The sequence below is a fragment of the Paroedura picta genome, chromosome 7 (genome assembly GCF_049243985.1).
Source record: "Paroedura picta isolate Pp20150507F chromosome 7, Ppicta_v3.0, whole genome shotgun sequence".
NCBI classification, from domain to species: domain Eukaryota; kingdom Metazoa; phylum Chordata; class Lepidosauria; order Squamata; family Gekkonidae; genus Paroedura; species Paroedura picta.
The window spans coordinates 71,449,097-71,965,832 of NC_135375.1; the positions used below are offsets into that span (position 1 = coordinate 71,449,097).

The 516,736-nt window shown below is 41.7% G+C and overlaps 7 protein-coding genes and 1 long non-coding RNA gene across 30 annotated transcripts; 3 read left to right on the forward strand and 5 right to left on the reverse strand.

Annotated features, from left to right (window-relative positions):
• Window positions 1–20,220: 20,220 nt before the first annotated feature.
• CFAP95 (cilia and flagella associated protein 95) lies at window positions 20,221–50,127 on the reverse strand. Of its 3 annotated transcripts, none has more exons than XM_077344832.1 (8): window positions 49,673–50,117; window positions 49,070–49,178; window positions 42,954–43,075; window positions 41,251–41,319; window positions 32,892–32,949; window positions 29,413–29,643; window positions 27,230–27,415; window positions 20,221–20,420 (listed from the first exon to the last, which is right to left on the reverse strand). In XM_077344832.1, exons 1-6 carry the CDS (start codon window positions 49,768–49,770, stop codon window positions 29,446–29,448), a joined length of 654 nt encoding a protein of 217 aa, XP_077200947.1. In that variant the 5' UTR covers window positions 49,771–50,117; the 3' UTR covers window positions 20,221–20,420; window positions 27,230–27,415; window positions 29,413–29,445. The 3 variants fall into 3 exon arrangements, with proteins under 3 accessions (XP_077200947.1, XP_077200950.1, XP_077200949.1); XM_077344834.1 differs by having other exon boundaries at window positions 20,381–20,512; XM_077344835.1 differs by lacking the exons at window positions 27,230–27,415; window positions 29,413–29,643 and having other exon boundaries at window positions 20,221–20,512; window positions 49,673–50,127.
• Window positions 50,128–53,678: 3,551 nt separating this feature from the next.
• PTAR1 (protein prenyltransferase alpha subunit repeat containing 1) lies at window positions 53,679–82,186 on the forward strand. 2 transcript variants are annotated; one of them, XM_077344830.1, is made up of 7 exons: window positions 53,680–53,865; window positions 56,156–56,325; window positions 63,997–64,063; window positions 68,977–69,081; window positions 70,939–71,152; window positions 73,273–73,589; window positions 74,944–82,186. In XM_077344830.1, exons 1-7 carry the CDS (start codon window positions 53,780–53,782, stop codon window positions 75,287–75,289), a joined length of 1,305 nt encoding a protein of 434 aa, XP_077200945.1. In that variant the 5' UTR covers window positions 53,680–53,779; the 3' UTR covers window positions 75,290–82,186. The 2 variants fall into 2 exon arrangements, with proteins under 2 accessions (XP_077200946.1, XP_077200945.1); XM_077344831.1 differs by lacking the exon at window positions 68,977–69,081 and having other exon boundaries at window positions 53,679–53,865.
• A 12,695-nt stretch (window positions 82,187–94,881) lies between these two features.
• APBA1 (amyloid beta precursor protein binding family A member 1) lies at window positions 94,882–193,798 on the forward strand. Of its 7 annotated transcripts, none has more exons than XM_077344837.1 (14): window positions 94,883–95,213; window positions 139,714–140,918; window positions 144,869–144,937; window positions 158,866–158,967; window positions 163,217–163,256; window positions 167,310–167,455; window positions 173,589–173,621; window positions 174,970–175,056; window positions 177,964–178,149; window positions 178,635–178,814; window positions 179,499–179,711; window positions 184,870–184,989; window positions 186,777–186,917; window positions 189,619–193,798. In XM_077344837.1, the coding sequence occupies exons 2-14, from the start codon at window positions 139,767–139,769 to the stop codon at window positions 189,688–189,690; spliced, it is 2,541 nt and encodes an 846-aa protein (XP_077200952.1). In that variant the 5' UTR covers window positions 94,883–95,213; window positions 139,714–139,766; the 3' UTR covers window positions 189,691–193,798. The 7 variants fall into 7 exon arrangements, with proteins under 7 accessions (XP_077200958.1, XP_077200952.1, XP_077200959.1 ...); XM_077344841.1 differs by lacking the exon at window positions 94,883–95,213 and adding an exon at window positions 95,380–95,399; XM_077344838.1 differs by lacking the exon at window positions 94,883–95,213 and adding an exon at window positions 95,484–95,671.
• Window positions 193,799–198,599: 4,801 nt separating this feature from the next.
• On the reverse strand, window positions 198,600–237,182 carry ENTREP1 (endosomal transmembrane epsin interactor 1). Its single transcript, XM_077344845.1, has 11 exons — window positions 236,608–237,182; window positions 235,265–235,321; window positions 226,143–226,253; window positions 224,196–224,324; window positions 222,516–222,623; window positions 222,257–222,390; window positions 207,969–208,098; window positions 207,477–207,546; window positions 204,303–204,443; window positions 201,920–202,209; window positions 198,600–201,319 (listed from the first exon to the last, which is right to left on the reverse strand). Exons 1-11 carry the CDS (start codon window positions 236,962–236,964, stop codon window positions 201,116–201,118), a joined length of 1,731 nt encoding a protein of 576 aa, XP_077200960.1. The 5' UTR covers window positions 236,965–237,182; the 3' UTR covers window positions 198,600–201,115.
• Window positions 237,183–244,363: 7,181 nt separating this feature from the next.
• TJP2 (tight junction protein 2) lies at window positions 244,364–327,135 on the reverse strand. 4 transcript variants are annotated; one of them, XM_077344879.1, is made up of 25 exons: window positions 326,553–327,135; window positions 297,863–297,983; window positions 290,028–290,088; window positions 267,773–267,826; window positions 266,172–266,296; window positions 263,902–264,004; window positions 262,774–263,350; window positions 262,079–262,182; window positions 261,786–261,939; window positions 260,000–260,111; window positions 259,786–259,919; window positions 258,035–258,101; window positions 256,896–257,046; window positions 255,177–255,285; window positions 254,473–254,683; window positions 253,542–253,729; window positions 252,523–252,618; window positions 252,344–252,423; window positions 252,018–252,228; window positions 250,535–250,635; window positions 249,965–250,177; window positions 248,897–249,007; window positions 247,372–247,707; window positions 246,498–246,571; window positions 244,364–245,177 (listed from the first exon to the last, which is right to left on the reverse strand). In XM_077344879.1, the coding sequence occupies exons 3-25, from the start codon at window positions 290,049–290,051 to the stop codon at window positions 245,012–245,014; spliced, it is 3,501 nt and encodes a 1,166-aa protein (XP_077200994.1). In that variant the 5' UTR covers window positions 290,052–290,088; window positions 297,863–297,983; window positions 326,553–327,135; the 3' UTR covers window positions 244,364–245,011. The 4 variants fall into 4 exon arrangements, with proteins under 4 accessions (XP_077200994.1, XP_077200995.1, XP_077200993.1 ...); XM_077344880.1 differs by lacking the exon at window positions 290,028–290,088 and having other exon boundaries at window positions 326,552–326,758; XM_077344878.1 differs by lacking the exons at window positions 290,028–290,088; window positions 297,863–297,983; window positions 326,553–327,135 and adding an exon at window positions 285,487–285,509.
• On the forward strand, window positions 326,710–340,009 carry LOC143841106 (uncharacterized). The gene is made up of 3 exons (XR_013232560.1): window positions 326,710–326,834; window positions 332,012–332,287; window positions 336,354–340,009. It is a non-coding gene; the product is annotated as an uncharacterized LOC143841106 (long non-coding RNA).
• On the reverse strand, window positions 334,856–345,181 carry FXN (frataxin). 2 transcript variants are annotated; one of them, XM_077344882.1, is made up of 5 exons: window positions 344,935–345,170; window positions 343,580–343,677; window positions 341,371–341,491; window positions 338,321–338,418; window positions 334,856–335,144 (listed from the first exon to the last, which is right to left on the reverse strand). In XM_077344882.1, exons 1-5 carry the CDS (start codon window positions 345,079–345,081, stop codon window positions 334,991–334,993), a joined length of 618 nt encoding a protein of 205 aa, XP_077200997.1. In that variant the 5' UTR covers window positions 345,082–345,170; the 3' UTR covers window positions 334,856–334,990. The 2 variants fall into 2 exon arrangements, with proteins under 2 accessions (XP_077200997.1, XP_077200998.1); XM_077344883.1 differs by lacking the exon at window positions 334,856–335,144 and adding an exon at window positions 336,820–336,954 and having other exon boundaries at window positions 344,935–345,181.
• A 5,278-nt stretch (window positions 345,182–350,459) lies between these two features.
• On the reverse strand, window positions 350,460–459,392 carry PIP5K1B (phosphatidylinositol-4-phosphate 5-kinase type 1 beta). 10 transcript variants are annotated; one of them, XM_077344848.1, is made up of 17 exons: window positions 458,920–459,392; window positions 449,115–449,216; window positions 426,931–427,009; window positions 425,528–425,596; window positions 403,265–403,435; window positions 402,297–402,427; window positions 394,490–394,607; window positions 388,709–388,861; window positions 386,257–386,556; window positions 379,219–379,430; window positions 378,660–378,743; window positions 378,524–378,572; window positions 376,170–376,254; window positions 373,435–373,590; window positions 370,663–370,807; window positions 359,846–359,963; window positions 350,461–351,178 (listed from the first exon to the last, which is right to left on the reverse strand). In XM_077344848.1, the coding sequence occupies exons 4-17, from the start codon at window positions 425,594–425,596 to the stop codon at window positions 351,176–351,178; spliced, it is 1,794 nt and encodes a 597-aa protein (XP_077200963.1). In that variant the 5' UTR covers window positions 426,931–427,009; window positions 449,115–449,216; window positions 458,920–459,392; the 3' UTR covers window positions 350,461–351,175. The 10 variants fall into 10 exon arrangements, with proteins under 10 accessions (XP_077200966.1, XP_077200963.1, XP_077200964.1 ...); XM_077344849.1 differs by lacking the exons at window positions 449,115–449,216; window positions 458,920–459,392 and adding an exon at window positions 458,768–458,889; XM_077344850.1 differs by lacking the exons at window positions 449,115–449,216; window positions 458,920–459,392 and adding an exon at window positions 439,416–439,526.
• Between the last annotated feature and the right edge of the window lie 57,344 nt (window positions 459,393–516,736).

Genomic DNA, 516,736 nt, shown 5'->3' on the forward strand with positions numbered 1-516,736 from the left:
TTTCTGTAGCCTAGCACTTACCCATGGCCAGGTGCTAGGCTGCAGAAGGCCCCTGATGAATTCTGGCCTTGGGTGGTAGGGTGGGGGTCCTTCTGCAACTCTGAAAAAAACCATATTTGCAGTGAAAGCTACTTATCAATGGGTTGCCCATGGACTGGTGATCCCATGTGTCCTATTCTATTGTGCCTCATATGTGGCAGAATATTTGCTAATGAACCAATGGGTGACGTTATTTCCAGGTGGCATGTCACTTCTGGGCGGAGAGGCATGACCAACTTCCAGTATACTCTGAAGCTTGAAAACATTTTCAGATGTGCCTCTATAGTCAAAAGATTGAGAAAGGCTGAGTAAGAGTTTTAGAATAAGATCTGTGAGATCTAGATTCAAATCTCCATTGTGCCTGGAAGCTCAATGGTTGGCCTTTGGCCAGTCACACACTCAACCTAACCTACCTCATGGAGTTATTGTGAGAATAAAATGGAGGAGAGGAGAGCAATGGAAGCAGCTTTGGATCCTCACTAGGGAGAAAGCCTGAGTATAAATGAAGTAAATAATTAATAAATATGGCTGAAGATGGGTGGTGGTGGTTAAGGAATTTATATTCCACCCTTCCACGGCACTCAGGGTTTCCAGGAGAAGGGAAAGAATAATTCCATTTGAGGCACCTAATAGGTGGGAGGTTGTTGAGCAGGAAGGGCTAGGTGCGGTTTTCGGGTTTGCCGTCAGGAGATTGTTTTACTGTTTTTTTGTGGGGGGTTTGTTTTTTTGTAACTCACCACGAGCCAGCTTACTGAGAGCAGCGGCTAAGAAATCAAATAATAATTAAAAATAAACAAACAAACAAATGGACCCCACCTAGTGGCCAATACCACTCAACTGAGCCACGGTCTTTCAAGGCAGAGACTGATGGGGGGGGGGGGGTAGGGAAAGCCAAAGAAAGGGGGACACAAAGTTAGCTGGGCTGGTGGGTAGGGAAAATAGAAGGGACATGCTACAGGAGCTTTCAGGAAAGAGGAAATCATGGGGGAGGTGAAAAATGAGAGCCCCCCTCCCCGCAAGTCCCCTGCTTGTTTAAACCTAATAGTCAAGCTTAGCCTACTGTATTCAGATATTTACTGGATATTCCCCATAGGTCACATTTTTACCATTATACACTGTATTGGCAACATTCCTGGATCTCCCACTCAGCCAAATTTTGCTCAGAGCAAAACAAAACAGACATCTGCTTCAAATGTTTACACAATGTAGTATATATTTTAATGAACTAGGCTGTGTTTCTGCCAACTACATGATAGAAATTCAATACAAGTTATACTGTGAATTTAAGATAAATTATTAATATACTTGAATGTCTCTTACCTATGTGTGCTAACATGCCAGTATAAATGCCAGATGGGTGATGATGTTCTGATATTTTATTTTTTTCCCTTTTCTATAGGATAAAACTGATTAAATATTTTTTTAAGCTGCCTGCAAAAGCTGGAAAAATTTAAACCTCCCACTATATAAACTATTTGAGCGGGGGATAGACTGAGTAGAGATCAAGAACAATCATAATGAATCTTTATATTTATCAGCAGCGTTATAGAGTAGTAACACTTTCCAGACTTTTTGTATGTGATAATTGATGATTCACAAAACAGATTTTAAGTATGTAGTTATGTCACTCAGAGAGGATCAGATGTCATTCCCAGATGATCTCAGAGCCTTATAACATCTTAATACAATCCAGAATGGCAGGACAGGAAGAAAAAAAATATCATTATGAACTTTATCAAAAAAATGTCAGGGTTTTCTCATACAAAGATGGGGTAATGATGTACAAATCAATTATTCTAAAAGATGCAATTGTGTATACCTATGACAAAGATTCAGCACTATGAACATTCATGGGCAACAACAGATGTCTGCTGATTATAATTCTGAATGCATTGACATATGAAGTGGGGGACTGGGGAGCTCCAGATAATTAGATTCTTGGCCTACCTTGTCCATCTAGTCCAGCAACCCAATTCATACAAGAGTCATAGAGGTCAATGCCTTCCTCTGAGGTTGTGTCTTAGCATTGGCACATGTACTAACATATCAGTGCAATACGATCTTATGCCCGAGGGCCAGAGCAGAGCAAACTGACTCAATCATACATTTAGGAAGCTCTGAACTTAGTAGTACTGAGCCAGATCTTATATGGTTCTGTATTATGTTGGACTGAATACATCTTCTACATAGAATCATAGAATCATAGAGTTGGAAGGGACCTCATGGGTCATCTAGTCCAACCCCCTGCACTATGCAGGACACTCATATCCCAATCGCTCATCTACTGTATCCTGCCACCCCTTTGCCTTCACAGAATCAGCCTCTCCATCAGATGGCTATCTAGCCTCTGTTTAAAAATGTCCAAAGATGGAGAACCCACCACCTCCCGAAGAAGCCTGTTCCACTGAGAAACCGCTCTAACTGTCAGGAACTTCTTCTGGATGTTTAGATGGAATTTCTTTTGAATTAATTTCATCCCATTTGTTCTGGTCTGTCCCTCCGGGGCAAGAGAGAACAATCCTCAGTGGTCCCCAACCTTTTTATCACCAGGGACTAGTCAACGCTTGACAATTTTACTGAGGCCCGGGGGGGAGGTAGTCTTTCGAAGAGGGACGTCACCGCCGCCGCCTGAGCCCCTGCTCCACTTGCTTTCCTGCTGGTGCCCCTGACTTCCCACCGCCCACTGGGGGCGCTGCTAGCAGCAGCTGCACAGTGCCATGATGAGGGGGAGCCCCAGCCATGGCGGCCGCTGGAGAGCACCAAAGATGAGCCAGCGGCAGAGTGGCAGGGCATCCCCCGAGGCAGCAGCCGGGGAGGAGGACGAGGAGGTGCCGCAACCCGGCATTGACTGATCCACGGACCGATACCGGTCCGGGGATTGGGGACCACTGCTCTATATGGCACCCTTTTAAATAATTGAAGATGGTTATCAAATCCCCTCTCAGTTGTCTCCTCTCTAGGCTAAACAGACCAAGTTTCATATGTGTTGGTCTCCAAACCCCTCACCATCTTTGTTGCCCTCCTCTGGACACATTCCAGTTTGTCAACATCCCTCTTCAATTGGGGTGACCAAAACTGAACACAGTACTCCAAGTGAGGTCAAACCAGAGCAGAGTAAAGCGGTACCATCATCTCCTGTGATCTGGACACGATACTCCATTTGATACAGCACAAAATCACATTTGCCTTTTTAGCCACTGAGTCACACTGCTTACTCATGTTCACAGAGTGAACAACACAGAAGCAAAAGGGGAACCAAGTTTACCAAAACTGGAACAAAGTAGAAGCACTTTTCTGTAAAAATGAGATTCCTAGACATCATAAACGATTGTACAGTGGAACAGTTGGTCACAGAGCCAACTAGAAAGGTAGTGAACTAGGACTTAGTTCTGAGTGGGTCTCAAGATCTGGTGAGAGGTTGGGATCACTTGGGATCAGTGTCCTGCATAGTGCAGGAGGTTGGACTAGATTACCCAGGTCCCTTCCAACTCTATGATTCTATGACCACAGTGCTATTAAATTCAACATTTAGGGCAATGGAAACTTACCCCTAAGCCTAAAACGGTGACAATTGATATCAAAACAGGGAACTTTATGTAAATGAGGAGAATAGTTAAAAGTTAACTGAAGAAGAAACATGAGAAATCCCTAGGACTCTTGGAATCTATTTAAACCACACTAATTTAAGCCCAATTAGAATGCATTCCACAAGGGAAGAAAGGCACAGCCAAGTCTAAAAGAATGCCTGCATGGTTAACAATGCAAATCAAAGAAGCTATAAAACACAAAGTGGCTCCTTTTTAAAAATTGAAAGTCTGCCCCAATGAATTGAACAGCAGGAAACACAGGCTCTGGCAAAAGAAAGGTAAGTCAATAATTAGGCCTGAAAAACAGATTTTGAGAAGTGGGTTGCTTCTCAAACAAAAACATTTAAAAATATATCCAGATCAGGAAGCCAGCCAGAGAAGCAGTGGGGTCTTTGCATGACAAAGGAATAAAGGGATTGCTAAGCAAAAATGGGGAGATAGCAGAGAAGCTTAATGGCCTATTTTCTTCTGCATTCACTGTGGAAAGTGTAGGGCATATTTTCAGGAAGGGAGTCTGAAGAACTGAGTCAAAATGAGGTGTCCAGAGACAAAGTTCTAGACCTACTGGAGAAATGAAAAATGATACATCTCCAGGTCTTGATGGTATACACCCAAGAGTTCTTAAGGAATCTTTGTTGGTCTCAAAGATGCTACTGGACTCTGATTTCATAGTTCCAAAGTTAAACCATCTAATTAAAGCAAGTGTATTTTAATTGCATTTTTTATGATTCAGGCATCATCATCTCTAAAAGTTCTGGTTCTGTAGATGTTAGACAACTCAGATATATTTCCAAATTGGAAAGTCTGCACATACGTTCACCCTTAAGTAAACTGGCTTGCTCAGTCTTCAGTCATACAGATTTCAGAAGATATATTCTTGCAGGATAGAATGCTATTTCCATTCTGTTTCTACTAAATTGTGCTATTGATGGATAGGTACACTCTGTGAGTTGAAATGTTGTCACGTACCATGTACATGATAGTCCCATTACATCACTCTGCAATAGCTGAAGCATTGGGTTTTCAAAGATCCAGAATACTGCAATAGAGAAGTGCTACATTCCCAGTACTGAAGCACAATGTTGAGGAAAGAGATACAGACTTTGCTGAACAAATGAGAAACACATGCATTGATTATGCTTTAGGGGGCTTCTGCACTTTCTTGCAGGAGAAAGTATGCCTAAGTGATCCTTCCAAGTGAGGGAACCAGGACATATGATGAAGCAGTTGTTCAGTCAAGAAGCCAAGATGTCAGTTGAAATTGACAAGGTAAGGCTTTGCATTTGTGCTGCACAGAGGAGTGGAGCCCAAAGCATCTGTGATTTTCAGGGAAGATGAATTAATCCAGAGAACAATCATCCAACTCAGCCCCTGGAGACTCCCTCCTCCAAGATGCCCCTCATATTCTTTAGTAAAATACAATCAAATGAGACTGGTACTTTCTTCTGAGTTTATATTCATAAAATAAATCTGAATATTTTAACTGGGACCAGGGTGTAATCTGCACGGGGCTTTTTACCCTCTCCCAGATCGACTGAATTCCTGCAGTCTACAATGAATTCGATTTCCATTTTGATTTGGGGCACTTTAAATTTTCCCTCTGTAACATGCATGATTGATTTGTGGTGTCCCTACCTTTCCCCCGCAATATCCTGAAGTGGCTATAAGCCTCAATATTTCAAAAACCGCCCTGAGTAAATGTGCAGATTTTTACTTTTTAAAAAATTAACTCACTGCTCTGTGCCTCGGAGTAGTCTTCCCTAATTGGCCAGGGTGTCAGTTCAAAGATTTCCTGGTTCCTGGTTGCAAGGCTTCCCTTAAATGGCAGCACTCCAGAAGCCCTAACTTCTCTCAGCAGAGATTTGCCTCTCGTTTTTTTCCTCTGCTCGGCTGTTTCCAAGTCTCTTCACCCCCGACCTCGTTCAAGAAAAGAAAGAGACTCCTGCTGCAATTGGCACCCCTCTCCATTCTGAGCTTCCCCAATCAAGTGCAAAACACTTTCTGTTTCAATGGGGGGGGGGAAATAGAGGAAGACCCGAGTTCAAATTGATCTGAATTCAGCAGGATCCACAACGGAAAAAACAAAGTAAGTGCAGAATCAGCCCAGGTGGACTCTTGGTGCACAATGCAGACCAGCTCACATAGTCTCAATCTATTATCGGATTTGCTGAAAAATACTTCAGACCTTCTGAAATCCTCTCAAAAAATAGCCCTAGATAGTTTGGCTGGCTGACTTGCTCTAGAATAAGCCTTATATCAAATATACTTGTTCTCTTTTATCAGAATTCTAGAGAAGCAAAAGATTCTTAAGGAGGTTCCCTTTAGTAAATTTTAAAGTATATTTTGATGTTCCATAAATGGTCTCAAATTTTCCTCTCACATAGATAAATGGGAATTCCAAAGAACATATATAGGTCATGATCAATTCCCAGTTTATTTTAAATGATTTACTTTCTTGTAGACATGTTCCAGTTGCAAGACTGATTTACAGGATTTGATCCACAGTACATTTAAAGTCTGTAACTCAGCCAAACAGTTTTCATTTGGGTCTCTTTGTCTGTTGAGTGGGGAATAATCTGCATTACAAAGACAGAATACTGACCTCCATCCAGTACTTCAGTCCTCTGACTACAGTTACTTCATTTTCCAACACTTGTTATTAAAATCTTTGGACATACTCTGTGTGGCTGTATTTTAAAAACACAAGCATTTCAATGTGGAGGGGGGAAGCAAATTGTGATTAGAACTGATGATTTATACAATGTTCACATATTTGCAAAGACAATTCTTTAACAGGAGCGTAAGAGAATTTGGGGGAGTTAAGTTATATTTTAGAAGATGCAGAACTCCCCACCACACAAACTATTTAACATCTTTATGCACCCTCTGATCTGGAGCTGTGGGCTGAGTTGTCACCAGTATGCAGATGACACCCAGCACTATCTCCTCATAGAAGGCCACCCCCTTCCCCTTGACTGGTCGCTGACTGATTAGAGCAGAATTGCTTGAAACTCAACCCCTCCAAGATAGAGGTCCTGTGGCCGAGCAGGAAAGGGGCAGGACAGAAAGCACGCCTACCCACCCTGGCTGGGGAACATCTTAACATCTTGCCCACAGCCAGAAATTTGCTGGTGATTCTGGATGCCTCCCTTTCTATGGAGGCTCAAGTCACAGGGGTGAAGATGGTATAACATTTTACCATCTTTACCAGGCAAGGCTATTAGTGCTCTACCTGCCTGCAGACTGGCAACAGTGATCCATGCAACCATCATTCTAGGTTGGACTTCTGTAACTTGCTCTATGCTGGCCTACCCTTGTCCTTGACATGGGAACTCCAGCTGGTGCAGAAAACAGCTGCTAAGGTCCTCACTGGAGGGCACATATCTAGCCTGTGCTGAGGCAGCTGCATTGGTTATCAGTTGCAGCCTGGATCAGTTTCACGGTTTTGGTTCTGACCTTTAAGGCCATTCATGGCTTGAGCCCTACCTTTCTGAGGGACTGCTTGTCTGCTTTGCCCCCACAGGGCACTTTGCTCTGCTGGTATCTGCTGGAGATGCCTGGCTTCAACCCAGGCCAGGGCTTTTTCAGTCCTGGCCCTGACACAGTGGAATGAGCTCACAGGAGACCTGAGGATCCTGATGGAGCTATCATAGTTCTGCAGGGCCTGTAAAATGGAGCTCTTCCATCGGGTCTTCAGTTGAGGCCAGGACTAAGCTCTATGGGGCCCCACCTTGGGTTATGCATTGAGCAACTCCCCTGAGGTGGATGGCTGCGGGGTAGGGAGGGGAGAGTTATGAAATGTGTCACTAATCTTGGGCCTTGCTTTTATGTTGGTTCTATGGGGTATGAGGTAGTGGTTTAAATGGGTTTCAATCCACGGAGACTCAAAATAAATAAGTAAATAGTTGATGCAGCTAAAATGTACTAGCCATTTTCCCTGAATGGTACATAAAATCAGTAACATTAAAATAATTTCAAATGGCCTCCATTGTGGCCCTCGCAAACACATGTTTGTGTGTGAAAGCTGTTAATCTTTCCTGGAACTAGTAAATACACAAATGATTCAACAGCAGTGGAATAGAAAAATGTCAAAATGGGCTGTCTGGATATGACATACTCCTCCCACTCATTATTTAATGCAAAAACATCTTATGCTGCATGCACAGCCAGGCTGTGCAACAGACATATTTATGGAAGGGGGATGATAGTAAGGGGAAACTCTCACAGATTTTGGGAGCTCATCAGAATTTTCTCAGCTTTGGTAGGCTGCTGCTGTCTTTTGTGCCCTCCTCAAGGAGAAAAGAAACCATGAAGTGAGGTGAGCCACTATTTATTTATTTATTTGTTACATTTATTACATTTATATCCCACCACTATCACAAGGGCTCGTGGCAGCTAACAAGATAAAACCCCAATACATAAAAACCCCAATAAAATAAATAACAATTTCAATCAAACTAGCCAGTCAACTAAAAATCGTCCATTCATTCAGCAGCCAAAACCCCATTATTTAAAAACCTCAGGGTGGACAGAGGGGATGATCTCTCCCTTTAATCCGCCCTTAATAACAACAACAACAACAACAACAACAACAACAACAACAAGCCTTTAATAGCATATAAAAGTACAATATAAGAAGGGAATGTGCAAAAGGATCCACTGCTAGTGAGAACAAATGCAAAGATCATGCTTTAGACATAATACATTCACGATTTCTCAAGGCAAGATGTAAACACTTTGCTACTGGTTCAATTATATCAGGGTTCTGGGATGTCAAAAGAAACTGAATCTTTCGTTCATCCGAATGCAATTCTCTTTTACACAGCAGTGAGTTAAGAAATTTGGCTCGGATCAAAGAATAAAATGGACAATGGAAGAAAATGTGTGTAAATGATTCTATACAGCATTGTCCACATGGGCACAACCTAGCTGAATACAGGATCTGTTGAAATCTCCCATATAGAACAGCAGAAGGTAGAGCATTAGTTCTAGCTAATATGAATGCTCTACGCTGTTGTGGGATGATTAGATGGTAGAAGTACGCAGCTAGGGGCTGAGAGCTTGGTGAGATTCCCCAAGCTCAATGGCGAGCAAACGTTTCTAGCTTTACTGCTAAGTTCCTGCAGTTCTATGTCTAACAGTCTATGTTTAATTAAACTAAATGCAGACTTTTCAGATATCAGATACAAGGAGTCTAAAGATATCCCTATAGATTTAATTTTTCCCTCAATGTGTCCTAACCAAGTAGATGACTCATGTTCAGATAGCATGAGGGAAATTAGACTGTTGGGGTCAGATCTAAAATGAATGCGAAGCCAGAACTTGATTGTTAACAACCATGCTCTGGTTTCCAATAGTCTTTGGCTGGTTTCTAGACATAGGACTGTGTAAGAGACACAGTTCAGGGTCCCAAGGATTTTACAAAGGAAGACAGATTGGAGACTTTCGACTGCTTGGTTAAAAGCATTGATCCAAATAGGGATGCCATAGAACAGTTGGGCACTTAGTTTCCCATTGAATACTTTGAGGGCTGCTGGCACGTACTGGTTACCACTGGTGTAGAAGAAACGTGTAATTGCCAGGGCACTAGCTTTTGCAGATGTGATTGCATATTTCCTCTGTGTAGCCCAATTTGCATTATATTGAAAAAATATTCCCAGGTATTTGAAGCTTTTAACATGTTCAATGTTGTTACCTCTTACATTCCATTTAAGAGGCTTCCAAGGCCTTCCAAAAAGCACAATTTTTGACTTCTCAAAGTTCAGAGCAAGTTTGTTTACTTCACAGAAGTCCAGGAATTGAACCAGTAAGCGTTTTAAGCCAATTTGTGAATGGGACAGCACTACCGCATCATCTGCGTATAAAAGCAGTGGGATGTGAAGAGAACCAATTTTTGGGCTATGGCCAGAATTGGGGGATAAGGACGGAGCAAGGTCATTTATAAAAAGGTTAAATAGGAGGGGAGCCAAAATGCATCCTTGTTTTACCCCTTTGTTGATTGGTATTTTAGGACTAAGACTCCCAAGGGGGGTGAGTTTGACTTGGCAACAGGTAGAAGAATAGAGTTTCCTTATAAGATATAGGAGCCTTTTATCTATCTTCATCTTTAACAGCTTATCCCAGAGAAGATCTCTAGGGATAGAATCAAAGGCCTCCTTAAGGTCAAGAAAAGCTGCAAAGACCTTTGGACCCTCTTTCTTACTATATTTGTTGACAAGGTGGGCAAGGATGGTGCAGTGATCAAGGGAGGATTTCCCTTGACAGAATCCAACCTGCTCAGGGCCTAGAATCTTTTCCTTAGTCAACCACAAGGTAAGTTATAGGGCTTAAATAGGGCTTAATGGCAAGGGGGGTCCAGATTTTCTTCCGCGCACCAGCCTCAACCATAGACCTGGCGGAAGAGCTCCGTCTTGCAGGCCCTGCGAAATACCGGAAACTCCCGCAGGGCCCATAGCTCTTCCGGGAGCTCATTCCACCAGGTAGGGGCCAGGACCAAAAAGGCTCTGGTCGAGGCCAAGCGCACTTCCCTGGGGCCGGGGATGACCAACAGATTTGTCCCCACAGAGCGCAAGACCCTGTGGGGGACATAGGGTGAAAGGTGGTCCCTCAGGTATGTGGGTCCCAGACCACGGAGGGCCTTAAAGGTAGGAACCAGCACCTTACACCGGATCCAGGCAGCAACTGGTAACCAATGCAGCTTCCTCAGCACAGGCTGGATATGGGCCCTCCAAGCTGTCCCGGTGAGGACCCTAGCAGCTGCATTTTGTACCAGCTGTAACTTCTGGATCAAGCCTAAGGGCTGGCCCGTGTAGAGCGAGTTACAGAAATCTATTCTGGAGGTGACTGTCGCATGGATCACTGTGGCCAGATGTTCAGAGGGCAGGTAGGGCACTAGTAGCCTAGCCTGGAGAAGATGGAAAAATGCCTGGCTGGCTACCTTCTTGACCTGGGCCTCCAATGTCAACGAGGCATCCAAGGTCACTCCCAAGTTCCTGGCCTGGCCGTGATAGACAGTTGCGTCCCTGCCAAGGTGGGTAAACACGCTTCCAATCCTGCCCCACTACCACCCAACCATAGGACCTCCGTCTTGGAGGGGTTGAGTTTCAGGCGACTCTGCTCAAGCCATCCAGCCACGGCTTCCAATCATCTGGCAAATGGTTCCGGGGGAGAGTCCGGGCGTCCGTCCATCAGGAGATACAGTTGGGTGTCATCCGCATACTGTTGACAACCCAATTCGTAATTCCGCACCAGCTGGGCCAGAGGGTGCATAAAGATGTTAAAAAGGGTGGGGGAGAGAACTGACCCCTGTGGAGCCCCACATGGGAGCCGAACAGGACTTGATAACTCCTCCCCCACCACCACCCTCTGGGTCTGGTTTAGGAGAAAGGAGCATATCCAGCACAAGGCTGTGCCCCGTATCCCCGTCCCAGCGAGGCGGCTAGCTAGCAGTTCATGGTCAACCATGTCAAACGCAGCTGACAGATCTAACAGAACTAGCACAGGTGAGCCGCTCTGATCCAGCTGGTGATGGAGATCGTCCGTCAAGACGACCAGCACCGTCTCCACCCCGTGGCCAGGACGGAAACCAGACTGGTATGGATACTACTTCTTCTCCCTCTACCACCTACTTTCTTGAAGCTGTGCTGACTGTGGGCCATCTGTTGCTCACATGCCACAATCCCTGCGGAAGCTTTCTTCCATTGACCCAAGGCCTCCCTGCTGCCTTCTCATGGCACAAGGGAGAATGGCTGTGGGGGGGGGAGTGGCCGGAATCTGTCAGTGCTGACTGTCCCTCAGCCACCTCTGACATCTCCTTGCTGTTTTGTTTATTGCAGAGGCAGCCAAGTGGAGTGGTTTGGCAGGGAGAGGCAATGCCTTGTTCCCTCCCCGCTCCTCACTGGTGGAAAATGTTTGATGTAGGGTTTTTTGTCATACCAGCTAGTGCTGGTCACCAGCTAGTCACCACCATTAGGCATTCTTCCCAGATCATGCACACACAGAATACACACACATGGAAAGCATGAATCTGTTAACTGTGTTGGATTTGGGAGTCTACCAAAGAGACAAAAACAATTGTTTTGTTCTCAATATTGCTAGTGCATTGCAACAAAGATTTATTCAGGGCATGAGCTTTCAAGTGCAAGCACGCTTCTTCAGACTATGTCTGATTTTATTGTGCTACTTCAGACCAAGACAGCTACCCTGTTGACAAAAAAGTTTGAGTGGGTGAAGATAAAAGGCCCTTTTTTATAGTCACTGGGCAACACTGACTGGAAGGGCGGTATAGAAATCTAAATAAATAAATTAACCACCTCAAAGTTTAACACTGTGCTCTCTCAATTGCCATGCCTGTCCACAAAAGGAAATTATCACTGCATTCAGCTTGATCACATTACAACCTGAATAATACAATCATTTTTTTAAGGTAGAAAGTTTATGAACAAGAGGGAACAGATGCATAGTAGGGAGGGATATCACATGTCAATGCTGAAAGTCACAGCGGGGAAGGAGAACAGATTTGAATTCAGGAATTCCACAGTGAGAAAATCTGAGTTACAATCTGAAGAAAAATTAACTTCATGGTAAAGGAGGAATTTGAAAATGCATGCAAAAGGAACATGAAATTCATATCTCCTCCTGAAGAGACATAATTTTGTGCAGACCTTTGTGTGAATTTCAGATAATTAAAGGTAAAGGTAAAGGTATCCCCTGTGCAAACACCGAGTCATGTCTGACCCTTGGGGTGATGTCCTCTAGCATTTTCTTGGCAGACTCAATACAGGGTGGTTTGCCAGTGCCTTCCCCAGTCATCATCATTTTACCCCCCAGCAAGCTGGGCACTCATTTTACCGACCTCGGAAGGATGGAAGGTTGAGTCAACCTTGAGCCGGCTGCTGGGGTCGCACTCCCAGCCTCATGGTCAGAGCTTCAGACAGCATATCGGCTGCCTTACCACCCTGCGCCACAAGAGGCTTTTTTCATATAATTAAGACAGCCAATATGGGGGGTTTTCGCTACTGTGGAAATGGTCCCTCTGTCCCCTTGCCCTTGGCTACAGCTTCATACACACACACAAAAGAGATGGGTGGCTCTTCCACTGGGAAGTGAGTCATACATAAAATGCTAAACAATGAGCAGATGTAAAGTACAGTAAACATTAAAGGAAATTCTGGGATGCAGGGCATTTCACATGGGCATAATTGTCCTGATTTGAAATGGAAACTAAAGACTTTAAAACTAGTATTTCCTTCCTAATGATTAGATCCAGAAAAAATCACTCCATTGATTTATTTAAAGTTCAAAGGAAAACTAATATTGGAATGCTACCTATTTTTAAAAAGAATGAGCTTGCATACAAGTATGACAAAAGCAGTTTTAAATTATCATACGAAGCCAATTCAAATCCATCACCATAACTTTTAAAGACAATTTAAATGAAAATAGTAAATTAATGTATGTTGCAAATTTCAGACATTTTTAACATACACTATTATATATGCCCAGGCCATCTGGTCACCACCCACCTCACCAGTCCTGGCATGAGCACAGAGAACAGGCTTGTGAGGAGGATCTTAACTGGTGGGCTGGACATTTTTTTGCAAACAAGGAAGATGGTTAAACGTGGAAGAATGGTTCTGAAAGGTCTGCTTAATATTCCAGTTAGCACATCCTACTATTTCACAAAAAGAAATGCTGCAGAAAATAAGCAGAAAATAATGTCCTACATCTGGCATGAGTGCATTACGCTGCAATTAGAAACAGATGGAAATTTGTTAAAGCAAGGGAAGCATTATTTATACTGTATGTGCAGTTCTGAACACAGCTTCATGAATCATGACTTCTTCGTATTTCCATCTGCCCCTGAATACAAGTAACTAGTGGGGTGACTGCTGGCCATCATGCTGCTTGCCTGACCTATCACAGGGAGGTTGATTTGACCTCAAGGACTGACTTATCCTCACCACAAGAGTCCAGCTGCTATCATAAAACCCTGGGCTATTATTAGAGGAGAAAAGGGAGAACTCTCACAGATTTCATAGTGAGCATATATTTTCCTAAGTCAGTAACTAATATTTTGCCAAAGACAGTTTGCAAGAGATCTGGGCCACTCTTTCTGTTGACAGGAATACTCACGAGACTAATAAGTTTACATGTTTTGAAGCTTATGTTGACAGGGAAGATCAAAACTCTAGGGTGTGAATGAGTAATTGATCACAGATAGATTTAGATAACCCTACTTCTCTTGAGTCAAGAACTAATATTGAATTGGAAAATGGTATGATCAGTGTGCTCTAAATGTAGCTTATCCGCAATACCAGGCTAAGATTACCTTAATATCTGGCTTAGTAATCAGTTTCACGTGAATGGTATTTTATGTACTAATTTTCACTGATGAGCTGCCACAAGGTTTTACATGATTCCAGCCATAATCTTCTTTTAACAATGGGGTTACTGCAAATGCTAAAAATACTTTCTTGGGAATAAATCCACTGTGTAAAAAGGAACTTGCTTCTGCATAGACCAGTTTAGGATTGCTCCCCATTTGCTTCCTCAGAATCAGACAATGGCAAACCACTCTGTTCATCTATTGCTTTGAAAACTCTACCTGGTTGCATAAGATTCATGTCCAGAATGAAAATTCAACCCCAAAAGCCAAACTACATGGACAGACATGTGTAGACCCCCCCCCCCAAACAAACCCCCAAAATATTTGATTCAGATCAGGGCTGTGGCACTGACTGGTTTAAGTCTCCCTCACCCTCCTCCTAATCAAAACGCATCCACCCTCACAGGAAAAGACAGACATTGCCAACATAATGTAAAATTTGGCCATGAAAGCTTAGTATTTGGGGCCTGATTTGCCTGTTTTCTTTTATAAAGGCTAGTCACCAGGCTGCTTCCTCTAGCTATTTTTATTTAGACTGAAATCCATCCACAGTATATTTGAGTCTGTGGTTTGCAGTGTCAGCTGGCTTCATCAAGATCTGAAAACAGTGGCTCGCCTATGAGTTTAGTCAGAACAGAAAGAACTGCCAACTCTTTAATTAATGGCCATTGTGTCCTGCATTTGAGGGTGCTCTCTGTGGTTGGGTTTTTTTGTTCGGTTTTTGTGAAGCATAGAAAACAGATTTAAACTGCCATGAAAATTACTGGGCTGTGGCTTTCTTGACCTGCCTGAAGGAGAAAAATACATACTTGAAGATGACAGCCAATGATATGGTACAGATAGGAAAGATTAATTATATAAGATGCCAAATAGCAAAATTGCCACATTAGAAGAGCTTGTCAGACTACAAAGTGGACATCCCTGTGTGATTTTTTTAAGTTGACTCAGTAGATAGGAGACATATTAATTTATTTTTTATTTAATGGAAGTCACTGTAGAAATGTATCATAAAAAAACACTGTTTTGTACCTTAAGATCTGTGATTTCATACAGTGAGGAAAAAATTATACTATTCTGAGAATTATGATAGTCTGAAAAAGAACATTTTGTTGTATAACTTTCAAAGAATACTTTCTGGTCTTAATAACCAGGAATATCATCTGAAATAAAAAGAATAGGAATTTTAACTGAAGGATTTAAATATGAAAAGTTCTTTGGAGTTACACTGTTATGCAGGGAACTGTTACCAATGGCAGCTGTTACCAACCATACAAAATAAGAACTTGTTTTGGCATTGTTGCTCAGACATCCAAGTGAGCAAGTGTTTGCCATTTTTAACACTCAGAAATATTACTTTTGGCCTTGGGTTCTGGCAGTTAGCTGGGGTGAGGAAATGAAGCTTGGACTTGACCCTTGTGGTTGCCCAGTATTCAAACTACCGTAAGTGTGACAGAAGAACAGGAGGATAATTAGAGCAAGGCCCAAAGGATGTCTCCAGTCTGGGAGCACAAATTTAGGCTATTTGTATTGATTCAAAGCTGATCCACATCATTTTTTGTACCTGGGCTGAACATAGTTCAGTGACAGAGCGCCTACTTTGCAGGCAGAAAATCATAGGTCTAATCTCTGCTATCTCAAATTAAAATGATCTAGTACTGTGTGGTATAAAACAGCTGTGCTTGAGACCCTGGAGTGCTACTACCCATCAGAGTAAACAGAAATGAGTACATGCAAGCTTCCTATTTCAGTTTCCTATGAGTGTAAAGCGTCATCAAGCGCCATCAACTTCCACTTGGAAAGTATCTGGAAATTTGGAGATAGAATAGTGATGTCCAGCCTATGGGGGCCTATACCGGGAGAGACCTGTTATTCCTAGCTTGGGCGCAACCAAATGCCTAGTGGAAGAGCTCTGTCTTGCAGGCTCAGCAGAAATGTGATAGCTCTGTCAGGGACCTTAGCTCTTCCAGGAGCTCATTCCACCAGGTCAGGGCCAAGACTGAAAAGGCCCTGGCTCTATTCAAGGCTAGGCATGCCTCTCGGGGACTGGGGATAACCAACCTATTCAAACCCACCAAGCGAACGGCACATCGGGGGGCATAAGGAGACAAACTGTCCCTCAGGTAAGCAGGGCCTAGGCCACAGATGACCTTAAAGGTAAGAACCAAAACCTTAAACCTGATCTGGAAGGTAACTGGCAACCAGCGCAGCTGCCTCAGCACACGTTCGATGTGGGTCCTCCAAGATGACCTCATAAGAACCCTAGCAGCTGAATTTTGTATCAATTGCTTTCTCCAGGTCAAAGATAAGGGTAGGCCCACATAGAGTGAGTTACAGAAGCCTATCTGGAAGTGACCGTTGCATGGATCACTGTAGTCAAGTGTTCTACAGACAGATAGGGCACTAGTAGCTTCACTTGGCACAGATGGTAAAATGCCAAATGGGTAACTCTCATGATCTGATGCTCCATAGAAAGATAGGCATCGAAAATTCCTGGCATTAGGTACAGCCGTAAGCTGCACCTCATCCAGGTAGGAAAGGCACAGATAAGAGGGGAGAGAAACTTAAAGTTCAAAATGGGTTTAAAAAATCATCCTCTCCTAAGTCTACTATTTTAACTTCTAGTCTATACTAGCTTTCAAATAAAAGTTTTTCCAAGCTCACCTATTGTGCGCAGATGTTGACACTTAAAATAGTGTCAGTCCAGCACTTTGCTATTAATGCAGTTATGTGTGTATCTGTGTTTGTGTTTCAGCTTACCACATCATAGCAAGAGCATACATACCATTTGTATGTAGGTATTAAAAACAAATAATAAGAACATTCAGGCAGGAGGTCTTCAGTTCCATATTTATAGAACCTTTACCCTGTGAAGAGTACAGAACAATCCAAAGAGAAAAATGCTCCTGGGCATTAGTTAAGAGATAATCCACCATTGCTATTAAAAGCATTCCAACCCAATCATGACCTTCACAACACAAAACAAGAGAGAAGTTCTCAGCTTGCCTATGCCCTACTGTGAGTTACAGTGAAAACAAGAGGAAGCCAATTTCATGTACTGTTATGCAGAATGATCTGTGTTTAGCTTTCTTAATGCATCTTAAAGCATCCCAAAGCTCAAAGAAAAACAAATAAAAATCCTTTTCTTCCTTCCTTCAGCAGTTTAGCAAAACCATGTGCAAGGTCAGGACCAAAACCACAAGCTCAGCTGTAGATAAGATAGATAAAACTTCACTGAAACACAACTTCACCAGAATGGAATTTTCACTCAGGCTACATTGAATGTGGGGCACCCTGTCTGTTTCTTTTGGCAAAGTGCCAAAAGATTCTTGAGAATATGGGGAGGATTCTTTTGTCAGCCCAACTAAAAAAAACCTACAGCAATTCTAATGAAATTAAGTGGAAGGGAATGAGCTGCCACATAGGCGGATTTCTTTTGGCAGGTGCATTGCTATGCACAAAACTTGCAAATCTTTTGCGTTTTATTTGCATCCAATTTGCATTAAATTAAGGTTGACCTTGACTAAATCCTGCAACTGTTACTTTTTAAGAATGTTACCTTAGTTTTCTTTAGTGCTGATCAGTGTCAATTTGAGGCACCTGCTATGCCCATCCAACCTGCCTTATTTGCTGTATAAGACACATCTGTGCTCACCGTTATCAACTGTGTTCAAGCAATAATGCCAACCCGGGAGATGCTGTTCTGTAAATTCCCATTTCTGTAATCCTTTCTGATTTTGTTCCCCTTATTCTTGTCTAAAATCTCTAGCAAATTATTCAACTGATCCTTTTGATAAAATGAAAAGACCTATACCTCTATGTGTATACATCAAGGAAAAGAAAGAACAAACATAAAAAATATGATCACCCTTGTATTTTTTAAATTCTCAACATGATAATATTTGGAAGTGAACCACCTGAGCATAATCTATGAGAATCCCTTCTTCCTTATCATAGAAGATGGTTGTAATGTGAAGAGTTTTAATGAAAGTGGAGTGGTATATAAGGGAGATTTCTTCTCCTTCAGCATAATTCAAGTTGCATTATGATAAAACCAAGTTATTCAACATTACTAGAATTCCCATATATTTTCATACCTATGGATGACATTGGGAATATAAAGGTCATCTTTATACAACTGTGGCTGTATAAACATAAAAAGCTAAGGCTTAAGTGGGTGGAGAGTGCGTGGGGCCGGGCCAGGTGAGGGCCCGATTGGAAGGTGCAAAGCACCTTCCGATTGGGCCCTCACCAGGACATGCCAGAGTTCCAGCCAGTTGGGGGGGACAAAGCCAAAGTTCTGACAGGGCCCAGCCACCTAGCCCAGCCAGGGGCAATTTGGAGACATCGCTGCCAATCTGCTCGTGACCACCAAAGGGAGAAGAGGTCAGTAGGGCTGCCAAAGGGGATGAGAACGGAGGCTTGTACAGGCTGCGCCAGCCCTTTTCGCCCCAAGGCTATCCTAACTGCCGTGTCCAACTGTAACTTCCTTCACTTTGCCTCAGAACCCTGACAGAGCTGGCAGGAGGCTGGTGAGTGCTCTCCCCCCCTCCCCCCTGTTACTGCTGATATTTTAAACCTGTCTGTGCTAGCCATTTAAAACTCATTGCAAATCTAAATCTCATTTGTTTTAATCACTGTAGTTATATATCATACTGTATATATTGCCCTGAGCCAAGTTGCTGGGTAAAAGGTAAAGGTATCCCCTGTGCAAGCACCGAGTCATGTCTGACCCTTGGTGACGCCCTCTAGCGTTTTCATGGCAGACTCAGACGCCCTCTAGCGTTTTCATGGCAACTCAAGTTGCTGGGAGGGCAGTATAAAAAATTAAATAAACAAATATATTGTTTCCTTCAGCAACTTACCTCCTATGATCATTTCTCACCTTATAAAACAAATGCAGCTCCCAAAGCTTTCAATGAGTTCAAAAGCTAAACCTCCCCTCTGCCTGTATTGGTTTTACAGTCATATGCCTCTTAGCAATAGCGCTTTCTTCCATATCAGAAACAGCTGTTTTTCCTCAACTCATTTCAGTCTCTTATGTCAGCACACCAAAAGATTTGGATGCCATGCCAGACATTTTCCCAGCTTTTAATTTTCACAGAAGCAGCAAAGGAATGTTTCAGGAGATAGAATTTCTTGGCATCTATTCCTATATTTATATACAGTAAGCAATTATATGTGTAAAATGGACCATAAGAAAATCACTAGAAGAGGCAGGAGAAATGTACTAAAGATATAACGTAATCTGCATGGATATCATCCTTCATCTATAAATATAATCTTTCAACATTTTTGTTACAATAAATTCAAACAAAAATAATGCTAATCAGATAAATTAAAAGGATATTTTCTTTAATTTTTTTAAGTATTGCCATGACCACAAATCAAAACATAGTCTCTGATCAAAGAAAACATTGAATTGATATTATGCAAACTGAGATTTGACCAAGGAATAGGGTCTCAAAGTAGAATATTCTGGTACATATAGGTTGCAACAAGTACATACACACATCATGGTACTTTGTACAATTAAATATTCCCCTTTTACATTTTTAGTTCAAGAATTAAGCTTTTGCTACTCAGATGTCACATGGAATCCAAGTTGTGTTTCTCTTATGCAGATAATTTTAAGATGATAGAAATAGCTTGTCTGGATTTCATAGCCTTGACTCAGTGGCAAAATCTACAACCTTTCCAAAGAGAGTAAACATTTTGGGCTAGCATATGTGTTCCGTGATGAAATGAAAACAATCTCTGCTGATGATAAATTTTCCAAAATTTTACATTTTTTTATCCCCCTGTTCTGCGCTGTTTGGATATGGAGAAAATTGTTTCAAAATACTAATCAGCTCAGGTTTTTGCACCAAGACTCTGCATGCAGAAGGTGTACTGATGGCAAATATCCATAGTACCACTAATGCAGAAAGAGCCCATGTGTGTGCAACTCATAGTTCTTATGCAGACTTCCTGATCAATGCTCAGAGGATGGGGTCAGCAGATGCAATCTGCTGCTTTCTGTTTTGGTTGATATGTACACAAACTATACTTGAACCTTAACAAGTAAGATTACTGTTCATATATAACTGATGAACATCTTCCAATGAATAAAGTTTAAAAGACTAAACTGTGTTATTCTTGGTACCGCAAGATCTAATTCCCTTTGCCAAGGCATCCCTAAGGTCCTCAAGGTTATATGAGAAAAGACAATTTTGAAAGAACCAGAAACATTTATTTGGTCACAGTTATTAATCAGTCGTTAGGACCCCAGTCAGCATCTTCTGATATCAGACGCTTGAAGGTGACCAGCAGAAAGAAAAGTCGGGGCAAAAAGAGCGAGGGAACAGAGGTTGTGTCTTTTTCATCTTCCTCACTCATCATGATTACCACAGGGACTTCAACTGCCATCTCTAGAACAGAGAAAAAATAGTCCAAAATGTCTTGTTTTGCTGAAATGTTGGTCTGGTAAGTGTCTACTTGTTTCCTTTGTGTTATCTGTAGTCTGAAAAAGCACCACACAGTAAAAGGAGTCTGTTACTAAGGGGCTTTTCCACATCCTAATTTTCCTCACTTTCATGGTTTTGTTGTTATTGCTTTACTCCTTCTAAGTGGCTGGTTCATTATTACATTGTTTTATATTCAGCATAAAAATCTGGAGGGAGATATACTGGACATACAGCAATCAATATCAAACTGACCATAGGATAGAGGGAAAAAGTGCAGAATAGAACTACCCCTCAGGTGTAAACTGCACGGGGCTTTTATTCCAACCCCAGATCGATTCAGTCCCTGCCCTCTACACAGAATGCGATTTCCGTTTGGATTTGGGGCGATTTTAATTTTCCTTCTGCAGCAAGAAGGATTGATCCGGAGTCACCCTACCTTTATTATCTCAGACTGCTTTTAATCCTGAATATATTCAGAAAATCGCATTGTTTTGAATCTGGGCTCCCCTCCATGGTAGAGGACCCGTGATTGGCTACAGGTGGTCATGTGACAAGCCTGCCTTAAAGGAGAAGCCCCTAAGTTCTCTCAACTTCTGTCGGCCTTGGATTTTTTTGTGTGCCTTCTTCGTCCCCCCCCCCCTTCTAGAAAAGAAAGGATTCTTTTCCTCCCTCCTCTGACTTCCTGGATCCTCTCCCCCCCTTCAAGAAAACAAAGAAAGAGTCTCCATTTGCCTCCCCCCCCTCTTCTGAGCCTCCCTAACCACGTGTAGAAGACTTTCCTGTTTCAATGGGGAGGGGGGGGGAAAGGAAGACTCGAGTTCAAAGCAATCTGAATTCAACAGGATTGACAATAGAATAAAAAAGTAAGTGCAGACTCTGCCTCAGAAACAGCAGGAACACACAAGTGAGGAAAACGAGAATGCTAAAAAGTCCTTTCAAAAAGGGAGCAATTAATTACTGTCTGCCTTAGAATGCTTACAATTCTAGCCATACTGCACAAATTAGGTGGTGAGAAATCTAGCAAGGAAAAATGTTTATGCTACTGAAGAAAATTCCAAGTTTTAGATTTTTTTAAAAAAATGGAATTATAGTTTATAAGGATTTTACAAATACAGACTGTAAATTTATTAGTAGATTGTAACAAAAACACCATGTTCAACCTTTCAAAGAATTAACAAAATCATAAGTTTTAAAACAAATTCTAAATAATATTGTGGATTACATTAGTTTTGTTTTGACTAGCTCAGCTTTAGTAGACAAGAAGTAAATGCAACAGAGGCAGATTCCGAATATCATAGCACAGTTTAAACAAAAATCTTGGGGTTTTTTTAGCATCTATTTTCAGGCCCAGTGTTCTGAACGGCAAAGTATTTATGTGTAACATTTTCCCACTCTCCTGCTTAATAACAAATGGTCCAGTAAGGCAAACTGAACCGTCACATGATCAGCTTCATTTCGTAACTGCCTGTTTGAAGAAGGGCAAAACTTATTTTGGAGAGTAGGTATTCCCAAGGGAAGTGGAATTGTCATTATTACTTGAACATGATAGTTCAGCAGGGTGTTACCATGTTATTCCCTCAAAATGATAGGAAGGGCATATCCTTTAATGGTATTGGGAAGCTTCAGAGCTCACACAAAGAGTGGATTAAAGGCAACAGATGTAGAGGTGACTGGCATTATACCGTTCATATGGAAAGGCCTTCTTACATGACAAGTACAGACACTCATTTACTTTTGCCACAGGGGTGTCACCCTAAAAATAAGCTCTCTGTAGTCACTAATTCTCTGTCTCACTATTACATTTATAAACACTCATCTCATGCATAGAGGTTAGTGGGGTTAGTGTAGTTTTGGATCATTACTAGTCCAATCTATATCTCTAGTGGGTTCAGAATCTTTGTCATTATCACAGCATTGCTCCCAAGACACATGCTAAAGACTGCCAAAAGTTACAGTGGGGAGGGAGATCAAAAACGTATATTGAGAAGGGAGGATTGAAGACACTCCTGCCCTCCCCTGTTAACCTGGCCCTTCTGCCAGGTCCATGGTTGAGGCTGGGGTCGGCGAGGTACATCGACGGCTCCCCCCCAGGGCTTCTTGAACATCGTTGACCTCCTTCTTCTCTGCCCCCCCTTAGCAATGGGGGTAGGAGGGGGATTTTTTTGTTCCGCCATGTTGTGATGGATTTTAAGTCTTTTAATGAGAGTTTTAATGGGGTTTTAAAGACATTGTGACCCGCCACAAGCCGCTTAGGGAGTGGCGGGAAATAAATTGAAAATAACAACAACAACAACAACATAATAAGCCCATAAGCATGGGAGCTGATTCTGACACTACTACCTCTTCAAAAACTGTAGAAATGATGGTGCACATCTGGCTCAGATGGTATCAGAGCTACAACTGGGCTCTGTTGTGGATTGTCAGCTTTTGCATTTTATTTGGCTCCATTTGCTCAGCAGCCTCCATGAAAGGAAGCAAGGAAAGGAAGCTTGCATACTATGTACCGCCATTTTATCTGTTGTTGGGGGGGGGGGTTGTTTTTATTAATGGGATTGTATAATTTTATGCTGTATATTGTTTTTATGATTTTGTTGTGAACCGCCACGAGCCAGCTTGCTCGGTGTGGCAATATAAAAATTCCATTAATAAAATAGATATAAATTATCAGTTCCTACTTAGAGTTTCTGACATTGAAATACCAAATGGTTTTGACCCTGAAATCTCTAAATGGCTGAAATCCAAAATTCCAGAACTTAGGTCTTTTAAGGAGGCTGTGCATCAGGAACCAGCACAGCTGTGTCTGGCAGGAACCTAAATTGTAGAACTTCCTTCCTGAGGAACTTCATCTTGTCTCCATTACTGGTCTTCGGAAGGTTTGTTTTTTTTTTAAAGCATAGTTTTTGTTATGTCTGTGGGCCATTCCTGGGCTTTATTGTGTTTTATTCTTAAGGATTTCATATGATTATATGAATTATACTGTAGTATATTAACTCAATAAGCTACCTTGAATACATTTACACAAAGAAAGCCAGGATATATATTTTTTTAAAGCTTAACCTTATAAATCTCTGTGCATTTAAAGGAGCAACTGGCAAATAATAGTTTGGTGTACGTCACAGTTGATATGGGCATGCACAAACTTGCTTTTTGGGTACTCCACCTTGAATATTATGAATCTTTGCTTAAGAAGGGGCCCTTGAGCTCTAAGTAGACATGATGGCAGACATCAGAATGGTGTGTGTGCCACATAATTGCCAGGCAGGACAAGGGATGGTTTCAAGAGCAAGAGTAGCTGATGGGAAGCAGGTTGCAAAATTAGTTGCCAGGCATTTAGTCAGTCAGTGCCACAGAATACAGGTCTGCTGGAGATGGAAACATGGAGATTCATTGATTTCAAGCAAAAAAAAAGTACTGGGTGGAGTGTTGCCTCCACTGCAACTGCTTAACCCCCCTCCCCGCCCTGCTTTTCCAGAGCTGGCTCAAAGGGCAAAAATAAGTCCAGCTGTGTGAAATTCAAGAGGAAGCAAGGAGAGGATTTCAGGGGGGAAGGGTGGAAAGTGAAGAAAGCATCTGCATCCTTCTCTAAACTGTGTTTTAAATCATCTCATCTCTGTTCTACAGCCACCCCCCCCCAAGACGAATAGGTCCAGAGTGCAAAATTACCAACTGAACCACATTGTGCAGCGAACTTGAATTCCAAGACCATAGTTGTGCTACCATGGCATCTGTTCACGGTTTTGAAGACAAAATATTTTGACAGATGTAGAACCATTCTGCTGAATCAACTTTGTGTGGTGATAGTATATGTGTGTGTGTGGGGGGGGGGAGCTTAGACTACAATTCCAAGGAGGGATGGTTGCCACAGAAACAGAAATATTGTTTCAGAGAGACAGCTTAAAACCTGCTTGTTCAGGATTATCTTTTCAAGAATAACACTTAATCCCCTAAAGGTACGGAAGAGGCTGGTTCCTTTCTACTATAAAAGATTATCTAATGATGTATTTCTATCATAGACTTGCTTTCAGAATAGATGCATATGAAGTTCTTATTCTTTGGCAGAGGTAAATTATATCTTCACATTTGGTTGTATGGAAAAATGGTTTAGCAAAAGGTTTGGTTATAGTCTCAAACCCAAACTACACATTATGTAAAAATACATGTAATCATAGCTTGATGGTTCTTAAAATAAGGAAAAGCCACTTCCTGCAGGCATGATCAGGAGCAGAGAGGCAGCTGCGGAAGGGATGGAACTCTTAACCCATTCCCAACCTTCATTTCTTCACTTCAGATAACTTCCAAGTGGCTTCATCCCAAGAGATTTTCAGTGTAGGGATATGGTACAAAGGAAAAGTGTTTGAGGGATGATTTGGATAAAGTAAAATGTAGATTGAGAAAGTGTTCAATGGCTCATCTCTCTTCCTCCATCTCTTTACTCCTGATTACCCGCACCAGAAGGGAGTCCGCCTTAGTGTTGCTAGATTCCCCCGAGGGGAATGTGAGGGGGGGTAGTTGTCAAATTAAGATTCAGAAACTCCTGTTGATCTGATGATGGAGCTTGGGAAGGACAGGGACCTCAGTAAGCTACAATGCTATAGATTCTATCCTAAAGCACCTATATTCTGGAGAATATAGTGATTTCTGTGGTCTGGAGATGAGCTGCTATTCCAGGGTATCTCCAGGTTCCATCTGGAGCCTGGCATCTTTATACCACCATGTATCTAGGGCCCATGTTACACCTTATTCTAGATATATAGTGGAGTAGGGAACCCAGGGTTTGAAGTATGTGCTTCTTTTCTCAATAAGGGACAGTTACAGGGGTTTCTCAGTGGAACAGTGGAGCAGAGTTGTTTTTTCTTGCCCCGGAGGGATGGACCAGAACCATTGGGATGAAATTAATGCAAAAGAAATTTCATCTAAACATCTAGAAAAAGTTCCTGACAATTAGCACGGTTTCTCAGTGGAACATGTTTCCTCGAGAGGTGGTGGGTTCCATCTTTGGAAAGTTTTAAACAGAGGCTGGATGGCCATCTGACAGAGAGCCTGATTTTGTGAAGGTTCAAGGGGATGACTGATGGGGTTGTGAGTGTCCTGCATAGTGCAGGGGGTTGGACTAGTTGACCCAGGGAGTCCCTTCTAACTCGATTATTCTATGAGTCTGTTATTCTATTACTGCTGATTCCATTACCATTAATAAGAAATGCTATAAGTACCTGATATTATTACAATAGGCAAAGTTTCAGTACAATGATGACCAAAACTTTTCCCATTAAAAAAAGTGAATCCTTTTCCATTTCCTTTCCCCCTTTTATTTTGATGTGCAAAAAAGTGCCCTCAAATCCCAGTCTTTTGAACAGTTTCCCAACAGTCCACGTAAAATGAGTTTGCAAAAAAAAAAAAAAAGGGGAGGGGGAAGCCCCTCAACCTCATAGTTGTAGCTGTTTTCAGTCATTATAATTTTGGTACTCAAACCTCACAAAAGCCTAAATTGTGGTCAACATTTTGCCTGAATGAGTTATTGTGTGCTTCAGTTTCCATGCTCAGATCCCACCCTACCTTTTCCTTAGGGTATGTGAATACATGTACTGAAGCATTGCCTTATTCATACCAAATGCTATGTATATCCTGAAGATCATGGGTAACATGAGTTGCGTGCCTAAATTGTAATGACTAAAAAGGGCTACTATGTTCCAAAAACTGTGTAGCTTCAGTGTGGACACGATGACCCCCATTCTATGTTATCTATCCTCTCTTCCAGAAACAAAGCCCTTATCAGAAAGTTTTGAAACACAACACAACTCTCTCTAAATGGTACTCATCACATCCATTTTATCTTCATCCTGTGTATAGTACAAGGTCTTCTACGGTCTTCGAGCACTGATTTGTTTTTGATTCCTGGCCCGAGAGAGGCACGCCTAACCTTGACCAGGGCCAGGGCCTTTTCGGTCCTGGCCCCGACCTGGTAGAATGAGTTCCAGGGTGAGCTACGGGCCCTGGGGGAGCTTTCCACATTCTGCAGGGCCTGCAAAACGGAGCTCTTCCACCAGGTCTTTGGTTTAGGCCAAGGGAGTGAGGAAGATCACTGGAAGAACTCCCCCCCCCCCAGGGCTGGTGTTAGCACCTGGGTGTTGCTAGCTAGGCCCCCTCTCCTCCCTGATAGTGGGTATTAGTCTTGGGTGCAGGGCTTGTGTATTTTTTATACTGTATCACTATATCCTTTTAATGGGGGTTTTAATGGGATTTTAATGAGGACTTGGTGACCTGCCACAAGCCATTGTATGGGAGTGGTGGGATATAAATCACATAAATAAATAGATAAATGAATGAATGAATATAATTAACCCAGTTCTTGGAATGCTATTGTTTTGAAGATGGTGTAGTACAGAGTAGCTCCATTTACTTGCCATTACAACAGAACTATCTTGATTATGCTATTGCTCTATTTTAAATTATCATTTTTATGCTCTCCAGTAGAGTTCCTTTTGTTTATAAAAAGCAAAGGATGACCTAAATCTACTTATATTGTCTCTGCATAAATGGTTCCTAATGGCCTTTGCATCCAATTTAATAAGATCTAGGGATTGTGGCTCATTAACTACGATGCTTTGCATTAATTGTCATGCTTCATGTTAATCATTGCTGCTCAAACTCTGATATCCAATACAGTTAATTGGAAGTTTGGTACTTCAAACAAAGCAAAAGCAACTCTAGCCTGAACCTGTACAAGAGTTACTTCCAGAGTTTTTTGTTAAAGTGCTCATGCAACTGGCTCTTACCTATATAAGCAGCATAATGTCGGGGGAGTTGCTCAAAGATGACTATAGCTCTTCCCATCAGTTTGACTTGCTGAATACACTGTAATCTTCCAGAAACAGGTCTTTGTACATACTGCTAATGTGAGCAAGTAAGCCTTTGTACAGATAAGTCCAAGAATAACATCTGCATCAGCTCTCAGCTGTTCCCTAGTTAAACAGAAAGCAGGCTTCAGATGATAACAAGATTCATTTGGTAATTCCTGGGTGGGTCACTCTACAAGCCTTCTCTGTATTTACTAGGAGGGAAACGTCTTTACAGATAGTTATGTGGCTGCTGGGGAAAGAGCTAACTTGGACTGATGTTTCATCTGGAAAACGAATTAGTGCACATGATCCAAAAGACAATGTTAACACAGGCTCTGTAAGTTTCACTGAAGCTTCCCTAGGGAATATCACAAATTTATAACAGCAAAAGGCTGCACAGAGTATCATGAAACAAAGTTCCATGTTGCATTTTAGTCATATGGCTACTTTGAAAGAAGGCAAATAGTAGGGAAGTATTTTCTGTGACACATGAGCTTCTGGGCCCCTCTCCTAATTATAAATCCAAGAAATCTAAAAACGGGCAAGGCAGAAAAGGCATGCTGATGCTGCTACCCTAACTCTCACATACACAAAGTTAGGATCCAGAGACAGGATTTCAAGGTAATACTGTGGCACAGTCCCATTTAAAAAAAGAAATCTGACTCAAATCTCAGGATACAGACACACGGATACTTGGTAGCATGTCTGACTTGTGTGCATGTGTGTTCGTGCATGTGTGCACAAATTTGCATGTATTTCCTCCTTTGATGGTTGTGACATCCTCAGCTCTGAATATGTCCCCAGAACAGAAGAATTTAAAGAACTCTGGGGACTTTTTCTTAGAAAACGTTGATTAATGTTGGATTATAAATTTATTTCTGTTCTCTCCTTTTCTCTACTGTAAGACTTCATAAATTATATTACAAAGAACTGAGTATCCTGAGTATGTTCCAAGTTCTCTGTTAACTAACATATCAGGCCAAGAAACAATGTGTCAAATTAATTTCGTGGCCTTTTCTCACTCAGGAGGAGGAGAATCCTGAGTGGGAATAAGGAAGGGTCACTTTCCCTAAGCAAGGGCCTGCTTGTAATCTGCAGGAATGTAAAAAGTAATTTTTTGATGCAAACAAATTGTTTGAATGGTACAGTGTATGCAGAAAGCAAATGGAATATGTTTGGTAGGAAAGAATGAGTAAAGATAGAGAGGTCTTTGCTTTGCCTAATGACAAAAAAGCCCCACACACCAGTGAATATAATATCCCAGCACATATTGTGATCAGCTAGAGGCAATATCTAGAGTTCACATGTTCATCAATCACTAGGAGATTATACTTTTATTGTTGTACAGGAATGGCTCAGTGAATGTTCAGCGCTGCAAATGGCCAGCATTTGTTATTTATATAAGACAGTACAGAAGGATGCAACCCTGAGCTTCCAAGCAGATGTCAGGACTGAATAAACATCAGGCTCTGGCAGTTGTATTGTGGGGTAAGGAAGAGTAATTGAGCAGGGATAAAGTCCAAAATAGTAAACAAGAGGACAGAGGCTGAGGTATAGTTAGCAGGACTCCCAAAAGCAGGACCCCCTTGGCCTAGGCAGTTTCCCTACTACAGAGACAAACCGCTTGGACAGAGGAAGAAACTCCAGGCTCAGAGTTTTTATAAGGCTCAGGGACTAGTCCAGAGCCTAGATGACTATGTGTTTAGGAAGTGCTTTATCGCAGCCTAGATTGTACTCTTGATCTTAAGTATTGTAGAATAATGGGGGAGCAGGTGATAAAGTGACAAAACTTCTGAAGTGTCTTAAATAAGAAACGCTAACCTTTTGAAAGTCCTGGTTTCCCATTCTAGTTTAAAGGCAAAATATAAGTTATACTTCACTGATTCATATTCAGGTGAAAGGACAGGAATCAGAGTGTGTGAGGGGAGAAAGAAGGGATGGGTGCTAGAGCACCAATCCTGAGGCTTGCTCTTTTAATAACAAGAAAAGTTTCATGTTAATTGTGAACCAAACACAGATGTCCTTTGCAAAAATGTACATATGACCAATATTTGTATAGAACCAAGGGTTCTAGGCACTGAAATTTATTTATTTAGAAGACCAATTTTACCAAAACTCACCAAGGTATACAGATTTAGAGGAGTTATCAGTACTTAATAAGTATCTTCATTCAAATTTGACAGTATGGGGCTAGTTACAGGAAGAATTTTTTGCTTTAGATCGGAGTTGGCATATATTCCACTCTCATCCTGCCATGTGTTGATTCCTTGTCTTCTGTAGTCTGCTGTATCAGTAAACTGAGAATGACATTTTCTGTGAATCACAGAGTATCCTCCTAGCTGAGCAGTAACCTGGGAAATAAATATTTATTTCTTTATATTTTTCCTTCCACTTATTTTTTGCTAAGAATTGACCCCCCCCCTCCAAAAAAAAGTGGCTCATAAGTAATGTGAGCGGCAATTATAAAGCTCACTGAAAAATGCTCCTGGGTTGGGGTGAAGCTGGATTCTCAGCTGCCTGGATTCAGGCACAAGGGGAAAACTGACACCCTTGCTGCCTCCTTTCTGGTAGCCTTGTTAAGATCTCATGGAATGAGACCTTGTTAAGATCTCATGGAAACTGGAGGGAGAGGGGATCTTAGGCGAAGATGGTTCCAGGCACAATAGGAAGTGTGTATAACTGCATCCTGCCCTCCTGCTTGATGGACTCATTGATGGAGGCTAGGCAGACACAGCCTACAACAAACAGCAAGTGGAGATGTCCATTAAAACTGCATTTAGATGTAAGAAATAAACCAGAATTTATTGATGATGAGAATGAGCCTGAGGGTTTATCCTGTCTACCTTTGCACACTGTGCCAGAAGTGAAGACCACCATGTCTAAGACATCACCAGTCTAGCAATTTGTTGTGACATCTAAATCAAATGCTTTAACAAACATGGTACATTTTTGCTATAAACCAAGATCAAAGCATGAAGGAAACCCCAGTTTGTTAAAGTGCTTATTTCAGACATTACTATGAACTGTGGTTACACTGAAGGCATCCTAAACCAGTAAGTTTACCCAATCCTGGTATAGTGCATAAAGGGGGAGGGGAAATGACAAGAGAAGGAACTTGTGAATCAAGGATATCTGGCTAATTTTCATCACAAATTATGGTTTGCTCTGAGATTTAAATGCAGCCTTAATATGCATAATTTTTTCTTCTAATAAAAATGTTTCACTAAACTACATGGTCCAGATTCAGTTGTGTAATAAGGTTAGGGTTGCCAGTTCTGGGTTGGGAAATATTTGAAAACTTTGGGAGTAGAGTTGGGAGTAGGTGGGATTTGGGGTAGGGAGGGACTTCAGTGTTGTATAATGCTATGGAGACCATCCTCCAACCAGCCATTTTCTCAAGGGAAACTGATCTCTTTAGGGTGGAAATGACCTGTAATTCCAGGTGATCCCCAGGTCCCACCTGGGGACTGGCATCCCTAAATCAGTTTACATGCATGTGCAGCAAAATTGTTCCCAAACAACAGGCCTCTACTTTTTCTGTGCTACAGTACATCTACTTATAGATGGAAAAGTAAGGTTTGCTCTTGGCTGTATCAATTAAAATAGGGCAACTTCTTGCTAACTTTGAAAAGGCCTTGGGTGGGGCCCAAACTGGCAGTGGTCTCTTGGTATGCTGGGCTCTTCCAGTGGCAACATAGGACAAGGATGTATGGATCCTACCCTTTACAATGGTAAAATTTCTGCTACAGCCTAGGGCTTGAGAGCAGCATTAACTATAAAACCACCACTCATAAAAAGATCTGCCAAGTCTGGGACTCCCTCGTAATCTGTATAAAATAGTTGGTGTTCTATAGCAAAACAAAAGTGTTTTGTTTTCTCAGTGGAAGATAGATGCCTCATTTTCCATTTGTTACAAACAGCACTGAAGAGTAATTTATATACTAGTAACATAATATGCTGTTTCTTGTTTGATCCCCCCGACTCATTGCATCTAGACAACTTTTTTTAAATACCTGGTTTGGATCTTATGTTTTAATAGAATTGATGAACAACATACTGTATATTATTCTAAATTCTCCTAGTTTAAGAACTCTTAAGATAAATGGGAAAATAATGAGAAGAAAATCTAGATAATCTGAAATATGTTTACACAGTAGCTAATGGCTATAAGGTTTCATACACACAAACATACACACACTCCAGTATGGTGCAGTAACTTGTCTGACTCTGGGAGGCCCAGGCTTGAATCCCTACTCTAACATGGAAGATTGCTGGTGATCCTGGGCCAGTCACACACACTTTCAGCCTAGCCTGCCTCACAGGGTTGTTGTGAGGATAAAATGGAAGAGAGGGAAATGATGTAAACCTGTCTGGGTCCCCAACAGGGCTAAAGTCAAGGTATAAACAAAGTAAATAACAGACCTTTGGCTCAAATTATGTGTTGTCATAAAATGATTACGTGGTTCCTAATTACTGAAACAGGAAGATTAGCTATAGCATTTTCCCAGCAAGTACTATTACGGTAAGTAAAGAAAGGCATAGGTTTGAGATATAGAACTGCTGATATGGGGTTGGCGGATAGACAATTCAAGACACAGAGGAGCTGACTGGGAATCCATATGGGAAAGAGGTCCAGGAAGCATGAGGCCTGAGAAAGCAACGAATCTAACAGTCAGAAGTCTCAAGAGTTAAAGTGGTTGAAAGAGAAGGAACAAAGCAGACAAAGAGCTTAGACATAATTCAGAACTATAGATATAGGTATGAACCGAGGGGCTCACAAGGCAATGGGCCTCCTAAAAAGAAGAAGAGGCCAGAGAGTGAGATGTATTTCACATATTAATTTGAACCTGAAACAAAACACCTGCATCTATAGCTACAGGGGTGCAGTGTTATAGTGTTCAATGAGATCAAAATGTCCAGAGTATTAATATAAGTGGGAGATCTATCAAGATAGCTGAATGTTTGTGTATGCACTTGTATGAATACTTTCTTTTATGAGCTGCCATAGTTACAAAAATATCTGGCTGTGATTCTCATTCTGTTGAAATCCCTGGTATATAAAGTGAGGAACCCAGATCAAATCATTATGCATCAGTACACTTTCCTTCCTCATTTACACATTCCATTTTACCGCATCTCACACATATTCATAATTACACATTTTTATAGCACTCCATGCACATGCGCCATAAAGTGATCTCTCAATTGCGCTATAATACATGCAAGTTCAATTGCTATGATTTTTTCTCATATGCTTATTTTTATATACTTTTTCAAGATGAACATGATTGTGTCATTTCTAACTTTTTTCAAGACTTGGCTCCTGTGCTTTTCTTCTATTTGCACAGCACAACTATGCTTAAGCTGAAAATGTGTCGTGTGGAAGAATGTGTTCTGCAAAAGACAACCATGCTGAGCAAGCATAAGGAAAGTACAGGATTCAAGCCGCTGTCTAAATCTGTTTCTAAGCAATATCTAAAACCTGGGTCCAATCTGCATGTAAAAATGGCTCAGTGGCACTACTTGAAAGCACCTCTGTGTAACAAATGCTACACCATATCTATGTAAACATTGCCTGTTTGTATTCCCATGTACTTACATATGGAGTATAGTCATATGGTGGGACATAGTCTCTCCGGTAAACTGTGTCCAGAAACCTGTAAAACATTCGATACAGCAGGACTAGTTTTATTTATTACATCTTCAATCTGACCAACATCTGAGAACTCACTGAAAAATAAGCTGAAAGCTATAATTAAATCGAATCCATTTGTTGTTTAACAAGCAAAAGAGCTACCTGACGAAAGATGCTGGAAGCACTATTTTCTAAAATGGTTCACAGAACAGTTTGTTCTGATATTTGTTCTTTGGATTTCTCCTCCAATCAAAATGCTAATTTTCAGTACCTTTGGTTTATTTAAAATATTTACACCAGTTAAATGTCATACATTCAAAAACACACATATTAAAATATTAAGGCCAACAGCAAAAGATTCAAATTATCAGCACAGTAGATCACTTTCCAAAGGCCCTTTAAAATAATTTAGCTTTGGATTCTGCTGCATTATTTTCCTGGGTTAATAAAATGTAGGGCTATGTTCCAAGGCCTATGCTTTAAGTAAAGAGTAAAAAAGGTGCCATTTTATTACCAGCGCCCTAATTTTACTTCTATTGCTATATTGTGAACAATATACTATGAAGCTTCTCTGCTGTTTTTAAATAATAATTTTAAATTATAATAACTGTGCTTATTCATTTTTTTAAACATTATTATACAAAAGCTGTTTTTTCATGTGAGGTCTACAAATCTGCACTACAATAACTGATATTAGCACAACTGTAATAGCTCCCATTGGTGAGAGAGCATGATAGACATTTATGAGAAGTCCTACATTTTGTGTCAACATAAACATAATACTGAAAACCTAGATGGTGACAAGGAGGAAATCCTTCAGACATACTGCCCAGACATACTGCCCACAATGAGATAGGGACCAGAGTTTTCAGGTGTCAGTCTAAACTATGCTTAAGCTGAAGACTCTGCTGCACTTCAACATCTCAGAGGTAACAAGTGAGGATGTAACAGGAAATCCTTTCTGGTCCCAGTGTTCCAATACCATTTCATTATCCTTTTGATCTACCTGTTGAAAAAGTCCTCAACACCCAGCAAGTATGGAAGATAGCAAAAGGAATTATTTAGAGCAGTGGTCCCCAACCTTTTTATCACCGGGGACCACTCAACGCCAGGGACCACTCAACGCCTTTTACTGAGGCCTGGTGGGGGGGGGTAGTTTACTCCTCTACTCTCAACCACTGCCCTAGCACTCTCTGATCGCTATGGTAATGTTTAAACATCCCTTCAAAATAAAATACAGACATGCCACAACAATGAAGTGTGTTGTAAAGGGCTGGGGGGGGGAAGGCGTCCTTCGGGGCCCACCTCCAATTAGTCGAAGGACCACATGTGGTCCACAGCCCACAGGTTGGGGATCGCTAATTTAGAGCAATAAAATAGGAGCTGCTGTTGCTGAGCATTCTTTCACTGCTATTAAACTCTTTAAAGTGACACAATAACCCTAGCAGCTTAAATAGTGGTGAATAGCCCTGGTCACCCCATGGGTCCTTTGAAAGAGCCAAAAGGTTATTGGCAGTGTTCAAGGGATGGTCTTATATAGCTCAAAGCCGCATGGTCCAGATCAGGCTCAATCTGGAACTACATAAGACCACCCTAGCATACATGTCCCAAAATCATGTTATCTGTCATTTCCATTCACAACAAACAGGAGTGTATATAAAAGCAAAGCACTAGACATAGTTCTCCTCAGCAGACCTCAGTGGTCAGTCGTTTAGGAAAAGGAGTATATTCCAAGGGATAATTTACAAACACAAGATTTACCACCAGAATCCCTTTGCTACCTGAAAAGACAGCATATCAAAAGCAAAAAAGGTGAAGTATTGCATAATAGAAAGCAATCCTATAAACCCAGTGATAGATTCAGCAGCCAGAACAGGAGAGAACAGCTGGGAGAACAGCTGTGACAAGTAGGAATGAACTGGGTACATTTGAGACAGTTCTGCTGCAGGCAGATGTGAAAGTGCATCTACTTTTGTGGGCTCCATGCACATAAAAAACAGAGGATATAAATTATTTTTACAATAAAAGGTAAGTTCTCCCTCCCCCTGTCTCCCTAAAGTTTGTCCCTATATTTTGCACCCAACCTGTCTCATTTCTGGGTTTAAACTAGGGCTAACACACAAGTGCTTGAGGTGAGGCAGAAGAGGTTCAGCTCTCCTCAAACATAAATAAGCTCACCATGTATCTGAACATAGCAAACAAACACAACTATCTCTGTCATGTGTATCATGGCATTAGATTACAATTAATAGAACACTAGTATGTCACTTACTGTAGACCAAGGCAATAAAGAAAACAAAGCATTCCTTGCAACATCTTCTCTTTGAAAATATGACCTCTGTAAAGAGCTGGTACAATGCCAAAGGAAATAAATTTGAAGGCACCATCAAATGCAGATGATCTAGGTCTATAAAAATGTAGGTTTTAGAAGGAGTTGAGGGGAGATAAATATCAATTTTATGGGGTCTGGTTAGCTTACCCAACAATACCCACATCTCAGTTTTCTGTTTCTTTCTTTCTCAGTTGTGCTGATCCATTTTTAGACTTGTGTTTCAAAGTAATTATATCATATCACAAATAAAACTGAGCAGAATTCTATAAGAATAGAAGAAAAGGCCAAAACAATGCAAGGAATTAAACAAGTTCCTTATGTAAAGGAAAGCAAACCTGTAAATTTAGAAATGAGGATTTTTTTTTGATGTGTTTTTTCTTTTGATATTACTGGGAAATTACATTTGATTAACCTTCTCCCTTGACATTTTGGGCAGCAAATGGTTTATCAGATCAAACCAAGAATTTTAAATTTGAATGCCTAAATCTGGAAATGTGAAGCTCTTATTGTGAGTAGATGCCAATTTATAATGGAGTTTAACCAACATTTTAGTTTCCCATCAATTCCTAGAGTTGACATGTCAGTCTCTGGACATCAGAGAAAAGATAATATACAAAGGGCTTCATTTCTTTGCGGGTTGGTTGGTTTCACTGTTTGATTAGAGCCTGGCTCTTGCAAACAGAGCCTCTTGTGGCGCAGAGTGGTAAGGCAGCCGCCTGAAAGCTTTGCCCATGAGGTTGGGAGTTCAATCCCAGCAGCCGGCTCAAGGTTGACTCAGCCTTCCATCCTTCCGAGGTCGGTAAAATGAGTACCCAGCTTGCTGGGGGGTAAACGGTAATGACTGGGGAAGGCACTGGCAAACCACCCCGTATTGAGTCTGCCATGAAAACGCTAGAGGGCGTCACCCCAAGGGTCAGACATGACTCGGTGCTTGCACAGGGGATACCTTTACCTTTACCTTTACCTTGCAAACAGACAAGACTTAATCCAGCATCATATGTGTAGCTCTGACGGGTTTTTCTATACCAAGGCCAGGAAGTCAAACTCAACATTCTGTTACATTGCCATTACCTTACAGTCACGTTATTACAAAAAAAAATAAATTGTGAGAAATATGGATACACAAACAAGGTTAGAATGAATAGTGAGATAAAAAAACTATGTCCTTGTTGAGTCCCTTGTAGGAATGTTTCACAGTTGTATGGAGACAGATGGAGCAAGCAGCATATGGTGAGATGACAGCCTTTGATCACTAACACAAGCAGTTTTGTTTCTCCTTGTGTTTTTGTAAACTACAACTGAATTCCAGGGGATTTATGGGCTGTTTTGACAAAGAATTATCATTGGCTGTATTTGGTTGTGTGACACAGTCTACTGATGTAACAGAATTGATTTTTGCTATATATTCCCTGTCATGTAAGGAGTTCATAGTCTGACAAAGAATGCTGGCACTCAAAAAATCACACCCTGAATAAATCTTTGTTGGTCTTAAAGGTGCTACTGGACTCTAATTTTATTCTATTGTGCTACTTCAGACCAACATGACTACCCATTTGAATCCAGCATTATTTTTGCAGGCAGTGTACGATAAGGAAGCCCTGTGTTACTGGAACCACAACATTATTATCCCTGGGCAACTCCCCAACTCGAAGTAGGAGGCCAGGCGTTATACAATATACGTATGTTTCAGAATCATAGTATGACTTAGGAAATTACAGTATAATCTGTAAATCTATATATGATCTATATACACAATAGCAAAGTCTGCCCCCCTCCCTCTATAGATACCTAAATCTGTGGATTGGTGTCACAGAAGCTAAAGATATTTTTCTGCAAATTTGGGGGACCAGATAGGTTTGCAGAAAAATCCCAAATCTTTAAAAAAAAAAGGGGGGGGTTAAATTTTCCCCCAATGAAAAAAGTGTTGTCTGCACATGCACAGACAACACACTTACCTTTGGAATTGGGTGGCCACTGCTAGAGAGCCATTATGGGCCCCACCACCATAGCAGAGGACGCAAGGACTGGCTGCTTGCCCAGCAGTAGCAGTGGTGGATGCCAGAAAGAGCTCACTGACTGACCACAACAGCAGTGGATGCCAGAATAGGCTCCAGTCCCACCTGGTGCAGTGGAACACTCTGAGAGTTGCTATGACCCTTGTGGGTGTGGCAGAGCCCCACACAACTGAGCCTTAAGGAGAATCAGCATCAAGGGGTGGTGGAGGAATTCCCTCTTCACAGGACAGGCTCCACTGGTAAATTTCCTAATAGGTATCTATATTTCTTGTAAAACTTTGACATTGTGCTATTCATATCCACCAGGTTTACTTATGTTCTATAGAGACAGCAGCTGCACTGAGACTGGGGTGAGTACTTTTGACACTTTTGCCAAACTCCACAGTGCTCCAGCAGCAGTGCAAAATTGCAAAGGAGCATCCTAAACGCATTGCAGTCATTTGGGGGGGGGGGGCAGGGGGGCTCTTTAAAACACAAATTGTACTTCTTTTGGTTTTAACTTTAAAATATTATCATTACTTAGTAAGCCACCCTGGGTACTAAAAGGTTAGAAGGCAAGTATATATGATCTACATAAATAAATAGTCACCAGAACAATAACATGGCTGAGATCCAAAGAACATATGTGATTAATATATGTCTTAGCAAGCACACAGTTTCTACCCAGTTTACTTTCCTACTACACTGGAATGGCCTATCCCAACCTCAAGAGGAAAGGAAACTATGGGCAACGTACAAAGAACACCCCACACAGTTGTGTGAATCCCTTTTGTTTTCCAAACACTTCATTTACTAAACAATGTTACAGCATCTACTAAACAACACTTATAAAAGCTAAAGCAGACATGATGAGGAGATCCATCTGGGTTTATACATCTCCAGCAGGTGGAGTGAATCTACTTTTTAATAAAAGCAAAAAGCCTGCAGGGGAAGGTGCTATCCCCCTCCCTGCAAACCTTGCTCCATTACTTTCAAGACTTTCTTTCATCCTTCCTTACTTCCAGAACTGTAAGAGAGCTTTAAAAAAAACAGTACTAGAAGAGAGCTTGGAGAAAAATTCTTCAAAATTCTTAAATGTCAGAATGCAGCAAGTGAATTTAGTGCATCTGAATCCCATCAGATTTCAGAACTGTAGGTAGCATTTGGATGGGAACGTTCCAAGGACTGTCAGGGTTATGACACAGAGGCAAACAATGGCAAACCACTTCTGAATATCTCCTGCCAAGAAAACCCTGCGGAGTTGCCAAGTCGGCTATGACTTGATGGCATTTTGCGTCACCACATTCACCATATTTAATATCTAATAAACAAAGATAACTCCTTGACTCCTGCTTTAGTTGTGAGGAGACAGACACATGTATAAAGTCACACCTCATCTGGACATAATATATTGAACTCAGTACAATATCCTACAATAGAACACTTGTAGATTCTTAGTTTTTGAGAATTTGCTACTGGTCTCTGTTTGCTACTGGTTAGTTTGTACTGGAAATAGCCAAATAATGGTACAAAGAATGGTCATTGTTATTTGTTTCACCTCCCATGCTTTCTGTTTGTGTGTGAAGAAGTCAAATGCCCCCGATAAACTGCAAACTTTTCTCGTTCCTATTGTCACTATTGCATTGCCATCTGCACTGCTGTCCACTTTCTTTTGCTTCACTATAGCAACAAGACTACCTTCAACCCACTTGGTTTGAATTCCAATCAAAGCACAGATGATGAACTGATACTATTTCCATTTTTAATTAATTGTTGTTGCTCCTGTTGCTATGAGAGAATCATGGCAGAATTCAGTGGAGTCAAGAATTCTTGGCTCAGGGCCTAGAGTCAGCTCTTACAGAGAGAAGATTAAACACCGCCACGCTTCAGTTCTCTTTGGTTACCATGTAATCACCCACCAGGGGCCTACCTAGCCTATTTGACACCCAGGATGGATGGGGGAGGGGCTTCGTGACATAGCAGCAGCATGCCAAAGTGGGCTCGGGTGGAGTGTGCATCCAGCCATTTTCTGGACCCCCCCCCAAAGAAACCTGGCCAGGTATCCTGCCCCTGCCCCCCTCCCCACCGTCTCCCTTGGCCTGGACATGAGTGCCAGGGAGGGTGAACCCCAGGGGCCCAAAATGTGTCCATGCCACAGATTGTTAAGCAGGCAGCAGAGTCATGTGAGGGATGAGGGACTGCTGGTGAGCCAGCTTCTATGGTGGCTTCCATGGCCTGCTGGTGAAAGGCAGCTAGTGGAAGATACATGGCCAGAGGGGGCTACAACGAGCAGCACATGCCTGTGTGATGGGGATGATGGCAAGCAGGCCATTGAGGCTGTGGCACTTTGCAGGTGGCTGTTTGTTGCACAGCCTAGGTCAACGGGTATACTCGTGGTGGAACACTGCTGCCATGGAACCCAGTCCCGATATAGGTAAAGGTCACTTTAAAGATTGTTCTGTGGCAGTGATAGTAGTAAAGAAACAATACCTTTCTACCATCACTGCATCCGTATAGTGTAGGCCAGTGGAGCTGTTCCAAGTGATCAGAGATCTGTTGGGATCTGGCCTGCAGGAAGAGGTGGACTGCTTGGTAGCCCATAGTGGTGGTTTTGCTCAGCATTTTGCGGATAAAATCTCTGACATCTATTCTGACTTGGGCTCTGCATTAGCAGTGACAAGGCCAAGGCCAGATAGTGTCAAAGTGCTGACTTGTCCAATTGTGTGTGAGGCTTTTCAGTTTATTCAGTCTGAGTAAGAGGACAAGTTCCTTTAAGTTTGAGGTCTACATCTACTTATATGACCCTTGTCCTTCCTGGTTACTTAAATCTTCTGGAGGGGTTGGCTGATGGGGTGTGTGTTAAAGGAGTAGTTAATGTTTCATTAAGAGAGGGGCTGGTTATCCCAGCCTTGAAACAAGCTTTGGTGTATCTGCTTCTAAAAAAGCCTATCTTTGGTTCAGGATATCTCAATACTTTTTGACCAGTCCCAAATGTTCCATTCTTGATCCGTGTTGCTGGGCAACTGAAAATCTTCCAGGATAAGACAAATCATTTACATCCCTCCCACTTAGTTTCATACCTGGTTATGTGACTGAAACAGACTTGGTCACTCTGGTGGAGATCTTGAGTTGAGAGATGAATGGAGGGAGTGCAACTGTATTGATTTTCCTGATGCCATCACGCATGATATCTATCTGGCCTGACTATCTGGACTGGGATTGGGCGGCACCCTTTAGCAATGGATCTGGTAGGTTTTAGAAGGTGGTGCTATGGCACTGCAGTTCAACCTTTTGGTGTTTGGAGTATGGGGCTCCTCAAAAAGTTCCATCCTGTCCATATGCTATTTAATGTCCATATGAAATGGCTTGGTAACACCATTTGGACATCTGAGCTGGGTTGTCACCATATGATACCCATCCCACTTCTAACTGATCCCAAGGAGGTTGTAGAAACCCTGACCCAGTGCCTGGAGGCAGCTGTGAAGCAGCTGTGGACTAATACACTGAAGCTTAATCCTCACAAAACAGAAGTGCTACTGCTGGGCGGAAGGTCTGTTCTAGAATTTAAGGTATCACATAATCTGGGCGGGATTGCACTCCCTTTGAAGGAACAGGTCCATAGTTCTGGGATGCTCTTGGATCCAGGCCTATTGCTGGATAAACAAGTGGCACCTGTGGCTAAGTGTGACTATACCCAGCTTGGATTAACCAGCTGCAGCCTTCCTGATCTGGCCACTGTGGCATATGCCCTAATATCCAGATTAGATTAGTGCAATGCACACTACATGGGGCTGCCCTTGAAAAGCATTCAGAAATTTCAGATGGTATAGAATGCTACATCCAGGTTATTGACTGGAGTGGGTCATATCACTCTAGTATTGGCCCACCTACACTGGCTTCCAATTTGTTTCTGGGCACAATTCAAGATCCTTCCAAACTTGAGTAAAACACAGGCATAATCACCAAACAAACATTTTCTGCTTTAGTGAATACTAACATTGTAAAATGATGTGGGGAGTGATGTGGCAATATGGCTCCGGCACCTCTTTCAGGAAGCCCTGTCTCCCTGCAAATAAAGAGCCAATTTCAGACTTAGCAACAAGAACATTCAAATTCAACTGTTATTTTAGTAACATTTTCAAAATAATTCACCTAACTCTTATTATTGGCCATGGAAAAAATATCAGGGACCATAAGAGCAAACTAAAATATACATTAGAAGCAAAACTGTTTATCCCTCTGATATTTTCACTTTACAGCAGAGTGCTGTTGCTTCTTTTTGACACAGTTGACATCACTACTAAGGTTATCATATTATATTTCTCTAAATGGTCACCACTGCTCTCTACTGGTTAGTGTGTGCCAAAGTGGCTTTAAAACTGTAACTTCTAACTTTGCTGCTTAGCAACAAGCAAAGCTATCCATTCGGTCAAACATCTACAGTACAGACTCTTTTGTCTCAAAAGCATAGAGGCCTTATATATCGTATTTGCCGGCGTATAAGACGACCCCCCCAACATTTCCACTCAAAATATAGAGTTTGTTATATTACATTGCAGTACTATGGGCCACTATGGGCAGCTATGTCTATCCCAACTGAAGTGCACCTGGCTTATTGGATGACCCCCCCACTTAGAGGCATGTTTTTCAGGGGGGGAAAGTAGTCTTATATGCCAGCAAATACTGTAACTTGAACTTAATTATTTACTAGAAAATTTACTCTTTCCAATTCCTATCCCATATTTTTAATTGATTATTTTTATTTATATCCTGCCATTCTCCATGGAATTGTGGCAGGTAACATAAAACAGAATAAAAACCCCAATCAAACCAATCAAACCAATCAACCCCCCCCCCCCCCCATAACATAAAACACAAAAAGCGGCATAATCCCATTCCGCCCCTGTCTACAATCAATCATCATAGGAGGGGAATTCGCGAAATGGCATAGCATTGGCCAGAGGACAGGCCTCAGTTGTTCCTGGTCTACCAAACACCTGGTGGAAGAGCTCCATTTTGCAGGCCCTACAGAAATGAGATAGCTCTGTCAGGACCCTAAACTCTTCCAGGAGCTCATTCCACCAGGTCAGGGCCAGAATTGAAAAGACCCTGGCACGGGTCAAGGCCAGGCGTGCTTCTCTGGGGCCAGAGACCACAAGCAGATTAGCACCCGCAGAGAGGAGGGCCGTGCAGGGAGAATGAGGAAACAAGTGGCCCCTCAGATAGACAGGGCCCAAGTCGCGGATGACCATAAAGGTTAGCACCAAAACCTTGAATCTGATCCAGGCCACAACTGGCAACCAATGCAGTTGCCTCAGCACAGGCTGGATATGGGTCCTCCAAGATGTACCAGTGAGGGCCCTAACAGCTGCATTTTGCACCAGCTGTAATTTCTGGGTCATAGACAAGGGTAGGCCTGCATAGAGCAAATTACAGAAGTCTAATCTGGAGGTGACCATTGCATGGGTCACTGTAGCTAGGCAGTCCGAGGGCATGCAGGGTGATAGTAGCCTTGCCTGGTAAAGATTTTGGAGATAAGCACAAATATGTTGGAACTGGTGAGAGAATTCATGGAATCTAATACTAATCATATTCAATATTTTTGAACATAATAGAACATGTAAAGAAGGCACTTTTAATAGATTCTATAAGGCAGCATTATTTGAATGCTGAATAAGGATTCAAAAGCATTCAGAATACCTGCTAACAACTCCTTCGTCAAAACTATCTTCATCCAGCAGGGGCTTCTTAATGTTTAATTCCCGATATTCCTTAAGTCTATAGGGCTGTGACATATAATCTTGATATGTGGTTATCCATTTCTAAAAATATGTATTGTGGGGAAAGGAACAAAGTTTACAAATACAATAACAATCTGCTGATTATTATATGTAATGATGTACAATTATTTGTTTCATAAGAAAAGCCCAGCTAGATCAAACCAGTGGTCCATCCAGTACAGTATCCTGTCTAACACCGTAGCCAACTAGTTCCTCTAATCCCCCTTTAACGCTATTTATTCCTGTGGCCATCACTATATCTTCTGGCAAATTCCACATTTTAATCACTCTCTGTGTAAAGAAGCATTTATTTTTCTCCGGCCTGAATCTGCTGCCCATCAATTTAATTGGATGCCCTCAAGTTCTTGTATTTGGGGAGAAGGAGAAAAATTACTCTTTGTCAACTCTCTCAACCCTATGTATAAATTTATAAACTTCTATAATGTCCCCCCTTAGTCACCTCTTTTATAAACTGAAAGTCCCAGGCTCTTCAGCCTTTTGTCTTGGGGAAGGAGCTCCAACTTCCTAATCATCTTGCTTGATCACCCATGCACTTTTTCCAGCCCTACAATGCCTTTTTTCAGAGGCAGTGAACAGAACTGTACACAATATTTCAAATCAGGCTGTAATACAGATCTATATAGGGACATTATAATATTGGCTATTTTATTTTCAATCCCTTTCCTAATAATCCCTAATGTGCCTTTTTCACAGCTGCAGCACAGTGGGTTGACACTTCCATTGAGCTATCTACTACAGACCCAAAATCTTTTTCCTTCTCAGGCACATGTTGAGGGATAGGAGTTGTGGCTTAGGATCACTGTAGGGTAATCCATAAACACCTAGTTTCTTTAAACAAAACCAAATCCTCTGGGCCAGATGAACTGCATCCAAGGGTACTAAAAGAACTTGCAAATGTAATTGCTGAGCCTCTGTCCATTATTTTTGACAATTCTTGAGGTGCCAGAAGACTGGCGGCAGGCAAATGTTGTCCCCATCTTCAAGAAGGGGAAAAAGGAGGATCCGGGTAACTAATCCATCAGGTTGATATGTATATCTTGGAAAATTTTAGAACAAATCATCAGTCAGTCCTTGAGCAGCTATAGATGGCTATTACTGTTAGGTGGATTATCATCATTATCGTTATTCAAATTATCTTCCCGCCACTCCCTAAAAGGCTTGTGGCGGGTAACAATAGTCTTAAAACCCCATTAAAACTCCCATTAAAAGACTTTTAAAAATCTCAACATGATGGAAAATTTCCCATTCCCACTCCCACTACCGAAGCGACAGAGAAAATGGAGAAGAAATGATGTACACTTCAAACCCCGGGGGAAGGGCAATGGATCTACTTCGCCAACCCCAGCCTCAACCATAGACCTGGTGGAAGTGCTCTGTTTTACAGGCTCTGTGGAACGTTGACAAATTCCGCAGGACCCACAGCTCACCCAGAAGCTCATTCCACCAGGTTGAGGCCAGGATCGAAAAGGCCAGCCCTAGTCGAGGCTAGGTGCACTTCCCTAGGGCCGGGAACAACCAATAGGTTCTCACCCGCAGAGCGTAAAGCCCTGCGGGGAGAATAGGGTGATAGGCGGTCCCTCAGGTATGTGGGTCCCAACCCGCATAAGGCCTTAAAGGTTAAAACCAAAACCTTGAACCGGATCCGGACAGCAATTGGCAGTCAATACAGCTGCCTCAGCACAGGCTGGATATGGGCTCTCTAAGGTGTGCCAGTAAGGACCCTAGAAGCTGCATTTTGCACTAGCTGGAGTTTCCGGATCAAGGATAAGGGTAGGTGACTAAGTGACCGGGGGACAGGTAGGGCGCTATTAGCCGAGTGGCGAAGATGGGAAAATGCCTGGCCAGCTACTCTCTTGACCTGCGCCCTCATAGTCAGGGAGGCATCAATGGTCACACCCAAGTTCCTGGCCTGGGACGCGATGGTAAGTTGCGCCCCTTCCAGGGTAGGTAAGTGCGCTGCCTGATCCTGCCCCCTACCTCCCAGCCACAGGACCTCTGTCTTGGAGGGGTTGAGTTTCAGGTGACTCTGCTCAAACCATTCAGTTACCACTTCCAAACATCTGTTGAATGGTTCCGGGGGAGAGTCCAGGTGGCCGTCCATAAGGAGATAGAGCTGCATGTCATCAGCATACTGATGGCAATCCAGGCCAACGTTAGGTACCAGCTGGGACAGAGGGTGCATAAAGATGTTAAACAATGTGGGGGAGAGGACCGCGCCCTGAGGGACCCCACAAGGAAGTCTGTAGGGCCGCAATAACTCATCCCCCACCGCTACCCTCTGGATCTGGTTCTGAAGAAAGGAGTGTATCCAGCGCAAGGCTGTGCCCTGTATCCCCATGCAGGCAAGGCGGTGGACCAATAACTCACGATCCACAATGTTAAAGGCCGCCGACAGGTCTAAGAGAACCAGCACGGCTGACCCGCCTTTATCAAACTGACGACGGAGGTCATCCAGCAGGGCGACCAACACCGTCTCTACCCCGTGGCCAGGACAGAAGCCATACTGATATGGATCGAATGCCGAAGTTTCTTCCAAGAATTCCAGGAGCTGGTCCGCCGCAGCCCTTTCCACCACCTTACCCAGGAACACCAAATGCGACACTGGGTGGTAGCTGGCAGGGTCCTGTGAGTCCAGGAGAGGGCGAGCTACCACCTCCTTCAGCGGCTCAGGGAACTCCCCAGAACTCAGGGAGAAGTTGATGATATCCCAGAACTGGCCTCATATCTTCTGGCTGGCTCCTTTGAGGAGCCGAGAGGACAGGAATCAAGGGGGCAAGTGATCTCCCTGACCGACCCCAGCAACTTGTCCACTTCAGAAAAAGAGAGCCGCCTGAAGCCATCAAACCTCACTGCCAAAGGTGGCCAACAGGCCTCCAGTTCATTTACTGTATTAATTGTGGCGGGAAGGTCGTGGCAGAGCAACAAGACTTTGTCCGCAAATTAGCTTGCTAATGCCTCGCAGGCAAGTTCCAATTGACTAATATTTTGGCGCCCCTCAAGGGCGGTAAGAGATCTGACTACCCTAAATAATTGGGTCAGGCGAGAGCTTGCAGACACGATTTCCGTGGCAAAAAACTCCCGTTTAGCCACTTTCACCGCCATCTTATATGCCCTCATAAGCGTGCAATAAGATGTTCTCGTAGCTTCGTCACAAGTCTTCCGCCACACTTGCTCTAGTCGTCTCACCTCCCTTTTCTTGAGAACTGGTTGACACATTGCACCCAAAGGGTGCTTGTTAATGGTTCGTAATCTTTTTGGAGAGTAGTGACAAGTGGAGTGTCTTAGGGATCTGTCCTGGGCCCTGTCTTGTTCAACATATTTAGAAATTATTTGGATGAAGGAATAGATAGGTACTTATTAAATCTGCAGATGATACTAAACTGGAAGAGGTAGCAAACACACCAGAAAACAGAATCAGCATACAGGATGATCTTGATAGTCTCGAGAACGGGGCTAAACTGAATACTATTATTATTATTATTATTATTATTATTATTATTATTATTATTATTATTATTATTATTTAGATTTATAGCCTGCCACTCCCCTAAGCCTCATGGCAGGTGACAGCATATAACCCCCCCCCCGATAAAAACCCCTAATACATAAAAACCATCCTAATACATAACACATCAACCAACCCAAAATGGCGACATTTCCCAAGGAGGAAACCAGGGATAGCCTGAAGGACTGCAGAAGAGGGGGACCTGATCACACCAAGTGGCACCTGCCTCAGCCATAAGCCTGGTGGAAGAGCTCCATTTTGCAGGCCCTGCAGAAAGCTGGTAAATCCTGCAGCTCTTCCGGGAGCTCATTCCACCACGTAGGGGCCAGGGCCGAAAAGGCCCTGGCCCTGGTCGAGGCTAGATGTGCCTTCCGGGGGCCGGGAACCACCAACAAGTTAGTCCCTGCAGAGCATAAGGCCCTGCAGGGGGTATATTGAAATTAATTTAAATAGTGAAAAATGTAAAGTTCTGCATTTAGGTAGGAAAAATCAAATGCATCACTATAGTTTGGATGAGACTTGTCTTGGCAGTAATATGTGTGAAAAGGACCTGGGAGTCTTAGTAGACCGTACACTGAATATGAGTCAGCAGTGTGACTTGGTGGCTAAAAAGGCACACAGGATTTTTGGCTGTATTAAAAGAAGTATAGTGTCTAGATCATGCAAGGTAATGTTACCACTTTACTCAGCTTGGTGTAGTGGTTAGGAGTGCGGACTTCTAATCTGGAGAGCTGGGTTTCATTCTGCACTCCCCCACACGCAACCAGCTGGGTGACCTTTGAGCTCATGAGATCCCTCCCAACTCTATTATTCTATGATTTTATAATTGATAAAGCTGTTCTGGCTGAGCAGTAATAGCAGGACTCTCAGCCTCACCTACCTCACAGGGTGTCTGTTGTGGGGAGAGGAAAGGGAAGGCAAATGTAAGCCACTTTGAGATTACTTTGGGTAGAGAAAAGAAGAAGAAGAGTTGGTTCTTATATGCCGCTTTTCCCTACCCGGAGGAGGCTCAAAGCGGCTTACAGTCGCCTTCCCATTCCTCTCCCCACAACAGACACCCTGTGGGGTGGGTGAGGCTGAGAGAGGGCTGATATCGCTGCCCGGTCAGAACAGTTTTATCAGTGCCGTGGCGAGCCCAAGGTCACCCAGCTGGTTGCATGTGGGGGAGTGTGGAATCGAGCCCGGCATGCCAGATTAGAAGTCCGCACTCCTAACCACTACACCAAACGGGCAGCATATAAGAACCAACTCGTCTTCTTCTCCACTCTGGTAAGACCTCACTTGGAGTACTTTATTCAGTTTTCGGCACCAAAACTGAAGAAATGTATAGAGAAACTTGAGCGTGTCCAGATAAGGGCTACAAAGATGGTGAGGGGTTTGGAGAACAAGTTGTATGAGGAAAGCTTGAGGAAGCTTGTCTTTTTAGCCTGTAGAGAAGACAACTAAGAGGTGATATGATAACCATCTTCAAATACTTGAAGAGCTGTCAGGGGTAGTCAACCTGTGGTCCTCCAGAAGTCCATGGACTGCAATTCCCATGAGCCCCTGCCAGCATTTTATGGTAGGGGCTCATGGGAATTGTAGTCCATGAACATATGGAGGACCACAGGTTGACTACCCTGATGGAGCCAAGTTGTTTTCTGTTTCCCCAGAGGGTCTGACCAGAACAATGGCTTGAAATTAATTCAAAAGAATTTTTGGCTAAGCATTCAGATGTTCCTGACTTTATGAACTTATGCAGACTGAGTGGGTGGGTAGGAAGAGATGTGCCAGTGTTTGTGTCTTATGGCCCTTCCTTGCATATCCAGGGAATTGCTAATTGCTGCTGTGAAATGGTAGGTGAATCTCCTCTAGGCCAGGCTGGATTTTGGAGATTTTTGGTGGAGAGATCACTTGGACATGAAATTGGGGTCACTGTGGGTAGGCAGGTAGTTGTGAGTTCCTGCATTTTTAAAGGGGTTGAACTGAAGGACCCTGGAGGTCCCTTCTAACTCTATGATTCTATGATTTGTCTTGTCTGATCATGATTCCAGTTCCAAATATGTATCTACAGATGAGGGCATACTAAGAATTAGATACACTGATAACAACTATGTCCATTCCAGTCCTTACAAATGGACTCACTGAGGATTATTTACTACAAAACTGTAAGTACCATTAGTAGTGGATTTCTCTTTTTCCTGAGCATAATTCCTTATTCCACACATTCACCTAGAAATCAGCCAAATCATTGTACTGATGAAGCATAACTCTTGGCTTATGCTGAAACCTGCTGAAATTAGGTTCAGGTTACCAAACTGTAGCTCAGTAAAGAAGTAGCAAGGCTTTGTGGCCTAGATATCAATGGGGAGTTTTATCTCTTACCCTCATTTTCCACTGTTTTAAATTGTTAATAATAAATTTTAATTTCATATTATGGATCTAAAGAAGTGTAATAAACTTTGTTAGTGTTAAAGTTGCCTCATGGTTTCTATTTTTTATCACATGAAAGCAATGGAAGAGTTTCTTACCTCATTTATAGTTCCAAGCCTCCAGTAGGTAGAGCGACATAAATTTTTAGAGCCTAAAGGAATTTCATGTATGTCATAGTCCTTTGGTTCAGTCTCTCTGTTTTGGTGCCTTGAGGTTAAAAATAGGAGGGGAAGGGAGATGAAGTTGAACAAATATGGGCACTACTAAAAGATGCATGTACCTATCACATCAAAACATTCAGCCATCTATTGTAATATTTCTAATTCTGGGAGTTACTTTGAACTTTTTCAAAATAAAACTTTAAAAACATTTTCTCCCTAGATTATAGCAAGAAACAAAATATGCTAAAAAAAAATTAAAATAATAAAATCAGCTATCAATAATATCAATGCCCATGAAAAAAACTGAACCAATAATATACAGCATTATACATCAAATAGTATCATCAACTGGATTTTAAAGGTCACAGGGAAATAAACAAAGTATGGTAGCCTTCACAGTCCCAGAAAAAAGTTCCAAACCAAAGAAACTTGTGAATACTATATATTTTATACTGAAAGGGAAAACTGGAGCTATGAAAAATTAGGGGTCAGCTTGTCTTACAACAGGAGGCAAAAGCGTCAACAATGAGTTTTGCTTACCAGCATGACACAAAGGTGGGTCTCCCATAGCGGGCAAAGTTGGCGCGTAAAGTCAGCGCTCCCTTGCGCTGCGTCACATCTGGAGGACCTAATTCCATTTTATTTGTTTACTGAAACTCTAGGGAACTTTGTTCCACACGTGTGAAATCCCTTGATATTAAATGGCAGACAATCGCTCGCTTCTGTTTATGCTATTTCACATACCAACACCTAACTCCTCCTCCGCCCCGGCTCAGGAAATACTAATAAAACTACTCCTCAAACTTCCAAGACCTTCACGATCTAAACTCTCCTTGACAGAAAATCCTTAACCAGAAAGCTTACTTCAAGACGCCCTCTCATTTCCATAGTAACCATAAACAGACAAGAGAATGAAAATTCAGAAATCACTCCGCTCAAAGCCGGAACTATTTTGTTGTTGCTGGGCTCTCACTTCGAGCTCAGCGTCTATGAAGGCTACGATAAAACTACATTTCCCAAGATGAAACAATACACTTAGCTCGTGAGTTGACGGACAGCTTTCTCAAACTGGAGCGGCAACTAGAGACCCCAAGCTTTTAATAAAGCGTATCTGTAACAGTTTTGTCGGTAGATTCAAATAGATAGCAGTGTTGGTCTGAAATAGCAGAGTCTACTAAGACCTGTAAGACCAACAAAGTTTTAATCAAGTTGTAAGTTTTCATGCTCAGTGCATACTTTATTAGACAATGTAATGAAAATTACCAGGCCACATATACAAGGGGAAAGTCGGTAATGGACAATGAAGATGTTTTGTTGGTATATATTATATAATAAAAGATTAAAAAAAACATTCACTGATAAATTGCTAGTTTTTAAAATGGCAAATAAAACCTTTAAAAATAATAGAGATTTATTTTTTTCCCTTTCTAACATGCATTATAAGTTAATATTCTGTATCCTGTTGAAAGGCTGAGAAGTGCTGTATGTAAAACCAGGTATATCTGTATTTGAAGGAAACTTCCACTATCCTTCAAGTCAGAAGTATGCTCTGACAAGTGCCTTCATTCAGTGCTAAAGTAGGGTTGATGGCATATGTTTTTTGGAAATATGAATAGCTTAATAAATAACTTAGTATATATTCATTCACTCATGATCATCAATGAAAGAGGACTGTGATAGGAAAGATGTTATGAACTCCTCCTCTGAGATAATTTGAGTAAATATTTCATTTTGTGTATGAAAGGAAATACTTCTCCCCCACTCCTTTCTCAAAAAAAGTACCCTTATCTGTATTTATGTGTGCTTGTGTGTTATCTGTTACTCAGACTGACCCTGTTAACATGTATTGGGAAGGTGTGTCAGAGAAGATGCCTTAAGCCAAAATAAAAGGTTGGGTATAAAATATTTTAATAATATAAAATACCTGAGTTTCTGAGGGAAATTGACAATGAAAATTCCAATTGTTTTCTTCTTTGAGATCTTGAGTAGTTATGTGCTGTAAGACCATAGGCACTGAAGGGGATAGTGTGCTAATTAAAGTATTTTTGGAAAAGTGTAAAGGGAAAACATGCCATACTACACCATGGGATTGTTGGCTAATTAAATTCTGGCATTTACCTGATTGTCCCATTATGAGGATTTTTTTTTGTCTCTCCAACTGCCTGTAAGGCTGTTGGAATTATTCTATACGACATATATTATGCTATGACTATGGTTAATTTTGTATGCTTTCCTTCACTTTTTTCTTAAATATATTTTATGCTGTGACACTTTTCAAACAGTTCTTGAGGGTACATGGTCATTTAAAAGCATTTTCCTGCAGTAATATTGCATTGAGATAAAAATAATTAGTTTATACAGAAAACTTTGTAAAATCTATGTGGATCCTATTAGTGGCTGAGAGCAGTGGACTCTGATCTGGAGAACCGAGTTTAATTCCCTACTTCTCCACATTAAGGTTGCTGGATGACTTTGGGCTAAGTCTCCCAGAACTCTTTCAGCTCCACCTACCTCATAAGGTGGCTGTTGTGGGAAGAGAAAGGGCAGGTGATTGCAAATCGCTTTGAGACTTAGCATACAGAAAGGCAGGGTATAAAGAAAAATTCTTCTTCTTTGCATTTCTTATAGTGAATTATGTATATCTCTGCACTAAAAATATATTCCCATAATTTAATTTGTAAACATTCTCGTAATCTCTGTAATATGATTTTCTTTAGCAGGCTCATATGTATTAGAATTGCTCAGGAGGTCATTTTTATAAAGTGATCAGAATTCTAATTTTGTAGTCTGTGAAAATTTTAAGCATTGCTTATTCAGTTTATTCTATATATATATTACAGCATCTCTACTGCATTGTTTTCTACGTTGTACATTCTAGTATGTGTTGTTACAATATGTTTACTGCACTGCCTTCTGATTCACCTTGAGTCTTGAGGAGAAATGGAAACTGTCAGTAAAGTAAAATATACTTTCAATATAGCATATGAATAGGCAATTACAAGTCTGTAAAATAAATAAGGACAATAAACAGTGTGTGTTTTGCAGACAATTCAGAAAAGTAGTAATTTTTGTTCATTTGTTATTGTGTTATTTTGCTATATTTCTTCCAATGATACGTAAAAGTAGATATTGCGAGAACATGTAGCATTATTTAGAATTTCAGAATCTTTACAAAGTACAACTCTAAGCAAATAAAAATGTTTATTTTTTTGTCCTTTAAATATCAATGCAACAGTAGCAAAATGATATTGTTCACTGTTTTATTATGATCTTCTGCATATCTGCACAGTGGCTGCTTGGGTGCAGGGTGACAATAGATCCCATCCTTTTTGTTTTATTATCTAGGGACAGAAGCTGACAGGGGTGGTGAGCGGTATGCCACTGCAGTTGTCTAAACTAAAGCAGGGGCCATTGTGAAGAGACCAGGAGCTGGCTACTTTCATAAACATATAAGGGCTTCCCAACATGATCTTTTTCTCCATGTGCATTGTACCTTCCTTTCACCGATGGTCACAGTTGTTTTGTGTGGGTACTGCTGGGTTTCTTCTGTGTGTATATGAGTTTATATTCCACATCCCCCACTCTCTTGAGTGCATATATGTGCTTAGCTCTATCTCTTGTGGCAGCAGTTTTGTAGTGGTGCCTGCCACCCTAACTCTAAATCCCTAAGATGCCTGCATGAACAAAAAGCTTAAGAACCCTTGCAACAGACTATTCCACTTGGTGCTCAGGGATGCCTTTCTACTCAAGAACTGCGGCACTGAGAGCAGTACTGGGGCCAGGAACAGTCATGGTCTATATTGCAATCATCTACTCTCCCCTCCCAGACCTGCATAATCACCAGCCAAATCCAAAGCAATTCACACACATGCCAGCAATACTACTGGCACCTGGCTTGTTCCAAACATGTCCGACCAAATGTAATTCTTCCCACCCTCACTTCTGTTTGCTAGCACACCAACTTTTTCCTGTTCCATTGTTTCTGACACTTGCCGCCCCCCGCCCCCCTCCAAGGAGATAACTCCAGGCTACAGTGTGCCTCATCAGAACAGTGAAGCCCCCAAATGCCACCATTTTAGGTAAGGAAAATGGCATGTGCTGAGGTATTAAGCCTCCTCCCCTCCTACACCATGGTCCAGATCCAAACGGCCCTAGCCCCCCCCCCCATTTCTCCATCTTACATTTCTACCATCAAAGACCCTGGAAACGCGAATGAGAGCAGTGGGATTCTAAACCGGGGCACATCCTGCTAAATCCATTGAAGTCAGTGGGTTGAAGAAAGCCGTAACTTCGCCTAGGGTTGCCCTGTGCGTCACCCAAAGCCACGGAACGAGTCCGGCTCGTGGAGAAAAGCGTAGAGCCGACGGACGGAAGAAGCCCGCGCAGCCACTCGCCTCAGCCACCCACTCAGCCCTTTAATTCCCCCCCCCCCGGGCTCCTGCCGTCCCGACCGGGCTGTGCCAGACGAGGCGAGGAGGCGGCGCCTCCCCTCGTTAGATTTGTCGGTTCCCCGCGCTCCGCCCTGCGGGGCCGCTGACCCGGATGCGCTTTGCTTTCCCCGGCCTGCCTCTGTGAGGCGACGGTGCCGCCGACAGTGCTAGCAGAGGCGGCGGCCGGCAGCCGGCAGCGGGGGAGGCGGGACCGAAGATGGCCGAGTCCCCCGAGGAGGTGGTGGTGCTGGTGCAGCGGGTGGTGAAGGACATCAACAATGCCTTCAAGCGGAACCCCCACATGTGAGTGAAGGAGGCGCGGTCTAGCACGCCCCGGCTCTGCCCTCGCCTGGCCGGCCCCGCGGACGGCAGCGACCGAGGAGGCGGGATCTGACCTTTTCCGGTCTAGACACCGCAAAGTTCCTGGGTCTGACAGCGGCAGCCGTCCTCTTCCCTCGGTCTCCGCAGGAGAGCAACTTTTTACGGGGGGGATCTGGCAATGCTGTTGAGTTGCAAAAGGAAAGTAAAACTTGCGCATGAAGTGCAAGCATATTTAGATTTACTGGGAAGACGGCTTACTCTCCGGAGGAGAATTGCTGCCTTCATTTATAACGATGTGATGAGATTACAAGTTGTGTTAATGCGCTAAAGATGCAAAGACCGAATACACCAAATTAGCTTTTCGCATGTGCCGTTGAAACCTACAAAGGCTTTTAAAAATCTTTGAAACTGTTGAAAAGTTTTTGTTTCACGCTAATAGTTTCCTGTCAGAGACAGAATAAACATGTGCTAGTAATTTTTTTTTCTATGTTGACCTGCTATATAGAAAGAGGTCTTAAACAACAGACTTCTTAGGAGCCTACTTAAAGGAGTGATCAGTGGGCTTTTGTTGGAGTAACTGCATTGGAGTACACTGAGGGTGGGCTAGGGTTGCTATGCCATAGAAGGCCGTGACAAACCACCACTGCTCATCCCTTGCCTTGAGCACCCTATGGCTGGGTGGCCATGAATCTGTTGTGATTTGATGCCACATTCTTGTTATTCTTGCCATGCAAGGAATGCAGTTGTTAAAAACAACTTCCATTAATTTGTGATTCTTTGCAGAAAAGTAAATGAATATGCACCATATATTGCTTTCTCTTGATGTAATATGATATACTTGTGATCTTTGCTGGGCTGTTTAAATATTGCCTTGGAAATGACAATTAATTTGTCATTTACAGTGTCATTTTTTTTTATAAAACACAAAAATATATTTGCCATTTTAATACAAAGAATATATTGGTGAGGGAGTAATGTAAACAGAATTGGAATCTTGTGATAATGCCCAAGTACTTTGAGAGGACAACATTCTTAAATATTCCTATTAGGAAGGGTAATAAAACAGTTCTTATTTAAAGGCTGCAAAAGCTGAATAAATTTCCTGTGTTTAACTGAAAGTCATGAGTTTCTGAACTGAACTCATGAGCTTTTCATAAAAACCAGTCTGAAAGAATACACAGAAGTGATAAAAATTAGGTTTACAGAAGAGGTTTTTTTGGTTTTATGCTCTTTGTACATTAGGGAAAGGATGCTGATAAGACTTGGGAAAACTTCCACTCTGTTTCCTTTCAGTGGATGTGGGATAGCTTCATGCATAGTACAGAGAAAAGCACGTGTTTTATCACTGCATGTGCACACCACAAAGATCCATCGTCAGTCTTAGGTTCCTGGCACGTGTACCTCTGTGATAAACAAAGTCAGTGGCTTTAAGAAGACAACTTCTGCCGGGCAGCATTCTCACATTGAATGTCATTGTCTCTTTTACTGGGTTTTCCCCTTGCTTTCAAGTACTACTTTAATCTTTTGAAGGGAAGATTGTTTTATACCTCTTTCTGAAGCTTTCATAAATTAAACATTAACTCATATTTTGACACATTTTGTTCATTTGTGTTTTTTCTGACTAAAGTAGGACAACCTGCCTCAGCTTATTATGCTTTATTTTTAAATATCCACTAAATTTGTCAAATATAGTGTGCAAAATGTTATTGCCCCATCTTAGCATAGACTTGAGATTTTTTTTTCTGAAAGAAGAAATTTGGACATCTGGCAGATTAATAGCTGTTGAAAATAAAACGATTAGCCAAAGGCTTGCCAGGACAATTCCATCTTGCATACCCTGTGGAGTGTAACATCCAAGTAAATATAACTGCCGTTCGCAAAAGGAGCAAATGGCAGTTATATTTACTCTTGGATTGGATGTTAGGTTCATTTCCAACCCTTAAGTCAGATGCACTTTAAACAGTAACATTTCAGGAAACTTATAAAATGTTATAATACATATAGCGAAACCAAACTGGATTACAAAATTAGAAAAACAATTCAAATCTCAAGAAGTGTGCGTGCACACAAAAACTTTTTTCTTTAATAAAACTTAGTTGGTCTTAAAAGTGCCACTGGACTCAGACTTCTGCAGCTTCATGCTACCCACCTGAAATGCAACAGTATGGTATATGGGTCAAATGAGAAATGCTAGAAGGTTTAATTTGTGTGCAGTGTTGTTAAATGTATAAAATAGTTGTGTAATATTATCACTTGCCTTTTTGTTTTCAAGTGATGAAATTGGATTAATTCCTTGCCCAGAAGCCAGATATAACCGAAGCCCTATAATCCTGGTAGAAAACAAACTTGGGGTGGAAAGCTGGTGCGTCAAGTTTCTTTTGCCTTATGTTCATAACAAGCTCCTTCACTTTAGACAACGAAAGCAATGGCTGAACAAAGAAGGTATGAAATAGGTTGTACTTAATTCTTAATTTTAATTGAAACTTTATAGCCTTTAAAATGATTACTTTTAACACTAGAATTGCCTCTACAAATGAAACTATTGAACAAGTCTTGTGTGTGTGTGTGTGTGTGTTTGTAAAAGTAATGTTTGTATTGTGTTGCTTTCAAGTGATATAGAGATCAGTTGGTTTTAGTTGACCATCCATTTTCTTTCTCTTCTGAAAGATACAAAAAAGGGGGAAATAATCTAACAAGCCGTTCTTAGCTGGAAAGAACACATAAAGGTAAAGGTATCCCCTGTGCAAGCACCGAGTCATGTCTGACCCTTGGGGTGACGCCCTCTAGCATTTTCATGGCAGACTCAATACGGGGTGGTTTGCCAGTGCCTTCCCCAGTCATTACCGTTTACCCCCCAGCAAGCTGGGTACTCATTTTACCGACCTCGGAAGGATGGAAGGCTGAGTCAACCTTGAGCCGGCTGCTGGGATTGAACTCCCGGCCTCATGGGCAAAGCTTTCAGTCGGCTGCCTTACCATTCTGCGCCACAAGAGGCTCTAAGGAAAGAACACATAGGCTGCTTTAATTAACAGTTAATAGAAAATAACCTCAATTAAACCTGAAAGTAATGTCTTTAGAAAGGAATTATAAGTTTATATAGAATTCCCCATGACCAGAGTAACAAGGCAAGGTAGGTAGTTCTCAGCTATAGGTAAAGTATAGTGTTACGTTGGATTGGTTATGTTGGATTATGTGACCTGGTAACAAAATTTATAAGGATGTGCCTGGGAATTGTGCAGAACTGGAAAAATCCTGCATGCCTCTTGATGGGATCCTTAGGATATGCCTGTTTCTTGTCACTCTTCAAAGCTTGGCCTCAACTAATTGGAAACACCACACATAGTTTCATAGTCTGATTAAAACACAATAGGTCGAACCAGCTTCCATGCAGCAATACTAACAAATTTATTTTACTCAGTAGCTAAAGAGAACTTGAGTCATTGCAACAGTCGTTTGATGGTTGTATCTTGTGTGAAATGTTTTGTGATTAGGCTAAAGGTAAAGGTATCCCCTGTGCAAGCACCGGGTCATGTCTGACCCTTGGGGTGACGCCCTCTAGCGTTTTCTTGGCAGACTCAATATGGGGTGGTTTGCCAGTGCCTTCCCCAGTCATTACCATTTGCCCCCCAGCAAACTGGGTACTGATTTTACCGACCTCGGAAGGATGGAAGGCTGAGTCAACCTTGAGCCGGTTCCTGGGATTGAACTCCCAGCCTCATGGGCAGAGCTTCAAACAGCATGTCACTGCCTTACTACTCTGCGCCACAAGAGGCTTTTGTCATTAGGCTACTTGCATGTAAACAGATCAAAGACACGTTTTCAAAGGATCACTCTCTGCTCTCTGTAATACTAGAAAAGACAGGCATGAGGGACTGCTTCTCTGTATACATCCCTTGAAGAGCGCTTTGCTCAGCATATTCCAAACTGCTGGGGATCCCCGGTCCCAACGAGGTGTGCCTGTCTTCAACTAGAGCTAGGGCTTTTTCTGGCATAGTTCCAACTCGTGGAATGAGCTTCCAGCAGAGACCCAGGATGTTATGCAACTTCCAAGAGCCTGCAAAACAGCGCACTTCCACCAGGCATTTGGTTGAGAATAAGGGTAGCCCATCTGCCATCTGTATGGGAATCTCACCTAGGCTACATGAACCTATCTTGAGCCAGGCTGGACAAGGGAGTACCACCAACAATGTGCCTTGGGTCATTACAGAAATATCCTAGGACAAAATGACTATGGAATACATTTTAGAAGGAAACATTAGGTTTTATATACATTTGCAACTGGATGGTTTTATGTTTCTTTATAAGCCACCCCGAAACCTTTTCAGTGAGGGGTGGCCTAAAAGCCACTAAATAAATACATGAAATTATGTGACAACAGATCATAATCATCTAGTTGCAGGGCACCAGACTCAGCTGAAGACCAAATACTGTGCAGAAATTGTATGTTAATTTTTACATTTATTAAAAACACTCATGCAGCTGCATTGCGAGATACAGTGAGCTTTTTTTCCTGTTCTCCATGGCCTGCCTTAATGTTTCTTATGTACATGTGTGCCCTTTCATCAGTCACTCTGATATATGGCTTTTTTTTTGTCAATGCGGGAAGTATCATACTATGATTTTGGAGTATGATTTGTTTTTCTAGGCTCATTTGATTTTAGGGTGGAAATCTTATTAAACAATTGTAATTATAGCTGCTCTCTGTTCCAGTGCTTTCCTTTATAGTTTCTGTAGAATATACTTGGCGTAAAATTAATGTGCTTCCAATTTCTATGTTATTGCAAAAGTTTAAATAGAGATGATACTGAGGTTCTTTAAAACAGGGTTTTTTGTTTGTTTAGGTTAAGGAAGCCATTGCAGAACGTATATTCTGCGTGAATACTAGATTAAGTCAAATATAGATACACATCTCCATTTGAATAACTTATCTGTCAAGTACCTTTTATGAATAGAATGCCAGTTTAGCTGAACTAGGTGGTACAACATGCCAAAGAATATAATAGGCACTCCAGATTTGCAAAGAGCATTGTGCAATAGAAGGCAAATCAGTTTGAGAAGACTTCCAAGTTTAATTAGCCTGTCATTCCCTCTAGTCATAGTTTTTTGCAGATGATTCACTGGGAGTTCTAGGCTAGATCTAAGGAAATTTTAATATGTCTATAAAATATGTAGGGTTTCCTACATGTTTATGACTTTGAACACTGGACAAAAAATGCTTTGTTTATGGACCACCTTTAAAAGCTAAGACTCAAATCCTGTGTGCATTTATTTGGAAGCAAATCTGCTAGAATTTACTTCCAAATGTGTCTCAGTCAATTTACTGTCTCATCTTCTTTGGAGCTTGTTATGAGGTCTACCTCCTCTTATTTCTAAAATCAGTGCCTGTGGTGAACTTCATGCACATTCTGCAAACTAATATGAATCTCAGTTTTTCCTGAAAAACCATGGCTCTGTGGAATGTGTAGTTGAACAAAGAATGTTGAGTAGCTGGCAACTCCCTTTAAAAGGATCTCAGATTGTAGTGCTGGCAAAGATCTTTGCTTAATGTTTGAAGACCATTTAGTTATTTATTTTGAGATTTCTAAACTGCCCCTCTCCAAAATTGGTCCTGGGGCAGTGTACAGCAGTAAAAATACAAAGTACAAGTACAACAAGTAAACCACTAAAATTAGATGAAAACCAATTTACTAATCCTACTGAACTCACTTCATTCTAGACAAAACAATCCAATGAACTGTTAGGATGTATTTCATGAGAACCTGGCTCGAAAAAGGCTCAAAAGGGTGTGAGGGGGGATTCCAACAGAACCCGCATAATGGTGGCAGGTCGGGGGGTCCAGATGGGTAGTTGAGGTACAGCCTGGAGCAAGGAAGTTCTTATTAGATGGGCTGAAGTTCTGATTCTGTTTAGAGCATCCTCATGTGTTCACCAAAGTCAATCTCTACTCTTTCCATCTGTAAACCCTTTTCTGGTAACAATGTATTACTCATTTCTGCAGCATGCCCAGACATCTAATCTGATAAATTTCAGAAGCTGCCTCAATTGCAAAGTCAGGGGGTTTTAAGTATGGAGCTCCTACTTAGGTTACTTCTGTCATTCACTTTTGAAGTTGACTGTCATTTTGATAGAATAGTAGAGTTTCCCAGTGCTCAGCTTCAAACTCACTTCAGAGATCTTCTGACATTAAAAAGCCAGTAGATGCTTTGTGCCAGTGCTAGAATATTCCAAATTAAACTCCCTATCTTCCTGCTTCAGACTCAGGTGAGACACAGATATAAACTCTCCAGGTTTTATTTGGCTATGCAAGCCAGCACAAAAATAGAGGAGCCAGACTCATATTTCAGCCTTCTGGCTATGTATGGCCATACTTTTCTAATTATTGTTACCATAAAAATTGCTAGGTGCCGCAATGACATTCCTAGGCACTATGTTTGGAATATGTCAAGCCATGACATAAAGTAATATGATGGGAAATTTTATTAGATTTCTTGATATTAACGCCTTAATGTGTTTACTAAATGTGTTTAGTAATGTGTTTACTAAAAGCCAGAATACTTGATATGTATTTGCAGAGAGAGAGAGAGAGGTGGAGAGACGCAGTTGAATGTTATTAGTCCTTTATGCTGTCCTAATCCAAACCACATTACATTTACATTTCTTGGAAATGATATGTGAACTGAGAGCCCAGTTACATTATACATGGGCTGTATTCAGATGTTCTGACAAACTCCAGTTAAGATAAGTGCTTGTTTTCATGATTGCATGCACTTTCATCCTTTTATCTGGTTTTCAGTGTAGCAAAGGATTTCTAGTTTGAAAGAAAATGATAAATGCATGCAGGAGTCTCCGGGAGTAAAACAAGCTCCATTTGTAGATCTGAGAATACAAGATTTTGTTTCAAACCAAGAATGCTTAATCATACTCAATGCAAAAAGCAATGGGGAAACACATAGAATCATAGAATTATAAGTTGGAAGGGACCTCATGGGTCTTCTAGTCCAACCCTCTGCACTATGCAGGACACTCACAATACTGTTGCTCATCCACTGTAACCTGCCACCCCCTTGAGCCTACAGAGAATCAGCCTCTCCATCATATGGCTATCCAGCCTCTGTTTAAAAATCTCCAAAGTTAACAACCCACCAACTCCCGTGGAAGCCTGTTCCACTGAGAAACACTATGTCAGGAACTTCTTCCAGATGTTTAGACAGGATTCGTTGCATTAATTTCATCCCATTGGTTCTGGTCCGTCTCTCTGGGGCAAAAGAAAACAACTCTGCTCCATCCTCTATATGGCAGCCTTTTACATACTTGAAGATGGTTATCAGATCCCCTCTCAGTCATCTCTTCTCCAGGCTAAACAGACCAAGCTCCCCCAACCTTTCCTTATACGTCTTGGTCTCATACATGTCGACCCCTCACCATTTTTGTTGCCCTCCTCTGGGCACACTCCAGTTTGTCTACACCCCCCTTCAACTGTGGTGCCCAAAACTGAACACAGTACTCCAAGCGTGGCTGAACCAGAGCAGAGTAAAGCGGTACCATCACCTCCCATGCTCTGGACATAATACTCCATTTGATACAGCACCAAATCCCATTTGCCTTTTGAGCCACTGAGTCACACTGTTTACTCATGTTCAATGTATGGTCTACTAAGACTCCTAGTTCCTTTTCGCACATACTACTGCCAAGACAAGTCTTCCCCATCCTATATTGTTGTAAATGTTTTTTCCTACCTAAATGCAGAACTTTACATTTGTCCCTATTGAATTTCATTTTATTTAGTTTAGCCCAGTTCTCAAGCCTATCAGGATCATCCTGTATTCTGATTCGGTCTTCTGTTGTGTTTGCTACCCCTCCCAGTTTAGTATCGTCTGCAAACTTAATAAGTATCCTCTCTAATCCCTCATCCAAATCATTTATAGATATGTTGAACAAGACAGGCCCCAGGACAGATCCCTGGGGCACACCACCTGTCACTCTTCTCTAAGAGGATGCTGAGCCATTTACAAGTACCCTTTGGGTACAATCTGTCAACCAGTTATCAATCCATGTCTCCATGAAAGCCATGTGAGGAGAGTATGAGAGAGGAGGGGGTCAGAGGGCAGCTTCCAGATTAAGGCAAAGAGAGGCATCCCATTCAAGGAGATAGCACCTATATATCCTTTGAGTGATATAGGACCCCCCCCCAAATGTCAAGGCATGCTAAGTCGCTCACTCCCAACACTCCTCCTCAACGCTGTATGCCATTAAGGTTCACAATGTTCAAGTTGTCCTGTAGGCCTTGGCATTCTACTCTTCGTATCAGTTTGAGAACTATGTCCACTGTAATTTTCTCTGTGGGACAGTAGTATAGCTTGACCACTCCTTGCCCCTGCAGGACCCTTACATACTGGTTCCTAATTGCAATGTACTTTGTCCATGCACAGTTCTAGCAAAAATTCCTTAATGCCAAAATCTTCCACTAACATTATAATACTCTGCACACTTTGGAAATGGATACAAATTCTGCTTCAGTAGATGAGTGGGCAACAATTTCTTTTTTACGACTTGCCCAACTTATGGCAACACTTCCATAGAAAAATGTATAAACTGCTAGCTGATCTTAGGTCTGATCTTTCTCCAGAATAGTCTGCATCAGTATATCCCAATATTGTAGGATGGATAGTTGCTGGCAGTCTCAGTTTAAAGTGTACAGTACCCTTTAAGTATCATCACCCTTTTAACTACAGTTTCCCTGGATAATGTACTTTCAGTCGTTGCAATGTCAGGTTTCGTCATTGCTATGTATAGAAGCTTGCTTATGGCAGCTCTGTAGTTATTGTCATCTGGCGGTGGTTCATTGAGTACATTTCCTTTGTAGAAACTGAATCCATTGGTGTGGGCACTGAATTAACACCTTATAGGCCCAGACTTTGGAACAGTTGCAATATCTTCTGATTTTGACTAAGAAGATGACTTCCATCTGGTTCCCATTCATTCTGAATTCCTAAGTAAAACTTAGGTGTCCTAGGTGTCTGTCTTCAACTTCCTTATTCAATTGAGATAATCTCAGCAGTCATTTTTATTTCCATGGCAAATAATCAGATCATCAATATAGGTCAGAATAAATGTCCATCTTCCATATCTGTGCCTGCTGTAAAGACATGGGTAAGCTTTGCCTTATCTGAAACCCTGATTGGGTAGATCCTTGGTTAATTTATCTGACCATGATTTTGCAGCTTGTTTAAACCCATCAATACCCTTTGGAAGTTCCCATATTAGATCTTTATTCTGTTATCTTTGTAATATGTAAAAATCCTATGTGTTTTCATCATCATTAACTACAAAATACCGTAGCCATAAATCACAGTGCTTACTTGGAAAAATGAGCCATAAAAAGTGACTAGTCCAGTGGGTTTACTAGCTGAATGGATCCATAATTCATGTATCCAAACCCAGCATCCTAGGTTCCCTTATCCCACCTCTGATCTGCACTTCACTCTTACACTGTGTTCCACAGTAAAGTTTTTTATTTTTATCTTTTATTTTATTACATTTTATACTGTTCTCCCTTGCACCCCAGAGCATACAGTGAATTCATAGAACAATATAGAGAATAAATTATAATTATGAACTTGTAACTTTAATGTTTCAACCTTATAACTTTAACTGTACAACCATTAACTGCATAACTGCGGTATGACTTTTCAGAGAGTGAGCTTGGTTGGTTTTCAAGTAGCCGTTTTAGAAGGAAGGTATCTGTCACCTTACAAGGCTGTTGCATGATGTGGGAATGGCTGGCAGTTTTCTATAACTCCCCAAGTTGCAAAATTAACAGCAATAAACTGAGACCAGATGGGACTACTAAGCCACAGGCTACCCAAGACGACTTTTTAGAGAGATAATAAACAAATGAATACCTTATCTGATTCTTATCATTCTATTTATCCGTTGCAAGAGAAACTCCTAAGGCCAGGAAGTTTGTATGTGGAAAACAGAATGTCATCAGTATCAGGAAAAATAGAGGGTTAGTTTGAAACAAAAATGATAACTGTAAGTGCCCAAGGAAAGGGCATGAGAAGGTAAGAAATATTAACTTCTATTATGTTTGTTTCTTTTTTTTCCTTTCAGAATTGATAGATGTCACTTGTACACTGCTGCTGCTAAATCCGGACTTCACTACTGCTTGGAATGTCAGGTATGATTGGTTCAGCAATGGAACTATACAGAGATTTCCAAGTACTGCCCTAAGTTTGAAGGAGCCACACTTTGAGTGGTAGTTGGCTACATATCTGCTAGCTTTTGAGAGAAGTTGTTTTGGAAAAGCTTTTAATGTGATTTCTCACTTTCTCATAGCATTATCAGCTGTCATGCATTATGGTATTTCAGACGATGAGCTAAACCTCAGGGGGGTTTATGCTAAGATCAGAGCCTTTGGCATTGGTTGTCTTTACCCAGCAGTCAATAACTTCCTTATTACTAATGCTCATCCCAGGTGCCTTGTGAATACAGAATCACTATCTGCATAGAATTATACAAACTTTAACTTTGACAAAATATTAATGATCCTTTCCAGATGCTATATTAAATGATTTTGTGTATGAGTGAGAGAGATAATCAGAATAATTTTCCTGAAATATGATCCATGAAGATAGTACCTCATGAATGATAATCTAAATAATGGTATTAGTCAAAACTTTTACCAGATGATCTTTAGCAGTTGCTTCATTTGCTGTTGCTTTGTTTGTAGACAATTATGCTAGAAGAGAAATATAGAGCAAATGAAGCTGCTTGGGGTTAGGAGTGGTACACAGGGCAGTTGATACATATATGTTTTGCAAGAATTTGATTACCTGTCAAGATTTGGGGTGAGGGAATCTGAAAAAGCAAGTATACCTGGGTAACTGACTCTGGATGAAGCCTAAGGTATAAACAAACTCAAAATGCCAAGACTGTACACCTTTTTTAACTTGCTTGGCAGTAAAAGTGGCTGCCTTAACTTGCAGTAGTCATGTAATAAATTTGGAAATGCCTAATTACTAATATTTCCAATAACAATGTTTTGTAGCATTATTTGTTAGGCATCATTCTCAGAATGTAACATTGCAGGTCTGTCCAGAAACTTGGGGGAAATGACACTGATTTTTGCTCTCCCAGTTCTCTAACCCATGATTCCTTTCAGTTGTCATTTTGCATCCTTAGATCATGCCATAGAAGTGAAATACCTTTTTATCCAGCACTGTTTTTGGCAACCCTTATATCACTTGTCATGCCAATGAAGTGTTCTGGAGTTGAACTGATGTGATTTTCTTTGTATAGCCTTAGCAGTTTTGCTGCTTAATGTCATATGAGGCTATAGCAGAAGGACTGACCTGAGTCTGTTTTTAAAAAAATGTTTTCCTGATACTTGGTAAAGGGTACTTAATATGTGGTGATCACTTAAGTGCTGGTTAAGGAACTGGAATGGCTTCTGTAAAGACTATATGCTATCAATAACTTGAGGAAAAGGTGGGATTTGAGCTTAGATTCGTATAAAAGTGCTACAGAGCCTGACAATATAATAACATTGGCTTGGATCCTACCTAGAATTTCTGTGGGGACAAGGGGAGGATCCTGATTGGGGGATCCCCGGGAATGGCACTGGATTTCTTCTGTGGGATGGGGAATAGGTGAAAATGGGTCTGCACTTGCGAAAATTCTAGATGTGATCCAATTAATTATGTTGTAGTATATACTATTGTAGCACTTGCTAAAATGGCTGTAATCAAGTATTCTCCATAAATAAATGCCTATGTATGTGGCAGCACTTTCAAGTCCTCTGGATTAAAACCTGAAGCTCATTTTCAGGTTTTTGCTTCTCTGTTTTGTATTTCCAGAGCTCAAATTCAACATGAGGGCCGTCTAGCCCTGTGGCGACCTTTAGTCGGACAGGCTGGCAGGAAGTAAAAGTGTGTATAAATATCAAATATCTAAGAGCCATTGCACGTCCATAATAATCCAGAATAGGTTCTCACTTCTGAAGTTTAAGGTCTTGATAAATTGGCTGTGTTACAACTAAAAGAAGTGGTTCAGTACTAGAAGATGTGGAGACAGCTGAGCCACAGGATAGCCAAGAGTCGGACATGACTGAACATCATCATCATTTTAGAAATTAAACAAGAGAGTAAAGTAATATGTAGTCTGTTGTATGCAATAAGTGCCTTAACAGCCTGCAGCAGAGAATCTAAATGGTTCTTATCCTTTTGCCTGTTCCTTGTTTAAAACCTTTCATATTTATTGAATCTTACTTCCATCCTCTACAAAGTAGCATTAACACAGATTGCTTCACTGAACCATGGGCTATATAACAAAGAATGAGATTTCCTTTTTGTTAAAGTTTAGCTTTTATGTCTCTTGAATGTCTCTGTATTAAAATATTTCCTAAACAGTGATTAATGCTATATGTATTAGGTATTAAGAACAAATATGTAAGAGGCAGATTCAAGTGTTGAGTGAAGAAGAGAGGTTTAAAGGGTTGCTTAGAATATTATGGTTTTCCTATCTGGAAAACCCTTTCTTGTGGGAAAACAAGGACAGCTCATGTGCAGCTAGGCAGGTATAACAATTGTACATGGATCTTTTCTGTTCCAGGGAGGGATTTACTGATATTTCCAATTCAAAGATCAGCCAGTAGGTGATATGAGACTGCCTTGAGACCTTGGAAAGGCACTGCCAATTACTGGGTAGATATAAGAACATAAGACAAGCCCGCTGGTTCAGACTAGTGGTCCAATTAGTTCAGCATCCTGTCTTACACAGTTTCGGATGTTGCCTCCTGGCTTTGGGGTTCAGAGGATTAATGCCTCTGACTGTGCAAGTTCTCCTCAGTCACCATGGTTAATAGCTATTAATATAGACTCCATGAATCTGTCTGATCCCTTTTTAAAGCTGTTTATTCCTGTGGCCATCACAACATCCTCTGGCATAGAATTCCACATTTTAATCACTCTGTATGTAAAGTAGTATTTCCATCCTCAACCTGCTACCCATCAGTGTCTTTGGATGCCCTTAAGTTCTAGATATATTGGGAAAAATTATATTTGTCAAGTTTTTCCACCATATGCATAATTTTATCAACCTCTGTCATATTTCCTCTTAGTCACCTCTTTTCTAATCTTAAAAGTCCCAGATTTTTCAGCCTTTCCTCTTTGGGAAGGTACCCCAATTATCTTGTCACATTGTAACCCACTCAACCAGTTTGTGGAAGTCCTCTTGGAGCTCTTCACAGTCAGCCTTGTTTTTCACTATCCTGAATAATTTCGTGTCATCTGTAAACTTGGCCACTATACTACTCAAGCCTAGCTCCAAATCACTGATGAATTAAATAATATTGACCCTAACAGTATCCAATAGTATCCAAATAGATCCAAATAATATTGACCCCGTTCTGACGAATGGGCTTTGAACCTAGTAACCCCATAAAACAGAAACGACAAAAGTCCTCGATGGCGGGTAAAAAATCTATATCCCTCCTCCTACCCCAGCTGCAGCCTATAACACCAGGGCACATCAGTCCCCAATATCCACCATCATCCTCAGGAGAGGCACATCTGCCCAAGGACCAGGGCTCTATAGGGGCCTATATTTTCCCAGCCTGGCTTCAACCAGATGCCTGGTAGAACGTTGACAGCTCCAACAGGGCCCCTCAGCTCTTCTGGGAGCTCATTCCACCAGGTCAGAGCCAGGACTGAGAAAGTCCTGGCTTTGTGGTACTCCACTACTTACTTCCCTCCATTGTGAGAACTGTCTATTGATTTCCATTCATTGCTTCCTGTTGTATATCCAATCTTGAATCTATAAAAGAACCTGTCGTCTTATCCCATGACTGCTAAATTTACTTAGGAGTCTGGTGAAATACCTTCTCAAAGGCCTATTGAAAGTTCATATATATAATGTCTAGCAGGTCAACAATGTCTGCATGCTGGTTCACTTTGTCTAAGAACTCCAAAGAGGCAGGACTTCCCTTTGCAGAAGCCCTGCTGATTTCGCTCAGCAGGCTTTGTTCCCCTCTCTGTCTGTGATGAAACCCTTTTTGAGCGTGGAAGCTTCACATATATGGGTTAGAAGATTAATGCTCTCGCATCTGAGTGCCTTAAGCTCCACAGCTTCTCTGGCTGGTTTCCTGCTCCAGATCTATTTTTTAAAAGTTTATTGCTTTGCTTGTCCTGAATTGCTTTTCGCAACTTGCTTCTCAAAATCTTTTTTTGCATGCCTAATTATTGACTTGTATTTGTTTTGCCAGGACCTGTGGTCCCTCCTGTTCAATTCATTGGGGCGGACCTTCCACTTTTTAAAAGAATCCACTGTGTTCTTTATAGCTTTCTTAACTTGTGTTAACCACTCAGACCTTCGATTAGACTTGGAAGTGCCTTTCCTCATCTGTGGAATACATTCTATTTGGGCTTTAATTAGTGTAGTTTTAAATAGCTTCCAAGCATCCTCTAGGGATTTGACACTAGTGTGTTTCCTTTTTACTATTCCCCTGATTTTTTGTAAGGTTCCCTCTTTTGAAATCATATGTTACCTTTTTGTATTTTAGAGGTAACTTTCCATTGATCTGAATGCTGAACTTAATAGCATTATGGTCACTTCCCGGTTAGTGTAACAACCTCCATATTTCTCACCATGGCTTGAGAACAACTCAGAACAAAGAGTTGAACTTGTTGACCTTAGGGCTACCACAAAACTGTGGGTTGAGGAAATACTATTCCATTATATTTGGAGAAGTGTGCTTGCACACCAAAGCTTGTATCTTGAATAAAACTTTGTGGGCCTTAAATGTGCCTCTAGACTCAAACTTAGGTCACTGAATGGAATACTACAAGTGATGACTGGCTGTGTGGGAAGAGAAGCCCACATGGGCACAAAGTATTTGCATGCCAATAGTACTCTTTATTGCCGCTTGGCACTTAACAGCTTCATCAAGGGAAATGTTTTGATTGTTCAAAATTGTTTTAAAGTGATATGAAGTGTGACTTGGGGAAAATGATAGAATGCTTTATCATTGTTTAAAATAATTAGTGTGCTGGTCAATTGCAGTTAATGTTTGTCCCAATTAATTTGTTTGTTTAGGAAAGAACTAATACTATCTGGCACTTTAAATCCAGTTAAAGATTTACATCTTGGGAAACTAGCACTAACTAAGTTTCCGAAGAGTCCAGAAACATGGATTCACAGGTCTGTCTGTCTCTTTGTTTTCTTAGAAAAAGTATCGGAATACTTTTGTTGCTTGATGAAGCATGACTGATAAATACCATCTGAGAAATTATCAGATTGTCTATTGGAAAGTCTCTTTTAAATATATTTAAATATTTATATACCAGTTTTCTTAAATTTGAGATTATCAAAAGTTCAAACAAAATTAATAATGCAATGTTCCATGTAAATTGCCCAGAGCCATATAAAAATCCAAATAAGTAAATAAAAATTCTAACTGTGGCAATAAACAAGTAATTCTTTACAATATGGTACAGTTACTGACAACCATAACTCCAAAGCAGTAATATCTCAGCAGTATTTGCACAGTTCAGTTAAAAGCTAATCTATGGAATTTTGGAAGAAGAGAATTTCAGAAGCTCCTTCAGAAAATAGCTCTTTGATCATCCTTGGATTTGACTTGGCAGAGAAGAAGCTGTCAGAAGCCCTTATTGGCAGGCGGGCCCATAACCTCTGCAGTGTGAAGATTTTTTATTTTTAAATTCGTTTTTGGGCAGTACATCTATTTTACATCAACTGAGGCCTCATCTTGCAGATGCAGTAAAATGTGGAATGAAGTCCTAGAATTCTATTATAGATATCACTTCAGCTTACAAGTGCGTGTATATGTGTTTGTGGGGTTCACATTTGTGAATATTCTTTATATAAATCACTCTGTGCAATATAGTATTAATGCACAGCAAGTATGTTGGGTTAGAATCTTTGTTTCTGATATGATAGGTGCTGTGCCCCCCCCCCCACACCACCACATGAAAATATGTACATTCAATATAGGGAGAATATAGAGACAATTCTCACCTATATTCCTACCTATAGTACAGCTTCAGGATTGTGCTGTTTCATTTTGTTCCATGTACAGGCCAGGCTTGATATTACCTGGATAGAAATCTGGAGATCTCAGTGGAAATGTTAACTCAGTATAAGAACGGGATGGGAGCTGTTAGCTCCGTGTAAGAAAGGAAACTAAAGCAGAAAATATTATATTGCTGTTATGTAAACCTATTGCATGGCCTCCTTTAGAACAGTATGTGTGTTTTTGGTGACCCTATTTCAAAAAAGGATATCTAAATGTTTGAAAAACACAGAAAAAGCAACTATGGGGGAAAACTAAGATGTTTGTTCCAGTTTAATTTTTTTAAGATGATAGGCTTACAGTTCAGTTTGAAGGTTGTTATTGAACTGTACTTTGCACTGAAGAGGAAGTAACTAACTGACTCTGAATACATAAAGGGAAAGGAGGGAGAACAGAAACAAAAGGATTGTTTGAAGAGTACCAACCAATGGGTTTGGCATCATATCTGAACCGAGCCAAAATTATGAAAGGTTTGGAAAAAGTGGATAGAGACCTGCATTGCAGAATTGTGGACTGAATTTCACTCTATGAAGTTGATTGTCATTGAGGAGTTCAGATTACACTAAAGGATGTATATGCTTTCAAGAGTTAAAAATTCCCATCGATTTTGAGAGCTTTGAAACTCGAAAGTTTATACCACCAAAATCTTCTTGGTGCTTCTGCTGTTACTCAACTCAAATCTAGCTGTTCTGCTGCAGTCCCAACATCATGACTCTCTGAAACAAAAGGGAGTACAAGTTAAATGCCTTTTTAAGGAGGATTCAGTGTTAGCCCATCATGGCTAATGGATAAAATGTTGACAAAAGCATTTGGGCTCCACTTGGGAGATGTGAGAGTGTTGGCTGTATTCCTTCTTTTCTCCATTCCAACTCTGAATGTATTCTTAATTAAGAACATCTAATTAAAAAATGCTTTCACTCTTAAATTGTTTTTTGCACTCTTAACTCTCTGCACCATTTAACCAGGCGATGGGTGCTGCAACAACTATTTCAGGAAAACTCCTTGCCCACTCTGGTGACTAAAGGGAATTTGGAAATGGCACCAACAGAGAGGATACAACGATTGGTAAAAGAAGAAATGGATGTCTGTTGTGAAGCTGCTGGGAGATATCCAAGCAATTATAATGCCTGGTCCCATCGCATCTGGGTTTTACAACACTTGGCAAAGCTCAGTACAAAGGTAGGGTACCATAGCAAACAGAATGTCTGTAAGAATTGTAGGAGCTGGAATAATATTTACCCTTGGAACTGAATTTTGTCACTCATAAGCCTAGTGAGATTTGTTTTGGAAGACAAGAAAGTTAAAAATGATATAAACTCGATTGAGCTCAATTGTATAAAGAGCATGAAACCAGCAGCTGTTTAAACCACTAAATAATATCACTGGTGGATAGTTATAATTCAAAATGATAACCGAGGAGAGAAAGGAATGTGGACGCTAGGGTATAGCAGTGGAAACTTGGGATAAATCATATACTGGTACAAGCCATAAATGCTCCCAATAGAATAAAATTAACATATATTTTAATATTATAATTTTAGGGCTTCCTTCTGCCTATATTCTCCAAGGACTGTCTATTATTAAAATGCAGATATTGCATTGGTATAGGTTGAGAGACAGATCAGACAATTTAGTACTGTGATGATGCTTACAAGTGCCTTTCAAATACCTAAGGAAATCCTTCAGCTCAGCGTTTGCAGATTTCTTGAATGAATGTGACATCAAGCATCCTGAATACAGCTAACTGGCTCTCAAAATGTGTTATCAACATAAACAGCAATGTTTGTGTGAGAAACACTTGGTGCCATCCCTTCAGGGTGGTTCTCAGGAGGTACTCTCTAAAATACCTTGTACAAGCAACTTGGAGGCTGTTGGTACCTGACAATAGCCTAATGGCTTTCCAGTTGCAATTTTTCATCAGTGGACTAGATTATTTGCCTCTTTATTCTGTAGGCACGTTGACCTTCCACAGTAACTGTGCTTGCCTTTTCATTCTTTCATATCCTTTGCTGTCTGCTGCCCTACTAGGCATTTTTAGAAGAAGGGTGCTGACTTTGCAAAAGCTATTTGCTGCTTTCATCTCCTTGCAAGGAAGCCACTGTGTGCACCCCAGCTTGTCACCTAAGAATCTTCCAGAATGATAAGGACATTTAATAATAACCTGAAAAGTATGTCACATGCCCCAAGAGAAAATCAGACAGTATAGCAGCCTTAATTCCCAAATAGAGTGTAGGGAAAAAATTAAAGGAACAGCCAGGGCACTTTTCATTGGTTTTAAAAATCAAAACTAGTTTTGGTAAAATTGAAACAGACATTCCTATATTTAGTCCAAGAAAACTAAAGGGTGGATCCAAACTGAATTGACAGTTTCTACCAGTTCCCAATTCATGCTGCGAATCTCCTCCCCAGAAACACCATTTGAATCTCTGCACTCCTGCCTGTAGTCTTGGTTGCTGATTAATCACTTCAAAAACTTAGAGAAATACACAGGAAATGGGAGCTCTGTATATTTGTTGATACAGTATTTGAATAGTATGCTCTTGAAAGAGAAATAATTATAAAGCTGATTAAAGCAACAGATTGAAAATCCCAGGTGGGAGAATATAAACACACGTTGTCACTGGAAAGCTATAATTTTTTAAAGTTCTTTGAAAGAACTTACTCTCACAGTGTACAGAAAATGGTTACTTTGAAATTTTGTTCAGGGCAGGGAGCCACAGCCCTCAATTCACAAGACTTGACCAAGACAGTTAATAACAGGGCATTGTTGAGGTTGTTAATTTGTAGGATCATAGGTCAGAAGGAAATAGATAAAGGCTTAACACACACACATACAGGTAAATGCTTCACAGGCACTGCATCTCGTATTCCTCAGTGTACCTTGTATGAAAAGGAATAAGGTCTTGATTGGGGGGGGGGAGTGTTTGAAAAAGCCCAGAAGTTTTGTTTCTTGACTATAGAACCCAAATTTTTTTAATGGCAATTAGGTGATCATAAAAAGAAAAAATGGCCTGCCCTGAGGAAAATCCAAAGATCCTTCCCAAAACAGACAGGTTGCCAATCCCTAGCAAATGTAACAGTGATAAGAACTAAAAGCAAATTGCTGAATGTCAGATTTCTAAATAAATATATTTTCATTTGGCTCCACTTGTTTTAGCTGTGGAGAGCATGCCTTAACAGTAGAGGACCCAAGAGTGTCACTTTGAGGGGAAACTGAAACATTAATATAGAAAATTTCTGCTGGGGGGGGGGTTGTATTTGTGTTTGTGTTAATTTTGCTGTTTGATTTTGATTTTCAGATTCTGCTTGATGAACTTTCTTCCACTAAACCCTGGGTTTCCATGCATGTTTCAGACCATAGTGGATTCCACTACCGCCAGTTTTTATTAAAGTCCTTGACTGGCAGAACCATGAGTGACTGTACTGTTCAGATACATAATCAGCCGAACAATCAACAAGTAGCCAGTCTTCCAAAAGCTGAAGAAAATGATGAAGCAGAGGCTGCCTGTGTGGAAGAACAAAGGCCAGATCACCCTTTTCTTCTAAAGGAAGAAGTAGAGCTCTGCACTGATTTAATTAATAGTTACCCAGGGCATGAAACTCTATGGTGTCACAGGTAAGGAAATGTATTCATGGATGTGGGCTTGAAGAGGATGCTTGCAGCTCAGATTAGACACATTTCTCCTGCAGGCTTGTTAAAAATGGTGGTGCTGGTGGACAGAGGCTTGTAGCAATGTGGAGAAAATTTCCAGTCTGCATGATAAAATGCATTCAGGAAGCAGTTTAAATTATCTTGGAGCTGTCTCTGTGTATGGAATGTTGTGGATTAATTTTATTCTGTTTGATGGGTAATGCTCACCTGAAAAAAAAAACTCTTGTTTTGATGTTTAATGCCAATCCGAACTGGTGTTGTATGTTCTATCAAAGCCCCCAGAGGCTGGCTTTAGCAAGATGGATCTGTTGATAATCAGTATCACTTCATCTCATTTTTAAAAACTTAGAATGGGTTAAACATCTCAAGATCTCCAGGATACTTAATTATTTCAGAAACAGGGAACCAGTCAGAAGCAGTAACATGTTTAAATGATAAAAGCAGCACTAAAGAAAGTTTTGAGAATTGTAGAGAAGCTGATATAATTGTTTCGGTCTCCACTGTAGAAGTTGTAAATCCCAATCCCTTTGTATACCACCCGCCCAACAAACCCCAAACCTCTTTCCAATTCCTTTTTCCCTTTTCCATGGCAGTTGTAAAATAGAGTTCTCTATTCCTGTCTTTCTCCACATCACCACTTTGAACGCTGTGCCTGAAGTTTCCATTAACCTTACAAAACATGCTCCCTAGGATGTCTGATGTTAGTGTCAGATGTTCTCAGAACTCTGTTACCCAGGTTTCCTGGCCCCTTGATACTTCCAGGCCAGCATTCAACACACTAGGGAGACAGGATGGGATGGTCCTGGCTAGTGATTCTTCCATCCCTCTGCCTTCCTGCCTCTGTCATAGCCACAGCCTCCACAAGTATGACTCAGACAGATGAATGGGCAGGGATATCTCCTGCTGGTGAAGGGTATTTCTCATATTGTCTCCTGTAGTGAATCACCTAAAATTCCAATCCATGGCGCCGATGATGCTTACAGTGAAATCCTGATCCAAATTACATCCCAAATCCATAGGTCTTAGAAGGGTGCAATTCAGGTTAGGATTGCATTGTTAGTTTCAGGTAGTAATAAATCGATTAGTTTTCAGTCCCCAACAAATGCAGAGAAATTTTAAGTGATAGTAAATTGGATATAAGCCCCCAAAATCCAAGTTGGAGGAAATAAAACCTTTATTTTTCTAATGCTTAACACGATGGGAAGCAATCTACATTGAGGTTAGGAAAGAAGGGACAGAAATGTTTTCCTTGATCAGTCATTTATGTTCTTAGACATGCTAAATGACATCTGACTTTCTTTCTGGCTTGTTTTTGAAGACGGCACATGTTTTACCTTCAGCACCACTTAAAGAACAAATTTGTACTTCCAAGCACTTGGGCGGTGGCTGCAGACAGCAGTGACGGAACTCTGAATAACACTCACCCTGGTGGTGCCCTTGGCCATGTGACTCAGGCCATGGATGTTGACGGCTTGGTTGAATCTAACAAACAAGGCTACACTCAAGAAATCAAGCGGCTGAAACGTGCTCCTCTGCAGGACTCTGTCAGTCTGGAAGCAGAATACAGATTCATTGATCAGGTTCTATCAACGTGCAGGGATGTAGAACAGGCAAGGTTTGCTGGTGCATACAGAAAATGGCTGGGTTCTTTTCTAGGTCAATGAAGAAGGAAATTTTTTAAAATCCCTTCAGGGTCCCCTATTTAGTGCAATATTCTCTTTTTGAAACACAGGTGCACATCACAGCTCTTGGCACTTTCCACCCTTTTGATATTGTTGTCAGTGCTGAACTTCATCTGCTAATGATGGCTTTACTTTTATTTATATGTATATTTTAAATATTCTTGTGTTAATCATTTAAAGCTTCTTCTGCACTTACATTTCTGTATAGGGCAACTCCATATCTGTCCTCCTAGTTTTAATATAAACTTGAAAACAAGTGTCCCCTAACTTAAGATGAATATAAATGTTTAAGTAGATAAGCTAGGTGGGTCTTCTAGCTAGCAGCAAGTTTGCTTTCAAATCTCCCGTCTATAATAAATGCACAAGAAACATTCAGAGGCATCAGCCTTTGAAGACAAACCGATAATGCTCCAGAACAGCTGTTCAGATGAGTTTTCAGCTAGATTGATTTTGAATAAGATATTTTTTTGTTGTATTATTGCATTGCCTTCATTGCTCTTCTGTAGGAATTCATGCTATAGTTGACCTGTTTCCAGTGCACATTTGGATTGCTCTGAGGACATTCCAGTACTATAACTCATTTGTGCATTGTAGTGCCGGTGAAGTGTAGTTGACACAAAATTGCAGAAGAGTCATGATAAGACTGATCTATCTTATCTCTGCCTTATACACATACACACATCCCAACTGTATGGTTATGTAAAACCCTTCATTACATACCATTTTTAATTTATTTTCCTTTCATCAAGTCAGTGTTATGTATATTTCCAGATGTATTGTGAACACTACAGATTTGTGCAGCTCTTCATAAGCGTGACATGCCATAGACAAACCACTACAGATATTTAGAATTAAGAGGTTAAGGTGACTGGCCTTATTGAGTTGAAACAACAAAGTAATGGCCCTATGGCCATGCTGACATTGAGAAGGATTCAGTCCCTTCCTCTTAGCAGCCTTTTGCCATTATTTAAAACTCTATCAAACATAAGACTGGGTGCTGAGACAATTAATTTTCCTTCATTTAGTGCTTTCCTACATTTGAGATTTTGAAACTATTATAGTGCTACCATGCAACACGTAGGTTCCAATTCGAAGTTCTGTTTCCTCCCAAGTTCACACTGGGCTCATGTATAAGCCCGATTCCTTATTGACATTAGTCATAGTAGCCCCACTGTGGTTTTGGTAGGGGTTTGGCCTGGAGCACACAGAATATGGACATTCTTTGGTACAAAAATACCTGGATTGAGCAGACACTACAGGACTCCACTTGTCATGAAGCCAATGGTACTCTGTGTGTGCATGTGCCCATTCTCTCAAAGCAAATACTGCTTGTTTAGAAATGTATCATTTTACAATGTGCTTACTAAAATAGTAGTTTGCTCAAGTTTTTCACTCAAACTGTCAACTGGGATGGCTCCTGATATTGAAGAAATGTTTCCATTTACAATCTTGGCCTGTTTTCTTTGTACAAAGTAGAAAGCCACATTCTGTGGCTTTTCTGGGTAAGAAACTAGTAAAAGCTGTATAGCAGCTTGGTTCTGTTGTCCTAAAGGGTGGCATTTATTGTGCAGCTTAAATCTCATGCAAGCATTAGAACAAATTAGTTTGCCAAATGAATAATAGGAGATGCTTAATTAATTGGAGATTGGAAATGATTAATTGGAGATGCTTTGAAATAAAAGGAGTTGGCTACCTAGGAATAAAATTTGTTTTCAGCCAATAAATAGTTCCTGGTTGTAGCTAATCTGTTTTCTGAAAGTATAAAACATTTCAGATTTGGGTAGTTAATGTACATTTGGAAATTACAAGAAAAACCAGCGTAATATAGAGAATGTCATTTTCCAATACAGTTACATTTTATTTTTACAACATCAAAGGGCAGAGTCTACTAAATCCTGGGGATGGTGTATTCCCCCATTCATTTTGAAGGGGTCCTGTGGGATTCCACACAAGCCTCATTTAATTCAGTGAAGGATATGCAACACCAGGCTACAGTGGATCTTAGTCTATTTGTAATCCTTCCCTTTTTGCCATTTCTGCAGTTTAGCCACATAAACGTACAATAGAGAAAGAAGGATATGTGAAGTGGGGATGCAATAAAGAATGTTGTTCATGATGGGCAGTTAATTCCTTCTTTGCTTGAGCTGGATTGATTTTATGAGAGCTTTCAAAGATAATAGTGAAACGTGACTTGAAATCCGTTTTTGCTTTCTGTTTGATTTTTAAACTGAAGTCCCAGCTAGATTCCCTGGAGCTGTACCTAAATAGAGATAGTTCCGCTTATTAAATTTGGCAGCCCTTCCATTATCATAGATGTAAGGTCAAACCCTGCCCTCAAATACGCTTTTGAACTTCTCAGTGATGGCAGTAGGAATCACTTAGGCTGAAATGAAGATGGAATTCCGAGACCACAGTCAACCTCTAAAAGTGATTCCTGGTTTTAAATTGGTAGTTTGGAAAACGTAGAATAAAATCTTAACAGTTTTAAGAATAGTATAGCTGGACAAGGTGTTTTTAAAAAGATTTATAGAAATATTCTAGTGCAAACAAAAAAGCAAAATAACTCCTAAGAGACCTGAAAACTGATGGTTCGTAGCAAAAAAATGCAACATCTCTTTTAAAATCAAAAAACCTGTCACAAGCTAATATTTTTTTCTAATGGCACACTTTGAATGTCTTATGTAAATACTATATGAGATCATTCCTTAGGAATATATTTTCAAGTGTGAAAGTTTGTGGCATCTTGTAACTGAGAGCTCTAAGAGGTGTGATCACTTAATTTTCATTTAACTTTTTCTAAAAGTCTTTGAGAAGAGGCTATATAAGCAGCAGTTCCATTTATTTAGTTCTGCCTCGAGGCTCCTGGTGGTTACCATACATTAAAAGTCACCAAGCACAGCTCTTTGGTGCTAAGTAGTTCAGAACTGACCATTTAGTGTGTCAGAGGTTAAGATAGTCAAACAATAATTAAACCACTGCACTAGTGAGGAAACACCTGACTTTACCTGTTCACCTCCAAGTGCTTGTTCATTCTTGCCTTGCCTGTTCTTAATACCAATATGGCGCCAAAAATTACTCAGCTGTGGGTATGTATTTAAGGAGAGTTATTTTTTTCTCTTTTTTGCACTGTAAGATCTATAAGCAAATGCAGTTCTGCTGTTTCCCCCCTTTCCATTTGCTGGATCAGGTCTGGCTGTGGTATATTTCTGATGAAAATATTCTGGTGGCTGTTTGTGGATGTAATGTGTTTGTAACAGGTTCATCCCCTTGCCTCGGGCGTCAATGCCATGGCAGAGCTGGGCTATTGGACCGCACCCTGATATAATATATAGCCCAGACGCATGGGGATTGGATGAGGGCCAGTGCCTTCGCCTAACTGAATAGACCCAGTGGGGAAGCTAGAAGTGTCTGTGGGGAAGGGGTTATATTCTCAAAGCAACAGGACACTGATAAACTGGTTACCGTAGAGGCAAGGTTCTCAAAAGGTCTTGAAGTCTTGAGGTGCTAGGAATCAGTAGATGGGCTTATACCACATGCTAAGAGCCATCTAAACCCTTGCCATCAGAAACCGGAGGAGAAAGAATTGTGCTGACTTTCATACAAACTGAAAGCGAGAAACCCAGAGTAGGATCAGAGTATAGAGGCAAAAAACCCAATCTGGATGAGAACTTGGAGGTTCAGCAGGATGGGAAATATTTCTGTTTCTGGGAAGATTTTAGGCCATAGGTTTCCATCTCCCATATTATATAAGTCTTCAAAAATGAGAATCCTGTTTAAAAGTATTAACCATGAGGTCAACGTAAGCAAATAGCCATTAAATAATACTTAACTGCAGATAAAATTAATGTGTACATTGTCCTGTGCTGAATTAGCAATTTACTTGTTGCTTTATGTATCATATACTTCACAACTGTATGTGTCAGTTAACTATTTTGGCACATTGTTATATAATGTTTGAATCTGCCATAGCTTTTACATCAGATTCATACAATAATTAGAACATAGATTTGCTCTCCTATGGTGGTATTACGAAATACATAAACTGTTTTAAAAATCTGTACTTTAAAGCAATGGAAAAATTAATACTACTACTTGGGGAGAGGGATAAATACATTTGTGTTTTTGGAGGGAAACATGGATAAAGTTACTCCTCTACATGAGCATCCTTTGTAAGAAAGGATATGTTTTTATTTCTCTCTGTGCATGAAGCAGGCTTGAGAAGTAATACTGCCAAAGGACCAGAGTAGTTACATCTAGCATTGTTCACAATGCAGTGGTGATATAATTAAGATGGAAACTTAATGGGTTAAGCTGTAGTGATTTCAAAGTGGTATGTGAACATGAAACCAATACCAGTAGAAACCATTTATTTGTACTATGGTTTGTAACATTTGCTTATCTGTTTTTCTCTGCTGGCTACCACCATTGCAGAATGATTACACTTCACTCATAAACACTGTTTGTTTTAATATACAAGTGTTAAATAATGAACGCTTGAATAGACTGCACAATTTGTTATTAGTTACAGGGTTACTTTTATGTAGGAGACCTATGTCAAAGATAAGAATATAATGATGCGGTAATGTTAGTTATACCAAGTACCTGTACTTTGTTTTAAATTTTACATTTCTCTTGTAGGGATGATATTCTGTAATTAGAATATACCTTCATAAAAGAATTGACTGTTCCTTGGGCTACTGTTTCTGAAATAATGAGATCTATTCACTTTTTAGTGAATAATGTTGGTCAGTATCAGGAAACAGCTGGGTGTTACCTATACAGCCAAATGCAACAATGCTCTGTAGCTTCCATCCAAGTCGTCGTATTTTTTCAATTAAAAACTGGTGCTTTATTCACATTCTAAACTATTGTTTCTTTTAGAGTTTTTAGGGTCTTCTGCAGTACTGAAAATCACTGTCAGTTTATATGTGCCCTAGCTCAAGATCAGCTGAGTGAAAGATAAGCACCTGAGACATGTTCCTCTCCACTAAAAGCACTACTGAAGAAATTAAAACACTTTTGACATGAAATATCACAGGGAGGAGAAAAGCCCACTACTCTGGAATGCTTTAAAAGCAGGCTTAGGTTGAAGGCAAAACTGGTTTATATTGATGGAACATTTTTTCTTCTTGCATTAACTGTGTGGATTTTTCTATGACGAATGTAGTATACCAGTAGAAGGAGTGGGCTTTTCCAGATAACAGATCTGAGATAGGACCTGTTTTTTTCTACAGCCCCAGACTTTGGGGTTTTAAAAAGCAAGCACTGTGCCAGCTAAGCCAATCTGATTTTTTTCATGATGTTTTTAAAACAAACAGCTGAAGGAAGCATGCTTTCATTTGGTTTAGAAGTCAGAAAGCTTTCCAACGGCCGAACTCCATGCTGCCATTTCCACAAGCAAGCGCTGTACTGTTGTCACATGAAGGAAATGGGCATATGTGTGGTCAGTTTATGCATTTGCTGTAGCTCAGTGTCAGCGATAGAATTTCAGACTCTTTTATGACTTCTAGTTTGTACTTGCTGTTTTACTCAGGGCATAGAGACTATCTAGTAAGTTAAGGTAACTTTTTATCATGTAGTCTATATGATTTGTAAATATTTTAAACTGAAGTGAATAACAATGGTCTCTTAACAGTTTAGCCATCTATCTAATGCTGTAACTGGTTAACAGCTTTTAAAAACCTGCCTTTTGCACCTGTTCTGCATACATGCAGCCTATTTTATATCTTGAATCAAAACAGGTAACTGGTTGCAATCTTAAACACACTACAGAGTTCAAGCATCATTGAGTTCATGAGGCTTACTTATAAGTAGACATGCTTAAGATTGCACATTGTGGACCTAATCCTGTAGGTTTGTAAGTATTTGTTTACCTCTTTGCACCAGAGTGTTCCTGAAATGAGGACAGCTTAATGTCCTATATAACAGCACGAATTATTAATTTCTGCTGCTGCTTCAGTTTAATGCATTATAAGTATCTACACTTCAGGGGAATTGCCAACCCCAAGATCATATATATATCCAGTCTTACAGGGCAAATTGTAATGTTGTGTATAGGCAGATGTGATTTTTGTGTATTTATAGCACAAACAATCCTGTCTGGAACATAACATGCTCTTGAGTAGTGGTTGTGACCTAATCAGTGTTAAGCATTGCTCAGCTGGGCCTGTGCATGTTTAATCAGATGCAAGTCCCCCTGTATTCCATGTACTTACTTCCAAATAATTGTGCATGGGATTGTAGCATAAATCCCATTGATTTCAGGTAGATGAGTAGCTTGCTCAAACAATAAGACTCCAAAAATGCATAAATTCTATTCCATTGTACCCAAGATACTCAAGATTCATTAGAGAATGCTCTAATGAAACAGCTGGTATTTAAAATTGGCTGGAATTAGTACTATATGAACAGAAATGTACAACAGAAGCTTTAGTAGACTACACACATACATGTATAACTGTGACCAAGGGCCCTGTATGCACTTGCTAAATTCTTGGATGGATTTGTGCTGAAAACGTATGGATTTTTCCACTGTGTAATACTGAATGTAAATCATATGACATAAAACACCACAAGATTAAATGCTTTCCTCACATTTCTCAAGCTCAAATTTTCCTATAAAACTTATTTATATTCCAGCATTGTTTTGTGCTTTCCTGGATATTAAAAAGCCCCTGCTTTTCTGTGTTAGTGTCATTACAATGTGATGTTTCAGTCAAATTATTTTACTGTTTGCATATGCTACCTTTACAGAATAATCTAATGAGTGCAATTCACTCATTCCCTGTTGCTGTACAACCTCCATTAATTTAAGTACAAGAGCTTTTATCTGTCAGGTGGCATTGAGAGCTAGAATAAAGCAAGTCATTGTCAACTTCAGTATTGGTGTGTAAACATGTTCTGTCTTTTTCATCTAAATAGTGGATTCTTTATGCATTGCAAAATGGTGTCCAAATAATATATGCCTATGGCTGTCTGTTGTACAGTAAAAATATGTGTAGCATCAAAAATTAAATCCAGACAGAGCAATTGTCACTTTTCCAAGACTCAGAAGGTGCTAAGAAGTTGTCCTTCAGCATTTTCATGTTGCAATATGCAGTGATTAATGGAAAATGAATGATCTGCCACACATTAATAAAAATGATTTCAATTTAGTAAAAAGTTGATTCTCTGAACATGTGATTCATGAATGAACAATTCAAAATCTTACAACCATATTGTCAGATCTCTCCAAGTGAAATCAATGTAGTAACTTGTGAATCGCAACTATCATTCTAACTTATTTGGCAAGAATTTGAGATAAAACTGGACTACTTTTCTATAGACATTATCTAGAGGTGGCTAAGTACCTCCTCATTCTAGTTGTTTTTGTACATTTGCTGTGATGTTACATTGACTTTGAGCCAAAAGCACATTTCTGGTCTCCCAAGGTAAGGTCCCAGGTTGTCATTTCCCGTCCTTTTACAACTGCCTCCCCATACTACCCTATTACGGGCTCATTGGCCATTACGAACGTTTTTTTCGGAAGCGCAAATAGCAGGAATCGAGAAGCCCTGTGCTAGTGGTAGTTAAGAGCTAAGCCTACATATTTCTTTTTTTAAAAAATACTGTATGTTAAAACCATAGCATAGGGCAGTTAATGAGTCTGTCTCACTAATTTGCTCTTTGGAGTACCATCAGCTGAAGAGCATCAGTTACGAGAAGATGATACAGAGTTCTGTGGATGAAGTGTAGAGTGGTGACTAGAGCTATATCTTGAAGAAAGGTTCCTCATACTTTGACCCAAGAACCTGTTATGAACTTCTCCGTGTTCTTAGAAACTTGAGCTTCAGCCAAAGTAATTGCGATGCTAAACTGAAAACCCTCCCAAGATCAGGTACTATCTGCCAAAAAGAGATCATGGAAGAAAAGTGCCAACTCGTTTTCAGAGATGGTATCAATTAAAATGTCTGTCCTATGCATATTTGACCACTTCCTGCCTGGTATTGCATTAGGCTCATGGTTTTTAGTCCACTGGAATATTTATTGACTGAAGAGCAAAAACAGCCAAATTTTGCAGTAGCCAGGTCACATTTGAAAGCTTGTGTAGCATGCAAATTTGCAACTTTTGCTCATGATAAAACTTTATAACTTGTTTACTAATTATCAATCACTTTATCACACAGACAGCTGACTAGTATATGATAAAGAGCAGCCACTTAATCAGTGCAATACTTTGCTCACCATGTGCTTTGTTATTGCTCTCTGCTAGTGTTTGTGGTGGAAGTTACACTTAACAAATCACACTGCTCAAGATATATGAAACACTGACACACACTTTGCTGCAAGCAGCCTGTTTTAAATCAGATATGCATGTCCTTTGGGAAATTACTTCCTTGCAGATAACATTCAAAGTTAGGACTTCTGGCATAATATAAGATACAATTCTATTGCATTCAGTTCCTTTGCTCTGGCCTCAAGCTTGGGAGCTTTAGATTTTACTGCTAAGAAAGGACATGGATAGCTAATTTCCTAATGTCAAACACCAAAGATTACTATTGGCATTAGTATCAAATTCTGTGAAAGGCAGATTGTACTAGTGCATAAAGTATAAATGTTTGTGATACAGTGGTCCTTTGTACAAACTGTTCACCTGGTGCAGTGAGTTCATAACTAAATACATGTGCATTATGCCATAATAATGATCTTGTTCAAAGGTTTGAGTTTGGGTTTGCCATTCTCAAAGTTCACATTACATGTTTTGCTGCAATAAAATGCATTCTTCTGTATCATCTCATTGGTCTATAATGCTGATGTGATTTAATTTTAATATAGCTACATTAAAATAATTCATGATTGTACTGTAACTTCCTAACAATGCTGTTTCCACTTATTTATATGCTTCATATCATGACAGCATTCAAATACTATTCTGAATTTTATATAGAGATAAAACATCCTGCTTAAATATTGACCTAGCTTGTCATGGTATAAGTGGATGACAGCAGTCAAACTGTTCCATTCTGCCCACAATGTGCACCTTGATTTTTCCCAGAGACTTTATACTGCAGGTTAATTAATTTTTTTGCACATATTAAAAGTATGAAACTGTTGTAAAGACTACTTCTGGAATTCTCCTTATCCCTTGCAGATGTGTTCCAGATTTAGTCAGTAAAGTTTTGTGGTGGTGATACCAATCATCAGAAGAATGATTTTTTCACTTAGTACATTCTTTTTTAATGGAGTATTGGTATACTAGTAAATAAGCCCGCTGCTCTTGGAATGCAGCGGGCGCTAGCAGGGGTTTGGACGGTGAGGGGGCAGCTGTCAAAGGGCACGGGGCGAGGGGGTGGACTCTTGGGGGGTTGTGGGGCGCTGCATGAGGCGGAGGCGGGTCGTCCTTCCCCCCCCCCGGCAGCGGCGGCGGTGGTGCAGCCTACCCGGAGCTGGCAGCGGGGTGGTGGCGGCGGCACAGCCTATCCGGAGCTGGCGGCGGGACAGCCATTCTCTTCCTCGCTAGGCAAGGGAGCCCCCGGCAGCCGCGCTCCGCGCGACTGCCGGGGACTCCCTCGGGCGGCGGCCTGACATGGCAAGAGGCGCTTCGCCGCATCAGGCCGCTGGGCAGGGAGCCCCTGGCAGCCGCGCTGTGCGCGGCTGCCGGGAGCTCCCTTGTGGGTGTCAGGCCAGCAGCAAAGGAGCAACTGCAAGCCGCGTCAGGCCGGCAGCAAAGGAGCAACTGCGAGCCACGCTGCGCGCGGCTCACAGTTGCTGGGGCTGGGAATCAGAGGGACCGATTGGTCCCAATCCGGACCCTTCCTCATCCTGGACACATCCCGCCCCAGAACCCCTTACCCTTTTATTTAGTCCATGGCGCCCGCGGCACCATGGGCGGTGTTAAGATGGGTGTTTATGTTACATCATTTTTAGTGGCCAAATATTCTGGACAAAAGGACAATGTATTAAAGTGTAAAATTAGGAGCTCTTTTGCTAAATATGGGCAGTTTTTAATAAATATTTTCTTGTAGAATCTGTCTTCCATTTGGCTATATCTTAGTCAGGTTTCCTCTCCCCTTTGTTGAACAAGCATTTTGGTTTTCACTAGTGTTGTTGTTGTTTTTTTAGTTCAAAAACAATAGAAAAAAACTTCAAATGCAGGAACTAATAAAAAGAGAAAAGTATGTATAAAGTAGGCATTGATGCAACTGTTAACACAGATGTTCAGTTAACCAGGGTAATAAATTCTTGACTTAAATACTAAGCATGGATTGAAGCAATTTCCACGGGACCGAGCTGTACTGAACACAAAGCTGGTTTGCATATATACTTCAGGAGTGAACCATCTCAGGAACAACCATAGTCTCCCTTTGTGTACAGCATAGGCATTGTATACTTCACTTTTGTCTCTTGAATGACAGCTGTCAGGAAAATGCTGAAGCCATAGCACTAGGGTTTCAGTGTTGAAAGCTCCATATGTTTCAGATTGATAGCAGTCATACAGGGTAGAGGCTATTGGCCTCTTTTCAGCATTGTGCTGGAAATAATTATTACTGTTGGGCTGAGTCCATTTCATTTTGCATGCCACTCAGATATTACAAGTCTGAGTAAGAAATTAAAAAATGGCATTACAGCAGAGGATTTTTAGGAAACTTCTGATAATGTGGGGAGTATTTCCTAATTGTTCACCTTGCCTGTAAAATCATACAGCATTAAGCTCAATTTGCAGGTCATTAATTGGCACCTGAATATAAAGATACCTATCCACCTGATAAAATTCAGTTATTTTCAGCATGTATTGGCTATTGGTCCTCTTCTCCTTTTTGTCTCTAAAGTTTGGCATGTATAAGAAGATCCTGAGGATGATCAGAAGTTATATTGTGAGGAGAGGAAAAGGAAGGTGAACGTAAGCCGCTTTGAGACTCCTTTGGGTAGAGAAAAGCAGCATATAAGAACCAACTCTTCTTCTTCTTCTATGAAACACTGCTGATGAACAAGTAGATTTTTATTATTAAATTTCAAGATTCTTCAGTATTTTAGGGTCAATGTTTAAGATACCAGTATGAGAGGGGGGAAAGTGTATAAAAATCCTCTTATTTTAAAGTTAAATTGCAGTAAAGCAACAATTTGAGATGTAAATTATGAATATATTTTACCTATAAATTACCATTGCGCTGTTCATATCCTTATCCATGGTTCCTCTATATATTTGTGAAACAGCCTGGGGGTGGGACATGTCCGGCTGTCCAAGTTGGCTGCACTGTGATTGGCCCTGCCCCTGCAGCTCCTGCCCTCCATCCCTGGACTCTAGCCTCTTTGCTCTCAGATGCGCCTCAGTGCCTGGAGTCAGCAACAGGTAAGGAGAAAAGGCCCTGGGCAAAGGGTCGTGGTGGAGGGCTTGCTAACGGGGGTCTCTGGGCCTGCTAAGCAGGGCCTCCCACCCTGCTGACTGCCTGCTAAGGAGCTTTGTCGTGGCCCTGCTAATGAGCTGGCTAGCCCCCACCCGCCCGTTGATACAGCTGAGAGCTACAGTCCAAAGCCACCTTAAGCTGCCTGGCCAGGGGAGGGTGCCCTTTCAAGGCCCGTTCTTAGGAACAGGCTTTGAAGCTAGTCTCATCATAAGATATACCAGTGTTTTCCACCCAGCACAGTTACACTCCTGCCGCTTCAAAGCAAGATACTTTGGTGTGCATACGTATGCATGTGTCAAAAGAATTAGAACAATTTCTGGTTCTTTTTATGATTATTAATCAGGTATTGAGTTGAAACCGGGGTGTGGAGGATCAAGGGTCCCTCCTCTGATCACCCTGAACATCTAGGGCAGATAGTCCCCCTCTCCTGTGATAGCCTGGAAGTGGGTATAGAGTACTGAACTGAGGAAGGGTTTAGATGGATTATGTTGCCTGGGGATTTATTTTTATCAGTGTTTTATTGTAAACCACTTCAAGCTAGCTCAGCCAGGGAGTGGCGGTCTATAAAAATATAAATAAATAAAATGAGCGATTGGTTCACAATCAGGAAGGATGAGAGGGTATAAAATGCAGGTCTTCAGCCAAGGAACCAACTAGCTAAGATCCTCTGCTTTGCACAAACAGAGAGACAGTGTGGCTCATAGCCCTCAATCCATCTAACATCCCCCAAACCAGAGCAGGGGAGAAGAATCACAATCAAAATATGGATCCTCAGCTCAGGAATCCACCAGCTAAGCCCCTCTGTTTGGCATGATCAGAGAACGAAAGCATGGCTCACAGCCCTGAGTCCACATAACATCAAAACTACAGCAGGGAAAAGGAGTTTCCAATCATGAGGAAATGTGCTCTCCGACTCCATTTTTAACAAGTTCCCTGCCTCTCTGTATACCTGTGGACAGCTGAGAGAGGAGAGGCCATGGAGCTAAGGTGAGTGTATTAATAGCATTCTGATCCCATAAAGCAGAATGGGAAGTCTGTTATTGGTAGCTAGCAGTACCTGATAAACGTTGGAGGGCTCCTATTAGTGTTTCCAAAGCTGGAGAATTCAGCCCACCCTCTGTGCCTTGGAGTTTTGTAACAAGTTTAATTGAACAGAGACAGACTGGAAATGTAATCATTCACATACTGCCATGAACAGCACCAAAGTTCATGAAATGCTCATGCCAGGCACCCTTCCACAAACATTGTTTTGTGAATGACAAGCCAGCCAAAATTCACAAGGAACTTTATTTTGTGAGCCTGTTCATGACTATCCCTAGAGTTGAATGACATAACTATCCTCCAGCTTCTGATGCATATTTATGTAGGGCCTGAGAATCTCTGCTGTTATTTTTGCTGTAAAATAAAACTCCAGTCCTCATGGTTACAGAGATATCTTTTAAACTGGCAGTGTTATTTCCTATAAAGGTAAATGAATGGAAATTAGCAGATAGGCAAGAACACTGTTGTGCTTACTACTTTGAGTGGTAAGAAGTTTTAGAACTAGTGTCATCTGAGAACTGCTGTTTGCCCTTTGGAGAAGAAATTAGTAGAGAAGAGTATTTTTGCAATACTTGCTTTATTTACAGATATACAACAGAAACTGATGAGTCAATTCTATATAGTGGCTACTCCATTATCTCACATTAGGTCCCCAGGAAACCTTCAGGGTCTTTAACCAACACACAACTATGAACTGTTAACATAGGCAGGTTCCTGAGTGTCGTTAAAGATTGCCATTTATACTCTTGAGCTTTGTGTCTTCTGGTGACTAAAATCTTGTAATGAGCAGACTATTAGTCTGCTTGATGTCTATTACAGGAAAAATCACTGACACACAGCTTCCTTCTTCAGCCAGTAAACAGATTAAGAAGAGTCCTGCTGGATGAGACTAATGGTCCATCTAATCCAGCATCCTGTCTCACACAGCAGTCAATCAGTTCCTCTAGACAAAGGGGCCAAGACCTTTCCACTTATGTTTCCACCTGCCTCTGGAATTCAGAGGCTTACTGCTTCTGAATGTGGAGGTTCCCCTCAGTCACCATGATTAGTTGCTCTTGATACACATCCTCCATAAATCTATCTACTCCCCCTTGAAAGTTGTTTATTCCCATAGTTATCACTACAATCACTTTTTCTGTAAAGTAGTATTTCTTTTTATCTGTCCTGAACCTACTGCCCATCAGTTTCATTGGATAACCTCCAGTTCTAGTATTGTGTGTGTGTGTGGGGGGGGATTACATTTTGCCAACTCTCTCCATCCCATGTATAATTTTATAAACCTCTATCATGTCCCCCCTGAATCATCTCATTTCTAAACTGAAAAATCCCAGACTCTTCTGCTTTCCGCATAGGGAAGGTGCTCTAACACCCTAATCATCTTAGTTTTCCGCCTCTGTACTTTATCCAGCTCTATAATATCCCTTTACTTTTACTTGGACCCTGCCTCTTGTCCAGGCATCTTGGGGCGGTGTACAGCAATTTAAAACCAGTATGAATTAAAACACATTAGTCATTAACTGGTCTAAAACCATCGTCGGAATCCCTTTCTCTTGGGAGTCTTCACATAGTTCATCACATTACTCTCTTATTTGCAATATCCAAGATGTTTTGGAGATACGGTGACCAGAACTGTACACAGTATTCTAAATGAGCCTGCACCATAGATCTCTACAGGGGTAGTACAATATCAGCCGTTTTATTTTAAATCCTTTTCCTAATAATCCCTAACATAGTGTTTTCCTTTTTCACTGCTGCAGCACACTGGATTGATGCTTTAATTGAGCTATCCATTACAACCTCAAGATCTGCTTCCTCTTAGCAAGTTCAGAAACAATTAGCTTATACTTAAAAATAGGATTTTTTTTTTGTCCAAAGGTGCATCACCTTACAGTTAGCAACAATGAACTTCATTTTCCACATTGCTGCCCATTCATCCAGTTTGTAGAGTTCCTCCTGGAGCGCTTCAGTCAGCCTTGTTTTTCACCTTCCTGAATAATTTGGTGTCATCTCCAAACTTGGTCACTCCACTACTCCCCCCTAGTTCCAGGTCTTTGATGAATGACTTAAATAGTACTAGTACCAATAATGATCCTTGTGGGACCCCACTGCTTACTCCGCCCCTCCCATTGTGAGAACTGTTCACTGATTTTCACTGTTTGCTTCCTGTAATTTAACCAATTTTGAATGCTCTATCCCAGGGGTAGTCAAACTGCGGCCCTCCAGATGTCCATGGACTGCAATTCCCAGAAGCCCCTTCGCTGGCAGGGGCTTCCGGGAATTGCAGTCCATGGACATCTGGAGGGCCGCAGTTTGACTACCCCTGCTCTATCCCATGACTATTAAGTTTACTGAGAACTCTTTGGTGAGGTAACTTGTCAAAAGCCTTATGAATGTCAGGAATATTATATGGTTGCCCAATATAATCTCCATTATACACTACACCAACTTGGTGTAGTGGTTAAGGGCGGCTTCTAAACTGGCGAGCTCCAAATAATTATGTAATTTCCTCCAACTAATTAAATAGCAGACAGAGGGGTGCTCTAGAGTTTATGGAGCATAACAGTACGATAAAAAGATCAAATATATAACTGATGAGAATATGTTAGATAAACAAGGAAAAATAAAATCCTAGTAAACAGTTCATTATTAGTTCACGTGATAATGGCTAAATTAACATATTTTATACATAATAGACCAACTTTGGAATTTCATGAAAAATTTCATGAAAAATGTAGTCTTTTTCTAATATAAAGCTGGGAATCATGAATCATGAACAAATTAAATAGAGATTTTTTTTTAGTTAATATATGTTTCATAATAAAATACTATCATATATGAAGCAAAATTGATAAAGCAGATTAAAGTTATTTAATTACAAGTAAATATTAAAAATGTAAGTCAGTCCTATTTAAATGTATGATTTTGAATACAAATATATATGTTTTATATTTGTTGGTATATAAATCAAAATTGAAATTAAAAATGTTTTTAAAAGCCTTTTGAAAGACTAGGTATATAATGTCTAGCGGGTTACTGTTATCTATATGTTTGTTCACTTTCTCAAAGAACTCCAAAAGGCTGGTGAGGCAGAACTTCTCTTTGTACAAGCCATGTTGATTTTCCCTCTGCAGGCTTTGTCCCACTGTGCCTAACAATTCCATCTTTGATTACAGTTTATACTAATTGCCAGGGACAAATATCAAGCTGACTGGCCTTGTTTCCCCTCTGGATCCCAATTTAAAAGCTGATTTTACATTTGCTACTTTGCAGTCTTCTGATACAGCAATTGAATTTAGTGATAGGTTACTAGATAAATTATCTACTTAAGTACTCTCTGGTATATGCCATAAGGACCTGGATTTTAATTTCCCCAGTAGGTCTAGAATTTTATATCTGGTCACCTCAATATGGCTCAGTTCTTCAGGCTCCCTTCCAAAAAATGTGAGTTCTGGCATGGGTTCATGTCCCATATTTTTTCATAGTGAACATAGAGGCAAAAAAGTCAGAGCTTCTCTGCCAATGGCTGTTGATCCATCACTTTAAAAATGAAGTGGCCCCGATATTTTCTTGGTGAGGTAATTGTGAGCATAGCAACAGAGCAAACCCAGGTTTGGGTTTCAAACTAGGCTATGGGATGTAGTTGATATTGCTGATTTTATTTGATCATCTTTGTTTGAATTTATGCAGTGTGTTGTCATTGTTATTGAATTTATCAGCAGCCTTTGACCATGACATTCTGTTGAGATATTTTGTGGTAAAAGTAGAAGTAGGCATTAGGGGATGTGCTTTGAAATTGTTTAAATTAATATTGTGTATCAGTAGGATTGCTACTGGAGACCAGTTGTTATTAGCATGAGATTTGTCCTGTGGGCTTCTACAAGGCTCAGCTCTTTAATCCTTATGTATAGCCCTTGGAGTACCTAGCTTGCTGGGGGGTAAAACGGTAATGATTGGGGAGGGGAATGGCAAACCACCCTGTATTGAGTCTGCCATGAAAACGCTAGAGGGCGTCACCCGAAGGGTCAGACATGACTCGGTGCTTGCACAGGGGATACCTTTACCTTATAGCCCTTGGAAGACAGAATTTGTCATTTTGGAGTTGAGTATCATCAATATACACAAACCTAACTCTGTATTTCTTTGTCCAGAACACCTAATACTGCTGTAACTGTTTGCCAGTATATCCCTGTTGTGACGGAGTTGATGCTGGTCTGGAAATGTAAGGTCTTGGAGGATATTGTGCTTCCCACATTTGTTGAGGTTCAGTTGAATCTCACTAACTCAGTTAAGTGTCTAGGGGTTATATGTGATCCAGCATGCCTGCTACAAAAATAATTGAATTCAATTGTGAAAAATGCTTTCCTCCATCTTAATCTAGAACATGGCTTCCTACCTTGTTCCAGCCAATCTGGCAATGTGTATCCACAGTAACCTTCAGGACATACCTGACCTATATGAACACAGAATCAGCATTAATACAATGGGAAGATGTGTGCTGGCTGCTTCCCACCTACTTTGGCTTGTCAATACAGTACCTGTGCACAGAACAAACTCCATCTGCATGCTCAAGAATGCAGCTTTTTAGAAAGTTCCTGATCACAGCAAGAGACTATATGCTACAGTCCCTCAGCAAGTAACTGCCATACTTATAAACCAGGAGTCTTGCTTAGGTTGGGAGTAAGACCAGCGTGCTTCTGCTCATTCCCCTTCTATGTCCATTAATTAAACACATAAGTGGGTCATTGTGTACTCAGGGAAACTGTGTGTAGTCTACTGACTACTTGTATGTAGTCAGGGAAAGGTGTAATTTCCGTTTCAGCAAAAATTCAAACTTGGATAGCCTGTGAAGGCAAGGATGAAAACCTTTCTTCTAAGGTCTCTCATTCTTAGGCTTCATACATTATTTAAGCATATGTGCTCACTCTGTGCAATGAAACAAAAATAAAAGGGATATGGGCATAAGTGTACAAGTCTACCAATCACATTTTAATTTCTAAAGTCCACCTTAGAGTAACAAACACTGTTAATACACTGTTAACACTGATATAGTAGAGTCTTGTTACACTATGAAGAATTGCTTAAAATACAGTATTTTCTGGCGTATAAGACTACTTTCCCCCCCTGAAAAACATGCCTCCAAGTGGGGGGGGGGCGTCCTATACGCCAGGTGCATTTCAATACTGTAATGTAATGTAACAAATTCTATATTTTGAGTGGAAATGTTGGGGGGTCGTCTTATACGCCCAGTCATCTTATATGCCGGCAAATACGGTAATTTCTGCTTTGTTGATGAATGGATGAAATATTTCATTGGTTCTGAAATTCTAATGGATTGTCTTTGACAAGGAACATTTTCCAAAGCCTTCCCACACACTAAATATTTTACAAACCGCTATAGATTAATGCTTTATGACATTTAAAAACTGGTGTTTCTTTCTTTTAGATGGCATAAGCATTCATTTCTATCTTTGGCAGCTCTTGAGCTTTCTGACCTTTAAAATAAAACCCTGTTTCTGTGAAGTAGCATCCATATGCTTTCCCTCTATATATATTTATTGCGTGTGTGCGCATTCCCCTCCCCCCATCTCAGACCAGAGCATTTCATTTCCCAGGGGTTTGCTTTGTATAGCTGTGATGAATCCGCTGTCATTTGTGAAATGTCTTTAAAATGTTATGCTGTTAAACTTGAGGACAAGCAATAAAACTGGGTTAATTGTTCAAATTATGGATAATAATTTATCAAATAAGGTATCTAGCAATATTTTACCTCTGCCATCATCTCTAAATGAAGATTGCAAAATCCTTTTAACGCTGATGATTGAAAGTATCCAATTTTCTTTTTATCCCTGTTCCAATTTAAAAAAAACACTTTACAACATCTACATCTTAAATTGTGTTTTAAATTAATAGATTTGAGAATGAATGAAAACTTCTAATATGGGCTGGAATAGCTGACCTAGAAAACTTCAATGGGGCAGGTTAGTTGTACTCCCCCCTCCCCTGGATTGGAGCCTTTTGCAGAGGGATTACCTTAGATAGCAGTCTAAGTAAATTCACAGAGTTTGAGTTATTGTTTTTATTTTCTGGGCAGTGTATAGATCTGGGATGAACAATTGGTGGATTTCTGTTCCTGCAGCAACTTTATTCAGCCTCAGATTGCATTACCAAATTTTAATCAGGATACATTAATGGTTTGCCCAGAATGTTGACTGGAAAGAAATAATGCTTGCAAATTACAAAAAACAAAGATACTACACACAAGAATGGGGGATCTCTTTTGCATTTGACATGCAACAAACCATCCTATGTGGTCCTTGTTAACCTTTAATTTTATTTTTAAAACTAATGAGGATTGTCATGAGTATGTCAAGTTGCATGACTAAATATTCTTTCTGTTCCTGGTAAACTGCTTTGAAGAGTGGCACCTGGTTAGCTTGTTTTGTTATCTTGGGCTACTTTTGGAAATGGTTCTCTTATTTTAATTATGACCTTTTGGATGATAACACTTATAAAAGTGGGTGAATTCACATATCTTACTTGCAACTCATCATTAAATGTTTAAATCTACTGTGCCTTGGAGGAAAAGCGCAACAGACACGCAAGAATTCAACAAGCTGCAGCGCTGACAGTCTGCATAGCATGCAGGTGCTAAGCAGAAAAATATAGGGCAGCCTGTGCTTTAGGATTTGCTAAACAATGTGTCTTTTGGTCATGTTCCAAGAATCACTTTCCTTTATCATATTATCTCAGAGATGTATTAAGGGCTGGAAAAACGCGGCTTGGCTAAACTGGTGGTGGTTATTCAGAAGGCAGAGCCGTTCTCCTTTCAAGGCATGCCAGCAAGCTTTCTGAATACGTGGAAGGGGCTAGGTGAGCTGTGGAGGCGCCTGCGGCGGCGGCGGCGGCTGCTGCTGCTCTCGTCTGCATGTGCCGCCTCCCCATGATGCTCAGGTCCGCGGCGGGCCTTCTCCTCCTAGCGACTGTATTCATTGGCCTCGCCTAGGCGACCGTGGCGCAGAGACACTAATGGGCAGAGAGAGGGGGACGCCTGCAGCAGCTCTGCTTTGTGCCTTGAGGAAAGCACTTAGTTAGCCGGTGGCCTCCACCGAAACCTACCCTGGCCCTGTCTTTTCCTCTCCGCTTCACAGGCGGGCGGCCGAAGAGAGACAGCTCGGCAACTGGCCCGGCTGCCCCCGCCGAAGTCACGCGGAGAGCCTCGGAGGCGGGTTGAGGGAGGAGTAAGAGGCGGGGGCAGGAAGAGGCGCCGCCGCGGGTGGCTGCGGAGCAGAGCCCGGGTGGAGTGAGGAGGAGGAAGATGGTGGAGCGGGAGGCCGGGCTAGCGGCTGAAGTGAAAGCGTCTTCCCAGGTTTCCTGCCCACACGCGCGCAGCTGCTGCCATCCACACCCGTGTCAGACCTGCTGCTGCTGCTGCTGCTGCTGCGCGCAGTGAGTGGGGCTGGCGCACGAGCCCCAAGCAAAAGGTTATCCTGAGGCGGCTCCTCTCTTGCTGAGGGGGATGGGATGGGCTGGGCTGGGCTGGGCTGCGGGCTCGGTGAATCGAGGGAGGAGTGAGGGCGTCAGGGGGAAAGCTGGGAGCAATGGACGTGGATGATGGATGGTGCAAAGGCTTGCCAGAAACACACGGCTTGCTCAACGCAAGGGCCTGGGTTAGATGCGCGCGCGGGGGTGCGTGTGTGTGTGTGTGTGTTGCAGTCGGGTGCGTGCGCGGCAGTGTGCGTGTGTGTATATGTATATAGCCTAACCTGCATGCCGTGCATAGAGTGGGGTCTATACCCAATTTTCCATCCCAGCGCACCCACAGGCTTTTCTTCCATCCGGTTAGATGCTGCGACTAGGAGGGGGAAATGTAGTGGAAGCTACCGGACTCACAATTTAATGTGCCGTGGCAGGGACGTGTGATGGCTGCATCGCTGGACAGGTATATTTTGGCAGGGAGGTGGGGTCATCTGAAAGACTGAGCGAGAAGAGAGGCGGATGGATGGAAGGCAAGGCACAGACGCACAAGTTGATGCGCTAAGGTCTCGCTTCATGCAGGGACGGGGGCAGTTAATGACGTGCTTGTTTATCGGAAAGGATTATTCCTGTGAAACCAATTAGAGCGGTCCGGGTTACTGCTGGAACTCCTAATGCAGAATTCGGCTTGGATTTCAGGGCACAGAGGTGGGGAGTGGCACATCGCGACAAGGGTACACATGGTAAATGGGACGGTGGGGGACGAAGCCGAATCTCATCCTAAAGGGGGCGCTGTCGGTCCCCTTCCTGCCTGTAGTGATAGACCGCCCCTTGCCTGATATTACAGCCCTGGGCTCGTGTTCCGGGCAGTTTGTTAAACCCGGGAGAACCCCTGCTGCTTTTGGCACCTACCAGGTCTGGGTAACAGAGGTGTCTTGACCTGCTTTGTTCCTTAAAGCTTGCATCAGTATTCATTCTGTCAACTTAAACATTACTGGATGGCCTTTATTTTCATTTGTGATCTGTGGAGGTGGTTATGATGGTAGCCTTGTTTCACTCAAGTACGGATTGATTTTCTCCACCTTGGTGGTTTGGGAAGAATGCACTGAGTTTATTGGCAACAGTTACAATTTCTAAGAATGTTTATAGAGGGCCTGGGCTTAAAACCAACAGTTCACATTACAACAAATTGATAAAAAGGCTCTACCCTCCCTGCTAATTAGGTACAAGCCAATTCTATGTAGGGCGCTGGGCCAGACCTGACCATGTGGCAGGCATTTCTGACTTTGAGGTATGCAGCTTATTTCCATTCTGGAGGTATGCCTCAAGGTATGGAAGTGTGGTTTCATGCATTTGTATTTAGACATCCCTTTGATTATATATTTGAGAGATCCAATCTAACAATAATCTGGACAGTATCTGAGTCACTGACTTATGTTTACTGCACTGCTGTCGAAATGAGAAGCCTCTTGCAGTGCATGCAGGCTGTGCCTGTCATTCTTTCCGAAGTGCATATACAATGTATTGTCATAATCATTAAAGGCTGTGAAATACCCATATGTATGTGCATGTAATGTTAACCTTTTGTGTGAGTTTTTAGCAATAACTAAAAAGAGAGAACATTTCGCCTTTTTTCTTAAACCTGAAAGTCCTTTCAGAGACTTCATGGTCTCTATACACCTGATGACATTGTTTTGTTCCTCTTAGTGTAGGGTTGGATTCACATAATCTCCATTCCTAAACATAGCAAGGTTCCAGTTCTGTGCACACATACCTGTGAAAATAGTAGGGCTTACTTTGTCGTAAACCATGAGTTGGATTGGACTGCATATGGAAATAAGCATAGTTGTGTCCAAGGGATTTTGTAGTGATTGAGAGTGACCTCAGATATTTGATTGCTGTTTAATTCCCACAGTATACTTTTGTATGTGGTTCTAGAGGACTAATATTTTTGGAACTATTAATCATGGCTAAAAAGGCTTGTTATCAGTATGTTTTAAAGCACGGATATGAGCTAATAGTATCCTGAAAATGAATGTAGTACAGGCATATCACATTTTTGCATTTTCCATGTATGCTTGTGCTACGGTTCTGCTTCCCCTTTCATGTATTTCAAGAGCATTTTTGCTTATACTTTTCAGTTATGAATAGCTAGTAGACAGTATAGTGGCAAACTTTTTAAAATGATAGGTCCTTGTGCCCTAAACAGAATGACAAACAGAAATTTGACCAGAGAAGCTGTTCCTTGTATATGGATGAAATTATGGAAGGATTCTTTTGTATTTTTATCACTCCATTTAAAACGCTTGGGGTTTTATGTGAAGAGACCCTGGTTTCAGTCCTCATAGCACTCAAGTAATGGTTTGAGCAACCTGCTCTCACTTTCTCTCTCTCTCAGGCTACCCTTGTTCGCAAGATAATTGTGAGGAGGGTATAAATTGTGGCAATGAAAAAAGTTGAAAGAATTCTGTTGTATTTGCTGCACAAACTGGCTGAATATAGGTTACAGCAATCTGAATTAAAAGGGCATATAAGCTTTGGGTTTGAACCAATTTTCTAAGTAACAGTAGTTGTGGTATGTATGAATTCTGTTGTTCACAGAAATATTGAACCTCTTTTGTAATTACTCTGGCTTGCAGCTATGTTCTGGTTTTGCACTAATGCATTTTGCTTGATTTAAAATAGTAATGCATTTTGACTGTTGTTTTGTCTTCTGCTAGATGTAAAACCTAGCATTTTAGAAAGCTAGAAAAGAATATATTAATAGTTTGGCCTGTTAGGAACTATAAAAGATTGCCAGGGGAAGTGAATTCTATGGAAGAGAGTGTATCTTATAAAAAGCAGAAATGTGTTTTCTCTGATTACAAATATTTATTTATTTATTCATTTTGTCTTCATAATAATTTGGTTGTGCATATATATATATACATATATATATACATACATATACATATATAAAAAAGAAGAGATAAGAAATGTTTATTTGTATTCATTGTGAAATTGTTTAAAATAGCCCGGGATAGGTTCGGTTTTCTGTTGCAATAATTTTGAACCGTCCCCTTTTTTTTTCGTGGTGTATTCATAATAATTTAAGACAAAAATGAATGCTGTTGCTTGAAAAATACATTTTACTAAGACTGAGATCCTAAGCATACTTCCTTGAAGTAGGATGTATTGAAACCAAATAGATGCATTTAAGGATGACTTCTAAATCTGACTAGTACACAGCATTCTAATTTGCCCTTATTTTCCAGTTAAATGTTAAAATATATTTGTCTACCAAAAATATTTCTTATACTTACACCCTTTTTTTTACAGAAATCATCCTTTTGATTACTGATGTTCTACGTAGGTTCTGCGATTTTTGGAATATTAGTTGGGGACAAGCTTTTTTGTTATTGTCTTTAGTCTGTATTTTCAAGTCATTCTAAACAATTAATTGTATATTTCTTTTGAAATGTGTATATTGATCCACAGGTTGAGGTCTGAGAATGATTCCCACCTGAAAACACTGAAAATATCAGTATAAAAACAATAACATCGACTGGTGGTATCTCATAGGGGGCAGACAAAGGAGGAGAGAAAGGTCTTTATTTTCCTTACTGGTGGATGACAGGAAGTGGTAATGGAGCTTTTACGGTCATGACTGCAATACCATCAGGCACATAGCTACTGAGTGACTAGTGGAACTTGTGCGTGTGTGAATTAAGTGCTGTCAAGTCACTTCCGTCCTATACCATCCCTGTTAATATTTTTCAAAATGTCCTATAGTTATCAGCCATTCTCAGATCTTATAAACAGAGGGCCATAGCTTCTTATATTGAGTCAACCTTTCTCACATTAGATCTTCCTCTTTTCCTGCTGCCTAGCATTATTGTCTTTTCTAGTGACTCTTGTCTTCTCATTATGTGACCAAAGTATGCTAGCCTCAGTGTAGCCATTTTAGTTTTTTGGGAGAGTTCAGGCTTAGATCCACTTTTTTGTCTTTTTGGTGGTCCGTGGTATTCATAAAACTGTTCTCCAGCATCACATTTCAAAGGAATCAACTTCTTCCTTTCAGCTTTCTTCATTGTTCAGCTGGATCCAAGAGGTTGCCAGCAATACATCCTTATGCTTAAGGATCTATCTGGCTCCTTCGTGGTTGCCCTCCCCCATTTCAGTCTCCTTCTTGGGCACAGTCTTTCTTTTTGGTTGATAACTGAGCCAAAAATTAGAAAATATTTAACAATTTCAGTTTTTTCATTGGCTACCTTAAAGTTGTGTAATTCCCCAGTACTCATTTTTGACTTCTTGATGTTCAGCTGTAATCTTGTTTTAGTACTTTTTGCTTTAACTTTCATCAGTAGTTGTTTCAAATCTTCTGCTAAAAATGTGCTGTCATCTGCATAGCTCAGATTGTTAATGTTTCTGCCTCAAAATCTCACTCCACCTTCATCTAAATCTAACCCAGTTTTCCTTATGATGTGTTCTGCATACAGATTGAAGAGACAGGGAGATAAAACACATTCTTATCTGACACCTTTGCAAATTGGAAACCATTCTGTTGCTCCATATTCTGTCCTAACATATTCTGTCCTTGCACATCAAAACAATCAAGTGCTGTGGCACCCTCATTTCTTTCAAAGCTAATCATAGCTTTTCATAATCCATACAGTCAAAAGTTTTGCTATAATCTATGAAACACAAGTTATTTTCCTGAAATGTTCTTGTATGCTCCAGTAACCAGTGTAATTTTACCATATGATATTTATTGCCTCCTTTTTTGAATCCAGCTTGAACATCTGGCATTTCTTGTTCCGTGTATGGTAACACTCTTTATTGTAAGATTTTGAGCATCACCTTACTTGTATGAGAAATTAATGTGATGATCTGATAGTTACTACAGTCTTTGACATCTCACTTTTTTGGGGAGAGGAATTGAGTTGTAAACTAAGTATTTCCAGTCTGTGGGTCATTGTTTCATTGTCCATATTTATTGGCACAACCTTGTTAAAGTTTTCATGGTTTCAGTTTCTGTGGCTTGGAATAGCTCTATTTAGATTCCATCTACTCCTGGTGAGTTGTCTCTTCCAGTTGTTCTCAGCAGCTCTCACTTCACTTTCTAAACCTGTAGGTTCTTCAAAAGATGGTTCTCAGAAGCAATGTTCATCCTTAGGTCTTTTTTGTACATTATTTCAGTGTTTAGTTAATGTTTTTCTGTGTTGATCTTTCAGCATGACTAACCATTTTTTAAATTTCCCTTTGTTTTTTTGGATCTTGTGGAAAAGATGTCTTGTTCATTCTTTTTTGTTGTCATATTTTATATAGTATAGTCATTATAACATTTGCCTCTATGTGTGATTCACCGAAATGCTGCATTTAGGATTTTAATTCTGTTTCTGGCACCTTTAATTTTGCTTCTTGTTTGTCTTTAGCAGTTTTATGAATTTCATCAGTCATCTGTTGAGGATTTTCTTTTAGTTACAGGAATAGTCTTTGTGCATTCTTCCTTAGTAATATCTCTGGTTTCAAGCCATAGGCCTTCTAGTTCACATTCACTTGAATTTAGTAATGCAAATCTGTTATTTAGGTGGGTATTAAGCTCTTCAGGAATGTTGCTTAGATTATATTTTGGCCTTATGACAGTTTTGGTGTTTGTATTAAGCTTTATTCTAATGTTTGATGATATTAACAATTCATGATCTGTACCACAGTCAGTTTCTGATCTTGTTTTAGCAGAAAGAATAGAGCTTCTCCATGTTCTGCTAACAATTATGTAATCTACTTGATTTCTTGTATGGTCATCTGGTGATCTCAATGTATACAATCATCTGTTTGGTTTCCTGAAGTATGTGCTTGCAATGAACAACCTGTTGCATTCACAGAATTCTATGAGTTGCTCTCCTGCTTCATTTTGTATTCCTAGCCCAAATCTTCCAACAGTATTTGATTTTGATTCCTGTCATCTATGATTATCAACACATCTTGTTTAGGTGTGTGATCAGTTTTTTCCCCCTGGATCAGCTTCTGCAGTTGGGGCATACACTTGAGTGAGGATTATATTGACATGCTTTCCATGAACCTGACATGAAAAGTGATGATGTCACTTACTGGTGCCAGGTACCCTGTGCCACTCAGTAGTTATGTGCTTGTACAGAGTGGCAGCTGTGGTCTCGGACAGCAAATTTATTGCTTCTGGTTGCTTTCTGATAATGGCACTGTTTTATTCTTCAGTGGCATACAGTGGTGGAAGCTGGGATATTTCCAGGATTTTACATTTGAGCTATTGCTGAAGTCCACTGTTATTGACATAACTATCTCAGGGATTTAAATAGCCATTCCTTAGTTGTTGTGGTTAACAAGTATTATTCTTTGTATTGTTGAAGTAGGCATTGATAGAACAGTCTTTGCAGATTTAATTCAACTTTTTATTTTTCTTGAGCTGTATCCGCTGTTTGTCTGATTTTTGATATCTTTAAAAAGAAATCAAGCAAGATATATTGTCTGTTTGCCTGACCTTCAAGAGAACATATTTGTTCTACTTAAATTATGTTTGAAAGTTAACCTGCCTATTGTAATGACTAATGAAGATAGTGTTTTGGGGGTTCCTTCCTAGCAAGGTTCCACACAATATTGTTCTCCTGTATAAGTGACTTAATAATGTCCGCTTTTTGATTTTGGTGATGGTATGCTGTTGAAACCTGACATTGTAGATGTATGTGCTGCCCCATCTTCAGTACTCAGGATATGTAGGGTTTCTTCCATTTTTAAAAACAAAATGAGACTGTGCAAGAAGAGTGGATGGATAGCCTCTTTCCCCTCTAGTAAATTTTAGCTATGAATCAGCCCCCCTGATTAGCTCAAAATGGAGAGTGAAAAAGCACCCAGAACAGGGTACCTTTTATCTGAAAAACAATCAGAGCGAAAAGCAACCTATGTCTGTCCTGCCCTTACTCTGCCTCAAGGGTGATTGTGGCTTTTTGGGGGGGAAAGTAGAAAATGTAATGTAACATGTGGCTTGAGCCAGTGTCTTTCACCAATGCTCATGCAGAGCAGTGTTTGACACAGTTGATCATGAGCTCCTAGCTCACCGCCTTGCTGATGCTAGGATACGGGGGACAGCCCTCAAATGGCTGATCTCCTTCCTCTGGGGTCGTGGACAGAGGGTAGCAATAGGACAGAGAATATCTAGCCGCCACCAGCTCACATGTGGAGTTCCACAAGGAGCAGTCCTCTCTCTATCCTATTTAATATCTTCATGCACCCTCTTGCTCAGCTGGTGCAGAGATTTGGGCTGGGTTGCAACCAATACACAGATGACACCCAGCTCTTTCTCCTGATGGTTGACTGCCCTGACTACCCCCAGAATTTTAGCCAGATGCCTGGAAGCAGTGACAAAGTAGATCAAGCAGAGTCATCTGAAGCTCAACCCTGCAAAGACGGAGGTCCTTGGCTGGGCAGACTGGACTTCTGTAACTCGCTTTATGCAGAATGCCGCGGCCAGGATTCTCACTAAGACATCATGGAAATCTCACATCTGGCCTGTACTCCAAGAACTCGGCTGGTTCCCAGTTGAATTCCGGGTTATGCTTAGGATTTTGGTAATCACCTTTAAGGCCATATGCAGTCTGGGCCCAGTGTATCTGAGAGACCATCTCCCTGCCTATACCCCCAGAAGAGCTCTACGCTCCACCACTTCCAACTGGCTGCGGATCCCTGGCCCTAAAGAGGCATGTCGTACCTCAACAAGGGCCAGGACCTTTTAAATCCTGGTCCCCACCTGGTGGAATGAGCTCCCCAAAGAGATCAGGGCCCTGCCGGAACTTCCACAATTCTGCAAGGCCTGCAAAAAGGAGCTCTTCCACCAGGCATTTGCTTGAGGCCGACTGACCCATAACATCTACAGCCCCCCCCCCCAGACTGAGAGGTCGAACTTGTTGTTGAAATACTGTTCTAGTTCTAGTTGGTATATTATTTTTGTTACTTTGATACTGATACTATTCCATGTAAATGTTCCAAAATGTTTTCTGTAAAGCATAGAGAAGGGCTGTATAAAAATCTAAATAAATAAAATAATAAAATAAATAGTAACTTTATTTTTATAGGAAGCAGAAATATCGTAGCCTACAGTATAGTGTACCACGGACAGTTTTGACCCTTGTTTAGCTGTCCTCGTCTAGTGTGACTCCTTTTCTGTTTGCAGCAGAATTGGTTCTTGGCTCTGAGAGACAATGGAACATCTGAAAGAATGGACAGGAAATCCTCTTGTTGCTCATCACCATGTTTTTAATAGTTGTCGCACTTCACACTTAACACAAATAGATGAGAATCAAATATTCATACATTGTATTGCAACAGTAACCTAATTCCTATCATATAGATGTGAAATAGAATAACTCATCTGTATGATGTTCTACAAGTCATATTTAAACCAATTCCTTGTCCAGTGTGCATGCAATAAATAAATGCTAGTGCAGTGAAGGCCTGCATTGTACGTTCCTAATGTGCTCTAACAATTCATGTGCAGGCAAGGCAACCTAGCTGCATCCAGCATCGTGCTTAAATGGGGCTTAGACGAGGGACCTTGTATTTCAATTCTGTCTTGCACGTTTGGAAACTTTAAGTATTACTTGCCTGAAATCTATAGGAAAACGAGGGAGTGGCATTTTTTGCATCTTGATTGGTTGGTTATAATTCTGATTTGTTTGTAGAGCACCATTGAGCCTGGACTCTGTGAGCTCATCTGATACGCAGCAACACATTGAGCAAGAATTGTTCTCTCAAGGAAAGCATAATTTTCATACATTAAATGGCCAGTCAGTTCTAGCATCTTTAGTTATCATGTTAACTTCTATAGTGAAGTGCAGAGAGTAAATGTGGACTTTTAGTTTGCTTAAAAAACTTACTGGAAACTGAATGTAAGGAATGTATGTCATCACTGTTAATAAAGAAAAAAAGTGAGGGAAGGACAGTGGTTCAGTGGTAGAGCATCAGCTTGGCATGTAGAAAGTCCCAGGATCAATCCGTGACATCTCCAGTTAAAATTCAGATAGAAAAATCTCAGAGAGCTGCTTGAAATTTGAGTAGACAATACTGACTTTGATGGACCAGTGATCTGATTCAATATGAGGCAGATTCATGTGTCCACATGAGGTGAACACTAATTTAAGAGACGGAGAGGATGTGTGAATTCAGAATTCTGCCTCCAAGCACTGTTGAGTTAACTGTAAAAATTGGATGATTGGGAACAAGCCATGAAGCATTCATGTCTTGCCTAGTAACTTTCTATTTTCTTAGTGAAGCTCTCCTTAAATTTTAGAAACTGGATCAAGTATGTCTTCCTTATTTGATTTTAGTTTTATCTGCTTCTTCATCTTACTGTGGTGAGTATTGAAGGTAGTGTGTAGTGTACTATCCCGGGATATCTAAATGATGGCATTCTGAACAGAGTCAAAAGGAGTAAATAATACTATTCAGTCTCTGAATGATTCATTATTGTTGCCTTCAACCTGTGGGCTGTTTCTTTTGGAACCAGACATGGTGACCCATTGAAAGAAATTGTGGAATGCCATTGTACTAGCAGGTAGAAAGGTGAATATGACCTAATGTTGGTACTCTGCATCAGTTATAGTCTTAGTGGGATTCATAGGGTCATTACCCAGTCTTCTTCTGTTGCTATTTGTAAGAAAGCAGAAGTGTATCTTAGGCACATAAATATTTTAGGAATAAGTTACCTAAGTGCAGTGTTGGAACAAATTAGTAACAAATCATCCTTGGTATTTTGTGCAAGCCACATCTTTAATACTTATGTATATGCTCTTACAGCCCTTGAAAATGTTATGATGGCCAAGAGGTTTATGAAGTTGCTTCTAAAAGTAACATAATATGGATTTTACATGCATGAAGCCCTGAATTAGTAGTGATTGAAAACAAATGACTGGTTTTTTTGCTTCAGCTTATTGATCAGCATAATAAGCCAGCTGCTTAGATCTGTAACAAAGGCATTATTCTGCAGTTGCCACTGAAGAGCATTATTCTTATTCCAAGGCTGTATGTTGTTAGTGAGACCTGCAAATATATATACTACTTTCCAAATGAAAATCCAGCAGTGTGTTTCATTGCACAATTTTCACAGTAATGCTTGTCTAGAAATGCATGCTGTCCTGGTACTGAAAATTTTAGTGGAGCAAGACACAATATTTATCATTGAGCTTGCATTCATTTAAATAGTCCTCTCTAGTAAATAAAATTGCTGTAAGAAACATACACAAATCTACATTCTTACTAAATATTCCTTAACAATTTGATATTATGTTATAGTTTGTCAGTACTGGGGTAACTGAGATATCTGCACAAAGAAATGTGGATGTGAGAAAGAAAAATACCAGCCTGACATTTAATAGCTCCAAAAACACATTTTTCACCAAAAGGAAAATCTGAGCCCTTTATTTGTTAGCCCTGTAAATTTTATTAATAAGAGACAGAGATAGGTTAACTGCTAGTTTTGAACAACACAATTAGACATGTAGATGGAAAAAATAATTGAATAATTGAGGTCAACTTGTGTTGGTAGCTTGACAAATTGATTGTGTTTTTAAAAGGGCTCTTCAAGCTTATTCTAAATCAGAATTTTAAAAGTATCTTCCTAATTATAATTAAATATAAATATAATTATGTGAAAGTGTGGCTTGTATGCTTAAATAGTAAAAGTATTATCAAAGTGTACTATTTCATACTGATAGAGTTCCAGCAGGATTAATTTGTGATTTCCCGTCTCACTCGCTGTGTGAGGCAGCTAGGTGGCCCAGCATTTCTGTCTGTGTCTCTTATGGAAGTTTAATCTGAAATATTTTCATGCCACCTAAAGTTACATTTAGGGAAGCAGCAGTTTAGAGTGCCAGTTTAGAGTGCAGCAGCTTGACACTCTAATAAAGCCTAAAACAGCAGTTTTCCTGTTTTCCTTGTCAATTACAATGTTGGCTAATTAATTATTTCTGATAAGATATGGTAAGTGTTCCTGTGTTTCTATGCTTTGCCAAACAGTGTTTTCTTTAAAATCATAGAGAATATCGCTGTACATACTGTACTGGACGGTATGTAGGGTTGCCAGGTCCTTGGGATTGGGGAGGGGATGAGGTAGCCTGGTCCAGTTAGGAAACTCCTGGAAATTTGGAGCCTGGGGAAGACAGGAACTTCAGTAGGATTCAGTTCCATAGATTCCACCCTGCAAAGCAGCCATTTTCTTCAGGGGAACTGATCTCTGTAGTCTGGAGATGAACCATAATTCCAGGTGACCCCCAGGTCACACCTGGAAGCTGCCATCCCTAACAGTACCTCAGAATGCAAGGAAAATAAGATGGAAGAGACTGGTTTGGATGTTTTGTGGTATTTGGAATAGTTAGCTTGCTGTCACACTGTGGGTGTTTTGCACTGTCAGTGCATTTGTGATAGAGGTCAGAATTCTTCTACAGGGGAGTAGGCAGATAATAAATGACACCTGGGAGTGGGGGAGAAGTGTTAAAGTGGAGAGGGAAAGTCTATCATCACCTCAGGGTTTGGGGAAGTAACAGAGAAATAGGGAAAACTACCAGTAATTAGTTAGGTAATTAGGTTTTCAGATGAAAGAAAAGAACCCAGACACCATGGTAAAGATACTAAGCTCAAGGGCCTATCAAAAGGAAGAAAGAGAGCAGGTATCCTGTATCACCTTAGGGCAGCCTTTCTAAATCTTTTTGGGAAATCCCTGAAACATTCTTCACACTTCAAGAAACACCACAAGTGGTGCAATTGTGCAGAATATGATTGGAAATCATAGCTATGTACACACCCATCCAAGGCTCCTTCTCTTCCTATTCCCTCTAGGCTTATCATTGGCCATTGTGGGACGGGAAGGGCAGGTTGCCATGACTATATATATGGTCATATCACCCATAAACGTTTAACACATTTTAATCTTTTTATATATAATATATAATATATAATATATTTTATATATATATATATATATATATATATATATATATATAAATTCACTCCTTCTGGAAACCTTTCCAGGGCTGTCAAGAAACCCCAGGGTTTCACAAAACCCTGGATGAGAAAGCCTGCCTTAGGGAAATAGAGGACGGAAATAGTTCATTGGTCTGTGAGAAATACCCCATGAGACAACCTCATCTTATTCCAGGAAGCTAAGATTCTTGGGTTTAAGGAAGAGTTACAAATGAAAAGGATAAGGCCTAGGTTTTATGGCTGGCATAAACTGGAAGCAATGTCATCAAGCCAGCGACATCTGGGTGGCAATCTAGCATTTGGCCAAAACTCTACGGTAGAAGCCCATTTTACCATAGATTTTTGCACAAATATCAGTGTTGCCCAGATGTTGCTGGCATGATGACATCATCTGTTGTGCACCACCAGCCATAATGTCTAGGCCTTCTCTTTTATCCTCATAAATCTCCCCATGCCCCACTGGTTGCCAAGAGCGCCATGGCAACCCTATCTGGCTGTGAAAGAATAAGGGTAAAAGACTCAGCTAAAAAGCAATTTACATGCGTATGTATAACTTCAATTGGCATTTATCCTCATACTAGTTTCAAAACCCATTTATAAAAACGGGCTTTGAAAGGGGAGAAGGGGGAAGGGTAAGAGACACGCTCCCACCCACCCATCTTTTCCAACCCCCCCCCCCAAATGCGGGCCGGCGCCCTTCCCTCCCAAGGCGAGACAGAACCCCAGGGCCACTCACCGGCTTCGCGCTGCTGCTGTCTGGTAACAGCGCGGGCATGGTCCTGGGGTGGGTAGGCCAGGGCGGGCTGCAGAGGCGGCGGGCAAGCGGGCTCCTGGTGGGGCGAGCGTTTTCAGCGGCGGCATTTTCTCGCATTTTCCCAGCGTCTTGGGGACGGAAGAGGCCAATGAAGCAGCTTCACAGCGGCTGGGCTCGCGAAGCGCCTCCGAGACGTTAGGGCGGCCGCAAGGGAGCCCCCGGCAGCAGGCTGACGCGGCGAGAGGCACTTCGCACCTCTCAGTGCGTCAGGCCGCCGGGCAGGGAGCCCCCAGCAGCCGCGCAGAGGGCCTCGGACGCTTCGCGCCTCGGACGCATCAGGCCAGTGTCAAAGGGAGCAACTGCAATCCGGACCCTTCCTTATCACGGACACATCCCGCCCTAGAACCCTTTAGCCTTTTATTTAGTCCATGGCGCCCGCGGCGCCACGGGCGGTTTAAAGATGATCTCCTATATAAGTAAGTATCATTACGTAAGCTGGTGTATGGCTTTCATAAATATGAAGTATTAAGGAACTTTCAAGGAGAAAGCACAACCAATATACTGAGATCTAGTCCCTTGGTAATGTACTTGGCCAGCTCATAGATTAACTTTTTCTTTCTGCCATTTGGGTTAGACACAAACCATTGCTTCTGAAAGAGTTAGAAGTACCGTATTTGCTGGCGTATAAGACGACCCCCCAACATTTCCACTCAAAATATAGAGTTTGTTACATCACATTACAGTACTTTGGGCCACTATGGGCAGCTATGTCTATCCCAACTGAAGTGCACCTGGCGTATAGGACGACCCCCCCACTTGGAGGCATGTTTTTCAGGGGGAAAAAGTAGTCTTATATGCCAGCAAATACTGTAGTTGATGAAGAGGTGTTACAGTACAAAGGTCACTGGGCATCAAGTTCTGCCAGTTATGGTGACAGGAAATCTAATAAATAATCTACAGTACACTTCCTGGACATACCACACATACAGAAAGCTATGAGCCTGGACTTTGTTTCTATAGGCTGCTGGAAATCTGAAAGACATTTGCAAACACTGCCTGCAGGTTCTCAGAACCCTCTCCTTTTAATTTATGCCTCCAACTCCTCATTACATTATACTTCCAAATACTTCCATTTTTGCATACATATTCCGGGTTTCATACACACATATAGCAATAACCATAACCTCATGATATAATTCTGCTAGAGACCTACAATTTTTCTTGCGGCAACAGTGAGAATTTAGTAAGGTAGTGTGTGAAAGCTACAAAGGTGAAAGATACAAATAAGGGAGAGAACAGACTTCTAGTGATCTCTTTTGTTTCTTTCTCTGAATTCTGTACCTGACTAACAGATGCATGATCAGTATGCGGTAAGTGGTAAAACAGGAAAGATCATGAATAGAATGCTGTGACAGCAAGGTGCTTTCTCAGTTCACCACCATACCACCGTCACACCTTCCAGAAGCAGTGACCAAACAGCATGGTTTGTGAGTGATCAGTAAGTCAATGCTAATAAATACCAATGCTGGATTACTTGCTGTTATTACCGAGGAAGCCAGGGATGTATATGAATCTCAGGTAATTTCTACTACTTCCTCCCTCCTCTTTGCCCAGACTAGTGATTCATACCAACCCCTTCTTTTAGTAGTGCACACACAATTCTCTCTTCTCAAGATGGGCTCAATAAGCTATCGGTTATTAACGGCAAAGGACAATAGAAGTCTGCTTTAAAACGGTTTCAATTTTACATACCCACAGCTTTACTGAATTAACAGGGCATTTCTGTCAGAGAGAGGAATTATTATTCTCCAGGTATGTCCCTCTCACCAGCCAGCTGATCCCAGCTTATCCCAGCTGGGGATAAGGCAGGTAGCAGGAAATCCCTGCCTCCATTGTATGTGGTCTAGCAGCCCTACAACCATTTTGAAGGTCCTGAAAAGAGAGACACTGCTTTATTTTGCTGCACATCCTCCCCATTATCCAGAATTACCATTGTCTTCACATGTGCCCTCAAAGTTCTCTGTAGTCTAGACAGAGAAAAAATATTTTTTCTCCTATTTTAAGGAAAGGAAAATTTCATTTAAGAAAGGCACCCACTAGCATTGTTGCCCCTGATACCATCAACTAGAAGGTTTTCAGGATCACAATAACTGAATTTTTTCACAGTCAGAGTAGTTCAGCAGTGGAATAGGCTGCCTAAGGAGGTGGTGAACTCCCCCTCACTGGCAGTCTTCAAGCAAAGGCTGGATACACACTTTTCTTGGATGCTTTAGGATGTTTAGGGCTGATCCTGCGTTGAGCAGGGGATTGGACTAGATGGCCTGTATGGCCCCTTCCAACTCTATGATTCTGTGATTCTAGTGGTAACTCATTGAGATGGAGAATCACTCAATTTTGAAGGTGAATCTAGTCAAGACCGAGACTATGCTGATTGGGAATGTTGATATTGGAGAGCAATTGTTTTCAACCTTTTGACCATGGAGGAGCCCCTGAAATAGTTTATAGACTTTGAGGAACCCCAGAAATAATGTCAGCTGGCCATGCCCCTCTGCCACACCCCTGGAAGTGACATCACTACCCACATCCTTAGCCTTTCTTTTGCTCCCTTCCCCCTCCTCCCTCCCCTTGCTCTGCCTCATGGTGGCCAGAAAGAAGAGCTGGAGCGGAGAAGACCCGCCTCCCATATTACTCCACTTCAGATCTCCTGTGGACTCTCTTCAAAGCTCCTGGTTGGGAATCTCTGTTGTAGAGGGACTGAATCCTCTTAAATGGAGTGGTGTCTTTTTCAGAGCCAGTTAAGAGCCTGAGGATACTCACGGCCCCTGCCTTGCTGTTTGAAAAGCAGATTGGCATAGTGGCCAGGGATCACCTATCAGCTATACCTGATTAGCCAACTCTCTTGCTATGTAGGCTTAGCTGATCTGGCCACACTGATCCCTAATGGTAGGATCACTGAAATGTGCTCTATGAGAGACTGCTTTTGAATACAGCTCAGAAACAACAATATGGCAGCCCAACTATTGTCCAGGGCTAGTCTCTAGGACAGCATTTCATGAAATCCCGGGGATTCTTCAAGGCCCTGGAAGGGTTTCTCAAATAGGTGGGAATTAATTGTTTTTTAATTTTAAACATTTTGTTAAACATTTATTAGGTGATATGTCCTTATAAGGTCATATTGACCCCCCCCCCCTCAGTGGCCAATGAAGGGCCTGAAGGGGGTGGAAAGAGGAAGGGCCCTGGGTGAACATGTACATAGCTATGCTTTCCCACCATATTTTCTATGATTGCACCACTTCTGAGGTTTCTCAAAGCCTGAAGAATGTTTCAGGGGTTTGTCAATGCTAAAAGACTTGAGAAAGGCTGATCTAGGAACATATGAGGTCGACTTTGAAATAACTCCATAGGCTTCAAGTCTGTTTCTGAGTTCAATTAAATTCTTTGAATAAATAAAGGAATTTATGACAAAACAAAAATTGTGCTCAATCCAGTGTGTTGTAGATATGAGACTAATGTGCATAGGAATCTTTTTGAGTTGCCAGCTCTGGGTTGGGAAATTCCTGGAGATTTGAGAATAAGCCTGTGGACGACAGAGTTTGGGATGGGAAGGGAGATTAGCAGGGGCGTGATTCCAGAGAGTTTATGCTCAAAAGCAGTCATTTCTCTAGGGGAACTTTGGCAAATCTCCAGTCCCCATTTGGAGGATGGCAACCCTAGGCAGACCACAGGATTGGAAAAGGTCAGTTTACATTCCAATCCCAAAGAAGGGCAATGCCAAAGAATGTTCAAACTACCGCACCATTGCACTAATTTCTCATGCTAGCAAAGTTATGCTCAAAATCCTACAAGCTAGGCTCCAGCAATATGTGGACCGACAACTTCCAGAAGTACAGGCAGGATTTCGAAGAGGCAGAGGAACTAGAGATCAAATTGCCAACATACGCTGGATCATGGAGAAAGCTAGGGAGTTCCAGAAGAACATCTACATCTGCTTCATTGACTAAAGCCTTTGATTGTGTGGAGCACAACAAATTGTGGCAAGTTCTTAAAGAGATGGGAATACCAGAGCACCTTATTTGTCTCTTGAGAAACTTATATGCAGGTCAAGAAGCAACGGTGAGAATTGAACATAGAATCACTGATTGGTTCAAAATTGAGAAAGGAGTTCGGCAAGGCTGTATACTGTCACCTTGTCTATTGAACTTGTATGCGGAGCACATAATGAGAAAGGCGGGATTAGAGGAGTCACAAATTGGGATCAAGATTGCAGGGAGAAATATCAACAACCTCAGGTATGCAGATGATACCACTCTAATGGCAGAAACTAAAGAGCCTGTTGATGCGGGTGAAGGAGGAGAGTGCAAAAGTTGGCTTGAAACTCAACATCAAGAAAACAAAGATCATGGCATCCGGCCCTCTCAGTTCCTGGCAAATAGATGGGGAAGAAATGGAGATAGTGACAGATTTTATTTTCCTGGGCTCCAAGATCACTGCAGATGGGGACTGCAGCAGAGAAATTAAAAGACGCTTGCTCCTGGGGAGGGAAGCTATGGCAAATCTAGACAGCATCCTAAAAAGCAGAGACATCACCCTGCCAACAAAAGTGCGTTTAGTCAAGGCTATGGTCTTCCTAGTTGCAATGTATGGCTGCGAAAGTTGGACCATAAGGAAGGCCGAGCGTCAAAGAATTGAGGATTTTGAACTCTGGTGCTGGAGAAGACTCTTGCGAGTCCCTTGGACTGCAAGGCGAACAAACCGGTCAGTCCTAGAGGAGATCAGCCTTGCCTGCTCCTTCAGGCCAGATCCTGAAGATGAAACTCAAATACTTTGGCCACCTCATGAGAAGGAAGGACTCCCTGGAGAAGAGCCTAATGCTGGGAGCGATCGAGGGCAAAAGAAGAAGGGGACGACAGAGAATGAGGTGGCTGGATGGAGTCACTGAAGCAGTAGGTGCAAACTTAAATGGACTCCGGGGAATGGTAGAGGACAGGAAGGCCTGGAGGATCATTGTCCATGGAGTCACAATGGGTTGGACATGACTTCGCACCTAACAACAACAACCCTAGGCATAACATATTTTGTTTTTTTCCCCCATCTCCCTTTTGTTCATGTTCAGACTGCTTTGTAGTTATGGAACTTGGATGCCTGTCTGCATGTTAAATAGCTCTTTGAGATGAGAAGGCATAATAGATCTTCCAATCTTAGTAATAGTCTAGATTGCTGAGAATCTCACAGAATGAACTCTCATATGCCTGTGGGGTTCCTTAATGTGCTGGCACTGCTTACTTGTAATTTGTAATAGGAAGTAATAGTGCCAGATCATTGACTTCTTCATTTAATTTCTTCATTTCATCATATATCTAATAGGAATGGTTAGCTCCAACATGTGGACACACACAAAAATCTGCAAATGGGAGGGAGCACTCCGGACTTGGTTATGTATTTCTACGAACTTGGTTTCTGTGTTTGTTATTTGAAATTTAGTTCTTATTAAGCAACTTTGGTGGGTAGGTCAAAATCAGATTATTGGTCTACCTTCAAGGTAAAAAGATATTATCAGAATAATAATACAAAGTACCAACATTGTTTTCAGTCTGCACCAGCAGAGTAGCACAGATTATTTCCTCTTGAGTGTCCTAGTCTCTGCTACATGGTGCCCTTGTTCCTAGCTTCTCTTGAAAATAAGCAGGCAGCAAAGATGAACTTTCTTGGGACTTTTCTGTATTAGACATTGATATATATGAAAACAGTCAGTATTAGTCTTTTGTCCTCACTTTTTGCTGACTTTAATTTGCCACAAATCACAAATGTTTCTGGTAATGAGCTACAGGGAATTAAGAACATTGCTTAACTGAGGCATCTGTTTCTTTTGTTTTGGACTGTACCATGCTTATAAAAGTTAATTATAAATATTGACTTGGCTTTTTAACTTAAATCTTTATCACATAAAGACTAAAATAAGGTAAACAACATCACACTACCTTAAATCCTTTCCTTTTAGGAAGGCTGGGAATATTGAAACCATAATGATACATAACAACTTGCTGGGGACACAAAATTTCATATCTACTTGCGTAATCATATATTTTCCCCTTTGAAGTACCCATTGTCTGCTTCATTTTTCATTTGTTTTCCCTCCTGCACCCTCTCCAATCACTTGTTTTTTCTTCCTGTTTCCAAAGTAAATCAGAGGATTTACCCCCATGTCCTGTGTGTATGCATTAAGTGCCATCAAGTCATTTACAATTTATGGCCACCCTATGAATGAATGATCTCCAGGATGTGCTATCATTAACAACTGTGCTGAAAGCCATAGCTTCACTAAGACCGTTTACGCACTGGGAGCTTCACTGCTCCAGCACAAATTGGGGCGGATGAGGTGTTCCATTCCAAATGCTCACCCATGTGGGTGCAGGAAGAGGTGGGGTAACCTGCCATGACTAAAACGCCAGCCTGCAGTCCAGCATGAAACCTCCAGTGCGTAAACGGTCTTAGTTAGTCAATCCATCTCATGGTGAGTCTTCCTTTTTTTCCTGCTACCTTCAACTTTGCATTGTCTTTTCCAGAGAGTCTTTTCTTGTTCTCATTGTGTGACCACAACATGACAGGCTCAGCTATCCCTTATTCTGAAGTAGAGCCTCTTGATATGACATAAGTGAACAGGTAGATTCATGTGTGACAAGGTGGCTTTAAGGTCCCTAGGCAGTACAGGGCTGTAAAGGTCACTACCAGCACCTTGATTTAAGCCTGGAAACAAATTGGTGGAAAGCCCACATCACTGCCAGTCGTTTTATCTGGATGAAGGGAGCACTCAAGTATCTGTAAAGCTGTTCATGTAGTGTGGGACAGTATGTCTACTGTCTGCTTACCTCCATTTGAGGCAAGATTTCCCCTTCATTTTAATTTCACTCTCTTGCTAGGAGCTGTAGTAGTCTGTTTTCCTCTTTCCTGTAGAACTCTGGCTGTCCCACCCTGTATTACTATGATATTTTACTGCTGACTCAGCCCAGGAACCTGAGGGAAGGGTCAGGCTTCCCCTTTAAATTAAATCACTAAAAATGGCATTTGAGACACTTTGGAATTCATTTTAAAAAATCAACATAGAAAGGAAAGGTCAGGTGAAATCAGGGGTAAAATTTCTGAGGTAACTCAACAGAGGTAAAACCAATACATGGACATAATTTAGTTCTTATGTTCCAGGCTAGTGGAAACTATTCATAGTTGCTTAAAATTTTTAAGAGGCTCTTATTCACTCCAGTACGTTTCCTTTGAGTTTGCAAAAGGCTGGTACGCTGTTTCCAGTGCCCAAACCCCTTCTCTTGAAACACCAGTAATCTTGAGTTTTTAAGTGACTCTTAAGGTCTCTACATGCAGTTTCTAACCACACCAGACCAGTGATCTCACCACTTTTCAGAGCTAACTTCCTATTTGACTGGGTAGGAAAATTCTCCTTTAGAAGATCTATTCCCTTGGCCTTTTCGCACGGGGATCTTTGTTGCAAATTGTTTGCGGAATGAAAAATCGCCATTTAAAATAGTGGAATTCGTCGTTATGCATACCTGCCTTTGTAGTGGAATCAGTTGCGTTTTTTAGCGTTTCCCACAGGCTTCCGGTCTCGGCAGAAATCGCTAGAAAGGAAGCGCTATTGCCAAGCTCGTCCCGCCCCTGGCCGTCAAGCAGCCAATGGGCAGCCGTTAGCATGCTCCCAAACAGCCCCTTTCCCTTTAAGAAAGGTTTAAAAAAAAAAAACAGACCCATAGCAACGAATCTAGGTAGATTCGTTGCTACGGAGAGACCCATCCAGCTGCCTAATGTGAGCTGTCGTTTGATTGTATGATCGTTTGCACGCTGCCTCGAGTGATAAAAAAAAAATCCCCCCCCCCTCTCACGGGCCCGATTTTCGGCTGAATTTATGTGTAAAAAATAAAGGGACTTTATTTCAGCAAACGGGCTTTTATGTGGTTTGTGCTTAGTGACTAAAGGTGAAGGACTGAAGCCAGGGAAGCCTCTAAACAGAAAGAGGCTCGCTGGTGCGTTTATCCCCGCTCGCTCGGAGAAAAAAAAATGGCGATCGCTTCGCCGGAAGTTTGGAGGAGAGAGCCAGGGGGAGGGACTTTGAAGAACCAGCAACAATGGTAACGCACAGGTCTTTAGCGCTACTGTTGCAGATTGGTTGCAGGAGTGTATCGCTATCCGGAGGGTGAATCCACTTTTCTGGATTCCCCTGAAAGCGCTACAACGAAGCGCTTTTTGCGGGTCGGTTTCAGGATTGTTGCAGATTGTCTACGACGTCATGGGTTATGGCAAATTAGTAGCGTTTCCAATTAGCAACCATTGTGCTATTTTGAAGCCGTGCGAAATGGCCCCCTTTCTTTGGCCCAAATGGGAATCTTTGCTTACTTTTCAAACTTTCTTGGCAACTTCTCCCTGGTACTCCATCTATGTTAACCTGCTTTCAGCTAAAGTTGAAATCAGACTGTCAGTACTTATTCAAGGCTGAATTCTGATTGACCCTCTTCTTAGCATGCATCTCTCAAGACTCTCAAGACTCTGCTCAGCTGATATTAACCAGTTAGATTGCTTGGAATAGCCTGTCTTTCAAGCTCTCTGTGAAGTAAACTCTTCACAGTTCTTCAGCTGTTTGTACAGTACGTCTAAGCTTTAAAAAATACAGTCCATCACACAAATGGCATTGTTTCAGATTTACTTTGATTTCTCTTGGTTTGTTTCAATTACTTTTTTTGCAGAAGGGGTTCTCTTACATATGTGATGTTTTCTCAAGAGCCTCCAGTAGATCGTAGTAATGCATGACACTCATAATATGATGACCAAAGGAATCTCGTATGTATTATTTTACATTGGGAAATCAATGCATGTTTTCTTCTAGGAATAGGGTACTGGTCACTTTTAAGAAAATAAAAATCTGAGAAACTGTTTTTATTCATAAGAATCCATAACTGTATCAGTCTCAGCTATTCTCATACCCTCTTTATTGAAAATGCCTGACAGTGATTTAGAGATTATGCCGATCAACTGTCATTTGGAGTCTACACAGCTGCCAATTATACTGCTGTGGCAAACATCCTCCCTCTTCCTGACAGGAAACTAGTTGGCTCCAAGTGGGTTTTTTCAAGTCTTGTAGGTCTTTGTTTTTAATTACTAAAAAAAATCCAGGAGACCTGCTGCCATGTAGTTCTTTCTGCAAGGTGCAGATTAAGGACTCAGGCAGAAGAAACAAGATTACTTGCCTCATTCTGTTCATAAAATGCAACTTGCAGGCTTGAACAGCCTCAAGTCTGCCTGAAGACTGTGTCCTGCACTTGGTTTTGCTACGCTTTCTGCTTCTTTAGCATTTTCAAGAAGAAAAAGTGTACCCTTTAATATTCATTTGCTTTTACAGGAGAGTAGCTCTAGGAAATCCTACTTCAGTTGGTTAGGTTTTTTTGTATACTATATGCTCCCTTCCTTTTGACTTGGAACTTCATGCAATTTGTGCATTTTGTGGTCTGTTTTGTAAATGCAGCTGATATACAGTATTTCTCAAATTATATGTTCTTGAAGGGTAAGTATTGTTATCTGTAACAGCAAGAGCTGTTTCTCTTTCTAGCCAAATCTCTAGATATAAGCATTGTGAATGATGAACTGCCTCACAAGAACTTATGTATAGATAGAATGCCACGGCTACTGTTACTACCTATCTTAATATTTAGCAAAAGGGAGCGTGTTAGGTGTTGGTGAAGAGAGATTTTCAGGTGATCCTTCTTTAGGTATGTCTTCAGCTGTCTGCTTTTGAGTGAGAAAATTCTTGAAAATGTATGCAATTATAAAAGAGGCTGAACTTGAGAAAACATCAAAGCCATCTGAAAGAACTGTGAGAAACAAAGGCTAAATTTAGAAATGCTGCTGTCATGTCTTTTTTTCCATTGTAGAAAATGATAGCACAGATATTTATACTGCACAGATATTTGAGTAGTGTGACACAGATATTCCTGAAATTGTACTAAAAATGGATTGTATGGAGTCATTTTGTAATAAATCGTCAAATGCCTAGCTGTGGTGCAGAACTGTACAGTGAAGACAAATTGAAAAAGTTAATAATTCTTGTTGCAGACTAATTTCTGTGTATCCTTCGGATCTTTTGGTGCAGTGGGATTCCTGTCTATTTACATGTTTAGTGAAAACATTCTGTTTTTAAAAAGTTATTCAAACTTTGAGATCATCTACTTGGAATATTGTTTCAGTGAGTTCTTAATGAAATGTGGTGTTTGTATATGGACGTATCTGTTTGTATCCTGAAACATGCCTAAGTTTTGCAGTTTCTTTGTGCGCCTAATAACTTTTCTGAGTTAGTGTGGATAATAACTAGGCCCTAGATCGGCCTGGAAAGCACCTGATCCTGCAGTAATAGCGCTGCTCAGGTGGCTCAAATCTGATCAAGGCCCAGAGGCTGCTAAGAATTGCCATGCAAGCTGCATTGAATAGTCTAAAAGGAAGACCATGGCATAAATAAAATAGTTTCTAAAAAGGGTAGTGTGATTTACAATCTTTTAATATTGCTTCAGTACAGTGAGAAACAATGAGAGAAACCAATAGTTGTAGAGCGATGGCTGCATTTACATTTGGAGTTGCTAAAATTTCTTTTGGGATCAACACCAATTTTGTGCTTTTCTTATGCTTTTTTGGGGGTGGTAGTGGTATAACTGCTTGACTCTGGTGTTGAAGGATGGACTAACATTTCTGGAATAGGGCTTATGGTCTGATCACTCACTTTCTATTTACTGGATTTCATCTCAAATAGATTTGTTCCCTAGCATTCATTTGAGTGTGCTATGACTGCTTTCTCATAGTTGATGTGCTTTAGTGACAAAGAAGTTACTCACATCCAGTACAATTATTTAGGGTAGTCTCATCATTCACCATCCTTGAAGAAGGGTGCCCAAAGAGAGAAACTGGACATCAGCTGTGAGGCATTTGCAAACCACACTGTGGATAAGGTCTTGACACTCCGCCACAACCTTCTGCCAACTTTAGTTATAGAAAAGGAACTAGAGGCGCCTTGGCCACCTTTGAAGGATACACTAGACAGCTTCAGACAACTCTCAATGACCAAAGTGAACAGGATACTGCGATGAAGCCCACCACTTTCCCCCTAGACCCCTTCCCCTTGTGACTTATCAAATGGTCAGATGCAAGAATAGGGCCCCCCCTACAGGAGATAATTAACCTCTCCCTATCAACCGGAGAATTCTCAGAGGGCCTGAAGGAGGCAGTGGTTCATCGTTTGCTGAGGAAACCATCCCTGGATCTGTGGGTGCTTGCCAACTACTGCTCTGTCTTGCACTTGGCATTTCTAGGGACATTTTTTGGTTTATCACAAAGCTCCCCCTGCCAACTTGAAAGGAAGTCTGTCATAATGTTCCTTATGCATTTACCTTTTTTCCTGCTATTTTTTACTTCAGAAATTGCCCTCTGAGACATTGTTTTGCTCTGTGCTTGCAGACAGCCTGCACTTAACAAGCACCTTTGTCTGTTCTTGCCATGTTTTCAAAGAACTGTAGGACGATAGAGCTGAATCATCCCTTTGTGAGACCAATCGAAATCTGGACGGGATCAGCTGTCAAAGAGGAAGCATCGCGATATATATATATTCCTGCAACCCTATAATTGGGAAATAGTTGCATTCAGCAAAAAGCATTTCCTTTTCCATCACTATTTTAAACAAAATTGAAATCTTAGGGTCAGATATTCAGTTGAATCTGGGAATCACATAATTCCAGAACTGATAATATTGTAGTAGGTTCCTTTATTATTACTTCCGATGGTAAACCAGCAATGGTGATTGAGGCTATTTAGGTAATTCAGATCTCTCTGTTGCTGTGTTATGGCTTGTTAAGAGGTGTTTTGAATGCAGTATGGATGGTGGGAGAGTGGGAGAGAATTGTGTGGCTAGGGAAATGTTTTCTAGCAGTCTTCATAATATATCTACAGTTGCTTCTGTTTTAGCAACTCATTTGCATTGTTAAACTTTTCAGGAAAGTTTTTGACCTTTTCCATGACAGATACATTTAGTTTTTAAAAATATATATAAGCCTGCCTTTTATCAATCACTGACCAGACGAGATGATAACACTTGAGGACCAAGCAACAAGGAAATATTTTAGTTTCATATGCTGTGGTGATAGTGGGATTGCCACTAGTGGGGATCCTGCATTCATGGTCCAAAGGCAAAGGTAATTTGCAAGCATAGCAAACCCATTGGATGTTCTTTCCCCTGCTGCCAAATTTACTCCCTCTAGAGGCTACTCCTCCAGCACTCACAATGTACAGCATAATAGGTCTTTCTATATTGGTTATTTTGGGGCAGGGTATGTTTTTTGAAATTGTAGGTAGATATTTTTCTGTTGTTACTGTCATGTAGCCATTTTAGTAGACTTCTAAATCCCTATGGCTCTCTCCCCTTCTTTGGTTTAAAAAAATCAATTCCTTCTTTTTAACAGAATGAGACTAGTCTCAGTATGAGTTGAATGCTGAACCAATGAAGAGGAGACAGCCACAGTAACTACAGGTAGAAGAATACCTACCATTTGAAAAAAACACCCTGCCTGAAACTTACCAAGAAGAATAGACCAGTCTTGCAGCAAAAAAAAGCAGTGCTTCAGCCTATCAGCTTTTACTCATTGGGGTGCAGAACACATACTCTGTGATTTTTTAGAGAATATAGGATTTTTTAAAAGGAGCAGAGTGTAGGAGCAGAAATTAAAGGAATACTGCATCTAATTCTCCAGTATTCGCAAATAAACTGCGGATACAGAGAGGACCATTGTCTGGGATTCAAACACCCTGCTATGTAAGTGGAAGGCAAAGGCACTCTTGGTCACCAAAGGGATTTGCCAGTTTTCCCTCCATTTTCCATACTCTAGTGATCCCTATAAAGCTGCTGCAGAGGGTCCCTGGCCCTGAGTTTTAGGAAACTGACTATGCTAGGGTTGGGTGGGGGTAAGAGATCAATGTTTCCTGTGCAAGCAGAAGTATCTTCTGTTCATGCAGAAGAATCTTTGCATTCAGGCCATTAGTTAACTACATTTTAACATGCCTTGCTGGTTGTCTTTATGCTCTATGCAATTTTTTAATTCAACTTGACAGTAATTCTCCAGGTTTTTATGCCTTAATCCTGTATATCAGGGTTTTACAAAATTAAAACCTTTTTCTGTTCCTTATTGGCTTAATATTTTTGCATAAATATGATTGAATATAGTTTTCTTGAATGACACTCAGCTTTGGAAATAACCAGCCAAGTGTTATCTCATTGCTCAAGTTGCTTGTGTGTGTAGTGCAGAGCACTCAAGTTCTAGAGAGACCTAAACTATTGTGTGTTGCTGTATTTCTTCAAACTGAAATGTTTTGATAGCCTTTAGCATTTTGTGTATGAAATGGACATTGTTAAGGTATGCTGGGAGTGTTTGCTGAGCTTTTTATTTACTAGCTTTGCTCTGATGATATGTAAGCATATGGTACAGTGGATTCAAAGAAAGAATGAAATCTCCAGCTCTTCTGCTTAATAAGTGAAATTTTCTTAATATAGCTGTATTTACTAATTGAGTGTCCTATGAAATCATTGGGAAAATTATGTCAGTAATGGAGCCTAGGAAATGTATTTTTTGTAAGCGTCAGAAAATTCTATATAGCAAAAAAATCTAAAAATGGAAATGTCTTGGGTAGAATACTTTCCTATGTTATTAGATGCTAATATTTACTTCCTCTGTATTTTTCTTAAGAACATGTGGGGGAGAGGTCAAAGGACACCCCAAATGGAGAAAGAAATCAGTGGTGGCAGCCCATTATGCTGAGGCTTACAGAAGATGATAAATTATTAGTAGAATGGATATATTGATATTTTGCATTGCTACTAGAGTAGCAGGCTAATATGGTGTCAAAAAGTACCTTTTTAAATCTTCATCTTGGACAGGAGTTCGGATTCTGCCAACCTGGCCACATTGATCCATGATACAGTAACTTTGGGGTTGAATTTTTGGAGCTGTGTACTTTATTTTAGCACACAAAACTTTCCAACATTCATCCTTATTCATGGTTCCTCTATATATTTGTGAAACAGCTGGGGGGTGGAACGTGTCCAGCTGTCCAAGTTGGAATAGTGCAACACTGGTTGCACCCTGATTGGCCCTGCCCCTGCGGCTCCCGCCCTCTGTCCCTGGACTCTAGTCTCTTTGCTCTCAGACGCACCTTAGTGCCTGGGGCCAGCAGCAGTAAGGGGAGAGGGCCCTGGGCAAAGGGTCATGGTAGAGGGCCTGGTAACAAGGGCCTCTTGGCCTGCTAGGCTGGGCCTCCCAATGAGGGCCTCCCAGCCTGCTAACTGCCTGCTAAGTAGCTCTGTCCTGGGCCTGCTAACAAGCTGGCCAGCCCCCGCCCGCCCCACTTGATCCAGCTGCGAGCTGTGGCCCATAGCCCCCTTAAGCTGCCTCGCTGGGGGCCAGGGGAGGGGACCCTTTCCAAGCCCGTTCTTAGGAACGGGCTTTGAAGCTAGTTGTTTCGTAAATCTAATCATAGTGCCACTACAATATTAGGCAAAATTTTCAGTTTTGAATTGTATTTAATATGATGGTCCCTAGGCATTGTGTAGGGAACATATTTATGTTCTAGTGACTTAAACTAGGGCAGGGGGGAGGGATGCACAGATACAATAGTCCAAAAATGAAAAACCAAGCTAGGAACTCAAGCTGATGGACCAATAGGAACCAGAACCACTGGGATGAAATTAATTCAGAAGAGTTTCCAACTAAGCATCCAGAAGAAGTTCCTGAGCTATTCCTCAGTGGAACAGGCTTCCTCAGGAAGTGGTGGGTTCTCCTTTCTTAGATGTTTATAAGTAGAGGCTAGGTAGCCACCTCACAGAAATGCTGATTCTGTAAATTTAGACATATTGTAAGTGGCTAAGCAGAAGGGATTGTGTCCATCCTTGGCTCTTGTGGCCCGTTCTTGTATGCCCAGGAAAATACCGATTACCACTTTGGGGTCAGGAGGCAAATTTCCTCCAGGTCAGACTGGCCAGGAATTCTGTTTATTGGGGGGGGGGGCATTATCTGGGCATGGAGTGGTTGGGCAGGTATTTGTGAATTTCCTGCATTCTGCATAGGATTGGGCTAGATTAGCGATCCCCAACCTGTGGGCTGCGGACCACATGTGGTCCTTCGACTAATTGGGGGTGGGCCCCGAAGGATGCCTTCTCCCCCCCCCCGGCCCTTTACTTCATCCCCCCCAGCCCTTTACAACACACTTCATTATTGTGGCGTGTCTGTATCTTATTTTGAAGGGATGTTTAAACATTACCATAGCGATCAGAGAGCGCTAGGGCAGTGTTTGAGAGTAGAGGAGTAAATTACCCCCCACCGGGCCTCAGTAAAAGGCGGTGAGTGGTCCCCGGCATTGAGTGGTCCCCGGTGATAAAAAGGTTGGGGACCACTGGGCTAGATGACCTTGGAGTTCCCATCTCTATGATTGTAATATTTTGATTTTTATGCCTCCTGTCATATGGTAGAAGGGATATTGTAATCTCCAGTATTACATGGAGCCAACAAGTAATGTATGCAGTACTGTGGAGACTGACCGTGAGACTAGTTGCCCGTGATCTCTGTGGAAGAGTTAAATTCTGTTGAAAGGGATGATTGTACAACTGCATACGTGGTATATCATGCACAATCATTTAGGTGTTAAAATTAATGCACCACAATCTTCAGGATTTTGTTAAATGTAAACAATGTAAGGAAGTACATGTTACTACTTTATTTTTAAATCTTTATTAGTCCATTAAAATAATTTCCAACTAAAACTTTGAATTCTCTTTTTATATACACTTTGAATGAGAGCTGATATTTTTTCCTAATCATATATTTTGGTTCAACTACTTTTTGTACTATACAGGCTAAATTAGGTCATGCTCTGTTTAAGACACTTTTTTTCTATTTTTTTCTATTCAACGTTTTCCGGAAGGCCCACATCCCAGGTCCACTAACTCAAGGACAGCTTGCTAGTCAGGACTGAGTGGGGGGTTGTTTTATCTGGAATATATAAATATATAATATTTTTAATCTTACATTTCCATAATTTTTAAAACTTGCTACAGATATACCAAGCCTTTCAAAACTCGTACGGAAATCAGCTCCCTATGCTGAATCTCAGTCTTCTTGGCTAAAGTCTGTGAAGGAAAGATAATATATCCGGTTCTCCAACATTTCCTCCTTGGACTCAGTAGCCCCCCATTGCCACCATGTGATGGTTGCCAGGCAGTAATGGCAGTTTATACCTTATCATAATAAAATAATATGGCACTCATTTGCATCCCATGCTATTTAAATAACATTTGCATGTGGAATCACATGAGTTGTGCCCATGTCTTGGTCTTTTTCCGAACAGACTTCCCAGCTTAGTAATATTTGGATAATAAGGAATAATCTCATTGACCCTGTCCGCGTGATTGCTGTCTAAGTCTTTATTATGTTGTTCCATTCCAATATGCTTCCTTTCAGAGGGTGGGCAAATAAGGGTCTAGGAACATCCTCTCATTTTATTCACCTTTGGAACAGCTTATCGTTCTTATTCTGTATCATTTTGATTAGTATAATAATAGTCTCTCTGATGACGGTTATCCTGATTCCCTTCCCTTCCCTTGGGGTATAATCAATCTTTGTTCAAAGGCTTCAGGGACTACTATATCTGTGTGTTGCAGTGAATGCCCTGATTTGGACATGACAGCCTGTTCTTCTTTCATGTTGGGAAATGTAGGTTCAGGAAATGCCATTCTTCATTATGGCTTTAATTGCATTTGGAAAGCAAGCAGACTGTGTATGCATGCAGCTGCGTCTGATCAGCTAATTCAACCAAACAGAAAACCACTCACTGGTTGAATTACTTAAATGGGCTCCTTCAAAGGATGAATATAAGATTTTCAGGTCTGCGTTCTTACAGTTGCAAGAGAAATAAAATCAGCTGCCATTATGACATGTTCCCTCTTTGGAATGTTTTAATCCAAGCTTGTGATTGATATACTGTATTCCTATTAAAACTATATCATCGGGACAACACACTCTTCATGTATATCCCAGAAATTTTCAGGAACCAGTCCCATTGAAGCTCCTGCACACCAAGCACCACACAGAACTAAAATATATGAATGTGTTGGTTTCTGTTGTAGATGTGGAATCTCTGGGACTAAGGTTGCAATCCTAAAGACACTTTCCTGATAGTAAATAAAGAGGACTGACTTGTATAGCGCAGAAGCCGTATCCTATTGTAGCTCCCTAAGTTCCATTTGTAAGCAAAGTTGCAGCCTTCCAAGTCTGCTGAAGTCAGTTTGCTTAGAAGGGTGTAACTGCAGAGTGATGGCACTGTAAGCCTTCATCCTTCTCCAACATGAGCCCTGTAGTGCACTGTCTGAAATTTTACTAAAACAAAACAAAAAGTAAAACCAACTAAAACAAAAAGTAGAAAATTTCCTAACCCTAACAAATGTCAAGAACCTAGAAAGGTCAACACCAGGGAAATAAACTTAAGCCTATACAGGGTAGAATACTATTTAAATATAATGCCAGTATTTACTATTCAAGTTAAAAGCCCAAGGTCTTTAGCATAGCCTCAAAATCAATACATGTATATTAATGCCTCCACTGACCAGACGTGTTCCGGCATTACCGCTTTCATCAATGGTCAGGCATCAAATAAAACCAGCATATGTAAAATATACAATAAGTACAATAATTGTTATAGCCAGTTGGGTCCTTTACATATATTCAGGACACCATGGACCTATAGACAATTCTGTGAACCAGAAGGTCAGATAAAACTATTTGAAGTCTCTAATTTTCAAAAAACAAGCCTTCGTCAAGGCAAGCACTTTCAGTGTCCAGTAAGTGTCTTGTAATCAGGAGCCAACCTTCAGAGAATCATAATGTTGGAAGGGACCTGTAGGGTCATCTAATCAAAACCCCTGCAGAATGCAGTAAATTTGCAACTACCTGCCCACCCACAGTGACCCTAATTTTATGTCCAGATGATGCCCCCCCCCCCGAAAACTCAGAATCCCTTGCCAGTCTAGTATGGAGGAAATTTGCCTTCTGACCTTATAGTGGTAATCAGCATTTCTTTGGGCATACAAGAAAGGGCCACAAGAGCCAAACTCAGACACAATCCCTTATGTTTAGCCATTTACAATCTGCTAAACATATAATCTGCCATTTACAATCTGAAAGATTCAGTCATCTGGCTGCTGCTAGCTGACATAGCCTTGTTAGAAGAATGAAAGTAAGGCTCACTCAGAACTGTATGTGTTCTGGTATGTTATTGCAATGGAAGTGTGGGATTTGAGAGTTAGCATGGAGTTCAGTGTCCTGAAAAACTTTTCCCACAGTATGCTGCACCAAGTTTCACAGTTCAAAATAGTCTGGGTGTTGTCATTTATGATTTTTAAATGTAATATTTGAGAGAAGCTAGGTTTTACTCTGAGAGGCTTTCAGAAGACCAATACTTGTGGCTTATTTTTATGTATTTTCGGTGTGCTGTTTGAACTATTGGCTTGTCCCTGAGGTAAATTTTTAGTGGTGCCATTCATTTGTCACTTACTTTTAGCTCCTAAGTACTGAAGACAGTTCTTTCCCCCCTTTCCTAACATTTGGCAGGTTGACTGCCCAGGTGAGTAATTTGTTTGCCAGCTTCTGATTTAAATCACACATTCCTGTCCCTTTTGAATTATTGGTGGAAAGTGATTAAAATGCAATTAAGGACAAAGAATATGGAATTGGAATTAGAGATACTGCTTTTAGTTTATTTTGCTTTAGTCAGCAACTAGTTTTGCTTACCAAAGCAATGTAAAGGCCAAGAGATTTAAAGGTGCAGTGCAAAGTAGTGAGCCAGGGCAATTGTACTTTTTTAAAGGATTAAGTGGAGAGCCCTGTGCCTCCGCACCTACTTGAAACAGCATCTGTTGCATCCTCCATGTCATTCCTTTTCTCTCTCTCCCATCCTCTTGCAGCTGGCTGAAATAATCTAGTTCTGGTAAGGTAAAGATGACAGAATATGGGGTTTGCAACTCATGAATTTGGTAATACTTCTTAAGGATTCAGTCAAAGGGCTGCTGCTAATTGACATAGCCTTGTTAGAAGAATGAAAGTATGGCTCGGCTGCCACCATGCACAACCCTACTCAGAACTGTATATGTTCTGGTATGTTATAGTAGTGGTCCCCAACCTTTTTATCAACAGGGACCGGTCAACGCTTGACAATTTTACTGAGGCCTGTGGGGGGGGGGGGTAGTCTTTTGCCAAGGGATGTCACCACTGCCGCCTGAACCCCTGCTCCAGTTGCTTTCCCGCTGGTGCCCCTGACTTCCCGCCACCCACTCGGAGGCGCTGCCAGCAGCAGTTGCGCAGTGCCACGGCGAGGGGGAGCACCAGCCATGGCAGCTGCCAGAGAGCACGAAAGGTGAGCCAGCGGCAGAGTGGCAGGGCAGCCCCCGAGGCAGCACCCAGGGAGGAAGACGAGGAGGAGCCGCGGCCCAGTACCGAGTGATCTATGTACCGGTCCTGGTCCCCAGACCGGGGGTTGGGGACCACTATGTTATAGGATTGCCATGAAAGTGTAGGACTTGACAGCTGGCATGGAGTTCAGTGTCCTGAAAAAACTTTTTAAAAATATTTGTAAAATTGAGGCTTCTAGCTATTAAGACTGTGTTATTGTGGGTAATCGAAATTATGAGGAAGAGACATCCAGTGGTCTGGGATACACAGCCCCTTATACTTCCTTCATTGTTACTGTTCATTTTCCACATTTTTTTCATGTTTGCCAACCCATTTCATATTTTTGAATTTTTAGGTGCTTGGATTTTTTTTAAGCTTCCAACATATTGGAGTGCTTCATGCCTAAGCAAGTTCCCACCTAGTTAGCACTCTACAAGCAGTGTCTTTATGTATATGTGTTAGAACGCTATTAACTGGATCCATGAAAGAAGAGCGCTTCATATAAAATCATGTTGATCATTCTGTGGGTTCTGAGCCTTTAAAAGTTGGGCAACTTTTGAAGCAGCCATATGTGGATCAGAATCATAGAACACATTCAGAATTTATATCTAAAACATTCTAGTAAAAGTTAAATGCAATATCAGCTGCCATGACTTGTGTTAATTGCCCTTTCAGATACACACTGCAAATACAAAAAAAATTAACAAGCAAAAGCCTTATTTTGGTTTCTGAATAATATCCAGAGCCACCCAAATTAATGCTGAGAGCTAGTATGGGAGTGATAAACAAAAATACTCCTGTAAGGCACAGGTTTTTGTTGTGAGTAATACCATTAACAGATTAATACTGTTTGTAAGCTAGTGAATTTAAAACTGCAAATTTTCATCCTTATTCTTTCTGAGGAATTAAATTATTCGTGTTTAATACTATTTGTGGTTGAAGCATGTTAGGTCCTCTGAGGCATATTGGCAGCTGGCACTAGAATGAGAGAAAGAAGCTGCAGGTCATAACACCTGCCTCTGGACCACATTATTCAAACATATGCCAGATCCTTTATACCTAGCAACAGAGAACTGCTTCATCTTGTGTCTGGAGGGTGAGAGAACTGAGGAAAGAGAAGAATGTGTTGGAACAGTAATCCTTTGTTTTATGCTAAATTCTTAAATTTGGAAGCTCTACCCTTCTGGATGGAATACTTTACTTTTGCTGCAAATAATATATTATTATAAATGAACTGACTTTTCACACTTGAAATGTCAGCATTATTAATTTTATTCTTTTTGAATAAATGCATATAGAGTAGTTTTAACACTTTGCACATTTTATTATTAAAATGATGATCTGCCTTTATGAGAGGTTATAGTATTTTCTGTCAACACGAGGGGTGCTCTTAGACATACAAACGGTCTTGTTCCATATTTCATCAGACAATATATTCCCAATACTTAAAGCATTTATTTTTAATAAAATGTAAAACAAATTCAATTTTGTTTCCTTTTTTGCCATGTTCTGTTGTAAAAAGCAGTAAGTAACCCCTCCGATGTAGTAGCATTTTAATCAGTATGACCGTTTATGCACTGGAGGTTTCATGCTGGGCTACAGGCTGGAGTTTTAGTTGTGGCAGGTTGCCCCACCTCTTCCTGCACCCACACAGGGGAGCATTTGGCTTGGGGCACCTCATCCACCCATGATTTGTGCTCCTGCACAGGAGCTGGTTCAGTGAAGTTTCCAGTGCATAAACGGTCTATGAGAAGAGAATCGAGTGCCTAAATCATTTATTTTGTATAAACTGCTGTAACTCAAATGGAGTTAAGCACAGATGAGTAATTGTTCTATCTTGCTTCATAGAAGTAACACAAGGTTATCACTGAATTACTACACTTTTACTAGATATAAACATGTGACTCTATTATACTTGCTTATATTGGCTGTAGGGTTATGAACAAAACCCAGGTATTTTTCAGGTTTAAGTATATCGAGCCCTCCAAATACCAGCATTTCCCGATAATCTTGAATCCCAAAACTTGTATGGTATTTGGATTTGAGGTCGACCAAAACTAAACAACATTTACTGGGCCCCTGAACCTCCCTCTCCCTTGAACCCATGCAACAGAAATGCCCAACCATGAGTCTGTTACATTGTTTGCTATGTTAAAATGTTATTTCTCTGTTTATCGTTATTATTATTGTTACCTTTTATTTGCTCTAATAATAACTGAGTTTGATATATTGTTCTGTTTAGTTCTATGTGAACTGCCCTGAGCCTTAGGGGAGGGCGGTATACAAATGTAATAAATAAATAATCTTTGAAGGCAACATGATCCCTTTAAAATGTAAACTGTGAGGCTCAGGAGAGGGAGTGAATACCAAAGACATTTAAAGGGCTTGCAGTTCTTTTAAATGTCTTCTCAAAGCTGAGAGTTCACTTAGAAGGGAGAATTAAGAGTTGAATGTCTTCAGGATGCTTGGAAGATATTTAAAGCCACATTGTGTCTAGAAAGATTGTATACCTCAAAGTTAGGGAAGATAGCACCATTACAAAGTATCATTTTACTAATGAATATTCCCTTGTTGCCTTCTGGATTTTTGTTTTCTTTTTAACAATATGAATCAAGTTTCCTGGGGGAAAATTGCTTTGGCATGTTTTTAAATGCCACATCACCTTTCATTTTGTCAGTGAAGCATGTTCTCAACTATTAGTTAAGATACCCATAAAACCTTTAATCTAATGTATGGTTTGCAATTAGGGTTGTGTGCAGCAGCGTCCAGATTGGCCGTTCCAGGCCAACGCAGCCAGGTAAACTGATGTTAGAGTAGTGGGGCTGGCCTTCTACCACCTTCGACAAGCCAAACTACTAGTGCCCTACTTGGCCCCGGAACACCTAGCCAGTTAGAGCTGATGAGGAATTGCCCCTTCCCCCAACTTGAAAATATAGGTCCAAGTCAGTTCTGTGATTTGCATGAAATTCTGGTCAGTGATAAATGTGATATATCTTAATTGACCAAAATAAAGCAGAAAGATAATAGGGTTGTGAAGGACAGACTGAACGAGCTTCTCGCCCAGATCCCCAACCCTTTTCAGCCTGTGGGCACATTTGTAATTCTGACAGAAAGTGGTAGGTACACCCACAAAATGGCTTCCACAGGAGATGGCACTAACCACAAAATTAATGCTGTGAAGACAGAGACAACTACAAAATGTCAAGGAATGAAGTTATGCCTAACTCTGAAAATACCTCTTCAGTATTTCAGAAAGAAGTTCTGTTTAATGGAATGCCTTTAAAGTGTTGTTTTAAAACATTTTGTTTCAAACACACAAAATAAATACATGATCTACATAAGAAACCCTTATCTACCTTTGTCTGTTTCCATTTTGCAGTCATCTAATATGCACTATGGGAAAATGCTTCTCCTGGTTTTTTCTTCACTTTAGATGAGCTGTTCTCTCATGAGCCCAGAAGTTTTCAGCCTGCACTATTTCTTTAATAATGACAGTTGGTGCCAAAGGGCAGGGCAGAGCTCATTGCATATGTGATGTGCCAGTGTACAGTAAGAGAGAAATTCTGGCCAGGTTTTGACAGGAACAAACGTGATTTTGAAAAGTTACCAAAATATGTGTTGTAATGTATTAATACTCAAAATGCGTGGTTTAAAATAAATACGAACAAAAAGTGGAACAACACAAAACTAATTGATAAGCAAAATAGAGTGAAATAATAAAAACCTTAATTTGCATGTAAAACTAAAGAGGTCTGCAAGTCAATTGTTTTTTAAACTCCCCCTTTTTTCTGTCCATTATAATCTGATGACAACAGTGTAGGATTCCTCTACACACATACACGCACACACGTGCACACACAAAAAGCCTTCAGCCCTGTTGTGGTGCTTAGAATGAAGGAAGAAGCACACACACACATATACACAAGCATCATTCAGATCAGCCTACCTGCTTTCCTCCTGAGTGCTGAAGTGCTTTGGTCTCCCCACTCCCACTAGCTATATGACAGTGGGCTTCTCTGTTTCCTGCCCCTCCCTCTAGCTCAGTCTTTCTCAACTTTTTTACCATTGAGAAACCCCTGTAACATTCTTCAGGCTTCAAGAAACCACAGAAGTGGTGCAATTTAGCAAAATATGGTTGGATATATGCCTACTAGGGGCCCTTCACCTTCCAGACCCATCATTGGCCATTTTGGGAGGAGTAGGTGGGTTGACCATATGTGGTCATATCACCTAGTGAATGTTTAACAAGTTTTAAAAGCATATTTTAAAATTAATTAACTTCCACTCATTCAAGATACCCTCCCAGGGCCATCAAGAAAACCCAGGTTTTCATAAAATCCTGGTTGAGAATCCCTGGTTGAGAATCCTCTTGCTAAACGAATACATTCAGAAGTGAAGATCTGTGTTCTGTGGATGGTGCATCCACTGAAACATTTTTCCCCATTGGGAGAGTCAGTCAGAACTCTCTTGGCCAATCCTGATGGGCATGAGTGACACCTAGCCCCACCCACTTCCTAAAACTGTTTGGAGGTGTGGTGTCCACAGGTTATATGTTAGGTATTCCTGCTCTGTCCCATTCTTGCCTTCAAAGCAAGCATTCCCAACCAGGGTTACACAAAACTCCAGGGTTATTCCAGAACCCTGGAGGAATTATATCGGTAGAGTTTAATTTTTAAAAATATATATTTTAAAAATTTTAAACTAGCCTGATGTGGGTTTTTTCTTATTTGTGCAGGTTGACCTACTCCCTCCTAAAATGGTCAATGATAGGCATGGAGGGGATGGGAAGGGGAGAGCCCCTGACCATTTAAACAGTTGTCTGCCAGAGGCTCCTCTCCTGTCCACTCACATAGTCAACCTGTGTTTGTTGCGGCTGAAGCCAAGTGTGGTGAGTCCTTGGGATGGGGAGAGTATTTTGGAATTTGTGTGTGCATGTGTGTTTGTTTTAATGGGTTGGGGTGGGAAAGGGTGTGTATATGTGCACGTGTCTGTTTTCAATTGGGGGGTAGCAAGTGGGGGGTACATACACATGTGAGAGCATGTGTGTGTGATTGTTTTAAGTGGTGTTGGCAGAAGAGAGCGTGTGTGCACTCATGTTTATTTTAATGGGGGTTGGTGGGAGAGGAACCTGCCTCGGTCTAGTTTCCATCTGCAGCCAGTACCTTGATTTGGGGGCCATGCAGAAAGACGAACCATGATGGTGGGCAAGCCCTTGGGTGGCTCTGGGGCTCATGGGGTTGGGTGGGAAAAGGAGCCTTTCTAGCTCTCATTTGTAATTGGGACCTTGATTTGGAGGCCATGCAGACAAGAGAACCATGAGATTAGGCAGGCCTTTGGGTGGCTCTGGGTCTCATGGTGTAGGAGAGGGAGAGGGAGAGGGGACTGCCTAGCTCCTATCTGCAGCTGGGGCCTTGATTTGGCGGCCATGTAGACTCTAGAATTCTAAGGCCAGGCGGGCTATTGTGGGACTCCAGGGCTTATGGGAAGTTGGCATTGTACCTCACTGAGGTCCCGGTCCTCGCCAGACTCCATCCCCAGACTCCAACTCCATCAAGAGTTTTCCAGCCTGGATCTAGCAGTGCTGCTCCCCTCCCAGTGTTGCCAATTTTCTGGAGGTGGATGTGGAGGGAAAGGTTGTCAGATCCACATTATACATTGTATATATGGTACCCTTGTTCAAAAATTACAGTGAATGCAAGAAAGAACCAATGCAATTAAAACCAGGATATTTGTGGGATTTGTGTCACATGTTGAGCTGTACATGCCTTAAATACAACATGTGAATTACTCAATGCATGTGTTTTAAAAATCAAGTGTATACTACAAGGATTTTTTGTGCATTTACTGTCACTTTTGGACAGGATTGGTGTTGTTTGTCATCACATTATGATGTTACATAATGCTTTGTTGGTGTCAGACTTCAGCCTATTAAGATTGCACACAAGTTCTGTTTAATATTCTTTGTAATTTTGCTAAATGATTTTTACTATGTGATCTAATGGCAGGTGACTCAAAGATGTTGAAATTAAATTTATAGTTAAGACTGTGTCTGTAGTTCTTTCAGTCCCGTTTTCATTTCTTTCTATGAATCACTGGGAATTTTAATGATTTTCTTTCCTGGTACCTGATCTTGTTGACCCAGAAATATAAAGAATTTTGAATGGAGATGAATGTGTGAAAGAAACCATTCCCCCCCTTCATATAAACATTAAAAGCACTCTAAAAAAGCTGCAAAGTAGCCGCTCTAACATAAATTACAACAGATATTAGGAGCTGTAAATAAGTCATGAAACATTTCTTAAAGTCTGGATTACTCTGAATCCAAATTTTTAAATAGCCACTTGCCTGGTCCCTTGTTCCAAGTAAGTCTAAAGTCGCAAGTCAGAAAAGCTTTCCAGTGTGGGTCCTGTTTTATTTTTCAGTCCACAAATAACTAATACATGCAGCCTAACAGAAAATATATATGCTAGCCAGTATTGTAGACTTCCCTGTAAAACTGTATGAATCTGTAATGTATCTTAAACAATGTAATGCTATGGACAAATATTATTGGCTATAAAAAGCAACTGAAATGTTTAAAATATTGGAAAGTAAACTAGCTTTCGGAAATTTTCCTTAGCAATAAACACAGGTACTTACTTTATGGTACCTTTCACCTCTGCAGCTTTGATTTCTCTGTATTAGGATTCCTTGTGCTATGATTTTTTTTACAACTAAGTGTGCAGTAGATAAAATTAATCTCTAGAATACAGGTTACTGTGAAGCAACTGCCACAAGAAAAAACATTTTTTTTTTGGCTTTATCAAGCATCAGATAAACTATTTCCAGCATAGTTAACATTGTAATGAAAATTACTTTTCTCATGTTTGAAAACTGTAGTTATAACATGCTTGAAGTTGTGCCAAGATTTACATAGGCTTGAATGAGCTAGTTTGAGTCCAGTAACACCTTAGACATCAACAAGATTTTGGGGTATGAGATTTCAAGAGTCAAACCTACCTTTATACTAGGGATGCCAGCCTCAACGACACAGAGATCCTCTAGATTTATAGCTCTTCTCCAGATTGCAGAGATAAGGTCCTCTGGAGAAAAGGATTCTTTGAAGGGTAGACTTTGTGGCACTGTATCCCACTGAAATCCCTATCCCCCCACGGACTCCATCCAGGAGTTTCCCAACCTGGATTGGGCAACCCTACATAGCCAAGGGGGCCCTGCCAACCCTAGTTTATACTCATAAAGTCTTATTAGTCTCTCAGGTGCTGCTGGGCTTGAATCTAGCTCTTCTGCTGTTGACCAGCCTTCTAAACGATAGGCATGAATGTTATTGGGAATATAAATGGTTTCTTGACCCAAAATTATATTTAAAAGTTTGCTATCCTGTCTAAGGGACAGCGGGGGCAGGGGAGTCACCCATGGAACAAAATTGATTTTTATTCTTTACTCTATATATCTACAGTTCTTGTTTATATTTAAAGTTTGCTGTCTTGTTTAAGGCACAGCAAGTGGGGGAGTCACCCTATGTAAGCTTAATATTTTAACTTTTCATGAAGATGTTTTTATGAAGCAACTGGTCATGTGAAAAATGGAAAAGGTTCAGAACTTGACATCTCCGGTTCTTATATAGATACTAGTAAATAAGCCCTCTGCAGGCTGAATGCAGCGGGCGCTAGCAGGGCGAGGGAGTCTTGCAGGGCGTAGCAGGACAGGGTCGGGAGGCGAGGGTGGGCGAGGGGGAAATGTGAGAGCGCGGCGGCTCGCCCTGCACTCCCTCGTGGTGCGGCGTGGCGTACCTGGGCGTCAGCATTGGAGGTGATGGCGGAGGCGAAGGGCCCGTTGTGTGGCGTTCGTTGTAGGCCCCGATGGTGCAAGGTGCCATAGTCGCGACGCCATGGCGCCATGGTCGCGGGCTGCAGCGGTGGCGTGTACAGCCACGGCGGGTGGCGGCACGAGCTGGTCCCGGCCGTGTGGGCCGGGGCCAGGCGTTGTTGAGGCTGGCGCGGCTGGAGGCGGCACGATGACGACAGCGGCCGGCCCTTCCTCGGCGTCTGTGAATCAGGAGGCAGTGCGAGGATGACGGCGGGCAGGCCTTCCTGGGCGGGCAGCACCACAGCAACCATCCGCCTGGAAGGCAAAGGAGGTAATGGTGGCGGCCGGGCGCATTCGGGCAAGGTGGAATGGGGGCGTGCCTCCTGATTAGTCAGTCTGGCGGCAAGGGACCAAGTGGCGCTGGACTGACAATCGGATTGGGCCCTCCGATTATCAGTCCGGGGGAAGGAGCCTATCGGTACCCTTCCTCATCACAGACATGGCCCACCCTCGGGGCCCTTACCGAATTATATAATCCGCTCCGCTAGGTTGCAGTTTATGCAGCAAATATGGAACTGTGATACTTGTCATCTGCAAGTTCTTGTGGATAGCAGGAAGGCAGGTTTTGTGCCAAATGAGGAGTTGGACATGGCCATTGGAGAAGTTTTTAATTTTTACTGTTGATGCATTTTTAACCTTTTTTGTGTATTACCTTCCCTTTTATAAACGACTATTGTATAGTAGTGCATCAAAACTTTTGGTCTAAAGGACCGTAAAATAAAGATTGATTGATTGATTGATTGATTGATTGATTGATGATTGATTGATTGATTGACACGGCCAGTGGGGTAAACAAGGTCATAGCTTTATTATATACAGGAGCAGGGCTCAGCATGGGTGCAAATGTGAAATAATGATGTTTGTCATCTACAAACCCTCTTGTTGACTTCAGAAGTTATCTGATGTTGCAACCCATAATCAGCTGGTATAAGAAAGTAGAAATTGGAGGAAATCCATCATTAGGAGCATAGTTAGTGTTTTGCAGTTAATGGAAGGATGGTAACTGTGCGCTTTGGAGTTAGAAGAGAGGGTTGAATTTAATATACTGATTTAAAATGACTGGTCAGTGGTGAATTTGTCCTGTGCAGTCAACAGAATTGTGTGGTCTTCAATCCAGGAGCCTATAATGCCAGAAACCAACCTGTTTCTTTCATTTCTTTCTGCCTTTTTTTTTAGTGGGGAACCATCTATCACAGTCTGAATACTGAGCCAGGAGTGCTTAGGGAAGCACTTTCTGGTACGTGCCAGATCATTAGAGAACAGCTGCTGCTGTGAGAGGAATTAATGGGAGAGCGCTACATTTTTCTGAGATGTAATGTGTCTTTATTTGCAAAGCCATGTGTCACCTTACACTTATGTGATGCAGGATGGAGTATTACAGTGTCCTCAGTGCAATAAAATGACATGGTGCTCTGTAAATCAAAAATGCTATACAATTTGATAATTGAGATGAGAGAACATTTAAAAAAACAAACCAACTCTGCCACTTGAAATAAATTGAAAAAATGTACAGATATAAGAAAGACATTGTAAAATGCCATCTCTTTTTGCAGTTCTGTCCTAACGAAATCTTTTTTTCAGCTGTTGTTAATAGTATATGTCATAGCTTTAACACCTACTTCTGTGTTTCTGTACAGTTTATTTACAGAATTTCTGTTCACCACATTCTTCATCCATAGTCGCATAATTTTTATTATGTAATGGACTCTGAATACTAAAATGCCTGTCCAGAGGCAGTGTGGGCATTTTATTTTTTAAAAAAATACTCCAGGATGTATATTCTAGATGACTCTGAATTAATTTTAAATGAATAATTCAGCATAAAGGCAACCCATTGGTTTAGTCTGATGCGCAGACTATAGCTCCAAACATGCATTCTGAAGTTTACATTGTTTCTTAATCCAGGTTTATAAGAAGGTGCACATCTAGTGGTCTTTGGTGAATAAACTGTTTTTCAGATGCCCTGGTTAAAAATCTTCACAGAATGTGGCTGCTTGTTTCTTATAGAGCAGAAATAATTGTTAGTTGATAACTCCTGTAGATTTGTTGTAGCACTGGATAAGATACTGCATTTTAAAATTTTGATGAAATTTTTAGGTAGCTGTATTGATAAAACAAAAGAATGTGCTACTCTTTTTATTAGGACTTGCCAAGTGCCCCAGAAACAGCAAGCAAGCTTTTGAGTTCTGTAGAACTCTTTAATCAGGCTAGAGGCAGGCTAATAACAAGTTTGTGTTGCCAAGTACAGTTCAGCCCAGACAATAAACCATTAATGTTATAGTGTATTTACATTTCTTAAAATAAAATATTTTTTTAAATGTTATGACTCATGAGATTGCATGTATAAAAGAAGGTGATGAAAGTCTGTTATGTTGGGGCCCTGTCAATATCAGACATTTATGAGAACTGTATTAATTTCTCCAGAACCAAGAGTTAGGAGCAAGTTCACAGGGCATGAATGCATAATAAATTGTTGTCATGAAGTGCTGGAAGTGTTTAAATATGGAGGCAAGTAGTAGATAGTCCTATTAAAATAGATGGGTCATTTTGATATCTGGAACCAAAATAAATAAATGTGAACATTCAAATAAATAAATGTGAACAAATGTGAACACATTCTGGTGTGGAGTGATAGCTGATACATGTATATGATAGGGAGATTTTGGGTATAGAGTCTGAGGAGGGTGGGGTTTGGGGAGGGAAGGGATTTCAACGAAGTATAATGCCATAGAGTCCACCTTCCAAAGTGGCCATTTTCTCCATATGAACTGATGATCTTTGTCACCTGGAGATCAGTTGTAATCCCAAGAGATCTCCAGCCACCACCAAGAGTTTAGTAACCCTAGTGTAGAGGGAACACTTTCTTTCATGCTTAGTAGCTTGTTCACATGCTCAGGGAACACTCAAAGGCCCTCTGTGATCGAAAATCTTGGTTTTAGAATTTTTGCATATCTATAGTTGATTCTTTCAGCTATTGGGCAGAGATTTGTGTAGCCATCTTTTAAGTACAGCAACTAATGTATAACTCGTACTAAAAAATCTCTTCCCAGCACTGACCCCAAAGGGAGTAGTGTAATTCACACCTTTCATTGTCACATTCACAGATTTCTGTCTCCACATCAATGTTACAAGTGTGTTAAATATTTATTGGTGTAACACATCCATTTAGAGCCATTTCATGTTATGAATGTTATTGTTTGATAGGCATTTTTTCCCTTTTCTCTAAACTGCAATAAACCGTAGACTACAATTTATATTTTACTCTTGAGTGCATGCCTTGATTACTGTTTGTATTCCAGAGCAGATTTCCTTATTTATAACACTGCATTTCAAAGACTACAGTTATTCTCAGAAGAAACAAAATGGGTTACAGTGAGGTCAGAGGGAGAAAGCCAGATACGCTTACTGAAAACAATTCAAATTTATTTTGCTGTTCCTCTTTCCAAGGCTGCCAGATATTTCTGATTGTGTTTCTCGACTCCAAATCAGATGAGAGAGAAAGTTAAAATCACTTATGTCCAATTGTCCTTAATCAAAGAAAGAATTTTATAGAATAGGTTTTCATTGCATTGACAATCCATGCATTGTGGGGGGCATGTTTTTCACTTGGCTTGAAATGGTAGGTTTAATTTTGACTCCTCTCATACCTTGTTATGCGAATACATGAAACTGCCTAATACTAAATCAAACCATTGGTCCATCGAGATCAGTACTGTCTACTCAGATGAGTAGTGACTCTCCAGGGTTTCAAGAGAGGTCTATCAGATCACCTGTTACCTGATCCTTCTGGAGAAGTCAGAATGGCCCTGCCACATCCTCTCCATGAGCAGAGCACCAATGCCATGGTAATGACAGCTATGGGCCACTTGCCCAGGCCCACCAAAGTTGAGCTGGTTCCAGTGGTGTGGGGGGGGGGGCATATCAGCCCATTGCGATTTTTCCTGCTGCTGCTTTTCCGTTAGTTGTATCTTTCAATATGTCTTCTTTTTCCTTGCATTGTTTTGCTCTCTTCTGTGTTATCTTGTTTGCATATATTGCTTGCAAGAACTCCTTGAGTGTCAGTCCTCTCAATCTGCCTCTTCAATTGTGACATCAGCTAGTGTTAAGAATCATGTGAATTTTCTTCATTCTTATCAGTGTTTTCTTCCTGTATCGCAAAGTAACTTTTGTAATGCTTTTGTAATGTTCTCTTCATCAACTGACCCACTGATCAATTGATTATACTGTAAGATAATTATCTATTTTATAGCAAACAAGTTTCTTTTTGTTGGTTTCTTGTGGAGTAGAAGTTCTTCCTGATACTGGATTTAGTATTTGTTTTTATCTTCAAGAATTTAAAATATTTTAAACTACATAATAACTTCCTTTGTAATTTCTTTACAGCTTCAACACACACAATGTCAGTAGAATAAGTGAGGCACCTTCTAGAACCTGCCATGAACCATTTTGAGGGACCACCCGAAGGAGAGGTGAATGGTGAACTAGCAACCAGGGAAGTTAATGAGTCTGTGGAGGCAGACCTGGAACACTCTGAGGTTGAAGAAGAGCAGCAACAGTATGCCATTCACTACCCAAGATGTGCCAATGACAACCATGAAGGACATTCTAGGCAGGAAGAAGAGGGCACGTTAGCACGGTCAGCAAGTACTGAAAGTGGTTTTCATAATCATACTGATACTGCTGAGGGAGATGTCATAGCCACGACAGAAGATGGCTATGAGGGAGAAAGAGTCCTAGAGAATGAGGATGAAAGTGCCTATGCAGTACAATACAGGCCGGAAGCAGAGGAGTACACAGAAAATGCTGAAGCAGAACATGCTGAGACTATTCATAATCGAACTCTTCCGAACCACTTGCACTTTCATTCCATTGAGCATGAGGAAGCTATGAATGCCGCATATTCAGGCTATGTGTACACCCATCGGCTCTTCCATCGAGGAGAAGATGAGCAGTATGCAGAACCCTATGCTGACTATGGGCTGCAAGAGCATGTGTACGAGGAGATAGGAGATACTCCTGATCTTGATGTCAGTGAAGGTCTTAGACTCTATGAACAAGAGAGGGAGGAGGCTGACAACTACCGAAAGGAAGCTTTGGGAGCCCGCCTCCATCACTATGATGAACGATCTGATGGGGAGTCTGACAGTCCTGAGAAGGAGGCAGAGTTTGCACCCTATCCAAGGATGGACAGTTATGAACAAGAAGAAGATATTGACCAAATTGTGGCTGAGGTCAAGCAGAGCATGAGTTCTCAGAGCCTAGACAAAGCTGCTGAAGACATGCCAGAAGCAGAACAGAATGTGGACACTAGTAATGCTTCTACTCATGCACAGAATGAAAGCAGCAGTCAACTTCCAGTTGGCTCTAAGTCTGCTAATGTAGGAGAATCAGTGCAACGATATAGCAAAGAAAAAAGGGATGCAATATCGTTGGCTATCAAAGACATTAAAGAGGCTATTGAGGAAGTGAAGACGAGGACCATTCGTTCTCCTTATACCCCTGATGAACCCAAGGAACCTATTTGGGTGATGAGACAAGACATCAGTCCAACTAGGGATGGTGAGGATCAAAGGCCACTAGAGGGAGATGTAAGTATACTACTCTGTTAGATTACATTTTTATGACAGTTTCCATGGAAAAACAACTTTTTTGCTGTAATTTTTACTTTAATATTTTGATATTTGGTATGGTTTTTAACTGCTTTTGAAACAAAAAATTACATGGTTTTAAATTTTTTCCTGTATAAAGTGGTGAGTTAATTGCTGATTCGTTGATTAAATATATTTGAAAATCAAAGTTATTACATATCCTTTGGTTACCCCATAATGTTTGCTGTAACATATTGGCAACTGAAGAACATAAATATCAGAAAACTGATTTGCTTATTGATAAGGTAAAGGATTTAACCTCTTGCTCTGATCTCAAATCTTTGATCTCATCCCTTGATTCTGATACGCATAGTTTGTTGCTGAATGTCAGTATAGACTCAGTTACAATTTAATGTCAGATCATTATTTGGGGTCTATTAAAAAGCCTTTGGTTCACAGGCTTTCTCTTTACCCTGTACACTAACATTGTGTTCTTTTCAGTTTCAGTGCAAACCATCATTTTGCTATATCTGAACTGACAAACTGTAGCACAAAATTGTCCTTTTACCCTGCTTAGTAATCTTTAAACTAGCTGTTGCTAAGCCTGGCCTCATCTTGTGCTCTTGTTGTTTTGAAGATAAAACTGAGGAATGGTAGAATAAAAACAATAGCACTTTTGTTTGATTTGTGTTTTGAATGTCATTGGTCACTTACCGGACTTGAGGTTATTTCTCTGTGTTCTTATGAATCAGGTAATTTTTAATATGTCAGAAAATATATTAGGCCCCGCCTCAATTGGGTCAGCTTTTATTTTTGCTTCAATATTGTAATAGGATTGATCCCATCTTATTTTGCAGAGTGATGGGTTCAGTGATAGCGATCACACTTTTTGTGTATATGCTCATAGGTTCAGTCTATTCAGTAAATCTTCTGTGAGGACTAGTTTGTGGAAAGGCTTCTGCCTTTGGTCTAACATGGTATACAGTGGTGCCTTAGACTGGCTGTATTGTTCACTTTTCCTTTCCCAGTCCTTTAACAGACTATGGTTCTTTGTTTCCTAACCTTATGTCTTGTATAGGGACCCAGCCCTGTGAAGACTCACTGCAGGCAAACATACCCACAATAACAGAATCCTACTTTTTGACTAACACAAATCATCCAGCTTGGTGTAGTGGTTAGGAGCACGGATTTCTAATCTGGCAAGACAGGTTTGATTCTGCGCTTCCTCCAAATGCAACCAGCTGGGTGATCTTGAGTGTGCCACAGCACTGATAAAGCTGTTCTGACCGAGCAGTGATATCAGCGCTCTCTCAGCCTCACCCACCTCACAGGATATCTGTTGTGGGGAGAAGAAAGGGAAGACGAATGTAAGCCACTTTGAGACTCCTTGAGGTACAGAAAAGTAGCATATAAGAACCAACTCTTCTTCTTCTCCTCCTCCTCCTCCTCCACCACCACCAGATTAAGAATGAGTTTAGGTCTCTTTTAATAATCATTTTTTAAATGATAGCGTCATTTTGCTTTACAATTTAACCAAAGTCCGGTAGCACTTTATAGACTTTAAAAGCAAAACTTATTCTGTTATAAGCTTTCATGAATCAGAGTACATATCATCAGGTATTGAAGTGAGCATGCATACAAATGCTTATTTTTATTTATTTATTTATTTATTTATTATATTTATATACCACCCTCCCCAAACTTTGTTGATCTTAAAGGTGCCAGTGGACTAAAATTTTGTTCTGTCATCAGATAGTTAATGCATAATGTTAGGCAGAGAAAATTAAAAGACCATTTCTACACGAGGAATCTGAGTATGGACAGCCTCTTGCTGGTGAGTTTTAGAGCCCCCTCCACATGATGTTGTTTGCATCCTGAGGCTGTCCAGGGGCTGGCTTGAGTTTTGCCTAGATTTGCCTTGGGATGAGGGAAATTGCCAAAACTGGATTTGCCACTTGTTATCTTGCTTCTCATAAGGGAGTGTGGCTGCTGGACTGCGAAGCTACTTTGTCAGAGGTAAAATAAAATCTTCTGTAAAGTGTCCAAAGTCTTTTTGGGATCAGACAGGCAAAACACTGTCCCATTTGTGTTTTCTAGTGGAATGAATGGGGGAAGGGGGGGGGCATGATCAAGCAGCCCTCTCCCAATTAGCCAGGTGTCTGTGCACTTTTTTTTTAAGCCCACTGTTTACACAGAATCACTCTTCAGGGTCCAGTTACCATTTCCAGGCTCTCACAAATCTACCCGTACATAAATAGAGTATGAAACACCATTCTGGCATTTTTCCATAGAAACATAGAAGTGTTAATTTTTTATTTTAAATACTTCTGTGTCGTGGCATCACCGTATAGCAATGCGGAAGTGCCTTTAAAAAAATTATAATTTTGGGGCTCGGGAGGGAAGAAAGTTTCAGTCTGCAAGAGAACTTCCATGCTGTGATTGGTGGCTTGCTGTGATTGACAGCCTCGGGAGACAAAAAGCCATGACAAGGCAGGGGGAAAACACGGGAAGGATTTCCCATGAGGAGGTGTGCAAACGCACAGCTTACAATCGCACGGTTGGAAGCAGGAAGCAGTGTGAGGTTTGTTCCTCCATGTGGAAATGGACAAACTACTAAGTCTAAATCAGTCAAATGTGTTTAACCTACAAGTACAACGATATATGCTAGATATCAGGAAAAATATTTTCACAGTCAGAGTAGTTCAGCAGTGGAATAGGCTGCCTAAGGAGGTGGTGAGCTCCCCCTCACTGGCAGTCTTCAAGCAAAGGTTGGATACACACTTTTCTTGGATGCTTTAGGATGCTTTGGGCTGATCCTGCGTTGAGCAGGGGGTTGGACTAGATGGCCTGTATGGCCCCTTCCAACTCTATGATTCTATGATGCTATGAAATCTGGAGCAGACGGGGAAGTGAAAATGGCTGTGGAACAAGCAAAACTGAGTGGTTCTGTGGTGCAACAAGCCAACTATGCAGGAGTCAGCTCAGCAATACAAACAGTAGATAACAGCCCAACAATTAGTGCCTCTTGAAACTAACAGCAGTGTGGGAAAAGACAGTTGAAGCTGACCAATTACCATTATTGATGAAGGGTTTGAGCCATGTAATCCCTAAGGCTCTCACAGAGTTTCTAGAACTTGGTTATGTTAGCCCCGAACCATTAGTGACGCCCTAGGACAGTGGCCCACTGGGGAATTTCTCTATAAATTAAATAGCCCACCCCTGAGTATGATACTGACATGCATGATGAGTGGTGAATGTGATACTTGTGTTCCTTTTACCAGAATTTATTTTCTTTAGGTTCCCCTCCTCCAATTATGTATTAGTTGGCCAAACAAAATGATGAAATGAATATGTAATAAAGATATAGTCACTCTTCTGTTAACAGATATTTTAGAGGGGGAACCCAGGCTTTCTAATTCGTGTCAGAAATGTATTTCAGGAAGATTTCAAATAAGACTTACAGGGAAAGAAGCAGGCATAGGGATTCTCTTACTATTCTTACTAATCAAAAGGAATATGTTCAGACTCTATGCAGGAGCATCTTGAATGTTTCCCACAATGAGAAATGCAGAAATTCTATTTTTAAATGGAATAGAAATGTCCCTCAGCAAGTAGTCCATAGCACAAGCAGTTCTTATCTCCTTCATATATCCATTAAATAAAAAATGAATTTGAGTTTTGGCAGTTGTTGAGAGTGAACCTGAAGGTCTGTTCACTTTCAACCCAGTTTTTGTAACTCTTGAAAACTGTAGTTGCTTGTTATTAGTGGACATTATTGGTCTGCAGTATATTTGTTAAAAGATGGGCAAAACATTGGACACATCTGATTCCCAATGTGTTTTTGTTTAGTCACCAGTCTTTTGTTAGAATCCTAACTTTTATTTGCAAAATAAGTCTCAAAAGACAGTCTTCGTAATACAATGTAAAAAGTCTGGTTGGGCCTTGTATAGGTAGAACATCTGCTCTGGACTTTGAAGCTTTGGGCTCTGTCTCAGTCTGATCAGATAACAACTGGATGTGTAAGTATCTTAGACTAGCTGTTTACATTTTATGTTTCATTGCTGTTCACTGCTCTTATATTTGCATGCTTCTGCATATTTTAAAAAATAAACTATATTACTTATATTCTGTGGTATTCCTTGGGTTTTGGGGCTTCAGTCTTTGGCCTTCACTGGCTAAAACTACCAGGGGAATTTTTTCTGGAACTCAGCTTGCACGTGCCTCACCTTGGCCCATTATGCACAGAGTGGAAGGTCCGCATTTGGGGTGGAATGGCGGCAGCTAAAATCACCAATTATGCACACTGCAGGTGGCAACCAGGCACAGAATCATTAGCGAGATGCGGAAGAAAGTGGAGCTTCCTGCGACCAGGGCGCAACCAAAAGCAGCTCCGGAGTAGCCGCGTGCATAATCGGATACTCTGGGTTTTGCTGCCGTTGCGTTCCGTCCCGTGCGTAAGCGGTTTGCTTCGCTTCTTCCTCCTCCGTGTTCTCCACGCGGCCGTGTATAATAGGCCCTTGCCTTGACTGACTTCTTGAGTGCCACTCTGAAGGGCTAGATAGAGACCCTGTACCTTGGTCTCTGGCAAAAAGAATAGTAAAAGAACATGTGGTTGCTCATTTCCTCGGGTATTGGGAATTTACTCCCAAGCCTTTTGTATTTGTTTTATCCTGACCTATCACCTCTAAAGTAAAGTATTTGGGCAATGTAATGTGTTATGCACATGGAAGATACTGGTTTTGAGTATTTAATTTATCACATTTGAGGGAAATGTTTTTCTTTTAGGTTAGATTCAATGTATTTTTAACTTAAATTTAAACAAACAAATTTCCTCAGTTTTGTCTGATGATAAAGCAACTTTGCAAAGCATCAGTTTTTCCACAGCCAGGTCAATCTATTATTAATACAGGGAACAGAGAAGGTTGCATTGAATAATTGAGCAAGTTTCAGGTGTTGCAAGAACCTAAATGAAGGCTTTAGTGTCTGCTAAGCAAAAGTTTCAGAGCAGCTGTTTAGAGCACAGCTAGGAATTCCGTTGGGCTTCCTATTGATAGAATTAACCCCGAAAAGATAAGATAACTACTTTTGAAGAGTTAAAACACTTGAAAAATTAATTCCACCTACTAGTTAAATATACCTCTAGGGGAAAGGATGCTGGAACATTAAATTGTTGTGTGTCAAGGCTTCAACTCCAAAATTTGTATTTGACATATATTTGTATTTGACATATATATTGACATTTGACTATCTATGATAACAGAAAAGCAATCAATAGCATGTTTTTAAAAAATATTATTTGACATGACTAACTTCATGGGGAATTATTTCTAAATACATGTGCATGATTCTATATGTGTTTATAAGGAAGCAAATACCACTAGATTTTCTAGGATTTGGTGCCAATTGAGTGTATGCTGAGAGCCGTAGGGAAGGGTGGTATAAAAATATAAATAAATAAACATAAATAAATACGTACGTACGTACGTACATCTGATCGCATCCTTAAGTGTATGTTTGGGTTTTGTAGTATGGAACCTTCATATTAAGAGTACTGCTTGGATAATACATGCTATTTTCCATTGTGGGTGTGGCAAATACATAAATAGTGAATTCCTGTAAGGAAAACTGATCAAGTATATTAATAGTACAAAGAATATATAACAGGCCACAGAATATAACGCAGTGTTGTAATGGCAAAGTTATAAACATCTCATATTTTTTAATAGGAGACTGGATGCCATAACATTGTTAAAGTAATACGTTGAAAACTGGGGAAAGACTGGAGGGAACCGTAAAACTGTCTATTATCTATTTATTTATTTAATTTCTGTACTGCCCCTCCGTGCAAATGGGCTCACGGAAGTTTACAATAATAGTAAAACAGTTAAACCAGTACCCTCCCCCACCCTCTTAAATACCCCCCTCCCCCGGGCTAACTGGACTGCGGATGGTCTAAATAAGGACAGGAGCCAAGGAGAAGGGGGGGGGGCCTGTATAGATTTGAGGTAAGCCTGATGGAAAAGTGCCATTTTACAGGTTCTGTGGAATTTTGATAGCTCTATCAGGGTCCAGATTGCAACTGGTAACTCATTCTACCAGCTCAGAGCAAGGCCAAAATGTCTCTAACTCTCGTCAAGGGCAGGGAAATGACTTTGAACCCAGGGATTACCAACAAATTGGTGTTAGCAGAACACAATGCTCTCCAGGGGGCATATTGGGAAATTCAGTCACTTAGGTATGCAGGGCCCAGACTGTGTAGTGCCTTAAAGGACATTATCAGAACTGTGAAATTGACCCAGAGCAACCCTGGTAGCCAATGTAGCTGTTGGAGGGCAGGTTAGAAGAAGAAGAAGAGTTGGTTCTTATATGCCGCTTTTCCCTACCCGAAGGAGGCTCAAAGCAGCTTACAGTCACCTCCCCATTCCCCCCATGGGGTCCCAGTTAAATATGGGCCCTCCATGGTGTCCCAGTAAGGATCCATGCTGCTACATTTTGCACCAGTACAATATATAAGAACATGGGATGGATTGAACCCTTTATACAATGAACAGCTCGGGTCATTTAAGGGCACTGGATTTCTTCAGGAATAGCAAATGCCTTTGGCATAGAAATAGAAATCAGCTAGAGCAATCCTACTGGTTTAGACTTTTGTAACTCATGTTTGTCAGTGTGATGCCATTTTGTGCATATACTCATTTGGAGAGAGGAAGACATCCTGACATTTGGGTACTCTTCCCACAACCCCTGGAGGCAGGCTTTTAGGTTATTTTCTTCCTGCCCCTGAGGAGAGGAGCACATTTACTGCCTTCTTTGCACATATAGGATTCAGAGGAGCTCTGATAGCCTTTTGGTCTTTTTACTATTGTGGAATACCTTGTTGGTCATTTCTTTTCTTTGTGCGCCTTACTGTGTGTTTTCTTCTCAATTGTCTTTGTTGAGGTGCGGACTCCTTGTTAGTCTTTTGCATCACTTATCTCTGCTTGAGTTGTCACAAAAACCCTGCTACTACATCATTGCATCTCAGTTGCCTGAATTTGAAGCAGCAGGCACACTATTGGGTCATTTAGTGGTCGTCATACTAGACAACAGAGGGCTGTCGAAGCTAAAGTGGAAGTGTCAGTTGGTTACTTGGAACAAAATAACTTGAGTGTCAGGCTGAAACCAAAAGTAATTCAGTTGGCCCAAATCCCCTCCACCTTGCTTCCATAGAACCTAGTTCTTTGCTTCAAAGGCAGTTATTTACTATTCTCAAAAGAATGGAGAATGGAGGATCGTCTTTGATCAAAACTTCTCAACAAATTTGTTGTATATAAAAACTTCAAAACAGAGACACTGAAGTCAATTGTGATTATAGCAGGAGACTTAATGACATTCATAGCCCTTGGAGAGGCCTGCATGCTTGTCCTCATTTTCTCTCCATACAGGAAGTATTTCCACTTACTTTGGGGAAGAGATCACTCCCAGTTCAAGATCCTGCTCTATGGATTATCATTGGACCAAAAGGTTTTAACAAAGGTGATGGTTGCCCTTGTAGCAAGCTCAGATCTTAGGGTATGAATATCCCTCCCTAGCTAGATTCCCTTTAAATTATGTCTCCCTTAGCAGAGAATGTCTCCCACTATCCAGCATCTGTCATCACTCAACTTCTTCATCAACATTGAAAAGAGCCCATTGACCCCATCACAAATGATGATTCACTTAGGAGTTGATTGTGGATTCAGTCCAAATGGAGCTCTTCCTCCCACCAGAAAAAGAGTGCAGCAAACACCAGGGAGGCATGCAATCCTAGATGGGCTTGATAATAAAGTGATTAGAAAGACACCTAATGTCTCTGAGGGGAGTACTTTGAAAGTGCCTCCAACACCCAGGCCAGCTGGTTCAACTAGACTTCCCTGGCCTAGGCCCTATTCAAGCAAGTGACTTGTTTGTTCAGTCAACCCTGTGTAGATCTTTCTGCCTTTTTCCTCAGTACAAAGATCACATGCTGCTTTTCGCGTTACAACTGTCCACAAATGGATTGGTGTGCTTCTGTCCAGGTGGCAGGAAAGCCAATTATATGCCTTCCCTCTAGTCCCCATGGGAATGACGGCTGTGCTGAGCAGGGTGGTTTATAAACCCAATAAATCAAATAAAATCTCCAGTGTTCTGAACAAACTGAAGCAGGAGAGAATAGAAGTGATTTTCATGGCACAACATTGAGGAAACCCTGGTTCTCATACCTAATTGCCTAGTTGGTCCAATCTCCCTGGAAACCTCTGTCCTGCCAGTCTGTCCCACAGTCTGACAAGCTACCCGAATCCAACATATTTGCACTTGACCACTCAGATATTGATCAGCAAGGGCTGCTAGATCTAAGGCTCTCTGAGCAAATACTGAAGACTATGCTGGCAAGCAGGCAACCTTTAACAGAAAGGATCCATAGTTGTACCTGGAGGGCCTTCATCAGATGATGTTGAAAGAAACACAAGACCCCAACTGAGATGGATATCCCCACCATCCTTTCCTTCCTATAAGATAGATTTTACTAAAGACTAAAGACATTCCATAGACAAGTGGCAGCTCTGGTCTCAGTTGTACTTCCAATCAAGGGCATTCCTTTTTCAAAGTATGTTCTGGAGAGCTTGTGGAACCTTTGTCAATTATCTTTAGGAGCTCTGGAAGACTGGAGATGTAACAGAAGACTGGAGAAGAGCAAATGTTATTCCAATCTTCAAAAAAGGGAGGAGAGATGACCCGGGAAACTACAGGCCAGTGATTCTGACCTCTGAGCAGGGGGGGGGTTGGACTAGATGGCCTATGTGGCGCCTTCCAACTCTATGATTCTAAGATAATGGATTCAAGTGGGTAGCTGTGTTGGTCTGAAGCAGCAGAATAATTTTTGAGTCCAGTAAAACCTTTAAGAACAACAAAGTTTTATTCAAGGTATGAGCTTTCGTGTGCATGCACACTTCTTCGGATACCAGGGAAGATAATGTAGATATTTTAAAGGGGGCGATCTGCAAAGATGTGAAGGACAATTTGTTGATCTGGCGAAGGGAGCACGGCTTTGTCTCCAAAAAGTCCTACCAGATCAACGTGGTTTCCTTCTTTGACCAAGTAATGGGCTTACTAGACTCTGTAAACTCAATTAATGTTGTTTACCTGGATTTTGCTATGGCTATTGGCAAGATTCCCCGTGATGTTCTGATGGATAAACTGACATACCGCAGGCTGGATTTTCAGATGATTAGGTGGATTGGGAACTGGTTAGAAAATCGTACCCAAAAAGTAGTTGTCAATGGTATTTCATCAGATTGGAGGGAGGTGACCAGTGGGGTGCCAGGGGGTGTAGTATTTGGTGTGGTACTTTTCAACATTTTAATCAGTGATCTGGATGAGGGATGGAAGGAGTCCTCATTAAATTTGCGGATGACACCAAATTTGGAGGAGTAGCAAACACCCCAGAAGGTAGAGATCTGAACAAGCTGGAAAAGTGAGTAAATGAAAACAAGATGCAATTCAGTAAGTGCAGAGTTCTACATCTGGGTCACAAAACTGAGAAGCATGTATGCTGGATGGGAGATACACTTCTGTGTGCATGAATGAGATCTTGGGGTGCTAGCTAAATATAAGCAATGTGATGCGATGGTAAGGAGGCGAATGCAGTCTTGGACTGTATCAATAGAGGCATCACATAAAAATCACAAGATGTCATAGTCCCACTGTATACCATATTGGTCAGACTGCACCGGGGTTACTGTGTGCAGTTCTAGAGGCCTGGACAAAATCTAGAGAATGTGGACAAAATTAGGAGAGTGCAGAGAAGAGCAATGAGAACAATCTGGGACAGCCCTATGAGGAAAGGCTGAGGGACTTGGGAATGTTCAGCGTAGAGATGAGGAGGATGAGAAGGATAGGATTTGAAAAGTTGTGAATCAGAGGAGGGCAGGTTGTGGTTCCTGTTGGCAGCAGAGGATAGGACCCACAGTAATGAGTTTAAACTAAATGTAGAACAGTATCAGTTAGATAGCAAGGCAAAGAAATTCACAGTTAGAGTAGTCAGCAGTAGAATCAGCTGTCTAAGGAGGTAATGAGCTCCCCCTCATTGGTGGCCTTTAAGCAGCAGTTCGACAGGTACTTTATTAAGGTTGTTTTAGGCTGATCCTGCATTGAACAGGGGGTTGGACTAGATGGCCCTGTATGGCCATCCAGCCATCGTGTTTCCTCAGAGGAGCTGCTCTTTCCAGCCTGCCAGTAGTACACTATATTCCTTCCTGGATATTTAATGTGGTTCTTCCATTTGAACAAGTGCAAGAGGTATAACTCTGGCTCCTCCTGCTAAAGGTGCTGCTTGTTATAGCCATCACCTCTGCCAAATGCATCTTAGAACTGGCAGCCATGAAGGTGCTGGACCTACCCTGATTATAGGAGAATCTGATTGCTTTATGTATAGCAGCCCTCTTTCTCAGGTTTCTTAAACATTTTTGCTTCTGTTAATGTTAATCATTACATTTTTATTTTTATAACCTGCCCTTCCTAAATCCTCAGAGCTCGTAACAACATGTTGTTGTTGTTAGGTGCGAAGTCGTGTCCAACCCATTGCGACCCCATGGACAATGATCCTCCAGGCCTTCCTGTCCTCTACCATTCCCCGGAGTCCATTTAAGTTTGCACCTACTGCTTCACTGACTCCATCCAGCCACCTCATTCTCTGTCGTCCCCTTCTTCTTTTGCCCTCGATCGCTCCCAGCATTAGGCTCTTCTCCAGGGAGTCCTTCCTTCTCATGAGGTGGCCAAAGTATTTGAGTTTCATCTTCAGGATCTGGCCTTCTAAAGAGCAGTCAGGGCTGATCTCCTCTAGGACTGACCGGTTTGTTCGCCTGGCAGTCCAAGGGACTCGCAAGAGTCTTCTCCAGCACCAGAGTTCAAAAGCCTCAATTCTTTGACGCTCGGCCTTCCTTATGGTCCAACTTTCGCAGCCATACATTGCAACTGGGAAGACCATAGCCTTGACTAAACGCACTTTTGTTGGCAAGATGATGTCTCTGCTTTTTAGGATAGTGTCTAGATTTGCCATAGCTTTCCTCCCCAGGAGCAAGCGTCTTTTAATTTCTTTGCTGCAGTCCCCATCTGCAGTGATCTTGGAGCCCAGGAAAATAAAATCTGTCACTATCTCCATTTCTTCCCCATCTATTTGCCAGGAATTGAGAGGGCCGGATGCCATGATCTTTGTTTTCTTGATGTTGAGTTTCAAGCCAACTTTTGCACTCTCTTCCTTCACCCGCATCAACAGGCTCTTTAGTTCCTCTTCACTTTCTGCCATTAGAGTGGTATCATCTGCATATCTGAGGTTGTTGATATTTCTCCCTGCAATCTTGATCCCAATTTGTGACTCCTCTAATCCCGCATTTCTCATGATGTGCTCCGCATACAAGTTAAATAGGCAAGGCGACAGTATACAGCCTTGCCAAACTCCTTTCTCAATTTTGAACCAGTCAGTGATTCCATGTTCAGTTCTCACTGTTGCTTCTTGACCTGCATATAAATTTCTCAAGAGACAAATAAGATGCTCTGGTATTCCCATCTCTTTAAGAACTTGCCACAATTTGTTGTGCTCCACACAATCAAAGGCTTTTGCATAGTCGATGAAGCAGAAGTAGACGTTCTTCTGGTACTCCCTAGCTTTCTCCATGATCCAGCGTATGTTGGCAATTTGATCTCTAGTTCCTCTGCCTCTTCGAAATCCTGCCTGTACTTCTGGAAGTTCTCGGTCTACATATTGCTGGAGCCTAGCTTGTAGGATTTTGAGCATAACTTTGCTAGCATGAGAAATTAATGCAATGGTGCGGTAGTTTGAACATTCTTTGGCATTGCCCTTCTTTGGGATCGGAATGTAAACTGACCTTTTCCAATCCTGTGGCCATTGTTGAGTTTTCCAAATTTGCTGGCATATTGAGTGTAGCACTTTTACTGCATCGTCCTTTAAAATTTTGAATAGTTCAACTGGAATGCTGTCACCACCACTAGCTTTATTGTTGCTCAGACTTCCTAAGGCCCATTTGACTTCACATTCCAGGATGTCTGGCTCCAGGTCAGTAACTACCCCACTGTGGTCATCAGGGATGTTAAGCTCGCTCTTGTATAGTTCTTCTGTATAATTTTGCCACCTTTGTTTAATCTCTTCTGCTTCTGTGAGGTCCCTACCATTTTGGTCCCTTATCATACCCAACTTTGCATGAAACGTTCTCTTCATATCTCCAATTTTCTTGAAAAGATCTCTGGTCCTCCCCATTCTATTGTTTTCTTCTATTTGTTTGCACTGTTCATTTAAGAAGGCATTCTTATCTCTTCTAGCTTTTCTCTGGAATTCTGCATTCAATTGGGTGTATCTTTCTCTTTCTCCCTTGCCTTTCACTTCCCTTCTCTCCTTAGCTATTTGTAAAGCTTCCTCAGACAGCCATTTTGATTTCTTGCATTTCTTTTTCTTTGGGATGGTTTTAGTTGCTACCTCTTGTACAATGTTGCGAACCTCCGTCCATAGTTCTTCAGGCACTCTGTCTATCAGATCTAATTCCTTAAATCTATTTGTCACCTCTACTGTGTATTCGTCGGGGATATGATTTAGTTCATACCTGAGTGGCCTAGTGCTTTTCCCTACTTTCTTCAATTTAAGCCTAAATTTTGCAACAAGAAGCTCATGATCTGAACCACAATCAGCTCCTGGTCTTGTTTTTATTGACTGGATAGAACTTTTCCACCTTTGGCTGCAGAGCACATAGTCAATCTGATTTCTGTGTTGACCGTCTGGTGATGTCCATGTGTAGAGTCGTCTCTTGGGTTGTTGGAAAAGAGTGTTTGCTATGACCATTGTATTCTCTTGACAAAATTCTACCAGCCTGTGCCCTGCTTCATTTTGTACTCCAAGGCCAAACTTGCCTGTTATCCCGGTTATCTTTTGGCTTCCTACTTTAGCATTCCAATCCCCCATGATGATAAGCACATCATTTTTTGGCGTTGCTTCTAGAAGGTGTTGTAGGGCTTCATAGAACTGATCAACTTCATCCTCTTCAGCAGCAGTGGTTGGGGCATAGACCTGGATCACTGTGATGTTGAATGGTTTGCCTTGGATTCGAACTGAGATCATTCTGTCATTTTGGGGATTGTATCCCAAGACTGCTTTTCCTACTCTCTTATTGATTATGAAGGCTACTCCATTTCTTCTGCGAGATTCTTGTCCACAGTAGTATACCTGATGGTCATCTGAATTAAATTCACCCATTCCTGTCCATTTTAGTTCACTGATTCCTAAAATGTCGATGTTCAACATGTAATAAGGAACAACATGTAATAAGAATCAATAAAATAAAATAAAAAATCAGTAAAACATTTCCTGTTTATAGTAGTCCCCGCCTAATTTAGGTTTATTTATTTTATTTATTTATTCTTCAATTTATATACTGCAGATCTTCCCTTGATTTCTAGCAGTGAGGCCACCACTTCTTGATGGTCTATCAGGACCTCAACTGTAGGCCTCTTGGAACTGGTTAAGATTCCACAGGGTCCTGATCTCCTTTGGCAAAGCATTCCACCAGGCTGAGGCCAGGGCCAAAAAGGCCAGGGCACTGGTTGAAGGCCTGGAAACTTCAGTAAGTTTTGGTCTGATGATCTTAACAACCTTTGGGGGGGAGGGGTGTAGTGGAAAAGAGAGTCCTGCAGATATACTGGTCCCAGACCGTCTAGGGCTTTAAAGGTTAATGCCAAAACCTTGAGACTAATCCAGTCTCCATTCTGGAGTCAATACAGCTGGGAGAGCACAGGTTTCATATGTGTCATCCACTGGGTCCCTATGAGGACATGCAGTGCTGCTTTTTGTCCTAGTTGAACTTTCTGGAGCAGTCTCAAGGGAAGCCCTGCATAGAGCAATGGATTCCTGTTAACTCCCAAGTATTTGTAATTCTTACACAACTGAATCTTACCTCTTTTGTTTCTTCTACTGAAAGTACCAGAAGAGGTTAAAAAAGCTATTTGTTAAATCTTACTCTGCTTTCTCTTACTAAAATGGACATTCTACCCAATAATATAACCAATTAAAGTATGGAAATATTAACTTCACAGAACACAATTGGACTTCACAAACAGACTTACATGCATGCAGACTTTGTATATTTGTTTTTTTGTTCTAAATTAGAAACTTAAAAAAATGAATCCATGGTTAAGGATCAAATCCGCTTCTTAAGCAAATCTTGGTATAATATACATATCATATTTTATAGTACAGTTATTCTACTTCAGATGTGTACTTTCAGCAAATTTAAATCAGCAGCTGTTGTGAAACAAGGGCAGCCTGCTTAGGGTAGAATGCTTGTGGTGGAATGACCATCTTACAGCATGTTTTTTGTAGCACAGTAACAAAGAAGGTGAATCTACATAGGTAGCATCTCATGTTACAGGTTTCATTTGCAAATTGCAGGCACATAATGCCACTGGGGGAAAGATCTGAAGGCTCTTGCTGAGTAGGAGACAACCTTGGTAGTTCAAGCAGAGCAGCAGCAAAATCAAAATGGAGAATTTTTGGATGTATCAGGCTGAATATTTCAGGAAAATGGTAGGTGAAGCCTCGCAAGAGTATAAACTGCAATTTGCAGAATTTTATTTACCCTCTGAAGACAATCCAGCAGTGTAATATAGAATTGAATTAAGGTTGTATACATCAGATAGTACTGTCAAGCTTTTGTAGATATAAGATACAAACATCTATCGTTTTACTGGAAATTTGGGTCAAATAAGAGTTTTCAGTCTTGACGTTTTAGTTATCTCTGCATCAGCTTATGCGGCAGTAAGTAGAATATTTTTATGTATATTTAAATTGAAAAATAACTGTGTTGGAAGCCATGTGTTTGGTATTCTTGTCTGATTGCAAATGTTACATTTCACATAAGCAAATCTTCTAGTGGGAATACAAGAAAATAGATGGGAAATAGTTATGCAGTTCTTAAATGGAATGTATCTTTTCTACTAGTATCTCTGTAATTATTCAAATGAATAAAATATTTTATAACCACAAAACCCTGAAATGGCAGTACATTATTTTATGTAGGCTATGAAAACCAGATAAATCTTGCATTCCACATTAGCTACATGCATTTATTGTGTCAGATTTTCCCATGTGCTAAAAGAATTGAAGACTAAAAAGCTTCTTTCCCATGGACAACATGGGATGTTTATACTCACAAGCAAAAGTCCTTTCAAACAGCCTTCTTTGGAGTTAAGGGCAGTCGATGCTGTATCGCCTGGGGCAGTGAGCACTTTCTCTTCATGAATTTATTTTTAGCATGGGAAAAATAAAAATCATTGGAAGGATAAGGGCCACCTGAAGTGTTGCCATCATTGGTCAGGCAGCATATCTTTAATGGGCACTTCCTTTCAATTCCCATTTTCTGTATTGGTGAGAGGTAGGGTTGCCAGATCCAGGTTGGGAAGCCCTGGACATTTGGGAATGGATCCTGGGGAAACTCGGGACCTCCGTGGGGTTCAGTACTACAGATATCTATATAGACATCCCTAGTAGGGGTAAGACTAATTTTCAGTGCATGGTTTTAGGAACACTCCTGCAACTGTGTCCATAGCTTGGTCCATAGCCTGCAAATGTGTCCATAGCCTAGAAGGCTTCTGAAGGTTTCAGACCACAGTTTCTTTGAGACCATTTAAAGGAAAACCAGTCAAAGGGATGTAGCGGTTAAGAACCAGTTTGGTGTAGTTAAGAGTGGCAACTTCTAATCTGGAGAGCTGGGTTTGATTCCCCACTCTTCCACATGCAGCCAGTTGAGTGACCTTGGGCTAGTCACAGTCCTGTTAGAGCTGTTCCTACAAAGCAACTCTGTAAAGGTCTCTCGCCCCACTACCTCACAGGGTGTCTGTTTTAGGGAGAGAAAGGAAAGGTGATTGTAAGTTGCTTTGATGGTAGTGAAAAGCGGGTTATAAAAACCAACTCTTTTTCTTCTGGTTTTCATTTGAAAAGTCTCAGAGCAACTTGCATATATTATCAAGAGGAGGCCAGTTGAGACTGACAGCTTACAGGGGCCAGACCAGTGTAGCTCTAGCAGTAGAACTGCATCAAGTATCTTGTGACTTTCTCTAACTTCTTATTACATTAACAGTAAATGGATTTGAGGAAAGAGTAACAGATGTAAGGAAGATGGGAGGGAGAGCTATATTCCTGCCCTTGAAAATGTACTGGCTGCTTCTTGAACCGCTTTTTAGTAAATGAAATGTTTAGAATGGATGTTTTACATGTATTAATAATTAGAGAGCTTTGTGCATTATGAAAATCTGTGTCCGTTTCTACCACTTCAGAGTGCTACGAAAGCTGTGTTGGTACTTTGTCCTGTCATTAGCCATGATCTTACTTTCTGTTAAATTTCACTTAAAAGCAAAGATTGCAGAAGTAGTTTCAGGTTGTTAGCCATATTGGCCTGCAGTAGAAGAGCAAGATTTTAATCCAGTAGTACCCTAAACATCAACAATATTTCCAGGTTATAACATTTTGAGAGCTGTAGCTCCATTCTTCAAATATATGTAGGAATGGGGATCCCTAAATCCTTGTATCCCAATCAGAAGGTGGGAGCAGTATTGCAAATGAGGAAGTCAAAATGCAAAAGTACCATGCAAAGACAAAAAAAAGTCTTAGTCAGGCCTGAGGCTGGAAGGTTTTTGGGTCTGCACCACATTTGAAATTATATGGATTTATTATTGCAGGGCTTAATTTCTGTAGATGATTATAGTTTATTATTTGCAGTTTGCTTGTAGCAATAAAATAAATAAACTAACCTCAGCAAAAAGGTAGGAATAAAGGTAAGTAGTCTTCAAAACATAACTATTTCTTTTTTGAAATTTAGGATTATAAAGTATATCCTTGACTATAGCTTTTTAAAATATTGTTAAAAGTACAATATTGCAATATAAATAAACATCAATATATTTGTTTCTAAACAACACTCTAAGATGGTATGATTGATAGGGTCGCAAAGTAGGGCTAGGAACAGACCAGGGGATTTTTCTAAAAACCTGAAGGAAGGTTCAAGACTACAGAAAAATGAGTGCGGAAAATACACTGGAGGTTTAAAACTATTCAAAATGACAGAAATAATGTGTAAAGCTTTAAGAAAAGAATTCCCATTGAACTTGTTGAGGATTGCCTTGGTTTTCATAACCCAAAGTGGCAGGGGGTGGGAGCAGAAAGGAATAAGAGACCAAAACAGCCCTCTCTCCCCACTGTTATGTCCCCTGAAGAAGGCAGACTCACCAGGGACAGCAGCAATTACTAAACAACATTTGTATGGTTGTAACCATTTGTAACCATTCAGGTTAGCTGGTGGGTGAGAATGAAGAAAAGTGATGCTATGGGGGATACCAAGAGGAAGGAAAAGAAGAAATAATGTGAAGGAGGGAATATAGGGGAAAGTGAAATACCCCATGCAAGTCCTTGTGGGTTCCCTCCTGCGCAACTAGGCCCAGCCTGGATGCTTGAACTCTGCAACTAGGCTATAGTAGAGACTCTTGCAGACGATAAGATGGAAAAGCTGGGGGGGAGGGGGCTTAGATAGATATGTTGGATAGTGGGTGAGAAGGAGACCAGGAAAAAACAGGAGAGGTGCTGGGGGCTACCAGGGAAGGGAAAGAGGAAATAGAGAAGGAGGGGAAAATGTGACATCCCTCACAAATCTTTGCACTTGTCTAATTTAATACTACATGTATTGCTACTAGGTTTACTTGGAAATAAATTTCATTTAATATAAAAGGATTGGCTTCCATTAATTTCAGATGTAAAAAGAATCTGGTAAATGTTTTCCCCTCCATGTTAAATTCTGTTTGCTTTCTCTTTTCCTTGAAACCCTATCCCCAACACAATTCTTTATCCTTTTTAATGCCTTGTGGACTCAGGATTTAATGTTGTTGACTTTTTTTCTAGTCTCCATCTCCTGATTCATCTTCACCTCGAGGTGCTGAATCATCAGGTATGCAACATCATCAAGATGTCTGTGGTATGGCAGAAACACCCACTAATAAAGAGGTATTTTTTCTTTAATCAGTGGTTTTACTCATATTTAGGTTGCAAATGTGTCTGGTGCTTTAGAACTTAAATACAGCCTGTAATATTTACTCACAAGTAAATTCTATTAGTTCAAATAGACTCTATTTATAGATAAGCAGTCTTATTTAGCATCATAGTCTTTATATTGTTAGATGGAAGTTTAACAGATCACAGCTTTGACCTTGAACATAAGCACTGTTGGAATCAATTACATTTAACTATCTGAAATCAGCATGTTGAAAGTTACTGATAAAGTTCCATTCTGAAATTCCTTCCCTACCTTTTCCCATAGTTCCGCTTCTAAAATGTCTTTCCACAAAGTGGAGTCAAACATGGTAGAACTACAATTCAGTGTTTAAAAGGCATGGTTATACTTTGAAAAGCTTTATCCTAAAATTTAATAAGAACATGTTTTATAGTATTCTGTATCTACCAGCAATAGAGAAGCTATTTCTTAAAGATAGCAATGTACTATTGATTCTTTGTGATCCACTTTAGACAAGATGTGATAAAGAGGGACACTCTATCTGCTTGAGGCCAGATACAGTCCCTTAAGTTGCCTCTCCCTGCAAGAGGTCGGTTTAGAGAATTCTTAATGAAGTTCCTTTTCCTCTGGCTTCCTGAGACTAAAGTTCGGTATTATTATTATATTATATTATATTATATTATATTATATTATATTATATTATATTATATTATATTATATTATATTATATTATATTATATTATATTATATTATATTATATTATATTATATTATATTATATATATTATATTATATTATATTATTTATTAGATTTCAAGCCCGCTGCTCCCCTGAGGCTCGCGGCCGCTAACAACATGTAAAAACCCCATAAAACCCCTAAAAACAATCCCCAGCTCACCCAACCCACCCCACCTGATGGCGGCGGAACTATCCAGGAAACCAGGAGTCACTGCTGATGTAGATGTAGGGGGGGGGTGATCTAAAAAGGGGATGGCAACCCAAGCCGTAACTCCTGACCAGCTGGACCAGAGGGAGCATGAAGATGTTGAAAAGCATGGGGGAAACCACCGAGCCCTGTGGTACTCCACAGGGGAGCCCAAACGAGCTTGATAGCTCATCCCCCAATGCCACCCTCTGAGTCCGGTTTAGGAGGAAGGAGCGTATCCAGCGTAATGCTATGCCCCTTATCCCTGTCCCAGCGAGGCGGCATGCTAGTAGTTCGTGGTCGACCACATCAAATGCGGCCGACAGATCTAAAAGAACTAACAGAGCAGAGCTGCCTCGATCCAGCTGGCGACGTCAGGGTGTCCAGCACTATCTCCACCCTGTGGCCAGGACAGAAGCCATACTGGTATGGATTGAGCGCCAAAGTTTCTTCCAGGAACACCAGGAGCTGTGGCCCTTTCAACTACCTTTCCCAGGAACACTAAATGCGCGGCCGGGCGGTAGTTGGCCGGGTCCTGCGGATCCAGCGATGTATTAACAATAATCAACAAAGCTGGCATTCAGTGGTCACAGCATTTGTGAAACTTAGCTTTTGAGTTTCCTTGTCATTACCATTATGTGGGAAAACTAGTACTTTCTCATTACTTTTCTTCAGAACTTTTATTGGAAGTTGTGAGCACCAGTGGGAAAAAGTGTGAAAGCAAGTTTTTATTGTATTTTGTTTTTCTTAAAATTGGAATGCTTTCTTGTTAAGTTTCCACGTACAGTAATAACTTCGTTAATCACTGTCATTGACAAATAAGGGCTGCTGGCTAGCCAAAAATGCCACTTAACCAAGTCTTTACTGCAGCCACGGCAGACACCCTGTTTCTTCCCTTCCTGCGAGGAGGAACAGGTAGCAGGGTCCCAGTGGGCTCTCACCCTCAGATGCCAACTGATCTGGACCAGCATGAGTGGGCAGCATCCATGGGCCAAATGTGCTTCCTGCCCCCATGAAAATATCAACTCTGTAGCAGTTGGGCACATGGTACCCTGCCTGTTTAAAACCCCATCTACCATGCAGTTGACTGACAGTATGGGGCAGGGAACACAAGGCTAGTGACATGATCCTGGTTAGGCAGGTCCCATATAGCTCCACGCCTGTGTGTGTGCGCCAAGTTATATACCGGCACTCATGCCTCCCCCCGCAGTACGTCACTGGCTGTGTCAGCCTGGAACAGCCAATTCGGATGCCGCCGCACACAACTCTAGTCCCATAGGTAAAACTCAGTCCAGTCTGCTTTCTGCCTGCTCTCCACTGAGAGTCAGCAGCAGCCAGCCTGCTGGTTAACTAAGGGCCAGATAATACAGCTTTAACTGTATTTGCTTTCTATTTTGATGCAGCTACAGAGTGTATCAGCCAAATCCATCAGCCCCATTTTGAATAACCAAGCAGAAGCTATCAATAAAGAAGTAGCTTTCTCAAGAGAAACATTTTACTGAAAAGCTTAGATGTGCATCATTTGTAAACTTCCTCCAAGCTGGCTCTTATTTATTTGTTTGTTTGTTTGATTTCTTGACTTCCACTCCCAGGCCAAGCCAATTCGTGGAGGTTTACAATAAAACCCCAATAAAACATAGATGAAACCAAATTAATACCCTGGCAGGATACAACCCAATTACACCCCTTCCAACTTACCTGTCCAGCACAAACCAGAATGGTCCTTCCCCTGCACACTTAGCCTATAGGCCTTGGGAGAAACACACCTCTGGCCCTTGATCGAGGAATTTAGAGTAGAAATTTGCTTTCAGGGATGGTGATCTCTATCCAGTCCTTCCTGCGATGGTATTCCTAAAACTATAGTTGGTTTGTGCAAGAAAAATTTTGTTCTTTCCAAACACCTAAATAGGGACTGTATCAGGAGATTACAGGAATGTATTTGACATAAACCATTGTTCCAGAATGTAATAGAAATATGTAAAAGCAACTCTCTCTGACAGAGAAGATTATAATAATGATGATAACTGTAATAATAGTACAGCAGCATATCTGTTAATCGAAGACTGCTTTATATTCCTAAGCTTTTCTAAGAAATGCTATTTGTTGTTCTGTCGCTTTATTATCTTTGTCTACTTGAATGTGGATGATAAACCTCTTTAATCTGCTCATAGCAATTGGATGAATTATTTAAAAGGATATCAGTGTAGGAGTATCAAAAGAAGAGTCACTGTAATAGATCACATGGCCGCTGAAAATAAATGTCACAATTTTACTCTGACACTTAATTTTCCGGAAAACATATTGTCAGCAGGAGTTCTTTAGTTATTTGGTAATAACTCTTTTTACATTTTTCTCTCGCGTCACTAATCAGCTGCTTTCTCACCTAAACATTCCTATAGTACTTTTAAGGCTCAGCTTGTGAACAGAAAATGAATCTTAATTATGTCATTAAAATATTTTATAAATTATATGTAGATATAATTTAATTTGTTTGTAGATGGCCTTGTAATAAAATAGCAACATGGGTGCAAGTCCCACTCACACCTACCTTTTCAAACAGTAGTTTGCTTCATCAAATTTAATATTTTATTTCTGTGCTCAGAGGAGTAAACTGCTGTTATCCCTCTCTTCTAATCTTAGGCCAAGAAGAAAGTTTAATACCAAATCTCTGCTGTAATATTAGAACTTCCTGCATAAACTGTCACCATGAAAGCAATCTCTATAGGTGTGTGTGAGTGTATAGCTAATCCTTGAAGAAGCAATCACAAAGATTGGCCAGTTTTTTGGATTTAATTAAATTATCTGATAGCTATCTGTCAATAAAAAGTTTTGTAATGGATTGTGACTGTTTAATCCAGTAAAGAACAGAATAATCATTAGACTGCTTAAAAGTATATCCAGATTTCTATATCAGAGCAGAAAGAAAGAGTACGCAGAAGACATTTTATACAAATGAGCTTATAAATTATAGCTTAGGAACTTTTGTACATTGATAGAATCATTATAAACCCTTGAGTCACTTCTTGCTGTGTTTGTTTAAAACATGATGTTTGTGGGTAGTATCCTTGTTCTCATGAAAACTGCTGTCATACTGAAGCCAGGTCTGGAAATCCCTTTTTGATACACTGCACTCCAGGATAATTAACCTGTCAATAATTAACAGGTGTTTTTGCAATATATATAACTATTTAATAGTATGTCTACAAAGACTGTCACTGTATGATGAATAATTTTGACAAGTTTGCCTGAAAGTTTTTTTTTAAGTGCATACCTCAGCATGTCTTGCTTGGTTTGATATCCTGTTTGTCTTAATTACAGTCAAGAAAAAGTTTGGCTTCATTCCCAACGTATGTTGAAGGTGAGTTATCAAACTGATCTTTAAGGCAAAATAATTTAAAACTTATTGATAAAATTGAAGAACTATTAGATTTACTAACATCAATCTGTTTCACCATCATATAATATATTTACTAAGCAGGGATTCTCTGAGGGAAAGTCCACAGACTTTTAAGTGTAAGCTTTGTCTCTTTGCAATACTGAAACTATGTTGAGCTCAAGGAAAACTGCTTCTTGTTTACTCTGGCTTCTTGTTTACATCTCCATTTCGTGGTGGTGATGCCTCTGTCTCATCCTACTTTTCCCAATCAATACATAATTTTGTAAACTTCTATCATGTCCATCTCCCGTTGTGAACTCCCCCCTCCCAACTATGAAAAGCTCCATATTCTGTAGCCTCTCTTCATAAGGAAGGGGATTTCATCCCTTTAACCCTTTTGGTTGCACTCTACACTATCATTTTGGGACAAGGTGATAAGAATAGTATACAGCATTGCCAAATATGACAGAACTAGACAATGGCATTGTAATATGAACTGCTTTATTGTCAGTTCCTTTTCTAATATCCTTAAAACTGGTTCACTATTTATCACGTTTTCCACCACAGCTTGAGGATCTCTTTTCTGCTCAGTCCCTGTCAGTTCAGACCCCATCGCAATATATGTGAAGTTAGAATAGAGATAGAACTTTGGGTTATATTTTAAAAAAAGAATTAGGAGTCAAAAGATCTGTTTATGTGTCTGGGTACCCATATGGTGCCAGTATTTCAGATTAGCTAATATATTTGTATTGATGCACTAGATCAAAGCTGGACTGAAACTTGAAAACACTTTCAAGCAGGTTTGTTTGTGCATGTGAAGTAGCAAATTAAGCAGCACTGAAATGAATGGTAAATAACAATGTTGTTGCATGCTTCTGACTATAAACTAAATTCTGCTCATATGAGAACCAGCCTTAAATCAGACAATTAGCAATTGGCTCAAGATTGGCTTATTACTTCTGACCACTTAGATTGACATTCTGCTTCCTTAATCATACAGTTTATCTTGTTTATTTATTCTTGTATTTATAGCTCGCCATTCCTTGAAGATTCAGGGCATGGTACATGTAATTAGAACAATATAATATATACTAAATATACAGAGATATAGAGAAAGAAATCCAAAATATTGTAAGTTAAAATCCAGAAATTTAAAGGTAAAACTAATTTGCCTGTGTTGCCTTCTACTCTAGGGAGAGAGCAAGGGAAGGGCGTGGTTTTAGTAGCCTTCCAGTTTGGTTGAATTTGAGTGGAAAGGTCAGCAGAATTCTTGATGTTATTTTCAGGGCCTCAACCTACATAACAGTTCTGTCTTACAAGCCCTGTGGAAATGTCCAAGGTTTTGCAGAACTCTGATGTCATTGGGCAGAGCATTCTACCAGGCTAGGGCCAGGATTGAAAAGGCCCTGGCCCTAGTTGGGGCCAATTTGATTTCTTTAGGATCAGGGATTCTTAGTAGATTTTGAGTACTAGGTCTTAATGTTTCTGAAGAGGGCTCCTGTCTCTATATAAAATACAGCTAGCATGGACTGGAATCTACAGTTTTTTAAGCCAACTTTAAAATTTAATTATTACGTTTTTATTTTTATCTTTCTTTTCCTCTAACAAGGTCAGGGCAGCATGCATTCCCCCCCCTTTATCCTCTCAGGACTCTGTAAGGTTGGCTAGACTGTCAGATAATGACTGCCCCAAAGGCGTCCTGTGAGCCTCGTAGCTAGGTAGGCCAGATTTGGTACCCTAACAGTATCACCTTAAGCAGATTTATACCCTTCTAAGCCCGTAGCCTCAATAGATTTAGAATGGTGTAATTCTATTTAGGATTGCACTGTAAGTATACTACACTGGCTCTGACTGTGGTCTTGTAAGCAATTAGGGGGGAATAAAGCACCCTGAATAGCCTTGCCTTGCCCAGTCTCAGCATAACTTGGAAGTTAGCCATTGTTGGCCAAAGTTAGTACTTGGATGGGAAACCCATCCACAAAGATAGGGATTGCTGTGCAGAGAAAAGCAGTGGCAAAATCACCTCTGCCCATCTCTTACTGTGAAAACCCATGGTCCTGGGGTTACCATGAGTCCAGTAGAACATATATACATTAATTCATTCACATTTCTAAACTGTCCCTATCAAACCTGTCATCTTGGAGCAGTTTACAACATTCATAAAACGGTTAAAAAGTTAAAATCAGCAGTACATCATTATTAATAATTCCATTGAGCTGGTTCAGGGTGTTGACAGTACTCAATTATTATAATTAGATAGATAGAAGATAGAAGGGAATGTGTTCCATTCAACTCCCTTCAAAGCAGGCATGCATAGGAGCGCACTTCAGTGGGGCTAACATGGTGTGGTGGTGTGCATGCAGGCTGGAGTGGTTAATGCTTAATGGATTCCACTTCTGCAGTAATGGCTTGGTTCTAACTTAGTTGCAGGAATTGTTGAATACTAACATTTTGGTTGGTTTTATTTTAAAATAAAGTTTTAATATTTTATGTAGATCACATGAATATTCCTTGTATTAAATAATGTTCTGTATTTTAGTTTTTGTACCCCAGCACAAGTCCTTTGATATTTTATTCTATGAACAGCTCCTTTTTATTGGCCAAACATAATAAAATGTACATTGTTAATATTAGTCTAAATGTGTTTACTGTGACCATAACAATAAAGAACAGTTGGTTTTTATATCCCGCTTTTCCCTGCCCGAAGGAATCTCGAAGCAGCTTACAGTTGCCTTCCTTTTCCTCTCCCCACAACAGACACCCTGTGAGGTGGGTGAGACTGAGAGAGCTCTGACAAGACTGCTCGGGCAGAATAGCACTATCAGGGCTGTGATGAGCCCAAGGTCACAGAGCTGGCTGCATGTGGAAGAGCGGGGAATCAAACCTGGCTTGCCATTTTAGAAGCCGCCACTCTTAACCACTGCACCAAGCTGGCTAGTCAGTTAAGAATCAGAAGAAAAATAACCACCAACTAATTTTATGGAATTGTCATAGCCAAGTAGATAATGAAGTTAAGGTGATTTAAGGATAAGCAGTGGTTTTACACTGATAATTCATTGCAGTGGATTTTCCCTTTGAGGTGGGGGATTAAATTATTCCTATCTCTTAGGATTTACCCACCAGTTTTCAGATCCAGTACCTGGAACATAATCAAGCAGTATGTTGGTAGAAACATGTGAATATCATTGGTCACAATCTCATCAAGGCTTGTCAACCAGTGCCATGATTAGATGCCAGAGAAACAGCCCAGGCCGTGATGTCTTCCTGCTGCTTCATTCAGAAGCAGATGCAAATGTCGACATTCTGTCTAATTCAGACTTTAGGATTCAGCTATAGATGCTTAAGAAGTAACATTTGTAGTGATATGTCAAAAGCTGGATTTTGCTAGTCTTTCATATAGCTGCTTTGTGCTGCGGGGGAGGGGGGGCTCCAAGAATTACCCCTTTACTACACACTACTGGACCTAATCTTAATGTGCTGTTATTCTTTCCTTGTCCTCATTTTCACCAACCAGTTACTAGAAAAACCTGATGCTTGGAAGCAGGATATATTGTGCAGAGTAGCATATGGAAATTTATTTAATTTCTGTAGTTTCTTTGGTGCACAAAGCTCTGATTTTACCACTTAGCATCTCCTTGTTTTAGATGTCTGACATTACATAACGTTGATCAGAGAGTGATAGGCAGCAATTCGGCAGGGTAGGGACATATATAAGTGCTTTGCGCCTTTTTGTGAAAAGGAAGAAGGGGAAAAACATTCAGGTTTTTTGCTTCAGGGTGAACTTTGTTTTGCACAGAACGAGCCAATGTAAGAGTCAGGTTAGATTACCAAGTGCAGCCTTTGCTGTAGAGAGGCTTGTCCTTGCTTTGTCTGTTTTGATTGTGTCGACTCTTTTTCTGTTCACAATGAACTGCAGACAAACTTCAAAGCTGAATTTGCAGCCTTCACACACTGTCTCTAGTACTGGGATATATTCTGTCTCTTTCCTTTTAGGAGTATAATTTATCCCACTAATTCAGTGCTTCGCTGTTCTAGTTCCTGGGCCTTGCGATCCTGAAGACCTGATTGATGGAATCATATTTGCTGCCAATTACCTTGGCTCCACTCAGCTCCTTTCAGACAAAACTCCATCCAAAAATGTGAGAATGATGCAAGCTCAAGAAGCTGTTAGCCGGATCAAGGTGAGGAGGCTTGTCTTGCTGTCCGTCTTTAGTGACACTTCAAAGCTGCAGCCATGAATGTGCTTCGCTTCTCTTTTAAATGATAGTACTATTTGGGGTTGGGCTGAAAATATTTACTAGATAATTTATATAGTACTTTCACATTTTGTGAGTTAGATTATAAAACAGTGATATTTGTTATGTATTTCTTATATTATGTTGGAGTCTATGAGAAAATTACTATTTTAATACTTCTAAACCCTAAAAAGACGGTCTGTTCTGTCATCTACACATGGAAATGAATGCTTTTAGTTCATACACCTCTGTGCACTTGGGACTGGCCAAGAAGGACAGGGAAATTTGTGAGAGGGAGGAGGAAGGAGGTAGTAGGAATTTCAATCACTCCCTTGACAGTTTTAATATTGAATCAAAATTATATCATAGTATATCTCATGTATGAATAAGTGAATAAGAAACTCATACATGCAAGCATTTCAGTGTGAGTAATGGTGATCTATTATATCCATACTCCCTTGTTTTAACAGTGACATGAGAGTCACAATGCTTTAAATTACATTTATTTTCTGGTTTATATCAGATCACAGTGTAAGATTTTTTTAAAAAACTTATAAATTTCTTGGGAAATGTGTATTTTATCAAGTTTGCGGAGCTTAGAATGCATCAAGTCTAGTCGTTTATGGTGTCATTCACAAACTAGCTAGTGATCCGTGGTAGTGATGCCTGGCATGGGGTCTGGGTCCTTGCACTGGAGAAGGAGGTTGTATTCTGCAAGGACCTAATAGTGCTGCTTGCCTTCATGCACAGCACAAAATTACCTTGGAGAGGATATTGGGCTGTGGATAGTTCACAGTAAGGCACTTTGAGGACCACTTCTTTACAGAGATGCCTGGATAGCTCTTGGATGATGAACGGATTCTTCCCCAGGTGGCAGACTCGGATGCTTCCCATTAGCTATGGCAGGATAACTGCTGGTTACGCTACCACTACTTGAACATCCTAAATGGAGTGTGCTGGGACCAGCTATATTTTGATTGGAATCCACTGAGGCTCATTAACAAGAAAGAAATTAAATCAGGAATGAATATTCCAGTTTCAGCTTGTTCATAGATGCTGTGGTTCTTCACGGATACATTTTTAATCTCTGTATGTAGCAACTGCAAGCTCCAGCTCAGACCAAAGGGCCATGTGGAAAGCTTCATACAAAACAAAACTACACATTCAAGTAGATAATTGCTCCAGGTCTAGCCTCCCCATCTCACATTCTCCTCTCCTGCCCTGTAATGTGTATCTTTGCTGTCTTGTGGTATGTCAGTGCATTGTGCATTTTCTTGCCTCCTTGCAGACAGGATGATGTGAAATTGTCACGTCTGGATTTTCACCATAATTAGAGAGTGTGGAAAGTGTGGTGTAAGGAACAACTTTCCAGACACAGCTCTAAATTATAGTACATGCTTTTGTTTGCTCTCAGCAAAGCCCTAATTCTCCCACCCACCCCTCTCCCCGCATTGCAGTAATGTAAGGAAGGGTTGGGGAAGAATTTCAGAAGTCTTTATGTGCGCCAGAACAAGCTCCTTAGGATGTGACTGTGGAATGCATTATATATGTTAGGAAGCCCCTATGTAAGAGCAGCCAAGACTAGAACATTATGCTGGTATTGCTATCAGGCAATTATATTAGGGGGAAATATATATATTGACAGTGGTATATGAATATTAAAACCATGTAAACGGTGCTCCAAAGAAGTAGACTAAGGAGCCTGGAAGGATATAGTCATACATTAGGCTATAATGTATGCAATTAATGTTTAACTAAGGTTTTACATTTCACTGTTTTTGTCATTCACTTTAGAAATTACACATGTGCATGCATGTGCAGAAATGATAACGGAGGTAATGAACTAATATGCATATGAAATTTTAATCTTGAATCCTAAAGCTAAATTGACATTTTAGAAGATGTTGTTAGGCAAATTAAATTTCCCGTTTTTGCATGTACATCAAATCACGTATATGTGGAATATTCAGTAGTTAATATGCAGTTTGCCTCAGGGCATCTTTTAACGTATGTATGTAAATTTAGATTGAGGAGTAAAGTATTCACATTTGTTTAAGTTTTGACCTTCATTGTCGGAGATTTTTGGAATCTATTAATTATGGTATACACCTGTAGGATTTTTGTTATCTAATATTCAGTGATACTTGGCTCTGTATAATTAGCAGAAAGAGCACTAATCAGTCCATAGAGAGATCAACCCACACTAACCAGTGTGGTGTAGAAGTTAAGAGCAGTAGCTTGTAATCTGGTGAGCCCGGTTTGATTCCCCACTCCTTCACATGCAGCCAGCTGGGTGACCTTGGGCTCGCCACAACACTGATAAAGCTGTTCTGACAGAGCAGTAATATCAGGGCATTCTCTGCCCCACCTACTTCACAGGGTGTCTGTTGTGGTGAGACGAAGAGAAGGTGATTGTAAGCTGCCTTGAGACTCCTTTGGGTAGAGAAAAGAGGCCTCTTGTGGCGCAGAGTGGTAAGGCAGCAGACATGCAGTCTGAAAGCTCTGCCCATGAGGCTGGGAGTTCAATCCCAGCAGCCGGCTCAAGGTTGACTCAGCATTCCATCCTTCCAAGATCGGTAAAATGAGTACCCAGCTTCCTGGGGGGTAAACGGTAATGACTGGGGAAGGCACTGGCAAACCACCCTGTATTGAGTCTGCCATGAAAACGCTAGAGGGCGTCACCCCAAGGGTCAGACATGACTCGGTGCTTGCAAAGGGGATACCTTTGATACCAGGGGATGCCAGGAGGCATGCCTGGCCTTGACCAGGGCCAGGGCCTTTATGGCCCTGGCTCCTATCTGGTGGAATGAGCTCCTGGATGAGCTGCGGGCCCTATCTGGACTCTCTGAGTTCCGCAGGGACTGCAAAATGGAGTTCTTCCACCAGCCGTTTGGTTGAGGCTGGGTAAGGCCCCTAGGGTTTGTGACCGGATCTCCCTCTCCCTCCTAGCCCCCTCCTTCTTGACCGGTATTAGACTGTGCTGGGGGCTTATACCATACCATTCTGATTACCAGGCATTTTCAACCATCCACACCAAGTTCAGTGCTAAGAGGCATGAGACGAGATTTTTTTTTTCAGTTGCTTGGAAATTGCCATCTTTTTGTGGGTGTGGTGTGTTTTTAAGGGGGGGGTTACCATATGTTTTATTGGATATTATGTGACTCTTCTCTTGTAAACCACTGTGAGCCAGTTTTCTGGGAGCGTGCGGTATAGATATTTAAACATAAACAAACAAAAGTGCAGAAAGGAGTTGAGCCTCTAGACCAGAGCAAGGGAGTGGGCAAACAGAGGAGAAAACAATAAAGAACCGGAAACGGAAGCAACAATAAGTTATCTTTTTAAAGATTTATTTATTTATTATATTTATATACCACCCACCCCTGAGGCTCAGGGCAATTTACATGGAACTGGAATAAAAACAGTACAGATAACATGATAAATTGAACAGTAGTGAACAGTAGTGAAAAAGTCGTAACAGGAGAACAGTAACATAACAGTAACATAATAACAGGAGAACATCCAATTTTAACTGTAACATACTGACGGCCCTGTAGGATGGACATGTTGGTGGTGGTTCTCATGGGGGGGTGGGCTCAGGGGCCAATGGGAAGTGATTGAATTTAGGTCGACCTCAACCAAAAGCCTGGTGGAAGAGCTCCCTTTTGCAGGCCCTGCGGAACTGTTTAAGCTCCACTAGGGCTCTGATCTCTTCTGGAAGTCAGTTCCACCAGGTAGAAGCCAGGATGGAGAAAGCTCTGGCCCTGGTTTAGGTCAAGCGAGCTTCCCTGGGGCCAGGGATCACTAGGTAGTTGGTAGTAGCAGAGCGTAAGGCTCTCTGAGGTGTGTAGGCAGAGAGGCGATTCCTTAGGTGCACTGAGCCCAGACCACAGATGGTCTTTAAAGGTGATTAAAGGTAAAGGCGTCACCTGTGCAAGCACTGAGACATATCTGACCCTTGGGGTGACGCCCTCTAGCGTTTTCATGGCAGACTCAATACGGGGTGGTTTGCCAGTGCCTTCCCCAGTCATTACCGTTTACCCCCCAGCAAGCTGGGTACTCATTTTACCGACCTCGGAAGGATGGAAGGCTGAGTCAACCTTGAGCCAGCTGCTGGGATTGAACTCCCAGCCTCATGGACAAACAGCTTCAGACAGCATTTCTGCCGCTTACCGCTCTGCGCCACAAGAGGCTCTCTATTAAGTAAAGGTGATTACCAGAACCTTAAGCCTGATCTGGGATTTGACTGGAAGCCAGTGTAGTTGTTGTAGGATGGGCCCTGACCGCAGCATTCTGGATCAGTTGCAGTTTCCGAATCAAGGTTAAGGGCAGGTCCTTTGATCTGTGCCTGCATCTTTGCATACTGTCAGTGGGAACCCAATTCCCCTGCCCACTGAGTCTTCTTGGATCATTCCTCACCTTTATACTTGGAGACCACCGCCTATACTCCCTTTTTCCAGGGAAGAGAAATAAAAGAATTACCATGCAACTGATGTCAAGTTCCACATTAGCTGATATGGCATGACAGATAGGGAAGTGGAAACATCAGTTCTAGCTAAAGTGATTAGCCTCATTTGACTTATGATTGGCACATGCCTTCTTATTTTAACTGTTTTCTCTTAAAATTTGGAAATATTTTTGACAGCAGGGTGGCTATGAGGCTGTAAAATATATATGGTTAGAAATTATCATAATAAATATAGCATTTTTACTTTATATGCCTTTTACAATTAAGAATAAAACTATCTTGATGTCACAGACAATTTAACCTAAAGACTTCAATAACAAGATTTCTCAGCAGTAGATGTTGTGCTCCAGCAATTTCTTTATTATAGTAAATAGTCCCCTGGATGACATTTTCAGCACTTTCTTCTGGTTTTAACTAAAGCCTAGCCCTGGATATATGACGGTCTCAAGTGGCTGAATGCAAAACTTGAGCACTGCAAGTTAGGACTGCTCTTTCTCTGGGCTTAATAGCTACTAGTTATTTATTGGATATTTACTGGACACTTGGCATAATGTGTAGTGGGCTTTTTTGTGTGCACTAAAATCCACCCACACACCCCTACCCCCGAGAGGCCCTATGGGTACCACCACAGAGCCAAAATATTTCTAGTGGTTCGAATGTTGAGCTAAGATCCGGGAGGCCCAGATTTGAATCCCAGCACTACCTGGAAGCTCACTGGGTGACTTGGGCTAGTTACTGTCTCTCAACCTTACTTCTTAGAGTGGTAGCTACAAAAGTAAAATGGAGGAGGAATGAAGGATGTTGGGTTCCCACTGAAGAGAAAAAAATTATATAAATAGCTGAATAAATAAAAGAAGTAGGGAGGATTACACAGATTGCTGGCAACATTTCCCATAACCATGGAGCCATACTTCTCTCTGAAATTTATGCAAATTAATGCCAAGAAACTGAACAACCTGTGCAGTGTATATGCTACACATTCACCTAAATATACATTTGTGGTTATAGACTAGAATAGTCGAATGTCCAATCTAATAACTAGGCTGCCAATTATGGTTGCCATCACTTGTTTGACGTCGCTCCATGTGAGTACTATGTGTAGAGCATCTCACCACACTGAAGACTAACAGTTGGATAGGAACCCTGCTTGGTAGTGGGAGGAGGACCCATACCACATACTATCCAGCTAGAAGGTGTTTCCTTCAGGTGTTTCATAAGCAAGTCTTTATTATTTCCACACTTCAGAATTACCTGTCTAGGATTGTGTGTATCAGTGTATTAGGTCTGGAATACTTTTCTTGTTCATGCTGATGTAAGAAGGGATATTTCTCTTGTCTTCAGTGTAGTGACAGCTGAATTAATCTTTTAGTAGAATCTCTGTTAGACTGAAAATGTTCCCTTGATCTACCTCTCTGTCTGTCTGTCTCTCTCTCTCTTTCCACTCCGTCTCTGTGCTTATTTTATAAAAACTACTATGTGACCTTTCAAATAAAAACCAGAACTGAAACTTAACTAGGTATTAGTTGCAGTCCTGATGTTCTAGATCCCGACTTGACGTCTCTGCAAGTTCCTTTCTAACCATTCTCCTATCTCTGTTTATTCCATGCTAAGCAGATGGCCCAGAAATTAGCCAAAAGCAGGAAGAAGGTGCAGTACAACCTCATCAGCTTGATGTTATGTCTGGGTTTTTTGTTTGTTTATTTTTTGCATTTTGCATTTTGCACTTTTAAATTTTTCTTTAGTAAAAAAATTTCTGTATCCAGCAAGGTTTTTTTCTACCAATTTATTTTAGACATCATATAAACTGACACTTCTCAACCACCCAGCTTCCTGGTTTGCTTTTCTTTGTTGCGTATCATTACCCATTTCATGTTAGAATGTAAGTAGAGTAATGAATGGATTTAAACAAATGGATAATGGACTGTTCCCAAAAGTATTTTCCAAATTCAGAGCTGATGGGTGAAGGTTCTAAGGTTCTGTGCTTTAAAAACCCATATATTTTCTGGCTAGTTAGTATTAAAAAGGTGTTTCACTTGATTTATGAATGTATCAAATTGCTGGATGCAAAAAAGCTTTCTATGTACACAAAATTGCATACTAAGATTACTAAAACACCTCAATCTGGGATTTTAAAGGAGTTTTACATGATGCTTAAAATTTGATGGATTTTTAATGCAAAAATTATGCTTGTTCAATCTCTGGAGTGGATTAATACTATAATACTTGGCAGTTTCCTCCCTATGGTAGAGTTAGTTTTGACAGGTTTTTAAAATCATTTTATGTGGTCTTTGTGATTATTTCCTTTTGTAACCTTTTAGATAAGGTCTGCCTTCAAAGGGCTCCTGTTAAAATGGAATAAATATAAGGACGGTCATTTTTATGAAAACCACAGAATAAGATGCATTAGCAATGGGACCCAATTATATAAATATTCTCCACCCTAAAATGAAAGAGGAATGGGCAGCAGGCACATCTTTGGCCTCCCCTTCTGTCCCCAAAAATGAGCTTTACAGTACAAGCAGTCCATTGCTCTGGGTATACCTGTACTGAGGTACTCCCTGAACCCACTAATCGCTTCCCAGTTGGTAAATTGTAGCTTCAAGAAAGTTCCCATAACAGATGAACTTAATATTGTGGTGGATGATTTAGTATTTTAGGACCACAGAGAAAGGAGTGAGGAAAGCAGGCAAGAATTCTTTTATCTGGCTTCCCTTTCACACCAGAGAGATAACTGTTTGTAGAACGAATGCTGGTGGGTGAGACAATTAACAATTTGTACACAATATTGCCCTCTAACTCACATTTCATACCTATATCTACCTTCCATACCTTTGTGCTTACCTTTAGCTTCTGCAGTCTAATACTACATGTTTGCATTGCTCTGCTGGTGACTATATCTTGATGCGTATTTGATCTGTTATCTAACCTTCTCTGTTTTAAGGATTCTCCTCAAATCTTTTTAAAAATTGCTAATTAAGATTTACTTTAATTGCAGGCTCCTGAAGGTGAATCTCAACCCATGACAGAAGTTGACCTCTTCATTTCAACACAGAGAATAAAAGTGCTGAATGCAGATACGCAGGTACAAGGAACAGTGATAATTTTGCTGAAGTTCAGCAATGTCGTTTCACTATGGTCTCTCACCAGCTTATTTCCATTTGTCACTGGCATGATCCTGAAGATCACACATTTTAAATAATTGGTGAGATGATGGAGTTTGACACTAATCCATTTCTTCCCAAACACATTGCAAAGGGAGACAAACCAACATTAAGTTTTTATTTTACTTTTCTTAATGTGCCACAATTTTGCAACCACCTATTTTTAGAAAGCTTAACAGCTGAACTGAGGTGTCCTGGGCCTGTCTCAGGACAATTTAATGCCCATGCTTGTAGCCAAGCACATGTTCAGTCTGGTTTCTTTCAATTAATAAAACAGGCTTATAGCAATCCTTCAAAATGTCCAAAGATGGCTCACCTCCTCAAAGACAAGCTGGCAGGTTTCTCTGGTTGTTTCACCTCCTCAAAGAGCTTGTTCCATCAAGTGGGAGCATTCACATAAAAAAACAAGTGGTCCTTGTCAATGCCAGGCAGGCCACGTTAAACGAGGGAACCACCAGAAGTAAGCAAGCTGAAAACCAGAGCTGACTTTAGAAGGGTGTAACTCTGTTTAGGATTGCAGCTATATTCTTGAAAACCTGGAACATCTGTAGGAGTAGGGAACCAATTAGAATGGTTACCTTCTGATGGATAATATGGATTTCTGAAAGGCCTTGGAATGTTTTCTGCCAATAGAACTGGTGCTCTGCCTGGTTGATCTCTTATTGAAAAATAATCTCACTGATTGACCTGATTACTACCTGTTTGGCTCCCTGGTTTTGAGGAGTTGGAACAATTAGTTTGGTTTGCTGAAAGTCCCAGCAAGTCCCTATCCCAGAAAGACGAAAATCATAGAATCATAGAGTTGGAAGGGACCATACAGGCCATCTAGTCCAACCCCCTGCTCAACGCAGGATCAGCCCAAAGCATCCAAGAGAAGTGTGTATCCAACCGTTGCTTGAAGACTGCCAGTGAAGACTGCCAGCATTCCTCACTGCTCAGCTGTTTTGTTGGAACTCTGTGGCTCACTGCCCAAGAAAACCCTTTTAAAATACTAAGCCCCACAAAGCAAACTGTTCCTGTGTTGAGCTATATAAAGCTGGGGCTTGCTGGCCAAGAAAACCTGTATGGCCCCTTCCAACTCTATGATTCTATGATTCTAAGTTCAGAATGTGTGCAAAGGTACCACACACTAGTCATCAAAATGCGCTCAGGCCTCTGTTTATGACTACTGTGTGGTATTTTGCTACTGTTAACTCCAGGTGATTGATCAGATATTCATCTGTGGTATGTAACAAGTTAAAATAATTTTGTTAATTCCCCCAAAACCATGCCTGCCTACAGTTCTCCATGCTCTGGTCATATCCAGTTTAGATTATTGCAATGTGCTTTATATGGGGCTATCTGTTGGATTACATAATTGAAAGTTTATCTTTTAAAGTCTTAAACATCCTGTGCTAAAATACCCAAGGGATTGTCTGTCCCCATTACTAGTTTAAGATCTTCTTAAGAAGCTGTGCTCCCAGGTTCTTCCAGTTCAGGGAGAGAGGCATGATTCCTGCAGACAAGGCTGTTCTATTACGGCATGCTACCTGTAGAAATCCATCTGTGCAGCTTTAGGCAAAGATGTTCTTGTCTCCTTTGTTGTTGATTTTTTTCCTGCCCTGGTCCTTCTTTCTAACAGTGGCACTGTTACAATCAATGATGGATTTATGTGTCAGTTTCATAGAACTGTGGCCAAGGCTTTAAAATTTTTATACTCTTGTTTATGTCTCTCTGTCCTTGTCCCCTTTGTATTTTTTAAACAAAGAGTTTATTCCTTTGATTTTTGACAGTGTTCTCATGAGGCTATTTATATTGTTCATCATTAAATTACTGAACATCTTTCTTTTTTGTATTTTCACTACAGTAAGCTGTCTTGGGAATTTTTAAAACCAAGAGAGCAATACACAAATGTACTGAATGAATAAATACCTGAAATGTGTATTTGCAAGGGAAAACTAAATAGCTACACTTTCAGAATGAATTCTAGTAAGATTTAAATAAGTATGTTTTGTAAAATTAAAAGGCACTGTCAAAGTTAACGTAGAAGCGCACAGAAGTTAATGAAGCCATACTACCATGATTGCTTTAGCCCCAAATCAGGCAACTTCTGAGCTTATGCACTATGCAAATAGTCCCCGAGTTCCTGACTTTGCTTGCTTCTACATGCAGCTCCTGCCCTGTAGCTCCCCCTCCTTCCAAATAGCAGCAGTTTTAAATTGATGGATTGTCCTCTTTAAATTGATGGATCACCCTCTGAGGACCATGTCCTACATTGCAGATATTGGGAACACAGTTGTATTGATGGCCTGCAGGAGCTATAAATTTAAATTGCAGTTGTCCACCTTCTGGATTTTCCCCTGCTTGGCATCTGATTTTCCAAAGCCTGCTTTAGCATGGTCTTCCCCGAAAATCATACTCAAACTGGATTTGGGGGAGATTGCTGTTGAGAAGATATTGATTTCCTGACCCTTCCTGCCCTCATCCATTGTCATTTCCAGAGATGGAATTAAGCTAGGAGGCCAGAGGCAGGACTAGTGTAGCTCCCTTACCCAACACATGCTTCACTGCCAAAAGCTAGCAGGAGAGAGATTCCCTGGGTCTTCCATTTGACTCGTGGCAGCTGACTATGCAGGTCTGTCTTAATAGCAGACTATATTCTGCTGCTTTATAATAATCATGGTTTGGTCTAAGTACTTGATCCAAAATATGGAGGATTGGTAAGTACTTGTTGCTTTCCTACAAAGTGATAATTTTTTTTCTTACATGGAGTTTAAATAGCTGCATATACTACATGTCTGTGGCATGGTAATACTAAGTAGCCTAATCCAATGGTTTGTCTTCCCTAGGAAACTATGATGGATCACCCCTTGAGGACCATTTCCTACATAGCAGATATTGGGAATATAGTTGTATTGATGGCCCGCAGGAGAATGCCAAGATCTAATTCCCAAGATAATGTGGAAGCATCTCACCCCTCCCAGGATGGGAAGAGGCAGTATAAAATGATCTGCCATGTTTTTGAGTCTGAGGATGTAAGAAGAGTTGTTATTGTTATCCCTTCATTTTAAAAATGACAAATACAGAAATATAATTTGGAATTCTTAGGCCAGTTCATCAGAACAGTTGTATGCTCTCCAATAAAACTACAAAGGATTTTTGTTGTCATATGTCCCTATGCCTCAGTTATTTCCTGGAGGAGGATACATACAGCATAGGGCTGAGGCATTAACAATGGCTGAGCATCTAAGACAATTAACTTCCTAAGCCTGAGATACACTTGACAATTATGTGGACTTGACTCCGTATAGGCAGGAAAACCCCAACTGTTATTCTCTAAAAAGACAAACTGATCTACTGTAGCCAGCATATGGATTCTGTGGTCATACCTGCACCTGCAGCTGAAGGCCAGTTTGAAGTCCCTATTTTAAGCTCTCACAGCTTTCACTTGATGTTATGAACTTTTGTTTTATCTTATTTTAATGTGGTTTCTTTTCTATTCTTCTGGCACCTCTCACAGGCACAGCTAATTGCACAGTCCATAGGCCAGGCATTTAGTGTGGCCTACCAGGAATTTCTAAGAGCAAACGGAATAAATCCAGAAGACCTGAGCCAGAAGGAATACAGTGACCTGCTTAACACCCAAGACATGTACAACGATGACCTGATCCACTTCTCTAAGTCTGAGAACTGCAAGGATGTACGTTTTCATTTTGGTCACAATGATATTGTTAGGCTAATAATCCCCCAAAGCAAGTTAATAACAATCATTATGCAGTCGCCACAATTACACAGCTATTAAGAGTTCCTTGTGAATGACTTTCAGCCATACAGAATGGAGCAGTGTCTACTCCGCAGAGAATATTGGCTGCTTTTATTTCTACGTTTTTCTCCTTTAAATAATAAATAAAAACATAAAGGAAAAACCAGCACTAAATTTTTCAGCACTTGGACTGATTGTTGTAAGCTATGTGCTGTCTTTAAAAATAGCTTTAAAACGTTCAGCACATTATACATACATTTAGTGTGACTAAAAAAAACCTGTCGTTGACAATTTCATTTTTGTTGGCATAACAGGGTTTGCAAGAAGGCTTGTTTCAAAAACTGCATACGTTCAAACCTTTATAGATGAAATATTTAATCCGCATGAAGCTCATAAAAATCTAATGTGGGGATATTTCAATTCATAGTAATAATCCTGGTGGATTCTGTTGCTTTATTCTGCATCATTGTCCCACACACAATAAGTTCACACATTCTTCTTATTGAAATAAATCTTCCTTCATCCTGTGGCAGGGGATGAGGCTATTTTGCATGTTCTCTGCATTTCATAAAGAACAATGGCCATTATTGGATGTTCTTAATATTTGTACTTCTGATTCAGGTTTTCATTGAGAAACAAAAAGGAGAAATTCTGGGTGTAGTCATTGTGGAGTCTGGATGGGGATCCATCTTGCCTACCGTTATTATTGCCAACATGATGCATGGAGGACCAGCTGAGAAGTCTGGGAAACTGAACATAGGAGACCAGATCATGTCAATCAACGGGACTAGCTTGGTTGGACTACCACTCTCAACATGCCAGAGTATCATAAAGGTACGGAAACTACACTTGGTTTAAAATAGATTCCTGACTCCTGTCAGCAAGGCTTTCAGCTCCGCAGCAGTCAGAACGGTGAATGATACTTGAGCACTGAAGAAGGGTAGGCAGTCTTCCTCTGTGTCCAGTGCTTTGTGCCTGTGTGTGTTCCCTCCCCATACCAAGCAGGCCAAAACCCTGCTGCAGCTTGCAGTCAGTACACAGGGAAGGCTTACATGGTGCTCTGGATTATAATCCAGTGACTCTGGAGCCATTTCATATTCCTGGTCCTCTTGTTCCCACCACTTTTTCTTTCTAAATCCGTAGATCGTTTTGAAGCAGATTTGCAACATCAGTATTTCACAGTCACCTTTCTTTGGTTCTCTGTCTCTCCTTCCCCCCATGGATAGCTGCAGTTTGAATTTGAGAATGTCCTGCTTACTTGCCTCCATTTTTACTTCCTCCTGATCATCATTGCCGCTATCTTGTTGCTATAGAGACCTTGCTGCATCCGGTATACGACATCCTGCTGTCTACTGCAACATCTGGCTGTTGTCATGGGTACTGGTGGGCATTTCTTAACAGAAAATGACCCAGAGTTCGACAGCAAAAAATGCAGACTGATTTGAAGCGTTGAGTGTTTACTTCTGAGCTTAATATGGAAGTATAGAAATCAGGTTGGCAAACCAGAGGCTGTTGTATATTGTTCAAGTAGATACTGTGAGGTTAAGAACAGTGACAGTTAACAAAAGAGGTGTATTTTGTATTGTGAAGTGAGAACAGACAATGGTATTATTGTTACTATATGAAATTTTACCCATCAACTTAATTGTGGCCATTTAGAAATAGATAACATTTTTCTCTTTTAATGTCCAGTTGTGAAAGCACAGAGTTCAGTGTGGGTAAGAAGTTGCAACCATGTTTGGGAGAGTTGTTCCATGTTTTTTTAAATAAATGACTGTTCTGTTCAATCGGCGCAGGTTTTTCCTGTGCCTTCTAAAAAGCGTATGGAAGTCAAATTTGGATGAATCATGGATACGCAATTTTTCATCCTTGAAGAGAACGGCTTTTCTGCACTAGCAGGGCCGTGGCAAAATCCACAAAGCTGTCATGGCCTTGAAACTCCCCTGAGTTCATATTATTTGCTGAGTATACATAATGCCAAAAAAGAGGCTTCGTTGCAGAAACTGTGAAATTTACAATTGTATAAATTCTTCCTTGACAGTTCATGAGTTCTGACCTTAAATACTTTATTGTACAGCTGCAAACCTTTCCTGTTTGGCAGGCATTCAAGTGGCCAGGATTAAGCAGATTGTGTGTGTGTGTGTGTGTGTGTGTGTGTGTGTGTGTGAGAGAGAGAGAGAGAGAGAGAGAGAGAGAGACTGAAGTGCTATCTAGTCACTTCCGATTTATGGCCACCCTGTGATCCTCCAAAGAGTCCCATCATTAACTGCCATGTTCAGATCTTGCAAACTGAAGGCTTAACAGCCATGGGCAATGTCAAGATTTGTATGAAAAAAAATCATTATTTATCACAGGAGAAAAATCTGTTCATTAAATAGTTTATTTACATTATTTATAGTTTTCTATATATTTATAGTTATTCTATATATTTATAGAATATATATATTCTCAATGGGGCTTAAGATGTGATTCAGTACAATAAACAGGTTGGGATGTCCAGTAAGTAATGCAGTGGGATTAGGACTGCAGAAATCTGAAATCAAGCAGAAATCTAAAAACAGAACTTTTTAGAGAAATCTAAAAACAAAGCATGTGTTTTGACATATTAAATGATGCAGGAATAACGAAGTAGGATAATGCATACAGCAACAGATAGTACATAATCTACACAGTGGTATAGTCCCCAGTTTTTCCCCTTTCTCTGAAGCATCTTTTTGAACCATTCTGTTATAGCATAGCCCTGCTATCTGTGTAAGAATGTCCTCCTGAGTAGAAAGCGAGTGGACTGTGTTTTTATGGCTAATGATTTATGGTATGCTATCTGAGTTATTTAAAGACCAACTGTAATCTCACCTTTAAAAGCACATTGGTTGTAAAAATAAGAAAGTTGGATGTTTATATGGGAGAATGATGCATGGTAGTAATGGAATGCATGATACGAAAAGTACGGACACATTAGTATTTTCAAATTTTGTGAAATAAATTAATGTATACGTAGCACCTTCATTTTTCCAATTGGAAAGGCTAACAGACAGCCATATGGTGCACAGATGATATTTTGAGTCTGGATCGGGTGATACATTTTGGGCTATAAATAAAGCCCAGCCACCCCAAAGTAGAAGCTTTGAAACAGAATGAAAATGTCTTAGGGCCTTGTGTTTCACTGCACACCAGATGGCAGCTGAATGGCCTTTTCTCATCTCAGACTTGTGTTTTTATTTACTGTGTGTGCTTCCCAGATCCACATGCAGGCATTCTGGCAGCCAGCCTCCTTGCCTGATTAACAAGCAAGCTGAGCACAGTAGGTATATACAGGCAGGGGAAGGAGTGAGAGTATACTTTGCTGTTCGGTCCTCCTTTCACATAGACTCCTTCTGAAAATTTATAGATGAGTAAAAGTGCTGGTAGGGCATATGGACCCTAAAGGAAAAGGTTAAATGTGTGAATAGATCCATGTTGCAAATAGTCACTTCAGCAAACATTTTTTTCCTGCCTCTGCACAAGGCCATTTTCATAGACTCATGGAGTTGGAAGGGATCTCCAGGGTCATCTAGTCCAATCACCTGAACAGTGCAGGAAACACACAACTGCCTGTCCACCCATAAGGACCCCAATTTCATGCCCAGATGACCCCCCCCCCCAAGAAAACCTGAATCCCTATCCAGTCTGGCCTCCTGACCCCAAAGTGGTGATTTGCATTTCTCTGGGCATACAAGAAAGGGCCATAAAAACCAAGCACTGACAAAAGCTTTCCTGCCCACCCACTCACACAGCCTTTTAAAAGACATTTGTTATGTACACAGGTTTTAGTAAAGAAAGAGTATACGTGGTTAGGTTAAAAAGAAATATTGGGTCAGTGGTGTTAAAAATATATTTAACCATTAGCTATATAAATAAAAGTGAAACAGCCTCAAGGGTGGAACTTGTCTGGGCCTGTCCGGCCCTGGAATGTGGGCCAATCTGGGCACCCAGTAAAGCTGGCAGCCACATGCACTTGCCTGCCCTCGCAGCCACACACACACTGCCCGCAGAGGGCGAAGGAACTGCGCCTGCCTGCCCAGCCCTCTGCACAGCGGCTACAGTGGTGGTGTTGGAGGTGATGGCCCTGCAACAATGGCAGCAATGCCACCGACAAAGGCCATGGCCGGGGCCAGGCTGCTGCCTCCTGTGAGGCTTGGCGGCACAGAGGACTGTGCTGCCAAGGTGACGGCCCCATGGCAGTAGCAAAGGGGCCAGCCCCCACCAGGTAGTCACATGTGGCTCACCCACCTTCGTGGCCACACACACACTGCCCACAGTGGGCAGAGGAACTGCAGCTGCCTGCGTGGCCCTCTGCGCGGTGGCTGGGGTGGCGAGGTGGCAGCACCGGAGGAGAAGATGGGGCCAACATGCAGGGCCAGGTTTCTGCCTCTGCTCACCGCCGGGGAGGGCACCAGAGAGGCAGAGAGCCCTGCTGAGCCTCTGTTCTCCTTAGAGAGAGAGACACTAACTCGCTAAGGAGAGGAACAGGTTGGGAGGGGGAGGGAGGGAGGGGGAAGGGAGGGAGGGAGGGGGACCTCTAGTGCGCATTGCATCCATGCATGCAACAGGCTTTACAGCTAGTAGTACATTATAAAAATGGGGTGTATCCTCATTTTCATGCTGATGATCAGAGTCTGTATTAGCAACAGGTCTCCTTGGTTCTCCAGGGCTTGTCACTCCTCATTTTCCTCATGCTAAATTGGCAAGTTTCCTATTGGAGCAAATAGCAACGCCCCAGGGCCATTTCAAGCTAGAGGGGAGAAGAAAACATCAATGCCTCTTTTCTGTATACACCATGAATTAGCCTGTCCATTCTCCTCCCCATTCCCAATTGTGAATTGATTATTCCATATTGATTCATCCTGATCAAAAGTTGGCAACTTGCAAATTAACTCTCAGATAGTATGCTGCACTCTCAGTTTTACTACTCCAGTACAAAGGTAAGTCAAAAAGTATTACTGCAAAATCATATAAACACATACCAAAGTGTGACACTATCATTTCTTGACATATCCTCCATCTAGGTCTATATAGTCTGAAGGCATCATTTTCATCTCTCTAACCCACCTCAAGAATTCTGTACTGTTCAATTCACACCAACTCAAAACAGCAGTTTTGGCATCCTCAAGGGACTCTAATCCTTTTCCTTTTAAGTTTTGTTTTGAGTTTTGATAACAAAAAGAAGTCTAAAGGGACAAGATCAGGGCTGTAGAGTGATTGGGATAAAGTTTCCCAGTAAAATTCTTGTAGTACAGCTCTTGCTTCCCTCGAAGAATGAGCAAGTGCATTGTCCTGATAGAAAAAAATTATTTGGCACAACTTTCCTGGCCTTCTTCTCACCAATGTACTTTGTTTGGGGGATCTTGTGGGCCAGGGGACTGACACTTGTCATTGGTTTAATTTTCTCATTGGTAGTTTAGGGACCATGTGAGTATGCGCATCTGCCCACACTGAATGGAGTGCAGCTATCAGTGGCTCACTCCGCCAGGAACCTGGGTATGATCTTGGATGCTTCCAGTAGTAAGATCTGAACAAATTAAGCAGGTAATCACCAGTCTTGGCAAATGCATATCAAGTTGGGATGGTTGTCCACTTCCACCGAGTGCACAGCTTCGGGAAGGACACACATGGAGCAGTGAGGGAGGTAGGGGACACCCGTCTAGCCATCCAGATCAGCCGAATCAACCCTGGCGATCAATGGAGTGACAGATGTCACAGCCAGATCGCCCTCACATCCAATGTGGGCATGCAGAACCTTGTATTATTGTCATGGAATTCCAGGGGATGGAGCAGCAGAAGTAGTGACCTGGAAGTCCTTACTTTTCTCACTAAATTCAATATCATTATGTTGCAGGAGACTTGGCTTTTGCTACCACCATATCTGTCCGGCATATCAAGTTGATGTGGAATTTACATCAGTATTAATTTCCTGCCAGAGTTTTGATGTCATCTATGCTGTATTCTTTTTAAGGGTCTGAAAAACCAGGCCAGGGTTAAGCTGAATATAGTGAGATGTCCTCCAGTAACTACTGTCCTCATCCGAAGACCAGACCTCAGATATCAGCTAGGCTTCAGTGTACAGAATGGCATTGTAAGTAGCATTCTTAACCTTTTTTGAATTTTTATTTTAGAAAGGGAGGAAAAATAGGAAATGAATTCAAAAGCACTTCGGGGCACACGTTTTTACCTACCTAATAAATCAAGATATGACATTTTGGAATCTGGACAAATATGGGAAGTCATCTCACTGTGAGGCAGTGTAATCCGGTGTGATTGGGTATGCTACATACAGAGTAGTGGAAAGGGTAATTTCCAGTGCTTTATGAAATCAGAAAGTCCTGTGGCTCAAAGATGAGTAGAAGATAGGTCCTTTTCTCTTATGAGTGTGGAATACGGCTAGGGTTATTTAGTAGAGTGGAAATACCCTGTAAAGATGCCCAGATAATGTTAAAATACCTATATGATCTATATGAATCCTATGTCCCAAGGCAGCTAATCATAATCTGGAATTGACAGATAGAACAAAGACAAAATCTCAAGGGTGGGGGCGTCCTCCAGTATATATGAAGAATTCATGTTTTGACATGCCCAGTAATATCTTACAATTTGGTTTGTGTAACACCTTACTTAAGAGTCCAGTGTCTCCAGCTCATAGTATGCAGAGTCAAATATTAAAGTTTTCATACTTGAAATTATTTCCATCTACTCCAGTTCTAATATGGAAGGAGTTAGTTCATTTTATTACATGCCAGCAGGTAATTTGCATAGCCATATTTCTAGGAAAGATCATTTGAGTTCTTTAAAAAACAGTTGGTTGTTTAGAAAATAAGTATTTGTTTTTTTCTCAATTGAGTGTTGATCTACACATTCATGTACACCATGCAGTGATTTCACCTTGTGCTATGGATCATATATTCATCTGGGTGGATGCCCAGCTGGCATAATGGAGGCACAATACATGGAGAGATACCCCAGCTAACCTGTGGATATTGCAGTGTGAGCTGCATGGAGTACTTGGTCACATGGCCTTTGTCCCTCAAAGTGGATTTGTCTGTTGAAATAGTACAAACGTGGAGAAAATTGAAAGGGTGCAGAAGAGAGTGACGAGAATGATCGAGGACTGGGGCCAAGCCCTATGAGGAAAGGCTGGGGGACTTGGGAGTGTTCAGCCTGGAGAAGAGGAGGTGGAGAGGGGACAGGATTGCTCTCTTTAGGTATTTGAAAGGTTGACACTTGGAGGAGCACAGGGAAAGGTTCCTGTTGGCAGCTGAGGAGAGGACCTGCAATAATGGCTTTAAATTACATGTAGAATGATACTGAGTAGATATCAGATAACAAATTTTTCCAATCACTAGTTTAGCAATGGAATCGACTACCTAAGGAGATGGTGAGCTCCCCCTCACTGGCGGTCTTTAAAGAACAGCTGGCCAAATACTTTTCATGGACACTTTGGGCTGAACCTGCATTAAGCAGGGAGTTGGACTAGAGGGCCTGTATGGCCCCTTCCAACTGTATGATCCTATGAAATAGGGCCTCTGTCAGTATCAACCACCAGTATGGAATACTTGGTTCATAAATTATATGGTAGATGGGAGTGGAACACACCCCTTCTACATCTAGAGCATTGTGCCTGTCATAGTAAATGTATGAACCAGGATGATTCCTCTTGAGGATAAGTTGCCTCCATTTAAATTATTACATACAATGCCACTTTCTGTGATACTAGATTGCTGATGGTTATTTCACACCTGCGCATGAATCCTATCACATTGCATCATCAAGGTTTCAAGCCTGTGAAGTGGTGGCTTGGTCTCTCTTTGACTGGGGCATCTGCCACTGCAACTTCAGTTGTCATCCTCTGATGTTCTGCTATTCCAGATCTGTAGCCTTATGCGAGGAGGGATTGCAGAACGAGGAGGAGTACGAGTGGGCCACCGGATTATAGAAATAAATGGACAAAGTGTTGTCGCAACTCCTCACGAGAAGATTGTTCACATCCTTTCAAATGCGGTTGGTGAGGTAGGAGCTGCTAACTCTGAATTTCACGTTTGAAATGTTGGCTTTGTTACATGGTTCCACCAACCAAATGAGAAGGTTGACAAATGGGAATGGTCTGACTCTTTAGTACAAAGTGTGACTGTATAGCTTTTTTTTATTTTTATTTTTATTTTTTTGTAATTTTATTATTTATTATTATATAAAACATTTACAGAAAAGTAAAAGAGAAAAAAAGCGACCAGCTGATATGGTTTGCCATCCTCTTTTAACATACATATTCAATTCCCATCACATATTAATCCTAATCTAGAAGTTTTTACCATCTTTCTTAGCGAAATGATTGTTAATACATATGAGAGTATAATCTGTTATAAGAATATATTCTATTATCTTAAGTGATATAAAGTCGGTCCCCTTCATATATTGGCCCTGACCTAAGAGTTACTACTGCTGTCTTGTTAATACATATGAAGTATAGTTTGTCGTCCTCTTTTAGCATACATATTAGCATACATATTCAGTTCCCATCACATATTGATCCTGATCTAGAAGTTATTACCATCTTTCTTAGCAGAGTAATTGTTGATACATATGAGGGTATAATCTATTATAAGAATATATTCTATTATTGTCTTAGGTAATATAAAATCAGTTCCCTTCATATATTGGCCCTGACCTAAAAGTTACTGCTGCTGTCTTTCCCACAGGAAACCAGGAGAATGCTCCACTGTTCATCACATCCTTCAGGTGGTCGCAGAAAATGAAATTGTATTTTTTCCCATAGTGTCGCCTGATGATTCCTGTATAGAGTATTTCTGGCGGCCCTTCTGTCAGGGCCAAAGAAGTCTCTTGCTTGCAGTCGCCTTTAAGTAGGCTCTGTATACTTTGTCAATCCGGATCTCTTCCTCTGGTCGCACAGAGATATCTCCTGATAGCTTCCTGCGTGCATAAACCTTTGAATAGACTCTATTTATTTTGTTGATCCAAATCACTTCCTGCTCTAAATAGACTTCCAGGTTTTCGGTGCTTTCCTTCCTTAAATCTGTTTTCCCAAGTTCTTCCAAGGTGTTTTTGATTTTTACGTCCCTAGCTCTCTCCCCCTCCTGTTGATTAGCTTCCAGACATTGAATTCTCGTTTGAAGTATTGTTGGCTGAGTTGTGTTTTCATCAGCTGTTTTTTCCAAACCGTCGGTTCTGTCTAAAAGCTCTTTCTTAGTCTTTTGGATTTCCTTTTCCACCTTGTTGACTGCTTTCAGTATCTTTGAGTTCCCTTCGCATAACAAATGGAAAAAGCTGTGCCTTAGTTAATTTTTCCATAGTTCTAGGCAGTCACAAATTATAAACAGAAAGTCTCGTGAGGTCTCGCGGGAGCTCGAGCGATCCAAAATTATCAGTTTGTCGATCTCCGTATGAAGTCAGCGTCCCCCACTGAACTCTCTCCAACAAATCTTTAAAGTCTGTCTTTTCTTTAAGCTCTCTCTTTGTTTGATTAATGAGTATGATTAGCTGGGAGCCTCCCACTTAACGAAAGGATTCACTTGTAAATTGGTTGAGGGGGGGGGAGAGCTTGTGGGGGGGGGAAAGGAAAAACCAGAAAACTCACAGTCTTTACTGTTGCAGACTGTTTCAGACTCCGGCTCCTGTCAGTCTGGTAAAAGATGATCTGGGAAGAATGTAGGGTCAGCTGGTCGTTTCAGGCTTAGAAAGTTATTTACGACAAGGGCGCCATCATGACCTTGAGCACATGCCGCGGCGATCCGGAGAACTCAGTCTCCACGGATCTGTAGGACCCTCAGGATGCCGTTCCTGGGGCGACCGGCGAGCAAGATTTGCGTATCTGCTCAGGTCTGCCAGGTGCGTTTGCTCCTGACCCTCAGCATGGCTTAAGAGCCGGGCAGAAGCCCAGCTAGTACGGCGCCATCTTCAGTCGTTCTCCCCTGACTGTATAGCTTTTGATGAGATAGCAGCTTAGTGCTGAGTGCTCATGGTTCCAGCTGGGGAAACATGGATCACATTTGTGCCCTGCCTATCCTCCAAAGAGCGTAGGACACAGTACACTAGTCATCACATCCGGCTTGTCACAGTTCAGGTCTGATGAATGGCAGTCACAAATGGCAGACTGGACCTCACCGCTACTAGGCCACAAATGAAGAATCACATTGCAGAATCCTCACAGCAAGAGACAGAGAGTTTTGGACCCCATGATTTTGTTTTTTGATAGGGATTTGAACCTCCTCTCTCTTCCAAGGGTAATATTTTGTTAATGGTACCAGTGACCTTCAACTGATGTATCAATAAGATATAGTGACGTCACAGACCAGTCTAAAGTGTTGGCCTTTGTTCTGTTTAAGGTTCTTTAAAATGAGGAGAAAGAAGAAAGTGACAACGCTATATAGACAGGGAGAGGAGGAGAAACGAACATATATTGTGGAGTATAAATTGGGTCTTGTGGTCTGAAGTGGCTGAAGGCTTATACTGCACCATGTTGTCTCTTACTCTCAATGTCCGCTTGCTCATCTAGCATGGAGCAACTCCCATGGAGCTGTGGAACTCGTTTCCCGGGAAATGTGGGTAGGATTGGAATCTTTTCAGCTGTGGAACACATCAGCTGCTTCCTGAATATCTTCTCATCCCCAAAATGCAGAATGTAGAACTCCTTTTCAAAATATTTTAGGAAATGCATTAGGGGCACTCTGACTCAATTGTCCTTTTGTTTTTCCAGATCCATATGAAGACTATGCCAGCTGCCATGTACAGACTCTTGACAGCACAGGAACAACCGGTTTACATCTGAAGCTCTCCTTCCCAGTATGCATGGAGGATCTCTTTCCTCGTTAGTGGTTGTGTTTTCTTGTGCTGCATTTTGTTGTCTGCAGCAACATTCTCTCTCTCTCTCTCTCTCTCTCTCTCTCTCTCTCTCTCTTCCTACCTTTTATCATTTTGCTGTGTACAAAACATTTTTGGTTGCACCTTTTTACAATTAGAGTTTTATGTAATTCTTCACAGCAGAGGAAAATAACTAAGGTTCTCTTTCTCCCACACACACACCCCTGCAGTAGTTCAGGCTATGTTATCATTTGTGCTTCTGTGGCTGTTAAGACAGACAAGACAAGTACATCAACTAGGAAAAGCTCTGTTTATCAAATAGGTCAGTTCTCTTGGATGGGTTTTGTAGATTCGGAAATGAGGCAGTGCTGTATATCTAAGAGGGGGAACCGAGTTGTTTTGAAGAAGGAAAGATGGGCTAAACCCCGTATTTCATCTGAGAATTGCTTCCATAATGTACTTGCCAGATCCTTGTGTATTAGGTAAATTTTGCCTCAAGGGTAGTGTTTATCCTCTGCTGAAAATCCCCTGGGATGAAATTTGTCATTGTTGGTGGTAGAGTTTGTTACATGCTGGTGGGAGATTTTGCTTTCTCCCCCTGTTCTTTGGGGTACTTTATTTTTAGGTGCAGTATGGTTTTTGCAGATGGCTTTTCTAACCCCTGCTTTCTTTCTAAAGCTGAGTGATGCTATCCTAAATACCTAACTGAAGGGGGGCAGGTGTAAGACTACTGCCCATGGACCCTAATTTCTTAAATTTCTTCATTTTGTGAATGTGTGTGGGTGTGTGCTGATTGGTTGTCACATTTTTAAACGGTATGCTTGATATTTATGATCTAAATTGTTCTGTTATTCTGAGCCAGTATACTTTTACCATATCTCTGGTCCAAAAGTTTGTATTTAATATTTTAAAGACAAGTTCTCTTTAATTTTGGACCATAGCATCATTGGAATAGTTGAAAGGTATACATTTAATTTATTTTGTAATATATACATATATAAATATAAATATATGCATAAATATATATGTGAAGTTAATCTCAGACATGGGATCCAAAAGAGTATGATCACTTACTGTAGATGCTTGTGCAATGAAAGAGTGTTTGAAAATGTTTTGGTGATGGTATTTAAAATCAAGGTCAGTAGACGTCAGTATTTGTAGTAAAAGAAAAAGAAAAAAGGAGTAGTTCCTCTGGAACCTTGAATATGAATACATTTATCGAGACCTATGTCTTTGTGGGGTAGAGCCACAAAACATATGTCACAATTAGCTTGTCTCAATAAATATATCAGTTTTTAAGGTTCCCCGAGATTCTTTGTTAGTTTTGCTATGGCATACTAACTTGGTTGCCTTTCTGGAATTTATCTACTGTTTGTGTATAAGGAGGAAGAAAAATAAGAGATACATACTTTGTAAGTTAAAGGGGGTGGGATTTGCATGTACCTGTTGCATACAGAACTAATGGCGTATATCTGAGGTTCAGTGCCCTGAGTGGGTCTCGAATGTGGATACATGGGTATCCCACCACTTGCAGCCAAGCATGGAGAGAGATTAAGGAGATGCTGGTGTGACAGAACCTTCAGCCACTTAATGGATGAAATAAGTAGGCCCTGGGGAGCCAGGGAGTTTCTACCTCTATATTCTGTCCCCCTTATATTGCTGTAAGTGGCTACCTGATGTAGGAATAATGGTGAGATTGGAGGGAGGGGGGGTTAATTCCTTCCTTCACCAAAGTTGTAAATGATTACATTTTGTTGCCTCTGTTATAATTGTATAGGAAAGGCAAAGGGCATAATAGGAATGCATAGCAATCTGGGCACTTAGGTCCACTTAAGCCCTTTTAAAATCCTTTGGCATACATGTGCCTGATTCTACATATGATCAGGCTGTTGTTTAAATAAATGGACTGCAAGTTAGAGCTCAGAAAACTCCAGGTACTATAGCTTTACTGAAACAAGGGAGATGTGAACTTGGATGCAGTCTGACCATCGGGAGTTCCAAGTAAGAGGATGACAAACATATAATAAATTAATATTTTTTAAAAAATGGCTGCCAGCTTTGAAAGAAAATAAAATTATAACTATTATTCAAAATATTTAACCATTTACTTTGATATGGAAAAGTTAGTAAAAGATTTATGAACACCCCTTTTCTGCAGTCTTATAAAAGGCCTGGAAAATGTGAAGGTGTGTTCTGTGCATATTTTCTGTGTATTTGTTTTAACTTGGATGATAAACAGCTGTCAAATTTTTACTGTTCTAAAATAGAGGTTGTTATACAAGACAAGGAAATAAACCCCGTTTGAGTAGCATGAGTTATTGGAAAGGTTCAAAGTAGAAATTTATGGTGTTCAGTGTGAAGAAACCCAAATTACTGTATTTTTCATACAGGATTTCAAACCATGAATAATCATTTTTAAAAATGCAGTAGTATTAGTTCTCAGACTCATACACCTATGATAAGAACACTGCACTTTCCTAAAGACCACATGAACAATTTTTATATGCACATGTGCATTAACCAATGGAAGAATGAGATATACTACATATAATTTTGTTTAGTCACCATACACTCTTTCTTCCCTCCTTGGCTCACCAATAGCCTTTACTTTCCATCAAGGAAATACCATGCCTTTGCAAAGTCATCTCCCCCCTAAAGACCTATTAATTCCACTTGACTCAATCTAGCCTTCCCCTCATGTTCCTGTATCCAAACAGAGATTCCAGAAATGTTCTGGAGGAAAAGCAAGACTTGAGGGCCCAGCTCTTCCTCGGCAGTGTTACCTCCCAGAATAGATTTACTCCTATTTCTGGTTTACCTAAGACATTTATTTTCATAGATTCTAGAGAGAGAGTTGTATCAGAAAGTACAAATGAGAATAGGGCAAATATAAAAACCAAATGGCGGTATAAACCTGGACATCTTTATAACTTGAATTACTATAAATGGTTTTCAGATGATTACAAAAGCATGCATTTCACAAATGCTTTCTAGTCTGTTAAAGTTAAAGCAATAGGCTTTGGGGTAGGTGGGGCTGGTTCACAGAGCCAGAGGCCCCTCTTGAGCACATGCATGCTCTTGAACTGGACTGTGCAAGATGTGAAACTGCTCACAGTTGTAGAAACTGCTGCTGAAGTCAGAGAAAGCATCATGGTCTATACCAGGGGTGGCCAAACTGGCTCTCCAGATGTCCGTGGACTGCAATTCCCATGGGACATCTGGAGAGCCACAGTGTGGCCACCCCTGGTCTATGTACAGCCTAGTTCATAGAATGGTTTTTCTGCTCAGTTTAAGAGGAGAGCCTTTTCACTTCAGTTTTTATAACCAGTTAAGAGTTTTCAACGTGTGCAGAAGGATTTGAATAATATGGGCTGGATGGTTAGAGGTGATAGCATTGGTTGGAAAGTGATGTTTCAGAGGAACACTTACTAGAGGTAGATTGCCTTCTCTATAGCAGGGGTAGTCAACCTGTAGTTCTCCAGATGTTCATGGACTACAATTCTCATGAGCCCCTGCCAGCATTTGCTGGCAGGGGCTCATGAGAATTGTAGTCCATGAACATCTGGATGACCACTGGTCGACTACACCTGCTCTGTGGGGTCAAGAGAAGAGTTTATTTTATACCCTTTCCAGTTTGCTGAACTCCAGCAAGGGTGATAATCGTGTACTTCAACAACTCTTCCATGTTTACAATAAAGTTGAAATTGCCTATTGAGTTACCATGTTTCTGTGTGTCTGGATCACATTATAACTTGCAACATGTTTGGGGATTTCCCAGTGCAGGCTTTTGTGGTAGGGAGAGGGAGTTCTTTATACTTCTTGGAATAAAAAGAAATCCGTGTCTGAAGACGGTAAGTATGTGTGTGTGTATATACATAGAGAGAGCACAGTACTAATGAATATGAAGCTGTACAATTGTTCTATTAAGAAGGTGAAATAGAAATTATTGAAAAGCGTTGGGAAAGTATAGTATTGTATTTGTAACAATATTGTTCTTTGTAAACACAACTTGATGAGTTCTATATAAATATAAATATATATATAAATATATATATATATACACACACACACAAAAATGTGAGCCTGGAATGTTGATACTGCACATCTACTGAATGTAACTTTCAAATTTTTGTCACAGGTCTAACCCCTTCTCTGTAATCAAGTTTACAGTGGTTTAAGGGGGAGTTATTTTTTTCTTGGCCTCTGTTTTATTGTGGTGTATTCATGTGTGCTACATTCCTTTATTTAACAGAGTGCTAATATCTGTAAGATTTGCAACAATAAACAAACATACCAAAAAAAAATAGATAAAGCCCAAGACTCTGTTAAAATTTTTAGGGAGATCTCATTCTTATTGGTGTTTGTTCTTTATGTATTCTTATATTTGCGTACCTTCCCAGTTCCTCCTGAAAGATAATAAAGTTGGGCAGAGTGGTTCTGAATCTTGTCTATGACTCAAGCATAATACGTTTGTTTTTTCTAATAGATGCTTAATATAATTAAGCCCCTTAACTTCACCCTTTTCTTTGGATTTAGGAGCCAGTCCCAAAATTTCAGAGCCAGGCTCTTTTTTTTTATCTGCCCTTTGACATTACCAGACCCTGCCCCCCATGGCCAAGATCTTTTTTAAAATTTACGGGACGGATTGACATTGACCCTCCCACTGAGTCTGGTTATATGTTCAGATAACTTATGCATGCATTTCCTCTACCTTTTTACTGGTCTTTAACAGAAAGCACAGGGGCACTGTTTGTCCCTTTTGCAAAAGCCCAGTGAGAATAGAGAGAAAAACTATTTTGCTCCTTCAGGTTCTGTGAAAATAACTTAGCAGAAGAGAGGGGGACCTTTTCTTCCTTCCCCCAAGTTCTCTTCACTTCATAGAGACTCCGTATAGGGGCACTTTGTATTGGAAATGCACACAAAAATCAAATGCAGCTTTTTATTGTTTGATTTTTCTTTTGAAAAAATTCTCTGGATATAAGGCAGAAGAGCCCGGTTGGTTAATACCAAAGGCTCCTAAGGTCCAGTATCCTATTAGCACACATCAACATCTATTTCCTATTTCCCAGTTTAAAAAAAAACAAGCAAAAACCTTACCTGAGCCAGAGAGGGAAGGGCAGGAATTTTTGACTTGTGTTTATCTTGCCTACTAACAATTCTAAAGTCTAAAGTCCAATGCAGCCTTCTAGCTCTTATTGCATAGATCCATTATCATTATTCTTTAAAAGAGAGGCAGGAAGATGATCTTTTGTGTTGTGATATGCCAGAGCAGCACCCTGGCTGAATGTTGATTTAAGACATTCCCTGCCAGTTTATGTAAGAAATTGAATGAAATGTCCAGAGTTTCTTCAAACAAAATGTGTCAGAATGGCTTCTTGGGCTCTGCTCTGCTTCACCCTCACAGAAACCAGAATATCTCAAGTCGCCACCCGGTGAAGTGCTGCTCTTCTGGTTAGCTTTACTCTCAGGTTATCTTGCACTTCTCCTTCAGTACTCAGTCACCAGCTAGACCCCTGACCTGGATAGCCCAGACAAACCTGATCTCAGAAGCTAAACAAGGCCAACCCTGGCCAATATTTGGATGGGAGACATCCAAGGATTTGGATGGAGTACCTCTGAGGAACACTAGAGGTCATGACGCAGGGGCAGGAAATGACAAACCACCTCCAAACATCCTTGCCTGACTTTCAGACATTCCTCGGTACTGGATAGCAGGAGAATGGGCAGGCCACTACCACATTACGTCCCTGGCAATGCAAGTGGATATTATATTATATTATTGAATTAAAGGAACAGCTGAAGGGAACCTAGGAAAATTCATCTAAAATTTCAGTAACAGTGCATGGACTAGTTTCTGGGGATACTTGAGCCCAACTCACTGCTCATCCATTCGCAGGCCAAACTCCCACTTCCAGATGAAGTTGACCCAACTCAGGTGCTCGTTAGCCCTGGGCATCAACAGGGCCTATGTCAGGCCTGGGCCATACAGCTATGGAAGAGTTGGGCTGTCCTGGCCCAGTTCAACCCCCCCCACGCCCCCCCCCCAAGTATGGGATCCAGCAAGAGACAAAAAATGTCCCAGGCAGCTCTGCCGCGCTGCACAGCATGACAGAGTGCCCTGGGGCATTTTTTTAAATTAAGAAAACGGTATTGTGTTGGCACGTTCTTAAAAAAATTTAAAGGCCCATGGCGCCCTGCAGTGGCAGAACCTCACTGCCCCAGCTGCCATGTGGGAACAGAAATCCGGGATGGATGTGCTCCAATGGGTCAGATGCTCAACTGGACAGGAGCAGGAAAAGGTGGACAACCTGCCCCAGTGCAAACACCAGGTAGGAGCACAGTGCCTCCTGTGCAGGAGAGGGCTGAGTAAACTGATGCTATTGACTTCAGTGTGATGCCATCTGGATGTGTTACATTTTCTGGTGAACTATATACATGTTTTTCCAGTCTTCTAGAAGTTGGTTGCTTGGAAGATAATTTTAATGAGATTTTCATGAGAACAGTAGACAGGAGTAAAAAAATCAACTAGTTGAAAAACAGGTTCCTTAACAAGTGGCTGTGTGATGGCTTAATAACTGTACTCAATGAGTTAGCCATCTTGCTTAGTTGTTTATTTTTAGAGTGTAGCCTGAAATCCTCATTATGGGAATTTGATTTCTGGTCCCATATTCAGAAATCTGAGAATCAGGTTGTCAGATTACTCTACTTTCCCCCTACCTGGGCCTATTCTGCACACAATTGATAATGCACTTTCAATGCAGTTCAGAAGTAGATTTTCCTGTTCCACACAGCAAAATCCAGCTGCCAAAGCACATTGAAAGTGCATTATCCTATGTGTGTGGAATGGGCTCTGGAATATAAAGAAAAGTATAACCTAGACTTCATGGGGCATTTAGGAATGGTGGTGATGAAGAGACTGGTTGTGTGACAGGAAATACTGTCAGTACAATAGATATAGCCTGCAACAGTACCAGTGAAACAAATGTCAGCAGGGTGGCTGCAGTAGTAGCAGGTAGCAGAGACATCTTGTGATGAGACTGTTGACAGAGAATGCTGCAATGTTTGAGGAGGAGACATGGTTCAGGTTGAGCATCTGCTTGGCACAACAAAGGTCTCTGGAATCTCCAGTTAAAAAGGGCCAGTTAGTAGAGGAAGGGTCTGGGGGCCTGGAGAGTTGCTGCCCATCAGAAGACAATACAGACCTAGATGGATTGATGGCCTGATTCAGTATAAGTCAAGCATCATGCCTTCAAAAGTTGATTGAGACAGTGCAGGAATTAATATCTGGATGCCTTGCAATCCCTGCAAAAGAGCCTGAAGAGGGAAGAGGATTCAGACTTTTGGGTATGATGGAAGATGGTGCTCACAGGAAGGCAAGCAACCTGAACCAAAATAATCCCAGGCAGAGTCTCAAGCTATATTTCTTGCAACACAATGGAGAATGGTATGGAAGGTGAATAGGATATGAAGATTAGTGGCAGTGTTTCTCTCATGATGTGGTCCTCAACGACAACTGCTAATCTTTTCTACTGGTCTACACAGTAATCTGAGCCGTGAGATACTTCAAGTAAGAGTGGAATGATCAACTCCAAGGTGAGCATCCCCACAGAATTATGTCCATAGGAATTTTACAGAAGGTAGAGTAATGCATGGAGAAGTCACATGGACCTCTTTTGAAGCATCCTAAACTGTTTTGAAAATTAGCACAACTAGTAGGATGGTTGTGGTACAATTAGGGCATTCCCAGGCTCATGAGGACTGGTTGTGTCAGAAGTGGATGCTCCGCGGTAGATCAGTGTTTGAGGACTGGTAGTGAAAAAGGGGTTGAGTGAGTTGCTCACCATGCTGAGTTAGTAATTGGTGGGGCAGCTGCAGTGAACTACTGGATTCCTGTGGAGGCACTGCATGATCCTGAATCAACAATACAAGCGTCACATTCAGATAAGCGTTCCTGCAGCTTAGATTTCCAAGGTCTGGGCTCTTGGCATGATTATAGAGTTCAAGGAACCAAAGCCATAGAACTAAGACATGAATGCTAAGGGTGGTATAACCAAGACCAAGCAGATTAATTTGACTGATAGTGTAGGTAGCATAGTGAACTCTAGCAGATAATAACTTCATATTGTACCACTCAGCACCACTTAGAATATTGAAAGTAGTTGGTTGAAAAAGGATTTCTGTAGGATTAAGACAAATATATACCTAAATATTTTGGCTACTTTTGATTAGTTTACTTTTGAAGAAGGGAAATTTGCTATATTTATTCTAAATATAAAAATTTAATGTTTATCTTGTGAAAATTACTAAACTGAAAAAGAGCAGCTTTTGGTTTTGACCTCTTAAGGCCATACGCGGTCTGGGCCCTGTATATCTGAGGGACTGCCTGTTGCCCTATGCCCCCCGCAGGGCCTTACACTCTGCAGGTGCAAATCTCTTGGTCGTTCCCGGCCCCAGGGAAGCGCGCCCGGCCTCTACCAGGGCCAGGTCCTTTTCGGTCCTGGCCCTGACCTGGTGGAATGAGCTACCGGAGTAGCTGCGGGCCCTGGGGAAGCTATCGGCTTTCCACAGGGCCTGCAAAATGGAGCTCTTACGCCAGGTCTATGGGTAATACTGGGCGGACAGGTGGATCAGTGCCCCCCCCCAGAAGCGGTGGTAGCGTATTCCATCAGCACCCTCTCCCTTCTTCTCTCTCTCTTTTTCCCTCCCCCTTAAAATGGTATTAGGTGGACTAAATTGGGATGAGGTTTTCCATCGGGTCCTCTTGTCACTTGCTGTTTTTTATGTAGAGATGGTTTTATTGTCTATGGGGTTTTAATGAATTGTAACCCGCCGTGTGCCCTTGGGGAGCAGTGGGAAATAAATACATAAATAGTGTAATGCGAGGGCAATATATAACTATAATAAATAAAATAATGTTTACACCATCATTTCTTTCCCCACAAAGTTATTTTAAAGTTTCCTAAAGCAAAGGTGCTGAGAATATGACCTTGAGGAACAACAAAACAGTTCTAGAAAGGAACTAGAGTTGTGACTACTGAGATAAAAGGGTAGGGCCTGCAATCACTGACAACGGACTCAAGTTTGAAGCTCATTGATTTTGTTATTGCAGATGTGCATGAGGGGATGAGGTACAGATTTCCTGAGTCAGTTAATACAGTGGTCCCCAACCTTTTTGAGGCTGGGGACCGGCAGGGCAACTGCCCGCCTGCGCATGCTGGGAACTTCTGTCTTAGAATAAACATATTCATTTTCAGAAAGAGAAGAAATATCAATTATCATGAGTCACATTATAGTTCTTAAATAATGTAATCAATTACAAACACTGTGTAAAGTCAGCAACTGGCTAACAAATGACAGTAAACTCACAATCCAAGGAGTGCTTTAAAAACCCTAACCCCCACTACTATTTCTCTTGTGAGTTTTAGAGGGCTATGAATACTTAATTGGCATTTTCATACCGGAAAATGGCTTTGTTATTGTCTGCATACAAATATGCACCCCTGTAAACATCCCCAAGAAAATGATTAGCATGAGAATGTATATTCTCACATGCATAGGAAGGCACTCTTCGCATCATTTTGAGTTATTTTTCCACAGCTCAGTCCAAGTACACAGAACTTCATACTGGCCATTAAATTCTACAGAGGGAGACAAGACAGAGATTTTACCTTTCCGCTTTGAAAAGAACCCTACAGGTTTGTAGCAACTGTTTCTAGAAGTGATTGGCCCATGAAATCACTAAGAAACAATTTGTACTTTAAAATTTCCTTTTAAAAAGTACTAATGGATGCTCATGCAGCACTTAAAAGTAGGGATGGCATGAACTGAACCACAAAGAAAAATTCATGAAAATGTTTGCCCTGTTTGTGGTACAGGAGCCAAAGACTGTGACGGGTCTGCCGTCATGGACTTCCACAAACTTTTAAGGCATTCATGTGGTTCATGCCAGTTCCTGGCCAAAGCAGAAAGCCGCAAAAGCAGCTGAATAGCTGGGATTCATAGAATAGAATCATAGAATCATAGAGTTGGAAGGGACCATACAGGACATCTAGTCCAACCCCCTGCTCAACGCAGGATCAGCCCAAAGCATCCAAGAGAAGTGTGTATCCAACCGTTGCTTGAAGACTGCCAGCATTCCTCACTGCTCAGCTGTTTTGTTGGAACTCTGTGGCTCACTGCCCAAGAAAACCCTTTTAAAATACTAAGCCCCACAAAGCAAACTGTTCCTGTGTTGAGCTATATAAAGCTGGGGCTTGCTGGCCAATAAAGCCTCTTTAAATAGCTGAGCTCCATGGAGAAAACTGCTCAGCTGTGCATGGCTTAGGTATTTAAAGGGGCTTTCCTGGGTTCAGCTATAGGCCATTTAAACCAAACAGTTGAGCAGTATTCTACTGCTCAGCTGTCAGGGGTTGTCAACCTGTGGTCTTCCAGATGTCCATGGACATCTGGAGGACCACAGGTTGACTATCCCTGGTTTAAATGGCTCAGAGGTGGTCAAACAATTCCTTTCTGCTCTCTGGTTTTCCATGGGGAGTAGAAATCAGGGGTCATGACCCATACGAACCAGTTCAGTTCACAAACTGACCTTCCAGTTTGTATAGGTTTGTGGTTCAGCCATGATCCCAACTGCCAAAATGTAGTTTGTGCCCGTCGCTACTCAAAAGTTCTATTAAAAACATCCCATCTGATGCATAGGTATGTATGGAGGCAACTCTAGCTAAGCCAGTATATAGTGCTCCGCCATATATGTCATTTCAGTTGCAAGGCCAGAAGGAGGGACAGGCTTGTCTCATGACTAAAGAACACAGAGAAGTTGTTACGTTAAGCTTTCTTCACTATTATGTAGGTAGTTGTGAGGACATATGTGTTCCATTGTATTTGCAATGCTGGTTTTTACAGTGGACTAAAATATAGTTTTGGCTGAAAAAAGAAAGGTTGATCTATTGTCACAGGATTTCCATTTTCATGGTATTAGGTTAGAAATATAGGCTAACTCTATCCTATATTCCTCCAAAGAGACACAAATATATTTGTAGGTATTCTCTGAAAGAGAAACCACAGACAATGGAGGCATAAAGCGCTTGCTGCACAATCTACTATACATTAAGTAGAAATAGTTAATTGCTTCCACAAAGATCAATGTGCACACAACCTTGATTCTTCACCATATCCCAAAATAAGAAATGCACCTCAAATATACAAATTGCACTTGAATATTGCAGTTTTAAGACAACTGTGCTTCAAAGCCAAACAGTGGTTTCTATAGAGTTCTTCTAGCAGTTTCAAGTACTGGGTCCAAAAGCAGCACGCTGCTCTCCCATCAGCTTGCATTTTCATAAAGTACATTCCTGGTTTGTCCATTTCATCAGTCAGGAAGGATCGCGTATTCAAGCTCAGAGCACAGTTTCCCGTACAACTCCAATGAGGCTATGTGGCCGTTCATGCTCTGCCTTTGGAGTCCTCCGCTTTCTCCGCTGAAGTTCTGCTGCAGTGAAAGTACTCACATCCCCACAGCTCTCCAAATGCAGGAGTCCTGGGTGCCTTCTGAAAGGCAAAGTATGTGCTCTTGACACAGATGGACAAGTGGGCGTCATCACCTTCGCAAAGAAAGAAGAGCACTCTTGTGATTTTTTTTATTCACTACGTTTTGTGACCTCTTTCTACATCTGAATAAAATCCCCAATAAAACTCCCGTTAAAATTCCAGACAAAACACACATCCATAAATACAGTCAAGAAAAGATACGGCGGGGGAAAACCAATGCAACCACAATCCATTCCCCCCACTAAGAATCCCAAAGAGGGAGGAGGGAAGAGGGGGGCAGATGAACCCATGGCTGCCATAAATGTTGCATTATCCTGGAAGGGGGGCCATACATGTACTCTAAAGTCACTATATTACCGAAAAGTAAAGCTTGAATTTCGCTTGCCTCTAAAATCATTAATATACGTGCCAAGCCACCACCTCTTGCCACTTGCTGCTAGCTCTGGGAGTTCTTTATGCAGAAAAATACTTAATTCTAAAATGAAACTTCACAAGCTTTCCTCAATGTACTGTTCCCCACAATGAAAGAGAACAGGTCACCAAGTCTATGCTAAAGGTCATGTTTCTGTGTCTTATGAACTTGCACGCTGTAAGCCAAAGATGCCAGGTAAACGGAGGAAACATTTAGGAATGCAGCTCCAGCAACAAATTACCTGTTCAAGGAAGTTGGCACTGGTGATGGCTTCCTCCATGTGCTCTTCATCTGACTTGAGAACTGATTTTATGTCTTCCACTAGTTCATGTATATCAGGAGTCATGCTGCAGGAAGACTGTTCAAGGAACTTAGCCACAAGCAGCTTAGTGTCTATGTAAGATTTGTAGTCTATTAAAGATTGAGGCCTTGAGCGCAAAGCCTTTGCTCTCAGACTTTTGCGTAAAACAACAGTAGCCAAATCTGGCTTTAATTCTGTTTGTGTGGCAGCTTCACAGCTTAACACTGGACCTATAAACAAAAAAATCCTCTTGGGTACATTTGGGTAATTTAATGAGAAAATATCAGTAATACAGTAGAAGAAACAAATCAAATGCTAGTAGAATGACATTGCTGCTAAGGTGAAATGTGCATAATTTCTGAACTAAGCAATTCAGTAATGATTCTCAGAAGTCATACCAAAGGACTAAACAAGGAGAAAAAGACATTGCTATTACTGAGGTCCATTCCACACAGAGTTAATGTTGCTGAAGCGTTACCATTGTGTAACGCTATTTATTCTTCATTATTTACAACGTCGTACACAATTTGCAACACTCCTGCAACACTCCCGCAAAAATCGCTTCGTTGTAGCGATTTTCGGGGAATCCACAAAAGTAGATTCCCCCTAAAAAAAACCCTAGACTCTTGAGAACAACCTGCAACACATCCGAAAAAGACATGTGCATTCTCGATACAGTAGCAGGCATGTCCCTCTCTAAAAACAGTTTGGTGTAGTGGTTAGGAGTGCGGCCTTCTAAACTGGCAATCTGGGTTTGACTCTGCGCTCTTAGCCAGCTGGGTGACCTTGAGCTCACCACGGCACTGATAAAACTGTTCTGACCAGGCAGTGATATCAGCGCTCTCTCAGCCTCACCCACCCCACAGGGTGTCTGTTGTGGGGAGAGGAATGGGAACTGTAAGCCATTTTGAGCCTCCTTTGGGTAGGGAAAAGCAGCATATAAGAACCAACCAACAACAACTCCTCCTCCTCCTCCTCCTCCTTCTTTATGCGTTGCTACTGGTGTTTTCGTGTTTTTAAAAAACAGTTTTTAAAGGGAAACTCGAACAGAACGGTTTTGGCTGCTCTCTTTGATTGACGGCCAGGGGAGGGAGGAAGTGTGGAAAAATATCGCCTCCTTTGTTTCAATTTTGGCAAGACCGGAAACTTGTGCGTTACGAGAGCAGTACTAGTGGAAGAGCCTTTTTTCCGATTGAACCGGCTGTGTGCATTACCAAGACCTACCACTTTTGCTTGCAGCGCTTTTCAATAGCGCTCAGACTTAGCGAAACTGCCCGTTGTGCGGAATTGCCCTCAGTCAGCACTGGGATAGGAGAACTGCACCATCAGTTGCAGGACTATAAGTAAGATGTTTGTCTGGTCAAGCTAAAATGAAACAATTTCCTCTTGTTATAGAAACAGATTTAAAAAGGAGAGGGGAGTAAGCATCAAAGATCTATATGTATACAAGATCTCGGTTACTATGCAAGAGCAACTATTTTTCAAAGGCCACAAAAAAGGAATGGTGAGCTTGCTTTTTTTTTTTAAGCAATTCCACAGTGTATGAAAACATTACAAAGGCAGTCAGCCCTTAAGGTAAAGTGACCTTAAAAGTGACCTGCTTGGGCCAGCCCTAAGGCCCGCCTCCCTCACAGTATGCCTATTATGGGGAGAGAAAGGGAAAGCAATTTTAAACTGCCAAGAGACACCTGAGGCTGCTGGGTGCCTCTGGGCCATTCCCAAGCCTAACAAAGCTCTCAGCACCACTTCCCTGACAGGATGACTGTTATGGGGAGAGGAAGGGGAGGTGATTTTACACTGCTTAGAGAAAACTGAGGCCTGCTGAGTGACTGTGGGCCGTTCTCAGTTCTCACAGAGCTCTCAGCCCCACTTCCCTGACATGGTGACTGTTATGGGGAGAGGAAGGGAAGGTGATTTTAAACAGCTTAGAGACACCTGAGCCTACTGGGTACCTGTGGGCTATTCCCAGGTCTAACAAAGAACATAGGAAACAGCTGTGAACATTTCACATGATCTTAGAAACCAGAGATTGACTACTGCCTACCAAACGCCAAAAGTGGAAACATAAACAAGGGAAGAAATCCAGGGGCACCTACAGCAGTATATTGGCTGAGAGGACAACCTGCTCCACCAATCACCAGTTAAAGGATAAGAAGAAGAAAAAAGATACAGACATATTGTTTACGTCAGGCAACTTGCCCTTCCAAGATACTCAATCTCACAAAAAACACAACTGAACACTCTTCAGATAAAATATGCCTGCTTAATTTTGTGGCCTCATTCAAAAAAGAAGTCTATCAAAATTTCTGAAAAATTCACTTACTTCTGGATGGAAAGCCACGCAACACGGGATCACTTTTTGATCGTTTTCTAAGAGGCCTGATGGGTCTCTTGCAGGTTTCTACAGATGTTGAACTCAAATTTGGATGTAAGGTGGTACTGTCTCTAGAACAGACATCTTCATCTATTCAAAAATAAAAAAGACATAGAAAAGAAAACTGTAAGCCTGTATGTAATCCATATGAAAAAGATCTGGAGGTATTTTAATAATTTGATCAGATTTCTACTGATACATCAGCTTCCAAACTGATTTTTAATTCTTCCTATTCAAAAGGCAACTCTAAATTGTGCTTTGGAAACATTAGCATTTAGTCCCAATTAACAGTGTATATATTTTCTAGAAATGTGAGCTAAATACAATTACTTGCTTATATGTAACAGTCTGAACTTGTAAATACAAGTTACTAATATCTTCAGCTTTCCTGGAAAAGGATAATAAGAGAGTGGTGTATGGGGGGGGGGGCATTTCTATGGGAGAGAATAAAAAAGTTTTGTCTAGGAGTTGAGAGCTCCTTGGCTGACATAAAGAACATGGTGCATTTTGCTCCCATGAGAAAGCTAGGTTTCATAGACTCTGCCAGATTTAGCATCATCCAGTGACTCCACAGTTAGAAGATCAATAGCATTACCTGGTACTGCCAAATAGAAAGAAACTCAGCACTCCTTTGTGCCAAATATATCCTCTCTGCCACCCAACTTTCTAAATACATTGGGATTCTAGTGACAGAATGCTATTATAAATTAGTCTCAATCTATGTCAGTTTATTCATGTCCATATAACAAATACAGATCCATAATCATTTCACCAAGGTTTTCCTTGCTAGGCTACATTATTTCCATGCAGCAGATACAATATCTTTTAATCTATATATGATTTATTCAGAAACATGGTCCAGCAACCTGCAGAAATATTGCACAGACAAGATTCTAGGTTCTTTCCCCCTTCTTTGTCTGACTACATTGAAAGAACTGTTCTGGTAACTGCTGCAGTACAATAAATAGAAAAAGGTATTGGGCCTTTTTCAAGCAAAAAATAAAAAGAAGAAGAAGCATTTTCTTACTATAGTTTTATGGCATAGCTTATTGCTCTGATTAAAAGCAATGTTTGAATCCTGTGGCACTTTTAAGACCAGCAAAGTGCCACTGGATTCAAACGTTGTTCTGCTGCTTCAGAGCAACACAGCTACCCACGGACTCTACTATTGGGATAAAGTATCTTAAGTAGGTTTCTATAAAGGAGTATCGTTTCTTTCCCAATTTGATTTCAGAGTACTTAACAAATGGTACTTTGTGACTGTCTGGACACAACAATGCTGAAAGTTGTGATTTGAAGAGCAGAGAACCATATAAAGAACCAGTGTTTGCCTATCAGTTTGACTGATAGTTTTTTAACTATTAAAATCTCAATTAAAATCTCAAAAATTAACAATTAAAATCTCAGCCACCCAAAAGCATACTGAAAGGTAAATATACTGAAGGTACATATCCAACTCTCCATTTGTAGAAAGAATGAGTATTAATTACCACCACTTACTGGGTGGCTAACATGCTGCGAATCATTTTGCACATTAAAAACACTGCAGAAACACTCAGGGTCCAATCCTACTGGAGTTGGCTCTTTTAAGTACCATTCATTTCAACTGAAGAAGCAGAAACATATGCTTAAATTGCTTTCATTAGAATCAAATGGGTTGAAAAGTACCTAATTTAACCTTGATTAGCATTGCCACTGCATACTTCTTCCCTCATTGAAGGGATGGATTTTTACTCTTTCATTACTTGAAAACAGCTTGAATGTATGTGCATGTGTGTGTTTTAAAGGTAATTAATTAAGGTTGCTTCCAAATTATAACAATGTTTAATGTAGCTCTTGTTGCTGCTGCAAATGCAGAGGTATTCACAGTGGTAACAGACACCAACCCAGCAGTTTCCCTGCACCAAGGAATAGAGAGGGGAAGCAGTGAGACAGCTGTGCTGGTGAAAAGTATAATCAAGTCACAGCTGACTTCAAGACCCCCTAGGGTTTTCAAGGCAAGAGACAAACAGAGGTGGTTTATCTTGACTGCTTCTGCTTAACACCCCTAGACTTCCATGTTGGTCTCCCATCCAAGTAGTAACCAGGGAAAACCCAATATAGCTTCTGAGATCTGACAAGATCAGACTAGCCTGGGCCATCCAGGTCCAGGCAAGACAGTTATAGGTATAGTAGTTGTTTGTCAACATCTTGATCCATTGTTGTTCCTCTATATATTTCTGAAACAGCCTAGGGGGTGGGATGTGTCCGGTTGCCCAAGTTGGAATAGGGCCAATCAGGGTGGAGCCAGCTTTGCCCTGATTGGCCCTGCCCCTGTGGCTCCTGCCCTCCGGCCCTGGACTCTAGCCTCTTTGCTCTCAGACACCTCAGTGCCTGGAGCCAGCAGCAGGTAAGAGAGCCCTGGGCAAAGGGTCATGGTGGAGGGCTTGCTAACGAGGGCCTCCTGGCCTGCTAGGCTGGCCTTGCTAACGAGGGCCTCTTGGCCTGCTAGGCAGGGTCTGCTCACAAGGGCTTTCTGGCCTGCTGCCAGCCTGCTAAGGAGCTCTGTCTTGGCCCTGCTAATGAGCTGCCCAGCCCCTGCCCACCCCACTTGATTTGGCTGCGAGCTGCGGCCCAAAGCCACTTTAAGCTACCTGGCCAGGGGAGGGGACCCTTTCAGGGCCTGTTCTTAGGAACGGGCTTTGAAGCTAGTTATGCTATAAGACTATAATGATCTATTTCAAGATCATCATGGGAGCTTTATGGATGAGTGGGGATTTCAACCCAAGTCTCCATTATTTAGGTCTGATCCTCTAAGCACTCTATTGTATTCGGCTTAAATTATATGGTTGCTAAATTGCAATCAAATATTCCAATGAAAGCAGGTGTCAAAGACAGAACAAATCTACGAAAGAAAAAATGATGCTGCACTGTTTAAATCATAGTATAAATTACAACCAAACCAGCTTAGTGTTTATAGAAACCACTGTTATGGGGGTGAGTATAAAGAGACACTTTAAACTGCCATGGTTGGGAGGATGATTAATTAACATGCTTCTGTGCAGTTCATTACTACAACTAACCCTAACCGTTTCAAAATCAGGTGGGATCTTTTCCAAAAATTTTAAAATTATTAAATCTTACCTTGGGGTAATTGTGTATCATTTTCTTCCACCAGACCACAAACGGGTTCTGTAACTTGAAATGTGCCTTCCTAAACACAAAATTAACAATGTTCAAACAAATATTAACAGGACAATAAGAGATTTTCTGCCAACTGGTAGAGGAACTACCTTCAACTAGGCAAAAGGCCCAAATTCTATTATCGGGATCCCTCTCTTCATTACTTCTGTATAGGAAAATGGAAGACTACCTCAATCCTACAAAAATATGTAAAGGTTTGCAAAGAGTAGCAAAACATTCACATCAGTTTAAAAAGTTCAGGTGGCTATCAAAAATGAGGACTTTATTTACCAACACCAAATGTCAAATCTTGGGGCTTTAAAAAACTGCACACTCAAGACATGCATAATCTGAAGTAAGTAAATCCTTTTAGTCCCTCTGAACTTATGACAACTTATCCCGGTCCATAGTGATAGCATGTTGAACATCTGGAACCCAGTAGGTGGGTAGTACCTGCTCGTGACTGATCCGGCTCACCACAGCTTCATAAGGTGGTGGAGGGTCAAGGGGGCAGAAAATTTCCACTCCTTTAATTCTGGCTCTATAAATATGTGGTATTGGAATGATATCTGAACCCAGGGTCCTAGGAGAAAGACTTGTGTCAGTTATGAAGATCACTTTTTGTGCAGAAGATACAAAGAATTCAGTGATGCTTCCACAAATTAACAAAGAGTGATTTACAGACTGCAGAACACAGAGTTTAAAAATTACCATGACGAAGGGGCAGTTCAAAATCTCCTGCATGCAATTAAAGAACAGGTGGCTCTCAGCCAAATGAACATTGAAAATTAGGTCTGCAAGACTAGACAATAGTATTAGGTTCAGAGAAAAAAATTGTAAGCATCTGGCAACAGTTGCCTGGAAGAAATCTAATGTCTGAGGTTATCCTTTTCCATATAGCTTTATGCCACTAATATTATATCCCACTTTTCAGTTTGTTCATGGGTTGCAGGTACCTAAAACAGTCATGTTGCCTAGCTAACTCTAGAGTGTATAGTGGCAAAATCCAGCGCGGGTCATGAAATATTCATTAGATCTGTCTCTGATGTGCTGATTATCTGTGAATGCATTCTAGGTTTTCTTCAGTGAAATTGCAAATTGTTATGGGCCCACTGTGTCTCATAAATGTCAGTTTTGATTGTGTGCAATTATCCTAGCATTTCACATTTCCCACTATATCAAATGTTCTCTGCCCTCATTACCACTGAACATAACAAACACTATGGTAAATGATGGTCAAAATCAGGGTTTTAAAAATGAGGTACTATGGATACTCTGTTTAATATCTTTTAAGCTTAATTCAAGGATTTTCAAGTGAATATTTAATGGTTTACATACATATTCAACCTGTGGGAATCTGGAAGCCAGCATCTTATCAAAAAAGTGTTAAATCATAGATTAACACCTCCTTCCTTGTGAAATAATTCCAATGTTAAAGATTAAGGAGATACTGTGAGTAAATTATGTAGTCCAAAGAGAGCACTAGTATGTTCTGAGGCTAGAGCTCTTCAGTGTCTTAGTATAGAGTCCATGAAGAAAAGCAAATTGTTTTATATTCTTCACCTATCGTCTATATTTAAATAAGATGAATAAAGAGATTGAATTCCCTTGTCTTCACCTTCCTGTGATGCACAACAAATGAGCTGTTATAACCTCTGAACCATAAAAGCCCTCCTGGCAACTTTCTCCCTTTGCACACTCCTCTCCAATAAGGAACATATTGTAGGGTGGTGGTCAAAAGAACTTCATTTACAGCTTGAAAGCTATGACAAAATATGGTCCCAAATCCAAACATGACATTACTATTCCACAGCACCATCTACAAGTCTGAAGGCATCCCCACAGTTACTTGGAAGCCTATTCTATGTTCATTTCACACCAAACTGTGGACAGGCTGCAATCTGGTCCAAAATACAGCGAAGGAGGGTAGACATGGAGAAAAAACATAGCAAGTCCAAGATTTCACAGAATCACAGAGTTGGAAGGGGCCATACAGGCCATCTAGTCCAACTCCCTGCTCAACATAGGATCAGCCCAAAGCATCCTAAAGCATCCAAGAAAAGTGTGTATCCAACCTTTGCTTGAAGACTGCCAGTGAGGGGGAGCTCACCACCTCCTTAGGCAGCCTATTCCACTGCTGAACTACTCCGACTGTGAAAAATTTTTCCTGATATCTAGCCTATATCGTTGTACTTGTAGTTTAAACCCATTACTGCGCGTCCTCTCCTCTGCAGCCAACTCCTTTACTCTGCAGCCAATGTCATGGTATTCTGCATCACACCTGGTCATTAAAAGGCTGGTACAATTAAGTAAACATAAAGGGTTGGATCCAAAGTAACGTAAGGAAGGAAAACAGCTGCTAGCATACTTATGCAAATATATATGGGAGAACATGCACTGAATTGTGCTAGGCGGGTCCAGCTGCAGCCCCATGCTTTCACGTGTGCAAGCAGAACATCATGGATTCAGTTTTACTTTTCTCACATAGCACTCCAAAGTAAAGTATAAATCAGCCAGTTCATGAGGGGGAGTCACTGTTGACATACAGAATGGCACCCCTGGATTCAATACAGAACAGAACAGAAATTACTCTCTGGTGGAGTAAGGGGTGAAATAATATTTGCTTACTTATTGTTCTGTAAAGAGAAGCTTTGTATACCAGACTATTTTGTAACAGAAGGCCCAGAAACTTGTTCTTGACTGAATCATAGAATCATAGAATCATAGAATCATAGAATCATAGAGTTGGAAGGGGCCATACAGGCCATCTAGTCCAACCCCCTGCTCAACGCAGGATTAGCCCTAAGCATCCTAAAGCATCCAAGAAAAGTGTGTATCCAACCTTTGCTTGAAGACTTCCAGTGAGGGGGCGCTCACCACCTCCTTAGGCAGCCTATTCCACTGCTGAACGACTCTGACTGAGAAAAACTTTTTCCTGATATCTAGCCTATATCGTTGTACTTGAAGTTTAAACCCATTACTGCGTGTCCTTTCCTCTGCAGCCAGCAGAAACAGCATCCTGCCCTCCTCCAAGTGACAACCTTTCAAATACTTAAAGAGGGCTATCATGTCCCCTCTCAACCTCCTTTTCTCCAGGCTGAACATTCCCAAGTCCCTCAACCTATCTTCATAGGGCTTGGTCCCTTGGCCCCATATCATCTTCGTCGCTCTCCTCTGTACCCTTTCAATTTTATCGATGTCCTTCTTGAAGTGAGGCCTCCAGAACTGCACACAGTACTCCAGGTGTGGTCTGACCAGTGCCGTATACAATGGGACTATGACATCTTGTGATTTTGATGTGATGCCTCTGTTGATACAGCCCAAAATGGCATTTGCCTTTTTTACCGCTGCATCACACTGCCTGCTCATGTTTAGTTTACAATCCACAAGTACCCCAAGGTCACACACAGTGCTACCTAGAAGCGTATCCCCCATCCAGTAGGCATGCTTTTCATTTTTCTGACCCAGATGCAGAACTTTACACTTATCTTTATTAAATTGCATCTTGTTCTCATTTGCCCATTTTTCCATTGTGTTCAGATCTCGTTGAACTCTGTCTCTATCTTCCGGAGTATTTGCCAGTCCTCCCAATTTGGTGTCATCTGCAAACTTGATGAGTAGTCCCTCCACCCCCTCATCTAGATCATTAATAAATATGTTAAAAAGTACCGGGCCGAGCACCGAACCCTGAGGTACCCCGCTACTCACCTCTCTCCAGTCTGATGAAACACCATTGACAACAACTCTTTGAGTGCGGTTCTCTAACCAATTCCCTATCCACCTAACGATCTGAAAATCCAGATTGCAGTCCTTCAACTTATCCATCAGAACATCATGGGGAACCTTGTCAAAAGCTTTACTAAAATCCAAGTAAATGACATCAACCAAATTTCCCCGATCCAGCAAACCTGTTACTTGGTCAAAAAAGGAAACTAGGTTGGTCTGGCAGGACCTGTTGGAGACAAATCCATGCTGACTTCCTTGGATCACCAAATTGTCCTCCAGATGTTTGCAGATCGCTCCCTTTAATATCTGCTCCATTATCTTCCCCACAACAGAGGTCAGACTCACTGGTCTGTAGTTTCCCGGGTCATCCTTCCTCCCTTTTTTGAAGATCGGAATAACGTTTGCTCTTTTCCAGTCCTCCGGGACATCTCCAGTCCTTAAAGAGGTTCCGAAGATGATGGACAAGGGCTGTGCAAGTTCTCTGGAAAGTTCTTTGAGTACTCTCGGGTGCATTTCATCTGGACCAGGGGATTTGAACTCATCCAGTGCAGCTAAATGCCTCTCGACCACCTCTCTATCCATGTTAACCTGCCACCCAGACACTATCCTTTGGCTACAGCCATCTCTAGATGTGCCTAAACACTTTGACCTGTGGGAAAAAACAGATGTAAAATAGGCACTAAGCCTTTCTGCTTTCTCTGCATCTTCCGTTAGAGTTTGTCCATCCACACCCAACAGCGGGCCTATTGCCTCCTTTACTTTACGTTTGCTCCTCACGTAACTGAAAAATCTTTTCTTGTTACAATGGGCTTCCCTGGCCAATCTTAGCTCACTCTCAGCTTTGGCCTTTCTGATGATTGATCTACAGTGCCTAGTAACCTGTAGGTACTCTTCTTTAGAGCTCTGTCCTTCCCTCCATTTCCTGAACATTTTCCTTTTCTTTCTTAGTTCCTCTTGAAGTTCTCTGTTCATCCAAATAGGCTTCTTAGAGCTCCTGCAGTGTTTTCGTATTTCTGGAATAGTCATTGATTGAGCATGCAATAGCTCTTGTTTGAGTAGCGCCCACCCTTCACATGCTCCCTTCCCTTCCAGCATTCTCGTCCATGGTATGACACTCATCATGTCTCTGAGTTTATTAAAGTTTGCCCTACGAAAATCCAACATCCGCGTCTGGCTACAAGCTTCCTTGGCTCCCCATCTCAAAAGGAATTCTATGAGGACATGGTCACTTCCCCCTAGGGTCCCCACCTCCTTCACCTCATCCACCAACTCTTGCCTGTTGGTCAGTATTAAGTCCAGTATGGCTGAACCTCTTGTGGGTTCATCTACCATTTGATAAATGAAATTATCAGCCAGGCAGGTCAGAAACTTGCATGACTGAGGACGCTTCGCAGAGTTTGTTTCCCAGCACACATCTGGGAAATTGAAGTCACCCATGATGACAAGGTCCTGCCGTTTGGATATTTGACAAGGTCCTGCCGTTTGGACTGTATCTGATATGTTCTATTCTCAAGGCTGGATGCAATTGTTTATATTAATAAGAGAACTTTTGTAACCTTTTTCTGGTGACTTAGCATAATGGCAATGGGTGGTCCTGTGGGATGTGCAAGGGGGTGGAGACCCCAGGTTACTGGTTTGACCTGAAAAGCATCATCTTTCCCTGCCTTAAATGGACTATTATAAAGTCTCGTGCAATCCTTTGTTCTGCACACAGATTTGGGAAATCCCCTGTGTCTATATTTCTGCTGCAGTAAAAATATACAAAAGGTTTTTTTCCCCTCCTCAGAGTGATTTATTGGGAACGGGCAAAAAGTACCCAGGGCTATCACTCTCCATATCAAAACAACTGAACACCTGTCTGTTTACCAAGGAAACAATTTTTAGATCTTAGACTGGGTTCATAAGTGAGGCTAAGACTAGTATTTAATGTCCCCACTTCTGCAAATGTTATTCAATGGCCATTTCTGCTTGGAGGGGTAAAACGCAAGTGGCTTCCTGCTGGCAAATGTAGGATGGTAAATCTCGTGTTTGCAACCCTCCTCATGGGGAGTCCCCTCTACCCTGTCAAGGCTTTTTGCCTCCTGATGAGGCTGCAAGGGAAAGCAATATGAACTTCTCCCTCCACTCATTGGCTTGTCAATCACAGCAAGCCACCAGTCACAACACAGCAGTTCACTCCTGGACTAACACTCCCCCCAGTCCAAAAATTCTTTTCTTTCCTTTTTTTAAAGGCACTTCCGCATTGCTATGCAATAATGCCATAACACAGATACACCTTTAATAAAATCAACACTACCCCGTTACTATGGAGAAATGCTAGAAAAATAAAGCATTCCCAGCTCATTTCCCACCTCCAGAAAACAAAAACAGGGCTGTGTTTTGTCTGCCTAATCCCAAGACTATGGACACTTTAAAGAAGATTTTATTTCACCTTGGATAATGTAGGTTTGTGGTCCCGCTGCAACACAGGCCACGTAATTTAAAAAAATTACTCAAAGCAGGAAATTGAGAGGGGAGGGAGGGAACAAGGGTGGGACAAAGCTGCTAAGACTATTGTACATTTCCCCCTCCATACGGTCTTTTCCCTGGCGGTTCACTTGTGGCTCACCGGTGGTTTGCACAATTTAGGGTGGTAAATCAAGTTTTCTGAATTCCCAAAATTGCTATTTAAAAATGGCCACATTGCAACCCAGCTACCGGACAGCCTTGGGAAGTTGATGACATGATGTGGAGGGGGCTATATATGCCGCCAACATGCCAAGGCTGTCCAGGAACATTTTCCTCGTGCAGAAATGGCCAATAATTTCTCACCTATTTCCTCTTGTTGAAAAGTGAGTTTGTCAAGTAATGGCACCTTCATTTGCAGCATATCCTGTAATTAAAGGAGTGCCATACGCACCTATTTCTTACTACATGGGATTTTACTATAACCCGCCCCCCGCTGGTGATTAAAAATAAACCCCAGGAGCCAAGTGAAGATACAAAGCAAGGAAACTGACTTAAAACAACAACATCTCTCATCTAAGTGAGGCTAGAAAAAAGAACAAGCGCCATTTCCCGTTCAGTCTTTCAGTGAATGTTCATTTAATTTTGTTCTTCACTCCTTGATTCTATTTTGATGGTGGAAGTTCCTGTAGCAATGACTCATGGAATATCAGTCAGACTGAGTGTGGGGGCAAGGACAGCCAGCACTTGATTAGACTTTCACTCTAGAAAATCAATTTATTTTCCATTAGATCAGGTTATTTCCACTTTCTCTTTGTGAGTCCATATCTGCTACTGCTTCTCCCTAATACTGTAAGAGACTGTGATCCAATATAATTTATTGCCTCAGATAGAAGGACAAAAGAAAAAGCACTTACAAAAATAAAGTTGGCTGCAGAGCAATCTAGTGATGCACCAAAGTACATCAGGCTACTAGTTTGTTGTTTACTTGTTCTGGGATGTGTTTTAAAAGTAAGCATCTATGCCACATGAATTGTACACAGGATAACAAAGAAGATGTGGGTGGATGCCCCCACAAACATTACCCTGAGGGTCACTTTACATATCACTGTGCAACATGAATCAAGAAACTTCAGGGGAAACTATCCCAGCTCTGAAAGTAATGAATAATTAGGATAAGCTATATATCAACATGAAGATGAGGAGGTATGCTACCAAACATATAATCATAGTGGAAGTCTCTTGGCCAGGTGCATTGCTATAAGTATTCACGTGTCAAAACTTTGGTTGCAGATTGTGAAGTATGATAATGAGCAAAGGAGCAAATGATTCAAGTTTTATTATCCCTTGCATTTATGAAGTCCATCAAGAACTCCACCTTTCTGACATAATGAACTTTTGTTGACAACTATGGTCATATTCAGAGGCCCTGCTTTGGGTGCCCCTGCCATCTGAGATTAAGTGAGGGGCAACCTGAGAGGGGGCAATCTGTCCTTTTCTGTTGCTGTCTCCACCAAAAAGTGAAGATTCATTCATTTAGTTTGGCATTCCCTCAATGATTCTTCCTTCCTAACCAATATTTTATGTTTTTTATGTACTTTAAATCAGTGGTCCCCAACTTGTGGGCCACGGCCCAGTGCCAGGCCGCGAAGGCCATGGCGCCGGGCCGCGGTTCCCTCTCCCCGCCCCCCCCCACAGTAAAAAACATTCCCAGGCCGCAAGCTTGCGGCCCGGGAAGCTTCTTACTGCGGGAGGGGGGAGAGGGAATCAGGGCCGCGGGCACGCATGCGCCATGCACGGGTGCGCATGCGCCATGCGCAGGCGTGGGCGGGGCAGTTGCCCTGTCGGTCCCCAGCCTAAAAAAGGTTGGGGACCACTGCTTTAAATGTTTTATATGAATGTAAACTACTCTAAAAGTTGTTTTAATGAGGCTTGTTTGGGCAGAGCATTATTTTACTGACTTTATCATCCAAAACCGTGTTTTGGCACGTATGGTGAGTTTTTTAGTCAAGCCTTTATACAGAAATATACTTGGCAAGCACAAGTGTTCTACTGCAGATATATATTTAGTAGCACAACTATTCACATTCATTTTGGTATACTGTGTACCACAATTGGCTCATTATTTTATTGCTTCAACAATATTTCCTGTAAACATTCTAATTCATGTGGTAGAACTAGATATGTAAAAGTGGTAGGGGGATAGAGAAAAACAGAAAAATGGGGTGTGGGAGGGGGTGTTCTAAGACCTTAAAACAAATTCCAATTGAAAAATTGGAAATTTGGGAGAAATACTACAAAAAAATGAATGAAATACCTTTAAGGACATGATGGGCATGCTGTAGCCATATATAGCTTTTAAATCCAAGATATACTCTGCACTAGAAGGATACCTTATTTTCATGAGGATAACATGCTTTCATTGCTTCTTGACAGTTATGTGCCTTCTGCTGTCCTTTTGATTTGATGCAGTTGGTTCTTTTAGTCTCTTTCTCAAACTACTGTGATGCATTTACCCGCAGATTGAGTAAAAAGTAGCATCTTGCCCTACCTTTTAGGAGAGAGATCGGAAGGAGGTATGACAGAAACTGCATTCAGGGGAAGATTCTGAACACTTAATTGAGAATATTTTGCTATCTCTAACCAAAAATTAAGGTAAATGTACTACGGTGCATCAGCTTGTAGTTTTCTCTCAAGTGCAGAGTATATTTACAATTTATTTGTACAAAACTAATGGGTATATTTCCATGGTTCAAAATTTTGAGGAATGTTACATCTCTAGGGGACTTTGAACTTGACCACTGTGATATTTCAATTAGATTTTGCCCTAGATTTGTTATTTTGTTTTGTTTGGCATCCCCTCACTACTCTTATGACCCCTCTTCCCTGTTTCTGTGCTTATATTTGTTTATTGGGTGTGCTCCCTGCTGGATCAGCTATTTGGTGGGCTGTGTTCACACACACACACCCAAACTCCAGGCAGAGAAGCCTTTCTGGGGGATCAGTTGTTTGTTGGGCTATGTGGATGTGGATGGTACAAACCCCTCCGCCCAACAAACTTCTGATCCCCAAAGAGGCTTCTCTCCCCAGGATCAGCTCCTGCCTGCCACCTCCCCGCTGGTGTGATTTCTCTGACGTGCCAGGCCAGGGTGGTGTGGTCAAGTACAGGCCAGGATTGGGGGGAGCCGTCTGGCAGGCTGATTCAAACCACCTCCCTGCACCACCCAAACTGATCCCTGAGAAAGACTCCACATGATCGGCTGTTTGGCTGTGTGGGGACACACAGCTTGAACCACCATCACCCCATCATCAGACAAATAGTTGATTCTCAGAGAATCCCCCCCTCTGACTAACACCCCCACCAGGGGGGTGTTTCTCTGACTAACTTCCCCCACCAGGATGGGGGGCTCTTTGGTGGAGTCTAGTGAAACCAGGCAGCCCAGGAGACCCTACTAAACAGCTGATCCTGTATACCAGGCTTTCTCATCAGAGTTCGTAAAATACTGGGGTTTCTTGACAACCCTAGAAGGATTTCCTGAATAAGTAGGAGTTAATTAATTTTTATTTTTTAAAAATTTCATGTTGACCTCCCGCCCAATGGCCAATTATAGGCCTGGAAGGGGTGGTAACTGAGGGGCCCAGGCTGGGTGTGTACACAGCTATGCTTTCCAACCCTATTCTGCACAATTGTGGCACTTATGGGATTTCTTGTAGCCTGAAGAATGTTTCAGTTTTAAAAAGTTGAGAAAGGCTGCTGTAGAAAGCCAGCTCTCTGCAGGATCAGCTGTTTGGCAGGCTGTGTGTGTGCGGGGGGGGGGGAATCTGTGGAGGTCAGTTCAAAGCACCTCCCCTCGCTGCACAGCCGAAAGCACTGGATTTTTTCTTCCCCCCCCTCCAAAGGGACAGAACTTACCATTGTGCTCCCATAAAGCAGAATGGGAGTTCCATTTATTGGTGAATAGGGCTTTCTGCCAGCACTGGAAGGCCCATCTTATTGATGTTTTCAGGGCTATAGAAATCCACGCTCACTCCACTTCCTTGAATAGTGATTAATACACCAGCATGTCTGCTGAGCTGGTGCAAGCTCCAGTGCAGCAGACACGCCCAGCCCCACCACAAAGCTCCAAACCCAGCAGTCAGGTAGAGGATCACTGGATCATTGGAGGGCCATGCCAACAGCTCACATGACCCCCAGTTTGTGAGCCATGATCTGGGCTATTTTCAGCAGGTTCATGTTCTGACTTGTGCCCATCCCTAGTGTTTATCATAGAATCATAGAGTTGGAAGGGGTCATACAGGCCATCCAGTCCAACCCCCTGCTCAACGCAGGATCAGCCCTAAGCATCCTAAAGCATCCAAGAAAAATGTGTATCCAACCTTTGCTTGAAGACTGCCAGTAATTATGTGTTGATATGTTTCATTTAACAAAAATAAATATGTGAAATATAACACACAGCAATACTTATGATTTTTGAGGCATGAGAGGAGCAGAGGAGGTTCACCATTCCCTTCCACTGTCTAGCAACACAACTTCCTTAGTGCTCCATCAAAGTACTAAATGTGGATAACTCTAAAGATCTCAGAATCCTATGATTCAACAATTTGATTTCTAAAATGCACAGACAACTTCAATTAAATGCTGAGCTATATTTACACTATGGGCCTTCAAACAACACAATTACTTAAACTTTGGAACCTTGGAACCTTGATAACTATGTAGGATTATCAGTTAATATGAGGTTGCAAGAATAAATGAGATTATCAGTTATGTTGTTAGAATTAAAGAACCTAAAACAAGTCTTCCATCCTGAACAAAATGTGAAACAAAACAACTAAAATATATAATTCACCACAGAGAAGATATGAAATTCTATTTTAGCAGCAATTACACCATAACCTAGTGAAATATTTATTTTGTTTCTCTTGTTCCGTATTCTTCCTATGGAAGCTTTTATCCAAGCCTTAGCGTTAATACAGTTATCTTAATAAGCAATTACTTAATTAGTATTTTCTGTTCTGTTAAGACAACAAGATTGCAGGTAGCAGCTGAAATGCTCAGCATGTATAAAAGCAAGCATTGTGTTTACCAAGCAGTGAAGCAAACAAGCTAAGAAATGAACGCCTAAGGAAAATAATACGTTTCATGTGGATTACAAAAGTTTAGGAGGGTTCATACTGTTTGTATGCATTCTCATAACGAATCTGGTTCAAGGTTTTGTTTCTTACCTTCAGAGTCCTAAATGGTCTGGTACCTGCATATCCATAAGACCACCTCGTTTGAGAGCTGTACCATAGGATTTTCTTGGGAAAACTTTTACAAGGTAGGTTGCTAGGTCTTTCTTAACCCTCCCCATTTACCCAGGCTTGGGACCGACATGACACTACCCTACACTACCTTCCTGTCAGAAACTAAGGAAGGCCTAGAACAGCTGATCACAAAGGTCAGCGAAGAAGGTATGAAATTTGGCCTTTTCTTAAACACTAAAAACACAAAAATAATGACCACTGCAAAAAACAGACATGTCATAATAACAATCGATGATGAAGAGATCGAATGCGTTCAAGAGTTCATTTTTCTTGGATCACAAATTGATGTGAGTGGCATTTGCAGTATGGAAATAAAACACTGAATGGGTCACTGAGCAACAATGAGTTTGAACCGAACACAGAAATGCAAGATGGATGATAAAAAATATCGAACAAGAGAAGAATTGAGTCATTTGAACTCTGGTGTTGAAGAAGGCTTCTGTGGGTCCAGGAGCAACAAAAGTCACAAACAAAGAAACACTACAGCACATACTTTCTGATATATCTTTGGTAGGCAAAATCACAAAACCTCAGCTCACTTACTTTGGCTGTATCATGCAATCCAGCTCAATGGAGAAAGCAATTATACTAGGATTGGTCAGTGGAAAAAGGAAACCAGGTAAACAAAGAACACGGTGGTTGGACACGATCAAGATACACACTGTCCAGAACACTGCACGGCTGAGGGAGAATCGTGATAACAGCTGTGCCATGGGATCACAACTGAATTACTAACAACAACTCTGGAGATAAAGTATAACTCCAGGAGAACTCCAGGCCCAGGTTGGTACCTCTGTGAGGTAGGTGAGCTAAGAGTGCTCTAAGAGAACTGCTCTGCAAGACCAGATCTAAGAGAACATGCAGGTCACTGAGCTGGCTGCATGTGGAGGAATGGGGAATTAAAGCTAGTTTTCCAGGCTAGTCCACCACTCTTTAACCACTATGCCACACTGAGGCACATTGTGTTCCCCACTTTCAATGGGGTTCAGCTAATTCTCATTGATTTAGCAGATTAGGTATTATTCTGTTTTACTTCTGGCAAAGCACATTAATGCAGCTGCAAAACTTCCCACTTTCCAGCAATTCAATTTAGCTTGGAAGAAAGCCTCTACCTTGCCTCAGCCAATCTGGGCACCAGGATCAACACTATGATAGCACTGAGACTAGATTTTTCCAATATATGATACATAGGTCTCCCACCAAAATCAGGTTTGAAGAATTGGTGCAGAACGCTGGAGCTTGATTATTACCTAGTACTAGAAGCATGCATACCAGCCCTATTTGGCAATCACTCCATTGGGTGCACATCAGTTACCAAGGTACTGGCTATCACATATAAGCCCTTCATAGCTTGGTCTCTCATATCTCCAGGACCGCCTGTCTGTCTACGCTCCACTGTGACATCTGACCAAGGCCAACCTGCAAATGGGCAGGATCAACAACTGCCCATACAAATGCATTCTCTGTTGTGGCTCCCACCTTATGAAATGGCCTACCAGATGAGGTCAAGAAAGGTTCCATGTTCCTGGCATTTCACAAATGATATAAAACTGAATTATTCAGGAGAGCAATTTTACAGAGTAGGATTTTACTACAATGGAACTGAACTCTGATATTGGAGAAGGGTTCTGCAGATTTCATGGATGGAAAAAGTCACAAACAAGGAAATACTAAAGCGCATAAAGCCTGATATAGGTAGGCAAAATCACGAAACTCTGGTTGCTCATTATGGCCATATCATGTGATCCAACTCAATGGACAGATTAATCATGCTAGGATTGGTCAGTGGAAAAAGGAAACCAGGCTGACAGAGAGCGTGGCGGTTGGACACGATCAAGATGGACACTGGCCACATTACACAACTAAAAGAAGCAGTGCAGGATCAGAGATTGTGGCAGCAGTTGTGCCATAGGATCACCAAGAGCCGGACTTGACTGAATGACTAAAATCATCATCATAACAGAATTGACTAAGGGAGAATTAGACAGTGGACTATACTACCATACTATCTGTTGGTTATGAACCATTATGGAATTTTTGCTTCATTTAAAATGCCATATCAATAGTTTGCTGTTTCAGCTTTGTTTCCATATTTTTATTTAGTTTTAATTTCTGCACCGAAATCCTATTGCACTGTTTATTGGTTGTCGTATCCTATTGATTTTATTGACTTACATTGTATAATCTGTTTCAGGTCTCAGTAGGAAAGGCAGACAGTAAATAATGTAAATTAAAAGATAAAAATGATTTATGATTTCTAACCATACAATATAAAATGGCATAGAAGATCGTGTACTTTATGTATTATTGTGGTTTTGATACTGAGAACCAGGGATTGGAAATTAATACATGCATTACAACCCAGCCCCTGGCTCAAGAAGATCCTGGGTACAGTAATCTATACTTTTTTATGCCTAACTACTGAAGCACACATATTTACTCAGTTCTAAAATTTTAATTCTACAACATGAATGTTTAATTTCCATCTCATCAAAACACACATTGTTTAATCCAGTAACTAACACTATTACTTCCAGACAGCAATAGACATTCAGCCCACAAAGCAATTCCTTGAATATGTACTGGCATACAACAGAACAAAAACTCCTGTTTCAAAATAAAATGTGTTTTTCTATATGCGTAATTACCCCAGTGCATAATTACCCCAACATATGTAACAAAAACATTAATTTCAGGGTATATTGCATATCTGGTACAATTTTGGTACAAATTAAATATAAATGTTTAGCAATTTATTAATTAAGAAATTATATTTAGTTTATACTACTCAGGAAGGTACACTTTAAAGTTGTTTTGAAATTTAAATCAACGTTTTAAAATAAAGAGGATATATAGCCCTTCTGGGGGATTGGTGAGAATACATATGTAAGGACTGACTGAAGTCAAGCACACGTAGTGAGGTAAGAAACCAATCAGTCTATCCTGCTTTGTGCTTCACATGAGACATTAACCAGTTGGGGCAAAATATTCTGATATCAGTTCCCATCCTGACTCAAAGCAATTACGTTAGAATATCCGAACTTTAACTAATCACCGCATTTCTCTTACCCATCATCAACTGTCAGTAAGGTCTTAAATGAAAATCACAAAAGTATAGCTTGCACCCAGTCCTGAATTACAGAAAGTCTTGACTGAGGGGAAAGCCATACCTAAATTATCACTTTGAGAATAGTGGAAACATTAATAATGCTGTTGGTCAAAGATTTATCAGACGTTAAAAACAAAGAATTTCAATGTTTTACCTGTGATTCAGCCTAGGAGTACAGGAGTAAAATGTAGCAAAATATGAGGGAGGTGGTACAGGTGGCACAAAATCCTCAGGATCAGAAATGTGGCTTTGTTCTTCAACTTCCTCCACATTAACTTGGGCTTCTTCCTAACAAAATAAATTTAGAGGTTTTGTTTCCCCCCATTTTTGAAGGCTTCAGCCATAAGCAGATTTTATGGAAGACAGACTTTTGCATCTCTGCTGTTTAAAAACTTTGTCTTACACTCACTTACTGAGCTGGTTCTTCTTGTTGCAAATATCTGCAAGTAACGTAGGGCAGCTGCTACTAAACACACAGTTGTGGTCAAGGCATTCATAGCACAGAGAGCAAAGAGCACTTTCTGTAAGAAAAACAGAATAGTAAGAGTAATAAATGTATGCGAGTGTGAACCATAAAGATATATAAGAACAACGAATATGTAAAGCTGCCTTATACAAAGTCAGATTACTGATCCCTCAGGGTCAGTTTTGTCCACTCTCGGTAGCAAGGGCTCTGCAGGGTCTCAGGCAAAAGTCTGTCAGATCATCTTCTGCCTGATCCTTTATTTAGAGATGGGAGGGATTGAACCTTAGACCTTCTACATACAAAGTAGATGCTATATCACTGAGACACAGAGCCTTTCCATTGAACACAAGTTTTAAATTTTGAATGTATTATAGGAAGCACATAAGCACCTATATAAGAAATTAATCCTTTTGACTTCCAAGAATAGAAGTAGTCAATCAGTAATTTACATCTGTTTAGAATATGGAGACTTTTTATCATGCTGTTTAGAATATGGAGAAACAGTAATGATGATAGATGATGGAAGATCGGGTCCCTCCTGGCTTAGGCCTTCTGCTGGACATCTGGGCAGTGGTTAGGGCCGTAGTAGGGGTTGTTGCTGGGTATGGATGGGGGGAGGAGGTGAGGGGATCTCATTGCTAGTGTCTTATTGTAATTTTATTGTATTTTGCTGTTTTTTACATAGAATGTAAACTGCCACAAGCCGGTTGATCTGGGAATGGCGGTTAATAAAGGCTAATATAAACAAACAAACAGACAATGTTAATCTTTTTACTCACAAATGCAAGATCACATTTAGACAAGCTACCGTTTTATCATAATATTTCCCTGAATTTTGCTTATATTCTCCAGAATCATACACCTTTTGTGTATAATCTTTATGCTTTCTTTTTATTTGTAAGCATCTCAACCTAATTTTTGTTCCATTATAGACAACTTTATCAATGTGCATGTTTCTAATTGCTACTGCAACTATTAGAAAGGTTTCTTTCACCTTAAAATAACTGTTAAGGTTACGATTATTTCTAAAGACTTGCTTGTACACTATATTAGGATTGCTTCTCATGTTGCTCTTTTATGACACAAGGCCCATTTCTCAGTCATAACCATGTCAGATGGTCCAAGTCTATTTCTGAAAGATGGTCCAAGGCTGCACAAGCTAATCCAGAGTTCACAGTCATTCTTTCAGAGACAGATTCATACATTCTGGTTCTCACATTACATTGCCATCTATTTCCAAACATGGGTGTGATCTGTAAAGGAATCTAATTCCATGACACTCAAGACAGTTGAAAATAAGGACAGATCGGTGAGCTGTCTCTTGTTTTGACCTAAATGTGGGATATCTTTCCATCATTGTATAGGTTAAGACTTTATACGTTGGCTGTTCTTGTAAATTCTTCCCTACCCATTTTATATGAAAGAAAGAAAGAAAGAAAGAAAGAAAGAAAGAAAGAAAGAAAGAAAGAAAGAAAGAAAGAAAGAAAGAAAGAAAGAAAGAAAGAAAGAAAGAAAGAAAGAAAGAAGTTGAGATTACTATACAGCAAGGAATCACACAAAGCTACACTGAATGTTTAATGTTGCGCTTTATTTAGCACAGTGCCATTTCTAATAAGAATTAGTTTACCTTGAGGAGAAGGTGAACAGCATTGCATGACTGGACAGGATACAGCTTCAATGCATTTTCTTTCTCTGAGCATTTTACTGGCAGAAACTCTTCACAGCAGAAACAAAATTTACTTTCACCTACATCAGCCTTTAGTATTGAAGAACATAATGAGAATTTCAAATTGGCAATTTAAAAGTTCAGGCATTTTACAACACACCTATAAAATGTATTATTTTCCTACTACACAATCTGCCTAAATGTAGCAAAAAAACTCAACTTTAAAAATTCCTGTCATTTCTAGAAACTGTCAGAGAATACTATTATATAAGGGTCTATATGGCTGGTACATGTAAGGAAAGATATTTCTTGTGCAGATAAACTACAACATTTGTCAAATATTTGTGCTTTATGCCTAATACATGTATTACATTTATATTCATTATTATGTTTTAAAGTCTGTTCAAGTAAGTACATATGTGAGTATATACATGTTTGTGTTTAAAAACTGGAATTCAAATGTACATGGTTGGTTGTTTTTACCAGTGTTGCTTTTACTTTGTATAAAACCAACCGGTTCTCCTGTTATTGTATTACAGTTACACATTTTTATGCAACACTATATTACAGATAACACTTTACCCACAGTTTCATATGTTGTGAGATATGCAAGTTCCTACTCCCAAGGAGTATATAATATAAATGTTCACAGTAGGGAAACAATGTAAGGAATAGGGGGAAGAGGCAAGCACATGAGATGACCATGAGAAACTGAAGTTGCATTTACTGACAGCAAAACCATTAAAACATCATCCTTGTGACTCCTGCAACATATAGCATCACTTGGTCCTCATCATAACATTTGATACTCATTTCACCCAGAAGTGGGAATTATATGGAATTGAGGGAGACAGATTATGATATTACAGATGTTTCAAGGAAAGAAGGGGAGAAATTATCATGCTATTTTCAGTGATGGCCTCATGCATTATTTCTTCCTAACATTTCAGGCAAGATGGGGATGAGAACAAACAAGTAAACCAGACTTATGGGAAAGATGAGGATGAATTTGAAGAAAGAAAGAATACAGGATCATTAATCACTATGAGAGATAGGATTTTGCTTTGCAGTTTTGATTTGCAATCTTTACATTTCAGAGAAATCTAAGGTTAATAAAGAGGTGTCTGACAGGAAAGGATGGGCATGAATTCCCAAAATCTGGTTTGGTTTGGGGGCCCAAACCCTGAACTAAGCCAAAAATCTGCAGTCTGAACCTATGAGTTCGGATCCCCCTTTCTCCCAGCAGGGGATTGCCCAATATAGGTTAAATGGATCCTAGACATTTTAAATGTTTGTTTTGCTCCTCCCTGCTTTGAAGCAGGGGGTGGGGAGCAAAACTGATAGACTGAAATGGCTGTGAGTCAATAAACCTAACAGCTGATGGGCAGCCATTTCAACCTAACAGCAGGGCAGGTGTGTCTGTCAGCTGGGAGGTTGAAATGGCTGGCAGCCAATTCACTGGTCAGTGTTGTTTTTCCTGCTTCAAAGCAGAGAGAATCAAAATCGACTGGTAAAATGACTCACAGCTCACAGCCATTTCAACCTAACAGTGGGGTGGGTGGGTCCATTAAAATACGCTGACAGCCATTTCACCAGTTTGTTTTATTTCCTCTAACAGCAGGGCAGGCACATACATCAGGCTGAAATGGCTGCCAGCCATTTAAATCGAATAGGTGAGCTGTTAGGTTTGAATGGGCCAAACAGCTGAACCAAAAAAAAGTCCAGTAAATGTTCATGGAAGGCTTGAACATGGAAGGCTTGAACATCCTTGAACATCAGTTTGTGGAGCTCTGAAACAACCCACATCCATGCCGAATTCTGGCTTGTGAGCTGGTTTGTGCCCATCCCTAATGATACATACTGTCAGCTATGGTATCTCAGTGTTATCTGGGTAAAATGTCTCCTCACCAGAGTGCATCTAGGTACACTGGATACAAACTGAGCACCTTGACAACCAAGAATAAATCCCGCCAGGTTCAAGAGAATGCAGATAACAGAAAGCAAAACGAATAAATTAACCTGTAACAAAAATAAAAACAAAACATGAGACATTGAAAGCAGTCTATGAAAACATGCTACATTGTCAACCGTACTCAAATAATTGCCTTTATTTTCTTCTCTGAAGTACTATAAATTCTGCTTAGTTCATTGTTATTTCTTTCTTTCATAGCCCTATTTGAAAATACATATAGTCATTTTAATATATTCTTACTGCATCAAATTATTGACAAGTTTATTATTATGGGAACTTTTAAATGGTGATTACAGAATTTTAATAATCTCTTTTGTTATATTATTTTTCAGTGCATTCAGTATTATGAAATCCATAGATGAGTTTCTAAATTTATATTGCAATAGGAGAAAGATGTTAAAGATACCCTAAACTCTATGAAGGACACAGGCACATTTGAAGGGTTCAGATGGAATCTTACTTTCTCCTTGCTACCACAAATAGAACACACTGTTAACCTAACATACTTTTATTTCGTTGAGAGATCAGGTGGGGTACTTGCATAGTGAAACCGTGCAACTAGGTGCTTTCAAAAGTCTCCTGACAGTAGGAGTCTAAAATCTAAGACAAATCATTCAATGAAACTTTCTCCTCAGCCTTTTTTATAATTATCTGGTTCCAAGGCATGGCATTACTTTTACCAATGTTCCTGTGTGTGACAAATACAAATATCTCAAGTTAATAAGTAAATTGCATTACTGTATTTAAGCATGATGAATTCATTAGCAAACTACTTGGAACAGCACTACAATTCAGGATCTGGTTGGGATCTTATGTCAACTTCTAGCCCGTTCAGACAAGACATCTCTTATGGGTCCATATCATTCTTGCTGTCACCTGTTCTCTTTCTGGGCAGTAGTGGAGATTGGTCCAGTGGGAGAGATGACTAAGAAATAGGAACTGCATTTCCATATTGCAATTGCTCACTCTTAGGCAAATAAAAAGCAGCAGCAACCATTTGCCATCTCAATCACAAACTCTCATTCTGGTCCAAGAGGCAAGATGGCAGTGCTGCTTGCCATGGAAGAAGAAGTAGAGTTGGTTCTTATATGCTGCTTTTCTCTACCCAAAGGTACATTCGCCTTCCCTTTCCTCTCCCCACAACAGACACCCTGTGAGGTTGGGTGAGGCTGAGAGAGCCCTGATATTACTGCTCAGTCAGAACAGCTTTATCAGTGCTGTGGCGAGCCCAAGGTCACCCAGCTGGTTGCATGTGGGGGAGCGCAGAATCAAACCCGACTCACCAGATTAGAAGTCCACACTCCTAACCACTACACCAAACTGGCTAACTTCAGGATGCTAACTTCAAAACCAATGTGTTGACAGAATATTTAGGTCCAGCAGAAATAGGCTACCTATATCTAAGTAAAAATTGCACATTATTTCCCCACTGTTCTGTACAATTACCTAGTTCCATCTCACATGTGACAAAGGTTCAGTTGCTGAATTACTTTGGTAAATGGCAAATCTATGGGCAGAAAAAGAAGGCAGATCTTGGTAAACTAGGAATAATAAAAGCCCAAGCAGAACAGCAACAAATGGGAAGGAATTATAATGATGAACAGGCCATGAACTTTGTAGGTGTGCTATTTCCAGTGAGTGGATAAGGACCACCTGACATACTTTATTCTATTGTTCATGTAACATTTGAAGCGTCTGCTTTTCAGATTTATTAATATGTATTAAGATATTATTACACTAAATACACAGTTTCTTGCATGGCAGAAACTGCTTAAGCAGATGGTATTTATTTACAATTTAATACATTATTTAGAATTCTATTTAGAATTTAGAATTCTATTTATGCAGTTTTGCACTACAGCTACCAGGAGTACATGTACGGCGGAGCACAGCAGACAGAAATAACTGCTTTCTGGACCCAGTACCTTTCTGCAAAGTTCACTAGTAGACCTCTCAGTTGCTGCTAAATCCATCGACCAAATCTGCCCTGGAGCAAGGCAAGACCAGCCAAAAGACCTCATGGCTGCTACAGGCTGCAGCTTCCTAATAAAGTTGTTTTCAGCAGTCTGTTTTCTTCTTCCTTTCTTTGCACCCAGCTCTGTGATTTTATCTGCTCTGTCAGTTTTTCCTTGTTAGTATGTTGCAGAAAATAAAAAACATTCCTCTTCTTTATTTTGCTTCCTTTTTTCTACACTCTTCTCCTTAATTTCACTTTCTTCCTTTCATGACATGGCTTAATTCCACCTCCCACCTCCCACAGTTTCCTCCATCTTTAATTTGTCAGTCTTAGTCTCTACTACTTCATATTCCTGGCTAGCAACTCAGAACATACTTAGCAGCAAAACAGCAAACCCTTGTTAATATTATGAACAGAAGTAGGGGTAAGGGAGTTAATAATAGATTATTTTCCATAATCTATTAAACTAGTAAAAGGATGCTTCCCCTTACATGCATGGTAATAGAATAGTAATATATTTTGGCAGTTATACATGTAGAACAAAAGTTAGAACCCCCCTATTAGATTTAATTATATTTTAAATACTGTTCTGGAATTGGTGGTGGTTGTACTGGGGGACACCTTTTGTAAATGTTACTTTGCTACTATAAACATTAAGCTACATATTATATAACAAATTATATATTATTTTTAAAAAATATGTCAGCAAAACCAACCTGCCCAGTACTTCTCATCCAGCATCATTATGTAACCAATTTGCCCCTATTTTAAGCGAGATAAAGGTACAAGGGTAAACTTAAATGGATTTCTTACTAATTTACTTACAAACGATTTATTGTGATTTGAGGTTTTTGTGAACTACAGCCATTTCATCTCATATTTAAAAGTGTGTCCTACACTGGTACACACATGTGTACACATATACAAAATTAGACACAGGGTTTGAATCAGGGTCATACAGGGGGGCATGGTGGTTCTCAAGTCTCCAGGGTAGCTCTCAAATCCTGCCTAGAGTCCTCAATCCCTGATCCGCAGCCCAGTGCCAGGCCACGGGAGCTTTGGCAGCGGCCTGTGGCTCCCTCTCCCTGCCCTCCCTGCAATGAGAAGCTCGCCAAGCCGCGAGCAAATCGGCCGCCAAAGCGGCCGATTAGCTTGCGGCCCAGCAAGCTTTTTGCTGCAGGAGGGGGGGGGGAAGGGAAGTGTAGCCACCGGCACAAACGTGCATGCACGGACCTGAGTGAGTTCATGGCAGAGGTGAAATTTGAAACAGACTTTACATATCATCTTTCACACAAATAATTATATAAAAGTGAGGATCTGTGATATTAGTGGAGGGATTCCTCCTTCCTCTTTCCCCTGTCAGTGCCAGCTGAGAGAGGGAGGGGATCCCCTCCTGCAAATATCCCCTCTTGCCCCTTCCACTGTTGCAGCCACTACTGCTAGGCTACCATGCTCTCAATCCCCATTACCAACAATGATGGCAGTGAGCCCAGAATAGCTCCAGGCTTCTGTCACCAGGCCTGCTGAAACTCCTGAAGCCCTCCAGCTTTAAAGTTTCTGCCACCAGGATGCCGCCACCCCTCCCAAACACACATACACACCAAAATGATGCTGGCTAGTCCAGCATGGCTGTACGTTGACCCATTATAGTTGCCCTATCACCGCTGATACTGTAGCAGAGATAGGATCATTTTCTGCACATGCACTGTCAGAGACCCAAACCTGGGTTCCCCGGGGTTATTGTTCCCCTGTGTGGAATCCCTGAACAATTCCCCAAGTCTGTGATTCCTTGAGGCTGGATACACAAAAGAAAACCAAACCTTGTAAAATTATATAAAGATTTATTAAATTATTAAAAGAATTAACTATACAATACAGTCTCTATAGCTTAGCAACAAGAAAACCAAATAAGCAAACTTTCTATCTAGCACACTGAACGCCTTGGTATTAAATGACAAACCTCCTGCAGCATAAAGTCCACACATTAGTATAAAAGCATTTTATACTTTACGGTCCATTATGGGAAAGCATAACATATCTAAGCACAGTAGCATGGTGTTAGCATGACACTCTGTGGCCTATGCCCTTATCATACAGCATCAGGTGGTGTCATTGGTCCAATCAGGGATCTTCTTCTGAGTAACTTTGCAGAAGATCTGGCAACTGCTCCTCATTCCCCCCCCCCCATCCAGTTATACAATTGAGCACAGGTTCTCTCAAATGGGCCTAATTACTGCATTCCTGTGTCCAGTCAGAGATAACAATGGTAATTATTGCAGGAAGTCTCAAATAATGAACACCTGCAGACAGACTTTGTAATATTCACATTAACCCTAGAGGGAGATTAGGGTGCTTCACCTCACATGTGCAGACAAAACTTTGGGGATTTGGGGAGGAGGGATTTAACCCGCACATGTAATTTTTTACAAATTTCAGATTTCTCTGCAAATCTGAGGTCCCCAAATCTGAAGAAAAATCTCCTTTTATCTCAGTGTGGGCCCAATCTGTGGATTAGTTATCTGCAGATCTACCTATGTTTGAGAAATAGATTAGTAAGATTTTATATATACTTCTATCGCTCTTGAAAACGTAGTCATCATCAAATGATCCTTCATAATTTTAGTTGAATATATATTAAAAATAATTAGATCTTGATCTATATCTGTACACCGCCCGTGGCGCCGCGGGCGCCACGGACTAAATAAATGGTTAAGGGGCCTTGAGGAGGGCTCTGTCCGTGATGAGGAAGGGTCCGAATTGGACCCTTCCTCACGACAGACAATCGGAGGGACCAATTGGCAGGCGCGAAGCGCCTGCCGATTGGTCCCTCCGATTCCCAGCCCCAGCAACTGCGAGCCGCGCTCAGCGCGGCTCGCAGTTGCTCCCGGCCTGACGTGGTGAGAGGCGCGAAGCGTCTCTCACCGCGTCAGGCCGGCCCCAAGGAAGCCCCCGCCGCAAACACAACACAAGACTCCAGCCGCCGAGAAGCTGCAGAAAAAAAAGAAACACCCCCGGAGGAGCCTTTCGCCGCTAGCGCGACGAGAGGCAGCAGAAAAAAAAACCCCTGTAGGAGCTCCAAGCCGCCGCGCCCACGAGAGGCAGCAGAAAAAAAAAACCCTGTAGGAGCCTTTCGCAGATCCAAGCAGCAGAAAAAAAAAACCCTGTAGGAGCTCCAAGCCGCCGCGCCCACGAGAGGCAGCAGAAAAAAAAAAACCCTGTAGGAGCCTTTCGCAGATCCAAGCAGCAGAAAACAAAACCCTGAAGGAGCCTTTCCCAGCTCCAAGCAGCAGGAAAAAAAACCCCTGTAGGAGCTCCAAGCCGGCACGCCCACGAGAGCTAGCAGAAAAAAAAAAACCCTGCAGGAGCCTTTCACAGCTCCAAGCAGCAGAAAAAAAAACCCTGTAGGAGCCTTTCGCAGATCCAAGCAGCAGAAAAAAAAACCCTGTAGGAGCCTTTCGCAGATCCAATTAGCAGAAAACAAAACCCTGAAGGAGCCTTTCCCAGCTCCAAGCAGCAGGAAAAAAAACCCCTGTAGGAGCTCCAAGCCGGCACGCCCACGAGAGCTAGCAGAAAAAAAAAACCCTGCAGGAGCCTTTCACAGCTCCAAGCAGCAGAAAAAAAAACCCTGTAGGAGCCTTTCGCAGATCCAAGCAGCAGAAAACAAAACCCTGTAGGAGCCTTTCCCAGCTCCAAGCAGCAGGAAAAAAAAACCCTGTAGGAGCCTTTCACAGCTCCACGCAGCAGGAAAAAAAAGCACCTCCTGGTGTCCCCTGGGTCCTAGCGCCCATTGCATTCCTGGTTGCAATGGGCTTTCTTGCTAGTATATCTATATAACAAGGGAATTAGGACATGAAATTATGATTTGAAATGTGGATATCTGTAAACTAAACACCATTTCCAAAATGAAGTTCTTGCTAAAATGCTAATATTTTAATGAAGTTTTATAACTAGAAGTAGTCCTAAAAACCGTATCTGGAATGTTCATAAACCCATATTTATTAGGTTTTAATCAAAATGTTCAGTTGATTACAGTTTAAATATGAGCATAAATATTTCAAGTATGCTGATCACATTAAGTCAAAATAACGAACTTTCATTTCTTTAATCCAAATGTTTTTCAAGGAGACTAACACATCATAACAAAACACAGCAGGAATCCAGTAGCACCTTACAGAAAGAAAAATTATTCCAGCATAAGAACTCGTAAATCAAGTCTCACTTTAACAGATGCATGAAATGTACATGCATTAGGCCAAGACTGCAAACAACAGAAAACCAGAGAGGGTGTAATGTTTCAGAGAGCTCAGTTTAAAACAAGCTCCAATTAAAAGACTTCTAAATCCACTCAGAGTGAGGTGTATGGGACCATTCCCAACTATTGACAGACAGGCAAAATGGGATTAATATAAAAATAACCATGGAAAATGAAGGATGAAACATTCTAAAGAGATCCAACTGGGAAGTTACAGGGTTCTAGCTGAACTAATTTATTAATGATCCCTAGCCCTAAAGAAGCCTGCCTAGCCTCAACCAGGGCCAGAGCCTTCTCTATCCTGACCTCCACCTGGTGGAATGAGCACCTGGAGGAGATCAGGGCCCTGACGGAGCTCAAACAGTTTCACAGAGCCTGCAAATGGGAGCTCTTCCGCCAAGCATTTGGTTGAGACTGAGCGACCAGCAACAGCTATGGGGCCCCTGCAATCTCCCAAAAATCCACTCATGTGTTCTGCTCTGGACCTGTTTGCATTGTTATAGTCTGTTACCTCTGTTATAGTTTTAATGTTAATATTATTGTTGTTGTTATGAAAAACTAAGTTCCATGTACTGTTGTCTAAGTTTTATGTAAACCGTCTTGAGCCTCAGGGAAGGGCGGTATATAAATACAAAAATAAATAAAAGAAATCTTTAAGGTGTGGGTTATTTGAGATATTTGTACCTATATTGAAAGAAATTCAAAGTCCTTATTAAAAACTGGGGAAGAGGATACTATTAATATTTTTCATTGGGGTTCTTCATAAATCCCAGTTCAGCACTTTCACATTGGATTTGTCTCCCTTTGAAGTTCTTTTTTTAGGAGTACAGAACATTGGCTCTATTCTTATCTGAAAGTGAGAGCAATGGGATGTTTCCAAATCTATGTCAGTTTAGGGGATAGAGCTTACTGCCAACTGAAGAATACAGATATAAGTATCTTAAGCACCCATCACCCAAAATCTCTATCAGCCGAGATAACAATGTCGAGCTCCTAGTGTCTAATAAACAAAGATATACAGGCCCACTTCATCACCTAGCAGATAACTTCAAGTGGAACACCGATGTCAAAGGTTATTGATGTCACAATTGACCTCTAGGACAAGTGGGAGATCCAACCAAAGGATAATCATTGCAGAATATGTGTAGCCCACAGGAGAATTCCCGGAGGGGCTAAAAGGAGCAGTGGTTTGTCCACTACTGAAAAAAAACTCTGGACCTGAGAGAGCCTGACAACTATCAACCCGTTTTGCACCTAATTTCCTGGAAAAAAAATGATTGAAAGGTCTGTCACGGACCAAATATCAGCATTCCTGGAAGAAGCTTCAGTCCTAGACCCATCCCAGCCAGGTTTCCGGCCTGGCCATGGGGTAGAAACAGCACTAGTTGCCCTGATGGATGACCTCCGTCGCCATTTGGACCAAGGCACCGCCTCACCAATGCTAGAATTAAGGGACAGCCCTCCAATGGCTGATCACCTTTCTCTGGGGTCGTGGACAGAGGGTAGCACTAGGGGAGAGATCTTCAAGCTGCCACCAATTCATATGCAGAGTCCCGCAAAGAGCGGTCCTCTCTCCAATCCTATTCAACATACCATAGGATAAATTAACTGTAATAAATTAACTGTAATAAATTAAATAAATAAATACATAATTCATTCAGTCTTGATACTGTGTGCTCATGGAAGCCAACCAGGAACAGAACCTTGAGTGTAAGATACTTCAAGGAGATTTTCTGTAAAAGTTTAAATGGAGCTCTGGTGAGGGATTGTAGGGCTACACGTAAATAACAAGGAGGAAAATGAAGTTCAGTTGCAGCAAAGGAGAGAGAAGCCCCATTAAGAAAGCATTTCTTGTGCAGGTGTCTGGAAAATGGAATTCCATCCCTGTGGAACAGAACAGATACTAAGGCACCTAAAATGGCACACTACACAGTAATTTGTAACTCTTTCTCAAGATTTAGGTATATTTGCATTTTAAAAAACTTTAGAAAAATCATCATTTTAAATACCATAATTATGCTAAATTTTACACTTTTATATGTTTAAGTAATAAATAACTTTATGTTGTTAGGTCAGTAAAATGAGTTTAGGCTTGATAGGAGGATAACTGCATTTCCATTTAAAACACCCTCAGAAAAACCCTGAACTCAAAATTTCAGGAATTTTCACTTTTTACCTGCAGAGCTAGTTCAAAATACCAGTTCAGGTGAGTTTTTGTTGTTTCTCTTCTTTTATAGTACAAGATGCTGACCAGGTAGTCCAGCATTTTCCTGGAGAGTATACAGCACAAAGTCCCATCGTAGTCCATATAGTAAAGTGCATTATAATTCCTCATATATAATCTCCAGGAGTTTGTATTTGGGTAAGCCCACTATTAGGAGTTTCCTCATCTACTGAGTGGACTGATTATTCTTTGGAATGGATCTTGTTCTAATCTGGCCACCGTTTGTAACTTTCTCCACCCCTGCCTATCTGTTGCTCAGCTTTAATATAAACACATTAATCTATGCATATATTGAAGTGAATGGTGGTTAATGAAAACTTATGCTGGAATAAATTTTGTTTTATTTTGTTGCTGCAGATTAACAGGGCTATCCATCTGGAATGAACATCACACACCATCCCTTCTAAATGCAGTCATAAAATCCTTAATTGCTAACATGGTAGCATTAAAAATATAGCTCTCTTTACATGGTCTTATAAAAATAGTTATTTCTATTTTTATAAGCAAGCAAATCAGTTTAGAAGCAAGCAAATCAGTTTAAACAGTGCTACTGTATCAAGAAAATCTTGCAGCATGCTTTCCATTATTATGTTTAATAAATATAATCATGTTAACCAACACATACCAAAAGTATCATTGGTCTCTTCCATGTTGTTAATCCTATAATCCCTGATAAAATTACCTGCAACAATAAAAAAAAGATTGTGAACTGATTGCCCTACTAGCTCATTACCTACCATTTATATGCTAAATATTTTTAGAATTATACAGTTGTAAAAAAAGGACTCCAACGAACTCTTTCCAGTCATACTGACAACAAATACATGCTCCAGACATGACCCAACAATGCCTTGTGTGCAGCAACAAGTAAGATTTGTAATGCTAAAGGACAGAAAGAGAAATAAATATAAGGCACATAAGCAGGTGCCAACACTGCTATATGAAGCAAATTCTACTGAGAATACAGACAACTGCAAAAACGATCTGAGATTCTCACAATGAACCAATTATATGTAACTACAGCAGATTTACAGAAAGGAAGAAATTACAACACCAGCTATAGCATGCCATTATTTTTGCAGGACTGAACTATTAAATCCAATACTATCATGGATGCAAACATCAAACAAATAGCTGTGTCTGCTGCCCCATATCAAGCCTACATAGAGATACTACCTGACAGGAAGATCGACCACTATGTGACTCAGAAGTACTACAAACTTTCATTTTGGGAGACTCACATTCAGAGCATATGTGAAGGCATCATAATCTGATCTCGACTTTGTATTTCTCGGTTGCTGTTCTACCTTTAAAGTGATTAATGTATCATCGTTGTTGTTGTTGTTAGGTGCGAAGTTGTGTCCGACCCATCGCGACCCCATGGACAATGATCCTCCAGGCCTTCCTGTCCTCTACCATTCCCCAGAGTCCATTTAACCTTGCACCGACTGCTTCAGTGACTCCATCCAGCCACCTTATTCTCTGTCCTACCCTTCTTCTTTTGCCCAATGTATCATTGTAAACACCCATAAATCATCATAGACATTCAAAAGAGCATCACTCAAAGGAACAAACAACACTGGTGCTGCGCTGGACAACTGGTATCTATAAGATACCCCTCCCCTTTCTGTTTGCAGTCCTGTTATTTTCTAAACGTTCCTTGGAGTGTTCTGAGGAATCACCTTCAAATACCGGCAAGTTTATCATCTTTGCCTCCGTTTCTCTAGCGGGGGAGAGAGAGCACCATGCACATTTTAGCAAAGCTGTTGGGAAGGCAACGGCTGTAGTGCGCCTTGCAAATGCGAAAGAGAAGGCGACTGTCCGCCAGCGAGGAGGCTAAGGCTGCTCCAAGCTAACCCGCAGGGAGAAGATCCAGCAGGTGTCCCGAGAGCACCGCATCTGCTGAGAGGCGAGCCGGGGCAGGCGGGAAGGAGCGAGAGCGGCCCAGCCCTTCCCGGGGCCACTTACCGAGGAGCCAGCCCAGAAGGGGCAGGCGTTCTTCACCTCCGGGGAGCCGCTGAGGGACAGCGCCCCAAAACTCAGGGCCACCATGCAGCAGCCCAGAATCAGCTGCAGCAGCCCCAGGGACAGCAGAGGTCTGGCCAGCAGCAGCCCCGGCCCCGCAGTGACAGACGGCCCGGCCCGGCGGGTGCCCACGGGGGAGAGAGCGGCTGGGCGAGGCCGCGGCGGGGGCAAGCCGGAACGGGACCAGCGGGGCCGGAGAGGAGGCGGCGGCGGCAAGGACGGGTCCTGAGCGGCGGCGAGCACCGGCGACAGCCCGGCCATGGGGCAGCAAGAGCCCGGCAGCACCACGGGCAGGGACATGGGAAGGGAGGGCGGCGGCCGCAGGCACCGAGCAGAGAGGAGCGAGCGAGCCAAACTCAGACTGCCCAATGGCTGGCGGGGACGGGGAGAGAAGAGGAAGGAGGAGGGCCCTTTTCGCTGCCGCCGCCGCCGCCTATCGAGGCGCCCTGCCAAGCCCGCTTCTTCTTCGCTTCAGCCTCCGCGCAGCGCACGGGGGGGGGGGGGGGCGGCCCTCTTCCCCAAGGCCCCGCACCCGCCAGGCGGCAGGGTTTCCAAACTCCCCTCGCAAACTTCGCTGTCAGTTATTCCGGCCGCCCTCCCGCCTGGAACCCTCCCACATTCCTCCTGCCCGCTCTGCCAACCCCCTGGCCTCCAGTCTGTCGAGCCTCGAAACCACCCGTTGTGTTCCGTGGCCTAAGCACAAGCCTCGTTAGACAAACGAATGCTGCATGACACTTTGGCTGTCTCTCGCCTTTTAACACCATTTTTTGCCCGAAACTGCACTTCCTAACCAGCCCTACTCCTAACTCTCTTTTCCCTCAGTGTTGTTGGGTGCATGCAGCTGCTAGGAAAGGGGACAGGGTAAAAGCCGGAACAGGCCAAAACGAACATTAAACTAGTACAGCAAAAACAGTGGGATGCATTACAAACACTCAAGAACAATATTTTAGAAATGAAACGGTGGAAATTCCGCACCTTTACTAACCCTTACCAGGCCAAAAAATCTCCAGAATACCCCAGAACAGGCTGGAATGGGCATTAAACAACAACAAGAAGAGTTGGCTCTTATATGCCGCTTTTCCCTACCCGAAGGAAGCTCAAAGTGGCTTACAGTGCCGTGGCGAGCCCAAGGTCACCCAGCTGGTTGCATGTGGGGGAGCACAGAATCAAACCTGGCATGTCAGATTAGAAGTCCATACTCTTAACCACTACACCAAACTGGCACTCCACAAAACTGGCTCTCCAGGTCACTGCAAAAAGCAATGGGACAAATGAGGGCTTGTTGAATAGAAATAGAATACACAAAAAAGAAAAGTCTGACTTGACGTTTTAAACATTGATCTTCTTTATTCCTTATGTGTATTGTTAATATCTATGTGATCACAATAAACTTAATTGAAAATGATTCTACGTGATTTTTCATTTTTCAGACAATTGAACAAAAGCCCCCCCCCCCCAAAAAAGCCAAACAAAAGCCAAAATGGGGTCTGGGTGTTCACAATAATTCTATATGTCAATATCCCATTTCTATATGTCAATATCCCATTTTCAATTTCCTCAGTGGCTAACAAAACATTACAATAACCCATTAATGATATACTTAGACATCAATATACAAATAAACTTATGCAAATATTTATAGTTATCACTCACTACTCTGTTAGGAAGTTATTCAATATGTGACGTGAAACTGATATATTGTTTGCATTTACTTTCAACTCTCTCTCCAGAGGTGAGGTTTACTATGCCTTGGCTGTGAAAGTCCCCTCCCCTCAGTAGAAAGACCCCTCAGCAAGCCAGGTTAACCTGTTCTGTTGCCTGGGTGAAATCAGTTCCTGCAGCCTCAGGAGATCAGGGTGTAAACTGCACGGAGCTTTTATTCCAACCGCAGATCGATTCAGTCCCCGCCCTATACACAGAATGTGATTTCCGTTTGGATTTGGGGCGATTTAAAATTTCCTTCTGCAGCAAGAAGGATTGATCCATAGTGACCCTACCTTTATTGTGCGATATCTTAAAGTAAAGGTAAAGGTATCCCCTGTGCAAGCACTGAGTCATGTCTGACCCTTGGGGTGACGCCCTCTAGCATTTTCAGGGCAGACTCAATACGGGGTGGTTTGCCAGTGCCTTCCCCAGTCATTACCGTTTACCCCCCAGCAAGCTGGGTACTCATTTTACCGACCTCGGAAGGATGGAAGGCTGAGTCAACCTTGAGCCGGCTGCTGGGATTGAACTCCCAACCTCATGGACAGACAGCTTCAGACAGCATGTTGCTGCCTTACCACTCTGCACCACAAGAGGCTCTTGTGTGATATCTTAGAGTGCTTTTAACCCTCAATATTTAAAGGCTGTTTTGAATCTGGGCTTTCCTCCATGGTAGAGGACCCGTGATTGGCCACAGGTGGTCATGTGACAAACCTGCCTTAAAGGAGAAGCTCCTAATTTCTCTCAACTTCTGTCAGTCCTGGATTTTTTCTCCCTTCTCTGCCTTCTTCGATCCTCTCCCCCTCCCTCTCCAAGAAAAGAAAGAGGCTCCCTGCTTGGCTCCTCTCCCCCCACCCTTCAAGAAAAGAAAGAGGCTTAGCTCCCCCCCTTCTGAACTACCCTAACCACGTGCAGAACACTTTCCTGTTTCAATGGGGGAGGGGGAGGAAGAGGAAGATCCGAGTTCAAAGCGATCTGAATTCAACAGGATTGACAATGGAATAAACAAAGTAAGTGCAGACTCTGCCCAGGTCTAGCTTCCCTGGTCCAAGAGGCCAGGTCTACCATGCCTTGGCCACAAAGTCTATGGACAACAGATCTACCTCCAATATGCTTCCATGGGAATCCCTGGCAACTGGAAAAACAGATTAAATGCCATGAGCCACTATGGGTAGATCTGGACTTGGGGGGGGGGGAAGGCCTCCACCCTGTGGGAGGCTGCTTTGGGGAAGGCCTGGTCTCCAGTGGCAAGATCTACCAGTTATGGATTTTTAAGAAAATAGACCCAGTCTCCAATGTACACCCACTAAAGCTCCTGTGAAGAGACATATTTGCCAGAGTTCTACCCATCAGAGATCTCCAGTGCTTATCCCTGGTATTCTGGAGAACAGGTCTCTTCACTGTATATTTCTATGGGTAGACCTCACCAATGGGAGAGCAGTGCTAGCTGCTATACAGCTCTGCAGGTAGATCTGGCTCAGGAATATAGATTTCCTGTGTGGGAGGCTGCTTTGGGAAGATTTGGCTTTTGGAGGCCGGTTTAACTAATGGGTAGAGAACAGGTAGAGGCCCACTGACAAATCTCCTGTCTACCCACCTAAGGCTTCTGTGGATGGGAGCCCCAGCTTGCGGTGAGAGGTCTTCCTTCCATTTACCTCCAAGTGGGTAGAACAGATCTCAGGAGAACAGGTCTACCAGTCCATTTGAGGTTTCCCCAGTAGGCAAACTTGGCTTCCAGAGGAGATGGCCCTTAACATTCCAGGGGAGAGGGTATAAATCTCTTGTTGGGCAGTATTCATATCTGCAACAGATCTCCAAGGTGAACAGACCTCTAGCATGTTAGAATAATGTAGCAGAACAACTTTAGTGGCACTGTTAATATCAACAAAGTTTTATTGGTCCTAAAGACCAAAGTTCTATTGGTCTTCTATTGTTCTTAAAGGTTCCACTGGACTTGAAATTTGTTCTGCTGCTTTAAACCAACATGGCTTCCCACTTGAATCTATAACAATGTAGGTAAGGGAAGTTGGCAAAGTGGATGTATAACTTCAGGATATGGATTGACTCTGATGTCTGATGTCTGAAGTGGGGCTGGGCAGGAGCTACTTCTGGAAGAGACACCAACCCTCCCTGCCTGGGGGGGGGGTGCACAGCAGCAACCCTGGACATGAGCTGGGCCCTTCCTGTGGATCACCCCAATTGAAGCGGGCATCATCTGCCCCCCCCCCACTGTGGCCAGGTAGGCATTCCACCTCAGCCAGTGCCAAGCAACTGACAGAATCTGCACAGACCAGGGGAATCTGACTGTTTTTTAAGCTTCACAAAGCCCCACAGTGGGTGTTGACACGTAATTTCTGCCCAATGCTCTGAATTCAAGTGGACAAATTCAATGAAGCACGGGTAAAGGCAGGAGTAACAATGACACTCGGGAGTAACTGTGACTCTCTTAAGCTACTGAGGTAGCACAATAGTTTGGAATTATTGCCTCCCTGTGGCTCTGGCAGTAACAGGGCAAGATCTACCAGTCATGGATTTTTAAGAAAATAGACCTAGTCTCCAATGTACACCCACTAAAGCTCCTGTGAAGAGACATATTTGCCAGAGTTCTACCCATCAGAGATCTCCAGTGCTTATCCCTGGTATTCTGGAGAACAGGTCTCTTCACTGTATATTTCTATGGGTAGACCTCACCAATGGGAGAGCAGTGCTAGCTGCTATACAGCTCTGCAGGTAGATCTGGCTCAGGAATATAGATTTCCTGTGTGGGAGGCTGCTTTGGGAAGATTCGGCTTTTGGAGGCCGGTTTAACTAATGGGTAGAGAACAGGTAGAGGCCTACTGACAACTCCTTGTGGTTCCTGTTGCCTCATTCCACATGTGGTTCCTGCTGCCTCCTTCCGAAAAGAACATACCTGGTGATGGCAGAGAGTTGCCATATTCTCAAAGTCATGTTAGTTGGAATGCTATCTTAACAGAATCCAAAGAGAAAATCAAAATAGAATTTTACGTTTTTAAAAAAATAATTAAAAGCCAGAAAGAGAATTTAAAAAAATCAAAATCCCCCCACTCATCCACAGCCACCCACACATCCATAGAAAATACAAAAAAAAAAAGAAAAATAAGTTTTGTAAAAGGTACATTTTTTCAGAGATTCTCTCCAGCCAAACTAGTGCGATCTTCTCCAGCGTTGGGAACCCAATCAGCCTTAGCCAGTCAACCAGAAAAATCAGACTCAGCAAGTCTCCTCTCCAACTGAGTAGGTCAGCAAGCAAGTAATGAAGTCAGTTAACTCCTTTTCTTTCATACCCTCTCTGATTGGCCAAGGGCAGTTCCTGTTAGAAATAACTCTCTCCAAAGTGATGCCTCCGTGACTCTACCTGAAAACAGGAACTCTCTTTACCATCGAATTCGTGAGATAGATAGGAACACTGTCCCTAGAGGGCAAGTTGCTGTTTCCTACTTCCTTTCCCCCCTTCCTTCAAGCCTGCAACATAGTGAATGCAGAGATGCTATTTAGATTGGAATAGGAATCTTCTATTTGCCTTTTCATGTATAGAAATAAATAGTTTCTATATTAGTGAAGCACAACCTTGGGGAATGTGTTTTTCTTTGTTGTTTTCTGACCGCACACATGCAGTTGCACACTGCGCTTATCAGCTAAACCAGGCACTGCTAACTTTCAGAATATTAAGACTATCACAAGTCTACCAGTCAATACACTTCAGGTTATGGGACCAACCGATAACATGTTTTTTAAATGAATTTATTATTTTTCGCAAAAATGAATGCATGCTTCTTACAGCTGAAGTTTTTGGCACAAGGTGATCTTGCAGTCCAGTAACAATATGCTTGCTTGGTAGAAGTCACTAGACAAGGAACTTGCTTTCTTATATGCTGCTTTTCTGTACCCAGATGAGTCTCAAAGTGTCTTACATTCGCCTTCCCTTTCCTCTCCCCACAACAGACACCCTGTGAGGTAGGTGAGGCTGAGAGAGCCCTGATATCACTGCTCGGTCAGAACAGCTTTATCAGTGGTGTGGTGAGCCCAGGGTCACCCAGCTGGCTAGGAGCGCAGAGTCAAACCCAGATTGCCAGTTTAGAAGGCCGCACTCCTAACCATTACACCAAGCTGGCTAAGGACTTTACATAGCAATTGAACAGAATGGGGATATTGGACTGCTGCACATTGACCACAATAAAACACAGTTAATAAGCTTCTATAGGTGACAGCTTAAGGATACTTAACTCTGTATTAAATTGGATGTATGGTTCTTTTATGCTCCTTATTTTTAAAAGAAAATTCCAAATAAAATTACTTGAAAATACAACACATGAAAGGCTGGTTTTTATACATGCTCATCATTTGTTGAGTGATGTGTGAGCTCTGTGTCCGAGTAAGCTCTTGGATCAAAATTCTGGAGAACATATCACTTCATACACATATCATATCACTTCAAATACATCTCATGCCATCAAATGATGCTGTAGAAAGTACTTCCTTTCCAAGAAGTGACCCACGTTAATTACATGGTTCTTATACTAGATAGCGGCTGTGAAACAAGACTATAGAGTCTGCATTTTTAAATCTCTAACTGGAACTCCCTTAAACTATATAATTACAAGGCTGTATGAGTTGCTGTGCAAATTACTATTCCTAAGTTACTGTGTAATTAAATTTAAAAAAAACCTTAAAGCTTTCATAAAAATACCATGGTGACCATTTTTTGTTGCTATGGAAAAACAATGTGAGCTGTGAAAAGCTTTGTGAAACACTCTTTACTACGTGAATATGCACAAGTGTAGCTTCTCAGCTGTGTGGCTAACACTAGAATCTGAATCTCAATTTTTCATTACCAGTTCCCCCGTAATAATTTTAGCATATTCAGGTTCTGGTATCACTGAGCCTTCACTTTAAGAAAGGAGCCAAGGCACTTACAAATTAACATCTATTCTAAGAGCATAGTAAACATGCCCAGTTTCACGTAGTATGTTGACATACAACTTAACTTCCTACCTTCACATAATGCCTTGATCTTCTGAGCAGGCAGATATTTCATAATGGTGTTTTCCTCAAGTACTTGTTACACCTGCACTGATGAATGTATACCTAATGCATCTATACAAGGCGCAATACCTCAGTGTACGAACAAACTTGGGAACAGGAGGTCCACTGGACTGCAACAAAGGACTAGAGGGCTAGGGTGAGACCCAAGGGCAAAACATTCACCAAGTTTTCTGCAAGACATCATATGGAATTACACTGTTATCTCAGATTCGAATTGTGCCTATTAAAAGCAAACACCATATATCATACACCACCTCTTGTTGGTGATTGAAGTCATGCTACATTCTGGATACCAAAACCATGAGCAATGTCTTCTGGCATATCTCAGGGATCTGAACTGTTCTAAACAGCAGTAGGCAAAGAAGCACATGTCAGTTTCACTCGGGGGGGGGGCAATTGACATGACCATATTTGGTCAAATCATCCAATACATTTTTGAACATTTTAAAATATAAAAAATTAATTAATTTCCACCCAATTGGCAAAACCCTTCCAAGGTGAGACCCTAGGCTTTCATGAAACCCTGGTTGAGAAAGTAAGCATCCATCCACAGTTGCAACAGTTTTCTCATACAGCAGCTTTGGCACTGTGGAGTTCATATTGAGGTCTAATAGCAATAAATGCCTATAAAAGCATAAGATTACCATAAGATATAAATATGTATTACACCATCCTGATCTCCCCTGAATTTAAACCTCATGTAGACTACAACATGGTTATAAATGAGACAGGTATATATATATTAAATACCCTGCCATTCTTCTGCATCTCTTCCAAATAAATTCTTTCAGAAAAAGTATTACTACTAGATGACCAAAAGAAGAAATGTAGATTAAAAGTTCTATTGAAATGGCTGCTATAGAAAGGCCAGAATTTGTTATTACCAAGGCATAATTAAACTGGTTTGTGAAACAAAGAATAGAATGCCAACTTTTGGTAGAATATATCCCTTTATTATTTCATGACACGTAATGTTTAAGAGACAAATTCCATTTCTACATAATTTTCTCAATCTTGGAGCTCCCCTGCCTTGCAGTGACCAGCCTACATAGTAACCATTTCATATTTAAAGTCATTACTCATGAAAAAAATGTATATAGATCTATTTAATGTAGAAAAATAACATCCAGGGAAGAATTTGTAGCCATGAAACATACAAAAGTTAGGCAAAAGAAATGTTATGGCTTTGCATTAGATGTCACAAAAACTGAAGACACTTGGTTAAAAAGGCACTTTTTTCTTGTTCTAAAGCCTGGTATTTTATCAAGTTTCCATTCTGTCACAATAGTTAAAAGGCCATTTTAATATGGAACAGAGAATGTTAAAAAATACAAGATGCCAGAAACTGATACAAAGTCTTAAAATAGATATTTTTGGTCATTTTGTAAAATAGGCAACAGCATTCAGGCAGTTGTGATTCCTTTTCTCCAATATTTACATGAACTTCAGTTCTGCCATTCCAGTGTGTAGATACAGCTTAAATTTGCTGGTAACCCCAAGGACACACCTTTTGAAACCATCCAGGGCTCCATTTTGGCTAGACAGCTGTCTCACAAAACAATGGCCGCTCTGCATAAACCTATAATTCTGTATCTCTGTATCTAGTCTGTTGTCCGTAGTATCCACGTTTAGACTGGTCTGATAGCTGCCTTCGATAGTCTTCCTCCTCTGCATCACTGCCATAACTTCCCTGTTTATCTAGGTAAGATCTAGCAGGTGGTTTCTGAGGCTCTGGTGGTCTGGAACTAATAGAACAAAATAAACCAAGTTAGCTCCGATGCAGTCTTCATGAAAAGCATATTTTAAGCAAGTATTTCATTAGTAGAATTGTATTCATAATGAAATTGTCTTCTGTGTGAGTCTACCCCCCAAAAAAACATCCACATATCAGCACCATATTTCTCTGGGCAGAGAAAGCTGAAGACATTTTGCTCCCAACATAGAAAATCTAAATGTTACAGACTCTTACTCAGCACAGTTAGTTTTTAATTTTTTGTTGTACTGTAAATACACTGTGATACAACCACATCAACAATAAAATCTGAAATTATGTACTGCAGTTGACACACATGGCAAAAAGTCTTCAGCCATCTCTCCTTCAGTATGCAATACTGCCCCAGGAAGATTTTTTGGGTAGAGCCTACAAGATGGCAGCAGTAGTATTTCAGATCAGTTAGAGCTAGTCATTCTGGAGCATTCCAGTCCTATAGACCATTGGAAATTTTCGCATACTTGTTTGTAGCCGCATCTGTAACTTTCGTTTAGGCAGGCTTATGCTGAAGAACAACTTTCCTTTTCTTTCTTCTCTTCTGATTCATACTCTCTTTTCTCTAGGGGTGCTGCCACCCAAAATGTTAATTAAAAATAGTTACCGTTGAACATGTCATTCTTTACAAAGGAAAGAAGTAATATTTCCTAGGTTTTGAATGCTGCAGTTTACTGATATCTAATCTGTTCCCTTATCTACCAAATGTCCATTATTATCATGCCATCAAAACACAGCTGACCTATCGAGACCCCATAGGATTTTCTTGGCAAGAGACATTCAGAGGTAGTTTGCTATTGCCTAGATCTGCATAGCAACCCATGGTCTCTTTGGTGGTCTCCCTATCCAAGTACGGACCAGATATGAGTAAAACAGGCTAGTGTGAGCTATCCAGGTTAAAGTTTTGGTTACAAAAGTATAATGATGATACATCTGGTCTTCTGTACAGAATGTATAAAGCCAAAAATAAACACGATCATAAAACCAGCCACTATAGATGATAAAGAAAAAGAGTTGGTTTTTACACCCCCTTTTCCCTACCTTAAGACATGGTGATGGAAAATGCTATTGAGTCACAGCCAACTTATAGCAACCTCATGGAGATTTCATGGCAGGAGAAATTCAGAAGTAGTTTGACATTGCCTGCCTATGCATCATGACACTGGTAACCCCTATGGGTCTGCCACCCAAATACTACAAGATCCTGCTTAGCTTCCGAAATCTGACAAGAGCGGGCTAGTTATGCTGATAAGCATAACATCTTAAAAATCATACCACACAGACAACAGTGTTTTGTTACCTTGCAGTCTGCTCTGGCTTCTGTGTTTTTATTGGGACAGCATAAATGTCTGGGTGTCTCTGAGCTATTTCCACCTGGAAAAAAAGACAATACATTATCATTTTCAGGTTTTTCCTTAACTGATAGATGAATGAGTCACTTAATGATATTTAATGCTATGGATTGCAGCTATTAGATGCTCTGTTTCTGTACTGTACAGCAGTGGTCCCCAACCCCCGGTCCGGGGACCGGTGCCGGTCCGTAGATCAGTCGGTACCGGGCCGCAGCTCCTCCTTGTCCTCCTCCCCAACTGCTGCCTCAGGGGCTGCCCTGCCACTCTGCCGCTGGCTCACCTTTGGTGCTCTCCAGTGGCCGCCATGGCTGGGGCTCCCCCTCAGCGTGGCACTGCGCAGCTACTGCTGGCAGCGCCCCCCAGCAGGAAGTGGGAAGTCAGGGGCGCCGGCGGGAAAGCAAGTGGAGCAGGGGTCAGGCAGCAGCAGCGACTTCCCTTGGCAAAAGAATATCCCCCCGCCAGGCCTCAGTAAAATTGTCAAGACCCCGGTGATAAAAAGTCCCCGGTGATAAAAAGGTTGGGGACCACTGCTGTACAGGAAGTTACATTGTTTTAAAAATTGTACAAAGAAACAGAAAACAAAGCTATTCTGTGCTGTTGAAATGTTAATAGAATTAGAAGTTGAACCTTCTTCGGCAGGTGAGAAAATAGTATAATATAAAATAATATAATATTTTGAATCTGCCGGTATAAACTCAAGAATTTGGGTTGGGTTTTTATTTTTTAAACTGTACTTTGTTCAGTTTTAATTATGGAAACAATTTTCTTATTGTGTCTATACAAAGGTACGGCACAGAGTTTAACAACAGTTTCTCCTCATACCCTGGCATTCTGCGCTTCTTGCAGCTCCTGCATTCTTTGAAGCCGTGCCTTATGGTCCATTTTCTCAAATATTTTAACCTTTCCCAGCACAGACTTTGGTGTATTTGCTTGTCCCTCTTCATCCACCTCTGTTCTCTCCTCCACTTCCGTTTGTGGAGCCATGGGCTGGGCGGGTTTCAGTATGGGACGTCCAAAAGCAGGCTTCAGGGCTATAGGGGGAGGAGCTGCTTTAGCAGATATCCCTGAAGTTTCACTACTTGCAACATTAGGACTGTTTGTTCTGGCTTCATAATTCTTAGGGATATCATATGGATCTTCTTTGTTTTGCAATTTACCCTGCGAAAGTCAAGCAAATGCAGTTTTCATAGTGTTTGAATACAAGTAGCAGGTTTGATATTGAAGCCACCCATCAAAAACTGGTTACACACCTCATGAAACCTACAATTACCAGACTACAATTGGAGGTAATGCACAGGACACTGCTAATCATGCAAAGTTTGGTCTTGCCACAGAAATGGATACATAAATTCAAATGTTATAAGCTGATCAATGATATTTTGTGCAAAGTAAAAAAACATGGGTAACAGATTAATTTCTTTCCCTCTGTAGGAGGAAACGTTCAAAGAAATGACTGATAGCTTGGTGCTTGGGAAGGTGTGTGATTTATATGCATTAATTTTGAATCAAGAGGTAGCATTTGAAAAACAGCTGAAGAAAGGGCAATGATGGCTGGCAGAAGGGAGAACAACTAGTGAGCAGGAATGTATCTGGGGAGATCTGGGATAGAATTCCAAAATAAACTGATCTCTAATAATGGTAAAGAGAACTTTGATAAGATTCATACCCTGCATGACTAATACCTAACCCATATAAATTGGCTTGAATTTACAATATACCCACAGATATTTGTCGGTGTAATTCAACAGGGATAGACCAACTCCACATCTTTTGGTAATGTGCAGGAATGCAGAGGCTAGGTTCTCAGTATTGGAAATAACTCTTGAGATTATTGGTAATGAACTCCCCTTTGACCCTAAGGTTAGTCTTCAATAATATTTTAAAAAGTCGATTCAAGATATAGATTTGAAATTGGAGATCTATTTTACAATTTCTGCTAGAATGTGTATTGCCAGCTACTGGAAATGTGAGGAGGTTCCTAAAATATCAGGATTTATAGAATTTGGAAGACCGCTTATTTTACTAAATTAACACATTCTAAAACGTATCTGTTTGCTGAGAATTTGTATGAGGATGAATTCCTGAAGTACTGGCCATTTTTGCCATGTTTAAGGTATTAGTCACTCTTGAAAAGTATAATACTGTAATAGGCAATAGGGAAGATATTAAGGTGTAATGTTCCGTTGTTTTATGGAACATTTGTTGACATAAATCACCTTGTTGATATAATCATTACTACTGCTTTATTTTTGCTTTCATAATATAATACAATATATACTAGTTCATATGAAAATAAATAAGGATAAACTGAAAGAACAAAAACCATTGTATTTTCTCTCAAAATTACCTTAGGTGGTTCAGGCTTGAATGGTGGAGGAGGGCTGGGATCTCTTAAAACTTCTCTGCTACCAGCTTTTCTCATTTGAGCTCTTGGTTCAGGACTGGGTTTCCTTAAACTCTACAAGAAGTAGTAGACCATTAAATATACAACATATATACATGTTAAAAGTAAAGGTAAAGGTATCCCCTGTGCAAGCACGGGGTCATGCCTGACCCTTGGGGTGACACCCTCTAGCGTTTTCATGGCAGACTCAATACGGGGTGGTTTGCCAGTGCCTTCCCCAGTCATTGCCATTTACCTCCCAGCAAGCTGGGTACTCATTTTACCAACCTCGGGAGGATGGAAGGCTGAGTCAACCTTGAGCTGGCTGCTGGGATTGAACTCCCAGCCTCATGGGCAGAGCTTTCAGACTGCATGTCTGCTGCCTTACCACTCTGCGCCACAAGAGGCTCTTATATACATGTACATAATTACACAATACATAATTAAACATTGTTCATCTTAAAGGTGCCACTGGGCTCTAACTTTGTTAAAAATTATTGTATTTATTACTGCAATGGAGCCAGTGATTTACAGACAGGACTGCGCTATAGCTCATTTATTTTTGACAGGTTGTGCCTTCAGGGATTCTATTGGCACATTTATTTATCTTAATATTTAAAGTCAAAGTTAATTTTAATTGATCTGTTTAACTACGTATGTACAGGTTTTTACATGTTGTCAACCGTCCCGAGACTGTAACTAGAAAGGGATGGTCTATAAACCAAATAAATAAATAATTGCCTCTTCCTAAGGACAACAGTTGCAGCGTTTGATTTGTACAGCTTCTATCCAGAAGCATAACTTCCTAACCAATTGATTTGAAGGGAATTTGTTATTCTTTAAAGCCATTCACACATGCTAAACCATAACTTTCTAGATATTAGCTGGCATACAAGAGTACTGTGATGTAAAGTGGCACTACTTTACAGTTTTCCTCTAGAATTTCCGAGATACCATTTCAACCATTTTATGTCAATGTTTTAACAATTCTTTTCCAGGAAAGGAAGATAATTTTATTTCTGGACTCCTCACCTCTTCGTGTTGCACAGGTTCTGAAGATCGACTAATGGATGAGACCCTTGGTTCACAGGATGGTTCATCAAGTTCATTGTCAGTGTATGTGCCGCCTTCACCATCTGTATCTTCCATGTCACTGATCAGTCTGCTGTCACAACTCAGATAGTCAGCACCCATAGCTGTCAGATATGACATGCGATCTTCAATGTCATCATCCATTCCCTCCAGCTGCAAAAAAGATTTGTGTTGGAAATATTATTATGCAACACAAGGAAAAGCAATAAGCAAATGTTATACAAAGTAGATTGTGCAAAATGGCAAGCACATCAAAGTGTAGTTATGGCCCTAGATTTCAGTACCAAGAATATGCACATGTATTGGGAATATCTCAACCAAACCTTCCAACCAACTGTCAAGGACTATTGTTGACCATCAGTAAGGAGCATCTATGTTCCAGGGTGGAACATAGTGGCAAATCCCCTTGCATGTGTGGGGCACATCTTCCAGGACATCTGGTTGCATGCTGGCTTTCTGACAGTAAATATATATCTTCACATTCATAAAACAAATTGATAGACTACATACCTTTCCTTCTGAAACCCACACTGCTTCACCCTGTTGTTGCTGAATAGTATCTTTAAGGCTGCCATACCAGCCGTCATTGGCTGAGTTTAGATTGATGCTTGCTGCCGAGATTTACAAAAACATAAAATTAGGGACTTGTGCAAAATAATAGATCCTTACAACCAAAAGCTGGCCACATAAGTTTAGAAGGTGCTTTCAATTGGGCCCATTACTGTGAAGAGAAAGGAAGTTACACCCTTTCCTTCACATTAGTAAAGGTAAAGGTATCAAACAGAGATGAACAGACCTATCCACTGGCAATATAATAAATGTATTCATAAAAGAAAGAAAACTGTCCTATTTTTGTAGTTTTCCTTGTTTATTTTTTCTGTAGGACTTCTGTCAAAACGGAATCCAGGTAATATCCATTTTCAGTGAGAGTCTTTCATCAGTGACAAGTCCTTATATACTTATCCCCAGTCATTTGCCAGTGCCTTCACCAGTCATTGCCATTTACCCCCCAGCAAGCTGGGTACTCATTTTACCGACCTCGGAAGGATGGAAGGCTGAGTCAACCTTGAGCCGGCTGCTGGGATTGAACTCCCAGCCTCATGGGCAGAGCTTCAGACAGCATGTCTGCTGCCTTACCACTCTGTGCCACAAAAGGCTCTTCACATTGGTAGGGTCCTCCTAAAGGGAATATATATTTATATATATATTCCCAGCCAACATAGGCTAAGTTATCTAAAAATTTACCATAGGGTAAGTTATCTAATAATATTATACTTAAATATGACACAATCAGTGCTATATTTTATTTTTAAAATTCAGAAACCTTGTATTTCAATAAGGATTTCTAGGATGTACAATCTGTTGGGCTTTGCTTATGTATTTCAGAATACTTTTGTGCATCTGGTAACTCTGTATCCAGAATGGCTGAACCAGGTGTTCACGAAAAGGGCAGAAATTACATAGCCTTTGTCCTTCCTACATGGAGACTGGACCTCCACAGCATTTTTAAAGATATTTTAACATTTTGACTGTAATATTATCTGCTAGAAAGATGGAATTGTTTTTTTTCTGCACAGAAGTTATTTAATTTTGGTGGTGGTGGTGGTGATGGTATTTGAATATGGTGGGCAAAACCCAAATAAACTAAAATGGGTGGAATGGTCTCTCAGGAGACAAGGGTGCTAGTCTATATAGATTCAGAAGACTACCTGTACCCAACAGACTTCAGCAGGATCTGCAAGACGACAAATACTTGAAAGCCTATGCCAATATTGTTCCATAAAGTGGTAACAAAATTTTTGCAAGGGTTTCTTTTACATGCCGCTTTAGAGCTAAGGATTGTCATGGAAAAATAAGACATGTCATCATCCTGCTTTAGGATGATTAGGGCTAATCCTGCGTTGAGCAGGGGGTTGGACTAGATGGCCTGTATGGCCCCTTCCAACTCTATGATTCTATGATTCTAAGATTCTATGATTCTATTCACACTTACCTGTAAAAAGATATGCACAAGTCTTCTTTAGTTTATTTGCCTGGTCGTAAAGCTTCCGCGAGCTTTTGTTAGATGCAGGAATTAGCCTTTGTCTTATGATTTTCACACCTTGTCTGCTGTCTGGGTTGAAGAAAATGACAATGGGGAACCACTGGGTGTAATTTAACAGATCCACAGCTTTAGGAGTTACGTCCAGCAAAGCATGTTTGTCCTGTTAGAAAAAAAAAATACATCAGAGAGGAAGGGGGAGAGCCCTTACCAAGACTGTCAATATCTACTTCTTTGTTCTGATTATGATAAAGGGAAATAGAGCAGAAGGTATTTACCAGCTCAATAATTTGTCTCACGGTGTTCAAGCGCACTACACCAGTGGACTTCTCTGAGCCTGCATCTTTAGGTTCTGTTTCTGCAAGAGTAATACATTGTCGTTTGTCTAGTGATTTTTTTTAATGGACCATCAAATGTTGTAGAATTCCATTAAGAAAAGAGCAATGAAGGGACTTACTGGCAGCTTGATAGAGTTCCGGTAACTCACTGCAAAGTTTCTCCATTGCTACATCTGCAATGGGGCCAAAGAGCACCACAGGCCTCTTAAAACCAGCTGCAAGTAAAAAATTACATATAACAAGCCTGTACTTAATATCTCTGAAATATATATCATGCTTTGTTCTTTAAGGAAAAATGGCTTCTTACAATTTTTCTGAAGTACTTCTTACAGAAAAGTTCTAAACTTTAAAAAAGGAATGGTCAACTTTGCTTATCTATTTTTTTAATTTATGCTCTGATTTTTTTTTAATAACCTGCCTTTTTCTTCCATTATGGAACCATACATACAAATCCCAGGTGGTCTTTCCTGCTGAACAGTGGTGCTGTGGGAATAAATGTTATTCTCTCTATACACCCCAACGTGTTTCGCCCAGAACTTCTTCAGAGGGATCTGCACTGCTTCAAAATGTTAGTGTTATTCCCAAACGGACACTTTGAAATGGTGCAGATCCCTCAGGGTAAGCTCTCAGCCAAACTCATTGGGGTATACAAAACGAATAAAATGTATTCCCACAAACCACTGTTTTCTTGCTTCATTATTTGGTTTCATGAATGAAGGTCTTCTTATTGTAGGTAACTGAAAAAATTATGTTTTTCCTGGGAAGCCCCCAACTAGGAACCCCTTTACCTTGCCTGCAGGAGACCCAAATGTATTACTGGCCTGGTGACGGTCCACTCTACCATTAGATATACAGATGAGTCAGTCTGAGGGCAGCTGCTTACACACCAAGCCCATATTATTCACTTACTGCAACCCCAATGTCTCAACCATATCCATTAATTTTTCTGGCTCTTTGTAGAAACATGAACAATATTAGACAGAGCAAAATATGGTCTTAACTGGGCACAGACACTTGCTACTTGCCTCAGGTGAAAGCTGTTTGCCTAAGCTTAAACAAGTTGTCAGAAAAAAGAAGTAGCTGTCTTTTACAAATGAAAAAACCAATTCAGAGTTCATATATGCTGCCACACACTGACCTTCCCGGAGCATAACTCGCTCATAGGCTGGAAACCTCGTGCTAACAGATGCGATTGCTGTAAGATCTTCACGGCTTTTCTTCATATTCTTTTTCATTCCAGATCGTTGGCCACGCATTCGCCAGAAATCTGCCCTATCACTGGAGCCATCTCTCTGTGCATTCTGAACACTAGCCATCTGCTCAGCTCTGAGAAGCACAGCATTTTGTTCATTTGCAAAAAATCAAAACAGCATAGATATTTATAGGTAGGGAAAACATCCTGGGCAAAGTCCAGCAGTCCCATCCAACTCTTATTTTGCTCCCCCTCCTAATATATTCTAGGAGAAGGATTTTTTTTGGGGGGAGGGGTGGTGTCAGAAGGGAAAACAAGTATGGATAACCACACATTGAATAAGCCTCAGACCTAGAAGGCTGTCATTTAAATAATCGAAAAACCTTCCAACTTTTTTCTGGGCTAAGCAACTGCAGATGTATTTGAGCCAAGTTAAGCAGCATAAAGACAAAAGGTGTTGTTTTCCCTGTTACAAAGTACTCTCAAGTGACTAGCCAAAACCCATTTGTGTGAAGGACTGAAAGTAGTGAACCGAGATCTACTACGTCTGTCTCTTGGGATCCCTACTGGGTCAGGCCATGCTGCTTGCTACCACAGGTGAAGGACAGGCTTTGGTATTGTCATAAAAGAACATCAAGGACAGGCCTTTTCTTTTTCCTACCGGAATAAAAATCACTGCTCATTCATATGGCACCAAAGAGATTCAATTCAGTGTTACCCTAGGTACGTGCAAACTCTGCCAACATGAATCACGACTACTTCCGTGTGCCCTCGCCCTGGATTCTTTTCTTGATCACATTAAAAGTTGGGCAGGATGTTGGAAACCAGATAGGGACAGCAATCCAAGACATTTTAAATTTACAGATGGCTAACATACCTGCTTTTATTTGGAATCAGGCCTTTTTCCAATTCACTCTCAATTCTCACAGCCAGCCAATGACCCAGCTTTCCGTCATACAGAGTATCAACTACTCTGAACACTTCCCCTCTGGTGAACGCTAAACTCTGTGGCGTTTCCTTCTCACATTCAAAATGAGTCCTTATGAAGAAAGAATCTCCTCTGCCACAGGCCATTATGTCTCTATAGACTGGAAAGGAGGAAAAGAGACTACATCTAGTTAAGTCTGTCTAAATCAATAGGTCTGTCAACAAGGTTTTAGAAAGCCAGAGGAGGTTCAACCACTTTCTCACTCACCTCCAGGGTTGCTGAGAAGGGAAGGGTGGCAAAAAATTAAGTGGTATAAAATGTCACGGGTAAGTAGGAAACGGCACAAATGATATAAAATTGAACCTAATGAAACCTGCCCACTAATGAAACCTGCCCACTGACTTTCATTTAACAAATAAAAACAACTTTGATCCTAAACCCTAATCTTCCATAAAAGTCAGATACTGAGAACAGCAGGAAGGAGAGGAAGGAATTACTAAAGCTAGCTGTATGCAGATAAGTGAGCCAAGAATCTACTTCATCTTTTCCCTGCAAGTCTACTAGTTTGAAAGGCAACCCCTGAGTTATTTTTAAATGTAATGGGCATTTGTGAGTGTGCTCTTGCAGCAATCGGTTGCATGCCAAGTGCTTACCATCATATTTGCTTTGAGCCAGAATTGTCACTGTATCACCTTTGGGGATTTCTAGCAGGTACAAAACAGCATCCTCTCGAACAACACCTCTGAAATCTTGAGTGTTTACCTGTTGCAAAATAACCAGACAGAAGTTTTGAAAGTGAGAATTCTTATAGTAAAGATGCCAAAAAGAAAAGGTACAGAAAGCTCCTTTTTATGCCAAGCAGAGACTTTAAAATAGCACTTTACAAATTACTGAAGGTTGAGAAATGCCAAGTTTAGCCGACACACTTTTCCTAAAAGCAGGGTCTTTCATCCAAGCATCAGTCCTTGTTTGTTTCAAAGCTAAGCTATGCTACTTTGGGGGAAGCTGCCCTTGTTAACTCTGGAGAGCACATAACAGGAATGGGCTTAGAACTCACCCAGAATTTATGCAAAGTCCAAAATGAGGCCAGCTAACCTGGAGGATATCACAATGGAAAAATACTTAGGAACAGGTTAAAAATGCATAATCAAATAGCTCAACACAGGATCAGAAGTTAATCAGCTCTCCAGAAGTCTTCCCAAATCTATTCCAGGTCAATGCTAACAAGCAGAGCCACAATTAGTAGAAAGAGAGCAGCAGAAATCTAGTACCAATGACTAGTGAAAGGGAAACAAGATTAGACCGACAGATCTAAAGGGAATCTAATACTTGCTGAGGAGTTCAAGGAATGGGGGTGGGGGTGGAATCTACAGAGATCTTATAAACTCTATGCACACCAAATCAAGTGAACTAAGGATGTGGGGAAAAGTAAGTTCGTGTTTCTGTGCAACTGCTTTGTTTACAGCTATTTAAAATCTTGCTACATGAATTTAGATGCAGTTTTGGATGTTACAAAAAGCCAGACAGAGAAGAGAGATTAGGAACAAGTTATTGATATCCCTTTTAGCACATCTGGTAATTATCAAAGATGATTTCTGTCTCAGGAAGTCTATGGGGATAAGCAGAGGATTTGCTGATTTGAGAGTAGGACTATCCCATACTTTAAGGCTGTATAAACACTGGTTTGAACAGATGCCTGCAAGGGTAGCCTCTTCACTGGACTAGAGCAGACCCACGACTAGGTGTCCAGAGGTAAGAGAGGAGTGCACACAATATTCAGAAAGATTTTGGCTCTTTGTACTACAGCCTTTCATGCTACATCGCATGCAGTTCTGGAAACTTTCCACCCCTGAGTAGCAAGCATTTCAATGAAACTCTGGGTGAAGTAATGAAGAAAAAAGATCAGCTTCCATCTAATATACCCCCCTCCACTTCTCCTCCCATGAGAGAGTCCTAATGTTACTTGAAGCAAAATATATCGCAAGACATGTTTTTAACAGAGATAAATATGTGGTATCATAAGGAGAACAAATGTCAAGAAAGAAATATCACCAGATACAAGCACTACAGCCAGCAACATGCCAGTTATCATATTCCATCTCAGCTTTAAACAAGCCTACTAAATAAGCAGCATCACTGGCTTTTCTGAAGTAAGATGAGGAAGGGAATCACTGGCTAAGTCCATGACTGAGCAGATAAAGGGCTCACTGCCCTAATGGAAGGCATGGGAAGAAAGGGCTGCTGAGAGAAGCAATCACATTTCCTAAGGCACATTCTTAAAAGTACTTTCATAGCCATCATAAATATTAAACTAAAGCAATTGTATTTAAAAACACTTCTGCCATCACACAAATTGACTTCTGCTCATTTACCTTAAGAATCTGATCTCCTTCTTGTAGGCCTTCCTGTTCTGCTGAAGTACCTTCTTGAATTCCAGCAACAAATATTCCTACATCATTTCCACCAGCCAATCGGATACCCACACTGTCTCCTTTCTTGAATTTCACCATCTTTGTACCAGGGCTAAAGGGAGACGTTAGGGAGGATTCAAATGTCATAAGACCAGAAACCGTTTCGACATCACATGAAGGAAGGACAATAGTGATTTGCGCACAGAAACAATTTCAACATAATGACTCCATGTCTAGAAAGTGGGACAGTCACCGTATGAGGGTAGCAGGACCTCAACCAACTCTACAACTGCCAGTCATGGGGAAACCAATTTGTAAAGTGACGGTGACAATGATAAGACTTTCCATTACATTTGCTCATGCCAGGTAGTTTTGGTATCCCAAAGGCCAGGTCACATTATCAAGTCCTATCATTCATGCAGGTACAGAAATGGGTGGGGGGAAAGCTACAGAGAAACAGGCCACTGTTGCAGCTGCAGTTATAGAAATGGATGCAAGCCCCTTGATAACAGAGTCCATTTCGTGCTAGCCTCTCTCCAGCATGATCCTTGGGTGGAATTTGAAATTGTAAATTTGCTGATCAGATCACAAACTGCACTTATATGCTTTCACAACTGTTATTAGAAGCACTTTTGAAGAAAGTTACCAACTGCCTTATCATTTATAAATATTAACTGTAGATCTATAGTTTATGTGCACCCTGCCCCTTCCAGAGCTAAGATTAGTCACATCTCTACACCAACATTGTCAACAACTAGAATTAGTATCAAACTGATATTTGCAACTATAGTTGGGAGTCAATTTGTGAGCTGTGATTTGGGCTAAAATCAATACTGGTGCAGATGTAACACAGAGTAATCTTCAGATTGGATCAAACATTCATTTCAAAAGCCTACAAAACCTGGGACTTTGTAATTTCCTAATCAAGCTTGGGCAACAAGCATGCTGCCTTGAATCCCATGAACACTCACCACAGATGTTCTTTAAGCAAATTTAAATCCTAAAAAATTAATCCTATCTTATTTTAGATATACAGCTGCTCACTCTTATTTAGAACTGTGATAGAATAATGAAAGAAGGCAGTTTAAAAAAACTCATACCCAAATATTGCCAGATCTTCAGGACTGGGTTGAAGAAATGTTCTTGGGGCTGCTTTGGGTTGAACAACTGCATGCATTAAAAACAAATTACAGCATTTAAAAAAAATGATGCAACATGACAAAAGAGAATTTAAAAACACAAGAATTAAAGAGGCTATCTTGGTAGCAGAACAATTTAAATTGGCACTACTGACTTCTGTCCTAAAGCAAGATTACTAGGGAGTATTTCAAATTGGTCTCAATGGGACAGATAAAGAAGTATGCCAAGGATTTTCACCTAAAATGCAGCCATCATTTATCGCTTGTGTTCATAAATGAGACTGAGATGTGCTATGAATGTCAAGGTAATTTAAAGCCGGACTAATACTTCCCAACATTCTCTAACTTGTAATCACTATCTTGGAATTCTCCCTTCCTTTCATAAATCTGTATTATCACAAACTAGTAATTAAGCCTGCTGCAAAATGAATACAGCGGGCGCTAGCCATTCTCAACTGCCCTGGCAGCGGTGCCCGGGTGGCTGGGAAGGGCTCCCCCCCACACAGGCTGAAGCCGTTCCGAGATGGCCAGGAGGGCAATCCCCAGTCCCTGGGAAGAGCTGAAGGCTGGGGGGGGGGGGAGCAGAGAAAGCCCTTCCCAGGTGCCAGGGGAGCGGTCGCTCTCCCGGCCCCTGGGAAGGGCTTTCTCCGTCCTCCCCACCTAAAGCCCTTCCCAGGGGCTGGGGAGAATGACCACTGGCTCGCAGAGGGCTTAAGGCTGGGAAGGGTCCCTGGGCCTGCAGGAGCCTTTTCCCTCAACCCTCCCCCCACACCGGCAAAGGCTTCTGCGGGCCCGGGGATGGCGCTGTCCCCGGGCCTGCAGAATCCTTTTTGCTCCCGCAGTGGGGGAAAGGGACGGGGAAGGTCTACCTTCCCTCTTGGCGGCCAGGAGAGCAATGGCCGCCATGGGGGGAAGGTTTGCCCTCGTGGGGGATAGGGTGGGTTGGGAGGCGCTTTGTGCCTCTCGATTGGCGGTTTGGAGATGGACTGACAAGCGGAGGGCCCAATCGGGAGGTGCTTCATGCCTCCCGATTGGGCCCTCCACTTGTCAGTCCAGGGGAAGGGGCCAATGGACACCCTTCCTCATCCCGGACAGGGCCCGCCCTCAGGGCCCTTACTCTATTATTTAATCCGCTCCGCAGGAGCAGTTAAATATAAGACCTAAAAGGCCTATCAATCAACATTAAATGTCTTTCATATCTATACATCCCACCATCATTAATTCTAGTGGAAAAAAGGATTGGGACTGTGTGTGTAACATTCATATTCGTTTGATTAGATACTTTTAGTTCTCAACTTTTACATTTATATTTCTTTACATTTAATACCTATCCATGTTCTTTAGCAGTACCTAACCCAGGGCTCATTTTCAGTTATGAAGACTTATAATATTGAGTCCTCTAATGAAAAAAAAAAGCAGCAGTAACCTCTTCCTTTACTAACAGGAAGCTGGAGGAAAACTTGGCATGTAGCTGCTGTAGCAAAGAACACACTACAGCTTTGTCTCTGATCTATTGACATGGTTTAGGGGATAAAGTTTTAACGTAGAAGAAAAGTATTGGAATGAGTGTGAAGAAATGATTGTGAAATTTACTCAGTGAAACCTAACCCATTAGTGAATGACCAAACACCATTTTCATAATTGTGTATTAATTCAAACAGGGCTTTTTCAGCTACTGCAATCAATCTCAGTAAGGGAAAACTGGCACTGACCTGGTGGATCATCGTGGTACTTTGATTCATGGTTTGAGTCTGGAGTTAAAGTTGCAGTGAGATCGCTGGTTGACTTAAAAGGTGTAGGCATTGCTCCCATTTTGGACAGTCTATTGGTTGGGTCTTCCTTTGCACTTAAAACAAAAATTAATATAATTAATAGGAAGCTGAAGACTGATTAACAAAACTATTTAAAAATGACCCTATGCCCTACCTTAGTTTTTCTCTTAGCTTTTCATTGGAAGAATGAGAGTCTACATCTGAATGATGAAGTCTTCTGTCTTCCTGAGGGGAGCAAGACCTGTTTGACTCAATTTCTGAAATATCTGTTGAAACAGCATAGTATAAAATCTGGGTAAGACATATATCCTTATAATTTTAGCATTCACTTATCACAACAAGCATTTAAAAAACAAGCAACCACCTGCTGAAATTAGGTCAAGATAATGCTAGATAATTTTCCTATCAGAAAAGCTAATATTAGATGGTTTAGCCCTATCTTGTTTGGCCTGTAAACATATACACTTTCATCTCACAGTCACTTACTCAACAGCAGGGATTCCCCAGATTTTCCACTGAGAAGATCAAACACCTTTCTCGGGGAACTAAACAGTATCCTACAACTTAGCCAATAATATTCTGGCCTAGAGGCACCCCCCCTTTTTTTTTTTCAAATGAGAGAGATAGCTGAGTCATAAAAATATCATGAACTACTCTCCTTCCACCTCCGCTGAACACAACCAAATTTTGATCTGTCCTAGAAACAGAACACAGCAAGGAAAAGTTCTCAGCTAAGCAGCAGATTTAAAAAGTCTATGAAAAATACATATTCCTGTATGTTTCCTGGGTCTTCTAGGGCAGTGGTCAGCAACCTTTCTAAGGCTGTGGACCGGTGTGTGTGTGTGGGAGGACAATCCGGCGGCTGCGCATGTGCAGACCTGCCGCGCATGCATGTTTGCGCCGGCGGCCCTGCTTCCCTCTCCACCCCCTCCCACAAAAAGAGGCTTGCCGGGCCGCAAGCTAATTGGCCGCTTTGGCAGCCGATTTGCTTGTGGCCTGGGAAGTTTCTTACTGCGGGGGGGGGGGGCAGGGAGAGGGAACCGCGGCCCCGGCACCAGGCCGTGGTCCGGCGGTTGGGGACCACTGTTCTAGGGGATGCATGAGCTACTCAACAGCAGCTGACAAGCAACCAGTAGCTCATGAGTTACTTGTTGGAGATCTCTGCTCTGCACTAGTGAATACACAGCTACCAGCAGGGGTATTCAAACTGCAGTCCTCCAGATGTCCATGGACTAAAGTTCCCATGAGCCCTAAAGGATATATAGTTTGAACTGAGACTAAAGGATCTCAGTTCAAACTATATAGCACTCAGTGTACAATATGAAAGTAAGTCTGCTAGCGAACTGGACACTTTCTGCCTCCCCTACCAGCTGAAGGTATTATTTGGGATTGGCTGTCACTGCTGCCATTTTGTCAGTAATACCTGTCACACACTTTCTCCTCAAGGTTATCAAAAAACAATGAGCAATCTAAAGCATGTAGCAAAAGTTCCCAGATAGAAAACTTAAGAGACAGAACCAGTGCATTTTCAGGGTTCTAATGTTTAATCTGATCCGATACACAGCCAGAGTTATGTAGGCAAGGCATGTCGTTGAGTTCTCTGCCCAGAATCCAATCTAAGGCTCTGCTCTTTATACCAGGTCTCTTCTCTTCATCATTCATTTGCTTAAGATTTTATTATCCTGATTCCATACTAGAAAGAAGAGTACTTCTGAGCATGTGCTGGGTGCCTCACTTGACATTTTTCTTACAGTGGGAAGAATATCATTTTTGTTTTGCTTCAGTATTTATTTATTTAAATAATTTCGCTTCTCCCTTGTGGAACTCGAGTTTTATATATAAAGTAAATAAAACAATAAAACAAAACATATTGAAAACTCTATTGAAACCCTATGAATAAAATTACCACAACACAGAAAAGGTCACAATATCAACCTCACCTTCCATTTCTGATTCACTGTCATGCATGGAGGGAATATTGATCAGGGTTTGCTTCCTGTCCCGCATGACAACCAACTGGAGTTTCCCTCTTGATTTCTCAATGAGTTTCCTTGCATCAGATAAGGACATATTCTCTGTCACTGTACCATTGATCTGGATTGGAAAAGAATATCCCCGACAAACCACTTTAACACTGAGCCTCCATTCAAAGTTTGCAAACAGACAGGAAAACATACTAACTTATCATATGTAATACATTTTATCACACTTATAAAGAGCCCATACAACATACTTTTAGAATGATATCCCCTTCATGCAAATTGCCATCTTTTGTTGCTAGGCCTGTACTGGTCATTTCTTTGATGAAAATCTGACTCCCAAGCCGGAGACCATATTCTATAAGGAGACAGAAGGGGAAAAAAGTTTTGTAGTGTCTGACAGATTAAACACAACATATCTCAAGAGACTTTCAAACGTTTTATTGAAGGGCCTTGTCAATAGCATTTTTCCTGGCTTTGAACTCTTTGTTCTTCCAACTCACTGGCACTTTGTTACAGGGGTACACAACGCATAACCCACCAAGACAGACAGCAGCCATGCATGGGGCTGAAATAGATACTCAATAGGTTTTCTATGCAATAAGTTTTCCAGGGACTTAAAGACAGGTAGGTGTCTGTTTATGAGCACATCACATTGCACTGTCCCCAGTATAGACTAGTAACAATCCTGCATGGATGGCTGTGAACTATTTAAGAAAGTTACAGAACTGACCAAGAATCAAATATCCAGCAAATTTCAAGTTCAATTTTTTTTTTGAAGTAAACTCAAATTTTGAAGGAGAGGTTACAACACGTATTGGCAATATGGATGTGGCTTTGGTGTTTTTCATAATTCCCAAGTTAAAATTTTAAATAGTTTGACCCTCTTCCCTATGATGAAGAGACATAGAATAAATTCTACAACTTAACGTTGGTCCATTAGACTTACCCTCATTTGACCTATTTTTTGTGAGGAGAACATTAACTGGGCCACTTGGATCCTGATGTCCATCATAATCATACTGATGTTGCAATTCAAGTGAAGGGCTGCGGGAATTAAGTCGGTCTCTGCTACCACTCCTCACTTCCTTCTTGTACTGAGGATCAGAACGATGTCTCCAGCTATAATCTCGTGGTGGGCTCCTACTGTCACCATGGCCATGTTCATACATGTCATCTCTGTCAAAACTCCTGCCCCTGCTTCGAGGTCTTTGGTATTCACGATCCAAGCTCCTTTCTCTGTCCACGCTCCGGCCACGACTTCGGTCCCGGCTGTAACTGCGCTCTCGGCTATGGTTGCGCCCCCTACCTGGATCAATCCTGTAGCCTTTGTCTAGGCTGTTTCCCCAACTCTGGCTGCGGCCTCCATTTCCGCTATGCCAGCTCCTTTCAGTATAGCCACTATGAGTGCTTCTGCCATCAAATTCTGCACGATCATCTGCAGCTTCAAAGGCTCTGTAGTCATAGTCAAGAGAAGGGCTTCTTCTAACAGCTGGGAGTTGAACTTTACGAGGTCTTTTCACTACCTATTCACAGAATTTAAGAACAGTGTTGCACTTTTAAAGTGTTTCTTTTTATATTTAGCTTTACAAAAATCATCTTCATGTCAGTGAAGTCTAATTTAGATGCAACACTGCATAGCATTTACTTAAGTAGGTATGCATCTGGTTGCCAAAGCAGGACCTGAAACACAGACTGGGGCACACTGATGTTGCAGATATATGGGCACATCTGCAAATGCAGTAAGCTCCTTGTAAACAAAGCATCATACACTTTTTGTATATCACTATCACATTTAAATCAGGTTGGAGAAACCTCCCCCCATATCTTCTCATTTCAAGTAATATAATTAACCTACTCTGGAGGTTGTTTGATCTAGGATTAAAATTTCACTTGGCATATATCAGACTCCTTTAAAATGTTTAAGTGCTACATGACTTGAGTTTTTCATTATCTTAATCATATAAAGAAAAACCTCTAAAGGCCATACACACCTTCTCCACAAAAGCTTAAATGGCTTCCCACATTTAAGACAGTCTGCCAAGTCTCCCTCAAATACAAGTAGTAAGTAACTTACAATGACAGCCGTTTTCCCACTTTTTCGTAATTGCTGCACAGCAAAAGAATGCGGCACGTTTTCCATCAGTGTCCCATTGACCATAACCACTCTGTCGTTTTCTCTGGAAATAGAAGTGTACTGTAAATTAGACAAGACTATTTGTAAAACTAACATTTAACTTTGGTTTAAGATTTATGTCTTGAGTCAATGCTGCCATGAATGCAGTGCCTAAGCAGGGAATGATCCCTGCCCCCCAGCTTGAAAGAGATCTAGTTAACTCACACCTCCAAACACCCACTATCACTCTATATGTCACCTCTAGACTGGACTTCTGCAACTCACTCTGCACAGGCCTAACTTTAGCCTTGACCCAGAAACTACAAGTGGTTCAGAATGCCATGGCCAGGATTCTCACCAATACATCAAGGAGATCCCACATCCCAAATCTGGCCTTTACTTCAACAACTCAGCTGGCTCCCAATTGAATTCTGGATCAGGCTTAAGGCTATATATGGTCTGGGCCCAGTGTACCTGAGAGACCGTCTCTCTGCTTACATCCCCAAAAGAGCACCGCGCTCCGCCACTGCCAACCGGCTGGTGATCCTGGCCCCAAAGAAGCATGTCGGTCCTCAACAAGGCCAGAGCTTTCTCTGTCCTGGCTCCCACCTGGTGGAACGAGCTCCATGAGGAGCTCCCACAATTCCACAGGGCCTGAAAAAAGGAGCTCCTCTACCCAACAACATCCACTGGTCCCCCCACAGACACCCCCTCCATGAACTGAAGCAGCCTGACCTCTCCCCTGGCCCCCTCCTGCCCCAGGACCCCGGCTTCAGGGAAGGAAAAGGAGCTGGGCCGGCACATCTCCGATGCAGCGGCCAGGTCCTTTCCCTGCCCTGAAGGCCTCTCCCACCCCAGGATTCTGGCTTTGGGGCAGGGAAAGGAGCTGGGCCGGTGCGTCTCTGACACGACGGCCCAGTTCCTTTTCCTGTCACGAAGCCCTCTCCCCCACCCCCCTCCCACCCCAGGATCCCGGCTTTGGGGCAGGGAAAGGAGCTGGGCCCAGCTCCTTTCCCCGCTCCAAAGCTTCACCCGGTCGGCCTGCTCACCCCGCTGATGTCTGAGACGGGCCAAGGGCCAATCGGTAGCCGTGTGCTGCTCCTAATTGGCTCCTTGGCCCCAGACTGACACTTGTAGGAGCCAATCGGGAACTGCTTTGCGGCTCCCGATTGGCCCCTTCAAGTTTTTATACCAACTCGCCCCACCCCTTTCTCCTACCACAATGCCCTTACCACTTTACAGATGGAATGTCTGCACATACTTCCTGTATTAATTTTCACCCCCCATCATCATTTGGGTAACAGTTTTACTGGGTTTCCTATAATGGATTAGCAGACAGTAAGGGGAAGACAAGACTCTTATGCTTTAAGGCACATCTATTTATTATTAAAATATTTATATCCCATATTTCCTCTTGGCTCATATAACTCTGCACCCATCACAGGACTAGAGCAAGTAGTAGGGTTTTTTTTTTAATTTAAAGTAATGTTTTATGTGAAAACTGGAGATAACCAGAGGACTTTTCCCATTAATACAATACAAAAATTAATAGTGCAATGATTTGAGCAAAAGTACGTTTTGTAAAGCAACCCAGGAGCCATGGATATTGCCCTATTTTTGTTTGTCACAGCACTTTTCTAGAACTTGATCACATTCCAATTTCTCAGTCAAGGGATGTCATTATCTGTGGTTAACCAGTTTAACTATCATGAATGTTACCTGCTCAAGGCATATACGGCATCCAGTGACTGGATATATGAAGTGGGCTCTGTTACCTACATGAACCATTACACCATATCTATCTGGGACTGCCCGGTACTTTCCCCCTTCAGGAACAGAAGCACAAAACACTCCCATTCAGAAGTCCTTCACTGCTAGTGGGAAATGCAATCCCAGTTTTATGCTCTCGGTCAGGGGTAGTCAAACTGCGGCCCTCCAGATGTTCATGAACCACATTTGCTGGCAGGGAGCTCATGGGAATTGTAGTCCATGAACATCTGGAGGGCCGCAGTTTGACTACCCCTGCTCTAGGTGTTAGACCAAGTGCCAAAGTAAGAGGACAATGGCACTGAACATGTTTTTCAAACAGAGATGGTCAGAACAAATAATATGTTAGGTTGGGTTAACATATGTGTTTTCATGAAAGTTGACATTTAGAAGTACTTGCCCTTTGAACAGAAAAACTAAGGCAAAGGGAGGCAGGCATAAGTGATGGAAGTAATCATACTTACTGAAGTAACCCATCTGCTGGGCCACCTGCAAGAACATCCGACACAACGATAGATGTTTCACCATTTTCAAAATGAGGGTTATCTCGGCCACCAGAAACTGCAATCCCAAATCCTCGTTTTGAGTCCTTAAAATAAAATTCCAGAACACACACAAGACCTCTTAACTAATCACTAATAAAATTGTCAACTACCAAGACAATGCAAATATTTTGACATCTCAAGGAACAATCCTTAACGGTTTAAGATGTATAAGATGACCTTCCCTCATGGTCAGGGCCCATAGCTGAAAAAAAATTGCTTTTCAAAAGACCTGTGCTCACAAGCACAGCAAAGGAATGGTTATTTTAATCTACCATGTAAGTAATAGTAATGTGTATTAAATATGGCACTGAGCCAAAAATGATTGTAAGATAATAAAGGCATGATATATCACAAAGGCGAATTCCACACTGCCCTGCATAGCTGGCATGCTCCTCAGCTTTCTGTGTCCCCACGAGGACACTTCAGCACTGTTTCTGTTCTGGCATCAAAATGTATCCCCTGCTCGCGTGTTTTCCTCTGAGGGACGCAGCTGCGGCTGAGAGGTTCTGCCACGCAGATAGCGAGGGGGGGGGGTCATTTATTTTGCAGGAAGGTGTAATCCCACCTTCCTGAAAAAAAAATTAAGCCCTGGTTTACCCCTTGGTGCTGAGAAGCACACAGACATTTTTTGCCTCCTCCCCGCCCCCGTATAATGGGCCTGCCACAGGACAGGCCACGCTGGCCCCCACAGTGGGCAAAAGCAATATAGGTTCTCTCACATTCCCTTTGCCCAATCTGTGGCAACCCTTGGAGGGGGCCAGAATAGCAGTGATGTCATGCAGACATGGGGATTAGCCCCGCATCCATACTGACGCTGCCCCAGCTTTTTCTGACTCAGACATTTAAATGAATATTGTCAAGTGACTTTCTGCTAATGAAGCTCCCTTACGTTCAAAACCCATGCTTGTAAATGGAAGGTGAATTGATTTCTGGTGGAGGAAAGTGCCATCACAGCCAACTTACTGGGACTTCACAGTTTTTCAAGGCAATATACATTTAGAGATGGCTTGTGACTGTCACTTCTGGGTAGCAGAGTATTGTGTACTCATCCCCTCAATAAGAAGAAAAACTTTGTACAATTACCCTTCACCAGGACTCAGTGTTCCAAACCACTTATCTTCTCTCTTACTTCTATTTGGAGATGTTCAGCAAGTCTTAAACCTTGGGTACAACAGGCACTTTTATCCCCAGTAAATAATCTTTACGCAGATGTATTTGATAGCCCAGCCTATCTGAATCTCATCAGATTTTGGAAGCTATGCGGGGCTGGTTCTGGTCAGTATTTGGATGGGAGACCACCAATGAATGTCAGGGTCCCGACACAGAGCCAGACAATGGCAAACCACCTCTGAAAGTCTCTTCCATCAAGCATTTAAGTGTTTTAAATTATAGATTTCCAAAGTTTTTATTTTGTTTGGCAATGGCAAGTCATGAAATATCTGAATGTGCTCAACATACCATGTTTGTCTACAAAACCTCACATGTCTGTTTGAAAAGTGAAACCAGAAACAGCTTCTCACCTTTTGTAAAGTTACTGTGTACTGCTCCCATATCAGCTCTTCCATGCCTGGGGCCTGTTATACAATTAAAAAAAAAACATGATCATCATCAGAACATAATAAGAGAAAGATCTCACCAAATCAAAACACAACCATTTCAAAATCTGCATCAACCGAATATTTTTGGGAATTCCATAACACTAACTTTGACTATCAATCAGCAAGGAATTTAAAATGTTAAAGTATGAAATTTAACAGGCAAAGTTGAGGTAGTTTATATGGCTGGAGGATCTAGCACATCAGTGATTACAATTTGAGCTGCAATGGTAGGAACCAGACCTCAGTAGAAACCGTATGCAACAACAACAATAACAGCAGCATTATATTAGAATGCTTCCTTGTTGGCTCAGTGCAGGTACATACGCAGTACAATGTTCAATAGCTGTTAACTCAGATTAAAATTATCCTAAACTGCCAAACTGGGGATGAAAGGCAGCCATATCAGAAATATGCAGACCCAGACCAAAATTTAGGGGATACGTATACTTCCCAAACCTTTTCTATTGTTTTTTATTTATCTTAAATACACACTTATCTGCCTCACCTGGGTTTGGTGGAACAGGAACGCTGTATCCTCAAAATATTGACACTGAACCCTTTAATGACCTTCCCAAATGACTTCATGCACATGTAAAGAAGCACGGCGCACAAATACCACACAGAACCAGCGACATAGAGAAACAATGTTATCCTGACATCATTACCCAGAACCTAGAAAGAAACGGAACCACTGTAAATGGCTCCCTTACCCATAAAGATGGGTTAAGTGGACCCAATGGTCAAATGCAAACTAAAACACTGACAGGTCCAAGAGACGTTTACAGGATCACTCTCCTTTTTATTTCTCCTACCTTTAGACACTTGTCACCCACCTGGACAACCAAGGCACTTTCAGTCCCCAAAATAGGCCTAACACCAAACTGAAATGGTTCCACATCATTTCCATTCACCATCACCAGGACCTGTCTTGTTAAAGTCCATTTCAGCAGTCCAGCAATTACCCAGAAAATGGAATTGGTTCCGCAGATGGAACCAAAAGAGTGGGTAAGATTACTACTAAAAAAAATCCTTTACTGAGAACAATAAGCTACTGGGAGAAGCATATGGCCAGCAACTACTACCAATCTATTAAACTAATTTCTATACATACAGTAAAAGCTTTTTATCTAACATTTTATTAACCAGATTGCATAAGTAACTGGCATCACAAAGAGGGCAAGCACCTTCTCCTCATCCATTACAGTCTTCAGAATTCCACACCAACTGTGTCCTGCTGGCTAGCTTGATATCATCAACCTTTGTTGAGCTTCTGAAAGCTGGCAACCTCAACAGATCTCTCCTTCCCCTTCTGCCTCTCTCAAGATGTTGGGACACCTGCTCTTCCTGAGGGGTCCTGAGGGGTCCTGAGCAGCTGGCTCACTTGCATGCCTGCTGTGTTGCATGGTTGGGAGGGAAAAGGATGGTTCCACCAGGTATAGAGGGCTGCTGTCATGGCATGCCCAACAGGGTGAGGTTTTGCCATTGGGGATTCTTTTGGGTACAGGGTGAAACAGCAATAAGTCTGAGTATCTGTACAAATGTCATTGGAAAAAAAATCAATGATCATATTTCTACTAACATTAAGTTCCTTCCTAAGTTTAAAAGAATCAGCGTCTAAACTATTTTTCCTGGTGGATAGTGCCACAATTTTTCCCCAGTTGAAAAAACGACGAAGCTATATTAGGCTACAGAGTTGTTAACCTAACACAAAAAGGCAAGAAAGAGCTTCCCAGAATTAAATCAACCAAAGTGCTAAGAATGTAAATGAGCTTTCTATTTATATGGCATTTGCAAAGTGGAAACTTCAAATTAAGTAGAACTAGTTCTTGAAGTTACATTTTGGAGGCTAGCAAATGTAGCACAGACAAAATACTGAAGTTCACCTTGGGTGTTCACTAGGCACAAAAGCCATCTGTGCTGCCCTAAATCTCTAACTCATAATCTCTTTAACATTATAAAATTTACAGCTGTTTACTGTTGCAAAGATACTAACCAATGCTGACAGATTAATGGAAAGGACCAGAATGAGTGTGGGGGGCAGGGTAATACCACAGATGTTATAAATCAGTGTCTGAAGACTTCTGACAGTAACACAATTGGAGAATGCATCTTCCATCACAGCACAGCATCGCAATTGTATTAGGAAGTAGTCAAACAAAGGCTTTAAGAACTACTGTTACTGTAAATGCTTTACAAAGTGGATTAGTGAAATACCACTGATTGCTGAGAATTGTTAACAGGTCACTGCATGAAAAATAAATTCATCAATAATAGGAATAGTTACTACATCACTACAAAAATTAGACAAGTGGTATACAAATTGCTGATAAATACCTATTGTTTTCACGGCAGTGTCTCCTGCCTTTGTAACCAACTAGGAACATTATGGTTTGTAAAGCTTCTTTTTGTTTTGGAAAGACAGTGTCCTTTAATCCGGTGATATTAGGCCTACTGCATTATCTACTGGATGTTTTATAACTGAATTTTTAAAATGTTTTGCAAACTGCTTTGAGTCTCAGTGAGAAAAGTGGGTTATAACTAAAAATAAAATATTTTGAAGCAATAGTTCCAAGCAAAATTTTCCTCAGATCTTTCTGCTAATTAATTCTAATTAAAACAGCAATTTCAGAATTCAAGTGCCACTGGTAATTGGAACACGCTAATACTTTCCCCATAAACAGCTTGAGTTTGAGCTATTTCAGGCTACAATAAATGACTGCATAGTCATATTAACTGTACAAGAATCAGAACCTCCAGCATTAAACAGCACCTGGGCAGGGAGGAATGAGTGGGAGAGAGCTAATATAATTATTGTTTTTTTTTTTTAAGAAATAACTCACGTGCCATTTTAAAATCCTCAACTTTTTCACCGCATGCAACCACATTCGCTGAAAAGCCTGAGCTGTCTTCATCGTGGCAGGCGATAATCTGTTAAGGGACTCTGAATGTTCCAGTCTTTTCATCAGTTTCCACCACTCAAACATTGTTATGTAAGTCTAATACAATAGTGGCCTACATACTCGGCAAATCCTGCTATCACTTCACAGAGTAGTTTTTGTTGCATTTGTTTTTAAGAAAACCCACAAATGAGAAGAAACCTACTTCTTAAACACCACTTTCTCAAACAGAAAATAATCAAATGCAGGGCTTTAAAAAACACAAGTTAAAGAACTTTTCATATTTATCATCAGTCAAGTACCCATCAATCAAGTACCCATGGAAGGTAAGGACCACGCAAAATAGGAAATTATGGTAGAAGCAGTTCCAAGTGTTTAGGCCACAAGCAGATGTTAGATGTGCTAAATGCCCAATGGATCTGTGGTTGGCATCTGCCTGAACAGCCAACCACAAGATCTTCTGGGAGAAGAGAAAGAGCACCTTGTGAACCACTGCATCCCACGGTACTTCTAAGCAGCCCAACAGCATACTGAGTTCCCATTCTTTTACTGCTTAGTTAATCCACAGCCTCTTGTGGCGCAGAGTGATAAGGCAGCAGACATGCAGTCTGAATGCTCTGCCCATGAGGCTGGGAGTTCAATCCCAGCAGCCAGCTCAAGGTTGACTCAGCCTTCCATCCTTCCGAGGTCGGTAAAATGAGTACCCAGCTTGCTGGGGGGTAAACGGTAATGACTGGGGAAGGCACTGGCAAACCACCCCGTATTGAGTCTGCCATGAAAACACTAGAGGGCGTCACCCCAAGGGTCAGACATGACCCGGTGCTTGCACAGGGGATACCTTTACCTTTAATCCACAGCATCCCATTTTGCTTCTCCCAACCACCCATGACTGATGATACTGATTGCAATCACCTCTCTTTTACCTGGTGATTAGCTAAGTGCTGAGCACACAATGGGATAGGGACAGTACTACCAGAAAAGACCTTGGGAGCAGGAATGACACTGAACAGGTTATCAGATGCTGCAGCTAATATAGGGTGGATTGCACATACCTTCAATCCCTCAGTTATTCAGTGGTGAATTACCAATTCTGAACAAGTGAGATATCTCCACTAAGTACATTTTTGTATAGCACCTGACAATTTTATGCTCCTAAGAAATAAAAATACAAGGCAATATGAAATTTGTCTTTGCTGCATCATCATTTGTAATATCTTTCGCACAGGCAGTCAGCATCTGACAACATGCATGTATGAAAAGGACCAAAGTGTTGCAAGGAAGATAACACCACTTGGAGATTCAGCCCCCCCCCCCAAAGGAAATCTATCTCTAAGCAAGAGGTACAGTGGGCCTCTATAGGATTGGAAACCAGAATTCAGGTCATAAATCTTGCAAGATGATACCTCTGGGTCTGTACATCCTTCTGGATTATACAGTAATGAATTCAGACATCAGACAACATATCTGCTTTGTTGTTTTACATTATTTTTAACCACAGTCTTTCCAATACAGTTCAACAAGACAACTGAAGTTAGCTGAATACAAGAAGCCAGACTTCTGAATTCAGTCCCCTCCAACCACTTATGATATGGAACAAGGAGATACAACATAAGACCTTCCACTTTTATCCAAAAGTTCCAGGATACTAATACTTACCAGGGCCAACTAAAAGATCAGAATGAAACTGATCTTAGTAAGAGTAACACTGCTCCCCCCCCCCCCACAGGCCAACACCAGTTCCTGTGGTTTTTCTGTCACATTTTTATCCCTTCCTTCCTCCAAAGAGCTTAGGGCAGCTAACATATTAGTTTCAGTACATTTCATCCATCGGTACATTTTCATTTTCATCCATTTTGTCCTCACACTGACTCAGTGATGTGGGTTAGGCTGAGTGGTGGTGACTTGTCCAAGCCACCCAGCATGCTTCATGGCTGAGCTGACATTTCAACCTGAGACTTCCTAGCCCTAATCTAACACTAATATGTGTTATCTGGTTTCCAATTCTTACTTGTTACTCTAGGGTCAAATTCAGAAGCACATTCTTGTATTTTGTGTTTTTATGGTAAGAGGGCTAGGCTAATTTTCTTGCTACCCTCGTGTGTCGGATTTATTATGAACTTGTTTTTCTAACTGTCTCCTTAATTTGAACAGATTGTGTGTTCACAGAATGGCTAAAAAGTGAATTGTTAATTTGGAAAACAGGAAGGAGAAATCTTGTAATCTGGTGCTGAATCATTTTCTGTAGGCTGCATTTGCCTCAAATACAAAACTGGAGCAATGCAAATGGACAGTGTAAACTGAATGGCTTGTCACAGCAAAATATTTACCCCTTTGGTAGGAGCAGCACCGCTATCAAGCTACCTGCTGTTAAATGGTAGATCTAGGAACTGGTTTTCCACTAGAGGGTAGTATTATGCAACTGATGATGCACTTGTACAGAATAAGGAAAGGTGGGATTACAATTGGATGTTAATGAGAATCTATATATTTTATGCTTATGTACTTTCAAAGCCACATATGTTTCCTGGGAAGATAGCAGTAACACCAAATTGGAATACAAGATAATGTTAATTCCAATTCTCTATGTCAGACTTTCTCTGTCAGGGGTTTCTTGACAGCCCTGGAAGGATTTTCTGAATGGGTGGGAGTTAATTTTTAATATATTTTTAAAATTTGTTAAACATTTATTGGGTGATATGATCACATATGGTCATGTCAATCAGCTTCTCCCTCCCAAAATGGCCAGTGGCCAGGAGGGGGTAGGAAAAGGAGGGGCTCTGTGTGGCAGTGTACACAGGATTGCGCCACTTCTGGGGTTTCTTGAAGCCTGAAGAATGTTTCAGGCATTTCTCAATGGTAAAAAAGTTGACAATGGCTGCTCTATGTATATTATTTATACTAGATTTACTGTATTCCTAACACAATAGAAACAAGCAAACAAGTTCCTGAAAGCCAAAAGGCAGTGGTAAGCCGCTCTATATTTTTCAGTCAGAGAAGCTTCAGACAAAAGCATTGGGTAGAACTCAGCTTTTCAAATCCTCTGTGAATTCTTATGTGAGGAAAGCTGCTCACGGAAGAACTCAGTTGTGTAATGTCTGTCTAAAGTTTTAATAGACAAGAAAGATTAAGACTCTTCATAATCCTCATATTGTATCTTTTCAATGATGACAAAGTAAGGTGTTTGGACAATGCAATATTACTGCAGTTTTCTTGGTACAGCTCCCTGCTCATTTCAATGGGGCTTGTACAGAAGAACTTCCTAGTGGACTGTGGCCCACAAAACTACCACTCTTTCCCTAGAAAAGTTATTTTCATTTATTTGTTGTAGCAAATTCTTTCATGGGATTCAGTGAAAAACACAAAGCGCTAACAAAGTAACATCCACATTCTGTACGAATACCAGCTATTGCATATGCATATTTTAATAGACATTAAATATCCTCTTTTTAAAATAAAAGCATTGACTATACTGAACTTGGATTAATTGCAAACATGTTGAAGATTAATTTATGACTTTCAACACACAGCAAGTTAAAAGCTGCTTTTCCATGAAGTATCTGCCTGGCTACAGAAGAAAGGGAAAGAACTGTGCATAAGAAACAGGGCAGCAACATAGATCTAATCTTGGTTCTTTGACAAACTTGCCCTACAGGTGTGTCTGGTAAGCAAATTTAAAACCATGTTCTCTGTGTGAGCAAGAGTACCAGTGACACTTTGTAATGCACACTTATCAATGTGAGTTACTGTACAGCTGGGGTTACTAAAATAAACTAGCTGCTTCAAAAGCATCCACAAGGATGCATCTCAGAAACCACAATGTTACCCCCTTTTTGGCTAATTCTTTGTACAAGGCTTATTGTAAAGGTGACATCCACCATCTTAATATTTCATAGTAACACTACAAATGTAACCACAATTACTGAATTGGTGCAGATGGCAGCAGTCCACAGTGGCACTCTTTACTATTGCAAACAGTAGTTTATTACAGCAAACAGAACGCCAGACCCATGCTGCATTTTAAAAAGACCTGCAACATGGCTTAATGTAAAAGAAGTAGATGGCTTCAATAAGGAAGCTGACAAGGAGCTGACTAGCTGCCCAAAGGAAGACAAATTAAGTACCAAAGGCCTCACTAGGAAACATTCTCTCAGTAAACTCAATTAGAATTGCCTTCTCTTGGTCACGCTAAAACGCTGGTAAGAACATCACCAGCAGTCCAGAGAGATCAGAGTGCAAATGGATTGACTGCAAAAGGCTCCGAAAATCAACGGTTCAACCTGCAAAGATCTGGGGCCTGAGGGAAGGAGCAGAAGCAGCATCAGACAAACAGAGGCACTTAAATACACTTGACTGCAGGCTCTTTTTTTAGCTCCTTTGCATGTTAACTTAAATTCACTGAGTTAACAGAGCTATGGTACCCCAGTTGCCTGCAGCCAAGCAAATTATGACTTAGCCAGCAGAGATGTAGATTTTACACACAAACATCTATAGAACATTTTTTAATTTAAATAAAACATATTTACATACCACAAAATGGAGTACCTGCAAGAGCTTCTCACTTCCCCCTCCTCCACTATTTCCACTTTTCCTTCCCTATAAAACCCCATAGCATTTCCCTTTGTCTTGCTTCTTTCTCCTTCCTGCCCACCGGTCAGCCCAACCTTTTCTCCCCAATCTTAATGTTTCCAACCTTCCTTGGACGCATGTTCTAGGAAAACTATAAGGTTAGTTCTGTGGTGTTAGTCATCAGGTAGGACCCAGTTACATGGGGGGGGGGATGAGCTGAAAAGAGGTGGGAGGAGGAACCTCACTTCTCCTATTTCCTCTTTTGCATATTTGGAATTTTTTCTGCTTCTGTCTCTTTCTCATCCATCTACAAGCCTATATTTTATCTACCCTCATATTCAGCTATATTTTATTAATTTACTACAATTAGACCTGGACTTTCTCCATAATGGGAACCCAAAACAGCTTACATCATTCCCTCTTCTCTATTTTATCCTCACAACAGCCCTGTAACATACGTTAGGCTGCGACTCTTTTATCCAGTTTGCTTCCATAGCACAACAACGATTTGAACCCAGGGTCTTCTAGATTCTAGTCTAAAACTCTTAACCACTACTGTACCCTAGATTTTGTGAGGTGGCTACTGTTGAACAGTCACAAGAAGCTTCCATGGTGTCTGATGGATGCTGCTGATCCTGGCCCTTATGAGTTTTTTCTCAAAGGTTAAACAGCTCAGGTAAGGATACTGCCCCTCCCCATGTGTTTTACTGGCAGAAACAAAAGCTTTAATTGACAATACTGTTGTAGTTACCTAACAACAGCCCCAAAGGGCTTTTGTTTCTTAAAGTTATAGTGCTGCTTCAATTTTCTCAGGTTGAGGGAAGATTTGCCTCTATTATATATCACATATCAAGAACCTATTTGTATTCAAGATGTTATATTTAATGATTTTAAATCTACTTCTATTTCATTCCCATATATTTGTATATACTATTTTAGACTGCTTCTCTAAGTTTGTCTCCTGCTAGAAGAAGAAGAGTTGGTTCTTATATGCCGCTTTTCCCTACCCAAAGGAGGCTCAAAGCGGCTTACAGTTGCCTTCCCATTCCTCTCCCCACAACAGACACCCTGTGGGGTGGGTGAGGCTGAGAGAGCCCTGATATCACTGCTCGGTCAGAACAGTTTTATCAGTGCCGTGGCGAACCCAAGGTCACCCAGCTGGATGCATGTGGGGGAGCGTGGAATCGAACCTGGCATGCCAGATTAGAAGTCCGCACTCCTAACCACTACACCACACTGGCTAGTATATACTACACATAATATACACTCCATCTCTCCTCCAATTATTGTAATAGACTTGTTTGTCAAGAGAGATTAATTTTGCCTTTTTACTGCATATTCAGCAAGTTTATTTTTCTATTCTTCTAAATGTGTACAGCCATCTAATTTCCATTTAGCTGTGTGAATAGTTCTAGCTGCTGTCACCATGTATTTGAGTATCTCTTTTAAATATTTTGGTAATTTCTTAGGCAGAACACCTAATAGTTCTCTTAGCTTCCATTGGAAATTTAAATTTTAATATGCATTTTTCAGTGTATTTTTTCCAGAAAGATTCATGCGATCTGAAGAGAAACCAGAGTATTTTTTCTTTTTTACAAGTCCACCACATATTAAAGGTTTCATCGATGTCTTGACATTTCCAGCATTTTCCTTTAATTTCTCCACAGCTTTTTATTTAGTTTCTTGCTTATCACCATGGATATTTTTACCAGACCACCATCTGATTTCATCTCTATAGACTGTATGTATGAATATACAAATGTACAAAAGAAGGAAACACCTTAGAAACCTGGGTTAGGAATGTGTACAGAAAAAGAGAGCTAAATAGCCATTTGTTTCCAAAGGCACTAGAATATGATTAAGATATATTCCACACACAGAATATTGATTAATTTAGGAGAAAAACAGCCAGTGCCTTCAAGTCTTTCCTATATTTTAAAGTTAACAGGGTTTGATACAGAATGTAACTTTGTCTTTTTTTTTACTTGAGTTAGGTAAAGGTATCCCCTGTGCAAGCACCGGGTCATGTCTGACCCTTGGGGTGACGCCCTCTAGCATTTTCATGGCAGACTCAATACGGGGTGGTTTACCAGTGCCTTCCCCAGTCATTTCCGTTACTTGAGTCATTACTTGAGTTACACTTTAATAATTAAAAATAGTCCTCCCTTCATTACTGAGGTGAAAGGACAGAAGAATGGAAAGAAACAGATTCCCTAAGATATTAAGAGTTATTAGTCAAAATGTATAGGCTTCCCATTTATCTGCCCTGGGTAGGGATTACCTATCCCCAAAGAGCTAAGTAGCAGGAGAATAAAATAACCTCTCAATAGAGGCACTCTAGGAACTTTCACCAGTCTCTATATTAAAGATGACAGAAACCAGAGAAGGCAGCCTACAGCATCACCCAGAAGTAACATCATATACTCCCTAAACTCCACACTCCCCAAACATCACCCACAAAATCTCCCAGCATCTGACAAAGCAGTGTTGGGAACTCTATCAAACGTACCAGGATCCCAATTTCTTTCCTTTTCCTGAATTGATACGCTAATACTTAAAAGCTGGGACTCAGTGGAAAAGCCTCTGCTTTGCATGCAAAGGTTCAAGTCCCAGCATGTCTGATAAAAAGGACCAAGCAGTAGGTGAAACAAAAGTGCTCTGCCTGAGACCCTGGAGAATGGCTCTCAATCTGAATAGACAATGCTGACCATATTGGACCAAGGTCTGATTCAGTATAAGGCAGCTTCATGTATGATCATATCAAAAGCTTGCTCTTTTAAAACATACAGATCTCATAGAGACACAGCTTTCAGAGCACGTAGCCTGGGACTCCAGCAACAATGGTAATTAAATCCATCGCCCTAAATAGCAGGAGAGATCTAAGAGATCTAAGACACTGATATATTATCTGCCCTGAAGTCTTCCGTTTTCCTCTCTCTCCAACATCTCTTGCATAAACTGAGACAAATTGTGCCAAAACAACTGTAACCAAAAAAAAAAAAAAAATCCTCTTGTGCCTAATCTACACACACCTCAACATGAAATGGCAGACGGAGGTGAAAGAGTCCATGCCTATACTCTGAAACTGAACAGTCAACCCTTTGCAGCACTTTATATCTCATGGAGGGCAACATCAATATTATGTTCTTCATAGTGACAAAACAAGCAAACCAAATACAGGCTAGGCTGGATTAAAGGACACTTAAACCTACTATGATTGTTAAAGTAAAGCTGTCTGTGCGAAAATATTACATTTATAAACATCCCTTACTATTAAACGTAAGAATGCTTTACAAAACATGTAGGAGTTGAAATAAATAGGTCTAGAATGCCATAAACCAAGGTTATGTATATCACAGGGATCATTAAGAGCACTTGTCTTCAGACCGTAGATTTTGACCTGCACAGGCTAGCCCAATTGAGCAGTGAATTAGATCAACTGATGGTTTTATGGTGTAAGACAGTTACATATCCTCAGTGTAGTTTTGCTTCTACTTTTCTTTCCCCTTCTTATAGTGCATCAGAACAACATTAGGACTGACTACATTACTAGTCTAGACAGAATACTAGATGGACAGGACCAAACTGGAAGCTCTATATCAGGGACTCCCAACCAGGGGTCCACAGGAACTCCAGATGGGGTCTGCATCCTTAATGGGCTTGGCCATAAGTTAGCAAATCAGCTTCCATCACTCCTCCTCCCAAGTGTGAGTGAATGATGTTATGGTTTCTGTGCCTGGGAATGACCATCCAGCTTGGGGAACACCTGAACTGAGGAGCAGAGTGAGTTTCACCACTGGAGACAGGAAGTTTGAAATTAAGATCTATCTCCTTGACTGATCGCTGGGAACTGCTTATGCTTTGATGGCCTCCCCTTCTCAAAGAAGGAACAGTCGTGGAATAAGTCTAAGGTTTTGCTGTGTGCCCTTACCTCTCCATATATATTCTAGGTTTCTAAACATATTCCAGAATTCTGCTGAATAGAAACCAATCCTTCCCAAAAGCTCCAATTCCCACCCACCCCCTTTTAGAACAACTCATTACTGGGATATAATCCAATTAGGTCAACATTTATACTTAATCATCCAGTCACAATGCAACAAAGCTCAAGACAATGAGACAACTGTGAGCTTTAAAGGGAATCTCAATGCAATCCATATTAATGCCCCCACCCATTCACCATTCTACTATCTCTTTGTTCCAGCTCTATTAAAAGAAGAACTGTTCATACTGCTCCAAATGTTACATTACAGTTATGAATATTTTTCTGGAGTAATAAGAAACTAATTATACTTTATTGCTTTAGGGATTCTCCCCTTTAGCTGCTATAATGAAACTAGCAATATTTTCTAGTCTCATTATATCTGAGAAGCATTTTTAAGTATTCATACACAAACTATATCCTAGGCCATTATAATTTACATTGTTAAATGAACTGTTTACAGGAAATATTGCCTTGAGTATCAGCAAGAAAAGCAGATTATAAGCACAGTATATAAAACCAAAATATTAAATACTGTGTTAATAAGAAACATTAGGTTGGATTTACATTAAAGCAAAAATGCAAACAGTATAAGCCCATAATATATACATGTGCTCCAACAAAATTAAAATGATGGTTGAAACAATATTAAAACAATTTAAGTGGGAGGTGTTTTGGGACAGCTGCCATAAGAAACCTCTTTGCCTAATTCTGAATAATTTTCAGACACTGACCTCTTTGTTAGTTGTATAATCCATTGTAAACTGTTTGCACTGCAATTGTTAGGTCTGGGCATGAGAATGTGAAATCTGGGCAGAAGAGGGAGAGATCCCCATTGATAAAGGCGTAACTTGCTTGATACATTTGCAAAAGCCTTTTACTTGGAGTTGCTAGATTATTAGTCAGTAAACAAAGCAGCTATTGATCTGCTCAAGGCCCTGTCTAACTGTTTTCTTTCTTCACATATACTTATCTTTTCCTTGGCCTTATTGTGATAATGGTCCAGGGAAAGCAAGTTGTCCAGATGAATCAGGCCTTGTCCTACTTTCCCCTGCAATTTCTGAAGAAACTTGTACCTGCATAAAATGTCAGCCTTTTGGCAATGCACTCTAGTTCTGTCTGCACAAGTTCGCTATTCCAAAGTGCATGACACAACTTCCTTCCCCTAAGCAGTAACTGGCACTGGTCAGATCCCCAAGGATGTCGCTGGTGAATTGCTAACACTGTGGGGTTCTCATAAGATGCTACTTACATTGCAATGAAGATGGTTTACAAATTTTAAACAAGTTTTGTAGACTCCTATTTAATACAAATACAGTATCTTAATTACTCACTTCTATATTATGCTTCTAATGCTTTTTATAGGATGCTCCTATTAATCTTTTTCTTGCTTAGGTCAAACAACTTTGGATTTGATTAAATCTTTTTTTCTTATTTTATTGGATAAGACCTCCTCATCATCATGCACAAACAGCACACAATTTCTTCTCAAATTCCGCATTCTGTTTAAGTTGTCTGGCCACAGTTAACTAATAATGTACTATGTAAAGAGTGTCCAAGAGCAATAAAGGACTACGACATTTTCCTTTCTCACCAGAATAGATAGAAAGGTGGAAAACAAACTAATCACATGTCCCTTTCAACAGAGTGAAAGCCAAGATTCTCAAGTGTTAGCAAAAAAAAATGTTTTGGTTCTTGGAACACAAAACACAGTGTGTTTTGGAAAGCAGGAGAAAGGGGAAGGGTAGCTAACCATTCCCTTCTGCTGTCAGATTAATATGTCAGCCCCTCTTCAGCACTGGCACATTGTAATTATATTAGGCATCTTCCAGACCCTTTACATTCTTCCCAAAGAATCCTCAATTCACAATGGAGAGTTACTTCTGCTGCTTGGAATCTGCTGCCACCAGGAGCCAATGCTCAATATGGGTAACTGGGGAAATAATTTTAAGACCCTTTTCATTTTGGACTGTATAAAGAAAGGAAGCTGTTGTGGAAGAAGCTATTGCTCCACAAAACTATTTGCCAATCTTTTATTAATCTAAAGAATGCATTTATGCCACCTCTACAGACTCTACACCAATGAATCTGACTTGGAACTTGTATTTTCTCAGGGGTGTACATTAAAATTTCTCATCTGTTCTTCTCATGTAGTCATAAATTCTATGCATATTTATTTAGAACATTTCTGTGCCACCTCTCCAGGAAGCCTACTCAAGGCAATTTAGGAGTAAAACATGAAGCAAGCACCATGCACTCTGACACAGACACAACATAACAATGCTATTAAAAGTCCGATTATTACTTCCATCTGAAGCATCAATCAATGGGGAGGTACACTGAGAAGCAAATAATAAATAAATAATCCAGACATATCACAAAGATTGGTGACAAACCTGGGAGGAGAATCTGTCAACCATTATGCCTGTTCTTTGATGTAGTTCCCTGCATAATGAGTATGAGCTAAGAAGAAAGGTGGGGTAAAATATTTTAACAAGCAGAAACCATCACAGGGCTGAATATGCACACAGACAGTATTGTGTCATAATATACTTCTTGTGGCACAGGGTGGTAAGGCAGCCGACATGCTGTCTGAAGCTCTGACCATGAGGCTGGGAGTTCGATCCCAGCAGCCGGCTCAAGGTTGACTCAGCCTTCCATCCTTCCGAGGTTGGTAAAATGAGTATCCAGCTTACTGGGGGGTAAAACGGTAATGACTGGGGAAGGAAATGGCAAACCACCCCGTATTGAGTCTGCCAAGAAAACGCTGGAGGGCGTCACCCCAAGGGTCAGACATGACTCGGTTCTTGCACAGGGGATACCTTTACCTTTGTACTTCTCATATAGATTCAGACCTATCACTTACGCGCAGCAAATAATGTAGACTACACCAGGATTTATGCATGTGTGGGGAAAATACTGTGGTGTTTTAGGAATGTGGTGTTTTAGGAATGAACATCTCGGTGTTGGAAGGAGGAGTGTAAGAAGCTAGCTTGCCCTGAGAATAGTCATTCACCTCATTTTACTGCTGTGTAAAACCCATCTCCTCAAAAAATGGAAGTCTGTGATAGAATCCATCTTGGAAAAACATGGATAGCCCAGTTCCACAAGGGTGTCATCACCCAAAATGGGGAAAAGTTCAGATCTGAACGTGTGCTTGCACACAAATGTTTATACCTTGAATAAAACTTCATTGATCTTAAAGGTGCCTCTGGAATCAAACTTGGTTCTGCTACTTCAGACCAATACAGCTACCCACCTTCCTTTTCTCTCTTTAAGGACACTTGATGTGAAACCCCTTTCTGTTGTGTGTGTGTGGGGGGAGGGGGGATTCACGCTCACCAGTCTGGCTGCTCCTACTGCAATAGTACTCTCCTGTTGTTGTTGTTAGGTGCGAAGTTGTGTCCGACCCATTGCGACCCCATGGACCAGGGGCCCTGAACTAAGCAAATGCTGGCAGGGGCTCATGGAAATTGTAGTCCATGGACTTCTGGAGGGCTGCAGTTTGACTACCCCTGCTATGGACAATGATCCTCCAGGCCTTCCTGTCCTCTACCATTCCCCGGAGTCCATTTAAGCTTGCACTGGCTGCTTCAGTGACTCCATCCAGCCACCTCATTCTCTGTGGTCCCCTTCTTCTTTTGCCCTCAATCGCTCCCAGCATTAGGCTCTTCTCCAGGGAGTCCTTCCTTCTCATTAGGTGGCCAAAGTATTTCAGTTTCATCTTCAGGATCTGGCCTTCTAAGGAGCAGGGCCCCATGAATCCTGGTGCTACAGGCCCTCCTGGATTAGATTAAAATTAGGCTTCTTCATGAAGCTCTAATATTAGTAATTGGAGAAATCCAAAAGTGGATTCAGTCTCAAGTTGAGTTTCACCAGTTACTTAAATTATTCTCAAATAACTTAGTTCACTATTCCCATAGTACCTGAAGACAAGGCAGTAGTAGCTGTACGAACTACTGAAGTTACTCATAAAGGTTATTCCTGGTAGAGTCACCACTCTAGCAGTATTGCCAAGAAATACATCTCAACAAACATTCAACAACAAAATAGTCTTGAGTACCCAACAAAACAAATAATTTCATACATACTGGTAGATAACAGCAATGTCAGCATCAAAACAAGAAAGCATATAAAAGAATATGTAACTAAGGCCTTTTACAAGAGGTCAGCAAAATAATGAGTCTCTCCGTGTTTTTTGTGATGCCTAGAAAACCATCAGCAGATGACCTGTGTTGCATTCAACAAAGTCCCGTGGGACATTCAACTGTTGGTTTCCAAATTTTCACAAGCTATTAAAGCCAACATTTTTACTAAGCAAAGTGAATACAAAACCAGCACAGAACACTGAACAGCATTATTTCAATTAAAAATGAACAACAGATACACATATAGCCTCTCTGCTAGTATTTAGGAGGCAACAATACCAAGCAAGAGTCTCAAACAGCCTGCAACATATTTCTAGATAGATGTCCTCAAAAGCTACCATGTGAAAAGCTGAGTGGATTTAAATAATACACATTAGTATATACTTTTTTGTCTCTATATTCAGGGACAAAAGGAGGAAAATATTGCAAGAAAAAGCAGGTCATTGACATCTGGTAGTCTGCCTTTCTAGGCTCGACAACTGCTTAGAAGATTTTCCCATTCAACTGAGAGAATCCCATGTCTTCTGTCCAAGTATCATCATGTCTTATAATATAAATAGAATATATTACTGAATGACAATAATCTGTCTCTGAATCATGAGACTGGTGGGATGACTTATGAATGTCACTAGCTTTCCTCCTTGACTTTCCAGTTCTATGCAATCAGTGTAATTGTAACTTCCCCAACCAGTTTATATTATGAAAGACAGAACTGTAATGTACTCTATGCACCAAAGAAATTATAGTGCCTGCAGAACAATCCTCCCTTCTTAATTAAGGATATATTTGGTCATGCATGGAAGCATGATACTTAAGCAGTAAGTCAAGCAAACCTGGGTCCCTACATTTAAAACACCTACCCCGTCTCCCAATTTAGTCAGACTCTGAACACCCAACAGCTTCAAAGTACTCAAAGACAGTTCCGTGTTGTTAGATGCACTGCTTACTTGATTAGTATCCCAACTTTCTTCCCAATGGAAACCCAAAGCAGCTGACATCACTCTCCATTTTATCTTCACAACAACTCTGTGAGGTAGGTCAGGCTGTCGGTGTGATGCTGGACCAAGTTCACCCAGAGTGGGAATTCCAACGTGGGTCTCCGAAACCCTAGCCCCAGTCTAACCAGTACATCACACTAGCTCTCACTACACACATCAAGCATCCATAAATATGTCATATGTAAAAGCATGGGGAAATGGAAAGAACAGCAGACCCAGGAAAGACCAGAATTCAAGCACCTGATCAAGTGGTGATCACCAGGTCGCTTTCAGCCTGCTTAATTCACCTCACTACGAAAGGTGATAGGCTCCTGTGCGCCACCCTGATCCACTTCGAGAAAGGCTCGACAGAACTGCGATAGAGCCACTGAACGGCCAGAGAAAGTCATTGAGTTACCGGCAATTTTCTCCCTGCACGGTTTTCATAGTTTCAAAGCTTACGATTGCTGTGAACAAGTGGATGTGATGGGAGGGGGGGGGATTCCCCCAAAGAGGGTGCTTTTAAAAACAATTACTTACTTACCACAAACCAAGGTGAAAGCAACGGGCCGGAATGCAGCAAGCGATCGCCTCCTCTCACCGGCATCTCTGGGAAAGAAGAGTTGAAGAAACTCCCGAAAGCGCACCCCCCTCCTCCTCCTTCCTATATACACTTGGGAAAGAGTAGCTACTCACGAGTCTCAAAAGAGCTCATTAGCGCCTTAAATTTGGGAAGAACCGTAGTAAACGATTGAAAGTGCTTCGAAGTCGCACTCTTCCCTCCTCCTCCCGTTTCTTACATGCCCTGTCCGAGCGCGCTCCCCGCACAGCCACCATGCAAGTGCCCAGCCGTTTCCTCCACCAAGCCCGACTACTCACTCCAGGGAGCATTCCAACAGACGCTACCATTTGACGAGAAGGGGGTGACCGGTTAAGTTACCACAATCGTCTCATGCACATGCATTTCAGCAGCTTCGCTACCCAGAGAACTAGATCAAAATACTCCCAGAATTATATCAAAGCAGGAAGATGAAAAGAGTGGAACCAGTGCTTTGTTAGTACAGACCTTTTCCCTCCCCCCTTCAGGTCCACTTGGTTCGATCCCGGTGGAACCCTGTGCGGCTCCCATTGCAACATTGCTGCTTCCCTTCTTGGAAGTTGGGAAGCCGCAGCTCGCAGGGCATTAATTGTTCGCTTTACGCCTCACATGATACGAGGGAGGAATTACATTAGCCACTCAGTGCTTCAGCTCGGGCAACACTTCCTCCTCCTTTGCTCCCAGGGAGAGCTAGGGAAGAAGCGAAGGAAGTTTTGTAAAGTAACTTGCGGAACAACGCACATCCCGTCCGTCAAAGCCTCAAGAAAAGTACTGCGTAGAATTTCAGAGCAGGAAGAGTGACTGGTTCAAAAGCAAAGGAGCTCGCTGGAGAAAGTACATTCTATCTATCGGAAGTTTCACTAGGACACCAATAAATTTGCTTTCACAGTTCTCAAGCTATTTTAGCCACCTCTCCAACATAGGGGGGACAAGTATTGTCTTTTTCTGAAGTACTGGGATAGAAAAAAAACTAGACAATTTATAACGTATCAGATCTCAAGTATTTGGACAACAGACCACCGAGTAAGTCCAGAGTTGCTACTCTGAGGCAGGCAACAGCAAAACCATCCTTTTAATGTCTTTTTTAAAGAGACTGTACATGTCAGCTACAAATTGATGGCACTTTACACATACCAGTAATAATGCCACTCAGGCATGTATATGCGTATATTTTAAGAGGAAGGTAATGGCAAACTGCCTCTGCTTCTCACTTGATTTGGGAGCTCCTTGCTGGGGTCACCATGAGTCTGCAAACTGATGGCAATTAACAGATGTGCATGCACACAACACACATTAAAGATTTTTTGCATGGCTGAAATTTAGAGAGTATTGGTGGAAAACATAGGAAGACAAAGGAGGAATACAGATTTTGCACCAGGTTTAGAACATGCACTTGAGGGCCCTCTGTCAGAGTCTTGCATATTCTTTTCACAGTAGGTAGGTCAAACCCTAAAGGAAGAAGCCTGCTGTCAATCCAAATTGGCAAAATGAATGAAAGATCCTGAAAGAAAGAGGCTAAGAAGCAGTAGACGTCTGGTCAAAGTAAAACCACTGGGAGAGGTTGACTGGAAATCTGGATTGATATCACCAATATATATTTGACCCCCAGCTTTATTTCTGCTTAAAAGTTTTTAGGTCTGTGGAAATCCTAGAGGTGCCTGGAGAAAGTACTGTGATGGATGAGAGCCAATAAACTGAAACTCAATCCAGACAAGAGCAAGGTGCTGCTGGTCAATGGAGAAGCTGAGAAAGGGCATCAAAACCAGCCTGGCCAGGAAGGAGCTTCCCCCCTCCCCGAAGGACCAGGTTTGCAACTTGGGGATGCTACTGAACTGCATGTTAGCCTACAGTGGGAAGCATAGGTCTCTTCTGAAACAAAATGCAGTAGCCAGGCAGTTGCCAAGGGTTGGTTACAGATCAGTACTGGTTATCTACGTGCTTCTAGGTATTACTGAAAGTGCTGGTTCTACCTTTAGAACCCTAAATTAGGGATTCTCAAGCAGGCATTTCTCAGCATTTCCGCCACAAGCTAGAGAACCAAGGCTGCTTCCATTGCTCTCCACCCTCCAAGTGTGAATTATCTCGTGGTTTCTGCACCTGGGAGAGGGCAGAGCCTACATACCTGCTCCCACCTTAAACTCCTTTCTCTCCCTCTCCCCAGTCCTCATCAAGCCTGCCTGTTAATGTGGATGGTGATGTCACTTCAAGTGACTTATGGCAGGGAGGCATGGCCAGCTGACATCACTTATGGGGTGCTTCAAAGCCTGAAAAATTATTTCAGGTTGACAAAAGCTGCCCGGAATGACTTAGGGCCATGGTCGTTTTCCATACTATTAAAACTGCCATTTAAGATGGCCTCAAGATGGAAGGGGACCTCAAAGTTAGTCACTTGTTAATATTTTACATTTAATAAGGTCAACTTGTCTACACACATCATATGTCCTCATTTTTGAGAAGGGGCTTCAAAAGCAAGTGCGCTCATACATTATACTTGATTTCAGCTTAAAAATGCACAGCAGGCCACAACTAAGGCACCAGGATAGAATTCAGACTTGCTTAAGATATCCTTCAAAATCCAGAAGTGTTCTTTTTACCCACGACTGTTCTACATAGTCATTTTTCCCTTTAAGACTACTAAGTTCCCATGTTGCAACAGAAGTTGCTATTCCATACTTTCCACCAAACTGCCATCATGAAGTCTCAATAGTTTCCAGGGACGTGTCCTGAACTATAAATATGAAGGTTGAGGATTAGTTAAAAGGCTTTTCCCCCCAAGACTACTATTGTGTTTCAATAAGCTAGTCTATTAATTACATACTGAGAAGCCAGCATTGAAGTCCCAACAGTAGTTCACAGCAGGAAAACTACAGCCCTAGCACTAGATTCAAATGAGTAGCCGTGTTGGTCTGAAGTAACACAATAAAATCAGAGTCCAGTAGCACTTTTAAGACCAACATAAATCTTTGTTGGTCTTAAAGGCGCTACTGGATTCTGATTTTATAGCCCTAGCACTAATGCAACACCAGGTCATCTGTACCTACTTCACTACCTTGTGCAGCCATGCAAAAAATGCTACAAAAGTTACTACAAATGGTATTCTGGGAAATATTTCCCCTTTATACCATGCTTCAATTTTAGGCCACAGACCTAACTTTAATGTACAGATGGCAGCGTAGAACCCACTGATCTGTGAGTATATGACAGGAAGAAGAAGAACCAGCATAATGACCCCACCAAAAAGGAAGGGTCTATGCTGAAAGTGCATGCTTAGTATTGATAGGACCAGGAAATGTTTGGCAGAGGGAAGAGACTGTGTCTGTGTGTGATCTCTGGACTACAAAGGAATGCTGTCCACTATTGAGTGACCTCACCTTGTTGACATACTGCCTTTCCAGCATGCAAAACAAAACAGGAGAGGTCTAATGTTCCTGACTAGTATACTAGTAGCAGGGGCTTTGAAGGGCCATCCAAAACAGCAGCTTTCTAGAAGCTCTGCAGCCCACCTGAGTTTATGGGTTGCAGGTCAAAGTTCATGGGTTGCAGTTGATGGCTACAGAAAAAAAAATTGTTTATAACAGTACCTATTTTCCACCCCATCGTGAGACTTGGCAGAGGATTACATCATAAGATCACATATAAAATATACAGAATAATATAAAAACTTTAGAATACATCAATTTAAAATCTACAAACAAAACTTACTCTCATCAGTTGACTATTTGAAATGGGGAGACCAGGGATAAGGAGCCAAACCATCCAAAAGGTATCCCAGACCTTTTTTTTTTAACCTTAGGAAGACTACCTTTTACTTACAGAGTGAAAAAGGGGAAGCATGCAGATTATGTTCTGTCTGGTTCTTGTAAGAAGTTATTTGTTCCTTCTAGGATTGTGGTATGTGATATCAGGAAACCAGGATAACTGAGAAGCATTTTTTTATATTTTGAAAAGTATAATGCAGACAGTTTAAATCTTCTAGTGCTAGGGTAGTCAACCTGTGGTCCTCCGGATGTTCATGGACTACATTTCCCATGAGCCCCTGCCAGCGTTTGCTGGCAGGGGCTCATGGGAATTGTAGTCCATGAACATCTGGAGGACCACAGGTTGACTACCCCTGTTCTAGTGCACCTGTATCTGGTCCCCCCATATCTTTTTTTTTTAAAAAGAGTACATTCAAGTATGTCAGTTATGGACCTATCATTAAACCAAGCAGGAGCACACAGTCCTGGGTAGCCTGGCAAGTAGGGTACAGACAACTGCCCCTGTTTCCCAGGGTTGCAGAGGCGTAAGCTGCTGCTTCAACCAACTTATGACAATGTGATAAAACCACACCTGGAGCAAACTTTACACGTTATAAATGAATGAAGTTGGGTCTGTGGTTGCTATGTTGTGTTAGACGAGGGATGAGAATTCCATGCAGTTCCCATGTACTCCGTGCTCATTTGGATTAGGATCCCGGTATATGTGAAGAAGGGGTATCTCCTTTCCCTGTGGCATTTTTTTGATCTGAAGTTGTTCTCTGCTTGACCCAAAAGTGGACATGGGTTTGCCCAACAGGCCAAATAGTGCAACCTCAGGACCCTAGCAGATCAACAACACTTTATTTACAGTCATTTTAACCAGTACAATAAATGCTGGGATACCAGAAAACAAGGTAAAGTGTTGAATGCATTTAAAATTAAGAACCATAGAATTACAATTTAAATAGTGATCTATATAAAATTTGTAAACATATGGCTATTATTAAAATGCACAAAGGTTTATTTTCCTATTAAATTTTTGCACATCTTAATGGTGGCAGCACAGAATTTGGCAGTACATAGGTTGGTTTGGCAGTTCTCATCATCTAATAAAATCTGTATTGTTTTACATAACAGATCAGAAAAATGGTGCGGGTGGAGAGGTTGGGACCTGCTTACAGGAATTAAGAATTCATGATTTTCAAGGACATAGGACCTGGAGCCAACCTGTATACTTCATAATGCAAATTGGCCTTCTATAGCCTGACTTACCTCAGAGAGTTGTTGTGAGGACATAATGGGAAGAGAGAACTATGTATTTCACACTGAATCCCTGGGAGGAAGAGGAGAGACAAGATGTACTAGACAGATCTTTATTCCTACCATTCCAGAACACCCCAAGGGCATGCAGCCCAAGAAAATATTACAGTAACATTTTCAGTAACTACCCAATCTTTTTTCCTCCTAAACAATGTGGATTTTTTTCTAGAAAAGCAAATCATTATTGAGGGTCAATTGTGAGCATATGCACTAATACTACATATAGGGTGGGGCTTGGTCACAGGATTATGGAATAATACCAGCTTTCTTCCATGCATGAATGTTCTAATCTTATGCTACATAAGAAATCTGGTTTTCTACGTAATGGAATGCACACACAACATTTTAAAAGAGAAAGACTGCACTTTTTTAAATGCCTTCCTAGCCCAAGTGAGAACACACCAGGAACTTACACTTTTGCTGGCTCCCTGTCTGTACCTGGCAGGTTTCTGCACAGGAGGAGAGAGACCAGATGGCAACACCAGTACACATTCTGCCTGACTGGCTTCATGATATCCAAACAGGGAAGCAGCCTCTTCCTGTACTTCCAGTTGGCTCAGATGAGCCAAAGCTTAATACTTCTTTAACATCCAGAAAAGAGTTAAAGCTTCCACCCTCCATATTACTGCATTCTCCACATCCAAATTTTGCTTTTTGACTTTTCATACACATGTCAAATAATATACAAATACCAATGTAATGGGCTCAGAACAAGTCTATGGGTTCCATATAAATGTAGAAAACTTAATACAACTGGCAATTATTATGGTGAATCTGTAGGGTTATAAGGATCAAGAATGGAGAAGCCAAGTTTCAAAAGCCTACTTGGCCATTATTTCAATTACCTGACATGTCTGAATTGGGAAGAACATGGAAGTCAAATTTCAGGTCTACCAGCTTAGGCACTGGTACAGCATTAGTGTAGGGGTGGTATCTCTTTGTGCTGAAGCACTATCTCAGGCTGGTTTAGACTTTTGCCAGTGAGTTATCATTTCAGGGGATAAGAATCCCCCTGATCAAGAAATAGCCCAGTAAAGACCATCTTTCTTCTTACCTTGGGAACATGGTCAGGAAACTGGAGTTTGCTGGGACTGCTGTTGAAGTGATAAGGTGACCTATCATCTGACACTGGGCAGAGCCAGCGTTCTTATTAAAGGGGATGGGAGGAGGAAAGAAAGAGACTAATTTTGCTTTAAGCACCAGATGCAGGCAGCACCAAGCTCAGCTGCCATGTCTCTTCTTCCACACATGACCTCTTGTCCCACTGCTGAAGACAAACAGCAGTTATCAATAGAAACAGGGCTATTTCACTCCCCAATACGCAAAGTGACCAGGAGAGGATCAGCAAAAGCAAGACAAAAATAAACAAAGTGCATGGTTTATGTGGAGTCCTTTGAAAACTGTATAGTGTTATATCATGCTAAGAAGAATAATTCCTTGCATAGATCACTCAGATTAATAAGGATACAGAGAAATTGAACAGAGTAAAAAATTTAAAGAATTTTTTTTTAGAAAATTTAAAAATAGCATTTTCTATCAGCCAAGTCTGGCTCAAAAATTCAAAATGAAGCAATAAAAATGACGGCAATGAAAAAAGTACAGAACTGCAGAACACGCTCCTTTTGCCCCCAATTCAGCTAAGATGGGTTCCACCTACTCACCCCAAGATGGTTCCTTTGAAATAATCAGGACACATGTAGAGTTTAAGGGGGAAGAAGAGGAAGAAGAAAAGGAAGAAGAGGAAGAAGAGGAAGAAGAAGAGTTGGTTCTTACATGCCACTTTTCTCTACCTGAGGGAGGCTCAAAACGGCTTACACTCGCCTTCCCTTTCCTCTCCCCACAACAGACACCCTGTGAGGTAGGTGAGGCTGAGAGAGCCCTGATATCACTGCTCAGTCAGAAAAGTTTTATCAGCGCCGTGGCAAGCCCAAGTTCACCCAGCTGGCTGCATGTGGGGGAGTGCAGAATCGAACCTGGCTAACCACTAAACCAAACTGGCATGAATGACAAACAGAGACACTACTGACCATTTTGCTTGTCTCTGCTTCTTCTTTGCCCCACCCCAAAACCAAGGGCATAGTAGAACAAGAATGAGCAGTATCACTCTAGAACTTGTTTTCGATCTATAGCCGTCTCTTCAACTAGAGCTCCCTCTGGTCCAGTCAGTGCTAGCAGTCCTGCTTGTTGCACATAATTACAGTGTAGCTATTCAGAGCACTCTTATTGTGAGCAGGTGGGTTGCTAGCTTTAAGTATGGTGCCTCTAAGGAGCAGAAGCCATTGTCACTCCTGTATCCTATTCATGTGGAACCAGCTCCATTACTGGCAGAATCTAGGCTTACCTGGAATGGTGGTGGAACAGAATGCTGGTTGGATCCAAACTTGGGCCAGGAGGCTAGCCAATGCACCCTAACACTCAAGCCCTTATGGCTAATTGCTGTGCTGCCACTTTCAACTGTCTTGTGTAGTTCCACTGGACTACTGGAGAAAAGATAGCCCAGATTTCCCCTACCCCACCACACAGGATGGATACAGAGAGACCCACGTTGCATGAGAGACCCATGAGGGCTTCTTGACCTCTATTTCAGTCAAATTATGTGCATTAGAATGGAAAGTTAGTAGAAGAAAGACCCAAAGCTGAGCTCACGTCATGGCTGTGAGGTAAAAGAGCATGCTGCAAGCCAGATACATCTGTTCTATAGAGTAGCAGTGATTTAAAATTAGAATGTGATGATTCCAAGAGTGAAAGTTGAGCACAATCTTTCACATGAGTGCTTCCAAAGCCTACTTGGTCAGTGTTCAAAGCACCTTTTAGACCAATACGTATTTTTTTCATCCATTATGATCCTGTTCTTAAGTGTGCACTGAAAGCAAGAACTCAGCAACTTCTTCATTATAGTACAGGTTTTTAATAAAAATTTGCAGTTCCAGCTTCAAAAACAAACTGTTTTATCCATTTCCTGGAAGGCAGCAGTACACATTTTTCAGCATAATAATCCTGTGGCACTTTTTTTTTCAAGGAAAAGTTATACATGCTGCTGGTTAATTATTCATGCCCAAATATTTAATTTAATCAAAGAATTACAAGTATAGGACGGCTCAGGTTACTCAACAAAAAGGGTGTTGTATCTTGTACGAAATCCATTTAGGAAGGATATACATTGCCAGCCTAAACAGAGTCATGACAGTTTAAGTTATGAATTTAGAAGGATGTGACAGTTTAAGATGACAGTCAAAATCATTTTGAAAAATAAAAAGAAAGCAGTCATAACCACAGATCCATACAGTTTTCAACCACGGCTTTTAACATGCACAGGGATGATCTTGTCAAGTGGTCTGGTTGGGGAAGGGAGGTAGTATTTCCCCCAGATTCTATTATAACCATACCAGAAACCATCTCTCTCTTTATCTAGGAACATCCTTCCATCCCTTTTAAACAGGTTCATCTTACTTGACGTTTTCCCCCATCGGTGCAGGAAAAGCTACATTTTAGAGGACTACTCTACTTCCACCTGTATGTATGGACTGATAACTTCCATTTCATTATATCTGAAGAATGCACAAGAAAGCTTGAATTAAAACTTCACTGATCTTAAAGGTGCAACTGGATTCAAATTTTGTTCAAGCACTTATTTCAGGGTTCCCATATTATATTAACCAGCATTCATGAAACCCAGTTGGTATCACTGCAGATGTAGCACTAAGCTCTAGTTAAGGCCAGGAAGAGGAATAAGTTGACAATGTTGACAATAAGTCGAGCCTTCGGGGAGGGCGGTATATAAATCTAAATAAATAAATAAATAATAAATAAATTTGTACCAGAGAATGAAAGTTGGAGGGATAAAAATATGCACCTGAAGGTGTCTCCCCACCAGTACAGCATCTAAAAAAGACCCTGGTTTAACATAATTCTGTTAACATAATTCAAAGCTATTTTCTGCAAGGTTGTTCCTGTATAGCTCACTTGCTAGCAGCACTTGAGTACCTGAGTACCATCTGGGCTGCATGTAGTTTTCCCCACTCTCCTGCCAGGCACAGTGAGAGACCACAGAACCCCAAGGGCTCCTGGGCTATGGCTCCTGGCCTGGCATATGCATTAGTCAACCCAGTGAATCAGGATCTGCTCAAGATGTGTGTGTGTGTGTTTCATTTACATAAATTATATTGTTTGCATTTTGGAAATTTCTGTGAGCTGCTTAGGGTCCCTTTGGGGAGAAAAGGAGCATAGAAATTCCCTACATGCATTCTCGTGTCATGGCTCTTCATTGAATGATGAATATGTGAAATGAGGTTCTTTGAGTTTTATGAGCTGCTTTCACTGCCCTGTCACTTGCAGTTGAGCTCTCATGGCATCCCTGCTTCTTTTACAGCTATCAGCTTTCTAAGGTCACAAATGGATACTTTTTAGAAAAGCAAAGTCCTGTTCTCACAGATAATGCCAAAGCAACTTAAAAAAAGAAAAGAAAAGAAAGTCTCTATATGAGTGGAACTGCTGTTTATAAAGAAAAATAGTTTATTTTAGTTTATTAGGGGCGTGACATTATTTCATCTAAGCTGTTCTTCAGCATATGACTAGACTATGCTTGATTGATCCTTTCTCCCCTGGAATATTCACTTTGTGTATTATTAAGGCTATCACACCAATTCTCTTAGTACTATCAAATCCACATTCTTAGCGACCAGGGTGAAGGGGTGAAGGAAGATTTAAAACATGGTGGCCTTAGCCCACATAGCAAGCGAAAGCATGAGTTAACTCAGGCATTTTCTTTTGGCACATCTCCCTGGCAACCATCATGTGCACTCCAAATTAAGAACAGCTTAAGACTCACACTTTCCATACCTAAGATTGCATACATACAATGAAGTCTTTTCCTTTCCTCAATACTTCTGTATCCTTCTTTCCATTTCCCATTCTTTGCCTCTATTTCTTACCTCATTATACTTTTTCCAGAAAAGAGCCCTGGAAGTCTACTAGAAGAGTCCAGGCAGGGGCATTGTATCTCTCAGCATGAATATAGCTGGATTAATCCACTAACATGTACAACTAACATTATCCCTCATCACTTGAAGTATGTAGACCTCTGGGTATATAGCAGTACCGCTGGGCAAGCAGCCCAATGATAAATAAAGTCATGCAGCTACATATATGGTTCTTTCTTCTAGCCTAGGGCTACTAACCCTAGTAGTAGGGTTTCATTCATCATTGTTAATCTAAGTTATCTGTACTGTTTCATGTGAACCGCCCTGAGCCTTCGGGGAGGGCGGCATACAAATATAATAAATAAATAAATAAATAAATAAAGCATTTTAAGAAGGATGAACTATTTCAGAACTACAATTTGGATTCTCTTAGCCTTGGTTGCCACAGGAAGGAATTAGAGCTATTACACATCAGCATGGTAGTAGCAACAGTGCAGGCAACTAGGGCATACACTTCCAATTTGCAAAGCTGCTCCAGAGCAATAAGATTGCTTAGCAGTCATATATGCTTCTATGACTGCACATCTAAGGGCCAAGGAGCACTGTCCTTTACCAGAGGCCACCAGTTCCTTAATGCTTTGAATTCAACCAGAACAGCTGATTCTGTTTCATACAGTCTTTTTTTTTTGCTGATTTATTTATTTGTTTGTTTGTTTGTTTAGATTTCTATAGTGCCCATTTCTTTGCAGCTCTGGGCAGTTTACACAGAACATTATAACTTACATGGAACATTACATAACATCAAAGCAACTTTAAAAACATCAAAAGATTACAAAACCACAATTATAATATAATAACAATTAACAGTAACTTTGGGAGAGTCATGGGCAGGCTTCTGGGGGACCAGCAGGTGTTCGGAGTCGGTCGGTCTCAAGCAAATGCCTGGTGGAGGAGCTCCCTTTTGCAGGCCCTGCGGAACTGTGGAAGTTCGGGCAGGGCTCTGATCTCCTCAGGGAGCTCATTCCACCAGGTGGGGGCCAGGACCGAGAAGGCTCTGGCCCTTGTTGTGGTCCGAAGCACTTCTCTGGGGCCAGGGATCCGCAGCCAGTTGGAGGTGGCAGAGCGTAAGACTCTTTTGGGGGTATAGGCAAGAAGGCAGTCTCTCAGATACACTGGGCCCAAACTGCGTATGGCCTTAAAGGTGATTACCAGAACCTTAAGCTTGATTCAGAATTCAACTGGGAGCCAGCCAAGTTGTTGGAGTGCCGGCCGGATGTGGCATCTCCATGATGTTTTAGTGAGAATCCTGGCCGCAGCATTCTGTACCAGTTGTAGTTTCCGGATCAAGGATGAGGGTAGGCCTGCATAGAGCGAGTTACAGATGTCCAGCCTAGAGGTGACCGTCGCATGGATCACTGTGGCTAGGTGTTCTGGGTCCAGGTAGGGTGCTAGTAGCTTGGCTTGGCAGAGGTGGTAGAAGGCCAGCCGCGCTACCTTTGTGACCTGGGCTTCCATTGTAAGGGAAGCATCAAGGATCACGCCCAGGTTCCTGGCGGAGTGCGTTGGTAAGAGCTGCACACCATCCAGGGTGGGCAGACGCTCTTCCTCCCATGGTCCCTTCCTACCCAACCATATCCGTCTTTGTAGGGTTGAGTTTCAGGCGACTCAGCTTGATCCATTTTGTCACTGCTTCAGACATTCTGGGGGGGAGTCAGGGCGGTCATCCATCAGGAGGAAGAGCTGGGTGTCATCCGCATATTGGTGGCAACCCAGCCCAAACCTCCGCACCAGCTGAGCCAGAGGGCGCATAAAGATGTTAAATAAGATAGGAGAGAGGACTGCTCCTTGTGGGACTCGACATGTGAGCTGGTGTTGGTTAGATATTCTCTCTCCGATCACTACCCTCTGTCCACGGCCCCGGAGGAAGGAATTCAGCCATTTGAGGGCTGTTCCCCCTATTCCAGTGTTGGCGAGGCGGCCAGCTAGGAGCTCATGATCTACTGTGTCAAACACTGCCGATAGGTCTAATAGTATGAGCAGTGCTGATCCGCCCTGGTCTAGCTGGCGTCGGAGGTCGTCCATCAGGGCGACTAGCGCTGTCTCCACCCCATGTCCAGGCCGAAAGCCTGACTGAAATGGGTCAAGGGCTGAAGTTTCCTCCAGGAATGCTGATATTTGGTCCACAGCAGCCCTTGATGGCCTTAATATTTTAATGTGTCTTCAAGAGGATACAATGCACTGGGGCTGTGTCTTTAAAAAAGGTTAACCTGCCTGAGATTGCATTTTTAAAAACAGTTAAGTGATAGTATGGCCTGCTGCCTCCTTTATGTTCTTTACTGCAGAGCATTTATGCTCACACATCTCAATGCTTTTCCATCCAAAGTGTTACAAGGGAGATTCTGTACTTGTGAACTAAATGTTCCTGACACTATCCGACATATTTAACTTGATTGCCCTTTGTACATGGTCTAGTGAAGGCATGTCATACCTCTTATACCTAAATGGAAAACTCATCAAAAAGACCTGATCTGCCAATTTCCATTGAGTGATAAGGATGCGAATGTCACTTTTATTATGGCTAATTTTTTATCTACAGTTTCTAAATCTAAAATGGCTGGTGTATTATGACTATTCTATTTCTGTTTCCCTTGCTCCTATTTTGTTATATGCCAACACAGGGATTGTGTGTGCTATGATATTATGTAACATTTTGGATTCTGAAGAGTGAAATTTATATAATTGTGAACTTCCCTGAAGTATATTTTTTTCTGTAAAGGGAAATAAAAATTAACAATTTCAGAAGGCTTATCACACATTTAAAGAGTTGCAGTCAGTCACCAAACATAGTTCTATGGATCTGTTAAGTACCTGGTGATGAAAGCGTCGTTTCAGTACTCTCAGTCTGTTTCCTGAGACGTGTCTTCTGCTTGAAGAACAGCCACCTTCCCAGTCCCACTCACAAGGAGATGGAGGTATAGTTGCCTGTTCCCTAAATAATAAGCAAGAGAAAAATTGAAATTTATGTCCAGTGCTACTAATATTTTCCAGTTAATCCAGGACATAGAAATTAAAAGAGGGTTCAACTGCTCTGTCAGCCTTACCTACCTCACAGGGTGTCTGTTGTGGGGAGAGGAAAGGGAAGGTGACTGTAAGCCGCTTTGAAACTCCTTCGGTTAGAGAAAAGCGGCATATAAGAACCAACACTTCTCCTGCTAGTAAATTACTCTTTTGAAGCATTTACAACATACTCAATGCTCTTTTCACACCAAGTTTTCCCCACAGTTTAGACACTGACCTGGAATGATTTTTCTCCAAGCTTCTTTAATTTTCCATTTGTCATCTTTCTGTGGCTTTTCTTAAATCAGATCAAATGTGATTCAAGAAAGCATAGAAAGACTACACATTTTTTTTTAAAGGACATGAAGGAACTTGATTTTAAAAAACCACTGTAGCACCCAAACCACTAGAATATCCCCCTGTAAAAAAAAAAAACTTGTGCTCCTTGTGCTTATTTACTGAGAAATAAGGATAACAACATTTTAAGATACATAGGATTTGCAAATAAAAAGCTTATGGATGTAGAAGCTGCCTTAAGGTGAAATATTTACTAATTTGCCTATGTTACATGTAAAGATTTTCCTTGTATTCCTTCACCCTAGCAGTTCCTTTTGATCTGCTGAAAGATGTGGGACTTACCTGGAGAGGGAGGGGGAGAGAGAGAGAGAGAGAGAGAGAGAGTGAGGAATCTGGGAAAAGACAGCAATTTGTCCTCTACCTGTACAAGTCCACTGGCAGAACAGGAAAGAGGACCAATTTCATGCCTTTCCCCTCTTCATTGCAGTCCTCCAACCTGCATAGCTTTTAATTTATTTATTTAGCTTATATATAACCCACACCTTTCTCACTGAGACTCTAGGTAAATTAGAGTACAGAGGAAGAACAAAGTAATCATACAGGACACTGAAGGAACAATACAATATGACTAGGAATACAATGCAAACTTAAATGGACTCTGGGGAATGGTAGAGGACAGGAAGGCCTGGAGGATCATTGTCCATGGGGTCGCAATGGGTCGGACCCGACTTCGCACCTAACAACAACAAGGAATACAAAGATGAATGACAATGAGAGCAACATATAGAAAAATGTGGTGGGTTCTCCACATCTTTGGAAATTTTTAAGCAGAGGCTAGATAGCCATCTGACAGAGAGGCTGATTCTGTGAAAGCTCAAGGGGGTGGCAGGTTACAGTGGATGAGCGATAGGGTTGTGAGTGCCCTGCATAGTGCAGGAGGTTGGACTAGTTGACCCAGGAGGTCCCTTCTAACTCTATGATTCTAAGAGTGGTGCAAATGAACAGTGCAGTAGAACTAGGACTATGAAACTGAATGCCACTACCATGTAAGATTTTAAAAATTATTTATAGTCCACCTTTTTCATTAAGGCTCAATACAGACTCTACCAAATAAATCAGTAAAATCAACAGACTTTCTGATAAGTGAGGTAATAGGCATAGGCAGGCTTTTTTTTGGGATGGCACTCCCTAGTACTGTATACCAGAACCTTTCTTCATACGGAAATCAGCGCAGCCTTATATAAGAATACCGAGGGTTTTTTTTGTTCGTTTTTATTTTAAAAAAACCAAAACACTGGGATTAGGATTATGGAAATCTGAAAACAAATCGTAAATATTAGACATGGTATGCTAACAATGCCAAAAAGTGGGATTACACAGCTACATAATAGTGTAGTGACAGCAAGATTATGCGTGCATCAAACAGATAATATATACTGTATATAGTATACTGTCCTGCTCCCTTTATTAAATCAGCTTCTTGAACCATTACATCACAGCAGTCCTTTTACCTTTTTAAAAATGCCTCTCTGAACAATTCTGCTTTAAACACCTTGTGGGATGCCAGAAATGGGGGGGGGGGCTTCCTAACCATCTCAGGCAGGTAACTTCGCAAGGTGGAGAACACAGCAGAGAATGCCCCTGGACAGGCAGTTGCTGATCTCACCCATTCGTAGGGCAATACCTGCTGAAGATGCTGCTAAGATGAATGAAGCTGCCAGGGTAGGGAATAGGTAGAGAAGCAGTCCTTGCTATGAAGAGCTTTATATCTGACCGTCAGTACCTTGAACTGAGCCCAGTAACTGATGTGCAGCCAATGGAGTTACTGCAGAGGGACTGTAATATACATGTTGACCCAGTTCACAACAGTAACCAAACAGCAGCATTAAATATCAACTGGAGTCTGAGTTGACGTCAAAGGCAGATCTAGGTATGCAGACAGTGCTCTACTCTCAATATTACTGTGACAAGGATTCAGGCGGCCAGATCTGCCAAGTCTAGGGAGGGAACCATCTTCCAGGCGAAAAGAAGAAAGTATTTTTACCGCTTCATTAACTTGCTTCTTCAGGGGTAACGCTGGTTCCAGGATAACTCATGGGCTCTTCACTGAATTAGCAAAGGTGGGCTCTTCACTGAATTAGCAAAGGTGGGCAAACAAAATGTAATTCAAGATTTCAGTCTTCCAAACCAGCATGATGTCAGGATTCAATTTTGAATTGTTCACTTTTAGCTATTTAACATTCCAAATAGGCAGTGAAGAAGAAGAGTTGGTTTTTACATGGTACTTTTTTCTAACAGCAGGAGTCTCAAAACAGCTTATAGTTGCCTTCCCTTTCCTCTCCCTACAACACACACCCTGTGAGGTAGGTGAGGCTGGGAGAGCCCTGATATTACTGCTTGGTCAGAACACCTTTATCAGTGCTGTGGCGAGCCCAAGGTCACCCAGCTGGCTGCATGTGGGGGAGCAGAATATCAAACCCAGCTTGCCAGATTAGAAGTCCACACTCCTAACCACTACACCAAGCTGGCTGTCTCCATCTACTGCATCACCAGGAGATATGGATAGTGAGACATAGAGCTGGGAGTCATCAGCAAATTGATGGCACCAGTTTCAAAACTACTGATTATTTCCCCTTTATACAGAGACTGAATAACATGGGGGATAAGACCACAGAAACCATAGCAAAATCCTAACTTAATCTTCAATGGCAATCCTTTGAGTCTAGTTTGTAAGAAACTAAACAAATCCAGAACACAACCTTGATACTTTCTTCTGCCTCTAGAGATCTCAATAAGATTGTATGATCCACTGTATCAAGGGATGTGGATAAATGTACAAGGAGAAACAAAGAGGCATGGTTTTGTCCACATTTAATTCAAACTTCCAAGGCCATCTCTATTCCATAGTCTGGCCTAAAAACGAAAAAGGTCCAGAGCAGATGAGTTATTTGAGAAGGCCTGGCATTGTTTGCTATTGCTCTATCAATCACTTTGTCCAGAAAAGACAGGGCCATTCCGCACCGGGATCCATGTAGCAAATTGTTTGCTGAACGAAAAATCGCCATTTTAAATAGTGGAATTCGTTGTTATGCATACCTGCCTTTGTAGTGGAATCCAGTTGCGTTTCTATCGTTTCCCACAGGGTTCCTATCTTGGCAAAAATCGCTAGAAAGGAAGTGCTATTGCTGAGCTGTGTCCCGCCCCTGGTCATCAACCAGCCAATGGGCAGCCGTTATCATGCTCCCAAACAGCCCCTTTCCCTTTAAGGAAGGTTTTAAAAAAAAAAACACCTGTTGCAACGAATAGGCGTTGATTCGTTGCAACAGAGAGACCCATCCAGCTAGCAGGTGATGTCTGAGCTGCCGTTTCATCGTTGCCACGCTCCCCCCCCCGAGTGAAAAAAAAAAATCCCCCCCCCTCACGGGCGCGATTTTCGGCCAAAAACAGTGTGAAAAATAAAGTGAAAATAAACCAGCAAACGGGCCTCTGCGATGCTTGTGCTTGGTGACTTTAAATAGAGGGACTGCAGCCGGGGAAGCCTCACTGGGTAAACGAAGGCTTGCTGGTGCGTTGATCTCCGCTCGCTCAGAGAAAAAAAAATGGCGATCGCTTCGCTGGAAGATCAGAGGAGAGAGCCAGGGGGAGGGACTTTGCAGAAACTGCAACAATGGTAACGCACAGAACTTTCCCGCTAGTGTTGCAGATTGGTTGCAGGAGTGTAGCGCTTTCCGGAGGGTGAATCCACTTTTTGGGTTTTCCCTGAAAGCGCTACAACGAAGCGCTTTTTGCGGATCGGTTTCAGGAGTGTTGCAGATTGTCAATGACGTTGTGCATAACGGCAAAACTGTAGCGATTTCAATTAGTAACCATTGTGCTATTTTGGACGAATGCGGAACGGCCCACAGATTAGTCACAGGGTAACAACTGGCCCCATCAGTCTTCTGTAGAGATTTTTTTAAAGTAGTAAATGGATAACTACCTCTGAGTGGCTGAGTCAGTGACAGATATCAATGACTCATTAATGTGGTCTGTACATGATTTCAGCAACCAGGATGGACAAAGATCCAGAGCACAAATGATGGCTTTCACAGATCCCAGGATCCTGTCAACATCTATCCACACAGGTCATATGACTGCAAGCATAATCTTTTTAAAGGGCCAAAAGGGAGTACTGGAAAAAGGAGAACATGTGATACAACCCAGATGAACCAGGAAGAGCACTTCACATTTTTAGAGCTACAGGTACAATGTTGTCATGGCAATACATGCCTGTAAACCATTATATTCATATTTCTTTTTATAAAAATAAATGCTCAGTCTGAAGGCAGCTCATGAATTCTGAAGCTTAGGTGCCGTCAAAGATATCTGTGTGCCAAGCTGGGGGTGGATCTCTTCTGACCTAAGTATAGGGAACGGCAAAGGGCCAAGTGAGTGCTTGTATTGGCTGAATCAACAGGCTGTCTCATTAAGAAACAAATGTATACATTTACCTTGGTAGGACAAAGAACTGTCCAACAGTAGTTAGTGGTGGAGGAAAGTCATTTTACACACTTGCAGAGAAAGTACTACTACTTCAAATGTTCAGGCACCAAAGTCTGGATAAAATCAGATTCTGGAAATATGCCTCTATCCCTGCAAAAGCCCTGCAAAATGGCCATACATATTGTGTTCAGGTGGGGTTTTTCAAGCTAAACAAATGATATTTAAACTACCTCCCAGGCAGTTTCAAACATCTAGTTCAGTCCCCAAGCTTAGTAGGGACTTCCTCTAAACAGATGCCATTTAATTCAATCCCTTAGTTAACTGAGGCCAAGACTGCCAGCTAGTTTCTCCCTATCTCTGGAGCTTCAGTATTTTCCTCTGTGCATTCAGCGTACACACTGCTACAAGCAGGAATGCCAGCCCAGTGGGGTCTGGAGAGCACCTGGAATTACAACTGATCTCCAAACAGCTTTGGAGGGTGGACTTTATGCATTATCCCCCATTGAGGTCCTTCTCTTCCCCAAGCGCTGCCTGCCCCAGGCTCCTTCAAATGGCCATGAATTTCCCAGCCTGGAGTTGGCAACCCCAGCAATGATGATTAACTCTCTTCCTGATGCACTCATTTCTAACACTGCATGCTGAGATGGCTGGCTCCAACTTATTCTGATCCATCCCTGCTATAACCAAACAGTCCTGGGCTATACCTTACTTCCATGGAGATTTCATCTGCCATTCTTGTATGTAAGCTTCATTAATACAGCCCTGTTCTTATTGATCCATCTTGGCTCTGTCTAATTAATACCTCTGTCTACTAGCCCTGGGGAGCTACATTTTATCACCACACTGCATTCATTCGCTATGCCAATTATCAGCACCAAAGGAATGGTTTGTGGTGTCTCATGCAGACCAATAAACATTATATCAATAGGCTTAATCTGAATCTTCCTCCTGTATTTACATTCTATTCAAAATCCAAAATTTGGAGTTTTAGAATTGTTTGAAAAGGAGGTGTCTGGGGAAAGAGACAATAATGGAACAGAAGTTGAGATTGCCATTACCCCTCCCCTCATACCAGCGGTGGGCCCTCTAATGGCCTAAACAGCCTCTGGAGCCGGTACTGGACCAAGCAAAGGCTAGAGAAAGCTCCACCCCCGCCTCACCAGGATGGCATAACAAGTGGCCAAATGGCTTGATCCAGCCCCACCCCAACAGTAGGAGCTCAGCGCCTATAATATAGATTCAACCCAATTCTCTCAACTGTGCATCTCCATAGTGTGTGGGAAAGCTACAGCTATTAAATTCCTGATCAAGTTCCTGAGGCCTGTTGAGGCTGTGGCCCGCATGCACCCATAGCTAAAAGCCATTACAGGAAGAGGCTAACCTGGAAGGTTCTCCATTCTGTGATCCTCAAATCCTCTGTAGTCAGGGGTGTAAACTACAGGGGGCCAGCAGGGCTCTAGCCCCTATTTGTTCAGGATGGCACAATGCCCCCTCTGATTTCCAAGCTAGGAAATCCTTCATCCTGCCAGCCCTTTTATCTATCCTGCCTGGATAGAATCTGCTTTTGTCACCTGATTGAATCAGAGCCAGGAAATCCATGGCTTCTCAACCTAGACCCACCCTGAATTCCTGAATCTTATTTATTTCCAATTCTTTTTGTTAACTCCTATAACTACTGCTGCTCTGCAGTCTCATCCTCCTCACTTGCACAGAGGATGCCAGCTCTGCCGTTCTTTCTCTGTGAACTTGGGACATTTATTTGCCACATGGGAGCACCCCCTCCACCACTACCTTACATTATTTTCCCTCTCAATCCGTGGATGATCAAACCAACGTACTGGAAGTTAAGGTGATTTCGGTATTATGGGGCCTGCCTCTTTACAGAAAAAGAAATGAAAGGAAAAGAAATGGAGGAGGTAGAAATATTTCTCTTTTTTGTCTCTGTGTATCCATTCACTCTCTCTGTGTGTGATAATGGTAGTCACTCAAACAGAGAAGGTGAGGCAGTTCTGTTACTCTGGACCCCACTTCCACCAAATACTCCCATATTTTGAGATCAAGGTATCTGAGAAGCAAATATTTACTGTGGATTCTGAGATGCACTTAGAGAAATGTGCTGAGTATCCATTATGGGATTAGTGCAATTGTCAGTGTTGGTCTAAGACTGGGGAGACCAGAGTTCAAATCGCCACATAGCCACGAAGCACACCATGCAGCCTTGGGATACTCAAACCATCAGCCTGTGAGGAAAGGAGAGGAGGGGAAGAAGCATTTCCTTTCATACCTTACATTCCTTTCAATTAAATATTTACTCAAATTGTCTCTGTGAGGGAGTCCATGACATTTTCCCTCTTATTTTACAGCGTCCTCTTTCTTTGAATGAGAATTTGAATATTATGAGTGAATTATTTTTTTAAAAACTATATGATTAATTGTTAATGATGCATGCTTTTTGGAAATATAAATAATTTCATATTGAAATCATTTAATGTAGAGTACTTAGGATGGGTCTGGATCAAGTTCAGCTCTGTGCCTGGCCCATGAAATTCAGAACTCTATGCCCCTGTTTGTAGTCACTGTCTGTGCAAGCTGCTTCCACAAGAGTGGCTGCTAAAAAATCTCCAGTGAAGAAAACAAGCTCATAAACCCAAGTCATGCCCCAGATGCTTGAGGTAAACAGGACTATCTCCAAAGTATTTTATACAGCAAAAGGAAGTGCAAAGAGAAAAACGTGTAGTCCAGAGCAACCATCACAGAAATGCAGCAGCCATCACACACATCCCCCCCCCCACACACACACCAGAAATTGGAGGGACGGTTGCCATCAGTTACTCCTGTTAATGTTTCTCATAAGGCATGTTTACATCCTGGGTGTGCAGCTAAATTAAGACATAACACAACAAGTGTATAGAAAACAACGACAACAAAAAACCTACAATGGGAATAGGCATCATTTGTGAGGAATAGCCAATGGATTCCATTGTGTACATCTGATTCATCTCTAGCACTTCCAGCTGTAAAAAGTGACCTCATTTACTGAGAAGCAAGTCGGACATCTCTTTATCTATGTTCAGAGTAGGATGGGTGTGATTTGCCATACGAACTCAGTCAGATTTGTTACAGACTTGTATTTCACAGCTATTGTCTTAGCCACAGCTATACCAAATCTTATTCTGCAATTGGTTTAGAAAATCAACTTAACAAGATGAAATTTCCTAGTCATGTATTTCAATTGTAAGAGCATTTACTGTAAACCTGCAGCTTACATCTCAGCTATGGGGGAACAGGGTCTATATTGTACTTTTGTAAAGTGTGAGCACTGAAACGGACTTTTAAAATCATGCATGGCATTGCACATTAACAACCATAGCCAGGTCATTTTGGTTTCCTTCATGGTGGCCACACACTGTACCCCGCCCTGCCCCCCCCCCCCCGGTCTGGGCTCATCCAAAGCCGTTTCTCATGATGCAATAGAGGCTGCTTCTCAAAGGAAAAATAAGCTGCTCTCATTGTGTACATGTACATAAGTGCTTTTTGCACATGCACAGAACCTTTCTAGATTTCTAATACCAACATCACTTAAGCAGGACATAACTTGTCAAGTTCTTCTCTTGATTAAGAACCTCAATTAAATTTTTCTTTAATGAATTAATTCAAGTGTTGAAACCTGGCTTGCACTAAAATAAAGGCCAATCTAAGTAAAAAAAAAAATGCATGTTGTTCTCAGTTCCTGTCTAAGGGGGGGAAAGACACCAGAAAAATGCTTTTATTGAAAAAAGAAAAATAAGGAAGTTAGAAGCAGTTCAGCCACCCTGGTTGCCTGGCCACAAAAATTATGTCAGGAGATTCTTACCAGCTGTAAAACGTTTTCTTCAAATGTAAAATTAACATTCCATCTGATAGATCTCTCTTTCATACACACATACTCGCACTTCCAAATTATATTGGCATTTGGCACACTCCCAGTTCATTGCCATGATGCAATGACTTTCAAATCACTGAGCACAAAATGTATGAGTATTAGATGTGAATTGAACCTGTCTGTTTTTCAGCTTGTATCCTTTTAAAATGCATGTGAGTGGCGATTGGAAAAGGAGTGACACTCTAGTTTACTGCATTATAAAGAGGCACAACTGAAAAACCCTCATATACCTTTCAAAGCAATGCAGTAAGTTCAGCATCTGAACGATTCTAATGTTCTGCATTTTGATCTCATTCGATAAGTATTTCACTTTTAAGCGGTTTTCAAATTCAATATCTAACATGGAAATTGTTAGGATATAGAGAATATAAATGCCTTCAATAAACATAAACATTAAGTAGGCTTATAGGAATCAATTTATTTTATTCCTCCAGGATCAAAATGTTCCTTTTCTAAAATAACAGTCAAAATTACATTCCAGATACGGGGAGGCAGGAAATGTAATCAAGGATTAAACCACAAAATTCCCATTTGATTTGCCATTGCTTCAAGTCTACATGGGCTTATCTGCTAAGTTTTTGTATCAACAGTTTATACAGAGGCTTAAATGCTATTACTGACACTGCTGTCAAATTATCCTAGCAACCCAAATGCCAGCCAAGAACATTTCACTAAGAAAATTAGGTTCTGGCTCTGCAACTCCCTAAATTAATGTTTTCATACATTTGCAGATAGCTGCTTGATCTCTAGCATACATTCTCACTAAGTAAATATTTGTTTTTTTTGCAGTTACTCATTTATCCCACATGAAACTTACCCTGGATGTTGCCAAAGGTTTGCATGTCGGACTACAGGCAATAGTTCCCTCTTATTAAGGGGAGTGATCCCAATTGCAGCCTCAAGAATGGTTATATATTTCTTGTACTTCATCCTGCCTCTTTCAATACACTGCTGAACAAGACGACAACTGGTGTTGGGCGACAGCCTCCAAGATCATCTTGCCCCAGAAATCTGAATGAGCTGCAGCGCTGTTTTTCAGAATGGGCTGTGCACATTGCAGGCTAGAGTTATAAAAATAACTTTTGGAGATGAGCAAAAAAAAAAAAATCCTGACAGATTCTCCTGAAACGTCATAGTTACATAATTCCAGCGATCTTTGAATAAAGCACTAATGAAAATGAATCAAGAGACAATCGTGGGTCTAAGCCTGGTCCGATAATGTACACTCTCCAATTTACTAATCCTCAGCTAAATCTCCGCAGCTTATAATCTTCCCAAGTACTAATGGAGTAGCAGGTGACGCGTCTCTCAGATGGAGTCAACTGCCTGCTACAGATTTGTTCTCTCAACTTTGTAGGGCATTAAGTAGTGCTGGATGCAAAGCATTCTGCCTCCCTTCTATTTCATGCCAAACTAATGGCATCCAAAAGGACTGAGCAGGGGAAGAGGTGGCATATGGGAATTTTATTTAAATGAAAGCAAAGTTAGCAGATGCTGGGGGAGTGGGGGAATCTGTACAGAATTAAACAAAATAACTACATTTATTTAGAAAGGTCTTGCAAATATCCTCCCAGGAGGATTACCTTCAGTTGGCCAAGAAGGAAAATGTTATTAAGGGGTGTGTGTGTGTGTGTATCATTCCCTCCTATCCCCCACTTTCCAGCCAGCCCTTCATAAATGACTAACACAGACATGTCTAGCAGGCCAGTAAAACTGAATGTGGGCTAACAACATCCAAGGACTTTTTCTCTACAAAGCGATTTAGAACCTAGCTTGTGGGAGCAGCATGTCACACACACTCCTGAAGGCACTCCCTCTCCTAATTAGAAAAAAACCCCTGTATTTTGAAGGATTGGGCTCTCAAGAACATTTCTTAAATATTAGATACTTTAAAGCAGAATGAGGGGATGGAGTTTGATGGCAATAGAAGGATAGGGCAGCTGAAATAAGACTAATTCAGGATGAACTAGAGTGGCCAAACATTCATTTTAATCTTCCTCCCACATGCCTCAAGAGATATATGAAAAACATGTCCTTAAGATTTGGCATAACTTATGTCACATGAAAGAGCCTCTTGTGGCGCAGAGTGGTAAGGCAGCAGACATGCAGTCTGAAAGTTCTGCCCATGAGGCTGGGAGTTCAATCCCAGCAGCCAGCTCAAGGTTGACTCAGCCTTCCATCCTTCCGAGGTCGGTAAAATGAGTACCCAGTTTGCTGGGGGGTAAACGGTAATGACTGGGGAAGGCACTGGCAAGCCACCCCGTATTGAGTCTGCCATGAAAACGCTAGAGGGTGTCACCCCAAGGGTCAGACACGACCCAGTGCTTGCACAGGGGTTACCTTTACCTTTTTATGTCACGTGACTTTATTCATAGCATCATCAGACAGACAATTTTCAAGATCACCAGCGAGGTATACTGCTAACTTAAGAAAAAGAAAAAGACAACCAGCGCACTTTCAGGCTAAAAAAAAGGGCAGTTCTTCAGCACCAGAAGCTATTCTAACACTGTAGAACCAAACTGAAACACACCATTAGCTATATAAATAAAAGGGAAACAGCCTCCAAGGTGGAATCTGTTCAGGTCTGTCCAGGCCTGGAATGTGGGCCAATTTGGGCACCCAGCAAAGCTGGGTAACCCCGGATTGTGCCGGCCCCTAGAGACCCAGCCCTCACCAGGCAGCCACGTGTGGCTTGCCCGCCCTCGCTGCCACACACGCTGCCCGCAGAGGGCGAAGGAACTGCGCCTAGCCGGCCCCATGTGTGGGGCGAGGCAGCGGCGCTGGAGGTGGCAGCCCTGTGACGGCGGCGCTGCCAACAGAGGACATGGCTGGGGCCGGGCTGCTGCCTCCTGTGAGACTCAGCAGCACAAAGGACTGCACTGCCGAGGTGATGGCCCCGCAGAGGCAGTGGAGACGGGGGTGACATGGAGGGCCAGGCTGCCACCTCTGGTGGGGCTCACTACCAGGGAGGGCAGCAGAGAGGCAGAGAGCCCTGCTGAGCCCCCATTCCCCTTAGAAAGAGAGAGACCAGCTCAACACAGAGAGGAGCAGGTGGGGCAGCATGGTGGGCCTGGAGGGGGGAACCTCTAGCGCCCATTGCATCCATGCATGCAACGGCCTTTATGGCTAGTAGATATATAAAGATTATTTAGTTGAGGCCTAACAATTACATTTAACATTGAGGGGGAGGGGAGTAATCATTTCCGATGGTAGGTTTGCCAACTCTAGAGGGGAAGGGTCCTCAGTGGGGTATAATGCCAGGGGGACCAAACTCTTGTCATCTGGAGATTAACTGTAATTCTATGAGAACTCTAGTTCCTTCCTGGAGGCTGGCAACCCTTTCAAAAGTGCACACTACAACAACATGTACACACACACAGCATTAATTACTTATATATTTTATGACATTCAAAGGCAAGAGTGATATTAAAAATAATAAAGGCACTAGCACACGATCTTAGTCTCCTCCCTAACTAGCTAGACTACAAAAAGCGACAGTGAATAGAATTACCACATTCTTCATGGCTGCCAGCCTGGTGAATACAATCCAATCCCATTCCATCCATCTTTACACCGCCCGTGGCGCCGCGGGCGCCACGGACTAAATAAAACAGTAAGCCCTTGGAAGGCGGGCTGTGTCCGGGATGAGGAAGGGTGCCGATTGGCCCCTTCCTCATGACAGACTATCGGAGGGACCAATCGGCAGGCGCGAAGCGCCTGCCAATTGGTCCCTCCGATTCCTTGCCGGAGCAACTGCGAGCTGCGCGTAGCGCAGCTCGCAGTTGCTCCAAGCCAGCCGGCCTCTAAGAACCTCTAAGCCAGTGGTCCCCAACCTTTATTAGGCTGGGGACCGGCAGGGCATCGGGCTGCGCCCGTGGGGGCCGCCCCCGCGGGGGCCACGCCCACGCATCGGGCCGCGCCCGCGAGCCGCGCCCGCTGATCGGGCCGCGCCCGCGGATCGGGCCACGCCCGCGGGCCGCGCCCGCGGATCGGGCCGCGCGGCCTCTCGCCGATTCAAGCCGCCGCCCAGGGAGCCCCCGGCCTCTAAAAACGCATCGCCGGCACAAGAAGATGGCCGCCGGCAAGAAGACCGCGCCAGGGAGCCACCCGCCGAAGGAGCTGCCCACCGCAAAGGAGCTGCCCGCCGAGAAGGAGCCACCCAAGGAGCTGCCCGCCGCGAAGGAGCTGCCCGACGTCGCTACAGCCCTCTCACCGGTAAGCTACCTTTCCTCACCCTGCCCTCGCCAGTCCCTCGCTCTCCCCCCCCCTGCTAGGGCCCATTGTATTTGGAATACAATGGGCTTTTTTACTAGTATATTTATATATTTATATGCTGCTCTCTCTTTTGGCTCAGGGTGATTTACACTGTAAATCTCATAAAGCAATGTAGCAATACAAATTCAAATAGAAACATATTAAACAGTGAAACTTGTATTGAACAGTGCAATTTAACAATCAGTACCCAACAATCAACTATTTAGTTTCTCTGTGCTATGGTTCTGTTTTTCTGTTGGTGCAACTGATGGGGCTTCTGGTTAATGGCTGGTGGCTGTTTACTTGTCTTGACCAAAAGCCTGGTGGAAGAGCTCCTTTTTGCAGACCCTGTGGAATTGTTTTAGCTCTGGCAGGATCCTGGGAGCTCATTCCACCAGGTGGGGGCCAAGACCCAGAAAGCACTAGCTGTGGTTGGTGACAGATGAGCTTCCCTGGGAACCTCAGGCCCATGAGCAAAGTTACCATCTGCAAGCATCATGTAATAAAATCTATACCACAACATGTCAACAAAAGGAAAATAAAATGGTCTTTTCCATCAAAGGTTTCCCTTTAGTACTTCAAAGGAATTAAAATACAAACCTGACTCCTCTGTTCAGACAGCTTTCAAGTGGTTTTAAAGAGAATTCAAGAGAAATGTTGCCTAATCCCCTGAGGAAATATAGATTACAAAGAGAGAAAAAGCACTGACTACATTCCTTTCCCCCAAACCAAGGTAAGGTCACTGGAACATCTGTCCTCCTCTCCTAAGAACAATTACTTGGAACTCCACTCCATTGGTCTTCAAGCCAATCTGCACATGGTTCCAGGAGACTGAAGTGAGTCTCAGTGTCACATTTCCGTCAATACAGAAGACCAGGTGCTGCAGGTATGATATGTAAGCACAATGAAAGAATAAATTAAAGGGCTAAAAGATTTTGTCTTTAGCATCTCACTTGACATGGTGCCACCATACCAAGAACCTTTTCAAAGTATGGGGAACTTCATATGAAATAAAGCCTTATTTGCTCTTTATGGCTCAGTTCCTTGCCTTTGGGTTCCAGTTTTAGACTATGTAATTTTCATTTATTTATGTCTAATAATACCTGTATTTTTATGGCTTCTGTGTTTTTAAATTTTGTAGGCATGATGGTCAAAGTATTTGGTATTATTAGTTAAATTTGTTTTAACTTTGATAACTGCTACAATTTTATAGCCAAAGGGCAAAGTAATTTTAAACAATCAATGAAATTACAAAAAGACCAAAACAAACCACCACTCATTATCTAGCCACCCTTTTGTATAAGACAAATTGCCATCACCTGCATGCAATCCCTGGTTCAGCTAAAATTATGTTTTATTGGGGGGGGGGGGAGGTTAACTGATTGAGACTACTTATGCCTGGAATATATTTGATGTAGCTGTTATGTTGTATAACTATAGTTCACATATCAAAGCATCTGGGGGCAGTTAGTGTATTTTTCTTACAAGGAACAGATACTTATGTAGCTTTTCGCAACTTTTTAACCATCAAGAAACCCCTGAATTATTTTTCAGTCTTCAAGAAACCCCAGAGGTGATGTGATTGTGCAGAATATGGTTTGGAAGCATAGCCGTGTTCACACCCACCCAGGGCCCCTCCCTTTCCCATCCCCTCCAGGCCCATCATTGGCCTTTTGGGGGAAGGGTGGGTAGGTTGACATGACTATATATGGTCATAAGGTAAAAGGTAAAGGTATCCCCTGTGCAAGCACTGGGTCATGTCTGACCCTTGGGGTGACGCCCTCTATCGTTTTCATGGCAGACTCAATATGGGGTGGTTTGCCAGTGCCTTTCCCAGTCATTACCGTTTACCCCCCAGCAAGCTGGGTACTCATTTTACCGACCTCGGAAGGATGGAAGGCTGAGTCAACCTTGAGCCGGCTGCTGGGATTGAACTCCCAGCTTCACGGGCAAAGCTTTCAGGCTGCATGTCTCCTGCCTTACCACTCTGCGCCACAAGAGGCTCCTATATATGGTCATATCACCTGATAAATGTTTAAGAATATACACACACACAAATTAATTCACTCCTACCCATTCAGGAAACCCTTCCAGGGCTGACAAGAAACCCCAGCGTTCCTGGAAACTCTTGTTGAGAAAGCCTGTTCTAATGTATCAGTTGCTGACTTCAGATTGGGAAATTCCTGGAGATTTGAGGATGGAGCCTGGGGATGGTAGATGCTACCCTCCAAAGCAGCCATTTTCTTAAGGGAAACTGAAGAACATTCCAGGAGATCTCCAGGTGCTACCAAGAAGCTGGAAACACTATATATAACTACGTTCTTACACAAAAGAAAATAAGAAATAGCATTTTAAATTGTGAAATTAAAATATTACACTGACAATGGACATAAATCCTCACATAGCCTATGAAGATTTTGCTATGTATTTAAAATGGAAGAAAGCTTCTTTCTAAAAGGGGAATAATTTAAGCTTTATCCTTGGGAATAAGATTTTAAATTACTATTTTATATTCCAGTCCTCTGCCTCTGAAAACATCTGAACAATTCTGCATTTGATCAACTATAGCTTACTTCAATATAATCCCATGAACTAGCAAGTAATCCCATTTATCTTACTAAATTTACTCTGTCCTACAGGCACCTCTGGCACCAGTGTTGCTTGCTCTCTCTTTATAGCATGCTATATTTCCAGACAATAAAAGATTGTGGCCTGTTATAGACCAGATTTTCTTTAGCGCTAAATTGGGGACTGACTAAGTAGATAAAAGCTGTGTGTTTCCATATATAGGCAAATCATAGTAATGACTTTTGTAACTCGCTCTATACAGGCCCACCCTTGTCCCCGACCCAGAAACTGCAAGTGGTGCAAAATATATAACACCTTGGAGAGCTCACATCCAGCCAGTGCTGAGGCAGCTGCATTGGTTACAGGTTGAATTCTGGATCTGGTTCAAGGTATTGGTTCTGACCTTCAAGGCCATATGCGACCTGGGTCCAGCATATCTGAAGGACCACCTGTCTGCCTAGCCCCCCCCCCCCAGAAAGCTCTCCACTCTTCAAATACCAATAGGTTGGTTGTGAGTGGCCTTGACTCGGTGACCTTGGGAGTGGCAGCAAAGAAAGCCAAATAAATAAATAGTTCCATTTAAGTGAAATTCTCACCCAGAGATTGCTATTTCTCAATATAAAAAATAAAGAACTCCCATAGTCCAGTGGTCCCCAAGGCCGGGGCAGCAGCCCGGTGCCGGGCCACGAAGGCCTCAGCACCGGGCCGCAGCTCCTTCTCCCCCCCCCCCGCAGCGAGAAGCCCACCAGGCCATGAGCAAATCAGCCGCCAAAGCAGCCGATTAGCTTGCGGCCTGGCAAGCTTCTTGCTTCGGGGGGGAGGGGGGAGACTGAAGCGCGGCCGCCAGCATGCTGGCGGCGCAAACGTGCATGTTTCCATTTCCTCCTACTTGGCAAATGATACCTGGTAACATAATCAGTCCAGACAATATTATACCAATGATCCATTTCTTTTCAACATGCCAGGTAATCCTAATTTGGGCTAGGTAAATCCACGCATGCGCGTTTGCGCCGCTGGCATGCCGGTGGCCGTCGCTCCCTCTTTCCCCCCTCCCAAAGCAAAAGCTTTCCGAGCCGCAAGCTAATCAGCCGCTTCGGCAAAACTGCCACATGTGCGCGTTTACGGCCCCGCTGGACGCAAACGCGCATGCGCGGCAAGTCCGCACATGCGCGTTTGTGGCAGGGCTGCCATGCATGCGTGGGGGCTGGGTCGCCCTCTGCCTCCACCCAGTGGCAGCAGTCCACAGCCAAGGAAAGATTGCAGACCACTGCCATAGTCTATCATTAACCATAAAAATATATTCACATTTATCTACTATTATTTTCTGGTTTCACAGAGGTGGGCATCATGTTCAGAATTACTTTGGAACAAATGCAAGACACTAACTTTCCTATTCAAAAGTTGCTTTACAGAAAGTCAGGGTAAAAATACAGGAAGAGGTAGAAACTTCTGTCTGCATTAAGACACAGCTACCTAAACACTTATGAGGGAATTAACATCAAATTAATGAGACCAGAGCGGAAGCAAATTTACATAAATCCTATGAAGTCATATTCTTTTGCTTTGGTCTGTCTTGGCCAGCTTTACTAGTTATTAATGATGGAATGATAGATTAAAATTATCTTTCTGGATTTGTGAAATGAAAAATGCATGAAAAATAAACATGTTTCATAATTTAGAACTAATGGAAATTCGTTTCATACCAACACAGGTATCTGACTCTGCACTGACCCAGAGTTCAGTGGAATGTGGTCTGAAGCTGGAAAATCTGTTTCTATTTCCTCCTACTTGGCAAATGATACCTGGTAACATAGTCAGTCCAGACAATATTATACCAATGATCCATTTCTTTTCAGTATGCCAAGTAATCCTACTTTGGGCTAGGTTACCTAAACATGAAACCTTAGACCATTTCTCATAAACAGTTACTTAGCTCACTTTAATCCTAGGACACAATCCAGTACACTGCTAAGCATGTTTAAATCCCATTGATTTTGATGGGATTTCTGCAAGCTGAACCATGTGCTGCATTGCTTCCTTAAACCTCTATAGAAAAGGAGAATGAATGAAAGGAAACTTACAAATCGCAATATAAAATAAGGTTCAAATAATTTTTTTTGAAAAAGAGACACAAAGGTCCCTGATGATGCTCTGACCCACGTGAAAAGCAAAGGATCCAGCTAGAGAGATACAGAACTCCTAATAACGAATGTGAATTGACCTGACCCTGTGAGCAGTTACAGCCAACTCTTTTAACTCATCAGAACATTTAGTTAATTTTTTTCAGTTTCAATTAACTATTAATCAAAAGTAATTATTAATCAAAAGTAATTATTAATCAAAATAAAAAGGAATCCAAAAATCTTATCAATATCAATATTTGATATTGAAGTTTCAATAATGTTAAACAAAAGAACATTTATTCAAAATAAGAGTTCCATCTTTTCCTAAATTTCTCATTATCTTTATACATAGCCGGAGGTTTTTGTACTTGTAATCATCAAGGAATTTTGTTGGTTTTATAGTAATCTGAAAGAAAATACAAGTTTCCAACCCTTTTTTTTTAAGAAAAGAAAATTTATTCCAGTCAGTGTCATCAGCATTACAGTTATCTATAATTGACCCAAGACCAGCCAAGAATCTGTTCTGTCCACAGTGGATATGAAAAATCATGCACAGAATTGGCCATGATCCCAGGAGTTCCAAAAAATATAAAAAACGGTGGAGAAAGCACACAGATCAAGTTGAAGCGATATATAGGATGCCAGGGATTCCTGAAATCCAGCATACTCAATGCATAAATAAAGGGTGCTTTAAAAGCAATTTATAGTATGATGAAAGTCTTCTTATTGATAATTTTAGAAGATGTGTAAATTTCCTAAATTCCTGTTCTTTGGGATTATTTCTGTCTGGGTGGATTTCTGAGATGCTGAACATAGTCCCTAGAGCCCAAAAAGACATTTTGTATTAATGGTTGGCTTAAAAACAAAGCGCTCAGACTGCTGTATGAACGGGAGAAGGCTGTCTGATCACCTGCCCCTCACTTTCCTAGCTCATTTCTCACTTCCAGAAAACAGAAACGGAGCTGTTTTTGCCTGCCCAAGTTGTGGGAAGGATGCACATGGTCCCTGGAGCCCAAAAAGACATTTTGTGTTAATGGTTGGCTTTAAAACAAGGTGCTCAGACCTCTGAAGGATGCTTGATCACCCGCCCCCCCCCTTCCCCAACTCATTCCCCACCTCCAGAAAACAGAAAAGGGGCTGTTTTTTGCCTGCCTTATCCCAAAAAGACCGTGGACACTTTAAAGAATATTTATTTTATCTTTGACAATGTTAAGTTTGTGGCTGCACTGCAACCTGGACTGCACCATTTAAAAAAAATTACTTGGAGAAGGAAAAGGAAAGGGCAGAGTGGGTGCGAGGATGGGACAAAGCTGCAGAGACTATCACACCTTTACCCCTTCATATGGGCTTATCCCTTGGTGCTCACTGGTTGTTCACTGAAGGGACGTGCGATTTAGGGATGTAAATCCAGTTTTGGCAATTCCCAAAATCATGAGTTAAAAATCCCCCAAATTCAACCCAGCTACTTGGCAGCCTCTGGATGCAAGCAACGTCATGTGGAGGGAGCTCTAAAGCCCCCCAACTTTCAAAGTCTGTCTAGAAACAGATTCCTCATGTGGAAATGGTCCTCCAGTTCCCACTTGGAGGTTCGTACCCCTAACCACGACAGAGACTTTTGGCTCCAAATGCCTAAAAAGGTTCTAATTTGGTTACTTGTGAGATCTCAATTTTATTGACTTGTGACCCTTGGCATAACTCAAAAATATTCATTTTCTCTATACTAACAATACTACATGATCTGTTTCTAGTGAAAGGAGAGCAGGTGGTTGGACAGACCTCACAAATGTATTATGGTAAGTAGTTTGGATGCCCTATGCTTGGGCCTCTATGAAAAAAGGAAGGAGAAAAAAAGAATAAAACATTCCTTTTTCAGCACGAAGGAAGGCAAAATGTCACCTAGGAATAGAGGGAATTATTTTCCAAGGGAGGAGATGAAGACTGGTGTTCTCTTTCCCAACAGCTTCATTTATAGAAAGCCTTTTGACTGTTACATAGCAATCTTCCCCTAGCTAGAGCAGCCCATATGTTCCCACAGATTCTGAGAACCAATTTATATAAAGTTGCACAAGTCAAATCTGTTGTCCATTAGACAGAAAGTGTTGTTGAAGCAGATGCTTGAATGAGGGAGGGCTAAAGGCCGATGAGAAAACTCAGCATCCACATTTTACTGTCACGGGCAAGAGTTTGCCTCATTGTTTTCTCCAGCAGTATGCACCGGGGTGTGGCTAGCTTCATTAGAAGCTTCTATTCAGTTTTAGCTGCAAAGAACACACAAAACTAATTTAAGTAGCATAGACTCAGTGTTGAACCTTCTGGAGCGGATACTTACTACTGAAAAACAATGTGTTGTAACAGTTATGCGCAGGCATCCACATACTAATAAATGGAACAGCATTCCAAGCAAAAATAAGCAACATGACAGCAGAAGTGCAAACTACAGGTTCTTGTGACATTTGCACAACTCATATTCACATCCAAAGGCTATCAGACAATTGTTTTCATCTTCCTAGGTAGTGAGCAAGGCACTTTGAACTGTTAGGGAAATGAAATATTCCTAACACAATAAAACTTTGTCCATGGGTCTTTCAGGGTTTATTAATGGTCAATGGCAGCTGCTTCCCAGAATCTCAGGTAGTGGGGGTAGGAAAACTACTTGTAGTTAAGTAAGATAGAGAAACTGCTCTTCCAAACAATGCAGCTAATATCACAGAGAGTTCTCCAATCTAAACTTTCTCAAGCATATCCCAGCTATTCTTCTGTCAGGTCCTTTTTCATCCCCAATTATAATGCTTCTCATTCTGCAGCATCAAAGCTATACCAGCTATGAACTGAGGCAATCCAAGCTGAAACTCATTTTATTAGCTGAAAGGAAACCTTTTCAAAACACTCCAGGAATCATCTTTCTTCAGTATAACTTTTACATTTCCCCCCAAACCATGTCAAGATCCTTCCAGATATTTTCCTTGGCTGCTCTAAACAAAATCTAAACCATCTCGCTGCTGGGCAATTTTAAATGAAAGTTGAGGCCTGTAAGGAATCATGGAGGGGGGGGGGAGAAAACAAATAAGACATATACCCTAATATCTACAGATATCTACAAATACATAGTTTGTACTTGTCTTATCTAAGAATGACTGGCATTATGCTGTATCTAATACATTCAAATTCATGTATTAAGACCATTTCTCCTTGTATGTTACACCGTGACAGCATCACTCATCTGAGCAGTGTCTTCTGCAGATGCCACCCTGCAAATGGGCAAGATCCTTCAGGAGCAGCCTGCCTGATGATGTCAGGAGGACTACCATTCTGCTGGCATTCTGCAACCTATGCAAAACAAAATTGTTCAGGCACATTTTTTTTACACTGGTAAAAGGGCCATACTATAACAGAATGTAACTCGGCTGGGAAACAACCAAGAAGTCCAGGGCTGCTATGTCCTGGACTGTGATGGCAAACCATCCCTTGACAATCCTTCCAGGGCTGTGACTTAACAGCACTTCGTACCACCACAGAACAGAACGGTTCAGAAAGATGCTTTGATAACAGGGGAAAGCACTGTGGACTGCACTCCTGTGCACAGGACATACTATCTGCTGCTGTATGGAATTATCCTATTATGTAATTTCTGCATCATTTAAGATATATCATGTTTTATTTCCACTTGGTTTCAGATGTTTGCTTTGTTTCAGATTCCTGCAATCCTAGTCCTATCACATTCCTTACTGGATGCCCCATACTGTTGATGGTATTCAGTGACACTGTGCAATCCACCGTGAGTTTCATTGAGAAAGGTGGAATATATAAATAATAAGGCAAATAAATAAATATTATGTAGATTTATCAGTGAGGATGGAAAACCACTGGAAATCCCTGATAGAAGAAAAAGAAGAATTGGTTTTTATACCCTTTTTTCACTGCCTGAAGGAATCCCAAAGTGGCTTACGATTGCCTTCCCTTCCTTCTCCCCATAACAGATGCCCTGCGAGGTAGGTGGGGTTGAGAGAGCCCTGAAAGAACTGTTCAGTCAGAACAGCACTATCAGAGCTGTGATGAGACCAAAGTCACCCAGATGGCTGCATGTGGGGGAACAGGGAATCAAATCCGGCTCTCCAGATAAGAAGCTGCCACTCTTAACCACTACACCATGCTGAGTACTAGGTAAAAGGAAGTTATACATACAATACACTTTTGAAATCTAGATTAACAGTCCAGAGATTAAAAAAGGAAGAAAGTATCTACCACCAGTCTCACAGAAGAGCACTTTGAATGATAAATACTCAGAAATTATAGTGTGCAATAATGCTTGTACCACAGCGTTGCCCTCATCTAGCTTGGGTAACACATGGAACTAGTTATTCTAGAATGGAACTTAAGATACTTATTCAGATGCACATCTAATTGAAAACAAGGCGAGTGCAAATTATTAATTGTGTCCACCAGATGGTATTTTTGTAAGGTTATGAAAGCATATGCAGATTTCCATATGCATATGTTAACATATGTGTATTTGCTTATACTGGTTGACAGCAGCGGCTGTTGATGAAGAATCAGATGCTATTGTGATAAATCTGTTGAAATGTGATTGGTAGGCAGGATTTAGTATATACCGAATTACTTCTGATTTCCAACCATATGCATCTCCTTCTTCACCCTAGGGGACTGTCAGCTAAGCTACTAGCTCTAACTAGTATTAAGAAACATATGTGGTAAGGCTGTATCAGTGCGGCCCAGGATTTACAGTCCTTTGGCAGTATGAACAGCTTTGACTGGTTTATTGCTGTACACAGCCTGTGGGGAAATAGTTTCTCTCAGGTGCACAAAGTGAGCTGGGAAGAGGGTGGTGGTTATTTTGATATGTACAAAGGTTAAAACATACCAAAAGATAAGCCAAGTGAATTTCTTATAAAGGTTGCTGACATACCCCCTGAAAAGGAGTTGCTATTGGCTTTGTTCAGCAAAAGTTCACAAAATCAACACATCTGGGTATTAAAAAGCACAGGCTGTGCACAATTATCCAATATTGAGGACAGGCATGTCAGAATCAGGACATTTACTCTGCCCCTAAAAATGATTCAGGGTAAGAAAAGAAGGGGAGAACCTTGAATGCAGGCTTAGCCATCATTTCTGCTGTTTTGAACCTTATCCGTTTCTTCAGTTACTGGTTTACAGCATCAGCTGTCCTCTTTGTTGTTGTTTTGTAGCAGCAGAAAAGCAGATCATTAGCAAACAATATACATAGATTCCTACCTTACTTTCCCAGATTAGTAAGAATCCAAGACTTAATTCTGTTACAAATAGGAATTGGAGGGATTCTGTTTTGAACATCTGTCTCAGGATCCATCTTCTCTTCCTTGCTTTACAAGAAGCCCCCCTACACTGCAGTCACACCTCACAAAGTCCATGGATTTCATCACTTTGCTAGCAGAAATCCTACTAATTCAATGCTATTTTGGATGTGAATGTCTTTGTGCAAGCATATACGTTTTTCTATGCAAGCATGTATGTTTTATATACACATACACTCAAACCCCACTATATAACCTCACACTGTGATGGTGTCAATTATAAGATCCACATTATTATTTGTCAGGTTCCATCTTGACTGCAAATATGAATACTGGTAACCATCATTAAAAGAGCCTCTTGTGGCGCAGAGTGGTAAGGCAGCAACATGCAGTCTGAAAGCTCTACCCATGAGGTTGGGAGTTCAATCCCAGCAGCTGGCTCAAGGTTGACTCAGCCATCCATCCTTCCAAGGTCGGTAAAATGAGTACCCAGCTTGCGGGGGGGGGGGGTAAACAGTAATGACTGGGAAGGCACTGGCAAACCAACCCGTATTGAGTCTGCCAAGAAAACGCTAGAGGGTGTAACCCCAAGGGTCAGACATGACCCGGTGCTTGCACAGGGGATACCTTTACCTTTAACCATCATTAAATGGAACTCCCCCTTCAAGGATCGCTGCCTTGTTGTGGCAAGGGGGCTTGCGTAGTTCAGTGAAGCTATGAGCTATACCGTGCAGGGCCACCCAAGACGGACAGGTCATAGCTGAGAGCTCTGACAAAAGGTGATCCACTGGAGAAGGAAATGGCAAACCACTCCAGTATCTTTGCCATGAAAACTCTATGGACAGTTCCAATAGGCATAACGATATGACGCCGGAAGATGAGCCCCTCAGGTTGGAAGGTGTCCAATATGCTGCTGGGGATGAGCAGACGGCTAGTACGAGTAGCGCCAGAATGAATGAAGCGACTGGACCAAAGCCGAAAGGACGCTCAGTTGTGGAAGTAACTGGTGGCGAAAAGACAGTCCGATGCTGTAAAGATTTTTATTCCATAGGAACCTGGAACGTCAGATCCATGAATCAAGGTAAGCTGGACGTGGTCAAACAAGAAATGACAAGACTGAATATCGACATTTTAGGAATCAGTGAACTAAAATGGACAGGAATGGGTGAATTTAATTCAGGTGACCATCAGGTATACTACTGTGGACAAGAATCTCGCAGAAGAAATGGAGTAGCCTTCATAATCAATAAGAGAGTAGGAAAAGCAGTCTTGGGATACAATCCCCAAAATGACAGAATGATCTCAATTCGAATCCAAGGCAAACCATTCAACATCACAGTGATCCAGGTCTATGCCCCAACCACTGTTGCTGAAGAGGATGAAGTTGATCAGTTCTATGAAGCCCTACAACACCTTCTAGAAACAACGCCAAAAAATGATGTGCTTATCATCATGGGGGATTGGAATGCTAAAGTAGGAAGCCAAAAGATAACCGGGATAACAGGCAAGTTTGGCCTTGGAGTACAAAATGAAGCAGGGCACAGGCTGGTAGAATTTTGTCAAGAGAATACAATGGTCATAGCAAACACTCTTTTCCAACAACCCAAGAGACGACTCTACACATGGACATCACCAGACGGTCAACACAGAAATCAGATTGACTATGTGCTCTGCAGCCAAAGATGGAAAAGTTCTATCCAGTCAATAAAAACAAGACCAGGAGCTGATTGTGGTTCAGATCATGAGCTTCTTGTTGCAAAATTTAGGCTTAAATTGAAGAAAGTAGGGAAAAGCACTAGGCCACTCAGGTATGAACTAAATCATATCCCCGACGAATACACAGTAGAGGTGACAAATAGATTTAAGGAATTAGATCTGATAGACAGAGTGCCTGAAGAACTATGGACGGAGGTTCGCAACATTGTACAAGAGGTAGCAACTAAAACCATCCCAAAGAAAAAGAAATGCAAGAAATCAAAATGGCTGTCTGAGGAAGCTTTACAAATAGCTAAGGAGAGAAGGGAAGTGAAAGGCATGGGAGAAAGAGAAAGATACACCCAATTGAATGCAGAATTCCAGAGAAAAGCTAGAAGAGATAAGAATGCCTTCTTAAATGAACAGTGCAAACAAATAGAAGAAAACAATAGAATGGGGAGGACCAGAGATCTTTTCAAGAAAATTGGAGATATGAAGAGAACGTTTCATGCAAAGTTGGGTATGATAAGCGACCAAAATGGTAGGGACCTCACAGAAGCAGAAGAGATTAAACAAAGGTGGCAAAATTATACAGAACAACTATACAAGAGCGAGCTTAACATCCCTGATGACCACAGTGGGGTAGTTACTGACCTGGAGCCAGACATCCTGGAATGTGAAGTCAAATGGGCCTTAGGAAGTCTGAGCAACAATAAAGCTAGTGGTGGTGACAGCATTCCAGTTGAACTATTCAAAATCTTAAAGGACGATGCAGTAAAAGTGCTACACTCAATATGCCAGCAAATTTGGAAAACTCAACAATGGCCACAGGATTGGAAAAGGTCAGTTTACATTCCAATCCCAAAGAAGGGCAATGCCAAAGAATGTTCAAACTACCGCACCATTGCACTAATTTCTCATGCTAGCAAAGTTATGCTCAAAATCCTACAAGCTAGGCTTCAGCAATATGTGGACCGAGAACTTCCAGAAGTACAGGCAGGATTTCGAAGAGGCAGAGGAACTAGAGATCAAATTGCCAACATACGCTGGATCATGGAGAAAGCTAGGGAGTACCAGAAGAACGTCTATTTCTGCTTCATTGACTATGCTAAAGCCTTTGATCGTGTGGAGCACAACAAATTGTGGCAAGTTCTTAAAGAGATGGGAATACCAGAGCATCTTATTTGTCTCTTGAGAAATTTATATGCAGGTCAAGAAGCAACAGTGAGAACTGAACATGGAATCACTGACTGGTTCAAAATTGAGAAAGGAGTTCGGCAAGGCTGTATAGTGTCGCCTTGCCTATTTAACTTGTATGCAGAGCACATCATGAGAAATGCGGGATTTGGTAAAGGTAAAGGTATCCCCTGTGCAAGCACCGAGTCATGTCTGACCCTTGGGGTGACGCCCTGTAGCGTTTTCATGGCAGACTCAATACGGGGTGGTTTGCCAGTGCCTTCCCCAGTCATTACCGTTTACCCCCCAGCAAGCTGGGTACTCATTTGACCGACCTCGGAAGGATGGAAGGCTGAGTCAACCTTGAGCCGGCTGCTGGGATTGAACTCCCAGCCTCATGGGCAAAGCTTTCAGACGGCTGCCTTACCACTCTGCGCCACAAGAGGCTCTTGCGGGATTAGAGGAGTCACAAATTGGGATCAAGATTGCAGGGAGAAATATCAACAACCTCAGATATGCAGATGATACCACTCTAATGGCAGAAAGTGAAGAGGAACTAAAGAGCCTGTTGATGCGGGTGAAGGAGGAGAGTGCAAAAGTTGGCTTGAAACTCAACATCAAGAAAACAAAGATCATGGCATCCGGCCCTCTCAATTCCTGGCAAATAGATGGGGAAGAAATGGAGATAGTGACAGATTTTATTTTCCTGGGCTCCAAGATCACTGCAGATGGGGACTGCAGCAAAGAAATTAAAAGACGCTTGCTCATGGGGAGGAAAGCTATGGCAAATCTAGACAGCATCCTAAAAAGCAGAGACATCACCCTGCCAACAAAAGTGCGTTTAGTCAAGGCTATGGTCTTCCCAGTTGCAATGTATGGCTGTGAAAGTTGGACCATAAGGAAGGCCGAGCGTCAAAGAATTGAGGCTTTTGAACTCTGGTGCTGGAGAAGACTCTTGCGAGTCCCTTGGACTGCAAGGCGAACAAACCGGTCAGTCCTAGAGGAGATCAACCCTGACTGCTCTTTAGAAGGCCAGATCCTGAAGATGAAACTCAAATACTTTGGCCACCTCATGAGAAGGAAGAACTCCCTGGAGAAGAGCCTAATGCTGGGAGCAATCGAGGGCAAAAGAAGAAGGGGACGACAGAGAATGAGGTGGCTGGATGGAGTCACTGAAGCAGTCGGTGTGAACCTAAATGGACTCCAGGAAATGGTAGAGGACAGGAAGGCCTGGAGGATCATTGTCCATGGGGTCGCGGTGGATCGGACACGACTTTGCACATAACAACAACAACAACAAAATGGAACTCTCATTATTGACACGTCTATCTAGGACAATTGGGTTTTGTCTGTTTTTATATAAATATTAAACTATAATGGAGCACAAAAGACACAGCAATTACATCTTTGTAAAACCTTGCCTCCCCACTACATCTTTGACTGCTTACTTTATGCTCAACCCAGAGCCAAATTCCTCAATGAGACCTTACGGGGTTCTAACCTTCACTCCGTTGCTGAAAAGATAATCTATCTTTTATCTGACCAGGTTGATGATGTAACATATAAAACCGCCCTATTTGCCTTGGCTGCAAGGAAAATAAGGGCCAATGTTACAACCACTAAGGCAGCCTCTTAACACTCTTGCACTTTGTATGCTGTTTCAGTTTTTTGGTCTTAAATTTTATATTTTTATACAGTTCCTTTTATTCTATTTTACTGTTTGTAAATTTGTATTTTATATTTTGTAAAGGCCTATGGCTATATACAAATAAATGTATCTTATCTAAAACCTTGCCTTCTAGCTACAACTTTGTAATGTACCATCATTTTACAAAACACAAAGTCAGCCGTAAGCGGCTGCATTTTCAGTGTGGCAGTACTGAGTAAAGCCTGAACACTATTTTATTTTAGGTTACTGGTTTTCAACAGAGTATTTCTAAGTCACTTTGAAAGTTTTATTGCAATAGACCATAAAAACACAGACAAAAATATATTCCATTCATCTGAATTCCATATTTTAGAATCAAAAGATATAGAAGTCTCTCTCTTACTGATTGTCTAGTGTACAGAGCTTTTCTGACACCACATAAGTATCTCCTCTTGCAAGTTCCAAGCAGCACAAGCTCCTAGGGCCACCTTTCCCTTCGACATCACCCTTCCCCTTCTCTCCCTACCCACTCAAACTTGCCGCCAACAGGAAAGCAAAGGACAACCCATGCCTTATAGAAATCAAATAGGATGTGGAGACGCTGGCAGGAAATCACAGATGGATCAAACCTCCCCATCCGGATCCAGATGTACCCGCCCTCTTCCAATTAGCTCGCGACAGCCCCCCTATGGAGTTGGGGAACCGGATATTTGGATCCAGATGAGAACTCCCTCCCCCCAAAGCATGTCCTGTTTGTTCCCCCCGCCTCTCTCGCGGAGTTTGGTGCCCACCGTTTAATCCTATTACAAACCGAACTCTAGGAAAACTGGGATCTCAATGTAAAGCAAACCCCCCCCCCCCCGCTCACACACATTCCCGCGCTTATAAAACGTAACTCTGTCGCTCAAGCCTTTTCCCGGGGGGGGGGGATGTGCGGGGCGCGCGCAGGTAACCAGAATACTCGGATGGCGAGCAGAGTCTCCCATAACTTCTCCTCCACTTCTCCCATAAAGAGCCCACACCCATCCTCCCAACAGGTATACTTAACTGGAATGGGAAAGAATCCGACTGGGAAACCCGCCCGATGGCTGGAAGGTGCAGCCGCTCCCAAGGATCCGACCGGGAGGGCTCTTTGGCAGGAGCCGCGCCTCTTTGCCTCTCCTACCTCTGCCCGGCAGATAAGGAAGTCGCCTGGGGCAGCGAGGGGAAGGGTGTGTGGTTGCTGCGGAGAGCTTGTCTCCTGAGTCAGGCCGTTTCCTGCTTCAGAAGGGGGGGGGGAGTCGGGAGACGTATGCTAGTCCGGGCAAGGCTCTCCAGTTGCAGCGGGCAGGTGAGCACCGCCCGCCACGCCCCTGGGGGGCCCCGGCAGGGAGCCGAGAGCGCGAGGGCTTCGGCGCGCGCCCTCGGAGCCCCGCAGGCACCTGCTTGCGAGCGCGCATATTGACACCAGCGGCGGAACTTCTTGGGGGAAAAGATGTTCACAACATCTGGACCGAGGAGCCTGGGAAAGGAGGGGGACGGGGAGGGGGGGGGACATGTAGGCCGATCTGCGGAAGAGGAAGAAGTTGGGGAACCAGGCTCCGGTGCCGCCGCGGAGATTTTGATTCGCCGCTTTCCACGGTGTTCCCGCACCGCCCGGCCATTCCCTTCCCTTCCCCCCGCCCCGAGAGAGTGCTAAGCACCCGCCAACCGCGGGCCGGGACTTTTCCGCCCTTTCCTCTGTTTATCCTCCCTCATGACTGATTGGCGCATGGAACAGGAAATACCGGTTCAGAGCTTTGGTACAATAGGTGCGAGGAGGGAAGGCAGGCTCCGGCCTCAGCGCCTCGTCACAGCCCACGGTCTATTGTTCAGCTTCTCAACAGGTCACTGTTGTGAGCCGACACTCCTTATCCTGGGAAGGGTTTCAGGCAAGAGAGAGTCTGTGGGCGTTGTGTGAGTAAACAGACACTCGCTCCCAAATCGATTTCAAAAGATTAAGTGCACTTAGGTTGTCAACGCACAGAAATACAGCTTCTTCCCTTACTGAATTTTAAATGGAAAAGAGCAAAAGTTTGGTAGCAACTTAAAGACTAACAAAAGTTGTGGCAAGGACTCTTGCTCTTTTCTACTAATGCCACTATCCATTATGGGTTTGGGCTGAGCTGCCATTGCAAGCACCAGTCAACAGCATAAGGGAGCCAAGAGGGGAAAAAATTACTTCTGCATGCTGATGATTCCTGTTCATAGCAGCTGGTATGGATGCATAACAAACTCACAAATATGCTGCAACAGGCCCGGTGGTTATGAATTGGACCAGTTATGGGACCTCAGACACTTTTAAACTAGGAGGCTAGCACTTTGGGCTGTTATATCTAATAAACTTTAGTCAAGTATTAGTCATGATACTACAGTTAAAGCCCATTGTAAGTGATACAATGGGTACTAGCATGGGGGGAGGGGGGGAAGGTAGGAAAGAGAGAGAGGTAGAAACACATTGAGGTGCAGGGTGGTAAGGCAGCTGCATGCAGTCTGAAGCTCTGCCCATGAGGCTGGGAGTTCGATCCCAGCAGCTGGCTCAAGGATGACTCAGCCTTCCATCCTTCCGAGGTCGGTAAAATGAGTACCCAGCTTGCTGGGGGGTAAACGGTAATGACGGGGGAAGGCACTGGCAAACCACTCCGTATTGAGTCTGCTATGAAAACGCTAGAGGGCGTCACCCCAAGGGTCAGACATCACTCGGTGCTTGCACAGGGGATACCTTTACCTTTTTATAAAAAGAGAAAGAGGATAGAAAGAGAGAACGCGAAAAGGGAGTGATAGCAAGAAATATAGGCAGAAGGAAAGAAAGTAAGAGAGATAGGAAGAAGAGCAGAGAGAGGAGAGAAAGATAGAGAGAAGTAAACGGAGAGAAAGTGAAAAAGATGGAGAGAGAAAGGTAAAGAAAAATTCCCGCTGCCCGCACTCACCTGTGGCTGGGATGGCTTCCTGGCTTGGCATCTTCCAGGCTCGGTGAGGCTTGGGGAGGGGGGTCGTGCGTGCGCGCATGCGCAGCCGTGCGTGCGCAATTTTGGCCGCGCAGTGCGCATGTGCGCATGCGCAGCCGGGCTGCGAATGTGCGATGCGCGGCGCGGCCCTGATTCCCTCTTCCCGCCCTCCCGCAGTAAGTAGCTTCCCAGGCCGCAAGCTTGCGGCCTGGGAAGTTTTTTACTGCGGGGGGGGCGGGGAGAGGGAGCTGCGGCCCGGCGCCCTGGCCTTCGCAGCCCGGCACCGGGCCGCGGACCGCAGGTTGGGGACCACTGGTTTACATCATTCTCATCTCCATGTTATCTTGCCAACAATCTTGTTAGGTAGGTTAGGCTGAGAGAGAATTACTAGCCCAAAGTCACCCAGCAAGTTTCCATGGCAAACCAGAGATTCAAACCTGTGTCTCCTAGATTCTGCAGAAGAGTAAAAGACCTTCTTCCATTCAGATCATTCCACATATGAGTGAATTCTAAGGGGAAACGTTGTATACTGAACTATCTTTAAACAGCCCGTGGCGCCATGGGCGCCACGGACTAAATAATTCGTTAAGCCCCCTAGAGGTGGGCTTTGTCCGTGATGAGGAAGGGTCCGGGTTGGACCCTTCCTCACGACAGACCATCGGAGGGACCAATCGGCAGGCGCAAAGCGCCTGCCGATTGGTCCCTCCAATTCCCAGCCTGAGCAACTGCGAGCCGCGCGCAGCGCGGCTCGCAGTTGCTCCCGGACTGACGCGGCGAGAGGCGCAAAGCGCCTCTCGCCGCGTCAGACCGCCGCCCGAGGGAACCCCCAGCAGTCGCGCGAAGCCGGTCTGACGCCTTCTCCCCTTTCAAAACCCCTTTTTATAAAGGGGCTTTGAAACTAGTTTATTAATTGTATGGCATGTTTAATGTAGCCAGGAGATCCAAAGATTGTCTGGCAGCCAGGACAGGGACATTTGGAGGTGGTTTGCCATTGCCTGCCTCCACATCACAACCCCTAGAACTACCCCCCAAATTTTTGGAGCTCTCCCATCCAAATACTAGTCAGGGTCAGCCCTGCTTAGCTTCTGTGATCTCATTTGCTACTTGAGTCTATAGCACTTAATATCACATTTTTTCTCTACCCTAACCTGAAAGAGATTTAACGTAGCCTGCATTCCAGTACGCTAATGTAGGGGGTGATTTTATTTGTGAAATGACAAACGTGTCTTGCCTAGTTGACAGTAGATGTAAAGTTATGGAATACCCATGAGCATTATGTCTACTAAGGACAGTTGGTTGGGGCATTCCTTCTTTGTGCAATAGGAGAAAGGTGAGTTGCTACCCCCCCTTCTAGCTGAGAAAATATGTGTGGAAGTCAGGGAAACTTCATACTGGAAAACTCAGTGAAAGATGTTTACAGAAGCTAGGGCAAAGAGGGGGTGATTAGCCGAATGGCTCACGGCAGTCACTGTCCTTCAAAATAAAAGTGTAGGACATAAATAGGTATGCAGCAGTAAGGTCAGAGGACAAAGGAGGCACAGATGAAAGAAGGTGTGTGTATGTATGAGTGAGCGAGAGAGAGAGAGAGGAGAGAGAAAACACAGGATCTAAAATTGAAAGTATATGGGAAGCAGAGAGAAAGAACAGGTAAGGCGCATGTTAAGAGTGACAGTGGTTAAAAGAAACAATGGAGTAGGGAGAAGCAACCACTCAGCCAAAGGCCTGGAGAAACCGTATGTAATAGAGGCATGAAATGATCAGCTGAGGCAAAATATCACAGAAAGGCTCTAAGCGACTCCATGATTGCAAGAAAAGGCATCTAGCTAAAGGAAATGGTGCATGGACCAGGAAGCTGAGATGGCGTAAAGTTATGAGGCCCACTCCTTGAAGAGCTGTAAAGGAAAATGTTCGGTATAAACTTGTTCCATCTTCACAATACTACATAAGAAAGAGCTACGTCTAGTGAAGTTCTCTCTTCTGTATAACTGTTAGAGGTACAGAGACCCTGTCAGAATCAGAGCAAAGCATCCTTGAAGGAAACATAGGATCCTCAGAGATTGGCTATGGCAGTGGTCCCCAACCCACGGGCCGCGGCCCGGTGCCGGGCAGCGAAGGCCTCGGCGCCGGGCCGTGGCTCCTTCTTCCCTCCTCCCCCGAAGCGAGAAGCTCGCCAGGCTGCGAGCAAATCGGCCGCCAAAGCGGCCGATTAGCTTGCGCCCCGGCAAGCTTCTCCCTTCGGGAGGGGAGGGAAGAGAAGCTTGCCGAGCCACAAGCTAATTGGCCGCTTTAGCCGCTTTAGCGGTCGATTTGCTCGCGGCCCGGAGGAGCCGGGAGGGGAAGCTGCGGCTGCCGGCATGGCGGTGGTGCAAACGCGCGTGCGCGGCAGTCCGTGCATGCGCGTTTGTGCTGGGGCTGCCGTGCGTGCGCGGGCCCCCGGGCCACCCTCTCCGCCCACTACTCCGCAGCGGTCCGCTGGGCTATGGGACATGTATTTCACAAATGGGTTTGAGCTTATCATCCACTACCAAGCATGAAAAAATGAACAAACCCTGATTTGCCCTATTAGGACATTAGTTGCTGCAATACCAAAGTTTGCTTTGTTTTCCTACTGTGACATTCACAGTTTTGCTGCTGGAATCTGAAAAGGCTGAAATGCTGCCACAGAAAGTGAAGAGGCTAGCCCAGGTCTCAGTCCACGTTGCTCTTTGTGAGTGTCAAAATAGGCTTAAATGACAGCCTTTGATGGCAAGTCCAATCCCATCAGATCTCAGAAACTCAGCAGAGTCAGCTTCAGCCAGCCCTTAGGAGAGTGACCTCCACAGAATACCAAGGTCGTGATGTGGGGGCAGGCAATGGCAAACCACCTCTGAACTTCTCTGGCCTGGCATCCAGACAATCTTAGGATCTCCTAGCTAATATTACACACATGCCATGCAAGAAATATATAATATTCATTTAGGTTTCTTTTGTTTATGAGAAACTGCTTGGAGGACAGCTTTGAAGGTAGCAAAAAGAATCATAGAGTTGGAAGGGGCCTTACAGGCCATCTAGTCCAACCCCCTGCTCAACGCAGGATCAGCCCAAAGCATCCTAAAAAGTGTGTATCCAACCTTTGCTTGAAGACTGCCAGTGAGGGGGAGCTCACCACCACCTTAGGCAGCCTATTCCACTGCTGAACTACTCTGAATGTGAAAATTTTTTTCCTGATATCTAGCCTATATCGTTGTAAGGTAAAGGTAAAGGTACCGCTGTGCAAGCTCTGGGTCATGTCTGACCCTTGGGGTGACGCCCTCTAGCATTTTCATGGCAGACTCAATACAGGGTGGTTTGCCAGTGCCTTCCCCAGTCATTACAATTTACTGACCTCGGAAGGATGGAAGGCTGAGTCAACCTTGAGCCGGCAGCTGGGATTGAACTCCCAGCCTCATGGGCAGAGCTTTCAGACTGCATGTCTGCTGCCTTACCACTCTGCGCCACAAGAGGCTCTAATATCGTTGTACTTGTAGTTTAAACCCATTACTGCATGTCCTTTCCTCTGCAGCCAACGGGAACAGCATCCTGCCCTCCTCCAAATGACAACCTTTCAGATATTTAAAGAGGGCTATCATGTCCCCTCTCAACCTCCTTTTCTCCAGGCTGAACATTCCCAAGTCCCTCAACCTATCTTCATAGGGCTTGGTCCCTTGGCCCCAGATCATCCTCGTCGCTCTCCTCTGTATCCTTTTAATTTTATCTACGTCCTTCTTGAAGTGAGGCCTCCAAAACTGCACACAGTACTCCAGGTGTACTGAAGGATCTCCCTTTGCCACATACTTTGGTAAGCTGGGTGAAATCATTTAATCTTTATGCCTTGTGATTCCTTTCCTTTCCCCTGTCTGTTCTGATACTATTGCAATCTCCTCTAGTAAAAGACTTCCTCTTATTGTCTTTGTTCATAGTTTCACACAACAGTAAGTACAAAAGATGCTTTTAACACAAATGTACACTAATCCTCTTGAAACAGTATTGTGACCTGAAAGCTGGGTGTTATGTTTAATGGGACAATGCAAATTAATAGCTCAGATATCTGCAAGCCCTCCCAAATTCTTTTTGGCAGCTATTTCTAGTCAAATTGCAAACTGCAATATGTCAATCCTTCTGACCTTGCTGCAATTAGGAATAACAGTAATAGTTAACAGCTCAGTGGATACAAGCTGTTCAGGAAAGGGATGTTAGATTACCATCACACAGTTATAATCAGGCCCTTTCAGTCTGTTTGTAGACTATATTTTGTGACAGAAATGGCTTGTTTCAGATATTTTCAGTACTATCCAGCACTATAGCCTTCTGGTACAACCCAGAGAGTGAAGAATTGGCACCTCAGCTTTGCAGTAGATATACTAATCCTTTTTGGAAGGAAGAATCCAGAAATTGATTGCAGGAGACTGCTGTTCTATCCTATGGGAATTATCCCCTGGTATCCCCTGGTCATTTATGACTGGGGAAGGCACTGGCAAACCACCCCGTATTGAGTCTGCCATGAAAATGCTGGAGGGCGTCACCCCAAGGGTCAGACATGACTCGGTGCTTGCACAGGGGATACCTTTACCTTTACCTTTATTCACCAGGGTCTGTTTATTATCAACACTTAAAACATCTACATGATAGTTTTAGGAGAGGTCATCCACAGTTATGGAATACAGTGTCATCAATATTTAGATTACACTGAACTGATTTATATCTTCTCCAAGTATGGCAACATGCTGCTATGACCAAGCCTTACATATTATCTTTCATTCCAGGTGCAAGCAAAGCAGTGTTCTTCTAGGCCATCTGCCATTTACACGAGAAATGACAATGGGCTCTAAGAATTTAGCCAAACTGCCATTAAAATTTGTTTTCCATTCCATCCATAGAATGGTATCCTTCTCTTCAGTTGCAGGTTTTCATTGCTGAATAGTAAGGCATTTGGCAATAACTGTCCTGATACCTTCAACTGATTCCTCCACTGTTCTTCTTTCTAGTTTCTCCCTTCTCTCTCATCTTTCCTCCTTTTTAAATAGATCTGTTCATCCATTTCTTTTTTAGTTCAAGGGGAAAAGGTAGGTTATGGGAGGAAAAAGATTGTTACAATACACTTTTTTAAAATTTAGCAATAATTTTAAATTTAAATTTCTAAATGAAAAAAAGCTGCAATGAACTTAGGTTACAGAAATATGGGGTAAAACACTTTGAGCATCTGACATAACTGCTGTGTCCTGCTGTTGCTATAGCCCCAGGTATTTTAGCATTTTGATTATAAAGGAAGAGAACTAGAATTGCCCTGTCAGAATTTCAGAGGTCATAGATGCTTTGCTAGATAGATAGGAAAATAAACCATTCCTGTCACTGCCACAGCTTGGGACAGCCTCAGAAACGAGATTGATACAGAAGCACCCCAAGGCTGAGCGACTAATTAGGAAATGCCAGATGTTGTCAAGGGCACAAATCTCCATTCAAAGGGTATTGGGCATGTCAACCATAATTATTTCTGTCAGCCCTTGGTTCAGCTTCTTTCCTTAATACAGAATCTGTAGCAGATTTTTCCAACAATTATTGTTTGCTATCCAGAATACTTCCATCATCCTGAACATTTATCTGCAATTGAGAAAGCAACATTTTAAACTATTAATCTGTTTCTAGTCTTACAATTCTTACAAGAAATTCCCTGTATATCCAACAAGCCTAAATTCTAGCTTTAGAACAGTGTAATGAGGACTTGTTTCAGTTCTGACCACTGTCTTTCAGCTCCTCATTCAAACAGATCAGTGTAGCTGCTGGTCAAACTCATATCAAAAGCTGAGGACTCCATATGACTGCAACAAGCACTGAAAAAATGTTGCTGGTTGTGGAGTACGACCCATAAAGGTGGGCTGCATGTAGTGGTGCTCCACAGGATTGGGAATGTGGGACAGTAGACTTAACTCCTTGGACTTACCAATGATACAAAATTCTGCCGCTCATGGCTGTTGCTATTGCCATCAAGTGACATCCAGTCCATTGGACTGACTTATATGAGTCAGTCTAACGCAAGCCTAACACAAACATCATACTTCTGCAAAGAGTGCTCTCTGGTGGACACACTTTTTAATGGGCTCCAAATGAGCTAAGTGACATTCAGATATCCTTGACTTCACAGCAGTGTGCATTACATTTCTATAGTCCCATATGATGATCTGCCCTGATTCTGCTGAGAAAGGGTGGAATAAAAGTCAATAAATTATAATAATAAATAAATGGAGTAGTGGATTCTGTTGGAGAAAAACTCCCTAGCTGAGCTATCAAAAGGACAGCATCATATGATAGCAACCTCCAATACCAATCTTTTAGGAGCAAGGCAAAATGGAGGAATAAATAACCAAACATATCAAATTAAAGAAAAATATATTATTTTCAGCTGTTGTACAATAATGTTTTGAATTTCAACTCAAATGAACACATCAAAAAGGTGAGGGGGAAAGGATGCAGAGAAGGAAGATCTCATGAATCAAAGTCTGCATTGTCAAGTATGTTTTCTTCCAGCATATGCTAAAGTTGATAAGTCCAGTTTAGTCTTTAATGCAGCTGAAAGTTCCTTTGTCAGTAGTTCATGAAGGGACACTCCATCATGAGAATATACCCAGTACTCCCCCGTCCAGTCATAGCGCTTTGGGCCACTGTGAAATCATAAACAAGAATAGAATACGTTTAAAATTCAGACTATGGTGGAAAAATACATTCACTGAAAACTGATCTTGCCAGGATGAACCTTTGCAAAAATCGCTGAAAGGAGATTCAGGAAATGACAATGTAGAAGGCAAGAAACCTGGACAAATCTTGATTCTATAGTCAGACTGAGTATAAGAACTTCTTAATTCTCATGAACACAAACAGGACTTTCACCTTGCCTTGTCATGATCGGTCTTGTACAATATTGAGGATAAGGAGAATGTAAGTAAGTGCTTCTGCAATAATGTATGAAAAGGATGGCATTTTGCATCTCTGCTATGGACAGTGGATATGCTGAGATAAGAGCATGAATCTCCTGATGTAACAGATACATGACATCATACCTCCCCACATTATGGCAGAAATACTCAATGGAACCAGTGATCTCAGGAAAACACAAAAAAGTTTGGAGGCTGGTGATGTGGCCTGAATAAATTAAATTCCAGCCTTACTTTATATGTAGGTTTGCGCTCTTACCATCATGAAACAGGCGAGGTTCAGACAACAAAATCTAATCAGTGAGCACAGAGAATCCTTACGTTCCCATGCGGCTGCCTTCTGCCTATCCCAGACACATTAATTCCCCCCCCCCATTTCAACTGAGCTTACTCTTTTATCTACCAATCGGGATACAAAACCAGGATTACCAGAGTGTTGAATCCTATTTTGTGAGAAAGGTAGCAAATATGTGCAGTGGAATTAGACCACTATGCACAAGAATGAGGAAAATAAGTGAACCCAAGAAGTCCCTTGCTCATTCACGTAGCACCAAACCACAGCTCTTCATTGTCTGAACAATGTCATTTTCTACCAGGCATTACAAGGTAAAAACCTTGTGCAATTAGCTGGCATGATCTACCTAACCTGTACATAGTTTGTAGGATACCATGTTTGACAGTTCTTAAGAAGGGAAAACTTATGTGAATCACTTTAGGTCAACAATTAATCACTTAATTTCCACAATAGAAAAGACAAAGATACCCAACCAACTATCCCAAAATGTCTGTCTGAATCAAGTTTTGTGGGTTCAGAGACTTTTTGTGTTTTGGATTGCTACAGAGCACTTGAATGTATTAAAATAAATTCAGTTATTTTGGTGGGAATATCAGCTGTAACAAAGGCATTTCATCTCTTCCCTCTCCCTCTTCATTTTTCAGTTTGGAAAGTCTGACTATACCAACTGCCCAAGACTGTTCTGAAACTTGTCCAAAAATAGGAAAGAGCACGGAAATTGTATTTGGGTAGCTTTCACCTTGTTTCATTCTTTAGTAGTGCTACATGTTTCCTTTATTACACTAATTTGGACTCTTTATACTTTTGTTTCTATTGTTTTCAAACAGGAGGCATATTTATGTTGTAGTTTTTTGTTTTCCATTTGTTCTCGAGACCGATGCCTAATGGTCCCCCCTGTGGGCTTGTCTGCATGGCCACTCTGAATGTATGTACTGCTACGATCAGACCTTGTGGAATGGCCATCCAAGTGTGCCAGGAAGCTGCCCAGCTGGTTGCTATTCAGAAGTCATACAGAATCATTCAGGAGATCTTTTACAGTAGATGGCCGGCCATATCTACAGTTTAAGGCGACTGAATGGTTTTAGAGTTTTTGACACTGTTTTAACATGCCTTGAATATGTTTATCAGAGAAAAGTCTTAAACCAGGGGTCTCCAACAAGGAGCATACAGGCTTCTGCAGAGCAGCTTGTGCAGTCACTAGAAGATCCTGGAGAAGACTGGGAAGAGATCTGCATTAGGATTTTCCTGTTTGAAAAAAGGTTTTATTTCAGAGGATTATCTCTGTGCTACACTTAGCTAACAGCTTTCCTGGTGCTCTTCATAGTCCATGTAAAACTTGATAGCTTGCCAAGGTGTTTTTCATTACACCAAAATAGCTCTTATTAAGGAAAAGGCTGGAGATCCCTGTCTTAAACATATAAATAAGAGACTGTACCTCTTCATCAAGTTTCCCCTGCCAAATATCAGGCAAACAGAACAACAATCTGTATTTTAGAGGTAATTATAATTCTTACTGGCACACAAAAGTATGAATTGACGTGAGCTCTGTCTTCTGGCCCAAGATTCTCCAATGGGGACCACATGGGTATAGATTGATGGTTTTTTAAACAGCATTTAAGTGCTCTTGTGTTTCGTATTCAATCACCCAGTTATACCCATCACGTGCACTAAGTAATCAAAGAATATGACTTATGGAAAACAAACAGCTTTAAAAGGGGTGTTAGACAGATTAATGGAGAATAGGTGTATTAGTGGCCACTAGCCATGTCAATTGAGGGGAACCTCTACACTAGAGGCACTAACCCCCTGAATCCCAGTGCAATGAGACAACATCAGGGGAAGGTCTTAGCCTCTATGCCATGTTGTTGGCCCTCCAGAGAAATTGGCTGGCCACCATGTGAGATAGGATGCTGGACTAGATGGATCCAGCAGGGCTCTTCTCATGTTCTTAAACAGCTTAAAAGGAAATTAGTATTTATTAAAATGTTGGAGTTTACAGATCAGTCTGTTACAGATCAGATGATTGTATAATTTATTCTAACATGTTGCATGTGTTGTGGGATGAAAGATGCGGCACAATGGCATTTCCATGCATTATTTTTGCTAGTGTTAGGAGGACAGACATGTAGCCATACTAGAATTTCAGTGCTGTCTCTGCTGGCTGAAAAACAACTGCAGGATGAGTCTTGCCTGCCCTGGCATTCTGCAACCAGGATAGCACTGTGGCAGGTGCAATCTGACCCTTGTTTTTGTCCACTGGTCATCTGCAAGGGGCTTGGCTTGAACTACCCCTAATATTTTCTCGTTCCACTGAATGGGGCTTAAATATTCTGAGAACTGGGTAAGTTGCTATAACATTAAAGTTTAGAATGCTTCTATTTTCTATTGAATCAACACTATTCTAGGAATCATAACATCACAGGAAAGTCATACTGGTAAGTTAACGCTAAACAAGCATGGGCCTGGCCACTGTGTGGATGGGAGACCTGCAAGAAACTTCTAAGCTTCCCAAAGGGTTGTCATAAATGAAAAACCTATACAATGTTGCTAGAGTGCAGCTCAGTTCAGGTGTGAATTTTCAGACTGGCCTCACCAACAAATCTCTGCTTACCTGATTGGAGAGGACAGCCATATCTGTTTGTTTGGAGTCTGTTTGTTGATCACATAAGTTCCTATGTTTCCACCTAATTTAACGGTTAGTACTCCAGTCTAAAAATAAAAAATAAACCCAATATTTCTGATGTGAAGAACAATTCCAATAATTTAATCTGCAGTGAAGAATTCTCAAATAAACATGGGTTTAAACCTGGCAGAAAATAAATTAGTTTTCAATTAAATAGTTCCTTTGATGGAGCCCAGTGTATTCAATTATATCTGCTGCCAAAAGGGAGTTTCATGAATAGGGCTGTAAGTACAATTTGTAGATTTTCTTTCATGCACAAGACATCAGTTGACTGCCTCTTGTAAGTAAAAAATAGATTAGCTGTTTGTTAGTTCATATTCCACATTTCTTACTGAGACTCAAGGAGTTTTACTGTATCTTAAAAGTGCAATAAGCACAATGTACGATAGTGGTATAAGACTGGATTACAAAATCAGAAAATAATGCAATAAAATCAGTATAAGACATGCCATTCCATAAACAATGCAAAAACTAATCTGAAAACAATGCTGAATAGCCACAATCTCAACAATAAAGCCATGTGCACATCTGAATGGCACCATGTTTATCTAGTGGACCCTCTGAAAATCAAGTTTACTATTTGGTTTCAATTAAGGCTTAGGAATAATCTGAGAGCTGTCTTATTTAGTTATCATGATTTAAAGCAGGGCAAAGGCTGCCAGACCCAACCCAAACATCATACCAAAATCCCACTATTGACTGGACTACATGAGCCCCCTCCGAGCACAACACTCATCCAAAGGTTTATTTTAATGATCCTGACTTGTGCAGTGTGTATACTTGAAAGAAAAATGTCTCTGCTCTTTTCTGATTTTGCCACCTTGTGGTCGTTCTGCAACTAACCTTTTGCTTAGAGCAGTGTATGTCATTCATGATGGGACTAAAGGCTGAAAGCAGGCCCACAGCCAGGCTTCCTTCCTAGATGACGCTTCAAAACATTAAGGGGAAAATTAGTTTTCTTTGATCAACAGGGATTACTTATAACCATCACAGCTCTCTTGGGCATCACATGTATTCTTGATTTCTAATGCTAACAAGTCATAGATGCAAAGTAGAATAAGCAGAGTTAGTTTTAAGACCAGGACCTTTCACTTGCTTTAACAAATGTTGTGAACAAGTGAGGGGGAAATTGGCCTGCTGTAGCCCATGAGAGACTATAGAAGTTATTCTATTATCGGTATTGCTAATACTGAAGTATATAGAATTGTGAAAGCAGCAAAATCAGCCCACAAAGAGACAGATGGAACTTTCCTACACATTTGGGGGGACCTTTCAAATCTGCAGAAAGTGTTCCTTTCACCTTCTCCTTGGCAATAGGAGGACGATGCATGAGGCACAGCCCCCCCCCGCCCCCCGTCCAGAGACTGTTGTATGTTCCCTGATCTTCTTTCTCATATTATTTTGTTTTGCTCCAAGTTCTCTTTATACCGCTATGTGATATTTGATATTTTGTCCTCCTTTCAATTCCATTGTGATGAAATTGTAATAGCTAATAAATTACTTAACAGCAAGGATCCTGCTCGAATCTCCTGTATTGCAGCATTTTTAGGCAAGGTTTTTAGATTTACTTCCTTCTTTTTAACAAAACTGAGTAACTCTGCTTGTTTTTTAATTTTATTACTTTGTATCTCCCTACTTGTATTGCTCATTATGCCAATAAAAGCTTCTGTATCTCTCTGTTAGGCTGTAGGGAAACTGCTTGCTTCTCTTGAACCTTCAGTCTATTTTATTTATTTGTTTGTTTTTACATTTGTTGGCTGCCCTTCCATAAGGACTCAGGGTGGCTCACAACAGTCATCATATATATAAACAATAAAATTGACATATAAAATCTTAAAATATGATTAATTTAAGTCAAAAATCAAGCAATTTCAGAAGGGCCACCTTCTTCTCTCTAGTGAAAGAGGGGCACAAGAAGTGTACTTTTGGTTCTGCTTTAGCCAATGCTTTAAGTGTTTGCAGTAGGGAGGCCAGAATTTATATAGCACTTCTAGGCCTCAGCCACAGGCTAGCAGAACAGCTGCATCTTACAGGCCCTGTGGAATTATCTGAGATCCTGAAAGGTCCTTATCTCACTGGTTAAAGCATTCCACCAGGCTAGAGCCAGAGCTGAAATGACTCTGTTCCCGGTTGAGGCCAGTTTAACCTCTTTGGGGATTGGGATCTTAAGCAAATTTTGTTCACTGGATCTTAATATCCTTTGGGGGCCTGATGGTCTTGCAGATATGAATGTTAGGGCTTTAAAGGTGAGAACCTTGAACCTGATTCAGTCTTCAATCTGAAGTCAGTGCAGGTGGGAGAGCACAGGTCGAATATGTGTTGTCCATTGTGTCACAGCAAGGACCCGTACAGTTGCATTCTGGACCAGTTGAATCTTCTGGTGCAGGTTCAAGAGCAGCTCTGCATAAAGCGAGTTGCCCTAGTTTAGTCTGGAGGTGACTGTTGCATGGATCACAACGGCTGTCAGATGTCAACAGGTAAAGTGCTGCTTGTGAAGATGGTAGAAAGTCTGGTGGGTAATGTTTGTGACTTGGGCCTCCATAGAAAAAGAGGAGTCCAGGATTACACCTAGGCTCTTGACCAAGGTTGAAGCTGTTAATCCATACACGAGTGGGGATTTGCATTGACTCTCTTGGTCATACCAATCCAGCCAGAGGACCTCTATTTTAGCCAATTCCACTTGAGTCAGGCCTTCATGGCCTCCAAACAGGTGGGGAAGAAGAATTAGAGGCAGGGGATGTGTACTACCAAAAGAGTATTGCCCAACCCCACGTCCTGTGTGCAAGGATGAAAAGCATTTCCTGTGATCTTAAATAACTGTTTTGAAGCCTCTAATGCTAAACAATCCTAGGCAAGAAAAGGGAATTAGAGTTGGGAATGTTCACTCTAAGGTGTGAATCTGATGACCCCAATTTCACCCTTTCCAAAGGGAAGATAAAAATCTATAAAGCTATCTGTAAAAGCAAAGCATAATTTACCCCAAAGGAGACATCATAATCTTCAGGAATAAAATGCTTGTCTGCCAAATCTTCAAAGAAATCCATTAATGACTCCAGTGTTTCTTCAGCAAGTTTTTCATAGGTAGATTCATCTAATGAGCTGTAAGTGTCATGTAAAGACAATTAATTAAAATCCATTCAGAGATTTTCTTATGAGAGTATTTTAAAATCAGTGCAAAACAGTCACTTTCCTGGGAGTAAGCTCCATTCACTAATAGTCTGAGTAGACTTGCTTACGATAACGCTTAAGTATAGATAAACCAGTATGAAGATGATTGTTATGATCAAGTATAGGAAATATTTCAAATGTTTCAGTAACTAAGCCATTCAGCTCAGGCATTTAATTCAACTATACACCCCAGCACATTCAGCTAAGCAACTTCCATTCACATTATTAAACTTATTACCTGCTTACAAAAATTAAATAATTATTAATAACCCAAATTTTCAAGATTAATTATGTAGATTCAATCTGATTTAAAAGGAATAATATACTTTGAAAGAAAAAAATCTACTCTTCCACTCTTATTAAATAATGCTTTAACATATCATAGAAGACATCCTGTATTTGATAATTCTTTTCCCACAATGCTATGGTTTTCGTAAGTACTTGACTAAAAGTATTTGGCCTTTTTTTTTAAGTCATCTCTTTATAAGTTAATCAAAAGCCCCTTTTAAGCAATGAAAATGCTTTAAAACAGACCACAGTAACCAAATCATTTACTAAATGCTGAAGAGCAAAAATTAAATGAAACAGACACAAGGATAAAGACTCAAAAGTAATTGAGAAAATAATTTCTGGGAGCAACAATTTTCCAAGACATGCTTTCCAGCTTATCTACATGGGGTGCCAAGAGGATGTGGTACACCAAAACATAATTTCAAGGACCCTTTGCCAACTTGTACAGACTGTGCAAAGGTATGGAAGTCTATCTTGGAGGAAACAGAACAGTACTGGAATATTTGGTCCAGCATCACAATCCAATTATTTTCAAGAAATTATTTCCTGTTAGACCACCAGAATGTGTACACAGGAATATCACATGCAGATGTGCCTCCACATAGGATGGGGACACACACATACCAACATTAAATCATTTAAATGTATGAAACTGCCCACAGCCTGAGACTTAGCAGTAAAGAAAATCTCACCATACAACAAAAAGAGCTTTTGCAATAATTTGGGAAGCCATCTATTTTAAATTGTGGAGTTTACTTAAATCCTTAATCCTGGCAATAGTTCCACAGCAAAGTACTTTTGGTAACTTCCATTCATTTCAGTAGAGACTGAATAGAACTTTGAACTAAGGGCTAAATTACACAATACGTTTCCAAGTTGACTACTTTGTTCCTCATAAGTTCCCAGGCAGTCACTTTATGAAGTGCTGGAACAACATGGGAATGGCATGAATATGTCTTCCTTACTAACAGAAACCAAGCAGAAGCTGAGTATTAGAGGACAATGAGTATAGCCAGTCACACTTTGCAACATTTCAGACATCTTATTACAGCTAAGTACCCTTGCTAGATTATTATTTTTCAATATATGGGGAGTCTGAATATTTATTTACATTAACAAGTAGTAGAACAGAGACTGTTCTGATAAATAAAAGTTACCGTATTTGCCGGTGTATAAGACGACCCCCAACATTTCCACTCAAAATATAGAGTTTGTTACATTACATTACAGTACTATGGGCCACTATGGGCAGCTATGTCTATCCCAACTGAAGTGCACCCGGCGTATAGGACGACCCCCCCACTTGGAGGCATGTTTTTCTGGAGGAAAAAGTAGTCTTATACGCCAGCAAATACTGTATCTTGAGGAATCTGTAGCCTACAGCCTGTTACCCACCCACATCTCTTCCCATAATAAAGACAAAAAAGTTGAACATGTTCTCTTCCACAGTTGTCATGGGAAAGAATGCAATTCAAGCTGGGAAAACCTGTAGCATTCAGTAGAACTATGGGGAAACTCACTGCATCCCACAGAAGTTTAATATAAATGTCATGCACATTAAAACACAACTGTGCCATTATTGAGATAGTAATTTTAGCAACTAGGACACTGTCTAACAGCCATGGTAACAGGGTTTGGGGGATGGCAAAATACAGTGCTTGTTGAGGAAGATACTAATTTTTGTTTTGTATACAGTGATATAAATAGCCAGTTTTAAATACAACTTACCTCTTGTCATTGACCATCCCTACACTTCTTAAACATATCAGCTGAACTCTCTTGGTTTTGACTATCAGAATACGGTTTACAGAATGATGGTGAGAATCCTGTATGCAGGTAAAGAAATGATGAAATAAGCTCTGGCTTGTAAAATCTCATGCCACAATACAGTTACTGATCTTACAACTTTTGGCTTTCTAGAAAGGTGATATTCATAGGAGATGACATTCGTAGAAGCCAGTGTGATTTGGTGGTTAAGAGCATCAAACCATGATCTTAAAACCTAGGTTTGAATCCTCACTGTGATAGAAACTTGTTGGGTGACTTGGGCCTGTCACCCCCACTGTGAGAATAAAAAAGGAGGGGAAGAATAGTCATGTTGGGCTACTAATTAAAAAGAATAAATATCTAAGCCCCTTGCACGTTTCAGAAATATGACTTCATCCTATGGAAGCAGTGAGCCCTTTGGCCACTGTTCTTATGACTTTAAGATGACAAAACAAAACGCAGTACAAGTAAACATCCCGATCTTCTCTACTCCTAGATGAAATCCCTACATTTGACTGGAACTGACTTTTCCTTTAAAGTGCTTCCCAAATTCAAGTACTGCTTTATCAATGCAAAAACTGAACAATAACAGTATATAATAGTTTATCCACCAAAGCCCATCTTTTATATTTACCTTATGTTGTTACACTGACTTAGGACGCTTTCACACATGCTAAATAATGCTGTTTCAGTCCACTTCATCGACTCTTTACAAGCAAGCGGATTTTGCCATCCCACACAGTCAAATCCAGTGGCAAAGTGCCTTGGCGGCGCATTATTTAGTGGGTGTGAAGCCGCAGTTAGACTGAAACGCCAGTGTGCAAGTTCCCCGTGGACATACTGCGCGGGGCTTGCGAAAAACGACCAGCAGGATTCTCTCAGCCCCGCCTCTCACACGGGAATCGCCGCAGACTCCTGTCCGCCCGCCCTCCCTCCCTCGCAGGGCTCCAGAGGCGGACATTTGGCCAGCGTTTCTCCCCGCTCCACTTCCCCCTGTCATCACTGCATGGATGCCGACAGGAAGGCGACTGTTTCTAAGCCGTCTGCATCCCGCCGTCGCCACACACGGAACACACGGCAGCACTTCACAATGGCGCTTAGCCAGCCAGAGAAGAGGAGAGCGACGGCGCCTGCTGCACACCCAGAGCGCTGCAACTGCAAGCGGACACGAAGAGCTCCGCTCCGCTCCCGTCCCGTCTCTCTCTCCCCCCCCCCCCCGGACAGAGACGGGAAGCGCCTTCCGAGCCCGCAGAGGCCCCTTTTGCCGCGTCCAGAAGCGCCGCCGGGCGGCGGGGCTCGCACGACCCGCCACTCACCGGCCGACTGTGAAGGAAGGCGGAAGGCGCGGGGGTTCCCGTCGGGGGCCGCGCTGCCTCCTTGAGCCCCGCAAGGCCCTGGCTCAGACTGCGGACTGCAAGACGCGCGGCGGCGGAGAAGGCGCCACCCGTGCCGGGCCTCCACATGCTCCACGCCGAGGCCCGCGGGGAGGCCCAGTCTCCTCAGCGGCGCCTGCTCGGTCACAGCCCAGAAAGGAGGAGGCCCGGCTAAGGCGAGCTGCTGCCCTCGCGTGGTGCCACAGAGCACATGCAGCAGGATCGCCACTTAACGCCTCATTTCTGCAATAAGAAAGCTCAATCCTGCCTGCTAGCGTTGTCCTTTGGCCTGGGCGGCTTGCTTTCTGATTCTGGGTGGGTAGTTACTACGTAATGAGACCCTACTACTACGAAGGAATCCCACTTTGTGAAGAAAAGTAGTCAGTAGCTACAAAACAAACCCAGCAAGTGAAGCTTTCCACACATAGAGAGCAGTAATAGGGAAAGATGAACTTCTGCCTGTCTTACTATTTAGGGTTGCCAGTTCCAGTCTGGGAAGTACCTGGATATTTGGAGATGTGTGTGTGTAGAGCCTGAAGAGGGTAGGATTTGGGGAGGGGAGGGACATCAATGCAGTCTAATGCCACGGTGTCCTTCTTCCACAAAGGCCATTTTCTGCAGGTGAACTGTTGTCTGGAGATCAATTGTAATCACAATGTAATCCCCTGAGATCTCCAGTTTCTGTCTGGAGATTGGTAACCCTACGCATCTCTTCTAGGCATACAGTTGGGGAAACCAGTATTTCTGCCTACAATATGCACAGAAATAATTCTTTGATGCTTGCACATTTCACAACTCAACCACTGACGTTAACTAGAGTTTCCAGGTCCTTCCTGACCATTGGCAGGAGTTGGGGAAGACAGGGTTGCCAGCTCCAGTTTGGGAAGCTCCTGATATTTGGGGTGGAACCTGAGGACAAGGACCTCAATGGGGGGCAATGTCACCAAAGCAAACATTTTCTCCAAGGGAATCCATCTCTGCAGTCTGGAGATAAGCTGTAATTCAGGGGAGGGGATCCTCAGGTCCCACCCTAACATTAACAAGAGGCATGTGCAGCTAAATTTTCTGACACAAATTCTATACATACATACATACATTTAAAGCAGTATGTAGGTATCTGAAAACTTGTTTGTGTTGGATATATTCTGTGTTGAAAACATCACCCTTGCATGCTGTTTAGAAGATAAACTTTTAAACTGAAGGTCGATTGTAATCAGAATCGATCAATATTCAAATGGCAAGGCATGGAAAATGCAAAAATTAATATGAGTATCACTGAAAACAGACTTGGGATTGCATCTGCTAACACTGTAGCAGACAATGACAAAATGAACAGGAAGTTGTCTATAAAAATAACTCACCACTGAGCACCTTATATTAATAACCAGGTAACTTTCACTTATATACTTTCTATGCAATGTTTTATTCAATCTTCCACACTGAGTTAAAAAGTCAAATACATGTGCATTCCCTTGCATTCTTTTAACAGACTTTTTTTTTCTACGTTGAAGTTTTTTCCTCCAATAAAGAGCTCTTCATATCCTATCAATGTTGGGGAGAATATTTTGTTTCTGCTTTTAACCAACACTAGAGATCACTATTTGACACAAATGGAGCACAAAAAACCCTGACAGAACGACTGGCCACTCTTTTTCTACTTGCTTAGTTATTTCTGTGCATTTTCCTGTGTGAGCATACTGTACTGGGAAAGCATTTGAAAGCAACTGGGCAAATGATACAAGTGTAATTCTCAATATAGCAAGCTGTCTTTCCAGTCCAGCATGGCCAGTACCAAGAAGTTTCTGGATGCCTTTTTGTTTTATCATCACTACAAAGAGCAGGTGGGAAGAGCAGGGTATTCTAAGATATCCTGAGTGTTCCTGGTTAAATAAAATGTAGACAAAATGTGGCAGGTTTCTTTAGTAGGCTATTTAAAATGTTCATCTTTGATAAATACTATGAAGTGCATCTATTATTTTGTCATCATATAATGTATTCTGGTCCATGGTCCATCTGGTACAGCATCTTGAAGCCAGTCACATAGTAGAGGAAATCCCATACTATAAGCTGGGCTGTTTGTCAACAGTCCTCACCTGCTGACTGTTCCTTAGCATCTGAAATCAGAGACATTGTCTCTTAACCTGGAAGTGCCATTTGGCTGTCATAGCTATCAGCACATGTCATGGCATTGAGATCTCCAAGGCAACTATCTGTTGTAGGAAGTCATATTTCTTTTGTCATGTTCTGAATCACCTGCCAGTCATAGGGTGACATTAGGGGAGAATATTAGGAGTGAGGGAGGAAAACGTTTTTACCTGTTTCCCCATTCAATACATAACTTTGCAGACCTCTGTCATTTCACCCCTCAGTCACCTTTCTTTTAAATTAAAAACCCCAGAATGATTTAGTCTTGTCTTGTGACAGATGACCCAACCTTGTGAGAAAAGTAATAAACCATTAGGTGATTCTCCAGTCAAGTACAAGAAGACCTAGTTCTCAGGGCTAAATTAGTATTTCAAAGTTTCTTGGGGATTTTTTAAATAAATGAAAAGCAGCTGTGGGGTTGCAAAAGGAGAGGGAAGTCTCATCTTGCTAATTCAGGATGGTTATTTTTGCTTTTTCGGAAATGGAGGAGTATTTGGTATGCTGCAATTTGAATTGGTGCAAGCTGCTGTTGTTATCTCCATGAGCATTGTCAGGCTGACAGCAACCCACAGCTGGATTCAAATTGCTGTGTACTTTCACAGGTATATCCCATGATAAGCTGTATTTTGAAACTTGTGTAAATGTTTGCCACATCATAGGAAAACAAAGTGCTATGCCAGGGCCTGATGAGTATTCTCCCCCCCCCTCCACACACACATGCACACATACACTTCTCTCCTTTGACTTCTAAGATTTGAGGCAGGCATTGCCTACATTGTTTCAGCTCTGGCTGGTATATGATAGCATGGAGAGAAGTATAGCAGTCACTGGAAGGGATGGGCACAAACTAGGAAAACCTAAACTCAGTTTTTTCTGCTGAACCAGTTTAAGAAATTTTGGATGCAGGTAGTGTCCCCCAGGGTCCTAAAAACTCCAGAACTGCAGAGCATGTCCAGCTGATATTCCTCTACCTGTCCACCAGGTTTGGTGAAGATTGGACTTGGTGTGTGTGTATGTGTGTCTGAATTATGGACACCCAAAAAAGATATCTCCAGGAAGGTGTTTTTTTTTGGAAAATATCAAGTGCAGGATTTGGAGTGTATAGAATGGGCCCTTTCTGAGCTAGACACGAGGCATCAAGTTAGCAGCAGACCCACTCAGGATGCCCCTCTACATGCCCTACAAGAAATGTGCAGTTTGGAATTGGGGGCCCAGAACTGCAGAGCATACCCAGCTAGTGCTTCTCTACCTGCCCACCAAGTTTGGTGAAGATTGAATTTGGGGGAGGGGTCTGAGTTATGGGTACCCAAACAAGGTGCCCCCAGGAAAGTTCTTTTCGGGAAGATGTCAGGAGTGTATAGAATGGGATTTCTGCAAGCTAGAAACATCAAGCTCACAGCAAAATTCCCCGGGATGCCCCCTTATATGCCATGACTTGGGGTGTCTGAGTTACAGACTGCCAATGATGGATCATCCTCAGGAAAGTGCTTTCTGGGGAAATGTTGTCAAGTGTGGGTTCTGGGCCATAGAACTGACAGGACGGACCCTATGTAACCTAATAAAGGAGAGACATTAAACTTGCAATGGATGTCCCCACATTGGACACCTGCTTCTTCCCTGGAAGCATGCAGGAAACACATAGGATGGACGTGTCCCTGGCTGGGCCCATAATCTCTTCAACCATTTTATTATTTATATATATTTTGATTTCTAGACCATCCCTCCCTGCAAGCAGGCTAAGGGTGGTTTACAACATAAGTTTATATTAAATCCATTTTGAGAAAAACCTGCCAAAATACTATAATTTTCTGCCATTTCCACTGTCACCATTATCTAGTTGGCAGCTTTCTGTATGTCACAATAGTGAGCTGTTCCCTGGACTGTGGGGAGAAGCCTGAAGTAGGAGGAAAGGTTTGGAGAGGGGAGGAGGAAGGCCCATAGTTGCTTTGAAGTCTTCCTGGATATATGGACCTACTGGCTTACAATCTGTGTTCAGAAGATATAGAACGTGAAGTAAACCAAACCTTAGAAACTGCTATACTATATCAGACAGGATTATCCTGGAATACTATGGCACCATACCCATTAAAGTACTATTGGTTGGAGTACAGATTTTCTCTGAAGTTCAAATAATTTTGCATACCTCAGTTGATGTAAGCAACATAGCACATTGCCAATTTCTGAGCACATAAAGTAGCTGGTCACACCTTCCTGTCATGCCCCCCCCCCAAAAGTGCCATGCCTCTCTGGAGCTTGGGCTATGTCTGGGTGCTCTGCTGTGGTAGCCCCTATACTGCCCCTCTAAACCCCAGAGCTTGCCAGGGCCTTCAGTTGCCCTCTGCCACCACGCCAAATTTTTTTAAAAAACACTCACCTTGCTCATTGAGACACCATCAATACACACTGACTTGACATGAAAGAAGCCTTGGCCAGCAAAGATTTGAATTCCCCTTCTCACTCCCTTACGGCCCGGTATTGACCACTTTGGGAGTAAATTAAAAAACATTAATCCACCACACACGGCAGCACACCTCAGGGGCTCCCATGGCTCACTGGGTGGCAATCCCTGGCATAAAAACAAGCAAATCAAGTTTAGCACTAGCATGTACAGTTAAATTTTAGCCACTGTTTCTGATATTCCTAAATAGTAGGGTCACTCTGCTATTGGGCCTCTATAATATTACTCAACAGATGCCTTAGCTAGGCTGTTGTCCTTCCTGGGTTTGTACACAATGTAGGTTCTGATTGCCTGGCAGAATATAGGTCACTCTTAAAATTTGGCACATGCTGTGAAGTGGCATTTCTTAATCTCCATTAATGTTTATCAATATAAAGCCTGCCTCAGTCTAAAGCCATTTTCAGCTGGGAGGCATGTGTTTAAATTGGTCAATGCTAAATTAAACTTATATTTAATAAATTTAGCGTTTGCATTATGTTGGATTAACATCATCCAAATTTGGCAAAAAAGCATATGTGCCTCATGAAAACACCTTTAGACTTTAGTTTGGCATCTGTTCTGCAACCACAATCCCTATGTCAAAAACAAGATTACTTGTAAATCCTCTTCACTTGTTTCTTATGGATGACCTGTGGTGAGAGAGATGTAATATTACCATGCTAAGTGTATGACATCTGCTGTAATGCCTCTCTCTTTTCAAGGTTTACCATTCTTCATGTTGCTCACAATCTTCTCTTCTATGTGTACAGGATGACTATATATCAACAGTACCAGATTTGGAAAGTTACAGTATTGCTCAGAAAACATGCAGAAGGTTCACAGCCTTCAGAGCTACTTGCCAACAATTAGTTTTGAGAACAAAATACTTTATTTCTGTCAATAAAACTATAGTTTACGGTAGAATATACTAAATAAATTATGTAATTTTGTCCTTTACAAGCAATATATCTAATCACAAATATTTCAAAGACAATATATGTACACAACATAAGGCCTTGTTATAAATAGCATTTCTTCATTTCACTAATAAACAGTGAAAATATCTTTACAGAAGAGTTTCCATAAAGTATGTGCAGACATATTACACTAACCCTTGTATGAAATTAATGTGAGCAATTATAATTCTGGGGGAGGGGGAAGGGAAAGCTGAATTGATTTACAGAATATTCACCACTGTGATGATGGCTTTTTAAATAGGCAAAACGAATTAGATATTTTGTTTGTGTGCATAATCAATGAATACATGCAAATGAAAAATCACTTGAGAGTCAATAGGAAAATATCACTTTCAAGTCCTGAAAAAGATGATTGGCAATAATAGAGAAAGCAGCTTAACTATGGCATATGCAGTTCTTCACAGTTCAGCAGGCAACAGCACATCGTAGTGAAGTGTGGAATGTTTCACATCTCATCAGCTGAGTCTAAGGGAATCTCTTCTATGGTTCAACAACCCTTTAATAGTTTTCAGAGAAATTCCGTTGATTATGAACTCTTTGTTTACTACGCTCAGCCATTTTTCCTTGCAAGTGAGGAGTGCAGAAAATGCTTTTTCTTCAGATATACTCATTTTTAAATGTACTGTTACTGAAAGCAAAACAAAACAAAAAGGGTTATGAATGCATTTTATGAGCATTATCAAATCACCGTTATGCTTCACATGCAGATTGTTAAAATATATATACACAAACATCCTAGCCTTAAAAAGGACATTACAGCCAAGCCTAAAATGGAGGCAGGATAAAACAATGTTTTAAGATGTTTTGGATTCCATCGAGAAGAAAATTGGAGTATTAATAGCTAAATATATGAAAGGTGGTTTTACAGTAGAAATAAAACCTTATGAAAATCACAACTGAAACAATAGTTATAAAACCCATAGCAGTCACAGATTAAAAACTCCAATTAGGACCGCCAATAGTAAAAGCTAAATCAATTAAGATTCAATCCTAAATAAAACTGTCTTCAACTGTCTCCTGAAGCTCAACAATGAGGGGGCCAGGTGCACCTCACCGGGGAGGTTGTTTCATAATTGTGGGGCCGCCACAGAAAAGGCCCAGTCTCATGTACCCACCAAAAAATGCCTTTAATTTGTGGGACAGACAGGAAGCCATCTCCCTGGTATCTTAATTTCTGGGTAGGAACATATAGGAGAAGTCATTCCTTCAGATACTCTGGCCACAAGCCACACCTTGCATTGGGCTCGAAAGCAGATGGTAGTCTGTGTAATTGCTGTAATGTGCTCCTAATAGCTGGCCCAGCCATCCATCTAGCTGCAGCGTTCTGCACTAGCTGCAGCTTCTGAACACGTCAGGGGTAGCCTCAAGTAGAACCCACTGCAATAGTCCCATCTAGAGGTAACTGGCTAGATCTGACTGATCCAGGAACAGGTGCAGTTCATGCACAGCTAGAGCCACAGCAGCTACCTGGCTTACTGAAGTAACTGCTGTGTCAGATACCACTCCCAAATTGTGTACCTGGCTTTTCTGGGAGTGTACAGCCCTACCTAAGATAGGGCAGATCTGAAGTCCCTGGTCTGCCCTTCTACTAAACCAGAGCACTCTATCTTGTCAGAATTAAGATCCAGCTTGTCCACTTTCATTCAGCTTGTTCATTTAGAATCATTATGGGGCCAAATTATTATCTCCCCGAAGCCTCAAAATCAATTATATCCTTGGAGAATCTGAGACCTTCTTGAAAACAAAGCATATTCAAATAACAACTTCAGATAATCTCACAATTCTAAAACAGAATTAACATTCCAACTTGAACTGATGTAGATCAACTGATGTTAAACCAGATCAACAAATCTGTGGGATAAGATGTCCTCTTTTTAGAGAACATGTCTTCTTTTTTGGTGTCTGTTCTCCTTTGGGATCTTTTTTAAAAAATGCATGAAATTCTTTTGGGGGGGAATATTCCCAGTTAGTAGTAATTATCACAGCATAAATAGTAGGGTTATTTAAAATGAGATTTGTCATAGTGATCACTTGTTTGAAGTAGTTAGTCGGGAAATATGATCTCTTTTTTGCTTCCCAAAAATATGGTGACCCTAAATCTGTAATCCTTAGTAAGGAAACAAATATTGTGAAGCACACTCACAAGTTTATCTTGCTTATTCACATGTCCACTCAAATTATACTTGCATTATACTGAAAATGCTGATAGTAATTTAATATTAACTGGCATAAGGTAGAGATATATGGTGCTGCATAATTAGATGCTGCATGAGACAGTTGCAAGTGATACTGAAAAGCACATGTTATTTACAGATAATACATGAATAGCAGCATTAGGTCACTGTCTGAAAGGGGCTCATTCAACTTCAATGAATACAAATAAATACGGCATTCCTCCCTGTTAACATAGACCCACCGGCAATTGAGATGCTTCATGGACTTAAATGGGAACACTGCTGCTTTAAATAACATACACCAGGAGTCCCCAATGCCATGCCCACGGGTGTCATGGCACCCGACAAACGTTGTGTTTTTAGAAAGTGGGTGAGGCCAGATGAGATTTGCCTGCCAAGGCTTCTGAAGAGCCATTTGAGATCTGACTGGCTGTGCAGATTTTTTCCTCTGGCAGCAGCTGCCACCACCACACAAAAATCTTCACCAGGAGCAAAGATATGCTATGTATATGCAAGAAAATGCTAGTAAACCATGTGTTCATTCCAAAAGGATCTTTTCAATCACAGCATCTACCTGAAATGTTGCCATTACGGTTAGGTTTATGTGTAACCTCACTCAATGACATTTAGTGGTTGGCTTTGCTGCCTTTCACCTTAAGGTTGGCTTTGGCCTGCCTTAAGGTAAAAGTTTTCAAGGAGTAAGTGTCAGGCCCCGGCCAACTGCAACCCTGTCTGACTCTGAAGAAGAGGCAGATCTGAGAGTCTTGCCAGGAGCAGCCTCTGAGCTTTCAGCCATTTCCAAAAGACTCAGCCTCAGAAGCACCAGAACTGCCTATGGAACCCAGCCCAGAACCTGAATGTGTATGTCCACATCTTCAGATACATTGACATGGAAGTTACCAATCCATACATATACACAGAGGGTGTAATATAATGTAATTTGGTATGGAAGACTGGAATGTATTTCTCTGGTCTGGGGATAGGAGATATACACTGCATAGCCAGTCACCCCAACACAGAGAAAAGAGTGCTGTAAAATTACCTCCATGCCTGAGAGGAGATGGATGGAGTTTAACAACGAAGTTTCAGTTAATTACTCTCAGCATCCGACAATTAAGAAGGGTGCCCATCTAGCTCCAATTCTTATATATTTATTTTCTTTACAGTGTTTGCCCCTGGAATTAAGCCCAAACAAATGATGACCATATAAACTAAGCTTCGTTATTCCACTTTGGTCCTTGCATCTATTCAACACCATTTATAATGCTTATGCTAGTTTGCTGCTCATCGTCTACCTGCATATATGGGCTGTTAATTTCCATTTCAGTGCAGCTGGAGAAGTGTGCTTGCACATAAAAGCTTATAATTTGAATAAAACTTCATTGGTCTTAAAGGTGCCCCTGGACTCTGTTCTGCTGCTTCAGACCAACACGGCTACTTCCCTGAATCTACAATTAACGAAACTGTATAAAACATACCTTATTGTGGTAACAGAGGGCAACCACTTGACACAGTGTGAGCAGTATGTATTAGGGTTGTGTGTGGCGGCGTCTGAATCGGCTGGTCCCGTCCCCCTTGCGGTGTGACGCTGGCTGCGTCAGCCTGGAACGGCTGATTCGGATGCTGCCACACACAACCGTAGTATCCATTACCACTGAATACCTGCTTGGCCATGGATAAGGCCACTCAAGTTATAAACAGTATGTCCAAAAGTCTAATACAACATATTCTACCTGCCATGTATCAAGGCAATGCAATCCAAACTGAACTAATTTAATCTACATCCATCCCAATGCCCTGTATTGGAGTTACCATCATACTTCATTTCTGCAATGACTTTTTTTGATATACCCACTTTCTCCCATGCATACAAGTCTAGGGTAATTAGATTTCCAAGCCCAATGCATTAAAAAAACTCCAGGATACAATGTGATGATAAGCATTCTCAGCACTAAACTATGAAGATGGTAACTTTCAGCAGGACATAACTTTAGAAGAAGAAGAGTTGGTTCTTATATGCCGCTTTTCCCTACCCGAAGGAGGCTCAAAGCGGCTTACATTCGCCTTCCCATTCCTCTCCCCACAACAGACACCCTGTGGGGTAGATGAGGCTGAGAGAGCACTGATATCACTGCCCGGTCAGAACAGTTTTATCAGTGCTGTGTTGAGCCCAAGGTCACCCAGCTGGCTGCATGTGGGGGAGTGCAGAATCGAACCCGGCATGCCAAATTAGAAGTCCACACCCCTAACCACTACACCAAACTGGCTCTCTTTAGGTAAGAAATGACATAGGACAACATTTATTTTTTATTGTATGTCAAAGTATGTCAAAGGAACACTGGAAAGTTCAAAGCCTTCAAATAATATTTTAATGACCAGCCAGTCTGACAAAGAGATCCTGTCTTGTCCACTCTGTTTTTAATCAGCAATAGGTGGCAGTATTGGGTTTGGATAAATAAAATCAAGCCAGTTCCAAGATCCATTTAAAGCTGTAAACAAAATGTTTTAAGCAACACATTTATGAAACAAAATAGTCACATTGATTTATTTTAATTCTGGCTTGTTAAATAACTGACATTAATTGGTGCTGACACTAACAGGTGGCTCATTCTGGGTGACACACATGAACATGGATGAAAAGAGGACAGTCCCATTAAGCTGCAATCTCAAAAAGCACAAGCCCTTAATAAGAATGCCTACAACTAGGCCACAGCTCAAAACATATTTACTCTTCAATGGTTTCTTGAAAAAAATCTGTCTTGGTACATAACACAGCTTATGAGAACATTGACTGTGCAGCATTGTTTTATACCCTCCTGATGGTGAAACAGCACCCGATCCAGCCTTCAAATCAGGGGGATGACTTGCCCCAGGCTGGCTGTATGGGTGCATAGCACATCACTGGAGTCCTGGAAGGGCTTCAGGACATGTACCATTTGGGGAAGGTCAGCCAGTTATTGGAATTGATGCTGAGCTCCTCTTCCTAGTACAGGATGGCTATTGAGAGGAAGTGGGCCTCTTCTTCTTCCTGCTGGCTACCTCTCTTTCCTCCAGCAACAACATACTGGGGCGCACACTTTGCAGGTGCCTGCAAAGGATACAGGAGGACAACTGGGTGGGGTGAGTTCAAACCTCTCCATACATGGATGTGACACACCTGGCACTCTGCCACACAGTGGTCACTGGGGAGAATACAGAAATGTTTCCAAATTATGACTCCAGGACTGGAGAAGTTGGGAAGGCACAGTTGCTTTCTGGAGCTGGGCTGGGAGGGGCCACGGAGGAGTGGACTCGAGCTGAGAGCAGCAACAGGGAGTTGGGGTGTGGAAGGGAAGGATGCTTCTCCCCCCTTCTCTGAATCACTGCTGTCAGAGTTCACCTCTCCAGAGAATGTTAGCAACTGCTGGTGTCTCTGGACAGTGCTGATAATTCTTTTGCCTGTGCAGGGCCAGGAACAGATCAGGGAAAGAAGGTTCTGAGACCCCTGGTGATGCCCTGCTGGAATTGGGCTCCATTGATGTGGCAGGATAAGTTTGTTGCAATCTTCGAAGCACAGCTATTACTTAGGAGCATACATTAAATAGTCCCTGTGCATTTTTCCAGTTCATGCCCATCCCTACTTCTGAGACTGTGGAGATGATTAACATACTGAGTACCCTGTCACTGAAACACAGAAGCTTCTTTATTTTTCCCAAGCTAAAAGTTTCTATCATGATTTGTAAGAACACTGTTTTCTGTTATCTAGTGGCAAGCAAGCTATCAGTAAGTTCTGAGATTTGAGGTGCAGAAACCATATTGAATGCATAAAACATAAAAGTAACCCCCTTCCCCACAGAATTCAGATGATGGCTGTTTGAATAACCTTTTCAAACTCAGGCAAATATTTCTCATTCAAACAGGGACTTTGTTTCTTGGAAAAAAGCTTTTCACTCTAGGTGACTAGGTGCTATGTAAATGAATACTAATGTTCAAGCAAAGCACCAAACAATGGATGATTTCCACTTTTAGTTGCTCTGTCAAAAACACTTAAAAGCTTGGTTCAGAGAGAGGCTGCTGTGTTTCTTTTCGGGAATAATTGACCTGTAGACATACTGTTACCTGCACCACCTCCACAAATGATTCATTGTGGGATAACTAGCCACTGAAGTACACAACATCATAAAGTTCCAAATATCAGAGCACCTGCTGTGAAAAAGTAGTCACATGACAGGACAGGAACACAGGAATACTCAAAAGTTTTCCCACCACATTTTTGCAATTTATTATGTCAGTGCAAAAATTAAGTAAGATCTGGAAAATGGCTTAGAATTAGAGGTGCCAAACCCTAGGTAAGGGATGGAAATCTCCAGGAATTACTACTGATCTGCAGGCTATATAAATTACTTATTTATTGAAAACATTTATTCCGTTTCTCCTGGACAAAATGGCCTCTTTGGAAGATGGACTGCATAGCATTCGAGCCTACTGAGATCCTTCCCATCCCTAAACCCCACTCTCCCAGGCTCTACCCTCAAGTCTCCAGGGATTTCTAAACCCTGGGATGAAGTAGCTCTGCCCAGAACTAATGTCAGCAACATGGATCCTCAGCTGAAATTAATATGAAAATGCATTTAAACTGCGTGGAAGGTCTGAATGTTATTATACATGATCACAATACTCTTCTGCAACCAATTAAACCGAATGAGGAAAGATGTTTAAAGAGTATAAGTATAGGCTCTATAGTTATTGTGCAATGTGTATGCATTATATTCCTGTGACATTATTGGTTATTAATTGCACAGTTATCCCTCCATCACATTCATTAAATGCTCTTGAGTTTTAATTCTTAATTATTTAATATGGTTATGTATGTTTCTCCTCTGTGTAATCACAACAACCAAGACTATTCCCCCCTCCCAAAGAAGGAACAACAGCAAGCTGCCTCCACTTTCCTGAATTGCTGAACATTTGTGGAACTGTATTAATATTTTTAAATACTTCAGTGGCTGCCCTCTTCTCTTCTCTGCTGCAATATGCAGGTTTTTAAAAAGGAAAAGATCCTTAAGTCTGGTGATATCTCAAACTTTTTTTTTAAACCAAAGGAGGTATTATTCTTCTTACACCATTCTATCAACTGGACCCAGTGTAAAGATCTGCATGCATTTTCTTACACAAACTGCATTGGTGCATTCTCTGCAACCCAGAGGACCATGCAATATGCCATAATGACACACTTTAATGGCTTCTGATGTTGGCATCAGGTTTCAAAACCTGGGAAGAGGAACAAGATATTATTATGCCATACGTTTTGGCTGCTGAAACTGTGGTGTAGTTTAGTAGCTAGAACTTCATATAAATTGTGTCTTAAGCCATACAAACTCAGTATGAGCAGCTATTTGTAGCACAGCCTTGCAGGTATTACATACTGTTCTAAGATGACAAATCTCCACTGAACCCATTGTTCCTTGTATTTGGCATAGTTGCACATTTTCATTCCCAGACAGATTTATTAAATCTGTTATAATTTTTGTTTTGAGGACAATGGCAAATGGATGGATTCTCACAAAATAAAGAGCTTACTTGTACAGAGTAGGTGATAATCAATCGTGGGAACACTTTTATTCTCAGATACATGCCAAGATTGTAGACACCTGTCTGAATTCACATTCTGAAATACTTTTGGGTGTGTTGAACAGTACTTGGCTCAGATGTGGCAACACATTCACATTCCCCATGTAAACTGTGGCTTAATGACATCATCCGTAATCCTCAAGGCATGTCTGAATCTACAAGAGCTGAAAATAACTATTCAGTGTTATATTTTCAGCTAGATGGCTCTACTTTTGCTTCTTCTCCTTAGCAAGCTGGGAGACAACCTGATACCAGTTAGCCACATCCTGCACCCAGGGAAGTAAGCTAAGCACCCTACAGGTTGCAGACATAGAGGTCTTAAGGCCAAGGCCTGAAAGCTCCTTCCTCGTTTGTTTTTTAACACCCTGCCTGATGAAGTTTTGGCAAACTCAAAAGCTTGCACAACGTCTTGTGTTATTTTGTTGATCTTAATAAAAGCAATTATATAGCTTTTGCTTTAATTTAGCCCATAATTATGGGGTATCACAAAGACACACTAACTTTACTCACACAAACCTTGGATTCAACTTGGATCAGCAACATGATATGATTTTTGTTCACTTCACTGCCTTCAGTACACAGAAACTGGTTGAGCTAGTATCAGGAAACCACATGCAGCCTGGGAGGGGGGATTATTTTCCAAACTTCACTAATTACTGAGAAATTCTCTTAATTCCAAAGATGAATGCTAGCACTACTTATGTGGAACAATACAGTAGAGGAATACTTAAATGATATGCCTTTTCCCTATTAAGTATTTTAATTGTCCTTCTAAGGAGATGGAGGTTGTAAAGCATTTGTATGTTTAAAGCTTTTCTATATGGAAAAGCCTGTGGAGTTGTAGCAAAAGTCAGTACAAACAAATGGCACAGCATCACAGCTATTAGGTTTCCTTGGTGAGTAATCTGGACAGTATCAAGGACATGGAATAAAGAAACTGTGAATGCTAACCTATTCAAAATTATGGAGTCACCACTTTCATGGGATTTCCCAAAAGGATCCTAAGGTGCTTTCCTTGCCTTTTCCTTTAACACACAAATGAAAAGAAACAATATTTATAAAGAGATCCATGTGTTATGAGGTGAGGGCATTTTCTTTACAATGGCACATTTACATAGTCCTCTTGAGGGGACTACGAAGTTTGCTGCTCAATCCTCTTGGAAATTTCCCACAGGCACATGCCAAATCTAGTACTGCACTATGTGGCTGTGGGCAAAGCCTTTCTCACTCCAACCAACCGACAATGAAATGGGAGGCCTTTTGATAACCAAAGCAATACTGAGAATCTTCAGCACTGATGTGAACAATTAGCTGCAAAATCATGAACAGACTACAGTTCAAGAACAATGGCACCACGTCTCTCTTCCCCAGCCCTCCATCAGATAACCTTGTTTTTCAGCTTCATAAGGATCTCCACGGAAAATATTTAACATTTGCCACAAAATGTGCGTGTCGGGCTAGGGGTTAAGATAAACATTATTTTTAAAAAGCAGCTCTGTTAGATAACTTACTAAGTATACGTCCAGCACAGAAGCATTATCATTCTCTGTCTCTACTGTGCTCTGCTCTGATGTCAAGTAGATAGCACTGTCTTCTAAGGTGAATGTTGAACTTGAAGGCAATCCTTTACTGGATATAAAAGGAACACACAAGGATCATGAAAGGAAAATCAAGTATGGTGTTAGAATACATAGTTATGTTGCTTCCCCCCCCCCCAGCAGTAAATAATTCTCATTTAACTTTATGCACAAAAAGGGCTTTCACTAACAATGCACAATTCAATTTATCTGCAAGCAGACATATTCAATACTCTGCAGCTGGAACCCTTCTTTGTTTTAGTATCAACATACATCTAGGGTCCTGCTCAAGATGGGCCTGCACAAAGTTCTGGGGCACAACTGGGAAGAGGATGCTAATGCCAAAACAGAAGAAACCTGATTGGTACGGAATGATTCAAGCAGGTCTCAGTGTGTTTGGTCAAGCTGTCATGCACATTAGCTATTTAAGGAGGGATATAATAGAGCTTTGTGGGACTAACTGTTTGTTTTGAACTACAGAACTACGGAGGGCAGGAACTGACCTTCAGCATAATTTTTCATTTTATATAATGTATCTGATTGCAATCTTTGGCCTTTCCATATGGCTCAAAACAATCTGCAACAAGGGGACACCCAGGACTAGAGTATATTTCTGCAAACCTGGAGTTATTACCAGGCTTGCAGAAAAATATATGCAGGCTACCTCCTCCTCACAACAGTCTAGGCCAGTGGTCCCCAACCTTTTTATCACTGGGGACCGGTCAACGCTTGACAATTTTACTGAGGCCCGGGGGGGTGGGAGTAGTCTTTTGCTGAGGGACTCTGCCGCTGCTGCCTGATCCCCTGCTTCACTTGCTTTTCCGCCAGAGCCTCTGACTTCCCACCGCCCACTGGGGGGCACTGCCAGCAGCTGCTGCTCAGTGTCACACCAAGGGGGAGCCCCAGCCATGGTGACCGCTGGAGAGCACCAAAGGTGAGCCGGTGGCAGAGTGACAGGGCAGCCCCTGAAGCAGCAGCTGGGGAGAAGCCGAGGCCCGGTACTGACTGATCCACGGACCGGCACCGGTCCCCAGACTGGGGGTTGGGGACCACTGGTCTAGGCAACTGGGATCAATAAAGGGGAGCGGGAGGAATATGCAGCATGTGGATTGGGGAGGAATCCACATAAAAGGAAAGTGAGGGGGGACAGAAAACAGACAATTAGGCAGAGCAAGAGGGGAGGAAGCAGTGATCAGCATGTATGTGTGAGTGGGGGGGGGGGGGCTCCCTTCCCTAAAAATGTTCGTAAACAAGAGGGTTTTTTCATAAATTAAAGGGGAGGAAAGAAGTGTCATGTCTATGCACTACTTATCTGATCCACTGAAAACTGTATCTTCCTAAGACTGCAGAGAATACAGTGGCATCAAAACAAAGGTTACTATCAGGCATAAAAATGAGAAGGGTGTAACCTGCATGTCTTTGTTATTTTTAAAGCAATACGTAATATATTACCCTCATCAAAAGCTTGAGGCAGCCTCATGCCATTTTTGCATTCTTTCAGCGTGTTTACATAACACACAGTATTTAAATACAATTTGTGATTATAGTTATTGGGGGAAACAGGAAAAGCTAACCCAGGCACACCCACAGAATGGGTCAGGCCCCACAGAGACTCATATGTCATGGCTTTTCCTGTTTCACTCATCACGAGTTATAAACAAAGGTATCATTAAAGCTGTGAATTTATTTCATGTGACATATATTGCCTGCCAATATGTCAAATACAGAACTTGAAAGGGGGGGGGGGCACAGAAGGTTTATGTTGAAAGCCTAGTTGCTCTGAAAGTGATTCTTAGGATGGAGAGTATTCCTGTCACCAAAAATATGCATACACAAGTCTGAATGAAGAAAAAAGTACAATTACTGCAGCTTCATACCAAGGAGACTAGACATCTGCATGTGTAGTCTCCACAGTTTCACACACACATAACAGCATAGGCTGGAACAAGTTCTCTATTCATATCCCACATAGCAACATTTTGCTCCTGCTGGTATTTTTATCCAGTGCTGAGCTAAATGCAAACAAGCACACAAACGTTGCCTGATTGCCAGAAAAACAGAATGCCTTTTTAATGTGAACTATATTTCATCATTTTTGCAACTAAGCCTCTGGCTTAGAGAGCAGTGCTGAATGTAGTAGATAGATTCAAGAAGTTGGCTGTGTTGGTCTGGGGTAGCACAACAAAAATTGAGTCCAATAGCACCTTTAAGACCAACAAAGATTTATTCAAGGCGTATGCTTTTGTGTGCAGGCACACTTCCCCAGACAAGAATCACGAGAGTGTAGTTATATAAAAACAGATAGATTACTGGCAAATCAGTAAACTGTGTCATAGTATCCTGATAGGCCTGGCCCCTATGCTTGCCACCCTCCCTTGCAGCCTCCCTGAAAGGGTGCCTATTATGGGGAGAGGAAGAGAAGGGTGATTTTAAACTGCTTAGAGATATCTGAGGCCTGCTTGGTGACTGTGGACCATTCCCAGTTCTCTCAGAGCTCTCAGCCCCACCTCCCTCACAGGGTGTCTGTTATGGGGAGATAAATGAAAGGTAATTTTAAACTGCTTAGAGACACCTGAGGCCTGCAGGGTGACTGTGGGCCATTCCCAGTTCTCTCAGACCTCTCACAGCCCCACATCCCTCACAGGCAGTCTATTGCAGGGAGATGAAGGGAAAAGGTGTTTGTATACCACTTTGAGACTCCTTTGGGTAGTGAACAGCAGGGTACAAAAATCCAGCTCTTCTTCTAAGGGGCAACCGTGAAAGAAGCATGTGGGCACATAACATTATATCAACAATTAAAAAATGGGAGACAGAAGGAGCAGGGTTGACACCTGTGTACTGTGACTACCCCATGTGGATTAGGGCAGGGGGACATTTCTGTGTCTGTGGCCTAATTCACACAAGAAGGGAAATGACATTGAATGCAGAACTGGGAGGAATTGCTTGCCATGTAATCTTTCCCTAAGAAGAGTCTCCAGTCTGATTTCCCTTCGCATATCTGAAGACATGGCTCTGGAAAGCTCATCTGTAACTAGTATGCCGCTATTCCCAAAGGTCAGTCCTCTCCCACACTCAACGAACATTCCAAACCACAGGTTCTTGATACACATCTCTCCACACCCAAGCCCTCATTTGTCACCATACCACCACAACCCCCCCCCCCAACAACACACATATTCAACCTCTAAAAATATTTTTAGAGACTTTAGTCTCAGTACTTGGAATTTATAGATTATGGACTGAAATATCTTTCTTTTATACAGATTATAATTGTAGACCTGTTTAATACTTGAGTCCCAGAATATCCTTTCAGGGTTGCTTCATATACAACACTTCTAGAGATCACAACTATATTTAGAAATAGGATAAATATCAGTTTTATCTCCAGTATGGTATGGTTGGAAGCTGGCAAAACAGAGAATCCAATGTCAGCATATAACAATGTATAGTTTTTCCTGAAGCTATTATCTCTAGTGAGAAAAGAAAGATGTAATATTGAGACTTTAGCAGGGGTACATACCATCTACTAGACCTGGCCCAATCCTGTATACATATCATGATCACCTGACCTAAAAAGACTGAACATGTTTGACTACGTAAAGAGTATATATGCATCGTTACATAGCACTTGGCCATAGCTGACTTTCCTCAGCTGCAAAAATACAGTGTGAAAGGAAACAAAATGTGATGTTTTTAGTTGAGACATATTACTTAAGTATGTATGTTCCTAAGGCACCATACCTGAGTATATGGCTTAAGCTGCCTGGAGTTATCTAATTCATATACAAATATTATTGCTAAACGTGAATGCAGATGACTTCTTATTAAGGTAAGTTTAGATGGTAATCACACTTGAGTTCTCAGCTTCCCTCAGATTTAATTATTACAGTGCTAGATGACCCTTCTCATTCCTAAGAACATGCCCCAAGTATTTAGAAGCGAACCCTATTCAACACCAAAATAATAGCTCTCAACATAGTGACAGGCTTTCTACCACCCTCTTAAACCTCTCTTAGGTTATAGGTCACATGTAGGCCAGGATGTCACATTCACCACCCCTGTCTCTGTTAAAATATACAGTGACACATGACCATTTCACACCTCAGGTCCTCTTTCTCACTCCCAGAGATATCCACACACAGGGTAGACCATCCCTCTTTAATAATAAGCCCTTGTCCACATAGAGCTATTAGGCTTGGGGTTCAAACACATCCATTTACACACTGCTGTCATTTATTCATCTCCTATAATATAAATATATATAGGCATAGATATTACATTGCGTGTACAGTTTCTTTCCCTTAGAAAGCCTTGGGTTAAACAAAACAAGAAGTTAACTTCTTTATGGTATTAACTACAGGTGCAAACCTTACTCTACAACAACATATTGTTTACTGAATATTAACAAAACGTTATATACATGCCATTTCTCCCCCAGATTCAGAGAGAATTGATACTGAAATGAAGTTCCCCTCTGTCATTTGACTGTAACACTATAATGCAAATAAGGTATCTCTGCTAGAGACTGTTTTGCAAAGCTCTACAGTTGTCACTGGAAATACATTAATGGGAATATACTTTTTAATACATGTTCGGATTTCCAAATGAAGCTGACTGACATTCCTGATTCTTTTACTATACCAACCCTACATTAAAACAAACTTATCCCTGCAAGTAATGATTGTAGGTAGTGGCGATTGTATCTGTCATGATGATTGTTCTAAAGAGAATACTGGTTCCAGTATGCCTTGGAAATCCATATTAATGTGTAGTTAGTAAACTCCCTTACAATATTCTTGTTCCCTATCTTACATTCTACAGAACTAAGCAGTTTGTGATCTACTGTGCAGGATATTGTAAACACGTATGGTGTTCCACCGTCACATCTCCCACCTCCGGTGCAAGGAGTAGAAGCCCAGAGCTCCGGAATGCTCCTTGGGGACTCTGGCAGCCACCTTGACCACATCTGGCGTCTGTTTCTCCAGAGCCAGGCGTTCTGACACAGCTTCATCCAACTTTGAGCTAGTTGCAGCCATGAAAACATTCTGCGGACTTTTTTTTGTGTCCAGCAAGAAGCTGGGTGCTATAGTTGTAGGTTTGATTGCTTGTTGAAATTTCTTTCTCTTTTTTTCCTTATAAAATGATTGATGACCAGGAGCAAGGGCTTGGGATCTTCTACCTAAGCAGTAGAGTAATCAAGACTGGAAAGTCAGACTCTGGTCACCAGCTAGATGGTTGCAAAATCTGCATTACAATTGCCCTACCTGAGTGAGCAGAGGCTTGACCTAACCATACTGGATGATTTCGGCCTCACTGAAAGAGAACAATGGGAATGAATTCAAGCCTGTGTAGGGTAGTACACAACTTTAAAAGTAAGTACTAATATTTATTAAAATTAAAAATCCAAGGTTTATCTCATAGCCTCAACAAAATCAGTGCATACATGCATACCAATGCCTCCGCTGACAAGATGTGTTTCAGCATTACTGTCTTTATCAATGGTCAGGCATGAAATAGAAACAGTATACATAAAATACAAGAATTACAAAGGACGTTATATACAGAGTTAGCTCTTATACATAAAATGATATTTTATACTCTGGACACTATGGACCTTAGTCAATTCTGTGGTCCAAGGCCATATAAAACAAATTGCCTCTGATGTTTCAAAAGCAGGGCCTAGTCAAGTTAAGCAACAGAGTTACTTTGAACGGCTGCAATTTTGCAGTAAGTGAAGTTTTTCAATTGCCTTTAAGAGTGGTGCTCTTAGTATACAGCAGATTCAAGTGGGTAGCCAAGCTGGTCTGAAGCAAAACAAATTTAAAGTCCAGTGGCATCTTTAAGACCAACAAAGTATTTGAGGAAGTGTATAAGCACATGAAAGGTCATACCCTGAATAAAACTTTGTTGGTCTTAAAGGTGCCACTGGACTCTAAATAAGTATACAGCAGTCCAACACCGAGCCTATCTCTGACCTGAATAGCCCAGGCTAGCCCGATCTTGGAAGCTAAGCAGGGTCAGTCCTGGCTAATACTCGGGTGGGAAACTTCCAAGGAATACCAAGGACATGATGTGGCAGCAGCAATGGAATACCACCTCTGAAGGTCTCTTGCCTTGAAAACCCTACAGCAGCCTTTCTCAACTGTTGAGAACCCCCTGAAGCATACTTCAGACTTTGAGAAACCCCAAAAGTGGTACAATCGTACCAGCACAGCTGTGTACATGCCCACCCGGGGCCCCTTCCATTCCCACCCACTCCAGGCCCATTTTGGGGGGTCAACATGACCATATATGGTCAATATCACCAGATAAATGTTTTACAAATTTTAAAAATATATAAAAGATTAACTCCCACTCCTTTGGGAAACCCTTCCTGGACTGTTAAGAAACCCCAGTGTTTCATGAAATCTCACCCTCCAGGGTCGGCATAAATCAGCTATGACTTGGGCACTTTCCACCAACAACAGCTTCAAGACTACGGCAGCATGGATCAGCATGTACAGGCTCATTAAGCCCCGAAGGCATTATACTTTGCAAGCAGAAGGCCGTTTTAGAAAGGCACTCTGAGCAATAATGCCATCATGTTTCTCCTCTAACAATGCCGAAGCAAGGAGCACCTCCTACCATCTTTACATAATCTGCAGAAGACAGATCACCTCATCCAGGGCAAGCAGATGGCTCCCTTTTAGAAAATCATCCTCACCAACAAGCTTCGCCTCTGTCTTAAGTGGATTAAATTTCAAATTGTTCTGTCTCAGCCACTTTACCACAGTTTCCAGGAACTGGTTTACATCGGATATAGACATTACTTTCGGGAGAGGGGTTAGAGCTAGGGGCCAGCAGCATACTGATAACCCAAAGCTGGAGTTTATCTTGTTTTCTGGCACTGGTGAAAATCTTGAATGTTGCAGAATTCCACAGATCAGAACATACATCAGTGATCTTCCATCCATCCCATGACTGAAACTCTATGCATCCTTCTGAGCATAAACCATCCTTCTAATTACAAGTAGACAAGCACACCAGAGCAACTAAAACTTTGTCAATCCCAACGTGGGTTTGAAGCAAAGTTGTAAAGCGATGTAGGCAGATGATTCATTCAGTTACTGCAGCTACTGAAAAAAAGAAATATAAGATACAGATATGTAATTAGTTGGCTGTGTCCTGTTTTACCATGAAGGAAAGATTTGACTACTGTCTCCTTAGCAGCATGGGAAAAACCTTATTCAACATGGTGTTGACAATTTTAGGAAGGGAAACTTTCACTTTTTTTTTTTTGCTCAGTTTCACTGAAAGGGAGAAGGGTCCAATTTTCACAGGACTCTGACAATTCCAAGGGCCCTGTCTTCATTTGTCAGAGAGGCCAATGGCAAAATTATAAATAAAACTCTGACAAATAGATGTTTTTGGCTCATCCAGGAACAGGTTCTATCTTCAACCTGGCTTCTAATCTGGATTGAATAAGAGAGATTTTTTCAGGAAAGTGTCTTGCATAAACATAACAGCCAGTGCTTTAAACAAGGTCACAAATCACTGTCGTCATTTGCAGCTGGCTTGCAGATTTATTTATTGTAGATAGATTTATAGATAATTCTGATTTTTTAATTTTATTTAATATTTATCTGATTTTTAATAATTTTAAAGGTAATTTGTTGTGAAAGGTTAAATGTGTTACATGCCCTGGTAACATCGAGATTATGTTACAGCAATGGGGCTCAATGGATTGCTGGATGAGGATTTACCTGGGGCTGCTCAGAAAATGCAGCTGGTTCAGAATACTGCAGCCAGAATACTGCAACCAGGAGTGGGTTGTGAGGACTGTATCACTACAGTCTTGTTCCATCAGCCTCTGCGTCTGATATTGACTTTTAAATCCCAACATGGCTTGGAACCAACATACCTTAAAGGCCACCTATAGAAGCCTTCCAAACCACTGTGGTCTTCTTCAGGGGCACTGGTTAGGTGCTCTCACTGAGGCTAGAAGGTTGGCAACCTGAGAAAGGGATTTCCTGCTCATGGCACTGAAATTATGGAATTCCCTCCTCAGAGAGATGAAGGGAATTCTGCCCCCTTAATATTGTTGTTCTATCACTGATGTTCCTTCCTGTTTGTGGGTTTTGCTTAATTATGTTTTTTAATTCATATCTGAGTCTATGTATATGGTTATAATTACATAAATGGAGAAGAGAATATAGGTTTAAAGGCTTGTTTTGATAGTTGTGGTTGTCTGTTGCCTTGGGGATCCCAAAATGTGTGGAAAGCTGACATAGAATCATAGAGTTGGAAGGGACTTCCTGGGTCATCTAGTCCAACTCCCTGCACTATGCAGGACACTCACATCCCTATCGCTCATTCACTGTAACCTGCCACCCCCTTAAGTTTTCACAGAATCAGCCTCTGTCAGATGGTTATCCAGCCTCTGTTTAAAAATTTCCAAAGATGGAGAACCCACCACCTTCCGAGGAAGCCTGTTCCATTGAGAGACCGCTCTAACTGTCAGGAACTTCTTGCATTGGGTAACAGAATTTCCTTTGAATTAATCCTTTGAATTAATTTGGGAAATCCTTCCAGAGTTTTCAAGAAAAACCAGGGTCAATGAGGAGGTGACCAATAGCCACCTTGACAAAGTTCTGCCTTAGACAATCATCTGGTCTAACCGAGGAAGTGCTTCACAACTTCTGCTTGGCAATTTTAACAATGCACACCCAGGCTGATATGAAAGGCGTGTGAAGCTGAAGATAGGGGAACATGCATGAGTGCTGGGATGTTCATGAAGCCACATGTGCAAACACAGTTACCCAATGCAAGTTGATTAAAGTTCAAGGCCACCTGATGAGTAGGAGTAGTATGATAGACTGGGGCCAGTGCAAGAGTATCTTGGAGTCACCTCCTTTTCCTATAGCAGGGATTCCCAACAAGGATCCAGGGAGTTCCCCAGGGGTTATGCAGGATTTCCTAGAAGTTCAGATGGCCATTGACATCACCCGAGCCCTCTTTCAAAGAATAATAGAATTATAGAGTTGGAAGGGACCTCATTGGTCATCTAGTCCAAACCCTTGCACTATGCAGGACACTCACAACCCTATCGATCATCCACTATAACCTGCCACCCCCTTGAGCCTTCACAGAATCAGCCTCTCCATCAGATGGCTATCCAGCCTCTGTTTAAAAATGTCCAAAGATGGAGAACCCACCACCTCCCAAGGAAGCCTGTTCCACTGAGAAATTGTTATCACTATCAGGAACTATCAGGAGGTTTAGACGGAATTTCTTTTGAACCACTGGTTCTGATCTGTCCCTCTGGGGCAAGAGAGAACAACTCTGCTCCAGCCTCTACACGGCACCCTTTTAAATACTTGAATATAGTTATCAGATCCCCTCTCAGTTGTCTCCTGTCTAGGCTAAACAGACCAAGCTCCCCCAAACTTTCCTCATACATCTTGGTCTCCAAACCCCTCACCATCTTTGTTGCCCTCCTCTGGACATGCTCAAGCTTGTCTACTGTGGTGGCCAAAACTGAACACAGTACTCCAAGTGAGGCGGAACCAGAGCAGAGTAAAGCAGTACCAACACTTCCCGTGATCTGGACACGATACTCCATTTGACACATAAAAACCTTTTAAATAGATTCAAGTGGGTAGCCGTGTTGGTATGAAGTAGCACAACAAAAATAGGTGCTATTGAACCTTTTAAATAAATAAATAAATAAATAAATAAATAAATAAACCTTTTAAATAAATAAATAACTGGCTATAAATAAATGTAGAATTCTTTGATTATTAACAGAGGATCATTAAGTACACAAAACTGCTTTCTAAATCTTGACTGTTTAAAATTTACCTCATTTTAATGATTGCATTTTAGATATTACGTTGTAAACCACCCTGAACGGGCTTACTGGGAGAGCAGTGTAAAAATCCAATAAATAAACAAAACCATATAGCTTGTTTTATTTTGCATAGATATTTTGCATAGATTATGAGATTTCATGCATTTATGAGCAAAAGTTTTAATGCAAACTACTGAAAGTTGCCACTTAAATCAGCTTATTTTAAAACATAGCTAATCAAAACCTTAATAGTTCTTAGGATTAGCTTCTAGGTTACTCAAGAGGAGGTGGACGTATAACTTAAACATACTTCAATTACCTCACCCTGACTGGAACAGATAAAGAATGGCTTGAAAAACCAATTACTTCAGGAGAAATTACAAATAAAGCACCTGGCAAAACACTTTACAAAAACAGAAGGATCTTGAGCAGACTATATTTTTCCTTATGAAGCACAGTACACAAAAAACAACACTTAATGATTTCTTCCTCCTTCCCCCTCAATCTTTTTTTCCAATCTATAAATACATCTCTATTAGCTAAATCAGTGCGGGAATCCTAAAGCAGCACAGTATTTTCATTTGAAAAGAAACATTATGTAATTTTGTGTTTATTATAAAATAGACCATATGACCAAAATCCAAAATACACACAACAATAGTCTCATTCTTCTTTGGATCCTGAGATCTTATCCAGTGAGATGCTTTGTGCTGATCCTATTCTCTCTGCTAAGTCCAATGGGTCAACTGGAAGGGTAAATGGCTGGCCCCTATCATGGGATATTGCAAATCTCCTGTGACCTGGAACAATGGGGACTTGATCTGTATTTGTTCTGGATGAATAACAAAATCAGAACAGAACAAGGCAGGGAGGATTATATGCTCCCCATCTCTACTGTATATAAAATAAGTATTTTGATTACCTGTTAGAATAAAGCCTAGTTCCATCATGTTGGTAACAGTCATCTACATACAGAGAAGAAGAAGAAATTGTAGTTGCTAAGGAAGCTGCTTCAAATAGAGATGGGGTGCTTGGTACTAAGTCTGGCCGATGTCGTGAGGCTAATACTGTACAGAAAAGAAAGGAAAAGACCGCTTTAGATCATTTTTGCACATGTTTAATTTTAAACATATAAAATGAATTACACAAATTTAATCCACATTTCTAAGGAAAGGTTATATGGTTACTTATTTACCAGTTGTGAAGACACGTGGAAACGAGTTGACAAAAGTTGACTTTCAAAGGCAAGTATCAATTAACTGACTTCACAACTTTATCTGCAGGATGTTCTTCAAATGACTCACCCAAGACTGGCACCTCACAAAAGACACAATGGTGCAGCTGTTAAGAGTTTCACACTAGGATCTGGAAGACCCTGAAGCCCTACTCCGTTATGAAAATTTCCTAGATGAACTTGGGTGAGTCCACACTCCCAGCCTAACCTTCCTTACAGAGTTGTTGTGAGAATAAAATGGAGGACCGGAAGATGATATTGGCTGTTTTGGGCCCACATTCTGGAGAAAGAAGGCTACAAATGAAATAAATAAATAATAAATATAGCTAACAAAGATTAAAGGGTAAATAAAGGAAAGTTTGTAGGTTGATGAGAAGGATTCAAGGAAAGGGGGTAGCCAGAAGGAGGAAAAAGAGGAAACAATATGAGGAAGAGGACAGAGGAGAAAATGAAGTGTCTCCAGCAAACCCTGGGAGGTTTCCATACCATACTACTGTGCTTGATACTATACAATTCAGCCATCGTTTTCCTGGACAGAGGCTGCCAGGGAAAAGGCAAGAGGAAAACAAGACAAGCAGGCAGGCAGGCTGGCTGATGGGAAGGTGGAAAGAGGAGAGATTTTGGTGCATTCAGAGAAGAGAAAGAGGCAACAGTGGCAGAGGGGAAAATAAGATGGCCCCCTCAAGGCCTTGCAAATCCCAAAATAGTCAATATATCTCAACATTGCCCTTGAGATTGGTGTCAGGGACAGATGACAGATCTTTCTATGAATGTAAGAATAGCCCTAGATTTGCAATAAACAAACAAACAAACAAACAAATCTTTAAAAATATCCTGAGAAGTTAAAAAGTCCCTCAAATGACAGAAACAATGCCCATAGCTTTAATTAATAAATGCTCTAAGCCCTTGCTAGGCAACCACAACAGTATTGCCAGCATTCAAGCCCTGGTTTCTGTCAATAAAAACAGGGGAAGGGAAGGGAAAAGGCACATTACAGGATTGTCTTGGCCTATGAAGGAAGACTCATTGGAAACAAACACACTAGCACCCACTAGGCAACATGCTATTATATGATTGATGACTCAATTCGACCTGGTTGCTTACTACTTTTCAACAACAGCCACCCCATGTAATCCTATGTGGTGTACAGGTTAAAGTTTTAGAAAAGGATTTGGGAGACCCGAATTCAAATCACCTCTCTGCCATGGAAACTCACTGAACGATTCTCAGTCAGTCACCCATATTAAGTCTAACTTACCTTACAGGATTATCAAGAGGATATAACAAAGAACAGAATGATGAAAGTGGCTTTGGCTCTACACTGAAAAGAAAAGTGGGGTGTATAAGAATAAATAATAAATATAGTTGAAGATGAGAGGCAGAAAAAAGGTAGGATGATTAATGAGTTGAAAGGTGATGAAGAAGCAAGGAAGTTGAGGATATGGGAGTTACCAAGATGAAATAAAGAGGACATATCATGGGGAGGGAATATAGGGAAAAATAACCTCCACATAAGTCCTTACAGCTTTTCCATCATGGGCTGGCACCATGCAACTTGGCCCAGCCTAGCACTTACCCAGGGGAAAGGCTGTGAGGGGGAAGGAAGAAGGGAAAACTGAAGAAAGGGTGGCAGACAAAGGGAAGCTGGTAGATAGGTGGTAACAAGAGAAGGAAGCAGGAAAAGGGTTATTGGGGCTCTTAGGTAGGGGAAACTCAGCTCAAACAAACATCTTATCAACCATAAACATTCTCTTAACTAAAGAGCAACTACTGACCAATATTATGCTTTGCCAATCAATCAACCTCAGTGTTCTCTCACTACTAAAATACCATAATAATGTCCAAGGTCACAGATCTATTCCAAGATAAGATGTTTTTCCAGGTAAACTCTCAGAGAAAAACACAGGGTAACTACCAGAAAAGTTGCACAAGTGTGCAACAGCAAAAATGAAGCTTGAGCCTTTGGGTAGGCAGGTGAAAAGAAAAATGACATCAAATAGTAATTCAAATTATTTAGTAAAATAAAGACTGTAAACAGGAAAACTAATCATGGGTGGGAGGAACCACTGGGAAAGGACAGCTCACAGTTCTAAGTCAATCAAAACCAAAAGGAGTGACCAGAGAGGCAAGTGCCTGTTTCATAGCCCAATGGCTGTTCAGCTATTTGCCATGGCTTATATGTCCTGATATTTAGCAGGAAAGTATTATCGGGTAAGTATACATCATAAATTATTCATGAAACACAAAGTGACTCACTAGGACACAACCAATTCAGATGAATAATTCTTGTGTTTTTCCAGGCAACCTGAACTCACTTGCCATTATTCCCAAATAACAGCTTTAAGCTGGGTATCTTTCCTTTCTTTTTCTTTTCTTTTAAAACACTACTACTTTGTATTTAAGAAGACTACAGCTTCTTTGGATTTATTCACAGTGACTGAACCATTATTCAAGCATTACCTTCTTCATCAAGACTAGAATAGCTCTGTCCTTCTGTAAGCAAGTCATGCTTTTCATCTTTCCAATCCTGGCTAATTGCAGACACAAATTCTTGTGATGTTGCTTTTAGAGCAGCAATGGAATTGCATCGTTTCTTGGAAGGAGAGGATTTTAAAGCTGTGTTGAAAACAGAAAATTAAAGCTTTTTCTTAAACCCAAAGAATGATGTATTTTACAAGCTCATTTACAATATTTTAAACATTCAGATTCACATTTCTGTTGGTTCTCTTTCAATTAGTCTTTCAATTATTAAAACAAACTATTAATGTTATTTCTCCCCAATATTATACAAAAGTGTTAACTGACTTTTGATTTGTTTTATAAACTAACATAAATCTAAGAAATACTGACTTAACAGCATAAGAAAATTTTACTCTAACTGTTTAATAGCCAGGAGCTATTAAGAATGTAAATATATGAACTTTTATATGTTATAAGCATAAATCATCTTGGAAAATAAAATCACAATGAAAAATTATCGGACTCAAAACATAATCACAAATAAACAAGGTATGGATGGTCATTATTGATGTCTCTCTTTAAAACTATCCTTAAGAGCGTCCATAGTTTTGTTTTAATGAAATAGACCCCAAATCTGCATAATATATATTTTAAAAGATCTGAATATCTGTGCCTGTACAAGCTCACACAAATTGAAAAACCATTGCATTTGAACCTGAGCCCTATGGAAAATGGGAAGCCTTTGTGAGTTTTTTATATCATCATTAAGTTCTTCCCTCAACTGTGTTAAGCATAATTCTTGTAGACAGCTATCGTTCAGGTTGGATAGATGTAGTTGAGAATAAAATACAACTGCTCAGCTTCTCCCCACTAGTAGTATGCAATTTGGGTTCATGGGAGCTAAAGAAATACTCAAACAACAAATTTGGGATACAGGTTTTCAAAATACAGAGCTTGGGTAAGTCTCTATCCAGCAGTACAGAATTATAGCCAAAAATGTTGTGCAGTTAAACAATCTTAGGCTTTAGAATTCCCCAAATACTGCAGAGCTTTCACCCTAGTCAATTTTAACTGTCTTCCCGATTGGAAGGGCATTATTACACATGCCCAACCCTCAGGGTCTGTGTTCTTGCCAACTGAACACAGTTGAAACAGTATAACAAGCATTATTATATAGTTCATTTTATACAGATGTTCCACTCATCTTACCCCTATTCTATCCAAGTAACTAGGAAAATCAGAAAAATCTACACATTTCCCCTTCTTGCAGACCACTCCAATGAGACCAGCCCTAAAGTCATAAAATTCTATGATGAGTCTCTCACCATAAGAATCCAGATATTCTAAATAATTAAATAATTCCTATGTATGGTTAATAAAGAGCCTCATGTGGCACAGAGTGGTAAGACAGCAGACATGCAGTCTGAAAGCTCTGTCCATGGGGCTGGGAGTTCAATCTCAGCAGCCGGCTCAAGGTTGACTCAGCCTTCCATCCTTCCGAGGTCGTTGAAATGAATACCTAGCTTGTTGGGGGGGTAAACGGTAATGACTGGGGAAGGCAATGGCAAACCACCCCGTATTGAGTCTGCCATAAAAACGCTAGAGGGCTTCACCCCAAGGGTTAGACATGACCCAGTGCTTGCACAGGGGATACCTTTACCTTTATTAACCTTATGGTTAACCTTATGGTTAATAAAACAATTAATTACAACACAATAAGTTTACATATTTTAATCTCTCTAGATTAATTTTGCATTTATATGTAAACTGTGTGTTTTTTGTTGACTTATCTACTGATTGTAAGAAGTGTTGGTTGATTGACTGAGTTAAGTGATGCAAGCTTTGAACTGGTATTTTGGTTTTTTTCTGAGCAGAGGGGGAACTTCAAATACAAACATGTGAAGCATGCACAACCTTTTTACTTCCTACAAGAACCAGGCATAATTGGAACTGGAAGTTACTAACTGTTGTACTGTCCCACAGTAAGAAGCTTCCCGGGCCGCAAGCTTGTGGCCTGGGAAGTTTTTTACTGCGGGGGGGGGGGGGGGAGAGGGAACCGTGGCCCGGCGCCCTGGCCTTCGCGGCCCGGCACCGGGCCGCGGACCGCAGGTTGGGGAACACTGCCTTAGGACATGAGCTTAGAGAATACAGCTCCAGCCATTAAGATAAACTTGCTGTTGCCAAATACCTCCTTCACCCCAGTTGAGGAGGAAAGGGAGATAAAAAAGCTTGCTTTATCATAGGCTACCCGAGCCCTATGTTGCAATTATAATTAGTGATTACAGTCTCTGTGGTACCGGTTCAGAGCTAGATATTATGCTCACATTGGGGTCTTTTCAGGCCAAGTGTCTACTTAAGCCCCTCAGTTTCTTTTCACATTCCTCCTTGGCCTTTGTGCAGCAAGAGCACTACAATTTGGCACTGACTACTTTGCTTGACAGTATCTGTTTAGCTTTTATACCCTCTGCAGTTCTTGGTGACAGTTACTTCAAGCATAGGTATATCTTGAATGCCTGATCACCATAGAGTTGATGCTTGAATAATGTACAGCTGGTTTAGACTATTTTCTTGCATCTGTATCTTTGTCCTAACTCCTCATTGTATTGACCATCCATTGACAATGCTCAAAGATTTGTAAGTGAAATTGTTACACAAAATACTTCCAAATGGACTCCCTTGGAAAAAGTAAAAATGTCACCTGGTCCTAAGTTAAGTAATGATGAGATGGTACCTACCCTGATTTTTTTTGAATACCCTGGAATTCATAAACTTTAAAAACCTGTCAGCATAAAAACTTGGTCTGTGGACTGAAACTGTGTCCTACAAAACAAAACAAGAACTTAATATTAAGACAGAAATAAAAAGGAAAGAATTGAACAACACACGACATATACCATTTATGACAAATAGGGTTCTAAATTAAATTGTGAATATTCAATAAACTATGAAAATAAAATTCAATGTTTGTACCTCACTACTTATGTTAATCTGCTGTTGAATGATCATTGGCAAAATACACCACATGTCTGCAATTAATTGGGTTTCCTAATATGTACAAAATACTGAGATTAATTTTTAAATCATCAAGAAAATTTAGGTTCCCTCTTCTGTTTATAAACCAAGATACTATTTACTGAGTGGTTTTTTGCCTGTATTCACTGACACATCAAGAACGCAGAAATTCATAAGGCAGTCTCCTGTATGACTGACCAGTTCTTGTATATAAGCTATTCTGCTGAGACTTGAGGGGGAAAAATTGCCTCTATCAAATTAATTACCAACACTGTCCAATTTGACAAGGAACCTGATAAGTATATTGTCTGCATTATAAGATATTAAAGTTAAGATGCATTACAGTAGTTCATGTCCAGTTCAAACTGTATCTGCTCATATAATTCTCTTTATGACCCTTGCCTTTTTCTCTCTTTCCTTCCTTCTCAAGTTGTCTCCTCCACTTTTGAAATGTTTATTGAGTATGTGTGTGTTTATTAATTTTATTTTTTTCATTTATACCCCCTGCTAGAGACTCAGGATGGCTTACAGAAGGATTTTTCTGGCACGACACATGAGAATGCACTTCTAAATGGGAGCCGGGCAAACATAGTGGTGGTCCTTGGAGTTATATTTTAAAGTATGGCCTCCATACCAGAATGTTTTTAATATATGACATAGAAGATTAGTTGGAGCAGCACCATGTAGACTTTCTTTACCACACAGCAAGGGCTAAAATTTACTGTATTAGTGCATTTTAAAATAACACGACCACTGAGGTTAACTTACAGAAGGATTAAAAATACATAAAATAATTATTAAATATTAAGTTCTACAATTAAAATTTGTAATTAAATATTAAATAATTCAACCATTTGATTCACAGCTGCCTCCTTCCCCAAGTGAAAAAGAGGAGTATGAGTAATAAAATTCACTCAGATGGACGTTAGTTAGATGGGTTGTGGACAGAGAAGCCAGCAAACTATTTGTTTCTGGGCTTCAACAATAGGCCTGGTGGGACAGCCATGTCTTGCCCTGATCTCATTAAGCAGAAAGTTTCAGCAGGCTGTAGCCTGGGCCAAGAAGGCCCTGGCTGAGGCCAATTTCACTTCCTTGGGACCAGGGATGCTAAACAGGTTTGTTCACTAGAATGTAACATTCTTTGGAGGACATAATGGAAGAACTGGTCCTGTAGATACGAAGGTCCCAGACCATTTAGCGTTTTGAAGGTGAAAATCAAAAACTTGATTCCAATCTCATCTTCAGTCTGGAGCCACTGCAGCTGGGAGAGCACAGGCCATACATGTGCTCTCTATTGGGTCCCTGTATGGACCCATGGATCTGCATCCTGTACCAGCTGAAGCTTCCAGAGCACTTTCAAGAGCAGCACTGCACAGAGTGAGTCACAATAATCTAGCCTAGAGATGACCATTGTATGGATCACAGTGGCTAGATTGGACACTAACGTGTAGGGTGCAAGTTGTCATGCCGAGCGGAGATGCTAAAATGTCTGGTGGGTGATATTTGTAATCTGGGCCTCTATAGGTAAGGAGGCATCCAGAATCACATTCAGACTCTTGATAATGGTCAAAGGTGTCAACTGAACCTCACTTGCAGAATGTTGACCTAGCCAGAGGGCCTCCATCTTAGCTGGATTCATATTCAGTTGACTCTGCTTGAGCCAGTCCATCATGGCTTCCAAACACTTGGCCAAAAAATCTGGGGGCGTTGACAGATGGCCATCCATCAACAGATATAGCTGGGTGTCCTCAGTGTACTGATGGCAGCCTAGTCCAAAACTCTGGACCAGCTGGGCGAGAGGATGGATGTAGATATTAAATAACATCATAGAAAAACAGCAAGCCAGAGCCTGCTACTGGGAGGTTCTCTCCTCCAGCACCACTCTCTGTCCCTGACCTTGGAGATGTATTCAGTACAGTATGTGCATTCAGTACATTGTCATATAAATAACTAAATGCATAAGAATTACTTCCAATAACATAAGTATAAATACAGAAACAGGTTTTCAGAAGGAGAGAGGAAGGAAGCAAGAACTAATGTAAAATAAAAAATGCATCTGACCTAAAATATGGCTTACCCCATCATAAACAAGTGCCTTCCAGGAATGTTCCAGTTTCTTTATCAATCTGGTGATATAACAACAAAAGTTAGCATGGTGAAGTATGCTCCATCTTACAGCTACTGTATTTTAATTTGATGTCTCATTACATTACCTGTAAGACTGCAAGATATCAATAATGCCCATGAATAAAAGCAATTTTTCTCCTTTGTGGCTTTTAGCAGGTATGCCTCCCATTCTGATGGCAAGAACAAAATAATGTTGAGATAACATATATTAAAAATCACCACTGACCCAGTTAAAAATAAAACCTATGCTGCTTAGTACAATGCCACAAGCGAAAAACATGACTTGGGCTACAAAAGGAACTTAGCATACTCATTTTTTCCTCCCCGATATTTTCACTAAGTTTTCATTTAGATAGTTGAAACAGATTCAGTGCACACCTAACACACAGTTAACCCTACATTTTACTAATTGTTGCCTAAGTATTTGAATTATTGATAATACCAGCAGGGTACATCTGGATTATCAATCCTTTAAAAAATGTTGTAGTCTACAGGAAAATAGTCTAAATGCTTTCTCAAAATCGTTTAAATATAATATATCCATGCATTATTCATAAATTGAAAGACAGCTGGGCCTATTTGGGATTCAAGTCAGATGGAAAAAGTATTTAGCCTTTTTTTAAGAGTAGATTTTCAGAAACTCACGTGTTTGTACTTTCTGTGATGACACAGTCTCCACTTTTTCCTGGACCCTGTATGGATTCCATAGCCGTAGAATAAAGAACTCTCTGACCTCCTGGACGCTTAGAATCAGATGCATTCTGAGAGCTCTCACCTTCTCTCTCTTTTGCAGCACTGTCTAATATGTGGATTCCAAGCAGCAAGCTATAGTCCATTATTTTAAAGCTTTCCAGCACCTATTAATAAACATTTTTAAAAATTGAAACTAGTTATGTTGCTTCAGCTAAAATCCACAACTACAGGCTTATAGATATAGGCAACAAATGTATTCAAGCAAAATGTAAAACAAACAATTTGAAACATAGGAAACCCTATATTGATTAAAATCTAATATAAAATCCAAATAAAAAATACTACACTGGCAACTTTAGAAGTGTGTGAAAACATAAGAGGGACAGAAGATCGGCAAAATAAATGAGCCAAACTTTGAAATAAAAGCAGCATTTGTATTATAGCATGCAAAGATGGTGATACCTTGGCTATGAACTTCATAAAACCTCAATATGTTCAAATTGATTATTTGTTTAGTATGATGATTAGCAGAATCACCAAGTAGCAACTTTCACCACCACAAGAGGCCCTATGTTCACAGTATTCTTTTCTAATTAAATTAAAGGTAATAAAGGCTGTGGCAAGTACAGCTTCAGTGCTACAAATATTAACATGAGCATACTATTATTCAACATGTGAATAATATGCCTATCTACAGCGACTCTTGTATTACTGGTTAATTTACCTAATATAAATTTACAACTGAAAAACCAGCAATACCATCATGAATACTTATATCTGAGTCAAATCCTTCTTTATATAATTTGAACAGTTGCAATGGCAGTCCTCCCACTCTGATTCCATCGATTGCCTCTTTTCCTTTTGTGTCAGCTTGACTCCAGAGATACAAACATTTGTCAACTGACACGCAAGAGTTGAATGAGATATGAACACTGTCCACATTGATACTGTTTTTGAACTCACATTAAGATAAATGAAGTGGGTTTTTTTACAAGAGAAAACAATAAAACATGAATATGAAATACCCCCCTCGCGTTATGGTTCCATCTAGTCCCATTAACACATTATATTCTCAGTGACAGTAACATTTTGTAACTAACAGATGGTTTGTTTTTTGTTCCTGATTACAAACAACACACTATTTTAGCATTAGAGAATAAATAGCCTATTTCAACACTGAGGCTCCAATGAATTAAACAATGAATAATTACAAAATCCACCCGTGTGTGCAAAGGAGGACACATACTGTGTCTAAAATTAAGCTACTGTGTGTGTGTGTATTACAAGTCACCAGGATAAATCCCCTGTGCCCCACAGTCAGCTTCAGTCTAATTTTAGCAGCCACTAATACACACTAAGGGCCAAGTGCCTTTACACTGAGGACCCATGACTAGAACTCCACTGGGTATTTCAGTTGACAAAAAGGGCTATGTGGGGCCAGACTTAAACCAAGGCTGTGGAAAAAGGATTAAACACAATAAGGCACCTCTCACTTTCCCTGCCCAGGTCTAAAGCAGTCAAGGAAGCTTCAGTTATGAAAATAACATGGAAAAGAGTTTAAACTATCCTCCTCCCCAGCACTGGAACTCTGATATTAAGTTCCCCATACACAGCTATTTGCTGCTGAGGCACCTATCAGGACATAAATAGTTCAAGGACCCTTGAACATCTTACATAGTTGTAGTTTAGCCCAGTGGTCCCCAACCCCCGGTCTGGGGACCGGTCCTGGTCCGTGGATCAGCTGGTATCGGACCGCGGCTCCTCCTCGTCCTCCTCCCCAGCTGCTGCCTCGGGGGCTGCCCTGCCACTCTGTCGTTGGCTCACCTTTGGTGCTCTCCAGCAGCTGCCATGGCTGGGGCTCCCCCTCAGCGTGGCACTGTGCAGCTGCTGCTGGCAGTGCCCCCCAGTGAGTAGCGGGAAGTCAGGGGTGCCAGCGGGAAAGCAAGTGGAGGAGGGGCTCAGGCGGCGACGGCCCTCAGCAAAAGACTACCCCCCCCGGGCCTCAGTAAAATTGTCAAGCGTTGACCGGTCCCCGGTGATAAAAAGGTTTTGGATCACTGGTTTAGCCTATTGTGTTTTTATCCCAGCTTCCTCCAAAGAACTCAGAGAGGTTTAAGATGGTTCTCTATTTCACTCTAACATCCTTAACTTCTAATAAGAGATAATCAAAGTTAATTATTAAAAGCGTTTACTACATTAGCTTCTCAATTAAAATATATCTAATAATACAATGCAATAATGCCAAGAATGATGGATCTGGCTTTTGATTGAAGCATCTAAAGCATGCCAACAGAATATTTTTTCTCAATCATGAACTGCCACTGACAAAAGCCAAAAGCTATCTGATAACAGCCAAGAATATAAACCTCATTAAAGTTCAAATGTTGCTATGTTCCACAATCATCTTATATTCTATAGTGATAGCGAAGCCATCCTGATCATTACTTAAATCCAACAACTGAAGCCATGAATGGTCAAGATCTCTCTACATACCTGAAACAGGCTCAGGTTTGCAGAAAAATGTTAAAAGCTTTAAAAATACATTAAAAAACTACTCAAAAATGGTAAAAGAAGCATCTGTAGCTTTGACAAACAGATGCCCCCTCTGTGGCTGATGCTAGGCAAGCACAGTATTCCAGGCTGGGTTTCTTCAGTAAAAAGGAAAGAAAGAACCCAGGGTCTTTTAGAGACTTATTTTGGACTTTGAGATAGGACTGATTGGGATCAGGGTAGGGTAGGGTAGCCAGCTCCAGGCTGAGAAATTCTGGGATACTTCATTTATTCATATTTATAGGCTGCCCCTCTCCAAAAGGTCTCCACTTTGTGGTGGAGTCTGAGGAAGACAGAGTTTTGGGAGGGGATATGTATGAGATTCTTTCCATAATGCTATAGAATCCACCCTACAAAGTTGTAATTTTCTCCAGGCACACAGATCTCTGCCACCAGGAACTGTAATTCTGGGAGATCTCTAGATCCTACCTGAAAGCTGGGAACTCTAGGCCTCAAGGCAACCTCTGGGTGGCTTGATACCACCTGACTTGCATGACTCAACTAGGCATGGCTGCCAGTTAAACAGCAGCCACACTAAGAAAGCCAGTGTGCTGTATCAGTCAGAGTTTTACAGTAGGGCCTGGGAGACCCCATTTCAGATCCCATTCTTCCTGTGGAAACTCAATGGGTGAATTTTAGATCAGTCACATACTTCAGAATAACCTATATTACAAGGTTGTCATGCATGTTCAAAGGAAGAAAGAAGAATAATGTATGTTGCTTTGGTCTCCCATAGTAAAGAAAGATGGGGTATAAATGACATGAATAATAAATATAGCTGGAAATGGGAGTTAGAAAAAAGGTGAGAATGAAGCAGGGCAAGTGGAGAGTACATGGGGTGTCATGAGGAGGAAAAGAAGAAATACTATGGACAGGAGGATACAGGTATGGTACCACACCACAAGTCCTTGTGGAACTACAACGGCTCTCCAGATGAAAGAGATCCGTTTACCTGGAGAAAACTGCTGCTTTGGAGGGTGGACTTTGTGGCATTATACCCTGCTGAGGTTACTTTCCTCCCCAAACCAGACTCCTCTGGTTATTTTATATAGCTATTTTATCAATTTGTGTTTTAATTTTTCACTTGAAATATTTCCTATGGAAATAATTGATTAAAATATATTTAAAAGTACTTCACAGATCAGATTATGACACCACACAAATGCTCAAACAGCCCAAATTCCTTTTGAGAGAAGAAGAGCTGTTTTTTTTAATACCATACTACCCAAAGGAGTCCCAAAGTGGCTTACAAACTCCTTTCCCTTCTTCTCCTCAGAACAGACACACTGTGAGGTAAGTGGGGCTGAGAGAGATCTAAGAGAACTGCCCTACGAGCACAGCTTTAAGAGAACTGTGACTAGCCTAAGATCACACAGCTGGCTGCATATGGAGGAGTGGGGAATCAAAGCTGGTTCCCCAGATTAGAGACCACCACTCTCAACCACTACATCACACTGGCTCTGCTTTGTTCTTGGAATATAATCATACTTCTGCACTGCACAGGCAATAAGAGGAAATGATACAAAGCTTCTAGTACAGCTTTCTGTATAATTCAATGCATGGCTATTGGCTATTGAGTCTCAGCATGTAGCAAGATATGGTAAATCAAGGCTTCCACATGTCATATGACTAGGGTATCCAGAAACTGAAATGTGTGCCTCTTCAGAGTGGAAAGATGCACTGAGATAAATGACAAGATGTAAAAAACAAACGGGGGGTGCAGGGAGGGAAGGAAAGAGGAAGAGAAAACAAAGAGCAAGTATGTATATTTAAAAGGAGAGGCTGAGTTCAAAAGTTTGAGAAATATGGTTTTATGAGTTAAAGTAATATTTGGTTTGGGGTGTTAGCTGAAGTTCTGTGGGGGAACAAGGTCCTAATTCTTTGCTGCAATGTGTTTTGTTTGGGAAAGAAATAATCCACTCTCTCTGGTATGAAACTGGCATCTGCACGAATGGAGAGGATATCCTGCTGGTACATACACTGCCTCAGGGCTTACACTAATCAGAAATTTTTGCCCAAATATTTAAACACACCAGGCAAAACAGCTTTTGACCTTATTCTTCCAAAGCCAGGGATCAGGAAGACTTATGTAGGGAAAGAGAAAGAAAATGCACAGTGAAATGTGATATTCTATTGTGATACAAAACATTTCCTGAATATTATGCTGACACGTACTTTGTGTGGAATATGCACAAGGAAAGAGAGCTGCAACTCATGGTTCTAGGAAACAGAAGGTGAAGGCAGACATGCAACAGAGAAGGGGCTCAAAGCTCAATGGTTGTACTACCAACACTTACTTTATGCCTACAGCGTCTGAGTGCAGTGAATGCTAAAATGCCCTTCCTGTCCCTCTGGACTGCTGCTTCTTCAGCACTCAGGAGCCTATTAACTGGAGAACCAGATTTGATTCCCTGCTCCTTCACATGCAGACAGCTGGGTGATCTTGAGCCAGTCACAGTTCTTTCAGAGTTCCCTCAGCCCCACCTACCTCACAGGGTGTCTGTTGTGGGGAGAAGAAGGGTAGGTGATTGTAAACCTCTTTGTTAACCCTTGGGGTAGTAACAAGCAGGATACAAAAAAACAGCTCTTCTTACTCTTCCATGTTTGGGTGTCTGCCATTGCCTCTACTATCTGAAACTATATATGTTACAGCTTTCAACATAAGCGGTTGTAGCAATCAGAGAAGTGTGTGATGAAGGACAAAAATAACATTGGCATTTGAATCGCTAGTTTGAAAGAGAGAGAAGAAATAAAAGGAGAGAGAGTGCATGTTTGAACTGCTCCATTTCCATACTATCCCTGTCATATAGAGTGTTTTGATGGGGAAAACTAGGATCAGTGACAGCTCACAGTTCTGAAGAGCTGCAATGACCTTATATAAGAAGCTTCTTCACACACTATGTCAGAAATTACTTGTGCTTTTAGAATCTGATCTTCTCACTTAAATAATCTATTAAGTGTGGTACATTTTACTATAACTACATATTATTTAGCAATAAAACTTTGCATTTATTCCAACGCATTCTGTCTAATCATTAAATGATTCAGTTCATGGAATATTCAGTGTTATAAGACTAGCCGAAACAACAATGTCCCTTGTTAGGAAAAACATGTGATGAACGTTAAATCTCCAGCCCCAGTCAAAATGAATACAAAAAGTAACCTTCAAGTTCAACAAAAGTGGTGCTGACTGACAATAAGAACCATGAAGAACTGTTTCCTAGAACTAAGTCAGCATTTCCATGAAATACATCTTCTATATAAATTAGGTCTTTTATGGGCAGAGAGAATATTCTCTCACTTTGTTCTTTTATATTCTCCACTGCTATTTTCATAGAATTTATTGTTTCATGACAGGAACTTTGATACCTTGGAACTTTGGTACAGGTTAAGATCATCGACAGATTACGAAGAGCACTTTTAAAAAAGCAATATTATGTATTTACATGCTCACATTGGCAACCGGCCCCAGGTTCAGAGTTTTTGTATACATAGTAATCCCCCGCTTTTGAACTCTGGTGCTGAAGAAGACTCTTGCGAGTCCCTTGGACTGCAAGGTGAACAAACCGGTCAGTCCTAGAGGAGATCAGCCCAGATTGCTCCTTAGAAGGCCAGATCCTGAAGATGAAACTCAAATACTTTGGCCGCCTCATGAGAAGGAAGAGCCTTGGAGAAGAGCCTAATGCTGGGAGTGATCGAGGGCAAAAGAAGAAGGGGACGACAGAGAATGAGGTGGCTGGATGGAGTCACTGAAGCAGCAAGTGCAAACTTAAATGGACTCCGGGGAATGATAGAGGACAGGAAGGCCTGGAGGATCATTGTCCATGGGGTCGCGATGGGTCAGACACGACTTCGCACCTAACAACAACAACAACAACAACAACAACAAAGTAATCCCCCATCCCCACCAACACAGATAGGGTCCTCACGATGATCCACACATGAAACTATAGAGACTGCAGAGATTAAAGAAAACACGGAACTAGCAAATGAAGTAGCAAAATTAAATACTGAATACAGAAATAAAAGGTATGCAGCATAAAGAAATCAAAACTGAAACAACACTTGTATGCAAAAAAGAAAAGATGAGTGTGAAGTAGAACAAGAGGCTTGAGGTGATTAATAAAAGATTTATTAAAATCTGTTCATAACACCCAAATGAAGACATAATCAATTCAAAGTATTAAGGAAAAGATGAAGATGCAGATGAGAAGGAAACCAAGACAAAACTACAAAAACATAGCATGGAGAAAGACGCTGGAGGTCCCTTTCAACGCTATGATTCTAGCACTATTTCTGATACATATCTTGTACTTTATCTTATATTGTGATTCTTCCATTTGTACAATGTAAAAGCAATGATTATCTTTCTACAGTGTTTACCTAGAGACATAAAAGCAGGATTCATAGTCTGAACAACTATAAAAACATTTCACTTACTCGACAATCCCTCTGTAGTGTTTTCATCAATGCAGTGTATGTTTCTGAGTCAAAATATAATCCTTCATGCATGTCTTGCAGGAAATCCAAGTCTTTAAAGGTAGGATTAGACTTTTCTCTCTCTTTCCTGGATGCTCTCCTTTTGTACGTGGAGCCTTTTAAGTCATAGTTATAATGCATTTTCAGTGCTCGAGGCAGAATATTGTTCATCACAACTATCCTGATATTAATACCTCCTGATTGAACACAATAGAGTCCATAAAATTTTGGCAACAGTGTCCTTGGATTCTGGTTGAGATTCTTTGAAAAAAAAGATAGTAACATTACAAGTGACTATATTAGCAGCTATATCAAACTCATTAATGCAAGGAAATCATGTCTAAAAATTTAGTAGTTATTTTCAGCACTACCAGTTACTTGGTCACTCTAGTTGTTCAAAACATGTTAAATCATAGTGAATAGTTTGTCTGGGTGGTGAACACATGATACCCCAAAACAAATATGGCTTCCAGACAGCAAACTCCTCCCCAGTCAGTTTGAATGACCTTCATCTTAATCTTGGTTAAAATTTTATTGGCACTGACATTAAGATAACTCAATTAGCCAGTTTTCACTACCCACTTTCAGATCCTAGTTAAAAGAGAGACATGGTTAATGATAAAAGGGATAAATGTTGGTACTAACGTAACCCTTAATGGTTCAAGATGATAAGTAGAGAGGAATTCTTAGTGGGGGTATTTGTATAGAGAAGCGTGCCTGGCCTCGACTAGGGCCAGGGCCTTTTCGGTCCTGGCCCCTACCTGTTGGAATGAGCTCCCGGGTGAGTTGCGGGCCCTGCAGGATTTACCAGCTTTCCACAGGGCCTGCAAGACGGAGCTCTTCCGCCAGGTTTTTGGTTGAGGCAGGGGTCAGCGAATGAGTTCCAGCATTCCCCCCCCCGGACCTAGTAAGTTAGATCTCCTCCCCACCCTCCCTGCCGCTCTGATAGCAGGGGTGGGAATAATGAGAGCTTCCGCCATATTGGGATTGTTTTTAAAGTCTTTTAATGGGTATTTTAATGGGGATAGGACTATTGTGACCCGCCACGAGCCTACGGGGCATGGCGGGAAATAAATCTTAATAATAATAATAATAATAATAATAATAATAATAATAATAATAATAATAATAATAATAATAATAATAATAATAATAATAATAATAATAATAATAATAATATAATCCTGGGTCTGCTCTCCATCTCTCAAGCACCAAAGGATCTGGAATAGCATATCTACTCAATTAAGAGCAATATGTTGGGTTTTTAAAAATAGGAGCCTACATAGTTAAATCCTGGATGGACAAAAAAGGCTAGAACAGACAGGCGCTACAAATATGAAATTATAGGTCAGTGATACCCTGTGGCTTATAAACAACTGCATTCAAAATTGCCATCAACGAAGAGACCCACATAGATTCTCTAATCCCTATGATACACCTCAACCACATATACACAATATACAATAATATATAATTTAATATACTTAAACTCTCGAGGACTTTTAAAATGTAGAATTGTCTCTCCCCACCACTGCTTAATCTTATGCTTGTGTCTAGAGCAAGAGAAAGGGCTTCCTTTCCTGCCCTCCCTCTCTTACTTCAGCATGAAATACAGTATGTCAGACAACAATGAGACTGCCAAGACACCTGGAAGAGAGCAAGCTGGTCACAGAGAAAGGGGAGCAAAATCACCACTAGCCCACTGTGCCCAACTATTTTTTTTTCCTTGGATGTCTGTTGTGTTGGTGGTTTGACTCTCTTTTACACCAGGACTGGCTTACTGTCTTCCTGGCAGCTGTCCAAATGCTGGGATGAGAATGCAGAGGCTGTGTGCGCGTGCGCGTGTGTGTGGGTGATGGAGAGAACATGTTCTTTATTTTCAAGACTTGCAGTTTAGGGAGGTATGCATCTTACACATCCTACTGCCCATCACGTGGTTATTTCAAGGTGCAAACCACCTGCCAACCATAAGCTGCACAAGGCGATGGCCTTACTCACTTTTCCAAAACATGGGCCCAGAAAAGCCATAGTTGGCGTGTCAAGAAGCCAACTGTATTTCTTAAGCCACTGAGAGATTATCACCGTAACAGGTCAAACCTCTAATTTATATTGCTAGTACACATTCATGTAAGACAGAAATGCAAGCACAAAAGCACAAACTGAACAGCATACAGTGGTGGTATCACAGAGTTATGTCATGAGCACATACAACAGTTCTTAAGAGCAGGATGATGTCTATTCAGACTGATATTTAAAAGTCCATCCATCTCACATCAAGTACAAATATAAATAACAACATCTATAATAAAATCCACACAAAAAAAGCACTTGAGCACTTTCTTAAAGAGATAAGTAAAAATTAACGAAAAGGAAAGAACCAACCAGGGAAAGCCTGGCACTTGGATTTATTTACCATATAGTAGCCAGGCAACAGCTTCTGAAGGAACTCAGCTTCTTTGTGTTGAACTGTTTTGATTATGAACTCATCATCACTAGTGACAAAGAACAAGGATCCGCTGGCACCAGGGTTGGACAGTTCTATCAGGGGTTCACTGCAAATTGAATACTGAACACAGAGGGAAAAAATGTTAATAACACTATGGGTGACGGCAATATAAAAGTTATTTTTTAAAAAGTAGGTTAAGCATGAAAAGGCCTGGTGTTCAAACTTTCTGCAATAGTTAGTTACTTTGGAAAGGCAAACTGGGTTAGAATTGATGAAGCACAAGTAGGATCTCCCAACTCTCACAAACAGCTTTCTTTTTCACTATGCTTGGAGAGAAATGGCATACTAGAATCCCACAATATTTTTCAGGTGCTACTTTAAAAGCCTTCCTTATTAGATGCATCTCTTTAGGTAACTTCTCCTGTGCAAGAACAATTAAAATCTACAGAGACAATTCAAGAGCACGGTTACCCACCCCCCTCTCAGTTTTTCTTAGATGCATGCACAAGTCGTTCCAAGTAGATTGAAGCCACTGTGAGGAGCCTCTCAGGAAATACCGATAAGGGGGCTGGGCCTTAGCCGCTTTGCTTTCATGAATCTGAGGGGCTGGAATTTAAATAAGTCTTTTAATTGAAATCCACAATTCATATAATAAAAGGTAAAGGTATCCCCTGTGCAAGCACTGCGTCATGTCTGACCCTTGGGGTGACGCCCTGTAGCGTTTTCGTGGCAGACTCAATACGAGGTGGTTTGCCAGTGCCTTCCCCAGTCATTACCGTTTACCCCCCAGCAAGCATTTTACAGACCTCGGAAGGATGGAAGGCTGAGCCAGCTGCTGGGATTTAACTCCCAGCCTCATGGGCAGAGCTTTCAGACTGCATGTCTGCTGCATTACCACTCTGCGCCACAAGAGGCTCTTAGAAATTCATATAATAGAATGTGAAGTTTTATTTATGCTTTGGAAGAACAGAGATTGATTCTGTGTTTACAGCAAACTCCAGTTACTGTTGTGATATGATATAAAAAATAAGATCCTTATAAACCTCAGAAAATTAGACAGGTTTTCTTATCAGCTTTGTGAAGGGAAAAAACTTGCTTCACATTTTATTCTGGTTCTGCATGTTGGCGGGAAGAATCCTATCATGTGCAGTTATATTTTTACTTTCCACTGACACTGATTATTTTTTCTGTTCTCTTCCCTTGTTATCTCCTATTTCAAGATTTCAAGATCATCTTTACTCTTGATAAACAGTATATAGGTAGACGTAGGCAATTCCTTATGAGAAAATAATATCCATCTGAGGCATCTGTCTGAAGAAGCCTTTGTATACTTCACTGTTCTGTCAGGGGAAAAAAAGTTACAATAATTGTAATATCGAAATTACCACAGTTCTTAAGAATTACTTCAGAACTGATATATCACTTTACAAAACTACTTATTTGATATAATTTAAATTAATAATATTGCCATTTCATTTTAAACTAGTTTCAAAGCCCCTTTATAAAAAGGGGTTTTGAAAGGGGAGAAGGCGCGTGAGTCCAGCAGGGAGGGAACCCCCAGTAGCCGCGCTTCGCGCCACTGCTGGGGGTTCCCTCCCTCGCCGCGTCAGACCAGCAGGGAGGGAACCCCCAGCAGCCGCGCTTCGCGCCACTGCTGGGGGTTCCCTCGGGCGGCAGTCTGACGCGGCGAGAGGCGCTTCACGCCTCTTGCCGCGTCAGTCCGGGAGCAACTGCGAGCCGCGCTGCGCGCGGCTCGCAGTTGCTCAGGCTGGGAATCGGAGGGACCAATCGGCAGGCGCTTCGCGCCTGCCGATTGGTCCCTCCAATTGTCTGTCGTGAGGAAGGGTCCAACCCGGACCCTTCCTCATCATGGACAAAGCCCACCTCTAGGGGGCTTAACGAATTCACTGGATGAATTTCTTCTGCATTATGTTTGTAAAAATTAAATAAACCTCCACAACCACCCCGCTGACATTTTTATACAACACAGCTTTGAACCTACCTACTTCCAACTACAGCTGCGTTAACAGCATTGCAGAATAATGGGAGCTTCATGACTCAGGTATGGATAGCAATCCTTAAGTGGTGAGATTCTAGAGTGTCAGCAGAATACTCCATTAAACAGGATTGTGGTCTAGCCTGGTGGTCCCCAACCACCGGGCCACGGCTCCCTCTCCCTGCCCCCCCGCAGTTAGAAACTTCCCAGGCCGCAAGCAAATTGGCCGCCAAAGCAGCCGATTAGCTTGCGGCCCGGCAAGCTTCTTTTTGTGGAAGGGGGGGACAGGGAAGCAGGGCTGCCGGCGCAAACACGCATGTGCGGCAGGTCCGTGCATGCACGCTTGCGGCATGCGTGGCAGCAAACATGCATGTGCAGCAGTTTTGCGCATGCATGTACGTGTGGCAGGTCCGCAATGCACGTTAGTGGCTGCGCATGGTGCAAACGCGCATGCGCGGATCTGCCACACATGAGCAGCATGCGCGGCCGCCGGATTGCCCTCCCTACCACCACCGGTCCACAGCCTTAGAAAGGTTGCAGACCACTGGTCTAGCCTTTGTGAGTAGGTGTAGCTCAAATAAAAAAAGTAACATTGCAACAATGGATTGTTTGGAATGTAGTACACAAAGGTGCTTGATCCCCTCAGTCATGACTTTGATTAAGTTTGCTTGAACCAAAAGGCCCTGCCTAATTATTGCATAGAACTTATATATTTATATTCAGTCAATGAATTTCATTATCAAAAGCTAACAATTTATACACTTTACAGCCACAATTTATTTGTGCAGGTTGTTTCAATGTACATACTTCCTGTTGTATGCCTTTGGTAGACAAGTGAAGGAAACAGAAGCCGAGCTGTGCCACTGTTGTGCCCTACTAATGTAAACCTAATATTTTCCATTTTTCATCTTCCATTATTCCTCATGCATAAAAGAACAATTCCAACGCCTCTAGTCAGCTCATTGCTGTAAAAATCTCAGTCTATAAATCTGTCAGGTTTCATATCTTGCATGATGAGGAGGGACCATAGGCAGACACTGCCTTTAGGTAAATATTAATGACACAGTAACCTCTAACAGAATATGTGCTTTTAAACTAAAATGCTTCTGGCTGTACTTCAAAACTATTTTATTTCCACATTGGCATAATATAGAAAAAATCTTTACTGTTCTATTGTCACTCATGATCCAAACAGGAAGGCAAACTGCACTATGACTTGATTTGTGTATATTTTACATAAAAATTAGGATAAAACAATTTAAGGTAGTTTTGGAATTAACTAATTTTGGAGTTAACAAAATGAATCCTAATCCCAAGAAGATGGAGGTGCTACTAGTGGGAGGGAGGGAGGTCTTATTGAGGAAATAGTTTATATCCTGGTTTTGGATAGACTTCACTCTCCCCAAAAGAAAGGGTTATAGTCTGGGTTTACTTCTGGACACAGGCCTCCTATTGGATAAGGAGGTGGCAGCAGGTTAGCCGGCTGCAGCCCTTCCTAGGCAGAAAAGATCTTCTCACTGTGGCGTATGATCTGGTAGCATTTAGGTTAGATTACTGCAATGTGCTCTACATGGAAGACTGTTCTGGAAGCTACAGCTGCTACATAGTGTTACAGCCAGAGTGTTGACTGGAGTGGGTTGTAGGGATCATATAACTCCAGTCATGTTCCATCAACTTTGAATGAGTTCTTTCAAGTAAAGTCAAATTTGTCTAGATACAAAGGTGCTCCATAAAATAACTGAGGCAAAGATTTCATGGAAAATAGTTTAATAGCAGCTTCTAAATTATGACCACCCTTGGACCAAAAGATTTTTTTGGATGGCCCCAGCAATTTTCTTTCCAGTTTTGTTTCTTAATGTTTTTAATAAAATGTTTTGTTCCGTTCAACAAGACATTGATACATTTTATTGTTAGTTTAGCTATGCTATATGGTAAAACCATATAAATTATCATTAAACAAAGAATTATTGGGGAAAATTCAGCATCTGCCATCAGAAACCTAAACAGGATAAAAGTACCATTCCATCATCTTTTCCCCCCGTTTGACAGTTTGAAACTTTAAAAATGCTGAACTTGCCTTTGATGAACATGTTACATTTGAGAAAAAAAGGAAAGGTTGACCCACCATAGAAAATCACAAGTGCACTATAACACTATCTGTCTACCATGGAACATACAGCTGTTCAGGAACTAGCTGCCCACAGACGGATATACTATAGTATGTGCTTTCATTTTTGCCTGGTCAACAGACTGGTATGGATTTCATACTAAGGTAATCATGCATTAGCAAAAGGCACATCCATTTGCACAAGAGATGATGTCCAATTTTCATCCATAAACCCTTCCTGCTACAGCACCCCAGCAGGATCAGCTGTTCTGAGAGTAGAGAGAGGAGTAGAAGAAAGAAGAAGTGAATCTTCACAAGTGGAATTGTACTCAAATTCTGTTGGGCCCAAGCTACTGCACCTACCACCTGCATGCAGAAGCCTATTTCTATATTTCAGAATATATCAATATACATATCTGCAAAATTAAGAACTGCAGAGTTTTATAGTACAGTGGTTATATTCTAGAGATTACATGTCTTTTTTCAGGTCAAGGTTACAATATATTAAAGCAAATATTTTTATACTTCATGAGACAATTAAAAGGCAATTAACAGATGGAGGCCTCTCAACCAGAATTCAATCAGCAAAATCCACAGGAGTATTTAATTTCAATTACAGTATTTCCAGTAGAAATAATGACATGAACCAGCAGCTATATGTTGGTTTTTGAGCTTTCCATTAGCATACCTGTTTCTAGGGCAAACAATTAAAAGCTGAAAAGAGCACAGTCAAGAACTAAATGTATTCTTGAGACAGCCTTTCTCTGAAATGCAGGGGGCCACATCAGTTTTTACAAAGAAGAGTATATTTAATAACGACTAGATCCTTTTAGAGGTGGCAAGACATTTCATTTAAATGTAATCTCAGAAGTAGTTTCAAAACTTTGGCCACACCCCATCCTTCATTTACTAGGCCATCGACTTCAAATAGAGAGATGTATTTTAATATCCTGTTTGACCTGCAGATGTAATCAACATACAGCTAATTATTTTTTTCACTTCCATAGCTCCAAGCAGACCAATAGCTTGGCTAACTGCCAATATGTATCCATTCCTGCCATTAACTCTATTGCTCTTGCTAAGTCAAAGCTCCCCACAGACAGCGTTGACTATATTTGTTTCAGAAAGGATCCTAAAGTAGGATTAAGAAGACAATGGGAGGATCCTGTTTTCAGAAGATGCACAACATTTAGCTAGTGAATCCAATTATAAATGTGGGAGTCTTTTTGTTTGAGACAAATTCTTAGCGTACTGCTTTATTAAATTCTGATGATATTGAGTACATATAGCTTTTTAAAAGAGTGCATGTGTATCTATTTTATTATAACTGTGGGGAAAACAGGCCACTGACATGGGTGTGTGTGTGGGGGGGCAGGAGGCACTGTTCAGCCCCTGACCTCTCAGAATCTTTAGCAGGGCCTATAAGCAACACATGGAGGTCAGGTCCCAAGCAAGCATTCATAAATATTATAACTGTTGCATTTCACAGGAAATTTTAATTAACTCTCAAAACAGAATAGATGATTGTAGGAGCTCCTTAGATATGAATCATGTAACACTACCTTAAAGTAAACCCGTCTGCGCCTATTAGTTCAAATATACATATTTCTTTTTCCTTTTTATGAAAAAAAATGTAAATCCTTACCAGATAATCATCAGGCTTAATACCAAAAAGTTCTCTGAAGTAGCGGAAGGCTAGAGGAGCATATGTCTTAAATCTGAAGTCTGGATAATGATGAGCAGGGGTGAGATTACTCCCTTCACTGAAGGAGAAAGTTAAAAGGCAGTGACATACCTTAAATTGTTAAATTATTTTCTACCTCATTTTGTTTTTCCACATAATTTTGCTTTCTTTTACAACGCATCACAAAAAAATAAGTTAAAATATTTGTTATGAAATGTATTCAGTTTTCTTAGATTACAAACCTTATTTTCTTAGGTAACAAACCTGAATATCCAACATATTTCTGCATTCTCATATTGGTACTTTTTTTCTCTTGTAATTCACCATGGGAAAAGTCACAGGGCAAGTCAAGGACCTCTTCCTTTAAGACACCCCACTGTAATCAAGGCAGCCAGCCATACAGAATGTGTGAATTATTCCCTTGTCAGCACTATGAACCACTGAAGAACAGTGCTTACTGACTTAGATTGTAGCTCCAAAGTAAAACAGAACTTATGGTCTGTTAAATTAGGACCATAAACTGAACTGACAGAAAAGTCTCACAACAGAGTGATCCTTTCTAAGTACCCGTATAGGCAGATGCCATTGATGTCCAGTGCATACCTAAACCTGACCAACTCACATTTTACACCCCATACAGTATAAATGGTACAGGATACATAAAGAAACAGCAGGCAGAATTGCAATATATCTACATGATCCATGTTGATTTCCTGGGCAAAACACAAAAAGTGATGTCATTATGTTGGAACAACACTCTAGGATTCACAAAGTACTATGGTCAAACCAAAATTTGAGTCCTATAGAACCTTTAAGACCAACAAAGATTTATTCAAGGTATGAGCTTTCAAGTGCCTGCACTCTTCTTCAGACTAAGCAGAACAAGGATCATAAGCGTAGAGATATAAGGCAGAAGTAAATTGTGGCAAATTAGTAAACTGTGTCATAATATCCAAATTAAGCCTTATTATGCCATATGATAATTCTTTGCTAAAACAGCTAATCAGTCCTTTTGAGTTCAGTTGCAGTTCACAAAAACATTGGAGAAATAAAACTGTCCATGTTAGTAATTAATGATAAGATAAGATAAGATACATTTATTTGTATATAGCCATAGGCCTTTACAAAATATAAAATACAAATTTACAAACAGTAAAATAGAATAAAAGGAACTGTATAAAAATATAAAATTTAAGACCAAAAAACTGAAACAGCATACAAAGTGCAAGAGTGTTAAGAGGCTGCCTTAGTGGTTGTAACATTGGCCCTTATTTTCCTTGCAGCCAAGGCAAATAGGGCGGTTTTATATGTTACATCATCAACCTGGTCAGATAAAAGATAGATTATCTTTTCAGCAACGGAGTGAAGGTTAGAACCCCGTAAGGTCTCATTGAGGAATTTGGCTCTGGGTTGGGCATAAAGTAAGCAGTCAAAGATGTAGTGGGGTAAATCCTCCAGAGCTTGTGCACCACAAATACAGAAACGCTGGTTTTTTGGCGTACAGCTAAATCGACCCGCCAGTACCTCTGTAGGCATCGTTTCGAATCGAAGTGATGTAAAAGCTACTCTGAGATTATGGTTACTGATTTTCATTAGATAAGAGGATCTACGATGGTCATATTTAAACCGCTTAAACCATGTTGCTGTCTTAATTTCCAAAATTTGCATTCTGTCTAACTGGGCATCACTTTTGAAGATCCAGTCTCTAAGGTGAGAGTTATTAGCTGAAGGATTTAGGAGGTCATCGGGGATGGAGTAGCGTGCAATAAGGCTATTAATAAGGCAATGCCGTGCTGGATCCTTAGATAACATTATATTAAAGGACTGATGACTAAATTTGTTTATGTTGGGTAACCTGAGGTTTTTCCACTGTTTTAAAATTGCCAAATGTACTCGGGCACTAAGAGAAGGCAGACCTGTTTCTGCCCTCATCAAAACAGCCGGAGTTCCCCTAGGTAGGGCTAGAATTCGCCTTAAGAATATATTTTGAACAGATTCTAGCCTAGGTATGAAGTTTTCCTTCCATCCCCAGACCTCTACTCCATACAAAAGATGGGGGATAACCTTGCACTTGTATAATTTGAGGGCTGGATCGATGAGGAAGCCTCCTGTTGTATAATAAAACTTCAGAATAGTGCCCACTAGGCGTGTTGCAGAGGCTCTAATGGTGTCCAGATGAAGTTTCCAATTCAGCCTCTCACTAAATGTGATACCCAGATATTTAAATGAGTTGCACTGGCTAACAGAATTTCCAGATATGCTCCAAGAGAACTTTTTGGCCCTTTTTCTAAAGACCATTACTTTTGTCTTATCGTAATTTATTTTAAGACCTTCTTCTTTACAATAAGCACCAAGTTGTTGTAGTAGTCTTTGCATCCCAATTTTTGTGAGGGAAAATAGGGCCATGTCATCTGCATAAAGTAAAATAGATATTTTTTGACCTCCTAGTATGGGAGAAACAAATTGTGGGCCAGAGAGTCTTTCTACAATGTTGTTAATGTATAAATTAAACAGCAGGGGAGCCAACACACATCCCTGCTTGACGCCCTTGCATGTTGGAATTTTGTTGGTTAGGGAGCCAGAAATTCCCACTCTAATTTGAGCATAAGTGTCAAAGTGCAACTCCCGCAGCAGAAATAGGAGCCGCCTATCAATGTTCAAGTCTGCTAATTTTTGCCATAGGCGCTGCCTGTCTATAGAATCAAAAGCTGCGGCCAAGTCAACGAATGCAACGTACAACACTTTCTTAGGGCCATTTATCCCTGAATAGACCAGTTGCTGAAGTATCTGACATTGGTCAATAGTACTAAAGCCCTTTCTGAATCCAGCTTGATGTGGGTATAAAATATGATTTTCATCTGCCCATTCCTCCACCTTGATCAGTAAGTACTTACTGTACAGTTTTGCTGCTATGTCTAACAAACTAATAGGCCTATAGTTATTTGGAGCTGATTTGTCCCCTTTTTTGTAAATGGGCACAACAATGCTCAGTTTCCATCCAGGGGGGATTTGTTAGTAATTAATGGCAGACACTGACCCAGAGGTGAAAAGAAATAATTAAGAGAGACTAGTTGCTTGCCCCCTACGTGTTTACCCAAGCATAGAAGCCTCTCTGCAAGTGACAAGCTGCTCTGGCAAGTTACCTTGTCCTGAGACAAGAGAGTTAAATTTGAATCAATATTATATATTACTAACATCATATTACAATCAAATTGTCCCAAATAAAAAATGTTATGGTTAGTCTAGGCATGGATTCAGCTGGGTAGATTGTCGTTTTTGTGGGAGCATTAGAGGTAGGGAAGACTTTGTGACATAGTTAGGAAAGGCTATGGGATGTATAAGTATTTTCTGACATTATTGTATATGTAAAAATATAGGGATTTGTATGGGCGCTATACAATGGGCGGAATACAATGGGCACTAGAGCTAGGCAGTGGGAAGAGGAAGGGGAGGAGTTGTCCAGACTGTAAGGGCATGGGGTTGAATGTGTGTGTTGTGTGGGAGATTGTGGTGGTGTGGTGACAAATGAGGGCATGGGGTGAAGAGACGGGTGTCAAGAACCTGTGGTTTGGAATGTTCATTGAGTGTGGGAGAAGACTGACCTTTGGGAATTGTGGCATAGAGGTTACAGATGAGCTTTCAAGAATCATGTCTTCTGATATGTGAAGGGATAATCAGACTGGAGACTCTTCTTAGGTGGAGATTACATGGCAAGCAATTCCTCACAGTTCTGCATTCAACATCATTTTCCTTCTTGTGTGAATTAGGCCACAGGCACAGAAATGTCCCCCTGTCCTAGGCAGAGTCTGCACTTACTTTGTTTATTCCATTGTCAATCCTGTTGAATTCAGATCAATTTGAACTTGGGTCTTCCTCCTCCTCCCTCCCCATTGAAACAGGAAAGTGTTCTGCACGTGGTTAGGGTAGTTCAGAAGGGGGGGGGGGAGCCAAGCAGGGAGCTTCTTTCTTTTCTTGGGGGGGGGTAGAGAGGATCGAAGAAGGCAAAGGAGGGAGAAAAAATCCAAGACTGACAGAAGGTGAGAGAAATTAGGGGCTTCTTCTTTAAGGCAAGCTTGTCACATGGCCACCTTTGCCCAATCAGGGCATCTCTACCATGGAGGTTCAAAACAGCCTGCTTTCTCAATCCGAATCTTAAAATATTGAGGTTTAAAAGCACTCTAAGTTATCGCACAATAAAGGTAGGGTCGCTCTGGATCAATTCTTCTTGCTGCAGAAGGAAAATTTAAATCGCACAAAATCAAAACGGAAATTGCATTCTGTGTAGACGGCAGGGACTGAATCGACCTGGGATTGGAATAAAAGCTCCATGCAGTTTACACCCTAATCTACATGGAGTAGTCACAGTACAAGGGTGTCTGCCCTGCACTTTCTGTCTCCATTTTTTTAGTGTTGATAAAATGTTATATGCACACACGCTTGTTTCACAAAACTGGATGCTGTTGTGGAGGTTCTTTTACCTCCTGTTTTGTCTGCACAACAACCCTGTGCAGTAGGCCTCAAGTCTGCAGAGTGTCCTGAAGAACACAGATACGTGGCTTGGCTGTTTCTTCCCTCCAGCAGTGAAGCCAACCAGAGCAGTTTTTTAAGTGAGAAGGGGCTCTTCTGTGGCCTCCCTGTCAGACAAGTGTTTGGCAGAAGGGGAAAGCTTGCCCCCCTCAAAAGAAAAGCACAAGTATGCTCACAGACTCCTCTGCTTTGCTCTCAGAAACGCCTTCCTTACCTCAGTCAGAGGTTGTTAGAGGCTTCCCTCACAGCAAGCCTAAAGGGACGGTAGAGGGAGCACACTCAGCAGCTACCTGCCAGCTGTGTCAGTGGTCTGAGGCAAAGTGAGGGAAGTTGTTGGATGTGACAGTTAAGACAGCTCTGGGGCGGAAAGGGCTGGAGCAGCCTGTCCAAGTCTCAGTCCCGTCCCCCCACCCCTCGGCATCCCTACTGAACCCTCCTTTCCTGGCGGTGGTCAAGGGCAGACTGGCAGTGATTGAGCTAGATTGCCCCTGGCCAGGCTGTTGGAGCGGGGACTGTCTGGATTTCAGGGCAATCGGAACACACCCAAAGTCTACACAGTCCTGCCCATTCTCCACCAAACTACCCCTTGCTCAATAATTTTAACAAAGCAAGCTATTACAGATAAATTCTCAGATTAGGGTTAGGGATAGCATAGTCATGGGTCTGATTGGAGAGTTTGGAGGTTTAGCGCTAGCATTAGTGGTGGGAAAGACTTTGTGACATGGTTAGATAAGGCTATGGGATGTATAAGTATTTTTTGACATTATTGAACTTGTAAAAACATATTAGCGTAAATACAAACGTTAGGGTTAGGGTTAGCTTAGGCATGGGTCTGGCTGGGGACTTTCTTGGTTTGGTGGGAGCATTAGAGGTAGGTAAGACTTTGTGACATGGTTACGATAGGCTATAGAATGTATAAGTATGTTTTGACATTATTGTGATTGTAAAAAATAAGGATTTATATTAGCATCAATTATTATTGTTGTTGTTGTTGTTATTGTTATTATTTAATTTGTTACCTGCCACTCCTGAGCCGGCTCGTGGTGGGTTACACATGTCCAGTTAAAAGCTTCATTAAAACACCATTAAAATGAACACAAATCCCAGGCTTTACTACTTCATTGACTGAACCCCTTTGTTGATGGTTGGGGTGGGGGTTGGAGTATTTTCTTTCTCCTGTCTGCAGGGTCATGGTTTTAAAGGACTGGGGATTTTATGTAATCCCCCTTGAATCCCATTAAGGAGGAAGGTGGTCTTTGAATATAATAGCAATAATAATAATAAGATACAATAAACCAAATAAAACAACATGGTAGAAACATCCCCCCCCCCACCCCACCACTACCTGTAGAGGAAAGAGGAAGGAGAGACAAAATAACCAGAGTTGCAGCTTGACACCGCCCCCCCCCCATCAATCTTCCCCACTGCCCTCAACTGTAGACCTAGCAGAAGAGCTCCGCTTTTCAGGCCCTGTGGAAAACTGAAAGATCCTGCAGGGCCCGCAACTCACCCGGCCGCTCATTCCACCAGGTTGGGGCCAGGACCAAAAAGGCCCTGGCCTTGGTTGAGGCCAGGTGTGCTTTTTTGGGGCCAGGAATGACCAGTAAATTGTCACCCGCAGAGCGTAAGGCCCTGTGGGGGGCATAGGGCGATAGGCTTTCCTTGAGGTATGTGGCTCCAAACCCGCATACGGCCATGAAGGTTAAAACCAAAACCTTGAACCAGATCAGGACAGCAACTGGGAACCAGTGCAGCTGCCTCAGCATAGGCTGGATGTGGGCCCTCAATGGTGTTCCTGTGAGGAGCCTAGCAGCTGCGTTTTATACAACTGGAGTCTCCGGATCAAGGACAAAGGCAGGACCACATAGAGCGAGTTACAGAAATCTATTCTGGAGGTGACTGTCGCATGGATCACTGTGGCCAGGTGTTCAGGGGACAGGTAGATTCTCAGGTTAGGGTTAGGGTTAGCTTAGACATGGGTCCGGTTGGAGAGTTTGTAGGTTTTGTGGGATATTAGAAGTAGGGAAGACGTTTGACATGGTTACAAAAGGCTATGAGATGTAGAAGTATTTTTTGACATTACTGTAAATATAAATATATAGAGATTTATATTAGCGTAAATTCTCAGGTTAGATTTATCTTAGATTTATCTATCTTGGGTCCGGTTGGGGAGTTTTAAGGTTTTGTGGGATGATTAGAGGTAAGGAAGACTATGTGACATGGTTAGGAAAGGCTAATGGATGTATAATTATTTTATGACACTATTGTACTTTTAAAAATAGGGGAATTATATTAGTGTAAATATTCAGGTTAGAGTTAGGGTTAGCTTAGGCATGGGTCCAGTTGGGGAGTTTGTAGGTTTTGTAGGAGCATTAGAGGTGGAGAAAAATTTGTGACATGGTTAGGATGGCTATGGGATGTTTGTGTTGTTTTTGACATATAGTATAGCAGGGAAATCAGTGAAGTCAACTGAGCTAAAATTTGCAGGATCCAATTCATATTCTAACCATAAACAGCTTGTATTTAAAAACTCTGTTATTTCGATGTTATATTCTGTAAAAGATAGACTCCGTATTGAACATGAAATTATGTCCTTTCAACAAAACAATACTTTGCTTTCAGCTAGAAAATATACTATTGTTCTCCAATATATATCAAAGTACTAGAAACACTACAATGAAGCAGAAGAATTAATTCAAAGCACCTCTCTGAATATGTTCCCCAGAGGGTACTTCAAACAATTCCAATTAGGTGAAGTTCCCTGCCCCTAAATATATACGTTTGGCTTCAACCAGAGCCAGGGCCAAAAAGGCCTGGTAGAATAAGCTCCCCAGTAAGATCAGAAACCTAATAGAACAGAACAATAGGGCATGCAAAACAGAGCTCTTCCATCTGGTTTACAGCTAAGGCCAGTCAAAAACCACATGGTAACATCCATCCAAGCCTCCCTCCTCCCCTGTCCCGTCCCATCCATTCCCCTGACTCTTACTTCCTTATCTTGTAATACTGATGTCTATGACCACCTTCACCAGTGCTAATAGCTACTTTAATTTTTATTATAACTATAATTTTAAATTTTATGCTGTTTTAATATTTCTTGTTGGAATGTTACACAACTGATATTGCTGTCCACCACCCTGAGACAGCAAGACAAATGGGGTGGTATATAAATCACATAATAAATAAATAAACAATGGAATTAAACAGATGTTTGATTGAGAGAATCTAATGTTGTCCTCACCTGGGAAGAAATACACTTTCTACTACATAGAAGTCTTGCATAAGTACATCTCTGTCTGGCTTAGAAGTGAGGTTACCCACTGTATATCCTATTCCCAGTTGTATGGCTCCTTTAATTGCTGAGGATGCAGTCTGTAAAGAAACAAAAGATTTTCAAGTATCACATTGCTGTAAATGAATTCTCATATACACATCTGCTCTGTACAACATTCCACAGAAACTGGTGTTCATTGCCTTGGCTTCTCTCCCATAGTCCAAAATAGTCTGTCTTGAAACACAAGGTATAGTTTCAGAAACTATTAGGCCTCAAAATCTCATATCTTAACTGTGAATGGAATGTCCAGCATTCAAAAGAGATGTTATGATACTTACAACAGTGTGTGAATCACTGCTTCAAAGCTGGTTTCCAAGACACATGGAAAACCAGTTGAGTGCATGATTCTAAAACCCTCCCAAAATAATGAAAAGCAAAATCCATGCCACCTATGTGTTTAGTGATATTCTGGGTTTGCCAGATAACTGATAACATCCACCACATTCTTGAGCCTAGATTTGCTTCCTCTATAGCTAGGAGTCTGAGGAAGAGTGCTTGCACTTGAAAGCTCACACCTTGAATAAATTTTTGATGGTCTTAAAGGGGCTACTGGACTCAGATCTCTTCAACTTATGGAGGAGCTTTAATAGCTTCCACTCATCATTATATTACTGTAGCAAGAAAAGACAGAGAAATGCTCAGCTCCCTGGCCTCCTTTCTCTTGCACACACACACACACCCCTCCAAAGGAGAGCAGAGAATGAGTGACAATCAGTAGCCAATTCCATAACTAACAGAATGTGGATAACCACCTAGAACAGTGGTTCTCAACCTTCCTATTGCCGCAGCCTTTTAATACAGTTCCTCCTGTTCTGATGACCCCCAACCATAAAATTGTGCAAGTGTTCTTTCACAGGAATTAAACCGAAACTGACCAATGGTGTGAAGATCCATTGTTCATGATTGTATAAAAAATTTTTCCCAGGGTTTCTCAGTTCAGTTCTGCCTCTTGTCTCGCTGAGCTGTGCCGACACCTGGAGCGCCTGGTGGGAGACTGTGCTGTGCTGGAAGCACTGCTGGAACGGCTGGCAGCCAAGTGCAGGAACCTGCAGGAGGAGCAGCAACAGTGGCAGCGCCTCCCCAGCCAAGCTGCTCGCCCTGCTGCAACCCCTGTGAAAGGGTTGTTTGACCCCCATAGTTGACCCCCAGGTTGAGAAACACTGACCTAGAGCCTCATGGTTACAGCAGGAATACAGCCTCTAACAGCCCCTGACTGAGGTGAAGGAGGCATTTTTGAGAGCAACACAAGGGGCATGGGTGTGCTTTCCTTTTGCAGGGGGGAAGCTTTCCCTTTCTGCCTAACTGTTGACTGACAGAAAAGCCAAAGAAAACCCCTTCTCACTTAAAATACTGCTCTGGCTGGCCTCGCTGCTGGAGGGAGGAGGCAGCCAAGCAACTCTCTGTAGATTTGAGACCTACCACACAGGGTTGTTGTGCAGATGAAACTAGATGCTGTTGCAGAGGTTCTTTTACCTCCTGATTCATCTGCACAGCAACCCTGCACAGTAGGCCTCCAATCTGCAGAGTCTCACACAGAAGAAATATACAAGGCTTGGCTGTTTCTTCCCTCCAGTAGTGAGGCCATCCAGAGCAGTATTTTAAGTGAGGAGGGGCTTTTCTGTCAGCCAGTAGTTTAGCAGAAGGGGAAAGCTTCCCCCCTAAAAAGCAAAGCACAAGTACCCACACAGACTCCTCAGTTGGGGACTGTTAGAGGCTCCTTCACAGCAGGACTGAAGGGAGGGGGAGGGAGCACACTAATCAGCCACCTGCCAGCTATGTCAGCAGTCTGAGGCAAAGTGAGGGAAGTTGTTCAATGTGAAAGTTAGGCCTGTGCAGCCCTTTCTGCCTGGGAAGCTGATCTTTATACTATGCAGATGAGCTGTAATTCCAGGAGCTCTCCAGCCCCCCCCCCCCCCGGGAGGTTGGCTATCCCTGTGTTAGAAATATTCCTGGAGGTTTGGAGGTGGGACTTCAAAGTTGAACAGTGCCTCAGAGTCCGGCCTTCAAAGTAACCATTTTTGCCTGCAGAGCTGATCATTATAATCTAGAGATTAGCAGCAATCTAAATATGATGGTAGAGGCTTGCAGACTGAGATTGGGGTACAGAGGTGCAAGTGTGTCCCTCCTGAGCTATGGGCTTTAGCCAGCCCTTATCAGCAACTGTTTGTATTCTGGGGTGAAGACAGACAGACCAGCATCAGTCCTGCGACTCTGGAAAGTTCAGGAAGATCTAAATAAAGAATATTTACAGCCTGAAACTGTAAATAGTGGACAAGTAAATGGCTGGAGGGACATGGGAACTAAAGTGACTTTTTTTAAAGCTTGGCCTGGTAAATAAAAAACAAACAAACAAACAGTACTTGCCAGGAAGGTCCATGAACTCAGAAGCATACATAGCCCAAAATTCCAAGTGGAGTTAGCTTTACAGGAAAGTACACAGTGAGATTTTGGGGGAAACCAGGTGATTAGGCAATGTCTTGGCCTTGCGGACAACAACAGGGACTGCAGTTGCCAGCAGTAGATCTCAGGCTTCAGAAGGGCAGATATTACCAGCCAAGCAACCAAGCAGTGTCTGTGGCCACGTGCATTCCTTTTGAAGGGATGCATGAGAGGGGAGAGAGCTTTCCCTTCAGCCTAACTTCCTGGAGATGAGCTGTACTTCCAGGGGATTCTCAAACTTCATACAAGAATCTCAGTGGTATACAATGCTACAAGTCACCCCTCCAAAGCAGCCATTTTTGCCTGGAGATATGGCAAAATGTCTGGAGATGAGCAGCAATTCCAGGAGATCTCCAGACCCCACCTGGAGGTTGGCTGTCCCTGGTCTGAACATATTTCTTGAAGTCTGGAAGTAGGGCCTCAAAAGTGTGTAATGCCCCTGCAGCCACCTAGCACTCCCTGACCTATTTTCAGGTCAAGAATACATTGCAAGGGACATAAGGATACCAGATTGCTGTAAATTCATGTTTTGAAATTCCACACTACCTAGGTGTGCATAAACCTGACTAAGGTCAAGACTGTGCAGCGAGAAACTTACTCTTAGGGTTGCCATCTTCCAAGTGAGGCCCTCTACCCCATCTCCTTCACAGGGAGTCTGATATGGGGAGAGGAAAGGAAGGCGATTGGAAACTGCTCTGAGACACCTGAGGCCTGCTGGGTGACTGCAGCCCATTCCCAGTTCTCTCAGACCTCTCACAGCCCCACATCCCTCACAGGTTGTCTATTGTGGAGAGACAAAGGGAAAATATGTTTGTAAACCTCTTTGAGACTCCTTTGGGTAGTAGACAGCAGGGTACAAAAATCCAGCTCTTCTTCTAAGGAGAAACCGTGAAAGAAGTAAAGGTAAAGGTATCCCCTGTGCAAGCACCGAGTCATGTCTGACCCTTGGGGTGATGCCCTCTAGTGTTTTCATGGCAGACTCAATATGGGGTGGTTTGCCAGTGCCTTCCCCAGTCATTACCGTTTACCCCCCAGCAAGCTGGGTACTCATTTTACCGACCTCAGAAGGATGGAAGGCTGAGTCAACCTTGAGCCGGCTGCTGGGATCGAACTCCCAGCCTCATGGGCAAAGCTTTCAGACGGCTGCGTTACCACTCTGCGCCACAAGAGGCTCTATGTGAAAGAAGTATAACATTTTATCAACACTAAAAGAACTGACACAGAAGGAGCAGGGTGGACATCTGTGTAGATTAGGGCAGGGGGACATTTCTGTGTCTGTGGCCTAATTCATACAAGAAGGAAAATGATGTTGAACGCAGAACTGAGAGAGACTGGTTGCCATGTAATCTTCCCCTAAAAAGAGTCTCCAGTCTGATTTTCCCTTCACATATCTGAAGACACAGCTCTGGAAAGCTCATCTGTAACTACTATGCCACAATTCCCAAAGGTCAGTCATCTCCCACACTCAATGAACATTCCAAACCACAGGTTCTTGACACCCATCTTTCCATACCCAAGCCCTCATTTGTCACCACACCACCACAATCTCCCACACAACACACACATTCAACTCCATGCCCTTATAGTCTGGACAACTCCTCCCCTTCCTCTTCCCACTGCCAAACTTTAGCGCCTGTCGTATTCCTGAATAAAATGGGCTTTACCCCTAATATGTTAATGAATTGAATGAGACACAGCATGTAAAGGAAAAAGCAAGCCACAGCCAGAGTTAGTGAGCTGTTTATGAAGGCTGAGAACCAAGTGAGGACCAAGTTTACTTTTAAAAGATTAACATACTTCCTTCTGTTTGAAAAGGGGAGAGCTTTCCCTGGTTCTCTTCTTTTCAAACTTTTAGAAAAGTGATATTCCATTAAGTATTGATTGTTCTTTTTTAAAAGTAAAAGTTGAAAATTCCTACAAATCTCCTGAAGAATTTAGATTACTAAAAAACACAAGGAATTATAATGAGAAAGCTGGTTTATAAAAACAACATAAGCTTTCAAACTGAAATAGTATTCACCAATGACTGCTATTCAAAACAAAATTAAGTGAAGCTGACTGTTATTCAGCTGTTAATTTTGTGCATACCTGGCTGGGCATGTTGCTCTTATAACCCAAAAAAATGAGAGTAGTTCATTTAGCTAATTTGATTATGCAGCACTAGGCTCTTGCCAGATCTGTGACTTTAAGCCCTGGAGACACAACATTACAACCCAAAACATAATGACTAGAAAGTTTCTGTATAGAATCATAAGAATCATAGAGTTGGAAGGGGCTATACAGGCCATCTAGTCCAACCCCCTGCTCAACGCAGGATTAGCCCTAAGCATCCTAAAGCATCCAAGAAAAGTGTGTATCCAACCTTTGCTTGAAGACTGCCAGTGAGGGGGAGCTCACCACCTCCTTAGGCAGCCTATTCCACTGCTGAACTACTCTGACTGTGAAAATTCTTTTCCTGATATCTAGCCTATATTGTTGTACTTGAAGTTTAAACCCATTACTGCGTGTCCTCTCCTCTGCAGCCAACGGAAACAGCATCCTGCCCTCCTCCAAGTGACAACCTTTCAAATACTTAAAGAGGGCTATCATGTCCCCTCTCAACCTCCTTTTCTCCAGGCTGAACATTCCCAAGTCCCTCAACCTATCTTCATAGGGCTTGGTCCCTTAGCCCCAGATCATCTTCGTCACTCTCCTCTGTACCCTTTCAATTTTATCTACGTCCTTCTTGAAGTGAGGCCTCCAGAACTGCACACAGTGTGGTCTGACCAGTGCCATATACAATGGGACTATGATATCTTGTGATTTTGATGTGATGCCTCTGTTGATACAGCTCAAAATGGCATTTGCCTTTTTTACCGCTGCATCACACTGCCTGTTCATGTTTAGTTTACAATCCACAAGTACCCCAAGGTCTCGTTCACACACAGTGTTACCTAGAAGCGTATCCCCCATCCAGTAGGCATGCTTTTCATTTTTCTGACCCAGATGCAGAACTTTACACTTATCTTTATTAAATTGCATCTTGTTCTCATTTGCCCATTTTTCCATTGTGTTCAGATCTCGTTGAACTCTGTCTCTATCTTCCGGAGCATTTGCCAGTCCTCCCAATTTGGTGTCATCTGCAAACTTGATGAGTAGTCCCTCCACCCCCTCATCTAGATCATTAATAAATATGTTAAAAAGTACCGGGCCGAGCACCGAGCCCTAAGGTACCCCGCTACTCACCTCTCTCCAGTCTGATGAAACACCATTGACAACGACTCTTTGAGTGCAGTTCTCTAACCAATTCCCTATCCACCTAACTATCTGAAAATCCAGATTGCAGTCCTTCAATTTATCCATCAGAACATCATGGGGAACCTTGTCAAAAGCTTTACTAAAATCCAAGTAAATGACATCAACCGAATTTCCCCGATCCAGCAAACCTGTTACTTGGTCAAAAAAGGAAACTAGGTTGGTCTGGCAGGACCTGTTGGAGACAAATCCATGCTGACTTCCTTGGATCACCAAATTGTCCTCCAGATGTTTGCAGATCGCTTCCTTTAATAATTGCTCCATTATCTTCCCTACAACAGAGGTCAGACTCACTGGTCTGTAGTTTCCTGGGTCATACTTCCTCCTTTTTTTGAAGATTGGAATAACGTTTGCTCTCTTCCAGTCCTCGAGGACATCTCCAGTCCTTAAACAGGTCCCAAAGATGATGGACAAGGGCTGTGCAAGTTCTCTGGAAAGTTCTTTGAGTACTCTCGGGTGAATTTCATCCGGACCAGGGGATTTGAACTCATCCAGTGCAGCTAAATGCCTCTCGACAACCTCTCTATCCATGTTAACCTGCCACCCAGACACTATCCTTTGGCTACGGCCATCTCTAGATGTGCCTAAACACTTTGACCTGTGGGGGAAAAACAGATGTAAAATAGGCACTAAGCCTTTCTGCTTTCTCTGCATCTTCTGTTAGAGTTTGTCCATCCGCACCCAACAGTGGGCCTATTGCCTCCTTTACTTTACGTTTGCTCCTCACATAACTGAAAAATCTTTTCTTGTTATAATGGGCTTCCCTGGCCAATCTTAGCTCACTCTCAGCTTTGGCCTTTCTGATGATTGATCTACAGTGCCTAGTAACCTGTAGGTACTCTTCTTTAGAGCTCTGTCCTTCCCTCCATTTCCTGAACATTTTTCTTTTCTTTCTTAGTTCCTCTTGAAGTTCTCTGTTCATACAAATAGGCTTCTTAGAGCTCCTGCAGTGTTTTCGTCTTTCTGGGATAGTCATTGATTGAACATGCAATAGCTCTTGTTTGAGTAGCACCCACCCTTCACATGCTCCCTTCCCTTCCAGCATTCTCATCCATGGTATGATACTTATCATGTCTCTGAGTTTATTAAAGTTTGCCCTACGAAAATCCAACATCCGCGTCTGGCTACAAGCTTCCTTGGCTCCCCATCTCAAAAGGAATTCTATGAGGACATGGTCACTTCCCCCTAGGGTCCCCACCGTCTTCACCTCATCCACCAACTCTTGCCTGTTGGTCAGTATTAAGTCCAGTATGGCTGAACATCTTGTAGGTTCATCTACCATTTGATAAATGAAATTGTCAGCCAGGCAGGTCAGAAAGTTGCATGACTGAGGACGCTTCGCAGAGTTTGTTTCCCAGCAGAAATCTGGGAAATTGAAGTCACCCATAATGACAAGGTCCTGCCGCTTGGATATTTTCTCAAGCTGCTCACAAAGTGCAGCATCCACATCCTCTCGTTGGTCAGGCGGTCGGTAGCAGACACCAACCACCACACTGTTTGTTTTCCCCTCGCTTATTTTCACCCAGATGCTTTCCACTGTAGATATGCTCTCCTTCACTAGAATTTCCTGACAGGTAAGCCCTTTCCTCACATACAGTGCCACTCCTCCACCTCTTCGATCTATTCTGTTTTTTCTGAACAGTTCATATCCATCCACCATTACATTCCAGTCATGAGAATCATTCCACCAAGTTTCTGTGATGCCTACTAGATCATACCTTTCCATCAGCATGAGAAGTTCCAGCTCTTCCTTTTCATTGCCTATGCTTCGGGCATTAGTATAAAGACATCTGAATCCTTTTACTTTTGGTTCCCTATGAGCTGTGGCCTTGCTGGTTGGGCTGCCTCCGATCGTTTTCCTTCCATATGCTACCTATGTTGATCGTCTCCTTCCCCTAGTGGCTTTAGTTTAAAGCTCTCCTGATGAATCTCCCCAGATTCCTGCCAAACACATTTTTCCCCAGTTTCGATAAGTGCAGTCAGGTGCTAGTAGACCTTCCTCAAGAAAGCCTATCCCATGGTCCCAGAAACCAAATCTCTCCTGCCGGCACCAACTACGCAGCCACTGATTCACCGCCATTATCTTCCTCTCCCGACGCATTCCTCTTCCCTTGATAGGCAAGATGTACTACTTGGATTTCACAGAACTTGTATATGAAAAAGAATACAGAGAGTACAGCCCACACATGACATTATTGCTCCTATGGAAGCCCTAGCATGATTCAACGAAGTCTGCAATAGACAAACAAATGGTTCTTCCTGTCACACACACAGCTTTTTCTCAGTAAAGTTTTTTGAAAGTCACAAGACTTAGCACAGAAAATAGTATTTTCTTCTCAATTAAAAAAACAGTATAGTGCCTAGTCTCAGCTTATTTATCACATAAGAAATAATGCACTGATGGCTCATTAGTGTATTATTATTGGCATTAATACTGCAAGCTGCATAAGTTCCTAGCAGGGAATTTACTGACTACAAAATAAAGTTGGCCATTCCTGAAGTAAAACTTTAACTGGTAAAAGAACTGAATGAACTGCTCAAAATTTTCCTATTTGTTCTGAAAAGCTCTTATATAAAAGATTAATTAATGTCCTCCATAAACACCAAATTGTACAATTTGGTTAGACTTTCCTTCAGACAGTCTGATCCTTCTTCAGTGACTGAACACTTGCATACTGAATGTTCACAGAAAATAGAAGCTAATTGCAAAAGGCTGTCAATAAACAAACTGAATCCTCTAAAGAAAAATATTCCTTCAGAAAAGCTGTTTGCAAAAACAAAACTGAATGAAATATATGAAATGTGGATTCCAGTCTGTCTCTGGGTAAACAGTATACTAATGTGGGTGGATTTATTTGACTAGTTAAAGCAGAAGTAGTCAAACTGCAGCCCTCCAGATGTCCATGGACTACAATTCCCATGAGCCCCTGCCAACGTTTGCTGTCCATGGACATTGTAGTCCAATTGTAGTCCATGGACATCTGGAGGGCTGCAGTTTGACTAAACCTAAGTTAAAGTAACGATCATAAAGCAAGAAGAAAAACACGGTATTATGATAAACATAACGTTTATTATTATTACTTAGGATTTCTACACTGCTCCTTCAGTGTCCTGCACAAGGCAGCTTATTATTAAAACCACATATTAAAAACAAGCTGACAAAATATTGATATCTAAGGAAGCGTTCTATTAAACATCTTATATAACTATCATTGAAAATAGAATACTAGTGGTATATTGCCAATATTAATACCTGTTGGGAATTTAAAAAAGCATCACAACAGTTTTCTGTAATGTACACAAGACTAATTCCATGAACTGCATGTGAAGAGACAATCATTACACATACAGAATGCTCCTAGCATTAGATCCCTATACAGAAAAATAAAATGAATATAAATGTGACATTAAAAACTACAATTTCCAGAAATTATTGAGGGGAACAATTTAAAATCTGGGGGGGGGGGTGTATCCATTCAACTTCTCTTTAGAAGAACCTTGTATTCCTCACATATCAAATTACCAGTAGTAGTTTATCTGTTCTTTTCTTTTATCTCATTTCATCCTGCAGTGGATATGTTGTTTATTCTATTCTGCTGCTGTTGATTGGGAATGTTTTCCAGCAATTTTTCCAGTCAGGTAATTTCTCATTCGCTTTGACAATGGCTTTCAGTGGAGATTTTGGAAAGTTCAGGCTACACAAAGCCCCCAGATTGTCTTAACAATAACATTTGTATCTTCTTGTAAACTAATAGATGCTTTACTATCAAATTTTGCTTTAAGTGGCAGCTCTAGACTTCACTGCCCCAATCCTGCATGAGAAATCAATGTACATGGTCATAGCAAATGAACACTCCCATCTACAATACGATCTTCATCTATGCACTACTGAGCTGGCTGAATCCGCCCATAATAGACAAAGACCTACATGAAGGCAACCATTCATAACGGATACCAGAACTTTGAAGCCATCCAGGAGCCACAGTTCCTGAGTGCCAAAAATTTAGTTAATTCAAAAAACCCTCAAAAACTCAAAATACCTTTAATGGCATCATAAAAACAAAGTTTATAAAGATAGTTCAACACAAATCAGAAACATATAGTTAATCCATATAATGAGGATAAAAAAGTTTACATAGCTATAGCTGATGAAATTTGGGGGTCTTTATCTTACAGCAGATAGTGGGTTAATAACTCAGCTTGCCAAGGTTTTGTTTTCAGCAGTGCAGTAAGATATTTCATATGAAAGGTGAATGTTTAGGGCAATAGTGTAGTCAGAATCAGGATTTCACAATTATCAGCCATGCCTGTGTGGATGTATTGTAAATACAAAGTCATTGAAATATTTTTGGATTTCAGGGATTTTCCATGTTTGAAAACAATTCTTGAAAGTCATAAGCATTTCTCTAGTCTGATAATAAACTATATATTGATTATTATGGTAATATATTACTGCCTAAACATTTCCAATAATATTAATTTCATATTTCTTCATCACAAATACCATAACAATTCTGGTTAAAATAAAATTCTTCCATGTTGTTAAATAATTTTTGAGCACTGCTGTGTATTATTCATACTTGAGACAGATTACATAAGCAATATGTTGAGTTAGTGAATACCATATGGAGCTATATCTACTCAACATTATTCATTGTTAGCCATGTTCTACTCATGACTTAACAGGATTCAACCATGCAGACTCTCATAATCTTATACCATGAAAATCCCTGTTTGTCTCTAAAGTGCTACTGGAGTTGAATCTAAGACATACCCCAGACCCACATATCTGAATGACTATTTATCCTCATATGTATCTGTTTACTAGATACACTCCTCTCAATGTATCTTTCTTGCTGTGCCAGCCCACAAGATTGTATGGTTGCCCTTAATCTTGCTCTTAATCTAACTGTAGACTTTTCCAGTCATGCCCCTATACAACTGGAAATGTCTTGCCAGAGGAGGCTAAAAGGGATCCTTTGCTACTGTCCTTTATAATGTGCAACAAAACCAGTTTTTGTAGAATGGGAGTTTCTGATTTGTGCTGAATTGATGGTTTGCTGGCAGTCATTAACACTTACTGTTTGAGCTATTCCTCCCTACCCATCAGTTAAACTACTCTCTATTTCTTGTAGCAATATGGGCCAAGATTAGAAGCATGTCATTATATTAACTATATACCAACAGCGGAATGATAGAAAGCTGAAGTCTTCAAAGCATGATTCAGCAACAACAGCTGACAGAGCATTAGTTTTCAGAAAAAGACTGTTCAACAAATGCTACATCATAAGAACACCCTCCCCCCCCAAAAAAAACCCCCAGTTAACTATAATATGCACACACAATTCTATGTAACATCAGTCTCTTGGCAGAGTGGATTAGTATGGCACACACCCTACTTCTTGTGGGAGATAGAGTTTATCTATTTACGCAGTAATAGATGCATTCATTACAGCTGCTACGCATACATGGTATACAGACTAGTGCTTCCCTGCCAAGATATAAGGATAGCTTGAGACAATACTCCTTGTATCACATTCAGAAGGGAAAAGAAACTAAATTATTTTTAACTGCAGTTGCTCTAATTGCTGTCCACTGGATTTATTTTATTACTGATAGTTTGTTCAAATGATATTACTTTTTATTTGTTTGCCGCCTCAAAAATTCTGAGTTGAAAAGAATATAATATTTTGAACAAATAAATATGAAAACAAAATATCATGAAGGTCATCTCACAGACTAAACTAAGCCATCATGGAAGAAACAGGTCTTCTACTCTTGAAATACTTTTCTTGAAAATATATACCAGATAATTGTGTGCAGTTTATAACATCATCATACTGTGTGTTCAATTGACCATCTGTTTTAATCGTATGTTATAAGTCTTGCAGACAACCATCATGACAACTCAATGTGATAAGCTTTCATTCCTGAATATGATGGCAGTATAGTAGGCTGCATAATGCATCATTAAGGTAAAGGTAAAGGTATCCCCTGTGCAAGCACCGGGTCATGTCTGACCCTTGGTGTGACGCCCTCTAGCGTTTTCATGGCAGACTCAATATGGGGTGGTTTGCCAGTGCCTTCCCCAGTCATTACCGTTTACCCCCTAGCAAGCTGGGTACTCATTTTACTGACCTTGGAAGGATGGAAGGCTGAGTCAACCTTGAGCCGGCTGCTGGGATTGAACTCCCAGTGTCATGGTCAGAGCTTCAGACTGCATATTGGCTGCTTTACCACTCTGTGCCACAAAAGGCTCTATGCATCATTTAAAATACATTTAATATTAGGGGTGCTTCTAAATGCTGCTGTTCACTTTCATGCACAATGACAGCTGAAATCAATCTAGTTCTTCCACACAAAATTCTTATGTACTTAAGTGATTACCCAAATGTATTTATTTATTACATTTATATACCGCCTTCCTTCTCCCTCCCCTAACCAACTATTATTCTATCTTTAATGCTTTGCTGTTAAAATATTTGAGCAGAGGCCTCCTGGGCAGAGCCTGTCTGGCCATTTCCAGTCATTGGGACAATCATGACCCACACAGCTTTCCTGTACATGTCCTGATTGGCCCAGCCCCACTTACCCCTGCTGCCAACAACGTGGCGGCTACTGCCCAATCACCGTGTGTCCCGCCCCTGACCGTCTCACAGTTCTTTTACCTCATAGTTCTTTCAGTTCATCATAGTCCGTTGTTCAGTGAGTTAGATGCCCTGGCAGCTAACTTTCACCCTTCCTTCAGCCCTGCTGTGAAAGCCTCTAACAGCCCCTTGACTGAGGTGAGGAAGGTGTTTCCAAGAGCAACGCAGAAGAGTCTGTGGGCGTACTTGTGGTTTCCTTTTGAGCTTTCCCCTTCTGCCTAACAGTTGGCTGACAGGCCACAAGTGTTTCAACTCCACAACAACCTGCGTGGGAGGCCTTAAATGTTACCAGTTTGGTGTAGTGGTTAGGAGTGCGGACTTCTAATCTGGCATGCCAGGTTCGATTCTGCGCTTCCCCACATGCAGCCAGCTGGGTCACCTTGGGCTCACCACACCACTGATAAAACTGTTCTGACCGAGCGGTGATATCAAGGCTCTCTCAGCCTCACCCACCTCACAGGGTGTCTGTTGTGGGGAGAGAAATGGGAAGGCGATTGTAAGCCACTTTGAGCCTCCTTCAGGTAGGGAAAAGCGGCATATAAGAACCAACTCTTCTTCTTCTTCTTCTTACTTCTGCACAACAACGCTGTCTAACCTCCAAAGCAGCCCTTTCTGCCTGTGAAGATGATCTTTATAGTCTTGTAATTCCAGGAGCTCTCCAGGCCACAACTGGAGGTTGATTAACCCTGGGTTGGAAATATTCCTGGAGGTTTGGAAGAGGGCCTTAAAATGGTACAATGCCTCAGAGTCCACCCTCCAAAGTAGCCATTTTTGCCTGCAGAGCTGATCATTATAATCTAGAGATGAGCAGCAATACTAGAGATGGCTTTGGCCAACCCTTACCAGCAACTGTTTGTATTTTTTTGGGGGGGGGAAGGCAGGCAGACAGACAGACAGAACGACCAGCATGGGTCCTGTGAGTCTGGAAAGTGCAAGAAGATCTAAATAAAGAATATGTACCTCCTGAAACTGTCAATGGTAAACAAGTAAATGCCTAGAGAGGCAGAGGAACTGAAGTGACTTTTCTCAAGCGTGGCCTGGTAAATAAAATCCAGTATTTGCCAGGAAGGTCCTATGAAGTCAAAATAATAAGTGGCCCAGAATTTGAAGTGGAGTTAACTTTACAGGAAAGTAGACAATGAGACTTTGGGGGGGAACTAAATAATCCACTTTTATGAGGCAATGTCTTGGTCTTGCAGACAACAACAGAGACTGCAGTTGCCATCAGTAGGCCTCAGGCTTCAGAAGGGCAGACATCATCAGCCAAGCAACAGACTGTGCTATTCAAGGGGTGTCTGTGGCCACATGCATTCCCTTTGAAGGGAAGCATATGAGGGGGAGAGCTTTTCCTTCAGCCTAACCGCCTGGAGATGAGCTGTACTTCCAGATGATTCTCAGACCCCACCTGGAGGCTGGCATTCCTAATTCTCCGTGGGATAAAATGCTAGAGTCACCCCTCCAATGCAGCCATTTTTGCCTGGGGAGCTGACCTTTATAGTCAAGAGATGAGCAGCAATTCCAGGAGATCTCCAGGCCCCACCTGGAGGTTGGCTGTCCCAGGTCTGGAAATATTCCTTGTGGTTTGGAACTGTGGCCTCAAAAGTGTGTAACGCCTCCACAGCAACCTAACCAGCTACATAGCACCCCCTGAACTATTTCAGGCTACGAAAACATTGCAGAGAGGAGGTAAGTTTGCCAGGTTGGTGTAGATTTATGCTCTGGAATTCCACACTACCTAGGTGTGCATAAACCTGACTTGGGTCAACACTGCTGTGCACAGGGAGACCTCCTCTTAGGGTTGCCAGCTTCCTGAATGCAATGGGCTTTTCGGCTAGTATGATATATAAATTATATGTATATCCTCTTCAACTATTTACAGATAGTTCCCATCTTCCAGCCAGGCACCAGCCAGGCCCCTATCTGCTTAGTTCAGCAAAGTCACTGTAACATGTTTCTTCAAAACATACCTTAGTGTTTGAAACTGTTAGACAACCAAGTTCTCCCATTCCTCTTCATTACAGTATATTCCTCTTGCTAAATGCTGTACAATTTAAATTACACTTGTCCTTGCAACCAAGTAGGCTACTTTTATGGACAATGAACCAGAATTGAGAAGCCAAGACCTGTTTGGAATACTCAGGATATACTCTACATTCTGTCCATATGGCCAGGAATACCACATAGAATTCTCAGGCATATACCACATGCCTACACCCTTCAACTTCTTTCCCTATCATCACTGTGACACAAACCTAAATGATTTGGCAAATATACTGTACAATCAGTATCTCTAGATTTTCATAGATTAAACGTAATTCTAAAAAGTAGTCACATCACTAGGGTCCATGGACTACACATAACTAGGGATGCCAGATCCACTGGTCTGGGTGGAAGATTCCCACTTTCTGGACATGCCCCCCCCCCCAACTGGAAGAATGCGTCATTTTAATGCAGTGTGCTGATGTCACCTAAAAGTGATCTCAACACATTGCGGTTGTCAGGGTCATGATACTCTGGACAAATTCTACCATAGAGTTTTGCAGATGTCACTTTTATTTATTTATATTTAATATTTATTTATTTATATATTCCATTTTTAGGCTGCAGCTCCTCAGCCTGCCAGCTCACCGTGGCTTACAATAAGCAATTTACAATATAACAATTTACGATAAAACTTCCAGTGATATCATCATGTTGTGTAACTCCTCCTTGCTCCTGGAAAGCATCCCTCCCCCCATCCTCTGGACGTGGCAACTATACACATCATATAGAACATCTAACAACAGATCTGCAAGAAATTCAGGTTATGCTTCTATTACAACTAATGCAAAGCGTGATTTTATGCATCTTCTCCATGGTAATTCACAACTCAGACAAAGTTCATGAATGTCTAATTCAGTGAAATTTAAGTTCTCCATATGGATATTACACAGAAAGTGCAAACAGAGGATAAACAAGACATTCCTGGTACTTCTGATGTTATCCAAAGACGACAAATAGTTTCTCTTTAATCAGGAGTTCCTAAAGCAAGAAAATCATTAAAACCTGCCCTACTCTGGGACATTGGAATTACAATGTTTAAAGCAATTTGGGTGATCCAGGAATTCTAATATCAATATATGGTGTGTAATATTCATCATAACTAGGTTATGTAATTTTAACTGCAGTATTTCAGGCCTTTGCCCCTACTCACCATATGTAGGTGTTCTGTGCAAGAAAAAAATTAAGTCCTTATATTGCAAGAAGGAAGATAACTTCCCTATTGTGGTTTCAAACTGAAGATCTCTTACAAAGTATGAAGGAATACTTCAGTTCTCCCAGTCATTTTTTATTGCAAACAACATTCTATCAACTCCATTTCCCATTGCAAACATCACGTCCTCTTTCCAACATTACAGAGCAAAACTCAGCGAGGTTTTCCCTCCTTTGAGCAATATTTACTTTGAATTTCGTGTACAATCTGTATATACTTTATACATAGCAACAACATCCAATCTGCTGACCAGAAAGAAATAGATAAGGGTGATGTATGCTGAATCTTAAGTTTATGGGTGTCTTCTGGTATTTAATCAGTAACCAAAGCATACAATGACAATAAGAACCAACTAAGTCCCTAGCTCCCAGATAGAGAGTAATAGACCTTTGCTGGACGGGGGGAGGGGAGTGGGTTATACATTTATTATCCCCCATCGTGATATTGTGTTTTAATTACATTTTAATGGTTTTAATAGGATTTTATTGTTCTTATGAATCTTTGTAAACCGCCGCAAGACTTTTGAGAGCAGTATATAAAGATATAAAGATATAAACTGCCCTAAGAAATTATTTGAATGTTATTGGTATAAGTAGCTCTGTTAATAATTAGGGCAGTATCCTTTTTTAATTCCCAGAAGAAAGTTTATGGTATAACTTGGATTACACATTTCAGACAAACTCAGGATGGTGGCCCTGTTGGTATGAAACAGCAGAATATAAATCTGAGTCCAGTGGAACCTTTAGGAGCAACAAAGTTTAATTCAAGATACATGCTTTGGTGTGCTTGTATACTTCTTCAGAAATTTCAGACAGCTCAGCTTAAAGCACTGGAGAGAAAGTTTACCTGACTCAGATTGGTAGGCAGTATTTTATGTAATGCATTTTGTACATGATGGTATACACAAATGTAACAACAACTGACTACATTTCCAGAATACCTGCATAATTACAATAGGAAACTCCAAAAGCCGGTTTTCAGTCTTTATTACTGGGAATCTTGGGATTTTTCAGAATCTTATCAAAGATTTGCCCACTGGTAGCATCTTAATGGCTCTTCCTTCAAAGGGACTACTGGATGTGGTTTAGGGTGCCCATTATTTTAAACAGGGCCATTCCGCATTCGTCCAAAATACCACAATGGTTACTAATTGAAATCGCTACAGTTTTGCCATTATGCACAACGTCATTGACAATCTGTAACACTCCTGAAACCGATCTGCAAAAAGCGCTTCGTTGTAGCGCTTTCAGGGAAATCCCAAAAAGTGGATTCACCCTCCGGAAAGCGCTACACTCCTGCAACCAATCTGCAACACTAGCGGGAAAGTTCTGTGCGTTACCATTGTTGCGGTTTCTGCAAAGTCCCTAGCCCTGGCTCTCTCCTCTGATCTTCCGGCGAAGCGATCGCCATTTTTTTTCTCCGAGCGAGCGGAGATCAACGCACCAGCGAGCCTTCGTTTACCCAGCGAGGCTTCCCTGGCTGCAGCCCCTCTGTTTAAAGTCACCAAGCACAAGCCTGTTTGCTGGTTTATTTTCACTTTATTTTCACTTTATTTTCACACTGTTTTCGGCCGAAAATTGCGCCTGTGAGGGGGGGGGATTTTTTTTTCACCCGGGGGGAGCGTGGCAACGATGAAACGGCAGCTCAAACACCACCTGCTAGCTGGATGGGTCTCTCCGTTGCAACGAATCAACGCATATTCGTTGCAACGGGTGTGTTTAAAAAAAAAAAACTTCCTTAAAGGGAAAGGGGCTGTTTGGGAGCGTGATAACGGCCGCCCATTGGCTGCTTGATGGCCAGGGACGGGACACAGCTTAGCAATAGCGCTTCCTGGCTAGCGATTTTAGCAGAGACCGGAACCCTGTGGGAAACGATAGAAACGCAACTGGATTCCACTACAAAGGCAGGTATGCATAATGACGAATTCCACTATTTAAAATGGCGATTTTTCGTTCAGCAAACAATTTGCTACATGGATCCCGGTGCGGAATGGCCCACAGAATTCCCATGAGGAGCAACAACCAGTCTAACAGTACCTTACATAAACTATGTGCACACCTTAGACTATGCCTACAAATCCATGGTAATATGTAGAGATTCAGTAGCAGAGTGTAGAAATTTCTCAGCAGACATTTTCTTAAACCAGACTAAACAAAAGAACAAGTCAAACAGTTCATCCCGTAGGAAGAACTCTCCCCACAGGTCCAGCTAGGGTTCTGCTGGGCAGCCTGGTTTAAACCAGATTACCAAATACAGGCCAACAAGAGGCCGATCCTGCAGGGCGAACTTTCCTACAGATCCAGCTGGGGCTCTGCTGGGCAGCCTGATTTAGACTGTACTGCCTAACAGAGCCAATCTCTGTTGGGGATCTGCTGGGAAGCCTGGTTTAGACTGGACCGGACTACCAAACAGAATTTGCCTAGGAGCCAAGAGAACCTGGACTCTCACCATCGCACACAGATCCTAGTTGGGACGGTTTCTCCTGCAGTGCAGTTTAAACCATACTGCAGGAGAAGCTGGTCCTAGGCTCTGCTGTGTTGCAGCTATCAGACGGTTCCTTGTGACATAGCAGCTTCTAGGGCTGGCTTCTACAACCCAGTTTAAACTGACCTGTACAAGAAGCCAACCCCAAGCTGAGCAGGTGGATATAGTCTGCTCCCCACAGGTACAGCTGGTCCTTTAAACTGCAGTAGAAGCCCAGCAAGCAACTGCTCCTGCTTCTCCACTATTTTCAGGTCTACTGGTAATTCTATAATATATCTGGGATTTTCTTGGGATTCCCCCCCCCCCCCAGTTTTTCTAAGAAATTGTGGATACATCCGGGAAGATGAAATTTACAAGAAGCTTTTGGTTTAGACAGACTTGAATGCATATCCCTTCTTTATTCCCACAAATCCATCAAAACCGTATACCTTTTACAAAATTAAATAAACACTGAAGAACACAAATATATTTCTCTATCTTGCAATTAATTTTTTTAGTTTTATTGTTTGCCCCCAAGTTAAACTGCATGATCCAATAAAAAATGAACTGTCTTTTTTAGAATTAGCATTTTAATCAAAGACATGGAAAATACAATATGTCTCAGACTTACTTGTATGATGATATTATAACCTATGGATAACTGGGTGTCTAGTCACAGATGAAAAATTTCCATGTATTGGTTTTTCCATTCACATGCCCTCTCAAAATAGAATTAAATTTCTGTAAATATACATTGTTCTGATATGAATACAAAGAAGAACTGTATATTCAGATATAACAGTTTTTAAACTTGAGCATTAGATTTTCTTTTAATTTTTAAAAAACTTGATGCTTTTCAAAACTTGTTAGAATAATTGTGTGTCTTATTTCATACAGCTAAATCTTCTCTTTGAAAACTGACTCTACACAGTTCAAATACTAAGTGTGATTGGAATAACTCAGGCTTTCTCAACCAGGGTTTCGTGAAGCGCTGGGGTTTCTTGATGGCTCTGGAAGAGTTTCCTTTATGGGTGGGAGGTAATTATTTTTTAATGTTTTTAGTTATTGGATGATATGACCGTATGTGGTCACAACAACACCCCCCAACTCCTTCCAAAATGGCCAGTGACAGGCCCGAAGGGGGTGGGAAGGGGAAGGGTCCTGTGTGGGCATGTACACAGCTATGCTTCTCAACCATATTCTGCACAATCGCACCATTTCTGGGGTTTCTTGAAGCCTGAAGAATGTTCCAGGGGTATTTCAACAGTAAAAAAGTTGAAAAAGGATGAAGTAACCACTCTACAAAATTAGAGCCCTAAACTTAGAGAAGGATGGAACTGAGAAAGTTAAGCTAAATAAAGTATCCCAAGGAAAAATATCTGCAAGAGTATTTTTTTAATTCTTGAGCACCCAAAGATGATCTATGCAAGGGATGGCCAAACTGTTGCTCCCCAGATGTCAATGGACTACAATTACCATGACCCATTGCCCCATTCTGTCAGGGGCTCATGGTAATTGTAGTCCATGAACATCTGGAGAGCCACAGTTTGGCCACCTCTGGACTATGTTTTGACAGTTGGTGCCTGTGGTAAAATACTTTGTTAACTCTCTACACTGACAGCGTGCACTCTCTTTCAGCAACAGGCCACATGACTTCTGTCATAGGAATACCAGTAACCAGATTTCTGTATATTTTTGGAAATATTTAGGAACTATAGGTTTCCCAAACCACAGGAGGAAAGAGTGTGCAATACAATCTTCTCAGACCAGAAAAGGCAGCTTCCAGATACACAAATCACACATAGGGCCTGGCAACTATAAGGCTAACACTCCTCCTTTCCTCCTTCCCTCATTTGTGGAGGCAGGGACTTTTTCGTGGGTCATTTTTTCTCCTGGTTTGCACCCCTGAGGGTTGAATGAATGGAATACCTTGTTCAGGGACCACAAACATGGGTCCCATGGTCTACACTTGAAACTTTGCGAAACTTCAGTGGACAGATAGCACTACATCCCATGCCATTTTTGGTGTCATTTGGCTCCTCACAATCCCCCATAGTGTCTAATGCAACCTGAATAATTTAGGAATCCCGAAAAAAACAGACTTGAATTGTAAAATGGTACTGGGCAACCCAAATATCATCAAACACTGGTATTTATGCCCTTCCCAAAATCCAAATCCACAAAATACCATGGTCATTTTTGCCAGGCACAATTTGCTTTGAGACTCCTTTGGGCAGTAAAAAGAGGGGTATGAAAACCAACTCTTCTTCTTCTCTTAAAGTGTTAGGATTCTGGAAGACTCACTGGTTTCATTTGTTAGGTTATTTGTAAATGATCTTAATATGTTAACTTCACTAGTGCATAATTTGTGTTTGTTTAGGTAAAATCATCAGTCTCTCTCAGATCACCTCCTTGAGGCTCACTTTGTCCTCAAGCAAACAAGACAGATCAGAACTGAATAGTAAAGTAAAAGTTGACTTACTTTCTAAGTATCCATTCCCATGCCCAAGGAAGTAACAGGCAAGAAAAGCAGAACACACCTCATCTAATATTTGTGGAAGCATTCATTGATCTTAAAAGTAATTTAGAAGGGGCTTTTTCCTCTTAAAATGCGAGCTCAAAATGGCTTCACATCCTACTTAAATCAGCACATCACTAAGCCTGAAAGTCTGCAGGGTTACTGTCAAGCTGATCCAATAAATGAAATGATAGTTTGAATATTAATATTCTAAATTACTCAACATCTACCTGTTCTTTTACACACTTCAGCCATATGAAATTTATTCCCAGTAAATATTAGATCAGAGTCAACAAACACTGTATATTTGCACAATAATGTGAGTTGCTCAAGCACATGCTATGTAATGTATGCTGAACACAGGAGCACTAGACTAGATATAAAAATGCCAAAAATAATTCTTTCAGAAGCAGAAGTAACCTCTTAAAGGATTATGGGTAAACTGTTAGAAATGACTCCCTAGTCAAGTCATGAATTCAACACTACCAGTGCAATCCTAAGAACACTTTCCTAGTAGTAGTAAGCCCCACTTGAGTAGACTTCAGTAAGATTCTCCGTAGACCAATTTAGTATTGCTCTGTAAGTCTGTGATGTTCACTAATAGAGCCACACAAGTTCTTTGGAGCCCTGATAAAACAGAGCAAACCAATATACAGTTCTGTTGTAATTTGTCAATATAATTTTTTGACCAAGTAACAGGTTTGCTGGATCGTGGAAATTCGGTTGATGTCGTTTACTTGGATTTTAGTAAAGCTTTTGATAAGGTTCCCCCTGATGTTCTGATGGATAAATCGAAGGACTGCAATCTGGATTTTCAGATAGTTAGGTGGATAGGGAATTGGTTAGAGAACCGCACTCAAAGAGTTGTTGTCAATGGTGTTTCATCAGACTGGAGGGAGGTGAGTAGCGGGGTACCTCAGGGCTCGGTGCTTGGCCTGGTACTTTTTAACATATTTATTAATGATCTAGATGAGGGAGTGGGGGACTACTCATCAAAGTTTGCTGATGACACCAAATTGGGAGGACTGGCAAATACTCCGGAAGATAGAGTTCAACGAGATCTGAACACAATGGAAAAATGGGCAAATGAGAACAAGATGCAATTTAATAAAGATAAGTGTAAAGTTCTGCATCTGGGTCAGAAAAATGAAAAGCATGCCTACTGGATGGGGGATACGCTTCTAGGTAACACTGTGTGTGAACGAGACCTTGGGGTACTTTGTGGATTGTAAACTAAACATGAACAGGCAGTGCGATGCAGTGGTAAAAAAGGCGAACGCCATTTTGGGCTGTATCAACAGGGGCATCACATCAAAATCACAAGATGTCATAGTCCCATTGTATACGACACTGGTCAGACCACACCTGGAGTACTGTGTGCAGTTCTGGAGGCCTCACTTCAAGAAGGACGTAGATAAAATTGAAAGGGTACAGAGGAGAGCAACGAGGATGATCTGGGGCCAAGGGGCCAAGCCCTATGAAGATAGGTTGAGGGACTTGGGAATGTTCAGCCTGGAGAAAAGGAGGTTGAGAGGGGACATGATAGCCCTCTTTAAGTATTTGAAAGGTTGTCACTTGGAGGAGGGCAGGATGCTGTTTCTGCTGGCTGCAGAGGAGAGGACACGCAGTAATGGGTTTAAACTTCAAGTACAACGATATAGGCTAGATATCAGGAAAAAGTTTTTCACAGTCAGAGTAGTTCAGCAGTGGAATAGGCTGCCTAAGGAGGTGGTGAGCTCCCCCTCACTGGCAGTCTTCAAGCAAAGGTTGGATACACACTTTTCTTGGATGCTTTAGGATGCTTAGGGCTGATCCTGCGTTGAGCAGGGGGTTGGACTAGATGGCCTGTATGGCCCCTTCCAACTCCATGATTCTATGATTCTATGGACTTTAACCAGTTAGCACACTGCGACAAAAATGATGCAGAGAAAGGCAAACACTCCACATTAGAAATTTGTCTCTCCCAAAATGCTTTGCTGTCAGTTTAAATATGAATTTTTTTTAAAAAAAAGAAGACATCAAGCACCTCTGACATCTTAAAGAATCTTCGGTAACATCTAATTCAACTTTAAGTCAAGTAAGATGGGCCATGGAGAAGCCACTGGAATACTGGGACAAGAAACAAACAGAAACTGTTTCACTATCCAATGTCAGAGACTTTGAATTTGAGACACATCTCAAAACAAGTTAATACCCTTGATTTTCTTTTCCCTGCAAGTGAAGATCATGAAAACTCCATCCCTAGCTATCTGTCTTCCATGCCTGGTCTTTCCTGCAATTACTTGAACTGGCTCCCATGACTGGCACAAGCAGACTACTGAACATTAAGCCTCTCATTGAGGATAACATGCAAACTGTTAGGTTTGTGAAAACATCAGGATGATCAACTTTCCCATGCTTAACACAAAAAAATATTCATTTTGATAAATTCAGATAAACAAAAAAACAGAGATAGAATTCTGTACAGACCCCAGGCTTAAAATGAAATAATTCAGACAACAAAAAAGGACGTGTAAATTCTAACCTTTTTATATGTTTTCTCCTCATGTTGTTTTCCAGAAGAGGGATCTCCATTTTCAGTTACAGACTGCATCTGAAAAGAGAGAATACATCAAGTAGCAGTGTTTGAAAACATTACATTCAGTTGATTGCTTAACAAGTAATTGGCAAGATTTAGATCCACTGTTGGATTGTTGCTGATGTGTTATTTTGTGACTGTGTTATATGTTCAGGCTGTTCCATGTATTATACCTGCAATGTTGTATGTGGACCGCCCTGAGCCATATGGGAGAAATCTAACAAACAAACAAGAGCCTCCCACTAGCAGAGCAGCAAGAAAGAAGCCTACATGCTCAGTGATAACTGCTGGATATAAGAAGGCCTCTCATCCCTCCATGTACTGATTTGTGCCTGTGGCAGGGAAGACTGATGTATAGGAACACTGTTTTAGATCCTGGCTTATAAACATCTTCTAACTTGCTATCATGATGATAGTAGCCATTCAGTTGTGTCTAACTGATGGTGATCCTAAGGCTCAGCTGTCTCCATGTCTTTTGATCTTGCATGGCTTCTTTTAGTTGTATAATACTCTGGCCAGTGTCCATTTTGAGAATATCTAATGACTGTGCTCTTTGTTGGCCTGGTTTCCTTTTACCACTGACCAGTCCTAGTATAAGTGTTTACTCCAATGAGTTGAAGCACATGATACGGCCAAAGTAAGTGAGCCGGAATTTTGTTATGTTGCCTTCCAGTGATACATCAGGCTTTATGTGTTCTGGTATTTGTGACTTCCGCTGTCCATGGAATCTGCAGAAGCCATCTCCAGCACCAGAATTCAAGTGAATCAATTCTCCTCTTGTCTGATTTTTTCATTGTTCAACTTTCACAGCCGTAAGTGGTTATCAGAAATACGAAAGATTGGACTAATCTATACTTGGTAGTCTGGTTTATGTCTTTGCTTGGTTCAAGTTTATCACTATTGAGCGACTCAGAACAATCCAACATTTTATTTCCAAGGCAATAACTAAACTTAAAATCAGTGCTGATGAACTTCTTACTAATGGTAAAGAAGCAGAACAAGTAAATCTGTTCTAAATGTTCTTCACTAGCCCCTTGTTTCTATTTCTCTCAGTATGACTTGCAGAACAATCCTAAACAGAACTATACTCTTTTAACCCCATTGGCTTTAATGTAGTCAGTAAAACTCTTAACTCTGTTAAGACACCAAGAAGAACATGCTTCTGATTTAACATTTTGTACCTCCGTAGAAATGTACCTGTACCTATGTTAAAATGAATAATCACAAACAAAACAGCAAGATATTGCATTAATAGTGCACTTACAATGTGTAGTATCACAAGTATTCCATCTGCCTTGTGAAAACATATAAAATATTGGTAGATTTTAATAATATTAAAATTAACTTACCGTGCTTAGCTATGTTGCAAGTAATCTGGAGCTGAGAGGGACAGTCAACCTATTCATTGATGCTGGTTTTTCTAAATTCCTTTAAAAAGAAAACAGAATTAAACATTTTGCTAACTAAGATTGGAATCTAATAAGCAGTTAATACATGGAATTCTGGTTCCACATTGTGACTGAGTCCTCTTTTGTGTATTCTAATATAGATTTTGTCCTAGATACAGACTTATGACTTCATTATAAAATATTTATATAATATAGTAAATGGATACAATTTTGTATAAATTGCAGTTAAAACATAACACCTGCCTCAGAATATTTCCAAAGAAAGATCATTATCTTTAAAAAAAGAAGAAAAAAGAACTAGGTGGGCCTTTTTATAAACTGGGTTAGAATACAATTCTGACATGGCTGGTAGGATTCTAGTCAGTGTGAACCCCATTTTCTTTTCTTTCATTGTGGCTTGTGAGATCCTTCTCAAAGTAGAAACAAAAGTGTGTGTGTGTAAAAACAAAAGCCATAGAGGTCAGTTGTTTCTCTTCTAAACTAAGATAGTCACTGCAACTCCTGTCTGTCTCTTATCTAGGTAGAAGGCATGACAATGAAACGGTGCCTTAGCAGAAGCCTAACTCTGCTTGCTGTCCTGCAAATATATACTGCTGGGGGAGGGGGAGAACGACAAGTTCACAAACAGGGTCACACCTCAGAAAATTGTTACCTGCTGTGGGCAGCTAGGGGTAAACCTAATAACAAGGCTGAAGTGAAGTAATTCCTGCTTTTTAAAATCTTGCCATGGTATCTTAAATACCATGTTATACACAAAGCCTTGTAAATAGTTTGTTTCTGGCTTTGGCATTTGAGACTTGCATAATATGAACTGTGAGCATTTATAGTTTTCTTTCTCTCAGAGTTATACATGTGTATTCCCCATCTCGCAAGTTATTTTGTTTTGTTTTTTTAACTAGACAAAAATCAACTAAAACATTGCTACCAAAAAGCATTATATACATGACTTTCACATTTTAAAAAATCTGAAGTCTGTATTCAAACTTACATAGTTTAAATCCTGTAGAAAGGCTAAATGCTTCTAATGCCAGAAAAGCATTTCCCCGCATATAACAAGACTTTTAAGCTTCTCATTTAACATCTAATCTAATTATTTCCTCTATTAACACTTTGATACTTAATGCTGTCTTTAATAGGATGCTTCCAAAGATTGGGGCTGGGGGGAAGACTAAGTAGATGATTTATTACTACATTTTGCATACTTGGAAAAGATGCCTGAACTAAAATGAAGATGAATGTCCTCCCATTACCTGGCATCTTTGCAGCAAAACTATTCACAAAGCTTATCTCAAGATAAGTCTTTGCACAAACACAGACATCGGAGAAGATCTGCTCAAGCGACAAATAACAACAAATGCCAACTCAATGCCAGGATATTTTTCCAGTGCAGAAAAGAGTACTCCCATATATCCAGTAAAATGACAAACAGGGTGCATATGCAATCCCTTTTCATGACATTTCTACTCTCACAAGAGCTTCTTGCACAAAATTCCCAAATTCCATCTTTTTTCCCCTCCCTTTTGCAGGAGAAAATTTTCAACTGCACAGTAAACCAGAGAATCAGGCTTTCAGTATAACCGGAAATTTAGAACCATTTTCTGTTACTAAAGGGACCATAGCTACAGCGAGCCAGTTACGTGCATTTGACATCGTTTTGCATGCCTCTGTATCATGCTGAGCATAGGCTAGCAGTGGTGTAATAATCTCCAGTATGGGAAATGCTTACATCTAGCTGAATCAACATGAGAAGGAAGGAAACCAGTCAAACCTGTGGGTCAGTTCAAGCAGCCAGCTGTGTTAACCAATCTTTAAAACTGTGATTTCAAGCACATCTAGTTCCACATAACTGATTAAGAGTCAGGGTTAGAGAACTGTTAAAGCGGTTTGTGGATAGAGAAGAAAACAGGAGTTTAAAAGGACTCTGAGTCCCTTTAAACCCCTGCGTATTGTTCCTCAGGAAAGCTGCAGAAGCTGAAGAGTCTAGGAATTGCAGAAGATAGCCCCCCCAAAAAAACAAACAGCTGAGCATCAAGGAGGCACTCCTTACTGCCCAGCTATTTCTGGCTGCCTTGTGCAGCCCTGTTAAACAAGACAGCCAGAAACAGCTTAGCAGCTGGGAGCAGCACCACTGGGTTAATGATCTGGTTCACCTATGAACCATAAGCTGTATTTTACCAGTTCGTGCCTGTCCATAGTCAGGGTACTTGCCTGAAGCCTTTATGAAAGCACCCTGGTGTAGTGGTTAGGATCGTGGACTTCTAATCTGGTGAGCCGGGTTTGATTCCCCGCTCCCCCACATATAGCCAGTTGGGTGATCTTGGGCTTGCCACAGCACTGATAAAGCTGTTCTGACTGAGCAGTAATATCAGGGCTCATGTACTTCATAGGGTGTCTGCTGTGGGGAAAGGAAAGGCGATTGTAAGCTGCTTTGAGACTACTCCTGGTAGAGAAAAATGGCCTATAAGAACCAGTTCTTTTTCTTCTTAAAATATAATCCACAACTACTCCAGGATACAATCAGACCAAATGTGAATGTAACCATGGAGAAGGATTCACCTACCACAAAAAACCATTCATGCTTGTTACAGAAAGTTTATGCACAATACATTTGGATAAATTATTCAACATTGTTTTTATCCATGTGAAAAACATGGCACTGTAACATTGCCAAGGTTAGGGAGACAGATTGTGGTCTCCTGACTAAAGGAACAATTTACCACACAAGTTAAACTAAATATAACTTGCCTGTTTATGAAAGTTTCATCTATTGATGAAGTGAATTTGCACATCATCACATTCTCTATGTCTAGCAAACCAGTTCAAGTATTACTGTGGGAGACAACAAGAGCCCAAAAAGTTAAAAAGAGTATATAAAAGATGGGTTTCAATGAGACCTTGCTTATAAAGTACTCCATGCACTTCGGTTGAAAGAATAATCTTGTGTCTCTAGAAAGCTATACCACGCCTGAATTTCTCAGACCAACAAAGTTGAACAGAGCATTAAAGTCAATGGGTTTGCTTTGCTTAGTTTTGTATCATATTTCCGCTCTGTGTCATATTCCTGCACATTTATAAAATTCATTTTTAGCTGCAATGCACATCCACTAATTCCTGTAACTTTTATGCAGTCCTCCTTTGATTACAGAAAAGGGAAACTCCTGGAGTGCCACATTGTTTGATCTCTGCATGCCACTAACTATGGTAGTTAGAATCACTAAGATTAAAGAACACCGGGAAAGAGTGATTTAGCGAACACCAGAATCAGTGTCTTGTATCCAAAGGCTGCTAACTATGGCTGCTAACAATGGAAGTCTTTTCCAAGTTAAGCATATTCCAAAAAACAGTGGTATTCAATCAGTGAGGACTCTCAGATGGCTTAGAATCTGCAAGTTTATGTGCTTCTTTCTATAAAACTCCTATATATTTTTGCTGCTATCTGGAAGGATCTGCTTTAAGTGCATATACATAGAGAGCAAGAGCACCATGCCTCATCGGTTCCACATACGCTGAATGGAGAAGCAGGAGAAGAATGAAAAATCACCTCAGTAGAGGAGATTATTTTTCCATGATTCTGTTCACCGATTAGTATACTTCAAGATGTGAGCATGCATTGCTTGGCCTCTCTCCAGGCTTCTCTCATTGACAACGCTATGGTCATAATTCTTGCTCCCTGTTTTCCTGCTGCATGACAATCTTTCACATGTTTGCAGTAAGTGTTAGGTCTGGAAACAGCAGCAGAAATGGGATTTGAACAGGGGACCTCTCGTTCCACAGGTAATTCTCTTAGCTGTATAAGGGATCAATCTAATGTTTCCTTAAATCCATTTATGGTAATCAGTCTTATATGATACAGCTCAAAGACAGGCACATGCCAGACAGACAGGTGCGGTTTTGTTCCTCTCCTGTTACTACCAAGAAAACAGCTTCTGTTCCCTCAATACAAATACTATTAATCCTAATTATTAGTCTTTATCATAATCAGTGTTCAGAATTTGCAAACTGAGTCTCTCAAATAAAAAAAAAATCCCTCAAGAACAACTTTGCTATTGCATTCACAGGAATGTTCAATCAGAAGACCAGTCTTTGATCTTAACCAAAACAAAATATGCAAAAACAGCCAAGGATATTTTTCTGGTTCAGGTATATTGGGCTCAAAAAATATTGGTATTTCCTATTCACAATTTTTTTTGGTGGACTGTATTTTTTCAGCTTCAAAGCATTTAAAGGGACTGAGATCAATTTCAATGCCTCGATGTTTAGAGTTTGCTCCAAGCCAGGGACCAAGATCCATTTAAATGTCTTGGCATCCCCAGAGTCTGCATGGAGCTGGGAGAGATGTCCCTTCCCCACTCAGACCCAACCACTCTGAAGGTGTCTTGGTGCTGGGCATTTTAAAGAGCCCAGCAGCAGACCTTATTTCCAGGAAAGAGCTGACCTTGCGGGAAAAAATTCTCCCTGCAGGCTTGAGTTGCAGTTTGAATCATGGCCCCACAGGCCCTACCAAACAGCTGATCCTCTCTCCGTAGGCTTGGGTACTCTGTGTGTGTGTGTGCAGGGAGGGGGGCATCTTGAAATTAGATAGTCCCAATCTGGCTGTTGTTTATATTGGTGGCCAAAACAGATTCTCTAATCTAAACTCATCTTAAAAATTCTAAAAAATTACAGCTAAACCAAATCAAACGGACACCCCTATTCTTAGTATCATCAGCCGTATTTAATAACAGTAATTTTCTAGCAAAAATTTCCACTATAAGCAATTCAAGAAATTTCAGTTTTTAATAATCTCACATCATTCCAAATGTTCCACTCATATCCCCAATAGAAGCTTATAGCAATAAGAATATGAGAAATCCAACATCACACACAAAATTATGTTGCCAGGAAATAGCCTGTGCATTCAGATCTAACACTAGTCAAATATGTTACAAATATCAAGCTGCTTTTAAATTCAGGTGTACAATCTCTCTTGATAAGACCACATGGCAATATAGTTGTCAAAAGTCTGCTTCCTAATCAATGATTCCTTTCTAATCTGTGCAGTCATTTTAATTCTTGAGTCTAACTGACTCATCGACTGAATATTGCAGTTCTACCAAGATCTCTTTTGAAAAAAATGGTAGAAAAGAAAAAAATGGTAATATATTTTGAGAGTTTTTGTTTATTTATAACTCAGGGTTCAGACTTAAGTTTGTGTGTTACTTGGAAGGAATAAGTTTTTAAAAGTCATTAAAATATTTGCAGCCATATTTGTCATCTTTGCCTTATTTACTTCAGAATTCTTTATTGAACAATTCAACATCAAAGTTAAAGATTAGAACGTGTATTAAATTTTTTTAGCAAATTATGTTTCACTTTTCTATCTCTGAACAGTATTAACTAAGAACAAATTATATATTCAGATGTAACTTTGTATGCCACAAATGGCCAAGGCTTGCAAGCTTTGCTACTACAAAACTAGACGTTCCCTATATAAATACGGAATGGCATTTGCTTAGTGTCCATTATAACTTTCCAATTCCATATCTTTCAGTGTGGCATACAAGGTGATGAGAAGGGGTCAACCACACCTGATTCACAGAAACAGGGCTGCATTGTCAAGGACAGGAAACAAGTTTGTTCTCAGCATCCAGTTACTCAATTCCTCAGATGAAGTCTGTCCTCACTGTAAAAAGCAGTTCAGGTCATTTGACGACAACTGAAAGGAGGCATTTGCTTCCTCTTTGTGATCGTGATGAGTGCAAAAACCACACTTCATTTTGACGATTTTGGGGAGATTCACAAAAATATTAGCTGTTACCTTTTAATCATGCATTAACTACCATATCAGAAATGACATAAGGCACAGAAAAGTGGAAGGCAGGCTATTACACAATAGGTGCTTGCATTTTTTAGACCCTATGTCCCAAGCACTGACCACATTCAGTTTGGTGTAGTGGTTAGGAGTGCGTTCTGATCTGGCGTTCTAATTCTGCACCCACATGCAGCCAGCTGGGTGACCTTGGGCTTGCCATGGCGCTGATAAAACTGTTCTGACCAAGCAGTGATATCAGGGCTCTCTCAGCCTCACCCACCTCACAGGGTGTCTGTTGTGGGGAGAGGAAAGGACTGTAAGCCACTTTGAGCTTCCTTTGGGTAGAAAAAAAGCAGCATATAAGAACCAACTCCTCTTCCTCATTCATTCATTCATTCATTCATTCATTCATTCATTCATTCATTCATTCATTCATTCATTCATTCATTCATTCATTCATTCATTCATTCATTCATTGTAAGACCAGGTCCATCTGCCTTTACCTTGTTCTGGCTTGTGACATCATAGCCCTGTCAGTAATTGCATAGTCTGTGCTTGTGGAATAAGTACATGTCATCTGCATTGTTGCCTTTTCTTCTGAATAGGGCAATGTACAATTTTTTTCCATCTCCATAACTGTGTTATGGTCTGTTAGCTTGTTCATAAATAGGAATAGATGCACAGTGCCCCTTTAAGAAACAGTAATCATACATACTGGAAGGCTTGCATATATGGCATGCTTGTCTTATATGCAGTCAAACAACTCAAAAAGTCTATTTACATAGCCAAATCTGATTGGATTTGTGACAAAGTCAAATGGCAAGTTCAGAATAAGAACCACTGACCTCTCTATTATTTGGGTTTGTTATAATCATGTGACTTCTTAACTTCCCTGGGGATGAAAACAAAACAGTGTTTTGTTTTACAAAATGGCACTGAAGCAACCACTAAAAGGCAGTGAACTTCAGCAAACACACATGAAAATAAATGGAAATTCAAAAGAATCCCTAAATGCACTATTCCTTCATCATATGGAATAGGCTTTCTTATAAATATTTCCTGCAACCCTGTATACAAGCTTTCAGTGTTAACAGAATCATATTGTTAAGCCTTCTCCAATTTTTGCAAAGTCTTACCAGCAGTTGTTCAGATCATAGAACTGACATAAGTCAACTCTGAAAAGCCAAAAGGTTGCAAATGGCTTATTCTGAATTTATGAAGCTGCCTCATATTGCCAGATATCATTGGTTAATATGTCTCCCCACGGTAGCCCCAGCTGATAGCATTTTTTCAAGGTCTCAAAGAGTATTAAGTCCTCCCCAATCATCCTACATGACAGCCTTCTAAAATGGTGAGGGGCCAGGAAAACATAGACTAATATTTTCAAGCATCTCCAGACACACAAAAGCCAGGACAGTTTGGTAAGACACTGCCAGTCTTACTGGCATTACAGAAGGAGACAATCTGTAAATACTGTAGCTGCAATCTAAAGCAAATAAAAATGTAGCTAGGCAACCTTTTTTTCAAGGCCAGATCTCAGCCTTTAGATCCCTGCTTGTCTATCAGCATGATACGGATGAGTCACACATATGTTCACAGAAGAACATGAGAACTGCCTCAGTTAAAAAGCTGGTGGTGTTGCCAGTTGCTATGTAAGTTGTGTCTGTGATGACGGTTTCACACATGCAAGCCAGGACTCAATGTCGGGCATTACTATGACCATGCATGAGTAAACTCATCCTTCCTTTTCTGCAGCCTTGGTTATCTTAAAATATAAGACAGGGATTACAGATAGCTGTGCAGGTCACACACAAAAAGAGTCATGTAATTAATAGTCTTAATAAAAAGTACAAAGTGTTGCTTTTCAATATAAGTTCTCAAAACTATGAAGTACATCAGTACAAGCAGATTTCTGTCCCAATAATCAGCTAGCACCAAATGGTGGTGGTGGGAAGATGGAAGAAAAGGTGACATCTCTTTCATGTTCTGGCAAACACAATTTATTGCTGAGGTCCTGAGGCTCACAGTTCCCTCATTCATCATCTGCCTCTGTTGTTGTTATACCATATCTGTTGTCTTGCAGTTAACAGCACTAATCTTTCCACCACCTGATGAATTCCATATGGATCTATAGATTTGCAGGGGCATAAGACTGATATAGGAAGTAGCATCTGTTACTAAGTTTATGATTGCTTCCCATCATGCATGATTGTTATAAAATATGTGGAACCAGATAATAAATCTAATAAATAATAATAATAATAATAATAATAATAATAATAATAATAATAATAAACAGTAAGGGAATACCGTAAAACTTCACTGAATAAGCTGTCCTTAGCAGAATGAATTGTAAATGGAAGTAATCATTTTGCCCGTTCTTACCAATAGCATCCCTTTGAGTCAGTATGTTTCCTTGCATCATTGAAGATTTACATACTTGGTTTAGGCTAGCATCCTACAGATGTATCTAAAAGGTAAAGTTATCCCCTGTACAAGCACCGAATCATGTCTGACCCTTGGGGTGACGCCCTCTAGTGTTTTCATGGCAGACTCAATACGGGGTGGTTTGCCAGTGCCTTCCCCAGTCATTACCGTTTACCGCCCAGTAAGCTGGGTACTCATTTTGCCGACCTCGAAAGGATGGAAGGCTGAGTCAACCTTGAGCCGGCTGTTGGGATTCAACTCCCAGCCTCATGGGCAAAGCTTTCAGACAGCTGCCTTACCACTCTGCACCACAAGAGGCTCTTACAGATGTATCTATAGATCACCAAAAATGACTTACCAGTATTTTTATGTATATTGAATTAATCAACTAAACCAAAAACATCTCTGCTATCTTGACAGTAGTCCAAGGCAAATTTGATGTGTGTGGTTCAGGGGCTTTTACTTAGATAAACCTGTTGTGAACATGTATATTTGGCCTCTTTCCAACCAGACTCCTATCCATAGCCTCAGGATACAAGGATTGAAGTAAACCTAAAATCAGCCTTATACTGCCCCCAGCATGGGTATACTGATTCCCTCTCCCCGCCCTCCTGCAGTAAGAAGCTTCCCGGGCCGCAAGCTTGCGGCCTGGGAAGTTTTTTACTGCGGGGGGGGGGGGGGAGAGGGAGCTGCGGCCCAGTGCCATGGCCTTCACGGCCCGGAACCGGGCCGCAGCCCGCAGGTTGGGGACCACTGGCATAGAACATGGCCTTTGAATTCCCCCATGTGCCTGCTTGAGTCCTTAGATGACCAGAGATGGAGAAAAGGCTATCCATCAGCCCCATCAGGGTACAGGCAGCCTTTGTGCCCATCCAGGCACGTGACCTGAATCCCTTCCTTCCTTCCTTCCTACCACCTTTTCTCTCCCCCTCTTTCTGTCTCCTTCTCTCCCTCTTGTCTTCTTCCTTCATTCCTTTTTTTGTCTTCCTTTCTTCTCCTCTTCCTATCTCCATTTTTCTTTCGCTTTTTTTCTTAATCTATTCCTTCCTTTCTTGGTCTTCCTTACTTCCTCTCTCTTTCCCCCTGCCTTTCTTTTTTCATTTATCTTTCTTTATTTCTCCTTTATTTCTCCTTCCTGTATTTTTTCTCCCTCCCTACTCTTTCTTTCTTATTTCTTTCTCTTTTCTTCTTTCATTCCTCCATCCAGCTATTTTCTCCAGAGGAACTGCTGCCTGGAATTCACTTGATATTCCTGAAGATCTCAAAGCCCCCACCTGGAGGTTGGCAACCCAGCTAGCTGCACATGGAGGAGGAGTGGGGGATCAAACCTGACTCTTGAGCTTAGTGTCTGCTACTCTTTAACCACTTTACTGTGCTGGATCTCAAGAGCAAGTGGGGTAAGAGGGCCAACATCCAGAAAGGCCACAATGCAGGCGTGTGTACAAGCAGGAACATATCAACGGAAACGGCAGCTAATTGCCATGATCACTATAATGCTATAGTGATTGCCACAAACCAGTAGGAAGCACATACTTTCTGAAGCCGGACGAGCCAGCTGCACACACTCTTCACAATCCAGGCCTGCAGATTCGAGGTCTGAAAGAGCATTTTGACTTCCCAGAAAGTAGAATCTTGCAATTAAAATAGGGTGTGGAGTAAGAGCAAGGAGGTTTTTCTTCTACCAAAACTGATCATATGATAAGTCCTACAAGAGGCCACATAACGAATTTGAAAGAATAAACCATATAAGTTATAGGTTTCTCCTTTGAAGCATCATTATATCTGCACTCTGTGTCATGTTTTATATGCAATGTTCATTCACATTTCTATAACGCTATTTATATTTCCTCAGATTTTTAAATATACAGTTTAGAAAATAGTACTTGTGAGGGCTGTCAGAAGTAAAACTGTGCTGTAGACAGAGCCTTTGAAAGATCACACTCACCCATAAAGATAATTTGCTAAACTATTTGGACCACATTTTGTCCAGAAAAATGGTACCAAACCAATTTTGAGAAAGGATAGGAAAAATCCAGAAAAGATAAACTATCATGTGCCCCCCAAGATCCACTAAATTTTGGAAAACAAGGTGAAAAAAACCCTTCTGTGTGAATACAGTCTATTAACATTACAGGTTTCAATCAATTAACTAATTAAATTTGTGAAAGAATAATTGCAGTAGAAAAGAATACATTGTTTTTATATAATATCTACATGTGTCATGTCAGGTTAAAACTGAGAAATGAAAGCTTCTTTATCTCACACAGAAATGAATGCTTCTTCACAGATAAAACCTGCTATCCACAATTTTGTAAATACATAAGCATTACATTTATAAAAAATCTGCTACATGATTAACTTGGGGATCATATTTAGACTTAGCAAAAGACTTAATTCATAAACCTAACCAATTAGTTGTATAAACATTGCCTCCATAATTTGTAAAGTCAAAACTGCCATGTGTGTTGAACACAGCACTGATCATTCCAGCTCTCAGAAAGGGGTCAGCTTCCAAACGATACTGTGGGCTCATACATTTTGGCCAAATGAAAGGGGTTTCTTATATGTATAAATAGGAATCTGTCTTGCTCTATCTGCCAGTGTATTTATGAATAAGAAAAAGAACATATATTGAATTAATCTGTATGTATAAAGCTGAATACAACTATGCAATGTGTAAGTATTAAGCTACTAATAGTGTATTTTTGTTCATCATGAAATTAAAAGGAAAAAACATACAGAAGTATAGTCATAAGGTACAAACTGACTTGTGTATTTTCTGTAAATCTACATAAATAAATGGTTAACTGAATAAGAACTGCTTCTTTGCTAACAGGATGTTCCTAATATTTTAGTCACAAAGGGTGAAATTATAGTTCTTTACATCATTTAACAGCCTAACATAAGCAGAACAAATAGCTAGGCTTTATTAAGCATTCCACTTTTATTCTACTTGTTATTTAAATACTTGAGATGGAAAACAGACCCCCCCCATGAGGCATAGCTATTGTTGCTACAATTTAGTTATTGAAGAAGAAAAAGTTCACAGTTTGGTGTTACTTCTGAACTCCACATTGTCCTCAACTAATCAGCATCTAAGGTTGTCTAGAATGTTTTCTCTCAACTTAGTTCAATGTTCCTGAGAAAAACTGATGTTAATCCAGTAACATATATCCTAGTAACATCCTGATTATTGTAACAATTTTTAAATGTGGCAACTTTTGAAGACAGTTTGGAAATTTCAGTTGATTCAAAACATGGCTGTAAGGATCCTCACTGAGCTACACCATGCCATCATGTCAACACAGTGCTACTCTAGTTCTGTATCATCTCAGTTTTTTCGTACTTAAGCTAAAACTTTCTGAGAAGAGCTAAGATCTTGAGAGAAAATTCAGACTTAGAAAATTGGTTGCAGAGGAAAATTAAAAAGCATTTGAACACCATTACTGACGTAACCTCAACTTCAACGCTCTTAGGGCAACTGGGACCTGCTGGAAGAACACTATTTTCCAGAAGCTAAGACTAACACTATCCCTATAGACTTTCCAAGCATATCTCTCCTGGAAAGCCTCTGACTTGGATTAAAGTGAAACTGTTGAAGTTTAGTGGGATTTTAAAATCCGGTTTAACATTGCCTGGAGCAGCTCCAGGTGAAATGGCAGTTGATTAACAGCCTAAATGAACAACACAAAACAAATACCTACCATCCTCTGCTCAAATGATCATTTTGGGGGTTTTTAAGTACTTCAAAACCTGTCAAACATGTTTAAAAACAGAAAGCAGCAGAAACATGCACACAAACAATGGACATCAATTACCTAATCTTATCACCTCAAGTCTTATCTGTGTTCAGCCATGTTCCAAGGACCAATAATAACAATGAAACATGTTCATATTTATATGTCTACTTTACCATAGGTATGATGGATATACTGCTTTGCAAAAAAAAAAAAAATCCTTAAAAAGTTAGCTTTTGAATGCCGTGTTTCCCCAAGGAGCTGGACACTGAGATTTGTTCATATTAAAGGGAGTGGGAGAAAGGTTTCAGTATACAAGACCCTCTCAGCTATAGGATTAAAACCCATGAAAATATGAACATTTGTCTTAGCTATAGACACATATCACCAGGGCTACTCAGAAGAAAATAAAGACAACTGAAAGACAACAGAAAGGGAAATGGTACACCATAAGGGCGAATGGGACTTACCCTGACAGTGATTGTCACTGCGGGGAAGCCCCACACCACAAAGGGAACTGGACGGCTTGGGACTTTAAGTCCAAGGATCCTCCTGGGCTGCCTGGCGAGCAGTGCATGCGCCACAGGAAGAGAGAATGGCAGTTGGCCTTCTCTCTGCCCCCTCTGTTGGAAGGGGGCGGAGCAAGAGGCACACGCCTCTTTCCCTCTTGCCCGTCAGCGGGGAAAAACCATCCACCCATAAGGTACAGAGGGCTGGACATGGGAAATTGTGGTTATGGATTGAATATTTGTGCAACAGAGTTATCATTGTTAAAGGAAAGTGAAAGAAACATAAAAATAAACAAAAACCAGTTGTTCATGATATTTTCATGTAAGAATGTTTATTGTTGTTACTGTTACAATTCTTTTTATTGTCACAATATGGTGGGAAGGTGGCATGGGGAAGATCCCTTGGTGAGTGGGTGAGTGGGTCTTTTGAGAGGGTCTCTATAAGAGGCTGGGGGTAAGTGGAGCTGGGTGGCCCCTGCTCATGGAGGGGGCTGGGTGGAAAAGCATTCCGGATGGCAGGGGACCTGACAGAGGTTCACACCTCAGTGGTTTCCCGGGACACTGCCATCTCCCTGATACCCATCAGGACATTGGGGGCACGGGAAACTTGGTATGCCTGCTGGGGGAAAAGGTGGCTTGGGGGCCACAAGATGGCAGGATCTTTCCCCATGCTGACCAACGCTCTTAGTTAATAAAAAGGTTATGGCCAGTTTATGCAAAAAAAAAAAATCATTTGGAGTCCATGTCATTTGTGGAGTAGAAGGTATTGCCCTGCAAGGCAATTAGATTTTGCCACTGAGCAGGGCTTTCTATACCAAAAGGCAAAAAGTCCTGTCCCTTGCCTTAACTCTTTTAAACATGGTCTGGAATAAAAGACTCTGCTTTACCAATTGCAAGACCTATAGTAGACAATTGTACAGTGGTTAAATTCAATCATCTTCCAAATTTTCAGCAGATCCACTTATTGCTTTCTCTTAACTAATGCATACATCTTCCCTTCACCCATCAAAGCTTACAGATTAGTTATAGCCAGAGAATCAGGTTTGAGTCCAGTAGCATCTTTAAGACTAACCATGTTTTAGTCAAGGTGTAAGATTTCGTGTGCAGACACACTTCCTCAGACATAATGAAATGGGAATTTACCAGTCGACACGTATAGGCAGAGAGTAAGCAATAAATTAGTATATAGCTTAATGAAGATGTTTAACAGGTTCAAGAACAATACAGGAACAACAAGTTAAATTTATAAGGTTATCATTTGTTTGGAGTCATGTCTGAGGGAAAACATAGTGATGGAAATAAGTATGTCAAGATTAGAGCCCAATGGGCAGATGCATCCCCAACAGAATGCTGAGAATGTTTGAAACCCTGTCACTACACTCCATGTGTCGTCGCCCAAGCATGGAGGCATCCCCACAGCATCCTCTTTCTGAAGTGGGGTAACCAGCTCTGCAGTTATGTCCCTTGTCCTCAGACAAGAGAAATAATTCCAATCTCCAATCAAACCTTGTTCTGCTGCTTCAGACCAACACAGCTACCCACCTGAATCTTGTTATAGCCACATGTGTGTTAACAACCATTAAGTTGCTTCTGATTTATGGCAATCCTATGACTTAACATTCTCCAAAACTTTAACAGCCTTGTTCAGGTTTTGCAAGCTGAAGACCATGGCTCCCTTGATGGAGTCAATCCATCTCACATTGAGTCTGCTTTTTTTTTTTTACTGCCTTCAACTTTTCCTTAACGCAGACATGGGGGAAACATTTCATATTTTAATTCAAGGCTATGAAAATTACAGTGGGTTTTCTCTGAATGTTATTGGGTTGAAAAGCTCTACCTATTTTATTCATACTGATGATATTTTGTATTTCTTCTTGTGACCAATTAAGTATCATCATAGGAGAATAAAGCTGCAACTATTTGCCAATTTATTTTTTTAAAATCATATAAATCATTGGGGCAGACTTCCAAATAAACATGATTCAGACTGGTTTAGGACTGAGCAGTTAAAACAGGATCAAAGAGAATGTGCCTGCACATACCAGAAAAAATAAGTTGAGCAGTTTAAGCAGTTTCTTCACTGCAGATGTACTTGTATGCTGTTTACAAAGCATCAAGTTTAAAAGAAGGAAGATTTCATATAGGTTAGTTATCTGAATACCAAAAGACCAGCAAATGGGCTGCTTTTTGGGCTTATTTTTCATTGCTTATTTTAAAACTGGACTGGCCAACATAGATAAACCAAAATAAGCTTGAATCATCTTTTGGGAGTGGTGCACAAGGGCTGCTTCTGGCACCTATCCTTTTGCTCCTAAAGATAGAATTAATTATATTTCTACAAGCAGACACTTCTGGGCGAATGGTGTTTAGATAATAAAAAACCCTGTAAAGAAAGATACCCCTCTTTAAATTAAGTATAGCATAGCACAGAACATTATGTGGCAATAAATTGCCCTATTTTTGAATACTGATTATACGGCAAGTAGACATCTGGATTAGTAATATGGACCCCACAAGCTGAATATGTCAAACAGCTAATGAAGACATGAGCCAAAAGGTTGTCATCTGACAGAAATGAACAAGGCAACTAGAGTTTTGACACTTCCATCATATCAGCAGTTTGCCATACGATTTGCCTAGTAAAAGCTTTTAATGAAGTAATAATTAAAAACAACTACACTTTACAAAAGCCTCAGTTCAATAACAGAAACTCAAATGGGTTGATTTCAACCATCCATGAGCAGAGTGGACTACAAGGAAGGTATCTTAGCTGCCTTCACTTCCTTGCTGTAGTCTTCCAACTCCTGATGGCCAGAGATCTTTGGAAATAATGTGAGATGTGACAGCTTGAGTCATTGTAAAACCGGCCCCCTTCTAGCAAAAGCAGGGGACATTTTCATTTATTTCTCTTCTCAGTGGAGTCCTGCTCTGGAGCATTCTATACTCCTCCCAGGTTTCTCCTGAAGTTCAGAATTCATGGGGAGGGCAAAGGGGAGGACAAAGCAGAGAGAGGCTAAGATCTCTTTCTTGAAAGCTTCTCCTCTCACAGAAGTATGAAACCGATATGTAGACTTTATAAGTGAAAAGGAATATAATGAATCCAGTACAAGGTACCTGTGCTGGAACAAACAGTTCTTAATATTGGGTCACTGGCAACCTTCTTTGAGAAGCAGATCTTAAAATACCTTAGAGCTATTGTCAAAGTAATCCTTAAGGAAAACTGTCTGTAATGATACATTCAAGAGCTAATTATAGATAAGCTGCTATCTTTTTTGCATATCTAGAAAATACTCATTTAAAGCATAAGTACTTGGATGACATAATGAACACCCAATGCATGTACATTTCATGGTATGTCTGTATTGTGGATGAACTTAAGTCATCTTCCCTAGCTTGTTTTATTATTCCCTAGCAAACTTGATTAAATGGGACTGGAGTAGCATTTTTTGTATTTCTACACCATATAAAATTTAAAGCCAATCTCTAGTATCAGTCATCTCCTTCAAACTTATCACTTGGCCTGTTCAAACAATAAGTTAGCCTGAAGTCAGGTGGGATGGAAATATGCCTTACTTTCCATCTGCCTTGCATGCCAGTGGATGGTTTTAGATGTCCACTCAGTAATATAACATCTAGTTTGGAGAAATACAATATATGTAGGCATGGTTGAAAAGCTAGATTAAAAGCAGGAATTCAACTGCCTGGATGAAGACTATCTACATTCTGCCATGTTTGGCATCAGGATGGCACTGGCATTCAAGGAAGCGAGGATCCCACTGCTCCCTACTAGGCATGCTAAGATCTTCGACCTGAACGTCTAGGCAAACTTGAGTTTTTCTAACTCATTAATTACACCTAAACACCTGGATTGGATCACCTCGATGTTCCTGATGAAATTCATTGTGAGCACCGCACCATGTTGAGCACACTTGGCCACTGCAGCTTAAGACTGCTTCTGACTCACTTCCCAGTACAAAGGAAGTACCTCTCCCCATCACGATTGTTGGATCACTTGAGCAACCTGTATAAAGCAGAGGATCTCTAAAAGGTTGCCCCTTCTTTGTGACTGCACAATTGGTTTCATCCTTTAAGTGGACAGTCTGCATCACCAGGCTGTAGCCTGCAGCATCTATTTGAAATATGATTACAACTGCAAACAGAATCATTCCCATTTTCCATGTACCTTTTAAAAACAATCAGAAATAGCAGTAGATGGATGGTTGTAGGAGTAAGCACAGCAACAGCAAAAAAGTCTCGTTATTTGAGAAAATAGCATAAAGGTAAAGGTATCCCCTGTGCAAGCACTGAGTCATGTCTGACCCTTGGGGTGACGCCCTCTAGCGTTTTCATGGCAGACTCAATACGGGGTGGTTTGCCAGTGCCTTCCCCAGTCATTACCGTTTACCCCCCAGCAAGCTGGGTACTCATTTTCCCGACCTCGGAAGGATGGAAGGCTGAGTCAACCTTGAGCCGGCTGCTGGGATTGAACTCCCAGCCTCATGGGCAAAGCTGTCAGACGGCTGCCTTACCACTCTGCGCCACAAGAGGCTCTTTTGAAAATAGCATAGCTGTACAAATTAGATCAGGCTTTCTCAACCAGGGTTTCATGAAACCCTAGAAGGGTTTCCTGAATGGGTGGGAGTTCATTTTATTTATTTAATTTTTAAAAATGTTTATCAGGTGATATGACCTTATATGGTCTCTACATTTATGTAGCAAGACATAAGTCCAAGATGAACTATTTTCTGACGTTGGAAGAAGCCTTGACCAATCAGACCTGGAGAACAGACAAGTATTACAATGTTAACTGAATACTGTTTCAAGAGCATTCACTACACAATAGCTAATTTCTAATCTTTGTCTATGGCAAAAAGATACAATAGTACAAGCAAGGGATCAAGGTTTTCTTCAGAGTATCTACACACAATTCCAACAAAACAGCAGACAGCAGTTGTATTCAGAACATGAATTCCAAATAACCCATGACACTTATACTTTAAGAACATTTTATATGAAAAGTAGGGAGAAATGTAATGAAGCACAAGACTTCCTTAAACTAATTTATTTTATGGATTATCCCAGCGAACAAGATAAGTCCTTAGACATACATACAGCCTTTTCATCGTTAGTATACTGAGACACTTTGGGAAAATTATACTTGCACAACTATGGTCAGATCACAGGTTAGCCAGCTTTCTGCCTTCCCTGGGCAAAAAAAAAAATCTAGCCACTGCAGTGCATGCACTGGTAACATCTAAATTAGATTACTGCAATGTGCTGTACACTGGGCTGCACTTGAAAACTGTTTAGAAATTTCAATTGGTACAGGATGCTGCTGCCATGATACTGATAGGAGTGAGTCACAGAGACTGCATCACTCTAGTCTTAGTCCATCTATACTGATTCTCAATTTGTTTCTAGGCACAATTCAAGGGACAAAGCCCTATATGGTCTGGGACCAACATATCTGAAGGACTACCTCCTTTATGAACCTGCCTGACCACTACAATAATCTTCAGAGGCCCTGTTTCAGGGGTCCCTGCCTTTTCAGATAAGGTGAGTGACAACCCAAGAAAGGGTCTTCTTGGGTCATGGCACCAAAACTCTGGAAGTCTCTCTCCAGAGAGATTTGCCTTTTTGCTAAGAACAATAAAAGCCTCAATTCCTATTTTCCCTCAAAGTCATTTGGAAAACCCATTGTGGTTATCAGGGATGTTAAGCTCACTCTTGTATAGTTCTTCTGTATAATTTCGCCACCTTTTTAAATCTCTTCTGCTTCTGTGAGGTCCCTACCATTTTGGTCCCTTATCATACCCATCTTTGCATGAAACGTTCTCTTCACATCTCCAGTTTTCTTGAAAAGATCTCTGGTCCTCCCCATTCTATTGTTTTCTTCTATTTGTTTGCACTGTTCATTTAAGAAGGCAAAAAAAAGGTGGCAAAATTATACAGAATAACTATACAAGAGTGAGCTTAACATCCCTGATAACCACAATGGGGTAGTTACTGACCCGGAGCCAGACATCCTGGAATGTGTCAAATGAGCATTAGGAAGTCTGAGCAACAATAAAGCTAGTGGTGGTGACAGCATTCCAGTTGAACTATTCAAAATCTTAAAAGACGATGCAGTAAAAGTGCTACACTCAATATGCCAGCAAATTTGGAAAACTCAACAATGGCCACAGGATTGGAAAAGGTCAGTTTTCATTCCAATCCCAAAGAATGTTCAAACTACCGCACCATTGCACTCATTTCTCATGTTAGCAAAGTTATACTCAAAATCCTACAAGCTTGGCTCCAGCAATATGTGGACCAAGAACTTCCAGAAGTACAGGCAGGATTTCAAAGAGGCAGAGGAACTAGAGATCAAATTGCCAACATACGCTGGATCATGGAGAAAGCTAGGGATCATGGATAAAGCCAGAAGAACATCTACTTCTGCTTCATTGACTATGCTAAAGCCTTTGATTGTGTGGAGCACAACAAATTGTGGCAAGTTCATAAAGGGATGGGAATACCAGAGCTTCTTATCTGTCTCTTGAGAAACTTATATGCAGGTGAAGAAGCAACAGTGAGAACCGGGCATGGAATCACTGATTGGTTCAGAATTGAGAAAGGAGTTCGGCAAGGCTGTATACTGTCGCCTTGCCTATTTAATTTGTATGCGAAGCACATCATGAGAAAGGCGGGGTTATACGAGTCAGAAATTGGGATCAAGATTGCAGGGAGAAATATCAACAACCTCAGATATGCAAATGATACCACTCTAATGGCAGAAAGCAAAGAGGAACTAAAGAGCCTCTTGATGTGGGTGAAAGAGAGTGCAAAAGTTGGCATGAAACTCAACATCAAGAAAACTAAGATCATGGCATCCGTCTCTCTCGATTCATGGCAAATAGATGGGGAAGAAATGGAGGTAGTGACAGATTTTATATTCCTGGGCTCCAAGATCACTGCAGATGGGGGCTGCAGCAAAGAATTTAAAAGACACTTGCTCCTGGGAAGGAAAGCTATGGCAAATCTAGACAGCATCCTAAAAAGCAGAGACATCACCCTGCCAACAAAAGTGCGTCTAGTCAAGGCTATGGTCTTCCCAGTTGCAATATATGGCTGTGATAGTTGGACCATAAGGAAGGCCGAGCGTCAAAGAATTGAGGCTTTTGAACTCTGCTTCTGGAGAAGACTCTTGCGAGTCCCTTGGATTGCAAGGCAAACAAACCGATCAGTTCTACAGGAGATCAGCCCTGACTGCTCCTTAGAAAGCCAGATCCTGAAGATGAAACTCAAATACTTTGGCCACCTCATGAGACGGAAGGACTCCCTGGAGAAGAGCCTAATGCTGGGAGCGATCGAGGGCAGAAGAAGAAGGGGACAACAGAGAATGAGGGGGCTGGATGGAGTCACTGAAGCAATAGGTGCGAACTTAAATGGACTCCGGGGAATGGTAGAGGACAGGAAGGCCTGGAGGATCACTGTCCATGGGGTTGCGATGGGTCAGACACAACTTCGCACCTAACAACAAGCCCCAAGTTATATTTCTTCTGTAACAGTATTCCAAAATTAACAAGTTTCTAAAGGGCAGTAAAATTCAACAAAAACAAAGCTAACTTGGTTTTGAGTCAGTATTTATTAGCAATAGTCATAGAAGGTGAGCAAATCATCAATAGAATTCTATTATTCACTAGATCTGCTAACATGAACTAGAAATGCTAGTTAAAACTTTGCCAGAAACAAGTTATAAAACAAACATAAAAAGAGAACAATTGTCACATATACTTAATGTCCAACAAAAATTTTGATTAGAAATTCAAGCTCGTTTAACAGTAGAAAAGTTATATTCTTGTCATTTATTGCTTCCAAAAGATACAAAGTACTAAAGATGTCTATAGTATGAGTCCAGTGCTTTCAAAGCAAAGGGCTTCAAATGGATTTACTCAGGACAAGATTGCACTTATGGCAGAGAAGAGTGGAAATTCAAAATACAACAATATATTCTCTTGCAGTGTGGACAATCCTATAGCATTCATTCCACAGACAGCTAACAATGGCAACAGATACATGCATTCTACACAAATTATCATCATATACATACTGAGATGCTAAAACACAATAAAATTAAAGTGTTAACTAATTGCTAGTTTCAGATCTTCTTCAAACTGCCTAACATTAAGCCAAAGATTTCTACAAAGAGTTCTACAAACTTTACTGAAACTACCTAAAAAATCAAAAGTTCTGTAGCATAATAATCTAATTATGACACAGGTATTGGCACCTAATATTTAAGACCTTATAAAGTTCATAATCCAAAACTTTGATTTAGTAGTCAATACAACTAAGTATATTTTAAAGGCTTTGGTTCTATTTATTTTGGTTTTAAAAAGGTTTTCTTCATGTATGTAATTCTTCTAGCAGTTATAGTATATCTTTCAAAATCAAACATAAGAGTTCAATAGCAGTATGCAGAACTGGAAATCAGTTCAGTGACTTTCAGTACAATCCTCAACACAGATTTAGAAGGATGTGATTTTGTTTAGGGCTGCATTAGTAGTGGTTAGTATTTATATGCACAAAACAGTAAAATTTATTTTCATTATGTCTTTTACTAAACACAAAAATACAAGAAGTCAAACCAATGCCCAAATTCCAAAAAAACCCCCAAATGTTTAGAACTTTAAATAATTAAAAGAATTATTCCTGTAAGCCATGCTAGAATGGAGTAGGTGGTCTAGATGTAAACTGCACGGAGCTTTTATTCCAACCCCAGGTCGATTCAGTCCCTGCCCTCTACATAGAATGCGATTTCCGTTTTGATTTGGGGCAATTTAAATTTTCCTTCTGCAGCAAGAAGGATTGATCCTCAGTGACCCTACCTTTATTGTGCGATATCTTGGAGTGCTTTTAATGCTCAATATATTTTAAAATCGCATTGTTTTTAATCTGGGCTCTCCTCCGTGGTAGGGAACCCATGATTGGCCACAGGTGGTCATGTAATAAGCCTGCCTTAAAGGAGAAACTCCTAATTTCTCTCAACTTCTGTTGGTCTTGGATTTTTTTTCTGCCTTCTTCGATCCTCTTACCCCCCCCCCCCTCCAAGAAAAGAAAGGATTTTTTCTTCCCTCTGACTTCTTGGATCCTCTCCCCCCTTCAAGAAAAAAAAAAGAGTCTCCATTTACCTCCCCCCCTCTTCTGAGCCTCCCTAACCACGTGCAGAACACTTTCCTGTTTCAATGGGGGGGGGGAGAGGAAGACTCGAGTTCAAAGCGATCTGAATTCAACAGGATTGACAATGGAATAAACAAAGTAAGTGCAGACTCTGCCCTAGTTTACCAAAACTCCTACCTTGTGATATGGGGCCATTCGCTATCTGAGGCAACTATAGGTAACTTTTAAAAACATATAATTAGCTATATGCAATTATGTAATTGCCAGTTACTGTCTCAGTGAGGAATATCTACAAATTTTGAGGAAGTTCTATTTTTAATTTATTTTAGCTGACACTCAGCACCCAAGATAAAGTCTATCATACCCTCCCGAGAGCCATATTCTCTCTCAGAAGCTGTATCTCAGCAGCAAATGAAATACTCTTCAGACTACTGACAATAACAATATTAAGGACTATTCACATTGCCACACATCAAAACAAATGTCTGCAAATCTTACATTATTGGCATTGCTGGTGCCCCAATGCGCTGCAGGAACTCTTTCCTATTACTTTGGCATGGAAAACCTGTATGCATGGCCAAACACTCATCAAGCTCCAACCTGAAAAACATGTTAAAGCCAAAAATGTCTCCTAGGCATTAGTACTGACACTTTATGCATCACAATCTGGCAAAGCAATAAACAAGTCAGCTAAAGTCAACAGAAAGGTACTGGTGTCTGTAGTATATGTATCAAGTTTCACAAGCAATAACATAGTTATAAATCTAACAACCCAATATACTTACAGCATATATATACCAGTTTGGTGAGTGGGCAGGAATGGTTAGACAGCCAGTTTGGTGTAGTGGTTAGGAGCGTGGACGTCTAATCTGGCAAGCCGGGTTCAATTCTGCACTCCCCCACATGCAGTCAGCTGGGTGACCTTGGGCTTACCAGGGCACTGATAAAGCTGTTCTGACCGAGCAGTGATATCAGGGCTCTTTCAGCATCACCCACCCCACAGGGTGTCTGTTGTGGGGAGAGGAAAGGGAAGGCGACTGTAAGCCGCTTTGAGCCTCCTTCGGGTAGAGAAAAACGGCATATAAGAACCAACTCTTCTTCTTCTACCACTTACATCATATAAGTATCACTAAACATGATGTGATGCATACAGCTGTAGCAGTACACACTTAAGTAAGAAGTCTCACTATGTTCAACAGGGATTTACTCCCAGATGTATACACAAGAATGTAGCCCTAGTTGTCCTTACTTAGAAGTGTACTCCTGAAATTAAATTGGACCTACTGCTGAATAAATTTGCTTATAACTGGAATCCCAAACCTTCTAATCCTGTTTCCTTTTAAAAATAAATGAAAAACACCTTTTTTTGCATCAGTTATGTAGGAACAATCCAGGATTTAAAAGGATTGTCTTACATCTGTATTCTCATCATGCCCAAAGAAAGGCCACACATCCTAATCATTCTATCCATCTATCCATCCACCTACCGCTTCCAGCCCACGGTGGCTAACAACAGGTAAAAATGAGTAACCATGTTGGTCTGAAGTAGCACAATAAATTCAGAGTCCAGTAGCACCTTTAAGACCAACAAAGATTTATTCAAGGCAAGAGCTATCGAGAGTGCTTGCACTCGAAAGCTCCCGCTTTGAATAAATCTCTGTTGGTCTTAAAGGTGCTACTGGACTCTGATTTTAACAGGTAAAAAGTAATTTAAAAATACCCTAAAATACCCCACCTCTCCCATGCCAGTTGATCTTCACTCCGCCCCCCACCAGTTGTACAGTAATGATGGTGGACTAATAATGAAGCCAGTAAGAGGCTCCAGGCAGATGTACCCATTTGCTGGGAATGGTGGAAGAGGGGCAGATCTTCACTATCCACTTTGCCTCAATCAAAGGTCTGGTGGAAGAGTTCCGTTTTGAGGGCCCTGCGAAACTTTATTTGGAATAACAGTCTCAAATAGTGGATTGTAATGCAGCATAATGAACAGTAGAATGTAATGGAATTTGGAATGTATTTCTCCAGGCTGGAGACAGGGAAGTTATCTCCACACAGCTAACTGTCCCACTTCAAAGAGGCAGGGTCTCAGTTAATTACTCTTCGAATTCCACAATTAAGGATAATTAAGGATTAAGGATCTCCCCATCAACCTCCAGTTTTGACACATTTATTTCCTTCACTAAATTTCCCCCCTGGAATTAAACCCAAACAAACAGTAACCATACAAACCGAGCTCACTATCCCTATTTGATCCTTGAATCTGTTAAACATCTTCATTATGCTGCATGCTAATTTCTGCTCACCCTCTACCTCTTTATATGGACCAGTAATTTCCATTTCATTGTGCACACAAAAGCTTATACCTTGGTTGGTCATAAGGGTGCCACTGGTCTCAAACTTTGTAATCCTGTTATTTGTTATCCACATACCCCTTATTGCTGAGACCCATGGTCCCCTTAAGATTTCAGGGACCTAAGCAGCCAGAGATCCCAAGATACTCCGTCTTGTACCTAATCACTAAATCATGACCAGACCTATATACAATTAAAAGAATAAAATGTCTGAAGAAGTGTGTTTGCACCCAAAAGTTTATATCTTGAATAAAAATTTGTTGGTTTTAAATGTTCTGCTTCTTCAGACCAACACAACTTCCCACCTGAATGTAAATGCAATTAAGTTGGCCTCCTGATGAGATAATCTTCCTATGAGAAAGCTAACACATGCCCCAATCAGTCTTTTTTCCTTGACTCATTGGTATCTGAAGAGACAAAGATCAAAATGAAAGACTAGAGTTTGCAGGACAGTAACCCTACATCTCTCTCCTCTCAAGAGCATCCATTATAATGAAGATCTACCCAGTGGCCTAATCAAGTAATGAATAGGGAAGGTGACATTACCTGTCCCATTAACAGCCCCCAGATAGCACCATGAGTTTCCTCTGTCAGAAAAGAGCACAAGATTTTGGAGTTTCTCAAAGGAGGTGTCCTAAGTTGTCCCATTATTACAATGACAAGAAAGATTCTGCTCTACTTATATCATCCTTCATCCTCATATGGGCCTTACACCCATTTGTATGTGTTATCTATCTCAAGTTCTTCTTTTGAAAAGGAAGATCAAATTAAAGGATAATAAACCAATAATACACCATCAATAGGTATCATAGGATGAGTTTAAAATTCAGAATATTCCAAAACTATAAATATATATTATTTTTATGGATATTCTTAGCTGACTGCCAAATCACACATCCAATCTTGTAGGGAAGTAAACTCTATTAATATATATTATCTAATTAGAATGGGTAGAGAAACTGGCGAGTATGGTACCAGGTGAAATTGAGTACAAGATTACATGCTGGAGTATGCTGGTACCTAAATCAAAATGGATTCATCAGAAAGATACAAACAGTATGCAGTGTGAAGCTGTGCAGACTGCAAGTTGAGACATGATGGAAAGAACAAATTATGCTATCCATTCAAATTATGCTATCCAAAACTAGCTTCCAAGCTTGTTTACAACATCAGGGCCCCAAATCAATGAACAGATCCATACTGGATTATGGCCATCAATTTTTGCTAAGAGCTAGTAAGACTTTCAAACTCTGTCTTCAGGTTTTTACAGTTAAATTAATGCAAGGTGATAGATAACAAGGTGCTCTGCTCCAAACCCTGACAAGTTTCAGGGGCTTTGTTTGCTTATGGCTTCTGTCCCAGATATAGTCTTTGATCACATAAGTAAATTCAAGAATGAGTCAAGGTAGAGAGAAATTATTCTGAAGTAAATGTGTAACCAATAAACATAAGCTATGTGGCTGGGAATTGTGTGGAACATAGCCAACAAATAAGAACATTCCTTTCTCATATTTAGACACTAATTTTTCAGAACATACTGACTTCCTACAGCTACCAAAGAATTTCCTTTACTCAGTTAGCAACATTCTAGTAAGATCTAACACTGCACTCTACAATTACTCCAGCCAAAGACCACTGAATTTAATACTGTGTGGAGTTGCAATTCCATTTGTGCATTTCAATGGTCTTTGACTGCAGGATGGCATGGGAAACTATCTGCTAGTTCAGTTCTTTGATCTACTATATGGCAGACAGTACCCAAGAATATACAAACTAATCCTCATTTTATTCAGTTATCGTTCAAGGATATGAAACAGGATTTGTAAGTAAAACTGTTTTAGAGATTCTCTCATATCTATACTGAATTCACAGCATTTATTCTGTTTCCAGTATATTAAAAGCTAAAATAAATAAATGGCAAAAATTTATATGAAGGAGTGGATGTACAAGACACAGTTTGAGATTTTAATATATCCCTGAAAGAAATCTTTACGCATCAAGGCATAATAAGCTATGTATATTTGGCTAAAACTTGTCTATCTGAGGAAGCTTATACAGATCTAAGAATATTGTATTTAAGAACATGGTTTAAAGTCCGCCTTTAAAGTCTGCCTTTCTCACTGGAGTTGGTCTACTACTGCTCTCTCATTCACTTTGCCAAGAAAAGCTTTAGTAAAGCTTTTGACAAGGTTCCCCATGATGTTCTGATGGATAAGTTGAAGGACTGCAATCTGGATTTTCAGATTGTTAGGTGGATAGGGAATTGGTTAGAGAACCGCACTCAAAGAGTTGTCAATGGTGTTTCATCAGACTGGAGAGAGGTGAGTAGCGGGGTACCTCAGGGTTCGGTGCTCGGCCCGGTACTTTTTAACATATTTATTAATGATCTAGATGAGGGGGTGGAGGGACTACTCATCAAGTTTGCAGATGACACCAAATTGGGAGGACTGGCAAATACTCCAGAAGATAGAGACAGAGTTCAACGAGATCTGAACACAATGGAAAAATGGGCAAATGAGAACAAGATGCAATTTAATAAAGATAAGTGTAAAGTTCTGCATCTGGGTCAGAAAAATTAAAAGCATGCCTACTGGATGGGGGATACGCTTCTAGGTAGCACTGTGTGTGAACGAGACCTTGGGGTACTTGTGGATTGTAAACTAAACATGAGCAGGCAGTGTGATGCAGCGGTAAAAAAGGCAAATGCCATTTTGGGCTGTATCAACAGAGGCATCACATCAAAATCACAAGATGTCATAGTCCCATTGTATACGGCACTGGTCAGACCACACCTGGAGTACTGTGTGCAGTTCTGGAGGCCTCACTTCAAGAAGGACATCGATAAAATTGAAAGGGTACAGAGGAGAGCGACGAAGATGATCTGGGGCCAAGGGACCAAGCCCTATGAAGATAGGTTGAGGGACTTGGGAATGTTCAGCCTGGAGAAAAGGAGGTTGAGAGGGGACATGATAGCCCTCTTTAAGTATTTGAAAGGTTGTCACTTGGAGGAGGGCAGGATGCTGTTTCTGCTGGCTGCAGAGGAGAGGACATGCAGTAATGGGTTTAAACTTCAAGTACAACGATATAGGCTAGATATCAGGAAAAAGTTTTTCACAGTCAGAGTAGTTCAGCAGTGGAATAGGCTGCCTAAGGAGGTGGTGAGCGCCCCCTCACTGGAAGTCTTCAAGCAAAGGTTGGATACACACTTTTCTTGGATGCTTTAGGATGCTTAGGGCTAATCCTGCGTTGAGCAGGGGGTTGGACTAGATGGCCTGTATGGCCCCTTCCAACTCTATGATTCTATGATTGATTCTATGAAAGAGCAGGTTAGAGACCATGCAATAATTGGCAACATCATTTTTTTCCCTTTAGGGCAAGTTTTTAAATTGCAGATAGACAGCTGCCTCTAAGTGGCCAAGAGAAGCTGCCCTGATTTAGTGACTGGTTTCTAACAGACTAGATTTAAATCCCGTTGTACTTTTAAATATAACGGGTGCTAGAAAAGGTGGTAGGGGGGAAGGAGGCCTTTTGGGCCCGGAGAAAGGCCTCCTTCTGGGCCTGGGGGGGGGAAGCTCCTGGGCCCAGGGGGGGGGGAAGGCGACCTCCCCCCTCCCCCCCAGCGGCAGCCTGGTCATCTCCCTGGCTCTCTTCGAGGCCCCGGGTGTGCTTCTGGGCCCGGTGGAAAGGCCTCCTCCCCTCTCCCCCTGGCGGTGGCCAGGCCTTCCCCCTAGGCCTAGAAGCACACCTGCGGCCTCTTCAAGGTGGGAAGGCCCCCTCCCCCTGGCAGCGGCCTGGCCTTCTTCCCAGCCTAGAAGCATACCGTGTGCTTCTGGGCGTGGGGGGGGGAAAGGGCTCCTCCCCCTCCCCCCCAGCAGCTAGAAGCACTTTTGAGCCTGGGGGAAAGGCCTCCTTCTGTACTCATGCTGTGGCGCTGCTTCCCTGTCACTTTTTGGACTGTCCTGGTGAGCGCCCAATCGGCCCTATTTGCGCCTTCCGATTGAGCCCTCACCCGGACCGGCCCCACCCACTCTCTGCCCACTTATGCCTTAGCCTTTTATTTAACAGTGACCTGCTGTTAAAGATACAAAGGGTCACTATACGATTTTAGCAGCCAGGATGGGCAAGGATCCAGAGTATAAATAGTGGCCTTCACTGATACTAGGATCATGTCAATATCTGTCACAGAAACTGGTAGGAAATTATTCATGAACTGACCAGGAGGTGTATTAGTCCTGTGTTACAACTGACATCCAGATCAGAGCACATTCTTGATATCTTATCAGCAAAGAACTTGGCAAAGGTGTCACACCTAATTGTTTCTTCCTGAGATGAAAAAGGCCCAGGTTTTTGCATCAGTTGCTGACAGCCTGAACAATCAGGAAGGAGCTAGATGAGGCTACAGTAGCAGAGCTGTAACAGTTCTTTGTTGCCATTAACAATGCTAGCTGTCTCCCAGCCCATTTTAGGTCACGCAGTTTGGTGGTAAACCAGCAGGCCAGTTTATGCCTCAAGGGGTGGAATGGTTGATAGCTTCAAGGAGTTTCATGTTCTACATCCCTACTGAGGCCTCAGCTGAGAATGTGTTTGGGATCCTAAAATCTCCCATAGCATTCTGGAATCCAACAGGATTCACGCTGGATGGGTGGACCATTTTAATCAGACCCCCTTCCCCTTATGTGGAAGCAACATTCAATTTGGCTTTAAGAAGGTATATAGGTGTCTGAATTGATTCTTTATTTGTAAGTGGCTTTTAAACTAAGCTTAATTTGGCAGTGGAAAGTGCTCTCAAATCTCAGCAGACTTAAGGTGTCACCACAGGGTTTTCAAGGGGAAAAGACTAACAGAAGTGGTTTGTCATTGCCTGTTTCTGAGTAACAACCCTGGACTTCCTTGGGGGTTTCCAAGTATTAGCCAGGTCAGCCCTGCTTAGCTTCTGAGATACGATGAAATGAGACTAGCCTGGGCCATCACACTTAATTTTAAAAGGACAAGATCTCAATGGCAATGCTTTAGGTTCCTGAACAATACTACAGTATATCTGAAAAGTGAATTAGTCTATACCTTAAACTCTCTACTATATATATTAAACATAAATCAGGACACACTAGCTGGATGTCACTGGCACATCTTCACAGCTACAAGAGCATTGTGTCCCAGTACTCTCTCTTATTGTCACTGTCAAATGTTCTGGCTGCAATTAACGCTGTGTGATTAACTGCATCTTCAAGTAGTTGAATTAACAACTTTTAATTCTGGAAGATGCAAGCCCACTGCCTGAAAATGAGAGTGTTTATAGTTTGTAACATACAACACTACATTTTTCTATTTAATTACACAATAAGAAATGTTGTTTTGATAAAATAGTTCCAATTTAGAGATACGAGAAGAGTTTAGACATGGCAGTCCTTATGTGTAACTGAAAGGGGGAGTGCCTTTTGCCCCCATTCTTCAATAAATAAGCAGATACTACTTTACCATGAACCTCTTTTGGGCTATTACTTTGATTTCAAAAATGCATTAATAACATTCACCTTTACACTACCCCTGTCAGGTCACTGCTCTTTTGTGTTTTATGGATATATTTTTTACCATAACAGGAGCTTCATCAGCCATGTCAGCTGGAGATCACACTATGAAAGTTTCAGCTGACGATTCCTTCAGATCAAGCTGCATTAAAGGCACAAGGACACACCAGGCTGATTTTTGTTTGCAGCCAATTGGCAGCCCTGTTCAGAGATGGATAATCAAGGCTGAGAGACAGTTAATAAGATCACACAATGAACCCATGGAAATGCAAGTCTCTCTGTCTATCAGACAGGACTCAATGGCTCTCTTATCAAAGGAGAAAATGCAGACTGGCCTAAGCAAGTCAGGAGGCATATAGTGAAAGTATACTTCCATAATTTAAGTTTGCAAAACATCTGTAGATTGTATGCATCTTCAGTACTGGTGATTAATTTAGGGACTATGAACTTCCTGTATTTGCATAAATGGAAATAGAAAGGGATGGGCTGCAGACCACAAGCAGAAATCATGAAGAACTTAATGTTGCTTAGCTGTAAACTTACAGAGTCACTCTTCAGAATCATCAGCTTAAAAAAAAGGATTCTCATGCTTCCCAAACCTCCATTTCCTTTTTTCCTCCAGAAGGTAAAATGAGCCACCTGACATTTTGTTCAGGTGACCAAATGCAATAACACTTCTATGGAAAAAAATTTAAATAAAGATAAGAACAGCAAATATACAAAAGCGTGTTTTGCATATAGTGAAAGAGAAAACTCTCCCCTGCACTGACTACATAAAACACTGCAATACCTTTTGGTTCCAGGAAGCAAGGCTATTTTAAGCAAACAGCCTTGTGATAATACAAGGCAAACCACATATACAGAGCCAAAAGCTTCTTCCAGAAAACATCATGCAGCAAAATTAAATGTTTTTAAAAGCTTGACTGTGTATCTATTTCTTCATGCAATGAAGCACAATCTTACTTGTGGCCCTCTCCTCTTGCTCGGAGAAGGCCACACATGAAAACATATAGCAGAGTTCCACTGTTTGGGCCTATTTTTTCTGTTGTCTTCAGTTCTGTCCCCTTCTCCCACCATATCCTGATCAGTGTCAGTTTCAGAAGAAGGCATTCCATGAAGTGTCACAGGAAGTCCCTTTTGCATTTTTTCAAGGGATAAAATAAATAAATGTAACACTTTCTCTTGCAGCAGAGACTTTACTGAGGTGTATCTATTTACTATTTATGGAAAGCAATTATAATTAGCAGGTGCTCTTTTGCTTAGAAAAAGTATAATGCACATTTACTTAAGTCATTTGGCATCCAAATCCTGAACACACTAATCTACAAATAATCTCCCACACTAACATGCTCATGACTGGCGTGCAAAAGAGATTTAGTTACCTTAGTTTGATCTTACTAGGAAACAGAGCAAACGCACACAGAAATTCAATCTAGTGCTGTTTTATTTCAGGGGAGGAAAACTCTCTATCCTTTAAATCAGCCAAAGAAATTCCAGAGATGGAGAATAAGTAATGGGGGAGGTGGGGGTGGTTTAGCTCTATGGAAATGTTAGAACAGGTCTAACTGTTGCTGTTCTCCATCACAAGATGCTTCAGTTACCAGCAGACAAAACTAAACAGAGAATAGAGGAGAACACCTTAAACGCCAGAGTGTATGCTGGCAGCCAAGAACTGCAGCGTTCTTGCCTAGTAAGGACACCTACACATTCAGCATGAAGGTTCTTTGGGGTCTGTTCAGGAGGTTTTGGTGCTGTAGTACAAATTGCGGCATGTGTTAAGTGCAGTAATGACTGTTCCAGAGCATTGCTTTTACTGTTTGACATGAAACCACCCTTCTCAACAACTTCCCTGAACTCTGTAATTATCAGCCGCCTCTGACACCAGCCTGCAGCAAAGGTAGGTTTTGGGAACCTGCAAGACTGTCCAATTTGGAAGAAAAGGAGAGGAGGGCAGAAGCAGCCCGCATTCCATTTTTGAAACATAATAATCCGCGGCCCCATCGTCTAACTCTTCCTGACCTCTCTATTGGGGAAGGTTTGGTATCATTTCCAACCCAAGAAAGGGGGGGGGGGAGGAGAAAAAGAAAAACAAGCAAAAGGAGCATGGAAAGCAGCCCCATCGCTCCACCTGTTCAATCCGGATACAGAGCAAGAAGGGAAACAAGGGAGAGGTGGGGCAGAAGAGCCTTTCCGGGTGCCCTTCCACCGAGCCCCTCGGACTCCGAATCCGACCACCACACAGCGCCCACCTTTTCCGAGGGGCCTCCCCACTCACCTTGGCGCCAAACCTCCACCAGAGCCGCAACGTTCTGTCCCTCAGCCCAACAGCTCCTCCGTGCCATCCCCTCCCATGCGGGCTCTGGGGAAAAGCAAAGAGGGATCACCTCCCAAAATGGGCCAACGAACACTCATTCTCCGCACACCTACCTCAAGCAACTCCGAGCTTGCCGCAGGCGACGCAATTCCAGGAGGCAAAGCCGCCACTGGCAGGCGCAGCAGGAGGAGGGAGTTGCGGCGGCCACTTGTCTCGCTCCCGCTTTGCTCGCCGGCGCCCGCACTCCAGCCCACTCGCACCTACGCGCTGCAGGAGCTACCAACGAGGCGCCAGACCGGTCTCCCTTCTGCCTGCAAACTCCAGGAGCTGGGCTTATTCCGTGCTGCCTTTCCCCGCCAGCCCTGCCGCTGTTCGGAGAGCGAAGAGTCCCTTCCTCGTAGTCTACGCCAGCCAGCCAGCCAATCTCCCTTGAGCTCAAGGCAAAAACCCGTCAGCCGGCCTCTGCGCCCTTCCTCCTTCTCGCTCTGGCGCGGGGAGGAAAAAGGAGGAGAGCCCCAACACTGCGCCGTTGGCTCAGGCCCCTCCCGTCGCCCGGCAGCACCAAGGCTCTTCCCCTTCCTTCCTTCCTTCTCTCCCTCCCGCCTCTCCCTCAGTTCTCTCCAGGAGCCTGTGCTGACCCTCCCTCCCTCCGCCGACTCACAAGGAGGACGTGTGAAAGCAAAGCGGGTTCCGTGAGAGCCCAAGGCCTCTGTCGGAGGGAGGGCTCTCCCACAGGTTTTTGGAGGGGCTGTACCTTTGGGGAAAAGGTCGGGTTTATTGCCTAGCATCATGCACAATTTCTTGGTTCCCAGTCTTTAAGGAAGGGGGTCTAGACTTGTGTTTCCTACTTACTTTATTTTTAAGGGACTTATTCATTTAGATGTTTTATCTGTTCCAAGGTGCCACAGAACCCTGGGAGCCAGCCTGGTGAAGTGGTTAAGAGCTTCAGCCTCTAATCTGGAGAATCGGGTTTGATTCCCCATTCCTCTTCATGCAGTCAGCTAGCTGACCTTGGACCGATTACAGTTCTCCCAGAGCTCTCTCAACCTTACCTACTTCACAGGGTATCTGTTGTGGGGAGAAGGGTAGTCAGAAGCAGAGTACAAAAAACACTCTTGACTTTTTATTCCAGAATAGAGCACCTAGGGGGCTTTTTGGTCAAAGATTTCTGAATAGTATGTTTGCCAGGACACATACAATTACTGTGGAGGATAAACCTAGGTTATCTTTTTGGCCACACTTTTAAAGGTTTTAGAGAAAGGTTCAGTCCAGTATGCTCTGCCCTGCCCTGCCCCTTCATGCATTCTCCTACTGGCATTTTGTGCCATCTGTACCATGACGCTCACTTCCATGTTTTTGCATGAATCATGGTTGGTCTGGACAGAAATGCCTGCTGACCATTTTCCCATTATCACTAGTTTTTTCCATTTTCTCAAGAATATTTGAATGTTTCTGAATAGGCCCTACTGCAGCCAAAAGTTAATTTGCAACAACTACCTTGTGCTAACATAACATTACTGTGCTAACCTACAGTTCTAGAACATGGCTGCTTGTCTTTTGGATGGAGGAAAAGACTTTTCAGCAAACTGCACCCAAATTATTACGATGTTTAACTGTGAAACCTTAATTACAAGCTGACGGTTCAGTTTTTGTAGTTCATTCCCTGGCATCTTCACTTGAAGACATGAAGTAGTAGATGGTAAAGAGTTGTGTGTAAGACTTTACAGAGCTCTTTCTGTTCATTGTAGTCAATACAGACCTTGATAGACCAGTGGTCTGCCTCAGTATAAGGCAGTTTTCATATATTCAGCTATTAAGTATCTTGGGAATGATAGACATCCATTGCAAGAAAGACTTTTGTTCTATCTCAGCAGCACTGGTGAGAAGTAAAAATTGTGTATACAAAAACAAGAATGGAAGGACATCTGGAAGAAGGAAGCATGCATTCATGGGAACTGTATGATAATGTTTCGTGTAAAAGTAGTAAGGATCAATAGGGAAATAAAACGAGAGAAGAGTGCTGGAACACCTTTATTCCTAAATAGCACATCTCCATAGATAATAGAGGTCTTTTATTTCAGAAAGCCGCAGGCTCATGGAACTCAACAGAACATAACCCTTTTTTCCTCATGGATATTCTTCTTCAGTCAAAGGACAAGAATCAACAAGAAGACCTTCAGATAAGGGCAGTTTCCAGGGATGGGGAAATGCAGCTGGGCATAATTGGTGGAAGGAATTTTTTTAGAGGTATAGAGCAAGGGTAGTCAACCTGTGGTCCTCCAGATATTAATGGACTACAATTCCCATGAGCCCCTGCCAGCATTTGCTGGCAGGGGCTCATGGGAATTGTAGTCCATGGACATCTGGAGGACCACAGGTTGACTACCCCTGGAGTTCTCTATCCAACTTGTAGGGGACAAGTGTCAGGGCTAATGGAAGACAGACTTGAGATTGTTTTAGGTTGAGTTCCATCACTGATCACCCTTGAGGCTTCATGGTAAGATGGAACTTTGAACATGATGGTGCCTTTTTCTCACACACACAAGTTGGCACAGTGCAAAGTTCACTCCAGTATTGAATTCAGCTTCATGATTCAAGCAATCCATGATCTATACACTTCAACAGTCCCTAGTAATTTAATCTTGGACTTAATATTGGGCAGGGAGGAATATGATGCAAAGAACTGATTTAGGAGCAAAGGTAATGAACAATCTGTTTTATGCCAACTAAACAGGGCCTCAAACAATTATTTAGAATAGATTCAGGGGGGTAGCTGTGCTGGTCTGAAGCAACAGAATAACATTTGTGTCCAGTGGCACCTATAAAACCAACAAAATTGAATTATGGGCATAAGCTTTTGGGTGTCTGCATACTTCATCAGATATCTGAATTAAAATTTGTTAGATATAGTCACCACTGGGATCAAAGTATGTTCAATCAATTTAGAATGATTTCTCCCCCTTAAAATACTGCTGAGCTATTGGCGATTCATGACCAAGGGTAGCCAAGAAGTCTGAAACTGGTACGGAAAGAATGGTGTGTATTTTACTGCTACTGCTTAGTGCTGAACTATGTATTACAGAACTGAACTGTAACTTTCGACACTGTACAATTTAATAAGTGTTAAACCCTTCTAAACCCACTGACTTCAAAGGGCATGGAATAGTAACTCTACATAGGATTCCACTGTTAGGGTGCAATCCTCAGTAGGATTATTGAGAAGTAAATCCTTATTTATTCAGTGGGGTGTACTCCCAGGAAAGCATTCATAGGATCACAGACAATGACTTGCAGTATGTAACACAGGTAGTCAATGAGCACAATGGCACCCATTGGAGTAGCAGCAGCAGCAGCAGCAGCAGCAGCAGCAGCAGCAGCAGCAGCAGCAGCAGCAGCAGTAGTAATATATTTTTTTTATTTGTAACCCTCCTTTCCAAACACTCAGGGTGGCTAAAATCAATAACATGAACATACAATTTAAAAACGTTAAAACAGACGACCTATACAATCAAACCCTCTAAAACAGTGGTCCCCAACCTTTTTATCACCGGGGACTGGTCAACGCTTGACAATTTTATTGAGGCCAGGGTAAGGTCCCTCTTTTGCTGAGGGATGTCGCCTGAGCCCATACTCTGCTTGCTTTTCCACCGGCACCCCTGACTTCCCACCGCCCGCGGGGGGCGCTGTTAGCAGCAGCTGTGCAGTGCCATGCTGAGAGGGAGCCCCAGCCATGGTGGCCACCGGAAAGCACCAATGGTGAACCCCGGAGGGAGCAGCCTTGGAGGAGGACGAGGAGGAGCCATGGCCTGGTACCGGCTGATCCACGGACCGGGACCGGTCTCCGCACCGGGGGTTGGGGACCACTGCTCTAAAATACCCAGACAGGGCTGTTCTCTAGGAGGGAGCTGATCTTCTAGTTCCTCCTCCTCCTCCTGGTGGTGAGGCCAGGTATTCAGTGGATGTTATTATGGGCCTCCCTGACCATAAGCCCGGTGGACCAGCTGTATCTTGCAGGCCCTGTGGAACTGATTAAGGTCTCCACCTTGGGTCCAGGGATGAAAAAGTTTTTGTGGGAACTTCCAAGAAAGTGGCTATGGCCATGTGTGGCTTTTGCCATTGGAGATTTGATTGGCAATGAAGATTTTAAAAATGTGCTTTGCAGCAGCAGCCTCCATAATACAAGGATCTTTCCTGTGTGACTGAAGAGATGCTGCAGCAGCCATTTTGTGGCTGCGCCTGCACTCAACATGCTTTTAGAATTCCAAAGGTGCCTGGTGTAATGTTAAGCAGGATTTGGGGTCTAGATCTAGAAGACAAAGGAAAGGAAATGTGGGCATTAGACCAAGCCAAAGCTTGAGTCTAATTCTGGGTCAAATTAATTGTTTGGTCTGTACTGTTTACCGTTAAACAATTTTCTAAACTAGGAAGGAAGGAACCGAGTCTGCAGTGTTTAATTGGCATGGTTATGGATGCCAATGGAAAATTTCTAATTTGACTTCTTCAAGAGACCATGCATTACCTATCTCTGGAAAAGTCCATGTTGTCACATTCTCTTGCTTAAGCTCCATGGGGCTTATGTGTTCCCCTCTGTCCTTTTCAATGGGACTTGCCCAGGAGAACTATCCAGTGGATTGTGCTCTTAATGATCCCTTACTCCGAAGTGAAATAATTAAGACATGGAAACAGGTCAGATAAATTTGCTCTGGCACAAATACAACTTACACTGCATTCACAAATTCCGCTATTTCCTCTTTTCTGGGAGAATACAAATGTAAAACAGCAGGCTTGTATTAAATACAGTATTTGCTGGCGTATAAGACTACTTTTCCCCCCTGAAAAACATGCCTCCAAGTGGGGGTCGTCCTATACGCCGGGTGCACTTCAGTTGGGATAGACATAGCTGCCCATAGTGGCCCATAGTACTGTAATGTAATGTAACAAACTCTATATTTTGAGTGGAAATGTTGGGGGGGTCGTCTTATACGCCCAGTCGTCTTATACGCTGGCAAATACGGTAAGTATTTATGTTTGGATTTAAATACTTGAGATACTCATGGAGACAGCTCATGAAGCTTGCACTAAAACTGGTTCCACAAGGGTATTTGTTGTTCAGTAATTACTAATAGTGATCATACTCTAGAAGGCATAATAAGCTTTACTCAATAGGGCTGTACTTCTTATCATAATTGGACTTTGTACTTGCTGTCACAGAGCCTCGGCAAAACAATTAAAGACATATGTCACTGGAGGTTCAAGACTGAATACAAATTGTTCCTTTTGGCTTAGGTTAAATAGTTGATGTCCTTGTTTTACCCAGTATGACCCCCTGCTCAGTAAAAATCAATGGACCTCTTTCCTTCTGTGCAATTTTACAAGGAGTAAATACAAAACTAAACAAACAAAACATGCTACTGCAGAGGATCGCCCCCAGTTCTGTACACTGTTTTCTAATCAACACAAGCTTTTTGTTACATTAGAAACAAAATTAGTCCTTAGAAAACAACAGCTTTTTTAAAAATGCTGAAACTAATGCCCTGGGGATTGAAATATTTGTGTCTGTAGTTACTTGACTACAAAGGACATTTGAAAAATGCAGCCAGTAGACCTATAGTTTCAATCAATAAACCACTTTCTCTGGAGCAATGCCACTTATTGTGGTGGGACTTCTGCAGAGTGAGTGGCTTATGGAATGGCGCCAAATACGGCTTTTAACAGTCTTGTTTGTTCCAGGCAGGCAGGCGTGGGGGGAGAGCACCAAGGACAGTCCTTTGCTTGCAGGATGTTTACTGGGGAGCTGCAGTTTCTAAGCTCCCAAGAGATGAGGAGAGTCTTCTCTTTGTATAACAGGTAGGAATGGTGTGTGGTATAGGTGATTCTGAGAAATATCTTCTGTGGCTGCCCTCACCTTGAGATTTTTGCTATTTATATTCTCATGGTGGTCAAATTAAGTGCAGCTGATTCTGTTGATCTTCCTTTTGTGTGCTTTGAAACCAGTGTGCATTGCACAAAAACTCCTATGAAAAGTCCTCTCACCTCAATTATAATTTGTAATTTAGATCAACCTCTAGGGTGCTGGGCAGGGCAGGTGAAAATTGAACTAGAATACTAAAACGAATGAGTAATTTGTCTTTGCTAAATAGACTCTACATTAGTATGAAAGTTTGCTAAACCTTTTAACAATAAAAATTATTAATGTTTTAAACAAAAACATTGCTCTAAACCCGTGTCCTCCCTTCTAGTAGGTCGCTGTACACCAACTAAGAATTTGTAATATGACAAACTGCTAATGAGTTAAACCACTTATTTTTCCAAAACCCACATTTTCTGTGAAGTATTTGGTTACCCTCCAACCCCTGCTGAATCTAGCTGAAATGAATGCATATTCTTCCTCTTTTTGTCCATTCACTTTCTTACCCACCATTTATTGTCTCTGTTGTGTCAGGTTTTAGATTTTAAATGTCTTAAGGCAAGGCTCTTTCTTTTTGTACTTATTCACATATAACTATCCTTCCTCACCTTTTCCAAAGCCCTTGGGGAGGGGTTGTTTCTCAATGGTAAAGCATCTTCTTTGCATGCAGTTCAACCCCCACCATCTCCAATTAAAAGGATCATGTAATGGGTGATTTGGAGGACCTGGAGAGCTGTTGTCAATCTGAATAGACAATAATGACTTTGATTGACCAATGGTCTCATCCAGTATAAGGCAACATCACTTTAAGATATTTTGCAGCTGATTCATCACATCTTTAAAGCATGCTATGCAATCATGCCAATGTACGTACCACCTGGAATTAGAACTTAGATCATATAAACATATCATATATATATATAGTCTTGTATTGAGATTTTTTGGATTACAAGTTTCATAATCTGAACTGACAGTCAATTCTAGAAGAAGGTTTACTAATACCATCAGAAAACAGGTCAACTTTTATGAATGACTTCAGATTAGTACTTATACAAGGATAGCAGAGAGCTCAGCAAAAATTGGGACATGACTCTCAGGTAGTTTTTATAAACAGACAAACAATTGAATTCTCGATAGAAAAGGTGTTGCTATAACTGTGTTAAGTAGAATACTTCGTTATATTCTTATAGAATCAGGAACTGAAATCACAACTCTAGAATTGCATATGGTTCTAACCTTTCTTCCCCTCATTAAAATTATTGCAGGTACAAAGCAGGAATTACCCTTTTACCTTTTCATTCATGTTTGAGCACATAAAATCATAGAGTTGAAAGGGGTCTCAAGGGTCATCAATCTCCTGCAGAATGCAGAAAATTCAGAACTATCTGCCTACCTACAGTGACCCCAATTCTGTGCCCAGATGATGCACCCCCCTCTCCCAAACCAGAATCCATGGCCAATCTGGCTTGGAGCAAATTCACTTCCTGACTCCAAAGTAGTGATCAGCATTTCCCTGGGCATGCAAGGAAGGGACACAAGAGCCATGCATGGACACAGTCCCTTTTGCCTAGCCACTTACAATCTGCCTAAATTCACACAATAAGCATTTCTGTGAGGTGGCTATCTAGCCTCTGCTTAAAAACTTCCAAGGAAGGGGAACCCATCACCTCCCGAGGAAGCCTGTTCCACAGGAACTTCTGGATGTTCTGGGGCAACAGATAACAACTCTGCTCCATCCTCAATGTGACAGCCCTTCAAGTATTTGAAGATGGCTGTCATTATCACCTTCTTAGTTATCTTCTCTCCAGGCTAAACAGACCAAGTTCTCTCAACCTTTCCTCATACATCTCAGTCTCCAAACCCCTCACCATTTTCATTGCCCTCCTATGGATGTGCTCCAGTTTGTCTTTATCCTTCAATTGTGGTGCCCAGAACTGAATATAGTATTCTAAGTGATGTCTAACCAGAGTTGAGTAAAGCGGTACCATCATCTTGTGTGGTCTGGACACTACTTTTAATGCAGTCCAAAATCCTATTTGCCATTTTAGCCACTAAGTCACACTGTTGACTCATATTCAGTGAATGGTCTACTAAGACCCCTAGATCCTTTTCGCATATACTACTGCCAAGACAAGTCTCCCCCATCCTATAACGATGCATTTGATTTTCCTACCTAAATGCAGAACTTTACATTGAACTTTAAATTAATTTTATTCATTTTTGCCCAGTTTTCCAGCCTGTCATGATCATCCTGATATATGTGGTCACCATTTTCTCTAAATTTTCAGCCTTCAAATAATTGAAAGAAACAATATATATACCAAGGCTGAAAATCCACATCTTGTTTTCTTAGACAAAACAGTGATTGTACAGATGAATTTTGTGTAGTGCCTTTTCCTATATCAGTGGACAACAAACACAACTGAAAAGGGCTATTTACTGTATGTATATATAGTATGTGATAAAATTAAAATATTGTTATAGTTGTTTATAGATGGGACTTAAAATGGTCTCATGTTATCCTGAAATAGAATAGGTCCATATCTGATTAGTTTCCACAATGCATGAGGTACTTGCAAACTGTGAAGAAATTTCCCCTAGAATGTGTATGCTGCATGATGCAACATCAAGATAAAAAGCATAAATAATGGCTCCATTTTTATATTGGACACATCATTGTATTTTGTCTGGTACTGGAGACTGAACCTACATGGTCAAATAGTAGTCTCTCCATCATTGCCAGATTATCAATAATTTTGATCTGGAATCAACTAATGTCCATATGTAAACTATGCAAAAGTCTCCTATCATAGATCTACACTTTTGATGTTGTAGATAATGAATATGCTTGTCATACTGATAACTGGATACTTTCACAACTTCATGTATGTGCGTATTGGCATCTTCCTAAATAGCATGAATAGTTGTACTTAGTGTAGTGGTCCCCAACTTTTTTATCACTGGGGACTGGTCAACGCTTGACAATTTTACTGAAGCCCAGGGGAACGGGTAGTCTTTTGCCAAGGGATGTTGCCGCTGCCTGAGCTCCTGCTCCACTTGCTTTCCCGCCGGCATCCCTGACTTCCTGCCGCCCACTGGGGGGTGCTGCCAGCAGCAGCTGCTCAGTGCCACGCCGAGGTGGAGCCCCGGCCATGGCGGCCATTGGAGAGCACCAAAGGTGAGCCAGCAGCAAATTGGCAGGGCAGCTCCCGAGGCAGCAGTCAGGGAGGAGGACGAGGAGGAGCCGCAGCAAGGTACCGACTGATCCACAGACCGGGGGTTGGGCACCACTGACTTAGTGGATGACCCTGGACCAGTTTATCTGTCTCAGACTAACCTACTTTACAGGGTTGATGTTGTGAGGATAAAACAGTGGGAGGAGAACCACATGTACTGCCTTTAGCTCCTCGGAGGAAGCATGGGATATAAATAAATGGAAATCAATGCCAGATTATACTTTGTAAAAACTAAAGGTCTAAATATAGTTACTGGGGGGTTTGGCATATGTCTGTCTGTGGTCTGCTTCTGAAGTTGCATTACTTACCATGAGCAAGGACAATAACAGTGTCTGGAAAATTAAATGAACCTCAGGATGAGCCATTCATAAATAAAAATGGTGATTATGCGGAAAACATAGGAATAAAGGAGAATGGGCAGATAGTCATTACAACCAAATTCAGATTTGTGAAAAACGGATTTGTGAAATCACATCTGTTTAGTGTTGCCACACTCCCCTGGGACACTGGCAGGTGGGGTGGGTGTGGGACTGCCAGATCCAAGCTGGGAAACTCCTAGGGATTCAGGGATGGAACCTGAGTGGGACAGTGGGGTATAATGCCCAAGAGTCCACCCTCCTAAGCAGGGGTAGTCAGATTGCGGCCCTCCAGATGTCCATGGACTACAATTTCCAGAAGCCCCAGCCAGCGAATGCTGGCAGGGGCTTCTGGGAATTGTAGTCCATGGACATCTGGAGGGCCGCAGTTTGACTACCCCTGCCTAAGCATCCATTTTCTCCAGGGGAAATAATCTCTGCATATAACGTGTAATTCCAGAGGATTCCCAGGCCTACATCTGTTCCCAGTTTGCACATTTCAGCATAGGAGAAACTCCAGTGGGATTTAGCTTCAAAAAGCTATGCTTAGAATGGCAGTGAAAGAAAGTAATAATTTCTGGTCTCAAATATTGTCGTTAGTCAAAATTTAAGTACCAGGGAAGCCCCTCAGCTCAGTAATCCCTAAAGAGAAATAACCAAAAACACAGGTCACAATACCCATACTCTTGCCTCTAATTGTGGCATTCATTGAGCTCCTCCTTACTTCCCAAAAATGGGGTTAAGAGGGGTGGTTACAAAATCATGTACTGCAAAATATATTAGTGTAAGAGGTGTTTTTAGCCAGCGAGAGTACTACAAGGACTTTGGGTCTGCTTGTCTTCATGGAACTTCTAATCATGAGTAGAACCTGCATGGTATTCTGCTTAGAGCACTGGGCTAGGATCTGAGAGGCCCTGTTTCACATCCTGACTTCCTTGGAAGCTTGCTGGGTGACCTTGGGACTGTCACTTCCTCCCTGCCAGGTTGTTGTGAGGATGGTATGGAGAAGGGGTGGATGTTCAGTTCCCATTGGGGAGAATCAATAAATGGAGAGATGCCAAGTTACTATCACTACTTGGTATAAAAGTTATAACAATATACAGCTCTAAAATGGGTCCCCAACTCTAAAAAATCCTTTGGATTTCTGGCACAGGATGGTAAGTACAAACATAAAATGGCTACCATAAAAGATGGAACCAATCACAAAATGTGAGGGAATGAGTCATACATCACTCTAATAGTAACTCTTCAACATTTCCAGATCAGGTTCGAGGTTTTGGTATTAACCTTCAAGGCTATACATGGCTTGGGTCCTGCATACTTGAGGGACCGCCTACTTCCTTATGCCTCTTGCAGGGCACTTCACTCTGTGGATAAGAATCTGATGATGATCCCAGGACCCCAGGAGGCACGCCTGGCCTCAACAAGGGGCAGAGTCTTTTCAGTCCTGGCCCCTACCTGGTGGAATGAGCTCTCTGAAGAGCTGCGGGCCCTGTTGGAGCTCTTGGAGTTCCACACGGCCTGCAAAATGGAGCTCTTCTGCCAGGCATTTGTCTGAGGCTGGGTGGTGGCCCGGGGGCTAAGATCGGGCCCCTCTCCCCTGGGGACAGAGGCCAGTATTAGACTGGCCTGGTCCCCCAGATTGTTCCATCCTATGCCTAATTGTCCATCTGCTTGCCTTTTTGCCCATCCAGTGGGCCTGTTTAGGAACAATTGTCATTTATTAAATCGCCATCACTGTAAGTGAGTTATTATTTTATGGGGGGGGTGTTAATGGGGAATTTTAATGGTTTTAATGTATTGATTTGTATCTGAAACACGGTAAACCGCTGTGAGCCGGTTCTCTGAGAGTGGCGGTCATACAAATCGAAATGACAACAACAACAACAACAACAACAACAACACTCCATTGAACAGGATGCCTTTTAAAATGAATATGTCCTTTAAGAATATTTTCTTGCATGCACACAGCTTCATTGCATGGCCGAAGATAAGATGCTTTTGCTGTAGCAGTGGCTACCAATGTAACTTTACAAAACTCAGCAGCATTGTTTTCATAACCATAAGAATTGACATCTCAGGCTGCTTATAATCTGTATTCTTGTGAAGAAATACAAGCTTGACTACTACTTACAGTTCTGGTCTACTTCAGTGCAAGGGGAAAATGGAAGCATGACCATGAAGTTTTGTCTGCCTACCTTTCTGTAGACCTTTAGAAGGTGAAATGTTTAAAAAGTTATTCACTTTCAGAGAACGTTTGTTTAAACAACATTGCTGTTCTTTTAAGCTGACAAACTGGTTTTACAATCCCTACCTCATCTTAATGATACTAATATTACATTGTTATGGTATGATGCTGGTTGCTTTTATTATCACTTTCTAGTTTTAGACATTTATTGTGAGCCACTTGTCTTGCTTTAATGAATTATGAATTAAGTAACTAATTAATTAAAGTTCTAGACTGCCCTTCCGAGACTGACTCAGGGCAGTGTACATACATAATTATCCATAGTTAAAACAATAAAAGCATTCAATATTAAGAATACATTATCAATTAAAAGCAATTAATAAATTAGAAGCATCAATAGACACTTGGGACACTTTCATGGACCAATCTGAGGCATCTGTTAAGGACTAATCAGGATGGCTCAAACTCGATATAAATTCCAGGGGGTTACGGTTATTCTGTGTTCAGTGTTTGCTAATTGCAGATTAAAAGAGAGAGCTATTGCAGATTTGTCTTTTTGTCATTACTGAACCCATGATTCAGTATTCTTGAAGGGGCCCTGGCTCATCAGTAGCAGAGCATCTATTTCAGTCACTGAAGTCCCCATCATTCGTTCTCAGTATTCCCACTTGAATGATTTAGGTAGCTGCTGAACTAAAAAACATCTACTTGAGAGTCTAGAGAAGGGGTGGCCAAACTGTGGCTCTCCAAGATGTCTATGGACTACAATTCCCATGAGTCCCTGCCAGCAGAATGCTGGACATGGGCATCTGGAGAGCCACAGTTTGGCCACCCTTAGAGGAACCAGGCCAATAGTTTGATTCAGCTTCATACATTCTTTCATGGTGATTTTCTTATCAAAGCATATTTGACAACAATAGCAGTTCCAAAAATAGCACAATGGTTACTAATTGAAATCGCTACAGTTTTGCCATTATGCACAACGTCGTTGACAATCTGCAACACTCCTGAAACCGATCCGCAAAAAGCGCTTCGTTGTAGCGCTTTTAGGGAAATCCCAAAAAGTGGACTCACCCTCCGGAAAGCGCTACACTCCTGCAACCAATCTGCAACACTAGCGGGAAAGTTCTGTGCGTTACCATTGTTGCGGTTTCTGCAAAGTCCCTCCCCCTGGCTCTCTCCTCTGATCTTCCGGCAAAGTGATCGCCATTTTTTTTCTCCGAGCAAGCGGAGATGAACGCACCGGCAAGCCTTCGTTTACCCAGTGAGGCTTCCCCGGCTGCAGTCCCTCTGTTTAAAGTCACCAAGCACAAGCAACACAGAGGACTGTTTGCTGGTTTATTTTCCCTTTATTTTTCACACTGTTTTTGGCAGGAAATCGCGCCTGTGAGGGGGGGGGGTTTCACTCGGGGGGAGCGTGGCAACGATGAAACGGCAGCTCAAACACCACCTGCTAGCTGGATGGGTCTCTCGTTGCAACGGGTGTGTTGTTTTTTTTTAAAAAAGAAAAACCTTCCTTAAAGGGAAAGGGGCTGTTTGGGAGCATGATAACGGCCGCCCATTGGCTGCTTGACGGCCAGGGGCGGGACACAGCTCAGCAATAGCACTTCCTGGCTAGCGATTTTTGCTGAGACCGGAACCCTGTGGGAAACGATAGAAACGCAACTGGATTTCACTACAAAGGCAGGGATGCATAACGACGAATTCCACCATTTAAAATGGCGATTTTTCGTTCCGCAAACAATTTGCAACATGGATCCCGGTGCGGAATGGCCCCTAGTTTCCCCTTTCCTGGTTAGTCACATGTACACACCCATAAACGTATTAGCTTAGATGTGATAGATAACTGATATGAAATGTTTTCTAACCTATTTGGAGAACTGTGAGAGCAATCAACAGGAGGAATCAACTAAACCAGTGGTCCCCAACCTTTTTATCACTGGGGACCAGTCAATGCTTGACAATTTTACTGAGGCCTGGGGTGGGGGGGTAGTCTTTTGCTGAGGGATGCTGCTGCTGCCACCTGAGCCCCTGCTCCACTTGCTTTCCCCCTGGCACCCCTGACTTCCTGCTGCCTGCTGGAGGGTACTGCCAGCAGCAGCTGCGCAGTGCCACACTGAGGAGGAGCCCCAACCATGGCGGCCACCGGAGAGCACCAAAGGTGAGCTGGCGGCAGAGTGGCAGGACAACCCCCGAGGCAGCAGCCAGGGAGGAGGACGAGGAAGAGCCGCAGCCTGATATCGACTGATCCACGAACTGGTCCCGGTCCCCGGACCGGGGGTTGGGGACCACTGAACTAAACCCCAGAAATGCCTTCAACCTCTCTCATTCTTCAGACCTTCTCCAACATGTCAGATGAGGGCATGACTCTCTTGAACAGTGGTATCCTATATTTCAGGAATGGACTCAGTCTCTGTATCTTTGAAGGTAAGTTTTAATGGGAAGCAAGTGTAAGTACATAGGATTATTTACCCATGCAAGAAGGAATAGCCGATCGTTCAAGACCAATATTAAATCTTTGTATGTAACAACAATGGCTGAAAGAGAGGGGTTGGGAAAGAAAGTTGCAAGTTTTAGCTGATGTTTTAGGCTAAACTAGTATCACACTTGTTTCTAAAGAAGGAACCTGGGAAATCCATGTAGAAATGGTTGCTTGGTAACCAAAGCTACCACTCTTACATGATGTTTTTGCCTGAAATAACTGTAATGATCCTTTTAGTAGAAGAAAGAAAGTGGAACTACTGATTCTCTCTTCACACTAAGCTGGCTGGGGGCCCAGCCTGCCCAAGTTCAAGAGGGAAATGAATATGATTTCTGGACATGTAGCAGAGGCATCACTAAGAAAAATGTGAGAATGTTTCCTGGTGTGTGGAATTTTTCTCTCCTCATTTCACATATGTGTTGTGCAGTTCTTTTGTGTAATCTATTATTCTTCCAGAATCCCAGTCTCACACTGATTAAAAACATCAAAGTACAAACTAGTGATTATCTTTTACCATTGCAAACTTAAAACCTCCTTTTTTTCTAATTAGGCAAAACCAATTTCCAGGGAAAAAGGATTAGTATAAAGGTTGTTCATGCTGAAACACTTATTAAAAACACAAGATTCAAAGTAATATTTCTTACTGGCACAGGTTAAAGATACTTCCAGACTATGAGGATCTTTCTCATTTCCTCTTGGTTTCATAATCTTTGCCAAAACATAATTGCTAGCTTGGTTTCATTTGTGGCACTTAGATAGTAATCAAGGATAATGACTAAATTTTCTCCTTAGATTCACATTTCCGGATTTCATGTAAAAGAAGAAGAATTGGTTCTTATATGCCACTTTTCTCTACCCGAAGGAGTCTCAAAGCGGCTTACAATCACCTTCCCTTTCCCCTCCCCACAACAGACACCCTCTGAGGTGGGTGAGGCTGAGAGAGCCCTGATATTACTGTTTGGTCAGAACACCTTTATCAGTGCTGTGGTGAGCCAAAAGTCACCCAGCTGGCTGCATGTGAAGAAGTGGAGAATAAAACCCAGCTCACCAGATTAGAAGTTTGCACTCCTAACCACTACACCAAGCTGCATCCCGATGCCTATTTAGTGCTCTGATGCCTATTTCAAACTGAAAAACAGAGTTATGTTCAAACCTTTGTCATGTCTCCACATTTATTTCAGTGGCCTGGAGACCAGTTGTAAATCTTACCCTACCTGGAGATTGACAATCCTAGATAGGAGGCATCAGGCTGAGGAGTGATGATTCAGATCAGTATCCTCTCATGCCTTTCTGGGGTTCTGGGGGGGGGGGCTCTGGGTAGTGGGAGATTCTCCCCTTAGGTACGTACACAGTAAGGTCTCTGAAGAGCAGTTTGACTACATCTTAGCAGCCCAGCCAGGGTGAAGGTTGAAGACATTACTTGCAGTCTAGAGAGTCTTGTAGGTGCAGTGGAGGATCCAGCCATGGTGCATGTCTGTACTAATGATGCTAGAGACTGTGGTCTTGGAGTCCAGAAGGAAATTCTGGATTTGCTAGGCAGGAATAGTGGTTAGTGTGTTGGACTAGGATCTGGGTGTCTCAGGTTCAAATCCCTATTCTCTTGTGAAAGATTGCTCATTTACCTTGGGCCAGAAGAAATTTGGAGTCCAGTGGCACCTTTAAAGCCAACAAAGTATTGGACCAGTCACACACTTTCATCCTAAACTACCTCACAAGCCTGTTGTGAAGACAAAATAGAGGAGAGATCCATGATAGCCACTTTGGAATGACATGGTTATACAGGTCAGGATATACAAGGCAGCTTATTCAGAAATGCTGTCAGCTTGACAGGTAGAAATTAGGAGTTCAGTGTAGATGAATCATGGGTGCTGGGAAGGATTATGATCAGGTACTGGAGCACATTTTGTGAGACCCTGCACAAAAGAAATGGGCTCCACCAGAGATGAAATTGAAGTAGACTCTTGGCACTTAGTATCAAAAGGTTGCAGAGCACCTTAAAAACTAAGTCCTGGGGAAAAGTCAAGAAGGGTTGAATGTGTCATCCCAAAGAAAATATAAATTAGCTCATTCAAGTAATGAGGTGGGAATAATATACAGTGATGTATGAGAGTTTGTTATGAGGAATTGATAGTCCTTTAAGGAGCCACAACAGCAGCAGCAGAAGAAGAAGAGTTGGTTCTTATATGCCACTTTTCCCTACCCGAAGGAGGCTCAAAGCGGCTTACACTCGCCTTCCCTTTCCTCTCCCCACAACAGACACCCTGTGGGGTGGGTGAGGCTGAGAGAGCGCTGATATCACTGCCCGGTCAGAACAGTTTTATCAGTGCTGTGGCGAGCCCAAGGTCACCCAGCTGGCTGCATGTGGGGCAGTGGGGAATCGAACCCAGCATGCCAGATTAGAAGTCCGCACTCCTAACCACTACACCAAACAGCAGTAGATAAAACGCATACACTGAGGTTGCTCGGAGAGGAAGCTAGATGTCTTTGCGCTAAGCTAGGGAAGTCTGGCAGTGTTAAATGAGGACATACGTTTAGATTCGTGTTCTCACACCTACTATATCAATGAAACTTGTAATTAATTAAATTAATTACTGAAACATGTAATTACAACCACGTTTGTTGCATTCATTCTTCAGATTTTCAGGTAAATATCTCTAGTTGGTGGTGGAAAGTGCAGTCAAGTCACAACCGGCATGGCGACCCCATAGGGTTTTCTAGGCAAGAGACGTTCAGAGGTGGCTTGCCACTGCTTGCCTCGACATCATGACCCTGCTATTCCTTGGAGGCCTCCCATCCAAGTACTAGCCAGGGCCAACTATTTTTAGCTTCTGATATCTGACATGATCGGACTAGCCTGCACTTTCCCGGTCAAGGCAGACATATAAACACACAATACAATACAATTATACTAGACATACGATCATGTCTACATACATATATGTCTGCTGTGGATTATATGGCCTGTTCCTTGATTTAAAGACCTTGACTTTTAGTCACTAACAGTGCTAACCTAAGCAGAATTAACACAAGTCTGAAGTCAAACAAGAGCAGTAGGTCTTTTTCTATAATTACAAACATTTCCTCTTAGCCCTGAACAATGCTGACAAGCAAGTCTGTTCCCTGTAAAACAACAGTGTTATAATTTTAGGGAAGAATGTGAAATAATTAGTTTCTCTTTAAGCAACTTAATCATATTATGACTGAGGCTGGTTTCTTGCCTGGCTAAATAATTATATATGTCAGGGATGTAGACATCAATTTCTTGGGGTGGAGGGGCCAACCTAGGGAAGGCAAACTCTGAAAAGGTAGTATGATGCTTACAATTGGAGATAAAAACACTAGAGATATGCAGGGAGGAGCACATACTCAGGGGCCCATAAATTTGCAAGTAAGAACAGACATGAAACCCAACAGAGTTTTATGACTTTGAGGAAAAGTTGTACATAGTCCGATATATAGGTTGGACTTGAGAAGAACTAAACAGTCTTAAAGTTATGCTGGGTAGAACCCCATAGTTGGAAATACTTAAAGAGCAGGGGGTTCAAAGAGGTTTCTTAAAAGCAAGATATTGAAGGCACAATCAGAAACAATTTCAATGAGAAGGGAAAATGGGAGAACCTAAAGAAGCCACAAGAGCCTCTTGTGGCGCAGAGTGGTAAGGCAGCAGATATGCAGTCTGAAAACTTTGCCCATGAGGCTGGGAGTTCGATCCCAGCAGCCGGCTCAAGGTTGACTCAGCCTTCCATCCTTCCGAGGTCGGTAAAATGAGTACCCAGCTTGCTGGGGGGTAAACGGTAATGACTGGGGAAGGCACTGGCAAACCACCCCGTATTGAGTCTGCCATGAAAACGCTAGAGGGCGTCACCCCAAGGGTCAGACATGACCCGGTGCTTGCACAGGGGATACCTTTACCTTTACCTTTAAAGAAGCCACAGTGGCTCCATAAATTGCTTTCTAAAGATTTGAAAACATTTCTGCATGGAGGGGTAAAATGTGCGTGGCCTCCTGCTTGCAAACACGGGATGCTAAATCTCGCATTTGCCGTATTCCATATGAGAGTCCACTCCAGTGTTTCCCCTCTGCCCTATCGCAGCTTTCTGCTTCCTGACAAGGCTGCAAGGGAAAGCAAAACGAACCATAGAATCATAGAGTTGGAAGGGGCCATACAGGCCATCTAGTCCAACCCCCTGCTCAACGCAGGATTAGCCCTAAGCATCCTAAAGCAACATCTCCTCCTGTTCCTTGCCTTGTCAATCACAGCAAGCCACCAATCACAGCACAGCAGTTCTCCCATGGACTGAAACTTTCTCTCCCTCCCCTGCAAATTAAAATTTTTTAAAAGGTGATTTCCGCGTTGCTATGTGGTAATGCGACAACACAGATGCATTTTAATCCAAATGTAACACTTCCGCATTACTATGGAGAAACGCTAGAATGATACAGCATCCCCCCCACCACCCTTTCTTGAATTTGTGGTGTTTTGGACTCTATGCCTGGGTGGATTTTTGAGTTGTTGGAAATAGTAACTGGAGCTCAAAGAGTGCTTGTGTGTGAAAGGTAGGCTTTAAAGCAAGCAGCATGCACGCCTGGATGCTCAGGAGAAGGGTGCTTTAACCTGTTCCGCCTTCCCCTGTTCATTCCCCACCTCTAGAAAACAGAAATAGAACTCTGTTTTGCCTGCCTGAGTTGTGAGAAGGCTGGGCATGGTAACTGGAGCCCAAAAAGTCTTTTTTTGTAAACGATTGGCTTAAAAACAAAGTGCTCAGATTCCTGGATGATCGGGAGAAGGCTACTTGATCACTTGTACCCCCCACCCTCTTTGCCAGCTCATTCCCCACCCCCAGAAAACAGAAATGGGACTGTATTCTGCCTGCCTGATCCCAAAAAAGACCATGGATACTTTGCAGAAGATTTTATTTTACCTTTGACAATGCAGCTTTGTGGTCGCACTGCAATGCAGACTGCGCTATTTTTTTTAATTACTTGGATCAGGAAATTGAGAGGGGAGGGTGGGACAATGCTACAGAGATAATTGCACCTTTACTCCTTCATATGGGCTTGCCTCTGGTTGCTCACCGATGGGATATGAGAATAAAAGTGGCAAATCCACTTTTTGCAATTTCCCTCATCCCAAGGCAAATCTGGGAAAAACGCGAGCCAGCCCCTGGACAGCTTTGGGATGCAGATAATATCATGTGGAGGGGGCTCTAAAACTCTCCAGCAACCAGAGGCTGTCCAGGGGCAGATTCCTTGTGCAGAAACGGTCTGAGAATTTTTAAAGATTAATTGAGAAAATGAAAGGGGGGCATATAATCAGGATGAATATTAACAGATAATCAGTTCTCATAAGTAAAGCATTAGAAAAGTTGAAACTCAGTATGAATTTAGGCTAGTGAGAGATGCTCAATGTAATACCAAAGAGTTCTTTGGTTATGTCTGGAGCAAGAAAAAGAACAAGGAAGTAGTAGGCCCATTGCAAGGAGAGGAAAGTTAAATTTTAACAGATGATGAACAGAGAGCTAAACTGCTCAGTTCCTACTTTGCTTCAATTTTTTCTTCCTTGCAAAAAACACACACACACGCACACACACACATGATGAGGGAAGGGAGTTGCAGTCTAGGATAGGCAGAGGGTTGGTCCATAAATATCTAGCTTTATTTAAATGAAATAAGTTCTCAGAGCCAGATGAATTGCATCCAAAGGTACTAAAGGAACTTGCTGATGTAATTTTGAGGCCTGTCTATTATTTTTTTAGAATTCTTGGAAAACAGGTGAGGTGCCAGAAGATTAGGTAAAGGTAAAGGTATCCCCTGTGCAAGCACCGAGTCATGTCTGACCCTTGGGGTGACGCCCTCCAGCGTTTTCATGGCAGACTCAATACGGGGTGGTTTGCCAGTGCCTTCCCCAGTCATTACTGTTTACCCCCCAGCAAGCTGGGTACTCATTTTACCGACCTTAGAAGGATGGAAGTCAACCTTGAGCCGGCTGCTGGGATTGAACTCCCAACCTCATGGGCAAAGCTTTCAGACTGCATGTCTGCTGCCTTATCACTCTGTGCCACAAGAGGCTCTTGACAGAAGATTAGAGTGGGGAAATATCCCCATTTTCAAGAAGAGAAAAAAGGAAGATCCAGGTAATTACTGACACATTAGCTTGACATCTATACCTGAAAAGGTTTTAGATCAAACCTAGGAGTTTGTTAGAGGATTATTTATAAACAGCAAAAGAATTGGTAAGCAGCTAAACAAAATAGCTGTCATATTAGATTATTTAAGCTACTCACACATTGATTGGGTCAATATTTGTTCATGTCAGGAGAAGAGACTGAGTTTCTAGATACTCTCAATAACTGTGCCATGGAGCACATGGTCTCAAAACCTACCAGGAGGACATGGTCCTAAATACAGCTCAAGACCTGGTGAGAGATGTAAACATGATAGCATCAGTTGGGGACAGTGATCATAATGCTATTAAGTTTAGCATTTATTTAAATAGGAACTTGCCCCAAAAGACTAACACAACAACCTTTAACTTTAGAAGCGGTAACTTCTCTCAAATAAGGGGGGTTGTGAAGAAGTTTCTGAAAGGAAAGGGAAGCTTGGAAACTATTTAAAACTATGATCTTGAAAGTTGAGAAACAATATATTCCACAGGCTGGGAAAGGTACAAATACGTATGAAACCAAGTAATGGAAGCAATAAATGGTAAGGGTTTAAAAAATTTTTTAAATTAAAAACTGTTCCATCCATATACAAACAACAAATTAGTGATCTATACAAGATTACAAAATTAAAAAAAATGAAGTAATGTCCACATTACTGGATTTTTGGAATCCTGGTTAGGTTCTGGAGATTTTTGGTGGAGAGATCACTTTGCCATGAAATTCGGGTCACTGTGAGTGGGCAGGTAGTTGGACTAGATGACCCTGGATATCCCTTCTAACTCTATGATTCTATTATTTAAAAATGTATTTAACAACAAACCCAGTCCTAATTAGATACATTTTAAAAAATTAATTATGTGATTTATTCCCCACTACCCCTGAAGCCGGTTCATGGCAGGTTACAATGGTCCTTCATAAAAAACCCCAATAAAACCCCATTAAAGACAGGACATCCAACAATAAACAAACCACAGATGGCAAAACCTAACTCGACCATCCTAGCAATATCTAATCATGTGGGCTAGGAGGGGGCCATTGATGTTACATGGCCCAGTGCTAGAAAATAATAGCACTAGCACTTGAAGGGGCACTCAGAAGACACCCCCCCCAAAAAAGGGAGGGTGATAATGTTTCTCACTGCCCTGGCCTCAACCATAGACCCGGCAGAAGAGCTCCATCTTGCAGGCCCTGCGGAATGCAGAAAGCTCCCGCAGGGCCCACAGCTCACCTGGGAGCTCATTCCACCAGGTCAGGGCCAGGACCGAAAAGGACTTGGCCCTGATTGAGGCCAAGTATGCTTGTCTAGGGCCGGGAATCACCAACTAGTCAGTACTGGCAGAGCACATTGCCATCATTAAGATAAGAAAGATTTCTTTAAGCTATGGAAGGCTAATCTGAGTGAGGTAAATAACAGATCACAGGCAGGCTTTGGCAGATAAAATGCAAGTAAGCGATCAGACAGGCAAAAAGGGACTATAAGAAACATAATAATAAAAATTTCTTCAAATACATTAGAAGCAGAAATCCAGCCACGGAAGCAGTGGGGGACACTGGATTATCAAGGGGTAAAAGGATAACTAAAGGATGTGGAAGATGGGAGGTCCTTGTTCATTCCAGAACCACCGATTTCAAGAGGAGTGTTAAAAGCCCTGAGTCAGATTGGGATGATGAGTGATGAGGTCGTACAATTAACAGACAAGGGAAGAACTGACAAATCACGAGGCCCAGACTGTATTAACAGTTTTTTTTTCTTAATTAGAACTTCTAAATCTCCTGACAAAACTATGCCATCTGTCTCTAAAATCTACCTCCATTCTTAAAGTCTGGAAGGTAGCCAGTATAACCCTCATCTTTATTGACCCATCTCTTCCTGCTCTCCTTCTCATGTTCTCATGAATATACCAAATTTGCCTATACTAGTCAAGCCACTTGGCATTGTCTAGTGTGTCAGCAGCTCTCCAGGTGCTCCAGAGGTACCTTTCAGCACTTGATACCTGAGAGTAGAGAAGCCCAGGAGTGAACCTTGAGCCTTCTTCAGCATTCAGACTGCACACTCTACCACTGAAACACCTATTACTTATGGATAACACTTTGCTTATATATAAGATTACTCCCTTCCATCATGTGGGGCTTTGTTCCAGCAGAGTAACTGACTCCAAACCATTATGTGGCCAAATCCACAAACTGGAGTTACGAACAGACAAAACAGATCTTTCTACAAACCTGTAAAAGACCCATGCTTACAGAAAAATCTGAAATCTAAAAGCAAAAAACACAAATAAAATAAAAACACTGAGGGGGTTATGCCCTTTCTCAGACTAATGGAGTAAGTGCCTATAAGAAACAAATGTCCCCTCTGGTCACTGCTTGACAGGCACAAAAATATTGCCACTTAAAGCCTCTGTTTCTGTCAGTAAAAGGCAGGGAAATGGGACGGGGCTCTGCCCAGGGCTGTTTCGGCCTTTAAGGATGGATTCATTGGGACCAAACCTTGGAGCAACCACCAGACAAGTTGCTACTACTCAGGTTCCATTATCTACCTACGTTTGGATGCTCATTACTGTTCAAAACATCAAACCCATGAAAGAATGGAGGCAGACAGTCATGAGCAACATGGGGGAGGGGTGGCTGGTCATGGGGGCATGAACAACATAGGGGAGAGGTCTTTAATTATAAGGGGAAGAGGCTAATGTGAAAACAGCTGATGGAGTGGCTTGAACTCACCCCATGGCCATCAGAGGCCATGGGACGGGGCCTTAAGGCTTAGGCGAGGGAGGAGGAGAGCCAAAGTAGGGAATAAAAGAAAGTTTCAGGAAACACTCTGGAGAGGAAACAGTGGCTGACAACTCCAGGCTCTGAGGGAATCATGTCAAACTTGGAGGAGGAGAAACAAGGTGATGCAGCCCTTTCCTTCCCATTCTGTGGCCTGGGGAACTTATCTCTGAACAGAAGGCTCCTTCAGGGCAAGTGAGCAGGGCCTCACTGCTCCATTATTTCATAATAACAAACGAGGGCTTTTAAAAATATTGTGCTAGGCTTTAAGTATTGTGTCATGAATGTTACTATGTACAAAACTATATGTACACAACACTAACAACTTAACAACAAAAAGGTGTTCAAGCTTGTATATGTACAAAGTGATATTGTCTGGCATTCTGAGCATAGTGGCTTTTGTAAGACAACTGGAGCAGGTCCATCCTGCTATACTGTGTGTCATTCCATACATCATCTGACCGGCTGTTAGATATACCAGATCCTTAAGTAATCCTCACATTGCCTTTAGGGGCTGATTTATCTCTTCCCTCCTATATGGAGCAGGTTGTACCTGCTTCTTCTTAGATTTTTCTCCTACAAGAGTATTGATTTGGGTCTGCACAACACAGCTGGCTCTAAGAATGCCATTAGGTGCTTAATTATTTATTGGCCAAAATATATGCCCTGCCTTTTCACTCTTATACCAAGACAGCCAACAGATAAAAATACACATAGTACAACTATATCTTAAAAGCCATTAAAACCAACAAGAAACACACAATTAAAGCAAAATCAGAGTTAAAATTTAAAAAATACAAACTACAATTAAAGCACTATGCAGCGCTGAGGTAAATGAAATGAGAAAGCCTTCACCGGCTGACAGAAGAGGGCAATGGGATGAAACAGGGCAGTCCCTGGTGAGAGAGTTCCTAAGACTGGGGGCCATGACCAAGGCTGCCATCACCCAATATCAGAAGGCAGAGGTATCCAAAGTAGGGCCTTCAAAGATGACGGTACTGGTCAGGAAGTTTCATAATGGAGGAGGAGGAGGAGGAGGTCCTTTTAGGTGTCGGTCCCAAACCGTATAGGACTTCAAAGGTCAATGCCAGTACCTTGAATTGTGCTTGGAAATAGATTGGGATCCAATGTAGATTGGCCAGATGTGGAGTGGCATGGTCCCTAGACCCACTTCACTCAATGTGATAGCCATACCATTGCATCAGACTGGCTCAGTGCAATAGTACCAGTTACATTGGATTAATCCACCTAAGTGCTTTTGTGCTGAACCACTAATCAAATAATTGCACAGTAATGAAGAAATAAAGCTATTAATTAGCTTATTTCAAATCAGGGTTTTGTTTTTTAAAAGGTTATGTGGACCTTATTAAAAATACAAGGAACAGATGGGCTAAAGACCAAATCATCCCTGGCCAAGCTCAGAAACCAGTCATTTACAGGAACTTGCTTTGCAAAAAAACAAACAACAACAAAAAAAAACCAAATTATCTGCGGATAGCCTTCTAGTCTGCTTTTTACCACTTTGTTTCCCAAAGTGCTGTTTGCTACATCAATTGTTCACTGCACGTGACAAGCACCTTGTACCTCCCACAGAGCCTTGCGCTCAGAGGGTACGAATCTGCTGGTGGTCCCCAGACCACAAGAAGTATGCCTGGCCTCAACCAGGGGCAGGGCCTTTTCGGTATGACCCCGACCTGGTGTAACGAGCTCCTGGAAAAACAAAGGGCCCCGACGGAGCATGTGCTGCTCCACAGGTCCTGCAAGGCGGAGCTCTTTCACTGGACATTTGGTTGAGGCTGGGTGGCAATAAGATCAAGGGCCCCTCCTCAGATCAGCTGGGACAACATCAGGCTCTCCTCCTATTACATCCTCTCTCCTGAGGAGTAGAATAGGGGAATTGTTGAACAGATGGGGGTGGGGGAAAGGTTGTCATTGGACTTAGAATGGTTTTTAGTTGTGCATGCTTTATATTTTCTTATAAGGGTTTAATGTTGTAACCCGCTGCGAGCCAGCTTGCTCGCAATGGTGGGTAATAAATATTATAATGATGATGATGATACAGAGAAACATATGACCCAATAACCTTGGAGGGAGAGAAGGGACAAGGTGGTTGTTTTCAGTGGCAACCCCACAATCCACAGACCATTTAGTTCCATCCCGTATAACAAAGGGAAGAACTGTGTACGTTAGAAGTTTTGATCTGTTAAGATGGAATTTACAGCTATGTTCAAAGTGGTGATCTTCAGACTGCTGCGGATAATACTCCTGCACTTAAAAGCATGTTAGCCGCCTTGTAGATCTGAGCTGAGTGAAATGCAAGTGTGCTTTCCAAGTGGTTTGTGGGTGGCACTCCAAAAAGAACTGCAGGGACAGCTTGCAGAACCTGCTGCACTTGAAAGACTGCCAGGCAATTCCTAATGCTTAGCAGTACAAAGGGAATTGTGGATGCTGCAATTAGCATCACGTCTCCAGGCATGACTAAACCGAGCTAATAGGTTATTACCTTCTCTCTGCTGTGAGGAAGAACTAGAAGTCAAATACAGAAGCATGAGTGCATACCAGAACTCTTTACAGTAAACATTTTTTTCTGAGCAATTAACAGACCTGCCCGCAAAGGGCCTACAATTAAAAGACAGGCAAGACAATTGAAAACAAAACTAAGTGTCAATGATTCACAAGAGGCATGTTTGCTGGCACAAGTGGAAGTTTATGTACTAAGAAAGGAAAAGTTGTGTCTAAGCTGTGTCTCAGATGGAAAAGGCAGTGAATTAAGCAAAAGAAGATACATGGGATGAATGTGCTTTGGACAGCCAGATCAAAATAAGCAACTAACTCACTGTTGTCTGGATTTAATCAAAGGAAATGGACTCAAAATTCACTTCCATTATATGTCAGTGTGTAGTACTTATACCTGTGTCTGTGATGGAGTGAATAATATTTTTCTTCGACCCTTCATCCCAAGAATCTCAGATCAGCATCCTTGGTATTCCCTTCTTCCATATTACCCTCACAGCAGTCTTGCAAGGTAGGGTTGGCTGAAGGAGATCAACTGGACTAAGGCCAGTGAACGTTCACATTTAATTGTAGACTTGATCCTAGCTCTCTTAGGTCCAATTTCATTAATATATCTAATCATCATCATGACTCCGTGGGTACTTAAATTTAGAAAAGAGAGCCATGGACAGACAAGAGAAATCTTCCTACAAATCTGAGAAAAACACCAGGTTTGTGGGGAAATGTTATTCAAAAAACACATTAGGGTCTTAAAACCACCAAAAGCAACACTTGTCATTTTAAGTAACGAATGCCCTCAGTGGCCAACAGAATTGCAGCCATCAGGTCTTGGTCAGTAAAAGTCAGGGCCTTTCCAGGGATCTTTTGGCCTTTGAAGAAGGACTATCAGGGCCAGGGTTGGCAGCAAGCACTGGGCAACTTGTTGCCACACAACTCATATGACTTACTCAGGCTGTTGCTGTGCCACCCGCTGGCCTTTTCCAGCATAGTGCTTATCTGCAGGAGGGCACAGCAAGTGGCACCACGTCTAGGCACCCAGGTGGCAGGCAGCCAGGCAGGCAGGCAGGCAGTACTGTGTGCCACAATATGCAGCAGCCCCAGGTCCCTTCCCGTGCCACTGGTGTACTGGGGTGATTGAAGCCACTCGCCCGGGATGGTTATCAACTTTGGTTTGGGAAATTCCTGGAGATTTAGGTGTTCGAGTGTGGGGAGGGCAAGGTTCATGGAGACAGGAATCTCAGTGGGGTATAATAATATACAGTCTACTCTCTAAAGTAGCCATTTTCTCTGGGGGGGGGAGTCTGATCTATGTCAGTCTGGATAACACCTGTAATTCTGGGAGATCTCGAGGCCCCACTGGGAGGCCAGTAGCTCTTTCACCTAGCCTACCTCAGCCCTATTTACCTATGGGGAAAGGAACAGCAGGCCTCTGCTGGCTCTGCACATTCATTGGTCCACTTGGCTATACATATGCCTGCTTTTTTTTTAAAGAAGGAGTTAGCTTTTATACCCCACTTTTCACTACGTGAAGGAGTCTCAAAGGGATTCACAATTGCCTTCCCTTCCTCTCCCCATGGGAGACACCCTATGTGAGGCTGAGAGAGCTCAGACAGGACTGCTTGGTCAGAACAGTAAGATCAGGGCTATGATGGGCCCAAGATCACCCAGCTGGCTGCATGTGAGGGAGCAGGGAATCAAACCTGGCTTGCCAGATTAGAAGCCACTGCTCTTAATCACTATACCAGAAAGTCCTTGGGCTGGTCATGCTGCCAAAATGTTTTACTGCAATGACTTCACTCATCTACGCAGGACCTTTTGAAGGAGCCCTCCTGCAAACAGGGAAGAACAACTGAGGCCCATTCCGCACAAGGATCAATGTGGCAAATTGCTTACAGAAAGAGATAACGGAATTTAAAATAGTGCAATTTGGCGTAACGCATACTTGCCTTTGTAGTGGAATCCAGTTGCGTTTCAATAGTTTCCCACAGGTTTCCAGTCTCGCCAAAAATTGCTAGAAAGGAAGCGATTTTTCCTGTGCTTTGTCCCGCCCCTGGCCGTCAATCAAACGAGCAGCCAATGGGCGGTTGTTACCATGCTCCGGGAAAGCCCCTTTCCCTTTAAGAACAGTTTTTAAAAAAAGAAAAGAAAAACACACGTTGCAACAAATATGCCTTGATTCCTTGATTCCTTGCTTCCTCCTAACATAGAGACCCATCTAGCTGGCAGCTGGCATGTGAGCTGCCGTTTCATCGTTGCCATGCTCCCCAAATGAAAAAAAATCCCCCCCCCCCCGTGCACAGGTGCGATTTTCGGCTGAAAATAAAGGGAACTTGCAAATGGGGCTGTGTTGTGCTTGGTGACTTGAGGGGAGCTTTAAAGCAGCTCTGTGGAGGGCCTGTAGCTGGAGAAGCCTTGCTGGGTGAATGAAGGCTCGCTGGTTCTTTGCTCTCTGTTTGCTCCGAGAAAAAAAAATGGCGATAGCTTCGCCAGAAGTTCGGGGGAGAGAGCAGGGGGAGGGACTTTGCTGAAACCGCAACAATGGTAACGCACAGAACTTTTTCGAAACTGGGGGAAAGCCCCCCCCCTCAATAGGAAGGCCCCTAAGGCTCCCCTGCGTTGCTCATGGAAAGGCCTCCCTCCCCTCAGTCAGGGGCTGTTAGAGGCTCCTTTGCAGCAGGCCTGAAGGGGGGGAGGGGGAGAGGGAGCACTCTGCAGCCTCCTGTCAGCTCTGTCAGGGTTCTGAGGCAATTTGCAGTTGGACATGACAGTTAGGGCAGCCTTGGGGTGAAAAGGGCTGGCACAGCCTGTCCAAGCCTCTGTTCTCATCCCCCTTGGCAGCCCTACTGACCTCCTCTCCCTGCGGTGGTCAGGGGCAGACTGGCAGCCAGACTGGGCTGGGTGAATGGAATTTTGGTCTGTCCTGGTGAGGGGCCAATAGGAAAGCACTTTGCGCGCCTCCCCAATGGCTGCTTGGCTCTGGATGGACACTCGGAGGGCCCAATCAGGAGCCGCTTCGCGGCTCCTGATTGGGCCCTCTGAGTTTTTATCTTGGACAGGGCCCGTCCTAACTCCTCTCCAGGTAGCCTTACTCTTTTATTTAATAGGACTGGTTAAAGATATATATAATAAAGGAAATGAAGGTAGGCATAGAATGTAAAAATGTCATGACTTACCAGGTTTCACATTGGCTTTGCTCAGGTTATTCCCTTCTAAGAGTCTTTCCATGCCATGCATGTGCTAAGTCCCAGGATTCAACTTTCAGGAATAAACTGTGTGTATTCTTTGCACCACTTCCTCATTTGAGATAGCTTTCCAAATCATGGTCCATTGCCATATATCAAGGGTAATGTGATTCTTGGCAACACTGAGCTTTCATCGCTGTCATCATTTCTGGATGCCTGGAGGCGAAACAGTAAAACAGTAAAACAGAACTAAGATTTATGAAGGAGAAAAAGGAGAAGCTCCTGCACATAAAAATAAAACAAACAGTACAACATTCTGATTAATATTGCTATTCCCTGTTAAAACAGTTGTGACATTTTGATAAGGGTTTTTCGGGGGATGGGGCAGGATTGCTGGCCAGCCAAGGGAATGTTCTATGAGGAACTAAAGCAATTTTCACTGTTCTCCTCTCGTCCATTATATCATCATGACTAGCCTGTGAATTAGGTGATGCTGAGCATGTATGAATGGCCCAAGGACACCCAGATGTCTATCACTTGGGGGACGTTATGCCACACTGGCCCCTGATTTTTGGTCCAGGGGTAGTTGCTCTGTTTCTTCCCAGTACTGCATGGGAAGCCTTTGGTCCCATCCACCCCAGATTTCTGCTCCCGCACGAGGCAACTAGGTTGGTGAGGCAGAGCCATGCTGTACGGCAAGGTGGAACATTTATTTCTGTTTTTTAAAAGAAGTCTTTGGGATGCCTTACATCAGGGGTAGTCAACCTGTGGTTCTCCAGATGTTCATGGACTACAATTCCCATGAGCCGCTGCCAGCAAATACTGGCAGGGGCTCATGGTAATTGTAGTCTATGGACATCTGGAGGACCACGGGTTGACTACCCCTGTCTTAAATGAATTGGGAGTGTCATCCCACTTAACCCACCTCATCAGTTCATTGTACACCGACCAGGAGGCCCCAGTATGAACAATGTATGGAGACACTGATTGGTTCAGAGTCAGCCATGGAGTGAGACAACGGTGTAACTTATCACCCTTTCTTTTTAACCTTTATGCAGAGGTACTTATGTGGAAGTTTAATCTGGAAGAATCTACTATCGGAGTCAAAATTGGAGGTCGTAACGTCAATAATCTCTGCTATGCAGATGATACAACACTCCTTGCTGAATTGGGGTGTGATCTGAAGTCCCTGATAAAGAGTCTAAAAGAAGAAAGTGAAAAGATGGGACTATACCTAAATATTAAGAAGACCAAGATCATGATGATTACTGCAGTAGCACCAAAGTCATGATTCACAACGAGAACATTGAATGTACTGATGATTTCATCTTTTTTGGCTCTATGATCACTCAAAGTGGTGGATGCAGTCATGAAATCAAAAGGCAAATAACACTGGGCCAGAATGCAAGGTTAGGCATGAACGGAATATGGAAGAGTAATTAAATAAATGTTTATAGACTACCTGCAGTGCGGCACCTCCGCGTGGGGCATTTTTTAAAAAGGTGTTATTGCTTTGTTACGTCCTTTAAAATAAAAAAATAATACCCCACGCTGCTCTGCCACACTGCAGGGTGGTGTGGAGCATTTATTTCAGTTTCTTACAAGGAATCTTCCTAAAAAAAGATGAAATAAATATTTAGTACTGCACTGCAGTACAGCAGTGCTGCATGGTGCATTTTAAAAAAAGAAAGCGTTATTGCATTAGTTGGAGTAGATAGACTGGTTAGAATGGTTAGAATCACAAAAATTACCATTCAGAACAGTCTCAGGTGTGCAAGTCCAACTATCTTAAATGGAGCTTGTCATCAGATAAGTTGAAATGAGAATGGAGTTTGCATTTGAGAAGAATTGGAATCATCTAAAAAGATTTCTTAAAATTCAGAAAGCTGCACTTTGCTTCAGAGTTAAAATCTGAGGCACTCCCCTCCCCAAATAGTTACTTCAAGAGTAAGTTTTCACTGCTTCCAGGGACTCCTACCCATTTCTGCCTGAGTCAGAGTTCTGAGTAAGGTTGCCAGTTGCTCTGGAGAAAAATGACCTGTCCCTGTAACACAGGCCTGATCATAAATTATCTATCCGGTGATGTTATTTAGCTCTGTGCTGTGAAAAGCTTCAGCTGCCAGTTCCCACACATCAGTAATTCTCAACATGGCTCCACCTGTGAATTTTAAAACCTACAAAGTGGGAACGTGTAGATTCAGCAGACATGCCCCTACAAACTCAGGTTTGCAAAAGACTCCTAGAACCAGAAAGCGAGTTACAAATCAATCACACAACAGGGGAAATTGACTGTGCAAGTTCAGGGAACCATTCTCTTGATGCAGGATGGGATACCCCAACAAGTGTTAAACGTCCATTAAATTTTTCTTTAGGTCAGTTAGCAACCCTAGTTATGAGCAAACTTAATCTCTGAATTAGAAGCAATTGAAGAAGAGCTGGTTTTGTGTGTTTCACTTCTTATTATGCAAAGGAGTTTCAAAGCAGTTTACAATTGCCTACTTCCCCTCCTCGCAACAGGCATCATGTGAGGTAGATGAGGCTGGGAGAGTTCTGAGAGAACTGTGACTGGCCTAAGGTTACCCAGCTGGTTGCATGTGGAGGAGGAATGGCAAATCCAACTTGGTTCTACAATTAGAGCCCACTGCCCTTAACCACTACACCAACTCTCAATTGAATGATCTAATCTAATTACCCATGATACAGAGACACAACCCTTGTGCAGGAAAGCCATATTGAAAGCAGGCAAGGAACACATGCAGAGAAGCAGCTGGCAAACTCTCTGTGGCCAGGTAATTTACTGCTCAAGCAAACAAGTCTGAGAATTACTGTCTGCAACCCAAACTAGTGGGACAGTGCATTCCCAGAGTTACCATTAGATGGTGGTGTTGCTATACTTTTAGTTGCTGCACAGTCCTTCCAAAAATGGTACTATTAGGTAAAAATCTCTCTGAAGATTTCTGCTGTCTCACATCATTTGTGATTCCCTGTGCTAAGAGGCAGTGAAATATCTTCTGACTGAATTTGTATGTGAGACCATGGCTGAACGTTTGGAATGTGCTGCACCTTTTGTTTATTTAGCACAGAATTTCTTAAAAGCATGCAACAAGAACAAGTAGCAGAATCCTGAGTGGCTTCTTGTTCATCATTTCTCAATATGGTAAGCCTCAGTTGGCAATGTATGGTGTACAAAAAAGAAGAGAGAAGACAAATAGGATAGTGAGGTCAGCACCTTCTCTCCTCTGAAGATGGCCTTCCTTGTCTGTCCCCAGATTGCAACTTAGGGCAATTTCCCCCTTCTTCTCAGAAGTGCTACACTCAGTCTTACCCTCTCTCTCAGCTCAAGACATAGGGAATTCCTGCACATTGGTCTAAATAGCGAAACGCCCGCTGAAAGCCAACACACAATATTTTGGAACTCTCTGTCTCTCCTCTTTCCTATCAAGTATATTAATTCCTAAATCAACTTTTATCTACTCTTTAATCAGGTTGTGCACCCTTGCTGTGTTAATTACTCTGCCAACAGTACGCAAAGCTTGAAAATAAAGTACTTCCTCATGCTTTCACCAGATTTCTAAATCAGGAAGAAAGTTTGTCAATTTTGGAAACAAATTAAATAAAATCCTTCAGGCAATGCTCTGGGCTATACCTACATGACATTCATTCTGGCAGCTGCAATTTCATTTGAGCTGAAATTCATCTCAGGGGCAATGCTCAAAAGCTTGTTTGAATGCCGCTACTCAGCTGTGGACAGATCCAATAATAATCAGGAAGAGTGAGTACATTTCCCTTAACTATAGGCAACTTAAAAAAAAAAATTGTTCAAGTTAATTTATTTACAGTCATAGACCAGCATCAGTAAAATTCATTTGTTTATTCAGATACATTCCAGCTTGAGGTAGTTTACAAAGTAAAACATGACAGAAACATACAAGAACAAATAACCAAAACATAAAGATCTATTAAAAGCTCAAGCTTAAAACCCGGCTAAAGCATAAAAATGGTGTAAAATGTTTAGATGTTTAAAACAGGTCTCATAACACAATTTACAGGCTAGAAATGACAGCCCAAATATTCCCCAAAACTCATCAGATCTTGGAAGCTAAACAGGCTAGCTATAGCTCGGCCATTTCTGCAGTGACTAAAAACTTTGCAGCAGCACCCACAAAACTCCATGGAATTTCCTTACTTTCACACCAAAATCTCCTGATTCAGGCACAGCCTCAACTGTGCTCCCTGTATGTCACACATTTTGTGAATCCTGAGAAAACATGAGTTTCCCTCCTCCCTTGGGAGGGAATTTGCAGTAACCTAAAGTGGAACTCAAAAGTCACATTGGCTTCTTCTGCTGTTTCCCACCTCGAAACAATGGAGTTTGAGATCTGACCAATGTTGTGTCTCTTCCTGCTCCCCTCCACTACCCACTGTATTAAAAGAAAAAGAACAGGATTATGTTATAACATAGTTTCAAAGTAACACAAGCACAACACACATGCACAAACACCACCTCCCCATTTCCTCCTCCAGCAAGATTGAAAGTTCTTTGTCAATTTCATGAAGAGAAATTCAGCCATGGTCAGTTTCAGGATGGGAGGCTATGGATGTTGTTAATTTCATCCACCTACTTCCACCTGCCACCCAGGACTTCCCCAAAGTACCAAAAAAGTAAAAAACAAAACAAAACAAAAAAAAGCTTCTTTGTTTTACAGCATAGGAGCAACCTAACATAATCACTATTTTTTTAAAGCACTATATGGGGGGGGGGGGAATTGATAACACAGGATGCTTGCCTGAAGTGGCACACTTAAAACAGGCACCATTTTCTCCAAGCTGTCTTTTAATTTTAATTGCTCCTAAGGAGGTACTTTTTTGGAGGGGGGAGGAAATGAGCTGCACAGCACATTTCTGAAGCCTTTCCTGCTTTCTCAGAATAAAGACACAGGTCGCTGGTTTAACAGGTCAACTACGTTACAGTTTAACAAGAAGGTCCTGCAGTTCACAGGAACTACCCCAGCCACCTGGGTGTGTCCGAATTGAAGCACATGAAAAGTTAGAAATCATCAGCCATCTACAGTCCGGCATGTGCAGATCACAGGGTTGTGAGAAGATATATTGAATCAAAGTTCTGCTATAAATGGTGACAGAAATTCCCACACCCTTAAACTGATCACAGTTTTACTTCATGAGCCAAAGCCTGATATTTACATGAAATTTCATCTTTGAAAAGAGGGAATCTTTGGAACATTACTTCTTTGCCACAGCTTTTATTACTTGGTGTAGTGGATAAGAGCAGCTGCTTCTGATCCGGTGAGCTGGGTTTGATTCCCCACTTCTCCTTGTACAGCCAGCTGGGTGACCTTGGGCTAGTCACAGTCCTGTTAGAATGTGTTCTCACAGAGCAGTTTATCTCAGAGCTCTCTCAGCCTCACCTCCCTCACATAGTGTTTGCTGTGGGGAAGGAAGAGGATGGTTATTGCAAGCTGCTTTGAGACTCCTTCAAGCAGTGAAAAGTTGGGTATAAAAACCACCATCTTTTATTCCTCAAGGATGAGCAATTAGAATAAAGATTAAGTGGACATTAACATTCAAAATGGTTTCAGACAATTTTAGCACATGCTATATTGATAAATGACCCCTGTGGGAAAACACAAGTTGCCATTCATGATCCAAGACATCCCTGCATGTTGAAAACTATTACTGTTTTGTTAGGGTCTTAAACCAATTCCTAAGCTGCCAATTTCATGGACATCTATGGTACTGACTAGAAACAACCATTTTTGTTTTACAAGGTCGTAAAGAAAAACACTTGCCTAAGAAACATTGTACTATAAAGTCAGCATTTAATTTTCTCATGTTGGACAGGCTTATGTGATTGTACTTATGAAGTACAAGTTTATGCGATGAACAGGAAGCAGTCCTGCCCTACAAAGGAAAAAACAACCGAACACCTTTCCGAAGGGGGATGGACTGTTGGAGGGAAGCACAGCAGGCGTTTAGTTCAGGTCTGCCTCAAGGAGCATTGCAGAGGGAGTTCAGGGAGAGGGCAGCGAGAGCTCAGGCCTGGCTCAGCAAAAGAGCAAAGTAAAGTGCAGACCTGCTCTACCTGGTAGTGTGGCAGAGTGGTTTCCTCCTCAATCTCTGGTAATGAGCAGACCTTGCACCGTTTAGCCTGACTGTTGGGAAAGGGCAGGCTTGTGTGGGTGGAATCCGGCAAGAGTCTAGTCAGTAAATGCCTGCTTGTGCCTGAAAGCACTGAAGGAAATTTCAAACTATTCTCTGAAATCATAACTAGTTTTAATTAATGTGCCTTCGACAGGTTTCCCCTTTGTGTACCTGGAGACCTGTGCTACTGATCTGTTCTTTGAAACCAACTTGTAAATCAATAAATCTACTGTGTTCTTAATATACAATTCCTGCCTCAGTGATTTCTGTGTTCTATTTGTTCACCACAAAACTTACCTCACAGCAGCAAACCCTAAGCCTATACGCTTGCTACCTTTAGAACGCCTGGTAACTGAGGAAAAGGTTTATAGTTTAAAATAAACCTAGTTCCCCAAAAATCATATGGGTCCTGTCAGTTTTTAGAAATGTCTTATCATGGTTTATTCTTCCACGTAACTGGTTCTATGCAGTGTCCTGGAAGACCGAACACCAGTGCCACTCAATGCCAATACTACAAGCATGTTCCAGTGTCCCTAGTGGTGTCACGGGGGGTCTAGGCTTCCCTCTTTAGATCACGCAGTGCAGCAGAAATCAGATATCTAACCAGAAGAAGACACACATTGACCAATTATGCCTGGGGCGGGAAGTCCGGGAAGGCAGCAGGACAGTGAGGCAAATTCCCGAGTATGCATGATGCTGATGCCATCCTGGCTCCCTCCCAACCCTCACCTGGCTCAGGCCCTTGGATGGCCCACGGTCTCCATCAGAGGCTAGGCCGGGCCAGCCCCGTGCATAATCCTCTCCCAACCGATGGTGTCCCTGCAGGGACACCAAATGCCCCGGTCAGCTCCATGGAGCTGGCCCCCACCTCCATGATGGTGGGATAGCCGCATGCTGCTCTCCTGCCATTGTGCGGTGGGGCCCCGTGACCCCCTGCTCCCCACTGCTGCCACCGCCACACAGTGCGGCAGGCTCTTCCAACCCTGGCGTTGTGCGTTTACATGCAACATCGGGGCAATCTGCATGTGCTGGGGGATTCCTTCCCCTGGGTGTTCTCAGAAGTGGTGGGGCATACTACCCTGCTGCTAGAAAGCAGCAGCCGCCCAGCACAGCCACTGCTGTGCATAATCGGTCATTCTGTTACAAGTTGAACCAGGGATTTAGCCAAAGAACTTTTCAACGCTTACCCAGTCATGAAACAATAATAATAAAAAAGACTAGCCCATGTACAAAATACACTCCCTAGAATGCTACCTGTGTACAATGCACCTCCCACACCCGGCTTTAGGAGGATGTTATTTCTGGGTCAGCTGCAGCCTTGGTGCCTGCCAGTTCAAAATCAAGCCATAAACATTTCTGTTTCGAAGCCTATGGACTCCTTTCAAGTATTTTTGATTAAACAGAACAGTTGGCACCAGGGCCAGGGAACAGTTTTAATGAAAGCATCACACTCAGTGAACTTCTGAGCACACCACAGATTGCACAAGGATTATGGACGTCAAACTCATAAAGCAGAACAACCATTGGGTTCATTCCAACCCAAGCTTCCTAAAGGAAACCACTTCCTTGAGCATGTTCTGCACTTTCTCTTCCTTTGGCTAGCACTAACCTTTACACATTATTAGTTAGCCAGTTTCCTCTACCTCATCCTCATTAGAGGTAATTCTCTTCCTGGTTTGCAATATGAGAATGTAGTCTGTTCACTCAGTATGAAAAATGAGCTTTGTCTAATGCTGACGTGGAAATGATGTGTGACTGTCTTCAGATGCAATTCTCCTCTTCTCTCTCCCAGCATTAGTAAACAGCACTGATCAGATACTGCTTTTTAAAGAGCCTTAAAGTGTTTCTCAGCCTGTCGGTCAGGACCCCAAAATGATTGCAAAGCCTTTGAAAGTGGCTTGGTGAAGTGGCTAAGGTGACCAGACTTCTAATCTGGAGAACCAGGTTTGATTCCCCACTCCTCCCCATGCAGCCAGCTACCCTAGGCTAGTCACAATTCTCTAAGAGCTCTCTCCACCTCACCTACTTCACAGGGAGTCTGTTGTGGGGAGAGGATGCTGATAGTAAGCCACTTTGAGACTCCTTTGAGTAGTAAAAAGTGGAATACAAAAAAAACAGCAGTTCTTTTTCTCTGAGAGAGTCTTCCCCAAAGGCTGCTTTTGCTCTTTCCATTGTTCTCTTTCATGTTTGGAAACAAAGATCTGACCCTGGAAACAGTACCCTCTGTGTCATACATTAGTTGGTATTTTTTCTTTAATGTGTGCACATGTTGATCAAGTTAAATATGTCCTGGTGTTTATTAGAGTGAGTTTTTTTTAGAATGGGGGGGGAGTGTTAGAGGAAGAACAAGAAAATGGAGGCTCAAAGGTTGGAGTGTCACTTTCCATATGCAAAGGTTGTGGTTTGTAGAGGGGGCAGCTGAACCCTTTGTGTGTTGTTTGTTGCTTTCTCCAAAACAACTGAGTAGCCGTTGTAGAAAATGGAACGCTGAGCCAGATGAATGCCAAGGGCATAGTTTCCTAGGGCATCAAAACTCTACAGAGCTTGGGATAGAGCAAGTAAATTCAGACTTGTGGGTTACCATACTGAAAACACTGGGAACCACAGTTTTAGGCTGTAACCTTTATTCCCAGGAGTAAGCCCTATGGAATAAAATGGGACTCACAAGCAGGAAACATGTGACAGATGCAGAAAGTCCCGGGAGGATTATCAGCCTGGTAGTGAGGACACCCAGATGCAACACCAGACAGTTCTTCTTATGCCAATGTTTGCCTCTCCAGCACTGAGTGGTCAAGCACAGTGGTGCAAGGCAGCTGGCACTGAAGGTGCTGCGGCATCCACCTTCTTGAGAGCAAAAGATCGAGATCAGTGGGGGGGGGGAGAAGAGAGAATGAGGAAAAAGGAGAAAGGAAAGGCATGCTGTGTCTGGGTATATTAAAGTATGACAATATTACAGTAAAATTAAAATACAAAAGCAGCTTTTGTGATGGGTTTAAAATTAGGTTCAGGACCTGAAAGGATTGCAGTCCCCTGTCTTCAATTACAATGGCAAGGACACCAGGGGGAAGTAGAGAGCCAGACTATTTCTTTCCTACCCATCTCTGCTGGGCGGTCTGTCTGCTGGAAAGGTTTCACATGTGAGGCATAAGTAAATTTTCAGCCTCTCTTAAATTGTTCAAGAAAATCTCTTTTCTAATCCCTGATAGGGTTCATTTGCAAAAGAAAAAAAAGCCATGGTATTTGTCATGCAAATAAGCAGGCCAGCTCCTGGATTTCTTTTCCTCTTGCCAACTGAACAGAAGTGAAAAAAACAATCAGGTTGCCAGTTTCGGCCAGTAGAGCTTTCCCCCAGCCTTGCTGCTGAGAGCAGGATTGCCAGCCTCCAGATGGCGTCTAGGGATCTTCTGCTATTACACGACCTCCAGGTTACCAGGACCATTCCCTGAGAGTAAATGGCTGCGTTGGCAGATAGCATCTTACCCTGCTACGATCCCTCCCCAAACCCCTGCTTCTCTCAAGCTCCTCCCCCATATCCTGGAGCTGGCAAGACTCACTGGCAGCCACCACAGCTCTGCCCCCTCCTTTGTACCCCTGCTCCAGCCAGAGATCACATGAAACCCACGTGCCCGCCTCCTTGGGCCTGTGGTGTGTCCCCCCCCCCCCCGGCCCTTGCAGTGTGGTTTCCCCAGCACCATTTCCCAGCAGTCTTGTCACCAGCGGCAGCACAGGAGGATGTTAGAGAGACACAGCTGGGGAGAAGGGGCAGCTCTATTCTTAGCTCTGCTTTCCAAAGTACTTATTGATTTCTGCTATGTCCCAGCCTCTTTCGGTTCTCTGTGATGTGATTGACACTGTCCTGCTTTGTCCTCCAGGATTAAAAATAGCTCTTTTCTGCTGAGCTTCCACTTTGGGTAAAGACTGGGCTCAAATCCCCACTTGTGCCCAGGAGCCCACCACACTGCCATGAAATCAGGCTGGGTGACTTTGGGCCAGAGTCACACACTTAGCATAACCTATCTCACAGGGCAGCTGGGAGGATAACATGGAGGAAAAAGAATGATGCAAACCCCGCTGGGTCCCCACTGGGGAGAAAAGTGGGGTATAGATGAAGTAAATACAGACATAAATGGCACTCAGCCTGACTTGCCTCACAAGATTGTTGTGGAGACCAAATTGGGCAGGTGAGGGCTGCTTAAACTACTTTGGAGCAATGGGAGGGGAACATATGATAGATGCTAGAAACGAGTGCTTTGCTTGATCTTCGTCAGTGAGTCCATGTCTGTCTTACAGCCACTGGGTAGATGGTGAGTTGGATGGCATTCAAGGTAAAAGTCAGCTTCCGGTTGGTCCCCTGGGCCAGGAGCCAATGAAGAGCACACAAAGCTGAACGGTACATACCTCTAGGGTGTTTCCTGCCACAGCAGCTGTTTGTACAGCTGAAGAGACCAGCAGCTTTTGTCTTTGAATTTTGAAATGTATGTCTCTGTTAATAAAACCTCACCTCTACCTATGACTGGTGAGGGGACCATTGGTTCCAGTTACTGGCCTTAGACCAGCAAGCCCTTTCATGCACATATAAGGGATTGTCTGTCTTTGTGGGCACTTTGTTTATATTCCAGAGCAGCAGTAGCAGCAGCAGCTCTCTCTCTCTCTCTCTCTTGCAAATTTCTTTTAACAACCAGGAGTGGAGTTTAGTTTTTAATAGGGCAGTAACTTGTATTTTGGGCAATATTGTTGATCTTACAGAATAAAGACCTCAATCTTGCTACTGAACCAGAACTCTTTCTTCTGTTCGTCTGGATTTGGGTAATGCCCAAGAAACAAACCCACTAACACACCCAAGGAGGCAAGAAGAGAACTGTGAGGGCTGCCTCATTCCTGATAATTTTTCTGTACTTTCATGTAGAGATTTCATGCACAACAACATATGTTATAAGCTTGCTGCTGTGCCCCATGTTCCTCTGAACACACTGTCCATGCAAATTTTTGTCTCTGTGTGCCCCAGCTAAGTCTCACAAACACAAAAGACAAAAAGTAAAAGAAGGTTTTCCTGCATGGTCATACAAATAAGCTAATATGTGAGAACCTGTGTGGCTAAAGTGCTGGGCTAGGGCCTGAAAAACTGAGGTTGGACTGCCCACCACACCATGGAACTTGTTGGGAGAGCCAATTACTCTCTCTCAGCTTAACCTCCTCACAGCTGAGGAGGAGGTTAAGTATGCAAAGAGGGCAAAGCACCATGAGGCTTTTCTCCCCCTTTGATGCACGCTTGTATGCCTATTCATTGCTCCAGACAGTTTGCTTAAAAAACAAAACAAAAAACAAAAACCCAAACCCCAGGAGAAGGAAGAGGGGGGCGGGTGCGAAAGCAGGACATGGAAGGAGGAGATAGCAATTCTTTGCCTCCATACATTTCTTTAGCATGTGGCCTGCTGGTTGCTCTCCTGTAGCTTGAGTTTTTTAGGTTGGGGAATCCACTTTATGCGATTTCCCAGCTAACGCTCTAAAATGGGGGATGTAGCTAGAGGCGGCTTGCTGCACTGGAGGTTGGCGACATCATGCAAAACGCCAAAAATGTAGCACCTTTACCAGGTAAGCGTTTCACTATATTTATGGCAAGCAGAAAAGCCCTTGAAAAACACCAGGAGGTTTCTAGTCTAACTATGCTATAAATGCACATCTCCTCCAATGCCCCCTGTAGGATATTTGTTATATGCTTTCGTAACATGCACACTGCAGATCTTGCATGTTCCAACACTCACAGGCTGTTGTGAGAATTAACTTGAGAAGCTAAGGACAGCGTTGACCCCCTTAAAGTGCCATTGGGCAGAAAATAGGGTTATAAACACCTAAATAAATAAACATGAAAATCAAACAAGATGAAAATTAAGCATACAGAAAACACAAAAGAAAACAATTTGCCTCATACATGCTTCCTTCTCCACAGCTAAGACTGGGCTTGGCAAAAGTGAGACAAAGATTTCTGGCTCCTATTTCAAGGGCTTTCTCTAGAGTGGAAATTCCCTCTCAACCCAGTCAGAAAGTGGGGAGTTTATCTGAAACTCCCAATAAATCTTTCTCTTAGGATCCCACTTTGTTTAGAGCAGAGCCTGAAAGCGATGCAGTGTGTAAACACAGAGCAGAAGGAATGGGCTTCAGTTTGTCTTTGCTGACTTCTGTCTTGGGAGGGTTAGTGGAAGAGTTTTGAAAGTCACTTTGGGACCCCATTGGGGATGAAAGTTGTGGTAAAAATGAAGTAAATAAATCAAGTAGTTGACAGGTCATTGTGAAAGATGTCAGGTGTGACAACTGTAAACTCCTTCTCTCCACCCCTTCCACGTCTGTCCTGTTTATATGCTAGGCTTGTGTTTGTATAATGGAGTTGGGGCTCAACTGAATACTTGGACAGGGCTTTGTCTTCCCCAAATACAGGGATCTTTCCATAATAAAGTGTACTTTTTGCAAGTGTGACATGTTCCCCTGCTTAACAGCATTTGTCTGATTCACTGTGCCCACAAACACTGGGGTACATGCACAGGAGGCAAAATGCATACATGTGACCTAATTATGACTGTCGTTTGTATGATTAAAAAAATACACAGAGTTGGAGGTGATGCAGGACAGCCATCACAAATTAATTGTATGAGGTGTGGAATGTAAAGAGTTCTGAATACCAACCTCTTCTCTTGCATTTTCAAAAGTTATATAACTTGAGAACTAATATTAAAAAACTCATGTTAAGGCTGTGTATAAAAATAGGGGTCATGAAACCCTAAACTAAGGGTGCACAACTTAGACCATTGTATGGGCCAGAACTGCTTTTGACTGGAACTAAGTGGGCCATTTTGTGAAATTAGGACATCACCAGACCCACATGATGAGACCATCAGGCTTGGGAATTTCAGGAGTTTAGATGTTGTAGCTTTGGCTCAATTAGTACTCAAACAGATGAGATGAATATCACCATTCTATAGGTACATTGTAGACTGAAGGTTCAAGTTGCCTTAGGTTTGTACAGAGAAAAGAGACCGGATTTGACCCTTCAACTGTCATAGGTTTAACTGTTCAGAAGCTGGCTCCCTGCTTTCTTGTCAGGATCCTCATCTCTAAAGAGATCGGATTGGCCTCAACCAGAGCCAGGGCCATTTTGGCCATGGCCCCAACCTGGTGGAATGCACTGCCAACTGAGATCAGTGGAACCTCAGACAGTTCCGCAAGGCTATTCTGCCAGGCCTGTGGTTGAGGCTAGGGTTGCCAGTCCCCACGTAGGGATTCCGTGGAATTATAGCTCATCCCCCGGTGACAGAGATCGGTTCTGTTAGTACATGGCTGCTTTGGAGAGTGGACTCATGGCATTATACTCCACTGAGGTCCCACTCCACCCCAAATCTCCACCCCCAAGTTTCCAGGTATTTCCCATCCCAGAGCTGGCAACCCTAACTGAGGCCTGAAAATATCTGACCCTCTTACCTCCCTGTCTGAAACAACTCCAGTGGCTATCTCTTTCCCATGATAGAAAGAGTGGGCAGTTAGTTCTAATTGCTGTTTATTGCCGATAATTTAATTTATCTTAAGTCTCTATTTTTGCACTTCAGTTTTATATCTTTTTATGTCGACTGTAATCTGACCTGAGTCTTACAAGACAGGGAGGAAAATAAACGTAATAATAATAATAATTTTAAAGGGGAAAGTTCCCAGCTGTTCATGTGCTATGGCAGATTTCCTAAAACCATTTCTTGTGGCACAGCATCACTGTCAACTAGAACCAGCTGACTGGACACCCCTGAGTGGGTCTCTGCTTCAGGCAAGTGGGGGCACGGAGTCAGAAAATGCCAGTGCTGAATCACCACATTATTGGTCAGGGCTGCAGGCTGTGCCACTGGTGTCTGTGGGCTACATGTGGCCTCTGCTGTGCACTCCTGCCCCAATTTGCCCTGTCCTGCACCTGAGTACATGGTGATGCCGACCATGGACTGCTTGTCTTGAGCTGTGCACCTCTGTAGCTCTGGATCTGCGAATCACCCAGACTCCTCATGCACACAGCAGCCAACCATAGCACGTGTTTATCATTAGATCAGGGCCCTGAGGCCCAGGCCTTTGAGGATTCAAACATGTGCAACATTCCTGGTGCCTTTCTTGTTGGGCGAGTCATTTTTGTTTTTATTTATCTTGTCACTTAATGAGGGGTTGGCATATATCCCTAACATGCATGTGCCTCTGGTTGTAATCCATTTCTTCTTCCCAGAAAATACTGATAGGTAATGGTCTTCTCATATCTGGCTAGATAAGAAAAGAATATTTCTTACTGTGCTAACAGAATCAGGATAGAAGGCTCTTGTACAGATAGTTATGAAGTTGACTTTTATGCATTTCAGATATTTACTTACTACCTTTGTACAGTAGTGTGCTTGGAGTGGTTCCCAATGAAACAAAATCATGCCAAAAAATAATTCCAGAAACAAATGATTCTCAAGAAACGCAAGTTAACAAAAACAGCACTTATAAAACCAATGGTGACAGAAGCATAAAAACTATCAAGGAGAACAACAATTAACCAAGTTAACTAAAAGCCAGTTGAATTTTTCAAAAGAGTTGGTCTGGTGCCCAAAAATATAGAAAGATTGTGCCATTATAGGGAGAAGGAGAGGACATGCCAAAGCCAGGAGGAACAACAGAAAAGGCCCTGTCCTTCATGACCACCTGACTCACTTGTGAATGCAGAGAAAGATGAAGGGGGGGGGGGGCTGAGTTGATGAGCAAAGGGAGTTGACCTTCAAGTACTCTGGCCCTTGGCATTATTAGGGTGCCAAGAAACTGAGCTAGAAATTGAGAGGTAAATAGTAAAATCTAAGTATTGGCAAAGGTAAAGGTATCCCCTGTGCAAGCACCAAGTCATGTGTGACCCTTGGGGTGATGCCCTCTAGAGTTTTGGCAGACTCAATACAGGGTGGTTTGCCATTCCTTACCCCAGTCATTACCGTTTACCCCCCAGCAAGCTGGGTACTCATTTTACCGACCTCGGAAGGAAGGATGAGTCAACCTTGAGCCGGCTGCTGGGATCGAACTCTCAACCTCATGGACAGACAGCTTCTTATACTAAACTTAGCCACGTCTAGATACAACAGTGCTTCAACAGCACTCCTTGATTCAGGTGGAAAGGGAGGGAGGGAGTTGTGTATCATCCACATATTGATTACATTGAACTCCAAATTTCCCCAGCAGTTTCATGTAAATCCAGGATCCCCAACCTTGTGGTATCTCTGGGCAGTTTTGGAATTTTGAGTGGTTGCCACAACAAAGAGGCTGCCGAGAGGGCTGGAAATTCCACAAAGTATATGGAGAATCTAAGTTAAGCATCATAGGTGGGAGGCAGCTCTTTCCAAATGGACAACTCCTGGATGGTTCTGAAACATCTCCTACTGCAGCACATCGAACAATGGCCTTACAGGAAACATACTGGTGGGCAACATGGCACCCAGAGGCACCATGCTGGAGGTTGCTGAATAGTAAATATAACTGGGGGTGTGAACTAAGTATTGGACATCAGCAGTATAAAACTAAAGATGAACAACTCACAAGTGACTTTAGGCCTGCTTTAACTCTTACCCTAACAGTTCTCCCATGGTAAGGCTGAAATGGGTGGACAGGCCTACAGGGTACTTTGACTCCTTGACAGAAGAATGAGACATTTGTGTGTATAACAACAACAACAGTATTGACCAATACAAATTACCCCTTTCACATCGTTAAATATCTGGAGGTAAACATGAGGGTTATTGCAGTGTTAAGAATCAATCCTATTTTGGAAAAAAAATTACCCTTAAAAGTTTTCTATAACAAATAGGATATCACTGACCATGCATTTCAGAAACCTGTGCCATCATAACATTTTGCTATCTTATCTCTGATGTTGCCACGGTGATTTGTGCTTGGTCTTATGGCAGGCTAATAAAAGAAGTCAGTAAGTGCAACACCACCAGTCCTCTCCCAAGAGTCAATGAGGGCAATGTGTGTTCAGCACCTTAATTATTCTTGCACTTCTCATGTGGGGAGGTCAACCAGTTCTGCAGCTAATCTTGCAGTAATCTTAATTATAGTCATCTCATCTTTCAGGGAAAGCTATGGACTGTCAAATACCCCCATTCGCCTATGGGTGCTATCAGCAAAGCTGCAAGGAGTAAAAGACTGGGGAGAGTGAAAATATCCAAAGTAGAATGGAAGAGAGAATGAAAATAAGGCAGGGCAATGCCTTCGATGGATAAAATCAACTGATTCGTGGAGGGGGTGTGATCTAGGTATTTATGTATATCCAGCTCCTCTCTGCAACAGTGCAGCGATTCCTTCTTGCCCCTTTATAACTTCTGGCACTGCTGAGCTAAAAGGAGGCTGAGAAAATTTCCCACCAGCCTGACTGCAATGTGAGGGAAAGAGGAAGCAGATAATTTGCTGGGGAAGGCAGCTGGCGGTGCAGAAAGTAACCACAGTGGGGTAGGATGTAGCCATGAATGGAGGTGAAAAGAAAGCAGCTATGATAATAGGGTCCATAAGAACAGATTCAAGTGGGTAGCCGTGTTGGTCTGAAGTAGCACAATAAAATCAGAGTCCAGTAGCACCTTTAAGACCAACAAAGATTTATTCAGGGTGTGAGCTTTCGAGTGGAAGCACTCAGGTTCTCACAGGCCTTGGCAGAGTCTGCACTTACTTTGTTTATTCCATTGTCAATCCTGTTGAATTCAGATTGCTTTGAACTCAGATCTTCCTCCCCCCCCCATTGAAACAGGAAAGTCTTCTGCACATGGTTAGAGTAGTTCAGAAGGGGGGGGGGGGAGCCAAGCCTCTTTCTTTCTTTTCTTGAAGGGGGGAGAGAGGAGCCAAGGAGGGAGCCTCTTTCTCTTCTTGGAGGGGGGAGAAGGGGGGAGAAGATCGAAAAAGGCAGAGAAGGGAGAAAAAATCCAGGACCGACAGAAATTGAGAGAAATTAGGGGCTTCTCCTCTAAGGCAAATTGTCACATGACCACCTATGGCCAATCACAGGTCCTATACCACGGAGGAGAGCCCCGATTCAAAGCAATGCGATTTTATAATATATTCAGGATTAAAAGCACTCTAAAATATCGCACAATAAAGGTAGGGTCACTCTGGATCAATCCTTCTTGCTGCAGAAGGAAATTTTAAATCGCCCCAAATCCAAACGGAAATCGCATTCTGTGTAGAGGGCAGGGACTGAATCGATCTGGGGTTGGAATAAAAGCTCCATGCAGTTTACACCCGAGTTTCCCAGACACAGCTTTAAAAACTCACCTCCAATAATAATAGCTGCTAATAAGAGTGACCTCCATGCTGATTAACGTTAAGGAGGAAAATAATCATTATTCTGTGTTCTCTGGCTGATCAGGACGCACACACGTCATCTTTCTCCAGGACGTTTTTTAAAATAATCAGATAGTAGAACACCTAGTACTTGGCAAGGGTCCAGTGGCCATCAAGCCTCGTCTGGAAACGTAATCCCCTACATTTGCTGCCTCATACTACTCCTAGATACAGACATCAGTTTGGTTTTATTGCGCATAATAAGGCCTTAGGTAAATAACCCTCAAAGATTGTTCCTGATGCTATGTTTTTCTTCTAATATATTTTCAATATTTATAGATTACTTACTTAATTAGTTTCCTGCTGTGCTTTTATACTCCATGACAAACTGTGTAAGACAGGAGTAATAAAGCTACAGTTTAAAAATACACTGTATGGGTTTATAAAACAAAAATAATAGACAGTTGCTTCCAAGTAAACTAGAATAAAACATGATTAAGTCATCTGGAGGCTGGAAAAGAAGATTTTTGCAATTTTAGAATGAGCCAGGCATATCTTTTTGGGAGTTAATTTTTCTGGGTGTTAATTTTTCTCTCTCACAGAATTATGAACTTCTGCTTCTTATTTTGGTTTTTGAAAAGCCCATATTTTAAGAATAGCTGCACTCTGTTTTCAAATAGAGAAGAACAGATTCTCTGATCTGTTCATAAATTCCCACCATAGGGTATATTGGAGGTTGGATGGGAGCACGCTCTTTGGGTGCTGCTAGATTGGACCCCCCCCCAGTACAATCTTTCTGAAACTTGGGGATTCTTTTGAGGACAAGCCCCTGCATCTACATGGCAAGTTGGGTCCACTTCCTCAAAACACCACCCCCAAAGGTTCAGGGCGGCTTCCAGCATTGTTTATAAAACATACATAATAAATAGAATTTTATATTTAACATTAAAACTTTTAAACATCTTAAAAACAGTCATACCAGTCATAACAACTGTACAGTCAAACTGTTTCATTTAAGAGCATTTGGATTTCAGGGGATAATATCTATAAAGCGGGAGCCCAAATGAAATTTAATCAGAGACATCCTGCTGTTCATTTGTCCCAACCAAATGTCTGGTGGAAAAGTTCCATCTTACAGGACCAGGGCACTTAGCTCTTCTGGGAGCTCATCCCACCAGGTCAAGGCTAGGACTGAAAAGGCCCTTGCCCTGGTTGAGGTCAGATGTACTTCTTTGGGGACAGGGATCACCAGTTTGTTAATGTCCTTTGGAGGGCATAGTCAGCCAAGTGCTCCCTCAACTACACCAGGCCCTGACTGCATGTGGCCTTAAAGATTAACACCAACACCTTAAAGTGGATTTGGAAGTCAACTGGGAGGCAATGTAGCTGCCTCAGGAAAGGCCAAATGAGGCTCCACAGTGAGTGGAGTTGTACCGCTGCATCTCCTTAATGAGATAATGTTCTGACGTACTTCACTACCTGCAAAATGCAATAACTCTGCCCTTTTGGGAATGGAGTCATCTCCTTTCTTTGCAAGACATTTTCAAACCTTTCAAGGCAATGTTCGCATCTGAGCCCCAATGTACTATTAGCCTCATGGACTGGAAGTTCAGGTAATGTGGGGATTATGTTGAAAACACTAGAGCTACTTGAAAAGCAATACAATGATATTCAGTGGGGCTTGCCTGAATTGGTTGGAACAGAGAGTTTTCAAAATGGCTTCTGCAGCACTTGGAATGATTCAGCACAGTCCTGTAATCTGTGTAAACAAAGACACAAGGATTTCAGCTCAAAAGTTCTGTGCTCTTGGGGAAAATGGCTCAACTTTGCAAAACAGCAAAAAAAAAGTCCCCACAAAAACCCCTTGCTTTATGTTGTCCCTTAGTTTCTGCTGATTTTTGGTAGTCTTCTTGTTGAAGTTCTCTATTCGTGCTAGACGATTCTAGTAACACACAGTTTTGGAGTATAAGCTTTTGAGAGTCAAAGCTTATACACAAAAAATCATGTTGGACTTTACAGGGCTACAGGACTTGAATCTAGGTGCAGCAGATCAGCACAGCTATCCTCAGAAACTTATTCTTATTCCTGCCTCACCAGTGCTGGATGCTTAATACTAAGTATCAAAATAAGGAGGCAGCATAGTTTCAATCAGGAGCAGTTTACTAAATCGGAAACATTCTGCCTGGAGCTGCACTAAAAATAACTTCCCTTCTAATTTATTCCTGCCCACATCAAGTCTTGGAGTAGACTAAGACAGGTTAAAACATTGGCCTGGGTTAAAGGAACAGAGGTGTCCAAACACTGCACCTATACCTATGCCACCAGTCACAGGCCACTACTGGAACACTGTCCCTGCTATCGTAATGGAAAAGGGCAGATTGTCTTTAAATACCAGAAATTGGATGCTTCAGAGATGAGGAAGGCAGCTTGAGATCTAGTTGACCCAAATGGACATTGCCCTGAATCCTGTTGAGCCAGGAACGCAATTAATTGCAAAGGGAAGTCATAAAGTCACTTCACAAACTCTTCCTGCCAAAACAGTGTTAATATATGACCATAGGATTACTTGGAAGACCACAGGGGAACCACAGGATTACTTGGAAGACTTTAATTAAAGTGGGCTGTGTTCCTCTTGTTGCTGCTTGGGCCAGTCCTGGCTCTCCAGGGTTGTGCAAGTTAGAAAAGCAACACAAGACTTTGGAACTGAAACAAAATGTTTTCTTTTAAAATAGGCATACTGATGCTCCATTTTGTGCATTCTTTTGCAAGCCATGCTTGGTATTGGTAACACAAATGTCAGAAAATAACTATTTGAAACATTTCCACTGGCTGCCTATTTATTTCCTGGCACCACCCAAGGTGCTGGTTCTTATTTTTGCAAGCCCGAGGTGGCGCATAGCAGGCCAGCGCCGTGGAGAGGAGGGGCAGAGGTGGTGCACCAACCGGTAGCTGAAGCACATATCCCTCATGCCACTTATGCACTTTACAATATTTTCTCAAAAGATTTTCACCATTCTGAATCAGATGTTATTTGGTCTTGGCCAAATGTTGAGTAAAGTGATACGGGAACTGTTCATACAGAAAGTTTCTTTTCATTAATGAGCCATCTCTTAAGTGCTATGGTCATTTCAAACAGTACTACTCCCCCCCCCCCTTTTGACCAGTCTTCCTCAGAGGTTCTTTTTGTAATGTTCTAAATTGAGCAGTAAAGCACTGAACCAGTGTTTACAACTGTAGTGGCACCATTGAGAGATTTAAAAAACAGTTTCCCTCAAAAGTGGCTCAACCCCACATTGCTAACTCAACGCAAGCAGATTTGTATGTTAATACATATATGTATATGTACAGACAGCTGCTATTCTACTGCTGGTTTTCATGTGACAATAATATAGGGTTTCTAATCTCCAGATGGAGCTTAGAGATTTCCCGTAACTCTAACAGATCTCCAAACTATAGAGATCAATTGCCTGGGATAACATGGCTGCTTTGTAAAGTGACATTACCATGTGCTGGTCCCTCCCCTCTTCAAACTCTGTTTCCCCCAAGCTCTGCCCCCAAATCTCCTGGAACATCCCACCAAAGAGTTGGCAACCTTGCAAAAATGGGTATTTGCAAGGGATTTTAAAAATATTTATAGATTGTTGTACTGATGTTTTGACTTGTTTTGCTACATTTGTTTGCAGCCCCTTGGACTGAAAGGGAGAAATCAATCATCTATCAACTAATATATCTATTTATACAACTGCAATGGAAAGTAGCCCACCGGCTTGACCCACCCCCAAGGCTCATGATATTCTTGCAGAAGATACCAGCCATAACTTGTTGCATGTCTGTCCTTCCATAGCTGCATCAGAGGCACATCCTTGCAGATGGACCTTCCTGGGACTCTTTGTCCCCCAAGCAAAAATTCACAAAACATGACTAGTTGTAGCATGGGTTTGGGGCTTCATGACTTTGTTGTTGTTGTTATGTGCGAAGTCGTGTCCGACCCATCGCGACCCCATGGACAATGATCCTCCAGGCCTTCCTGTCCTCTACCATTCCCCGGAGTCCATTTAAGTTTGCACCTACTGCTTCAGTGACTCCATCCATCCACCTCATTCTCTGTCGTCCCCTTCTTCTTTTGCCCTCGATCTCTCCCAGCATTAGGCTCTTCTCCAGGGAGTCCTTCCTTCTCATGAGGTGGCCAAAATATTTGAGTTTCATCTTCAGGATCTGGCCTTCTAAAGAGCAGTCAGGGCTGATCTCCTCTAGGACTGACTGGTTTGTTCGCCTTGCAGTCCAAGGGACTCGCAAGAGTCTTCTCCAGCACCAGAGTTCAAAAGCCTCAATTCTTTGACGCTCGGCCTTCCTTATGGTCCAACTTTCGCAGCCATACATTGCAACTGGGAAGACCATAGCCTTGACTAAACGCACTTTTGTTGGCAGGGTGATGTGTCTGCTTTTTAGGATGCTGTCTAGATTTGCCATAGCTTTCCTCCCCAGGAGCAAGCGTCTTTTAATTTCTTTGCTGCAGTCCCCATCTGCAGTGATCTTGGAGCCCAGGAAAATAAAATCTGTCACTATCTCCATTTCTTCCCCTTCTATTTGCCAGGAATTGAGAGGGCCGGATGCCATGATCTTTGTTTTCTTGATGTTGAGTTTCAAGCCAACTTTGGCACTCTCCTCCTTCACCCGCATCAACAGGCTCTTTAGTTCCTCTTCACTTTCTGCCATTAGAGTGGTATCATCTGCATATCTGAGGTTGTTGATATTTCTCCCTGCAATCTTGATCCCAATTTGTGACTCCTCTAATCCCGCATTTCTCATGATGTGCTCTGCATACAAGTTAAATAGGCAAGGCGACAGTATACAGCCTTGCCGAACTCCTTTCTCAATTTTGAACCAGTCAGTGATTCCATGTTCAGTTCTCACTGTTGCTTCTTGACCTGCATATAAATTTCTTCATGACTACATAGTATCATAACTTAAACTTGACAAACATACATATATTTAGTTATAAAATAAAAAAGACAGCCCTTACAAAACACACTTTGCTGTGATTTATTCCATTGTATATGGATTGTATATTTTTTGATTTTATAGAAGTCCACCATATGTGATGAAATGTCCTTTCATGTTATTTATATTTCCAGCACTTATTCAAAGTATTTTATACATCTTATCTAATTTATCTGAAGTCATATACTACCAATACATCATTTGATAGAAATTTTCTTTAAGGTTTGGATAAATTTAAGAGCCTTCAACCACATCTCCATTATTCCACTTGTATGTTTTATCCAAAGTTCTTAACTCATTTTATCATACATTCTTTCATTTGTTCCTCTTCTGGTTCATATCTGAAAAAAAGTTTATACATTTTTGCAATAATATGTTCATCATTTGTACATAATTTCATCTCAAATAAACACTTAATTTCTTCAAAACCATACAATTTTATATGCATTAAAAACCATTGACAATTATACCCTCTTATTAAATCTTTCCATGATTTCATTTTCTACTCCCCTTGAGAGAAGTCCAGTACGTCTCGAGAGGTTAGCCACTTATCTTTAATTAACATTTCACGCTATTATGACCTTCTAAAGTAACCTGCAAAATTATTTTATGACCATTTACAAGATACGAATAAGAGTGAGTCAGAAGCTCACAGAGTTCATTCTTATCAGGAGCCTAGAACAATATCTTGCTTTTCCAATGAACCAAATTCCCTGTACAAATCTCAAGGTAATTAAAAAAAATTGTGCAGTTATGCCAAAGGAAGAAAAAAGTGGACTATATCTTTGCATAGGAATTATGGGAGAATAGTTATTGTATGGTACTTACATAGAATTAATATTCAATTTTAGCCTGTTTTAGTGACACTCTCCAAATCCCTTCAAATGTTCTGGTCCTACTACTAGGAAGGAGCTGGTGATAAAGCAAAAATGAAGAATAGTTTTAGGTTGGGGTGGCAAAAGATGGGCTCCTTAGGCCATAGGCTTATTGATTGTATCAGCATTGGCTTCCACTTGTTGCTGTCTTTCCTGAGGGCTTCCTGCCCTTCAGATTAGCAGTGATGGCTGTCGAGATCACTGCTTAGAGAAGCCAAGGGCCACTGCTTTTAGCAGTCAGAAGAGGTTTGAGGCAAGTGGATAAGTATGCTCATTGTGGCATGCTCACTTCTTGTCAGCCTCAGAAGGGAGTTGCTGCTGCCACAATATTGACAGGTCCAGGTGATAAGATAGGAATGCCAGACTCTATGGCATTGTACACCACTGAGGTCCTGTTCTCTCCAGGCTCCGTCCCCAAATCTCCAGGCGTTTCCTAATATGGATCTGGCAGCCCTACCCCCCTCCCTGCAGGTGCCTAGGAGGGACCTGGCAATACTAGTGGGGATTGGTGGATGGGGATGAAAGATGGGGTGAGACAGTTGTAAGTAGGGTTGCAGGATGTTTTTAACAATAATACCGGATGTTATTTAAAAAATTAACAATTACATTCTGCATTACATCTTATTTTTTCTTTACTAATCAATTACAGATCACAGTCAACCAGTTCAACGTAGATATATAAAACATTGCTGATCTAATAAGTCATTACAAATAAACAAATACAAAAAAACTGGTCCTGATTTTTGCCATACGTTGACTTTTTACTAAATCAGAATATAATAAGTATGTCTTCCAAGAGGCAAAATGAACATAACCAGCCCTGGTCAAGTGTGATGTGTGAAATTAACTTTAAAATCCACTAAATAGCTTTGTGGTAACAGGATTTTTGTGAGGAAACAATTGGGTGTGTGTGTGTGGGGGGGGAGGGGATTAGGCATGGTGCCCTGAGCTCATTGAAGGAACAGTAGGGTAAAATGTAATTTGCCATTTGGTTGAGACCAGGCACAACCAACAACGAATTAAGGGCCCCCGCTCTCCCCCCCTTCCTCCTGCCCTGGATGGTGTACAGCTCTCTATGGTTGACTCCGCCAGGAACCTAGGCATGATTCTGGATGCTTCCCTTACAATGGAAGCCCAGATCACAAAGGTAGCGCGGCTGGCATTCTACCATCTCCGCCAAGCCGAACTACTAGCCCCTTACCTGGCCCCGGAACACCTAGCCACAGTGATCCATGCGACGGTCACCTCTAGACTGGACTTCTGTAACTCGCTCTACGCAGGCCTGCCCTTAGCCTTGACCCGGAAACTACAGCTGGTCCAAAACGCAGCAGCCAGGATCCTCACAGCAACACCATGGAGGTCCCACATCCGGCCCATTCTCCACCAACTGCAGTGGCTGCCAGTTGAATTCCGGATCAGACTAAAGGTTCTGGTAATTACCTTCAGAGCCATTCACGGTCAGGGCCCAGTGTACCTGAGGGACCGCCTCCCTGCCTATGCCCCCAAAAGAGCTCTGCGCTCCACCGCCACCAACCGGCTAATGGTCCCTGGCCCTAAAGAAGTCCGCCTGGTCTCGACCAGGGCCAAAGAATTCTCCGTCCTGGCCCCCACCTGGTGGAATGAGCTCCCAGAAGAGATTCAGGGCCCTGATGGAGCTTAAACAGTTCTGCAGGGTCTGCAAAAAGGAGCTCTTCCGCCAGGCGCTTGGTTGAGACCAGGCACAACCAACAACGAATGAAGGGCCCCCGCTCTCCCCCCTGTCCTCCCAGAACTCCACCAGAGTGCTCTGGACCTGTTGTGCCATTGCACGGTTGCATTGTTGTACTGTTATATTATTGTTATACTGTTTACTATACTGTTATACTGTTACAACCACTGTTATTATTGTATGATTATTAATGAAGACTGTTTCATGTATTGTTATAAGTTTAATGTAAACTGCCCTGAGCCTCTGGGGAGGGCGGTATAGAAATATAATAAATAAATAAGCAAATAAATAAATAAATAAATAATAAAATGTAGAATACATGTGATATATAGCTGCATAAAAAGATTTTGTTATCTATCTCATAGTACATAGATTTCTGTGTCCTCCAAAAAAGCCAATGAACATATGTCCCAGGCAGAACAAAGAAAAATACTTCTTCCGGTATAGCTAATTAATCACTTCACTACCAAATGATGTGGAGATAGGAACTAGCTTAAATTGCTTTAAAAAAACCAGGAAATTGACAGAAGCATGGAAGCTAAATCTATCAACGACTAGCAGATTTGATTGTAACATAGAATCTATGCTACATTTACCGCAAATAAGCCTGTCTGCATCCTGACCTGGCTACAGGCTAAACTCTGTCCCGTGTCAACAAAATTCTGATCACTGCAACACATGGAGGTGGGCACCAGTGATCCAGATTGTGGAGCCATTGAAAATTGTCAAGCAAGAAGATGAACAAAGCTTTTATGGAAGCCCAAGAGATGAACAGCCTCCAAGAAATAACTCATACCTGGGTAGGAAGCACCACTTCACTACAAAAGAGCAGAGCAAGGCAACCTGCCAGAGTCTTGCTGGGTGGCCTTGGGGAAACCACTGGGCTCCGGCCTTGATTCCCCTATCTAGCGAGTTGCAGTGGTTAAGAGTGGCAGACTCTAGTCTGATATCACGGACTGATTTACACTCTTCCATATGAAGCCAGCTGTGTGACCTTGGCCCACTCAGTTCTCTCAGAGCTCTCTCAGCCCCACCTACCTCACAAGGTACCTGTTGTGGGGAGATAAAGAAAAAGCAATCGTAAGCTCCTTTGAGACTCCTTAGGACAGAGAAAAGCAAGGTCTAATAACCAACTCTTCTTCTTCTTCATCTGTGAATAAGTATTAACACAAATCACCCTAATGCTAATTTTTCTCTATTTTCCATTATGTTTTTAGATGCCATGTTAAAGTACTGTGAGTTGCTATCTTTGTCATTCTGCAGAGCCTGGCTCTCTCCCCAAGACTACTGGAATTTTAAACCCTGACTAGGTGAAAGGATAGGGGTAGGGTGGATCCACAGCAAATTTGCCTGAGGAACAGAAGTCACCAAAACAAGGGCCAGTGGAGGAGGCTGGCAGAGCTCCAGGATTCATCAGGTGATTGCACCTTATGCCATCATCCCCTAGAGTGAGGGGCAATCGAACTCCCTAGGGTTCAGGGCCTCCCTAAGAGGTGGCATGTAAACGAGCTTGGCTTACCCAGCTGGGAGGCCAGGGGCCTGGAGACAGCCAAATAAGGTTGGTGCCCATTGGCTCCCCCGCAGAGGCTGCTTCCCTTAGTGGTGGACTTTAGTAGGCAAGGGGATCTGCTCTCCCAGCTGGGAATGACGCAGGTCCCCAGGGTGCCTCTGGACTCTGCAGGGTGTCGGTGCTGTCCGCTCAGTGTTAGGTCAGGCTCCCTCTCCCATGCTGTGCCAACCCTCCCATGGGGAGGTAATAAAGCTGTGGCCTTGTTTATACCCAACATCTTATTCCACCTCATGCTGCCCTCCTGCAAGTCAAAAAGAGAACCAACCATGCTTCTAGTACGTTCATTGCAATAAATGTGCATGTTCAGACCACATTATTCATTACTGTTTTCCTGTCAAAACAATGGAAAATAAGGGGAAAATCTTCCGGTTACCATTTTCTCAATCGTGGTCTCCAAGGCTGGTTTTAGATACTAATACAAGTTCTGTTTCATGCACAGGATATAGTCCATTGTCATTCTGTAGGGCCAATATTCCTTTCCATTGTGAAGATATCTTTCAGGAAGTCAGAGGTATAACTTCCTCAGTTTCAAATTTGCCCCCCCCCACAAGTCACCTGAGAGAGGGCTCAGGTTGTACATTTTAAAAGATTTTCTGAATTATGAAAATACCTTTGTGCACAGTATGTGATTCATTGCGAATCTGGATTGGCATGTCATTGAATGTTGAATGAGAATATTTGTGTTTATGCTTAAAGTACAATAGTTAGTTAAGCACTGTGTTGGAATAGCTATCAAACTATTGCTTGTGCAAGTGGAACTGCACTAAGTATATCTCCACTCACACATCACTGGGTCCATCCCTATGTCTCTTTCTTAAAATACAGTGTTTTCTATTGTGCTACATTCAGACATCATGACAGTTGTGAATTCAGACTAGGATTGTGGCTGACCACAATGTATACTAATTGTGACCCCTGAAATTGTAAGCCTCAAGCAGAGCCATGCCTCATCACAGAGAGGATTTAGGGGGAGTATGTCTGGGAGATAGAAGAGAAATATACAAATGGGGGGTTACATGTGAACTGACATGGTTACTTGTATGTAGTAGATCATCAGAATTCATTGAACCGGGTATGATTCTAATAGACTACAGTTTGTCATAGTGCCTGAATGCAGCGTTTGTTTGTCAGCTGTAGCAAGGAGAGACTTTTTTGCTGTGTCATATTTTGTATTTAATCCTGGCTGTGTGGACAGTAGAAGAATTTTCTCCTCTGACATCACTGAAGGCAATACTTCCTTGTGTACGTGTGACTTTGTTACTGTTGTTAAGCATCTAGCACATTCCTGCGTCCTTGGCAAGTTTACATGGAGAGACTCTGTGTCATATAAGCAGATACAGAGAAGAATGACAACAATGACGTTAACTGTGACTGAACTACCAGTGGGTTGATTTATAACTGGTTTTATGGTGTGACTGGGTGGTTCCTTCTGCCCAGTGACCTTGATTCCTTTGCACATTTCCTTACACACAACACAGACTTCCCAGGCAGAGTGCATAATTATGATCACCTTGTAAAGCTACTTATTTGCAACAATAACTGAACTCACCATTAGTGTGGAAGATCTCGGAAGCAAGGTTTTCTGGAAACCCAAGCACTGTTTGGTGGAGAAGAAATGTAACCCAAATGCCAGGAAGAACAATGTTATTTTCCTGGTTTCTAGGAAACGTTCATTATCCCTCCCTTCTTTCCATTACTCTTTCAGACACTGTTCCTTTTTATCAGCTTTTTTCAAATACCATCACTATGGCATGAAGGGTGAGTGGGACCCAGAGAGAGGCCTGGCGCCCACTGGATGGAATGAGTTGCCAGAGGAGATTCCAGGTGGAGCTATCAAAGTTCTGCAAGGCCTGTAAAACATCACTCTTCCACCAGTCCTATGGTTGAGGCCAGGCCGGCCGACAGCTACTACGGGCCCCCTTCCTCTCCTGTACGTTTCCCTATATGAGATTTCTGCTCTATAAGGGATGCTTTTACCTCATAAAAACTGGAACCCAGCCAAACTGCTGTGGCCATGGAAATTATTGTGTTGTATTATGTTTTAGTAATGCTTTTATAATTTTAAATGTGTACAACTGTTGTAAACCGCACCAAGCCTGTCACTTGGGGAGGGGTGGGTTAGAAATCAAACCCTAAACAAACAAACACTTTCCTTCCTATTCCCAGGCCTTTATCCTGTTACCTGAAGAGCAGGATATGCCAGGTCAGAAACATTCATGATTCAGGTTGTCTCCAATGGAACAAGTTAAACAAGCTCAAAGGGAGCCAGAAGCAGGGCCGTTCAGTTTTTCAGACAATTGCATTTGGCAATTCACAGGGGCTTGATCAAATCCACTAATTGTAGAGCATGGTTTACTGTGCTGTCTGAATGCCACCGAGACTTGTAAGCAGGCCTCATATAATTTTTACATCAGCATTCAGGAACCAGAGAGACTTCACAGAGATTATTAAGACCATAGAAGATTTCCATTGTCAAGAAGAGGAAAAAAAATAGCCCAACATACA

Excerpts from the sequence above, each read along its gene's own strand:
- ENTREP1 (XM_077344845.1), bottom strand. The coding sequence starts at position 236,964 with ATGTCCCTGCCCGTGGTGCTGCCGGGCTCTTGCTGCCCCATGGCCGGG. Across the intron at positions 235,322-236,607 it reads CCTTCTGGGCTGGCTCCTCG|GTAATTTTATCAGGGATTAT; the intron begins GTAAGTGGCCCC and ends TTATTGTTGCAG. Across the intron at positions 222,624-224,195 it reads CTGTTCACCTTCTCCTCAAG|AAAGTGCTCTTTGCTCTCTG; the intron begins GTAAACTAATTC and ends TTTTTCTTACAG.
- FXN (XM_077344882.1), bottom strand. The coding sequence starts at position 345,081 with ATGTGGAGGCCCGGCACGGGTGGCGCCTTCTCCGCCGCCGCGCGTCTT. Across the intron at positions 343,678-344,934 it reads CCTTCCTTCACAGTCGGCCG|GATTCTCACCATCATTCTGT; the intron begins GTGAGTGGCGGG and ends ACCTGCATACAG. Across the intron at positions 335,145-338,320 it reads TGGCTGTCCTCTCCAATCAG|TGGCCCAAAGCGCTATGACT; the intron begins GTAAGCAGAGAT and ends ATGATTTCACAG.
- APBA1 (XM_077344837.1), top strand. The coding sequence starts at position 139,767 with ATGAACCATTTTGAGGGACCACCCGAAGGAGAGGTGAATGGTGAACTA. Across the intron at positions 158,968-163,216 it reads AAACACCCACTAATAAAGAG|TCAAGAAAAAGTTTGGCTTC; the intron begins GTATTTTTTCTT and ends TCTTAATTACAG. Across the intron at positions 167,456-173,588 it reads AAGCTGTTAGCCGGATCAAG|ATGGCCCAGAAATTAGCCAA; the intron begins GTGAGGAGGCTT and ends CATGCTAAGCAG.
- PTAR1 (XM_077344830.1), top strand. The coding sequence starts at position 53,780 with ATGGCCGAGTCCCCCGAGGAGGTGGTGGTGCTGGTGCAGCGGGTGGTG. Across the intron at positions 56,326-63,996 it reads GCAATGGCTGAACAAAGAAG|AATTGATAGATGTCACTTGT; the intron begins GTATGAAATAGG and ends TTTTCCTTTCAG. Across the intron at positions 73,590-74,943 it reads GAAACTCTATGGTGTCACAG|ACGGCACATGTTTTACCTTC; the intron begins GTAAGGAAATGT and ends TTGTTTTTGAAG.
- CFAP95 (XM_077344832.1), bottom strand. The coding sequence starts at position 49,770 with ATGGAATTAGGTCCTCCAGATGTGACGCAGCGCAAGGGAGCGCTGACT. Across the intron at positions 49,179-49,672 it reads CCCACCTTTGTGTCATGCTG|GCACCAAAACAGAGAGACTG; the intron begins GTAAGCAAAACT and ends TTTAACCTCAAG. Across the intron at positions 43,076-49,069 it reads GGCTTGGAACTATAAATGAG|AAATGGATAACCACATATCA; the intron begins GTAAGAAACTCT and ends ACATATTTTTAG.
- TJP2 (XM_077344877.1), bottom strand. The coding sequence starts at position 285,027 with ATGCCGGTGAGAGGAGGCGATCGCTTGCTGCATTCCGGCCCGTTGCTT. Across the intron at positions 262,183-262,773 it reads AAAAAATAGGTCAAATGAGG|AATATGGTCTCCGGCTTGGG; the intron begins GTAAGTCTAATG and ends GTCTCCTTATAG. Across the intron at positions 254,684-255,176 it reads GGCTCAAAGCAAATATGATG|TCTATAGAGACATAATGGCC; the intron begins GTAAGCACTTGG and ends CCTCCTTTCCAG.
- PIP5K1B (XM_077344848.1), bottom strand. The coding sequence starts at position 425,596 with ATGCAGTCTGTAACTGAAAATGGAGATCCCTCTTCTGGAAAACAACAT. Across the intron at positions 378,744-379,218 it reads ATCACAGAAAGTACAAACAC|AATGGGAGGCATACCTGCTA; the intron begins GTGAGTTTCTGA and ends TCTTGCCATCAG. Across the intron at positions 370,808-373,434 it reads TTCTAGTCTTGATGAAGAAG|TATTAGCCTCACGACATCGG; the intron begins GTAATGCTTGAA and ends TTTTCTGTACAG.